At 38.7% G+C, this 549,882-nt stretch overlaps 14 protein-coding genes and 1 non-coding gene across 32 annotated transcripts; 7 read left to right on the top strand and 8 right to left on the bottom strand.

Annotated features, from left to right (window-relative positions):
• Positions 1 to 8,921: 8,921 nt before the first annotated feature.
• LOC129722183 (DNA-directed RNA polymerase I subunit RPA1) lies at positions 8,922 to 14,654 on the top strand. Its single transcript, XM_055675470.1, has 7 exons — positions 8,922 to 9,303; positions 9,366 to 9,698; positions 9,754 to 9,937; positions 9,996 to 13,153; positions 13,210 to 13,408; positions 13,464 to 13,995; positions 14,056 to 14,654. The coding sequence occupies exons 1-7, from the start codon at positions 9,135 to 9,137 to the stop codon at positions 14,539 to 14,541; spliced, it is 5,061 nt and encodes a 1,686-aa protein (XP_055531445.1). The 5' UTR covers positions 8,922 to 9,134; the 3' UTR covers positions 14,542 to 14,654.
• A 16,708-nt stretch (positions 14,655 to 31,362) lies between these two features.
• LOC129722182 (chromodomain-helicase-DNA-binding protein Mi-2 homolog) lies at positions 31,363 to 39,561 on the top strand. Its single transcript, XM_055675469.1, has 5 exons — positions 31,363 to 31,571; positions 32,842 to 33,888; positions 33,948 to 35,707; positions 35,772 to 38,832; positions 38,905 to 39,561. The coding sequence occupies exons 1-5, from the start codon at positions 31,535 to 31,537 to the stop codon at positions 39,063 to 39,065; spliced, it is 6,066 nt and encodes a 2,021-aa protein (XP_055531444.1). The 5' UTR covers positions 31,363 to 31,534; the 3' UTR covers positions 39,066 to 39,561.
• A 7,999-nt stretch (positions 39,562 to 47,560) lies between these two features.
• On the top strand, positions 47,561 to 95,946 carry LOC129722181 (6-phosphofructo-2-kinase/fructose-2,6-bisphosphatase). 4 transcript variants are annotated; one of them, XM_055675464.1, is made up of 8 exons: positions 47,561 to 47,864; positions 82,633 to 82,919; positions 83,148 to 83,282; positions 84,739 to 84,996; positions 85,057 to 85,275; positions 85,332 to 85,566; positions 85,628 to 85,755; positions 94,389 to 94,847. In XM_055675464.1, exons 1-8 carry the CDS (start codon positions 47,594 to 47,596, stop codon positions 94,476 to 94,478), a joined length of 1,623 nt encoding a protein of 540 aa, XP_055531439.1. In that variant the 5' UTR covers positions 47,561 to 47,593; the 3' UTR covers positions 94,479 to 94,847. The 4 variants fall into 4 exon arrangements, with proteins under 4 accessions (XP_055531439.1, XP_055531441.1, XP_055531440.1 ...); XM_055675466.1 differs by lacking the exon at positions 94,389 to 94,847 and adding an exon at positions 95,791 to 95,946 and having other exon boundaries at positions 47,562 to 47,864; XM_055675465.1 differs by lacking the exon at positions 94,389 to 94,847 and adding an exon at positions 94,908 to 95,665 and having other exon boundaries at positions 47,562 to 47,864.
• Positions 95,947 to 115,216: 19,270 nt separating this feature from the next.
• On the top strand, positions 115,217 to 137,683 carry LOC129722180 (diphthine methyltransferase). Of its 6 annotated transcripts, XM_055675457.1 has the most exons (4): positions 132,578 to 132,673; positions 133,411 to 133,507; positions 136,579 to 137,143; positions 137,199 to 137,683. In XM_055675457.1, the coding sequence occupies exons 1-4, from the start codon at positions 132,603 to 132,605 to the stop codon at positions 137,669 to 137,671; spliced, it is 1,206 nt and encodes a 401-aa protein (XP_055531432.1). In that variant the 5' UTR covers positions 132,578 to 132,602; the 3' UTR covers positions 137,672 to 137,683. The 6 variants fall into 6 exon arrangements, with proteins under 6 accessions (XP_055531438.1, XP_055531432.1, XP_055531437.1 ...); XM_055675463.1 differs by lacking the exons at positions 132,578 to 132,673; positions 133,411 to 133,507 and adding an exon at positions 115,217 to 115,240; XM_055675462.1 differs by lacking the exons at positions 132,578 to 132,673; positions 133,411 to 133,507 and adding an exon at positions 135,510 to 136,021.
• Positions 115,391 to 140,788, bottom strand: LOC129722178 (uncharacterized). Of its 5 annotated transcripts, XM_055675452.1 has the most exons (7): positions 140,089 to 140,788; positions 135,894 to 136,009; positions 131,505 to 131,846; positions 120,672 to 121,674; positions 118,667 to 120,589; positions 117,290 to 118,597; positions 115,391 to 117,228 (listed from the first exon to the last, which is right to left on the bottom strand). In XM_055675452.1, the coding sequence occupies exons 1-7, from the start codon at positions 140,153 to 140,155 to the stop codon at positions 116,231 to 116,233; spliced, it is 5,757 nt and encodes a 1,918-aa protein (XP_055531427.1). In that variant the 5' UTR covers positions 140,156 to 140,788; the 3' UTR covers positions 115,391 to 116,230. The 5 variants fall into 5 exon arrangements, with proteins under 5 accessions (XP_055531427.1, XP_055531429.1, XP_055531430.1 ...); XM_055675454.1 differs by lacking the exons at positions 135,894 to 136,009; positions 140,089 to 140,788 and adding an exon at positions 134,648 to 134,868; XM_055675455.1 differs by lacking the exons at positions 135,894 to 136,009; positions 140,089 to 140,788 and adding an exon at positions 133,789 to 134,421.
• Positions 140,789 to 154,585: 13,797 nt separating this feature from the next.
• LOC129722175 (G protein-coupled receptor kinase 1) lies at positions 154,586 to 395,572 on the top strand. 2 transcript variants are annotated; one of them, XM_055675448.1, is made up of 13 exons: positions 154,586 to 156,441; positions 268,358 to 268,434; positions 276,207 to 276,280; positions 342,958 to 343,059; positions 343,547 to 343,735; positions 359,334 to 359,513; positions 367,862 to 368,017; positions 378,788 to 379,114; positions 379,194 to 379,294; positions 379,373 to 379,591; positions 379,658 to 379,864; positions 379,948 to 380,110; positions 390,217 to 395,572. In XM_055675448.1, the coding sequence occupies exons 1-13, from the start codon at positions 156,329 to 156,331 to the stop codon at positions 390,445 to 390,447; spliced, it is 2,139 nt and encodes a 712-aa protein (XP_055531423.1). In that variant the 5' UTR covers positions 154,586 to 156,328; the 3' UTR covers positions 390,448 to 395,572. The 2 variants fall into 2 exon arrangements, with proteins under 2 accessions (XP_055531423.1, XP_055531422.1); XM_055675447.1 differs by having other exon boundaries at positions 359,334 to 359,525.
• Positions 395,573 to 395,764: 192 nt separating this feature from the next.
• Positions 395,765 to 414,261, bottom strand: LOC129722177 (NPC intracellular cholesterol transporter 2 homolog a-like). Its single transcript, XM_055675451.1, has 4 exons — positions 413,856 to 414,261; positions 413,194 to 413,313; positions 396,237 to 396,412; positions 395,765 to 396,183 (listed from the first exon to the last, which is right to left on the bottom strand). Exons 1-4 carry the CDS (start codon positions 413,941 to 413,943, stop codon positions 396,103 to 396,105), a joined length of 465 nt encoding a protein of 154 aa, XP_055531426.1. The 5' UTR covers positions 413,944 to 414,261; the 3' UTR covers positions 395,765 to 396,102.
• An 884-nt stretch (positions 414,262 to 415,145) lies between these two features.
• On the bottom strand, positions 415,146 to 417,516 carry LOC129722176 (CCR4-NOT transcription complex subunit 9). Of its 2 annotated transcripts, none has more exons than XM_055675450.1 (4): positions 417,270 to 417,516; positions 416,536 to 417,206; positions 416,382 to 416,473; positions 415,146 to 416,321 (listed from the first exon to the last, which is right to left on the bottom strand). In XM_055675450.1, exons 2-4 carry the CDS (start codon positions 417,163 to 417,165, stop codon positions 416,162 to 416,164), a joined length of 882 nt encoding a protein of 293 aa, XP_055531425.1. In that variant the 5' UTR covers positions 417,166 to 417,206; positions 417,270 to 417,516; the 3' UTR covers positions 415,146 to 416,161. The 2 variants fall into 2 exon arrangements, with proteins under 2 accessions (XP_055531425.1, XP_055531424.1); XM_055675449.1 differs by having other exon boundaries at positions 417,275 to 417,516.
• A 1,518-nt stretch (positions 417,517 to 419,034) lies between these two features.
• On the top strand, positions 419,035 to 420,273 carry LOC129722174 (transcription initiation factor TFIID subunit 8-like). The gene is made up of 3 exons (XM_055675446.1): positions 419,035 to 419,278; positions 419,335 to 419,621; positions 419,676 to 420,273. The coding sequence occupies exons 1-3, from the start codon at positions 419,143 to 419,145 to the stop codon at positions 420,237 to 420,239; spliced, it is 987 nt and encodes a 328-aa protein (XP_055531421.1). The 5' UTR covers positions 419,035 to 419,142; the 3' UTR covers positions 420,240 to 420,273.
• A 52-nt stretch (positions 420,274 to 420,325) lies between these two features.
• On the bottom strand, positions 420,326 to 491,950 carry LOC129722173 (uncharacterized). Of its 3 annotated transcripts, XM_055675442.1 has the most exons (5): positions 491,707 to 491,950; positions 490,853 to 491,263; positions 450,962 to 451,431; positions 449,788 to 450,098; positions 420,326 to 421,188 (listed from the first exon to the last, which is right to left on the bottom strand). In XM_055675442.1, exons 3-5 carry the CDS (start codon positions 451,186 to 451,188, stop codon positions 420,575 to 420,577), a joined length of 1,152 nt encoding a protein of 383 aa, XP_055531417.1. In that variant the 5' UTR covers positions 451,189 to 451,431; positions 490,853 to 491,263; positions 491,707 to 491,950; the 3' UTR covers positions 420,326 to 420,574. The 3 variants fall into 3 exon arrangements, with proteins under 3 accessions (XP_055531417.1, XP_055531418.1, XP_055531419.1); XM_055675443.1 differs by lacking the exon at positions 491,707 to 491,950 and having other exon boundaries at positions 490,853 to 491,692; XM_055675444.1 differs by lacking the exons at positions 490,853 to 491,263; positions 491,707 to 491,950 and adding an exon at positions 454,232 to 454,250.
• Positions 462,088 to 464,972, bottom strand: LOC129720539 (uncharacterized). The gene is made up of 2 exons (XM_055672018.1): positions 464,777 to 464,972; positions 462,088 to 464,594 (listed from the first exon to the last, which is right to left on the bottom strand). The coding sequence occupies exons 1-2, from the start codon at positions 464,970 to 464,972 to the stop codon at positions 462,088 to 462,090; spliced, it is 2,703 nt and encodes a 900-aa protein (XP_055527993.1).
• Positions 491,951 to 509,077: 17,127 nt separating the features above from the next.
• Positions 509,078 to 536,649, bottom strand: LOC129722172 (activated Cdc42 kinase Ack). Its single transcript, XM_055675441.1, has 6 exons — positions 536,026 to 536,649; positions 515,591 to 516,713; positions 515,356 to 515,529; positions 515,138 to 515,295; positions 513,132 to 515,079; positions 509,078 to 510,347 (listed from the first exon to the last, which is right to left on the bottom strand). Exons 2-6 carry the CDS (start codon positions 516,703 to 516,705, stop codon positions 510,254 to 510,256), a joined length of 3,489 nt encoding a protein of 1,162 aa, XP_055531416.1. The 5' UTR covers positions 516,706 to 516,713; positions 536,026 to 536,649; the 3' UTR covers positions 509,078 to 510,253.
• A 5,375-nt stretch (positions 536,650 to 542,024) lies between these two features.
• On the top strand, positions 542,025 to 545,851 carry LOC129722169 (inner centromere protein). 2 transcript variants are annotated; one of them, XR_008727562.1, is made up of 5 exons: positions 542,025 to 542,407; positions 542,468 to 544,578; positions 545,046 to 545,338; positions 545,414 to 545,714; positions 545,805 to 545,851. XR_008727562.1 is itself a non-coding variant. In XM_055675439.1 (4 exons), the coding sequence occupies exons 1-4, from the start codon at positions 542,327 to 542,329 to the stop codon at positions 545,605 to 545,607; spliced, it is 2,679 nt and encodes an 892-aa protein (XP_055531414.1). In that variant the 5' UTR covers positions 542,025 to 542,326; the 3' UTR covers positions 545,608 to 545,851. The 2 variants fall into 2 exon arrangements, 1 of the variants encoding a protein (XP_055531414.1); XM_055675439.1 differs by having other exon boundaries at positions 545,414 to 545,851.
• On the bottom strand, positions 544,865 to 544,936 carry Trnap-ugg (transfer RNA proline (anticodon UGG)). The gene has a single exon. It is a non-coding gene; the product is annotated as a tRNA-Pro (tRNA).
• Positions 545,852 to 546,190: 339 nt separating the features above from the next.
• LOC129722170 (platelet glycoprotein V-like) lies at positions 546,191 to 547,442 on the bottom strand. Its single transcript, XM_055675440.1, has 2 exons — positions 547,300 to 547,442; positions 546,191 to 547,240 (listed from the first exon to the last, which is right to left on the bottom strand). The coding sequence occupies exons 1-2, from the start codon at positions 547,320 to 547,322 to the stop codon at positions 546,322 to 546,324; spliced, it is 942 nt and encodes a 313-aa protein (XP_055531415.1). The 5' UTR covers positions 547,323 to 547,442; the 3' UTR covers positions 546,191 to 546,321.
• Positions 547,443 to 549,882: the final 2,440 nt, after the last annotated feature.

The following is a 549,882-nucleotide window of genomic DNA, read 5'->3' as shown; positions in this document are numbered from 1 at the left end:
TTTCGTAAACATATTTTCAGGGGGGTTTGTTAGTAGCTTAATTATTTATGATAAATATTAGAAAATAATGAGTTTATGTGGCCAATCACAAATGGTGACTTCTCAGCACTGTTAGAAATTTATAATTTTAGTTGTTAGGATTTATTTCCTATGGCAATTAGGACTTATCATTCGTAGGGATTTAAACCTACTTGTTCCGTAAACATAATTTTTCAATGTTACCGTTCTGTTATTCTAATTTTGAGGCATTTTTGTTTTTGCCTTCTAATATTTGTCACTCAAAGATTTTTGGGATTTTTTGTGTGATGGAAATATTTTTTAAAAACGCCTTTACCCGATAACACACGATGAGCACGACAGAGAGACATCGAGCGACGAGAGAATCTGCGAGAGTGCTCAAAGTGCCTGAAAAACCCGTAGATTTTGTCTCTATAATAATCCACCCTGGCTCCAGTTAGGTTAGTGTAGGTTCCCAACAAATGGATTATCGTATCGAAGACTCATTCCAGCAAGTAAATCAAGGTTTACGGTGTTTTTAAATGCCACCACCCGATCGATGGCACGCCAAAAATGTTCATATTTGCTTATACGTGATGGATTGTAACACGTGACCAACGAAGCAAAGAACAGTAGATCGCGTCACGTGGCCTATTGAAATTCTATTTCTATGGGTAGATCTGCTGGTATTTACCTGTATGTAATAATAATCGACTCAGGGCAGAAGATGCTATTCATTGACCAGCTTCTATACGTGCCTTATTCAATGTTTTCGAATCGAGCGTCAAGTGTTTTATTTTTAATCACCTTTGTTTTCGATTCTGTTCGTATGAGCAACGGCACGAATTCAAAGAATGGCGGTCTTCATTAATATTCATAAATGCAGCAAAAAAAAAACAATGTCGTTAAGTTTACAAGTCGCTTGGTTAGATCGAGCTGATTTACAATAACGCAAACTGCGTTTTGAGTTACTGAATATTACACCGTCATCATGAGAATCCATCCAACAGTCTCTGTAAACTTTATTAAAACCTCTAACTTTTGCCATGCCAGGCTAGCAACCGTATTATTATTTAGAGGACAAATCATCCAATGACCGCAACGAAGCCACTTAACAAAAATATTAAAAACTGAAGCGGGTATCGGTGCTGTTATTATTTCTCGTTTCAACCTGTTTTTATTGGCTCGAACCGGGCGGGCACCCTGTCGGCCCTAGTGCTAACTGACAACAGCGAGAATGCCCACTTGAGCCAACTCTCTGCTAAATTTGCGAGCGGAGTCAGTTTCGTGCCACTTTTGTGGCGACAGACAAGTTTATATATCTGCAGTGGAAAATCATATGTTGATGATGGAACCTGTTGCCCAGAGAATTACCCACCAGTTGTGCGGGTTTGAGTGTATTCGGTTTTGCACACATAGAGGGTAATGGGGTAAAAATGTGTACTACGTGGACTTAAACTTCGTCTAATTACGGTGCTGTTCTTTCTTTTGATAACATTGGTAAACGCAGGTTTTATCCTAAAGCTCGAACTGGAAAATATACAATTTATAGCTGTTTAACCCTTTCTGTGAATTTGGGTCCTCCTAGCAAAGATAACTTTTTCAGAAAATTAAATGAGTTTTCTCGAAGCGTAGAAGCGATTAACCCGGCGTACACTGACTGTGCGGCATTTCGACGCACTCCTGCATGCACAAGGAGCTCAAAAATTCATAGGAATTGTTAAAAAGCTATAATTTTTCTAAAGCAACTATTTGAAAAAAAACTGTAGGACAACTTTTTCTCGCTTTTGTCGACCAGTGTAATTTACTAGCTAAAATTACCAAAAACTGATGTTGCATAGAAAAACTTGATTTTGCAAAATGTAACTTTTTGGGGCTCTTTTTTTAAGATTTGTTTACCTCTGCGTAAGAAATATAATTCGTATGGACATCAGATATGACTGGGGGAGAGAAGTTACTGCTGAATTCCGTTCACACTGTCGAAAGTCTGCGTCTTCCGAAGCAGTTATTGGAGGCGAGAACAATCTTCAAGCAGAGTCTTTCCATAGTGTCCTACTCCGTAGCCCGTCCTGGTTTGCTCAACATCGGAATCAACAACATCTGGGTAAACTGGGGTGGACCGTCTGCGGGCCGAAGAAGCCAATGGAGTGCTAGGATTCCACCAATAAGGTATATTTGAAGGAACGGCAGATGAGCGTGGTTGCAAGTGTTAGATAGCAACATTTTTCGCGTGCTGAGATCGTGACGTCACAACAGCGAATTATACACAGTTTGGCGCAGGAACATGTATGAATTTTGTTTGAAATATGGATCGTGAATCGTATGGAATGCAATATATTTTCGTACTATGATAATATCAGAATCAACATGTATCTCAGATAATGCCATAAATTACGAAATCTTATGAAATTGACTGACGAAAACGATAACGTATTCTCTTGTAAATTACTTTAAATGCTTATGCCTGAATATTTCGTTTTTTTTTTTTGCTAGGGAATTAGGATTACGTTGTCCTTTGATGTGAACTTTTGTAACAGAACCGTGAAACATTGAAAACTCGAAAAAAGAACAATTTGTCGAATATCCGCACTGAATGCTGAACGTAAACGATTGTTGTGATGTCACAACTTTTTACTCGCCATCTCTGATCGCATATTGAAATCGTATCTGCCACTCCTTTGTAATATACCTTATTGGGATTCCACGATATCCTCACGAACGAAGTCATCCACGATCTTCTGAAAACGCAGTATGCTCTGGAAGAATCTGTGGTAGCGGCGAAAAGGATATTGAAAAAAGATGTGCTGGCTGTAAGTATGCTGGAAAGAACCACGAAGAGAATTGGTGACCGGTTGTAAACCGGCCTTCTCTTGAAAGCGAATGATGTCATATTCCCGAATAGCTTCCCGATGGCGGTGAAGCGCATGAATCAGCTTGTACGGAAGTTGGAGAAAAATCCTGCGCTGCACGTGAAGGTTTACCGCCAAATAGTTGAATACAAACAGAAAGGGTACGCACTGCTGGCTGAGCTCGCTAAAGTCGATTCAGGCAAAGTTTGGTATATAACGTTGAATATCGTATTATATTCTCACAACCTGACAAAGTTCGCTTGGTGAAAGACGACGCCGCTATTGTGAATGGCGTGTCGCTGAATTCCTAACTGTTAACGAGACGGAATCTACTCGTTCCGTTCGTGACCGTTCTCGCTGGTTTCCGGGAACGCAGGATTGCATTTAGTGGCGACACATGTGAGATGTATCACCAGCTGAGGATCACAGCCGCCGATAGGCAAGCACAGCATTCCTTGTTCAGGATGAACAAAGACGATCCTCCGGGTAGACACAGTGACACAGACAGTGAAGGACGTATCGATATTTGGGTCGACGGGCTCTCCGTGCTCGACCCAATTCGTGAAAAACAAGAATGCAACGGAATACGCCCCAGAATATCCGGAAGCTGCAGCAGCAATAATCAAACGTCATTATGTCGACGACTATTTGGATAGCGTCGACACCGAAGAAGAAGCAATTTGTCGAGCCAAGGAGGTCACTCTCGTCCAGTCAAAGGCAGGGGTTGAGATCCGCAATAGGGTGTCAAATTCCTCGGAAGTTCGCCGAAGTTTAGGAGAAACAGAAGCTGCTCAAGATGTCCACCTCGTTCTGGTGAAGCCGACCGGAAACGAAAGAGCGCTGCGAATAGTATGGAGCCCTAGTCAGGACACGTTTTCGTTCTCTGCGGAGCATCGCAGATTCCTTCTGGGCAGATGTCGACTTAGCAGAATTGTACATATTCACGTATGATGGGCGGGCTGTCCTGCATGGTACGGTCCGTTGTACCCTGATGATGGCACGTTCCAAAGTAGCACCGCTTAAGCAGCAATCGAATCCGCGTCTGGAATCAATGACAGCTGTAACGGGAGCAAGCCTATTTCACTCAATCATCACCATGATAATTTGATCGCTTCGTTTATTGGACCGACTCGCAAACTGTGCGCAGTTGAATCTGATCCGATCAACATATGTTCAAGCAATTCGTTGCTCTCCGAATTAGCAAGATATTGTAACTGACGAGACCTGTTGACTGGCGATGGATCCCGTCCAAATTGCATGCTGCGGATTTTCTGTGCAAATAGGGTCAAGGTCCTCCTCTCGAAAGGTGTCGTACACAAATTACGTAAGGCTAAAAACCCGGATTTAAGACCTTCTCCTCCCTCCCCCTATGTAACGATAAGTAACGCTCAATATGCCTCCCCCCTCCCTACCATTACGTAACGCTGAACCCACCAAAAATTTCGATTTTGAAGAAAAATCACGTTACGTAATTTGTGTACGAATACGAAGCCAAAGCTGTGGTCCTTGGTTCACCGACCCTAATTTTCTTTACAACTCTGAAGACCGGTGGCCCGCGCAAGCTGTGCTAGCTGCAAAACATCAGAAGAAACCCGAACCTTCGTTCTGCATCATGACGTGATGTGCAAGGTGTGAGGTGCAAGTTGTAATCGACGGAATGAGGTTTTCTCGGTGGACGAGACTGCTGAGAAGGGATGGTGATACGATTTCTGGCAAACTGTAGAAGCAAGAAAAAGGGCAAACCGCTGCTGACGTCCCGGGCAGAGTATCTGTATCTGTTGACAAAGTCCGGAGTGATTCGCGATTAGGGCTCAACTAACAAAATGTAAACAAATGGTTTTATTACACTATTGAGTTTGAAAAGACTTACGAAATTCATGACAAGAATCCTTTCTTTTGTATGAATCGATAAAATTATTTAAATCAAGCTTTTAGTGAAGGGCGATAAAGCAGTTTACCCAAAACAAAAGATACTTTGGAACTAGGCCCTTTACATTGTTTTGAAGCAACGGGCTTATTTGCGAAATATTTCGTAAACAGGCGACAGTAAAGGGCGGATCAACTTTTGTTTTCAAATTAAAGGCACATTTGAAGAGGCGCAACTGGAGAAAAAATAAAAACAAGGCGAAAGAAAGATGGGCGTATCTCGTTGTCAGAATGCTTTAAGGCGAAATAGAGGTGGGCGAATCTCGTTGTCAGAATGCTTTAAGGCTCATTAGAAAAAGGTTAGAAGAAAAGTGCAGATTTAAGCCATAAATGCACAAATTTAATGTAGTATTGTTAGGAAACTATAAGCCAGGTATATTTTACGCCGATTTTTGGTGTTGATGTTAATGTTAGTCACTTCCTTTGAAATGACGATTTGAAAATGTACTTGCAAATTTTCAAACTGATATTCCCCAATGTTTATCTTTTGCCAGTTGCGCCCTGATCGCAAATCACTCCGGAAGTATCGGCCGCTGCAGGGAAACGAATTGGCCTTAGCTGAAACTGTTTCCCAGATGAAACAACTTCGCTGCTAGAGAATTAAGAACGATCTCTCGATCAACCGGTGGTACGGATCGGGAAATCTTGCGTACTCTACAAGCTTAATCCTGTACTGGACCAAAATGGCTTCGTCAGAGAAGGAAGCAGAATGGAGTCTGCGCATGACCTTCCATTTGACAAAAAGCACCCGATCATTTTGTGCAGAAACCATGATATCACTAAGAAGCTGATCCTTTCTTAAAGGGTGTCCACGATGAAATTGCCACACCATGAAATTGCTCTAACTTTTTAACCGTTGGGTAGAATTTAATGAAAATTTGGGTGGATTTAGTTCATAGTGCATTATTTACATCCTGCAAGTTTTAAAGCCCTGTGATCAAAACTCGCAGAAATGGAGTCGAAAGAACAGCTCGTGCGTGATAAAATCTTGCCCATTCATCCCGAGAACAACGATCTCTCGCATCGTTCCATCGCTAAAATGTTGGGAATAGCGAATTCCACGGTGTCGCGAGTGATTAAGCGGTTCAAGGAACGATTGACCACCGATCGGAAGCCCAGAAGTGAAGGAAAAAGTATTCCGTAGATCACCAAAAATCACAACCGCGTAGTTAGGGCCTTCAACCGAAACCCGAACGCCTCCGTTCGGGATGTGGCTAGGAAGCTGCACCTAAGCCAAAGTTTTGTCCAGAAGGCCAAAACTAAGGCTGGGCTTCGAACGTTTCAGGTACAAAAAGCCCCTAATCGCGACGAGAAGAAGAACAAGTCCACCAGAACCCGTGCCAGAAAGTTGTACCTCAACATGCTGACGAAAGTTGAATGCTGCATCATGAACGACGAAACATATGTGAAGGCCGACTTCAAATAGATCCCCGGCAACCTGTTTTTCACGGCCAAGGATAAGTTCAGCGTTCCGGAGCATGTCCGCACTCAGAAGATGTAAAATTTGCGAAGAAATTCCTGGTTTGGCAAGCCATCTGCACGTGCGGGAAGCGGAGTGCACCTTTCGTGACCCAGGACACGATGAACGGACAGATGTACATGGAAGAGTGCCTTCAATAGCGGCTGCTTCCTCTCCTGAAGGCCCATAACGTCCCAACAATCTTCTGGCCGGATTTGGCCTCATGCCACTACTCCAAGGACGTGCTGAAGTGGTATGCGGACAATAAGGTCAATTTCGTGCCGAAAATGTTCAACCCTCCCAACACTCCGGAGCTCCGCCCCATCGAAAAGTACTGGGCGATAATGAAGCAGCTTCTTAAACAACCTAAGGTAGTGAATTCAGTCGAGGAACTGAAGAAAGTATGGGATTACATGCAAAAACGGTTGATTCACAGGTTGTGCACAATCTTATGGCCGGGGTTAAGGCCAAGGTGCGGGCATTTGCGTATGGACTGTAAATAAAATACGAATAAAATGGTAAAATGAAGTTTAATAGTTTTTTTTCAATCCCTGAAACTTTGATTGCAATCGGATGAAAACTCGAATTTTGCGAATCAATTTTGTGTGTGGCAATTTCATCGTGGACACCCTTTATCATGAAAAGTTTAGACACGCAAATACTAAAACGGTTTTCAATGACCTTAGGCAGAGATTTCGCATTCCGAGTTTGCGCGCTGCGATTCGCCAAGTTTCTCGAAGCTCCATGAAGTGTAAAGTTATAAAATGTCATCGCCGGTAGTACTGTATTGTACTGTAGAAGTGGACTACCTCGGTCCTATCGAGGTTGGTAGGAGATGCGAGAAAAGGTAGATAGTCTTGTTCACCTGTATGAGCATCAGAGCGGTCCATTTGGAAATCTCGCATTCTCTATCGTTGCAACCGTCCTTAATGGCAATCAAATGGTTCATCTGTACGTGTAGGTGTCCAGAGGAGTTCGTTTTGGATAACATGACAAATTACAAAGGAGAAAGTAAGGAGATTCTGAAGCGAATGAGCAACGACTGTGCTGAAGCGTGGATAAGCCCCACACAGAACTTCAATCCTCTTGGAGTGCGTACCGCACATGGGCGGCATCTGGGAACGTATGGTAAGGTCGGCCAAGAAGGCGCTTAACGTTTTCAGCAATGGGGGTGAAACTCACCGACGAAAATCTGCGAACAACTATAGATGAAGCAGAGGATATGATTAACATGCGTCCGTTGGTTTAAGGAATATCTGCCCACCATCAACAAACGAACGAACTGGTGTTTGTAACTGATGGGAACAACCGGGAGCAGTGGACTAGAGAAATCATCGAAGGAGTGTTCGCAGATCAGGACGGACGAATTCGGCAGGTGAAGGTGCGGACACCAGGAGGTGTCTATCGTCGAGCTGCAGCCAACGTAGCTGTGTTGGAAGTCGTGGTAGGTAAATTCGGAACTTCCGGAGGACCAGTACCGGAGTTACGGGCTGGAGATTTGTCGACACCGTTGGGCTAACCTCGAGAGACGATCGGTCTAATGAGTTGGGTAGCTGGAATGGGTAGACGATTTGGGTAGCCTATCAAAAGCGACAGTAAATGGTAGAAAACCAATCAGAAGATAATAAAAGATAAAATCGAACATGAATCATAAAACCAATTTATTACTGTAATTTAATTCAGAAACTTGAAACGAAATACGGAAAAACAGATATTATTAGATTTGTTTACGCAGGCAAGCTGGTTCAAACGGATGATTCGGCAAAATCAATAAAATTATTGGAAGATTCAATATTTAAATAAAGTTGGAGCAAACTACAGTTAAAAAGGCGTGAGCAAGAAAATAATTCAAGCAATGCTGGGAAGTTTATATGGAAACTATACCATTTAGGCAAAGAAAAGCAAAATGAAGGAAGAGTAGATGTGAGCGCGAGGATAAAAAAACTATTTTGTGGGCAAATGAAAACTAAAGCAAAATATATTGAAAACTAATAACAAATTCAATATTTCTAGTTTGAGCTGATCATAATAATAAACTGCTTCAAATTATTTTCGGAATCCGCAACAATGGTAAAAAATATATACGATATAGTTCTGGTCTAGCTCGAAACCCAAAATTGTACAGCTATAGTGCAAAACTGTAGCTTTAGTTTGGATAGCCACTTTAAAAAATCAACATAACAGAAAAGTAGCAGTTTCCACTTTGCCAAAAAAAATTAAAAAAAAATCTAAGAAATAATGTAAAGTATTTTGAACACACATCAAAAAAATAATTAAGATGGGACTTGTTATTATAAAGAGAAACCTTTCGCATTTCGCACAGGCGTTTAAAACATGCTGCAAATCAATACAAGCGTATTACCTATCCTCTTTTATATTACCTAATACGCCTTTTTCAATGTACGCTTTTCTTCCAGTGTAATACTGTAACGGTTCGAACAAAAATATCAACAAGTCCGCAACAACACCGCATGAATGACACTCACACAAAGATGAAACAGGCTTGCCCACAATCAAAACCGTTACAGCAGTTCGGTTGTGTATATCGTAGGTACACGATTGTTTACGTTCCTCTATACCGAATCGCCATCAAAACAAATCCTCACACAGCGAAACAACTGCATGATTCGGGCGGCTTCGCCGGTGCGGCGCGATCCGATTTTTGACAGTTCTATCAGTTCGGCTTTTGATTGAAACATGTGCTGTTAGTTACTCGTTCTCGTGTTATAAATTTTCAAAATTTCCTAGAATTTTAACTGTTTTTCTTCCCAACCTATAGTGTAGTTTGAAAAACTTATTGTTTCACCTAGAAGATTAACTATTTTCACGTGCCATTTCTAGAAACTGCCAGATTTTTCAGTCAAATCATCCAACAGTAATCCACGTGTGCTTCATGCTTCAAAATGACCATCGATCAAAATTTCGAGGTCAATTTAGACCCTACGAACCTGCAGTTTTCCGTGTTTAGCGCTGATGATATCAAACGGATCAGCGTAACAAAAATAGTAACACCACAATCGTTCGACATATTGGGACATCCGGTTCCGGGTGGGTTGTACGATCCGGCAATGGGTAAGTCGATCTACATTCGTACAGAATGACCACGGAAAAAGTGATTGACTGACATATTGCAGGTCCATCCGGAGGAGGCGAAGTGTGTGCCACCTGTGTCAAGGATATCAGCCAGTGCGAGGGCCACTTCGGTCACATTGAAATTTGCCTTCCGGTGTTCAATCCGTTCTTCGTTAAAACTGTCTACAATCTACTGCGCATTTGTTGCACCAACTGCTTTCGATTACAGCTGCATGATACGATGAAAAATTTGCTGGAGCTGCAACTGCAGCTTGTTGATGCTGGCTATATTGTCGAAGCCGAAGAGATGGAAGTGTACAAGCAGAAGGCCGCCCTGAATCCGGCCGATCCTCTAGCGGAGGGTATCGGCTACTATTCACAGTTGCTGTTGAAAAGTTTGTATTATGAACATTTAATTGATTCCAATCAATAATCCAACGGTTTTTTTAGGTCCTTATAACAAATTGGCGAACACGAAGAACTCAGAAGCGATACGAACTGCAATCGTAAATGCTACCCTGAAAGATGCCATCCGAGTGAACTGCATTCACTGTAAGACGCCAGTGAAGAAAGTTCGCGTATCAAATAAGCGACTGGTGTTTAGTATGAATAAAACAGATATGAAAGCTTTTTAGTGAGTAAAGTTTATAACTTTAATTAACTAAAATTATTGGTAATAAATTTTTTTTCAGTGAAAAACAAGGTCATCAAGATGTAAGCGATGTTAAACTCAAAGCCACCAATCGGGTAATTTTTGCGGAAGAATGTCGGAAGTATTTCTATCAACTGTACCAGAATGATGGTGCACTGTTGCGGTTGCTGTTTCCTATTCTGGCCAACGGTGCTCGTACTATGAAAAATCCGGTTGATTTATTCTTCATGGATGTGATTCCGGTGCAGCCACCGGTTGTTCGCCCGGTGCGACGCGTAGATCGTACAGAGATTTTAGAACATCCACAGACTTCGATACTGCGGAATATTTTGATGGCGAACACTACCTTGCGGGCGGTTTTGGTTTTAACTAAGGGGGAAAATGGGGCAGAAGAGAAGACCGCGTTAAGCAATGTCGCAGTGGAGATGAAGAAAGTTTACGACGCAGCAAAAGGTGACAGTGCTTACGAGAAGATGTACAACGCGTGGGTTGAGCTGCAAGCGTTCGTGGATCAATCTTTGGATATTAATTTGGCTCAGGAAAAGAGCAAAACCCGCGGTTGTGGGTTAAAGCAAATTATGGAGAAAAAAGAAGGACTGGTGCGGATGCACATGATGGGAAAACGAGTGAACTATGCAGCCAGAACGGTTATCACACCGGATCCGAATATTGGAGTTGACGAGATTGGCATTCCGGTTACGTTTGCAAAGAAACTAACTTATCCGGTACCAGTGACACCCTGGAACGTAGCGGAGCTTCGAAAGATGGTGCTAAATGGACCAGATGGTTATCCAGGGGCCAATATGATTGAAGATTCAAACGGACAGGTGAGCAAAATATCCGCTACCAGTGTGACTCAGAGAGAGTCAATAGCCAAAACTCTGTTGACACCGCACAGCTCCAATCAGCAGGGTGTGAAAATCGTTCATCGGCATTTGCTGAATGGGGATGCTCTGCTGATGAACAGACAACCTACGCTGCATCGACCCAGTATAATGGCACACAAAGCGAAGATCTTGAGTGGGGAGAAGATCTTCCGATTGCACTACTCCAATTGTAAATCGTACAATGCCGATTTTGATGGTGACGAAATGAACGCTCACTTCCCGCAGGACGAACTTGCTAGAAGCGAGGCTTACAACATTGTTGCCGTTCCTCATCAATATCTCGTTCCGAAGGATGGTACTCCGCTGGGTGGTCTAATTCAGGATCACATCGTTTCCGCTGTAAAATTGTTCATCAGAGGTAAATTCTTCAACCGAACTGACTATCAGCAGCTGGTGTTTCAAGCTTTATCTAATCACCGTGGAAACATAGATTTACTTCCGCCAACGATTGTCAAACCTGCAACGCTGTGGTCTGGAAAGCAAATCATTTCTACGATCATTAAGAATCTAATTCCTAAAAAGGTGCCTCACATCAACATGATTGGAACTGCCAAACTGGGTAACAGACATTGGCAGACAGAACAGCCAAGAATGTGGGTTGCGGGTGGATCGCCTTTCACCGGCAATGAAATGTCCGAGACGGAAGTATTCATTCGCGATGGAGAGTTGCTAGTAGGCATTCTTGATAAGAATCATTTCGGAGCTACGCCCTACGGGTTAATTCACTGCATGTACGAACTGTACGGAGGAAATTGTTCCTCGTTACTGTTGTCATCTCTGTCGCGACTCTTTACGTACTATCTTCAGTGGGAAGGCTTCACTCTAGGTGTCAGAGATATTCTGGTGCAAAAACGGGCAGACAAAAAAAGATCCAAGCTCATCAAGGCATGTCGAATGATTGGTCATGCCACGGCGGCTTCCGCTTTGGACCTTCCAGCGGATGTCTCAGAGCAGGAGTTGAACGACAAGATGACAGAGGCGTACGCTCGTAACCCAAAGTTTCGAGCAATTCTTGATCGAAAGTACAAAACCGCTCTGGATGCATACACCAATCAGATCAACGAAGCTTGCATCCCGACAGGCTTGATTTCCCAGTTTCCTGAAAATAATCTCCAACTGATGGTTCAGTCTGGTGCGAAGGGTTCTACAGTTAATACTATGCAGATATCATGTCTGCTGGGACAAATTGAACTGGAAGGAAAGCGTCCTCCGTTGATGATTTCTGGTAAATCATTACCAAGTTTTGCCAGCTTTGAGACATCGCCGAAATCGGGTGGTTTCATCGATGGTCGTTTTATGACCGGAATTCAACCGCAAGATTTTTTCTTCCATTGCATGGCTGGACGGGAAGGTCTAATCGACACAGCTGTGAAAACTAGCCGTTCCGGGTATCTCCAGCGGTGCTTGGTAAAACATTTGGAAGGTCTCAACGTCAACTACGATATGACCGTCCGGGATAGCGACAACAGCGTGGTTCAGTTCATGTACGGGGAAGACGGAATGGAAATTTCTAAAGCACAATTCATCGAAAATTCAAAGCAGCTTCGATTTTTGGATCTAAATCGGGACGTAATTGTGCGACCAGAGGTCGTCAAAAAACTTACCAGCGACGACCAATTGAACGAACAAATTAGAGCACATGTCAAGAAGATTAAATCTTGGTGTAAGAAAAACGGCCCTAAAACGCAGAAGCGACGCGTGTCACCCTTTGCTAAATTTTCTTCTGATGTGAGCGAAGAAATCCGAGCCGAAATTTCGAACCCCGACCAGCTGAAGCGAAAAACCGGCCGAACTCGACTGGCCGAGAAAATTATCAAAAAATGGGTGAAAGCAAACCCAGAGGAAAAATTTCGTTACACTCGTAAATATAAATCCTGTCCCGATCCAACGGTCAGTCTCTTCCGACCGGACAGTTGCTTTGGAGCGCTGACCGAGCATCTGGAAGATCTGGTTAACACGTACGCCAAGTCAAACGAACCCATCCACGATATGAGCGAGTTGATGAAGATCAAGAACAGCCAGGCGCTGGTGAACCCTGGCGAACCGGTCGGTGTGCTGGCGGCTCAATCGATCGGGGAACCATCCACCCAGATGACGCTAAACACGTTCCATTTCGCCGGACGTGGTGAAATGAACGTTACCCTCGGTATTCCTCGGCTTCGCGAAATTCTCATGCTGGCTTCGCAGCACATCAAAACTCCATCGATGGAGATACCTTTTAGGCCGCACCGTAGCGCCAAAAAGCGCGAAGCTGTTGCCGAGAGAATGCGTAAAATGCTAAACCGAGTGACGGTGGCGGATGTCCTGGAAGGTAGGTTAACGATAAACTGATTATTTTTTTTTTGTTATTATGAGTGTTCTCAACAGACATCCAAGTGAAAACTCGACTGGTTTTGCGACCCACACGAGGCATGCAGCATGTGGTGAGATTCAACTTCCTGCCGGAGGATGCATACTCGCATGAATATCGAGTAAACCCGAAAGAAATCTTACACTACATGTCCAAACACTTTTTCAAACATATGTTTCAACTGATCTTCCGGACGGCCAAAGCCAAAAATGTTTTGTGAGTATTTGCCGCATTATACAATACGCTGGATAATTACTAGCCTCGCTTCTAGGATCGAAATCGCGCAAGAATCTACCGCCAAACAGAACGTCGAGAACGATGACTTGGCCGATACCCGCGAGCCGGACATGTCCCGACTAGAGGACGATGGCAGCGTAAGCTCAGACGATGATGCAGGTAAAAATGAAGAAGACGATGACGCTACTGAAACGCGGATGAAGAACAAAAAAAGCGATGAAGTCGGCTACGATACCGAGGAAGACGATGAAGGCGACGATGAAGATGACGAGCTGCAGAATTCAACCGAAGATAAGCCGGAGGGTGCTGATGATGCACAAAAGAAGCTTGGTGACAACGAAGAGGATATGATCAGTGAAGAAGCTTTAGATGTGTCCGATACCAAGCTTGAAGAGGAGACGGAGCAGTTGATGGTGAAACAACAGAACGAACTGATAAGTGACTATGTTTATGACAAGAAACATCACCGCTGGTGTGTCGTAACTTTCCATATGCCAATGAAGTATAAAGATATCGATTTCACCAAAATTTTGCGGGAAATTGCTGAAAAGTGTGTTGTTTGGGAGGTAATTTGATAGTGGTTTCATTAATATAGTGTCTTCTCTAATAATAACTTAATTCAACAGATCCCCAACATCAGACGAGCCATCACATACGTTCAGAACGATCAGTTGTACCTCAAAACGGACGGAATTAACATTTCTGCTATGACAAAGTATAGCAAAATATTGGATCTAAATCGTCTCTACTCGAACGACATCTACGCCATCTCGCAGAGATACGGAATCGAGGCCGCCGCAAGAGTCATCGTCAAGGAAGTCCAGAATGTGTTCAAAGTGTACGGCATTACGATCAATCCGAGACATCTGCTGTTGGTGGCGGATTATATGACAGCAGACGGAACATTCAAGTCAATGAGTCGCAAGGGAATGGAGAACAATGTGTCCCCGCTGCAGCAGATTTCGTTTGAATCGTCCATCCAGTTTTTGCGTGCAGCTGCACTGAAAGGAAACGATGACCATCTGGATTCGCCCTCGTCCCGCTTGATGTTGGGACAGTTGTGTAAGAGTGGAACCGGTTCGTTTGGAGTGTATACCGAGATGAAAATGTAAGAGCTATTGTACATATTTGAATGGAAGAATTTGTTTTGCAAAACTGTATATCGTTACGATTTTTTTTTATTTTGCCAAGTTACCGATGACAGAGTTATGAGAAAAATTATATGAAAAGTTATAAATGCCATTGCTGGCAAAATGCTTGAGTTATTCTTATTTCTAATATCTATTGAGTTGGTCGAAGGCGGGTGTGTTTTATCATATGTAGCGGTATTTGTGATATATATTTCTTGAAAAATGGCAAGAAATTGTGTCTTAGTTTGACGGTTCCCGTCTGTAATCTAATCAAAAAATTTAAATATTGAAAAAATCGGGTTATTTGAGAAAACGACGTAAAAACCACGATATTTGAAAATTCTCGTGAAAAATTTTTTAGTTTATCTTGAAAAATCGTAAAAAACGTACAAAAACATCTTACTGCAGTCTGGTGTTATTGTATGCAGTAGTTTTTTAATCCGCGTGTCGTAGTGATCCTCACAGGGCTCAACACGCTTCTCACATCTTCAATGTAAGTGCCAATATGCACAGCCTAGCTGCAAGGAATCGGACAGGTCGCAGGTTGTGGATAGTGAAACGGCCGTCTTAGCCCCAAAACCCGGTACACCTCTTTTCCAGGAGGAGCGGCCCAAACAGCGTCTGTACTCCAGAGGAGCGGCTGAAGTAAGCAATGCGGTGACTATCGTTAGCTACACCCAAGGCGGCAGCCCCGTCACGAGACTAACCATCGCCACACTAGTAAGGTGACATGCCAAAAAACACGTTACTAAGAATATTCAAGAACAAGAAACAGATCGGAACAATCGGCAACGACCTAGGCGGCGAATAAAGAACACCGATTGGAAGATCAGAATATGGAATTGTAGATCGCTGAACATCTCGGGTGGCTACAGGATCCTACAGGATCAGATAGAACCCCTTCACTTCGGCATCGTAGCGATCAACGACAGGATGTGTGTATCGACAATTAAAGGCCGGTTCTACAATTACTCCATCATCATTGTGCACTGCCCGCAGGATGCCTCCAACGCACATCTGAAGGACGTTTACGACAGCTACTTACAGCGGGACATCAAGATCGTCAACGGGGATATGAACGCTCAAATCGGAAGGGAAGACCTGTATAAACCGGTGATCGGACACGAAAGTCTGGCCACCGAGATGAACAACAACGGCCAAAGATGCGTAAACTTTGCAGCTTTCCGAGGATTGGTTGACCATGTGCTCATCGAAGGACGGGTTTTCTTGGACATCACCAACATATGCACCTACCGAGGTGCCTCAGACCACTACTTAGTGGCGATTTGTATGCGATAAAAACTGCCAACTGTCTATCAGTCACGACAGGGCCGATCCCCGTGGTTTAAACAGCTACGGAACCCGCAAGATGCCGAAGTTTACGCGCAATAGCTTGGAGAGGCACTACCCACGGTAGAAATGTTCGGCGCAGCTTCTTCAGAGGATGGCTGAATCATGATCCGCACGTCCAAGGACAGAGGCACCTAGTGGCATAAAAGACTGTTATGATGGGGTATGCGAGGCAGCGGTGACATAGAAAAGCCGGACCTGGATATTAACCTGAGGGTAAGGACGAGAGATAACCTGGTCTAGTAAAGACCACGATCCTGAGACATAAAGATCGCCAGCAGGAGGATCGTGACCATGAAGAGCTAGAAGAGCCATTCACTGCTAATGATACGCGAAAGTTCTACGAAAATATTAACCACAGACAGACGTCCAAGCAAGAACAACATTGATCAAAATTTCCGTGTAAATTTTTAAAGTAAGTTGCGTTATAAATCACTTGTACACTAGCGCTGCCTGGTGACCTTATCGCTACAATACATTTTTTTCGCTGGTGTACGAGGCTGGCGGTACTGGTAGCGCTATCTGGTTACGGATTGCTACTACAAAAAACTTTACACAAGTTTGGAACTCGAACGATAGCGATGTGGTCGACAGGTGGGCGCAGCACTTCGAAGAAAACATCTGAATGGCGATGCAACAGAAGCGAAACTGGAACGGACCTGGGAGTGCCAGTAATAGATGACCGGGTATCAGCCCCCAACCTCCACGAAATTCAGCGGGAGATTGAGAGACTGAAGAACAACAAAGCCACCGGCAAAGACGGCCTGCCGAGTGAGCTCTACAAACATGGTAAAGAAACACTTGCTAGAGTACTGCAGTGGGTCAGTGGGGATGGAGGAAGTCGGACTACAGGCTGGAGTGCCGCAACTATTATGGCATTACGCTCATCAAATACTCTTCCAAGTTCTATTCCAATGTCTAACACCTTTAACCAGGAGGTTCGTGGGACGGTACCAGGCAGGTTTCATGGGAGCCAGCGCAACCAAATATTTTCTATCCAACCGATTTTGCAAAAAATGTCGTGAGTATCACGTGTCCACCACGCATCACATTTTTATCGACTATCGACTATGATACAGTTGATCGAGAACAACTATGGCAGATCATGCACGAGAACAAGGATACTTGAGCGGGGGCCTAGCGTAGTTGGTAACGGCCCCGCCAACCACGCTCGACGCCTGGGTTCGAATCCCACCGCCGACATAGGTGTCGATGGTTGTGAGGTGGCGTGATCCACTCACAACCAACCCGACTGGTCTAGATTCAATTCTAGCCGACACCGGGAGATTTTCTGAGGCGAAAAATCTCTGGGATCACGCCTTCCATCGCATGAGGAAGTGAAGCCGTTGGCGCCGGTCCGTTAATCAACGGGTCGTGAGTTAGGGTCCTGGGTGGAGTCGCCTCCCCGGGCGTCGGTGATTGGCACAACAACAGTGGCGGAACTAGACCGACGGTAAATAAGCGAGAATAAAAAAAAAATAAAAACAAGGATACTTTCTCGGATAAACTGACGCGGCTGATCAAGGCTACTATGAATCGTGTGATGTGTTACGTGCGTGTTTTGGGGATACTCATGCCGAGTAATGAGACAAGGTGATCGACTTTCCTGTTTAGTGATACGATTTTCACGAAGTGACTTCGACATCATAGCACGAAACTCTTCGACGGTGGAGGAAACTTACACTAGACTAAAAGTGGAAGCTAAGCATATTGGATTACTGATCAATGCATCAAAATCAAAGAATATGAAGAGTAAAGGCTCAAATGAGAACAACGATGGCCTCCCACCCCGAACCATCTTAGACGGCGATGAGCTTGAGGTGGTAGACGAGTTCGTGTATTTAGGATCGCTAGTGACCGCTGACAACGCCAGCAAGAAGATCCGGAGACGCATCCAAGTGGCAAATCCGAGGGAATGTGAATGAGTTATAACATCGAGTACAACATAGAAACGTCACATCTGATGTTTTTGCTCTTTTCTGTTTTCTTGCTTGTGTTTGCAAGAGTTTTTTACTTAGATTACATCACTTTTTCGGATAATAACCAGATCCACTGTGTCTACGTAAGAAGCGCAAGGGCTAAGCCCCAACCGAAACAGTAAAATAATGACAATAATCCGACCGACATTGACGTTTTTGTATCAGGTTTGACGTTTTCGTATCTTCGATGTTATACTCTGTCAAATGTACAGCGAGGGATAGTAAAGGCATTCCCTCGGGCAAATCGTGCCTACTTTGCACTTCGTAAGACGCTGTACGCTATACAAGACACTAGTTAAACCGGTGGTCCTCTATGGACTAGAGACGCCCTTGGAAATGGAAGATGCTGCGAACCATCTACGGTTGAGCACAGACTGAAGGCGGAGAATGGCGTAGACGGCACCAGAAACCGAGAAGCACAACGTGCACGACGGCTTGATCAGATTTAAAGTGGCCTACGAGTGAACAGACGCCTGGGAGCATGGCGCCATGCCTATGAAGACGACTTCTTGATACAGTACTAGCCACCCCGGCTCTAGCCTGCTACGTGAGGTGAAGTTTTTTTAAACAGAAAAAAGTGTAAAAAAAATAAATAACCTAATTGAAGAAACATAAAAAATCATATTTGACAAGTTGTCCTAAAAACAGCGTTTTATTGAAAATTGTCGAAAAAACGAGTAAAAAAATACATAAGACGAGTCAGCTGCAATCACTGTTGAGTCGATCAAAATGTCGTCCATACACACTTGAAAAAAACATCCGAGTTCACTCGGCAACTTTGGATTCAACCGATATTTCAACAAAAAAATGCCGGTTGCCGGAAGTCATCAGATCATTTTGCCGAGACTTCGTCCAAAAAACTATGCTTGACGAATCTCGTCTTCATTTTTTGCCGAATTTATCGTTAAACACTGTTGATGCCGAGGTCAGCAAAAACATTACTGGTATCTCGGCACAAATTTTACTCGTTGCCGTGTTTCGGCCATACAGCTGTCATTCTCATGAACGAGTTGCCGTCATTTTTCTTAGTGCAAATTTATGCGTGTTACGGGTGAGCAAACAGGAAGCAGATACAAGTTTGGCTGAAATTTATGCAAATTACAAGTGTTTACAATCCGGTAGCCAAAAAAATGTAGTACAGAGAAGGTGGGAAGTGGCTGGAACTCAAAAAGTGTAGTTTCAAATCGAGTGAATACAATATTGTATTTGTTTTAAGGATAGGCATTAGACGTAGTTTCAGACTACAGTCAGGTTTTTTTTACGCGGGGGATACGTACCTCGGAAAAAACCGCGTTAATTCGAAAATCCGCGCTAATTCAAAAATCCGCATAAAAAACCGCGTTAATTCAAAAATCCGCGTAAAAAAACACGTTTTTTAAAAACTCCGCGTAAAGTAGTCCAGCAAGAAGGGCTTTAGAAAAAACCCGAGACACTCTAGAACCAGTATTTAATACAGTATTTAATTGTACTCTTTGACGGTCATTCCGGATCTTTCGGTGGGCGGAGAGTATTTTTTGGACTATGTCTTTTACTAGATAAACACTTAAACGTTTCTGGTTCCAAACCCACGTTAATTCGTGCGTTCGTGAAATTTTTTTTTGTTTTAGCGCGGTATCGAGTAAAAAAAAACCGCGTTAATTCAAAAATCCGCGTAAAAAAACGCGTTAATTCAAAAATCCGCGTTAAAAAACCGCGTTAATAGAAAAATCCGCGTAAAAAAAAACTCGTAAAAACCGCGTAAAAAACCTGTATATGTTTTGCTCAATACCCTACTGGTGAGCAAGATAAATATAAATATTCAAGATTTAGTATGAATAAATTTCTTTACCTACTTAAACTCATCGAGCTTATAATTTATAATTTGAAAGAAAACTACCGAGTTCACAGCGAAGCTATTCTCTGCGATTTGATTCCACTGAAAAAACGGCTCTTTACTGTCCCGAACATTCAGTTTATGTTACATCCGAATTACATTCAGGATAATTGAAAAGACTAACGAACTATTTCTAGGAGCTTTATTAAATATGAACTTGTTAGATTTGAAGGTAATTCAGGAATGAAATAGATTTTTCACATCTGCCCACTTGTCACCGCAGACGCGGTTACTTTGATGCTAACATTGGTTTGCTAGTGGTGACATCTCTCTCCTCTTATATCCAGAACACCAGGTACGGCTCAAACCTTGAAGGCATTCTAATTAAGCGTTGTGGGCGGTTTTCGACTTCAGAACTGCATTCCGATGTTGAGAGAACAGGTGTTACTGGTTGTTCTGGGCTTTCTGCTTCTACTTGTTGTTCATGACAATCACCTGGTTCATTTTCATGTCCAGCTGGTAACTCCGAGATGTCTTGTAGTATTGGGGTTTCGACTGGTGCCTCAACTGGATCTTTTTGAACGTCCGGAAGAACAGGTGGTGGTGCTGTCTCATGTATGGTTGATGTTGGTACAGGATGGAGTCCAAACATGTCAACTAGAATGCTCAGTTCACTAGTTGAATCGGGCGGATTGCCATCTGCTTCACGGTGCTTGAGCTGGTTTGCATGCGATCGAATAAGCTTACGCCTTTTATGCTGAACTTCCAGCAACACGTTGTAGTTGACGTTACCAATAGCTTCGATAACTTCTCCTGCTGACCAGATCCACTTATTGGCAGTGTATACCTTGGCATAGACTTTGTCTCCAGTTTGAAACGAACGGAAAACTGTGCCATGTTTTCTGTTGAATTGCTCATTCTGTTTCTGGTTCACGGTGGCTGGCTGACGTTGTGAGGGGTTTAAGTAGGCTGAGGATTGTCCGCATCTTCCGACCCAGCATCAGTTCTGCTGGCGATTTTCCTTGTAGTGTACGGCCTGGTGTTGAACGGTACGTCTGAAGGAATACTTGTAGCGTCTTGGCAATCTTCTCCCCCCCATTAATTTTCATCAGCGAACGTTTCAGCGTATCGATGAATCTTTCTGCTTGGCCGTTCGATTGTGGGTGAAACGGCGCTGTTCGTAAAATCCCATGGTTTGGTTGGTTGCGACCATGATTGTAGTGGAACCTTTGTTGGTGTCTTCGAGTGGGTGGCACAGTTGCTGCATTTCTTGACAAAATTCTCGATGGCGTGGTCGATTTTTGGCCAGAAAACATAACTGCGAGCGATAGCTTTCATCCTCTCGATTCCGGGATGACCTCGATGGAGTTGCTTCAGAATTCGTTGGCGAAAGTTAGACGGAATTACTAACCGATCCGACATCATTTAACAGCCTTTTACAACAGCAACAGATTCACGGTAAGGTCAGTGCGTCTTGAACTGTCCTACAGATCAGACGTTTTTTCGGTTGCTTGTGGACTGGTCTTTGACTGCCTATAGCTTCAAAGTTTGTGTTTTGTCAGTGTGTCTTTTAAAGACTACCTGAAAGTTATTTCCCATCAGTCTTTCTCAAGACTACCTACTTTTGAATTTAACATTTGTTTTAACTTTTTTCGTATCACCTGAAATGGCTGGACGGAAAAAGAAACCTCGCATCGCTGCGGGGAGGAAAAGAGAGGCATCTCTTTCTGACACATCGAGTGTCTGTAGTGACAATCCTTTTGATATTTTGCCTGAGCAAGAAGCTGGTGAAATGGAAGTTACCAATAATGAAACTATACAAAATAGAAAATCTTTAAAAAAGGAGAAAGTTCCACCTATTGTGGTAACTATTTCTTCTGAATTTATTCAAAAAGGAACTTTCAACATTTGTTTCTGACGTTAAAGTTACCTATCAAATTGGCCGTAGAGGTGAATGTCGCTTTTTAGCCGACTCAGTAAAGGGTCGTGATCGTCTTGTTCAGTATTTAACTGACAAGATGTACAAATTTTTTACATATGACACCAAGAACGCCAAGCCGTTCAAGGTTGTCTTGAAAGGTCTCACCAACGATCAAACCGTTGATGAGATCAAACTTACTTTAACAGAATTACTTGGCATAGCCCCTACCCAAGTAATTCTAATGAAACAAAAATCACGAGGCGAAAACAGTCAGAGAACTGGAATTTCCCTTGTTAATTATTTAATTCATTTTAACCGCAATGAGGTTAACAACTTAAAATTTTTTGAAAAAGCACATGCTTTGTATAATGTGCGTGTAAAGTGGGAAATTTATAGGAAGTATGGCGGAGGTGAAAAGCATATCACCCAATGCCGTACTTGTCAACGTTATGGCCATGGTTCCAAATTCTGTAACATGGACCAAAAATGTCTTAATTGTGGAGACTCTTCTCACAAAAAGGACACATGTCCTGTGAAAGAGAGTAAAAATTTTCGCTGTGCGAATTGTAACGGCAACCATATGTCAAATTTTTATCAATGCCCAGTCCGTTTAGCAATTGTTAAGGCAAGGCAAGGTAAACAAAATTCAATTTCTCAATTAAAACCAACTTCAAAACAAAATTCTCCAAGCGTACCAGTGACGCATAGTTTACCTACTCCTTTGCATACCCGTTTAACTTATGCACAGGTTACAGGTAGTTCGAACATTATACCGCCTAGTGTTGGTAGTTCGAAAATGACCGTTAATATGGGTAAGCAAAACACGCTAGAAAACAATTGTACACCTATCACTCCAGCTAATATTGCTACCGAAAATATTTTTTCTAATGTCAACTGCCTGGGGCCTATTACGGCAGGTAAACTTTCTTTTTTGCAACAGGCAATGTTCGATCTTATGAACGCCATGTTGCAGGCAAAATCAATGTTTGAAGCCATTCGAATAGGCACAAATTTTACTATTAAAATTGTTTCTAATTTGAAATTTAGCAATGATTTTAAATAAAACAATTAAAATATTAAATTGGAATGCTCGCTCATTAAAGGCCAATGAGAATGAGCTTTTTAATTTTTTAACAGTAAATGATGTGCATATTGCAATTATTACTGAAACATTTTTGAAACCTAACATAAAATTAAAATATGATCCCAATTACGTGGTTCATAGATATGATAGGATTCAGGGTTCCGGCGGTGGAGTTGCAATTGTTATTAATCGCCGAATCAAACATCGTGCTCTTCCCCATCTTGAGACGAAAGTTATTGAAACTTTGGGAATTGAAGTTCAAACTGAACTTGGGATTTTATTTATTTCCGCAGCATATTTACCATTTCAATGCACACGCGAGCTCAAAAATTATTTTAAAGGTGATTTACAAAAACTCACCAGAAATCGTTCGAAATTTTTCATAATCGGCGATTTTAACGCTAAACATCGTTCATGGAATAATTCTCAAAGTAATTCCAATGGCAAAATTTTATTCAATGATTGTTCTTCAGGATACTATTCTATTTTGTCTCCGAATAGTCCTACATGCTTTTCTTCTGTAAGAAACCCTTCAACAATTGATTTGGTGCTAACAGATCAGTCATGTATGTAGTGATTTGATCACACATGCTGACTTTGATTCTGACCATCTTCCAATAACTTTTTCTTTATCACATGAATCAGTTTTAAACCCTATGAGCTCTGTTTTTAATTATAACAAGGCTAATTGGGAAAGATACAAAACTCATATTGAGAGAAATTTCAATAATGAGCTTGATTTGCAAAACGAAGTGAATATTGATTCCGCTTTGGAAGCATTAAAATGTGCAATTGTTGATGCCAGGAATTATTCTGTTCCAAAGGCTCAAGTGAAATTTGATTCACCAATAATTGACGAAAATCTTCAACTTCTAATTCGTTTGAAAAATGTCCGCAGACGTCAATATCAACGTTCTCGTGACCCTGTTTTTAAAACTATTCATAAAGATTTACAGAAAGAGATTAAACATAGATTTACTCTTCTGAGAAATCAAAATTTTGAGACTAAAGTTGAAAAATTGAAACCATATTCAAAACCATTTTGGAAGCTGTCGAAGATTCTTAAGAAACCTTCAAAGCCTATTCCAGTTTTAAAAGATGGTGAACGTTTTCTTGTATCCAATGAACAAAAGGCTCAAAGACTTGCTCAGCAGTTTGAGAGTGTTCATAACTCAAATTTGAATTTTGTGAGTCCAATTGAAAATGAAGTCACACGTCAATTTGATTTAATTTCTTCCCAGAATTTTTTACCTGCAGAAATAATTGAAACTAACTTGAATGAGATTAAATCAATTATTAAAAATTTCAAAAATATGAAAGCACCTGGTGACGATAGAATCTCTAATATACTAATCAAACATCTCCCTGAGGGCACAATGGAGTTTTTAGTGAAAATTTTCAATTGCTGCTTCAAAATTGCATATTTTCCCAAATTATGGAAAAATGCAAAAATTACTCCCATTTTAAAACCGGATAAGAACCCAGCTGAAGTTTCAAGTTATCGACCAATCAGTTTGCTTTCTTCAATAAGTAAACTGTTTGAGAGAGTTATTCTTAACAGAATGATGTCACACATCAACGAAAATTCAATTTTTGCAAATGAACAGTTTGGATTTCGCCATGGGCATTCCAAAACTCATCAATTGCTCAGAGTTACTAATATGATACGAGCTAACAAATCTGAAGGTTATTCCACTGGAGCTGCTCTTTTAGACATAGAAAAAGCATTCGACAGTGTTTGGCATAAAGGTTTGATTGCGAAATTGCAAACTTTTAATTTTCCAATTTTCCTAATCAAAATTTTAAAAAATTATCTTACTGATCGAACTCTGCAGGTTGTCTATCAGAATTCAAAATCTGATAGATTTCCTGTCAGAGCAGGTGTACCTCAAGGTTCAGTCTTGGGTACAGTCCTGTACAACATATTCACTTCAGATCTTCCTGATTTGCCTCCAGGATGCACAAAGTCATTGTTCTGCGATGACACAAGCATTTCCGTAAAAGGAAAAAGTCTTCGTGTCATATGCAGACGATTGCAGAAAAGTTTAGATATTTTTTCTTCCTACTTGCAAAAGTGGAAAATCTCTCCCAATGCTTCTAAAACTCAAATGATAATTTTTCCGCATAAGCCTAGGGCTTCTTTCCTCAAGCCAAACAATAATCACGTTGTCAAGATGAATGGGGTTATTTTAAGTTGGTCCGACAAGGTTAAGTACTTGGGACTAATTTATGATAAAAAACTTATTTTCAAAGAGCACATTGAGAGTATACAAGCCAAGTGCATCAAATCTACGAGATGTTTATATCCTCTCATTAACAGAAATTCTAAACTTTGTTTAAAGAACAAACTTTTGATTTACAAACAAATTTTTAGACCAGCAATGCTTTATGCTGTACCGATCTGGTCAAGTTGCTGTTCAACAAGGAAGAAAACGCTCCAAAGGATTCAGAATAAAATTCTTAAAATTATTTTGAAGCGTCCTCCTTGGTTTGGTACACTCGAATTACATAGACTTACTGGTGTTGAACCATTAGAAGCTATGTCAAATAAAATTATTAACAATTTTCGACAAAAATCGTTGCAATCCTCAATTGATACGATAAGCTCTCTTTATAGCCAATAAGTTAGCAATTAAGTTAGTTGTAAGTTTACTTCCCCTTTCCTGACAAGTAGGTTTAAATCCCTACGAATGATAAGTCCTAATTGCGAAAGCAAACAAATCCTAACAATTAAAATTACAAATTTCTAACAGTGTTGAGAAGTCACCATTTGTGATTGGGCACACATACTCATTATTTACTAATATTTATCATAAATACTTAAGCTACTAACAAATCCCCCCTTAAAAAAAAAAAAAAAAAAGATTCACGGTAAGGATAGAATTGTCGTACTGAATCGTCTTCGATGCTACTTGCGGAGGAAGGCCAACCTTTCTGGTTGTACTGAATCACTAGCTGTAGGATCGGGCACTTCAGTGTAGCTTTCCGAATCATGTTGAATGTGACTGGTAACGAACTGACAGCTTCATTCAGTGAAACTTCGACGTCTTCCTCTAACTGGATAGTAGCGATGATGAAATCTTCATCCGATTTCGTATGACTGTCGATCAAGCGTGATAGTACATCCGCATAACCAAACTGGGTGGTGGAGATGTATTCGATTTCGAAGTCGTAGCACAGGAGAGTTAGCGCCCACCGTTGCAAGCGGTTTGCTGTATGCGGCGAAATACCCTTTTTCGAACCAAAGATTCGCATCAAGGGTTGGTTGTCGGTTTGCGGCGTGAATTTCCGGCCGAGGATCATGCGGTAGAACTTTGTGACTCCAAACACCAGCGCCAAACCTTCCTTTTCCACTTGGCTATATCCAACTTCGGCTTGGGTCAACGAACGAGATGCATGTGCGATTGCTTTCATGGAACCTTCAGGAAACCGATGTAATGCGACTGCACCAATACCAGTCTTTGATGCGTCTGCCGCGATGATAATTTCCAGATTTGGGTCATAGTGCGTGAGCAGCAAGTCTGATTGTAGCATTTTGTCAAACGACTGTTGACCTGTTGAGGACCAATGGAAACGGACGTCCTTCTTTAAGAGTGCATCTAATGAATGTCGAAGCTGATGCATTTGCCGAACAAACTTTGCGTAAAAGTTTACAGCGCCCAGAAAAGAACGAAGGCTGGTGACATCGGTTGGCGTAGGCATCTTGGAAATTGCTTCAACTTTTGCTGGATCTGGGCGCAAGTTATTGGCGTCGACGATATGCCCCAGATATTTGATTTGCCGTTGAAGAATGCTGCATTTCTCTTCCCGAAGATGGAACCCGTACTCTTCTAGCCTCTTGAAAAGTGCCGTAAGACGTCGATGATGCTCCAACTCAGTTCTGCTGTATACAATAATGTCATCCAGGAATGATTCAACGCCGTCAAGGTCAGCTATCATGCCGTTCATCAGCTGTTGGAAAGTTCCAGGGGCAGACTTTACACCTGGTGCCAATCTGTTGAAACGGTAAAGTCCTCGATGGGTGTTGATTGTTAACAGCTGCTTCGACTCGTCATCTACTTCAACTTGAAGGTACGCATCAGACAAATCTATGATGCTGAAAAACTAGCAACCGTTGAGCTTGGTGAAGATATCATCCGGAACCGGTAACGGGCTCCAGAGCAGCGTTCAGTCCAGTGGAGTAGTCGGCGCAAATGCGTACTTTTCCGTTTGGCTTTTTACAGTAACGATTGGAGCGGCCCACTGAGAAAAATTCACCGGTGTAATAATTCCTAGTCGCTCCAGACGATCGATCTCGGCATCGACTTTCACTACAGGTGTGAAAGGAACTGGACGCTTCGGCTTGAACACGGGGCGTGCGTCTTGTTTAAGAAACAGCTTGACTCTCGTTTTCTTGCAAAGTCCGTGCGACTCCTTGAATACGTTCGGAAACGCCGCCTTGTACTGTTCGATCGGAGGTTGAATGGAGATGGAACGTACATGATTGCAGATCGCCGAAAGAGGATGTGACCACAGCTCGGAAAGTCCATAGCGGTTTAATCCAGTCGAGACCGAACAAATTGAGATTTGGATGTGTGGTTACATAGCAGGTGCCATTTTTGATGATTTTTCCCAGAGTGATAAGGCAGCTTAGTTCTCCAATGAGATGCAAGGGTTTGCCAGACGCCGATTTTGCCTGATTGGTGGTTGGTTGCAGCTTCGGTGATCCGAGGTTCTCCCATGTCTGTCTTGAAATGACTGTTATGTCGGATGCTGTGTCGAACTGCAGCCGAATCTTTACTCCGCCGATTATGACATTCAGAAACTTCCTGCGGTCACTGCTCACCTGATTTACTGCAAAAACGCCGTTCACTATGGACTTTTTTTTATTTTTGTTTCCTCCGACGTTGGGCTTCACAGAGTTGCAGTTGCAGTAACCTTCCTTGTGCCCTATTTTGTTGCAGGATTTACATGTGTGATTCGCAAAAGGACATTCACGAACGTAGTGCATGCCACCGCACTGCCAGCATGCTGTCTTAGGAACGCTTGACTGCTTGTTATCCTTTGACTGTGGAACAGTTGGATTCGAGACTTGCTTTTTCTGTTTGATTGCACAGACTGATGCATTTATCGATGATTTCTGTTCTACCAAGGCGGTGTCATGTTTAAATTCTGAACACGTTGACATTCATTGATGAGTGTTTCCAATTTGCATTCACCTTCTCCTTCGGATTCTAGCTTGGCCAGTAGTCTGGTTCGAACGTCAGCTTCTTTAGGTGAACGCAGCCCACAGATGAAGATGAGAGACTTGAATTGATCGGCTGTGATACGGTTCAACTCGAAATCCTCACATCGCTTGTTCACTGCCGCTGCATACGTTACGTAGTCCTCCTCAGTGCGTTTTGAAAGTTGGAAGCACTAGTACCGTTTGCTGAACAAGGTAGTCCTCATTCCAAACAGCTGCTTCAATTTCTTCACGGTATCCTCGAATGAAAAATCCCGGGGATGCGTCGGCATAACAAAATTTACGTACTTATCGTGCACGGTCACACTGAGGCTTCGTAGTAGGAGACGGACCTTAGCTGCATCGTCCAGCTTTGCACCATCCTTGATGAAAAGGTCTTCATATTTCTGGAACCATCGGTCGAACACATTGCCATTCTCGGGGTCGTAACAAAACTCACGGATATTGGACGCCATTGATTCGATAATGAATTCGAGGCTGCTCGATGGCCGGGCCGGTGCTTCCTGATTGTTGAAACGTTCCATCATGGCCATGAGACGAGCATTTTGTTCCGTCATCTGCTTGTTCTGCTTGAGAATGCCTTGATTTTCAGCACCGCTTGAAGTTTCGTCTTCGCCAGATGATGACATTATTTCGATCTTGCAGGTTCCAATAAGGTGGGGTTGGGTTCTTATATTTCGTCGCCAAATTGTTACATCCGAATTACATTCAGGATAATTGAAAAGACTAACGAACTATTTCTAGGAGCTTTATTAAATATGAACTTGTTAGATTGGAAGGTAATTCAGGAATGAAATAGATTTTTCACATCTGCCCACTTGTCACCGCAAACGCGGTTACTTTGATGCTTCCATTGGTTTGCTAGTGGTAACAGTTTATATAACCGAAAGGTTGTTAGACTGGTTTGCCGCTTTTCGGCTGGATTTGCCGAGAGCTCAGTCAACTGTGTACCGCGATTTTGGCATAAAATGACATCTGTCAAATATTGGTTTTCCGAGATTTTCGGCAAAAGAGATTCAGGCTGTCCAAATCTCGGCACAAACTATGCCGAGATTCGGCGAAATTTTTTAAGTGTGTAAATTAAGTGTGTGGGAAAAATACCTGAAAAAATGCTGTTAAGATGGTTAAGATTCCCCGCGGGTGATGCCATATGGCTTCACCTGACATATAAACTTTGATGACAGTTTAACAACTATACTTGAAATTCCTAACGATGAAAATATTTCAAGCTAATTCTCCAACATGCAATATAGTTTGTGCCAATTATGCATGCGGTTGCTGAGTAATAAAAGTTTAATTTTTCGATGTAAAAATTGATTTCTCTCCGCGGGGACAGGAATAATGTAAAATTGATGTATTTACAACACCCCTTTGGCATCACGCCATGTTTCAAGGGCTAACATCTCAACATATGTGTAAACGAGATAGCATATCACCGCTTCTTTTCATACATCTTTATCTTACTGCTGACAGCGGGCACAAATTAATTTGAGCCCAGGACATGAGTTCATTGTCGAGGAGGAAAGGCTCGATTTACAATAATAAACATAGTTAAATTATGGCATAACTATGTACAATCACAGCAACTTTTGAGGTTTTTTTGATGTTTTTTTTTGTGACCCCGTCGGGGCCACCATGCGAAATCGCGTTAAGGTCCATCCACATACCCCGTGGACAGATTTTTTAACGATTTTGAACCCCCCCCCCCTCCCCCGTGGACAACTGCCCATATAAATTCTAAAAATTTTGTATGGACCGTGGACATCACACAACCCCCCCCCCCCCCCAAAGCTAACGCACGAGAAAGCAACACCAATATCAGCAGGATCCGTGACACCTGTCAGTTCGTGAAATGGTCTATTGAAAATGTTGATGTTGCTTTTACCAGAGTCTATGTTTGTATAGAGTCACGCGAAAAGAAAATTTATCGTTTCGGCAACACAGTTTTTGTGCCGTTTGTTGCCAAGAACTATACAGTTCTGTTTTTCACCATGCATTAGCGAATATCATTTTTTGAAATTCTTCACAAGGTACACGGTTTTGAAAGATTACACCGGTAATGTTTTGTTCAATTTGAGTGAACCAGTGTGAAGGTTTAATGTTGGATTGAAATGTGTAAGTAAAACTTCGGAAAAACACATATTCTTTATTACGCTCAATTACAACACTTTTCATCCACTCCTAACATTATCACCTTCTTTGTTTACATTGCTCGATTGGTACCCTCGTTTGACACTGATTTGGTTCCTTTGGTTTCATCATTGCGGGACTCTTATTATAAACATAGACTCTGGCTTTTACGTCTCGTAAAATGGTCTATCAACTTATTAGTTTTTACGTTACCTTGGTTAGATGTACTTTGGTACTATTTGGCAGTCCGCAACAGGGCTGCCAAGTATACAATTTTTCTGTATTTTACAGATTTTTCGACCATGATACAGAAATGATACAGAATACAGAGTTCATACAGAATTTTGATTTTAAATAAAGATTTGTACAGAATTACAGCAGTCGATTCTTTTAATTTTCGGTTTGAAATTGCGATGTTTCATGAAGTGTTCGAACTAAAGAACTGGTAGGTCGGCCTCACAGACCTTTCATCCGGACAGATCCGAGTATCAGTTTTCAGTTTCTCAAACACGAAATCTTTTATTATCGGAAAAAAACTAAAGTCATATTTTATTGTTGTGTAAAGCATTATCACTGCAATACTAGAGCAACTGATTTAGCAACGTTTGTTTTTCACGCTTCTGGATTCGGAATGCATCCAAGTTGCGATCTCTCGTTCATACCTGAGGCTGTCAAAAGCTGACAAACTGAAATCAGCTGACCGCAACTGTTTCGTGGATTGTTTGTGTGAGAGAAAAAGAGAGCACTATTTTTGCTTTGTTTTCTCGGTTTTCACAAGCCGAAGAATGGAAATTCGTATGGGTGCGAGCAGGCTTCAAAATCTGTTTCTTCGCCCAACGTGGAATATTTGCGGCTGATTGTATTTGCGTTGACGACAACCACACTCTTCTTTTGCGACAATCAACACTCTTCTTTTGCCCTTTTATCACTTCTGTTAGATTCTGCTAGGTATTCAACTAAGCGAGAAAAATACAGATTTTTTTACGGGTGCATACAGATTTTTCAAAATAAAATTTGGCAGCTCTGGTCCGCAAAGCAAAACGCTGGCGGCATCACTGAATCAGGCTTGCCAGATGTTAAGATTTATTTGTTTTATCAAAGTTCAAAGGATAACCGTATGATTCTACGAATTTTACTCAAATAATATATGCCATTTTTATTTTTTTTCTTTGAATAATGCAAAATATGAATGTAGGTGAGTAAAATATCTACGAGGATAGAAAATTAACTGATTCAATTTTAAATTTTAGATGTCCTATCGCAGCTGGCAGCACTGCACAAGACAGACAGAAGCGGGCGCCATGTTACAATTTCATAGTTCTGGAAAAGCGGCCCTTCTAGCCGTGTAATCCGTGCTGTTCGTGAAAAGTGGCAAATTTTCCCGAAAAAATCGTCTCGTTCGCAGCCAAAACTAGGACCGAAATAAAGCGGAAGCTTTGCGGAATCCAGTACACCCTGATTCTGCCCGCTAACGATGGCGTCCGAGGAGGAAATTGACGAATCCATTGCCGGTGAGTTTTCTTTTTTGCACACTGCGGGTTGATTGGGGAGGTCGCCATCATCATTGTCGCTCCGTTTTGTCCTAGCAGTGAGTAGTTAGCAGGGGAATGGAAGGGGACGGGGAAACTATGCGGAGCGCTAGCGCTACTACCGGATCGTTGTGTGACTGTTGTTGCTGCTTTTCTTGCCATTCACCTTTTGCGTCGATTGTTGTTGATCAACGTGAGTTTTCGTTAGGTAGCGGGTGGGTGCAGCGATGTTCGACAGGACAACGGTAAGAGTGAATGCAGTGAAAAATGGTTTGTTTTTGTTTAATTGCGCGATGCAATTTTTTGCCGTCGCTATTGTACTTTGCTTTCGTCGTTTGTGTTTCAAAGTGGCTCAAGCTAAATCTCTGTTTTTGTTAATCAAGCGCATTATTGTGAACAAAAATATTTAGGTTAAAAATTTTTGATCAGGGTACATACATAAAATCAATTAGTGAATCAAATGCCAGTCAGGAAGTGAGTCATCTAACATTTTAAGTACCTATGTGATATAAGTTGCGAAATATGTATTCAGTTTTAACTGAAGTTGCAAGCATAATAAATTTAGCGCTTTCAAGTGTTCAATACTTTTTAACGGTAATAGGTACCAAACATCTTGTTTGCGCTACTGTTTGGTAAATTGAGCTCAAATGATATAACTTGCTTTCTATAAGTAAAGCTTAAAAACGACTTGAACTGCATTCAATTCTTTTTAGCTTAATATGGACTTCAATAATCACATCATTTTATGAGTTTTACACCATTATGTTGCTAACAGCAAAATATCACCTGATGGAAAATAATAAAAAAAGATTTTCTATTCCAAACAGTATTCATTGTGCTTAAGTCGAATCAATTCGCTGGTATTTTTTTTTCTCTTACAGAAATGCGAACAGAATCAAAACAAACCCCTATTGTTTTCACAAACATTTTCCTTCCGAACACCCTGAAGTCAATTCTAATAACAAATTAATCAATTGGTTGAGAAAGTCAGGAACTTTCCAATAAGTTGTAAATTTGGGACATTAAATTGCCTTGGATAATAGAAGAAATTATTTGGTTTCTAGTTGGGACAAAAATATATTAACGCGGAAAGTCGACCTTGAATCTTTTTATCAAATTTCAATACAACGTGTCATTAGATGCGACAGAAATTAAAACCTGCACCCATTAAATTGAACAAAGTCATAAGTCAAACTTTTGATTCTAGTAAATCAACATTATTTAAACTAGTTTCTTTCCTTTTTTCTAACAGAGGAAGAGACGGCCCTGGATGAAACGGGCGCCGATACGCCACTAGAAGCCGGAGCGGAAGACAACTCGGAGGACGAAGCACTGCGCAGCTTGGCCGCAGCCCAGGACGAAGATGACGACTACGAACCGGAGGATAACCGTAGCAAGAAGAGCAAGAAGGGCAAGAAACGCAAGGCTCGCGGCGAGGAGAAGAGCAAGGCCCGCAAGAAGAAGAAGCGAAAGAAGAATGACAGCGGGGATGAGAGTGATTTCCGGCAGAGCGACGATGGGCTCGCTGCTGGAGGGGCTGATTCGGATGAGAAGCCGAAGCGGAGCAGCCGTGATAAGCGGAAGGTCAAGGAGGAGAAGAAGGAGGAAAAGAAGAGTGCGGGCGATTACAACATGCCGTCGATCGAAGAGGTTTGCGCCACGTTTGATCTAACGGATGTGAAGATTGAGTACACCGATGAAGATTACGAGAATTTGGTGACATACAAGAATTTCCATTTCCACGTGCGACCAATTCTGGCGAAGGAGAATCCGAAGGTGCCGATGTCAAAGCTAATGATGTTGGTTGCTGCCAAGTGGCGTGAATTCAGCGAGGAAAATCCACATCTGCAAGCAGAGGAAGCTGATGACAAGCAAGAGGATGAACCACCGCCATCCCCAGAATACGTCCCGAAGTCCAGTCGATCCCGGACGAAGACTGAGAAGCGCGATGAAGACATGGTTTATGATGATGACGATGACGACGAAGAGGAAGAGTACGAACGTGAGCGCAGCAAGAAAAAAGGTCGCAAGAGCACAGGCTCTAGTGCAAAGAAGGGCAAAAAGCCCAAGGTTCCAACACTTAAGATTAAGTTCGGGAAGAGAAGAAATGCCAGCTCGGAAGAAGATCCAGACGCGAGCGGAGGTTCAGAACGCGATTCTGATGCTGAGTTTGAGAAAATGTTGCAGCAGTCCGAAGAAAAAGCTGACAAAGAGAAGGAAGAAGCAGAGGCTAAGGCTGCCGAGCAAGGCGCCGATGGAGGCGATCCACCGATTCGGAAAAAGGCCAAAACCAAAATTGGTACGTTGATCATTATCCGACAATTTATAATAAAATAATTTCTGTTTATTTCACTCTAGGAAACAAATCAAAGAAAAAGGGCCGTTCGAAGAAGAGTCGTTTCCCGGATGGTGAAGACGGAGAGCAAGAGCATCAGGACTTTTGTGAGGTCTGTCAGCAGGGTGGTGAAATCATACTGTGCGACACGTGTCCAAAAGCATACCATTTGGTGTGTTTAGATCCTGAATTGGAGGACACTCCGGAAGGAAAATGGTCATGTCCGACTTGTGAGGCAGAGGGTCCGGTCGACGATGATGACGATGAACATCAGGAGTTCTGTCGGATTTGTAAAGACGGAGGAGAGTTACTTTGCTGCGACAGTTGTCCGTCAGCTTATCATACATTCTGTTTGTCTCCTCCGCTGGACGAAATACCGGATGGGTCCTGGCGTTGTCCACGGTGTGGTTGCCCTCCACTACCCTACAAGGTACAGAAAATTTTAACTTGGCGTTGGACGGACAAACCGCTGGACCCGAACGAACCCTCCACATCGAAGGCACAGGCAACCCGCAGAAGGGAATATTTTGTTAAATTTCATGACATGTCCTATTGGCATTGTGATTGGATCACCGAGCTGCAGTTGGATGTTTTCCATCCGCTGATGTTCCGCTACTATTACCGCAAATATGATATGGAGGAACCTCCCAAATTGGAGGAAGCTTTGGACGAAGCGGACAGTCGCTATAAACGAATCTTAAAAATGCGTGAGGGAGAAATCGATGATTCGGAGTTGGAGGAGAAGTACTACAAGTATGGTGTAAAACCGGAATGGTTGATGGTTCATCGTGTGATTAATCACCGTACGATGAGAGATGGTCGGACTTTGTACTTAGTCAAGTGGCGCGAGTTACCGTACGATTTGACAACCTGGGAGGAAGAGGATGATGAAATTGTTGGACTGAAAAACGCCATTGAATATTACCTGGATCTAAGAGCTAATTGTACGAATGAAATCAATAACAGCTCTAGTAGTAAAAAGAGCAAGAAAAAGGGTCGTAAGTCGAGAGCTAAAGAGCTGGAGGATGAAGAGCGTTTAGGTTTGCGACGTTACACACCACCTCCAGATAAGCCCACTACTGATCTTAAACGTAAGTACGAGGTTCAGCCACCTTATCTAGACGAAACTGGAATGCGGCTGCATAACTACCAGCTGGAGGGTATTAACTGGTTACGCTACTCCTGGGCTCATGGTACCGACACCATTCTGGCCGATGAAATGGGTCTTGGTAAAACGATTCAAACAGCCGCCTTCTTGTATTCACTTTATAAAGAAGGTCATTGCAAGGGACCGTTCTTGGTTGCCGTTCCACTGTCCACCATCATCAATTGGGAGCGCGAGTTTGAAACCTGGGCACCGGATTTCTACTGCATTACCTACGTGGGTGATAAGGATAATCGAGCGATTATTCGAGAGCATGAACTATCGTTTGAGGAGGGTGCCGTCCGAGGCGGTCGAGCCTCTAGAATCCGAGCCAATACGATCAAATTCAATGTGCTGCTGACAAGTTATGAAATGATCTCGCTAGACGCCGCTTGTTTGGGATCGATCGATTGGGCCGTTTTGGTCGTCGATGAAGCTCATCGTCTCAAATCGAATCAGAGTAAATTCTTCAAGGTACTGGGCAACTACAGTATCGCCTATAAGTTGCTGCTTACCGGTACACCGCTGCAGAACAATTTGGAGGAGCTGTTCCATTTGCTCAATTTCCTGAACAGCGAAAAGTTCAACGATTTGGCTACATTCCAGAATGAGTTTGCCGATATCAATAAGGAGGATCAGGTAGAGTACTAGTTAGTTATTCTCGTAAAGTAAAGCTTCATTTTTCTGTCTTTCCCTTTGCCAGGTCAAAAAACTGCACGAAATGCTTGGTCCGCACATGCTGCGTCGCTTGAAGGCGGATGTGTTGAAAAACATGCCCACCAAGTCGGAGTTTATTGTGCGAGTCGAGTTGTCACAACTGCAGAAGAAGTACTACAAATATATTCTGACGCGTAACTATGAAGCTCTGAATCCGAAGGGTGGTGGTGGCGCCTGTTCGCTGATCAATATCATGATGGATTTAAAGAAATGTTGCAACCATCCGTATCTGTTTCAGGCGGCCGTTGAGGAAGCGCCTCTCGGTCCGGGTGGAAACTATGAAATCACTTCATTAACGAAGGCCGCTGGCAAGTTGGTTTTGTTGGAGAAGATGTTGAAACAGCTGAAAGAACAAGGTCATCGAGTGCTGATTTTCTCACAGATGACCAAAATGTTAGACATTTTGGAGGATTTTTTAGAAGGACTAGGTTACAAGTACGAACGTATTGATGGCGGTATTACGGGAACGATTCGTCAGGAAGCTATCGATCGATTTAATGCTCCAGGAGCGCAGCAGTTCTGCTTCCTGCTTTCGACCCGTGCTGGTGGATTGGGTATTAATTTGGCTACCGCTGATACGGTCATTATTTACGATTCGGATTGGAATCCTCACAACGATATTCAAGCGTTCTCACGTGCCCATCGTATCGGCCAGGCTAACAAAGTTATGATCTACCGTTTCGTCACAAGAAACTCGGTGGAGGAGCGTGTCACCCAGGTAGCCAAGCGAAAGATGATGCTGACACATTTGGTTGTGCGGCCTGGTATGGGCGGAAAGGGTACGAATTTCACCAAGCAAGAGTTGGATGATATCTTGCGATTTGGTACTGAGGAACTGTTCAAGGAAGACGCCAAAGACGAAGAGGCGATTCACTATGACGAAAAGGCGGTAGCGGAGCTACTGGACCGTAGTAACAAGGGTGTGGAAGAAAAAGAGAACTGGGCCAACGAATATTTGTCGTCCTTCAAGGTGGCATCTTATTCTACGAAGGAAGACGTGGAGGAGGACGTCGATACCGAAATCATTAAACAGGATGCGGAAAATTCGGATCCAGCATACTGGGTTAAACTGCTGCGACATCATTACGAGCAGCACCAGGAAGATCTGTCTAGGACGCTTGGTAAAGGAAAGCGTGTCCGTAAGCAAGTTAACTACACCGACGGAGGGGTTGTTCAGGCAGATCCAATCAAGGAAGACTCAACCTGGCAGGAGAACGTGTCCGATTACAATTCGGATTACTCTGGCAATTCTGATGATCAAGGTGATGAGGATGACGAGGACGGTGATCTGAACAGACGCAGCAAACGTAGAATCGAACGAAAGGAAGCGGAGCGGGATAACCGGCCACTCCCGCCACTTTTGGCTCGAGTGGGTGGAAACATTGAGGTGTTGGGTTTCAATGCTCGTCAGCGAAAGAGTTTCCTCAACGCAATTATGCGCTATGGAATGCCACCCCAAGACGCGTTCAATTCGCAATGGCTGGTTCGGGATCTACGTGGAAAGTCGGAACGAAACTTCAAGGCTTACGTTTCATTGTTCATGAGGCATCTCTGTGAACCTGGAGCCGATAACGCAGAAACTTTCGCTGACGGAGTCCCTCGTGAGGGTCTCAGTCGGCAGCACGTGTTGACCAGAATCGGTGTTATGTCGCTGATTCGTAAGAAGGTACAGGAGTTCGAACACATCAACGGTTACTACAGTATGCCGGAACTGATTAAACGGCCCTGCGAACCGGTAAAACATCCAATGGGTGAGGGAAGCAGCGAAACGCCGAAGTCGGCTACTACGAGCACGAGTGCGACGCCAGCCACCAGCGCTGCTCCCAGTCCTGCACCAACCGGTGTGGACAAAGATGTGGATGACACGAGCACTTCTGCGGAAGACAAAGACAAAAAGGAAGTGACAGATGAGAAAAAGGACTCGTCGGAAGAGAAAAAGGAACCGGAATCGGAAGCAGCCACAGCCTCCGCTGAAGCTGACAAGCAAAGTGAGGAAAAGAAGAATGCTAAAGAAGAGAAGACTGAAGATAAGCCTGCAGAAACTGGTTCGGATGTTAAATCAGAAGAACCCAAGAAGGAAGGAGAATCCGCCAGCGAAGACAACAAATCGGAAGTAATTGAAATTAAACCAGAATCAGAGTCCAAATCAAAAAAGGAAACCGCTGACAAGGAAGTCAAACCAAAAGCGGAAGAGGTTAAGAATGAAACACCTACCGCTGTGGCCACGACCGAACCCAAGAAAGAGGAATCCACCGCAGACGACTCGAACGCTAAGAGCAATGAGGATTTGGATAAAGATAAACCGATTGCCATCGATGATGATGATGACGATGATGTGGTTATTGTAAAAGATGACGACGAAGAAGTGAAGAAACCGCCGACTAAAACGGAGCAACTGGAAGTGCACAAGCGAGCTTTCATGTTTAACATTGCCGATGGTGGTTTCACCGAGTTGCATACTCTTTGGATCAACGAAGAGAAAGCTGCTGTTCCCGGTCGGGAGTACGAGATTTGGCATCGTCGGCACGACTACTGGCTGCTGGCTGGAATTGTCACCCATGGGTACGGGCGCTGGCAGGACATCCAGAATGACATTCGCTTCGCAATCATTAACGAACCATTCAAGATGGATGTTGGTAAGGGTAACTTTTTGGAAATCAAAAACAAATTCCTCGCTCGACGCTTCAAACTGCTGGAACAGTCGCTGGTCATAGAGGAACAACTGCGTCGAGCAGCCGTGCTCAATCTTGCCCAAGACCCCAGCCATCCGGCAATGGCTTTGAATGCCCGTTTCGCTGAAGTCGAGTGTCTGGCCGAATCGCACCAGCATCTGAGCAAGGAATCTCTTGCCGGAAATAAACCGGCCAACGCCGTCCTGCACAAGGTGTTAAATCAGCTGGAGGAACTATTGTCGGACATGAAGAGCGATGTTTCGCGTCTTCCGGCAACTCTGGCCCGTATTCCACCTGTTGCCCAGCGCCTGCAGATGTCTGAGAGGTCCATACTTTCGCGGCTAGCTGCGACTGGAAATTCAGTTCAACCGAACCGTAAGTATCACGTTGAAAATTATACTTAGCCGAAGAGGAAATAATGCAATATTTTTTCTTTTTCACAAACAGCCCCGCTGGCTCAATTTCCGGCTGGTTTCCAGGGAACAAACCTACCGGGCTTCGCAGCAGCAGCTGCTGCAGCTGCAAACTTTGCCAACTTCCGACCCACATTTTCAGTACCCGGACAGCCGACACCGAGCTATCCTAGTGGATCCGGAACGTCAAAGTAAATAAGAGCAAAGGTAATTTTACCGCCCCCAACACATGTAGAGAAAACTCAAACAAACACATGCGTAATCGTTTAGAAACGCCACCATTTTCTACCATTATTCCCAATTACTAGATTACGAACTACAATCTCGTCGCACCTGTGTTTCTGGTTTAAGAATCGGTTTTCTGTATTCAATCTACTGTTTTATGTATTTCGTTTGATAGTTCTTTTTTAAAGGAAGCGATTTCCTAACGGTAAACGACGAACAAGCTACGTTCCCCCGCGCTGTCTCCTCCAAAACATGAAATCAAATTCCTTACTTTGTAGATTTGTTTTATTTATACACATCAACCGGCATTTTAGTATTGGCAAAACACAATTGGACTCTATTCTACGTTTTACAATAAGATAATGAATTGTGAGTGATATAACGCAAGCATACGTCTAGACTTAAAAGTGAACACACTTCAAACAGTTTCAAATAGTTCGAAAATAAACATGTAAGGCAAAGTGTAGCTATCTGTCGGTAGGCTGTGTGTCGATGGGTGTACAGAAGTAGACCGAAAGAACTTTGCCCTTGTTATTAGATGACCAGTACGATAAGCACGATAGAAAAAGATTTGCATAAGTTTGTCTTCCAGTACTCTTAAGAAGGAAATTTTCTAGATTCCCGAACAAAATATTCGACTGCAAGACCTAGCGTCATTTTTATTTGATAATTTTTTTTACCATCTCTAATTCTGAATAACATAACACAACAGAACATGTTAGTCTTCTCTCTACAATACGTTAAATCGACAATCGGAAACTTTCCACAGTCTTGCAGCCTCGGATTATTCACGACTACCTCCAACCAGTCCAATCTGTTGGTATACGAAAGCTAAATTTTTCCATTCAATTTATTGCCTGGTTTTGTTTCGTTTTTATTGTACTCCTAAAGAGGAACAGAGAAGCGCGTGTGGTTGGTAATTTTCCATTTCTTCTTTTGTTCTTTTTAAGTGACAAATTTCGCTACTTGAATGGATCCGTGGAGACCTCTTAAAACGTGTTTATGGTTCCACGTGTGACGTGATTTGGTAGTGATTTTTTGAAAGATTCTTTTAGTTATTTGAATTTGCTTTAATTGAGCTTGCTCTTTTAGATTTTGGCAATTCTTTTATTACATAAAATAAAATAAAGTATAATTAGAATCCGCGGTGGTCCTCGTGGCTCTGTGGTTAGCGATGTCGGTCGGCTAGCTCTCCCACACGGTTGTGATATCGGGTTCGATTCCCGATCGAATCGAGGATCTTTTCGAGCTGGAAATTTTCTCGACTCAGCACTGGGGCACGGTGTGTCGTTGTACTTATCCTACACATGCAAAATGTGCCAAAAACAATATCGATAACGAATTCTCTCAACTAATCTAGTTGATCGAGACCGCTATTAGCCCCAATGCTAAGCGTGCGATATTGAATATTATAGAATCCGCGCGATCCTTTTCAAATGAAAAAAGCTAAAGTATTTAAATTCAATCAGAAACTGTGGTGACCTATGTATTTGGGTTACACAGGGTTTCGATTCGATCGATTCGACCTTATCGCACAAAACCTAGATCATTAAGTATAAAATATACTTTGCTGTCTATTACTGAGTCTTTCTAATCGAGAAAAGTCTATACAAAAGTAATGACTCCATGATTCACCCATTTTATCAGACTACCCACATTTCACGGAGCAAATTTTGTCATATTCGTAATATGGTGAATAGAATAAGCTCGACTCGACCATGGATTTCAAATGAAACGAATTGCTCGTCGAAGCTTCTGGAATACGGCCCATAGCAAAGATACAATTGAAAAATCAACTGCTGAGTGTCTAAAACCTGGAAAAGCAAAGCAAAGCCTTGGTGCTACATTCCGATTCGGAACTCGACCTTCTGTTTATTATACACAGACTTCGCAGCCAACTGTTTAGTGTACAGGACAATTGCGGGGCTAGCGCTACGATCCTACTGACACTAACAGTCTTTCCCGAGCCGAGACTCGAACCTACGACGACTGGCTCATTAGACCAGCATCGTACCTCGAGACCAACTGGAGACCTGGAACCTAGAAAATCAGGGAATTCAATTTTCGATCAGGGAATATCAAGGAAAACTGAAAAACAATCAAGTAAAAACTATTAACCGAGATACAATTCTTTAATCAACGCTAATGGCTGGACCTCTATTGTTGGATTAATATTTGATCTAATACTTTTTTCACTGAAATTTTATAACTGCGTTCATATACCTTGGACTTTCTTGTGCTGAATTTTTGAAAAATGTCAGGGAAATTAATGTTACTGTTTCAGCAAAAATCAGGGAATTTAGTTCTACAATCTTTTTCACCACGCTGAACTAAATTGAATGTCGAATTGGACACAATTTAATAACAAACCAAAACAATTAGTAAACTAGTGGTGAAGGGAATTGTTGGGTTAAACAACCGAGAAGAGAAAGAGAATTATTCATAGTTTATTCCGCTCAAATATTTATCGTTTTTGAAGCAGAGCTGGACAGATTTCAAGAACTAAAAATTATCACACCGGTATTGTTTTCGGAATGGGCGCTCAAAACTACTTAAGGTGCGTTTCAAGAAATCGTTGATAATATGATTGCTGGACTAGAAGACACTAGTGATTATTTACACATAGCGAGTAACACAATCAAGCCAGTTGGGATCTACCTTGAAAATCCAGAAGAGTAGCTTATTCATGAACGAAATCAAATATCTGGGGTTCACCGTCAATCAACAAGGCATCCGACTAGACCCGCAGATGACGCGATTATTTTTTCGGACGAGAGGCTGTTCGTTTTGAAGCAAACAGTCAATCGCCAAAATTATCGAGTTTGGAGTGTGAGCCTCCAGCAAGCTCCTGCGGACAAGCCGAACGTTTCCCGGTTCCAAAATAAGACGCCAGTGATGGTTTGGGGAGCCATTTGCAAGAGAGGTAAACTGCCTCTTATTTTTATCGATAAAGGGGTCAAAATCAACGCAGCGTACTACCTGGATACGGTTTTGAATAAAAATGTTCTGCCTCAAGCTGAACTATTGTTTGAAGACGATTACTACTGCTTCCAGCAAGATGGCGCCCCATCCCACATCGCAAAGGTTGTTCAGGCGTTGCGTGAGGAAAACTTGACCGATTTCACTTCGAAGAATAAATGGCCTCCGTCGTCTCCGGATCTGAATCCACTGGATTATTTCGTGTGGGGATACATGATGTCGAAGCTGAACGACTATAAAATAACAAATTTGGAGCAATTTCAGCGAGTTATCACGAAAATCTGGGACGAGATGCCGATGGAGCACGTGCGCGCCGCTTGCGACGACTTTCCGAGACGTCTGAAGCTGGTTCGATCAGAGAAAGGTGGTGTAATTCCGAGATATCGTCTGTGAAGTATCATGAGTTACTGAATAAAGCTATGAAGGCCAGATTCAGATTTTCTTCTTATTTTTTGAAATATTGAAATTTTCCTGTGTGACCGGACTTTTTTGTCACTATGTAGTTGAAAGCGCTTTTTGTAAATCCGGATTTTTAATTTTGATTGTCTAATAATCCTAATCACAACATATTGTTGTATTTCACAGGAAGAAAGAGAGACGTCTATAATTCTATCATAAAAATTATAGTTAAAAAAATAACACATCGAAACAAAGACTATGATGTCGACAACATATTTTAGAAAAAATGGCATATTTTTATAGACCTAATAGAACCTTAGGTTAGGTATGCGTCAACTGATAGGAGAGTACATTGAGCCTGAATAAATGGTTCTTTTTTGCGACTACCTAAATGTTCAAAAATTTGTGGTTGTTTCACAACCGAAAATTGATCCATCTGTACGCCCAATAAAGGCCAGCTCGTGGATTGACGGTTGAATGTAAATCTACGTTAATCATCAGCTCGTAAAAGTGCTAACTAAATAGAGAGTAGGTTTTACATCCAGGTGACTGCAATTAACTTCGCAAACACAGTTTCGGTGGTAGCAGTAGCACTTTTAAATCATGGTTATCTAAAAAGACTAAAAACGACTCAACTGAACGTGAGATCACATTTTATGGACCGTTGGCTACTGGAAGAAGGTCATTTGGTCCAAAGAAACTACGGTAATGTTATTTGGATAGGATTGCACGAAAATTGCTAAGCACCAAACTTTAAACATGTTCTGTACAAAACGCTAGATTCTGCGTACCATGCAATCTCACTAACTACTGAGTAGCTCATCTTCAAGTTTTTTATGCCAGTTAGTGAGTGTCAAAATAACATTGTATGCGGAAGCCTAGGGGTTCATGCTTTAGGTGAAGACCCGGGGTAAATAAATGAAACTCTTATATGACGATAACTCTAATAAATGCGGCTTAGAACTTGTACATTTAAATTTTATCCGAAAAATAATAATTCAGTAAAATGAATCTTAAAAAAGCTTCTCCAGGTGTTTCTGAACGGTGACGCGAGAAGTTTCTATAAATTGGTAAGCGGAATCAAGAATCGGACGCCACAGTTGTTGGAAAGGACTGAAATCAGGGCGAAATTAATAACTTCTAAGGGTTGCCTCCTAGATGAACGATGTCTTCTTGAATGTTGATTCTGAAATTATTGGCCATCTTTCGGCAATGGCTATGTAGTTCAAAACATCACCGCTAGGGCGGCGCCGTTGCTAACTTCTTAAGAAAGCAGAAAGGAAGGATAATGTCTAAAGTAGTTTGTAGAGAATAGTATTTTGAGAAACTCTTCTTTGGATATGAACTCTGCAATTTATCCTAAAACATGATATACGGCTACCTGCAGCATGTCGAAGAAGATAACCTCAAAAAATCTCGATTTTCACGAGCCAGAAATATCAAACAAAGTTTAGGTATGCGTAATGGCTATTAAGATTTGAGTAGTTCGAACTAAGTTAATTGTATGACAACATCAAGTCATTTTGATGCATTTTCACATAGTTTAAATCTTGCAGATATGATTTCTGTTGAGTTCCTGCTGGGTGCATTAAGCTGAAAATTTGACTTTTTTCCGACAATATGCAGTTCCATATGCAGACCACTGTGAGACGGTGCCAATCACTGCCATGTGCATCGACAAGGAAGAGAACTTGATAACCAATGAAACACTGGTGGCCATGTGATGGAAACAACATTTCGAGGTGTTGCTGAACGGTGAGGAGGATAGAGCCGGCGACAGAAACAGGAGAGAAATTGATGAGAACGGACAAGCTGTTGATACGCTTAGTTTGGGCGAGCATAAGGAAGTTTGTAAAAAGTTAAAAAAGCACAAAGCAGCTGGAAAGGACGGCCTCCCAGCCAAACTTTTCAAAACCAATCCATCGACTCATCATGGAAGTTTGAGCCGAATACAAACTATCAGGGGCGATTTCCAGCGAACCTCATGTTCACCTTGCGTCAAATCTTTGGCAAATTCAGAGAAGTAAACTTGCAGATTTATCATTTGTTTATAGACTTCAAGGCGGCATACGATTCAGTTAAGAGCAACGAGTTATGGCAGATTATACTTGAACACGGTTTCCTAACAATACTAATTAAGCTGACTCGTACCACCCTCGACGGTTTTTTATCATATGTCAGGATAGCGGGTGTAAGTTCGGACCCATTCGTTAGGTTAGACGGTCTGAAGCAGGGTGACGGGCTCTCGAATCTTTTATTCAACTTTGTACGGAGAGCTGGCGTGCAAAGAAGCGGGACTAGTATCTCGAAGTCTCATATTCAAGGAGTGGGATCTGCGGATGATATTGATATAGTCGGTGTTAACCGCAGAGCAGTGGAAGAGGCATTTGGCCTTTCAAGCAGCGAGATTTGGACTTACCATCAACTCTACCAAAACAAAGTACCTACATAGTGGCTGAAGGAGAGCGTGGAAGCTGGTCGAGTCTTGGTATTAAGATTGTGATAGATGGGGTATCTACGAAGTAGTCGACGAATTTGTGTACTCTAAACAGGGCCTTTTACGATTTACGTAGCCAGCACGAATTTCACGCTCTACAGGACGCTGATTCCCCCGGTGGCACTCTACGGCCATGAGTGTTGGTCGATGAAGGAGGCCGACCGGTGAGCACTTGAAGTTTTCGAGCCTGTGAAAACTGGAGAATGGAGTAGATCGATCGAGTGATGTGGAGACGTATTCTGGATTCGGCAGTGGGTTATTACAGACCTGTCGCCATAAACATAGGTAAGATGGCTTCAGAAAAAACCGCTAAAAATTTTATTTTCTTGTAAATCCTGTTGATCTTTCTCATCATTTTGTTTGCATTAACGAAGGTTTATCGGCGAGTTGATTTGACCAAAAATATGTTCAACTAGCTGACGGTTAGAGATTGATTGCTAACGGAAACTTTGCCTCAGATATACGCCCTTATAGTAAGCGTGTATCGAAATAACCAAATTTTTTAGTATATTTTGTCATGTGTGTTAAAAATGGTAACTTTCACACTCTGATATTTCTGTCAAGTTGCCATTGAAGTAATTCCATATGAATTGGTGAAATTTCCTTACATTTTTAATTCTTTAAAATGTCTCTAATGTATTTGTGAATATACATCCCATATACACAAAAAATGAAAGATTATCTGAACTATCAACAATTTCCAGTATCACTCGTTTTTTTAACAAGAATCTCGATTAAACCGTCGAATGGTGGTTGCCTTCGAATCTAGCTATACATGGTTGACCTGGAAATACAGAATCGACCATCCGTTATCTTTCGTAGAAAAAAGCGAAAAAAAGTAAGAAGAGCTGCTCTGCCGCTCATAGCAAGTCCGTCCCATTTGCGTTTTGGTGCTGATGAGAAAACAGCAATTGAAAATCGTAACACTTTTGGTGAAGTTTTGCACTCAAATGCTTTTTCAATCAAGACCATCAACAGAATTTAGTACTGCAATGACAATCTAACACTTTTGCATCATAAAATTCACATACACACCGAAATTTGATTAAAATTTGTTGAAAATCATAAGCTGGGACTCACATGCGATTACTTTTAGGGTACGTAGCCAGAATGATAGCAAGTCAGTCCCATAGCCAGCTACGACCAGTGATGAAAATCAAACTACTACAAATCGATGGCGGTGCTAAAGCTTGCGTTTGGAATGAATCCATCGCTGGTCAGTTCATAAATGACCTACTCTCGTGCTTCATTAAACAAGTTTTTTGTGAGAAGCATAACACAATGTAGCAACTGCACCACTCAAAGTAAAATTAGATTTTGTTTTTACATTTGATACTACTGATAAATTCGAAATCAGTTTGGGTGTAGGAACTTGTTCTTAATTTTCCTGATAGCGGTCACACGTTCGTGACGGCGGACAGCTTCCACGTAGCAGTGGAAGCAAATATGAGGAACACCTATAGCTTGGGAAAATGTTTGCTGTTAAAGCTAAGTAGCGTACCGAAGTATTTGATATGACTGACAAATTCTTCAAAACGAAATTCACGACAATAATTGAACAATTCTTGCCCACGTCTTTTCATAAAATACGGAAAAAATACGAAAAGTAGCATTTACTAAAGAATGCTTTGACTAACAATACAGTGACACACCTAAAGCGTTCACTGTCAACAAACAACAGCTGAACGAAGCTACTGGTGGAAACTTTGTTATGAAGAAAACATTGTACTAGCTAGAGCCACACGATGTAGAACGCGTAAGATTCAATCAAACCTCCTATCGAATATCACTTGGTACATCCAATTATAAACCTGAAGACCATAAGTTGTGGTGAATATCACATTTTTCATAATTATTATTGGCTGTGGGGTTAAATTGCGAATATTTTTGCAATGGGACCGACTTGCGATCACTTTTGCTATGGGACAAACCGACTTGCTATTTTTTTCATAGTTCCTCAGAACGAAGTATTCAAAAATGTTTGTTTTATCGAAAGTAGATTTAAAAAGGAATTGATTCCATAAATAAACGCAAATTGACAAAAATGCGATTGGGACGAACTTGCAGCTGGTAATCCTCTCACCGTTCGGACGTTGACGTCGTTATCTTCTGTTCATGTGCGCGTTGGAATTAGAAATCAGCGAACCGTAAACATAAACAGATACGGCAGAACATCCGATTTGAGCAAAACCGCGGGCGGGGGGCAGGCGGTTTTTCGCTCTCCGGTGAGGAGAGTTACCAGAGTAACACGCCTACATGTAATTAAACTTTTATCAAGAAATGATAAAATTCTCAGCATAAAATTAACCTTGAGTTTATTTGAGTGAAAACCATTCGTTTTATTTCCTTGTCCAAAATCTGATTTACCAAAATGATGCAATTTGGGTTGACGTTCGATCTAGTAACATTCGCCAGCCGCATGATTCCCCCCAACGACGACGACGACGCCGATGACGCCGTCCGTTTGCTCTCTTTGATCGGGTATCATTCTCTCCCTCTCTCCTACCTGTAGATTGTGTCGCTTGTGGAACAAACACAACTACTACGGGGCGGCCTTCTCGAGGCCAGCTGTGCCAAACTGCGAGCAAGAGGTGGCTCAGTTCGCGATTGTTAGCCGTGCGAGATGGATGTAGTTATGAGTAATAACGTCGTGTCGTCGCCATCGCCTCTTACGCCGGGCAAACTGTTAGCAATGGCTGGCGGTAGTGCCATTTCGGCGCCGCCTCCTCCGTCCCGTTCGCTGCGTGTGCGCACATCAAGCCAGAGTGGAAAATTTAGTGAAAACAATGTGCTAAGCGAGATTCAGCTCTGCCCTAGTGTGATGTCGGAGGATACCAGGAAGATGCTTCCGCCGACCACCGAAACCATCCAAACGAAACCCTTTCCCATCCGAGGTGAGTACCCGTTCCTCCCCGGCGAACTAACCTACAAGAATCGCTGAATAGTGCAAAGTTGCATCGTACGATATTCTCCCATCCGTCGCAACTCATGCACCTTCCGTTTGGCTGGTGCTGGTGCTTTTGCACTGGCCACGGAGACAGCCTAGTTCAGTCTAGATTGGAATTAAAGGAAATTAAAAACTATCACGCGAACTTGCGACCTGCTCTCATCGGTTTGCGCTGGTATAAGTGACTAGACTAAGGGGTGCTCATCTACCGGCTTCATCCATGAGTGGGTAGCTGAATAGTGCAGCAGCAGTGTGGTCCGTAATTAAGGGATTCCACGTCAATTCACCCGGGTGGCTGGAGGCACCCGCTCAAATTTCAGTGAAACTTTGTGAGCTTGGTTTCGAACTGAATCAAGGATTTCGCGTATCTTCGTACTTAACATTTTTCAGGCAAAGGTTGTAGGATTAACAAAATTTTATTTAATGAATGAAACGTGAAATATTGTAATTTTTACTAGAAAAAAATATACAGTAAAAATTCGAGTACATATTCAAATGTATGTTCCTCAAACTTTCAAGTCTATCATCAACTTGAGAGAATATTTCCAACTCTACAAACGAATTTGCGTGAAATCCCTCAATTGTATGTTGTGATAGTTTGATGCCTTCTTCTGATTGATACGTGGCGGCAATCACGTTCGCCCCCCCCCCCCCCCTTCACTCTCGCTCTCCACCCCCGGACAACGCCGGCTGGCGCACTCACTGGTAAGAAGCTGAATAGTGGTAGGGTGGGTTTGGGATGCATCTATCTGCCGGTACGTGCAAGTGAAAATGATGTACAATCGAATAGAGTGCAAGTACGAGTATCTGGGAGGTTGTGGATATCTCGTGCCGTGCCGTACAATCAAACTTACCAAGGACGGGAATGAAAAGTGAGAGACGGGTTTGGCAGTGAACTTGTTCGATAATGCAAAAATAGAACAAATCCTACAAAGTGCACAGATTGTGTGGTGGTGCGATCCCGCAGGAATGCGCCGAGTTCGATGCGAAATACGTCGTATAATTTTGCATTTATTTACTGGTTTGTTTTTTTTTTCTCTTCTATATGGCGAAATGTTACTGATCGTATGCATCGATAAAAAGGCAAGAATGCCTCGTGCTCCAGTATTCTCAGTTTGTATGCGCAGGTAGTAGATATGGAAATCATATTAGTTTTGTATACATCAAGGGAATATCATTATTGCACATTTTTTATTCAGCAAAATCAATCATCTTAAAGTGGCATCTGAGCAATTATTTTTGATTATTGTTTTTTTTTGTGTTTCACATTCTGATTTTTTTTTTCAAAATTTTGTGTTAAATAATATTCAAGTCCTGATTGGGGTGATCTTTTGGCGTATTTAGTATTAGCACACTAACTGCTGTACTAAGGCAATTGCGAAGTTCGACTAAAACAGAAAGCTGTGAATGAATCATTCCACATCAAAGCGGTTTTTTATGACATGCTAGTGCTGCCGTCCGTCATGTGTTTTTATGTGCAAAATTGTTTTGCTGGTGAACTTTCAATTACCAGGAATTACAGTTGACATATTTTTAGAAACTAACCGAGTGCAACTCTTTGATTCACTGCGAACTTCCGCAGATAGAAATATGAAGCTGATGTTGGTGAAATTGATAACCGCAAATCTCATTTTGCAGAATCAAAACAATAAACAGCTGAAACATATCGTGCTCACTTGCTAATTGATTAACACTTTCTTCAGCGAGTATTTCCATAATATTTGTTAATTAATATCATTTCTAATTCGGTTGGTCTGTTTTTAAACTGCTAAATTATTTTATTCGTTCAATATCCCGATTTGTAGGTATAGCTTTTCATAACAAGAAAATAATTTTAAGCCTTCAATGTTCGTTGAAGCAATTATTGCCAAATGATTTTTTCGCTATCGAAATATTGCGGCTGAATTTTTTTTAAGTTTCTTCTAAGCTCCATTCCACATAGGGAGTTAAAAAATGACAAAAAAAAAACTGATGAGGTCGTCTCCTCCGCCCTATCGTGTGAAATCACAATCATAATCACTGCACGACAATACAGCTTGAAAGCATCCGTTACAAGGCGAAAATACTCCAACATTATGTAACCAAGATAGCCTATCAAATCCCAGCTGACATCATTGGCAGGTTAACGATCGTTTCTATGGCCTCTGATAGTAGTCCATCTATAAATCCGTTAACCCCAGAACATTTACGTTCGCGCGGGAACATGCAAAAGCGTAAGCTTCGACGTCTTATCAGTTGGCAGCTTATCTCCCCAGTTGCGCACATCCCGTGGTGCTGCTGATGATGGACCTTCAGTTTAGTTGGTGCATACTGCCATTGTTGACAGTCTCAACTTAAGTCTAGACTATAAAACATTTCTATTTATATTAAACGTTACAAATCCCAACTTCTCAACTGTTTTATACACAAAATATTTGCTGATCTAGGAGGCCATTCTGGAATCGCCCGCTTACTCGGCTATCATTTCACTGGATGACGCATGTTTTGAACTCAAAACACTCACTCAAACTGCTGAGCAAGGTGCTCTCGATAATCGGATTATGGTAAATAAATCAGCGTCGCGTCGCGTCATCTCATGTTTGTCACAGCCCGATAGAAGGTAGAACTTTGATTTGGTGTTGCGCACGCTACCACACGCTAAGGTCCGAAAGTCGATTGTTTTTTCCTAACAAACAAAGCATGATATTTCGACTGGTAGGGCGAAGTCCGGAAGAGGTTCAGTCGCACTTCGAGCGCGCTATCGCGCATATGCAAGTATTCATATTTAGACTGATTGGTTTGTTTTTCGATGGGTTCACCTTTGGTGGTTCTAAGAAATAGCAGAATGTGCAGTGTGATTGCGTATTGTTTTTGGTGTATTACACAAAATTTATTAATTTTGATGTTTTTACACAAAGGTTTAAGTATTAGCAGAGTAACCTTCTGAATAACACTTTCAACTTTCTGAAATCCATGATTCAGATTTTAGCCCGAGGGCCTCACAAGCACACGCAATGCCGAAAATGAACAGCTGTACAGTTTATCGCAGAAAAAAACGAGATCCCCTAGCAATTTGAACCCGCCTGATACTCGTAACCGTTCGCGAATAGGCATGTGCCCTGTGGCACGTGAACCGTACTTGTCTCTTTCTCATGCCAGTAGCTTCTCGTTCTTCGTAAAGCTATCCAAAATTAACCCCTACCGTCACTAGGGGTAGGGGTGTATGCCAAGCAACATGTTGTTCTTTGAGCTAATTCTTGAAGTCCTCAATATAAAAGGATTATTAAATATGAAGTATTTTTTTTAAATTACAATAAAAAGTCTCATACGGCCAAAATTATAGGGGCTGCTTAATATAGACCACTTCCTTTAGTGGACCAGCTGAACTTCTTACACCAAATGACACATTATAAATATACATATTTTGATTTATGCTTTGTCAACTTCAATAATGTTCTTCTTTAGAAATGTCGCAACAGACGTTTACTATAATATACTTCATTAAAGCTGCAAAAAATGTCTTTTAAAAACAGCTACCTGGTTTGCCATGGTTCGTTAACGTTTTCATAGGAAATGGCTTTACCAAAAACTGTACTGACATCACACTTTCCAAGCGAAAATAATCAGATTTTCGATGAACGGGTAGGATAATAGTGTCTTTGAAAGATAAGCAATAAATTTTACTATAAAAACACTTAAAATATTGAAAAAAATAGTGGCCCAATTAAGGGTGGAAATAATACTGTTTTCCTTATTCCGGCATGCTTCATTACGAACAAGAGCTATTATCGAAATAACGCCGCGAGTTATAGTTACCATAAACTTGTTATGATCGTGTTATTGTATAAAATTGCTGCTAAAATGGGAAAAACGTCGGAAATTGGTAAAAAATATACTGAAGCAGATGTTACTGAGTGTCTTCAAGCAATAAAAAGTGGTGTTTCGACTAGAGAAGCTTACAGGCGCTCCAATGTTCTACGATCCACCGTAATGTTTCGTGCAAGCAGCAAGTGGTCAGGAAAACCACGAAAAGGTAAACAAACTGCATTGACTGCCGCGGAAGAGGATTCAATTGTTGGCTGGATAACTCGTAATGGATTCCCTATTGCGAGAGAACGGGTGCAGTCTACAGTTGATCCAGATCCAGAACTCTCAGTGCGTAAGCCAGAGTTAGTTTCATCAGCGGCAGCTACGGTTAAAGAGATGTATTATTTTTTTAGACCTGGCCCAAATTAGGAAATTGTGGTCCAAATAAGGAAACGGTGGCCCATTAAAGGAAATTGAAACGATGGTTTATTTCTTTTGTTATAAGAAAATAGAGGTATTATCTAGTTGTTTTTCATGCAGAAAAGATGATAAACATGTTACTTCATTTTTATACAATGTATAATATACATGATGAAATACTTAATTTAGTTTAGATATGTACACTTTTTCTTGCAAATTTGCAGTTACGCTACTAAGTGGTCCATTAAAGGCAGTTATACCCTAGAAGCTTTGTTATTCCAGAACCGTGTTATTTGAAAACGCAATACGAACGGGGAGTTATGGATCTGCAGGATGGCTACTACCGGGAGAATCAGGGAATATCAGGGATTTAATTTTTCGATCAGGGAAATCAGGGAATATCAGGGTATTTGAAAAGTCATCAGGGAAAATTTCAGAGACTTGGGATTTTTTTACGGAGTTAGTTCTGGATTGAATTTATTTCAGTGCATTCGATGTGGACACTCACTTTGCTTTTTCCGACGCGAAAACGACAGTACCAGTCAATGCCAAATGAGTCCAAAATATGCAAAAAATAATCGATCATTTTTTAATTGACTGAAACTATGCACTAGTACTTGGTTCAGCAAACTAAGTATTTGTTACTGGTAGAAGAATTTTCCAGAAAAGTAATTTTCAAGAAGAACGTATCCATTTTAGCATAGGCTATATTTAAACCTATTTCTGCGGAGTGATAGGGTTTTTCCTCGATAAATGACCTTCAATCTCTTCTTACTCAGCAACCACATGCACAATTTGCACAAACTTAAAGATCGATCTGTTCTCTAATCGTTTTATATAGTTCCAAAAATTTCAAGTATATTTTTTGAACTTTAATCAAAGTTCAGATTTCAGTTGAATTCCCGCGGGGAATGCACGGGAACTTTTTGTAGTAGTGAAACTTTCTGAGAATGAATTGCGGGAAACTGAAACTGATACTTTGTACCTAGTGACCAAAATATCAAGAAAAATTGACCAAAATATCACGGAAAACTGAAGTTTTTCGAAAAGTATCCAAATAGGTACTAACAAGTCATTCAGTACTGCGCGCATTTCATGCTAATTACTACTTTTTTTCGTAAAAACCAGTGGTTAGAAGAACAATTGCTTCCGAAATATTGACACACCTTCTAACATCACCTCAGCAAGCTTCACTATCGCCATTGTCAAGAAAGTAATCAAAAATGGTGATTACTCTCTTGCAACCAATTGACAGAAGACTCAAAGACTTGCTCAGAAGTTTGAATGTGTTCATAACTCGGAATATAGTGAGTTCAATAAAACACGAAGTCACATGTCAATGTTATCAAACTTTTACCCCAGATTTTTTACCAGCAAAATTAATTGGAACTAGCCTAAATGAGATTGAATCTATCATTAAAATTTTCAAAAATATAAGAGAAGCTGGTGGATTTTAAACATTTTAATTAAAGTTCTTCTTGAGATATTCTCATAAATTGTTTCAATATGAATATTTAGCCGATTTTGGCAAAATGCCAAAAATACTTCAATTTTAAAGCCGGATAAGGATCCAGCTGAGGTTTCAAGTTGTCGACCAATCATTGTAGGATGATACGAGCTAATCAACCTGAAGGTTATTCAAGTAGAGCTGCTCTTCTATAAATAAATAAAAAACTTGTTCAGGGTTCAGAATAAAAGTTCTTATTGCGAAATTGTTAATTTCTATTTTTTTTAATTTTTACAGACAAGATTTAAAAATAATTATTCAACTGATCCAACCAGAATTCCAAATCTGATTAATTTTCTTGTCAAAACAGGTGTGTCTTTGAATAGTTATTTGCCCCTCGAAAAGTTATTTCCCCTAGACGTTTCGGAAATTTACCAGGAGCACCCAAATGAATAGGAATGGTTAAAAAGCTATAATTTCTAGGGTGCTTACTTTAGCTTTGGGACAACGTTTTTTCATCTTTATCGACCAGTGCAATTTTTATTTTATATTTTATAAAACTGGACGTGTTTCTCAACAAAAATATATTTTTGTTCAAGATTCCAGTTAGCAAAAGCGAAGCTAAACTATTTTCACTACTGGTGCGAATTTTAGCAAGAACCAGTTTAAATCTAATTCCTTTTAGTTTTGTGATTTAGGTGAAAAAACCTATGATAGTCGTAACTTAAATCAGTTTCAAATAAATTTGAATAGTCAGGGAAAAAAATTTGGAACATCAGGGAGAATCAGGGAATTTATTTTTGGAAATTAAGTCGCCACCCTGATCTGTTTCGAGCAGTACAAAAACTTCCAGTGATTAAAATTAAATCTTAAATAGTAGGAGGGTGCTATTCAAGACACGACCGCATGCCGTTGACTACCGTATTTTTATATTCCATTAAAACAAATAGTAGAGGGAATTGCAACGCTACTTTTACAAAACTTCGAGGCACCAAAAGGTACCAGTTGTCGATTATTCTCATTTACTGGTTAGTCCGTCCGTTTACTGGTTAGAATTCCAGACATTTTAGTATTTTGCAGTAGCCATGTACTACTAACAGCCACCAGCATTACGGGTGAAACCGGCACGAGATGACTGGTACTATTTTGTCTTTCCCTTTTTCAGCTGCTAACACTTAGCGTCCGTATGTAACCGGTACGGTTTAGTAATGAAACTGATGGGGTGAAATGTTCGAACGGTACCTTTTATAGCAAAGCTTCGTCAGTTAGTTAGAAAGGAGTGGCTAAGTAGATAATGAAATGACAAGGAACGTAAATAAGCATTGGAAACAGAAAGTGACAACAACAATAACAACAAAGTCAGATCGATTGTATCCGTTAGTGTCGACTGTGCTTGGGAAGAGAGGTAGTGATTGGCTGCGCGGTATGATTTAGACAATCGATATTAATTAAAAAAATTTCAATAGTGTATCTCAAACAATAGTTTGTTTTTGTTATATGAATTAAACCGTAAAAGAATTTCTGATCGATTGATGCCAAAACCTCGAAAACCTGATTATAAATGACTGAAAAATAAGCGCTCAAAACCTGACCTCTTTTCCTTGGTTTTCCCTGATTGAATTACTAGATTTTCGAATTCAGGTGCCTAACTTCGATATAGACGTTAGTCAACGTCAAAAGTATCGATGGTGATGGTGGATGAAGATGTCTTCATGTAAATTCGTAGATTTTTTCAAATCTATGTATTTTTTAGGGGTTTTAGTGTAATATACTACAAAAAAATTTCATGTTTTGGGGTGATTTAAATTAAACTATAATTCATTTTATGATTTCCCAGTATAGTCAAGGTGGAACAGTTTAAATCAGCCAGTTGCTTGTCAGTTTTTCGTTCAGATTTAAAAACAGAAAGTAAAAAAAAAAACTTTAAGTACTGCCCCATCTCTATTCATATCAATGTATTGAAATATTTAATATTTCATCTGTACTGTTAATATTTCATGTGTACCGAGAATGAGAATTATCTTCAACATAAGATGTTCCAAATCGATCTTCTCTTGCTACAAAAATAAATACCTTTTGAACAAGTTAAGAAAAATCTATGATCTGTAATGTTCACACGTACCATTTCGCACAAAAAAGCAGATAAGAATTTTATTATTGACGTAGAACTAGGTCTTTAAGGAAATTCCGCACAGAGGTGTAAACGAAAATCTCAATACTGAAAAGAGAACGAAGTTTGTCCCTTTACAAATGCTTATCACTCAGTTAGTTTCCATCGGATATACCTCGTTCTTGTAGCAGTCGATTGGAATATTAGCTATACATTCGCCTAAATGCAGATAATTGTATCTTGATAATTGTACTGTTATAAATTGTCAAGAGAATGTACTTTTTGGGCTACATAAAAGCCTGCATCTGCTCAAATAAATCAATTTACTAGCGGATGGTACGATGGGGGTCACATTTCAGTAGCAGCGGTAGCAGCTAACTTTCCGTTCCTGTCAGTGTCGGGACGAGTAGCTGACTCAACTAGGCGCAAACATCTTTTTACTAGTGGACCTAGTGAACGGTGTGACTCAGCAGCGGTTTCCGATCAACGTATCCGATTATTAATAACAAATTGGCCTTCTCAGAACATTCAAGAGTTGTGGTTATTTTCTTTTAGGAAGACAGGTGAAAAAATCATGTCTAATTCTAATCATCATCGATTCCTGTCCAAAGTTTTTCTTCGTGTTTTTCGTGATTACGTTTCTACCACGTGGGTAACGTAAAAGAAAACGCACAGCCAGTCCTAAGGCTGCTAACGCCACAGCCAATACCCGTAAATTAGGCGGGTTGGTACAGGAGTACCTGTCGATCTGGCGGCTGCAATGTACCTTGCCGCGGAAGTGTTAGAATTGGCAGAGAATGCTGCTAGAGATAACTGAAAGAGAACAAGTGGCAATTCGCAACGACAAGAAACTGTTCTTCCAACTATTCAAGCTGTTCGGCCTTCGAAGAAAACAAGAAAAAAGGCATTTTTCGATTGATTTCTAGCTTTCTACAAAATTAACCCAACCGTCCTTCTAGGGACGATCACTTGCCTTTAATTGAAGCAGCTAAGAGTTTTTTACATCTCAGTACTACCCTCAATCTACAATTGCATTTGTTGCTTCAAAAAGATCTGAATCAGAACGCCTATAGTAAGAAATAGATATTCAAAACGGAAGGATTTTTTTTCTTATAATATTTTTATCAATGATGTTTAGGTATTTCGAAAGTACCTACTGTCAATTACTCACGTACAGAGCTGAATTCAGGTGCTGAGGGCCCGGGGCAGATGATTTCGCTGGACCCTCTTTTTCTAAACTAGAGGTAAAAAGTAGGAGGGTGGTATTCAAGACACGACCGCATGACGTTGGACTACGGTATTCTTATATTCCATTAAAACAAATAATAGAGAGAATTGCAACTCTAGTATTTGCTGCAATTTTATCTAACAGTGCATTTCTGAATGCTGAAACGTTAAAACGTTATAAATAATAATATATACTAAAAGAATGGATATCTTTTATTTAATCGCTGTCATTTCATACATATTCGAATCAAACCTTTGTTCGTAGCTGCACTACCAAGACAATCATTTAATTGAGCGAATTGGTAAAATTTTCCTATCTAAGCAAAAAGCAAACTTAACGAAACTATCTGAAATTGGAGCCCAGAACGATTCAAACGAAAATTTTGAATTTAAAAATTGTTTGACATTAACCCTTAAATGATAGATTAACCCTTAAATGATCATCTAAATACATAAAATCTTTGTAACTGCTCTTAAACTAACAAATATGCATAAAAAAATTGATAGATTTACTTTTTAATGTGCAAATATTATCATGTTGTTTTTAAACAACACTGTGACTTTATCGCAGAATAAAGTCGAAACAATTACTTTTGTTAACAGTATCTTTAAAATTGACCTTTTGTTAGTATAATTACTGATAATTCAAACATTTTCACTAACCACTAACCTTATTTTAAAATTTATTTTCAAAGACAGTCAGCACCAGTCGGGAATCTTATTCAATTATTTCTAAAAAATACTAAAATACGTATACTTTAAAACGTTTTTAGTAGTGTTGTTTGAAAACAACATTGCGCATTTAAGGGTTAAGTCGATAAAACTCATGCTAGGTTAGCTCCAGCCCAGCATATAGCTTCATGTATTAAAAAAAATACGTTTATTTCAATAACCTTATATAGCTAGAGCTCAATTACACGTTTTTCGGTAGTTGTTATCAAGGTTTTGGCGAGTGACAGGAAAATATCTTAACTTCTTCAATTGTGATTCAGAGCATTTCTAATTGTTTTGTAATTTTTCACGATAGCGACAAGTTTGTTTCTTTCTCTGTGTGCGAGAAACAAAATCAAAACCGCGCACCGAGAAACAAAAACGAAAATTTAATGAATGCTCATTGAGAAAACTTGCAACTCTCTTTACCAATAATTTATGATACTCAAAAGAACCTGTTTTGATCTAAATGAAATTTCTAGTAAATAAGTGTTGATCATTCATAGGCAGTAATTTTTCCTCGATGAATTAAGACTGGGTGAAGAAGTTAAAATCGCTGCTGTTAAATCAAATTCACAACTGTGTTCGTTAAGACGTTTTAATATTTTCTCTAACTGTTAAACTGTTAAACTGTTATCCACACACATTCTATAACTATCTATACACACGTAAAAACTATTTATACACACGCTGTAGCTTTTTATACACACATGCTAAAGCTATCTATACACACGCTATTCCTATCCATATATCCGATACAACTATCTATACATACGCATAAGCTATCCAACCATGTGCTATTACTATCCATACAAACGCTATAACTAATCATTACACACGCTATCCACACACACGCTATAACTATCCGTACACACGCTGGATATACACGCAATAGCCATAATATGCTACACATGCTATGTCTTAAGCAGGTATTAGACGAAGCAAACATTTGCTATTTTTGGTACGAATTTTATTTACACAAAATAAAATCCGTACCAAAAATAGCAAATATTTTCTTCGTCTAATACCTGCCTTACACACGCTATAGCTAGCAACAGCTCTAGCTATCAATACACATGGGTTGGTTAGCTATCATCACTATTATCGCAAATGTCATAGCTATGCAGATGCACATACGCTATATGTGCACACTGCACACACACTAAATGGAGGTAGCTTTCCTAGTGGCGGTGCTGGCTCGTGCAGTTTCTGGCTGTTTTTACCCAAGGATATCTGAATTGGATTACCGCTGGTGGGGTCCAACTCAGATCGAAGGGGAACCGAACTGAATGAAGAAATGCAGCTGCCCACTACCTCCGCCGCTGCTGCCTGATACCACCGCTCTGGTTCTGCTGCAGCTCAGTTCCGCCACTGGAATCAGTCACCTCTGCTGATTAATCAGGACCGTTCTAGTGGCCTTCCACTTGTTAACTTATGACTGCTATGAGACGACGCAGGCTATTATATAGCCCAAAGCAAAAATCCATCCGCGAGCAAAGGAGAAGCGAGCTTGTGATTGGTTGAATGTGCACGACTTTTAACACAACTTTTAACTAGTTTAGTATCGAAAACATATTTAAATTATTATATGACAATCTTGCGCAATATTTCCCCTATCAATCAAGCCATTGGTGTTTAGAATCTGTTTAGTGGTAATGATAAAAGAAGCATTTTAAAACGGTGTTGAAACACCTGTTGCAACTACCGAAAGCGAGCTCGCTATTGGTTGAAAGCTGCGAGACTGTTTACAAAGTCAGATCGGTTGTATCCGTTAGTGTCGACTGTGCTTGTGAAGAGAGGTGGTGATTGGTTGCTCGGTATGATTTAGACAATCGATGTGATTTATCAATTTTTCAATAGTGTATCTCGAACAATAGGTTATTTTTGTTACATAAATTCAACCGTAAAAGAATTTCTGATCGGTTGATGCCAAAACCTCGAAATTCTGAAAAGAAATGACTGATATATAAGCGCTCAAAACCTGACCACTTTTCCCTGGTTTCCCCTGGTTGAATTACTAGATTTTCAAATTCAGGTGCCTAACTTCGATATAGACGTTAGTCCAACGTCAAAAAAATTAAATTTCTTGAATGACAAAAACAGGTCTCCACTCTTTGGTCGGGGCATTTGCCCCCTTTGCCCCTCTTTAATCCGGGCCTGCTCACGTAGTTTAGTTACCAATGAATAAAATGAAAATGGATAAGCTGTTTCAAATTTCAATTTCATCAAATTTTCCTTTGTATGAGTTGGTAATAATCCTAAATCGTGAAATCGTGAAACACAAATAGAACAAATATTTATAGAGTTGCGAATCTGTACAACGAAACACCACAAAACGGTAGCTTGCACAGGACTTTTTGTTGGTTCCCATCGAAAGAAACACTTTCATATAGGGGAAGCACACGTTTGCGAAACGTTCACGCTCGCGGCGATCACAGAGTACAGCTAATATAAAAACACGCTAAGCTAATTTTTACTGGCTTTTCTTTTTCATGGCAAGCCAAAGAAAAAATCACATTTATAAAAAAAATGTCAACCAGCACCTTTTTTGTATAGGGTAATGACTCACCCATTCGCATGCATTTTATCATTCTCCTCGAATATCTACCTGTTGATATTAGGGTTTTGTTGCGCTGCTGTCAATTAGCGCCGCTAGATGCACGCTTCAGTCACTCGACCTGTTCGTGGCCCGTCTCGGCACCGCACCGATCGAACCGGGCTGGGTTGGCTGTGCCTATTCTATCCACCGATTAACTGCGGCCTTTGGCTGCCAGTTTGGAAGTGTAGATGTAGTTCAAATTTAACCAAAAAGCGATTTATAGTGGCCTGTTGTACCAGGTGTCATGTCCCTAGGGCATGTTAGTATACGTATTTTTTGTTGCTTAGCTTATCAGAACCGGTGACAGCCGGCTCTGTCTGGCTTCCTCTGGCAGGAATGGTTTACTGTTTCGTTCAATAGCGGAAAGAGTTTCGCCGATATTATGGTGGTGATGCTATCATTTTTCCAGCAATTGTGACTCGTATCAGTCCAGCAATTCTCAGCTTCGTATCCCATTGTTCGTTAGTTTATTTATCGATAAAACTTGCGCTAAACGATAGAGGTGCGAATTGCTGCTTTCATTGGTAGACTGCTTGAAATTCCCTCGATGAAAGATTTACACTGCTATCGCTACAGTACAATAAAATAAATCTGTTTGTCTGTGACTTTTTATCGATGACTTTTGCGAATCGTTTTAGTGTGCCACTTGTGAACCGGTTGATGTTGGCACGCGTGCTGGTCACGTGATTGCTGCAATGAGCTACGTATTTGTTTACCTATCTGTTGTTTTGCAACAACTGTCAAGTAGTGTCTTGTATTACAGTTATTATTCGAAAGGTGTCTCTAAGATAGAAATTTTGTTAAAATTATTGGGACCTTTCTAGCTGCCTTCGGTTCAAATTCATCCATCCGTTTGAGCCGTTTTAAATGTCTAGGTCATGGACCAGTCGGTACTGAGCGTTTCGCTGCTATCACGCAATGAATTTAAATTGGGCCTGTCGTCAGGTTTCCGACCAATGACCGGTTTCATTCATAACCCGAAACACGCTCGCGAGCGCCGGGTGGTGTAGCTTTCTTTCCGCGTGGAACTCTCTGACACGTTCGTTTGAATAATTCTTTGACGCTGGGTTGGAATTGGCAGTATCGAAATTTGCGTCCGGTTGCTCAGCGTGTTTTTCTTTTCGGGACATCCGTTCAAGTCCAGTGAAACTGATTACTGGAAAAGGTCAATATCAGCTCGAAGTTCAACTGTGCGATTTTGCTTGCATTTGTTGTTTTTTCAGAGTTATTTCATTTCAAAAGTTGTGAAATTACTAGCAGTTGATTTTGAGTGGCGATTAGGGTGTCCCAGAAAAAATCTTTGTTTAAAAAGTCAAGGTGCTCAGCCCTAAATTGAAAGATAATGTTATTTATAGCATTTTTGTAGAACATTTCGACTTTCTGAAAAATTGTGTTCAGATTGCCGTAAACGTGACTTTTTAAAACTACAAACCTACTCTTTTGCACTTTTTTCAATTCTGTTTTATTCTTAAATTTTTACATATATTTTTTTATTTTTGTGGGATTGTTTTTGAATATTTTGCATGGTTCAATTCAGCATTGCATTCAGTTATTTGACTCCCAGAGCCCAATAAACATCACAGAAGAATTATTTTTTCCTAAAATTTTTAGATAAAACCCTTCAAAACACAAATAAATTTTTTTGATCAACATTTGAAATTTTCATTGCAAAGCGGGATTCATGACAAAAATTTACATGAAAAAAGATTCTTGATATCTTATCGGGGGGAATTGACATTTTTATATGTATGGGGATGGGCATTTTTATATGTATGGGGAGCAGATGACCTCTTACATCACTGGAAACAATTTACTATCAGAGTTTCAAGCAGGTTTTCGAAAAGGTCACAGCATTAAAACAGCGATCATCCGGGTGTACAATGATCTAGCTGTTGCGTTTGATAAAACGGCTAGCTTTATACTATTGTTGCTGGATTTCTCCAAAGCGTTCGATCCAATCAATCATCACAGGCTTTGTGTAAAACTGCAATCACAGTTTAATGTCACTTCTGGTGCAGTGAATCTGCTCAACTCATATCTAACAGATAGAAAGCAAACCGTTTTCTGTGGAGATCGACGATCAAATAGTTCTGTGATCACTTCAGGAGTGCCGCAAGGGTCTGTTCTTGGCCCACTGTTATTTTACTGCTACATTAACGATCTGCCTAATGTTTTAAAGTACTGCACCATACAGTTGTATGCTGATGATGTACAGTTGTACATAAGCCGTTTGGGTCTTGGTACCAGCGAAATTGTTGAATTGTTTAGCGAGGATCTTGCAAGGATTACGCAATGGTCTCGACGAAATGGACTGATTGTCAATAAAAGTAAAAGTAAAGCCCTATTAATTAAAACCAGAACACGGAATGTTGCTCACCATAATTCACTGCCTGACGTTATAATGGACGGAGAAGTGATTCACTGGATCTTTCGCAACGATCTAAAACGGGATGGACTTATACGACAACAATGTGGGAAAATTTATGCCGGATTACGAACGCTATATAGCTGTGCCACCTCTGCCCCAGTTCGTACCCGACTGAAGCTGTTTAAAAGTTTAATTCTTCCTCATTTTCTATTTGAAGATGTGGTTCACATCGATCCAGGTGCTGGTGAACTGCGAAAACTAAGTGTTGCCCTGAACTGTTGCGTGAGATTTGTTTATGGCCTGGATCGCTACTCACGTGTAAGTCTATTGCACTCACATCTTATTGGATGCCCACTTCAAAAATTATATGCGTATCGTTCCTGTGTTTTTATAAAAAAGCTCATGACAACTTGTATGCCGTCATCACTTTACAGGAAATTAATTCCTTCGCGCGGTCGACGTCTTCAAAACTTGGTTGTCCCATCGAATAGTTCTTCAATCTAAAGAAATTCCTTGTTCGTTAGAGGAGTCGTTGGCTGGAATATGTTGCCCGCCAGAGTAAAAAGTACTGCATCGGAGATAATGTTCAAGAGAGAATGTTCAAGTTTCTGGAACCACGCTTAGAGAGATTAGGTTAGGTTAAACAATAAATCAACACATAAAAATGATTGAGAAACGAACGTTAAACCAGAAGTAGTTAAATTAGAAAGGTCAACCTTTACACTACTGGACAAATAAATAACAATAGTAATAATAATATTATATCCAACAATTATGTTCTTTTTTCTTTCAATTTTTGGGCCTCCATGAAAATTTGATATTTCATGTAAAATTTCTGAGGAATTAAAAAAACCAATGATAGGGTCTCTTAGTCAGTCGGATCAACTGTTTGGTTTCGCCGACGATATCGACATTGTGGCTCGGACCTTTGTGAAGATGGCGGATACGTACATCGGGTTAAAGGCTGAAGCCAAAAAGATTGGACTGGTCATCAATGCATCGAAGACAAAGTACATGAAAGAAAGGGGTTCACGTGAAGACAGTAACAGTATCAGTAACCTCCCACCTCGAGTTCAAATTGGTGGTGATGAAATCGAGGTGGTCGATGAGTTCGTGTACCTGGGGTCACTGGTAACTGCCGACAACGATACCAGCAGAGAAATTCAATGGCGCATTATGGCAGGAAATCGTGCATACTTTGGTCTCCGGAGGACGCTTCGATCGAGTAGAATTCGCCGCCGCACCAAGTTAACCATCTACAAGACGCTGATCAGACCGGTAGTCCTCTACGGGCATGAGACATGGACTATGCTTGTGGAGGACCAACGCGCCCTTGCGGTGTTCGAGCGGAAGGTGTTGAGTACCATTTTCGGTGGACTGTAGATAGAAACGGAGTGTGGAGAAGGCGAATGAACCACGAACTGCAGGAGCTGCTTGGGGAGCCATCTATCGTCCACACCGCTAAGATAGGCAGGCTGCGGTGGGCTGGGCACGTTGTAAGGATGTCAGACGACAGCCCGGTAAAGATGGTTCTCGAAACCAATCCGTCAGGGACGAGACGGAGAGGTGCACAGCGGGCAAGGTGGATCGATCAGGTGGAAGACGACCTGCGGACCCTACGCAGACTGCAGAGCTGGCGAACTGCAGCCATGGACCGAGTGGAATGGAGACGACTCTTACGTACAGCAAAGGCCACACCACAGCTTGGGACTGTTTGGTAAGTAAGTAAGAGTCTTTTAGGTCTCAAACTCTCTCATTTTACTTATTTCCGGTTTATTCTCTGTTCAGACGGATGATTAGAGATTTAATTTAACGTGTAACGTGTCAGCCCCTGTCATGTGCAACGATAGGGAGGGGAACCTGATTACCAATAGAACGGAAGTGGCCAGGCGTCGGCCTTGCCGGAAGGAGCAGGATGGTGATTGAGGATGATGGCAAAGCTGCGGACCCACCATCCATGGACGAGCTGAAGAAAGCAGTGAAAGAGCTGAAAAACTGCAAGGCAGCTGGTGAGGACGGCATTCCAGCCGAACTTTTTAAAGTCGGAAGCGAACAGCTGTATCGTGCTTTACACCGGATCATGCTGAGGTCCGATAAACAATTACCCTTGGACTGGTTGAGGGTTTCCCAAGTAACAATTGAAACAAAATAAAAAATAAATTGTGATCATTTGTTGCACTAACGAAATTCTGAGGTTTTAAGAAACATCTTCTGTTACTACGATGAAATTGTAAAGATATAAGCAACAACTAAAGTTGCATCGCTGCTTCAAAAAACTTCACCCTAACAACGTTATTCGCGATGTTGGGTTTGTTGTTAAAACGTGTAAACGGCATTTGAAAACCTAACCTTCACTGGATAGATCTAGTGGGCGGAACATATAAGTTGCCAGCGTGATGCCTGCGAAATACACAAAACAATACTTCTAAAAGTTGCTGTCATGTCCGCATGCTACATAACAGCACTTTTGTTCGATCGTTCACTTTATATTTGTTTTTGAGATGAGGTTATATACTGCGTTGTAACTTTTTGCTTAGCGGCATACTGATGTCCATGTCGTCACGTCGCAAGACGGTCAATTCACTTACAGAAATGTTGCTGTGATGATAAACATAAATTTTTTACAGAGCATGTTATTTTATTGTCTTTACAACGCAAGAGTGGGTGGGTCTCTAAATCGAAATAAAATCAATCGCTATACAGACAACCTTTTGTTCACCCCAATGCCATGTAATTGCTATTCCGTCCAAGTTGCTGCTACGATACATCTTCATTACTGAAACTTGAACATGCAACATTTACCATGTTGTTATCAAATTCCATACATAAGTTCATATACATCGCTGTTTCACTCTGCGATAGATTCTCGATAAATTTCGAGAATTCAACTTGCAGACTCACCATCTGTTCATAAACTCTAGAGCAGCGTACGATACAGTTAAAAGATATGAGTTATGGCGAATTATGCTCGAACGTGGTTTCCCAACAAAAGGTTTGAAGCAGGGAGACGGGCTGTCAAACTTATTGTTCAACATCGCATTGGCTGGTGCTATTTGAAGGGCTGGCGTGCACCATCATTACGAAGTCCCACATGCTTCTAGGTTTTGCGGACGATATCGACATCATTGGTGTCAACCGTAGAGCAGTGGAAGAGGCCTAAACTTGCACTCTACAAAACACTAATCCTTTCCGTGGCTCTTTACGGCCATGAAGAATGAACGTTGAAGAGGCCGATCGGCTAGCTGTTGGTGTTTTCGAGCGTAAGATTTTGCGTTCAATTCTTGGCGACACTAGAACTATAACTAGAAAATGGTGTTTGGCGCAGATGCATGAACCATGATGTATACCAACTTTTTGACCATCATCAGGAGAAGTTGTTTGATGATACCGGTAAATATTTGAAGTAACTTTCCGTTAAATAGTGAAGCACTCTCGCATTGAAAAATTGTTTCCTATCATGGTTCATTTTCGGACTGTTCCCATCGTAATGAAAACTTAATAAAACTTTGAACTCCTTTATTACGTCAAGGTAAACAAACGTCAAAAAGCACGAATATCAGCTGTCACTCCAAACAATTTCCTGCCAGGGGTAACATAACCGGAAAAGAAACATTCCGTTGAACGAAGTTGTATACTAAAAAAATTCTTTTTAAACTCACTAGCTATGTTCGAATTGAAAACCTGTTCAAAGCTCGTATCAAAACGATTTTTTTCCTGTGGGTGTTGTCTAGCGCGCGCTGGTTGGAAAAAATGTTCTCCGACATTATAATATTAATAAGAACTGCGCAATATCCTCCGTGCCACTGCAAATGAGTGACAAATAATAAGAAATAAAAAAAAACGGAAACTTCTCACCACCCAGCGTACTTGAAAAAGCTGACCCACAACCGCATACACCGTCTTTATTCCGAAGAAAAGCTCTTACTGAACGAACGACCTTGAAAATATGCAGTGCGCATCTGCTATACGTTTGAGTTCGCTATTGCACACAATAGCCTAGAGTGTAAATTGCAGTTCGCTGCAACAGCTCTGGATGACATTTTTCTCCGGGAATTATTTCCCTTTGTTCCCATGATATTGTGACTGAGTGGCACGTTTCGTTTTCCGTTTGCAACTTTATTCACCGGAACGGGTCTGCGTTGGTTATGCAACGGGTTCCATACTCTGTTAGTAAACAAACTAAAACGATTCCAAGCTTCGTGGGATCAATTGGATTAGCCTACTGCCATCACGTTCGAGCATCAGCTTCTACTTTTGCATGTATTTTAAAACGAGTTACAAAAGGGGTGGGCGCATACAGAGAGAATATACCTACGCTCTCACTCGGGCAGATTTGAACTGAATGAAGGAACAAGTTCATGGCTAAAAATAGGAAGTTTAGTAAACAAAATTGGCTTCCTTCTTACAGCATAGTGTTACTAGAGTGTGTCGCCAGCGGAATATCAAGGCAATGGCACAATAATAAATTGGATGATTGCATGTGTACTATTTTGTCTCGAAAAAAGTTGAAACGCGTGATACTGTCATCACTTACTGATTGCTTGATTGCTCCGCATTAAGCACACACCAGAGCACTACCAGGAAATTGCTTTTGAATTGTTCGAATCAAATGTCGAACATTAAGTACATGCCATGCCTAATTGGTAACGGAAACTAAATAAATGATGATTTTTTGACCGTTGACCTTACACGCACATTTTGTGACTTGTATAAATATACAATAAGTTTTGCAAAAATATTGCTGATGCGAACCGTGTATCAACTCTTATCAACAAAACTTCATCATGTCAGTCAATATTTAGCTCATCGAAAGTGCTATTCATAGCATTGGCAGCGAAAGTAGTCAACGTAAACGCTGTTCAGTTGTAGCTGACAAATATAGACATTTTCTTCTGAAGACATGTATTTATTTGTAGTAAATTATCAAAATATATGAATGTACGAGCAAGCAGATATAGGCTGTACATACAGTGCACTTGCGCCTCCATCGGGTGATATTGTAAACAAGATAAGGCTTCATCGTTTCCGTGGCTGATTGACTGCGTTAAGCAAAGAACAAGGTTGTACTGTTAGTGAAAGACATCGATGGATTTTCTCAGATCATTAAAACTATTGTTGTACTCTTACAATCGAATTTGGTACAAATTGTTCTTAAATAATCATGCGCCTCCTTCTGTTCACATACCATGCAGTTGCTTTGTACTTATTTGAAACTGAAAATTTTAATTCGATCTGAGTTACAATGTCACATTGACTAATTTTTAATCGATAAATCTCGCCACTGTAAAATCACCCTCTTCTCATCAGAAGTATAATCTGGACAGTGCAACAGCAGACTTTACTTGTGCAGTGAAAAGTCCGAAGCTGCCGTACTGCACTTGCAGCGCTGAATGCAGCCGTGCTGAATGCTTACCAAGTTCAAGAGCATGTTCTACTTTGTTTGCTTTGCCGTTTTTAGCTTATGGCTGTGTGCAAAACCTGGAAAATGTCCCTTTTTGAAGTAGAATACTTCTCTCAGGAAGTTCGGCTACATAGGGATGTAAAATGAAAATCTAAAACCGAAAAAAGTGAAAAATATGTCCAATTTCAAATGCTAAAAAATCGGTTAGTATTCAACGGATTTCCTTCGTTCTTGCAGCAATAGATTGGAAAATCTTCTAAGATTCTTCCCAAATGCAGATAATTGTAATTTTATTATTCAAACTATTGTACTATTGAAAATAGTCAAGCCTTGTCAAAACGAAAAATTCGGCCTCTGATTGGTCGTTATATGATTGCTTCCACGGTCGATAGAATCATAGACCTTGCCATTTGAAATGTGCAATTTGGCCTATATAAAAGCCTGTTTCACTCGAAGCCGCTCATTATAACTCTAGACTGCAACAGGAGCAGTCCTCCCTTAGCAGCAGCAGTGGATACAGCAGCAGTAGCAGTGCAGCGGATAACGGCCACAGCTGTGGTATGGCAACGGATAGCGTCTCAGCATCGATAGCAGGACCAGGTGATTCAGGGCAGCGGATACCTATGGCAACGGAAGCGTCCGCTACTGTTGCAACGGGGATAGCGCAGCGGTTGATGTTGGTATATAAGCAGGGCCAGCTGATGCAGTGTGGCATTTTAGTGAAATGCTGTCTTTGAGCGATAGCAGGCACACTAGCAAATGCATCCAATGAAAAGAACGTTCTGGAAAGCTTTTCAGTGTTTATTTTTCCCCAAGGAATACTTTATTCGCACTGCCAGTGATAACGCAAAGATGTGATCGGCATCTTATCAAACATTGAATTAAACATCAAATTGTCCTTTTCAGGATGAAATAAAAACCTAATTGAAGAGTAATATTTTCTCTTGAATCAATTTAAACTTCTAAGAAATTTGGAACAGATATATATTTGGCTTCATCTCCGTGTCTCAGAACGTACTGAATTATTTTTTACTTCAGTCATGAGCACAACATCCGAAAAGCTTTCATTATCAGCATAAAAATTAATTTTTCGCATAATCAAAATTCAAAAATTATCTAGTCCAAATCATGACAAGCCATGACTAAATTATTGAGAACGGTCAATCCTTGTTGAAGCGCGAAATTTGACTTATCTGACTAGTCGTTAATATGATTGCTTCCCAAGCACGGTCGACAGAATCATAGACCTTGCCATTATAAATTTGCTATTTGTCTGTATAAGAGTAAGGATGGAAATTATCGACTGAAATGGCTATCGATAGTTATCGATGATTTCCTACAACTATCGAAAGGTTTTTCATCTCTATATAAGAGCCTGTTTTAGTCGAAGCCGCTCCTAATAGTTCTAGACAGCGACATCGATAGCAGCGGATGCAGTGAGGCACTTTGGTGAAATGCAGTCTAGGTGCGATAGCGGGCACTAGTAAATGTATTCAATGAAAAATTGACTCAATTTGACAACACATTGTTCTAGTTTTGAGTGTTAAATCAGCTTTTCACTGTTTATTTTATCACAAGGATACTTTATTCGCACTGTCAGTGATAACGCCAAGATGTGATCGGTATCTTATCCGATATTGAATTGAACAACAAATTAAAAAATGACTGACACGCAAGCAGCCGGGTTTTCTTTCTTGTAAAAGTATTCTACTTCATCCTTGCGGTCGTGGCTTTGCACAAAACCCTCCTGTGATTTTTTCCTTCTATTTCTCTCCACCTCTAAAGCTTGCACCGACTGTCGGCTTTTCTCATATGCGCGTTCGGAGTGGAAAACCGCTCATGTGGTAAAAGTAGGTCTGTAAATAGGAAATATATAGAACGTGACATTTCAGTTCAGTTGAACTTCCACGGTGTAGAGTGCCCTTGCACTTCAAACTGCACGGCGCTTTCGCCTGCTAGAATTCCATAAACAAAACGTAATAAGAAGCAAAGTCTGCCTCGCATCGCTTCTAAGCAAGGTCACAAGGTTTTATCATATGACCTCGATTCTGTTAATCTAACTGATTTTGTATCAGTCATCGTTCGCATGTCGGTACTGTGATCGGTGGTCGTGGCTTTTATGTGCGAAAATCTGTCGACGGCGACTGTTTACCTGTATGTGTAGGGTATTTTTTATAATTTTCAGTACAAGAATTTATTTTGTGTCAAACAGTTTCCCGCTTTCAGCTGGTAACCGACCAGTGAGAAATAATTTTTAACACACAATTCAACAAAACAAGCGAAATTCCGGGGTAAACAACTGAATAATGTTTAAAAAATGTGATCGAATATCGCCGATTTCAAAAACGTATTTTTGGGCTTGCCAATAGCAAGGGGCGACCGACTGAATCCATCAGCTACCCTACGTAGGTATATATTTTCTCGTTATCATTAGGGCCTTTAACCCCCCCGCTGCCCTATGTCAATTCTCGATTGAGTTAATTTTTGAAAGATAATTCAGATAATGATAACAGAAAAAAGCTTCCATTCATAGAAGGGACAAGACAAATGGTAATAAACCTGTGAATAGCACAAATCGAACTCAATCACCACCTAATTGGTCCTCGTTATTTGAGTTTGTCTTGTGTCTTTATGTGTTGTGCACTTGAACGGTGGTGCTCATGTTCTCGTCTGTTTTGGATCACAATAATAATTGGTTGTGGTGAAAGGCAAGCTGTTATCGGTCAGTGATAAACGACATCGCGGAATCATGAACGGATAGAGTGTTTACTGGAACAGTAGTAGCGCAATAGTGTGAACATTTGGCATATACAATTTTATTGAGTCTTTGTTTGAAAGCAATTTTTCGATTAGTTGTGTTGTAGTGCTCTTTCGGACTATTTTCGGACAAACTAATTTGATTCGGCTAGAGAAGCTTTGTTTCGCAGCACTTAATTATTGACGCCGGAATTTGTTTGGTTTCTTGATAAGCACCGACATGTGTGTTACATTGTCTCCTCAATAGGCCAACACGGTTTTGTGTAGATGGGGAGAACAATTTCGAAAACTAATGTAATTTGAAGTCCATAATATATTAACAACCAGAAAAGTTATTGTTTCTATCTAACGGGACGTTATGACGCCAATAGTTGAATAATTTGATCGTCACTACCCGCAAAAGTTTAATGGTGCGAAACTACATCAATATTGTCCGAAAAGCAAATGTTGTGCGAATCGAGAGGATACATTGGTCGACAAAATGAGAAAAATGTGCATTCCGAAAGCTCAAACCGAAAAAAGAAGAAGATTATAGCTATTCAACCATTCCTATGAAATTTAGTGCCTATAATCTTTCCTTTTTTCCCGGTTCGAACTTTTGGAGTGCACCATGTTGACCAGTGTAATCATTCGCTGATCATAGATTCATTTTCTTCGAGCATCAACTGGATTCGTTTCAGAAATCCCAATCATACAAATTTGAATGCCTATGTCGATGCTCTAGCGGCGAAATTTCACGGGTTTCAATCGGTTCTGCCAAATGATTTAGTTGATGCTGTTGAAATCACAACATTCTTCATCATGGAGGCTTATAAAAAATAACTTGTCCTTTACGAACAACTACATCAACATGAGGTGGAATACGGAGCTTGCAAAATTTCGAAAAAAATTGCAGAAGGGCTTGAATCAAACAATCTGGAAAGCAAAAGGCTCTAAAATCCTCTGAACAACGGATTTGGGAAAACCTTTGCACAAGCATTTCTAGTGTGAATTAAACTAACAGACTTAATAAAGTTTTAGCAAAATCTCAATATTTTCGAATTAATCTAAACAGAAATAAAAATGGGGTACAAACAATGAGAAGGTTCTAGTAAACCTCTTTCGAATACATTTTCCAGGATGTTTGCAACTGGAACAATCTGATGGTCCCGATCATTTCTCTGTTTCTTCAGACACATCAGTAATAGCACGACGACTGGTAGCAATCCATTCGATTAAATAGGCGTTGGAGAGCTTTTCGCCATATAAGACTCTTGAAGCTGAGGGAAAATATCCATGCTTACATTAGAGAGGCTTCATTTATTTGAAAAAAATTAAAGCAGATTTTTATTTGCAGTTCCGCTACACGATACATCCTGAAATCCTAGAGAGAAATAGAAGTCAAATTTAATCCAAAGGGGGGACGTGCTTCATATGATAAAGCTGAAAGTTTCGGTTAACCAGTCTGAGCTTGTTTCTCCTCAAATGTTCAGAAAGAAATATCGATTATAACATCTACAATGAAATCCATTTGTCGAGACGATCTCTTCATGAAATGTAACATGCTTATCAAAGAGGAAAATTCACAAAAACTTAATAGAACATGACATAGAAAAAACGTTCTCACAGAAGCAATCATGCCTAGGAGTTTTCTTAGATATTGAAAGAGCTTTTGACAGTGTTCAATTCAAAGCCATAATTGAGCGGCAATCTTTCATGAAATACTCTCAGATATCGTTACGTGAATACATGAGATGCTCGTTATTTGAACTCATCGTTAAGACGACCGTATATAAGAAAGCAATACATTGAAGAATGTCCTCAGCGAGGCGTTCTGTCACCTCTGCTCTGGATCTTGTAGCGGACGGTCTGTTACAAAAACTAAATAACTAGACATTCCCTTCTTATGGTTGCGCTGATGATTATCTTACGTCGATCACTGGACTGTGCATAAGCACAATTTTTAACCTGATACAACAGGCTCTTAGGAAACTAAAAAGTGGTGTCGTCAAATTGGGCTCTCCATAATTCCCATCAAAACATCATTTGTATTATTCACTAGAAACAGGAGCTCGTCCACTTCGTTTCTTCGATTCTGAGATCTATGGGACAGATCAGGTTAAACACCTTGGAGTGAAATTAAACTCCAAACTTAGCTATATACATTTACTGGATCTATACTACAATAGTAAAACCAATATCAGCCTACGGATGCCTCGTTTAGTGACAAAAGGGTGAGATGAGCATCATTCAGATAAAGCTAAATCATCTTTAGCGGATGTGTCTAAGGGCATTGTCTGGGGCATTCTCTACAACACCCACTGCTACTTTAGAGGTTCTTTAAGGTATGAAGCCACTGCAAATTTTCTTGAAGCAGGGAGCCTACTCATGTGCATACCGGTTACAAGCAAATGATCTTTGATACCATGATATTAACAATAACATTTCTCACTCACGTTTGTGGTCCCAAATGATCATTTGGGATACTTTTATACTTGCTTCAAGTAATGTGACTCTTTCTGTGAGTTTCCCTTATGGTGATTTCAATACTTCTCTCCCTGAGCGTAATGATTGGATATCAGGACGTATAGAGAGAGAAATATTTAATCATATTGCAATTTATACGGATGGATCTCTGCTTGATGGAATAGCTGGAGCCGTAGTTTACTCGTGCAAAGTTAGTGTCGTTAGTGTGAGACCAGTTGTTTCCGCAGTGCAAGTATGTTCTCCTGCACTCTAGAGATTTTCTGAGGAGAAAAGACAAGCATGCTGGTCCCGAATGGGCAGACGAGCTTGCCCGAAATGGAGTATCAAATGATGAGTCTCGAATAAAGCAGGAGATCTGCTCTTGGGCTTCATCTGAGCATAACAGGTTGTGGCCAAATCATGATTCCTGTCGCTAAACAAAATTGTATTGCAAAACTTGTCACTAAAAGTTAGCAACTATCTTTCAAACCTTTCAAAACAAAACTGCAGTGCAGAGTGCTAACTGGCCATTGTATTTTGAACTAACGTTTGCGGTAAAAAATGGACTTTTTTTCAGATGATGATGAAAAAAAACGAAGACAGATACTTGATTTGGTTAAATTTCCGATGGAAGGTAATCGTATTAGCTTCTTCGTTAAAAAATATTACGTCCTTGCGTGCGGTCTTCCGGCAGTTAACCGGAACATTCACCATGGCGGACGAAAACATGCGTGTTAGCATGTTTTTTAACTTTTTTTTCGTTTTTGCCTTTCTCCTAGAAAGGTATAGTAATCACTGGAAAAACCAAAGGTATAAAAGTCCAAAGGTATAATATAAATCTCGTATATCAATCGACTTAGTTCGACGAGCTGAGCATTTTCTGTATGTGTGTGTATGTGTGTGTGTGTATGTATGTAACGGTCTCCCAATCTCACTCGATTTTCTCAGAGATGGCTGGACCGATCTTACTCATATTTCTCAGAGATGGCAAAACCAATTTTCATAAAATCAGTATCATATGGAAGGTCTAGTTGCGCCATAAGAATCTATTGATTTTTGCCTTTCTCCTAGAAAGGTATAGCAATCACTGCAAAAACCAAAGGTATAAAAGTGCTCCAAAGGGTCGAATGTCGTATATCAATCGACTTTGTTCGACGAGCTGAGGATTTTCTGTATGGGAGTGTGTGTGTATATGTGTGTGTATGTATGTATGTAACGCTCTCCCAATCTCACTCGATTTTCTCAGAGATGACTGGACCGATTTTTAAAAAATTATTTTCAAATGAAAGGTCTAGTTGCCCCATGAAACCCTATTAAATTATATTGTAATCGAATTTTTAGTTTATATGTTATGTATCTAAATGTTGAAATAACGAAAGTTCATTATCTCAGGAACTACCCAACCGATTTCAACAAAGTTGGTTCTAAATTAACGGGCCACCTAAAAACCCCTTAACCTTCGAATTTTATAAAGATTGGACATGTGGTTTAAAAGTTTATAAAGAAATGTGTTCTGGAGACTATTTGATCTTACTCATATTTCTCAGAGATGGCAAAACCAATTTTCATAAAATCAGTATCATATGGAAGGTCTAGTTGCGCCATAAGACGCTATTGATTTTTGCCTTTCTCCTAGGAAGGTATAGCAATCACTGCAAAAACCAAAGGTATAAAAGTGCTCCAAAGGGTCGAATGTCGTATATCAATCGACTTTGTTCGACGAGCTGAGGATTTACTGTATGGGAGTGTGTGTGTATATGTGTGTGTATGTATGTATGTAACGCTCTTCCAATCTCACTCGATTTTCTCAGAGATGGCTAGACCGATTTTCATGAAACTAATAATTGAATTGAATATTATTGAATTTTATTATTATCTTATCTGTTATGTATCAAAATGTAAAATTTATGAAACTTTATTATCTAAGAAACCACACAACCGATTTGACAAAATTGGTTTTAAATGAACGGGCTACCTAAAAAACCCTTAACTTTTAAATTTTAAAAAGATTGGACTTGTAGTTCAAAAGCTATGGACAGAAGCGTGTTCTGGAGACTATTGAATCTCACTCATGTTTCTCAGAGATGGCTGAACCCATTTTTACTTTGCCTGTTGTGTTAAAAAAGAAATCCAGCTATGAAAAGAAAAAAATATTTCGAAGACCACTCAAACTCACTCAATTTTTTCAGAGAATGTTGAACTGATTTCCACTAAATTAGTGTCAAATGAAAGGTCTAGCTTTCTCATAACACCCTATTAAATTTTACTGTAATCGGTCTTAAACTTCGTCTGTAATGAATCAAAATGTGAAAATCACGAAACTTCATTATTCAAGAAACTACACAACCTATTTGAACAATACTGATTTCAGATGAACGGGCTAGTTAAGGGTTAACTGACGAATTATTATGATTGTACACGTGGTTCAAAAGTTGTGAGAAGCAAGTCATATTCGATATAGAAAAAATCTTACTATAAACAAACGAATCAAAAATTATATTATAACGAATGATATATCGAGTCTACATATAATTGAGTTCAACCTATACATGAGTACAGTGACGTTTCGATTATACCACGATCAAAAAAAAAATTGCGTCATGTATTTGAAACATATTTATTTCATGTTATTCGCATGTATTAATGAATGTTTATATATATATATGTTTGAAGATTATGTTTTAAATGTTTGGTATGGTTTCACTGCTACCAATGATTTGTTATTTTTGAGTGATAAATAAATCCAGCAAATATTGTCAAGGGATATTTTTTTTTCCGAAATGAAGTGTGTCGTGTAAATCTATTTTAACAAATAATAAGTACGAATGAGAAAGGCTTAGTCTGACCGCTAGGTGGATTAAATTAGGTTTTTTATTAATTCCTCCTCAATTTTCGCGACAAAATTGTTGGAATAGATCTTGCGCTTCAAGTTTCCCCAGAAATTCTCGATGGGACGCAGTTGGGGGTCGTTAGGTGGATTCGCCGACTTCGGTACCACATCGATATTCAGCCGCTTCATCTCCTCCAACGATCGCTTCGAGTAATGGGCTGACGCCAAATCTGGCCAGAACACCGTGTCTTCGCCCTTATGGTATTTCTTGATGAACGACGCAACTTCTGGCAGGCACTTCGTACTATAAATTTCCCCGTTCACGGCTAGCCCGGAGCGAAAGAAGAGCGGCTTTGACATCCCCTTCTCGCTGATTGTCAGCCACAGCAGTACCTTCTTGGGGAACTTGGTGTGTGAAATAAATTTCACTTCGGAGCTCACTTCCTTCGTGGGAGAAGTAAAATACGAAGTTCCCTGCCATTCGTTGCCATCCAGAGTGAGATAGGTCTCTTCGCTATCACCACTGCCACGTCGCGATTCGCCGGGAAAATCGACTTGATCATCTTATTCAACCGCTGTCGCTGGGTCGTTGCCTGCAGCTCCAAGATCAGTGGACGGGACTTCCGCTTCCTGACATGTATGTCCATGTTCTCCAGATACTTTTTCACTGTTTTACCGCATGCACCAACCTCCCGGCCAAGTGCAAGCAGCGATTTAGCCACTTTTTCCTCGGTCTTCCTCTTCAACATCCTTTGAAGCTTCTTGTCGCTCAGGGTCGTTGGCCGTCCGGAATCGAGCTTTCTTTCGATGCTCTGATCGTTGTCCAATAGTGTCAAGATGTTGTAGATGCCGGAACGGGCATACCCAGTGCCCAAAAAGTGCCGCACGATGTCCGTTTTCGACGCGGCGGGGTACCGTTCTTTGAACGCGCACACTTCTGAACAGAGTAGCTTCACTTTTTTCGCCATCATAGTTAGAGTTTGACTGATAGAGCAATCAATTTTTTTTTTGCTAACTCATGGGTTACTATGATTGATGATGCATGAGTAGTTTCGTCAATTTTTGTCCATTTTTTACCGAAAACGTTACCATGTAGCAACCATGCAACGCTTAAATACTTTTGGGTCATCCTTTCATTTTTATTCTTTTATCTAATAAATAGTTGTCCCAGACTTGCTCAACTGCGTTATGGGGTTTTTGGTCGTCATCTCATAAATGAGTCTGATTACAGATCTCTTGATTTGAAAAACATTCTCCAGTTCGTTCTCAGTTGCGGGAAATATTTATAGCTTTCTTTAAGGATCTTTGCTGGACGAGGAAGATGAACATTATGGTCGGTAAGAAGTTTTTTACTCAATTACCTAAGACAAGCATATTCCTTTTTTTTTCAATTATTTTATCTTATTTTTTCTCACATCTATATAATTCGTTCTTCTAATCCTCCCTTTATAGTTTTCCTTCCCCACTCATTTTTTTTTATTTCTTTCATTCATTTTCAACAGGTAAGTGATGAAAAGGTTCCTTCGGTAAGGCACAAATCCTCCACATGTGAGGGGAATGTGCTGTTGTAAGTCATGGCTTTTTAGGCGACCTGATACGTTGGCCAGATAAAGCATAATTTTATTGCGTCAAAAAACACAAACGTTCCCAAACAAACACTCGAACCGATTTGTGCCCAAAATACGCAACTGCCTGCCCAAATCTGCCTCAGTTTCGTCCAATCCAAGATTTTTTTTTTTCAAAAATTCGATTTCCTTGGTGAGCAAATATAACTGGAGAGCAACTATCCGCAAACAGAATCAAGATGCAAGAAATTAATGAACATTTGAGAGTTTTTTCATCATGTCGGAACAAGAGTGGTGTACGGGCTCCGATAAATCTTGAAAAATCGACGTGGAGGCCGTACATCACCCTTGTTCCGACATATTGAAAAAACTCTCAAATGTTAATTATTTATTGCATTGATAACACTCCTAAACACAAGTTTTTCCCAAGAGATCAAACTGGAAAAAATAAAGATTATAGCTTTTCAACCATTCCTGTGAATTTTGGTGCCTCCAGTGAAGATAACTTTTACAGAGACTTGAATAAGTTTTCCCATAAGCCAACGCAAAAGTGAAGAACCCAGCGAGCAATTACTCTGCCGCATTTTGACGCACTCCTGTATACACTAGGGGCACCAAAATAGCCTTCTTGTAGGGCAAATATTTTGAGCTTTAGGGCAACATTTTTTTGTTTTCGTCGACCAGTGCAATGAATGTATCTTCATGAGAACTAAATCAATTTTTCTTCAAGTACAGGTACGTCAGTAGTCGAAATTTTAGTTTTCACCCAAAATTTGGCAGTACACATTATGTTTTTTATTTCATTTTACTTTTTTGATTTATTTGGTCCCCGTGGCTCTGTGGTTAGCGATGTCGGTCGGCTAGCTCTCCCACACGGTTGTGATATCGGGTTCGATTCCCGATCGAGTCGAGGATCTTCTCGAGCTGGAAATTTTCTCGACTCAGCACTGGGGCACGGTGTATCGTTGTACTTATCCTACACATGCAAAATGTGCCAAAAACAATATCGATAACGAATTCTCTCAACTAATCTAGTTGATCGAGACCGCTATTAGCCCCAAGGCTAAGCGTGCGATATTTTTTTGAAGTAGAATACTTCTCTCAGGAAGTTCGGCTACATAGGGATGTGAAATGAAAATCTAAAACCGAAAAAAGTGAAAAATATGTCCAATTTCAAATGCTAATAAATCTGTTAGTATTCGATGGATTTCCTTCGTTCTTGCAGCAATAGATTGGAAAATCTTCTAAGATTCTTCCCAAAATAAGATAATTGTAATTTTATTATTCACACTATTGTACCATTGAAAATAGTCAAGCCTTGCCAAAACGAAAAATTCGACCTCTGATTGGTCGTTATATGCTTGCTTCCCAAGCACGGTCGACAGAATCATATACCTTGCAATTGAAAACATGCTATTTAGCCTATATAAGAGCCTGTTTCAGCCGGAGCCGCTCATAATAGTTCTAGACAGCGACAACAGCAGTCGTCCTTCCTTAGCAGCAGCACTAGCCCTGTGGTTGGTCACCACGTCTCAGGAGCAGCGCGGTTTTTCTCAGCGTGTGTCGCCAGACAGCCATTATTCCCCCCGTGTTGGGGCAGCATGATAATTGCCATCAGGAAATCCAATTTCGGAAATCAAAATGCCTTTTTTAAGGCAAATAAACAAGTCATTGAAAGTTAATAATTTTTGTCAACGCAAGCAAGCATTCTGTGTTGCATCCTAGCAATTCAAATTTGTCGCACCCGTCTAATTTACTGAATGTGAAATAGCTTCCACAGTGCATGTTGTCCGTGTATCTTATTGTGGCGCCAGCACTAAATTTAAGTTCGGAAGTCGGACTTCCGACTTCCGAACTTTCTTCCGACTTTACAAACACATAGAATAAATGCGTGTTCACGGTGTTCACACTACATGAACTGCGGGAATGATTTCAATGTATTTGTTTTTGTAAGCCGTAGTGACAGCGCAGTGGCGGCTGAGATGGTTGCAGTGTTGCGAGAACAACAAAAATAAACATCGGAAGTGAGCCTGACTGCCAGATCATCAGCGACGATTTGATCATTTTTATTTAAATGCACAATATTTCCACCAATGTTAGGGCAGCTCAAAGGTTGTAATTAGCAACCGATTTTGAGCCGCAACATGCTTTTTTCAAGGCAAATAAAAGAATAATTGAAGGTTGATAATTTTCTGGCATCAACACAAGAAGACATTCTGTGCGGGATGCAATCAAATTCTGTTGTAGTTGTCTAATTTTCACTTTATTTAGTGAACCCCCCACTGTAGGGGCAGCGCAAAGGCGCGATCAGCATAACCGACATTGAATAATTAACTGCCCTGTTAGTACGCATTCACAAAAGCAGTTAATTCGACTATGCAGAGCTAATATGAAGTCGATTCAATCAATCAGTATAAACAGAATTTCGTCGTCTCCCAGCTGCCAAGTTGCAACATGATGCAACACGCAACAGCGAGCAAACGAAATCGCTTGATGTTACAAACCGCAATAAGATACGGGTTAAAACCGTTGCGTGTGTGACTGACACGCAAGCAGCCGGGTTATCTTTCTTGTAAAAGTATTCTACTTCAACCTCGCGGTCGTGGCTTTGCATACAACCTTCTTGTGATTTTTTTATTATAATGTGAGTCAAGCTACTTTTAATTTTTCTTTCAAGCAGTAAATGTTCGGATGAAGAATAGGTTATTAGAAGAATAGGTTGAAGAATAGGTTATTAGAAACTTCGAAAACTATAGTTCAGCAAGTGGGATTCGAACCTACAACAAAGCTAAAACAAAGCTTAACTTGTAACGTTCTGCGGTGGTGTGACGGAAACGCATCCCACCTGCTGATCTATATTTTTCGAAGTTTTTAATTCATTCATTCCACCTCCATCCCTACATTTACTGCTTAACAGAAAATTTTAAATGTGTTACCAAAATACGATCAATGAAGTTTTACTATTTCTGGTTGTACGCGAAAAAATTTTTTTGTCGCAATATCTTAGAAAAAATACTAAGGAAAAATTACTTAAATTTTACAACTTCAATAGCTTATCATATATATATATATATATATATATATATATATATATATATATATATATATATATATATATATATATATATATATATATATATATATATATATATATATATATATATATATATATATATATATATATATATATATATATATATATATATATATATATATATATATATATATATATATATATATAATATATATATATATATATATATATATATATATATATATATATATATATATATATATATATATATATATATATATAAATATATAAGGTAATATGTCCCTAATAGTTATCTTCCTCAAATTTAGTGGACAAGTTTTCCTAAGGCCCTATTGAAAATAGTTGTGATCATCAGTACTATTCCCATGCAAAGGTTTTATTAATGCTGTTTTCTAAAACTTGATTAGAATATGGAAAGATTTTTTAATGTCTAAACGTGAAATAATGGCTAACTAATGTCTGGGAATACCAATATAAATTATAGTGTCATGAAATTAGCTCTCAATTTAAACATTACCAGTTAATATTTAGATGCATAAATCAAAGCCGTCATCATGCCTGCGCGGCCACCCTATCGAATTGAGCTTCAGTGCTGCTTTCTTCTGGTCGGTTTCGTCCACCATCGATTGCACCAACACTCGTGCACTCGCAACCACTAGACAACGCATAATAAGCACGTGTCCGCGTGAAGGCACATCGCTTCGGTGGTAGTCTCGCCGCCTTTCGTCATTGTCTGACTGCTCACCGTCATTCGCAATGCCAAACCATCAGCCAGCCGTCTCTCGCTCGAAACTGGTTTGATGATACAGAGCTGCGCTCATACGTTCGCTAGGGCGCTACGGAGAACGGTTCTCCCCCTTGCGTTCAATGACGGTTAAATGCCCATCCAAGTCAGCGAGCAACGATGGCGTCCCGGGGCTCTTCTGAAATTACGAAACGGTACAGAAAATTCTTTTTTAGGAAGGTTTATCTGCGTACAAGTTTCCAACACAGATTGAACGATTTCGAACCAGTAAATAATGCATTCCCAAAATAGTCACGTTCTCTGGGAAAGATCCCACACTGCCTTTCTGATACAAACTTGATAGAAATTTGGTAAAATAGATGCACAGCGTACTCTCTCTTTTGCTTTCAATGCGAAGAGTTGATAGTGTTGTGTGTGCGATTACTTTCGTGGCAATAATATACCTCAATTTTACTGCTAATAAAAGTTGAAAAAGTTTGCGTAGGTGTTTTACTGGTTAAATCGTCAAATCTTGCAGTTATACAATTATTAAGAAGCTGCTGTAGTCTAACTAATATTTCATAGACCAATAATCTGTAATTGTGATTGACACAGTTTTCACCGACAGAAAAGGTATCGAAAGCTAAACTACTGCCAGTAGGGCACCTCTCCCCGGTCAATCGAACACCTATGCTAACTAGAACTGATAAGGGAGCGGAAAAATACCATTTTTGTTGCCATAAATAGTCATAACAGTGTGCAGTGGTTACGTATTGAAAATTTGCGGCTGCTGCAAGCCACAGATCAATCCTGTGAGAGAATCTAGCGGAAGAAGGCCTACTATTAGTTGAAGTGACAACGACTCTTATTGGTGATAGGCGTGTGAACGTTTGGAAAGTTTTATCTAGAACCATCCAAAAAGTGATCCTTAAAGTTTTGAACTGATTAGATCAAAGTGCGTAAAAAGCATATATTCGCAACATAATGGCGGCGAAAGACGATAACACGAATGATACCATGAAATCACTCGGGTGGAAATTCCTCAACAAGGAGACCTTTGGTAACGGTATGCGAGACCTTTTGTGCTCTATTTCTTCAATCTGTGCGATAAGCAAACCTGCCTGACGATTTATTATATTGTTTGATATATCAAAGCACAAGTAAAAAAAGAGTATAATGATAACATCAGAGAAAACGTCGTCGAGCAGCAAATCGATATTCTCAATTTCTCCCTCTGAATTGTTCGTTAACCTCTCTTTCTCTCTGCCAGGTGAACGGGCAAACTATGTAAACAGTCCACATGTCATCGCGATGGTGGGCCTGCCCGCGCGTGGTAAAACGTACATCTCGAAGAAGCTGTCCCGCTATCTGAACTGGATCGGCATCAACACGAAGGTATTTAACTTGGGCGAGTACCGGAGGCACGCCACCGACGCCTACCGCAGCCATGAGTTCTTCCGACCGGACAACGAAGCTGCCATGGCTATCCGGCAGCACTGTGCCGAAATGGCACTGGTGGACGTCTGCCAGTGGCTGGAGAATGGTGGTGAAGTAGCGGTAAGGTTTTATTTATTTTATTACTAAACCATTAAAACATTAAGTGATTGTATCGAACGGGTTAATTAAATTTTTATATGACGAGATGTCAATTTACAGATTATCCATTAAAAAAAAAATTTTTTTTTTCGTTAATTTTTTTGTATTCGAAATGTACATCATTTTAAAAATTCAAAAATACTCATAAACGTAATAAAATAATTTAAATTGCATCTTCATTTCAACCAGGTATTCGACGCCACTAATTCTACCCGCGAACGACGCCGAATGATCAAGGAAATCATCGTGCACAAGATGGGCTACAAGCTCTTCTTCGTGGAGTCGGTTTGTGACGATCCTCAAATTATTGAGCAGAATATTATGGTAAGTGGAAAGGATTTATTGCGTCACCAACTGAATTGGACAATCATTTATATTGCAATTATTATTTCATTCTTCTCCTTTTCTTTTACTTTGCTTTAATGTTCCCTTCCAACGATTTACCTTTTTTGCGCAATTTTTCGCTGAAATATATCAATTATCAAATCAATTCAAAATGTCCAACCTAGAATAAACTTCGAGGCCTTGAGTACTTACCACCGCTTGTAGCGAACGACGTCGAGGTGACTATGAAACTCCTCCTCTCCTTTTTCAAAAAAATGATCATTTCGTGTCATTCCGCTTTATTTGTATTGCTGTATGTTAAGTGTACGTTTCTGTTTGTTTTTCTCCACAAACCCACCCGTTGTTATTACACCCACACTCAAATGTTTAAACTCACACCGTTGGTGGTGGAATCTTGGACAGGGTCGCGTTGGCAGGTAAAATGTCCTGGTAGGTGCGTGTAAATAACTCGGTCACGTCCATTCCATTTCCTTCTCTTGAAGTATCGCCTTTTCTTCTCCCAACTGTTTCGTGGATGTGCCTAATAAATCCTAACAATTTGCGTACATTCGGCGGATGTCTCCCGTAGCGATCACGAACTCCGCGCAAAAACGCTTCACTCCACAAGAGATGCTCTTCGGGAATTTCCAGGTTACCCGACGCAATCAGCAACACTGTACTGAGGGTAGCATTGAACATTCGGTTGACATCCCTCTGAATGGAAACCTCCTTTTGGTATTCGCTTTGATCGCGTATAATTGCGTTAATGGCATACTCCACACGGTAGCTCCAACCGGTTCGATCTAGGATTGAGATGTGTTCTCCGGCTACGGTATCATTCGCAAGCGTACGAATGGTGGTATTTTTGGTGCTTGTCGAAGCACCCACAGCAGTACCCACTAGAAGGGAAAGTTCGTGCTGGTTTTTAATCAGCTTTGGTCGATAATTCGATCGAAACATTGTTCGGGGTCTGCTGGTAACTGGAGTATCCATCCTGTTTCTTTATTAATTCTTGTGTTTTCCAAACCTGTGACGACTGTAAAAACTAACAATTTTTAACCTGTGACATGCCAAACGATACTTAAAATCACCTTCACTGCACAAATGTGTGTTGCTTTGATCACAATTTTTCAAATTGATCCCCTTGCTCAAGCTTCCACTCCAATACTTCCAATAAACTTTTTACAATTACACAAAACAAATTTTTTGGACAAAATTGATGAGAGTTTTGAAATTATGACAAATAAAATACAGGAAGGACACTTGTTTTCCAATAGCCTTGCACTACGTACAACATAGCGCGTCCACTGCTGTACACTTTGGGATTGTAAGGACAAGTGCATAACCTCACCATGTTTCGGTCGTTATTTTTGTTATTTTTTTTTCGATGATCCTTTGTAGGGTTATTTTCAAATGTTAATTTAAACTTTTTTCATCGATTCTAACATCAATCCAGGAAGTGAAGGTGAGCAGCCCTGACTATCGTAACATGAACATGGACGAAGCGCTGTCCGACTTTCGGCTGCGGATTGAACACTACCAGGAACGCTACGAACCGCTGGACGAGGAGATTGAGAAGATGCTGTCGTACATGAAGATCTACAACACCGGTGAGAAGGTGGTCGTCCACAAGCACGAGGGACACATCCAGTCCCGCATCGTGTACTATCTGATGAACATTCACATCACCCCGAGGACAATCTATCTGACGCGGGTAAGTTTTCTTACATAGATCAGAATAAAAGTTCTAACTATTGATGGGTTCTCTGCGCAGCACGGTGAAAGTGAGCACAACCTGAAGGGATTGATCGGTGGCGATTCGAACCTTAGCGACCGAGGACGCCGTTATTCTCAATCATTGGCCAAGTTTATTTCGGAACAGCACATCGAAGGACTACGGGTCTGGACCTCGTGGTTGAAACGTACCATTCAGACCGTGGCTGACGTCAATGCTCCGCAGGAGCGTTGGAAGGCACTCAATGAAATCGACGCTGTAAGTTGATGAACTTACATCTATTTATCAAACATTATTAATTTTTCTAACCCTAGGGAATTTGCGAGGAAATGACTTACGAGGACATTCAATCGAAATTTCCGGAGGAATTCAAGGCACGTGATCAGAACAAATTCGCTTATCGCTACCCGCGAGGTGAAAGCTACGAGGATTTGGTAGTTCGGCTGGAACCGGTCATGATGGAGCTGGAACGGCAGGGCAACGTGCTGGTCGTGTCGCACCAGGCCGTACTGCGCTGTGTATTGGCGTATTTCCTAGACAAAACGGCAGGTGAGTTGCGGCTGGCCGAAATATGCTTCAATAGGGGATATTTACCATTTTACTTTTGCAGATGAGCTTCCCTATCTGAAAGTGCCTCTGCATACGATTATCAAGCTGACCCCGGTCGCCTACGGGTGCAAGGTGGAGCATATCAAGCTTCCCATTGACGCGGTAGACACACATCGTGCCAAGCCAGAGGTAAGTTGGACACTGTTTCCTTGCTCGTTGATAGTTGATTGAGGTTAAGGACTAATTTAACAAGTTATTTTCAGTTGACTAACAGTCAGAATCATGAACTATTTTTTTAATGCATGTGTGCATAATCTCTGGTACTGCATTTCATCTTGGATTTTTTACTAACATTTCGATTTCAAGTTCAACATTGCATGTTATGGTTTTAAAGTTTCATTTTTTAATTATTTTTGTCACACTGTAACGATTTGATGTAATAGTAGTTGGTTACCAACCGAACTGATTATAGGTCTATTATACGATACAGTTTGGTCTTTCAACTTTCACGCTTAGAGATTATTTTTCAATTTTCTTCAGTCTCTATGGACGAAAAATAAGAAAAAAAAATTCGAAAATATTGTGATCCCTTATCCTTTTTTTTTTTTTGTTGGACCTGTATACTATTTGACTGGATTGGTTTTATTATTCAAATCCCTAAATAAAATCTAGAATCGTATTTTCAAATGTCGCAGTCATGTTCGTGAAGTAATATATTACAACAATGGAAGAATATTGAATCAATGTTTCAAGCTTATTTTAAGCTTAACTTCACGGACTGAGATACTGTCAAAACGTTCCATGATCAATCCCCCTGTTACTAAAGAGTGTAAGAGATATAATAATCGTTATTTCCATCCATGCTTCCTCGCGCCTCTCATAAACGTTCTAACGATGAAGTGTTACAGCTGAATCGAAAATCGTCCACATTTTCATGGTTTATGCATCGATTCGTTTGTAATTGGCATCAATATCACGACATAACATTGAACAAAGCAACCAGCGGACGATAGAAGTGTCAGGCAGCGAATTTTCGCGAAATTTTGATTTGAATCTCGCAGCAACAGCAACAGTATATCACTAACACCAATGAAATAGTTACGCCAATCAAAAATGTATGCCAAATTAACCTCGAAAAAATTCAAAATATCTAACATTTCTAACATGAAAACACGCTAAAAAGAAAAAAAAAACTAGATTCTAAAAGCGCATCTGAAGGTTAGAAAAAACGAAAATGGAGGCAAATTTTTGGTTCAAGTTTTAATTTTCGAAATAGTTGAAATTAGAAGAGAGAAATTACTTGCATACTTTACTTTTCCGGCGGCAGACCCATTATCGAGCCTCTAAAACCTTTAACAGGGCATCCTCTGGGACAGCACACATCCAACGAGGGCTGGGTCTACCCTAAAGTTCACGGCCTTTAACGGGATTCCTGCCAAATATAGTTTCCACTGATCGTTCCTCCGGCATTCTGGCTATATATCCAGCCCATTGTAGCCTGCCGTGTTTTTTCCGCTGATTTCTTTGCCTGGTACACTTCATGGCTCATGCGTCTGCGCCAAACACCATTTTCCACTAAGACTCATCGATCAGCCTTTTTCAGTGTCCATGCTTCAAGGACATACGGGGCCCCAAGAGAATCAGTGTTTTATAGAGTGCTCACGCAAGCCGTAGAAGGTCCTATTTGCGACCGCTATCCACCTCTTCATCTCACGGCTAATCTTATTGTCGCACGTCACCAATGTACCCAGGTTAATGAATTCGTCGAATACTTTTAATGATTCCCCATCTATTACCACCGCAGCACTAACATCCAACGCTCTCTACCAGCCACCCTACCAGTACTTCGTTTTGGCAGTTTACGACAAGTCCAACTATCGGAGCTTCTCTCTTGAGAGGTTCACAGGCCTCTTCAACCGCTCTACGGTCAATACCAATGATGTAGATATCGCAAAACCTAGGAGTATGTGAGATTTCGTCATGATGGCGTCATTTCTCTGCACTTCAGCCCTCCGTTAAGCATATTTCAATCCGATGTTGAAAAATAAGTTTGACATCCCGTCACCCTGCTTCAAACCAGCTCACGTCACGATAGCGTCCGATGTGGAACCATCAAGAGTGACACGAAGCAGTCTCATAATTGATGGAAAATCATGTTCGAGCATTATCTGCCATAACTCATTTCTTTTAAGTGAGTCGCAAACTGCCTTGAAGTTCATGAACAGATGGGGGGTCTGGAAGTCGAATTCTCGAAACTTATCGAGGATTTGTCGCAAGTAAACATTTGGGCCGTAGTGGAGTGTCCCTCTCGAAAAACACATTAGTATTCGTCAACAAAGATTTCCTACAAAGGCTCAGGCTGTGCTACAGGAACAGGGAGATATTTTTATCAGGGTGGCGAAAAATTTTTCAAGATGAAACTCCTTGGTTTTCCCTGATATTCCCTGAAATATAATATTAATTTCCTTGATATTTTTTAGCATTTCGCACAAAAAAGTGCAACTATGGAATCCCAGTGAAAAAACTGTTCCATCGGATCTGGAACCTAACCCTAGAGGTCCCAAAATAACCATTTATGCTGAAAAATCAGTTTTTGCGCTAAAGAGTCGGTTAAAAAAGAACCGCGTCTCGGTTAAAAATGTTTTCCCTAATTTCCCTGAGCAAATAATAAATAAATTCCCTGATTTTCCAGGTTTTCGACACCCTGTTTTAAACGCGGCATTGAGAAGAGTTAGGCCTCGAAAGTTGCTATAGTCCAGGCAAAGGCCTTTTTTTGTAGATCGGGTATAGGAGATAGATTCAACCAATCCGAGGGTAATTTTTCATCAGCCCACACTTTCAACATGATCCGATGGATGCCACGATACAGTGTTCGCTCCAGACTTTGAAAAGCTCGGCGGAATGCCGTCCTTCCCAGCTGCCTTGCAGTTCTGTAGCTCCTTAACTGCTTCCAAGGTTGGTGGATCCACAGCCCGTTCATCTTTCTCAATATAAATCTTGCTTCTTTTGACGCCTCTGTCTTCCTCGCCATTCAACAGCACGTTAAAATGTTGTTTCCAACGCCTGGCCACCTCTGATTTATCGGTAATCAGATTCCCTTCCCTGTCGTTGCACGTGATAGGAGCAGACACGAGCAGTGAAATAAATCCGGGGCGACTTGGCACAGTACCCCATTTGTGCACGATTCTTCTACGGCGTTCTGGTAAAAGTCCTCGCATTTTAAAACTAGACCGAAAAAAAACACTGTGTTTGCACGTAGATAACTGGAATAATGTAAACAAACGTACGCAGCCAATTCAAAGCACAGAGATCGACACACGATTGAAAGGCACCATTTTTCCAGGGTGACCATACTTTCTGGTGCGGTTTATAAATCACACCTTCCGTTCTCGTTCATTTTACGCATCCTAAAATTAATATCTCATAAATAAAAAAAGCAACTATAAACTACACAAAAATACCAAACTCAAAAAAAAAAAACTATATCAAACTTCGAAAGACTTGTGAAAGAATAGAAAAGAATGAATATCCGAACTCAACACAAAATGGTTTAAAACGCTTCAATTTGACAGAAAAGGTCAAAATAAAATATGATTGAAATTTAGTTAAAAAATGCTGAAAACTGTTTCATTTTCTGGCCTTTTCTGGCCTTTAGAAGGCGATTTCGGCCATTCTGAGCGCAATTTGGGATCATTTGCTTTTTTGGCCTTTTCTGGCCTTTAAAAGGCGATTTTGGCCATTCTGAGCTCAATTTTGGATCATTTTGTTTTGGCCTTTAGGAGGTGATTTCGGCCATTCTGAGCGCAATTTGGGATCATTTTCTTTTTTGGTTTTTAGAAGGCGATTTCGGCCATTCTGAGCTCAATTTGAGATCATTTTCTTTTCTGGCCTTTAGGAGGCGATTTCGGCCATTCTGAGCTCAATTTGGGATCATTGTCTTTTTTGGCCTTTTCTGGCCTTTAGAAGGCGATTTCGGCCATTCTGAGCTCAATTTGGGATCATTTTCTTTTTTAGCCTTCTCTGGCCTTTAGAAGGCGATTTCGACCATTCTGAGCTCAATTTGGGATCATTTTCTTTTTTGGTTTTTAGAAGGCGATTTCCGCCATTCTGAGCTCAATTTGGGATCATTTTCTTTTTTGGTTTTTAGAAGGCGATTTCGGCCATTCTGAGCTCAATTTGAGATCATTTTCTTTTCTGGCCTTTAGGAGGCGATTTCGGCCATTCTGAGCTCAATTTGGGATCATTTTCTTTTTTGGTTTTTAGAAGGCGATTACGGCCATTCTGAGCTCAACTTGAGATCATTTTCTTTTCTGGCCTTTAGGAGGCGATTTCGGCCATTCTGAGCTCAATTTGGGATCATTTTCTTCTTTGGCCTTTTCTGGCCTTTAGAAGGCGATTTCGGCCATTCTGAGCTTAATTTGGGATCATTTTCTTTTTTGGCCTTTCCTGGCCTTAAAAAACGATTTTGGCCATTCTGAGCTCAATTTGGGATCATTTTCTTTTTTGGCTTTTTGTTGCCTTTAGAAGGCGATTTCGGTCATTCTGAGCTCAATTTTGGGATCATTTTCTTTTTTGGCCTTTTCTGACCTTTTGAAGGCGATTTCGGCCATTCTGAGCTCAATTTGGGATCATTTTCTTTTTTGGCCTTCTCTGGACCTCCCAGCTGGTCTCGAGGTACGATGTTTGCCTAACAAGCCAGTTGTCGTAGGTTCGAGTCTCGGTTCGGGAGAGACTGTTAGTGTTAGTAGGATCGTAGCGCTGGCTCCGCAATTGTCCTGTACACTTAACAGTTGGCTGCGAAGTCTGTGTATAATAAACAGAAGGTCGAGTTCCGAATCGGAATGTAGCACCAAGGCTTTGCTTTGCTTTGGCTTTTAGAAGGCGATTTCGGCCATTCTGAGCTCAATTTGGGATCATTTTCTTTTTTGGCCTTTCGTTGCCTTTAGAAGGTGATTTCGGTCATTCTGAGCTCAATTTTGGGATCATTTTCTTTTTTGGCCTTTTCTGGCCTTTAGAAGGCGATTTCGGCCATTCTGAGCTCAATTTTGGGATCATTTTCTTTTTTGGCCTTTTCTAGCCTTCAGAAGGCGATTTCGGCCATTCTGAGCTCAATTTGGGATCATTTTCTTTTTTGGCCTTTTCTGGCCTTTAGAAGGCGATTTCGGCTATTGTGAGCTCAATTTGGGATCGTTTTCGTTTTTGGCCTATAGAAGGCGATTTCGGCTATTCTGAGCTCAATTTGGGATCATTTTCTTTTTTGGCCTATAGAAGGCGATTTCGGCTATTCTGAGCTCAATTTGGGATCATTTTCTTTTGGCCTTTTCTGGCCTTTAGAAGGCGATTTCGGCCATTCTGAGCTCAATTTGGGATCGTTTCTTTTTTGGCCTATAAAAGGCGATTTCGGCTATTCTGAGCTCAATTTGGGATCATTTTCTTTTTTGGCCTATAGAAGGCGATTTCGGCCATTCTGAGCTCAATTTGGGATCTTTTTTTTGCCTTTTCTGGCTTTTAGAAGGCGATTTTGGCCATTCTGAGCTCAATTTGGGATCATTTTCTTTTTTGGCCTTGAAAAGGTGATTTTGGCCATTCTGAGCTGAATTTGGGATCATGTTCTTTTTTGGCCTTTAAAAGGCGATTTTGGCCGTTCTGAGTTCAATTTGAGATCATGTTCTTTTTTGGCCTTTAGAAGGCGATTTTGGCCATTCTGAGCTTAATTTAGGATCATTTTCTTTTTTGGCCTTTTCTGGCCTTTAGAAGGCAATTTCGGCCATTCTGAGCTCCATTTAGGATCATTTTCTTTTCTGGCTTTTAGAAGGCGATTTTGGCCATTCTGAGCTCAATTTGGGATCATTTTCTTTTTTGGCCTTTAAAAGGTGATTTTGGCCATTCTGAGCTCAATTTGGGATCATTTTCTTTTTGGCCTTTTCTGGCCTTTAGAAGGCGATTTTGCCCTTTCTGAGCTCAATTTGGGGTTATTTTCTTTTTTGGCCTTTTCTGGCCTTTAGAAGGCGATTTCGGCCCTATTACCGTCAGGTTTATTCTATTATCAACCGTGGGGTTAATAAAGTCGGAGAAAACTTATCTTTTTCAGGAAGATTACTCATGATGCAAGAAATAAACGCTCTAGGACTGTAATAGGACAAACTTGACGATAATAGAGCTGATATCCTACATAAGAAACAGAAGTAAATAAATATTCATTTGAGAATATGTGAAAAAATCATTTGAAAAAAAAGGGATGAAGCAAACTTGGTATTCCAAATTACAGTATGCAAAAAAAAAAAAAAAAAATTAAATTTAAATTTAAAAAAAAAAAAAAAATTAAATTTAAAAAAAAAAAACACCAGAAAATTGAAATACGGGAAATGAATGTTCAGTTCATTATTATAAAAACATAGCCAATTCTGTGCCATGTTTCTGACTTAGCTTTGATGAGAAGCTCTACGGACGAGAAGAACCCGTAGTAAAAGTATTTAAATTCTCGTATTCAACTAACAACTACCAGCGTCATTAAAAAATAGTAAAAAAAATCACAGGAGGGTTGTGTGCAAAGCCACGACCGCAAGGTTGAAGTAGAATACTTTTACACAGCTCTACTTAAAGCTGTACATTAACCTACGGCCGGGAGAATCGGTTCGCGCCGCTTTTCGCGTTTAGCCTGGCAGAGGCCTAATGCGCACGGCCAACACAATAGAAAGGTGTTTTCACATTGAAAATTAGACTCGGCTTTACTGGAGTAAGTGTTGGCAAATGCATCTACCGCTAATACCGCCGCTATCGTACGAAAGCGCGTCGTTTCATGTGGGGAATAATATCAACAACGAAAAATGACGCGCGTCTAAGCACACCCGAACTGTTTCGCCGTGCTGCTTCCATATACTTCCTTATAACATCCGCCTCATGGAAGTACCGGCTGCATCTACCGCTGAGGCTGTTACCATACTGCTACTGGTACCCAAAACTATTAACTCTTCAAATTAAGTGTTTTATTTGTCCTCAAAAGAACAATCGTTCATTCTTCTGAACAAAATGATCCAACTTTTCCATTAGAGGAAGTGCCGGCTGATGTACGGCAAAAATCTCGCCCGATCGCTCGCGTTGGCGTTCGTTCTCAGGCAGAGGCCTGAGACGTGGTGACCAACCACAGGGCAAGTGATTTGTTTAATTTGAAGGCAGCCACAGGCGCAACCCGGACGGTCCATCCAGCTCACCTTCCGACTAATGAATGTAGCTAGTTTTCCCAGAAACACTCTTTTATAGTCGAAGGGTGTTACGAAATAGGCCACGCCTTTCAGTTCAGTTGTTTCATGCCTTAATGTTCTTCAGACAAATTATTCCTCAATTCGCATTTGACTTTTGTATCCAGCGAATAAACACCGATGGTGCTCTTGTTCTCACACACGCAACGGTTTTAACTCGTATCTTATTGCGGTTTGTAACATCAAGCGATTTCGTTTGCTCGCTGTTGCATCACGTTGCAACTTGGCAGCTGGGAGACGACAAAATTCTGTTGATGCTAATTGATTGAATCGACTTCATATTAGCTCTGCATAGTCGAACTAACTGTCTTTGTGAATGCGGTCTCACAGGGCAGTTTTTTTTTTTTCAATGTCGGTTATGCTGATCACAGCCTTTGCGCTGCCCCTACAGTGGGGGGTTTACTAAATAAAGTAAAAATTAGACAACCACAACAGAATTTGATTGCATCCCGCACAGAATGTCCGCTTGTGTTGATGCCAGAAAATTATTAACCTTCAATTATTCGTTTATTTGCCTTGAAAAAGGCATTTTGCGGTTCAAAATCGGTTGCTGATCGCAACCTTTGAGCTGCCCTAACAGTGGGGGAATTAAGATATACGGACAACATGCACTGTGGAAGCTATTTCACATTCAGTGAATTAGCCGGGCGCGACAGATTTAAATTGCTAGGATCCAACACAGAATGCTTGCTTGCGTTGTCAAAAATTATTAACTTTCAATGACTTGTTTATTTGCCTTGAAAAAGGCATTTTGATTTCCAAAATTGGATTTCCTGATGGCAATCTTCATGCTGCCCCAACACGGGGGGAATAATGGCAGTCTGACGACACACGCTGAGAAAAACCGCGCTGCTCCTGAGATGTGGTGACCAACCACAGGGCTAGTGCTGCTGCTAAGGAAGGACGACTGCTGTGGTCGCTGTCTAGAACTATTATGAGCGGCTTCGGCTGACACAGGCTCTTATATAGGCCAAATAGCATGGTTTCAATTGCGAGGTATATAATCCTGTCGACCGTTCTTGGGAAGCAAGCATATAACGACCAATCAGAGGTCGAATTGTTCGTTTTGACAAGGCTTGACTATTTTCAATAGTACAATAGTGTGGATAATAAAATTACAATTATCTTATTTTGGGAAGAATCTTGGAAGATTTTCCAATCTATTGCTGCAAGAACGAAGGATATCCATCGAATACTAACCGACTTATTAGCATTTGAAATTGGACATATTTTTCACTTTTTTCGGTTTTAGATTTTCATTTCACATCCCTATGTAGCCGAACTTCCTGAGAGAAGTATTCTACTTCAAAACCAGCATGACTTTAATTAACTGCACGCACTAATTCAGTGGATCGCCAAATTGACTAAACAGCCGCTAATCCTATCGTTCGTTGTTGTTGGACTTGCATTAATCACTAATCTTCCAGACCCGAGCCTGACTTCGAATACAAAAACCAAAACTAACAAAACGAGGTATCAAGACGACCCCAGCTAGCACCAGCAGCGTTCGCCCCCAAAAACCCATCCGACCGACCTTTGACTGTGTGTTCCCTTCATTTGCAGATATCAGACGAATCATTCGGTAGCGACGAACTTAGCTTGAACGGTGACGATTCTCCCCTATCATCACGAAATGGCACTTGCTCTCGCTAGAGGGGATACAAAAGTGCAGCAAACAGCATCGAAACATTGTAAACGGATCACAACCTACGAATACCGTGAATGTGACAAATTATTCCATTTTCAATCACATTGTCTCATCGACTCTCTCTCTCTCAATCTTATATCTCATCATGTAATCAGATCTTAAATGTGTTTTAATGTTTTATGTGATTTCTTAATTATTGCTGGCGATCAGTTATGTCGATCATGAAAATTGTATTAATTTTAAGGTTAATAACTGCAATCATATTTTATACATATACTCTTATTATCTTATACTGTTCATAATTTTTGCGTTCGGATAGCGCCAAATAAACGTTTTTTTTGCTCACCTAAAACACGTGTACATAAAACCAAACATAACCCAACCCTGCGTACGTTTAACCATAGAAACCATCCGTCATTGCTATGTTTTTGCAGATTCCCGGCTCCCTGGATCCAAAGCTCGTTGTCAAACGGGTGAGCGAGCTGCGGCTGGAGTAGGAAGGCGGCATCGGTCAGCCCCAAACGAGAACTTGCATTTTGTAGTAGTTGGCCATCATGACCACGGGACGCAAATTCCACCCGCGTGTGTGTTTTCTTTCACTCCATCAACACAACCGTCTCGGTTCATCGTACATAATATTACTCTAGCTTACAACCATTGTATGTCTGTGCTAGCGCGATTGCGTATAAAAGTTTGTGTCCGTTTTATTTTTTTGTTCGCGTTCTCAGTACTTTTACTTTTTTTGTAGTGTTTAAGGATTTTTAGCACTACGGTTTACTTCACTATAATACTGGCATTTACAATATTTTTTTGAACAAGATGGTTCAATCTGAGTCTTGCCATTTTCCACCGAAAATATGACATGTTAATGGGTAGACTGAAAAAGTTTGATTTTCAAAATCAACGAGGGATTTATTGTGAATTAAAATAGCGACAAAAAGTTTTATTGATTTTTTTTGCGAATTATTTGCAATCGACACCCGAAAAGACATATGTAATTAATCAAGCTGTCATGTAACCTAATGAAAACAAACTCTACGACAAATATTAAGAAACCATAATTAGCGTGTAAGGTAGTTCATTTTTTATGTAAAATAATCCAAACACTGAATGATAATTATATATTGATTTAACATTAGTCAACAGTGGAAATAAACATCTTTCAACAAGAGATAAAATCTCAAAACGCGAATGCTTCTTGCTATCGGTGTTGAGGGTTGCTTTTTTTGCGGAAAGAAAATTCTTCTTGTTCGTGGTTAACCAATTGAAGGCCCATAATCAATTGCCTTTTTATCGATTTATCAAATTCCATTTCAGAAAGCCCACCTGGAACCGTTGATAGAGGATTTGATAGAGGAAAACTGGGATTGAAATAAGGGCAAACAAACTATCGTACTACACTTAGTGCTATAATGTGTGTGAGGGTAACATAATAGTAAATAAAGGTAAAGGCTGAGTAAAGTATAATGAAAATATGATGAGTAAATTACTAAGTAATTTTCTTTTCACAACCCCTGAATAAAAGCATTCTGCAAGAACAAAATGTGTTTAAGTGTGTGGTACTATACTGAACGGTAAGTGTTATACAATATTCAGTAAACAAAAAGACATCCATTCCCTTTCGTACCTCATTTATCTATCAGTTCTTTTTATTCAAGTAGTACTATCATAATTAAATTAACTTTCAATTCACCTAAAGTATATAAGAAAATAAGTTGGTATCTGTAAGCAAAGATGACTAGAACAAGATACCTGACTCTTGCCAAATTTACGGACATGATTGTCGCTGCGCGTGAGCAAAAGTCGAACTAATTTATACATTGTTAATATGATGTATACTTGACGTCAAAATCAACTGACGACAAGGCCAAGACATGACTGCTGAAAGGTGAAACAATTTTTTCAGTATCCATGTGGACGAATGTACGGTGCTGCCATCCGAAAAATGATAATAGAGACAAATCGCACGAAATGACCGATGGTCGAATATCGACCATTTTTGATTTGAATGAAACATTGCACACGTATTTGGCTTAGCAAACTAACATTTTTCACAGGTGGAGAGATTTTTTACACCCATGAGTTACATTCTAAAAGGGCGTATGCTTTTTGGCACAGGTTTTTTTCGAAGCATTGTAGCCCAGAAACCTTTTATTGTATAAAAAAACTGTCTAAGAATGAGTTGTAGGAAATTAAAAATGCACCATAAAAAAATATACACTGTACAAAGTAATTTTTTTTTGACCAAGAAAAATTAAGAATAAACATTAAATTTCAATTTAAAAAAAAAAAGAGTTGAATTTTTTTTTAAAGAAACTTGACGTTAATACGCAACTTTTTAAAAAAAAGTCCAGGATGGAGAAATGAAAAATATTTTTTTAATGGCACATTAATTTTTTTATAAAAATTCTAATTTAAACATTTTTCAAAATATTTGTATTCTGATGATTTTAAAAGATGCAGAAAGTCATTTTGAATCAAAAAGCTTTTGGTAGTAAACATTTTAAAGGCATCGGTTTTCGAGTTATTTCTAATTTAAGCTCGAAAAATTATTAATATTTCGGAAAATACACGTTTTTCTTAATTTTTCCATGGTTCTCCAGCAAAAACCATACGTTCATTGGAATGCTTGATCAAAAATATACAATTCATTCTTTGACAACAAAACGATTGGATAAATAACTCAAGCGCTAAACCTTAGCCTACCTACACGTTCTCCCTTGCCGAATGTTTTATAAAAAAATATGTTTGTCGTGCAACACTACCTACTTGTTTACTAATAATAACTGTTTGTAAAGTACGCAACCAATAACTACTGGGTTACCTATAATATCTGTTTTCGTATATAAATACGATTGAACTACTCCAGATGTGTTAGTAACAGTTTGCATTTTGTGAAGATGAATAAAGTTTTTTTTAATAGGGGGGAATGTTTGTAATGATTTATTTATGTACTAATATCTATTCAGAATTAATATTGTGTGTTCTGCCACAAATGGTGACATTTCAACACTATTATATATATATTTGTACGTTTTTTTTATATTATTGAATGTTATTAGCTTTCGCAGTTAAGTTAATGTAATTGTAGAAATATTATCAAACCTACTTGTCAAGAAAAAAAAGGAATAAAACAAAACTTAAAATAAACTTAAAACTATCTTACTGACTATAAAGTGAGCTAATCGTTGCAATTAAGGATTGCAACGATTTTTGTCGGAATTTGTTGATAATTTGGCTTGACATATTTTCTAATGTTTCTACATTAGTGAGCCTATGTAGCTCGTTCGTGCTAAACCAGGGAGGACGCTTAAAAATCATTTTCAAAAGTTTATTCTGAATCCTTTGAAGTGTCTTCTTCCTGGTTGTACAACAACTTGTCCAGATGGGAACTGCATATAACATTGCTGGCCTAAAAATTTGTTTGTAAATTAAAAGTTTATTCTTGAGACAAAGTCTAGAATTCCTGTTGATAAGAGGATATAAACATTTGATATACTTATTGCACTTTGACTGGATATTTTCAATGTGCTCCTTGAAAGTAAGATTCTTATCATAAATTAGCCCTAAGTATTTAACTTGATCATACCAATTTAAGACCACACCGTTCATCTTAATAACGTGGTTATGGGTGGGTTAGAGAAATGAAACTCTTGGCCTATGAGGAAAAATAATTAACTGTGTTTTAAAAGCATTAGGAGAAATCTTCCATTTCTGCAAGTATGAAGAAAATATATCTAAACTTTTTTGTAGCCGACTGCATATAACACGAAAGCTTTTTCCTTTTGCGGAAATGCTTGTATCGTCACAAAACAGAGATTTCTCACAACCTGGTGGTAAATCAGGAAGATCAGAAGTAAAAATGTTATATAAGATTGGGCCCAAGATACTCCCCTGAGGCACACCAGCTCTAACAGGGAATCTATTAGATTTACCATTTAGATAGTTAACCTGAAGAGTGCGGTCAGTTAAATAACTTTGTATCATTTTTGTGAGGCAAAGCGGAAAACTGAAATTTGGCATTTTAGCTATTAAACCTTTATGCCAAACACTGTCGAATGCCTTTTCTATATCTAGAAGTGCAGCTCCAGTCGAATAGCCTTCAGATTTATTAGTTCGAATCATATTTGTTACTCTAAGTAACTGATAAGTAGTGGAATGCCCATGGCGAAAACCAAACTGCTCATTTGCAAAAATTGAGTTCTCATTAATATGTGTTATCATTCTATTGAGAATTATTCTTTCAAAAAGTTTGCTTTCAACAAGTAAACTAATTGGTCGATAACTTGATGCCTCAGCTGGATTCTTCTCGGGTTTTAAAATTGGAGTTTCTTTGGCATTTTTCCATTTCGTAGGAAAATGTGCTAGTGCAAAGTATCTGTTAAAAATTTTTATCAAGAAATTTAAAGAGTTTTCGGGAAGTCTTTTAATAAGGATATAGAAAATCCCATCATCTTCTGGTGCTTTCATGTTTTTGAATTTTTTGAGAATAGTTCGCACCTCATTCAAGTTTGTTTCCAATACCTCTTCAGAAAGAAATTCTTGGGTGGTGATCTGATCATACTTTTGGTTTACTTCATTTTCAATAGAACTTACGAACTTACGTTCAAATTGGAGTTATGAACACTCTCAAACTGTTGAGCAAGTTTTTAAGATTTTTGTTCATTCGTTAGAAAAATGCAATCACCATCTTTAAGGACTGGAATTGGCTTCGAAGGTTTCTTAAGAACCTCCGAAAGCTTCCAGAAAGGTTTTGAATAAGGTTTTAGTTGTTCAACTTCTCTCATGAAATTCTCATTTCGCAAGAGAGTGAATCTATGTTTAATTTCCTTTTGTAATTCTTGAAAAATAATTTTCAAAGCAGGATCACGAGATCTTTGGTATTGACGACTCCGTATGTTCTTCAAACGTATAAGAAGTTGAAGTTCACTGTCAATAATTGGTGCATTAAATTTCACTCGAGCCTTAGGAACTGATAAATTCCGGGCATTGAGTATTAAGCTGCTAAAATTATCTAATGCTCTGTCAATGTCAGCACTGTTTTGTAAAATGATATCATCATTCAAATTTTCTTCGATCGTAGAACGATATCTATCCCAATTAGTCTTGTGATAATTTAACACAGATCTAGTGAGATTTAAAATAGTTTCATGGGAAATAGAAAATGTTATGGGAAGATGATCAGAATCAAAGTCAGCATGAGTTAATAAATCACTGCATGAATGACTTTGATTTGTTAGTACCAAATCAATTGTAGATGGATTCCTAATAGAAGAATAACATGTAGGACCATTTGGAAATAAAACTGAATAAAATCCAGCCGAGCAATCATTAAACAATATTTTTCCATTGGAATTGCTTTGAGCATTATTCCAAGATCGGTGATTCGCATTAAAATCACCGATGATTAAAAAATTAGATTTATTTCTTGTGAGTTTTTGCAAATCTCCCTTGAAATAATTTTTTCGCTCACCAGTGCATTGAAAAGGCAAATACACTGCGGCTATAAATAAAATGCCAATACTTGTTTCAATTTCATTTCCCAAACTCTCGATAACTTTGGTTTCAAGATGGGGTAAAACACGATGTTTTATCCGACGGTGGATAACTATTGCAACTCCACCACCGGCAACATCAATTCTATCAAACCTATGAACCATGTAATTTGGGTTCTTTTTTAGTTTAATATTTGGCTTTAAAAGCGTTTCAGTCACAACTGCAATATGCACATCGTGGACTGTTAAAAAATTGAAAAATTCATCTTCTTTCGCTTTTAAAGAGCGAGCATTCCAATTTAGAAAATTTACAGCATTATTTAAAATCATTGCTGAATTTCAATTTCATAACAATAGTAGTTGTAAATTTTATACCTTCTTGAACAGCCTCGTACATTGAGTTACAGTTCAACAAAACGGACATTAGCTGCAGCATGGATTGTTGTAGGTATTCAATATTTTCTGGAGTTGGACTACCTAAATCAATACTGGCTGACTTTTCAGCACCAAACACGAATGGCTTGTTACTGTTTGAATTTGAAATATTACCTGTAAGGACACTGGCATATGAACAGCCTGGTGTTGCCTGAACAGGATTTTTTGTCTGAAATTTGTTATCTGAATTTAAATTATTACCTACAGACACACCTGCTAATGAAAGTGCTGGTGATGCCTGAACAGTATTGAAAGTCTTTCGTATACCCACATTGACAACAGGTTGCTTAGAATTTCTACGTTGTCTGGAAGCAATAATTTTTGACCTTACAGGACAATTAAAGTTATTAGATTTGTGATTTCCCCCACAATTTACACATTTGAAGTGGTCTCTTTCACGGGGCAGGCTTTATGCTCAGTATGAGAAGTTTGAATTTCTTGATCCCCAACGGAAGAAAGAATATCATACCTGTTAGTCGAAGTTTCAGTGTCACTTGGAGGAGATGCCTCACGTTTCCTTGAAGCCGCATCAAAGCGAGCTTTTTTTTTTCCAGGCATAACTGGAAAACTTCACTACACTCTCACTTCACTATAGAATTTAAGTAGAAATATCTCAAACCAAATTTACTCACTAAACACTCGTTAACGTTAAAAACAAATTCATTCCTTTGCGTTCTTCTTCTTCTCATTCTAGCATGTATCAGTCTTCAGACTGTTACATTTGACGTATGGCACAGCGTCGACCCGCTATATCGCCAACAATTATTTGTTAAAGTCCAATTGACTTTCGAAGTTTTAATCTTGATTTTAGAGTAGCTTTTCAATATCGTTTAGGAATTGTACTACATTTTTCATCGTTTCAACGTTCTTTGCTTCATATAATGTTTCTATGCTGTTTAGATTGTCTAGTCCGTACTTTTTTCTTGCATCCGCATATTTTTTACAGTTCAGTATGATGTGTTTAGCATCTTCAATTTGATTGCACGTTTCGCATAAGCAATCAGCTTCTAAATTCATTTTATAGAGTCCGTATTTCGAATAATCATGCCCTGAAAAGATTCTATTCAATACCCGAATTTCTCTGTTGTTAGCCGTAGTTTTTTATACCAGGGATCTCTTTTGAGGCAATTTTGTAATGCGAAAAATTTTCTTCCTTTGCCCTGTTCGGCTGTATAATCAACGTACCACTCTTGCGTCTTCTCTTCTGCTAAGTTCTTAAATAATAATATCGCGTCATTGAGTAGAGTTTTGTTGTCTACTGTTGTTTCATGGTTCACCGCTGCTTTAGCTAATGTGTCTGCTATCTCATTTCCTTTTATGTCCGCATGACCGGGTATCCACTGTAGTACTGTTTTCGTGTCTCTTGCCATTTGAAGGATGCTGTCAATTATTTCATCGATAACATCGTAGTGTTTTGAATTTTCTATCAACGTCAGTCCCGATTTGGAATCCGACATGATTACGGCGTTTGTTATGGAGTTGTTTTTAATGAACTGTAACGCTAAATAAATCGCTTGCAGCTAAGCTGACATTATACATACATTATTTCTTAGTTTAAGTGATAATTTCGTGTTGCTTTTTTCGTGATATAGACCTATGCCGCAGAAATCGTGATTTTTGGATGCATCCGTGTATACTATTTGTTTTTCAGCGTACTTTCCGTGTATTAGTCCTAGCGTTAGTTGTTTAAGAATTTTTTTTGAGGTGCATTTTTTGTTCCACACTCCATGATTGAGTTCCAGTTCGACTGTTACTGTGCAGCAGTTCCTTTCCATTATTTTTTCCTTGGACATATTGCGGAAAATATCACTGTGTTCTTGCGAAATTGTTTCTAAATACGAATATCGTTTTGTTTCATCTGATAGGTTCATCGATTTCATTATCTGCTTCCAAACTGGTGTGTTGCGGTGACAGTTTTTAACCAGATATTGACCTGCTAGGTAAATTCTTCGAAACTGCATAGGTTGTTGCGCTGCGATTGCATGTAATGTATTTATTGGAGTGCTTCTTGTACAACCTGTTATCTTACGTAGACATTGATTATTCAATGTATGTAGGAAATTCATATTATTTTTGGTAGTCGAACTGTATGTTGTAACGCCATATTCTAGAAAGTTTCATATTATTCCAATATATATCAAATTCATAGTTTCAGGATGTCCACCGTGTCGTATTCCACTTATCACCTTCAACATATTGAGTCTTTCTATAGTTTTCTGTTTTAGATCGCGTACGTGGCTACCAAGCCTAAAATGCTTGTCGATTAGGACTCCAAGATACCTATGATGATCGACAGTTTCTATTTCCTCATTTCTCACTACAATTTGAAGTTCTTTATCGTTTGCTTGAAACAGTATGGATTTGGTTTTTTTTATTCGGGTTGATTTCTAGGCTAAGTTTTCTGGTCTCCGCATCAAATTGATCAATAAAATTTTGTGCTCGTTGTTTCACTTCCTCGATATTTTTACCTTCTATCAGGACTCCGAAGTCATCGGCAAATTGGACTAATGTTACTCCTTCTACTTGTATCGCGTGTAGAGATCTTGTGTACATGTTAAAGAGTGTGGGAGATAAAACATCTCCCTGTGGCAGGCCATTGCTGATCGTCCTCTCTATGCATTGTTTTCCTACAGAAAACTGTATTTTTCGTTTCCTGAGGAACGCAGAGAAATAGTTTAGGTATTCCCGTGGTGTTTTCTGTTCTATAAGTATTTCCTCCAACTTGTCGATCTGTATGGAATTAAAAGCATTGGTCAAGTCTACAAATATAGCTGCTGCCACTTTTTTCTTTCTTTTTATTCTGAAGATCTCGTTAGAAACAAAATTTGTGAATTTGTGATACTCTACCAATATTGCTGCGTTTAGTGTTTTGCTGAGACAATTAATCATTGAGAGCGGTCTTACTCCGTCTATCGATTCTGGGCATTTATCAGGCTTTGGTATAGCTATAACTTTTACGGTCTTCATACTATCTGGTATCGTTCCTGTCTTCCATATATTGTTTAGTTCTTTGATTATTAAGTTTTGTACCTTTTCAGGCATTATTTTCATCATTTCATATGATATTCCATCTGACCCAGCTGCTGTTGGTTTATTTTTTCTAGCGAGAAAGACGTTCCATTTTTCTCGTGTCAAAATGTTGTCGTGTGTCGACTGCCCCGTCGTTTTGTAGCCATCTATTTCCTCTAGAGGAAAGTATTTATCCAAAAATCTTGAAGACGGCGTGGTTGGGTCTATTGAGTTAGCAAACTCTTTGAATTTATTTTGTGTCGCGATCCTTTTTTCTCTTAGAAACTTCCCTTCAGCCTTTTTTAGCTCCAATAGCTCGGTAATTCCGCTGGTTCTTTATGTTATCTCCTGTACTATGGTTAACTTGTGGCATTTCTAGTCGTTTATTTATACCTTCGAGTACTCTGGTTGTCTCCGTGTTGTAAATTTGTTCATTGATGTTTTGTTGTCGGTTTTTCTCGATTTATTGTGCCCATCGATCGAAGTCAGTAGCTCTGTATCTGTTGAACAAAGCTACAACGTGTTCCTCTCTCTTAGGTTCAGTCTTTTTTTTTCTTGTCGTTGTAGATTGTTATTGTGTCGGTAATATTCGTCTCCTCCATTGTGCGTTTCGTTTTTTGCGTGCGATATTGGTTCGCATCTTTGGTTTTGTAATTTCCTGCTACCATTTTGGAGTATGTGTCTGTAATGGCCGGGAATTCCGATAAATTGTTTAGTAGTTCGTATCGATTTTGAGTCAAGGTAGGATTCATTTCTCTAGCTTCGAGGTATGTCAAGTTAGTTTTGGCCATTATGGTTTTAATATTTCTCTGTCGCGCCCATTCCTGGCAGTTGTCAACGTCTGTTGTACAATGCTTTTCTTCCGTTTTACAATACAGACACGTTTTTTCGCTAGTACAGTTACCTCGTTCCATGCCCTCGTGTTTTTTGGAGCATGTTTGGCAACGTTGTTCTGATCTGCAAGAATTTGTTTTATGGCCATATCGTAGACAATTATGGCACAGTACCGGTTTGTTCATGAATGGTTTCACCTTATTTATACAGCAGTACAATTTCACTTCACTTGGTAGTTTATTTGAACGGAACGTAATACTGATTCTGTTGATAGGAGTTTTGATGTTGTCTACAAAACGGGTCAATCTGTAGATACTGATGATTGGTACCTAGCAGGTTATATTTTCTTTTATCTCCTGTATTGTCATATCGTTCGGTACTCCAGTAATGACGCCCGTGATAGAAATAAAACTGCGGGGAATGTAGATTTTATAATTGTTCTCCTTTAGTGTTTTATCGTCTTGTAATTGATTTGCAATGGTAAAGTTCTTCACGAATACAAGTAATTTTTGCCGTCCTAGGGGTCGCATGTTTATCACGTTGTCTCTATATTTCTTAGTTTTGGATAAAACTTTTCCCAACGATAGTTTATTGATGAATTTCTCTCGGTTCTCATGATCATTTAGCTCTGCTATTAATCGATATGGTGCAACATCTGTATGCCGATATTCATATTTTTCATAGTGTCTTTCTATCTCACCGCCCCCGGCAGTTCCGGGATCAGGAGGATCCAGATTCATTTTGAGGTTAGGTCTTACGACCCCTTTATTTCGTTTTTTTTTTCACTTATTATATGTTTTTTTTTTCTTTAATTCTTTCGTAACAGTAAAAATATATGGTTATTTTGAATAAACAGTGCGAATATAAACACTTTTCAATATTTTTCAATAGTCCACCAGTTAAGAACATCCGTACTATTCCGCCCGATGATTACAAAACCACGTGAACCATTTCTTAACGTTTCAACAGGTAGTCTTTCAAGAAGATTGCCTGTTGAAAGCGAAAAACAAAATTTCAATATCTCTCGGTAGTCTAAGACTTAGCCTCGAGCTGTTGGTAAAATGCGACCGTACTGTAGGACAGTTCAAGTCGATCTGATTTAAAAATTGGTTTGTGATCGAAAAAATGAAGATGAATAAAGTGAAAATGGAATACACCAAGCCCAAATGCTGTAAACCCTTTCCTGATCATCGGTGCTTATCAAGCTTATGCAAATTAAAAAAAAAACGTTATTGCAAAACGTTTTTTTCTTTATCAATTCGTGATTCGTGTAGTTAATGGAATAATAGTCAAGCCACCATTCATCCCTTTGTTGTTTACTATTTAGAATCTGGAACACTTAAGAATATCAGCTTCATCATTATATCGGAAGTACTCCATCATGATACTGTTGCGGTTCAGGTGTTCATTGCCAAATTAATGAGTTTTTTTAAAACAACAATACAGTTTGAAGTCTTTGCAAGTTCAAAACAAAATATAACGTCGATGCAGAGTGGCATTTTTTTGCGACTTCTCATGGTAAAGGCCCATGTGATGCAATTGGTTGCATATCAAAACGAATGGCAGGAAATGCAAGTTTAGCTAAAGAACATGAACATCTTATTACAAGCGCAAAAGAATTGTATGATTGGTCTAATCAGCAAAATAATAAAAATTCATCAAAAATGTCATTTAGTTGGGTATCATAGGAATATGAACAAGGAGTAACAGAATGGAGCAACATTTTCAAAAAATCTATAATAATAGCTGCCACACATAAGTATTACTCTTTTGTTCCGATTTCAGAAAATAAGATACAAACGAAGCTGTTTTCAAAAGATGACGAATCATTTACTTATGATGTATATAAAATATAAGGTGAAACTAGTTCTGTAAAGTATCTATGTCATAAAAAAATATGTTCCTAAGATAATAAAACTCAAAAATAAATATTTGATTCTTAAATATATTTATATTACTTGGAACATCTAACTCTTTTCTTGAGAACCGTTCGCCCAATCGTTTTGTTGTCAAAGAATGAATTGTATATTTTTGATCAAGCATTCCAATGAACGTATGGTTTTTGCTGGAGAACCATGGACAAATCAAGAAAAACGTGTATTTTTCTAAATAATTATAATTATAATTATAAATAACTCGAAAACCAATGCCTTTAGAATGTTTACTACCAAGAGTTTTTTGATTCAAAATGACTTTCTGACTTTTAAAATCATCAGAATACAAATATTTTGAAAAACGTTTGAATTAGAATTTTCATAAAAAAATTAATCTACCATAAAAAAATTATTTTTCATTTCTCCATCCTGGACTTTTTTTTAAAAGATGCGTATTAACGTCAAGTTTCTTTAAAAAAAAAAATAAAACAAAAATTCAACTCTTTTTTTTTTAAATTGAAATTAATGTTCATTTTTAATTTATTTTTGGTCGAAACAATTTTTTTTGTACAGTGTATATTTTTGTTATGGTGCATTTTTTATTCCCTACAACTCATTCTCAGACAATTTTTCTATACAACCAACGGTTTCTGGGCTACAATGCTTCGAATAAAACCTGTGCCAAAAGGCATACGCCCTTTTAGAATGTAACTCATGGGTGTAAAAATCTCTCCACCTGTGAAAAATGCTCAGTTTGCTAAGCCAAATACGTGTGCGAAGTTTCATTCAAATCAAAAATGGTCGATTGAATTTTCGCGTATTTCCAGGCGATTTGAAATGATTTTGCTCAATAATGTGTACGAATGTTTAGTTCTCAAACATAAAACTTTCCGGAAGAATCAATAATTATCGGCGCATCATTTTAAATTAAGCGTACCATCAGAACTTCCTGATAACCGCTATGGGTACGCTCTACAGCCAAGTTTTCCGCTCTTGCCGAGGTTAATAAAGCAAAAGTCGGGTGCCCCGGTGAACCTGACCATATGCACAATGGTTCTGAAACCTGGCTTGCGACATATCAAACTTTATGTTTTGGTAGAATGGGACCTGAAAATAAATATAACCCCTCAATATAAACCCCCACTCTGACAGTCAATTTCACACGTTTCTTTCGTACTTTGAAGTGCAAAAAATATGGCAATAGCAATAAGTGCAAAAATGAAAATATCATTAATCTGCATGTTATCTTAAGCGTCGAGCTGACCAAACTGCTACACCTTTTTCATATACAATCTTGAACAGCTCAACGATCGATGACGGACTATGCACGTTAAATCGGTTTTGCTCATAGTGATAATTTTATGGGAATTTAAGACATCAGATGGCAGCACTAACCGTCGGAAATCGGTCGTGTTCAAAATGTATGAAAAATATGAAAGTTAGGTATCTTGTTCTAGTTATCTCTGCTGTAAGTCATGATTTAACTGGAGAACGATTAAACGGACTTCAATGACTTGTTTTGTATTAGTTTTATTTTAATTGACCATTTTTGAACTGGCTGCTACTTTGCACGGATGTTCCGATGGGCTAAAAATGTCTTTCTGTGCTATTAGCAGTGCCGGATTCACGATTGTGGAGGCCCGAGGCTTAGTTATGTGTGAAGGCCTCAGTTGATGTGTATATTTAGAATCTATATTTATCTTTGAAAATTCAATAAAAATTTGTTACAAATTTTTAGAACGACTTTTTATGAGGTCTCCGCTCTGGAAATTTATTAATTACAAAATCAGCACTCAATTTTTTAATTTTATTTGCAACTTCACAATGTTAATCCATTTCATCTTTAGGTATTATTCACCTAAACCAGTGAAAACATTAAGGTTTGCGTAAATTTACGTTATTTTTATATGTTCTTTTGGTAATATTTTCATTGTATGTACGTGTAATAGTGCTCAAATTCACAGAAACAGTGTGCCATGGGTGGATGAAGTTTCTGAAGACTCAAGCCTGTATTACCAATGGTCAAATATTTGACATTTTGACATAATGGTCAAATTTATTTGACATCATGATTGTTGTTTGCCCGTGTTTGCCACAGAGTTCATATGCTAGTAATGAACCCCTTAGTAGATGTATTGCATAATTTAGATGTAAACGGCTCGAATTCGGCTCGAATATTATGGACCCGGGTCCATAATACGCATATTATAATATTTGGTCATGAAATGTTGTTTTCTATCATTTGTACCAAGGTTCATTAGTCTTTATCCCAAATTAAAATTCTGAGAACCCCAATTTCAAATAATTTCACACATTTTTAACGGTTTTTTGAAAGGATTTCGATGGTTTAGCTTAAAACATAGCCAAAAGAGCTAAAGCCGAAAATGGTTTTGGAGGTCAAAATTATTGAATTCATAGACAACGGTTTTGTTTGTTTAAATTTAAACCAGCATTGGGGCGCGCTGAGCCACTATGCTGATTTAACGAGCCTGTCGTCGTATACTGGGATCCCGGCTCGGTTCAGACTGTTAGTGTCAGTAGATATGTTGCGGTAACCCCGCAATTGTTGTGTACACTAACAGTTGGCCGTGAAGCTGGTGTATACTAAACAGAAGATCGAGTTCCAATAGCGGAATGTAGCACCCTAGGTTTTAGCTTAGTTGGAGGGCCCTTCCTTGCTTTTCCAGTCCAAGTTTCAAGGCGATACTTTACGGTTGAACGTGGGAGCTCATGTAGCATAGGCATATAGTCTTTTATCGGAACGTGATTCTGGATCGCTAAAATACACTGTTGCACATCTAATTTCGTGTAATTACACTCACACTTATTGGTTTTCCCCATTTTGCTCACGAATTATCACTTCAACGCACACGTGAACGACAGATTTTGTTTATAAATGAACAGAAATGAATGGTTGTCAAATACGCAACATAGTAACCTGAATTATGCCTTTGATGGACCCTAAGTGAATAAGTGTTATTTAATTTTTTTCTTCGTTTTCAAGGTTTTCAAAGTAAAATTTAGTATTAGTGCTTAATATTAACATGTTTAAGATCATATTTGTAACACACAATTCGCTTGGGAAACAATAGAATATAATTTGTCTCTGCTTACAAACCAAATATACCAGAGGGGTCCACTATACGAACAGAGTCCATTATACGCATACGGTCCTTATCTTTGGCCAAATTTTTATCAGTCAAAAAGTGACAAACATTTGACGCTTTGTCAAAGAGTGTTTAGATAAGAGATCTTCAGTCTGGAGAGAGGTGTTTGTGAGGGGACATTTTGACATTGAATGGCCTGATTCTATTAAGATTCAAATCCATGTCAATGCGGTCTCTGTAACCATGCGGCTCCTTAACTGATCGGTATAGTGTTTTCGGCAAGGCTGTATATAATAATTTAGTCTTCCACTGTAAAAAAAAATACACTGCAAAAAATTTCAAAAAGCATGTTTTTGATAAACTCATTTTCTTTGTTTTCTCATTATTTTTCTTCAAGTTTCGTCATTTACACAGTGCAACAATTTTTTTAACCTTGGCTTCTATGTATGATTTTTTGATGAAGTTTGATGCGAAAATAAATTTTCCGGAGTTTGAACATATTTCAACTTAAGGGGCAACAATGGCGCCATTTAGAATTTTTGAGAAACTGGAAATTTTTGAGGTTTTTTCGACGCCATTTTGTTTTAAGACCAAATATAAAAATTCTAAGAGTACATATTAGCATCTCTTTACCCATCTTTTGAAAAAAAAAAAACAGATCTTGAATCGGACAAAAACTGAGCTCAAAACGGTGATTCTACGAAACGGGTTTGGCAAAGTTTTCGTATATTTCACAAAGCAAAATAATATAGATTATTTCTGAGTATTAATGGTAATTCGCTAATATCTTAAAGTGGTAGTCAAATTATATCTTATTTTGAGTCAAAAAGTCTCAGAAATCGAATGGTAGGTGTCGTCGATTTTGCCCCAATTCCCCTACAGTACAAAAATAGGTCTATCTACTGACATTTTACGCAGATCAGACACCTACCATTCGATTTCTGAGACTTGTTTACTCAAAATAAGATACAATTTGACTACCGCTTTGAGATATTAGCGAATTACCATTAATGCTCAGAAACAATCGATATTATTTTGCTTTGTGAAATATACTAAAACTATGCCAAACCCGGTTTCGTAGAATCACCGTTTTGAGCTCAGTTTTTGTCTGATTTGAGATCTGTTTTTTCAAAAGATGGGTAAAAAGATGCTAATATGTGGACAAACTCTTAGAATTTTGATATTTGGCCTCAAAACAAAATGGCGTCGAAAAAACCTAAAAAATTACCGGTTTCTCAAAAATTCAAAATGGCGCCATTGTTGCCCCTTAAGTTGAAATATGTTCAAACTCGGGGAAATTTAGTTTTGCATAAAAATACACAAAAAAATTATATATAGAAGCCAAGGCAGAAAAAAGTCGATTTTGTTACACTGTGTTATCATTGGTAAGCTTACAGTGTGTAGTTTTCGTAGGGTAATTCTCGCTTCTAAATGAAAAAAAATCACAGGAAGGTGTGTGCAAAGCCACGACCGCAAGGTTGAAGTAGAATACTTTTACACAGCTCTACTTACGGCTGTACATTAACCTACGGCCGGGCGAAACGGTTCACGCCGCTTTTCGCGTTTAGCCTGGCAGAGGCTTAATGCGCACGGCCAACACAATAGAAAGGTGTTTTCAGATTGAAAATTAGACACGGCTTTACTGGAGTAAGTGTTGGCAAATGCATCTACCACTAATACCACCGCTATCGTACGAAAGCGCGTCGTTTCATGTGGGGAATAATATCAACAACGAAAAATGACGCGCGTCTAAGCACACCCGAACTGTTTCGCCGTGCCGCTGCCATTTACTTCCTTATAACATCCGCCTCATGTAATTACCGGCTGCACCTACCGCTGAGGCTGTTACCATACTGCTACTGGTACCCAAAACTATTAACCCTTCAACTTAAGTGTTTTATTTGTCCTCAAAAGAACAATTGTTCAATTCCATATCGGATATAATGCAATCGCATCTCTGTGATATTACCGACAGTAATATTCTTCTGAACAAACTGATCCAACTTTTCCATTAGAGGAAGTGCCGGCTGATGTACGGCAAAAATCTCGCCCGATCGCTCGCGTTGGCGTTCGCTCTCAGGCAGTGGCCTGAGACGTGGTGACCCTGACCAACCACCGGGCAAGTGATTTGTTTAATTTGAAGGCAGCCACAGGTGCAACCCGGACGGTCCATCCAGCTCACCTTCCGACTAATGAATGTAGCTAGTTTTCCCAGAAACACTCTTTTATAGCCGAAGGGCGCTACGAAATAGGCCACGCCTTTCAGTTCAGTTGTTCCATTCTCTAATGTTCTTAAGACAAATTATTCGACAATTCGCACTTGATTTTTGTATCCAGCGAATAAACACCGATGGTGCTCTCACACACGCAACGGTTTTAACCCGTATCTTATTGCGATTTGTAACATCAAGCGATTTCGTTTGCTCGCTGTTGCGTGTTGCATCATGTTGCAACTTGGCAGCTGAGAGACGACGAAATTCTGTTCATACTGATTGATTGAATCGACTTCATATTAGCTCTGCATAGTCGAACTAACTGCTTTTGTGAATGCGTTCTAACAGGGCAGTTTATTATTTAAAGTCGGTTATGCTGATCGTAGCCTTTGCGCTGCCCCTACCGTGGGGGGGTTTACTAAATGAAGTAAAAATTAGACAACTACAACAGAATTTCATTGCATCCCGCACAGAATGTCTGCTTGTGCTGATGCCAGAAAATTATTAACCTTCAATTATTTGTTTATTTGCTTTGAAAAAGGCATTTTGCGGTTCAAAATCGGTTGCTGATCGCAGCCTTTGAGCTGCCCTAACAGTGGGGAAATTAAGATACACGGACAACATGCACTGTGGAAGCTATTTCACATTCAGTGAATTAGACGGGCGCGACAGATTTAGATTGCTAGGATCCAACACAGAATGCTTGCTTGCGTGTTCAAAAAATTATTAACTTTCAATGACTTGTTTATTTGCCTTGAAAAAGGCATTTTGATGTTCAAAATTGGATTTCCTGATGTCAATCTTCATGCTGCCCAAACACGGGGGGAATAATGGCAGTCTGGCGACACACGTTGAGAAAAACCGCGCTGCTCCTGAGACGTGATGACCAACTACAGGGCTAGTGCTGCTGCTAAGGAAGGACGACTGCTGTTGTCGCTGTCTAGAACTATTATGAGCGGCTTCGGCTGAAACAGGCTTTTATATAAGCCAAATAGCATGTTTTCAATTGCAAGGTATATGATTCTGTCGACCGTGCTAGGGAAGCAATCATACAACGACCAATCAGAGGTCGAATTTTTCGTTTTGACAAGGCTTGACTATTTTCAATAGTACAATAGTGCGAATAATAAAATTCCAATTATCTTCTTTTGGAAAAAATCTTAGAAGATTTTCCAATCTATTGCTACAAGAACGAAGGAAATCCATCGAATACTAACTGTTGTATCAGCATTTGAAATTGGACAAATTTTTCACTTTTTTCGGTTTTAGATTTTCATTTCACATCCCTACGTAGCCGAACTTCCTGAGAGAAGTATTCTACTTAAAAAGCTTCTAAATGAAAGAAGCTCCATAGATGGAAGAAACTAATGACAAAACTAAATTCAAATTCAGCTCACAGTTTAGTTATAAGTGCCTCAAAGAGTTCAAACAAAGTTTATGAAAAATGATTTCAAACTAGCCTTAAAAATCTAACAGCTATTCTGCTAACGAGAGAAAACAAAAAAAAAGAAGAAATAGGGTAGGGAACATATTTTAAGCAGCTTTAGGAACTGCCTGTGTATTCAGACGAAATACTTGAAATGTGTTGGGTGAAATTCAAACAGAAGTATACTGCCGCTATTCGCATAATAGTCCTATGTTAAAGTTGCGAGTCCTATGTAAATTTTGCGAAAATGGGTCCATTTTGGCATGTTTTTCAAGAATAGCCATTGAAAAAGTAAGGTTTAATTTCCATAACCTCGATTTTAATGGCTACTCTTGTAGAGCATGCCAAAATGGAACCATTTCCGCAAAAAAAAAAAAAAAAACAAAAAACATAGGACTTCTACATAGGACTGATATGCGAAAAGCGGCAGTATACCAATCTGTTTGCTATCTTTTTCTCTGTCAAGACTTGTTTTCAGCTTGTAAAACTAAGTTACCAAACTTTAACAATAATCAATTGAAGTTACCAATCGAGGGACACTATTCCAATCACCCCGAACCTATTTTAAGCAGTTTCCATCTGTTTTGCAGGCGTTTTTTTTTTCATCACCCGAAGTGGCTCCTGAATGGCTGCAATATAGGTCGTTTTGTTTCAATTGCAATTGTTCACAGATTTCTTTGTGATTAACGGTATTACTTATATTCGTAAGGCAGCTAGACAATCAAAGTTTTCGTTTCCATCATTGCAGCGGTTCTCAACCTGGGGTACGCGTACCCCTGGGGGTACTCGAAAGCCTTCAGGGGGTACGCGAAAGAAAAATCAGTAATGGCGGACAAAGCAATTTTTCTCTATAATACTTCATTTGTTGGTCAATCTAGCCCTTAAAACATGACCGTAGCAATCAAACAAGCTACGGTTCAATTTGGAACCTTCACTAGACTACCACAACATGATCTATTATTACTCTCTCACACTCGACATGAACTTTTCAAACCAGGGGGTACAATCGATATGAAAAATATCGCCAAGGGGTACGCGGACAAAAAAAGGTTGAGAACCGCTGCATCATTGGAATTGTCGATATTGATCAAAATGCAGGAGTTTGAGGCCTGTTTTCTGCGACTGATTAAAATAGGCGCTACTGCTTAAGCCGTTCCTTAGCTTATATTTTATTTTACCTGAAATTCTCAAAAGGTTCTCAATATGTCTAAAGACAGCTGAAAACTAATTTAAAAACCAGAATATCTGTAGGATTTTTGTTAGAAGCCAACGTACATTTTTTGACAGATTTCCATTTTTTGGAAAATCTATCGTGTCCACATGGACATTCTTATTACTTCCTCCACACTTCCTTCCGTGGATATGTGCGTATCCCCTACCCCAGCGGTTCTCAACCTTTTTTTGTCCGCGTACCCCTTGGCGATATTTTTCATATCGATTGTACCCCCTGGTTTGGAAAGTTCATGCCGAGTGGGAGAGAGTAATAGTAGATCATGTTGTGGTAGTCTAGTGAAGGTTCCAAATTGAACCGTAGCTTGTTTGATTGCTACGGTCATGTTTTAGGGGCTAGATTGACCAAAAAATGCAGTATTATAGAGAAAAATTGCTTTGTCCGCCATTACTGATTTTTCTTTCGCGTACCCCCTGAAGGCTTTCGAGTACCCCCGGGGGTACGCGTACCCCAGGTTGAGAACCGCTGCCTACTCCCTTATAAGTTGTCTCATGAATTGAGCACGACCCCTTATTGATTTCCAGGCTTGAAGTGAAATTATTTTATTACAGTTTAACGGGGCATTATAATGCCCTAGAAAGTATGAACTATTTATTCATTTTCTTCAAGTAAGCAATTTTCTCAGGTCAGCCAATTTTCATTCCAATCCGAGACATATGTTTTTTCGAGTGCAAGACAAACTTAAAAAAAACATCGTGGTCGGGCAGGCAAAGAAATGTCAAAAGGTATCAACTCAGGGGGATGCTGAGCAGTTTATGTTTCATGAACCAACATCTCTAGCACCACATTAAACAGTAATATGAACCAGCTGAATCAAACTTATTTGCTCCCTCCTTAAATCTTAATATTTTTGCCATCAGAACGATCGTAACCAAAATGAAAGCAGACGTCTAGCGAGGTTTGTTTGTGGTACTTGTAAATAACGCATCGATATGACCTACTGTCAAGCGCAGAGGATTGAGATAGGGTTATCATCCCCTTGAATCAACGGATTTTAACTGTCTCGTGGACGATCCTAAAAAGGGATAATCGACTCGCATTTCTCGCCGGTTGTGGAATAAAACTTGAATACTTCGAGTGTTGTTTATTGTTGTGTGAAAGTTGGGTCTTTTACCAGTAAACAAGCGACGAAAACTGTGAAAGGTAATTGTCATTATAACCTGTTTTTTTTATTTTCTTTTTACACCGAATGACTGATTATTGAGATTCGTCAGTTGGCTATTTGTTCTTCAATCGTATTTCCGTTCTTTCTTTTCTTCGTTCACATAGTCGCTCATTAAAAACATCCGCAGGTCGTAATTTTATGAACATCGTCTTCTTTATTACACCTTCGATTGTATCACTCTAGATATCTTTTGCTTCCAAATTAGTTTCTCATTTATGTTCAGAAAGTACATTGTGTTACGATTATAATTTAAAATGATTTTTCTGCTGTAAGTTTTGTATTTCCATTAGCGATCCACTAACTTGTATGACTCCTAGCTTCCTATTGGTTTATCGATTACCCGAAAATTAGGCATTTCCCTCGGTCAATTAACTACGGTGTTCGAGAGAACTATAATACAAAATAAGTCTAAAACAGTAATAATGGGTTTTCTCCTATTTCTCACGATTCGTCTGTCTCTTCTCATTTCTACTAGTTTTTACGCGTCATACAGCTAATTTAAATAGAGTGGTAAAGAGGGAAAGAAAAATTCAAATGAGAATACAACCAAAAACATTCAGTAGCTGAATCAGAACAACGAAATTTAAATAACAGAAAAAACAATGCAGCCAATTTGTGTACGTTTCAGTCAGAATTTTCATTGCCCCACTTCGTAAAAAAAATAAACCAGCTTCTCTCCTATTACACTACCAACAACAATGATTATGAGATGGGGGAAAATTTGGGGTCTTGCCTTATCGATTTTTGTTTTCTACAAAACGTTCCGATAAATATCAGTATACTTTTAGCCTTTTGCTTCTCATAATCCTAAACGGTTTCAAACTGTGGTTGGATTTTGGCGATAATTTTGTGTTTTCTTTTTCTTGCTTTAGTCCCTTCGGTTCACACACAAACATAACCTACTATTAATACTATTGTGCTAACACTAGAAGCTAGTTCTAATTCATCTGATGCAGAGAGGAACTTACCTATCTTTCCCTGTACCACCTCCCTCGTGGTTTGCGTAGCTTGCGTGGGGAGAACTTGAGCGGGCTTGGCGTTGTCGGGCGGCTCTTGGGCGTTCGATGGCGAGGAGACGTCCCCTCGGTGCCGTTATTCACCGTCACTGGCGTTGTTTCGTCACAGTCCAGCGAAGAAGATGCGGAGTTCTGCTCGTCGGAACAACTTGGCGAGAAGGTACCCCCAGAGGAACCAGAGGTACCGTTCAGTTTGTGTTTCTTTTTCTTCTTTCGCTTCAGTGGAATACCGGACGAACTGACCAGAGCACTCGTGAAAATGGATCGTTTGTACGTTTTGACGGGCGTTCTCGACGAGGATCGAGTTCGCATCGACGAACAGTTGAGCTTCTCGAGACAGACGATCGGTTGCAAGGTGGATGATTTACCGGAATTATTGCTAAGGCCACCACCGGCGGAGTTCCGCTTCCTGGGACCAAAGTTGAGATGGCGAGTGTTGTTGATTCGAGACCGCGAAACAGGCCGATCCGTGTTGGTGGTGTCGTCAGTGGGTTGCGGTGTAGCAGGTGTTCCGGATCGGGTGATGGCTAGCGGATCTTCGGCGCACATATTGATCAGCGTCGATGAAGTTGTATCACAGTCATCGCTCACAAAAATGCTTCGCGAGCTTATCGAGTCGCATTCCTTGTCATCGTCTTCGTGCTGATGGCTGTTGACGGTGACAGTAGCCACCGGAGGACACGCCGGAGGTGCAGCCGCAGTGGCACTGTGGGTGGTAGATTTGCTACGACAATGGTTCGTTGTTACCGATCCAACAGGCGGTGGTGGTAGTGGCGGTGGCGGTTGCGATGGTTGCTCTTCACTCGGAACCGTCACGTTGTAGTCGATGCGAGTCATCGTGGTAGTTGTTTTGGTGACGTACTTACTGCTAGGTAATGGCGGCCGGGAGCTGGTTCGGTTGGGAATGATGACTTCCTCGATTTGAGTTCGGACGGGAGATCGAGGCGGTTCTACGTACGAAAGAAAAACGAATTAATATCGAATGCGAAGGAAAACAATTTAAAAACTTACCAGCTACCACTTTTTTCGGTTCCTCCACTACTTCTTCGTCATCACTGATTGTCTGATCTGGTTTAGCATTTGGCTCCTCATAGTCCATCATTGTCATCGTGTCCTCGAATTCATCCTCATCGTCCTCGTCATCATCATCGTCTTCTTCTTCTAGCTTAACTTTTCCAGCACCTGAAGACCCACTTTGTTGCGACTCCTCCGTAGAAGATTTTCGCGATCCCTCACCTTCAACAACAGTTTCCACTTTTGTCTTTAGCGTCTCCTCACTACCGTCTTCCTTCTTAACCGATGACAATTGCTGCTGCTGCTGTTGCTGCTTTCTTGTCACTATTCGCTTTTTGGAATTGGGCCATCCGGTACGATTGATACGTTTTTTGAAGAAACCCAAACTACCTCCTCCGTCGAATGACTTGACTGAAACAGCTGCCAGGGGTCGCGGCCTCCGATCATATTGTACGATCTTGCGAACAATACTCTCGTGTCGACTGACCAGCTTCAGACTGAGCGGCGGATCTTTATCACAGCTTTGCACGATGTCAAGCAAATCACGCTTGATCGGTTTCACGCTCGGAGCAACTCCGATCGGAACGAACTGCGCATCAGAGGATGGATGCTCCATTCCAAGCAGAAGTGGATCTTCCTCATTCGATTGCTCGCTCAAAAAATTATCCAATTCTTGGCACATAACCTTGTAATTAACGTAGGTATCCTCTAGCACCGGAGGGTCAAATTTGATTTTGTTGGTGGGTTCCGAAGATACTTCCTTCTCTGTGAAGGGATCACTTCCACATGAAGACCGGATCTCATCACCGAGGGCAGAGTCAGCTTCTTGTTGCTTTTGCTGCTGAATGGCAATTTTTTTCGGGCTGTACACCGGACTAGGCGGCGGCAGACTGCCTGGGGAAACGATCGGAAAGCTTACACTCGAACCGCTGAACGTTCTTCTTCGATTGTGTTGCTGCTGCTGATGCAGTAAACTCAGTATGGCAAGCGTCGAAGCGTGTTCCCGGGGACTTTTGCGAGGCCGGTCGGCGTCAATTAGATGTTTCCGTTTCTTCAACGGGAGCGACAGGGTTTGCTTGTCGTCCTCTTCGAAGTTTGCTTCAGCCGCATTACTGGCTGCTGAGTTGGTTGTGCCCTTTTTGCTGCCAGTACTGGCTAGGTTACTTGTGCTACCGCTTAAGCTGCTCCCTGAGGAGGCGGGAACAGTCGATTCCGGCGTCTTCGACTTCATCCGATAGTTTAGGATACAGCAGTTTTGTCGCAATGGGGGTAGAGGTCCCATTTCGTATGGCAGTTTCCGGTAGGCTAAAAATACGACAAACAAAAGAAGCTTAGTGAATGAACAAATAAAGAAATTCACAATTTATGACTCACCAGTATTTCCAAAATATTCGTACATTTTCTCGCTAGACTCGTCCTGCCGCTGGAACGTTTCATACCACGGCTCCAGCGACGGTACGCGCTCGAACGCGAACCGATACGGTTCAATCAGTTTACAGTTTCGATTAAAATTGCTCCACTTGAACACCCCCATCCCATCCTCCTTCCCCTTGACGTAGTTGATGATGGTTTTGCCGCAGTTGGACAGCAGCTCCTGATGCTGGTATGGTGACGTCGGTGAAGATCGGGTACCGAGCAATAGCTGTTCCTTTTGCTTCTCAGCAGTGCTGCTCGTAACCGTAGACGACGGGCCCGGTGTCAGTCCACGTCTGCCACGCTTTTTGCCCTTCACGGCACGAGGTGTACTCACACCAGCATCATTATCACCATCATTCTGTTCTACTTCGGAGTTTGGCTGGATGGGGGCTTCCGGAAATCGCAACCTAGATCCCGGATCAGGAAATTTGTAATACTCAGCGTTGTCATGTAACAGTGCCGCTGTTCCTCGATTTTGACGACGTTGTTGCTTCACACCAGACGTTGTAGGTGTGGTAACAAGTTCCTGATCGGCAACCCTGGTTTGCTTTTTGTTGGGAGATCCCCCTCGCGATCTACAGGTAGGTGCTACCGAAACCGCCCGCTTTCTTCCAGGGCCAGGGGTTGCAGCCAATTTTCGCATGCTTGAATTTCGGTGCTCGAAATCGCTGCTAGCGATCTCTTGTGAGAAATCTCCCGGAGCGGTTTCCGAAGTTGTTTGTCTATCTTCGTCAGTTTCCTCTTCGGAACTTTCGTCTTTTTTAGGAAACATAAAGTTTTCGGCCTCGTCATTCAATAAACTTAGCTCCGACTGCCGGACTCTGCGGATTTTCACGATGAGACCGTTTTTGTTTGACTTGGTAGGACTACCTCCGGTGTTGGTTGCGTCTTTGACAGGCGAAATCGTTTTTCTATTAGGTTTCGATTTCGGCTGTTCAATCACTTTGTATAGCAAAGGAGATTTTACGGGTGGTCGAGCCTGTGGCGATGGAGCTCTCCACCGAATTCCACGGATTTTGACGTCCAATTGCCGCTTGGGAGAACCTCCTGTTTTCTTCTTTGTGCCGTTCTCATTGGCGGTAGCATCTTTGGCGGTGCTTTCCAGCAAAATACTTTCCATAATTTCCTCCTGGGAAACGATTTCGTCCTCCCGTGGTTCGGAGTAGTTAACCCGCTTGGCAGACTCCCTTCGTACTCGGGCCTTTCGCATCGGTCCGAGCGTTTCGTCCAACAGGCTGGTGAAATCTTCATTTAAATTGGCTCTTTTTGGATTCTGGCGCAGCCCCAGACTGATTCGCTTGGTGTTCTTTGGATCTAGTCCTTCGCACTCCAAAAGTTCAACCGGGTGGCTGACCGGTTTAATGGTGGACCCTTTCAGTCCCATCTTGTCCGCTACGCTACGCTTCAGGTGACGCTCTTTCTCCTTCTCACTAGTGGAGCTGTTGTCGTTGAGCACTTTCATCGCATTCGCTTCCGCCTCAACTGCAGGAGCTCTAGCCTTTTTATGCTGTTGCGGCTGCTGTGTTTCTACTACTGTCGCTTTTGAAGCTGCCGCTACTGCTGTCAATTCCTTCGTCGCACTATTTAGTATGGCCTGCTGGACAAGCTTCGCTGCCTTCGCTTTCTGATGGTTGTGATGATTCAGTGTATTATGAGGATGATGATGAATCGCCGAACGCCGTCCAAACATTTGCGGTTCAGCCGCGGTTGTGGATGATGTTGATGCTGCTGCTGCTGCTACTACTTTACCAGCTGCAGTTGCCGGTTCCGGTTTAGTAGATACCGGAGATGATTGTGCCGATCTGCGACCAGCGTATGTACGTTTTACCGGAGGAGATCTGGTAGCGATCGGTTCCGGTGCTGCAGGTGTTGAATGTTTGTCTACGAACGGAAGAGAGAAATTGGGTCAGTTTTGAATCTAGAGCTTGTTATTGTGAAGTAAATATAGCCTACACCCACTTACCTTTAGATTTCCTCGAATATGTCCGCAAAACTTTCGGCACTGCTGCGTCGTCTGCTATTTGATTACTCTTTTCCTGCTCACTATCTTCCACTGCTTTGCCTGTTTCACTCTTCGCTGCCTCCCAGTCCTCTTTCACTATATTGTCCTCGCAAGTTCCACTGTCAACGCTCTCTTCACTGTCCTTTTCCACCACCGACTCTTCTTCAGCAAGTTTCTTGTTCACACTCAAAAACGTTTCCAATCCAACACCACCTTCACTGATTAGTTTATCCAACGCCACAAAATTGGCATCATTGTTCACAAATGCACTGTGCTCTTCCGCAATTAAATGGTTCGCCAGAACATCGTACTCGATTCGGCAGATCTCACAATAACCGCACTGTTGTTGCAAATTGGTCTGCTGCTTGGTGGTCGCATTGGTCGTAGCTGTTGTTTTTACACTATTTTCAACCCGTGTCGTAGTTGCCTCTTTCCTCAACGATCTGTCCTTCTCACTATCGAACGGTGAACCGCTGGCCTTGGCGTTCAAATTAAGGCAGGGCCACTTTTTGAACAACTGAAACGCCGGTCTATGATGCCGCTGAAAGGATTCGATCTTCACAAAGTCGCCCCGCAAATGCTGCAAATGGGTAGCTTTCTTCGCTGCGGCCGACGACGACTTGGGCAGCGAATACAGCTCCGGATCGGCTTTGCAGGTTTCGATTACCTTCTTCAGGAACTTAACGGCGTACTCGGTAGACCAGATCGGTTTCCCCCAGGATTTGGCCAACTGCACCGGACTTTGGCTATTACGATCTATGCGGAATGTGTTGTTGATGATCGCGGGAGTTGCCGGAGCTGGAGCCGGTACGGGACTGCAGGGACTATCCGGGCGGGACCGGGCCGAGGTCGAAGACAGACGATTGTTCGATGCACTCGAGTGGTGATTACTGCTGGGTTGATTCTGCTGGCGGACTCGCTGAAGCATAGCATCCGCACGGCTGCGGGGTCTTACCGGTATATCCTGCGGGGGGCGAAACAAAGAATGGTGGAATTGGAGTAAATGTGGCAGTATTTGTTTATTGAAGTTGTACTTGAGGTTCAATTTGAGATTAGCAACCGCCAAATGTTATGTTGTCAAATTCAAAATTGAAGATAAAAAAGAGCATTTGATTCCATCTTTTATACATATAAAAAAAAAGTTCTGTCTGTCTGATCATCACAGACATGTAAATTAATGAGTCGATCAACGTGAAAACTGCCCATTATTCAAAACAAATAAACAAATAAAACCCAAGTTTTTGCATAACTCTAATCTAATGTGAAGATTTCAGGATACAAGAAATGTTTCTATGATGGTCTGACACTTCTCACTACTCTGGTAGAAGAGAGGGGTCCCATTTTTCTCTGTGTGGACTCATCACTGCGACCAAAGACATTTCATCTATTGTGATATTGCCCAGGTGTTTTTCTGTACTCCGTACTTTATATTATAATAATTATTATAATTATTGGCAGTATCACTCTTGATGTAGATGAGAGGAAGTAGTCTCATCAAAACCTCGTTCCTCCTGCCAACATCGCGTCATAATCACAATTCCCGGAACGCTCATTTTAAGATGGCTTGACAAAGTTTTTTTTTTAATTCTTTTAGCACCAATATTTAGTGGTTAATTTGTGGTTTCGAAATCCAACTTGTAGTAATTTGTGGTTGAGTAATTTCTAAGAAATTTTCAGAAAACTGAGTCAAGCCATCTGTGAAAATGATTTCGCTTCAAATGAATCAGACAACGATGATATATACATCAATCGAAAGCTCTTAATTTGTGGTTCACGAAAATGTAGTTTTTGTAGGCATACTTCATAATAAAATAATTAAAAAACTATTATTTAAATTTTTGAACTTTGTTTACCTCTTGTTGTCAACACCGACCGTACGCGCTGGTAGACCATCAAGATGATTTTTTTTTCTCAAAAAGCTTTCGTGTAGCGATGAGTATATTGAAACTAGAGATACTCAGAGGGAGAGATATGCGATGAGCCAAACGAACCGTCAAAATTGGAGCCAAACGAACAAGAAAGGTAACACCACATTGAGAGGTAATGCAATCAGGTACAAAAAAGAACGTGTTTATTTCTATACGATTTTTTGTTCTATTGCCAATGAATGAATTAAGAATGCTGTAAGTGATTTTTACCCGGAGTTCAACAAACCTTGTGTATAGGTAACAAAATAAGTGAAGGTGTATAAAATTAAACATAAACATAAAATATATACTCCTTAACAGTTTTTGCGAAGCACTTCAGTATTCTTAAGGACTTTCACCGTCACCACCGATTATACAAGTCGAATTTTAGTCAACATTGCGCTTTGAGAAGAGATCTGGCACCTCTGACATATGAAACCCAGTTGCCGAATTGGCGATTTTTTTCACCGCGAATCTCTTCCTGTGAGTATTTCTAGGTGAAACAGCCTCCGTGTGTTTTACGTAAATTTCCTCAAAATAAGTGAAGTTTTACGTAGACATGCGAGCGTAATTTTCTCGATCTTCAGTCGAATCATTTCCGGAAACGTAGTTTTGCCGTTTACCGATTGTTTGAAAAAAAAAACCTTAATTAATACACCTAGGGATGTGATCTGGTCTTTCTCATACAAAATCTATTATATGTTAAAATCTATTAGCACATACGTTTTAACTCTTGGAATAAATTACAGCCTGATAATAATAAAGAACAATTTTTTGTTTCGATAAATATAATAATATTTTGGTAACCAACTACGCAACTGTATTCGACTGTTGGGTATTTTAGAAACCGGAATGATGCCTGAAGGTTGGGAATGGGCCGTAGAACTGTAGGGAACGGTTGAAACGCATGGTAAATGCCCAAAGATGTGAGTCCTGACTAGAAATAAAATTCGATATTTTCTCGTCCCAGGAATATGCTACTACAACTACCCCTTGAATAATAAAACAAAAAAGCTTTCAACGGCAGCGAAAACTGTTTGTCGTATACAGTACGGTCGCTTTTTGTGCGGTTTTTCTACGCGGGTTGCTTTCCTCCATTACTCAAAAACGGTACAAGATATCGACCTCATTTCAATCACGTTTTCCGTTTTAGGCCACGAGTGATCATATATCAGTTTTTAAAATAAATCACAACTTTTGGTGTAAATACCCAAAATTTATAATATTGAATTTTGGTCTCTAGATTGGCCACTATCATATTCAAACGAGGTTTCAACGTTTTAGGACGGTTTTCTTTGTTATATTTACAACCCAAAAGTCGTTTTTTACGCGGGCCTATACAAATTTGGAACGCATCCCCTGCGTAAAAAACGACCTTAGTGTATATGAACGACTGTCGATATGTTCTAGATAACCCACTAGCACTAACATCGGCAGGTACTATGCTCATCCAACGCCGCATACGGTCGGTGTTGACAACAAGAGGTAAACAAAGTTCAAAAATTTAAATAATAGTTTTTTAATTATTTTATTATGAAGTATGCCTACAAAAACTACATTTTCGTGAACCACAAATTAAGAGCTTTCGATTGATGTATATATCATCGTTGTCTGATTCATTTGTAGCGAAATCATTTCCACAGATGGCTTGACTTAGTTTTCTGAAAATTTCTCAGAAATTACTCAACCACAAATTACCACAAATTGGATTTCGAAACCACAAATTAACCACTAAATATTGGTGCTAAAAGAATTAAAAAAAAAATACTTTGTCAAGCCATCTTGAAATGAGCCCAGAGAAAGGAGTCTTATCAAGACCTCGTTCCTCCAAGTCAATATCGTGCCATAATTACAATTCCGTGAAGAGATTTTTATTTGACCAGTTTTATTATAAAAAGGACTTATTTTTGTTAGTCAACAAAAGAAAAGTCAACAAGGGTAGTGTATAATTAAGCTCGAAGGAAGGGTATCTAATTGAGAACCTGAGAAAAAAGTCATTTGACAAAATGGCCAAATTCTACTAAGATTCGAACTCACGACCACCCGCTTGTCGAAGCGGACTGTGTAACCTTGCTCCTACGACCTTCCCGAGCGAGAGGGTCCCATACAAATTAAACACATATTTAAGGTGAATCGGGACGTGGTCGCGATCAACTCGAACTTTGCAATCTATTTTTTTCTTGATTTATGAAGACTACGTACATGAAACTTTGATCAATTGTTTTCACAACTGTTGCATGCCTGAAGTAGCAATTTGAGTGCTGTTTATTTAGTGGAAGCCGATTTTTTTACGCTCAAACTACAAAAGTAAAAAGAACTCTAACCTCAAAATTGTATAGGAAAACTATATCCCGTTTCACCTTAAATCAAGTTTTTCGGAAAACAGTTGAAAATGATCGGGATGATGCACAGCAGCCAAAAATCGTCCCCAGATGTTATTCCCGAATCCAAGGTGGTTGCGAACTAACTCCAGGTGCTATTTTGAAATCCAAAATGGCGACTTCCGGTTTCTGGAAAACAACCTAATACCATCCAATATAGGTATCTCATGAACCAGAATAACGTCGAAACCAGAAAGCGATTTCGCATACAATTTTTAATTCTAGGATGGCGACTTCCAGTTTCTGGAAAACAGCCAAAATGGCCACAAACCACCCAATGTGGGTTTTCCGGACCCAGAATGATGCTGAGAAGCCTAAAATTTACTATACATGCCATTTTGAAATCTCCCAGAACCTGCCTCGAGCCGGATATTCAGGATTGCGAGCTTGCCACAGATTATCAAATCTTCCGATGTAACCGCAATGAAGATTTGTTTCTGGATTCTATATATTGAGCAGTACGGCAAATTGTTGAGATGTCCGGAAACAACGATATCATCCTAACACTGGGTGTTTACAATTTACCCGATTTACAATGGAGCTTTGACGATAATATCAACGGATATCTGCCTTCGAATACATCAACCGAGCAAGAGGTAACTATCGTAGAAGAAATGCTTGCAAATGGCTCGAGTCAGGTCAATTCATACGCGAATACAAACGGTAGGCTGCTTGACTTGGCGATCTCATCGAACCAGCGGTTGCATTACTCAACATCGATGTTCATCTATTGCGTCGTGTTGAACTCCTGTCGTATTGGACCCCAAGAACTGCGATCTTGAACGAACTTCTCAGCACGGTAGATCGGTTAATGAAGGGCTATCATCACTAATAGATTCTACAAAAAACTCAATGAAATCTTTCGTGGTCACGTCCCCCTCCGCCGATATTCCTCCAGTGGCACTGTGTGGAAGCCTTGGTAGAACGATGAATTTTGTACTCTACACAATGAGTTCAACAAGGCCCGCAAGAAATACTTCAACTTTAAATTCGAGAACAGTCGTAGCACTCTTTGTTCACTCAAGTCTGTACAACTCGCTGCTCGCGAACAGCTATTAAAATTATGTTGAGAGAACGCAGTCTAATTTCAAGCAAATCCCTTCAATGTTCTGGAAATGTTGCCACTGTACTGAGTATTTCTGGTTGCAGACAACGTATTTGAGTGTAATGAAGCGATAATCAGCAACACTGAGCAACACTAACATAACTTCTGATTCATCAAGTTTCATGGAATTCTGAGAGATTCCTGCCAACATCTGGTCGAGTTAGTGTGAAATCCGTATACAAGGTCATCAGAAATGTGATTGGTATGATCGAAAAGATTGCTAGGAAAACCATATTACCCGATCATACCCGGCCATGATTTTCGTACACTTCTAGTGTATACAACGACTGATTAAATGATGCTAATTTTGGCTGCCACAAAGTGCCACTCATTGAGATACATGAATTGGAAAATGAGTAAAATTTAGGCACAAAACCAATTTTCTGAACAAACAATTCGATATACGATATTAAAGTCTGGAGAAAAGTTTTGTATCTTGATGATATCAACAACTTTGTAGAATATTTCAACTCGAATAAATGCGATCAAACTCAAGAAACTCAATAAATTTATTTTAAGGGGGTGTTGACAGAAATTTATCTATAGCTCAATGGTTTTACAATATAGACACTTAGTGTCTTCGAGAAAAATTCATAAATTTTATGGTTCTACAACTTTGCTGAAGACCTAAATTTGATATCTTGCAACTAGATGTTGTTGCTTTTATTTTGACTGAATACTCCCTTAAAAACATTTTCAATGAATATCTTAAAATATTTAAAATCGCATATTAGAAAACTTCTTTGAAGTCACCTATATGTTAAAACGTCGAAAAATACTTTTGTCCGTCTTTTTTCAGTTTGGTCCCACTGTGTGGCGCCGGTACATTGGTAATGTTGGCAGAAAACAAGATTTTCTGCATTCAAATTGACATACTCAACTTTGAACAGTTCCAGTATTTTTTGGGACATCCTAGCTCTTCAGTGCCTTCTGCAAAGTTGTTAGGCATCTAAAATACTATACTTTTAAATAATGTAATGCATTATTAGATCATTATTGGGTTCTCTAGAAAGGTAGATGCAAAAAAGTAGGTTTTCCCTTATAAATTTTTTATACAAATTTGAAATGCAATGCGCCAAGCGGAGACAAAACCAATCGACTTCCGGTGAGTTTAGGGTTGTTTGGCTCCCAAAAGAAAACAAAAAAACTTGGTTCTGAAAAATCGATCACTTTTCCCCACCCTACTGTATGTACATTCATAATTTTTGGAGAGGAGTAAAGCTTTGAAAAACTGCATCTATTACTTCGTAATAATGTCGTGAATCACCGAGAAATGTCGCTTCTATGCTGCATCAGTACGACCTTCGAAACGCTGGTTCACTATACAAATACACTGTTCCGAGAGAATGAACTACACAATCAGGTTGATTTCATCTACATTGACTTTGCCAAATCATTCGACACGGTACTTCACGTGCGTGCTTACCACAAACTAAGAGCGTTAGGTCTCCCTAATTGGCTGGTTGAATGGATCCGTTCTTACTAAACCAATTGATACGCTTTCGTAAAGTTACATTCAACTTGCTCGGAATTTTTTTTGAACACCTCGGGCGTTCCACAAGGCAGTTTCCGGGGCCGCTGCTCTTCGCATTGTTCGTATGTCATGTTTCGAGCTGTTGTATGCAGACAACCTGAAGATTGGCTTTCAACGTGATATAGACAATCGTGCGAAAAAAAGGGAATGAGAACCAATGTCAAAAAAGTAAAATAATCTCTATCTCCAGTCGCTGTACCACCGTAAATCACCAATATACCCTGGAACCATTTTCGTTGGAATGTGTCTCTACTCCCACCGACCTAGGGGTTCCGCTAGACTCCAAGCTGCGGTTCAATGACCACGTAGCATCAATTTCATCGAAGGCATATGCTGTTTTTGGATTCTTATGACGATACGCGTGGTATTTTACGGATATCTACGCTCTGAAGACACTGTACTGCACTCTTGTTCGTAGCGGATACAGAGGCTGTTCATTAGGTTTGCACTACGCAATTTACCATGGCAAAATCCCCTTCATCTCCCGGAATATCCAGCTCGCCAAGGAGCAAGGCAACAGAGAATCCAGATGTTTATTTTCAACATATTTGACAGAAACATCGACTGCCCTTTATTACTTCGAGGAAGTTGCCTTCTGACAACTAAGAAGATCTCCTCTTTTTGCTGTTTCTATACACAAAACTGCGTACGGTCACTTAAATTTTGCTTGAGGGCCTTCAACGACATTGGTGTTCACTATGATTTTACTATCTCTAAGAATGTTTTTAAAAATAGAATTAGGAATAGATAGTGTAGTCTGTACGATATATTTGAAGACAAAATAATCCAAACATATGAAAATGCAGCTCGAGCTGCCTGTCTGACCCATAAAGACTTGAATGTGTCCATGGTTGTTCGACTCATCCGTAAAGGAGGGGCCCATACAAATGAAACACAAATTTTCGCACATCTCGAGAATTAATCAAAAGGTGAAACCAAATTTGTCATGTAAAGGTTTTTGAAGGAAAAAATATATTTCCATAGTGAGTCGACATCCCTGGATCTTATACAAATCTTGCACAAATTTCTGCATTACTCAAGAATTGATCGAGCAAATGGAATCAAATATGATATATGGAGGTTTTTGAGGGTAAGATATGTTTCTATGATGGTTGGACACTCCACCATACACTGAAGGAAGGAGGAGGGAGGTTTCCCATATAAATACTCCCATACAAATTGACTCAATTGAATTCAAGATGAAAAATTTCAATTTCTGGAAAACAGCCGAACATGACCGAATACCCCCCAATATGGGTGCCATTACCATTTTGCCATTCGAAATGCCATTTAAAAATCCATTTTATACTTCAAGATGGCGACTCACGGTTCTTGAAAAACAGTAGAAAACATGGGCGCAACTACGGGGGGGCTAGGGGGGGCTAACGCCCCCCCCCCCCCCCCCCCTGGAACGTGTTTAGCCCCCCCTAGAATTTCCCAGAGAATGATTGTATTCAATATATATACATTCCATACTACTTATCAGAGCATCAAAATCCACACAAATTGAGATGTCGTCATTCATTGGCTAAGAACTAGTTCTGCACCCAGGATCGATTCTCAACCCTTGCTCTCTTACTCACCTTACCAGTCAGACGAGAGCTGTAGTAACTCGTGCTGTATCAAGTAGTCGCCAGTTTACTCGGGTTTGGGCTGTGTTTCACCAGTTCCCCAGACGTCTCATCACTCGCAAGTCTCTTTCGATCTGGTCGAGCCATCATGCACGCTGCGCCCCTTAATTTCTTGTGCCGGTAGGGTTGCTGAAGAGAAGTGATTTCACATGGTTGTCGTCCGGCATTCTTACGATGTGACCGGCCCACCGCAACCTAATGTCTTTCGCCAGGTGTGCAATGGGGTTCTCTCCAAGCAGCGCTTGTAGCTCATGGTTCATGCGCTGTAGCCATTATCCGTCGTCCGCTTGTGCTCCACCGTAGATAGTCACCTTCTGTTCGCCGATAGGCACCTTCTGTTCGAAAATATCAAAAGGACTTCCGTAGAGGACTACCGGTTATCAGGGTTTTGTAGTTTTTTGTATCGAAGTGGTCATGTCCGATCATCACCGTGATTGGTGCGTACGTTTGTAATGTCTGAGAAGAACGGGCCGTCGTTGAGAACGTGGTCAATTTGTTTTGCTGTACGTTGGTCGAGGTAAGAAGGGATTTTGGACTGCTAATCCGCGGGAAGCTGCGAAGTTGGTGCAAAGCAGGCTGTGCGGGCCGATAACCGGCTTATATAAGTCTATCCTTCCGTTCATGTCCCCAACGACGATCTTGATATCTCTACGCGAGCAGCTATTGTAGAGTTTCTCCAGCTGTGCTTCTTTCCCTGTATCAGGTCTTCCTTCGTGAGGGCAGTGCACATTGGGAATAGTGTAGTTGTGGAACCGGTCTTTAATTCTCAACAAACACAACCTGTCGCTGATTGCCTGCCGCTTTGGTGGTACTGTGCCTTGCGGCCACAAATCCACCGTACCTTCTCTCCTTTCAGGCAAAGCTCCTGGAGCGCAACGATGTCGAAGTGGCGGGGTTCTAGTTGATCCAGCAGAATCCGGTCGACATCCGGGTCATTAAGCGATCTACTGTTACATGTCCTGAGCTTCTAATCGTCGTCCTTATTTCGTCGGCTGGGTCATTGCCGATTGTTCCGGTTCGTTTTGAATTCTTGATTCTCCGTAGTATGTTTATTTCAGTATGCTGCCTTACTAGGGCTGCGATGCCTAGTCTTGCGACGGAGCTGCCGCCATGGATGTAGCCGGCGAAACACCGCATTTCATAGTTCAACCGTCCGGTCCGGATCAGTCGCTGTTTGAGCCGCCCCTAGCCTGTGGGGTAGACGCGCAGACAACCTGCTCTCTAAGGAAAACAACTACCCCACCGGTTCACCGGTTTTTCCTTGGTTGCTCGTATTCCAGTCGGTACCACGTGGAGGTAGGAATAGGGCATTATGCCTTGAATCACAGTGGGGTCTATTTTATTCTAACTAGTACGGGTGAACTGTTAAAAAGCACTGCCCAGCCGTTTACCAAATCTAGCTCTCCTCAATATCGAATCATTGTTGCTGAAAGAGCTTGGCGTTGACGATGTGTTCAAGATATTCAGTACATCTTCGGAGATTCTATCCCGAAGTGATTTTTTCTGCTTTTACGATACTATTTTAAGCGTCATTAAAAAAGCATATTCAAACTCTTTTTTCTCTTTTTTAAAATGACATACATGAAAACTAGCCCCCCCTAGAAATTTTCCTTAGTTGCGCTCATGGTAGAAAATAACCAAATACCATCCAATATGAAGAATATTTTCACCAAATTGACTTCAAAAGCCATTTTGAAATCCAAAATGACGACTTCCGGTTAGTGGAAAACAGCGTAAGGTGACCAAACACCACCCAATATGGGTATTTCCGTAATCGTGATGATACACAAAAGCCAAGAATTGACTCTGGATACTATTTTCCATTCAAAAATTACCATTTTCGGTTGCTAGAAAACAGCCAAAAATGACTGAATATTACCCAAAATGGGAATCACATTGATGCTCATAGACTAGATATTGACTCCACATGCCATTTTGAAATTCAAGATGACGACTTCCGGTCTCTGGAAAACAGCTGAAAATGACCGAATACTACCCAATATGAATATTTCTAGTACCCAAGTGATGTACAGAAGCAAAAAGGCGACGATGTTCTGATAAAACCAGTCTTTTCAAATGATTTGTCTTGTCACGCATTTGCAAACTATAAATAAATCGCAAGGAATCAATCAATTTGGAATCTTTAGAATTATTCAAGTAAAGAAAAAAAAACATGTGTGACAAAGTTGATGAGTGAATACTTTTTTTCCGAAATCTACAAAACTACTTTACTCACCCTGTACTCACTACCAGTGTTGCTCCTCGCAGCATTGCCGGCTGCTGCTACTGTTGTACCACTTGCCGAAGCCGAAGCTGCTGCTGCTGCTGCTGTTGGAACACTGCTTACACATGGTGACGACGGGGAAGCTTCGTTTACATACTGCAGATGATGATACTGATGCGAGTGGGGTGTTCTGGGTGTTAGCGGTGTCGTAGGTGTCACCGGTGATTGCTGATAGCTGGAGGGTGTTCCTTCCGCAAAGTCTACGGTTTGCTTTTGCTGTGTCCGTTGCTGATTCTGGTATTCCTTATCGGTGATGAAATGTGTAATTTCTTTATTCAGGAAGAATTCAATTTTCTGCAAACATCCATCGAAAGAGGAGAAAAAGAAAGGAAAACCAATTAGTATCCGTCGTTCGTCGTGGAATGGATGCTGTTATAAGAAAGTTTAATCTTTGTGTGTACGACAGGAAGGAAGGGCGAATGAGAACGATGAGCCCGTGATGGGCAACCAGTTGCGTGATTCAGCCAGGTTTGCTACTTTCGCTGTGCAATGTTTCGCAGGACGGGGGTGAGTTAAGGGGGTCGCAGCGCAGCCAGACAACGTTTCGCAAGCAACGACTGGCGATATTTCGGCCATTTTAAGATGGAGAGCCGAACAGAAGATGACTGTATCGCGGGCAGCAAGCATAAGAATTTCTACGTCCAGGTTCGACTACGCGAGCAGTAAGGATGGTGCGGTTTTTAAACAAATTGTTTCAAAATACCTACATACACACACTTAAGCGAAGCACTCAACTTGTGTATCATAAACACAGAGAAAATAGAGTGTGTGGGCGGCTGAGTTTCGCCAGGTACTCACTAATACATGAGTGGAAAGATTGCGCGCGCATAGCTGAGAGAAACAAAAAAAGGAAAGGCATCACAAATACCACGGCTAACATTCAGAGCTGTCAGTTGCTAAAGTGTACACCGTTTGTTAAAACTGAGGAAATAGAATCGATTAATACAAGGAGCGAATGTACAGCAATAAATGCTAGTGGGATAGTGCAGGGACTCGGGAGGAACTAAATCGAGCAGCTTTTTTGTTCCTTTCTGCGTTATTCCCAACCCTATGTGGAACATAAAATGGCATGCGGGTAAAAACCCGTGGCTGAATTATCGATCCAACGGTGTTCATAAAGGGTATGTTTCGTGTGCGTAATGAGATTCTAGGGATCGAATTATCTCAAATCAACTGAAACCCACGCAGGGCAAGCGCAGGGGGTTGAAGTTTCGCCAGATGACGACTGCATTCACTACGCAATGCCAGTTTGTGGAGATTTTGCTCTAAAACTTCACTCAGTATGTGCATTCATTCCATTCCTGCTTGCGGTATTTCCAATACGAATCATTTGCTAAAACCAACACTTATGTACGATGAACAAAACTGGATCACTTGAACCGACTAATTGGGATGCATGTTAAGTAAAACTGAAACCGACAAAAACGATTCCACCCGAGAGGGAATCGGAGCAGAAAAAGAAACTCTAAAACCTGAACAAACTCGACAACTGCACTTGGGCACCCCTCGTATTGGACCTCCGTCTACTGCACCTCTAAAGCGGTGCCCAACCACAACGAAATGCACCGCTGCCTTCTGTGACCACCGAAGATGATAGCGATGTTTTCGTAATGTTTATGTTTCCCGTACATTTATTCGTTTCTATCTATTCCCATCCGTTATTTCGGCATGTCAGCCTGTGTGTGCGTGAGTCCCTCACTATCATCACATTAATTCGCTCACTCAGAAGTTTAACATGCGCACTGCTTGGCACTCTGTACTATCACTGACTGCAGTAGTGTTTGTAATGTCTCTTCCATTGCACATTGGTGCATTTGTGTGTTGTCGTGTGATGATGGTGTTTTTGTACCGCTTCTAGGAGACACACAAGGCGACGGACGGAGTGTACGCTGTGCCACAGCAGAGTGCGCTACATTTGTCGAAGCAGAGACAGAAAGGAAAAAACACGATACGAGGTACGTACAGCTAAGCAGCACTAGCAGCAGCACCAGCGAGACTGGCTTTTTCCGATAAATGGACGTATTTTCAGCCATATTTGATTTACGCAATGGTGGCTCGTTCGCTGGCAATTGCAGACGATTTTTCAATAATTTAGCACTTAACTGGGCTAGAAAAATTCATTATTTGCACTCACACACTCGTATAAAAAGGAATAGTCGTTTTTGACAAAGTATGATAACAGATGGCACTGACTAACCCTGCTGCAAGTTTGGCTTTGTGCGAAGAAAATACTAACCGAGCGACACGAAACACTATTGAAACACTGAGAAAATATAGTTTTTAGTAGATTTTAAGTAGAATTCTAGCGAATTTTCAACGTTTTGCACGGACTAACCACTCCCGACTGCCTGTCTGTACGCGTTTCTCGATGCAAAGTAAAGTGGAAACTCGCTCTCGACATACAACAGTACTCTGGTTGGTTGAACAATACGACGTCGACGATGACGATGAGAGTGGTAAAACGGCCGCACGGAGAAACAGGCCAACAGCGGTAGCAGTGGTGGTGGTGGTGATGGAAGTGGAGGAGCAGCCAAGGGTGTACGACGAGAATCATCAACTTTGCTGGGCTGGCAGTGCTGTTTGCTGTTGAAGGAAGAAGGCAAGGCAAGGCTGGCTGATGGCTAACATACAGAGGCTGACTATAGAGCTACTTTGCCTCATCGACCATTTACCCATGCACGCTTACTGTTGCGGGGTTGGAATTGAAACGGACTGACAGACCACAGCAAGTAATTTCTAGCTTGCGAGAGCGTACGCTGCTTTTTTTCCTCCTGCTGGAATGAAACATTTACTTCTGCTTCGCTCACTGCGAGACGTATAAACGAGACCAACTCGTAGCTCGCAGTTTAACCCTGACTTCAACCCTGCTGTTTATTTGCAAATGATGACTATTTCGTACGACTGATCAAGAATTTCAATCACTTCCCAAAAACTATGTGTGCATTGTAAACATCATCAAAAGAAAACAGTTCACAATCGGCAACCAGTGACGGCGAGTTTCAAGTAGGGGTCTTCCTACTGCCACACACACGTACACTACCCTCACTCTTTTTTTCTTCTATAAACACACTACCTATAGGAAACTGAGTTCATACCTTTTCTCATGATAAAACTAATAGTATTCCATCTTAACGATCGTACGACAAAATTTTCGCAGAAATGGCGACCGCAATGGCTACCTTTTTCCACCGTGAAGATTCCTCCCGTCTGATTCACGCCCTACCGTACCGAATTAAGCAAACGCGAGCGAAATTTTCTTTCATGTTTTCACTTCAACACACGGCTCGATACACGACAAACGGACGATTGGAGCAAAACTCAAAGCGGGCCAGCAACGACGACTGGCAGCGACAGCGGAGACCGTGAGTTCCCTCTGCCGGGGGTGTGAGTTCTTTCCGCGCAGTGAAACGCACACATCGCTAAACAAGCGGACTATTCTAGTGTAGGAAGCGAAAAGTAGAGAAAAGTTTCATCGCGCAACACACCGAGCCAGTCTAGTAAGAATCGGAGTGTGTCAACAAAGGCGGGCTGTACTGTTTTCCAACAGGGACGACAAACGTAACGGAATGCGTGGTGCCAAGTGAAGAACTGTTCAACATTACTATTAAATTGATTTATGATACATCTATAGTTTTGCGTGGTAACACAATAACGAAAATCTAATGTTACTACTACTTTTCTTGATAAGAGAAAATTTTCGTTACACGGTTTTCTCAGTAGTTGCTTAGTGACGCACTTTCAATTGTTCACAGGATATTTACAGCCAATTGAGTATTTCGACATAACCAAAGAAATAAATTGTTCGTGCCTTACCACTCTACTAGTCAATACACTCTCGTTGAAACCTCACCATAGGCACTCAGCAAAATCAATATCTCTCACCCACACACACATACAAACATTTATAATTTCGCGTTTCCATTTTCACTGTTTCACGTTCTACGTATTTCTGGAGGTACTCAGCAGCCGTGTTCTGGTTCTTCCCTATACAGACAGTAATCCAACTTGGTTTTAGTTACTTTTTTGTTATTCCTGTCGCTCAGTCTGTTACTCCCATCCCAGCCAATCGATTGGGGAGGCGTTCAAGAGCGCACAGCTTAGGTCACCGTCAGAGAATCGCGAAGCATAGTCACCATTAGTGTGGAAATACATAACGTAGACAACCATTTTAACGGCGAAGAGTTGAAAAAAAAAGGCTGCACTGAAAGAAAACAAAAAAAAACTGGAATTCGACGAAGACTGAACTGCTGCTGCAAACTAAACGACGAAGTGAAAATAAATGTTTCGCACGAACGGATAGAAGGTTAAGGATTGTCAGCAGCTCCAACCTCGCATACTTACACCGCCAAGCTCCTTTATGGTTAGTTCGATTTTGTTGGCAAGCTTGAAATTTTGGATGTCCAAGTAGAAGCGGTGATATATCAAGGGTCGTGGGCCTTTCACGAGTTTTACTTTGTCTGCAAAAGAGAGTAAGAATAAAAATGTTATTTTAATTGTTCATTTGTTACGGTAGATTATCGCACGGTTAGTACAAGTAGTATATTCGATCCAAGTCGGCCGCGTTGGTTTCGGATTTTTTTACGCGATACGGTCATCGCACTTACAAACACACACGTGGGTGCGCATTTAGATAATAATGAGAGAATCGAACCAATTCATGTTTACTACGCCTTAGCATAGACTAAACAACGAAAACAATCGCATTCATTGGGGTCTGTGTGATATCTCCTCATGACGGTGATAACAGACTGGTTGTGAGTGTGAGTGACTGCGACCTACATGCTTCAATATGGAAACGAGTGCGATGGCTTGATTATTATTTTTAATGTGCTTTGCACAAGGTTTCCATAACAAATGGAATGTACACAACGAAACGATGTGTGTTACGATACCAACGCTCATACGTGGAACCACTTTGCGTTATTGTGTAATTCCAAATTGTTTTTGTATCAGAATCAACAGTATAGGCTATTTGTTTACACTAGAAACTAGTTCAAATGATTAATTCCAAAATGTTTTCTTCTAGGTAAAAATGTCTTCCACAATATCCACCCTTCACACCTACGATACGGAATATTCCGCTGATTCCGTAGAATGGTGTCCGCACACACCGACTCAGCATCTGTTTGTCTGCGGGACTTACCAACTGGACAAAGAAGACCAAGTAAGAACGGCCCGAAAAGGGCGAGTTTTACTCTTTAGTTACCGCAAAGCCACCAACTCCCTCGCACTCGAGCAGACTATTGAAACGGCGGCCGTTCTAGATCAGAAATGGCACCCCGCCAGTCCGGTGCTGGCCATCGTCAACGCCAGTGGGCAGATAATGACGTACAATTTATCACCGGATGGTGACAAGCTGATACCAACGCACACGCTGACGATTCAGAAGGAAGGTGGAGAGGAACAATTGGCCCTTTCAATAGATTGGACCACTCGAGGAGACATAGCGGCAGTTAGCGATTCCAAAGGTGGTCTATCCATTGTGGACTTTGATGAACGAGGACTACATCAACGGCTGCGAGTGAAAGCTCATTCGTTTGAAGCGTGGACGTGTGCCTTTGACCGAACGGATGAACACATAATTTACACAGGTTTGTATAAACGAGTGCTTAATGTCTTCAGGTTAAAGATATGCATTTTTTTAAGGGGGAGATGATACCTTACTGAACATCTACGATATCCGCTGTTTCGATGTTCCAGTTATGAAAAATAAATGTCATGACGCCGGTGTGACTTCATTGCTTTCTATGCGGCATAAGGAAAATCTGCTGGCTACGGGAAGTTACGACGATCATTTGCGAATCTTCGACCGACGATCCATGAAGTCACCCATCAGTCGAACCAATCTAGGTGGCGGTGTTTGGAGGCTGAAACCGAACCCGCACAGACCCGATTCTATACTGTGCGCTTGTATGTACCACAATTTCAGCGTCGTAAACCTCAACGAGGATCATAGTATTACTGTGGAGTCGGAATATTTCGAACATGACAGCATTTGCTATGGTTGCGACTGGAGTTATGCTTCGGATAATTCGGAAAGAGACTACTATTTTGCATCCTGCTCGTTCTATGACCATAAGTTGTGCCTGGCTAAAATGAATTGCGACAATAAAGAGTAGTTTTTTCCCAGACTTCGACTTCGAAGTTTCCTTCAATGACTGGCTATAAGATATCAGCATCCACTACGATACAAATATTAATAGAGTATCAATACGCAGATCAAAAGTTGAGCAGAACTGGATTCAGATGCATTTTGACGTGATCCCAAAAAGGTATTACTGGCTCTGATTCTACTGACTCAAATGTTGTTTGAAAATAACTTCACCGTCGTCTTAAAATCGATAGTTCCACATAGTTTCTAGCCACTAAAAATGAAGCAAATGTTAGAACGTACCTTTTTGCTTTGTAAACAACTTTGGAATTAAAATCTGATAATGCTGAAAATGCTAATTAAAAAAATGGTGTCTGCATTTGGTTTTTTTATGATAAATTTCTTACTGTCAACTAAGAAAGAGTCATAAAGGAGATTCATAACTGCCAAGTTACAAAGTTCGCTTTTGGGTGGTCGTGGGGTCAAGTCTTATTAGAATCCAGGCTATTGAGTTCTACAAAACCTCAACAAATACCTCTTGACAAAAGAGTCTCTCTTGCAATAGAACTGACCAGAATAATATTCAGTTGAAATTTATCCAGGGAATTGTAGGCTGGAAGTAATAAGTGTAAAAAGGAAGGGCGAAACAGCATACACACAAGCACGAATTATAATAATCATGTCACATATTCTCAACAGTGATATTGCTAATAATAGAAGTGCGGATTACAAAATACACGGGTGATATCACAAAAGATCAATGTTTCTGGTCGCAGTGATGAGTTCATACAGGAATAACAATGAAAAGATTTCTACTGATCACTGAAACTGAATGTTTTTTTGGATAATGTTAAAAATCGACCCTGATTAAACTGAACAAGTTTACATTGCTAGTTTTTAAAAATCCCACAAAAATAGAACACAGTTTGAAAAATAGATTTTTTTAATTGTGAGCGCTCGGCAGTTTTTTCCTATATGTCATTAATTTTTTCATATGGTATTTGAAATATGTTATCTTGAACATATCTGCCTGATCTAGTTATTATTATTACTTCACTTCGAAATTATACGCTTCTAAATAATTCATCGAGAAAAAACTTTTCTTGCATTTTAGTCGATTCATCTCGCAGTTAAAAAAATCACAAGGTTGTATGCAAAGCCACGACCGCAAGGTTGGAGTAGAATACTTTTACAAGAAAGATAACCCGGCTGCTTGCGTGTCAGTAATTTTCTAGTAAATAAACGTTGACTGTTCATTGGCAGTATTGTCATTTCTTTTTGTTTGATGTTTTGAATGAAGTTCATTGAATATTTTTAAATTTTGTGGAAATGAGAAGTTGAAGTGCTGCCGAATTGTAATATGCACATTTAATACGACATCATTAAACGGGAACGGAACAAAGGCTACGGTTATGCAGAACGCGAATGCCGGCGCGATGCGATTCGCCTTACCGTGGTGAAATGTACAGCTCTTTTTAAGGTGAAGTAGAGCTATACATTTCAACAGATTTCGTCTTGCCGAATCGCATCGCGCCGTTATTTGCGTTCTGCATGACCGTAGCCAAACACTAAGCGACGCAGACACGTAATAATAGTCAGAGTATGCATGTAGATAATTAAAAAGATAATTAACTTTGGATTATAGCGCAAAACGAGAAAATATTAACTCTTCAAATAAACATTTGTGTTCTTCAAATTTCAGTTGTTCAGTTCAGTTGTTCGATGAAATGTTTGTTTATTATCTGATGAAGCTCTTATATAGGCCAAATGATGCATTCCCAATTTACTAGGTCCATAACTCTGCCGACCGTGCTTAGGAAAGCAATCGTATAACGACCAATCAGAGGTCGAATTTTGTGTTTTGACAAGGCTTAAGAATTTTCAATTGTACAATGGTTCGAATAATAAAATTGAAATTTCATGCATTTGGTAGAAATCTTAGAAGATTTTCTAATTGATTGCTGCAAAAACGAAAGAAATCCATCGAAAACTAACCGATTTATTAGCACTTGAAATTGGACATATTTCTCACATTTTTTCAGTTTTAGATTTTCATTTCACATCTCTATGTAGCCGAACTTCCTGAGAGAAGTATTCTACTTCAAAATTATGTCTCAGATATGTGCACGGAAGCATAAGATAGCATAAGATTTAATAGGAATCACAGAAAAGTTACCATTCTCAAAAACACATGTTGAAAACATCAGTCTTATGTAAACTCTAACAGTAAACTGGTATATTTATTGAAAAAAAAAAAAATATTGTTCCAAACTTTTCAAACAAGCTTCACCTTCATCAAATCAAATTGTTAAGTTGTAATCCCTACGAAGTAGGTTATACGAAGTCTTATTCTTTATATAAAACCTTTGAGTTGCAAAATTCAATTGGCACTCTTAGGTAAGTTATAGTTCAATTAAAACGTATTATGTATAAGTAATTACTTACTGGAAGCCGTTTTATGCTGCTGGTTGGCTGCGACCCTCGAGTATTTGCTCTTGGAGGGCGATACCATACCTATCGCCCGCTGCCACACTGTTTTGCACCAAGTTAGGCGTTTACATTCACGATGAAAACTGACACTTTATAAGGCGTAGAAACTGCACAACTTGCATGTTTACAAAACACCCAACCTTTTGTTTATTACCTTTTTCTTAAAAGCGAAAACGAGAGACAGAGGTCATTCATATTCAAAACACTGCGATCGCACGCACACAGATGCACACCCGACGGATTCGCGCGGATTGGTGTGAACGGAGCAGCCCACAAAACTGTATTTGTGGCATGGAAGGTGCAACATCAGGAAAACGGTAAAGAAGCCAAGCAGGGAATGACCTGGTAGAAATTTTGTCAAAGTTTTACACACAAGCAGTTCACGATTCTACTAACTTTTATCTTCCCGAGCTGTAGTTTCACTGTGGCTCCAAGTAAAAGCTATTTCCGGGCAGAAAATTCACGATTTTACACCACTTTTCACGGAAAATTTGACCACCCGCGAACACGCGCCATTTTTCTTCCTGTGTTCACTTTACTTCGCGACACGAACGAACGAAAAACCGTGCGAACGATAAACAACGAAGAGCACTTACCGTTCTTTTTTTTTGTTTGACGTTTTGGTATAACTTTTTGTTGCCGTGGCGGCAGCAGCTTGTGCGAAATAAACACAAAAGCAATTTGTCTAAAAAAAACTATGTTAATAGAAAGTTTTTACGTATATTTTAAATTAAAAAAAATCTTCTAGTCTTCTCTGAATACAACAACGCGGCAGACGTTAAGTTTTTATGGCGAATTGATTTATTTTTGAAAATTCATCTAATTTCGCGAAAATGGGTTTATTTTCATCGTTTTAACCGTTTTGACTACACACACTTTATGCAATCTTAATTGCAAAATAAACGAAGCTGCTATAAAACTGAACGAAATAATTCGAGTGGTAAGTGATGCCAGTAATTTGGACTGAAACAATTTTTTATACAGTTCAATACACGCTACACAGAGAAAAATAAGATGTAGGAAAAGTAGGTGAAGATGCTGAGGTTTAATCTAAATAAATTGCTTTCTAAATCGCAGTAGTCATACAAATTAAAACACAAGAAGATTTGTTATCATAATTATCTCAGTGCTGGTCAACTTTCGCCATGTTTTAAGTGTTTAAGATTTTAGCAACTGCGACCAAAAAAAATCGGTGATGGCGGACAAAGCAATTATTCTCTATAATACTACCACATACATAAGACATACGTAACACTGGCGTTTTTTTCTGGTACACGTTGCCCCATAGTACTCCGTACCTCGCCCTGTCAAACTGCTCGATAAATAATGAACAAAATAAATTTTCTTTTTCTCGGCCCAAAGAAAATCCCATAAGGAACTGTCAAATAGTTATTTACAAAATCAATGAAGCATTTTTCGAGTAGGAACGAGACAAATGCAGGGCTGCGCAGGTACACTACCTTCAAAAACAACTCAAACAGAGTTATTTTTTACAGAGGTTGGTACTTTCGAGTAGTTCATTTTGTACCAACTTTTTTGGAAGATTTCTTCCTGAGTGTTACGTATGTCTTATGTATGTGATACTACAATATTGCTCTCGAAACATGACTGCAGCAATCAAACAAACCATCACACTCAATCAGATAATAAATGTTTGGTAATTATTATTACAATTTTGATCGGTAAGTTTGAGAAAACACAGGGTAGTTTGTAAAATTGATATAACTTTACATATTTTCTGTATTCAGCAAATGATTTTACTGAATACTGCTATATTTTCTACTGAAATGTTCGGCAAATTAAACTTTTACCAAATATTGGTAAAAGACTACTGGACCAACTACAGAGCTGTCAATTTTTTTCTATTCATTGTTCTCGTTCTGGTTGTCAAGTCACATTCTCGGTTCCCTTTTAACATTGAAGTTCCTACGAAAAAAACAACTTCAGCTAAAAGATGATCGCATAGTAGAAATCTTTCGTAGGTATATAATAACAAAATTTGTAAATACTTTAGGCATCAAACCATCACATAATTTGCCTCTACTTCCGAGCATCTGTTGCATGCTACGTAAATAATTTACACCGCCTTGTTACACATCCGAAAGATCTTCGGCTTGAAACTATGAGCACAACTGGCATGAAGGTTAATTGATTTTTACCCTGACAATAAATTCAATGCGGCGAGCGTCGATTTTTGATTTTTTTTTTCAATAGGTAAAATCTTTAATAATATTTGAATAAAAATATTGTTTTATCGAAACAATGTTACATCATATTTCTGGTTTACCTAAATGATTAAAAGTGAACAAATAAAAAATATCACAGATCTTTCGGTATTGTCGTACACGACTTACAAATTTGATCGGTGGTTTTGGCAACTAATTGCATTTGCCGGTATCACAAATTAGGTCGGTAATAATGACAGAAAGCAACAAAAATTTGATTACTGATCGATCGGTAGTGGTTTATATTACCGAACGTTTTACCGAGAGCTCGGCTGTTGAAAAGTCGGTGAAAAAAAGACGAATTCGGTGATTTAATATAAATGTGATAGTTTAATCTGGAACCTGTACTAGACCTCTACAACATAATTCCCTCGTGAACAGTTGGATGTAGGCAATTGATCACGGTCTATTTAAAATGAACATCATTTATATTAAGGAGGTCTAATATTTCTAGAATTTGGTACACTTATATTGTGAATGACCACTTATAAAGACGAAACTTCTATTTAATAATGAACTTTGACTTTAACAAACGAATGTTAATTGATTATACCTCACAAAAAATGTATTAGTGTTCAAGTTCTTTGTGAATTCATATCTATTCAATATTCATTGATGAAATAAAATATATGAGCAATTCTCGCTGAAACCGTCTCACTGGTGACATGAGGTCTTTCAAAAATAAATATTTTTATGTCTAAATGATTGGCTTTCAGGTCTCGAAGTACAATGCTGGCCTAACAAGCCAGTCATCGTAGGTTCGAGTCTCGGCTCGGGAGAGATTGTTAGTGTCAGTAGGATAGTAGCGCTAGCCCCGCAATTGTCCTGTACACTAAACAGTCGGCTGCGAAGTCTGTGTATAAATAAACAGAAGGTCAAGTTCCGAATCGGCATGTAGCACCAAGGCTTTGCTTTTTTCTTCACACGAGCTCTAATGCCTTCGAAATTAAGACATGTCTTCACATTTGGCATCCCTGTCATAACACGCGAACCAGGGTTATATTTCCACAGGCCAGCAGCCTGTAGGTATCATAATGACCAGGTTTTACTATATAATCACTCTATAATTTCTACTGCATAATTTGGTATAGTATAAGGTGGAACTTGATAGCATAAATAAAAGCAGACATGTTTTCCACACATTATAATTACAGACAAACAGATGTACCACTCGATAACGATTTCATCGACCATAAAAATAACGATTATTTTGAAATTTTGCTTAGTGTACAGTAATGCCGCTAGTGTCGCTAAAAGCAAGCGTGCACATTCATTATCAAAGACAAATAACGTGAGTGATGCGATTCCTCGTGATTCTTCGAAAAGGCACGTCTGTTTGTCTGTGCTGGTCTAACAAGCCAGTCTTTGTATGTTCGAACCCCAGCTTGGAAGTGACTGTTATTGTTAATTGGATCATAGCCCGAATCAGTAGGATCATAAGTTTCAGTTACGCAGGATATTCCCACCGCAGCAGTGGTGGCGCTGATGTGCCTTTTCCCGTTGAACTCAGTTGACAGCTGTCGTGCACCGTGCTGTTAGGAACAGCAGATAAGGGATATGGTTGCTATTGAGGCTAAAAGTTTATCTTTTGCGGAACATGTTCAGTAGGTGTCACACAAGATAATCGGAACCACAGTTGTTAGAATTTTGTATGGAATGGTATGTTTGTCTGTGCTAAGAATTCGAAAGCCAAAGTTGTGATTACGATACCACTATTGATTGCGATAGGTGGTGGAGCGAACTATAATTGCAACGCCTGATGTCGTTATGGTAACCAAACCAAACTGTGGAATTAATTTGTAATTTTATGTCGTGAGCCACAATGAATTGAATTCAACCAGAAGTGTCGTTTTTACGTTCTCGAAGGTCTTTGATTGATAGCTCTTAGTAAAAAATAACATCATTTACCATATCCAGATTTTTACGAGCCATAATGGCGGACGCTATAATGCAAAGTTCGTAATTAATTACATACCTCTTTGACAACTCTGCTTACGTCAGTTTGAAGTCTTCATAGAGCTTTCTTCGCCAGATCTCACCAATACAGGCTTAGTCGTGTATCCTTATAAAATCGATTTGTTTACAACCAAAAAATTAGCTGATAATCAATTTCGAAAAATATTTCACTTATGAATCCTACACACTTAGATAATATCACCGAGTATGGTAAAATGAATTACCGAGATTTCAACAGCGGAGATCTCGGTAATAATCTCGGTAATACATCAAAATACCGAGATTCTGTAAAATCAACAATTGTCAACTTGTCAAACTTTAACGAGATTCTCGGTAATATTTCACCGGGACTCGGAAATTTCAACTGTCGAATTATTATGAAAATTTCGGTAAAATTTACTGAAGTACGCAATTTGTAATTTCTCAGATAAATCCAGGAAATGCTGAAAACGATTAATTATCCGTATAATTTTATTAATTATTTTGTCAAATGATTCAACTTATTATTTGGTAGAAACAGGCGAGTTGTGTTGCTTCCTGGAAATAAAACAACATCCATCACTGCAACTACCATCCTGCGAAGCTAGTTGTTAATCTACAAAATTGAGTAAAGAAAGAATTAATTGTTTTCTTTTAATGTTATTTTTGCAATAAACACAAACAAGATCTGAGAAATAATATTGTATACTTACTCAACATTTAAGGTTAATCTGAATATTACAGATTTCTCCGGAATGATAATTAACCGCGAAACCTGTTCCTTTTACATCTGAACCGAAACACGAACAAAACAGATAGTGAAGCTTTCGTTATTTTGACAGCTCTATTTTTCGGAATCTCGGTAAGAGCTTTTTTGGTTCAACGAGATCTCGGTTAAATGATGTCAAGCTTCTGAGATTCGGTATTTTAGTTTACTGAACTCGGGAATTTGCTGTTTTACGGATTTTTTCGGCAAACAAATTTACGGTATTCCGGTTAATACATTCGATTTCCGATTTCTCAGTAATTTTGTTACGGAACAACGGTAAACCAAAATGTTTTCAAGTTGTTCGGTATTTTACTTTACCGAGAAAACATTATGCAGTTGAGTGTGTAGTTCATTAGTGTTAGCTGTTTTAACAAACTTTGTTTTAGTGGAAAAATCACAGGAGGGTTGTGTGTAAAGCCACGACCGCAAGGTTGAAGTAGAATACTTTTACAAGAAAGATAACCCCAAGCAGCCGTGCGTGTCAGTCATTTTTTCTAGTAAATAGACGTTGACTAATCAGATCAATCGAATTTTACGCTTCAATAAGGATTGACCATTTTCAATAATATTCTAAATTGCTTGTCATGGTTGGGGCTTGACAATTTTAAAATTTTGAGATGAAATTTTTTCGTATGTCGTGCTCATGACTTACGACCAGGGGCGGACGAAGAGTAATTTGAGCTGCAGGCGTAAATTGATTCGGCGCTTCCTGCTTGTCATTGTTAGCTTTATGTTATGAGCATTTTTAAAGAAGTAGGCACTGCCAGGCAGTCCTTGAGAAGTTGATAAACTGCCGAACATTTAAATTATTATCATCATTCGAGCTTTATATTTTCAAATTTTTCGCTCACTCATTTGGCGTCCTTCGATGATTGACGAGCAGGCGCCTGCTTCGCCTTCGCGATAATCCGCCCCTGCTGACGACTGCTGTTGTCGCTGTCTAGAACTATTATGCGCGGCTTCTACTGAAACAGGCTCTTATATAGGTTAAATAGCATGTTTTAATTTGCAAGGTACATGATTCTGTCGACTGTGCTTGGGAAGCAATCATATAACGACCAATCAGAGGTCGAATTTTTCTTTTTGACAAGGCTTGACTATTTACAATAGTACAATAGTGTGAATATTAAATGACAATTATCTTCTTTTGGGAAGAATCTTAGAAGATTTTCCAATCTAATGCTGCAAGAACGAAGGAAATCCATCGAATACTAACCGATTTATTAGCATTTGAAATTGGACATATTTCTCACTTTTTTCGGTTTTAGATTTTCATTTCACATCCCTATGTAGCCGAGCTTCCTGAGAGAAGTATTCTACTTCAAAACAGACGAAATAGAACTAAAAATCGGCTTACAACCTGAATAAAAGTTCGGGGCAGGAGGAATTTTTTGTTACCACCAGCTTGTTGATTATTTGCAACCAAAAATAAAACTTGTATTAGTGAAATCGAGCACTAAAACTAGAGCAGATAGGAAGGTCTATGTAGTTTATCGAAAAAGAAATGTATCTGGCAACAAAATTCTCGGATTTGGTCCATAGAGTAAACTTTAATAAATCCAGCTTTTTACGCGCCATAACGGTGGCCACGTTAATGCAAAGTTCGTAATAAATTATTCATTATCTTGACAACTATGCTCACGTCAGTCTTTATGTATTTCAATCATAAGAAAAAAAAAATTGGCAACATTTCAGAAATCCCAAAATGGACGTAAGCAGAGAGGTTCGCTTATTACGAACACGCATGTTAGCGACCGCCATTATGGCACGTAAAAAGCTGGATAGAAATTACACTCATAGCCATAACGATCTCTTGGGCTCATACCAGTACTCATTTTAAATAAATATTAAATACAGTTATTTGAAAAATGTAAAAAGTGATCAATTTCGCTTTATTCTAGTATTGAAAAAATCAATTTTAAAATAAGTAAGTCTTACATGCAATCAAAACATACATTAACCAGGGATGTTACGGATGTGATTTTTCAGACATCTGCAGATGCGGATGCGGAGGATATGTGATTACGGATGCACTTTTTACATCCAAAGATTCTGAGGAATGAGTTTCGCGGCAACGTTGTCCGGAAAATCGTCTCGCCTTATGTCTACTAAGTTTTTTAAACACAAAGGGGGATCAAAAGATCCAAAGCACGGTCCGACAGAGGCATTGCATGAACGTTATTTCCTGGCCGGACCAATCCCCCCAGTCAACAGAAGCCTTTTTGAATGCTAAGTATGACAAGCGACTGATGCGCGAGTTTGGATCCGACCCAAGAGAACGTTATACCTTATATGAAGAAATAATATGTTTAAAATCGCATTAAAGATCTCGATTGGTCTGGACACATTTTAAGTGACTTTCGAAGTTGCAGTAAGATCGAGAGTCGAAGTCTGTCGCTCCCAAAGGTAGCGATGCACCGTTGTATATGGTACATCATAAAAGTTTGCCGCTCCACGTAGCTTTTCTGCCCCACGTGCTTTGGAAACAGTATTTTCCAGAGACACACTGTTTAGCTTACGTTTAGAGCTTAATAGAAGTTGAAAGGGTGTTTTAATTGGTGTAAATCACATTTGAATCGGAGTGAACCATATTTGTAAAAAACTATCTTGTCTCGGTCCCTATTATGGAACTTTTAGAAAATAACTTATTTTTTCATAAAAATTGTTATTAATCATCAACATTTTGATTAATCGTAAAGAACTGATCTTTGTGTATGAGCTATTTTTTTGGACGAGAATTCGCGATTATATCACATAAAAACCTTGTGAGTGAGAAGCGTGTCACTTACACTGAATGAGAAAAACGACAAATATTTTGAGATTCTCTATGGCACTAATATACGGTTATAAAAAACACATCAATTTAGGGATGAAAACGATGTTTCTCTATTCAAAGCTAGCAAATATGGCATATTTTACTGCAAAAATGTTATATGCTTTCTAGTTAAGTTAAATAACATGAAACACAAAAGTGATCCGTAATTGTAGGAGATCCATGATTGTGGGAGGAGTGTACTTTTCAAAAAACAAATTCATTCGATCTTGCTAATTCTACATACTCAAAAATATCACTTCTGAAAACGGAAGAACATTTTTCGGAAAATTGAAATTTGAGAACTCAATATGCATAGTTAAAAGTATAGAGCATGTTTTTGGTTTTCCAAAACAACTAATACTTGATAGCGTTGTTCTCCAAAATACACCAGCAAATACAACATTCATGCACTTTTGAGTGTTCAAAAATTAGAATAAATTCGAAAAAAATCCTACAATACCATATAAGAGGAGTGATGTTTTATGAAGAAGGTTTCATTGTTTAATCTTTACAATTGTAGGATATCGAGGGTAGTTATTAATAAATAATCTAAAGAAGCAAACTACGCGAAACCGTACCAGCGTTGACAGTTAAACGAACGCCTAAATGTCACAACAAATGACATTCACGATACGGGTCGCTTGTGATGGTTGGAGCTATTTTCTGCGAGACGCCATTAAATAGTACAGTTGCACTTTTAAGTTGAATAGATCTAAATGAATCAAATAGTTTAAATACAGTGAAATTTACATAAGTAAATTCTGTTTTAAATCTGTAAGACATTTTTAGAAAGTAAAATACTATTTTACTATAAAAAGTGAATTAAAAATTTTGAGGTCGACAGACCTAACCTCCATCATGAACGAACCGCCACCTATTCCCAGAAAAACGGGAAAAGAAAGACAATTCATGAAATATGAATATCGCCATACCGATATAGCACCTTTTCGACTAATAGCAGATATAAGAAACCAAGAAAATACCGAAAGACAAATCAATAAATTATCGCTGGGAAAACTCTTATCTAAAAACATTGAATACAGAGAAAACGTGACTAACATGCGGCCATTAGGACGTAACAAGCTATTGATTTTTGTTAAAAACCACACTGTCGCGAATCAACTACAAGATGATGATACGATGAAGATCAATAACTACAAGATGTATATCCCTCGAAGCTTTATCTCAATCACCGGAGTCATCACGGGTGTTCCACAGGACATAACAACACAAGAAATCCAAGAAAACATAACCTCCGACGTACCGATCATGAACATCTACAGGCTAAGTCGATATGTTGACAACACCAGAACCCTTAGTAACCGAGTCAGCATCACGTTCCGATCAAACAAGCTTCCAAGCAGCGTTGCCAGATTTAGCTGGATTATCCAGATTTTTGAACATGTATCCAGGTAGACAGCTTTGATGTCCAAAAATCCAGATTTTTCATGGATGATCCAGATTTTATCCAGATTTTATTTTCTCTGTTCCGCAAAAAGGGCATTACTTCGATTTTGGCGCGAAATTTTGCAATTTTGTCACCTCAAATTTTGCGTACCCCAAGACTTTTATCCGAAAAATTAACCTTTCACCCCACGAAATGACTGCCAGATTTTTCCAGATTTTTATTTTGCCTTTTCCAGATTTTTCAAAAAATTACCTGGCAACGCTGCTTCCAAGTGAAGTCAAACTATATTGCTGCATAAACAAGGTCTCACCATTCATAAATAAACCACTTCTGTGTCACAACTGCTTGCGATATGGACACAAAACCAACTCCTGTAGATCCAAACAACGATGTGGAATATGCACTAAACAACACGAAGGTATGGAACGAGGCGACTGTATTTATAAAAAGACTTGTCTATACTGCAAAACGGAAGGAAAACACAGCACAACGGACGTGAATGATTGTCCCGAATGGGCACGTCAACGGAACATTAAAACCATTATGGCAAACCTATTTAACCTATTTGGAAGCAAAGGAAACGAACCCTATTTTAACCCAAAATCGATATGAGATACTCGATAACGTTACAGAATTCCCGGCATTGACTGATACTTACTCACAAATGACAGCAGGTAACTTTAAGACTAAAGATTCGAATCAATACAGGACGAAAAAGACGAAACGTGCTATGGTGGAGAGTAATGTAGCGGATACCATAACTATCTACAACGATAAAAAGAAAAAAACGGAACATGGAAAGGAGCAACAGGGTGTAGCACTTTTCAACAAATACCGAACAACGGAGTTCGATCGCTGGGCACAACAGATCGAAAAACAGAGACAGGAAGATATCCATCTACAACTCAACTTCAACACGCCAGTAAAATTTGGAAGCTTACAGAAAAGACTAGAGAACGCACAGAACATAGAAACAAAGGAAACAAGTCAATCAACGACTTGCTTTGAAAACACGATGGATATATAATGAGTCCAGAACTTAAAATTTTCCAATGCAATATACAAAGCATGGAGAAGAATGAAGATGAGCTTTCCAGACAAATGATTCTCGACCAATATGACATAGCACTACTATCTGAAACATGGAGCAAAGAAAGGCAAGTTAAAAAATACAATATATCGAAATATTTTACATTCCTAGACTCCAGAGACGACGGATACGGAGGAGTAGCAATAATTATGAAAAAAGAGTACAAATCCAAAGAATTCAAACTACCAAAATTTGATCTTATACAATGTGTAGCAAGAGAAATAATCAACCCTAACTTACTGGTTGTATCAATATACATTTCACCAAGCATAAATAACACAGAACTAAAAACCAACCTAAAGCTCATATTCGACAGAATTCAACAACATAGGAAAGTGATAATGGGAGGTGACTTCAATGCCCACCACTTTGTATGGGATAAACGAAAAACGGACAGGACAGGGGCAATTATAATGGAGTTAGTCAACGACTCTAATTTATTAATTTTAAATGAGGGACAAGTTACATTCGTTCCAAATGAAATACACAAGCAAGTAACATCGATAGATCTAGTCATGACCACAGCTGATATATATCAAGACGCTAAGATGCAGGTGCTAAACTAAGGTATAGGCAGCCGACATTTAGCTATAGTTACGAAAATTTCTATCAACAAAAAAATGAAACCAAAATACTTCACAAATAAAAAGAAGATAGAAGAAAATATTCCAAAAATCGGCATTAACACGATACAAAGTATTGGTGACATACAAGACGAAGTTAAAAAAATTACAAAAAAGCAAGACAGAAAAACAGGTTTGAACCGAAGTTTTGGTGGAATGAGACAGTAGAAGAAGCATGGAACAAAAAAAAATGAAGCGAGAGCACGATTCAACCAAAGCAGCGGATTGACGGAATTACTGGACTTTGAAGAAGCAGAAGCACAGTTAATAAGGCAGAAGAAAGTCGCAACACAAAACAAATTCAAGGATTTTGCCAGATCAATAGACCCAGAAACACCATCTAAGGTAATCTGGAATGATATACGACGATTAACGGGCCGTAATAAAAGCAAAAAGGAAAACATACTGGTACATGAGGATAAAACTTTGGCGCTAAACTTTATGGACAAATACTTCCCTATAGAAGAAATAGACGAAATCATAACTTCAGGATACACAACTCGAAGGGACATTATGACAAAAGAAAAATGGGTCGCTTTCCTGGATACAAAAAAGAAAGCATCTGCTGCTGGATCAGACGGCATATCTTACGAGATATTGAAACTATTTCCGGAAAAACTGTACAGTATTGTCATCCGAGAACTGAATTTCATCTGGAAAACTGGATCTTTCCCAGAGAGTATGAAAACGATTAAGGTGATAGCAATTCCAAAACCTGGGAAATGCCCAGAATCAGTAGAGGGAATCAGACCACTTTCTATGATCAATTGTTTGAGTAAAACGTTGAATGCAGCAATACTCACCGAATACCAAGACTTCTTAGACAAAGCAATGTTGATGCCGGTTTTGTCTTTTGGATTTCGCAAGAAACGGTCGACTACAGATTGCCTAAACTATGTCTCAAATAAAATTTGTCAAGCGAAAAGAGAAAAAAAAAGTCGTAGCAGCGATCTTTGTAGATTTAACAAACGCCTTCAATGCAGTACAAGTTAAAAAATTAGAAGAAATACTTTATAAGCAGCACACACCCCAAGAATACATTTGTTATATTTCGGCTTTTCTCAGAAGAAGGAAAATACAATTTGCGGTAGGACAAGAAATAATAGAGAGAACAGTCAGCAACGGTTTGCCACAGGGAGACGTATTGTCTCCAACGTTCTTCAACATGTATACGAAGTGTTTACACGAAATAAAAGTAGACGGTGTCACACTGGTGCAGTATGCCGATGACTTCGGTGTGATTATAGAAGGCAAAAACCTAGAACAAGTAGAACAACGAGCGCAAGCGTTCATGGACAAATTTGAAAACAAAACCAGAGAGCTAAATCTAGACATCAACCCCAGCAAAACAAAATCTATTATCTTTCAAGCAAATGATAAGCAGTTACAAGTCAACATCAGAGGAGAACAAATAGAAACAGTTAATCATCATAGATACCTGGGTATACTAATTGATAAGAACTTTAGATTTGGCAGTCATGTACGAGAACTAAAACAAAAAGCATCACAAAGACTTGATATGATCAAAGTTATAAGCGGAACAAGATACGGAGGACATCCCGAAATATTAAACACAATACACAATGGCTTGATACGAAACTTTTTAGAATACGGGGCAACTATATATATATATAGTTCAACGAGCAAAAGCAATTTGAATTTCCTAAACGTTATTAATAATCAATGTTTGCGCAGGATTACGGGCTGCACCAAAAGCACACCAATCAACACACTGCAAGCAATCGCTGCACAACAACCAATGCAATTTCGACGAATCTACGTGGTAGAAAAATATCTGGTGAGAATCAACTATCGGAACTCCGTAGTTTGGAACCAATTAGAGAAGCATATGGATAGACCGATCGATGACCCGGGGCGATACTCCTTCGTAGAACAAATTACTCGAGAACATCAACACGTATTTCGCAGCATGTCTAGAGAAATCACAGCGAAAACAAACTGCAACGAAGTGGAAATAGAATTGGATTTACAAAACGAAGTATGGAACAAAAAACAATCGTCGAAAAAAATACTGAAACAACTCACGCTAGGACTGATCCACGGAAAATACGCTGGTAGACAAATAATTTATACAGATGCATCCAAACAGCTTGATCTATGCGAAGTGGGAGTATACCCAGACCGATGTCATGGCAACTGTTTCCTGAAGCCGCCGCCGATGATGATGACGCTAGTGTTTAAAATATGATCATAAGCTCTGTTCATTGTGCCGCATGTGTTACAGTACAGATTTTTTCGTGCTTCTAACTATATTGAATGTGGGGCTATCCAGAACGTGTTAAAACAGGTTTGAACATGACCATTTATGTCCTGCACAAAATCCATAGAACGTTCAAAACAAAACAGTCGTTCTTCGCTTTTTGCATTCGTACACACCACCTGCAGCAACAATTGATCTCGCATGGACGGAGCTTATTCGGCTGTTTCGCAAGCACTGACAGCTTTTTGACGTATAATCGAGCCAGAGAGCCAGAGAAAAACCAGAAAACCGGCTTCAAGCACAATGTATGGGAATGACGTTCGTGACAGGGATGTGAGTATACCATGCTAGAAGTAACACAAAACTATCGTTAAAGCTAAAAAACACGGTTTGTATAATGACAGCAGAATTAGAAGCAATTCACATAGCACTACAGTTTATTAAAAGCAATTCAATATCAGGAGCGGTAATTATGTCAGATTCAAAATCAGGATTAACATTGATTGAAAATGCTTAACAATTGAGAGTCCGAGATGAAATAGTTGACAGTATATTACAAACTGCATGGGAAATGAAAACAACTTTACAGTGGATACCCGGTCATGTGGACATCAACGGAAATGATGTAGCAGATACGTTGGCGAAAGCAGCGCTAAATAAGGAGCACATTATAGACAATAAAATAATGCTTCATGACGCAATATCGTTTTTCAAAGATTTGACCGATGATCAAACTCAAAAATGGTATGTTAATTACACAGCAGAATTGGGAAAAGGCAGAACATTTTTTACTCTGCAAAACTCTCTCAGAAAAGATCCATGGCACAAAAACATGCAACTTAACAATGAAGAAACTCGCACACTCAATAGAATTTTCTCAGGTCATGATTTTTCTAAATATGGATTATACAGAATGTACTAAATATGGATTATACAGAATGTACAAAATATGCAACCTTGAGACATAAATATGAATTAGACAAAATAAGCAACTTCCAGGAAGTTTTCGAAACAAAAAACGCTGATGCATTGAAAAATATGATAAAATTCCTCAAAGAAATAGATAAAAATATATAAAAGTTGAATCAACCCGTAAAATGTCGCACTGAATTGAAATAATTGTTGGCGATATAGCGAGTTCCTGCTGTGCCAGATATGACGTGTGGAAGGTGGAACGTCAAATATGTACAGCCAAAGGGCTGTCACGCAACAAAGAGAGAAGAAGCAGAAAAGATGGTTGGAGCTGCACGGATGGGCGGGGGAGCACTTGGTGGCACTCACTCTCACACGGTCCGTGATGGATGCGTGTGTTTGTTGATTTGAAACCACATTCACCCGTGGTTATTCGTGGTCTCCACTTGTGTACCGTAGTCAGTCATAGTCAGTGAGTGAGCAGAGTTTGTCGCGTTTGGATGGTAAACGACGGTTTTCCGGGCCTTTAGCATTTTTCGGTCAAAAGCGAAGTGGGAAGTGTGCTGCGCAAGGGGCCAGCTCTTCTGGTGTACACGCTGATTCTGTGGCTCCTTTGGCGAGCAAAAAATTCTGCTAGTCGCATCAGTTAGTCAGAATTAGGACAGTTTGCGAACAGTTCATTGGTCGATTGGTTGCCTAGTGGACCCGGTTTTGGTCGAAAGAGTGGCAGTTTTTTGTTTTTCACAGGAGTAGTTTCTTTTTCTTCATTATTAACCTGCTGCTGAGAAGAAGGGGAATTTTTTCGGTGTACGCAATAAGATACAAAATCACTCGCAAAAGTACTGGTTGGTCCTGGTAGGGTGAAACGGCTGTTCGGTGGATGAGTGCGAGAGACGAATACGACGTGCGCCTCTGTGTGTGGGACGACCTGAGAAGGCCAGAGAGAAAGAGAATAAATGGTTTCTCATTGACTGTGGTGTAGCACACTAGTCATCGGTTTTGGGGTTGAGCTTTTTATCAGTGTTTGGTTGTGGTTCAGTGAGCAACAAGATCAGTTCTATCGAGAACTATAGGATGGATCGTGTTTGGTGTTATTTTTATTGTCAGTTGGTCGTGATGAGACTTTATTGAAAAGAAGTGTCACGCAAAGAGTCTTCGCTGAAATAGAAGACATTTTGCAGCCCTGGCTCTAAAACTTGTCTGAAGACGAAATCGAGCAAAAGAAAAAAAAACACGATTTGTCACAGTCGCGTATCGCGTACTCAGTTAGCACTCGTGAGTGACTCTAGTAATATCGCGTGCGCAAAAATCATTAGCCGAGATTCGTTCTATGTGAGGGGCGATTTTCACTCACGAGAAAAAAAAAACTGATGATAGTGAGCGAGTGTTTGGTATCTAAGAGAGTGCAATGTGTTGATTTTTTGCTATATTCGTTTGCTTACTGGCGCACGGGATGTGTATAGTGTGTGCCATTTGCTATTCAATAACAAGCAGATAAATTCCTTCATTCATTCATTTGTTTATGCTTGCTAAAAGCGAGAAAGAATATTGTTGCTCATCATATTCGGCTTTCGGGCTGAAGCAGTTATTGGAGCTGGATCAGCTGAGAAAGAGAAAGAGAGAGTGAGAGTGCGAAGGAAGTGGAGATTCCGCGTGCACCCAGGGGTGTCAATAAACAAGTGCCAAAGAATTAGCGTGCAAATGCGAGCCGAAAGTTTTTTTGCGATATTTCGAAATTGATTGTGCCTGCTCGTGGGGTGTGTTTACATAAAGTGAGCGCCGTAAAGAGCGCTATCTACGGCACCGGAAAATAAAGCAGTGTTTTATATAAGTGAGGCCCCAATTGTTGCCCGACATAGAACAGAAGTTATGCACAATATTGTTTATTTAACTTGAGCAGCGGCTTGAAACACATACATGAATACGGAGAAATCGCAGCATATCAAGTTGAAATTGGCTTTCTTTCTAAGGAAACCGTAAAGCCTACCTGTTGTTATTGCTTTATCGTATTAAGCATTGCAGTGTTTTCCGAATGCGACAATTTCAATATAGTTTGTGCCGAGCTGAATCACAACCAATCAACAAGTTCTAGCCTATGAGCTGCCTTCTATAACACTCCAAGTCGAGCAAGAGAGAAGGACAACCGCACTCGTTGTCCGGCTACAGTTAGTGAAGCGAAAAAAAATTTACAACCAAGATGGCGGATCTCGAGGCAGTGCTGGCCGATGTCAGCTACTTGATGGCGATGGAGAAATCTAAATGCATGCCGGCGGCTAGGGCCAGCAAAAAGATTGTCCTGCCAGACCCTAGGTGAGTACCGCTTCGGCTATCGTGATGCTCAATCAGTTTATCCGAAAAATAAATTGGCGGCATATACTGACCACTATACTATCGAGGAACAATTATTTGATTTTGCAGTTTTGTTTACGCACTGATCGCCGTACGGCGCGGTGCTCGTAGCACATATATATGTATGACATTCGTCAGATATTAACGGGGAAACTGTCTTCGATGCCGGTGTAGAGCACTCTGCTTCTCGCGTGTATGCTAATGATGTTGATAATGACAGATTTCGGTTGACTTGTTGAACCGATTAGATTCGAATCGGAGGAAGCCAGGTTTGATGACAAAACATTATCATTATAATGCTGGTTAGTTTTTGCCCGCGGTTGTGCAATTATGTTTTAGTTCCACTTGGTAAAGAGTTCAGAAGCGAAATTATCTATCAACACAGTCTTCATTGAAAAAACTAAGTCCAGAATCCGGTTCGACAGAAAACTTTCCTGTTTGATCTGAATACGGTTCAGCTCTATGGTCCGATCCAGAATGCTGTTTTGGTGAATGAACCAATGACAAAGTTTTAAACGGGCGTTGGAATAAGTAGAGGAGCATTTGTCATATATTCGACACGGTACACGCAAAACTTTCCCTTATTACTTTAGAAGCAATAGCGCAAAATTGCCTTTTGGGTAACAAACATATTACTTTGAAGGCAATAAAATTCTTCCCCAGTCAAGTAACAACACATACTGTCATATATTTAGCACGTGTTACGGGAGTACGACTATCTAATAATGGTCGTTTCAACCACATGCAAGATTTTTTCTGTCGAAAATTGCTCCCTTTCCATCTCAAGCAAAAAAAAATCACACACCGCCACATATGTTGCACATGTTACAAGTTTCTTTAATCTCCAATTCATCCGGTGTGCGTGTATTAGTTCGCATACGGAGTAGAGAAAAAATATGACAAGAGCTGCCAAGCAGCATTTACCCCGTCATAGAGTATGCAAACGTTGATGATTTCAAAGACTTGAAATGCGTCTTGAAATGACATCACGATCTGTAAACTGCGTTAGAGAAAAACAAAAACATTCGCTTTCCTGCAAGATATCTAAAACACATACTCATTGGTTCATGGAAACTCATTTGCACCTGTTTGAAAATACAATACTCGTGCCTAACCAGACAATATTCGCAACTTCGGCAACTCTGGTCAGACAGTATTACATATTTCCATTTCAAGTAAACACTGGGGGACGAAACGAAAGTGTTTCAAATTAGACATTTGAGGTTGACGGTTGAGATTCTGATTATGTGTGGATGAAGGGGACAAATATGAACCTGATCGTTGCATCAATACAAATGCAGCGAGTAAAGTCTGCTAACACATGCATTGCGGTGCTTGGCTGTATGTTCTCCTCCAGAAACACATACAAGCGTGTGGCCGTCATAATTTTTATTACTCTTTGTTTGTTACTCTTTGTGTATAATGCGCAGTCATAAGACACAATAAGTAATAAAAAATTGCCCTAAAGTAATAAAATGTTCCCCGTTTGCGTTGGGTGTAGAAAGCGGAACTTTATAATGCCAACTGCTAAGACTCGCATTGAAAAGTAGTTTATTACAAATGGCCGTACACAATTGTACAGAATGTTATATACTGTCGACCGTTGTGAAATTTGTTCTGCCTTGAGGGCATCTTAAGTGAGCTTTTTGGTACGGATGACAGCGAACATAATTTGGCCGCACACAACCGTGCGTTTCAGCAGGTAGACGCCAAATACAAAAAGTGCCTGACTATCATTTCCACTTGGAATCACTTTGACTGTTTTTGATGTCTGCGTTAGGAAAATGCTTAAAAACTGGATATTACAATACCTTGAAAAAAAATTGTACATTTTAACTATTGCACGACACATTGATTATTACATTCTGTTAACGAACATCTCTACGTAGTTCTACGTCAGTTCCCGTTGCTGGTTTTCGATGCTACTATTCGCTGCTGCTTAGTTAGGACCGTCCTAGTGGCCATCCACTAGTAGACTGATTTTTTTTCTCTGTGTGAACCCATCACTGCGACCAGAGACATTTGATATATTGTGATATTGGTGTTCTCTGTGCTCCGTACTTCGTATTATTGGCAGTATCACTATTGAAGTGAATGATACGCTTTTTCACCCTCCCAGCTGGTCTCGAGGTGCGATGCTGACCTAACAAGACAGTTGTCGTAGGTTCGAGTCTCGGCTCGGGAGAGACTGTTAGTGTTAGTAGGATCGTAGCGCTAGCCCCGCAATTGTCCTGTACACTTAACAGTTGGCTGCGAAGTCTGTGTATAATAAACAGAAGGTCGAGTTACGAAACGGAATGTAGCACCAAGGCTTTGCTTTGATACGCTTTTTCGTTTATAGCCGTGCTTGTGTGTGAGAGTTTACCCTTTCGTTTCAAGCTTACTGCTATACTATACCGAGCCTCTTCCTGTCCTACCATTATCGCCAAATTACAATTCCCTAGAGTGAGGCTACACCTAACGTTCCTCTCTGGCCAGGGTAATTCTAAGAGAGACTTAATATGTCAAGAGGAAGGAGTCTTATCGAAACCTCGATACCCGTGCCAATATCGCCAATTATAATGCCCAGGAGAGATTAAATATTCCTGAGATCAGTTTTATTATAAAAAGGACTTATTTTGTCAAGAGGAAGGAGTCTTATCGAAACCTCGTTCCTCCAGCCAAGACCGCGCTATAATTATATGTCTTTGAAGAGAACTATTATACGTTACTCAGACCAGTTATATATTAAGAGGGACTTATTTTTGTAAGGATGAAAGTCAGCAGGGGTACTATAGAATTCAGCTTGACATACCCTTCCATGTAGTGGAGAACCTGAGAATAAACCCATGTTAAAGTTCTTCGACAACCAAATGGCCTGATTCTACTAAGATTCGAACCCACGACCAGGCACTCATCAAGGCGGACTCTGTAACCTTGCGGCTACGAAGCTCCATAGTAGTAGACTGATTAGTTTGAGTAGAAACAGAATCATACATTATAGCCTTAGGAGCGCATTTTCGGTTATACTGCAGACCTGTTAGGAAAAGCAAGCATTAAAAGACCAATGATATCAATCGTAATTTGCGTTTTAACAAGGCTTGTCCATTTTTAATAGAACAGTGTCTGTATAATTGTACTCAGTTACGCACCATTTTATTATTCTGCTGTTAGGTGTGGTGTATTGCTGACGGAAAAGAAAATTCGTGATGTCGAATTAATAAGCGTCTGTTGTTGAGACGTTCCGAAATAATGAACGAAGTGTCATGATTAACGAGAAATATTACCTTTCTAAATTAGGTCAAAAGGACAAGTTTTTTAATTTTATATCGAACATGATTCTGATCACATTTCAGTCCTATCCCCGGCAATGGAAATCAGGCACTTGCTGATAACACAGTGAAAAGTGGTTTTCACACTGTAAATTTGATGGCCAACAGATTTTGATTGCCAACATTCCCGTTTGTGTGTTGACAAAATATGACAGAGCGTTGCACTGAAGGAATTGCTGGTCAATGCACCCACCGCTACCGCGCAAAGGAAGCTTTTTACTAAGGAAAGAAGTAGTGTCGCTGCACTTACCGCTGTCGCTGTTACCACTTCTGCTGCTGGTACCCACTGCTCAGAATCAGTAAACTGAAAAATGATCAGGGAAAATTTTTTAACCGATTCGTGACTCTTTTTAAAACGGCTTTTTAGCGCAAAAACTGATTTTTTCAGCATGAGAGACTAATTCGGGACCGTTACCGTTCGATTTTATGTCTGATCGGATACTTTTTCCACTGGGAATTCAGAGTTTTAGAATAGTGCATTTACGATGCACTATTTTTGTACCGAATGCTGAAAAATAAAGGGAAAATAATGTTATATTTCAGGGAATATAAGGAAAAATCAGGCACTTTGATTTTAAATACTTTTATTTTCGCCACCCTGGTTTAGTTATCAAACAAAACACGTTTTCACAGAGCAAAGTTTAACAATAACAACAACTGAACAATTTTGTCTTTGACAGATGATTGTTGGACGTCATTACATACCAGTGTTGCCAACTTTAAGATTTGTAAAAAGCACTCTTCAAAAACACTTCAATCGTGAAAAGTTTTTCCTGGATAAATAATCGGAAATAATTATAACACTCATTAGTAATAAATATTTTTTTTATAAGTTTAAAAACTTAGAAATGATGTCCAATTGATTGCATTAACATAGATGAAAGTTGGATTTCAGAATTACGGACTTTGAATTAGTATCACAAGAATCAGATATTATAATATGCAATATGTAGCAAAATATAAAAACATTTGTTTAACAAAATATAAACACATTTATTTCTGTTTTCCATAACTTGCCTGTTATCATTTGAAACCGTTACGAGGCCATATGAGACTGTTCAACGGGAAGATTGGAAATCAAATTCAAGTAATGTTATATTGAAGGTACGTTGATACGGGTATGATATATAAACTGACTTCTCAGAATGGAAGTTGGTAAATAAATTTTCATATCAAAGGCATGAACATTTTTATAGCCCTGGTGATAGTGCGTTCAATTATTCTTTGAATCATTTCCCTACCATAAGTTTGTTTCGGATTGCTAAATATGTCTTACCTGTTTGGAATTATCATTAAGAATTTTCGGCGAAAAATGTCCATCCTGATGTTTGGCTCATTTTTCTGCTCAAGATTTTGACGTGAATAAACAATATTAAGTCCCAATGAAAATTTGTCGAGTCGATGAACAGTAATTTTTCCAGGTAAACAACGAAATATGACTTCCTAAAAACAAAAAAATAGTCTATTTCTGTCTGTTATTTTTATTGTGATCTGTTTTACTGTCGAAATTACTCGGTCCATTATCCGGATTCGGATGGTTCGGTTCCGAAACAGAATCGGAGAGTCGCCGAACAATGAAAATAATTCTGTGTCTTCAAGTTTTAAGACTCCGGTTATATTTTCATTGAATAGCACTAATTCAAAGCAAAGAATGGTGAGGTTTTTCTCCACTTTTTATCCGTTCGTCATATCGTATCTGCCAGTCACAATAACAAAATAATCGTACATAATAGCAGCAGTGAAGTATCTGAATCAGATTTTTTTTCGGTAACCTTCGGCCTATGATACAATAACCTTTTCGGAAAACGCAGTTTTCCTGCGCCTTCCTTTTCCCTTCCAGTGTGTAATCCCGTAGCAAACGAACACACAATTCACAGCCCATCGCCCGGTCGTGCGCTTTCCTGTTGACATCGTGCGGAAGCTCTTGGTTTGGGCTGGAAAACCATCCCAGCCAAGCGTCTGTCCATTCATTGGCGATGACCGGCACAACAAGCACCAGACCGAACGTGCTTGCCAAACGGGCAGAGCGATTTACCGTAAGAGCTAGGCCATCACTTCGGAGGATTGCCCTATGCTAGTGACATTCATCCCCTTCCGGACAGGGGGTTCGTTCATCGGTTATTACGGGAGAAGAAATCGATGGGGCTTATAATGACACACAAGAGTGAATATTCTCGCATCGTCATCACCGACCTTGTCCCCCCTCAAACCCAGGCTGCTTTTCAGTTCCAATGCCTATCTCTAAAAATATTGTCTACCGCTTAACCAAGCGGCAGCTGGTTGTTTCGCCTCGGCTGGTTTGCGATTGCTTATTGTGCGCGCATTACTGGAACCGTGGTGGTGAGTGGAGCACAGCAAACAGGTTGTCCCCCCATCCCCCCCCCCCTCCCCCACATGAATGGTGATTCCGAGTGTATCTGTGCGGGTTTCTGATGACTAGCGTTATATATAGAATAACACTTTTTTATTTATTTATGTAACAATTTAATTTCGCGAATTCCGCAAGAATGATGCAAACCCGTGAATAGAAAAAACAGCGAAGGGAATTTGGTTTTTGATTTCTCCATCGGCGGGAATGAATTTTTAAATTTGATCATGAAATTCATCGGAGCGTAAATTGAATCATGGTTCGCGATAAACGTCGTTAAGTGTACAGCATACATTTATTGTGCGTACAATCGCTCCATGGGAATAATAGTACGATATAAGTTAATTATGAGTTACGAAATATTTGATGCATCATCATGATCTCATTATGCTGAGTTTCGAAGCTAGTCAGAAAATGTTCCGGACTGCAGCTTATAAGAACAGTTATGAACCTCGAAAACTTTCAAAATTTCTGAAAGTATAAGTTTTCTACCCTTTAGCCCCTATCACTTGCTGGTTTTCGTTATGGTAGAGATGTAATGTTTTTGTTAAAAACACACGAATGAGATTTGTATCTGATGAAGTAATATATATCGAAATCTGTTTTCTACAGATATAAAATTTTATCTCATGCTCTTAACCGACCATTTTCTAGACCCATTGTACGAGGATGGTCTTAGAAGCCTTCTGCCTAACTCGAAGATGGCGTTAGTTGTTTAAAATAACGAGTACTGTCTATTGTTCCGCCTATGATCTTTACCTGATTCATAATTACAACGTTTTCACTGCGAAACTACTTTTCTATCTTTCGCGTGCACAACTTACAATGCCAACTGTCAACATTTGCACTACGAAGAAGCTTCTATACCGTTTGTCGTACACAACTGTACTAGCAGTTCAAATACAGTTGAGACCGAAAAAATCGAAGTAAGCGTGGGCACGAGTAGACATCTTTCTGTTTTTTCGCGTTCGCGTTTTTTAGAAAAAATAATTCTGGAAGACAAAGCGACTAAATATCGTGAACAGTGAAGTGATTTTATATCGGAGAGATCCAGATTTATTGTGAAAATGAGCCAGGAGGATTGAGCTAGGGGATGACTGCTCTGACGATGTGGAGGGAATAAGATTGTGGAAAGGAGAAGTTTCGAATTAATGTTCGAGATAAGACCCTAGAGGGCAAATTTGGTTTTAAGTGAAAGCTAAGTATTCTTACTTTAATTGTTTTATTTTCCTTGCATATACCGTCATCCGGGGTGAGATTGTGCCAAAAAAAGATGCTTTTTTGATCTCAAGCTTCTAACGCACACATTTAAGCAAAGAATTCGATCCAAAATACACCAAAGCATTCTAGAATGTTTTGTTATCAACTACAACAAATACGGTTGAGTTACAATAAACTATAATTTTGCTAAAAATACATGAACTTTGGCTCAATCTCACCCCTTCTATGTGGTGAGATTGTGCCAAAAACAAAAAGTTGAATTTAATACCTGTTAAATGAACATTAGTGTGTCTACGAATAATCCACATGACTAACATGATAAAACAGTAAGTATAGGGACGACCATAAACAACGTGGACTATTAAGGGGCTTTAAGGGGTTGATCAGAAACTATGTATCATGAATTATATGAAAATGTATGGCTGGATCAAATTGATGCATATAGTAATTAGTTATGAGAACGTGGCTTATAGACAGTCTCTATTGACATAGTGGCGTCTCCAGGTAGCCTAAAAAGGGGAAACGTTAGGACATGAAGTTTGAGAAGACTTTTCGTTTCAATTATTATGTGTCATTGACAACTGTATATTCCATTGGAGATCTCAAAACCTCTGGAAACGTACCCACAACCCTCCTTCTTTTCTTTAAAAGTCATCAGTTCATATAGAATTGTTGTGGTCTCCGTGGTTCTGTGGTTAGCGATGTCGGTCGGCGAGCTCTCTCACACGGTTGTGATATCGGGTTCGATTCCCGATCAGGTCGAGGATCTTTTCTAGCTAGAAATTTTCTCGACTCAGCACTGGGGCACGGTGTATCGTTGTACTTATCCTACAACATACAAAATGTGCCAAAAACACAATATCGATAACGAATATTCTCTCAACTAATCTAGTTGATCGAGACCGTATTAGCCCCCAGGCTAGCGTGCGATATTGTATTATATAGAATTGGTGTACAAAATTTTGTTACATTCCATAAGTAATATCAATAATTGAAAATTTCTATCTTACAATTGAGAACAGTAAGCTTCTCAAGCTTTTAGTCATTATTTCAAAGAATACCATAGCTAGACAACATACCTTATGCTGTGGGGACAAAAAACATACCCTATGTATTGTATGTATGCAGCTCTTTACCAGTCCACATAAGCACTGAGGAAGACTGTACGTCACAGTCGAAATATATATTTGCGGACTGAATTTAAATATTTATTTCCAAAAAAATTAGTAGAGTATAACGGAAACCGATAACTATTTCTTTGATTGATACCCTATGTAAACAATGCAAGTGTTTTGGTGTATACTGATATAATTTTGTCGTGAATGTGAATTCCGCACACTATGCCGTTCAATATAGCTTGGCACAATCTTACCCCAAAAGGGCTCGAAAAGTGTACAGTTTGGAAAAACATTATTTTCTGAGCCGGCACAGGTTCAATGCATAATATTTCCTCAACACATTGGAGACGACATCCTAACGTACCAACTGAGCAGTAAGTTGATGTGATTTCTTGATCGGGTTGGTTTTCCTGGGACATTTTTGGATAACGTTATTTGCGCATGTTTTTCATCCTGTACTTTGAAATATTCTTTAAGCGAAACAGTTCACTGATATTATCTATATTTCATTTTAAGTTGTGAATAAATATGTCCTGTTTCATAAAGTATTGAATTTGAGGTATTAGGTTTTGTAAATCTCAAGTAATTTAACATACAAACATTTCCCGTTTTGGCTCAATCTCACCCCCGTGGCTTAATCTCAGCCCGGCAGACGGTACAGGTGGTTTTTGCGTCGACGAGTGAGGGAGCTGTGTGTGAAATGCCCAGCTGCTCAGTGGTCGGGGACTGGAGGGGACTTGTGGTAGAGTTTTTTTGCAATATTTTTGATGATCCGAGATTTCTTGCACTCTAACCATCCTTTTCGATTTTTAGTTGCACTTTGAATGTTGCTGTGACAGATTTTTCTTTTTCAATAAAAAGAAACATTGCCTTAATTATTATTTACTAATCCATATTCCTTTAAGAGAGCGAGTAATGGCGCTGTAACCATAAGCTAAAAATGCTAGGACTAGAGTTAGTACTCAAGTTCCAACCGTAACAGTTGAAGCGAGTAAAGGCGCTATATCGTTGGTTTTGAAACCCGAACAAAAGGAGGAAATACCCATGTTCCATCCCAGGAGATTGGTCAATGAAGGAGTTTACTTTCTTGGATGCTTGTCACTCCCAACCAGGCTTGTAAACGGTCACCATTTTCATTTGATCTCGCTTCCTTAGCGTACGTCGCAGTCGGCTTTCGCTCGTAGATCGCATTTTTCCATAATTTGGGAAAATATGCAATTTTGAAGCAGCAATTGAAAATTTTCACTAAAAATTCCATTGTGCTCTCAGGGAGATGTTTGATTAGTATATTAAAGATTCCATCGTCACCAGGTGCTTTCATATTTTTGAAATTTTTAATAATTGATTTAATCTCATTCAAGTTAGTTTCAATTATTTCTGCAGGTAAAAAATTCTGGGAAGAAATTAAATCAAATTGACGTGTGACTTCATTTTCAATTGGACTCAAAAAATTCAAATTTGAGTTATGAACACTCTCAAACTGCTGAGCCAGTCTTTGAGCCTTTTGTTCATTGGATACAAGAAAACGTTCACCATCTTTAATCTCTTTCTGTAAATCTTTATGAATAGTTTTAAAAACAGGGTCACGAGAACGTTGATATTGACGTCTGCGGACATTTTTCAAACGAATTAGAAGTTGAAGATTTTCGTCAATTATTGGTGAATCAAATTTCACTTGAGCCTTTGGAACAGAATAATTCCTGGCATCAACAATTGCACATTTTAATGCTTCCAAAGCGGAATCAATATTCACTTCGTTTTGCAAATCAAGCTCATTATTGAAATTTCTCTCAATATGAGTTTTGTATCTTTCCCAATTAGCCTTGTTATAATTAAAAACAGAGCTCATAGGGTTTAAAACTGATTCATGTGATAAAGAAAAAGTTATTGGAAGATGGTCAGAATCAAAGTCAGCATGTGTGATCAAATCACTACATACATGACTTTGATCTGTTAGCACCAAATCAATTGTTGAAGGGTTTCTTACAGAAGAAAAGCATGTAGGACTATTCGGAGACAAAATAGAATAGTATCCTGAAAAACAATCATTGAATAAAATTTTGCCATTGGAATTACTTTGAGAATTATTCCATGAACGATGTTTAGCGTTAAAATCGCCGATTATAAAAAATTTCGAACGAATTTCTGGTGAGTTTTTGTAAATCACCTTTAAAATAATTTTTGGGCTCGCGTGTGCATTGAAATGGTAAATATGCTGTAGCAATAAATAAAATCCCAAGTTCAGTTTGAACTTCAATTCTTAAAGTATCAATAACTTTCGTCTCAAGATGGGGAAGAGCACGATGTTTGATTCGGCGATGAATAACAATTGCAACTCCACCGCCGGAACCCTGAAGAAAAAGTCATATCATATCTATGAACCACGTAATTGGGATCATATTTTAATTTTATGTTAGGTTTGAAAAATGTTTCAGTAATAATTGCAATATGCACATTATTTACTGTTAAAAAATTAAAAAGCTCATTCTCATTGGCCTTCAATGAGCGAGCATTCCAATTTAATATTTTAATTGTTTTATTTAAAATCATTGTTAAATTTTAAATTAGAAACAATTTTAATAGTTAAATTTGTGCCTATTTGAATGGCTTCAAACACATTTGAATGGCCTGCAACATGGCGTTCATAAGATCGAACATTGCCTGTTGCAAAATAGAAAGTTTACCTGCCGTAATAGGCCCCAGGCAGTTGACATTAGAAAAAATAATTTCGGCAGCAATATTAGCTGGAGTAATAGGTGTACAATTGTTTTCTAGCGTATTTTGCTTACCCATATTAACGGTCATTTTCGAACTACCAACACTAGGCGGTATAATGTTCGAACTACCTGTAACCTGTGCATAAGTTAAACGGGTATGCAAAGGAGTAGGTAAACTATGCGTCACTGGTACGCTTGGAGAATTTTGTTTTGAAGTTGGTTTTAATTGAGAAATTGAATTTTGTTTACCTTGCCTTGCCTTAACAATTGCTAAACGGACTGGGCATTGATGAAAATTTGACATATGGTTGCCGTTACAATTCGCACAGCGAAAATTTTTGCTCTCTTTCACAGGACATGTGTCCTTTTTGTGAGAAGAGTCTCCACAATTTAGACATTTTTGGTCCATGTTACGGAATTTGGAACCATGGCCATAACGTTGGCAAGTACGGCATTGGGTGATATGCTTTTCACCTCCGTCATACTTCCTATAAATTTCCCACTTTACACGCAAATTATACAAAGCATGTGCTTTTTCAAAAAATTTTAAGTTGTTAACCTCATTGCGGTTAAAATGAATTAAATAATTAACAAGGGAAATTCCAGTTCGCTGACTGTTATCGCCTCGTGATTTTTGTTTCATTAGAATTACTTGGGTAGGGGCTATGCTAAGTAATTCTGTTAAAGTAAGTTTGATCTCATCAACGGTTTGATCGTTGGTGAGACCTTTCAATACGACCTTGAACGGCTTGGCGCTCTTCGTGTCATATGTAAAAAATTTATACATCTTTTCAGTTAAATACTGAATAAGACGATTACGACCCTTTATAGAGTCGGCTAATAAGCGGCATTCACCTCTACGACCAATTTGATAGGTAACTTTAACGTCAGAAACAAACGTTGAAAGTTCCTTTTTGAAAATATTGAATTCAGAAGAAATAGTTACCACAATAGGTGGAACTTTTTCCCTTTTTAAAGAATTGACATTTTGTATAGTTTCATTACTCATAACTTCCATTTCACCAGCTTCTTGCTCAGGCAAAATTTCAAAAGGATTGTCACTACAGACACTCGAAGTGTCAGAAAGAGATGCCTCTTTTTCCTCCCCGCAGCGATGCGAGGTTTCTTTTTCCGTCCAGCCATTTCAGGTGATACGAAAAAAGTTAAAACAAATGTTAAATTCAAAAATAGGTAGTCTTGAGAAAGACTGAAAACTGGAAAGAACTTTCAGGTAGTATTTAAAAGACACACTGACACAACACAAACTTTGAAGCTATAGGCAGTCAAAGACCAGTCCACAAGCAACCGAAAAAACGTCTGATCTGTAGGACAGTTCAAGACGCACTCCTTCACGATAAATAATTTTTCATCAGAAAAAGGGGTTGGGTTCGAGTCCTACCTGCTGGGCTATATTTTTTGAAAATTTCTAATTAATTATTTCTCCAGTTAATACATTTTTCAATTGTTAACACCACATTTACTGTTTGAAATAAAAAAATATTCAGATCGATAACAAGTTTCAGGACTGAACGTAGCTGGATACGCTCCCTCAGACCCTCACAACTTCAACAACTTGCGGTGTCCTTGCAGATCATGGCCGACCGGATTTTCTACGAATTTTTGAGAGAGGATATTATTTGGTGGTTTTATGAACGAACTCTCGCTTAACCGCTGACTAAAAACCTTCATCAAGATTTTCCGAAATTGCTTCTTCGCGCATCGAAAATAAAGCACATCTGAAAGACAATCAACACCATGCGTATTCGTGAGTGCATACATAGAGTAAGAAATGTTACTAATTCTTTCATATAATATACGAAAGGAACAGGACAGACAAACACTCGACAACTTGAATTCTTAAACATTGTACACGGTGTAGAGAACACACATAAATATAAAGTCAGCAGAGCCCATTCGATGCCAAATATATGCCGAGTTCAATTTAAAATTTCCCTACAAATGTTCCGGTCTGCTAGCTTGTAAAGAGCATTTACAACCAACAAAAAACTGTGCGGTAATCAGTATAATGTAATACACACAAAATAAGCCGAAATAAACTTGATTTTGATAATGCTTTTTTTGTTCTACTATTGTACTCGCGAAGTTTTAACGAATTTTGGCTTCATTCAACAATTAGTCGTTAAAGAATCACGAATCTGGGGCACCACAAGGAAGTAATCTAGCCTATCACTTTTCCGATTGTTGCCAAGATTTGCCTGTTATGTTTTGCCTTCAAGATCTGTAATTTTTTACTTATTTTTAACAAACAAGAAAGTCAAATGCATAAGATACACCCTAATGGAGAATATCAAACGAAGCAAATATTTTAATCGGAATTCCCTTTTTCCATATGCCATTACGATAGAATCTTTTAACCAGAACAATCCAATTTTCACAGTAATCTCTTTTGTTCCAAAACAATTCTTGAATGCTCTCAATTACAACAACTAAATTATTGGTTTTTTCTTTCTCCGTATTCGCAAAAACCAAATACTCCCGTAATACTCCCTGTCTAGCTTCATTTCCGAAATTAATCTGCCGCTTCCCACTACTAACGCTGGGTAAGCAAGAACTAATCGGGAGAAGTGATACCATTTCACTAGCTTTGCCATTCATTATGGTGTAGCTTAATAGATTGCAATCTTTATTACTAGACTCTGCTGGCTTGTAATAGACTTCAACTAGCAGCACGCGCACTAGAGAAGGGCATCAAAATTATAGGTCAACACTGGCAGAGCGCGGTCGCACGTTTGGTGTACGATAGTTGCGTAGATTCTGCGTAAAATTAATCCCTCCACCCTTCGCTACCATCGACCGCCAGCGCAAGACCCTCGAACTTAAAGTATTCTAGTTGCTCTAGCACCGAGCTTTTCTACTGGCCGGGCGTCTCCCATGCAGGCTGGCTAATCTACGGTAGAACGAACGACACTATCTTACTATATGTACAGTGTATATGACGATACCATAGTAGGAAGGCATGTAATTAAACGCTCGAGCGCTGCCGAACAAGATAGCTACCCTACAAAAGCACACGTACATGGACACACATACACACACGCACTCACTCGTTTGCGCACATACGCGGACATAAATTTTGTCTCTCGTTTTGGCGAAAACAGCTGGCAAGGTGTGGAAATCGTTAGCTCCATATCATGTTTCGCGTCGTGGCTGCAGAGATGCTGAGAATACTGGTCGATAGCTTTCTACTGCTGTGAACAGTTAAGGCATGTAAGTTCTAGATAAAAATCGGAATGTGTTGAATTCATAGGTTGGTTGTCATTGCCATTTTAGCGAGATTTTTGTTTGTACCTTAATATAACAACAGTGCGGGTTTCATGATCTAGGTACTTTAGATAAAATAGTTTTATAGTCTCGTTTTGGGTCAAATTGACATGTTTTATGTCACAGCTTTTTCAATTATCGTTCGAATGACTTTTACTGATTCAGTCTTGTCATGATGGAATGGTGAATGGAGGTAATAATAAAATGTAAAAGTTAGAAAAATAAAGACCACTTGGTCCGTATACCCCTTTAAGAGAACGATCCCTTTCTTAAAAAATTCACTTGACTTGCAAACTTTAGACTGGAGCACAATATTCCGAGCTCACGTTCTCGTAACACTAAATTCATCGTTATTGGACGCCTGAATGTTGGCAGTGGATGCTATGGGTGCTATGCCCGACAGCGATTTTCTGTTTTAAAAACACTATCAACGTTTCCATGGCACCTCGTTCGTCAGCGCTGACTGCCAGCAGCCGTTCCCATACGTGTGTCATGTCGTACAGTTTTGCTGCCCACCACCGAAAATAGATCGCATTTCGCGTGAACCAGATTGCACTTGACTTCTGCAGTTGCCCTTCGCACATCACCTTGTCCGGCCACCCACCAACCAACGGCGCTCACGGTCTCGGACGGTCGCCCGTTTGATGGCTCATCATCGCAGTTCAGAGACGGTTCAAACTATAGTACGTACAAAGTGTACGCCACTTTCCAGCGTATAGGAAATGAAACGAGCATTTTCATATGTCGGGGTTTTATGTCCTATCATTTGCAATGAGCATTAACCGAGTACTGCTCGGGGATCATGAAGCGGGTTTTAATTTCCTTTTTCGAACAGTCAGTTGGTAAATGACGGTCCGTACTTTCGGTTGGGCAGTCGTAATATTATTACGACTGTTCAGCCAAAATTTTGCCCTGCTGTATGAAAATTCGTACCCTTGGGTTCTCTGTAAAGCCACTCGTTGACAGTTTATGGTGCTACCTTCCGAGGTCTACTTGCAACTCTGCGTCACCACACACGAACGATGTATGGCAATGTACTAATTGTGTAAAAATAATTTATCTTTAAAAAAAAGTTAATCCGGAAGATATTGTTCTAGCTTTAATTATTGATGCTTAACCTTCCGTTAGGCATTTGTTCGGCTAGTCATTTTTATTCATTTATTATTATTATTATTATTATTATTAGTTGTTAGTAGCTTAAATATTTATAATAAATATAAGTAAATGATGAGTATGTATGTCCAATCATAAATGGTGACTTCTCAACACTGTTAGAAAAATTGTAATTTTAATTGTTAAGTTTTGTTTGCTTTCGCAATTAGGACTTATCATTCGTAGGGATTTAAACCTACTTGTCAAAAAAGGGAAGTGAACTTAACTCATGTATTATCATTATTTCTACTAATCATATTGAGCACAATCATAATACCGCGTGTGAAATATCTGCTTAACTGACCAAAAAACTAGCAAGGTTACATGAATTCAAAGCTTAAGGGCTTAAGAAAATAACCAACTGCGAATGTGCTTGTCAAAAAATATAAAATCCTGAATATAATGGCTAAACGTCCCACTAATATCAGTAGGAATATAGTTTTCATGGACTCGTGTCACAGCCAATTACAAAACAGAATTGTTCATAAATTGAACATGCATGAAAGAAATCTGCTAATTCATGAAATGGATTCTTCTTAGTTCACTTTAGATTTCTTATGAAGCAAAATCCTCAAGAACTCACTTAAAAGCTCTAAATCGGGCATCTGCACTCGAAAACTCATTTAATTCAATCACCTACCTTAGAAAACAAAATCCGCGCATTGTTCTATGCGGCTGCAACGGGACTCGTTCAGGAGCCAACCAAAGTTTTTTCATCACTAGCGGACCACTTTTTATTATAATCACTTAACAAAATCACTCACTCCACTAAGAATACTTTAATCTTTATAATGTTCACCTCGAATTTCTTAAAACAAGCTTGAATTAGCAGAAATATGTGAGATGAATTTCTACAATTCCTAAATTTCAACTGTATGTATTATCATCTGTTTTCACTGCGTTGAAGAAAAAAAAAGTTGCCAAATCAGTTTCTGTTAATACGAAAAAATCATACTGAAAATGTTGAATTATTCCGAAATAATTGACATAATTCGAAAGCACTGCAGTGGTTACCTAGGTTACGAATTTTGGACGTAAACAACTACAGCGGATATCTAGGTAACCTACTACGACGGGCTGCGGCTACGTTCATTCGTGATAATGTGATTCATTCATGATTAACAGTGTGATGAATATGGGGGCGTCGTGAGATGAATAATTGAGCAGTTATTTAAGTTTTGAGATGGATATTGAAGCGTTGTTTAAAATGGTTTGTTTTACAAAATTCAGGATAAATCTAGCTAGTTTTACTAAATATACAATGCTGAACGATTCCATAAGAGCACGTAAGCATGTTTAGTTTATTTGTTCAATGATTTCGTGAAAATTTGGTGTTTAATCCGTGCATTCTTCGTGAATATCGGCTTAATGAGATGAATAATGGAGCAGTTCCCCTATGGAAACGGTTAGGATGTGGCTTTAATGTGAACCAAAATGCTTTGATATTTGGCCAACTTCTCTTCTAGTAAAGGAGAAGCTAACGAAAACTACTCCCTCTTAAACTGAGAGAGCAAATAAATGTTTATCCCTAACACGTGATGATAAAGAGTGAAAAGAAACTGCGTTGGCAAATGTCCACGGTCATTAAATTTTTTTAGAATTTATATATTTCAAAAGGTCCTATATGATTTGGTCGATTTTTTGATCGATCACTTTCATTCAATCACCACAATTTATTAAACACCTTTTTTGACACGTTATTTGCACAAGTTGCTAGTGGAGGGATCACTCAAACCTTGTGAACGAAAACGACGCTTGGGAGAGTTACTAGGGCTGAACCATTACCAAAATGGAAAAACGCTTCGGAAAAACGATGCAAGCAGTTAGGATCTTTTGACATGTTCCTCTAGATTTATAATTATCTATATAGTGATGCGAATATGTACTTATAATTGCATATATATTGTTTCTTTTTTTCAATTTTTGACGTAGTACTACGTCTATTGCACCATATCGGGTCACATTCTGCAGAAACTGAAACCAAGATATAACGTCGGAATGAAATATTTCAAACGGTAATGTTTGTGTAACCATATGATGGCTCTAAATCTCAAACAGGAAAAAAGAAAGATTACAGCATATTAACCAATCTTGTGAATGTCGGTGCCCCTAGCAAAAATATTTTTTTTGAAAACTTAAATGAGTTTTCCCGCAAGGCAACGTAGAAATGACGAACTACGAGACACCAACTACCTGATATGCTATCCTCTACACCGTGTCCAATATATTCTCATACAAATTGAAACTATATTTATTTTACAACAGCTGTCCCCTTTTTTTTTAATTATTGTTCGATTTGAAAGGTGCTATATTATAAATAAATTACAACAAGTGTTTTGGAATAACTCCACCTTTAACTCTTTTGACGAGTTTTAAACGTTTCTCAAATCCGTCGCAGGCGGCACGAACGACTTCCATGGGCATTTCGTCCCATATACGAAGGTTTATGGTTTTGAGTCGGGCCAATGTAGGTATCCTGTGCTCGTTTATCCTCGACACCATGTATGACCATACGAAGTAATCCAAGGGATTCATATTTGGTGAACTGGGAGGCCATTCATTTCTGGCCAAAAAGTCGGTCAAATTTTCCTGACACCAGTTTTGAACCAGATTCGCTGTGTGAGAGGGTGCTCCGTCCTGTTGAAACACATAATGATCTTCTCCGTACATTTTATCTACGCTTGGCTTTACAACTTTCTCCAAACTTTCCGTTTTGTAATAAATAGCGTTAATTTTAACGCCTTTCTCAATGAAAACAAGCGGTAGCTTCCCTCGAATGCAAATACCTCCCCAAACCATTACTGAAGCGGCACTTTGGAACCGAGGCACGTTTCTGTCACTGTCCGGGATATTCTGCGAAGAGTAGGCCCACGAGCTGCCATTTTGGACATTGTGAGACTGTTGCAGAACAAATAATTTTTCATCCGAAAAGATGAATTCTTTTCCGGCGTGCCGCGATAGTAGGAGAGTAGTTCTTTCGTACCTTTTTGTCTTCGAAGCTGCTGATACTCCGTGAACTTTACGTTTCTTGAAAGCTTGGCATCTCAGGTCTTGTTTCAGCACGTTGTGTGTGGTTGATTTGGACACATTAAGATCAGCGGCCATTTTACGTACAGAGCGGTGCGATTTTCGTCGAATTCGTTCTCTTACGATCTTAACCACTCGCTTAGTCCTAGCTGAACGTGGCCGACTGGATCTCTTCCGGTCATCCAGTGAGGAAGTGTCACGGTACCTTCCAATGGTCCGATAGACATAATCACGCTTTACTCCCAGGTTTTTCAAGCTTTTGAAAATATGGCCTGGGCGCTCACCTTCCAAAAACCTTTTTATCACTTCGGCACGAAATTGTTTCATCGTCGATAAACAATGGATACTTAATGAAAGGGAACAAACCAAACTGCATCTTGAATAGTCTGTGTGAACATGGTACAAAGTTACACCAATACATATTTGTGCATATGTGCTACCAATTTATCACAACAATGATATAAAAAAATGTATGAGAATATATTGGACACGGTGTATATCAGTGGTAAAAAATGACAGAATCTCCTTCTTGGTCCACCACACAATCTAATATGTACTGGTAGTAGGGGTGTGTGAAACTGGCTTTTCTGGTGTCGAAACGAAACGAAACGAAATTAACCCTTAATTTCGGTTTCGCCAAATTAGTCGAAACGAAATCAAGGTGGATTTCGAGTTCTCGAGACGAAACGAAATTGGTCTCTAAATTTCGCGAAATTTCGAAAAATAAAATAAATATTTCTGAAACATAGCATCACAATCATTTGAAACATTGTAGCGTACGCTAACGAAGTACCCTTCAGCAGCTGATCGCAAGGTGCTTACCTGGTCAACGAAGAGTAACGTAGGTATTCAGATATCGATAAACCGACAATGACGAGAAAATCAAAAATGTTAAAAATTTAAATCTTGATGCATTCATTTATACAGATTATATTGCAGGTAATAGTAGTGTGATAGATACAAATGATATAAAGGTCAAACTCGAAATGTCTTTGTAAATCATAATTTAATAAACTTCTGAACTGATTCTTTTGGTTTGAATGCAACTATGTTTAAAATAGTAATCCTTCTTTCATAGCACTTTCATCATTCAAAATCCAAGTTTTGTCCTAGAGCTCGAACTGGAAAACATGAGAGATGGTAGGTAGGTTTTCAACCATTCCTGTGAGCTCTGGTGTCCCTAGCAAAGATAACTTTTCCCCAGAGTTTTTCACTATGCAAACGTAAAAGCGACGAACCTGATAAGCAATTCCTCGGCGGCCTTCTGATGTATTTCTGCATTCTTCAAAAGCAGCAAAATTCACAGGAATGGTTAAAAAGCTGTAAATCCTTTGGAGGACAACCATTTTGAGCTTTAGGGCAACTTTTTTTTCGCTTTTGTCGACCAGTGTTATTGAATTTTTTTTTAATACCGTTTAGTCAGACTAGACTAAGTGACATCTTCATCAATTCGAGGAAAACAAAATTTAAGTAAACTATTCTGTAAACTTTGAAGTTTTCAATATGTTTGCACATTTTTATTATAACTTAAAATTACTTTTTAACTGAGCAGTGCAACTTTGCATAAACATTTCTATAGGCTGAGAAGCTATTTAAAATGCTATTTTGGTAGGATTATTGTGATTATAAATATTTTCAGAGCCAAAAGTTTTTTGATCAGTATGAGTGTCTCTGGAAAAGTTTTAGTTAGTAATTTTATCTTTCCGATAAAAAAAACTCAAAAAATTCATTTTTTAATGTAAAAGAAACATTAAAATTAATATAAAAAGCTTATTTTGAAAAATCTTATTTTTTTGTATAAAAATTACAAAAAAAATTACCGAAGCGATGAAGAAATAAAAAAAAAAGTTATATTTTTTCAAGAAAAAAAATTACAACATGTTTATTTTTGGAAGGACAATAATTTTATCTACAACTTTGCCAAAGGCACTATGTCAATCAAACCAACTGTTTCGATTATAAAAATATTTTAATTATCCACAGAGTGCCCAATTGGAGATTAAATTATTTTTTCAGCTAAATCGGTTTGTTTGACTGGCATAACTAGTGTCTCCGGTAAGGTTGTAGAAAATAATTTTGTACTAAAAAATATGCCCTGTGAGTTTCTGCGACATCAAAAATAATAAAATGCATTTGGGACCATTCCTAAACTACGTGGTCATATTTTGATCCCTTTTATACCCTCCTACTCTCCGTGGTCTTTTGTGGTCTTTTGTATTGTGATCTTATTCTCATGCTGGAAAATAATCATCACTTTCGGATGAAAGTTTTATTTAACTAGAGTTGAAATGTGCAACTGCAAATCTTCTGAAGTGTTTGTCGCATGTATAAGGATCGGTCGGACGTAGCGATAAGTGAGAACTTAAACAAAAGAGGAAGATATCGTCATAATCAAACAGCTGCTTTTTCACTGAATCGGCCGAATATGGTGAGTCGCGAGTGCATTTTGTTTGTTCAATGTGTTTATATGCCTGTTTCGACGTATTTCTAGGATCTAAATGTGCACTGCTTACGGGTAGATATTGATTTGATGGACCTCTTCGATTTTGCCCAAAGTAGCAAACGGAATTGGGTTGAAAGGAGCGAGCTTTTCAAAAATAATCATGTACTAATTGCGGGAATCACTAGGATAGAAGGTGACAATATCCATATTTATTGCAGCTGCCTGTGAGGCTCAAACCCTCGAGCACCGCCAAGAGAAATAAGATTTGTGACGTCTCACTTTAAAATTCGTTGAGAAAATCGGTGATAAATTTGTACTGAAAAGGAAACACGATTACTACGGACAGGTCCAGCTTGCAATGTTTCTACTAGATTTAGAATCAACAGATTTTGTGATATACAGTTCTTTGGAAGACAACTATTTTTAATACCATGTTAATACCAACTATTAACCATGTTCTTATGTTGTTTAATTTAATAAGAAATTCGAAAACGTTAAAATAAATTTTAAAACTCATATTGTTTTATTTATTTAACAGAAACAAATCTATCATCTGACAAAATGGGTGCTGATAAATTAACTACTCCTGCTATAATAACCATTATATCATCTAGTAAATGTAAAATTGCTAAATCAACCTTTTCAGTCAAAATTTTAAAATTTTTCATCCGTTGGATTCCTCGTTCTACGTGAACACGTGCGCCAGTAATTGACACATTGTCACGAGCTTCTCTAATATTGAACTGTTCATTTATTAAAGTCGGAGGACGCACTAGTTCTAAATTACGTTGTTCGAGCTCCTTTTTGATAGCAAAGCCTTTATCAACCATCACAGCATCATGCTTGTCGAACAAAGATATCATGTCACTAGCGTTGAAAAGGAATTTGTCCGATGCTCTCCAAAACCAGGGGTAACCGATACAAGATATTTAGCAGTTTCGCGAACCAGTGACTCTCTGAAATTTTTATTGAAAGTTTATCGCATTCACAAACTATTTCCCAACTTACTTATAATAAAAAAATCTGTTGTTCGAAAATGATTACTGCACACTTGTTCATGCCTCAAAGGTACATATTTTAACTTTAACAGATTAACCTGAAATAAAATAAACACATAACTTCCTATTGCAAAAATAGTGATTTAAAATACCCATTTACGCCACCGTTATTGTCCTTTAACCAGTCCGGCAGTTTATAAAAAGACGTACCAAGATCCCGTTTTTTGCTGCATGACGGTACCACACAGCGCAGGTACGATTCAGTTTGTTTTTCTATTCTAACAGTATACATCTGGATTATCTAATAAAGCAATAAATACCATCGATCATATTAGTACATACAAGTATCATTCACGGACTTTCGATAGAAACTAAAACTGGGTGTGGTTCTTAGTATTTTTCGGAGAAAACCCTCCGTGAAAATGAACACTTTTCGGCTTCACAAAAACATGTACTTACCTTATTCGGAATAACAAGCGTCGGCGACACCAACTTTTTAACATACCACCAAAAAATTAGCTATAGAGACCTACAAATCACTTTCAGATGAAAAAAAAAACCCTGAGAACTCAACAAAAACTGCAGAAAAATACAGTTTGATAATCGCTTTTTCTGCCGATCGATTGTTTACGTTTTTCTGCTTTTCCATTAAACTATTCCAGATGGCAGTACTGTACATGGGAAGCTCCCTATTTTGCCACCCGCGAATTTTCATTTTTTTTGCCGCGAATAACCACTGTCTCTATATATCAGATATCTGTTGAGATATATTCAATTTAATTTATAGTCGCAATGAGCACAAACCAAAATAATGTAATAATGTGCATCGGAAATTTGGTCCGAAATTTCGCGAAATTTCGTAATCGTCGAAATTGGAAGTTTAATTTCGCGAAATTTTAGGCGGAATTTAGCGAAATTCAACGAAATTTTTCGGCAATTTCGCAAAACCGAAATTTCGCGAAATTTCGGGAAATTTCGAGTTTTGCGAAATTATACGAAATCATTCGAAATCTCGCACAGCCTTAACTGGTAGGACACCCTGATGAGCCTTACATCAAACGGGGCCTACCACAATAGATCAAACAACTGGTCGCAGTAAACAATGTACCCAACAGGGAAAAAAAAGTTTTTTTTCCTTGAGCCTGGACTATTTTTATGTCTAGAAGGTAAAGCTTTTTTGTAAAGATCGTAACAACCTTTTTTATGTTATTAAAACCGATGTCTTAGAAGAAAACATGCTGGTACAGGTAACAGTACCGCACCGAACCATGTATTAGTAGAACGCTGGTCACTTGTCGTCTATCAGTGTAGCAGAACTAGTTTTCCATTTTTGTACAGTCGAATGAAAACTACATCGACGCACAATGGGGCGACTCTATACAGTGAAAAAATGTCTGTAGTTAAGGAACATACATGGTTTTTACATAATTTCGGGACATTGAACCGAAATTTATCACGGGACGGGACATTTTATGGGATATCAAACCCGCTCAGGTTGGTATGGAAGTGATGTATAGACCGGCCTCACAGCCTTCAAACCAACACGAACGACAACGGCCAACGATGCATACACTCCGTAGCTTCCCAAGGCCTGGTTATTTGAAGCCACGCAAAGACATCCACAAAGTCACCTGAAGACCACTTGACCACCGAACAACAAATCAAACTGACCACGTTCTCATTGATGGCCGGTTTTTCTTGAACACCACCAACATACACTTTCTTCAGGGTTCGGACATAGACTCAGACCACCACCTAGTAACAGTACATGCGCGCTCAAAATTATCCACGGTATTTCATCCAGCAGCTGCACAACCCGCAGGCTGCCGAGAATTACGTGCGTTACTTGGCCAGGCACTACCTTCCACAGAGCAACTATGTGCTTTGACTCTCGACGATGGATGGGACATCGGAGAGGTTTTAACCGTGGCACTAAGTGAGGTAACGTTCAGTCAACAAAATTACTGGATTGACGGGGAATTCCAGCAAGCGATGGAGAGAAAAAAAACGAGCTTGCAAAAACATCCTAAGCATCGCAGCTAAATCTCGAAATGAGTTGACCACGATTTTGAGAAGAAAGAAACACAAGCAGGAGGACAGAGATCGTGAAAGTTCGGAGCAACGAGAAGGTAAACCAATACTGTAAAGGCTACACACGGGAAGAGGTTTACCTTTGAGTGCCTACAAATGATAACAGTATCCCAGTTCCCGATACTCTGGAGATCAAACGAGATTTGGGTCACTAAAGAACAATCGAGCAGCAGGTAAAGACAGGTAAAGCAGAACTCTATAAACACGGCAAAGAGGCACTAGTAACGGCACTATGTTGTGTAATTTCCAAGATTTGGAAGGAAGAGAGAGTACCAGAAGAATGGAATGGAATGAAGTTGCATGACCCATCTATAAAAAGGGCTGTCGGCTACAATGCATCAACTACCGTGACATAACTTTGATCAACGCCAACTACAAATCCCAAATTCGGCTCCTCCGGTTTTTTTTCCTCCAGGATCCGTTGGGCAGTTCCAAGCGGGCTTCCCACAACCACGCGCTACTACGGATCAAATCTTTACTCTTCGGTAGATCCATCAGAGATGCCGGGAGAGGTGATGTGCCCACACATCACGTCTTCGTAAACTTTAAGGCAGCGGATGATACAGTCGATCGAGACCAGCTATGGGAAATAATAATACTGGAACGACTATCGGAGACACTCTCGAATCCCTTCGAAGCGCCCAGAGAGTTCAGGCATGGAAATGGACTATCCTGCGCGTTGTTCAACATTACCCTTGAGGGTGTAATCCGACGAGCGGGTATCGAAACCAGAGGCACGATATTCAGCAGAGATAGTCAACTAGTAGGCTTTGCAGACGACCTCGACGGTATTACGAGAAACTATGCAACCTACGCCAGATTAAAAGTGGTGGCTAGGAGAAAATCAAGTATATGAAAGGGAGAGGCTCGAGAAAAACCAACATTAACCCCCCACGGACGGTGATCATGGCTGGTGAGGAACTCCGTGGATGGTGGTGGAGTACAAGCCAAAGACGGAGAGTGGCTCAGGCGTATGAATTATGAATTACCTTGAGAGATTCCTATTGTGCACCTGATGAAGGTCGATGCGATGGGCTGGTCATATCGCGAGGATGCCGGACGAGAGTGTCGGTTCTCTTCAAGAAACCCAAAGCGGCTCAGCTTCCTAGGTGGCTTGACCAGGTTTTGCGGATCAGTGAGTGTCGAGGCTCAGGACCGAGGAGAGTTCAGGAAAAATTTTGATACGAAACGCTAGGCTGCTGATGCAAGTAAGGAAGTAATCGTTCATCTTGGTGGATTCAAGATTTATTGACCTCTTGACTTTTGTGGAAATAGTATAAATTCTCTTTTTGATGCATTGGTGCTCATTCAAAAACTACGACAGGCACAATATCGAAAAGTGAGAGTGAAATTCATTCTGGTGTTGTAGAAAATAAGTTAAAGGAAGAATTCATGAGAAACTTGAAAGTGTATATGCGTAAGCTACTGGACAAATGGCCTGATCCTGTCATGATTCGAGCCTACGATAACGCGGTTTTTAAGTCGACTTTCTAACCTTGTAACTGTTCATTGTTTAGACCAACGCACATAGGAGTAAATACGTTTAAAACCTGATCATAAGTGGAAAATTCAAAGTAAATCAACTTTGTATTGTAGTGTTTCATTTTGAAGTGTGGTGTATGCTTGATCACTTGACAGCTCATCAACATCCAAAAGTTATGTTTACGGTCTTAACGAGAGGTTTGAACCGACCGCAATTCAACAGTTTTTTGTGCATGATAATGACGCTTTGATACCGTGAGCTAAAATATAACGTTCCGAAGATAAACAAGTAATTTTTAAATTAAACAACGATGGAGATTGTTAAAGAATGTTAATCGAACAGAAATGTGTACTTAGCATGTATGCTAGTCCCTCCAAATACCCAGGTGTTTGTCAAAATCAATATAATGAAACCCAAAATATTTGTTTTTATAAGTTAACTCAAAATGGGATAAGTTATGTTTCCGGCAAAATCCGGTTGAACGGCTTATATTACGTGAAAGTGCTAAAGTTTTTGGTTATAATGGTGAAGAAAAACCTTCCGGATGCTTCCGGTTTCGTGTTTTATCGCTATGTGAAAATAATCAAGAAATTCTTATTTTTTCGCTTCTTGGATAGTTGTAGCCTTAGTTACCCAAATGAAACTTTGTCAAACGACTGAAATGTGTACTGAGAAGTCATTTCATGATAAATTCAAGTATTTGGATGAATTTCGACCCGACTATGACTGAATTTAAGTTTCATTATGAGAAATGTCATCCATCACTTTAAGGTGGGTTACTCCATGCAAAAAATTATACAAATCCAATCATTTGTTTTTATTATAACAATATAATACGTTTTCAGTGCAAAAATTTTTTTTAAATAATTATGATCAGGTTTGATGTTCTAAGTGTTCCACTGTGCAACGTCACCATGTCATACGACTGTAAACCTTGTAATATTTATACGTTCAGAAGAAAATAACACCCTTTGAAAGAATTTGAAACCAGCTATATAAATCGTTGTTAAACGGTACGAAGCGCTTAATATCATTTGTTTAACACCATGTGGTGTTTAAGGCTCTGTCTCTGTGGTTTGCGGTCTTGATCGGTTCGAGTCTTTGCGGCCAGAAAAAATTCTCGTTCAGTACTGGGGAGCGTTGTGCAGCTGCGCGGTCGTTGCAGACAATAGTATCGAATTCTCGAAACTAATCACTTAACAGCTAATTCAGAATACAATATTCCTGTATCGTTCATCAAAGTGCATATTGACAAATAAACTATAAAACGTGAAAGAATTATAGAATATATATATGAATTCTATTCACCATTTCTAAATTTATTTCAATGGGAGTTTTCAGTTTTTTTTTTCTTTCACCATGTTAGCTATTATTTTTGATAAAAAATGCATTTAGCGTAAATCTTGTGAAGCAGTGCTGCTTGAAAGTGTATTTTTAATTATAAAAGAATATGATATTCATTGAAAAAACAAAAAACAAGAGAGCAACCTGAAAACTAAAGCAAAGCTTCGTGTTAGTAATATTATTATTAGGAACAGGATTTTTTTTTTCAAAACGCGACCTGTGCGCGACAATATTTAGTTTCTTTGCCCGCATCGAGACAGAGCGTGCCTGAGGGCCATATAAATAGCACTCATAGGTAATTAAAGCGATTATACTGGATATGAATAGTTTTTTTTCCTCCAAGCTGGGAGCACAGTGTATTTCCTGCAGGCGGAATCCTGCTGTTTCCTCAACTTGTCATTTTCGAGTTAACTAAACTAACGAACTTTTTTCGTGCCTCTATGTGTCATTACGTGCTGCATACCCATTCCAAATACAGTGCCGTCGTTACCGGAGGCTACTGGCTTGCACTAGCAGAGCAAGCAGCAGTCTAGCAGCCAGCGAGCGGTGAGTGGTGGGTCGGTAGGTTGGTACGTGCTCGTGAGGGAAACTTTTCCGGCCAACCAGAGCGCAAGTGTACACAAATGTGGGCCAGAAATTCAATTATTTATGCAAATAGATGTAATTTGCTGAAAATAAAAGCGAGACACAGCGCAGCGGAGCGAGATATTTAATAATAATAGAGACATGAAACTTGCACCTAACAACGACGACGACGGGTTGGACGGTTGGTCACCAACGAACGCTGCAACGGGAGAACAAAGTGAAACCACAGAATGCTACTGAGGGGGGGTATGGAGAAGTTTTTAGTACTGCGAGTGTTGTGCGAGTTGATTGGACCCAATTTTTGTCACCTGACGTAGCTTGCTCGGTTTAGGCGTGACACTTAGGGTTATTGCCAGTGTTGGTGTTTTAATTTCCCAAGTACGAAAAATATGCAAGCTGCATAATGTAATTAGTTTCCAGAAGCAAAATTACTCGGAACGACCTTAAAGTTAGGATTGTAAGCTTTGGCCCCATAGCAAATACAAAGGAAGTAACGGGTGACCATTAAAATTTTGGATTTTTACTGCTTCTTGAAGAGGAATGTACTTGAAGAAAACCGATTCGTTTCTCATAAAGATACATTCATTATAACTAAAAAAAATCAATAAACATTTGAGGAAGGTCCGTAATCGGCCTTCCGATGAAGCTTTTTATTGATACCGAAACAAAAGCGGTCTTCAGCCTTCACGTCGACTTTTTGAATGCATCTTTCGGTTCCACCGATCAAAAAAAGACAAAGAAATCTTCGATTGGGCGAAACTTGAGGTGGATTCGTTGAGTTGCATATGTTGGATATAAGTGGGGTTGAATAGTTGTTCAGAAACGCTTGTGTTTTTTACGTAATGTGATAATGCTTTATTTGGCCAAAACAAATACCTTCCATCGACATAGTGTTTGTGAAGCAATGGAATCGAATTTTTTCTCAAACATTCGTACTAGTACACATGATCGCTAAACCACTGGATCTAAACCATGTTTTAGGTAAGAAGGACGAAGTCCTTGCACTACCTTCCTGGCGAATTGTTGTTAAGGTTTGCAGAAAAATTTTATCGTGAACTTTTTGCCTAATTTCTCTGAACGTGTTTGTAGTTGAATAAGAGAGCCTCAAAAAAACAATCCAAAATTTTAGTTGTCAACCGTTATCAACACATTTAATAGCAACTTGCTGTCGCATACAGTTTAAGGAAACGAAAATTGATACACTTCACCAGAACGATTGATAGGTTTCTGGGAAGAGAGGCTCGCGTCAATATCGTGATTCACCAAAGAATATGATAGGGAACTACAGTAGCTGCGATATTATGAATCACAACAGAGAGAATCGCAATTGCAACCGCAATGATACTGATATTTCTGCGTGCATAAAATATTAATATCTCTAATGTTCGATTCATGAGTCCGTGTGAGTTTAGTCGACATATCGTAAAAATATTTTCGTCTATTTCAGCAGTGACAACATTTCGATGAAAAGATATTGTTTTATTTCACTAAAATCTTACTTTGAAAATTCGCAGTTTTTTCTACGATAAATTTTATAAAAACTAATAGTCTGATTGAATAAAACCAAACATAAGGTCGCCAAAAATAAGTTGAAGTCAAAATGAACAGATTGAAGAAAGTTTGAAACCTGTCTAATAAAATACGCTTATGAATCTTAGGTAGTCCTTGTAATAGGTTGATATTCACGATAATATTATTCGCTAGGAATCTAATTCAATGGCGAAGGAAACCAGTTTTCTACTGAATTATACATTCTACAGCACAATATATTTTGGTGGGATTATCTGAGCAACCAAACCTCGTCTTTAATTAAAACAATTTTTGCCTGTTGATTTTTCAATGAAATTAATGAATATAAATCAAAAATCAAGTTGGGCGTCAGGTTTGTTCAACTCGTTTCGTTTGCATTGTGATTTCAGAATTCAGCTAATGTGCGAATTTGTGTCCGACCTTTGCATGCAAATCACTTGCATTAACATTGAATAAATTGGAGAGCGCGATTTTGTGTCCTCCGCTACATCGATCGACGCACTGAATCGCTAATCAAATTTAGGAACATGAATTTGTTATTATGTTGTGGAATGACAACCGGTCACGCCATCACCGTAGCATCAGCTGGTGTGCTAATAAGTACACATTCGAATACTGATCTAAATTGGATTATGAATTAATTTATGTGCTAAATTGTAACCAATTTCGTTGCATCTGTGATCAAGGCTCGGATGGCTACATGTATTGATTACAGCAATAATATTGCTTGATTATTATTAATCCACAAGCATTATTAAAGTGATTTTATTGCAGTACTCTACAACAGAGAGGAATATTAAGACAAAAACACCAGAAACCAAAATCACCTATCTAGAGTTGATTCCCAACAATTTCGCCAATTCGATTTTTTTCTCTCGCCTGTCTTAGTTCACTTCTTGGGCTACTACTGAATTGACAAATGAGTACAAGCTTTATTAATGATCAGCCATATTTCACGCTGGATAGCGCTCTTCCGTTTTCATTTATCCCATCGAAGCTGGGTCAAGTCTTTTTTTCCGCTACACATCTTGACTGTTGTACTCGCATCGTTGATATCCATATATATATGGACCGTGCGATATTTTCGGAACAAAGGCTCTCCGGTTCATGGTACGATACACAATTTGCCGACGCATTGACGTACCGTCGTCGGGAAGGGATAGCGCGAAAAAGAGAGATAGAAAAAAAAAACGTGACTACCAACTGATGCTGTCGGTAAGCAAACGTTCGGTTTCAGCCAGATGCCTAGCACTGACAGCTACGATGACGCGGTGCTGCTATACGATGCATTGATCGTTTCGTTACGTTGCGTCCGGGGGCCGTTCAAGCGGAGACCGATCGACGCCGCCGGTCTCAAGGTAATCGGGTGTCTGAGCACCGATATGGTGGGCTGCTACGGCGACAGGCAATCGCGGGGGCCGTTGCTGCTTTTGTGTGGGGCAGTAAGCTGACACTCTCCGGTCGGTTTGTCGGATGTACGAGTTTATCATTTTGAATGCACTATTAGCGTATTTTGACTGATCTCGAGTACACTTGTTTTGACGGGTTTCTCAAAACATACTATCATTTGCAACACACAGCTAAGAGGCTTGAGCGGAATAGCGATAGGTTTTGACCGCGCATTCTAGTTGAATGGTTTTCTAACTGGCGTGATTAGTGATGTAGATAGATTTTTGCACGGAACAATTGTTTTTTTTTTCTAGGATTTTTCGTTCTGCATCGTTGGAGCGGAATAATTTTAGGCTATATTTACAACTATTGTTTCTAAAAATAAACAACTAATTGATTATTTATTTTGAGCACTTTGAATGCATAATAGTTTATTGTTGGAATTTTTTCGACATGCTGGGATCGCAATTTACCTGAAAATGAAGAAGGTTAAAGGAAGCATCTACCTTACGCGGCAAAATATCAAACTAAATTCGAAAAATGTTTTCACACTTTCTTCAAGCATTTTGTCAGCGATTCGGCTACTTACTGTTACTGCGCTGTCGTTCATAAACACCATTATTTTATACCAACACATTACATAACATTTATGGCTACTGTGATTTTTATTAGCATTAAAAGGTAGCCATTAAAGTGTATACAGGGCAACTTACGTGCCTAATTTTGTGCTTCTGGCTTACTTTGGTACACTTTAATGAGCTGGATCTCCTGAGAGCAAACCTATGGCTGCTTGGTATGTGTTGATTCTATAAACGGTTTTATTACTCTGTTTCACATTTTTATGACGATTTCTACTGTATCTTATACTTATCTACTAAACACTAGTTCAGAATAAGTTTGCATTTTTTGACGTAAAAATACGTCATACGGCAATATATACAAGGGAACAAATTGAAAAACCTAAAACATCACGAAAATTGTCCACTTTCAAATGGTTAGTCAGTTTCCAACGGATTTCCCTCATTGATAAAGCAATCGATTGAAAAATTAGCTGTGTGTCCACAATGCGGAAAATTGTGATTTGTGATGCTGACTATTGTACTATTGCAAAATGTAGGGCCTTGTCCTTGGGCCAATCAAAGCTGAAACAGGGCCTTTCTCTAGCACAGCCGACGCCAACAATTGGACTATACAACAGATTTATTGTTGTTTTTGTTTTAGTCGCCTCAGCCTACAAACACACGCCTACTGGAAAATTAACTCTCAGTAGTCACGTAAGTTAGCATGCAGAAATTTAGTCTTTATGATATAACCTATTGCTGCAGCAAGAAGACGATTGACTCTTACTGAAAAGTAGTTACCTAGTACAACAACTTCATTTAATTTCGAGTTTATTACGCTAAATACTTTTGAATCATGAAATCGTTCTTTCACTAAATAAGATTTCAACATAAAGCCATGTCTATATAAAATCTGAAATAATAAAATCATCTGTATCTCGGTAACGGATAGACGTACGAATACAATCAATACATCAAAACAAAGGTAGTTCACTGTACTTTAAGGAAAAAGTATCCATACAAATCATTTCTTTTCGTTTCTAAGGAAAATTCGCACTTTCATCTTTGTTCCTCCCATCGAACGCTGCACACCTCCGGAGTCAACTTCCTCGGCACATTTGTTACATATTTTCATCATCTGAGTCGCGTCCCGATCCGTTTGTCCACTTCTCTTAAGCTTCCGCTTCATTATTGCCCAAAAACTCTCGATGGGCCGGAACTGCGGGTAGTTGGGTGGATTTATGTTTTTATCGATGAAACCTACGTTATCATCGCGGTACCACTGGATGGCCAAAACTTCACAAGACCTTCATGGGCTTCAATGAAAGGTAGTACGCAATTTTTGAGGCATTCTTTCTTATACAGCTTAGAGTCCATCGTCTTATTCGTCACTAACACTCTGATCTTTACCCTGCAGCTGCATATCCCTTGCCAAATCGTCAGTTTTTTGACAAATTTATTCATAAAAGCAAACTTAAATTTCGCAGGAATATCTCCTCGTGATGTCGCCATGTAGAATTTTATGACCAGGAAGCTGTCCGAAATCCTATTTGCCGTAGGTTCCATCGTCGATGGTACTTCGTTGATAAGAACGATATCCTGTTTGCAAACGAATTCTTCGAACGGTACTGCGAGCAGCGTATTTTAATGCGATATCATTATCTGATAGTCCAGGGTTTGCTCTGACGGTTCTCAACACCTTCTGATTCAGCTTGCGATCATATGTTCCACAACGACGCTTACCCTGAGGCACTCGATCCACGCTCTTTCGCTCCCTGAAATGTTTGAGCACACAGGTTTGGTTTGAAGATTTTTAACGCCTTTGCTAACGTAGGTGTCCAAATTTTTTCTCTCCTCTCGGCTTTCATCTGGAATAAGTTTTGACTCACTGTACGAAACACCGTAAAATTTACACCACAGAAAGTGGGCACCTAGGTAAGCAAACTGTCATGAAAATTAGTTGAGGAAGAGTTGAAGAAACATAAAAAGTTCGAGGTTCGTTTAATCATTTGTTTGAATCATGAGGATGAATCGTTCCGAGGATGTAGGAGATGAAGAATATAAATCATGGAGAATAAAGTTTTGTGTCAGTACGAATACTCCTATGGGAGTTATGTTTGAAAAAGTTCTTATATGACATTTAAGAAAAAAGTTCTCTTCAAACGTCTATTGTACAAAAAAATTTTTTATTGAGCATCCTCACGAAATAAAATTAAATATTGAGAAAAGGCCAGGTTTTCAATCAAAATTATTGAACTTTGGGATAAAGTTTCTATTTTTATGATAAAAAGTTCAACTTTTTTTCTATTGTCCATATAAAAAGCATGGCGGTGTGATCTGGCCTTTCCATTCAAAAACTATTATTTGTTGAAAAAAAATCACACAACAACATCAATTTTCAAAACAAAACATCACAGCCTGACAATCTCTATGCCTGTTCTTAATCAAAAACCATTTTTTCGAAAATACACAACTCCACTTATATATTAAATGTCCAATGAAAAAAATAGAAATTTCGCAATGAATCTTGAATAATCGATTCGTTTCTGAGGTTTATTCGACTGTGGAATGGTCAAATACCTATAGGTATTTTCAGAAATGGGTCCTGAGATTAGGATCAGAGCTACGACGCAATCTCGGAATCCAAGACGGTGACCATCGGTTTCCAGAATGCTCTTTAAATGACATATAAAATGTGTAACGTTTGCATAAAAAAAATGGATTTTTCCCAATAAAGATAATTGAGTTTAATAAACTTACCATAGAAGGTTATTATATAAGCTTACTTGTAAAAATAAATCTACGCTTTTGCGAGCGGCCTTGAGGCAGTTAACCCTCTAGTGCCCAAGTTAATTTCTAGACGGGCTTAAATAAAATCACTATGAGTCATTATGAACACTTTTTAAGTATTTATTGGAGCTTTTCAGAACTTCGACTGAAGCCCGCCAAATGGCGGCATTGGGTACTAGAGGGTTAACTGAAAAATTCGTATTCGAACTGAAAAATTCGTATCCGAAACTTTTATTTTGTGATTAAATCCGAACCCGAAAATTTTATTTTTGTGAAAACCAAACAGAAATTATGGAATTCGAACCCGACCCGTACCCGGGACCTTTTTTTTGGGGTCAATTTTTTATACCAATTTGACCTGGCCCTAAAGCTGTGAATCTCGAATGATATTGAAACGTTAGTTATTTTTACACTTGCTGATATTAGACATCATCATTTTATAATTCTGCTTATTTGGAATAGTCGGGTTTCGGGTTTTCAATTCCAAGCCCGACTTATTTGAACCCGAACCCGACACGAACAAGAAATTTTTTTCCACCAAACCCGAACCCGACATGTACCCGACACTTTCCAAAACTTTCAAACCGGAACCCGATGGGTTTGAAAATTCAACCAAGCGACCAGTGGTGCCATTCTCTGCAATAAACTACCAAGAACCCGAAATAAACATTACGTTTCCAGATAAATCTGTACAGTTAGCAAAGGTTTTCACAAACATTCTTAATATGTACGGTACAGAATAGTGTTGGTATCCTCTGCCGTTATTGCTACCCCCTGCGGCTACGAACTTAGGACCATCCTTACCACCATCCACTAGTACAAGTACTAGGTACCTTATTCCGTCGATCGTGTTGGGGAGAGCAAGCATTAGGTGTCCAATCAGAGGTCGAAATCTACAATTCAACATGGTTTAACAATTTTCAATAGAACAACAGTTCGCATGATAAAATTGCCGTCAGAAGGAGAATTTCGTCATTGCTACTTTAAAAGTAACGAGTAAAAATTCTGCAAGTAGTTGTAACGGTCATTATTAAATAGTTGTGATCTCGTGAACTGTACAAAATAAATGACAGCATATGTAGAGTTGTTACTGATAAAAATTTTGGTTTTGAGGTAACCATGTTGTCATAAGGGGGAGAATTTTTCGTTATTACTTTTCAAGTAGTAGGCAAAATTTTTACGAGAAGATATCATTTCCGATTCTAAGATAGCAACTCCGGGTGCCTGGAAAACAGTCTCGAATGGTCACGTTTACAATGAATTTCGTTAGCAACGGGGCACCTAGACCTCTTAAAAAATTAAATATATTCCAGAATTTAATGCACTGAAGGCGAAACTCAGGAACATTACCATTGAAACCCATAGAACATTTTTTCCACAAGTAATGTCTCCCATACGACCCATGTTTTTTTTTTTTCAAAGAAGGCTTAATGTTTTTATACTAGCCAGAAGATTAGCTATTTCAGGCATAAGCAACATCGGTCGTAGTTGGGGTTCGTTGCGATTATGTGGAAACATTCAAGTGGCCGTTATTGCTCCGATTATCATGAAACATCTTGTGCAGCTCACTTCATTGCTCAATACAACCTCTTCAGCTCGAAATCACTTTGCACGTGATTTGACCTACGCTCAGTATTACAGATGAACTCAAACTGACAAAACAGGGCTGCAAAGCGTCTTAATTGGATTCGAATGAATTTGAAACAAAAAAAAAATATAAATTTCAAATGAGTTCACTTCTGCACACTCCTTCAAACGAAGCAGACGGCAAATTGTCTAGTCGCGGTAAATAAGCTGAGAGCATTATCGTGTGACGGTTTGCACTGTTCCATTCCCAACCCCAACATTCTCTCCAGCTGCTGCTGTCAAAGTCACATAGGAGAGCACAAACGGGCCGCCACACTGGCAGTGCACCCAGCCTTACGGCGGCTGCCACTTGTTAGAAAACATATACAACATCGCCAGCTATAGAGATAAGTGACTTTTCACCTACGCACACTAGTAAACGTGTAAACCCGTGTAAAGTTGCTTTTGTTTCCTCCAAACTGTAAATCATCGCATCTTGTTGCTTCGACTTTTATCACTTTTCACCATTTTTGGTCGATTATGTTCAGCAGCTTTTTCCGATTTCTGATCACGAATGAGAAAATTTCTTCGGAAACAAGTTTGAAACATATAATGAGTGTTCAATTGAATTTTTGTCCAGCTGCTAAAAACATAGCATTGCGAACAAAACAGTTATTTATAAATATTTTCCCCAACTAGTGGCACTAACATATTCGTACGTAAAAAGGTCTATAGTGACAGTGAAAAAGAATAATCATCGTGTAATACAGTTTTTCCACCAGCTTCATCATTGCTGCCGCCATCGTCATCATCATCATCATCATCATTATCATCATCATCAGTCGCTGCTGCTCTATTGCCACCACTCAAAGTCGCTCGACTACGCGTGTCGACATCGTCGATATCCAGCACGAATCGAGCCAATGTAACAGAAACCTAACCTCCGGAGATTCGCTAAAGTGAATGGTGGCTTCGCAAAATGGAAAACCGTCCCACGTGGGATGAAACATTACCACAGTGCCAGGGTTGCAGCAGATAATCCTGGGAGCTGAGCTGGATGAGAAATGCTTGTGATTTTCGAATCTGTTAGCGGCGCTCGACGGCTCGTCGCTACAGCTATTTATCGTACTCTTGAGTCGCGTTGTCGAAGATTTAATGGATCGTTCTGCTAGGTAGGTCCTATCGAGTACCCGGCCGTTATTGGAGCTAGCGGGCTTTTCCGGTGAACTACAGTGTGCCCATTTCCGGTGGTGTCTTGTGGTGGAATTTGAGTGTCATTTTTTATGATAATTTAGCATCGTACCGCATAATGGGACATAAATTCACATTACACAGGAAGCGTATGATAGATCATCTCTATCTGGTTGGAGAATCCACAAAAAACGGAACTTAACACTGAAAGAAACTTTATTCATAAAATGATCTGCTTAGTAATGCTGAGCTGATTACTTTCTTTGACAGCTTACTAGAAGCTGGCACGGAGCGAACTTTTCACTTCTCGTTCTAGCATCCGCAATATGTCCCGGTGCTGGTCGGCCTTCATTAGAAATCCCATTACCACCCACAGAAAGAATATCATCATTTGGCTTTATACAGCATACAATAAAAGCAAATATGCCAGCAGAATGTTGCACAGTTTCGCAGTCACTTTTGACATTTCGCCGGGTGTCCAGCCGATCGTGTCCATCGTCCCTCGCTCGGTCAGTGGAAGTGCAGTGCCGCATCGGATGACACGTTCTCTGAAGTGGTGGCAACCGAGAGCTCGCATCAGTTCTATACCTTGCTAGCACTTCTGGGAACGATACTCCACGCATTGCTGCACAGACAAACTCTGGCCCGAGTTGCCGAGGGTTGTTTGCGCCTGTATCCCTTCATTTGCCACATAGTTTGTGTACATTGGGGCGGCACACATTCCAACGCAAGCACCGTCGGAATGCAAAAACATCAGCTATTTTTTTCGATTCTGCTGCAGCAGCATCGCGCACTGAGCATGTGAATTAGACTCGCGTTCGCGCTAGAGTTCGCTTCGAGCTCCCGTGATTCACATGGAGACCCCCGGTGTTTCGTTCGAGAGCGGAGATCGAAAGTGTGTCATCATGAACATCGTTAGCACCATCCATCTTCTGTCGAACGGACGAACGAACGAATGATTCGGGGTGGCGCATGTCAGTCAAAGCCGCCATTGCCAAGATAAAGATTAATTTGAGCTTTTTATTATTTTGCTTTTTCTACTGCCGGGGTTTGAATGATTGAGTTGGTACTGCGCCACAGGAGCTAAACCGGACCGGAAATCGTTTTAGATTAGTTTGTTCGATGTGTGAAACATAAAATATACGATCTGCGGGACCTTGTTTATGAATCATTGTGAACTGGGCACGTGTCTTATGTTTGGAAAGAATCATTTGTGGTTCTCATTCAAAAAAATTACTGCGGCGGATAAAGCCGACGAGTTATGCACTATTAATATATTACACCTTAGAGAAATTTGGGACTATTTGTCGAAGGTCAGCTAATGTATTATTTTAATAGGAACAATTTGCTGATTCCAGACTAGTAACCCTCTTTTGGGCTTGCATTGAATCTGAAGTTAGCCAAATAGAATGTTTACGTTTTATTGCTAAAACGAGTTCCTTGGTATCGTAGGGTTAACGCACAACTTGTTTGATAGCTATGAATGTGTTAGAGCTCAAAAAACTCATTTCAACGGTTTTGAAATAAAATTCCATTCCTATTAATAAACTTGACGTACCGCAAGGAAGTGTTCTAGGGTCCATAACAACTTGACAAAAATATGCAACATTGTGCGGTTTTAAAAAAAATATCGTTCAACACATATAGATCCATCCAGATTATTCCTTGTAAAAAATACACAAATACTTAAATTACAGCCCTTACAAAATATAGTAATGCAACTAATATTAACATATAATATATTATTAGCAATAGCCACAGTGTTTTTCAATCTTAAGTTTGAAAATAAAGAGTCTTACGAATACTAAAAAACCGCTACTACGTTTAAAGCATTCACTCTGAAAAATTAAACATACTTAACCTTCGAAGTTACTAGTCAGTGGAACCTTCGTAAGCCCTTGCCAGTGAACTTCGACGACCATTTTTGATCTGACTGAAACTTTGCACAAATATTCCTATGGGTGTCATTTTGTGATAAAATAATTTTTTTAAAATCACTACTAATTTTTGACAAAGTTTAATGTACAAAATACGATTGAAGGTTACAAGTATTTTAAGAGCCAGAACAACTTGACATCTTCGGCGAACTTTTGTTTTTCTTTCACAGCTGTGTGAAGTTTACAACTGATTTGCCAAGTTTAGCGATTTGCTCTCAGCAATAGCACTATTATATTTACCATAGCATGATGATTAGGTGGATTGACTTCACACATAATATTCAAATTCGTGCAGAATCTAGTTCTGTCATGGTCGCCATGTGTTCGTCTTCTTTGTCGCATTGCGATGGACTGGTGATAACGCAACTGACCGTAGATCACAGGATTTGGGTGTTCGGTGCTCCAACCGATGAAAACCGGTGGAGTCAGTCGAGAAGTCGACTAACTCTGAACTTTATTTAAGCATGCCTCAATAAACAGACGATTTAAAATTTGAAGTGAACTAATTCAAGCAAAGCAAAGCCTTGATGCTACATTCCGATTCGAAACTCGACCTTCTGTTTATTATACACAAACTCCGCAGGTAACAGGACAATTGCGGGGCTAGCGCTAAGATCCTACTGACACTAACGAACTAATTCAAATCAAACCAACAAATTAGTAAAAACTTTAAAATAAATCAGAAACCAACAAAATCAATAAGCACATAAAACACAAACGAAAAAAAAAAAAACGAAACAGATAGCTCTACCATTTTTTGCGAAAAACAGCCTAAATGATCGGAAAAATGTACAGAAGCCAAAAATCGACTCCAAGGCGACATTTTTAAATCCAAGAAGGAAACTTCAGGTCTTTGGAAAACGGACGAAAATTGCCAAATACCCAATATCGGTATTTCCGGAACTAGAATGATTCCCAAAGGCCAGAAATTGACTCCACATGGATTTTTTAGATCCAAAATGGCGACTTCTGGTTTCTGGAAAGCAGCCAAAAGTGACCAAATACCAGCCAATATGGGTATTTCCGGAATCGTAATGATTCACAGAAGGCAAAAGTCGACCTAAGGCGTCATTTTAATTTCTAAGATGGCGGCTTCCGGTGTCTAGAAAATAGCCGAAAATGATCCAATATCATGCAATATATGTATATCTTGAACCATAATGACGCTCAGAGGCCAGGAATTGATCTCACATGCCATTAGTTAATTAGTAAAAATTAGTAAAAACTTTAAAATAAATCAGAACACAAACGAAAAAAAAAACCACAATATGCTAGTATAATAATAAAACCAATAAATAGACGAAAAACAAAATAAAAAGAAACGCACAATATCGTCATAGGAACCACAACAAAAATATATAACAAAATAAATTAAACGGTAATAAAAAAACATTTTTTTAGCCGCAAATTAACAATCAATACTTTTCAATATTTTCTTTCAACTAATAAAGAAAATATATTAAATAGTCCTCATCATTATTTATATAGCACTAATTATGTATATCAATAATAGCACCAAGAATTTAAATTTCTCCAAATATAAAACCAATTTCATAGCCTTAGCCAACCCTACAATAATCAGATAAATAACACTGATCGACAAAAGTGAAAAAGAATGCTTTCCCAAAGCTCAAACTAGCTGCTCTAGAAGAATATAGCTTTTTTACCTTTCCTGTGAACTTTGGTGCCCCTAGCCATTACCAAAACGGCGTCAACTTACGTGAAAGTTTGCATAGTAATTGCTCGCCAGGTTCGTCGCTTCAACCTTATGTTTACGAGAAAACTCATTTAATTCTCTGAAAAAATGTTGGAGGCGGGGGGCATTTTTGTTTAGTTTGAGTTTGAGTTTGACCAGTGTAATTATCATTCATCCACCCACATAATTCAATAGCATATTCATTATCTTTACCGTAAAAATCTTATCCTTGCAACACGATCAACCATAACACTGGTCGACAAAAAGAAAAAAAGTACATTCCAAAAGCTTAAACCGGAAAAAATTAGGAATTATAGCTATTCAACCATTCCTATGAATTGTGGTGCCCCAAGTCATTACCAAACGCGTCGACTGACGTGAGAGTGTCGTATAGAAACTGCTCGCCGGGTTCGTAGCTTTAACGTTATGTTTACGAGGAAACTCATTGGTGGGACACGAAAATTCGCAGGTTGAATAGCTATAATCTTTAATTTTTTTTTCGGTTTGAGCTTTGGGAGTGAATTGACCAGTTTAATTAATCGAAACAAAAACCGAATCCATTTTGTCACAAAAAATTAACTGTGACAAATATTTTCAATACATAGCAATTTAGCGTAGTATAATTTCAAATTCCTAGACAGTCTTTACCATCCACAAACGACAGGAAAACCTAAACTAATATTAACTCAAAACAAAATGTATATTAAAGAAAAAACACATATAAAGGTGCCGCCACATGTACACTAATTCCCTTAGTTTCTAAGTCTTAGTTGATTGTAAAAAGCATTTTTTCATCACTGAATAGTAGGCTATGAACTGTTCGGGCATGCCGGAGTAGTTCAGGGTCTCTATGTTATAGCTTCTGACAGTAAAATCCCGCGTTATGATGAAAAAATGCTTTTTACAATCAACTATGACTTAGAAACTAAGGGAATTAGCGTCCGTGTGGCGGCACCTTAACAGTAGAGAAAAAAATATATGTGTTATTTTACATCAGCTATATTATATTATAAGCTATTCAGTGATTATTCATATAGTACATAAAACAAAAAAAAAAAAACGAACTAAAAATTGTTTGAATAACTTGTGTAAGAAGCAATTGGAGAGAGACATTCGAATAGTTTCATTATTCTTTTCAAAAGGGGGAAGGTAAGGTGATTATTAATATCAGCCTCACTGTACGACTTCAATCGCGTATCTTCTCCTAAACATATAAAAATGCAGTCCTGTCTATCTGTCTGAGCCATATAGACTTGGAAACTACTGAACTGAAAATTTGTATGTAAAGTAGAGAGTTGAATGGGGCCGGGAAAGGTTTCTATGATAGTTTGAGGCCTCTCCCTTCTCTGGAAGGGAGAGGTCCCATGCTAATGAAACACAATTTTTTACATAACTTTAGAACTATTCAAGTAAATAGAACAAAATTTGGCATGTGGAGGCTTTCAGGAGCAAGAAATATTTCTGTAATCACATACAAACGAAACATAAAATAACTGTATAACTGGAGAACTTATCAGCAAATGGAATCAAACCTGGCATGTGAAAGTCCCATGAACAAGAAATATTTGCCCTGGAAGGGAGAGTTGAGGTTTTTGGAAACAAAAAATATTTCTATGGTGGCTCGAAACACCGCTCTTCTCTGGAAAGAAGGGTTCCTCTACAAATAAAACATTTTTTTTTTGCATTGTATTCTGCCCATAATCGCATATTTGTAACATTTGCAAAATTGGTTGTTCGAGCAAATCGCACTTTTATATTTTGACCTTAAATGCATTGTTCCTAATATATTCTTGCAAATAGACACTTTAACTAAACTTAGTATCATGAAGAAAGCACTTCTTTACACTATGTATACATTGAATATTACTTTTGAAGTCAAATTGGTTGAAATTTTTGCAATGATACATTTATGCTGTCACTTTTAAACCACTTTTGAAATATATCACAGGGAAAATGAAGTTTTTCATGTATTCAACAAGCATGAGCTGAACATCAGAAACGGATCACCGGTGGTTGGTTACCGGACCAGAATAACTTCCGAGTTCCAAAGGATGCAGATGTGGATTTGGATGGAAACTTTTTTGACAAAAAAGTTGAAAAAGTTAAGTAGTGTGACAATCATGCGGTTATTTACGCTATGTGACAAAACAACTTGGTATTTTTTACGACTTTTTTCAAACAAACATAAGCATATTTTTCCAGATGTAAAAAGTACATACTATTCTAAGCATTTCTCAATAAAAAGCACGAAATCCATAAAATGTCGAATGTTACAATTATGCGATTACAGGCAGTATTGCTCCCTCACAAATGAAACAGATAGATCTACTAGTTTTTGCGAAAAACAGCCTCGATGATCGGAATCATGTACAGAAGCCAAAAATCGACTCCAAGGCGACATTTTTAAATCCAAGAAGGAAACTTCAGGTCTTTGGAAAACGGACGAAAATTGCCGAATACCCAATATCGGTATTTCCGGAACTAGAATGATTCCCAAAGGCCAGAAATTGACTCCACATGGATTTTTTAGATCCAAAATGGCGACTTCTGGTTTCTGGAAAGCAGCCAAAAGTGACCAAATACCAGCCAATATGGGTATTTCCGGAATCGTAATGATTCACAGAAGGCAAAAGTCGACCTAAGGCGTCATTTTAATTTCTAAGATGACGGCTTCCGGTGACTGGAAAATAGCCAAAAATGACCATTCCATGCAAAATACCATGCAATATATGTATTAGGGTGGGGAAAAATAATCGATTTTTGGGAACAAGTTTTTTTGGTTCCTTTTGGGGTCCCATACAACCCCAAACTTACTTGAAGTCGATTGGTTTTGTCTCCACTTGGCGCATTGCATTTCAAATTTGTATGAAAATTTATATGGGAAATCCTACTTTTTTGCATTCACCCTTCTAGAGAGCTCAATAATGCTCGAATAATGCACTACATTATGTTAAAGTATAGTATTTTAGATGCCTAACAACTTTGCAAAAGACACTGAAGAGCTAGAATGTCTCTAAGAAGAGCCATAGCTTTTCAAAGTTGAGTATGTCGATTTAAATGCAAAAAATCTTGTTTTCTGCCAACATTACCAATGTACCGGCGCCAGTAGGATTCCCATCAGAAATAACCTGTCGTAACGAGTTTATACACTCAGCTGGACCAAGCAATCAAATTCAAGTCAATATTCTAGGCATAAATAGAATCTACAACGTGTTTCAGCGGTAACTTCTGATGGAAATCTGACTGACGCCGGTACACTGGCAGTGTTGGCAGAAAAAATGATTTGCAACATAAATTTCGACATACTCAACTTTGAATAGCTCTAGTATTTTTTTGGTACACCCTAGCTCTTTAGTGTTTTCGGCCAAGTTGTTAGGCATTAAAAAACCTACCATATGAAGTCATGAAACCTATGTTTTGAGCCATTTTGAGCCCTTTAGAATGGAAAACGCAAAAAAGTTGGTTTTTCCATACAAATCTCCATATGAAATTAAAATGCAATGCGCCAAGCGGAGACAAAACTAATCGACTTCCAATAAATTCAGGATTGTTTGGGGCCCCAAATAGAACAAAAAAAACTTGGTTCTGGCTTTCTGCTATCAAATTTCGTTTTTTCCATATAACGATTCCCCACCCTAATATGTATATCTTGAACCATAATGACGCTCAGAGGCCAGGAATTGATCTCACATGCCTTTTTAAAATCCAAGATGGCGACTCCCGGTTTCTGGCAAACAGCCGAAAATAACCAAAAACTACCTGATACATTTTTTTTCCATTTCACCAGAGTTGAACTTGAACGAAAACACATCGTACCGATTCCTAAAACCTTTTTTTTTCTTTCCTGTATGGGCTTCCTCACTGCGACCAGAATCGTAGATTTATTGTGAGATATGCCCGGGTGTCTGCTGTATCCCGCACTTCTGTTAATAGCAATACCTCTATTGAGAAGTGGCATGCTTATTATTATTGTTCATCAGTGCTTGTGTGTAATGTGCTACTCTTCCTTACACGCTTACTGTTCTACTATACCGATACTCGTTCCTCTTGCCAAATATCACCAATTATAATTCCCTGGAGAAGTTTCGTCGTGCGTCCTTCTGGCCAGTTTTATTGATAAGAGGGACTTATTTTTTAAGAGGAAGTCACGCAAAGGTATTTGTAGATTTCAGCGTAAAGGAAGGGTAACTACTGGGGAGCCTGAGAATAAACCTTTTCGACATCGGATGGCCTGATTCTACTAAGATCCGAACCCACGACCATCCGCTTGACAAAGCGGACTCTGTAACCTTGCAGCTACGCAGCTCCCCGCTTCCTAAAACCTTACTCATAATGTCCTTTTTAAGTTTTATTCATTTTGTTCTGATAAAAAGAAAGTTTTTCTGATAGAAAAAAAAAGTTTTATTCCAAAAAGAAAAACAAAACAGTGACAAAATAAAGCGACAAAATAAAGTGCCCTCTCTGAAAATCGATATAACTTCGTAAGTTTCCCTCGTAAGACCCCTTGATTTTGTTAATTTTTGTATTTTGAAGTTTCATAAACAACTCGCTTGGCTCTGGAGCTCTGTACTCTGTACTCGCATCTGCATTCGGTAAAGTTGTATAGTAAACGCAGTAATTTCCCGTACGATTTCGTTGTGCATCCGGAAACTGGTTGTTCGCGATTTTAATAACGATCAATCGCACCGGGAAGTGGCCAAGTGATACAAAATCAACAAGGCAGCGTTCGGAAAAATCTTGAAGAAGATGAAAACATTCGGATCGGTGGATCACCAAGGAAGAGGACGAAATCGTCGAACGCCGAAGCGCTTAGGCTAATGACATACTGAGGCGTCAAATGAAGCGAAGCAAAAAGCGTCGCAAAGGCGTTTGAGCTACTTCTTCGAACGTCTATATGAAACGCTCAAACCGGTCATACTGGAGCGGCAAAGACGCGTCGGTAGAGGCGGCGAAACAGAACGAGTAGTGTTTTGACGCGCGTATACCTACGCGGAAATACCATATTCAGACCAAATCTTTCATCGCCAGGTGCTTTATATTTGCTTTGTTTTGGTTTGGTAATTGAAAAAAGCAAATAAAATACATTTTCATTTAGAAAATGTCAAAATGTTCAGAAATAGTACACCCTAGGGATTATCGAAAAAATGCCCACGGACCATTATTTCATCTTTACGGACAGTCTCAGTTCCATTGAGGCTCTCCGATCGATGAAAGATGTTAAGCACTCTCCGTATTTCCTGGGGAAAATACGGGAACATCTGAGTGCTTTATCCGAAAAATCTACTCAGATTACCTTAGCGTGGGTCCCTTCTTACTGCTCGATACCGGGTAATGAGAAAGCGGACTCTTTGGCTAAGGTGGGCGCAACAAACGGTGATATTTATGAAAGACCAATTGCCTTTAATGAATTTTTCGCACTTGTACGTCAGAATACGATCATCAGTTGGCAAAATGCTTGGACCAGAGGGGAATTGGGAAGGTGGTTACATTCCATAATCCCCAAAGTATCGACGAACCCGTGGTTCAAGGGGTTGGATGTAGGTCGGGATTTCATTTGCGTGATGTCCCGGCTTATGTCCAATCACTATAGATTTGACGCGCTCCTCCGTCGTGTTGGGCTCGGGGAAAGTGGTATCTGTGCCTGTGGTGAAGGTTATCACGACATAGAGCATGTGGTTTGGTCATGCCCTGTACACCGTGACGCCAGGTCTAAATTAATAGCTTCCCTGCAGGCCGAGGGTAGACGGCCGGCTGTTCCTGTTCGTGATGTCTTGGCGAGCCGTGACCTATCCTACATGTCCCTTATATACGTTTTCCTGAAATCCATCCACGCCCCAGTCTAGTCCCGTTCCCCTCCGTCTACACCCAACAAAACGACAAGAACACGTTTGAACCTTAAGCACAAAACCAGCAACCAGACCCCGCACAATAGAACCAGGACCCAAGGACTACGAGCCTCTGTCCCAACTCACGACATCGTGGCTCAGCAGAACGAATCCATACATGCCATTCGACGATTATCAGACGACCATTGAACAACAAAACACTGATTGGAAATCCCATGCTAGTTTTAAGTTAGACTTAATTTCAGCTCGTAGTCGGCAGCGAGGATAAAAAATTTGCTTTAGTTTTTAAGTCATCAGATATAATTGGCGCCGTTAAACATTAAATTGTATTTGTGCCGTGTCAAATAAATGTTATGTGAAGAAAAAAAAAAAAAAAAATGTTCAGAAAATGTTTGTGCAGTAATACCATGTTCAGACTAAACCTGATATCGCCAGGTGCTTTATATTTGCTTTATTTTGGTCTTAAATCTTAAAAAAGAGAAAAAGTAGGATAGAAAATACTATCGGGAAAAATTTTCAGGTCGTCGGAAAAATAACACTGGTATTTTTGATTGATATTGTCGAGTATTGATTCGAATGGCCAGGAATCTAGCATGCTGAACTTCTTTGGTCGCGAAAATGCAAGCCGCTGAGTAACTAGCTGTGCTCACATGGGTTTTTCAAATCCTAATAGATATTATAAACTAGTTGAACGTTGCTCGGGGTCAACGGGATTGAAAATTAGAATAATTTCTTATATTTTTTACTACGTCTGTAGCGCAACACACTTCAGTAATATTATTTTATTTCATAAAAAAATCTCTATGTTTACTAAAAACGTAATTTACCGTGCTTGAAGAACCAAAAAAAAAACCTCCATTGGACGAATTCATATTTCCTTAAAACAAAACCGCTACTGGAATCTAGGAATATGACAACACAACGCATTTGCGACGCTCGCTCCAGTATGTCATAGGAAGCTTCACCCAACGCTTCTGTTTATTCCGCTTCTCAAACGCTCAACGCTTCGCTTCATTTGACGCCTCAGTATGTCATTAGCCTTACAGGAAGTGTTGAAGGCTAAACGAGGCCATACTTACTACTAAAATGTTCTTGTTTGCCTTAACCCTTTCCCGCTCATGGTGACTCTAAAGCACCAAGAATTATAATCATCATATCTTGACATGAAATAGTTTGTTGTGCTTACGATTGTTCCATAAACTTTTCTTTTCTGCCTTAGAGCATCACTGGGCATTTTCTTCAAAATACTACAGTTGACAGTAATTTTAGTTAGTCTACAATGTGTTCAGTTTGAATTTTCTCGAGAAACTATAAAGTTTAATGATAAACCTTGTGAGCGGGAGAGGGTTAAGTTAGATTTATTCGAAGCTAGACTGGTCTGGGCACTTCATTTTTTCCCTGTTTATTTATGAATTTCAAACTGCTTTTTTCAACTGTTGTTTTTTGCCACCAGAGCAATATTAACTAAACTTGAAACGAACATTATAAATAAAATTTTAAAAATGATTACGATGCGTTGTCATTTAATTTTAACCACAAAAATTAACAAAATAAAAAAATTAGGTTGGCACTCTTTTTTGCCCCTCACTGTATGGGTATTACCTTAGTCGTGATGATACACAGAAGCCAAAAATCTAACTAGGACACCATTTTTTATGGCGACTTCCAAGAGTGACATAATATTCCAGGAATCGTAATGATTCACAGAAGCCGAAAAATCAACCTAAGGCGTCATTTTGCATTCTAAGATGGCGGCTTTCGGTTTCTGGAGAAAAACCAAAGACGACTGAATAGCACCCGATATGATTATTTCCAGAATCAGTTTGATGCTCAGAGGCCAGAAACAATTGACTCCACATGCCATTTAAAAACTCAAGAAAACAACTTACTGTTTCTGGAAAACAGTTGAAAATGATTGGATTTCACCCAATATGATAATTACCAGAATCGAAGTGATGTACAGCCAACAGGCGAGGATGTTCAATTCCGATAAAACCAACTATATCAAACGATTTGTCTTCTGAGATTGATCGTATCCAATATCTGATTCGTCATGCACTTGCAAACTATAAACAAACGCCAAAGTCAATCTTTGAATATATGTGGAATCATTTGAAAATGTTTAAAATTATTTAAATAGAAAAAGCCGGGATGAGGTTTGCCGGGTCAGCTAATTAACAAAAAATGCCAAATATTACATTATGCAATACACAGCTCTTCGCAATATAGTCAGACCCTTTTGCACTCTCGCATTCAGCCTAACCTACGATGTGGGGTCCAAGCTTCAGCGCAACTGCAAAGGAGGCATCGAAGTACCCATAGCGAACGGCAAGGCGTTTGACTATGTAAAAAGCAGAACATGCAGATTTCCGCGTTCGTCACTTCAATTGTTCCAATTATCTGTCGTATACTGCCAATAAAAGCATAAGAGTCTCGTGTATCTAATTTTGTTCAAATTTTCGTATGCCTTGATGAAATTTGAAAGTTTCTTCTGAGAAATACTGAAAAAATACCAAACCTTGCCTGTTCCGTGTGAAAATAAAGGTATACGAGTCCAATCCTTAGTATATGTTCGGTTGTGTTTTAAAAACAACATTTCACATTTGTTATCAATTGAAATAAAAGTGTTCACATAAAAACATCATTAACTCAAATAAATTAAAACACAGTTCATGTTTGCAAGGTACAAATAAAAATGAGCTAGAGATATCAAAAGTGATTAGAGCTAATGTGTGTTTTGGAAATAAATCGAAAGTTAAAGTAAAGTTTTTTTCTGGCAACTGTTTCCAGAAATCCTTCTTAGCATCTGGGATGAGTGGAATCAAAGTGTTCAGGATTGTGGCCTTACGGTCTGCATCGATTCCTCGTGGACTCTTTAAAAAAATCATTGCAGACTCTTGGTAGAACGAACTTTCGTCTATCAGCTTAAGTTACTTTTTGGTGAAAATCATGCACCGATTCATGTTGCAATCCGTTGAAACTAAATCGCTATATTGCAATTCGTATGATTCAAAAATGTTGGACTGAAATAAATTGTCCACATGACAGATTTAATAAGGAATGATAATAAATGCCTCGGCCGTCTTAGAATGCGTGGAGACTGATATGCGTTTATTTTTTGTATATAGATAACAATAAAGACAAGACAGAGACAGAATCAAAATTCTTTCATAATCATGTAAAAGTTGTAATAGCAAAAGGCGAAATTTTAAAAAGTTAAAACCCAAAGAGGTCGGTGCTTCAATCATCGTTTTTATTTTGACACCAAGCCAAAACGCATGTCGGCTAAAATAACCTCACTCGACCGATGAAATGTTAATCCGCTGACAGGTTAATCTGTAGAGTAGAGTTTCTCTCCCCATTCATACTCAAAATGTCTTTGTCCCATCGTTCATCACAGACAGCAGCAGTGGGCCGACAGATTTGACCGAAATGTTACTAGTTTACGGCGGGCAGCTATGACATGTTTTGGCTAATGACTTTCCACTAATTACTATGTCACCTTACTGCTGCTGGACGATTTATATACACATAAACAGTTCAGGCTGGCGGGATGAAATGGTTTCTACTCGATGCAGATATTGCTTAGCGGTGTGTGACAGTATGACGTTAGGAAAACGTGTCACACTAATCACTCTTGCTGCGTCCCGAGACGCAGAAACTACCGAGAAAGTTAGAGGTTCTGTGAACTACCGAGAAAGTTAGAGGTTCTGTGAACTACCTATAATGTCATTGGAAGGTTCGCTGATGACTAACACCATTGTTAAGGGAATGATGCTCTGTCACTGTCCCAGGAAGTTCGTGTGTGATTGATGCTGACGAATGTCAGCAGAGCTATTGATGTCTGTCCTTTCAATACTTTCACTCTCGTACATTTTATAATAATATTTCCTTCCCTAATGATTTTAGCTGAAATTTATTAACTGCGGATGAACCGATGAAATCGCTTCCAAATTATGATTCTTGTTTTTTAGTACTGGTAGTATGATCCCCTAACCATAAAAAAATATCATACTTGCTACAATAGGTTAATTATAAATAAAATTGCTAAAACACACATTAATTATAAATAAAATTGTTGAAACACACATTAATTATAAATAAAATTGTTAAAACACACATTAATTATAAATAAAATTGTTAAAACACACATTGATTATAAATAAAATTTTTTAACACACACCTAATATTTACAGTTAAGCTAAGGTAACACTACACAGTAGAAACAAAACACGACTGCTACCCTGAATCTCGCCGGCTACCAACATCAGTTACGGCAAAAAAATAATTATATCAAGAAAGGAAACAAGAAACGACGAATGTAGCGGAAGAGGTGACTGGCAAAAAAAAACTACCATAGCTCGGCCACTTCAATTTCAACCGCGCACCGAGCCGCACAAGAGAAGGACACCTTTGACCAATCCGCAGCGATTCGGAGTCAGCAGAGTGATCGCCGGAGAAGACAGCAGTCTGTACCAACGGTGTAATCGGCTGCGGATTAATTTATACAATAAAATCCACGAAAGGAACGGAGGGATCGGACCAGGACCTCCGGACGACCCTTCGCGGAAGGCACGTGTTGGCTACAAGGAGGAATCTTCCCGTTCCCTGAGCTGGCGAGACGGTAGCAGTTGGGGGCCCCCTTTAAACATTACACTCCAAAAACAGTGAGTAAAATTGTAAGAAAATGTATATAGTAGGATTAGGACAGGTGTAGGGTAAATTTAGGGACTTAGATGATAGGAATAAAATTAAAGGTAAATGTAAATTGTTTTTCGTATTAATAATTTGATAAGAAACCCCAAAGAGTTACTGGTTAGGAGATCATATGCCGGGGTAGGCGCTCCTACTAGTATCAAGGTATAAATTCAAAACCTGTCGAAAATTGAAAATGTAAAAGATCATTAAATCAAACCGCCAAATGTGTGCTGAAGTAAAAATATAAATGTACATTTTTTCCGTTCGGATTCCGAGACGCGAACACCGCCTGTAACCGCACCAACCAAGAAATAGAAAAAAAACCAACAAGGAAGACCTTTTCGACATCTACCATTCCGTTCGGTTGGGAAACGGAAAAATCGTTGTGGTGCCGCATATTGCTTTATCATCCCAACTAATGATGTGTACGATATGTGCCGACTCGGATCAGGAAAAAAATGACACAAGTGCCGCTATTGGATCAATCCGCAGCAGAGTGCGGGGCAATTTCTGCTAGTAACGCTGCGCCGTTTTCATCGCGTGCCTGTGCTCCTGTTGATCAGAGGAACCCGAAGCAAACGTCCTTTTTCCCCCCTTCGAAATGGATGGAAAACCTTTCAACGGAAAATTGCGCGTCGGAAATCGACTCCGCTGAAGAATAACGATTGCCTTCAGCATACATCTTCGCAGCAGCTGGGAGCTTTTTTTGGGGGTTGTGTGTTCGTGAAAATTGCTACTTTAATAAAGGGGTCGCATCAATATGTATTTTCACAGCCGTTAGTCTTTATAGTGTTGTAAGCAATTCCAATTCTACCTTCATGAAAAGATTGTATTAAAAAAGCATCGCTTGAAAACTATAAATTCGATTAGAGCGCGCTCGAAATCTTCGAGAAAATCCCACAGTGAGCGTGAATATACCAAACTAAACCAAGTTAACAAATTTAAACCATAGTAGGTAGAAAACTTTTCATATGTGTCTAAACAATAACAATATAGAATTTTTAGTACCAATTAACAGCGCAAAAGTTTACGCGCTCTCGAGCTCACCGAAATCCAAAGTTCACTTCGCCCCAGAGAAAGGTAATCAAACAATTTGTAACTAAAGTTTTGTTATTTATCAGTTTCAGTTAGTTCTTTTTTCGTTCACTTTTTATTCTTTCTGGCCTGTTGTTCGGATTCTGACGAAAAACATCCGCGAGTAGCAAAAAAACTGGGAATCGTTGTACGTTGAACTTAGAGTGCCACTGCTTCTATTAATCCCCCCGGCCCCTACAATCATGTTATATTTAACACAACTTGACAGTAGCCCACCACCACTGAAAATACACTTGAACTTTTCTTGCACAGTTTCAGCTTTTTCTCTAAAATAGTGCCAAACAAGGTGGTAATTCTCTATTTCATCTGTGTACCCGTGTACCCGTGACAGTTAGAAAAGCAACATTAATTTTCATGAGGACACAAAATACCTACGTTGAAATTTATGGAATATGATTGACTTTGATGTGGCAAGAATATATTGTTATTTGGTCAGTAAATGATAAATACAAAAAAGCACTTTAAACTGCAAAAAAACATTTCATCGTTTCGTACCGAGAGATTTAATACCTTTCTGAGTATTTCAACTTTTAGGGATCATTAAAATTGCTGCGATCAAGCCCCATTAAAAATTCATACCGACTATTCGTAGCATATAAAATAAACACATTTACTATTCATGTGCTGGATAGTGTAATGCATGCAGTGAGCAGTTGAATCAGCCGCCCCACGCATGCACACACACACCCGTAGATAAACGCCCACCAGCACCGTTTCGGGAACAGAAACTCCGGTAAATCATCGATAATTTGCAATTTGTATTGCCTAATTGGTTAACCACCGTCCACTAGGTTGGCAGAAGTACAACAGCCGCAGCCGACAGACATTCGCCGGCTCAATTTCGGTGCCGGAAAATCGCTCCACTGAGGTCGGATTCGAGCTGACAGCTGCGGCCATATCGCTTCGAAGCGCCGATGGAAAAGTTGTTTATTTTTAGCACATTTACATCCCGCCACCCCCTCACCCCTCCGCATCAACCTTTCGAGTATGGGTGAACAAGTGTTTTTTGTGGCTACCGGCAACTATTCCTGGCAGCAGCAACGGCTGATGTTTGGTCTTCTTTGTTGGGATGCACTCCGGCTGCGGAAGTTTGCTCCACTAATGGCACTCTCTTGCCACTCTTAATTGGTTTACGATGGTCAATTTCGCTGCCTGAAAGCAGTCAACTCGTTGGTGATCGAACGCAAGTTGGAGAAGTGAAATTGAGAATAAAAAAAGTATTTTAATTCTTTGCTGGTGTTTCCAATAACCAAACAAAACTATAGAATTTGTGAGATTTTTTTAGATTGATTTGATTTGTCTATTATGTAAGCGACACATTAAATGCGTTGTTAAAAATAAGGCCAAGTCTGCTGGTTAAAAAAGTAACTAGGAGAAAATAATCTGTTAGTTTAGAATATAGTAACAGACAATGTTCATCTGTTGAATTATGATATTAGGAAAGTAATAATTGAATTTATTTAAAAATTATTAATTTCTGTTTTCAGAGTTCACACATTTGTATCTCTGAATTTCTATGTTTTTTAAGTTCGTAAATGTTCTCTGGGTTTTTAATTAGGTATCTTAATTTCTAAGTTCCTATATCGTAAATTAGTTTAGCTTAGACTGAGTGCACACACCAATGGTTGCTACTCCGTTATTAATCAGAACCATAAAACTTGCTCAATGAATCAACTGGCTGGAATGGTGATAGACCGTCGGTTCTCATTGTGCAAGTTTTAGTGACTCAATAAGGTAACGGGAGTATTGTTGACCACTCTAGAAAGTGATTGGATCATGAAGGTTTATATTGGCCAACCTCTATATTTAAAACCGTGTGTGGAAATATTTCGGACTATCCATATTTTAGATCACCGTCAATCTTTTTGGAGTAGAAAAAGTGGATTTGAGGAGAACTCCAAGCATATTCGTCCCAGGTTTGTTTAAAACATGGGACAACTAACCTCGGAACGGCAGTTTTAGTTTTAGTAAAAATGTGATAAATTTAGAAATAATTAACTGACCAACAGACCTACAGACAGTAAGAATACTGTTGGGGCCACGCAGAAATGTGTGTGGGTGTGTGTGGTTTATTTCAATAGAACACAAAATTGTTTATTTTCCTGAATTGAGACCGATGTAAACCAACAGTCAATAAGGCTAATGACATACTAAGGCGTCAAATGAAGCGAAGCGTTGAGCGTTTGAGAAGCGGAATAAACAGAAGCGTTGGTTGAAGCTTCCTATGACATACTGGAGCGAGCGTCGCAAATGCGTTGTATTGTCATATTCCTAGATTTCAGCAGCGGTTTAGTTTGAAGGAAATATGAATTCGTCCAATGGAGATTTTTTGCTTCTTCGAGCACGGTAAATTACGTTTTTAGTAAACATAGAGATTTTTTTAAGAAATAAAATAATATTACTGAAGTGAGTTGCGCTACACTGCCGTGAGATGACAAAGTGACGTAAGCGCCACTTTCTCGAATATGAGTTGTTCATGCCAATTTGTTCATTATTCGAAGACCTATCTGTTGTTATCTTCTTTTTCGTTGTTACTTATTCATACGTTGCAAAAAAAAAAAACAAACAAAGTGACGTTGGCATACATTTTCATACAAAAGTGACGAAGAATTTTTTCGTTTTTGGGCCGTACTGAAAAACTGATCACTTGGATCTACGTCACAATGTCATCTCACGGCAGTACAGACGTAGTAAAAAATATAAGAAATCATTCTAAATTTTAAACCCGTTGACCCCGAGCAACGTTCAACTAGTTTATAATATCTATTAGGATTTAAAAAACCCATGTGAGCACAGCTAGTTACTCAGCGCCTTGCATTTTCGCGACCAAAGAAGTTCAGCATGCTAGATTCCTGGCTATTCGAATCAATACTCAACAATATCAATCAAAAATACCAGTGTTATTTTCCGACGACCTAAAAGTTTTTCCCCATATTTCCTACCCGAAAAATGTACTTTTTTTCTTTTTTAAGGTTACCAAACCAAAACAAAGCAAATATAAAGCACCAGGCGATGAAAGATTTAGTCTGAATATGGTATTACCGCGTACGTATACGCGCGTCAAAACACTACTCGTTCTGTTTTGCCGCTCCAGTATGACCAGTTTGAGCGTTTCATATAGACGTTCGAAGAAGTAGCTCAGACGCCTTTGCGACGCTTTTTGCTTCGCTTCATTTGACGCCTCAGTATGTCAGTAGCCTAAGAATGCTATTTGGGCTTTGCACAAGTGTGTGTATGGTATATCTCAGTAAAATTCAATATGTTATACTAACCGGTGTTCATCTTATTCAAACCACTATGCCAAAGCACAGTGGTTCAAAAGTTGATTTTGACGCGTTTGATTGATAACTCCTCGTTTGTTGGATATAAAATTATGACTGCTTCAGCAAAGTGGATGGGTATGACTCCTTGCATATTTTAGTGATATGAAGTTTGTTATTAGCAAAGCAAAGCCTTGGTGCTACATTCCGATTCGGAACTTGACCTTCTGTTTATTCATACACAGACTTCGCAGCCGACTGTTAGTGTACAGGACAATTGCGGGGCTAGCGCTACGATCCTACTGACACTAACAGTCTCTCCCGAGCCGGGACTCGAACATACGACGACTGGCTCGTTAGGCCAGCATCGTACCTCGAGACCATCTGGGAGATTAAAGTTTGTTATTATTCTTCATAAAAGAAAGATGCAAAATCTATTTCTGCCGTTGGACTAACGTTTATCTGGAAGTTTGGCACATCAATTTGAAAATATAGTAATTCAATCATGGAAAAAGTGGAAAAGGGTTTAAATGCATATATATATATATATATATATATATATATATATATATATATATATATATATATATATATATATATATATATATATATATATATATATATATATATATATATATATATATATATATATATATATATATATATATATCAGTCACTTCTTATCAGATTATCGACAATCGTTCAAAAATTCTTTTACGGTTAAATTTAAGTAACAAAGACCAACTTATTGATTGAAATATACAATTTGTAATAATTGGTTAATGAAATGATTTATCTGAATCGTACCGAGCAGCCAATCACCTTTCTTCTTCAGCACAGCCGATACTAAAATACAGAACCGATTTGACTATGTAAACGACTTGTTGTTGTTTCACTCGCTCTAGTACACACACCAGCTTGAGCGCTACGTATATTATTTGTTCTACACTTTTTTTCTGTTTTGTGTTGTGCTTCTGCTGCTCGCAAAAAAAACTAACACACTTGCTGCTTTCACCACAGCTGAGCAAAACAAGAATGGTAATCACTCTAATGAGAGTAATCAGAACTACGTCGCGGTGTTAATTACTAAGATTCGATAGTATTTGAAGAGCAAACTCGCGTGACGGGCGCTGGATTTATTTTTTTTTGGTTTCGAGATGCAAAGCAAACAACGCTGTTTGATACATGCTTAAGGGACACACAGTTAAAATACTGCAGTGAACTGTGTTGTGTACCTTTTGAGCGTAATGTCCTTTCGTGTGAGAAAGCTCTCACTAGTTTAATATCCCTCTGGAGAAATATTTCAGATTCAACCGCGGTATTTATGCATGTTCCTCAGATACACACAATTCGCTGCTCTCTTTAAGTACCCACCAGTGTGAAAGCAGTTGTTTTCGCAGTGAAAGATAATCTCCTACACGTTAGTGAGGAGAAAAGACAAGCACACTTGCAGAATTTTAGTTTTTATTGTATAACCGATCGCTGCAGCGTGAGGACGTTTGACTCATCAAATCGCAGCGCTCCACAGCAGACGTTTAAAAAACCATGAGTTACGGATTTTTTTTTGTCATATTTCTGATCTTTGTATCTTTCTTAGTGCTAGCTAGATGCAGATTAAGTAGGCCGCTTATGAATGTATAACAATATAACAAAGTCAATTTGAGCATGATACACGAATTTGTAAACAAAAACAATATCGCACGCTTAGCCTTGGGGCTAATAGCGGTCTCGATCAACTAGATTAGTTGAGAGATTTCGTTATCGATATTGTTTTTTTGGCACATTTTGCATGTGTAGGATAATACACCGATACACCGTGCCCCAGTGCTGAGTTGAGAAAATTTCCAGCTCGAAAAGATCCTCGGCTCGATCTCAGAATCGAACCCGATAACACAACCGTGTGGGAGAGCTAGCCGACCGACATCGCTAACCACAGAGCCACGGGGACCACGAATATACGAATTTGTGCCTTGAACAAAATTTCTTGTATTGATTTATTTGCAAATTTATTGAAGACACCAAACCTGTACCTCGATGAAACAAAACAATATATTTTGCATCTCTATTTTAGGGAGATTATTCACAAATTTTTAACACCAAAAGATGCAGTGGGCATCATCTTTACTGAAGACGTCATAACTTTATAACTAACGAACGTGAAGTTATCAATTGGGCGCATCAAAATCGAATTTCGATCCACTGTACATAGGAAGGCTGTTGGGGCTCCGCACAAATGTGTATGGTAGGGTGGCATTAAGATGTATGGAAGAAATGTCATCATCGAGTTTAAAGAACCGGCCGTGCACATCTCTAACAAAAAATTATGCTTAATGCCAAAACATTACAATGATTTACATGTGGTTTGGTAAATCATTTCAATGTTTATTAGGCATCTTGAACTAGATTTTTTATTAGGGACACTTTGTGGCACCCCCTAGCATGTCCGGTTGAGCCGAAATTTTTGCACAGATCATTTATTTACGTAAATAAATAAAATGTATGTGGTCGGTTTTAGAAATTTGACATGATTTTTTCCGCTGCCACCTAGTGTATGCTTTATTTGAAAGAATTACTAAAGTTATATTATCATATTCGATTTGCTCTCGACTGTAACTAAGCTATATTGTGTTTAGGATTTTCATTTTTGGAACCGAGTTAACCGTTATGTGCTCGATCCCTTAAGCAGCCCAACGGGGTATCCAGATACCCACAAATTGAAATTCGTGTAACTTTTGCAATTTTTATCCGATTTCAATAGTCTTGGCACCAGAAGATTCAGTAACTTGTGTACTTCGACATAATGTCAGCGGTATCCTGTAAGAATTTTCTCATTCTCGAAAATTCTGTGTTCCGAAGAAATGCTCCGAAACTGAGGAATTTTGTGAATATTTGAGCAGAACCTTAAAATTATTGGTTCGAAGTTCATAAAATTACTTCAACAGGCCTTTTTAATAGTTTTTATTTTATTGTGATATGCCCTCAAAATGGTCTTTCCGGAACAGATTCCAGCGGGCAACATTTACACTTGCTGGTAATATTTGATACAAATATGACCTTTGATTGAACACATATAATCCAATCATTGTCACTCGCATACTAGTTTTCCATTAAAATTCTGCTGATTGTTTTTCACTTCTGATTGTTCCAAAAAGCGTGAAAGGAGACTGAATGATTTAAACACGATAATATCTTACTTTACTTTGAAGGCGACAGACCGATTATCGATCCAGTGCTGAATCCAGAATACGTCGCCATGTCCCTCGGTCTTGGGCTGCTGTCCTAGAATCGCCCCTAACACCTATTTCGCGTGCATCCTCGTCGACAGCACACATACAACGAGTGCAGGGTCTACCCCGTAGTCGACGACCTCTATCGGGATTTCTGCTAAATATGGCCTTCGCTTGACGCTCATCCAGCATTCTCGCTACATGCCCAGCCCACTGAAGCCTGCCGTGTTTTATCCGCTTGACTATATCCGCCGATTTGTATGCCTGGTACACTTCATGGTTCATGCGTCTGCGCCAAACACCATTTTCTAGTTTGCCGCCAAGGATTGAACGCAAAATCCTACGCTCAAAAACACCAATAGCTCCCCGATCAGGCTCTTTCAGCGTCCATGATTCATGGCCGTAGAGAGCCACCGGAAGAATCAGTGTTTTATAGAGTGCAAGTTTAGTACGGATTTGCAGACTGCTATCGGATTTGCGGATTTGCGGCTGCTATCCGCCACTTTATCTCACGGCTAACCTTGTTGTCACATGTCGCTAATGTTCCCAGGTAAATAAATTCGTCGACTACTTCAAATGTTTCCCCATCTAGCACCACCGCAGCACCAACCTCCGACGGACTACCACGCACTCTGCCAGCCACCATGTATTTCGTTTTGGCAGAGTTTATGACAAGCCCTTATCTCGCAGCCTCCCTCCTGAGAGGCCGAAGGCCTCTTTCACTTCTCTGCGATTAATACCAATAATGTCGATATCATCCTCAAAACCTAGAAGCTGTGCGACTTCGTAATGATGGTGCCGCTTCTCTGCACACCAGCCCTCCGTATAGCACCCTCCAATGCGATGTGAACAATAAGTTCAACAGCACGTCACCCTGCTTCAAATCATCTAACGTCACGAAGGAGTCCGATATCTCACCGGCTATCCTGACGCTTGATGTAGAACCTTCAAGGGTGGCACGTATCAGCCTAATCAGCTTTGTTGGGAAGCCATGTTCGAGCATAATCTGCCATTACTCATTTCTCTTAACTGAATCGTACGCTGCCCTGAAGTCTATGAACAGATGGTGCGTCTGCAAGTTGAATTCTCGAAATTTATCGAGGATTTGTCACAAGGTAAATATTTGGTCCGTCGTGGAGCGTCCCTTTCGAAAACCGCATTGGTACTTGCCAACAAAGGTCTCCTGCAACGGCCTCAGTCTGTGGAACAGGATGCGGGAGAGAATTTTGTACACGGTATTGAGAAGAGTTATGCCTCGATAATTGCTACAGTCCAGGCGATGATCTTTTTTGTAGATCGGGCATATGAGACCCTCCAGCCAGTCCGAGGGCAATTCTTCATCACACCACACTCTCAGCATGAACCGATGGATGGTACGATACAGCTGTTCGCACACGATAATATCTATTGTACTCAAGATCGCTTGAATTCGATAGTATCACAAGTATCTTCGAAAATTCTAGCCCGTGATATAAAATTATGAATCCTAGAGAACATGAGATTGTGTTGAACTATCTGCTTACTGAAGTGAACAAGTATCGTCAAAGCTTACGAAAATTGCAGCTTGTTATATTAACATGTGCTACTGGAATCACCCCGGGGAAAGCACGATTTGGAGTAGACAAATTTTGCCTACCTGCAAACAACATTTGAATGAATCGTTGCGATCATCTAAGAATGCCGCCATATATTGCTTCGCTTCAATTTGTCTCTTGCTTGCGTAGAAATATGTAATTTCCTCTCGATGATTTACTGGGATCGGATACTTATGAACAGCATTTCCGATCCGATTTTCAATTGATTGTTATGCGATGCGACTTTTTCCATCCTTGTCATCGCGTCTCCTAGTGGCCATAGATACAATTAAGGTGAAACCTCATTGAATCCAAAAATGGCCGACTTCGAGTCACCACTTCGAATTTTCAAAAGCACAAGACTCGGAAATACTCATTGCGTTTCCTATGAAAATTCTATTCTATGTTTGCTTCACCTCAGTAAACATAAAATAGCATTTTCAAGGGAACGCATTAACTATTTCCATATCTTGTGCTTTCGAGAATTCATAGTGGGGGCTCGAAGTCGGCCATTTTTGGATTCAATGAGGTTTCACCTTAAATAATATACGGTTTAAGTCCATCCAATATGGATATTTACAGAACCGAGATGATATCTAGAGGCCTGAAAACGATCGCCGACGCTATTTTGGATTTTACAAATGGCGATTTCTAGTATATGGGAGAGAACGATATAGAATCGGGATGATGCCCAAAGACCGGAAGCCAACTCAGACGCCATTTTGGAAGTCAATATGGTGACTTCCGGTTTCCGGAAAACTGACTGTTCCCGGAAAATTGACCAAATAGACCAAAGTCACCACCTTGAAATTCAAAATGGCGTGTGAAATTGATTTCCGATCTCTAGGCATTATCCTGAGTCCGGAAATACGCACGTTGGATTTTATTCGGTCGTTTTTAGTTCTTCTTCAGATTTTGGAAGTCACCATTTTGAAATTTTAAATTACCTCTGGCGTAGTTTTCAGGTCTCCGGACCGCATTCTGGATTCGAAGGTACTCATTTGAGGTGGTACATATATGGTTAATTTTGGCTGTTTTCCGGAAACCGGAGGTCACCATTTTAACTTTCGAAATGGCGTCTGGAGTTGATTTTCTGTCTCTGGGCATCATCCCGATTCCGGAAATACCCATTTTGGATGGTATTCGGCCAATTTTGGTTTACTTTCAGATACCGGAAGTAGCCACTTTAGAATTCAAAATGGCGTTAGGGGTCTTTTTCCGGTCTCTAGATATCATTTCAGTTCTAAAAATACCCTTGGATGGTATTCGACCTTGTATTATTTGATTGCCTCTATGGTCTATGGTGGAATTTGTTCCGGAAGGACCATTTTGAAGGCATATAAAACTACCTGTGTAAGTAATTTTACAAACTTTGAACCAATAGTTATAAGACTCTGTTTAAAAATTCATAAAATTCCTGTAAACTGGATTTTCGGGAATGAGAAAATGTCTTCGGGGCACTGTTGACACTGATTGCAAAGCAGACAAGTTACTTAAAATTTTTGGGTACCTGGGTACTCGGGCATATAAGCATGTTTTTTTGTCGAACAGATAACAGTTAAATAAACAAACAGAAAGAATGTTGTTGGGGCCACGCACAAGTGTTCGTGTGTTTTGTCTAGTGAATATAAAAAAATTATCAAATTCTACGATTTGAAATCGGTTTGAACCAACAGTGTTGGGGTCAGGCACACTTGTGCTTACCATAAAATTTCAATATCAATAAAGTATCGTCATAACTGGTACAATTGCGCTTATACGATGTAGTCATAACTGGCTCACTAACCATAGTATTTTTCGCAGAAATTTAAATTTAGCAAATTGCCATTTTCTTAAATTTTTTTTTTTTGTACTTTTATTAATTATCAATTAGATACAAATTTATCTTAAATTTCAATTTTTAATAATTACACTGATAAACCAAACGCCCTAGAGCACAAACTTGAAAAACAGGAAAGATTATAGTTCACAGGAACGATTGTGTATTTTGGTGCCATTTCAACAGATAACTTTGTCAGAGACTTGAACGAGTTTTCTCGTAAAGATAACATTGAAGCAACGAATCCGGTGAGCAATTGCTATGCGACAATCTGACGCACTTCTGCATGCACTGGGGGCTCCGCAATTCTCAGCAATGGTTAAATAGCTATAGATTTTCTAGGGCAATTATTTTGTGCTTTTGGGCTGCATATTTTTGCTCTTTTGTCGACTAGCGTTATCTTCTATTATTTCATATAAGGGTTCTTATTTTTTAACGTTTGAGTTGTTGTTTTTGATTTTCCATTTTTTTCAGCTCAAGTTTTAGTTCTAAATTTTTGCCTTTTTAATTTTCTTCTAATTTTCTGATATTCCAATTTGAAATGATCTAGTCCTATTATAATTTTTAATTTCCTGTTTCTGTTATTTTCTGTTTTATTTTGTTTTTTTTTTCTGATCTTTCTAATCAATTTTCCGGCTTTCGGTTTCGTTGTTGTTTTATTTACATATTGTTTATCTTTCTGAATTATCATATTCCGATGTTTGGATTTATTGAACTTTAAATCGAAAGAATCAATAATGTGAGATCGATAACGCTGCTAGAGTGCAAAGATGAATGCTATATCAACATGTTGGATCCAATGACAAAAGATCTCTACTGGGGTTTAGGTGAAATCGATTTCAAGATCCCCTGCGTGTAGCAATAAAATTTATATTATTATTCACAACCGCGTTCGCGACGATAATAGCAAACTATAACCTTCCTTCCTTAAGCAACGCTAGAGTTCCGCGAGCTTGTGCATATGTGAGTGTTTTTGTGTGCCCACGCGCCGTGTAGTTCATTGTAATTTGAACTTTCTAGCTAGCAAAGGGGCTTACCTTCAATCACAGAAGTCCCACTTGTATCTAGGAAGGCTCTCGAGTCTACCGTGTGCATATGTTGTTGCATACCGACTATACACACACGCTTGTGAATAATTACAAAATTTACATCCACTTTGCACCTCGGGGGCAGGTTGTACCTTCCTTGGCTCCTTTCAGGTGCATACCGAACGAGGAGAGAACGAGGAAAATTCAGTCATTGACCTGACCTAGATTTCAGCAACCTGTCATGCAGTTTGGTTCTTCCGCACTCTCTACCCTTTTCGCCACTCGCTGCCGAACCACCGCCCCAGGCGCAGAATGCAATGACCCAGTTTAGTTTGCTTTGTCGCCGGTAGCGATCAAACATTAACTAACAGATGATGTTGGAAAATGACGACGCTGAACAATGTTTAATGTATTGAATTTTTCCCATACATGAAATCCATAGAAAGTTATGTGTCTACATATTTATATACGAGGGAAGAACTTTTTTTGCAAAAAGTGACCTTTCGTAACAAGGGCTTATGATAAAAATCAGAATTAGGCCATATAATCTTAAAGATGGTTCCAAACTCAAATCTTAACACATTTGCTATACACCATAACGCAGTTTCTCACTCACAAGCAAGCGAAGGAAACACAATTTATTGCCTGGCGTAACCAATTTGTCTGCCATGAGAATAGTGTATGATTTACAGCACTCTTGGTTGCGACGCTTCGATTGCGGTTTTGTGAGAAATTAATGCTGCTGCACGCGATAAATTTCAGCACGCCAATCTCTATTTCACGCCTCTATGTGATAATGGTTAAATTTAATCATCGGGCTGTTGAAGAGTTGCCATTAATTTGCCGAGCGAATCGTTTCGAGAACACTAAATTGAAAAATGTTTTACCTAATATACTAAAACCATGTCCTGACAAAATTGCGTTAAATTTTCTGATGACACAATCCAGCAGATTAGCTATTTTCGATGAAACTCACGTAATGGGAAAACCACAACCGCATTCTGTTCGAAACCATAAACTTAACCACTCTTAATCAATCACGTCTTGATTCTATCACCGTCAGAGGCTGACAGTTCAGTCATTGATCAGAACGTGAAACAAAAAAAAAGAAAATAACAGCACATGCCTGCCGGAATCAGGCTTGTTGAACCTGAAACTACAGCACCGGTGAAGTGCGTGAAATAACACCACATTGGCCCTCCTTCCGTAAGTAGGCATATCCCAGCTAACAACCGAAATGCCTTGTCAAAATAGTACCCATCGGCTTTTGTCCTCTGTCGGATTCTCGTCCAACGTATGGCCATACATCAAATGGGCGGCTGTCCAGATGTGACCTGATCATGGCTGGTCAACCACACGTGGAGCTGCGGCCGGTCATTTGCGAAAGAGCGGCCATCGTCGTCGACGTCGTCGCCCAAATCAAACATTCAGTCATCAAGTGCAATATCCTCATCATCGCTTTGGTACGTTTTTATTGCCGCTGCGGTCGTGCTGGCCTCGGAACAAGACGTCACGTTTCATTTTTGCCTGCCAGAGATGATAGCTGTGGGGCTTCTTGAGGCGAATGGGGCTTTTTATGTCGAATATTAGTTGACAAGCAAACATTTGTATCATTTTTTGCAGGAAAATAATTTACGTTCTGCTAATCGATGAAATTGACAGCTTAGAAAAGATGAGTGCCTTCCACTTGAAGCTTTACATGTCGGAAAGTTTGTTGTTGCTAATTACGTGAAATTATTTACATCATTCCACCCAAATGATTTGGACTCTTTTTATGCTGCTGCTTTATCTGTTTCATGTGTTCTATCTGCTTGTTCGTACGGTCTATTTTATCTGGAATGTCTGTCATGTAAGTTTTGCCAAGCCTAATTTTATCAGAATAGTTGTATGATGATCATACATATGCGCATAAACGGAGCAGTTCCCGTACATTGAAACATTGCTACTTCCATGTCGTATTGCAAACAAGCTTACAGCTCCCCTCCCTGAATTACCAGACTAAGCAGCTGGTTTTCGACGAGATTGTGGCAATTTGGACTCTCGAGAAGAATAAACACTTCTCCGACATTGCCAGCTGCCATTTCGTCGAAACGAGCTGTCAACAACCGTACACAAACGAAAGACCATCTGGAACTGAGGCTCGACATGATGTATGGATGCTTGTGGCATCGGAAGACATAGTCGTTCAGCGCCGCCCGCGTACCAAAGAAACTAGTTTGCATAAACAAATTTTGTGACTTCGATCGATGGTTCGGCAGTGCTACGACAGTATTCCCGTTTCGACATATCGGTAGGTCCTGTCTGCTACTGGCAACAATGAAGCACATACACAATGAAATTTTATTTCCCTTTGTAACCAAAGCACACACCAAGCATTGAAGGTTTACCGGTTGGAAAATGCCGTAATTTATGCTGATTGGAAAGAAATTGATTGATTTTCCTCCTAGTCCCAGCTGGGCGATGCTGCGTGAGCCGACTTCGTTTTGCTCGACCGATAGATTCTGATAATTCAATTTATCCTGGACGGCTGGGCTCTCTGCTCGGAACATACATTGCAATGATTTCTTCGGAGAGCGACATTTGGCAGCTGGCCCCACACCGACGCGCAGAACACTAACATGGTTATTGGTCAAATTTTACCGAAACGATCTCTGCTTGTCATTGCATCTCCAGCGTAGAGTATCTACTTCCGAGCCACATAAAAAATGAGTTTAAAAGACATTCTATATTCAGAATCCAACTGAGCGCACATCGAAAAATTCTGTAACCGTACTGATACGGGGATTTCAGGAAGAAGATTGATTACTCCAAGTTCATTTTCACAATTCCAGCGGATTTCTTGTTCGTTAGCACCAGCTAGACTGTGAAAACAGTTCCTCCTTGACAATTGGGACGAAAACTACACATACATATATATAAACACACTTACATCATGAACGTGTTTTGCGACTTCCATCCTGGTTAGCGAACCTATACATTAGAGAAATGACAAGACACTCACCGTTAAGGCAACTGTCAACATCAAAACGGATAACGGTAATGCAAAATTATACAGATCGCCCGTTTTGATGTTGACAGCTGCCTTAACGGTGAGTGTCTCGGCGTCTCTCTGGTGTATAGGCTGACTAATCCTGGTAGAGGGAAAAATTGTCAAAAGAAAAAGACAAAAAAATCAAATTCATCGTACGACGATACCAGACCAAGCGGGCCAGAAAGCTTCACGCACCGAAGTGTCCATTGATTCAATTTCCTCTAGTAAACACTCGGGGCTTATCGCACGGGGTTTCCACCGGATGTGCTCTCACGCGATGATTTGAAATTGATTTCAGCACGATATCGGGAAAATTCTGTCTGCAGTCGAGTTAGGTTTATCGCTGGTGTTACGGTAGATGTTATTCCGAATCAAATTGCTCGGAACAAAATTCTCACTTGACTAGTTTCATGTGAACGTGTAGAAAATTTCGCTGTGATTATGCGAGAATATTTGATGTGGTTTGATGTAGCACTTGCTCTCACTTTTCTTAGGTACAGTTCTGAATGGAAAATACACTGCGGAGGTCTACGAGGCCGCAGTTTCAGCAGTAAAGTGGGTGTTCTTTGTTCGCAACATTGTCGGCGGAGAAAAGTTAATGGCGCAAGGTGTTTGGGACTTTAAACTGAAAATAAAATTACTTTCGAGCTTTGCACGATGACGCGTTCGTTCGCAAGCACCAACCATGAAAGCGTAACGGCAGATGCTACCGCTCTCATGACATTTCCGTGTCAGATAATTCATACCAGTGAGATGCTGGGGAAGGCATGTTTTGCTTCTGATGTATATAGAAGTGCGAAGAAAAAAGCCCCGCAATGTGCGGTCATGTTGAAGGATGTTACCATGCTGTACCAAATTTTCTCGAGTGATGTTTTTACGCTTGTAATTCGGGAATTCATTCTACTCATATGCCTTTCAAGATAAAACAGAATGAAAAAAGCCCGGCAAATGCTGGGGTTTATACTAGGTTAGCGTTGCTACCAAATCGTGACCTATTTCTATCAATGTACCAAGCGCTTCCATTAAACATTCAATAATGGAAGCGCATGATTATTTATCTATTAACGGTTAATAGGAACTGAAATATTGTTTTGACTTCTGACTAGTTTTTCTATTAAAACAAAAAAAAAATAGAGTACGGAATGTTCGTAGAATTGGAACTTTTATTCACAGTTTCTTTTCTTTTTATTTACAGGTAAGATTTGTGAACAAAAGCTGTAAAAGGGTAACAGTTCGTGTCAACTGTGAGTAAAACAATATTGCAACTGAATAAATTAACAACAAATCACAACAATTTTTTTTAGTCGACATTAGAGAGTTACGAAGTCACGATAACCAATTTGAGCAACGAGTATTGGTATATTAAACAATTTGATTGACAGTTTTCAACTAACAACAACAATTTTGAAATTAATTAAATCAAATACCTGACTGAAAGCTCGATTGTGAGCAGTTAGGCACATTATAAGAGACTAATTAACTTAAATTAAATTGAAATGAAAAGTATACAGACAAAATTATTTAACTCAACAAGAATGACAGTCTCGGTGGCTTATAAAGGATTCAGTAATTTTACTATGCTTCCTTTAGTTTCGTGAAAATTGTGGATGCAGCTTTCACGTTATTAATCATAATAATCATGTTATAATTGATTTTCAGTGACAACGTACGTTTTGAAAGAACTTCTAAACTGATGCACTGATCACTACATACTCTCAAAGGACTTATCATAAGTAAAATAGCTCTAAAAACTTATCCTGAAAACGTTCAGAATACAAATACTGTACTGATAACAAAATCAAAAGTATAATTGCCTTGGAATTTGTTTTTTTTTTTTAATTAAAGGTTATTACAATGTTGAACAAATTTGTTTTCATAAAGTCTCATTTTCAAATCTAAGGGCGCAACCTTTATATTCCAGTGTAATTCATAGCCAAACCTTCATGAACACTCGAAAAACATTTCAGTTAAGAATTATCATTTTTCTAATTTAGGAAGCGAAAAAATAAAAAATAAATAAATAAACACGTAGGAAGTTTTAAAAAATGTGCACATAATTTCGGCCCAAAATATCCAAAATCTCGGTAGTGATGGCTCGGTAGTATTTTGTGCCAAAATTTCAGTAAGGTTGAGCCAAAATTTCGGAAAAAAGTATGGCAGCTAACATTTTTTTTAACCGAGCTCTCAGTGGTGCTGTTCTCGGCAATAAAATGATTGAATAAATTATTTGTTTATTCTTTTATAAGTTTATATTTTTATTCAATAATACTTTTTTTTATTGTTTTATTTCATTTTTTCATTGTTTCATACTTTCATTCTTTAATTCTTCAATTCTTTTTCATCTTATTCTTTTGTTCTTGTGCTCTTGTATATTCTTTTATTCGTTTATTCGTTTATTCGTTTATTCTTGTATTCCTTTATTCTGTTATTCTGTTATTATTATTTTTCTTTTCTTTTATTCTTTTATTCTTTCATTCTCTTATTCTTTTATTCCTTTATTTTTTTATTTTTTTATTCTTGTATTCTCTTATTCTTTTATTCTTTTATTCTTTTATTCTTTTATTCTTTTATTCTTTTATTCTTTTAATCTTTCATTCTTTTATTCTTTTATTCTTTTATTCTTTTATTCTTTAATTCTTTTATTCTTTTATTCCTTTATTCTTTTATTCTTTTATTCTTTTATTCTTTTATTCTTTTATTCTTTTATTCTTTCATTCTTCTATTCTTTTATTCTTTTGTTCATTTATTCTTTTATTTTTTTATTCTTTTATTTTTTTATTCTTTTATTCTTTTGTTCTTTTATTCTTTTATTCTTTTATGATTTAATTCTTTTATTCTTTTATTCTTTAATTCTTCTATTCTTTTATTCTTTTACCCTCTTATTCTTTTATTCTTTATTCTTTTATTCTTTTTTTTTATTATTTCATTCTTATTTTTTTATTCTTTTATTCTTTTATTCTTTTATTCTTTCATTTTTTATTCTTTTATACGTGAATTCTTTTATTTTTTTATTCTCTTATTCTTTTATTCTTTTATTCTTTTATTCTTTGATTCTTTTATTCTTTTATTGTTTTATTCTCTTATTGTTTAATTCTTTTATTCTTTTATTCTTTTATTCTTTTATTCCTTTATTCTTTTATTCTATTATTCTTTTATTCTTTTATTCTTTTACTCTTATATTCTTTTATTTTTTATTATTTCATTATTTTATTCTTTCATTCTTTTATTCTTTCATTCTTTTATTCCTTTATTCTTTTATTCTTATATTCTTTTATTCTTTTATTTTTTCATTCCTTTATTCTTTTATTCTTTTATTCTTTTATTCTTTTATTCTTTTATTCTTTTATTCTTTTATTCTTTTATTCTTTTATTCTTTTATTCTTTTATTCTTTTATTCTTTTATTCTTTTATTCTTTTATTCTTTTATTCTTTTATTCTCTTATTCTTTTATTCTTTTATTCTTTTTTTCTTTTATTCTTTTATTCTTTTATTCTTTTATTCTTTTATTCTTTTATTATTTTATTCTTGTATTCTTTTATTCTTTTATTCCTTTATTCTTTTAAACTTTTATTCTTTCATTCTTTTATTCTTTTATTCTTTTATTCCTTTATTCTTTTATTATTTTATTCTTTTATTCTTTTATTCTTTTATTCTTTCATTCTTTTATTCTTTTATTCTTTTATTCTTTTATTCTTTTATTCTTTTATTCTTTTATTCTTTTATTTTTTTTATTCTTTTATTCTTTTATTCTTTTATTTTTTTATTCTTTTATTCTTTTATTCTTTTATTCTTTTATTCTTTTATTCCTTTATTCTTTTATTCTTTTATTCTTTTATTCTTCTATTCTTTTATTCTTTTATTCTTTTTTTCTTTTACCCTTATGTTCTTTTGTTTTTTTATTTTTTCATTATTTTATTCTTTCATTCTTTTATTCCTTTAATCTTTTATTCTTTTATTCTCTTATTCTTTTGATTTTTTATTCTATTATTTTTTTATTCTTTTATTCTTTTATTCTTGTATTCTTGTATTCTTTTATTCTTTTATTCTTTTATTTTTTTATTCTTTTATTCTTTTATTCTTTTATTCTTTTATTCTTTTATTCTTTTATTCTTTTATTATTTTATTCTTTCATTCTTTTATTCTTTTATTCTTTTATTCTTTTATTCTTTTATTCTTTTATTCTTTTATTCTTTTAATCTTTTATTTTTTTTATTCTTTTATTCTTTTAATCTTTTATTCTTTTATTCTTTTATTCTTTTATTCTTTTATTCTTTTATTCTGTTATTCTTTTATTCTTTTATTCTTTTATTCTTTTATTCTTTTATTCTTTTATTCTTTTATTCTTTTATTCTTTTATTCTTTTATTCTTTTATTCTTTTCTTCTTTTATTCTTTTATTCATTTATTCTTTTATTCTTTTATTCTTTTACTCTTTTATTCTTTTATTCTTTTATTCTTTTATTCTTTTATTCTCTTATTCTTTTATTCTTTTATTCTTTTATCCTTTTATTCTTTTATTCTTTTATTCTTAAATTCTTTTATTTCTTTATTCTTTTATTCTTTTATTCTTTTACTCTTATATTCTTTTATTTTTTATTATTTCATTATTTTATTCTTTCACTCTTTTATTCTTTCATTATATTATTCCTTTATTCTTTTATTCTTTTATTCTTTTATTCTTTTATTTTTTCATTCTTTTAATCCTTTATTCTTTTATTCTTTTATTCTTTTTTTCTTCTATTATTTTATTCTTTTATTCTTTTATTCTTTTATTCTTGTATTCTTTTATTATTTAATTCTTTTATTCTTTTATTCTTTAATTCTTTTAATCTTTTATTCTTTTATTCTTTTATTCTTTCATTCTTTTATTCTTTTATTCTTTTATTCTTTTATTCCTTTATTCTTTTATTCTTTTATTCTTTTATTCTTTTATTCTTTTATTCTTTTATTCTTTTATTCTTTTATTCTTTTATTCTTTTATTCTTTTATTCTTTTATTCTTTTATTCTTTTATTCTTTTATTCTTTTATTCTTTTATTCTTTTGTTCATTTATTCTTTTATTCTTTTATTCTTTTATTCTTTTATTCTTTTATTCTTTTATTCTTTTATTCTTTTTTGCTTTTATTCTTTTATTCATTTATTCTTTTATTCTTCTATTCTTTTATTCTTCTATTCTTTTATTCTTTTACTCTTTTATTCTTTTATTCTTTTATTCTTTATTCTTTTATTCTTTTATTTTTTTTATTATTTCATTTTTTTATTTTTTTTTTCTTGTATTCTTTTATTCTTTTATTCTTTAATTCTTTTGTTCTTTTATTCTTTTATTCTTTTATTCTTTTATTCTTTTATTCTTTTATTCTTTTATTCTTTTATTCTTTTATTCTTCTATTCTTTTATTCTTTTATTCTTTTATTCTTTTATTCTTTTATTCTCTTATTCTCTTATTCTTTTATTCTTTTATTCTTTTTTTCTTTTATTCTTTTATAGTTTTATTCTTTTATTCTTTTATTCTTTTATTCTTTTATTTTTTTATTCTTTTATTCATTTATTCTTTTATTCTTTTATTCTTTTATTCTTTTATTCTTTTATTCTTCTATTCTTTTATTCTTTTACTCTTTTATTCTTTTATTCTTTTATTCTTTATTCTTTTATTCTTTTATTTTTTTATTATTTCATTCTTTTATTCTTTTTTTCTTGTATTCCTTTATTCTTTTATTCTTTAATTCTTGTATTCTTTTATTCTTTTATTCTTTTATTCTTTTATTCTTTTATTCTTTTATTCATTTATTCTTTTATTCTTCTATTCTTTTATTCTTTTATTCTTTAATTCTTTTATTCTTTTATTCTCTTATTCTTTTATTCTTTTATTCTCTTTTTCTTTTATTCTTTTATTCTTTTATTCTTTTATGCTTTTATTCTTTTATTCTTTTATTTTTCTATTCTTTTATTCTTTTACCCTTTTATTCTTTATTCTTTTATTCTTTTTTTTATTATTTCATTTTTTTTATTCTTTTATTCTTTTATTCTTTTATTCTTTTATTCTTTTTTTCTTTCATTTTTTATTCTTTTATACGTGAATTTTTTTATTTATTTATTCTCTTTTTCTTTTATTTTTTTATTCTTTTATTCTTTGATTCTTTTATTCCTTAATTTTTTTATTCTCTTATTGTTTTATTGTTTTTTTCTTTTATTCTTTTATTCCTTTATTCCTTTATTCTTTTATTCTTTCATTCTATTATTCTTTTATTCTTTTATTCTTCTATTTTTTTATTCTTCTATTCATTTATACTTTTATTCTTTTATTCCTTTATTCTTTTATTCTTTTATTTTTCTATTCATTTATACTTTAATTCTTTTATTCCTTTATTCTTTTATTGTTTTATTGTTTTATTGTTTTATTCTTTTATTCTTTTATTCTTTTATTCTTGTATTCTTGTATTCTTGTATTCTTTTATTCTTTTATTCTTTTATTCTTTTATTCTTTTATTCTTTTATTCTTTTATTCTTTTATTCTTTTATTCTTTTATTCTTCCATTCTTTTATTCTTTTATTCTTTTATTCTTTTATTCTTTTACCCTAATATTCTTTTAATTTTTTTATTTTTTCATTATTTTATTCTTTCATTCTTTTATTCTTTCATTCTTTTATTCCTTTATTCTTTTATTCTTTTATTCTTTTATTCTTTTGATTTTTTATTCTATAATTTTTTATTCTTTTATTCTTCTATTCTTGTATTCTTGTATTCTTGTATTCTTTTATTCTTGTATTCTTTTATTCTTTTATTCTTTTATTCTTTCATTCTTTTATTCTGTTATTCTTTTATTCTTTTATTCTTTTATTCTTTTATTCTTTTATTCTTTTATTCTCTCATTCTTTTATTCTTTTATTCTTTTATTCTTTTATTCTTTTATTCTTGTATTCTTGTATTCTTGTATTCTTGTATTCTTTTATTCTTTTATTCTTTTATTCTTTCATTCTCGTATTCTTTGATTCTTTTATTCTTTTGTTCTTTTATTCTATTATTCTTTTATTCTTTTATTCTTTAATTCTTTTATTCTTTTATTCTTTTATTCTTTTATTCTTTTATTCTTTTATTCTTTTATTCTTTTATTCGTTTATTCTTTTATTCTTTTATTCTTTTATTCTTTTATTCTTTTATTCTTTTATTCTTTTATTCTTTTATTCTTTTATTCTTTTATTCTTTTATTCTTTTATTCTTTTATTCTTTTATTCTTTTATTCTTTTATTCTTTTATTCTTTTATTCTTTTATTCTTTTATTCTTTTATTATTTTATTCTTTTATTCTTTTATTCTTCTATTGTTTTATTTCTTTTTTCTTTTATTCTTTCATTCTTTTATTCTTTTATTCTTTTATTCTGTTATTCTTTTATTCTTTTATTCTTTTATTCTTTTATTCTTTTATTTTTTCATTCTTTTATTCTTTTATTCTTTTATTCTCTTATTCTTTTATTCTTTTATTCTTTTATTCTTTTATTCTTTTATTCTTTTATTCTTTTATTCTTTTATTCTTTTATTCTTTTATTCTTTTATTCTTTTATTCTTTTATTCTTGTATTCTTTCAATCTTTCATTCTTTTATTCTTTTATTCTTTTATTCTTTATTTTTTTATTCTTTTATTCTTTAATTCTTTTATTCTTTTATTATTTTATTCTTTTATTCTTTTATTCTTTTATTGTTTTATTCATTTATTCTTTTATTCTTTTATTCTTTTATTGTTTTATTCGTTTATTCTTGTATTCTTTTATTCTTTTTCTCTTTTATTTTTTCATTCTTTGTTAATTTTTTTGCATTTATTCTCTTTTTCTTTTATTCCTTTATACTTTTATTCTCTTCTATTTTTGTGTCCTTTTTGTCTCTTATTTTTTTCCTTATATTTTCTCATTCTTTCATATTTTTATTCATTGGATCCTTAATTTTTTTTTGTCCCATTATTCTTCAATTCCTTACTTACTTTTACCATAATGGTGACAGGTTGTTAACGACCCACTGCCGAATTCAAAATATCTGTAGTTTTTTGTTAACCATACGCGTCTGTTTTTCCATATTGAGCGGAGCATAATAGCGTCCGATCCGAAGCTTACGTTTGGTCTATATAAAGCGGTGTTTTGCTGGATCTATTCCAGACGGTGGCCCCGTCGTGAAACGTGAGGCATCGTGGTCCTAGGTGGCATTATAACTAAAGTACCTTCTATGCACCAGAATCTTTAATTCTTTATTCTCGATTTTTTTTTCTATTATTTAATTTTTATAATTTTTCTATTCATTATTCTTCTATGCTTTCAATACTTTACCTTATTATTCCTTAATTTGATTATGCATTTTATTTTTGGGTAACTGTACTATTAAATTTCCTTTGTTTTTATCCTTATATACTATATATTTTTTTTTATTCTTATTTTCTTTAGTTTTTCTTTTTTCTTTTATGTCTCCATTTTCTCTTCTTTTACTTTATAATTATTTCATTTTTCTGTTCACCTTATCTTTTGTTGCATAATTCTTCCTACTTTTTACTTTTTAGTCTTTTTATTCTTTTGTTCTTTTATTCTCTACGGGTTTAGTATTTCTTATCTTGATTTGTTTATTCGCTTCATCTGATACAACTACTAAAAATTTAAAACTTAAAGGAATTTCTTCTATGCTTTTATTCTCTTCTCTTCTTCTGTGCTTTTATCATTTTTTGTTGCTTGTTTTTTTTTTGGTTTTTTTCGTAAGTTTTCAAAAAATATCGAATGCATTTGCATCTTTTACACAGTTTGTTCACTCAGCCATGCCTACAAGCTTTCAAGCAAGTCTTCGTGTTGGAGCTTTTGAAGCTCTGCATGAATCTCGTTTTTGACCACTCGACGTTTCTACTTTTTTTTTTTATTCTCGCTTATTTTCCGTCGGTCTAGTTCCGCCACTATTGTGGCCAATCACCGACGCCCAGGGAGGCGACTCCACACCTAGGACCCTAACTCACGACCCGTTTATTAACGGACCGGCGGCAACGGCTTTACTTCCTCATGCGATGGAAGGCGTGATCCCAGAGATTTTTCGCCTCAGAAAATCTCCCGGTGTCGGCTAGGATTGAATCTAGACCAGCTGAGTTGGTTGTGAGTGGATCACGCCACCTCACAACCATCGACACCTATGTCATCGGTGGAATTCGAACCCAGGCGTCGAGCGTGGTTGGCGGAGACGTTACCAACCACACTAGGCCCCCGCTCGACGTTTCTACTATCACACGTGATTCCGGAGTCTTGTTTACACCACTAGAATTAGTTTTTCTCAACGAGCTGAAGAATTTCGTGGATTCGATTATTTTATTCTAGTTCTTGATTATTTTTTATTTCTAGTCTAGTTTGATTGTTTAGAGCAATGAAAAACTTTTTTCATTTTTTCATGTATTTTTTCTCTTTTTTTTTTTTATTAGGATTCAGAAGCGAGTATAACTTGACCCAACTGCTCGAGAGATTCCTAACTTAACTCCTTTTCTTTGTTTGTTTGTTGTGTTTTTCTCCACGGATTTTCCAAAAACCGGTTTTACGCAGTTTGTTTTATGTATTTTTTTAAATGGTGTATTCAGATTGTCGGTTAAATTTCCAAAATCATATTCCCGAATGTATGATTTTACCTGATCCTTTTTTTGCTATCATGATTCGCAGATGGAATCAATTCTGCTCTTCAGCCTTTCTCAAAAGTGTTTAGCAGATGTCGTAAAAATACGATACAAGTAAACTTCCTTTGGGTTTTCGGAATTTACGGGACCATTTAAGCAGATCTCTGAATGTACACGCTTCCTTGACTCGGATGTTAGAATTTATGCGTTTTTTCTGTGGATTTGGGATTTGTGAAAATGCATCTCTTATGTTGCTACCATTGAAAACAGTTTTTCGAAAATTCAAGACCTGTACTTTAATGATTGAAGTAGTTTCAGTGTAGTGAGTGCATATGTAGAGTGATTAATACTGAAAGTGGTTCGCTACGGAACGAAAAACTTGTTTTAGTTAAGTTTTTAGAGTTACTACTTTATGAAAAGCCTGAAGTAAACTAAGAGGTATCCATTCCATGGATTGGTAGACTGATTTAGTTAGAAAATATAAGTTTTTTAGTTTTTATTTGTGTGTCAACATTAATGAGATAAATATATCCGGTGGCGAACCAGCCAGCGGCTGAAAACCACCCTAATTAAGCAAAAAAAATATATCATGTCCAGAGATCAGAATCCAAAATGGTCAAAAATTATCTTATATGAGTATTATAATAGAAAATAGTATAATGTAAATAATTTCATAAAAACGACTGGGTTATGTAACGATGCAATGAAGGCTTTCAAGCGTTAATTTTTGCGCTGTATCGAATGTTTGTTTTTTTTTTTCAATCGCAGTCTTAGAACTATCAGCCGTGTAAAAGAGGAATTCTATTTACCATAAGGAACTACCAATTCCTTCGTAATTGAGGGTCTCTGTCCAATCTAGAAAATACTTTGTGATGATTCATCTATTTTCGTGATACTGTGTGACTTGTGATAGTTCCCAATATGAAACACAGATAGCAGTCCATTATTTGTGTGTGTCAAATCAACGATTAGCGGGAGAAAATAAATGACTCTCAACCAACGCTGATATTGTTTGTACGCGTTCGGATTTACGTTGCTAAATTCAATTGCCACACAGAACTTGTATGCTTCTGTCCTATCATTTAATAAACCGTGTCATTACGATCCGCAGACTTAGCGGCGCTTTGTAGTGGGCGTGGATCGTGCGCATATGTGTGTTTATTGGCACAGTCGTCGGGTGCACGGTGCTAAACGTCACAATTCACCAAGAAATTGTGTATGTTGTAAGTGTGTACGCTTTCGCCAACCGACCATAATTGTATTTTATCACTTCTTCAGCTATCGCTGCCAGAGGGCACACCGCGCAGTTTCTGTTCGATCCAACAGGCCAACTTATAACGATAAAGAAGCCCTGCCTTGGCCGCGCTCTAGACTAGCAACAAAGTATAGCTGGTGCCTCCGACCGAATGTGACGACAACGCTGCGCACCGACAGACTGGCCGCCACCGCCGGGCCAAGAAGGCAAAAAGTGATAAATTTCAAGCTTGTTAGTAAATAAAACCATCTCTTACAACTGCTTTGCGCAAATTTGTGGTGCATTCAAAGCCGTAGATTGTACTTTGCTGCGGTGACTATCCTCCATAAAACACCACTCTCACTCACTTAGTATATATACGGGTTTCACTATAATAAATGTGGGCGACTAGTATTTGATACTACTGTCATGCTCCCGAAGTACTTTGAGACTTTTTCAAGCGTAAGGTACTGGGGGGTGAAATAATGGAACGCCATATGCATTAGGCATCAAGTCTGGTTTGCGAAATACTTTTCAATAAGATTAGGGAAAAAGTTTTTTTTATTCTTTCAATGTTTTACTTATTTTTCATGGTGATGACACAAAAAAGTGAAAGAATAAGCTCTGTTGGCACACTGTCATCCCGCACCAACGAGAAAGTATAATAGACATCCGAGCGGAAAGCTCCAGGCTTCTCTTGCAGCCAACTGAAGAAAAGCGTAAGTGCGTGGAAGCAAACATTAATAATCGCAACAAATGGCTCCCTATCTTGCTGCTGCTATCGGTTCTCAGCTTCGCTGTTCTGGGCGGAAGCAGAAAATTCAACTGACCAGCGCGCGCGGGGTGATAGGTTGCTAATGCTCCATCGCTTCTTCGGTCTGTTTATTGACTCACAGTCGCCCGACCGACCGACGGACCGACCAAACTCAGACTGAGAGACCAGACCATCATCAAGTGACTGTGCCAGGCACTAGGGCTGGAAAAGCTTCGCCTTTCGCAACAATGTCATCAGTAATGAGATCTTCCCCCGACAAGTGGTATTGTTATTCCTTCGAGCGTAAATGCAATTCTATTGTTTGCCGTGGTTTTACATTCAATGTTGTTCCGCTATTCCGCTGCTGTGGGTAATCATCGGCGTTTGGTGGTGCGGTAAAGTGGTGTTGAGTTTCAAGACATATTTTTTCAAGAGCGGAAAGTGGCGGCATTATATTCGCTAGTGTTTGCTAGGGAACTTTCAATGCATTTAGGTTTAGAAATAAGGACGAGAACCTTAGTTTTTATATTACAGCAATTTTTCCAGAAAAAGTCTGAATTTGAAGTTAGTATTCATTACACTAACATATATGTTTCTTATCAATTTAGACAGAATCGATTGGTTCTTGTTTGGATTAAGTGATAAAGATAGAGCTCAAAAAATGTTTATGCGACAGGCGAAAACAGATTACTGAAAGGGTCTGCGTAAACCTTTTTTTATCAAGAATTTATAAATGTGAGTTTGACAGTTTAATTAGGCGTCAATCCTGCTTCTAAAAGGCTAGACTCGAACTTGCTAGGAATATTGTGAATGTTTGTTTTAGATCTGAAAAACAGTCTCTTTCTGTCCCCGAAAAATAAACGTGATAAAATGTTATCCATCCTACCGTAATGATTGATGATTCGACTGAAATGTTTTGAACTTAATTTTAGGGATGCCGTTTGTAAACTTCAACGAAAAAAAAAATATTTTACAAACATTAAACGGCATCCATTGGTGAAAACACCAAAAATACAAAATGCTTTAAATACAAATGCTTAAAATACAAAGGGTCGAAGGGCCCAAAAGATTTGAATCCAAAACTTCAAGGGTGCAGAAATCTAAAAAAAAATCGAAGTACAAATGTTTCAGACTTCATGACCCTAGAAACCAAAGTTGAACAATGTTGAAGTTGAATAGTTGAATAGTTGAATAGTTGACATTCTAGGAGTCCATTAATTTGTAATTACGAGAAGGTAAAAATGCTTTAAATCTAAGCGCCAAGAGCCCAACAGTCTGGAAGTCCAAAAGCCAAGAGGACAGGGAGTCGAAAAGTTTAAAACTCCCACTGTCATCCAAGAGGCCAATTTGTTGTTTTTGTACAACTTTAATTTTGCAATTTTCGCATTCAATCGTTCCTTCCTACGGATTGAAGGCAGTGATGAGTTTAGTTGAGTTAGCACCAACGGCATCCGCACTCGGAAGATCCGCAAAAGAAAAACCACTATCCGCTATGGTAACAAAGCAATTTAGTAAAATTTTCCGTCTCCTACCCAACTTCCAATCCGCGGATGCCAGCGAACCGACGATAACTACGGACGAAAAACTTTCCAGTACATTTATCGCCGAAAAGGAATGTGATTCGACCTGACAACACGGTAAAAATGAGCGCCGCGCTGTTTCCGTCGTCGGATGTCTGTGGAGGATTGAGGAAAGGAAAAGATGATTCGGGTGTCAGCGTGGTTTTTCTCCGAACAGGTGAGCACGCTGGAATATATCAAATGGGTAACGAACTTCCTCTATGCTTACGAATTTTACCTGTGGAGCAGGCAAATGTAAAGTGAAAATTCGCCCCAACACCAGCAGGTTAGCTTGGAAAGCCATTATAATGTAGCGGATGGTAAATTGGCGACGGGGGACCGGACAGAATGGAAAATGATGAGCCAAAAATGCGGCTGTTGTAAATTTCTGCGCGCTCAGAAATGATTTCAATGTTTTTTTTTTTGTGTTTCGACCAAGGCAGATCCGTTGGGACCGCAGAGCAAATGGCTACTGAAGTTGGGCTTTCGAGGCTTTCACGGTTCATGTCCATGTGTTGAGATAGTCTTAGTATCAAAATATCTTAGAAATCAAAGAGGTAAACGATCCGAAAATTGTGGCACGTGTTAGAAAGTCGAAGTATCTAACACAATTTTTGCCTTCGAAAAATATCAGGAACGCTACAACCGACACCTACTGGTTCCCAGAGCACAGGATCAACTTTCCATATATATTTGGCAAAGTTTTCCCTGAATAATACTTGAAGAATGGCTCCACCTTGACAGAAGATCCTCCTAACTCCTCTGACCCGATGTGTGCTCGAACATACACACACACACGTGTTCACAGGAAAGTTTTCAACCTCACGGGGCTAACAAGAGGGGAATAAATTTCAGCACTTCTTCCTCATTTGAGTTTAGGTTCAGGCATGCTTTCGACGGCCTTCCCCCCTGCCACCACACGGGTTTTTTTTCCGTTCCGTTCATCGGACCGCACCGCATTATTTGACATTTTCATACGCCATTCCAGGTATGCAATCGGGCGGCACATCCGCAAACACTATGTAATGGGTGGAGAAGCTGGACACAGGTGGAGGTATGCCAAATAATCAGTTATTTTTTCCTGGATTCACCAAATTCATTCTACCATTAAACGGGAGGAAGAATGCCGCATGTCCGGCGATTAATTTGGGAGTGTGAAAATCGGAGGTCAAACAGAAAACCAATAAAGCATTTTTAGTTATCTGATCTATTTGCTATCACTGCGTTGCTTTTCCTGCAAAATGGTTTACTTCAACGAATCGGAAGCACGACGGAAATTTTACAGTGTTTCATGGCGCAGCCGATGGAAATTTTTTTAAATTAAAGTAAAATTGAATCAATTTTAGTTATTTCATAGCTAAAAAAATATTTCGGAGTAAGTTGATGGAAAGAACAGGTTCATTGATTGTGCTGACTAAAAAATATGAACACTCTGCAATGCTACGGGATGTGATACCCCAAGCAATTTCCTTTCCGACGGAAAGGGTAACGAGCTGCCGCGCGCTGCCATACACTTTTCACGCTACAATCGATTCCAGTGAAGTCTACTTGTCAAACCAGTAGACGCGCTGGACGTGATGTTGGCTGGTTGGGGGCCCGCAGCCTTTCGGTTTCTTCACAGTACCCGTTATTGATGTGCACCCGAGATCAGCTTCCGTGATTGACGTCATCGGGGAACGCTGTGTCGCTGCTTTTCTGAGTACTCCCCGTATTGCAGGCAGATTTCCGATGAAAAACTTGGAAAATTCCTAAATTGTTTCGCGGTGTCATTCAAGTTTTTCGAGAGAGAAAAATCTGATGCAGTGTCCGCCGATCGATGGTTTACTGGAAACTGAACACTCGTTCCAGAAAAACCATCAAGTACAAACAAAATAAAGATATTTGAAATTGTTCGAAAAAAAAAACTCAAACTATGTTGAGTGATGCAATGGAATTTCTTTGCCACGTGAGATATACTAGCTTCCGGACAGGACACATTTGCAGCGTTTTATCATCCCGCCGTTGGCAGGATTCGGGTGAAAAGTTCAACAAGTCCCATTTTCGTTTGGTCCTCCCGTCCACAACCTGGTGTTAAACCATTGTTATTGCCTGACGATGGTATACTACGAAGACGCCCTGGCGAAAACTTGGTGCGTGTTTCAACTTACGGTATCGAATTTCATCGTCTGTTTCCTTCTTTCATAACACGATTTGCGAGCTCAAATAAACTATCTGTTTGCTGGCGAACTTTCACGACAGGATGATAACCGGATCAGGCAGTTTTTTTCCGGTTGCCGCTGGTGCTACTGTTGTTTGTTTGCTAGGGTGTCTGGATCGGTTCCAGTATACACAGATAATGATGGATATATTTAAATTTATTGAATATTTTTCTAGTAGTTTTGCTCTTCTATTCTAATGTGTCATTTTCTTTTTTTTTTATTTTACAGGTAAGCGTTCGTTGCATAACGGTCGTCAAATAGTAAGTTACTATATCATCGCAAGCAAGGGATGTTTATACACAGTGCAAACATACACGTATGATTATACATGTGTGTTTATAAACATACACGAACTTTAACCATAAGTTCATTACTTTTCTTGGGATTTTTTCTTCAGTGAATTACGTCAATCATTATTTTTTTCTCGTTTATCTAAGATTTGAAAACACATGTCTTCTATTAACTAATTAGTTCAGTTTGATGAAGTTAAATTATTTAATTATGTAAAATATTCAAATTGAGAACAAAATTGAAAGTGCATGACGATTGTAGAAATCAACTTCGTCATTTTTCTACTAAAGTCCACAATATTTCTGATTGTTTTTCGACGTAGAAAACGTCTCACTTTATTAGAGTGCCATTCCGAAATGGTAAAAATGGAGTGAAACGCCAGAATGAAAAAATTTCAAATCCTTACAACTTAGTTACCATTGAACGGATTTTATTCAATGATATCTCGTTCGAAAGAGAACAAAAATTTTGAAAACATTTTGAAACGTTGAAAAAAAAAAACGTAAAAAAAAGTTAAAATTCATAGTCAATTCAATTATAGTTCAACCAATCGTGTGTCCGTAATGGTTTAATCCCAGCACAGCTGACACTAAAGTACACAAACGATTTGACTTTGTAGACGATTTGTTGTTGTTGCTCTGTTCGAGTGCACAACGACACACTCACTGGGAGTTCAACTCATATATGCTAGCATGCAACAATAGTCTTTATTCGTTCATCCGATCACTGTAGCAAAAGGATGATTTACTAAAAAAAACGGATCAACCAGACGACGTTTTTTTTTTTTTGAAATTTCGATTTTTTTCTAGTTGTTCAGTTTTCGATCGCAGACTGCAAAAGCAACGAAAATATTAAATTTCTCCACCATTTTCTCATGTTTATCTCTCTGCTGTATTTATGTTGTCTTTCTATTGTGACACACCAATGACATATTCAACTTATTTATCAAACGATTTTCCGAGTTGTGTGCTTTCAATAATCTAGCTGTTAAATTTGTATTACACATACTGAACGATTGAATAACAATAACAAACAAATTTCAAACTTTTGAATCACTTGAAATAAATGTAGAACTACATATTTCATAATTTGCATGGTAAGAAAATTCAGCATTCCTTCAACAACGGGGTTGTGGCCTTGAGAAAGGCCAATTGTAATTTGTACTTGACAGGAGGAGCTAAACAATTCACTTTGTACTAGTGTATTCCATAACAGCTTCAGCTTTGGACCCTGCGTACTCGACAAGCTCTCCTGGCAACATCAATAGAACGGGAGGCTAAACTTGGCTTCTCTGCCGCATGTCCGTGGCCCGCTTGTGTCCTTAATCTTAATGACGAGTTTGTTGACGGTTGAACAGTAGACGGTCAACTCTTTTTTTTGCTTTCTTTTATAATACCGTGTGCGTGACCACGCCCACTTTTTGCGTTAATCCTCTGCGTAGGTTTTTAAGACTATCGCACGTATTTATTTTATCACATCATCATTCATTCGTTCACTGACTTTCGCACGATTCTGGTGTTTATTTCAAAACTGGCTCAAGTTCACAATTATTTTTGGTGTTTTTCGTGATAACGTTCCAACCCCGTGGGTAGTAAACGTAGGCTGCTTACATCACGACCCATAAATTAAAGATTATTAGTACGGAAGTACCGATCGATTTGGTGGCTGCAATGTACCTTGCTACAGAAGTGTTGAAAATTGGCAGAGAGAGCTGCTAGCGATAATAGAGCTAGAATCATACTGCGAGTGGCAATTCGCAGTGACAAGAAACTAAACGAGCTTCTATCCGGCGTCACTAATTGCTTAGGGAAATTTTCTTCCGAATATTCAATGATTTTTTTACACTCTTTTAATCAACAACAAACACGTTCAGAGAAAAATGACAGCATGTAATTGTCAGAGATAAATAAAAGTATGTAAATGTAAGCTCACTCTCATCGTTATGCCAGTATTCTTGACGTAGGACTACGTTTTACCGCACTATATCAGGATACATTTTGCGGAAACTGACGTCGGAATGAAAGATTTCAAACGGTAATAGCTGCAAACCACATGGCTAATTGATTTCTTTTCGAAGGGACTTCAACTCCCAACGGTCATTCGTCCCTGATAAACCACATGACGGATTACAATAATCAACCAACTGCTTGCTGCGATATCCTCTATATCAGTGGCAAAAAAATTGACAGAATCCCCTCGTTCCAATAGGTCAACTAATGTTTGCTTCCATGAGCCTGTACTCTTTTGATGTCTCGAAGGTAAAGTCTTTTCGGGAAATTTGTGATACCTTTATAAGACAATTCAAAGTTCTGCTGTTAGAATGTTATTAAAACGACGACGCTGCTGCTTGCTCAACCTAGATACTTTAGAACGTCGCCGCAAGATGCAACAGGTGTTGTTTGTGGCAAATTGTGGTGAAGTAGATTCTCCCAAATTTCTCCGTTGTTGAATTTCCGTGCCCCACATAGAGCCTTACGACTTTCATCATTATTGACAAACCGTTATCATCGCACGAACTTCGGTCGCAATGAACCCATTGCCTCATGCATTAGTATGTTTTATCGAGTGGAGGAATATTTTGAATTTGGTGAGCCTTCGTTTAAATTGAAGAAGAAGCTAGCATGTATAAGTTTTCAATATCATATATTAGTTTTATACTAGTTCATTGAGACTATCAGTCAGATGAATTTTATACACAAATAAACAAATGAACAAAAGAACGATGAGAGAGAGCTTACATTTACATACTCTTATTTCTCTCTGAAATTAACATTCTGTCATTTCTTTTTGAACGTGTTTGTTGTTGATTAAGAGAGTTAATTTCCCTAAGCAATTAGTGACGCCGGATAGAAGCTCCTTCAGTTTCTCGTCACTGCGAATTGCCACTTGCAGGATGATTCTAGCTCGATTATCTCTAGCAGCGCTCCCTGCCAATTTTCAGCACTTCTGTAGCAAGGTACATTGCAGCCACCAAATAGATAGGTACTTCCGTACTAATAACTCATAGTTTACAAGTACTGACCGTGATGTTAGCAGCCTTAAAACTGGCTGTGCATCTTCTTCTACTTTTACTACCCACGTGGTAGGAACGTAATCACGAGAAACACGAAGAATAAGTCAGCGGACTATTGAATGATGATGTGATGAAATAAACCCGTGCGATTGTCTTAAATACGTACGGAGAAAACTAACGCGACAAGTAGGCGTGGTCACGCACACGGTATTATGGAAGGAAGCAAAAAAAAGTCAATATACTCGTCATTAAAATGGAATTAAGGACACGAGCGGGCCACGGACATGCGGCAGAGGAGCCAAGTTTAGCGTCTTGAAGGAAACATGCTGGCACGGGCAACAGTACCGCACTGACGGCGAGATATATAACTAGAGCGCTGGTTACTCGTCGCCTATCTTTATGCGGATAACACGTACCACGTAAAAAAACCGCATTATTTCGAAAATCCGCGTAAGAAAAACCGCGTAACTGAAAAATCTGCGTAAAATTAACCACCAAGAAAACATTTAGAAAAAAAAAACCGAGACGCTCTATACGACCAAGGTTTAAAATAGTCCTTTCTTACGTCGTCACCTTCGGAAAGCAGAGGATTTTTTTTGACAAAGTCTTTGACTCAATAGATACTTAGACGTTTTTGGTTCCCAACTCGGCCATGCAAATCATACTACAGAGAACAGACGTACATATTTTCAAACGATGTATAAAAACTTGCAACCGTCTTTTAACACTAAGTGGTAATGCTCACTCTATGTGGCGCTCGCGTCACTGACAAACCACGCACTGATATCGATAAAATATCGATACGGCAATGTTTATGCAGTGCAACTGGGGGCAAATTTTTTATATGAACAATGAACAAAAATGTCTCTGTAATCATACAGTAGATCCTACGCTTCAGGTTTACTCACGATTTTTCGATGGGACGCAGCTGGGGGAGGCTGGGCGGGTTTGCCGACTTGGGTACCACATCCGCTCCATTTCTTTCAACGATCGCTTTGAGTAGTAGGATGACTCCAAATCAAGCCAGTACATCGCGCCTGCGCCCTTATGATACTTCTCGATGAACGATCCAACTTCCATCAGGCAGGTCGTATTATAACCTTCCTCGTTCACGGCCATAACGAAAGAAGAGCGACTTTGACATCTCCTTCTCGCTGATTGTCATTTACAGCAGCATCTTATTGGGGAACTTGGTGTGTGAAACAAACTTCTCTTCGGAGCTTACTTCCTTTGTGGGGGAAGTAAAATACGAAGTGCCCTGCCAGTCGTTGCCATCTAGGATGAGATGGGTCTCGTCGTCCATCATTACTGCCACGTTGCGATTCGACGAGAAAATCGAGCCGCGGCACACTGTTTCCAAAGCTGGAAAAACGTGAGTGAAATAGTTTTGACCCAAAAAACTTGATTTTAGAGGTGTAGTGCCTCGAGCAATGTTGATTCAATAATCATTCTCCATTTTATAGAAGTTGCAATTTCGTGATGAAGTGAGAAGCGAATTTTACTTTTTTCATATTTTGATATAAAAACTTCGGCAAACACACTATACGTCTATCTGCCTATTTAAATGGACTTTTGTGAAGTTTTGTACAAATTGCCACTAAAAATCAATTTTTTAAATATAACATTTACTAGTAATCTTCTACAACTTTTCAATGTTCTACAATGTTGTTTGATATTACGAAACAAACAAATTTATTGAAGAAAGTATATTTTTATCTCTCATATTTCTTTAAGTCTTGACGATTTTAATTGAAACAGTGCATTAATTTACTAACATATATCTCTAACATCTGCAAGTATTTGCAGACTAAACCATTTCTACGATTAAATATAAGTAAAACATCATTTAATCCCGAAACAGGAATTTTTCTCTCGCTGTCTCCTGTGTATATATCTGTTAGCAAACTAGTGCATTATTTTTATGAAAATCTTCAATAACTAAATAAATGTAAGAGATAAAAAATTAACTGTCTTCGGTGAAGTCTTTTGATATTTTTTTTTTATGTTTCAGCTATTAAAGAGACTAAATTTTGATATTTTTGACTGTTCGGGCATTCTGAAGGAATCTTCACAATAGTTCATTTAAATTGGCAGATATAGTGTCTACGATAAAGCTGTTTATTATAAAATGTGCTTAAACTTTACTCAGCAAAGTGGACTTTTATATGCAAAAATGAGAAAAAAAAATCGTTTCTCACTTTTAGGTAGATTAATCGCAAAACTTAAACTTTTATAAAATGAAGAATAATTAACAAACAACTTTGCTGAAGACGCTTCGGCTCTAAAATCTTTTTTTTTAAGTAAAAAGTAATTAATGTAAACAAGTGCACTATTAAGGTAGAAATCGTTAAAAATCAAAGAAATATATGAGGTGAAAATAAACTTTCTTCGAAGAAATTATTTGGTTTGTTATGGCACAAAATATTGTAGAACATTGAAAAATTGTAGAAAATCACTTTAAAACGTTTAATTGAAAACAATTGATCTTAGGGATGATCTACAGAAAACTTCAAAACAGTCCATTTAAATAGGTAGTTAGAAGTATGACGTCTTCAACAAAGTTGTTTCTTTCAAGATTTGCTATAACTTTGCCGAAAAAGGTGGATTTTTTTATTTCAAAATAATAAAAGTAAAATTCGTTTCTCGCTGTTAAGTAGATTAATTACAAAATTGCAACTTCTATAACATAGAGAATGATTGATCGAACAACTTTAGTGAAGATACTGTTGCCCTAAAACCATTTTTACCTTTGTTATACTAAACAAAGGTTATAAAATCGGTCCAGAAACGCAAAATGGATCCAAGATCCGGAGGGCCGGATCGTATATACCATTCGACTCAGCTCGACGAACTGAGCAATGTCTGTTCGTGTGTTAGTGTGTGTGTATGTGTGTGTGTTTATGAATGTTGTCAGAAAACTAACGCACCTTTCTTACAGAACGCAATATCCGATTTTGATGATCTTATACGCAAACGAAAGCTACTGTTCTCCCCCAGAATGCTACCGAGTGGATTTTCGATTAGTGGCTCAGATTTTGAGTTATTGATCAAAGAGTATTTTTTATATGAGACATTTAACTTTTAAGGCAAAATGAATGGCACGGAAGGCCATGTGTTGTATATCAATCGACTCAGATCGACAAACTGTACAATTTCTGTATGTATGTGAATGTGTGCATGTATGTATAGATGTGTAAATATGTTGTTTATATGTGTAGTATATCAAAATCGAACATAAAAAAAAACAAAAAAACACCCTTTTTACAGTACGCATATTCCGATTTTGATGTTCGCATGCTCAAATGAAAGCCCCGGAGCTTTTTGAAAATCATACTGAGTGCGATTTTTTATTGGTTGCTTGAACTGTAGAGTTTTGACCAAAGTATGTTTTAGACATGGGATGTTTTACTTTCTGGATAATTTATCTCTCTCTCCATGCTTTTCCTTCTTCTCTATCCCTCTTTTTTCGTATCGCTATTTATTCCTTAAAGAAAAGCAACAATCATCGAAAACTTTGCATAATTTTTACACTTTTCGTAGTGCATCTTAACTGGTGTAAATAAATTAATTTTAGAGCAAATTGCAATGCTTACTTAGCTTCTTTTCTTGCTTGCGAAGCTTCCGTCTACATTTTCTTTAAAATATATAATCAATTGTGCGTTGAACCCAGATTTGCGAAAAATAAGAAGCTTTTACAGCTTTTGGGGAGCATTGAAGCAAAACCTGATCCCACAGTGTGCAAATGTAACACAATTAGCGATATTGCAGATGCAGAAAACATAAAAAAACGCTGTTTTGTTTGCAATGCTACGTTTTGAACAGCTGGAAAATTTTTCAGTTGAACTTTTATTTGATGTTTGATATTAGGTTCTAAATATACTTTTAACTCGTGACCAAGAATTTAAAAAACTGTGAACATCGAGATGCGATTTTGTAGTTTGGATGGAACTGAAGCAACTTTAAATGGCTATACACGTTAACTAGTGTGCGCAGGTGGAAAGTCACTTATTCCTATGATATGATACACTACGCTCATATAAGATATAAATATTGGTTTCTAATTTAAGACAAAGTGTAAATATGTTATTCCATTTCTCGTTATCGCAGGATGTTTCATAAAGTCTTTATTTCGGATTTTATCGTACAGCCTAGGCCTTCGAAAAGAATAATGTTCTCGTCTACACTCCGAAAATCCAAATCTCTCAAATGTTGCGAAAACCTTCATTTTCAGATTATGCATTTGGGATAGAATTGAATTGACAACTTTCGTCAATAGTTATATTTTTTTCTTTGTAATGCTGATCTGAGGTTAGTAGAAGTTTGCTTCAATTCGTTAAAAAGACTTGATGCTGATTCATAATTCTAGGTCCTGCGATTTCTGAAAATAATGCGAATGTGGTATTCAAACCTGGATTATGAAGAATTAAAAAATTAGAACTTCCTCGAACTAACAAACTTATTTGCTGTTCTAGTATGGAATCAGCATCTTTGTTATCTATTACTATTTACTATTTACTGTTTCTGTTTATTTGAAAAAAATATGTTGCTTCTATCCAGCATTTAAAAATTGGTTTTCGATTGAAAAAATAAGACTCATACACTCCAGTGATAACATCCATAATATTTGCGAAAACCACGTCAAGCTATAGTTCAAAGATCGTCTTTGGTTCACCTTCTAAAAATTATCTTTTGAATTCATTTTTTTAAATTTTTTTCAATTCATTTATTGAAATTGGATTTACGTTGCTATACGATTTGTGATTTACTGGCCTACTGCCTATAATCGCATACCAGTCCCACGTGAATTCTTGTCGTTCTTATAGAGAAGTTATGGTAAATGTCTATCTCATTATATCATGTCGGAAATATGGGAATAAACCACGCTCAACAGTTGAAATAACTTAAGCACGAAAAATACCATTACGTGCTGATTTCTCAACTTGATGAAAATGAAGATGGGACTCATATGCGATTATAGGCAGCCAAATAACTATACAATTATAGTTAGTATAACAAAGGTTTCTGCACCACTAGGCGGATTAATTTAGGTTTTTTATGCATAGTATCAAATGGCGAATGGCGAGTGTTTTTGTAAATTTTAATCTGCATGTATCTGGGTGCTATCCATCATCCCTAATTATTTGAAAAAAATCACAGGAGGGTTGTGTGCTAAGCCACGACCGCAACGTTGAAGTAGAATACTTTTACAAGAAAGATAACTTGGCTGCTTGCGTGTCAGTCATTTCGAAATCGGATTTGTTTCGTGTATACCGCTTGTTAAGCACAGTATCAACAAATCGTAATAAACATCACACTGCTGTGCATTTGCAGCAGCATCAAACTTCAGTTGCATGATATAACTGGAAAAATAGGTGTGGCTAAATTGTTTCCAGTTATACCATTCTACAACGTTCGAAAAACTTTATTTCCTATGGAGTAATACTCATGTACGAAAAATACATCTCATTCATTTCAGTTTATTTTCAGTTCCTACAGATTTTCTCAGTTTCGCAACACAGATATGTAATATAGTTAATCGATTTATTGAAGCAATATTATGAACGATTACAATGTTTTTAATGGGATTTCCGTTAACATTACGCTTTCGCGGAGCAACTCGGAAACTCGAGTGGTTGCTGTGAAATCTCGCGGTACACTGTGTACTCTCTCTGCTGTTGTGTAGGAACTATTCCTCGTCCGTCTGGTTCTCTCTTACATCTCGGTCATCCTGAGACGGATCTGGACTCCAGATCCGGTAACTCTTCATATGGCTCGCAGCAGTCGACGTTCGATGCGGACCCTCACCGCTCACCTTTTCAACTCCGTAACGATCGTTTGCTTTGACGTCCAGTATTTTGTAAGGTCCCAGATGCTCCGAAGCGTACTTCTTCCCAGATCCGAACTGAGTACGCTTGATGACCACGATATCTCCTGCTTTGTAGACCGTCGCCGCTTTTGCTCGAAGATTGTACGCCTTTCTCTGCCCATCTTGTGCCTTCGCAATAGCATCTCTTGCCCTCTCCCGGACTTCACGCCGTTGGTCTTCGAATTGTGTCACCTTGATCTCCTCTATCATTTCACTCAGCCGAATATCGCCTTCATGTCGCATTCGAACACCAAAAAGAGCTTCAAACGGCGTAACACTCGTACTCTGGTGCACACTAGCGTTGATCCAGCGTTGGATGTTGCCGACATGTTTGTACCACTTGGTTTTATCGTTCACGCTCAGCTTCGACAGCATAGCCAGGATAACTTGGTTTACCCGCTCTACTTGGCCATTTCCTCTGGGAACTCCGGTGGTTATCTCGATGTGCTCAACTCGCTCTTCGGCGCAATAGTTCTTAAAATCGTTAGACGTAAAGGCCGATCCTTTGTCGCTGACGATACGTTTGGGGTTTCCGAATAATTCACTTTGCTGACGCAGTCGTTGAATCACCTCGGCCGCATTTGTAGTCTTCGTAGGATAGATCCACACGTACTTCGAGAAACCATCCACTACCACAAACAAATATTTGTACTGCTTCTCTGTTGCGTCCATTGGTCCCACGTGGTCGACATGATAGGTATCAAAAGGAATATCGCCTTTTGGGATTGGCGAAAGAAATCCTTCAGTTTTTCCTCTTTTCCGTTCTGCAAGGATGCACTTGACGCAACATTCGATATGCCGTTTGATCTTGGCACCGAGCTGCGGGATGTAGTAATCACGCCTAATCATGTCCTCTAACTTCTTCACACCGAAATGTCCACTCTCATGTGCTCGTCGGATAATTTCACTTTGTAGGTCTGCTGGCACGACTACCACTTCGCGTCCGTCTACAACCTTCATCAGCATATCACTAATCAGTACATAATCCTCGAACGGTCTTGTTTTAAGCAGCTCGCAGATCACACGAACTCGTTCATCGCGATCTTGGGCAGTTTTAATCAGCTCTAGAAGCGGATCACCAGTTGTCACCATGACCGGCGCTCTACTCAGAGCGTCGACGTGCTGCATACGGCTGCCTGGACGATGTTCTACGGTATACTCGTACTCTTCTAGAGACAATGCCCATCTGGCCACTCTCGGACTGAGATGCTTCCCTTTTAGCGTATGCTGGAAAGCTGCACAGTCAGTTACAATTTTAAACGTTATTCCGAGCAAGTATACTCGAAAGCGTTCAATGGCATTCACCACCGCAAGCACTTCAAGATGATAAGCACTGTAATTCTTCTCGGCGCTCTTCGTCTTCTGACTCATATAGTACACGGGGTGAAATTTTCCATCGGAATCGCGCTGAAGTAACACTGCACCATAGCCTTCTTTGCTCGCATCGGTGTGCACTTCGGTTTCGGCAGAAGCATCGTATATTTTCAGCACTGGATCCGACACAAGGCACTTTTTCAACTGCTCAAAACTTTCAGCCTGCTTTTCACCGAACACGAATTCGACATCTTTCTTCAGTAGATCAGTTAACGGTCTCGCAATTAGAGCGTAACCCGGCACAAATTTTCGAAAGTAACTGGTCAGCCCCAAAAACCGTTGTAATTCTTTCTCGTTACTTGGGACACGGAAGTTCTTCACAGCACGAATTTTCTCGGGAGACAGTCGGTAATTTCCTTTGCTTACCAAGTATCCTAGGTACTCAACTTCACTTTTTAGAAACTGCGACTTTTCCCAATTAAACTGCAGTCCGTTTTCGCTGGCCACTTTTAAAACTTGTCGTAGTATGGCGATGTTTTCCTCCGGTGTGTCGGACGCTATAATGGCGTCATCCACGTAAATAATCATCACTCCACTTTTAATCAACTCGCGGAAAACATCCGCCACAAACCGGCTGAAACTCGCTGGGCTATTACATAAACCAAACGGTGTTTTCAGGAACTCGTATTGTCCCATGTGCGTCACAAAACCAGTATACTTTTGGCTGGAAGCCTCCACTGGAACGTGGAAGAACGAGTTCTTCAAGTCTAGGGTAGTGAATACTTTAGCGTTTTTCAATCTGTCAATCTGGTCCTCGATGTTTCGCATAGGAAAACAATCTTTAACTACTTTTCGGTTTAGCTGCCGGTAATCGACACACACACGCAGCGCACCGTTTTTCTTCAGTGCCAGTGTTACTGGGCTCGCGTATTCACTAACACTTTCGCGTACAATTCCCGATTTTAGCCACTCGTCAATGGTTTCTTCCAGCACTTTTCTCTCCTTTGGTGCAAATCGTCGTGGAGCCGAGCGAATCGGCTCGTCATCGGTTAAGATGATTTTCGTTTCAACACGACTGATCACTTCTCTTTTCGGTTTGTAATTGGCGATGATCTCCTTAATAACGACAGCATACTTCGGGTCGACATCGATCATGCCCGGCTCGCACACATTTAAAATCTGCATTATTTCACTCTCTTCCACGGCGTCGTTTTTATTCACTTTCTTTTTGATGTTAACTCCTCGCTCGGTTACTTCTACATCCATGTATTTGAGCGCGGCCATGCCGAGAATCGCGTCGTAGCGCATACTATCCGGCGGGACGACGTAGAACGTCATCCTTGGAAACATTTCGGCTCCCACACACACATCCAGCTCAACCGTACCACGCGCTGGTGTTTTTGCCGCACCGAACCCAGTGAAGCACATGGTCGTACGATGCAGTAAAGGCTTACCCATTTTCACGTACACACTCTCACAAAGTACATTATATCGACTTCCGGTGTCGAAAAGTGTGCGCAGAAGACAATAGCCAACTCGAATCTCAAACACCGGCATGCCCTCCGAGAGCGCATTAACTTCGGCTTTCTTTTTCTCACGCTCACAGTTTTTTGCTAAATGTCCGTACTCACTACAACCGAAGCACTTTGGCCCGCGCGATTTTGCCTCACAGTCATTCGCATAATGACCCCGGTTACCGCAATTATAACATCGCAAATTCTCGCTGTTTGCTTGGGTGGAATCTTTCACACTGGATTTTGATTCCTTGTTCTCACGTTCACGATCACTTGTGTTTGTGTTCTTCGTCGCACGATGGGACGGTTCACGCATTTGGCTTTTTATTTTTTCGTACTGCCGTACGCGGTCTTTTAAATCATCAATGGTTTTCGCACCATACAGACAAACTTTGTTTATCGGTACGTCATTCACACCGTTCGCGACATATTCACATATGGCATCTTCTTCGATATGGCCTCGTTTGGCAATATTTTGCATATGATAGATGTACTGAAACAACGATTCGTCGTGCTTCTTTTTTCTACCGCGCAGCAGCTCGTGGATTTCCGCACTCGATGCTTTAGTGCCGAACTCTTTTTCTAAGGCCTCTTTTAGCGACGCCCAAGAATTCAATCCACTCGAACTGTTTATAAACAACTTCGCTGTACCCTTCAGCAAGCGTCGGCCGTACACAAACTTGTGTGCGTCACTCCAACCAAAATTCTCACTCGTGTTTTGAAACTCTTCTAGCCAATCGTGAATATCTTTGTCTGTGCGCTCTCCAGAGAATTTGTCCAACGAGTCACCAATATCGTTGAAGGTGAACATCGGCCCACGAACATTCTCTCGCGAATTCTCACTTCCATCGTTCGAACGTTCTTCGTCGCTTGTTCTCGGGGTAGAGGTTACGATATTCTCTCGAGCAGAATGGAGAACCGTTTCCTCTGCACAACCACTAACACTCAATAGTCGATTTATTAGTTTTTCTTTTTTGCCGCTGGTAGACAAGTTCTTTGCGGCACAAAAATCACGCAGCTGGGGATTCGTAAGCTTCGTAAGCACTTCACGCACAAACATGTTGACACGTTTATCTCAAGCTGTAGTTGTGTCAAAACTCTTCCCGGTTCACCAACACAGGAAAACACTTTCAAATGGCGTAGCCTCGGCGGCGATACGCGACACTGTGGAGACTCTTCCCCAATTTCACTCAGTTTGTTCTCTTTGGTGTGGAGACTTCTCTCTGCTGCCAACACCTCACACAGACACTGCTGCTAACGCCACACTTTATCTTCGGGAATTGCCGCCATTTGCAAAGGAAATTGCAAATTTAGCATTCACTACGGAGTTTTCGTTCAAACCGACTCGAAACATGAGGGAAATCCCGGTTGAGCCCCCATGTAATAAAGTTAATCGATTTATTGAAGCAATATTATGAACGATTACAATGTTTTTAATGGGATTTCCGTTAACATTACGCTTTCGCGGAGCAACTCGGAAACTCGAGTGGTTGCTGTGAAATCTCGCGGTACACTGTGTACTCTCTCTGCTGTTGTGTAGGAACTATTCCTCGTCCGTCTGGTTCTCTCTTACAGATATACAAAAACGATTTCTTGTGGACATTATTTCGAGCCGGACCAATAGAGCTCTTATAAGGCAAATCATTAAGCTATAATATGTATTGTGTCGTTTTGTGCGGCTTGGAAGATGAAAATGTTCCCGTCCCCGTGTCGCATGGAAGTAAATTGTTGCGTGTTTGATATTGCCGATGGTAGACATGAGTATAAAGGTCGAAATTCTGCTGTGATGTCTAACCATAACCGTCTTCTTCAAGGCGCTACATCCTTGTTAATGAAGTGTTGTGAATTTTCTAAAACAGACTCAGCATCGTGAGCAGAACGTACCGAACTTTTCTGTTTGAAATCGGATTTGTTTCGTATATACCGCTTGTTATGCACAGTATCAACAAATCGTAATAAACATCACATTGTTGTGCATTTGCAGCAGCATCAAACCTCAGTTGCAGTTTATTAATAACCATTCACTATGCTCTTCCAAAAACATTTAGTAGCCTTGAAAAAGGCCGATTGCTGCAATTGCAATTTTCATTCAATTATTGCATAAATGCTTCTTGGTCAGATATACCCGCTGCAACTGCTACGCTACTCGTAGCCATGCCACAGTTGTGGCCGTTATACGCTGCCATTGGTATCCGCTGTCCCTGCATCAGCTGGTCCAGCTGCTATCGATGCTGAGATCCGCTGCAACTAGTGCGCTATCCGTTGCTACTCCACAGCTGTACTGTGGTCGCTATCCGCTAACGCTGATATCCACTGCTCTGCTACTGCTGCTGCTAAGGGATGACTGCTGTTGTCGCTGTCTAGAACTATTATGAGCGGCTTCGGCTAAAACAGGCTCTTATATAGGCCAAATATCATATTTTCAATTGCAAGGTATATGATTCTGTCGACCGTGCTTGGGAAGCAATCATATAACGACCAACCAGAGGTCGAATTTTTCGTTTAGACAAGGCTTGACTATTTTCAATAGTACAATAGTTTGAATAATAAAATTACAATTCTCTTCATTTGGGAATCTTGGAAGATTTTCCAATCTATTGCTGCCAGAACGAAGGAAATCCATCGAATACTAACCGATTTATTAGCATTTGAAATTGGACATATTTTTCACTTTTTTCGGTTTTATATTTTCATTTCACATCCCTATGTAGCCGAACTTCCTGAGAGAAGTATTCTACTTCAAAAATGCACTCGTAGTCTCTTACCCGAGAATAATAAAACACTTCCAAGAAATGTTGCACTAGTAAAAAGACAATTTCCACGTGTTGTAATGTGCTGGAGCACGAAATCTATGTCTGTGATAGGGAACCTTCCCGTTCACGAGGCATGACTGGAGAAACGCGTCTAATAATGCGGTAAAATTTTTAATGTCTTTTTGTGCAAATTATTGTACTCAGACAAAAACCTGTTTTGAATTGGATGAATTTTTAGTGAATAAACGTTAACCGTTTGTTATTCAAAGTTGGTCATGCTGATCGCAGCCTTTACGTTGCCCCTACAGTGGGGGTTTACTAAATAAAGTGAAAATTAGACAACTACAACAGAAATTGATTGCATCCCGCACAGAATGTCTGCTTGTGTTGATGCCAGAAAATTATTTACCTTCAATTATTTTTTTATTTGCCTTCAAAAAAGCATTTTGCTGTTCAAAATCGGTTGCTAATTACAACCTTTGAGCTGCCCTAACATTGGGGGAATTAAGATACACGGACAACATGCACTGTGGAAGCTATTTCACATTCAGTAAATTAGACGGGTGCGACAAATTTAAATTGCTAGGATGCAACACAGAATGCTTGCTTGCGTTGATAAAAATTATTAACTTTCAATGACTTGTTTATTTGCCTTCAAAAAGGCATTTCGATTTCCGAAACTGGATTTCCTGATGACAATCATCATGCTGCCCCAACACGGGGGAATAATGGCTGTCTGGCGACACACGCTGAGAAAAACCGCGCTGCTCCTGAGACGTGGTGACCAACCACAGGGCTAGTGCTGCTGCTAAGGAAGGACGACTGCTGTTGTCGCTGTCTGATGCTACGCTATGCATAGCCATGCCACAGTTGTGGCCGCTATACGCTGGCCTAACTGCTGAACAACTGCAACACTATCCGTAGCCATGCCACAGTTGTGGCCGCCATTGGTATCCACTGTACCTGCATCTGCTGGCCCTGCTGCTATCGATGGTGAGATCCGCTGGAACTGCTACGCCTATCCACAGCCATGCCACAGTTGTGGCCGCTTTCCGCTATCGATGGTATCCACTGCTCGCTTCCGCTGCTGCTAAGGGAGGACTGCTGTCGTCGCTGTTCAGAACTATTATGAGCGGCTCCGGCTGAAACAGGCTCTTATATAGGCCAAATAGCATGTTTTCAATTGCAAGGTATATGATTCTGTCGACCGTGCTTGGGAAGCAAGCATATAACGACCAATCAGGGGTCGAAATTTTCGTTTTGACAAGGCTTGACTATTTTCAATAGTACAATAGTGTGAATAATAAAATTACAATTATCTTATTTTGGGAAGAATCTTAGAAGATTTTCCAATCTATTGCTGCAAGAACGAAGGAAATCCATCGAATACTAACCGATTTATTAGCATTTGAAATTGGACATATTTTTCACTTTTTTCGGTTTTAGATTTTCATTTCACATCCCTATGTAGCCGAACTTCCTGAGAGAAGTATTCTACTTCAAAAATGCACTCTTACAAAAAGTTATTCGTAAACGATAATTAGTTCTTCGGAACCCGTAGAACACATATAAACTAATAACAATGCACCAAAACTCGACCTTGAAATTCGTTGCAAATGTTTCATAAACTAGTTAGTAATTGAAACAGATTTCACAATAAAATGCGACAATAGGTGTGTCTCCCGTCCAGTAGAGCCGGTTGCAAATTAAATAATCCTAATTGGAATCCAGATTATTTGAATGTTTCTATTTGGAATTATCACTTACACTGACCACAAACCACTTGGCACTAGTGTAATCGCCTCGCAAAAGTCCCCATAAAATTCCAAAAACATCTCCGTTAATCATAAACGATGGTACTAAAACATCACCCCCCGCGGGGAAAATCCTGTACCCGACATTCCCAGAGAAAACCGCATTCTTCCAGTCGGACTGTTTTGTGTTTTGTTGTGCTGTATGATTTGTAGGGGAAATGGCAGGAGTGTAATCCTCCCTCGTAAACACTGAATAAAAGATCGGTTGGTGCGATTGTGCTCTCAAAGAGTCTATAAAAATACGCTGTGAATGTTTTGTTTGGAATGGTGTCCGTAAGTGGAACAATCGAACGCGATTAGTCCCTTCCGGTTGGGGAAAAATATGCTTTTCTTCTTTGCTCGGCCACAATAGTTACAGGAACAGGAACCTTTTTGTCGCACTGCTGATGGCATGTCAAAACACGCAATTTTCATTCGCTTCCCACGCATAAACCATTTTACAACTTGCCTGCTAGTAGTGAGACTCGTGATCGAGCGCACGCAGGAGATAGCCGTTCCCATCACATCATCATCAAAAAATAAAAAGTGGGAACAAAAACCAGATACAATCTGGATCCACACTAGCCTAACCGGCACCAGGAAAGAAGCACAAAAACGACTGAAATGGAAATCCTGCTGTTCACTTGTGCGAAGCGGAAAGGAAAAAGCTTCCTCCGTGTAACCACATTCATTGTTTGCGACATTACGATGGGCGTCTGTCATCGCCGTTGCCTTCTTGTTATCGCTCACATTTCCTCCCCGGCAGAGGCAACGAACGGAACTGTTGAAAATCAATTTTTCATACCGTCGTCGCTAAGAGAGACGAAAAAAGAACTTCTCGGAAGATATGATTCCACTATTATTTTTTTCGTTTCTGTACACAGTTCGACCAGAATTTTCAATTGAAAGCTCGCTGGAAACTTCCCCAGTGCATTTGTGGACCTTTAGAATAAACGGTTTTTCTGATGTTTTTGTCAATGTAGAAATGCAACCGTTTTTTGTGATATCCACGCTAACGGTTAGAGAGTTTTGCTCTGTTCCGAGAAGGACCGGTTGGCATCATTTTGCAGCATCAATCTGATTAACGATTAACACGATTCCACCTGCAGGAGGAAAGCATTGAACAGCGATGTTTACGTGTTTTTGTCCGTCGAGTATTATTGCGCTGAATTTGCTTCGTTTGATTTCGATGGAGTGTTACGAAGTTGACAAGCGTAAGAACGAAATTTCCACCAGCTGGCCATTCATTTAGTCGACGAAAACATTCGTGAGGGAATTGGGTTGCCAAAAAATACCTGGGTGTTTTTGCTTGCTAACAGAGCAATCTCACGCCTTTAAATCCATGCGTATTTTTTCAATTCGTTGTTTCCAGTTTTGATTGAACATTACACAGTTGTCTGGAATTATTGAAGATGTCATTTCATGAATTTGAAGTTTTGGAAAAGTAATCGTGAACTCAAACAAAAAAGTAACATCTTATCATCTCTATCAAAACAACTTTTCAAAACATGAAAAGTTGCTTCGCGAAGCAACGTGAAATGGCTCCGAAAAATTCCAAGCATTAGCAATCGATTTGGGTCACAAGTCGCATAATTCACAACGATGAGTTGACAAAATAGATTACCGCATCGGACAGCTGGCGAATCGCGCCGGTGGTGGATCCAAGTCCGATGATATAGCACGTTGTCTGTCCGGCAGTTAACACCGTGCCACAATCGAATTCTTTCCATCAATAAACAATTTTTGTAGCAGAATATTTGTTTATCTTTTAAGAGAGTTCAAGTAAAATACATTCGAAATTGTTTAATGTTGGTACCTCAAAATTTGCAACAATGTGTTTGTGAATTTTGTTTCTCAAAGTTTCGAAGTACGTAAACCGGTGTACGCGCGCATCTGTGTTGTCCTAATGGGAAAATTTTGCAACCACAGTAAGGCTGATTACATAACTGATGATGATCAATGGGATTAGCTGGTGCTGGAGAGGACGCGTGGTAGCGGTAGAAACGGGAAGTAAGAATTCATTGCCATGATTTTCCGAATCGTAGGTTCATCCTAGCATTGTTTCAGGCTCTTGTCTTGTTCGGATTCGGTGATTAATACGCGATGAGAATGCCAAATTGATTTTCCAAGTTTTTGTTTTCTCTCATACTCTACACCGTGGTAACAATATTCTTGAACTTTAACAAAGTTTGGGAGTGGTTTGGAGAGCGGTTGACAGTTTTTAAAATAAAAATGCGGTAATTTTGCACAATAATCATGTGGTTTTGAACAATCTAACTTTTGAAGCGACTCATCAACCGAGATTAGAGTAAGTTTTTATTTATATTAGTGAGCAAAGCGCAAAAGTTGTTGCTGGAGCCAATTATAGCCTCAGAAATATTCATTCTACTGACATGCTATCCCATTACCGCTGTGAAGTCAACGGCCGTTGCAACCCGTTTTCTGTGCGGCGACGGCCGGAATGGCATTGAACTCGCTAGTGACTGCATGTAGTACGAGTATGCATGCCGGGAACGCACGTTACCATCCATACAGCACCCAGAAATTATCCATACAGTTTATGCTTATTTTATGCGAGATGTGTTTCGGAGAGAAGTTAGCTAAAAACTTTATGTTTCAAACAAGCGCTGAACCATTGACTTGCATAATAAAGCCAAACAAAAAAAAACTTTTTAGAACAGTGTAAAAACAGGCATGACTGTTGGTTTGAATATATTCGAGTATCTGCGATGGTTTGGCTCTAGCCGAGCTGACAATATTCAAGTGACTGTATGAAATGTTACATATTTATAAAATAGCTTGTCGTGCTACGCTTACGTATTTTCACAGTGCGTTGCTAAGTACTCTGATAGACCGATTCGCACTGTTTAATTCGGATCGTAATTGAAATCCTTTCAATTAGTTTTGTATGGAAAATTGGGGCCACTGTAAATCTCGCATGAACCATTTTATGATGAATCTAAATAAATGATAGTTAAATTTGTAAAAATATTTTGATCGATACAGCTAAGTCTGGGAGTTGTACTCTGGTATCAAAACTTGATTCTTTGTTATTTCAATCACAACCTCGCCGTGATCTCTAGTTCAATATAACTAGAATTGATTGCAAGGCGGGGGCCTAGCGTGGTTGGTAACATCTGCGCCAACCACGCTCGACGCCTGGGTTCGAATCCCACCGCCGACATAGGTATCGATGATTGTGAGGTGGCGTGATCCACTCACAACCAACCAAACTGGTCTAGATTCAATCCTAGCCGATACCAGGAGATTTTCTGCGGCGACAAATCTCCGGGATCACGCCTTCCATCGCATGAGGAGGAAGTAAAGCCGTTGCCGCCGGTCCGTTAAGGGGTTATATACCTTTTTAGTTTTCAAAAAACCGAAAAAAAATTATTGCATTATCTTCAAATACAACATCTTGAGGACATTTTCACAAATTTTTATAAAGATCTGAGCAATAGGAAGAAAGTTAGAGCGATTTGCAGCGCGCCTCGCCACGGCCGCATAAGCTAAACTTGAAGCTTTACACGCGATTATCTCGGAATAGTGTTTTCCGAAAAATGACTTTGCCGTGATCCTGATTGTAGGAAAACTACTGAACCGATTTCCTTCATTTTTTTTTTAAATTTTCGTTATTAAATTCGCCAGTCCTTGAACGAACGCTTTTTTGCAACATACAGTCACATTTTGCCGCAAAAAAAAATTCAATGCAATTTTTAGCGCTCAAAACCTGCATTTTTTGGGAAAAACGTTCATGTGTGCACTGAAAACAAAATACTCATAAAAGCGAGCGTTCAAGGACACGGCACACTTCTAAACTAATGAAATAATATGAGTTTTTTTTATTTCGGTTGTTCCGCTGAGTCTCTATCAGGATCACCGCAAGCCTCTGCAAAAAAATAGCGTTTCGGGAAAACGGCCATTACTCCAGTAATAATTGGTATATCTTAAAATCAAATGTATTTTTTTGTTGTTGATAAACTGTACTTTCAGAAAAATATCACTTTGATGCAATGAAAATGGTACTATGCACCTAAAAATAAATTGAAACTTCCCTCATTTTTCTCGACCAAAAAGGTATATAACCCCTTAATCAACGGGTCGTGAGTTAGGGTTCTGGTGGAGTCACCTCCCGGGGTCGGTGATTGGCACAACGACAGTGGCGGAATTAGACCGACGGAAAACAAGCGAGAATAAAAAAAACTAGAATTGAATTCTTAATGGGCCTCGAACCAAAATGAGTTGGTTGAAATTGTATCAATTAAAAAGGTTTTTTCCATGTTGGGTTTTTTTCCTCACTGCAACCAGTTTTTTGATATTTTGTGACATTAAAGAGGTCTTTTAATTTTTTTGCACACATCTCGATTAAATGGTCAGCAATAATCTAGAAAAACTTAACCCAAGGTCATTTCTAAAAAAAATCATACATCTAAACAGTGAATTTATGTCTTTTTGTCACGTCTAATCTGATGGCCCCCGATACAGACTAGATCACAGTCCCTTTATACACTGGATACTGTAAAATTCTTGGAAAACATTTAGCAGCATTCTTCGAAACAAGAAAATTCTTCATTTCGGTTTTTTATTACGTTAAGGATTGATCTGAACGGTCTTGGAATACTACGAAAAAATCACAAGGGTTGTTTGCAAAGCCACGACCAGAAGGTTGTCTTAGAACTACGTAAGGTTGTTTGTTACATTATTTGTATTGAATCTGTTAAAATTTTTGTGCAGAAGAGGAGTTAAAACGGTATCGAATTTCAATTTGCACATATAAATACGGCATCACTAAACAGAAATTAAACAAACAGTATACAGCGCAAACAAGTTTCAACAGCCAGAGTGCATGCAGATTAAAATAACACTTTGCATTTAGTTCTAACGCAACACGAGAAAATAATAAATCTATAATAATTTATTTTTTGTCTTTATAAGGACAATTGTTGTTCAATTTAATGTCGGATGTAATGTTGATCGTATCTGTGTGCTACCCCAACAGTGGGGATCAAAGCATTTTTCTGCTAACACAGTGGAGAACTGTTTTCACAATGAAAATTTGATGGCCCACATATCTTGAATACCAGCATCCCAAAACGTTTGTGTGTTGTCAAAATAAAGCAATTTTTGTAGGCTGGTGTACCTGCTACTGATGCTGCCCACTACCGCACAAAGGCAGCTTTTACTAGAGAAAGTGCCGCTGCAGCATCTGGCCTTGCCACTATCGCTGCTGCTATCCGCTGCCACTGCAGCTGCTGAGTAAGGACTGGCTTAGTCGCTGTCTACAACTATTATTACTTATTTAGGCAGAAAAGGGCTCTTATGTAGCTTAAACAGTACATTCCCGATTCACTAGGTCTATAGTTCCATCGACCGTGCTTGGGAAAGTAAGCATTAAACCCCAATCAGAGGTAGAATTTTGCATTTTAACAACGCTTGATAATTTTCTAATGATCGAAAAACAATTTTCAGAGTTTGGGCGGATTGTAGGAAGATTTTCCAATCGATTGCTGCAAGAACGAAAAAAATCCATCGAAAACTCAGCGACTTTTCAGCATCTGAAATTGAATATGTTTTTCACTTTTTCCGTTTTTAGATTTTAATTCTGGATCCCTATGTAGCCGAACTTCCTGAGAGACGTAGCTCTACGTCAAAATCAGAAAGACCAAATTTCGCAGAAAACTCTCTACCGATTTACTTGGACACCTCTAACTTCAAATAGTAAACCGTATATTGTAGAATCAAATATAGTATTTTAATCCGCAGAATATTTGCCAAAAGTTTTTTATGTATATAATAATCTGCCCATAGTCAAATCATAATTAGTTTTCGAATTAAACGAATTAGTTTTCTAAATTTCTGATTGATCCATGCTTCGTTACATAGAAATACCAATATAAATCCAAATGCAGTAGACGTACAAAAGAGTCATCCCACGGAATAAAAATATCATTGTTAGTACACAAAAAAATATTAACCTGAAAAAGCTCAATTTTCATAAAAACTACAAAACATTGACATACAACATCAATTGTCTGATAAGACAAAAAAAGTTTAAATTTTTACATAAAAAAAAAATTAAATAAAACTAAAACTAGAACGGTTTGTTTGATTGGTATGATGTAGTTATGAACTTTTAGATGAAAATATGCACTGTAAGACAAAAAAAAAGGTTTTGAAAATCTAGTTTTTTTTTCTCTACGAAAAACACACAATGATAGCTTAAATGTTTTGTCCTTAAAGCAAATTTTTCTACAGTGTATATTTTTTTGGAAAGACAAAATATTTATATACAACTTTGCTGAAGACACTTTACCGATCAAACTAATCGTTTTGGATCTAAAAATATTTACCTTTAATAGGCGCTCAGCTTCGATTCATATGAAAGCAAAGAGTGTTTTGTGCTAACGAGAATTCCAACTTCAGGAGTTTTCCTGAGATGAGTGGCTAATAATGATAAACATATTTTTAGAGCCAAAATAATTTGTTTGATCGGTATAGTGTCTTCAGCAAAATTGTAAACAATAATTTTGTCCTTCAATTGCATTGAGTTTCTCTTTTGTCGATATTAAACGACGAAAGTCTTATGGAAACGAAATCATTCAAACGAAAACTTCAACTGCTACTTCTCCACTGCCAGTCGCTAACGATTGTTTCGAGAAAATTTCTGTAGCCGGATGCTTAAACAGCGAAACCAAATAGCTCAAATCATCACATGACCGGTACAAGTACGCCTCGATCAATCACACATACTATCTTGTGGAGCTCTTCCGTCAGATGCGTTTCGGTGGAGATACTGCCACCTACTGAATCGTCTCATCGATTCTCGCTAGTAGTAAAGGTAGGTCGCTATACAAAGTGTGAGGTAAGCAATCTCTCAGTTATAAAAAAAGGTAGTGTGTGTGTGTCGAGGCGAGCTTGGAACGGGACACAATGGTAGAGGTTGATCGATATTATTCTTAGGGAAGGTTACCTTTCCAGTAGTTCAATTGGCCAAAACAGTATGCCGGTGACATCGGAAATTGCGGGTTCGAGTCCCACCTGAATGAGGAAATTTTTTTCTAGGTCTAAGTCACACCTCCTGTCCTTGTTCATTTTTCGCATCCTCGGAAAATTAGATAGGGGAACTGCTCCAATATTCATCTCAGTCCATATATTCATCTCATTAAACAAGAAAAAACAATTGAAAACAGGGAAAAATGCATATTTTCCTTTTAAACCAATCTGCTAATCCATGGAATGGATTTTTTAGCTCCCTTTAGATTCCTCATAAAGTATAATCCTCAAAAACTCACTTAAAAGCACTAAATTTGATATTATAGTCGGGCATCTGTACTCGAAAACACATTTAATTCAATCACCTACCTCAGAAACAAAATCCGCGCATTGTTCTATACGGCTACAATTGGACTCGTTTAGCAGCCAACCAAAGTTTTTTTCATCACTAGCGGACCACGTTTCATTTTAATCACTAAACAAAATCACTCGCTACACTAAGAATACTTCAATCTTTGAAATGTTCACTTCAAATTTCCTAAAACAAGCTTGAATTAGCAGTAATATATGACATGAATTTCTACAATTCCTAACTTTCAACTGTATGTATTTTCATCTGTTTTCACTGCGTTGTTGAAAATCAAAAGTTGCCAAATCAGTTTCTGTTAATACGAAAAACTCATACTGAAAATGTTGAATTATTCCGACATAATTGACAAAAATCTACAACACTGTAGTGGTTACCAAGGTTACCAATTTTGCACGTAAACAACTGCAGTGAATATCTAGGTAACCTACTACGACGGGCTGCGGCTACGTTTATTCATGATAATGTTTTTCATTCATGATTGAAGGTGTGACGAATATGGGGGCATCGTGAGATGAATAATTGAGCAGTTATTTAAGTTTTGAGATGGATATTGAAGCGTTGTTTAAAATGGTTTATTTTACAAAATTCAGGATAAATCAATCTAATTTTACTAAATATACAATGCTAAACGATTCCATAAGAGCACGTATCTATATTTAGTTTATTTTTTCAATAATTTCGTGAAAATTTGGTGTTTAATCCATGCATTCTTCGTGAATATCGGCTTAATGAGATGAATAATGGAGCAGTTCCCCTACATTGTAAACTTTATTTCTTGCTTCCAAAAACCTCCACCCGCCAAATTTGGTTACATTGGCTTGCTTAGTTCTCGAGCTATGCAGAAATTTGTATGCACCTCCCTCCCCCTTCCTAAGTAATTTGGGGTATTAAACCTCCGTTTACGCATTTCTTGCCTTCAAAAACCTTCACTTGTCAAATTTGGTTCCATTTGCTTGATTAGTTCTTGGATTATGGAAAAATCAGAACAGATTTACTGCCTACAACTCTGCCGAAGGTATTATACCAATCAAAAAAACTGTTCTGGTTTTGGGTTTACTCTTCTCTAAACTTGAAACGCAATTCAATCACGCTAACTCTACCATTTCTGCTGAAATCGTGTTTGAAACAAACAAACCCAAGCAGTATCGACAGTCCAAGGAAAGCAACTACTTCCCGCGTTCCTCAAGGCTCTGTACTTGGACCTCTACTATTCTGCTGTCATGTAAATGTTTTACCAACTGTTATAAAGTACTGCTCGATACAACTCTATGGCGACGACGTTCAACTGTATATTAGCCACTCTGGAATACCCATACAAGACCTATCAGGATAATCAACGCCGATCTTGAAAGAATTGCGCAATCAACCAGGCTTATAAACACTTTCATTTTATTTAGCTTTCTTAACGCGAAACGGGACGGAATCCAAGCATGGGATGACTTCCTCATGCATACTACCGCATTTCGGGAATGCTTCATAGAATTTCGTTAATTTTTCGGCTAACCTGCAATTATTTATTGTGAAACTGCTAAACCAGCACCGGAGCACCTAATTCAATCAGTTTGCACATTTGGTTTACCGTGCCACCTTTAAAACTCTCTTGATGTTGTTTATATTTTCGCACCGGTAGCTGCTAGAATATATTCCACAAATACCGGTAAGTAAGAATCGCGTAACCGCCCAAACTAACTATACTTCACACTAATCCCGGTTTTCACTTTTTTCTAGTTTCAAGTCAACTGCGTGTACCAAGTAGTTCGCCGGTGTTGTCAGCACTATCAGCAGTAGGGTATTTGTTTCATTATTCATCTTATTAAGCCGATATCCACGAAGAATGCACAGATTAAACACCAGATTTACACGAAATCATTGAACAAATAAACAAAATATGCTTACATGCTCTTATGGAATCGCCCAGCATTGAAAATTTAGTTAACTTATGTAGATTTATCCTGAACTTTTTAAAACAAACCATTTTTCACAACGCTTCCATATTCATCTCAAAACTTAAATCACTGCTCAATTATTCATCTCACGACACCCTCATATTCATCGCACTGTTAATTATAAATGAATAACATTATCATGAATTAACGTAGCCGAAAACCGTCGTAGTAGGTTACCCAGGCATCAGCTGTAGTTGTTTACGTGTAAAATTGGTAACCTAGGTAACTACTGCAGCACTGTCAATTTATGTCAATTATGTCGGAATAATTCAACATTTTTAGTATGATCTTTTCGTATTAACAGAAACTGATTTGGCAACTTTTGATTATCTTCAACGCAGTGAAAACAGATGAAAATACATACAGTTGAAATTGAGGATTTGTAAAAATTCATCACATATATTTCTTCCAATTAAGGCTTGTTTTTGGAAATTTGAGGTGAAAATCTAAAGATAAAAGTATTCTTAGTGTAGTTTAGTGATTTTGTTTAGTGATTTAAACAAAAAGTGATCCGCTTATTAGCAGAATCATTTCAAATCGCCTGGAAATACGCGAAAATTTAATAGACCATTTTTGATTTGAATGAAACTTTGCACACGTATTTGGCTTAGCAAACTGAGCATTTTCCACAGGTGCAGAGATATTTTACACCCATGAGCTACATTCTAAAAGGGCGTATGCCTTTTGGCATAGGTTTTATTCGAAGCATTGTAGCCCAGAAACCGTTGGTTGTATAGAAAAACTGTCTGAGAATGAGTTGTAGGGAATTAAAAATGCACCATAAAAAAATATACACTGTACAAAAAAAATTTTTTTGACCAAAAAAATTAAAAATAAACATTAAATTTCAATTTGAAAAAAAAGTTGAATTTTTTTCTTATTTTTTTTTAAAGAAACTTGACGTTAATACGCAACTTTTAAAAAAAGGCCAGGATGGAGAAATGAAAAATAATTTTTTTATGGTAGATTAATTTTTTTATGAAAATTCTAATTTAAACATTTTTCAAAATATTTGTATCCTGATGATTTTAAAAGATGCAGAGAGTCATTTTAAATCAAAAAGCTCTTGGTAGTTAGCATTTTAAAGGCATTGGTTTTCGAGTTATTTCTAATTTAAGCTCGAAAAATTATAATTATTTGGGAAAATACACGTTTTTCTTAATTTGTCCATGGTTCTCCAGCAAAAACCATACGTTCATTGAAATGCTTGATCAAAAATATACAATTCATTCTTTGACAACAAAACGAGTGGGCGAACGGTATATATATATATATATATATATATATATATATATATATATATATATATATATATATATATATATATATATATATATATATATATAGATATATATATATATATATATATATATATATATATATATATATATATATATATATATATATATATATATATATATATATATATATATATATAAGAATCAAATATTTATTTTCGAGTTTTATTATCTTAAGAACATATTTTTTCATGACATAGATACTTTACAGAACTAGTTTCACCTTATATTCCATACCCGATCAGTCAAAAATACCAGAATTATAAAAAATCTTGATATTTTGTTACGAACTTTTTGTATCAACTTGTGTTCAAAACTTGGTATCGTTAATAGTTAAAATATCAAAATTCCTATCAAAATTACTTACTGAATATTACAAATTAAAGCAAGTTTTGTAAGGTTTTAGGCAGAAAAAAATCAGAATTAGTTAGAATGTACGATATTTTGTTAATTAAATAACAAATTTTGTTATAAAAATGCTTTAAAAACACACTTTTGAACATTCAAGTGCAAGATGAACTGAATTTGATATAATTATGTACTTTTTATCATTCCGGCATAGCAAGAATATTACAGGCTTTGTTATTTCTATCAGGTTGAGATATATTTTTGTTACCCGTTCGTTATAATCGTTTGATCGGGTATACATCATAAGTAAATGATTCGTCATCTTTTGGAAACAGCTTCGTTTGTAACTTATTTTCTGAAATCGAAACAAAAGAGTAATACTTTTGTGTGGCAGCTATTATTATAGATTTTGTTCATGTTCTTTAGCTAAACTTGCATTTCCTGCCATTCGTTTTAATATGCCACCAATTGCATCGCATGGGCCTTTAACATGAGAAGTCGCAAAAAAATGCCACTCTGCATCGACGTTATATTTTGTTTTGAACTTGCAAAGTTTTTTCTATTTTTATATTGTGAGGCAGCTCCATCAGACATTAATATCGCTTTTATTAACTCTATTGTTGTTTTCAAAAAACACATTAATTTGGCAATGAACACCTGAACCGCAACAGTATCATGATGGAGTACTTCCGATATTATGATGAAGCTGGTATTCTTAAGTGTTCCAGATTCTGAATAGTAAACAACGAAGGGATGAATGGTGGCTTGACTATCATTCAAATAACTAAACGAATCACAAATTGATAAAGACGTATTAAAATGAGCTTGAGTGTTCAATGTTTTTAATTTTGCAATAACGTTTTCGTTTAATTTGCGTAAGCTTGATGAGCACCGATGACCAGGAAAGGGTTTACAGCATTTGGGCTTGGTGTATTCCATTTTCACTTTATTCATCTTCACAAAATGCAATCACGACAAACATATTTTTTTATAAAACATTCGGCAAGGGGGAACGTGTAGGTAGGCTAAGTTTTTGCGCTTGAGTTATTTATCCAATCGTTTTGTTGTCAAAGAATGAATTGTATATTTTTGATCAAACATTCCAATTAACGTAAGGTTTTTGCTGGAGAACCATGGACAAATTAAGAAAAACGTGTATTTTCCGAAAAATAATTAATTTATCGAGCTTAAATTACAAATAACTCGTAAACCAATGCGTTCAGAATGTTTACTACCAAGAGCTTTTTGATTCAAAATGAATCTCTGCATCTTTTAAAATCATCAGGATACAAATATTTTGAGAAATGTTTGAATTAGAATTTTCATAAAAAAAATCATCTAACATAAAAAAACTATTTTTCATTTCTCCATCCTGGACTTTTTTTTAAAAGTTGCGTATTAACGTCAAGTTTCTTTAAAAAAAAATAAGGAAAAAATTCAACTCTTTTTTTAAATTGAAATTTTGTTTATTTTTAATTTTTTTTGGTCAAAAAATTTTTTTTTGTACAGTGTATATTTTTTTATGGTGCATTTTTAATTCCCTACAACTCATTCTCAGACAGTTTTTCTATACAACCAACGGTTTCTGGGCTACAATGCTTCGAATAAAACCTATGCCAAAAGGCATACGCCCTTCTAGAATGTAACTCATGGGTGTAAAAAATCGCTCCATCTGTGGAAAATGCTCAGTTTGCTGAGCCAAATACGTGTGCAAAGTTTCATTCAAATCAAAAATGGTCGATATTCGACCATCGGTGATTTGGCGCGATCTTGCTCTTATGATAAAAAAATCGGTTGGCTGCTGAACTAGTTCCGTTGTAGCCAGGCTTCTTACTTTCTCTTGATTTTTGCTCAAATTCCCTTCTTTACCTGCCAAACCCCTTGGAGAACTAGACTTTCTCTCACACAGAGTGAGTAATTATCCACATTTAGGCGTAGAGTATTTCAGTCGCAGAGTTCCTTTTCACTCTTAATCATCGCGTGTTAGGGGTAAACATTTGTTTGCTCTCTCAGTTTAAGAGGGAGTAGATTTCGTTAGCTTTTCCTTTACTAGAAGAACAGTTGGTCAAATATCAAAACATTTAGGTTGACATTGAAGCCACATCCCAACCGTTTTCGAATTCAATATTATAGGAAGATTCACAGAAAGTTCGATTTTATACTGTTTTTGCCGCACCCCAGAGTGATGTGAACGGTAACGTAATGCTCAGTTGATCGCCGAGCAATTTATTTCACTTTTCTTGCGTGCGCGGATGAGCAACTTTAGAACAATGCGCGAATTTTGTACTCTGGGGTAGGTGACTGAATTAAATGAGTTTTCGAGTGCAGATGCCCGACTATAATATCAATTTTAGAGCTTTTAAGCGAGATTTTGAGGATTCTACTTTATGAGAAATCTAAAGTGAACTAAGAAGAATCCATTGCATGGATAAGTAGATTGGTTTAGTTAGAAAATATGCGCTTTTTTCCTGTTTTTAATTGTGTTTTCATGTGGTATAAGATAAATATATGGGCTTAGATTAATAATGGAACAGTTCCCCTATATGAAAATGTTCAAATTAACGATTTTGTTGAATTTTATGGCACCAAAAAAAATTAAAATTTGGCAACCATGTACTGTTGACAATGATAAAATAATGCTTGGATTCCGTCCCGTACTACTTTGTAAATAAACCCTTTTTTCAAAAAATGTGATTAAATAAACATCAATAGCACAAAATGACATCTTATTTCACGGATACTAGACAGACAGGAGACCTACTTTGAATAAAATCATCATTGACTCAACTGATGTCAATATATTCCTATATACATTCGAAATTTATATTCCTATATACATGCGAAATTTTGGGATTCTTCAATTCAAATTAAAACATGCGTTAAAGCATGAACAAAATATTCTCATAAAATGTGAGTTTATTTTAACACATCAAGTAATGAGCAATAATAGTACTGAACAACTTCACCTGAAAGAGTTGCTTGTCGAATGTTTCAAGGCTATGCTAATTCCAGACGGAAGATACCCTCGATATGCTGCCAAACACTGAACCGATGTCGAACATTAATAATTGACGCTTCCATGCGATTATTTATCGTCAACGATCGTAAAGTGCTAACGATTGCATGATAAGATACCGCCTATCGAATATTCTAAATTATCGGCAATGCTGCGCTGGTAGACAGACGCTGCTCATAGTAGAAAGCTGGCAGAAAATTTTCTATTGATAGCCCAGCCACTCCCCATCGCTGCCGTTCGCCCTTTCGGTCTGTGGAAGTGAATTTTATGAATAAATAATGGTGCAAAGTGTTTTCGCCTCCTGAATTAGCAAACAAGGCGGCGAACAACTGAACTGTAGTCAAAATTAATCGAAGCCTCAACGCACCAACCGAGACCCATAAGCTGGTGGCACACCGAGGCGGTGAAGCTAATTAAAGTTCTGCCGTAAGCTTCTTGCCGAAGCTGCTCGGTGTTTATCGTCCTCTAAGACATGACATTCTACTTATAGGTCTTATTTTAACAGCGACAACGAGAGCAATGACTCCCCAGAAATCATTTGTCTGTGAAATTAGATGTGAAACAGTTACGCTCGACAGATTGATAATTTGGTTGTATTTTTTTTCTTTTCTCGTACTTTCAGTGTTCGAAGTGTGATGCATAAATATTTGGAAAAGGAGAACGAGGTGAACTTCGACAAAATCTTCAATCAAGTGTTAGGTAAGTATAACAAACTGTCCAAAAATATCTCGATAACTAAACTAGAATGTACACACGCAGCAGTTTGCAACTTTTACCAAAACTCCCCACGATTTCCTGTGCGTCGAATGTCACGAAAAACTGCCAACCATAGGAAATTTCCGAAAAGTTTCCGAACAGTACGACAGTTTCGGCGAAACAGAGTCGTCCAATCCAGGCCAACCAAAAAGTGCTTCCCTTCTGTATAATTGATGGTCCGGAAAATGATACCCATTATCGCTTTGTTTCGTGCAGTCCTGCCGGAAGGGAAAAGAATCGCTCATATTCGCTCCCGCCGCAGTCCCGCCGTGGTGGCAACGGTGGTAGCGCCGTAGCGGTAGCAGCAAACGTGAAGGAAGGCGCATAAATTGGCATTCTTGAGCGCCAGCCAACGACGAGTCGGCAGCGGCATGTGCTAGTGGCACGAAGGGAGCTTTTTCTGTTTTTCACACCCTTCGTCACGTTGTTATCGTTTCGCTGGCTGTGCTTTGTGGGGGCAAAATGTAACAAAACAAAAAAAAAATCCGCTCAGCGGAAATTGTTCTCCAGCCATCATCGTTTGGCCCAATTTGGAGGCAGTCGAGATATTGGGTCGGAATTGAATTGGAACGGTCGCCATGAAAGGCTTCGAATTTTATTTAGGCTATTGGCTCACTATTGATAGTGATCACTACGGCGGAAGCTGGGATCGATAAATAATGCTTGGGTTCTCGAAACAGAAATTATACTTCCGTTAGAAAGTGGTTTGGGAATCGAGTTTCTAAATTATAAACATAATACCGCACTTCTCGATTGAATTTTGTTTTATTGTTTATTTATTGTTTTATTAAAATGCAAAAGACTGCGATCGTCTCATTCCCAATCACGCTGATAATATTTTCCAGCGATAGCGCCGACCAATTCCGACTATAACCAGAGACAATAATGATAAATCCTTTCAGTGGTAAGCGTTAAGTAAGCGGTCTTCCTCGCCAACGTTCGTTTTATCCACCTACCTTTCGCTAGTGGTCTTATCGGCATTTTCCGACCGGCGCGCTCTGTATCGGCTCGGGAAATAATCTATTTAGGCTCTAATTACTCTACCCAGTCTCATAATTTAACCGGATCTCACTGGGGAGCTGGGCGGTGTGGTTGAGTATTCGAATCCAAATGTTGTGCCGAACTAGTAAGATTTCTCCCTAGCGGCGCAATGTTTGTTTGCAGAATGATAATTTGAGCTCTAATGGAATTTTGGTAATTTACTAGGAGTATTGCGTTGTTCGTTGACCGGCCTGTTCGTGTTTTAACAAGCTTATTGAATTAAATATTACCATTAGGCTTGAATTTTATTGGATTTAAAGCGAAAGCTCATACATTCATTTATCTGCCCATAAAAAATCTAATTTTATTCTCCAAAAATATTAATGAAATACTGCACAGATGTTATTTAAACAAGAATGAAAATCATGTGAAGGAAAATAAAAAAGTCTATCGATATTTGAAAAAAAAAAAAAGATATCGATAAAGGAAATAATGCAAGAAATAAAAGATGTCGGGCATAATGGATAACGGAAATATTGGAAAAGGGTAAGTAAAAAAAACTGGGAATTTGAATAAATGAAAAAACTAATTATAGACTGATACAAAAGAAAATCAATATATATTGATCCCACCGAAAGAAGAACATACAGAAAAAATAGGTACAGAAAGGAAAGTCTAAAACAAAAGTAAAGAGAACATTTGAAAATAAAAGGGGAGCAAAAAGTCACCGAAAAGAAAAACTAAATAGTATAAAATAACACTGCTTATAATCGATCCTTCATTTGCAATAAAGCTGGTGCCAAATGTGCTTTTATCTAATGAGTAATAAAATCGACGAAAATGTAAACAATGTACTACAGGGAAAGAAGAAAAAAAACTTATTCTGAAAAATTTAATCACAAAGCTTCAGTGAGTAAATAAATATCACATAGGAAAATGGCAACAAAAAAACTAACAACAACGGGAAATTGAAATAGAGCTAAATTTATAAAAACGAGAAAATATTAATAGAGGTAGGTAGCTTTCCTTTTTAATGTGATTTAAACTTGGAAAGAAAACAAAAAAAAAGGTTACTGTCCTGAAAAAGATATGAAGGGTTTCGCGCCAACTCGACCAGATGTAGGTCTTACTACGTTATGCAACTTTGTATTCATTTTTTTGGAAAGTTATCTGTACTAACATGTGATTAGATTTAAATAATGACCAGACATGGAGAAAAGTTGTTGTTGGCTTTTGAGGATTTTTTTTTTTTTTTATTCTCGCTTATTTTCCGTCGGTCTAGTTCCGCCACTGTTGTGGCCAATCACCGACGCCCAGGGAGGCGACTCCACACCCAGGACCCTAACTCACGACCCGTTTATTAACGGACCGGCGCCAACGGCTTTACTTCCTCATGCGATGGAAGGCGTGATCCCAGAGATTTTTCGCCTCAGAAAATCTCCCGGTGTCGGCTAGGATTGAATCTAGACCAGTTGGGTTGGTTGTGAGTGGATCACGCCACCTCACAACCATCGACACCTATGTCGGCGGTGGGATTCGAACCCAGGCGTCGAGCGTGGTTGGCGGAGACGTTACCAACCACACTAGGCCCCCGCTCAGCTTTTGAGGAATTGTCTGATCTCTCATTTTAAAATATTGCGAAAATTGCGTTTGAGATGTTACGTTGAAATAATTATTTGAGTGTTTTTTTGTTTTTGAAGAAACACCATTTATTACCACTTATTTTAAAAAAATCTTAGATAAAGCTGACACAAATTTTAAAAAGTTTTTATTGTATATTTTATGTCCACGGTTATCAAAGTTAGCTAAGGGGAGGGCAAAAAATAAATAACACTGAGAAGAAAAAAAAAGGAATAACTTCCATACAAAATTGTGTGCAGGTTACGACGTTTGTAACTTGTATGCAAAAGTGTGTTGAAAAATACCACATTATTATCATTAATAATCCTTTGGCTTGTCTTTTGATAACACTTTCACTGTAACTGGACTTGTTTGTTGCTAAATTAAGCATAAACGCTGTCGAAAAGTCAATAATATTAACAAAACGGTTTGAACATTTTTTTCTTCCCCTTCAAATTTTCAACATTTTTGAAGGGGGCGGGGGAGGGGTGACATAAAATGAAAATGATATTTGCACCGGCCTAAACGATTTTAAAAATTACTTTGATTTTCAATTGATTTTTTAGTGTAGTGTCTTAACTTGATTTTTTGCAATATTTTTCAATGAAAGCTCAAACAATTTCTTAGAAGTCAACCCTTGACAACATTGCTATAATTCTTATCATTACTTTCCGTACTTTCAGGAGGACACGAAAAAGTTGTTGTTGGAAAAACTTTTTTTTATAATTGATGATTTCGATTTGTTTGGATAAGTTTTGAGCAACGATGTTGTTTTTATAAAAAACTTAAAAAAATATCTTAAAAACCTATTTTTTCAAAATCACTTTTATTTTTAAAACGAATATTTTCCAGTGTAGCATCACAAATTTAATTTTGTTAATATTTTTTTTATAAAATAATTTATAAAATATAAATTCTTCTCTAAACGTTATTTCTTGAATACGTTTCTCTATCTCTATTCATTGTTCAGGTATCGATTAAAAAAATAGTAAAATATTTACAACCTCCTATCTAAGACACGGCCGCGTTACTGACGTAGAACTACGCACACTATCGCACACTATGCACTAGAATGCTTGCTTGTGTTGTTGCCAAAGCAAGGCCTAGCTCCACCGTGAAAAGTCCTCAACAGACTAATCGAAACGTTTGCTGTTTTCGCGCTGCTGCTTACATATATGACCAATCGGACAAATGATTTGTTTAAGCCGAAAGCAAATTCGGAAAGCCAGCAGCTCCTGGCGCAACTAGCTACGTGCGTTCGTCCCATCATCCAACAAAAGGATGTAATTAGTTTGGCCGAAAGCACTCTATTATAGCCGTGCTAAGAAATAGGCCTCCGCTTTTTGCCAAGCTTCATCACAATCTCTCATCTTCTTCAGACGAAAGATTCCACAATCCGCATTTAATTTTTGAAACCAGCAGAAAAATACCGATGGTGCTCTCACACACGCAACGACATAACCCGTATCGTGTTGCGGCTTGGAACTTCAAGTGATTTCTTTTGCTCGCTGTTGCGTGTTGCAGCCAGCTAATACTGGCGCAACCCGCTGCTGCTACTGTCGTAATCCGCTACGCTTCGGCTAACTAGGTATACTATTCTGGCGACCTTTTTAGGAAAAGCCAACAAGCGACCAATCACAGGACGTAATCTTTGTTTCAACAAGGCTTGACAATTTTCACTAGTACAATAGTTCACAGAGTCGAACAACATTTTTCTGCATTCGGGCGGGTTCGTGTATTGTTTTCCAATCGATTGCTGCAAGAATGGAGCATTCAGAAAGGGACAAATTTCGTCCCCTTTTCGTTAATAGATTTTCAATTTACACACCTATGTGGCAGGCTAAAGAAAAACGTAGTTCTACGTCATAACTTCAGCTCTTTTCAAATTTCAGTACAGTACTACACACCCACAAAGTTTCATCGAGTTCTAAAAGAAAAGAAATGAAAATTAGCTTTGCAAAGCGAGCGAGCAGCAAAACCTTTCTCCTCCTTTCTGCTTGAGAACGAGACATATGCTATGCTTCTTAAGTCGTTGCCACACACGCTTCGGAGATACTCTCTCTTCTTCATGTACCCGCCTGAGTAGCTGCTGTTGCTGCACTCGCACGCAAAAACATTTTCGTCTTGCTACTCAGCGACTGTGAAAGAGTACGCGAGTTCCTGCTTGCGAGTAGGATTACTCGACTAAAATTGCTCAACTAGGAGGAGTGCTTGACAAAAACGTGCTCGAAAACAAAAATGCTTTCTCCATCTTCCCGGTTTTGCTTCGTGCACTGACAGCCGAGCGTGAGGGAAAAATCTGTTAAGTATCGCATACTGTAATGTGTAGGGTATCGGACTGCTTTGGTAAGTTTTTTACAGTAGTCTAATGCAAAACCAGTCGAATCAAATCATTATCGAAGCAGTCCGTCACACTATTTGAACTATTTTTTTGTTGTCTCTCCGCAACCATCACAATTCATCTTGAAACGATTATCTTCGGCTGGTTGGGCTCACGAGTAGAGGAATACACGCGAGTTAAAAAGAAGGCGCACGTGTGTGCATATGATCTCGGGAGCGATGCGAGCAACGAAGACAGCGAGAAAAAAATGAGAAATAGCTTGAGTGGAGAATTCCCCAGTGTGTGATATCGGTAACAATGAGAACCTCACATGAGGTGTTGCATGCTGTTTATGAGCGAGACTAACAACACTGGTGAAAATGCCAATGTAAATAAGAGAGTGACAGAATTACCAAATAAATATAATAAAATAAGAGTGGAAAATAAGAAAAGAATATAAATGGGGTTAAGGACAAAATATATTCACGATGAAAAATGATTGGGGGAAATTTAGAACGGAATAAGTGTAAAGCGAAACAATAAAAGAAAATAGGAATCGTAAAATTGAATTGAAAAAAGCAGGAAATTGTCACGATAATTTTAAATGAGGACAATTCTAAAGATACTTATGCGCTTATGCTAACTTGAAAAATAGGAATTGAAATGCAAAACAATCAATCGAAATTGCGCATAAAATGATATTTGAAATTAATGAACAAGAAGTAAAAATAATTGAGTGAAACTTGAGGCAAAGTGGAAAACAAGAATTAAACAAAACTGAAAAGTGAACTTGAATTGTTTTTCTTTTTTCTTAGCTTAAATGAATTTTCTTGTAAGCACACAAAAAACGACCAGTTTCAGTTTGAGTTCTAGGGCAAAATCTGTATTGACAAGTCTAATAAAAAAGGGGGAAAACCAAAAACCGAACAAATATTCATAGAAATATGGCGAAAAATGTATGAGTAATGAGAAAGCGACGAAAAGGTTTAATGGAAGAGATAAAAGAAGAACAGAAAAATTTGTTCTGCGAAATTAGTCACAAAACTTTAGTGAGAAAGAACTAAGATAGAAAATATTGGAACACAAACCGGCAGAAAACCATGCGAAGAAATAAGATCATGAATTCAAATCGAGCACGCGTAAACCTCGAAAAATTAAATCACATAAAAAATGGCAAAAAGCCACATTTTTTGACAACAAGAAAGTATTGAGCGGGGGCCTAGTGTGTTTGGTAACGTCTCCGCCAACCACGCTCGACGCCTGGGTTCGAATCCCACCGCCGACATAGGTGTCGATAGTTGTGAGGTGGCGTGATCCACTCACAACCAACCCAACTGGTCTAGATTCAATCCTAGCCGACACCGGGATATTTTCTGAGGCTAAAAACTCTGGGATCACGCCTTCCATCACATGAGGAAGTAAAGCCGTTGGCGCCGGTCCGTTAATGAACGGGTCGTGAATTAGGGTCCTGGGTGTGGAGTCGCCTCCCTGGGCGTCGGTGATTGGCCACAACAGTGGCGAAACTAGACCGACGGAAAATAAGCGAGAATAAAAATAAAAAAAAAACAAGAAAGTAACAAAAAAAAACAACATAAAAGGGAATAAATCATAAATCAACAAATGACAGAGAAACATGGAATGTGAAACCGATGTTAAAAAGGATTATTGAAAAAAAATGAGAAAATGAAATACCCAAGAAAATCAGAGAGTGGTGCAATAAAATAAAAAATAAAAAAAAAAACAAAAAAGAGTGAAAAATTGTAAAAGCATATTCGGCAAGTTGCCTTGAATTTGTGAAAAGTGAAATAAAAAAGTAGAAAGCAACCCTAAAATTTATTTAAAAAAATCAGAAAAAAGGTAAATAATAATAAGGTGTTGTCTTTAAGACCAATATGAGCAAAATGAAGCTTGTAAGGAAAATGCAAAAGATTAATCGAAATAGCGTATAAAAACTATAATGCTGAAATTAATACGCAAGAAAGAAACAGAATTCTGGGAAACTTGATGTGAAGTGAAGAAAAGAAGAACTAAAATTAGTAAAACTATATTGAAAAATGGACTTGAATTGTTTTTTTATATATGTTAAACGTGAAAAATTCGATTGATTAACGAGAAAGGAAAAGATAAATATCGAAATTAAAAAAAACTTATTTGGCAAAAAAAATGTTAGAAAGATAAAACTAGTAATCACATGAGAAAGAAAAAATATGAAAATAGAAAACTAAATAAATAAGAAAGCAAAATAGTGGTTTAGAGAATCACAAATGGAAGCAATTTCGAAAGGCCAAATGAGGGTTAGAAATGGTTCAAAACGACAAACGGCCTGAAATAACCTTAAGCAATAAAGTAATTTTGTCATTTTGCCACTTAATTCAGCATTTTAATTTATACCGCCTACTCGTTGCTTATTTTGGTTTGGTTTATTGAAGCTAACCATAAAAGCGTACTAAAATAAGTTGACGAAGTGAATCCAAATCAGTGCCAATCACCGGGTTTATTTCCTGTGGGTGATGTTATCTGAAAGCAACCCTTCATAACACTCAATCCCCGTCACACAATTTCAACGCGGGGATGTAATCAAGAGGATTCTCTTTTCGATGCTAGGTTTCTATGCCGAGCAACAACAACAAAGAAAAAGCGTGAATTATGTATATTTCATTGATTTTTTCAGCCTATCTTAGATCCATACCCAACAAAATGTAAACATTTAATCATTTACCTCGCATCCATCCCTGGATGTATTTTGCTCATCATTCACACCACTTTCCGTTTTCTTTCTCACCGCTCACTACAGGATACCTTCTGTTCAGAGATTTCTGCGACAACTTTTCAGACGAACCGGTGCCACATCTAAAATTCTATGAAGAGGTAAGTAACTAATGCTGCTGCGGAAAATTGTCTCCCGGGGTAGAAGGGTGAAAATGTTTTTTTTCTGCTTTTTCTTGAAACCCTACCCCATAGGATAAACGATAAGACCAGTACGTGCTTGGGATAATAATATGAGCAACGGAGTCACGATTCGCCTGCTCATCCTGCTTTAATGCATTGCAGAAGCAAGACAAAAAAACAGCTGAAACATTATCATGGAAACTACGTTAGTGACAAATAAACACGTCGATTCGCCACCTCTCTGTGGAAATCGCTACCGGTATTGATGAAGACACCCCAGGCGAACTTTTTCTGTACTCGATGAGCAAAGTGTAGCAGATAAAAAAAGAGTCTTAACGTGAGATGAACTTTTCTGCGAGTAAATCCTTCAGCTACTTGCTAATTCAATCTACTTAAAGTTCTATCTTTTTCCATACTTTAGGTGACATCTGAAGAAACTACGTTTCAAGAAACTGTTTTACTCTGCACCGTGTCTTGATGTTATCATGCAAATTTAAACTTCCTATCACATCCTCAACTAAGCGTGTGTGTTTTGTCTGCCTCGCGGCTGTACGCTACTAAACGGGAAACACCTTTCGAATTGGCGTCGATTTGCAATTTCTTGCTGTGCTGATTGAAATCGACAACCGAACGGCAATCGCTGACAGCACGGACTAGTGAAGTGGTACACTTTCTTGCCGCACGTACACGTACGCATCGGTAAATTCGATTCTGGCGAAGGAAGCTACTTTGCGGTTCCATAACGGTTCCGTGTGATTCGCGAGTAGTGGCTAGACAATGACTCGCTAACGGAATCAAATTTGGAACGATTTGTTCCGGCAATGGTGCCTCCTGCCAGTTTTGCCGGTTGGTGTGGGTGGATGAAGACCAATGAACCGAAACCGGAGACTATAGTTTAGTGTATTGAATGGATCTAACGGAGTTCCATGTTGAAAGGGGTGCTCAATAGTGTTTACCAAGAAAGGGACTGACAAATGATTTTTCAACGGAAATAAATGACGTCTTTGATTTACAGTATAGCGTGTGGGAATTCATTTCAGTTTGTTTAAAGATCTTTGTGCTTGTAAATGGTATTATCGTTGGTTTTATGTCTCAACATATAGTAGATTATATTTACGGTTTAAAAGATGAATATATTTAAAAGATATAAAATCAATATAATCAAGAGATATGATATAAGAAAAACAACACAAAAAGCATAAAACTAGAACATGGCCATAGAAAATTGACCATCAAAATAGAAAACGAATACGGTTAGAATGAATAAAGAATAACAGAATGAATACAAAATTCAAAATTGAAAGAAGTGGAAAAAGATCGCGATAGATTGTTACAACGGCACTAACTACAAACATGAAGATTTAAACATATAAATCTGGAAAACTCAGAAATAAAGAAATAGAAAAAAAGAAAAGTGATTTTTAGCATCAGCATCAGCATTAATCTAAACAGTTTTTCAGAATTCGAATATAGTTAAGACTTATTTAATCAAATGGATAGAGTACAACTCGTGCTTTACATGAATATTCAATCTTATTTGATAAGAATAACAATAAACTCAACCAATCCATTCGGGTTTAACAAATTTATGTAAACCAGCGTACAATTTTTATGCAAATTAAGTTCCTCGAACATCGTTTGATTAAACTAGATAATTCAATTAAGATCTAAACAAAGCCATCATGCGCTCGACCTTCGACCAAAGCCAAAAAAAAAAAACTTACGATGAGATTGAATCCTGTCTATCCCGGGAGGAAGCTCCCAGTACTTTCTAGTTTTTAGTGCATGGAAAGCCATAGGCCAAACAAACAAAACATCTTTGCCGGACAATTTGTAATAGTGATTTAGTCTGAGCCGTGTACAGACACTTCCCACCGACCGGAAAGCCGGAAAGCTTCCCGCCAGGGGTGGGCTGGGCTGTCTCGTGTGTCGTCAATCTAATTTACATTTAAATTGGGAATTTCTCGTCTCATAAATGCGGTTCTTTCGGGTGGCCTCCAGAGAGAGCGGCGACATCTGCTAGCTAGGTAAGAAGTAGTTTTTCCCAACTTGGCACATAGCTTGGCTGGGGCAGCAACTTCGGGGGACAATGCCCGCCCACTGTTTGTTAGCAGAAGTGGCGCGTAGTTTGCTAGAGACTTGCCATAAAGATGCCCGGGATGAAGACAACAGGCAAGGATTTAATCTGCATATTCATATTCGATAGTAATTTTGGGCGATTATGTTGTGCACCAGGCTGTGTGTCGCTTGTAAGCCACTGGATTTTCGTTACAAGCTACAGATCTAGGAGATTTAGATAGTCAACTATTATGTTTGTGATCATATGATGATAAGATTACTCTAACCGGTTTTTTGTCATATCAGGGTAGTCTACTAAAAATAATAAATATTTCAACCTTAATATGCATACAACAGTTACGGCATTGAATCTGCTAGATGTTATACTTTGCGAGTTTTCAAGCATATTTACGGAATCAAGTAAACTAACACGAGCTTTTCTTAATCTTTATCATATTAAGAATCTCATTTTAAGTCCGCGATAATATGTTCTAGGCAGCGTACATAGTATGTGACCCCAACAGCACCCACCACTTGCGATTCTTCCCAATAGTTCCCAGGTAGAGGATAATTCTCTGTACAGCTGCCGTCCTTGTGTGGATATCTATTAGCATTAACGGCAACCGAGTGATACTGGGAAAGCATGCAGATTCTTACCAGCAGCTGGAGCAGTCCGCTTTCGCATCGGGGAGAGTGAATATTTTCAAATCGTCTGACATGGCAAGGAAGGAGTTGCAACTTGAGACAAGTGTAACTTGTTTGCATTAGCAAAAAGCCAGGAGCGGGTAATTTTCTCTCAAAATTGAATCCATTACATGTATTCCGTTTGCCTGTTTTGCCTAGAATTAGTTAAGGCAAGTCATTTGATTTTTTGCAGGCGATGGTAACACAATGTAAAATTGAAAAAATACTAAAATTTTATTGAGAGTGTTGTTGTTAACCAAAAGTTGTAAAGTATGTTGAATTTGCATTGCGTAGAACTATAATGATCACACCGCTACGTGTCTATATTCCCAATCTTCGCCAACAACCCAAACCATTTTGCTGATGAAAATCGAATTGCAATTATTAGTAATAATGGAACGTCCCTGAACCCGGAATACCAAAATATACTCATTTCAACTCTTTCATTATCACACAAATTTACCCTCGCAGTGATTTTTGAAATCTTTCGCCTCAACCGAAATTCTACCTTTCCGTCATTACCATCAGTGTGAAGTCTGAAATCGGTTGTCCCCTTTTACCGGGCCCGTACCCCGTTATGTTGATTCGATGAAGATTTAACTCCCTCCCCCGGACGAACAAAGATAGACACCAGAAATCGGGGTTAGCCACATCGCAAAACTTTACGCCCCCTGCCGCTGCTGAGCGGCCGGCCGGCCGCTAGGCAATTTCAATAAAAATAATGATTATTAAACTGTTTTCACAAGAAGCCTGAACCCTTTTTTACCACCACCACCACCACCGGAGGCGCTCGGTAGCTGGTGATAAAGCTTCACTAGGGACCGGTCGCATCGATCCGTACCAAAATAAAGTAAACAATGAGAGAACCGAAATTGGCAAGTAAATGAGAGATGGAAAACTTTTCGGTCCGTTTTCGACGCAGGGAAAAAGGGTGCCACGATTCGACGGAAAGCGGCTTTCTCCGAACGAACAAAGCGAACTCAAATTCCTGTGGGAAAAATACAATAGACGAAATCAAAAATGTATCCTGCGTTGAATGGAAATCGATAAGCTTGGTTATTGGTGGCTAATATGAAGATATTTAAGAAACAAACGTGATCATGGTTTGATAGTTTTCGTGTTATTTTTCTTACTTCAGAGCAGTTCCACAAAAAAATGTCTCAGTTGTAGTATTTATTTTTAATTGTAATTTTTGATTTGGCTGAAACTTTGCATAGACGTTTCTATAGGCAAAAGATGCCATTTTGTGCTACTGGTTCAATTTTTCGGAATACGACTTTTTTTGAGAAGCTATTGAAAAAAGTTATTTTGGGAAGGTATTGATGATTACAAATATGTTAAGGGCCAAAACGGTTTGTTTGTGTGAGGTCTTCGACAAAGTTGTAGATAGTAATTTGGTCTTTCCGAAAAAATATACACTCTTGAAGAAGTAATTTTATTTTGAAAAAAAAAAATAATAGAAAAATTGAAAATTTATTATCGAAAAAAGCTCATTCTTTGAAAACCAGGAAATCAAATCTTATGATTTTTTTTTTAAATTTTTTTTCGGGAGCATATTTTTTTTTTTTTTTTGGAAAGACAAAATTGCTATCTACAACTCGGGGGCATATCCCGGTCAGCTAGCGGAATGTTACGATTGTGTTTATACCAAAACCCGGCAAAAAGACAAAACACTGCCCGAAGCTTTCAGACCTTTAAGCCTGACGTTAACTCTTCTCAACTTGGAGAAAATTACGGATAACTAGATTCGCAGCGAGTTTCAGAAAGACTTACCTGCTTTAACCTGGCATAAGCATCAATATGCTCATCAACAAGGTAAATTTACTGATATCGCTTTGCATTGCCTAGTGATGAGCAGTAACTTAAATATAAAGAGACAGCGGTCTGCGCTTTTCTTGACATTGAGGGAGCAAAAGTAGTAGATAGTGTTGTGGAAGTCTAGTTCAGGTGTTAAATTAAACTATGGTTTGTTCAATTGCTATTGTCATGTTTAAGAACAAGTTTGAAAAACTAATGAAGTATAATGAAAAAATTGCTTTTTCCGCCCTTACCGATTTTTCGTGCACCCCAGATTAAGAACAGCTGGCCTAAGGTAAATGAAACGACAGCTCAGGCGAAACTAACCAAAGTTCAACGATTGGCCTGTCTTTCAGTCACCAGTGCCCTGTGCGGAACGCCGACTGCAGCCATGGAAGTCATGCTCTGCTTACTGCCCTCTACATCTTCATGCGAAGACGGAGACTGAGCTTGGCGCACTAAGGCTGCGAAGAAATACAACGATGCTCTAAGGTGACCTAACGGGTCAGCTAAGTATCCTGAAGGAGTTCAAGCTAACTCCTTCCGTAACAACAGTCTCGGGCTGGATAAAAGCGAAGCCAAACATGGATGTTCCATATAGGGTGATTGACACAGATCAATGTGGAGCAATGGAGGGCCGAGTCTTCCATAGGGCACTATTCGTTTCTACATGGATGGCTCAAAAATCGGACCCCGGATTGGATTAGGGTTCTATGCTGCCGTGAGATGACATTGTGACGTAGATCCAAGTGATCAGTTTTTCAGTACGGCCCAAAAACGATAGAGTTCTTCGTCACTTTTGTATGGAAATGTATGCCAACGTCACTTTGTTTTTTTGATTCTATACAACGTATGGATAAGTAACAACGAAAAGGAAGATACCAAAAGATAGGTCTTCGAATAATGAACAAATTGGCATGAAAAACTTTAATTCGAGAAAGTGGCACTTACGTCACTTTGTCATCTCACGGCAGTATGGACCATCTGGAAATAATATCTAATTGGCAGCATTTGCAGAGTTGCAGACAGGCTAAACAGTTTATTTACCCCAACCTTGCCGTTACCAAAGGGCTATTTAGTTTGACTCGTATAATTTCAAGAAAATCGGCCCAACCGACAATTGCTGCTTTTGTAACGCTTAGTGCACTTGCTTTGCTTTTGCGGGGCTCTTTATCCATCGAGGTTCAACTTCTTCGGAAGTTACTTTTCAACTTCATACCAGGTATGGAAAACAGTCAAATCAACCATGTAGTTCCGAATTGAAGCACATGTATACAACCAACTAGATCAACTCCTTCAATGAGCTCAAGTTTCCTGTAATTTGTGTAAAGTAATCGTCACGAGCCACAAAAGACAAACATTCATGTCGCATCAGAATTAAAGATTTCTATTCTGCAATACGAAGAGTTCACTCCCCTCCCCTTGCCCACGCTGATGGAGTAAAACGATACTAGTATCTTAGAAACATATCCGATACGCGAAAAATTCTAGACACAAATTTCCAAGATGAACTATTCAACTGTGGAAAAAAGAAGGTTGTTGTAATTCCCCTCTTCCTTCGCCTACGCCTCTGAGATATAGAAAAATCACAGGAATATGCCTCGTATTTGAAAACCCACGTATACAGATGAACACGGTGATCATGTTTAGTGTTTAAGAGTTAACAAATTCACATTACAATTTACAACAAATTCGCTGTCGTTATCCCCCTTTCCATCCCCCTTCTCATACTTGTAAGGTAAATATAATTTTAAGTTATTGAAACACACACGTTTTTTTTCCCTGTAGGAGCCTACGACCACTGCTACCATTAGTTAGATATATTGTGGTATACTCCGCGTTAATTTTTATGCACTGTCAGTTCGTTCCATCACTATGGGTATCAGTGATAGTCGCACCCAGACTTTGCATTTCACCCCAAGAAGGTATGACTTCTTTGATGAAGTTCCTTACCTTCATTAGTTCAGCAGACCATATCTCGTTAGGCGTGAGGATACCTTTTCCAAGAATACACAGTCTTTGCTGAATTAATGCGCTGCATTGGCACAGTAAGTGTTCCGAGGTTTCTACTTAGAATTACAGAAACGACATAAGTCATCTGTCAGTTCACCTAATTTTTTAAGGTGATACTTACTCGGACAGTGCCCAGTAAGTAGGCCAGTTAACGTACTCAGATCAGCTTTATTTATACTGAGTAGGTTCCGAAACACACACGTTAATATAAGACCTTTTTTACCAATATAAATGATAATTAGTAAAGCGGTTTGTGGTAAAGGTTGACAACATTCATCCACCCGTCCCCTTCCCTTACTACTCTGAGATATGGCAAAGTCTCAAATGACCGAGTAATGTCGCAAAACCACGTCTCTTACTCGAAAAAACAACTGTATAAAAATTAATATGATAAGCTTTTCAATAATTTACAAATAATGAAATTTAATACACCTTCTCCTTGCTACGCCACTGAGATAAATGTCATGTCATGGAAACCCATTAAGATACATTCGAGAGTAAAACGACATAGTAACAATATAAATTTGCACGGTTGTCGGGAAGTAAGATTTCTCGCTCATGAGATTTGTCATTATTGAAAAATACCTAACGGGTTAATTTAGGCAATACACTTTGTAGATTGAAATTACTGTAAAATAATCGTTTTTTGAAGAAAAAAGTGAAATTCGAAGTATTGCTCCAGAGAACCTCTGAGCACCGTAGCACCATTTTTCTAAGAAATAAAAAAAACAATTATTTATTTGCACTATATAATTATTTGAAGTATTTACTCAAACATCCTTCATTTCCTTCATTATTTATGATGGAATATATGAAAAAAAAAACAATTCTTACAATCTTTCTTACAGTATGCAGGCCAATATGATATTTCATCGAAATTGATGTATTTAACTATCAAGTACACGTTGTAATTTTTTGTCTCCTGTGTGCCCAGTGGTGATCTGAAAAACCATAAAACAAAACCTGGGGAACAAGTGAAAAATAATAAATCCATAGTTTCTTTCACAAATTTGTTGATAACATTTCAAACATTGAATCACTCTGCCATTTGATTTGTCAAGTTGAAAGTGTATTTTAAATTTGTAAATATCATAAATTTGCAAATTTGTTTTGAAATTTTGTAGAAAAAAATTTGAAACAAACTATTTTCTATCAAGGTGCTCTGGAGTCAGAGTAAAACTAAACAATATATTTGTGACACAAATTTTCATGGTAAGCGGCTCATTAATTTTTGAGTTTTTAGGTAGCAGACAGACAGACCTTCGCATTTACACATAAAGATTGTCCTGGTTTTATTTCTCTTGTCTTGTTCCACATTTTTGTATAATCTTATTTATTTTATTCACTATTCTGACTGTCTTTCCACTCCGAGTTCTCAATTTTTTTTTATTATTCTGTGTATGGCTTCATCTTTTGATGTTTAATTTACATACATTATTTCAATAATAATAATTGCTTCTCTGTGGTTTGTTTCATCCACGTCGATATGACTTCTCGATACGATCGTCTGATTTCAATTTCGTACGTATGTGCCCTTATATGCTTCTTTTTTCGTTGTTCAATTTTTTTAACTTTGCTTTGCTTATAACCTAATTTTGAATTTTATTTATTTGATTTATTTGTAAAATCTCCAGTACCATGAAACGGGGTGAAATTGATCAATTTTTATAGTATTTTCCAATTAACTAGCTTCATGTGCATTTTTTCCGAAATAGTATATATTTAAAACAAGTACTGGTATGCGCTCTATAAAACTTTATGACTATTGGTAAAATGTCTATTGTTTATGATGTTTTATGGAAATATCAATCACAACTAGTTTGGAAACGAAAATAACGATATTTCAGGTTGAAATTTATTCATTCTGGTTCATGAGCTGCAGTTTGCTAAATTTTCTTTCATTTGATCATCGTTAGATCGATTCCAATTCGGTTTATTGAAAAAGCTTAAAAACTAGCTCTGAAATTAAAATCTTTGTCCTGTGAATTCATCAATATTACTTTGATGGTATAGAATCTCCCAACTGGTCTCGAGGTACGATGCTGGCCTAACAAGCCAGTCGTCGTATGTTCGAGTCCCGGCTTGGGAGAGACTGTTAGTGTCAGTAGGATCGTAGCGCTAGCCCCGCAATTGTCCTGTACACTTAACAGCCAGCTGCGAAGTCTGTGTATAGTTAAATAGAAGGTCGAATTCCGATACGGAATGTAGCACCAAGGCTTTGCTTTTTTTTTTATAGAATAATCATTGTTGAAAATTATCTTTTTTGAACTTTTATCAAACTTCACTCACTTCTCCAAATTTAACGTAATTATTCCCCAATTAAGATTACTTTAAGTAAATTCAATACTGTTTTTGTTATTTAGAAACTTGTTTAATCAAATTTGATTGCCTGAGTTAAAAGAATTTTTCGAAAATATGTTAACCCTTTAAAAGGCCGTCGAAACTGCGCTAGGAACTGACACAAGTTCAGTAAAACGTAAATAAAATGTGAGAATCATCTCCAAATAGACATTGCACATTTCTAGCAGTTTTAGAAAACTTGGAGTGTTGTAAGATACCCTTAGAAGTCAATATATAAGAAGCAAAATATATAAACAATACTCTTGGTGCAGCGAAAAAAAAATTACGTTGGTGGCAATATAGTTGCCACTGCCTTATAAAGAGTTAAATTGCACCGGGCATGCAAGGGTTAACTTTGACAGGTATGTGAATCTTTCAAAAGTTGCTTTTTAGGACACGTAAACATTGCATAGTGTTGTAAGATCAGTATCTTTTGATTAGTATTTTTTATCACGAATTTTCAGGTGATCAATTTCACCCTACTGATCAATTTCACCCCATTCCTGGGCAATTATTGTATTTCCATTATCTGAATGTTTTGAAAATGAATTCTCCCGTTTTCTTTACTGATAGATTGTATATAATATTGAAAAACAGAATGAAAGTTTTTGTTGGTCAATTTGAAATATTATTTCTTTTTTAACATCAAATATTTTTCAACTCTTTGTTCAACACTGTAAACTAAAAAACAAACAGCTCATCATAGGGTGTGATGCAAATGCCCACCACACTGTTTGGGGCAGCAGTAACATCAATGTTCAGGCATGCTTGGTATTCTTCTCAATTTGTGACAGGAGCAGAGCGAATATTCACTGTTTACTTCTTGTCTAGTATTAGAGCTGCGTGTGGCGAGTCTTTGCTCCACACTTTACTTTCAGTTTTGTGCTGTGTCTCTGTTGCTTACAGAGAAACTAACACATTTACTGCTTACACCACAGCTAAGCGAAAGATGAGTGGTGAATTACTTTAGAGAGAATACAGTAAAGGCCCGAATACACACACGGCGTAATGACGCCTTCTCCATACAGACTAGAAAGCGTGATTGCGCCTTCCATTGGGACGCCTTTTTACCAGAACCTTCTAGTTGTGTCTTCTAGTGCCTTCGGCTGCGTACTTGACTGCCTTCCGTGTAGACTCTTCCGCACGGTCTTGTGTCGCCTTCTTTTGGCGAAGGCGCTGGCAATGCCGTGTTGTATCATTTTCCGCCTGCTGGTAATTTTTAGACAATTACATTTTTACACGATTTTTCACGTGATGTGACGGGTGGATTTTGACGTGGGACTACGTCTTTGTTTTCTATACTGGGATGCATTCTGTAAAATAGGAAACGAAACTGGCAAATGTTACGTCAGATTTCAAGCGATAATAACAGCATAACCACATGATGGATAATAATAACCAATATAGAGCACTCCTAGCACAGGTGATGTGAATGGACACCAACCATTCCGTGATATTTTCAGTTTCAATATAAAAAAATGGACAGAGTTTCCCCGTCCCAACAGGTCAATTTAAATTTGTTTCCATGAACTTAGACTAATTTGAAGTCTCGAAGGTAAAGATCTTTTAAAAAGTTTTGAAACAAGCCTTTTACTTGAACTTGAATTTCTAAACCTGCTGTCAGAGCATAATAAAAACTGATGTCTTGAAAGAAAACATGCTGGTAAAAGCGACAATACCGTACAGTATAATACACTGGGGTCTTTTTTTACGCGGGTTATTTTTATGCGGTTTTTTTATACGCGTCTTTTTTACGCGATTTTTTACAATAACGCGGATTATTTTTACGCGTTTTTTTTTAAATAACGCGGATTATTTTTACGCGATTTGAAAGATTATTTTTACGCGGTATTAAATAGGTTTAGTATAACTGCCCATAATTCAAAAATTGGCTAATATGCCATTTTTACCAAAATCGAGAAAACAGTTTCTCGTGATGGTACACACCCTAAACAAGGTCCCTACGGAAGCCGATTGTCAAAAAATGCATTTGGGAAGGCAGCAAACGTGAAACAATTTTGGCTAATATCCAAAATAATTGAGAAGTTGGCTAATATCCAATATCCAACATGAACCTGTGGCAGGTTCACGAACCAGTGTATTCTTACTGTACTGTGTTTCTTCTAACTTTCGCAAGTGTGTTGTAGCTTGGTGGTTACTGGCGACAGGTGAGCGATTATAAGGCCCTCGCATCAAATTTGACTTTTTCACGAAAAATATTTGATGCTACAAAAATTTATTTGTTGTGCTGCGAAACCCAATGATCAAAACGTGTGACTGTTTCCTTCTGTCATAAATCTTTACATTTAAAAAAATGACATTCAGCTTTTTGATTAGGAGTAATATTAATAAAGAGAAGATTCAGAGTTCGTTTTGGATTTGATGAGAAAAAATAGGAAAGTGGATTGTGAGATTACCATGAATAATAATATTTTCGTAATATTATTATATTGCTGCACGTAACAATTGTCTCGTCGTCCTTTTCATCCTAACTTGTGCTTCCGTGTTGTTTTATTAAATTTAAAACTATTTTCATCACCAACGGGTACGATATAATTCACATCGTATGGATATTAGAAAAATTGCACACATTGCGATATCATTTCGCATCACATGGTTGAATTTGCAACAGCAGCATGCTGCAACAGTATTGCTAGTAAAATTCAATGGTGAGGCGTCCGTCAGACATTCAATCAGTTTGGGGTGAATAGCTGTTTCTACAAGCATCGTAGCGCCTTACGGTCTTCAGAAGAGTTTTTCCCAGGAAAATTTCCTACAAATATCATGTATCGATATATTTTTAGGACCCAACTGGGAGTTTCTAGAGAATAAGTTTTGAAAAAGTGAATTTTCCCATATAAAATCGTATGGAAACTTTAAAAATCGGGCGCAAATCGGGCGTTTCACCAATCGATCTGAAAATTTACACAGTTGTTATGGGACCCATAAGGAACACGAAAAGTTCATGGGAGCTAACATTTATTTTTTGTCCCACCCTAATGTCCATTATGGTTTGACGCCCCTCCCTTTTCTGGAAGTACATGTTTCTTCACAAATTTCTGCACATCTCGCGAACTAATCAACTGTAGGGAACCATGTTGGCAGGTGAATGTTTCTAGTGGTAACAAATATGTTCCATAATCGACCTCAGGCAACATTTTGGATTGTAAGATGGCATTCCGGTTTCTGGAAAACAGCCGAAAATGGCCGACTTCCACCCAATATAATTATATCCGGATCTAGTATAATACACAATTTAAATTCTAAGATGGCGACTTCCGGTTTCTGAAAACAGCAGAAAATGACCAAATACCACCCAATATGAGTTTTTCTTTAACCAGTATGCCGTTCATAATCCAGAAATTGTCTTCAAATGCCATTATGAAATTCAAAATGGCGACTTCCGGTGTCGGAAAAACAGCGGCAAATGACCAAATACCACCCAATATGGGTATTTCCGGAACCGCAATTATGCACTGGAGCCACAAATCGACTTCAGACAACATTTTGAATTGTAAGATGGCAACTTCCGGTTTCTGGAAAACAGCCTGAAATGGACGATTCCCATTAAATATTAGTATTTCTGGAACCAGAAAGATGCACAGAAGCAAACAATTGATCACAGACACAATCTTGAATTTTATGATGATGACTTCCGGTGTCTGGCAAACAGCCGGAAATGACCAAATACCATTCAATATGAATGTTTTCGGAACCAGAATTACGCCCAGATGACAGAAATTGATTTCACAGGCAATTTTAAAGTCCAAAATGACGACTTTCGGCTTCTGAAAAACAGTCCAAAGTGACCCACCCAATATGAGTTTTTCTTTAACCAGTAGCCTAAATACCATTTTGAAATTCAAGATGGCGACTACCGGTTTGTTAAAAACAGCCTAAAATAAACAAATACTATCCAGTATGAGTATGTCTGGAACCAGAATGATGCAAGGAGCTAACAATTGACCTCAGGCACCATTTTGAATTGCTAAATGGCAACTTATAGGCAACAGTCGGAAATGACCGAATAATACTCAATATGGATATTTCCGTAAACGTGATGATGCATAGAAACCAAATATTGACCCTGGACACTATTTTGAATTTGAAGACGACCACTTTTAGTTTCTGGAAAACAACCAAAAATACCTCCCAATATGGGTATTTCCGGTGTCAGATTGATGCCAGAAAGACTGCTGATAATGACAGAATACCACCCAATATGAATATATTCAGAATTAAGGCGATGTACAGAAGCCAAAAGACGAGGTTGTTGTCATTTCGATAAAACCAATCATTTCAAACGATTTGTTATTTGACTTTGATCGTATCCTATGGCCGATTCGTCGTGCATTTTCAGACTTTAAACACATCGCAAGGAATCAATGAATTTGGAACGTTCAAATAGTACGATACCACATTTTAATTATGTTGAGGCCACATATATCAATCAAAGCAGGTATAGTTTTAAACAGTCTTTGAATTTCTCTTCTTTCCATAACTTTTGAGCCACATATCAAATTGTTATGAAGTTTGTTATTTGCAAGTTTGAGAGATGACTCGTTCGTATGAGACTAGTTATGTTCAAAAAAGCCGTGTAATACTTGAGATAATAGACTTTCGTTGTTTTATTAACAATTTAATACATAACGGTTGCTTAAGTTCGATTATAATCAAATGAAATGGGAACGTGTAGGGCAGCCAAACTTTGAAACCACGTGTTAAATCATAATTCATCAGTTAACCCTTAACTAGCCCGCTCATCTGATAATAATAATCAAATCGGTTGTGTAGTTTTCGAGATAATGAAGTTTCGTGATTTTCACAAGTCGGCACATTACAAATGAAGTTACAGTTCGATTACAGTAAAATTCAATAGGGTCCTCTGAGACAGCTGGACCATTCATTTGACACTGATTTTGTGGAAATCGGGTCGGCCATCTCTGAGAAAAGTGAGTGAGTCCAAGTAGTCTTCGGAATATGTTACGTTTCATAGCTGGATTTCACATTTTTGAACATAACAAGCAAAGTAATAGTCCGATTGCAAAACAAATCAATAGGGTCTTATGAGGCAACTAGACCTTCCATTTGACACTGATTTTATGAAAATCGGTACAGCCATCTCTGAGAAACATGAGTGAGATTAAACAGTCTTCAGAACACGTTTCTTTTCATAACTTTGAACCACAAGTTCAATCTTTATGAAATTCAAAACTTAAGGGTTTTCTTGGTAGCCCGTTCTTTTGAGACCAAATTTGTTCAAATCGGTTGTGTAGTTTCTGAGATATTGATGTTTCATGATTTTCACATTTTTAAACATAACCTCTAAGCTATAAATCAGATTACAATAAAATTCAATAGGGTTTTATGGGGCAACAAGACCTTTCATTTGCAATTAATTTCATGAAAATCGGTCCAGCCATCTCTGAGAAAAGTGAGTGAGCATGAAAATCTGCACATACACACACACACACACACACACACACACACACACACACACACACACATACACACACACACACACACACACACACACACACACACAAACATACAGAAAATGCTCAGCTCGTCGAGCTGAGTCGAGTGATATATGCCATTCGGCCCTTTGGAGCACTTTTATGCTTTCGGTTTTGCAAGTGATTGCTATACCTTTCTAGGAGAAAGGCAAAAAGTTATCCTGAGGTTGTTTTAACTCACTCATTTTTCTCAGAGATGGCTGAACCGATTTTCACAAAATTAGTGTCAAATGAAAAGTCTGGTTGCCCCATAGGTTGCTATTGAATTTCATTGTAATCGGTCTGTAACTTTGTCCGTTGTTCATAAAAATGTGAAATCACATAATGAAAGTATACATATTGACTTTCTCCTAACGATCACTGGCTAATTAAAAGGTAGAAAAATGATCCATATGGCCGAATGTCATATACTACTCGACTCGTGTGTGGGTGTGTACGTGTGTATGTGCACCTTTTTTTTCGCACTCACTTTTCTCAGAGATGGTCTGACCGATTCTTTCTATCTTGTTGCCAACTGAAGGGTCTATTTGCCGCTTAGGTTGCTATTGAATTTCATTGTAATCAAACTTTAAGTTTTGGCGCTGAGTCGGAATGTGAAAATCATTCTTATATCTCGGAAGCATACATAGTTGAATTCAAATTAATGGGCTTCTAAACCCTCAAACAATGAATTTCATAATTTTTAAACATGTGGTTTGAATGTTATAGAAAGAAACGTAACCCGCAGACTATTTAAAACTACAGCGATTAAAATATGTGGCCTCAACATCATTTGAATTTGATATTGACCTATTTCAATGTTTGCGGCTTTGCTCGGGATTGAAGTTTAAATTAAAAGTCATTACTATCATTTCACTTTTTGCCTTTCTCCTAGAAAAGTATAGCAATTACTGCAAAAACTAAAGGTTATACCTTATATCTAGTGCTCAAAAGGGCCGAATGTCATATATCACTTGACTCAGTTCGATGAGCTGAGAATTTTCTGTATGTGTGTGTGTGTATGTGTGTGTGTAACGCTCTCCCAATCTCACTCGATTTTCTCAGAGATGGCTGAACTGATTTCAATGAAATTAATTGCAAATGAAAGGTCTAGTTGCCCCATAAGACCCAATTGAATTTTATTGTAATCTGATTTCTAGCTTAGAGGTTATGTATCAAAATGTAAAAATCACGAAACATCAATATCTCAGAAACTACACAACCGATTTGAACAAAATGGGTTTCAAATGAACGGGCTACCTAAAAAACCCTCAACTTTTAAATTTTATGAAGATTGAACATGCGGTTCAGAAGTTTGGGAAAGAAACGTGTTCTGGAGACTATTTAATCTCACTCATGGTTCTCAGAGATGGCTGAACCGATTTTAATAAAATCAGTGTCACATGGAAGGTCTTGTTGCCCCATAAGACCCTATTGATTTTTTTGCAAACGGATTATTACTTTGCTTGTTATGTTTAAAAATGTGAAATCCAGCTATGAAAAGAACCATATTCCGAAGACTACTTGGACTCACTCACTTTTCTCAGAGATCGTTGAACCGATTTCCACAGAATTAGTATCAAATGAAAGGTCTAGCTGCCTCATAACACCCTATTGAATTTTGCTGTAATCGGACTGTAACTTCGTCTGTAATGTTTCGAAATGTGAAAATCACGAAACTTCATTATCTTAGAAACTATCCAACCGATTTGAACAATGTTGATATCAGATGAACGGGCTAGTTAAGGGTTAACTGATGAGTTTTGATTGAACACGTGGTTTGCCCTATACGTTCCATTTTCAGTGGATTGTAATCAAACTTAAGCAACCGTTATGTATTAAATTGTTAAAACAACGAAAGTCTATTATCTCAAGTATTACACGAATTATTTGAACATAACTAGTGTCATACTAACGAGTCATCTCTCAAACTTACAAATAACAAACTTCTTAACAATTTGATATGCTGTTCAGAAGTTTTGGAAAGAAAAAAGATTCAAAGACTATTCAACACTATACCTGGAGCAGGATCAGTATACGAACTTCCCTTTCTCCTAGAAAGGTATAGCAATCAATGAAAAAACCAAAGGTATAAAAGTGCTCCAAAGGGTCGAATCTCGTATATCAATCGACTTAGTTCGACGAGCTGAGCATTTTATGTATGTGTGTGTGTGTGTGTGTGCGTACGTGTGTGTGTGTATGTAACGGTCTGCCAATTTTACTCGATTTTCTCAGAGATGACTGGACCGATTTCCATGGAATTAGTTGCAAATGAAAGGTCTAGTTGCTCCATAAGATCCTATTGAATTTTATTGTAATCGAATTTTTGGTTTCGAGGTTATGTATCAAAATGTGAAAATCACAAAACTTCATTATCTCAGAAACTTCACAACCGATTTGAACAAAATTGGTATCAAAACAACGGGCTTGCTTGAACCATTTGTAAAATAATTTTATAATGATAGGACATGTAGTTCAAAAGTTATGCAACGATTCGTGTTTCGAAGACTGTTTAAACTCCCTCACTTTTCTCAGAGATGGCTGGACCGATTTCAACAAAATTAGTGTCATATAGAAGGTCTTTAGGACTTTAAATTTGTCCGTTATGCATAATAATGTGAAATCAGGTCATGAAAAGAATCATGTTTCTAAGACCACTTGAACTCACCCAGTTTTTTAAGAGATAGATGGACCGATTCTCACGGAATAGTTAGCAGTAGAAAGGTCTAGTTATCTGATAAGACTCTATTGAATTTTATTATAATCGGACTGTAACTTTGTCTGTTATGTATCAAAATGTAACAATTATGAAACTCTATTATCTCAGAAACTACGCAACCGATTTGAAGAATATAGGTATCAAATGAACGGACTATCTTCAAAACACCTAACTAACGATCTGGCCAATATTATTAGTCCAGTCCGGTATTATACTTCGTATGAAGCGCACAGCCGTACTTGGATTTGATCTCCAGATTTCAGAGGGTTCCAGTTGACCTCTCTTGAAGAACTTATATCTATCTATTTATATAAAAGAGAAGTTTTGTATTTATGTATGTATGTTCCAGTATAACTCTCGAAGGCCTGAACCGATTTAAACCAAACTTGGCATACGTGTTCTTTGTATAAAGGAAGTGATCACAGAAATATTGGATAGGGGGAGGGGTCACCCTTAAAGAAGGAGGGGGTCAAAAGTAATAAATTTTCATACATAATGGAAACCTTTCATTGAAATTTTAGGATTTTCGGGTTCTTGGTCATATTTGGAGGCCGGAAGTTGATGTCCAGAGACCGAAGCATGATGTTCGATGCCATTTTCAATCCAAGATGGCGACTTCCGGTTTCTGGGAAGCCATTTAAAACTGTGGAAAACACTCACAAACCCCCCAAATTTGGAATTTTTGGAGCAAGAATGATTCTTAAGAACCAGTTATCGGTATTTGACGATACTTAGAAACTTGGGTTGCCGACTTCCGGTTTCTGGAAATCTGCGAAAAGTAATAATTGAATAATATGCTTGGCAATATGGGTATTTTCAGAATCGTAATGACGTCGTCATACGAAAATCGATCAAATATTTCCAAATATTGGACTTTTTTGAAACGTAGTGACATCTGTTTGCAGCCGAAAATCGGCTTTCGTGCAAATGTTTCTAGAGAAGTGTTTTAAAACATCCAACCTGCTTTGATCCGTTTTGGAACGATTTCTTGACATATTTCTTGCATAATTTGATAACGGAGAGTCCAATTTAGCGTTTTGGATAAAAAATATTTTTGGAAAAGTTTCTGAAGCTCAACTATTACCGAATAAAAAATTTAGTTAAGAGCATCGATCAAATAAGATAAGAGCTCCTACAATCCAGCTATTTATTTAAAAACAAGTTTTGTATGTATGTATGTATGTTCCAGCATAACTCTCGAATGACTGTACCGATTTTAACCAAACTTGGCATACGTGTTCTTTGTACAAGGAAAGTGATCGTAGCAATATTGTTAAGAAGGAGGTGCAACCCCCAAAGGAGCAGAGGGTCTTAATTGATCAAAAAATCAATTTTCATGCATTGTGGGAACTTTCTGAATGAATACGATAGTTTTTATGCCTTTGGTCATATCTGGAGACCGGAAATTGATTTCCAGAGACCGCAACATGATATCGAAAAGAGAAAGGGACAGCTATCAAAGAGGGAGGGGGTCCTTATTTATAAGAAAATCAGGTCTTTTAGTGCCATATGGGAACTTTTTGAAAAGGTACGATAACTTTCAGGGCCTCGGTCGGTCATGGCCAGAAGTTGATGTCTAGGGACCGGAATATGATTTCCGATGTTTTTGGTGACTTTTGGTTGCTGGGAAGCTGTATACAAGTGTAGAAAACGTTTACAAACCTCCAAACAATGGTATTTCTGGAACCAGGATGACCTTTAGAAAGCAGAACTGAAAGTCCCACGACATTTTTAAATTCAATATGGCAACTTCCGGTTTCAGAATTTTATTAAAAACGAATATATGCTCTGCAGTATGTATATTTTCGATATCAAGATGACGTCCAGAATCCAAATATTCATCTCCGGCGCAAATTTTTAAATCGTGCATGGCGGATTACATTTTCTGGAAAGGTTACTAGGTTACTAGGTTGTTTAGAAAGCAATTCCACGATTTCTGCTTTCTGTCAAGCTGTGCTAACCTAAGTAAAATGGTTAACTAATGTCAATACACTAAAGTAGCTTTTTACGCGGGGGATACATGCCGCGTAAAAAAACCGCGTAAATTCCGGAATCCGTGTAAAAACAACCGCGTAAATTCCGGAATCCGCGTAGAAAAACCAGCGTTAATTCTGCATTCCGAGTGAAGGGAAACCAAAATCCGCGCAAAAAAAAATACCGCGTAAATTCCGGAATCCGCGTAAAAAACCGCGTAAATTTCGGAATCCGCGTAAAAAGCCGCGTAAAAAAACCCGCGTAAAAAGCGACCTTAATGTATTTCTGGAGAGAGAACTATGTTCAGAAAATGACAACGGGCGTCCAACGCTATTTTCAAATTCCTGAAGAAAAATATTCAAATACTCCCTGATATTATGTTCATAGGTCAGAGCTGATTCCCAAAAACCGAAAATTGGTGTCCGAACGTTTGGTATAGCGAAGATTGTTTTTCTGCATTGGAAGTTATTCAAAACTTGAGAAAAATCTGAAGATAGTCCCCGTATCTCCAAATTGTTAATTAATTCATGAAGACTGATGTTCAACTATAAGGATGATATTGATATTGTTTACACAAAAAAAGTAAAACGAAAAGACATAGCAAGCAATAATTTTAACTATCAGAGATGAGCCTAGGCTATTGATTATGTAATTTCAGTGTAATTTGAGTTTATTGTAAGTTAATCGATACCGTCGAAGATGCTGATGAGGTAATCCATTTTCCAACGGAATTTTTGAACTAACTCGACCCAACTGGAATGCCTTCGCATCGATTGTGAATCAACGAAAAAGGTGGTATATAAGCAAGTTTATCACTAAACTAGAAATATTATTTGAAATGATGGGCTGGAAAAAATATATGGAAATTTTAAAAAAAGCAGAAATTTTTACACGAGCAAGGCCGGGTACATTCAGTTAGTTTTTTAATAAAAATTGCCGGACATCGGTATAACAGCTGTTCTAAGTCTTCTTTTTCTTCTCTATTATAGCAAGCTATTCAGAAAATGTAAGTGGTCGTGTGGGATTCAAAAATTGGCGTCGGACGTCATCTCGTTATCGAAAATATACATATTGCAGAGCATATATTTGTTTTTCACAAAATTCTGAAACTGGAAGTCACCATCTTGAATTTGAAAAATGTCGTTGAACTTTTTTTTCTGGTTTCTAAGAGTTATCCTGGATCCGAAAATACCAATGTTAGGAGGTTTGTGAACGTTTTCCACAGTTTTATACAGCTTCCCAGAAACCGAAAGTCGCCATCTTTGTTAAAGCAAAAACATCGAACATCGTATTCCGGTCCCCAGATATCAACTTCTGATCATGACCGACCGAGGGCATGAAGTTCGCATAATGCACTAAAAAACCTGACTTTTTCATCAATTATACCTTTAGTTTTTGCGGTGATTGCTATACCTTTCTAGGAAAAAGACAAAATGATACAAATTTTGCACAAACCGTTCTGATGAATTTTGCCGGTCTACAACACTCATCACCTAATAGATATGTTTATGTAGGTATGCTAAACGAAAAAAAAAAACAACGCTTCTCGAGTTTTTCTAATACACTACTTGAACGATTAATCATACAAGTAACCTACCACTACTGTGATGTTTCGTTGTTATTTGGCAATATTTAACATCCCCCATTCCCTTTCGATTCGCTCCGAATATAAGTCTTATAAATGAAGCTTCGACTTAGTGAAAATTCGTTTCGAAGGCGACTTTCAGCTCATGCCATTAACCAATTAATATGGTTCAAACCAACACACCAGCTGGACACGTGAAGCTGTTTCCTGCAACAGAAACTGTAAAACGCTTCAGTTTGAGCACGTTACCATATGCCGATCAAGCAGCGCGGCAGGCGGTTGGTATGGCATTTGCCAGCTAGAGGCGGAAAGATAAAAAATGCATAACCAACAAGCTGCGATACGAACGTGACATTACTATAGCAACTGTACCATACCAGCTCAGCGGAGTTACTCGACGCCAAAATTTTTATTTCCAGCTTGAGACAAAATCCATTACGTAAGTGACAAATGAAAATCGGTGTCGGACTGATTTGCAATATGCGATTCCTAGTTAGCACACCAGCGACGCCGAGCGAAATTGTGCCAATCTGACAATGAATTAAATTCTATATGGAGAGCTTCCAGTTTTTTAGCAAAAGGCTCAGTTTCAATTAGTTTCTTTGAGGTAATTGATATTCAAAAATTGCAGCTTGACAAGCACCGTAGGTACCTACTTGGCATACGGTGAGTCGGACTGGAGAAACATTTTTTCCTCAAACGTCACCACTGGGTAGCGCAAAATTTGACGTGACAAAATCGATAATAACGATTCGTAGGGAATTCAAGCTAGCTATGACTGGTAGCTATAGGAAAATCATCGAAAACTTACGAGAAGCACTGTTGCGTCATATGCCGTAAAAAGTATAATTCATTCAAGAAGCATTGATAACAATTCAATGTTTTAATACTGAGTACAAAAATTAAGTTTACTCACATATTTTCAACGTCTGACCAAATGATAACGAACCTTTCTACAAAAACTAGCTTACGCCATGACTGGTTTTATTGTGCAAATTTTTGCAGAAACTCTGTCCTTCTTTGCTATCTGTCTGTCTCTCGACTGTCTCTGTGGCACCTGAAACTGATCAGGAAATTTCAGCTTGGTATGCCATGCGAATTCATAACGGTCCGTGAGATAATAGCTATAATCTCAATCCTATGAAGTACTTCTGCCAACCATGAACCACAATTGTGAAACATTGGTCAATCCCTTTCCCCATTACGGGCAAAAATAATACGCGATACTTTTGAAAAACTCATCTTGCCCGACAGCTTCGGATCAAGCCAGTATTCATTTCAATTGAATGGTCCGATTTTCCACCCAGCTACAATTTGTTTTTTTTTGTGTGTGCAAATGAATAGAGCCACCGCATCTGCACCGAACTAAGCTGAACTCGGGTTTGGACTGTACGTGTATGCATTTGGATGGATAGTAGTGAAACATAAACCTTGCAGCGAAAAAAAACTGTGATATGGAAAAGTAGAATCTGCAATTAGCGATACGGATCTTTCATTTTGGTGCGGTTTTTTACGTTGGTAATAACTGGTTCGACAATTATCGTTTATAATTGAAAAAAACGGCTACTGTGTTAAAAATACGTGGCGGATGGAATTTTTCTACAGATTTCTCTGTTTCAACTCAACGGCAAGGTTCCAGCATATATGAAGGGTGATATACTCAATAAAAAAGTCGTCATGAACAGTCAACATATGTTGTACCGACAAAAAACTTTCAAATACGTTTTTCTCGATTTGATGCCTATGGCATATTAGCCAATTTTTGAATTATGGGCAGATAAGTAAATCCAATAGAATAAAAATCAATCGTATGGTTCACGACAATATGATATTCTGTTTTATTAATCCAAATAATGCATATTTTTAATATATTTGCTGTTATTATCAAAAAATAGGCAGTTTCCGTTGATTCGGGAAGAAGGAACAAAAATACATCAATAATTGTGCAACGATACGAGTCAGGGTCGTTGCGATTTACTTCCGTTTAAGGAACGAAAGCTCAAACATGTGGCAAAATTATTATAAAAAAGGTATTGTCATGTTCTTCAATGAATTTTCATTTAGAAGCGCTTTAAACTCATTTTTTGTGTTTCATTACCATTTTTATATCATTTTGAAGTTTATATTTACTTACGTGCCATTATTTTTAATCTGATCTTGTTATTGAATGGAGTTTTTTTACGCGATTTTTAAAAATTACGCGGTTTTTTTATACGCGGATTTTTTCAACGCGGTACAACCAACCGCGTAAAAAAAGACCCAAGTGTATGCATATTATGTGGAGCAGAGCGCCGCTGGTCTCTCGTCGTCTATCATTGCAGTGGTACACGACTTCTATTTCCGTGAAATCAAGGAAAAAGTGCAATGCTGCTGCATTGATAGTAATTAAAAGTTTATCCCATGAATATGGTTACCTTAGAAAAAAAAAGTAGGAGGGTGGTATTCAAGACACGACCGCATGACTTTGGACTACGGTATTCTTATATTCCATTAAACAAATAATAGAGAGAATTGCAACTCTAGTATTTGCTGCAATTTTATCTAACAGTGCATTTCTGGATGCTGAGACGTTAAAACGTTATAAATAATAATATATACTAAAAGAATGGATATCTTTTATTTAATCGCTGTCATTTCATACATATTCGAATCAACCCTTTGTTTGCTGCACTACCAAGACAATCATTTAATTGAGCGAATTGGTAAAATTTTCCTATCTAAGCAAAAAGCAAACTTTACGAAACTATCTGAAATTGGAGCCCAGAACGATTCAACCGAAAATTTTAAATTTGGAAATTGTTTGACATTTAATCGATAAAACTCATGCTAGGTTAGTTCCAGCCCAGCATATAACTTCATGTATTTGAAAAAAAAAAACGTTTGGTTCAATAACTCAATATACCTAGCAAGAGCTCAATCACACGTTTTTCGGTAGTTGTTATCAAGGTTTGGGCGAGTGACAGGAAAATATCTTAACTTCTTCAGTTGTGATTTAGAGCTTTTCTAATTGTTTTGTTATTTTTCACGATAGCGACAAGTTTGTTTCTTTCTCTGTGTGCGAGAAACAAAATCAAAACCGCGCACCGAGAAACAAAAACGGAAATTTAATGAATGCTCATTGAGAAAACTTGCAACTCTTTTTACCAATAACTTATGATACTCAAAAGAACCCGTTTTGATCTAAATCAAATTTCTAGTAAATAAGTGTTGATCATTCATAGGTAGTAATTTTTCCTCGATGAATAAAGACTGGCTGAAGAAGTTAAAATCGCTGCTGTAAAATCAAATTCACAACTGTGTTCGTTAAGACGTTTTAATATTTTCAATGACAATAATAATCTTCGATAAACACCCGCTATAGTTATTCACACACATGCTATAACTATCTAAACACGCGTTAAAACTATTCATACACACGCTGTAGCTATAGCTATCCATACACACGCTATTCCTTTCCATACATCCGATACAACTATCTATACACACGCATAAGCTATCCAACCATGTGCTAGTACTATCCATACATACGCTATAACTAATCATTACACACGCAGCAGCTATCCACACACAAGCTATAACTATCCGTACACATGCTGAAGATATACACGCAATAGCCATAATATGCTACACATGCTAGTGTCTTACACACGCTATAGCTAGCCATACACACGCAACAGCGCCATCCCTATCATCGCAAATGTCATAGCAATACAGCTGCACATACGCTATATGTGCACACTGCACACACACCCAACGTTTTCACCCAACGATATCTGAATTGGATTACCGCTGGTGGGGTCCAACTCAGATCGAAGGAGCACCGAACTGAATGAAGAAATGCAGCTTCCCACTACCTCCGCCGCTGCTGCCTGATACCGCCGCTCTGGTTCTGCTGCAGCTCAGTTTGGCCGCTGGAATCAGCCACCGCTGCTGATTAAACAAGACCGGCCTGGTGGCCTTTCACTTGTTAACTGATGACTGCTATGAGACGACACAGGCTATTATATAGCCCAAAGCAAAAATCCATCCGCGAGCAAACAAGAAGCGAGCTTGTGATTGGTTGAATGTGCACGACTTTTAACACAACTTTTAACTAGTTTAGTATCGAAAACATATTTAAATTATTATATGACAATCTTGCGCAATATTTCCCCTATCAATCAAGCCATTGGTGTTTAGAATCTGTTTACATACTGTTTACTGTTTACAAAGTCAGATCGGTTGTATCCGTTAGTGTCGACTGTGCTTGTGAAGAGAGGTGGTGATTGGTTGCTCGGTATGATTTAGACAATCGATGTGATTTATCAATTTTTCAATAGTGTATCTCGAACAATAGGTTATTTTTGTTGCATAAATTCAACCATAAAAGAATTTCTGATCGGTTGATGCCAAAACCTCGAAATTCTGAAAAGAAATGACTGATATATAAGCGCTCAAAACCTGACCACTTTTCCCTGGTTTTCCCCGGTTGAATTACTAGATTTTCAAATTCAGGTGCCTAACTTCGATATAGACGTTAGTCCAACGTCAAAATAAACTACTCAACAAGAATTGAGCATTTTTGCAATGGTCATAAGATTTTTTTTGCCTTTTATCTTCGATATTCACTAAATAATCGTGATCAAAAGAGTAGGTTTCTGGAAATACCGATTTATAGAAGCTCAAGAGCCAGCGAATGCTTCTGAATATTTTGTCGATTCACTAGGATCTATTCAGAATATTTGTTCACACTTTAACATTGTTAGATGATATATTTTTGTTTTCAACTTAACAAATAATATTCTTACGTATATTAGCTGTCTTCATAATACAGTGAATGTAATTGTTGGCAAATGCAAAAAAAAAATTGTCAAACAAAACACAGAAATTAATCATTTCGTACTTTAACTTCCTTGGAATTGTTGATTGTTGTGATTTTTCGCTGGAACTTGTTGATTATTTTGTTCAACCCATCTTCTAATGTTTCCCTATGAGTGAACCTATGTAACGGCTTCGAAATTATTTCCATAATCAGATTTATGTAGTAAATTTTATTTGATCAGAGTTAAATAAGACAAAATTATGTATTATGATAACGTAGGTATTGTTGGGTTCGGTTTATGAGGAAATAGAGTTATTTCTGATTCAGACGCATTGCGAGAAATTCTTGGTGCTTTTACAATAACAACGACACGCTTGTGCCTTGTTAAACAAATGGTGTTAGCACAAAAAAACACTACACAATATCGTTAAGTGTAATCAAAATTCTTTCGAGTGTTGCTCAATATATTTCTGAAAAGAAAATTTATGGGAAGGCTGCGTATAAAAAAATACTTAAACCACAGAACAAACGAATTGTTGCTGTCTGCAGCTTCTGTAACCTTTGTTACTAAAAATCCTTCTAATTACAGTGCTTAGTCCCACGTCACCATTTCATACAACCCTAGGGCTGTATACCTTGTAGTATTTTTTTCAGTTTTGAGATGCAAAGCAAACAACTTAGTATACTTTCCTACCTAGATTTTCATCTCATTTGATATTTACTTAAAGGACACACAGTAAAAGCACTGCAATAAGCTCTGTTGTGTAGTTATTAAGCGTATTGCCCTTCCATGTGAGAAAGATTATCACTCTCTCTCTCTCTGGAGAAATATTTCCACAGCGGTGTTTTTCGCGAGCTCCTCGGATACACACGATTCGCTGTTCTCTTCAAGCAAATGCGTCGCTTAGCTCAGCATTGTTAGGCCGATGCTATGCGTAGCGTAAGCACGGTATTGTTACGCCGATGCTATGCTGGTTTAACTCTTTTTCGGGGAAACTGGTGATCGAAAAATTCAGAGATCCAAGAAAAATAGGATAGCTATCATTCCACACTCATAAAAAAGAATTCTGTTTCAGTGATATCCCTTCCAATGAACAGCTTGAAATTGTTTCTTCATTTTTTCTCACCATTATAATAGAATCTTTCGAGTAAAGTTGCCCGTTGAAACGGAAAACTTCTAGTAAGGACGTATCTTGGTGGAACAACAAACTTGAAAAGCTTAGAAGCATCTAGAAGGTTTTTAACAAAGCCAAAATACCGGAAATTGGACAGGGTATAAAAGCTGTCTAACCAAATACAATCGAGAGGTTCGTAAATCAAAGTGAAGGGATTGGAAGCTTACATGTAAGCAAGTTGAAAACATGCCTGTTGTAGCTAGACTCCATAAAAGCCTCTCTAAAGATCACACTAATGGACTTGGCAGACTAAAAAATGAAAACGGTTAGTTCAATAGATTCTCAGGAAACACTTAGCATCATGATGGATACACACCTCGCAGGCTCGACTTAATTGACCTCTAGCAACGCATAGAACTTCTACATAGCGCAATCCATGACAAGGTTAAAGCTCAAAAACTAGCCAGAATAATATTTACGAAGAGTCGAGGGGGTGGATTCTTAAGAGCATTTTCAATCGCCAGGACCAGATGGGATTTATCTAGTGCTTTTACAAAAAAAAAAACAGGATATTATAGTCCCCTTTCTGGTGGAGATGTTAGGGTTAGCATGATGCTAAGCGACATTCCTGGTAAACGGCGAGAAGCATAATATTTATGTCTTAGGCTGGAAAACGTGACAGGCCGGATCGCAAAGCATGCAGACCAATCAGTCTAACTTCATTGATCTACACATCAAATTATCATATTTGCACAGTAAACCATTGAACAAATTCTAGTTTGCCTATTAACCTATAAAATCAATTACACTGTAAATCAATTCACACTGCACTTCACACGTTGGTTCCAGAACTAAAGAAGTTTTTTGATGCTAAAGAAATCTCTCTGGCAGCTTTTTTCGACATTGAGGGAGCATTTGACAATGCTTCCCACGAATCTATAAAGAAAGATATGCCAAAACGCGGTTTCGACATGTGCATCCCAAACTGGACACGTTAGCAAACCAATTAATCACAGCCAAATTAGTCAGATCAACATTAACGACAAAACCAACAAGGGGTTATCCGCAAGAAGGGGTTTTACCTTCTTTACCGTGGTCTCTTGTAGTCGATGATCTTCTAAACAACTTAACAAACCTGGGATATAAAGTCATCAAATTCGCTGCTGACATTACTATTTTAGTTAGGGGTAAATGCGGCTCTACTGTTTCTAATAGAATGCAAACCGCCCTAAATTACACACTCAAATGGTGTAACCTGGAAGAACTAAACGGCAATCCTTCTAAAACAGCCATAATCCCATTTACAACAGAGGAAAAGTATATTATTGCAACTCTGAAGTTGGTAGACGCACAGTTAATGCTATCCAAGCGAACTAAGTACTTAACTGTTATGCTTGAACATAAGCTCAACTGGAATGACCATCTAGAGTATGCAAACTCAAAAGCAAACAACGCTTTTTGGGTTTGCAGCAATACATTTGACAAAAAGTGGGGACTGAAGCCGAGGATGATTCACTGGATATACTTGGCAATAGTGAGACCCAGAGTAACATATTCTTTGCTAGTGTATTGGCCCAAAACAACACAAATTTTAGCTCAGAAAGAGCTATATAAACTTCAACGTCTGGCAAGCTTATCAATAACTGGAGCGATCTGAAGCCTTAGAAGCTCTTTTATATCTCCTACCCTATATATAATTTGGGTTTTTTATATTCCACCACCTTGTTTTTCTCGTTTTCACTGTTGGAATTTTTGACGGATCTCGCGCTAACTTTTGCATACCTTTTCCACAATCCGCTGTTTTTTACTTTGAAAAATTAAAACTTAAGAACAAGAAGCTCTTCAAATCGATCAAACTGTCACGGTCGCCATGCACTAAATCTAAATCAAACTAAATCTGCTTTGAGATAATTGATTGATGCGTGACTGAAATTTTTTTAGAGATGAGTCAATATTTTAGTAAAAACCGAAACCACAACCATTTCAATTAAAAGGGGAAAATAAATCTTGCTCTCTGCGACAACTATTATCTCTGTTTTGGTTCGTTTCGCTACAAAATCGATAAGTCGTGGATGAATAATGTCACAGCAAACGAACTGCTTCATATTTCAATTGCCGGCTCAATTGTTTTCTTTGATCGTGCAAGACGGGAATGCTGCCCTCAATCAGTCGGAGAGGAAGCGATAGCAAAACTCGTTGTGCTTTTCAATCGCGGCGAATATCTCATCATTCAGGGCAGGTTCTTATCTTTACCGGCTCACTATATACAAACTGTCGCGCTGACCCGAGCGAAGAAGAATGAACGGACTTAAAAGATTAGACCCGAGTCTGTGTAGCAGCGTGGCGAAGGAAATGATTCGAACCTTTTCGAGCTACAGAGAACGAACAACCGACATCGGGCGGGTGTCCATTTGAAGTGTTTTTTTGCCGCTGTATTCTATGTCGAGACGTGCTCAAAGTCATTGAGTTGCCACATGGAAAGATAGAAAAAAAAGAAAACTGATTTTCATAGGTTCTTCCTTTCGCCAGACATCGAACTGCGAGCGCAACATAGAACGGATAGTGATGTTGTTATTCCGGTGAATTTTCCTAACAATACGTAATCCTCCAGAAGCAAAAATCAGTTTAAAAGCTATAGTCGTGTTTATTTTTTATTCAAACAAACTAATCCAATCGGAAGAGGAAACTCTATACGGAATCCCCCAAATAAAACTCCATTAGGTGGGAACGAACTGCTGTTCGGACTATCATAGAGAAAGTAAATAAGGGATAAAACTAGACAACTAAATTTTGTAGCTCGCCCACACCAGAACCTACAGTCCAACCGTGGTCCAGATCGCCAACGGTTACTCGACTGGCGATGGGGTCATTTGAGCGGAATGAAGTTTTGCTAGCTTCTCATCCGCAGTCCTTCAGCAAACACAGCAAAACACGAGTCGAAAAAAAAAAACAAACAAACAAACATAACACCACCTTTCGAATCCACCTACTCCAGGGGCTATTTTCCGAAGCGTATTTTACCTAGAGTTACAAGTAAAACCTATCCCCTGTCAGTTCCGGTGCACAAAACGGGACAGAAAACACCTGGCGAATTGTTCTACTATTACTACATTGCTTCGGGCCACATGCAAGGACAGCGCAATTCATTCAATAGAAAAAAAATATAAGAGGACAAAATAAATTCGAAACACACTCACAGACGAGTAACGATTGTCCGAGTCAGCAGGTGAAATTCACATTGAGCGAAGTTTATTCGATTAAAGTCGGTGTGTGTTTGTTTCTTTTATTTGTTCTTCGATTATGTGTCAAGTGTTTGGAGCTTTTTGTTTTTGCTTCGAATCAATAGCTTTTTCGATTGTGTCTAATGCTTCTTCGCAAAACATGTCACTGTCGCCAAGTGGTGTACAGCTACAGCTAATTGGGACATATTTGAAACAATTAACCTACTCTGTCCATAATTCAAAAATTGGCTAATATGCCATAGGCATCAAATCGAGAAAAACGCAGTTGAAAGTTTTTTGTCGGTACAACATTTTGACTGTTCATGACGACTTTTTTATTGAGTATATCACCCTTCATATATGCTGGAACCTTGCCGTTCAGTTGAAACAGAGAAATCTGCAGGAAAAATTCCATACGCCACGAATTTTTAACACAGTAGCCGTTTTTTCAATTATAAACGAAAGGTCAGTTGACAAAACGGTTTGCAATTTGGCTAATATCCATACGATGTGAATTATATCGTACTCGTTGGTGATGAAAATGGTTTTAAATTTAATAAAACAACACGGAAGCACAAGTGAGGATGAAAAGGACGACGAGACAATTGTTACGTGCAGCAATATAATAATATTACGAAAATATTATTATTCATGGTAATCTCACAATCCACTTTCCTATTTTTTCTCATCAAATCCAAAATGAAATCTGAATCTTCTCTTTATTAATGTTACTCCTAATCAAAGAGCTAAATATCATTTTTTTAAATATAAAGATTTATGACAGAAGGAAACAGTCACACGTTTTGATCATTGGGTTTCGCAGTACAACAAATCAATTCTTGTAGCATCAAATATTCTTCGTGAAAAGTCAAATTTGATGCAAGGGCCTTACGATCGCTCACCTGTCGCCAGTGACCACCAAGCTACAACACACTTTAGAAAGTTAGAAGAAACACAGTTCAGTAATAATACACTGGTTCGTGAACATGCCACAGGTTCATATTGGATGTTGGATATTAGCCAACTTCTCAATTATTTTGGATATTAGCCAAAATTGTTTCACGTTTGCTGCCTTCCCAAATGCATTTTTCGACAATCGGCATCCGTAGGGACCTTGTTTAGGGTGTGTACCATCACAAAAAACTGTTTTCTCAATTTTGGTAAAAATGGCATATTAGCCAATTTTTGAATTATGGGCAGTACTACCTTTATTTTGCCTGTGACACTATTTTTCAGTCTGTAAAATTTGGTCTGATTTTTGATCTTGAAGCCTGATTCCTGATTTATCATTTCTAATTTAATTTGTTTTCTGAATTATTTCAATTTTAATCTCGCAAATGCAATTGTATGACGCCGTTTTCACCGCATTATTCCACCCATAATTACCCGAACTGGAAGGCTTAAAATCAGAACCACGTTGCTTCAATTTGCAATGCCCTCTGATACCAGGCTGGAAACCAGAAGTTTATCTACATTCGACAATAATAGCTTTCAGCGTTTGCTAAAAATAGATTTCTTTGTGCTGCTGGAGCTGTCGGATGGACGGTGCGATAAACGTGGTGGTGCCATGCTAGTACTCTATCTTGGTACTTTCTAACAAAATTTCAACGTCAAAATTCACCACCCGACAAGCCTGATGAATTCCCTACAATCCATCCATCAACAAACTGTCCACCCTACTCGTAGATCTCCGCAGTTCGCAGTTTGTTCTATGTAGATATATACCGAAAATTGTGCGAATGTGCACGAGAGCTGTCTGTCTGTATGTTGATACATAAGTTTGCGGGTTTAACGATGGAAGCTTCCACTCTTCAAGCAGCTTAAACACACATATTTCGGGAAGCGCCACGAATCAGGAGATTTGTCCTTTCCGTTCGGCGTGGTCCAAGCTTCATTCATCGTCATTCCCATAAGAGTATGTTATAGCGGCATCGTTTCCATTAGAACGTGGTCCACCCAGATCATCGTAGCGTTGCCTCGGCCGGGCTAGGCCACCAGTATGTGATTAATGGGAAAACTTTGTCCGGACCAATTTATGCAATTCCCCAACCTACTTTTCTGCGGAGTTGAGCGATAAACTTGCTGGTGACCGAACATTCGAGGTTCAGAGTCCCTAAGTTGAACAAGCAACGAAAGTACGAACAGCAAATACAACGCACTTATGCACACGATCCGTTGGCAACTTTATAATGGTCAATTTAATCCTGCCGGAGACGTTCGGTGCCAAAGAAAGTATCCCTGTGACGTGTGGAACTCTCGCCGCAGGGGGTTTGATTCAAAGTTACATCATTAGTGCTCGAGTCTCAGCATGCTCCTGACTGACTGGCTCTGCCTGACTGACCGACTCTGACCGACTGTGGGCGCGGACTTCGATGTTTGTGTTCGAATGATTTTTTGCAAGTGCAAAGATATATCAAATCCAATTGAAACAATGGCTCGTTGTCGTACTTTACGCGCTCTGAAACGAGAAGATATTTCACTGCTTGGGGGATGGGGGTTGAATGCTGTTGACATAGTTTTTGAACTGCTTGGGGGTGATTCCGGGAGTAATTTAGCGGAATAAAATGTCACTAAAAGTTGTAACCGAGCTGAGGCATCCAATAAAATATCTGCTAGGGGGGGTGGGGGCAAGACGGACAGGGTGGGTAAGATGGACATGTGACTTATTCTTAAGCTTAGCGACTTTCTTTCTGCAAAATTGTCTCGGCCAATCTATCATCAAGTTAGTTTATGGTTTTCGAACCACTGTCACCATGGTTACATTCGTCAAATGTGCAATAAATAAACAAACTTTATAACAAAGCTACAAGTTCGAGTGCGGATGTAGTTTTTTTGTGTCAGAAAATAAGATTTTTTTCCAGTAAGTGTCGCGTTTTATTGGATGTTGATCCATTTTTCGGTTATTTGAAACTTGGCTGATCTTCTCGCGAAGAGATACAGGTGAAGTATATTGTTATTGAAAAACTATGAAAGTTTGAAAATTGTGTGTACTGGTGGGGTAAGATGGTCCACCACCAGGGTGGGTAAAACGGTCAGTGTTTATAATATTGGCTCTTCAAATTAAGGTATGCCTCGATCCTACAAAAGGACAACTACCCGTCAGACGTGGACCGAAAGTCAGCTGGCTGCTGCTAGACACGAAGTGGCCTGCGGAATTTCGGTTCTTGCTACCGCGGTAAAATACGGTATTCCAAGGACCACTTTGAAGAGGCGAATTGCATTTCCTACAATGACAATGAGTATGGGGCCTAAGGAAGCCGTTTTCACTGCAGAACAGGAAAATGAATTGGTACAGCATCTCTTGGACTTAGAGAGTCGCTTCTATGGCCTTACTCAAAAGGATGTCCGAAAGCTTGGCTTTGAGCTAGCCGAAAGAAACTTCCTTCCACATCCCTTCAACAAAGTCAAAAAAATGGCAGGGCGCGATTGGTTACTCGGCTTTCTGAAACGAAATCCAAAATTAAGCTTTCGAAAGCCTGAAGCCACGTCTTACGCGCGTGCACGAGGTTCCAACAAACAGGCAGTATATGCTTTTTATAATTTACTCGAGCAATTTCTTAAAGAAGGAAGATTTGCTCCTACCCAAATATATAATGCAGACGAGACCGGAATCAGCACAGTAAGTTCAATAGTTCAGTTCACACCTTTTTAGCTATTTTAAATGAAAATATTCTTCAAAGGTCCCTCCAAAAAAACAAAAAATTGCTGCTTTAAAAGGAAAGAAGCAAGTGGGATCGATTTCCTCTGCGGAACGTGGAGAAACTACTTCGGTGATGATGTGCATGTCTGCAACCGGTAAATATGTTCCTCCATTCATGATCTTTCCTCGAGCTCGGATGAATGAAGCATTGAAGAGAGGTGCTCCAGCTGGGACTAAGTTTCGGTGTAATGCATCGGGATATATGACGACGGAAGTATTTCTCGATTGGTTCGACCACTTCCTGGAGTACGCTAAGCCATCAAAGGAAACACCAGTATTACTTATTATCGACGGACATAGTAGTCACACGAAGAATCTGGCTTTTGCTGAAAAAGCAAGGAACAGTTTTGTAACAGTTCTTGTATTGCCCCCCCACTGCAGTAATAAGATGCAACCTCTAGACGTTGCATTTATGGGACCATTTAAGAAGAACTTTTCCTACGCAGCAGACGCTTTCTTGCGCCAACATCCTGGGGTTGTAATTGGGCTGTACGATGTTGCAGATTTGATGGCGCAAGCTTTTGTTAAGGCTGCCAGCATTAGTGTTGCCATTTCTGGTTTCAAAGCAACCGGAATATGGCCTTGCAATCGTCACGTATTTTCGGATGAATCTTTTGCGCCGTCCGAAGTTACAGATCAACCTGAAGTACAACCTGTTGAGAATCATGATGAACCTGCAAGCTGCACGGTAGAGAAAAGTGTAGTGTGTTGCCGCTTCCGAAAACTTCCAGACCCCGAGGCTCGAAAAGGAAGCGCAAAACCGAAAAAGCGGTTGAGATCACATCTGACTCATACCGCCAAGAATTAGCGATAGCTGAAGCTGCAAAAGAGATAAAACTCATCGAGAAGATGAAAAGGCCAATTAAACGTGTCAAGCGAGAAATTGTTCCGGAGGATTCACTTTGCGATCAATGCGGAAATTGTTTTTCTGATTCTGTAGATGGCTCAGGATGGGGCAGATGCATCAAATGTGACATTCGGTTTCACGCGACATGCCATTACGCTGAAATTGTCTGCAATGCATGCGCCTAATTGATTGAATGGGCGTGCTACTAAGCTTTGATGAACGAAATTGTTTTTTTTTTTTGTTCTGAGCTACTGGCTGTCACCGATAATTGTTTGTGATTTATTCCGCTGTATAATAAATAAAATAATAAATAAAATCATTCAGTTCGATAAGATTGAAACTGCCTCTGAAAAACTGATACAGGACCTTGTGAAACCCTGTTCCCGGAGTGTGCCCAGTAAGGCCAAAAACCTTAAAATATCCTCCATGTGTGTTTTCGTTTCACGTTTCGCTAATTCATAACGTTATAAAAGCTCAACTCGTCGTTTATTTTTAATTTTCTTAACATGGCCGTCTTACCCACCCTACCTGTCCATCTTACCCACACCACCTGTCCGTTTCACCCGCACACTCAAAAAAAGCGAATTCTGCAATCTTTTTTTTATTGTTTCAAAAAACGTAGAAAACGATTTTCAATCGTGAAACCAAATACTACGCATCAAAGTGCTTGTGTCAAACTAAAGTGTAAAGAATTAAGATCCCAAAAAATATGATGTTCTACACATACAAATTTACTGTTTCCTTAACATGTCCGTCTTGCCCCCACCCCCCCTACTAAGTTACGTTCGCAATTCGTTGCAGATGAGTTCAATTAAACCTGGACGGGGGACCCGCCAACAGCCATAAATACGATAGCCATACGGACGTTTGCCATACAGACGACTGCCATAAAGATGATTGCCATACAGTACGTTGGCCATAATAGACGAAAGCCATAATGTATGTTAGCCATAATGGACGATAGCCATAATTTTGCTTAATGTTTCGGCTTATTGCGAAGGGCTACGAAAGTAGACTACAGCGATACTTTTTAGGTTGGAATATCTCTTTATCCTTTTTTACCCTTTATATAAAATTCAGTTCAACTATCATCTTGCATTCGACTCTGCTGTAATGTGATATACGCATGAAACTGAGAGGTGGGAGCAGTTTCCATATAGTAAGAAAAGGTGAAATGCGCAGTGAAAAATCTGTTATCAATTATTGAAGTGGTATCGAGTTATTTGAAGCCAACGATTAAATGGAAATTATATGTTACACGCTTTTATTTGTTCAACAGATATAGAAGTTTAAATCTATTTTTTAGTAATTGAAGAATCAAATGAGAGGGTCTTTTCAACGCAACTTAGCGATACATGATGAAAATTCAGACTTTATGAACTCTGTCAGCTAAAGACGCTCTCAGTTCGAAAATTTTCTACGTGTTTCAGAAAGTCAATTTTCTCTTCTTCAATTTTTTCGGGTTAATATCAGTTCCGGCATTTCATGCATTTTTAAGACATTCATGAACTGTGCGTTTTTGACCATGAGGCTCTACTTCCTGAATTCCGATTGAACTGAAATTTTGCTTAGGGACATTTTTCGAGAAAACAAAATTTTGAAAAGACGGTGTTCATTGGCACCCTAGTATTTGTTTTGAAAATAGTTCAACAGGATATCCATGCGGCGAAGACGCATCGTCGAGGGCAAGGAACCAAGGCGGCCCCAAGCCGCCGAGGTTTCCGCAGTCCGAGCCGGCCGCCGACCCGCCGTCGGAAGCGGCGGCCTCTCGCATACAAACAACTGATCTACTAGTTTCCTAGGCTTACTCACCACTAGGGGCTATCCCCTAGTTTACGTCCGAACGATCGATAGCGAGTAGGGACAGCATTCACCTCGGACAATCGAGTCGGCCGAAGGCCGCGAGTGTTTCACAGATAATTTTTCAATTTGAATACTAGCTATTGTTAATTATGTACTTCAATGTTATCGCAGGGCGGTGACAACATTTGAATAACTTATCAAAATATAGGATGAAGAACCGCAATAATAGTTAAAATTAATGCTAACTGTGCATTGTGTGTTTGTTTCAACAGTTGTTGTGTGCTGCAAGCAATTAAGGAAGTTTACTTTCGCACTACACAGCCAAAAAACTAGCGTAAATTTATACTTGTTTACATGCACATAAGTAAAGTTAATTTGAATGCATAGTTATATTTGCAGCTTTAAGTTTATATCAACTCAATTAACAAATTTATATGGTTTAAAACGATTCTGTATTGTGCATTATTAATGGTGTGAAATTGTGTATATTTATTTCTTTATGTGCTAGAAACTGTTATATGTTTTCGTTTGTCTTAGTAGTAAATTTCATTCGTTGGTACTGTGTAATAAATATTGTCTATATATTTTTTTAAAATAAGAGGCTGGTCAAATGAAAGTCCCAAAAAAGAGTTCAATTGAGCGTTAATGTTCTGATAATCTGCTGCTTTTGCTGGCAAGTGACCCTATAACTGTTGATGTTATTTACTGAAATTGTTTTGGTTGTATTATCTAGAATGTCCTACTATAGGTTTCAAAAGTAATAAACACGGTAATGCAAATGATTTATTTAATTTGATGTGAACCGCCTTCTTAGGAATTTAGCAAGCTGTTTCTAACTATTTTTTTTCGTATAAAAAAATCACAACTTGAAGGCTATGCAAGGCGAATCGGGATGCAGAGTTAGTAAAAAATAAATCAAATCATCGATGCATATTGTACGAATTATAACTTTATAAAAGTTAAAAAAAATCCTCTGTCTGTTTTTTATCTGAGAAACAATCTAAACAAATTCATTTAGCAGCAAAACTTGATTGATGAATTTGTCAAAAATGGACCTGTGTACTAGACATACAAAAAAATCAAGCTCTGGCTGTTGTTCATGCTACCAATATCTCAAATGCTTACAATATCATTGAAGCTGCAGCATCTGGCACATTGATGCAATTTATTTTCAAAAAACTTATTTATTTGTGCATCGTGGAAGGTCAGCGAAATCAAAATAGGTACAGGTCGGACTCTATTATCCAGAGTTTTGAAAAAAAATTTACTTCGGATAAACAAAGTCTCCGGATTTTTCAATTATATTTTTTCATTTTTTTTCATCGAGAATCGTCATTATGTTGATAAAACGAATATTGTATTAATAATAATTATAAATAATATATAATATAATATATAATATAAAATATAATAATAATAATAATAAATATAATTATCTAGCGACTGTATGTCGATGTTTATCAAATATAAAAAAAATGAAATGAGATGAGACAATTATTTCACCTTTCTTTATGCCTTGAGTTTACTACGCAGCATATGCCACAAAATATTGTATGAACTTTGGCATTTCTAGACAAAATCGACAAAAAGGCAAACGTCACAAATACAAACAAAATTGGAAGAGAAACATGACTCCGGATAATCAAACCAATTTCTCTGTATAATCGATGAATAAAAATATAAAAAAAGGATTCATCTCGTTCTTCATATCAAAAATCGATGTCCAATAGCGGAAATCATATCAGCAGTTGATAGATGAGCGAATTAAATGAAAAATTTCGAAAATTACTATTAAGCAAGTTTTGTACATGGATTTGCTTCAGCCCGAAAACAATAAATTATGAATAAATACTGATTAAACACATTATATATTTAGGAAACTATCATTAAATGCTAGAATAAGATGAGTTTAGAACATATTATGGCGATATATAAGATTCGAATAATTTAGAATAGAATATTAGGACAAATAAAATAATGAATCATTTTTGTACGAAGGAAAATATTTTCAACTGCTAAATGAAATTTCCAATAAAAAAATACTTTGTGTTGGTGAAATTAATTATCCCAGAATGTTATGTACTATATCTCCTGTTATCACTTTCAATTGTTTAACATTACATAATCGTAGTTACTGTGTTGGCAATTTTATTTCCACTTTTTACATCGTTAAAATCGTAAAAATACTGCGTTGGAAATATCGAAGAGATATACAACGTGCTTGAAATAAATAATCATCTTTTATCCATGTTATGCAGAACAACATTCAATCAATCATGTCTCAACACATATAAACATTTAATGGCAAACGATTTTTGAGCAGGAAAAATATATAAAAATTTTCAATAGTAAAAGAATTATGGCATACATACATTATGGCTATCGTACGTTATGGCTATCGTATATTATGGCTAACATCAATATGCGAAAATAATATTATGGCTAACGTCGCTTATGGCTATCGTACGTATGGCAACCGTCCATATGGCTAACGTATTTAGGGCTGTTGGGGTGTCACCACGTGGACGTGCTCTAGATGGCACAAAGTCAAGCTTGTTTTACGTACAATGCGCTTCCAGAATGTTTGAATAATGGAGGCGCGTGGTTACCGTCCTTGCCTTACCACTTTAAAAATCCTTTGAATGAGTTTATCGCCACTAAATACTCTCTAAAAGAACCTAATATTGACAGCTTTTTCTAGGTTGAAATCGTTATAATTTATAATTGCAGCACGCATCTTCCAGAAGTGCAATTCGGCATAGAAAATCACAAACTCTTTTATTCCGGAGAGTGATTAGCATACATCAGAAAAGGGGTAATAATTAGAGTCAATCAGCAGTGAAATTGCCTTGACCCAGTTCGTCAACCTCACACTCGCTTGCCTCAACAACAAACTAAAGCGAAGATACAAATCACGCTATTTCCTGCCGCCCGGAAAATAAACGCTGGATCCAAAACCATCAACAAGACACCTTTTTCTGCAGCCCGGCTGTTTGTTTGCTCCAGAAAACCCTTCATCCGCTCCGTTGCCCCCCGAGGGGGTGGTGCGGTGGGCGGCAAAGTATCACTTACTCGCGAAAATACTTCCCACAATCTATTCGTCGTAAATTTACCGCTCGAGAAGTGGTGCGGCCCAGCAATCGGAACAGATTTATTCGAAAAATTGGCCGCTTCCATAAATCATTCCCTCGTATTTAATCTCAGCACGTACTCCAGGGACCGGCAGAGAACGACCGAGTCGCGACGGTTTTTCTGCTCACATAAATACAAAACACATACACTCGTACCCTAAATGTACGCCCTTACCAGTGAGAGGTGGGTTGGATTCACTTACCATTTCGTGGTACTGGGAGTGGACGTGGCATGGAGTGATCATAATTTTAGCTTTCGCCTTTGGTTATTGTATTTGTGTCCGCTGTGGTTCCGAGGTATTTTCACCACAATTACTCAACCACCCAGCAGCTGTTATGCACTGTGTAAGGGCGGGAAACCACTAACGAAACAATGTTGTTGTATAACAAACGACAGAACCCAACGCGTTTTTCCTTCAGCGCTGTCTTCTGATATGCTGATGAGAGTGGTCTTTTCGCACTTAAGTTTCACGCGGAGTTTTTTTTGTAGAAAGCTCCACCGAAACGGATTCGAAATTGCTTCTGATTGTGTAAACATAAGCAAAAAAGAGGAACTAGAATCTGAACATAATTAACACGCTAAACATTTCTGTAAAATTAATTTTTACGAGTGTTCTCAAATTTGAACTACCCGAATAAAACGGAACATCTTGTCATCCTGTTACTTTCGAAAATATCCGTGCGACCGTAACATTCTCTGCGTCATTATCTTCGCGTAACGTGCAAAACGAACATTAAAATGTCAAGTATAATCAGCAACGGGGCGAATAAGTCTTACCTCTACTGCCGTGAGATGACAAAGTGACGTAAGAGCCATTTTTCCAAATATGGGTTTTTCATGCCAATTTGTTCATTATTCGAATGTTTTGGTATCTTCCTTTTTGTTGTTACTTATTCGTACGTTGCATAAAATCAAAAAAACAAAGTGACGTAGGCACCCATTCCAATGCAAAAGTGACCAGAGATTCATTCGTTTTTGGGCCGTACTGAAAAACTGATCACTTGAATCTACGTCACATTGTCATCTCACGGCAGTCTAGCATTCTCTGCTAAGCACGCATTTTACGTAACGATTATCTACGGGGGCCTCTTTCGAGTGTTTGTATGTCGATTTCATAAGATTGCTACCTTTGAAGGCTTGACGTTGTGCTTTAGAAAGCAGCGGGATGAGGCAACATTAAAGTGAAATTACTGCAATTGAGCAAGTCGTTCCTGGTTTAATGGTTTCAATCTAAATTTTAGTGAGAAAGTTGCTGAAATAAAAAAAAAATGCAAAACCAGTCAAAGACAAAAGAATGATAAAATATGCAGTATGAATAACAAAACACAAAAAAAAAATGAAATAACTAAAGTTAAAATACAGGTCGGAATCGATTATATATAGACTCGATTATACTGGTAAACACAGGTTTTACCCTAAACTGGAACAAATGAAACCTAAAAAACTTAAAAAAAAAGAAAGATTATGATTTTTTAACCATTCCTGTGAATTCTGGTGCCTCTGGCAAAGAAAACTTTTGCAGACACTCAAATGAATTTTCCCGTAAGCCAACGTAAAAGCAACGAACCAGCCGGGCAATTACGTAAGTCTGCATTCACTAGAGTCACAGGAATGGTAAAAAAATTATAATCTTTCAAGGGTAACTTGGTTGAGCTTCGAAGCAACTGTTTCTCGCTTTCGTCGACCAGTGTAATCAAATTCCTATGATTAGGTCCGGATTTGAGGGGGAGCAAAGGGGGCAAATACCCCGGGCCTCCCGATTCAAGGGGCCCCCTAGTCCTGGGGCGACCTTTTTTTGCTCGTCACCTCCCAGAACGGTACCTCTAAATGTTTTAAGAAAAGAGGGCCTCGCAAACAAATTTGCCCCGGGCCCTCCACCGTCCAAATCCGGCCCTGCCTATGATACAATAAGACTCCATTAGTAATTTCAAATCTTAAAACTTTTGGCGAATAACTTTCTTGATGAATCCGTTTTTCAAACATTTCAAAACTAAGTTGGAAAATTTTACCTATTTATGTGAGTTATTTGTGATTCTTAAGCAACAAACATAGATTTAGAGAAATGAACTATCTATGTTTTTTTCTTCATGTTAATCTAATTCTTCATGTTAATATAATTCATTTTTGACAGGAGAAAGATTGAATGAATAATGTAGACGTTATTTCCGTCTTTTGAATTATTCAACTCATGAAAATAAATCCCCGTGAAAATCAACATTATTCTTTATTCTTTATTCTTTATTTGTTAAAAATTCATCTGACAAAAATAGTCTTAATGAACATGGACTTGTCAATGTAACTAAAAACTATGACGAAAAGATCAAAAAGTTCTCCCGAATGCAGCAAGCTAACGGGTCGTTGAATCCGAAATCAGTACGGTGGAAGCTAGGTTGTAGCAATTCAGTAGAGCGGAAAAGACGCTGTGAGGCCCGGAAATTCAATTTAGAAAGGATTTTAGGTGAGACGATTTGTTGAATTTCTTGAACTGTTGAACTTCTCTGCGCCGTTGCAATGTGTCAATCGCAAGCAGACGAGTCGCAAATTCCATACTATTTGTTGGGGGCACCAAACCAAACTAGCATTTTCGAGGAGTGACCGAACAATAGCAGAATACAAGCCTCAAAGCAATGGGGATCCATAAAGTCGCGAGCAATTTTCGAAACTTATCCAAAAGTCCTTGAACCCGTCGACAGTTGTCGATGGAGCGTATTATCAGATACAGCTTAATATCATCTGCGTATACTAGTTTACAGCCAACATCCAGCAGTAAAGAAATGTCATTGAAGAACAGCTTAAACAGCAAAGTCCTAAGTTGCTACCTTGTGGAACGCCGAGTGGCAATGAAAATCGTTTCTCGAAGTGGTCAAAATTTCACGAAAATTATCAATGAAAAAACAGCGCCGGTAAGAATTCATAAAATTGTCGATTTCGAAATTGTTATTTTTTAGTGCCAAATGTTTTAAAAACGGATCAAACGTCGACTTTTTTAGAACTTAGATCATAAAATTTTTGAGATATGGATGATTCCCTGCTCAAAAAATTCTTTGTCCCAGAAGGTCGATTTTTCCGAATTTTTTTTTTTCGACATTTGGCGTCAAAAAATTTTCTTTGATATCGACACTTTTATGAACATCTGTGCTGTTAGGGACAAAATAAAATGGGTGACAAGGATAGTTCTAGGCCACTCCCTATTCTGGAAGGGAGGAGTCCCTTACGAATGAAACTCACAATTCAGCACAACTCGAGAACCAATCAAGCGAATAGAACCAAATTTGGCATGTGGATGTTTTTGTTGGTTCAACATCCCTTCCTCTTTCGTAAGGGAGGAGTCCTATACGAATGAAACACAAATTTTTGCAAATTTCGATAATTAATCTAGCAAATGAAACCAAATTTGGCATGAAAAGGTTTTTTAGGGCAACAAATATTATCATAGTGGTTCGACACCTCTTCTGAAAGGGAGAGGTCCCAAACAAATGAAACACAAATTTTGGCACAGCTCGAGAATTCATTAAGGAAATGAAACCGAATTTTGCATATTAAGGATTCTGGGAGCAAAAAAAAGTCATGATGGTTCTACACCCCTCCTTTTCTGGGAAAGAATGCTCCCATATAAATAAAACACAAATTTCTTCACAACTCAAGAACTAATCAAGTAAATAGAACTAAATTTGGCATGTGGTGGTTTTTGGAAGCAAGAAATATTTTTATTTTCCCTTCCTTTCTGAAAAGTAGGGCTCGTATACAAATCAAACATAAATTTTAGTATAACTCGGGAATCAATCAAGCAAATAAAATAAAATTTGGCATGTGGAGATTTTTCGGGGTAAGAAATATTTCTATGATGGTTTAGCACTCCTCCATACTCTGGAAGGGGGGGAGGGGGGTCAATAGTGCTTCTAACCCATAAAGGGGCTTGGAGGGTTTGTTTACTATTAAACTACTAGAGAATTTGTTTAAATGATTCTTGAATGTTATCAAAGACATGCAATAACATTTTCCAAGCTTATTCATTTTGTTTCTATTTCCATTTCAAGAATCGAGGTGATGTACAGAATCCAAAAGGCGAGGATGTTCTCATGCTTCAAATCATTTCAAACGATTTGTATTTTGAGTTTGATCGTATCCAATATCCGATTGGTCATGCATTTGCGGACGATAAACAAATCGCAAGAAATGAAATAATTTGGAATGTTTGAAATTATTTAAATTAAGAAAAAATCGACGGGATAAAGTTTGCCGGGTCAGCTAGTAAACAAGCTAAAATCAGTGATGGCATAAACTCATGCAAATTTGAACTGAGTAACACTTTTCCAGATTTGAATTCGACTTGAATCTGCTTCCTCTCGATAGTTTGAGTTTTGTTTTTAGATCGAATTTGTGCTTTCAAAGGACAATGCAACAAACTGTTGCAGCATACGTGGCGCGCATTTAATAGCAATTCGATTTTTATACAATTTTTGTTATGCAGGATTCAAACTCAAATCTAACTCAAGTGTACTGCACTGTTAGTAGGGTTTACGTGCAGATGAGAATAAATGTGCAAGCAAGTTTCAAAACTCACTTGGATACGAGTGCAAAGTCACACTGCCTACTCTGGCTAAAATATAGATATAAGTATTAACAGAAACTAAACCTAAACACAGCAGAACAGGGAAATATGTAAGCATTTTAAAATAGAGAGATAAGAAAGTACGAAAATTTGAAAGAAAGAGATGAAAAAGGTAACATGGAAAATATTAAAGGAAAAGTGAAAAATATAAAATATTAATGGAAAACGAACATGCAGCAGAAGAAAAGATCGAACAAAAAAAAACAAACAAAAGAGATAAGAAGAATACAGGATAAAAAACTTAAGCACGAAAGGAAAGACATAAGGAACAAAAAAAGATGTCAAAGAACAACATAAACCAAAAGAAGGAAGTAAATACTACAAGCAGAGCCGAATTTATGGGGGGGCCCGGGCCTCCACATTTTTGGGGCCCCCACAAATCAAGAAAAAGATTTTTCCTTTTTAAAAAATGAGATTCAATCAAAAGTTTGATCTACAGTAAGAAAATTTGAACCGAACATTTCAATCTGACACTTTCCTTCAGTTTTCTTTTTCGCGAGCGCCAATATCACAACTACATCCATAAGAGTTCACCTTGGATTCTCTTGGAATGACACACATTAACACACCATTTGAATCGAACCAACGCACATGGGAAGTAAAGCAGAGAAAGAAAATAACCCACGAGTTTTTTAATGCATTGCTTTTGCTAACTTGTCCGAATCAGGGATACCAAATGTGCTTTGCAAAATGCAGATTTTCTGAGTTCGTGTGCAGATTTTATTGACCTGCAGATGTGCGTAGTTTTTTCCTAGTTTCTATTACTGTCAGAGTCGTCTTATATTTGCGCAGTCTTTCTCAAATTGTGTGCAAATTTTTGCCTGTGGATCGCAATTTTTTCAAATTGCGGTAGTTTTTTTTAGGTATCAAGAAAAAAAATCGAAGATGAAACTTATTAAAAATACCGCACAGTGCGTACCACTGTGAATAATGAAAGACAGTCAAACTTAGCATTATTAAGTTTCGAGTACAAGTATACTGAAGGAGTTGAATGTTGATTATTTAATCAATAAGTTTTCTGCAAAAAAACTCGTAAAGCATAGTTTACAGTTCCAAGCGAAGTGAAACATTTGACAAGTGAAAAAGCGTAAATTTTCGCTTGCGAAATCTGTCGTGAAAACCCGTTTGTGGAACACGCACACGCAAAACTTTTCCTTATTACTTTAGATGCAATAGCGCAAAATTTCTTTTTGGGTAACAAACCTATTACTTTAAAGGCAATAAAATTCTTCCCCAGTCAAGTAACAACACATACTGACATAAATTTAGCACGTGTTACGGGAGTACGACTATCTAATAATGGTTGTTTCAACCACATGCAAGATTTTTTCTGTCGAAAACTGCTTTCCATCTCAAGCAAAAAAAAATCACACACCGTCGCATATGTTGCACATGTTACAAGTTTCTTCAATCTCCAATTCATCCGGTGTGCGTGTATTAGTTCGCATACGGAGTAGAGAAAAAATATGACAAGAGCTGCCAAGTAGCATTTTCCCCGTCATAGAGTATGCAAACGTTGATGATTTCAAAGACTTGAAATGCGTCTTTAAATGACATCACGATCTGTAAACTGCGTTAAAGAAAAACAAAAACATTTGCTTTCCTGCAAGATATCTAAAACACATACTCATTGGTTAATGGAAACTCATTTGCACCTGTTTGAAAATACAATACTCGAGCCTATCCAGACAATATCCGCAACTTCGGCAACTCTGGTCAGACAGTATTACATATTTCCATTTCATGTAAACACTGGGGGACGAAACGAAAGTGTTTCTAATTAGACATTTGAGGTTGACGGGTGAGATTCCCATTATGTGTGGATGAAGGGAAGCAAAAATGAATCTGATCGTTGCATCAATACAAATGCAGCGAGTGAAGTCTTGCTAACACATGCATTGCGGTGGGTGCTTGGCTGTATGTTCTCCTCCAGAAACACATACAAGCGTGTGGCCGTCATAATTTTTATTACTTTTTGTTTGTTACTATTTGTGTATAATGCGCAGTCATAAGACACAATAAGTAATAAAAAATTGCCCTAAAGTCATGTTCCCCGTTTGCGTTGGGTGCAGGTATTTCTTTTTTTTTTTATTCTCGCTTATTTTCCGTCGGTCTAGTTCCGCCACTGTTGTGGCCAATCACCGACGCCCAGGGAGGCGACTCCACACCCAGGACCCTAACTCACGACCCGTTTATTAACGGACCGGCGCCAACGGCTTTACTTCCTCATGCGATGGAAGGCGTGATCCCAGAGATTTTTCGCCTCAGAAAATCTCCCGGTGTCGGCTAGGATTGAATCTAGACCAGTTGGGTTGGTTGTAAGTGGATCACGCCACCTCACAACCATCGACACCTATGTCGGCGGTGGGATTCGAACCCAGGCGTCGAGCGTGGTTGGCAGAGACGTTACCAACCACACTAGGCCCCCGCTCTACACGCAGGTATTTCACCAGTCTGCAGTTTACAGTTTAAGTGAAGCGAAACTCACGAGTTTACACTCCGAGCGAAGTGAAAATTGGGTGCAACTGACAGAATAGAAACGCACGCAAGTTTACGCTTGCTGCTGCTTTTTTCACTAGCGTTTGCATCCGGGAAAAAAAATAAACCCAAGTGAAAAAGATGAGATCCACAACCTTTGATTTCGCTGGATCGAATTTGTTTACAGTTCCAAGCGAAGTGGAATTTTTGCAGGTTGCATTTTTCACGAGCGTGAAAAAATGAACGTTTTGCATGAGATTTTCACCTCGCTTGGAACTCTAAATAGGGCTTAAGAGAAAATTCTAACAAATTTTTGGTAATTTTTCAATAGCAAATAAATGTTCTTACCTCGTACGATAAAAAAATGTTTTTTTTTTTTTTTTTTGGGGCCCCGCACTATAACAGGGCCCCGGGCCCCCACAATCGTAAATCCGGCCCTGACTACAAGGTTTACAGCTCTAGGGTTGTATTAAATGGTGACGTGGGACTATACACTGTAATAACAGATAGAATTAATTCGTTTGTTCAGCGATTTACGCATTTCAATTCTCAGCCTCCCCTTCATTTTTTTTTTTTCAGAAATATATTTAATAACACTCGAAAGAACTTCATTTACACTTGGTGATATTGTGCCTGTAATGTTTTATATGTGCAAACAACATTTAACAATTACAACAAAGTCAAAGTTTTGAAAGATTCACTTCTGTTTTTTGCTTTTGTTTCATTTGCTAACAATTACATTCTCTGTTTTACGTAGACGGCTAATATAAGTTTATAATATTATTTGTAAAGTTAAAAATAAAAAAATATCATCTAACAATGTTGAAATAAAAAAAAATATTCTGAATAGATCTTAGTAAATGAAAAAAAAAACCACAAACACTCGTCGGCTCTTACTCTCTTATAAATTAGTATTTTTAGGAACTGACTTGTTTGATATTACGTCGATCTCGATTATTTAGTGAATATCAAAGATAAAGTAAAATAAAAATAACTTATAACTTATAACCGTTGCAAAAATGTTCAATTCTTGTTGAAAAATTTATGGTTTTTATGGTACCATATTCATGAGATAAACTTTCAGTTCCCATTAGTAGCAGCATTGCACGCGAATAGAAATCGTGCCCACTGCAATGATAGGTGACGAGAAACTAGCGGCACTCTGCTCCACACATACTCTACGGTACTGTTACTTTTACCAGCATGTTTTCTTTCAAGACATCAGTTTTTATTACGTAGAACGTTTAGAGCGCAGCAGGTTTGGAAATTGTTCAAGAAAAACCTTTACCTTCGAGACAGTCTAGGCTCATGGAAGCAAACATAAATTGACCTATTGAGACGGGGCACAGTGGTCGGAAAGGACTGAAATCAGGGCGAAATTAATAACTTCTCAGGGTTGCCTCCTAGATGAACGATGTCTTCTCGAAAGTTGATCGTGAAACCATTGGTCAACTTTTGGTAATGGCTATGTAGTTCAAAATTTCACCGCTAGGGCGGCGCTGTCACTAACTTCTCAAGGAAGCAAAATAGAAGGATAATGTCTAAAGGGAGTTTGTAGAGAATAGTATTTTGAGAAACTCTTCCTTGGATATAAAGTTAGTACCTGATGTATTTTTTGAGAAATTTAGCAAATAATCTCAAAAAACTTGATGTACGGCTACTTATAGCATGTTGAAGAAGAAAACCCCGGAAAATCTCGAACTTCACGATCCAGGTATATTAAACAAAGTTAAGGTATGCGTAACGGCTATCAACATTTAGGTAGTTTGAGTTTTAATTTTATGAGTGGCGTTCTAAGCTCACATTGCTTGCTAAAAAATGTCCGCTTGCGTGTCGCACGCTCGTTTTTGTTTTTTAATGTTGTGAACGTTTCGGCGAAAATTGCCCAGAAAACTTTTTTGTTCCTGTCTCTATGAACACGAGGGAACATTATAGTCTTTGAATGAGTGCGGGTATCGGCGGGGATACCATTTAAAACTCTACACAAAGTTGGAGTGCCAAGTATTTTTTTATACTTGTTTTGTGGAGAGCTTATTCCCTTGAAACAACCCTAAAAAAGGATAACTGAAGTTGTAAGAATGCTATAGTAAGGCCATATAATCAATTTGACACTATTGTAACATTCATTACTACTTCTGCATTCTGTAATAAGTCACCTGAGTAAACAACGTAAAAATAGAAAATTCGTGAGTGCACAAGAAGCCAACTTTCTCAACTAAATTAAATGTATGACAACATTAATAATCCCAATATTCTGATGATTTTCCACTAGCTTAAACTTTGAAGAAATGATTCCCGAATAGGGCTTGCTCGATGCATTAAGTTAAAAAATTGACTTTTTTCCGACTTTATGCAGTTCCAGACCACTGTGTGGGGAGACTCTGTCAATTTTTTTTTTTTTTTTGATATTGATATAGAGAATATCACAGGGAATGTTTGGTGTCTGTTGATGTCGTCTGTGCTAGGAATGCTCACATGAGATTGGTTCATTTTTCGCGTAAATTTGTCCTTGACACTTTTTATCGATTTTTACCGCTTTGAAATAAAAAAAAACTAATGATAACTAGCGTATTACAAAATTGTTCAACATTTTATCTATCCAATTACATATTGTTCATTGTTATCAGTGTTGCTGATTATCACTTCATTACACTCAAATACGTTGTCTGCAACCAGAAGTACTTAGTTCAGTGGCAACTAGCGAACCTATACATTAGAGAAATGACAAGACACTCACCGTTAAGGCAACTGTCAACATCAAAACAGGCGAGCTGTATAATTTTGCATTGCCGTTAACCGTTTTGATGTTGACAGTTGCCTTAACGGTGAGTGTCTCGGCGTCTCTCTGGTGTATAGGCTGACTAGTGGCAACGAAGCATGCACTCATAGATGAAACGAACGCGTTGATTGTCCCGTGCCATGGTGAGTGACTCACATATGAGAAGTTTTTTTTCTCTTCGCACCATCTTCGCTTCGGACCCGATCAGATCAATAGGAAAGACAAAGGTTTTATTTCCGTGGTAATCCCACCACTCAGAATATTCAGATGATTCGCATCATTCACTTCATTTGCATCGTTCGCACCGTTCGTACGATTTGCATCAGTCATATTCTTCGGCTCTTTTTTTTTGGTGAAGCGAAGCGATACGCTTTATTCAGCTAACAGTGCTGCGTAGTTATAGTTTTTAAAAATAAAAAGAATCTAGCAATGATGAACTGCCGCGCGTTAAAAACAAAGATGAAGGATGTTGTGGAGGAAAAGGCTGCTGCCACAGGGGGAATTAAATATAGGTGCCTTATCGATGCTTTCGGTTTGGTAAATTCATTTTTAATTTCAGAAACCTATAATCAGTTGACTTCAAGAAACATAAAAATAAAAACATACATTGAAAGAATGTCGTTTTTTCCTTTTCAAACATCTCGAACAATACGTGCGAACATCTCAACTAATTCCTTAAACTATATTCCGCAAAATTTATTCTGTCAAGAATACATCCCTTCTCAAATGTATCGAACACCCTATTCGATAAACAGAGAATTCGCTTGCCCACCCTTGGCGGCGACGTTTGTTTGGGTCTTGTACGAACCTATTCATACCAAAACCAACGGTGTTTTTTTACTTTGTAAACGTCATTGGTCTTTCCCGACGCTTCGTTCGCTTCGTTAGATTCGTTCGCTTCAGCTGTAAGTCGAATTGATGGTGAGTAACTTTTTTTCGGGTGGCCGAATGTGGTAACTCATGTCGTTTTCGTTTTCGCGGTGTACTACACTCAAATGACACTTTTGACTCCGAAAATGTTTTATTTGATTTTTCGTGTTATCCTTTTTCTGTCTCTCCCTACACTTTTTCTGTCACTGATGACACCCGAAAAAATCAGAGTGTGCTGTAGGAAGTTACCAACACATTCACACGTATGTGTCAAAACTGGTTTGTTTTGGTTTTCGTTCCACGTGGTAAAGTGTCAGGTAAATTTTTTCTCAGCACATTTGCGAGATGGACATATGAAATGGAAACGAGACAAAATGACGAATGCGATTATGACCAAAACAAAACGAATTGACAGCTATCCCATTATTACGCATACCAATGCAATGACACTGAAAATGTTTTATTTGAAGCTGCAAAGTATAGCACGGAAAAAGTGTAGTACACCGTGAAAACGAAAACGACATCAGTGAGATACAATAGCAGGAGAAGAAGTAAAGGATAGAATACACCCAAACAGTTCATTAAGCACTGTTATTCGCACTTGATGATGCGATAGGCAGCAGCTCTAGTACCAAGTCACTAGATCATCTGTTCTAAAACCAAATTGAAGATGCACGAGAGAATAATAAAAATGAAATCAATCAAAAATGCGTGAAGAGATGTGTAGAAAATTCACAAAACATCCAAAGGAAATATGGAAAAGTGATGCATATGGATAAAGAAAAGAGTAAAGGAATAAAATTAATGACAATAGATAATGGGAAAAGATAAACTTCGGAAGTAGAAAGATCAAAACATGATGTCACAGAACAAAATAGTTTATTGAAAATAAAATAAAGACTAAATTGTTTCGGTGTAGGTTTTGTGTCGGCTTGGATATTGTACAGGGTGTCACCGTGAAAGTGATACACTCCATTTATGCCATAAAATTAAAAGTATTTGAGTATTTCTTTATGAGGCCTTAACATAATTTAAATGTGGTATCGTACTATTTGAACGTTCCAAATTCGTTGATTCCTTGCAATGAGTTGCAAAATTATACAGCTCGCCCGTTTTGATGTTGACAGTTGCCTTAACGGTGAGTGTCTCGGCGTCTCTCTGGTGTATAGGCTGACTAGTCTGCAAATGCACGACGAATCGGCCATAGGATATGATGGCCAAAGTCAAATAACAAATCGTTTGAAATGATTGGTTTTACCGAAATGACGGAAGTTGTCATCTTAAAATTCAAAAAGGTATCTGTGGTCGATTTTAGCTCCTGTGTATCATTCTAGATCCGGATATTATTATATTTGGTGGAAATCGGCTATTTTTGGCTGTTTTCCAGAAACCGGAAGTTGCCTTGTTACTATGTGCAGAAATTTGTGAAGAAACATGTGCTTCCTGAAAAGGGAGGGGCGTCTAACCATTATGCACAAATTTTTTACCTCTTAAAATATTCACCTGCCAAATTTGGTTCCATTTGGTTGGTTAGCTCTCGAGATTAGCAGAAATTTGTGTTTCATTTATATGGAACCCCTCCCTTCCAGGAAAGGGACGGGTGTCGCACTATTATGGACATATTTGTTATCCCTAAAAACATTCACATGCAGTTTGGTTCCAGTTACTCGGTTGATTCTCGAGATCCCTCCCTTCCAGAAAAGGGAGGGGCGTCCAACTATAATGGACATATTTGTTACCCCTCAAAACATCCACATGCCAAATTCGGTTGCATTTGCTTGGTTTGATCTTGAGTTGTGATGGAATTTACGTTTCATTTGTATGGGCCCCTCCCTTCCAGAATAGGGAGGGGTCTCGAACCATCATAGGAACCTTTATTGGCACCAAAAACCCCTACATACAAATTTTCATGTCGATCGGTTCGGTAGTTTTCGAGCCTATATGGATCAGACAGACAGACAGACCGGATTGCATTTTTATATGTATAGATTACAATATCAATATTTTAGAACCTAAAGAGTGAATATACATTTATTGGATTGAAGCGTTCATGTAAATCTATTTTCACAAATAAAAGTTTGAATGAGAAAGGCTGGGTCTGACCGCTAGGTGGATTAATTTAGGTTTTTATTATCATGATAGAATAGTAAAGCTATAGTTGAATAAGTTCAATTAAAGTTTTTTGCCTTTGCATTTGAGTACGGCCCGCAAACGCTTCTCAAAATTATCACAAGCCGCACGCACAACTTCGATCGACATTTCATCCCAGATTTTTACCAAACGGTTATTGTAAGTATCCAAAGTCATGTGTTTTACTTCACTTAGCTTTTCTAGCATATACCGCCAAATGCTGCGTCACGGTGATACCCTGTAGTAGTGTCAGCGGACTTCAAACTTTGGCAAGAATGTTAATGTGTCTGGATGATCTGTAGGGTGCATGAAGTTTGATAGCTTTTTGGTTGCAAGTAGTGCATTTTTTATTGCCAAGTCGGGTTGTGCGATGCGTTTACGAGTTTTTTATAATATTTTTTTCACATGTGGAGGAAGATGACTAAAGTAGTTTATAATTTGCTTATAAAGTCATGTTTTTTACGCGGTTTGCTTCCTTCAATAACTCAAAACGGTATCATATCTAGATAAACATTTCAAAAGCTTCTATCTGCTTTCATCGTTTTTCCGGAGCGTCTTTTCTTTTTGGTAATGGTTCAGCTTTAGTAACTCTCCCAAGCGTGGTTTTCGTTCAGGAGGCTGGAGTGATCCCTCCGTTATCAACTTGTGCAAAGAACGTGCATAAAAGGTGTTTAATGAGTTGTGGGGATTGAATGAAAGTGATCGGTCAAAAAATCGATCGAAGAAGATAGGACCTTTCGCAATGTTTCTCTAGATATATCAATTTTTTTTTAAAAATCACAATTTTTGGTGTAAAAACTAAAAATTTATAATATTGCATTTTGCTCTCCAGACCAAAACACTATCTCATTCAGTTGAAGTTCAAACGTTTTGGGACAGTTTTAAATGTCATTTTTTCAACTGAAGAGACTGCTCTTTTTACGTGCTTCCATCCAAATTTGGGACGCACCTCCCACGTAAAAAAACCTGACTGTATTTTATTTCTGAAAATTACGAATTTTGTATTGTTTCCTGGTTTATTTTCTTATGTTCCAAATTACAGTGTTATAAAACACTACACTAGTAGGGAGTGATCATATCAAGGCAAGCACCACAATGTTGTGTCTCATAAGCATCGAGTAATTTTTTTGTTTCAAGCGCAAACCATGGTCGTATTCAGTAGATGACTTGTGTTCTTTTGCGATGATAGCTCGATTCATGTTTTCAGCTATACAAAATAACATGACAACTATTCATGACGTGTCGAAGATTTGTCTCGTATTAGCTCATTCATTTTGTTTCAACATAACTTTTCATATATTTTGGCATGTTCTGTAATTAAAACTTGAGGTTTTCAACTATAGAAAAACGTCAAACGGGACCTTCTTTGTATCTCCTACGATTTCATATTGAATTTTTAGAAAGTTTTTTAACTTTTTGGTTGCGATATGGGGTTTTTATTCCCGGATTGCGCGAAGTGTCTCGAAATTCATTACAATTTCTCTTCCACATGAGATTATGAGACGGTGAATATGGATAATTTTCAATAGATTGCCGAATTAACACTGATTAATGAATATTTTGAATGTTCAGTTTCGGAATGAAAAGGACGAAGATCAGGGAATTGATTTTTACCAAATATGGTTCGCATGATTATTCTCTATTGTTTCCTGGTTTGTTTTTCTATTTAATCTTATTCTATTACTTAACAAAAATTTACATACATTTCCAAGCTGTATAAACATTAGAACTACAATTTTTAAAATGAAGATTGTGTTGATATTGATTGCTTTAAACAAAGGCTCAGAGGCTGAAATATAACATGTGAGTGAAACTGGATCGATTTCATCCAACTTAATTCCAACCAATCGCTTTCGGCGGTTTACCTGGAATTTCCAATGATGCTTGAAAATTCGTGGTGCTTCTAAATTTATCTCAGTTTTGTTGATTATGAGCTTCCGGAAATGGAAAAATATCTATTATTATAACCTATTCGGAAGCTTCCAGAATGCAAAATGTATTTGCTTTACGCGTCGCTTCCCAGCAACCGGAGTTGGAGATGGGGATGATAGAGAAACAGCTTTTAATTTGTTATTGCGCGGCAATTCGCTACGAAGCCAACATTTCAACAGTACAACAGAAGCTGAAGCATCCGTTCTAGATCCGTTTCAATTATCTGCGCTTAAAATTTAATCTCCTTGTGCATCATAACTGAACTGCTGCACTGCAACAGCTTCGGGCATGACAGACAGAGCGCAAAGAGAGTGTACAGGCTGATATGGTACAGGCATGCGAAAGATGCTCCAACAGACATAAATAAACTTTGCATTGCGGTGGCAGCCGGATTTTCCACCCCAACATCCTGTGCGCTGTGACGCTGGAGCTTCAATATTTAAGACTTGCTAGAGTTTCCTTCTGGGTGCAACCGAAACATCGCGTAACAGTTTGCTATGCAAACAATAGCAGACCGAACTGTAACTGTAATTAAAGCACCGCAACAGTTAACCCAAGTTTTCTCACCCAAACCCTGTGTGGCCTGTAGTTATGCTGAGCCCGAAAAAATATCTTCCCTAATATTCCACCAGCAGTTTCAGTATAAAATGAAATTGCAATCACATCTAATGTGGAGCATACTGAACTGCGAAGCCGTTCTGGGATAGCTGAACCGTAAAAGGTGAACCACGGCAACAAATGCAAATCGTAATCCCGTTGAGAGCCTTGGAGAGCTACTCCATATGCATGTTCCCGTATGGTATAGAGACAATGAAACAATTCAACCTCTCGCTCGCATCCGTGCATCCGTGTCCTTGTGTCTAACTTTGTCCCGATGTGTAGCTCAAGTCCAGCCGGCAGCATCTGGGCCGATAGCAGCCAGCTCATGTGTGTGTGTTTGTATGTGTTTCTATTGTGTGCATGTGCGAACTACAAACAACGTAAATGTTCCGTCAAATTGGATTTGCATCTAAACGATCAACCTGGGAATACAGCGTTTACTGAGTTTCCACCGGATCCATCCGACCATATCGTCTAGTCAGTGCGGTATGTTCGCAACTAAGCCACTCATCGACGCAGCACTTAACGCGGCAAAGTCCTACAAGTGTAACACCCGGGCGGAGTACGTGAATTGAATTGTCATACGTACAGTGGGGTTCCGATTTCATCAACCCCTTTGTGAATTTTGGAAAAATGATGTTTGCAATTAAAATGTCCCTTCCCGGTTTTTTACTTTAGAATATCATATTTGAAATCAGAGGATCTCTATTGAAAGTTAGGAAGAATATAATCAAGCCAATACTGTAACTACAATAAAGGATACACCGTTCAATAGCATTTTCGGTACAGCAAGTTTAGATAAGAGTGATTAAGAGAGGACTTGCAACTCGCCTGGTACATCACTCGACGGTTGTGGAGGCACTAGAATTAATGTAATTGTTTTACATAAGAGCCAATCTCCCGCTATTTGGTTGCGCATTGTGAAAATAGTCAAAGTGAGATCGGTTGTAATTCGTTGTCTTTATACGAGCGAAATCATTGGCTTTGGCTGCGGTAATCTATGGCAAAAGTTTGGAATATTTTAACTTTCAACAGCGTTGTTGATTTGACTTGAAGTAATTCGAAAATAATATTGAAGGATGCTGGAACACAGTTGTAAGTAGAGTACCACTTCACCGTCGAAACAAAACAGTGTAGGTGGAATTGAGCTCTGCTCGTTGAAAATATTATGTCAAATTTTAAATTCTAGTTAGAGGCAAATACTCTATTTTGAGGCTTTAATTGAAAATATGTGTGTCCCTAACCCATTTCCCGCAGGTGATGCCATAAGGCATCACCTGACGAATAAACTTTGATAACAGTTTAACAACCATACTTGAAATTTCTAACGATGAAAATATTCTACGCAGAGATCAGATTGATCTTCAACATGGAAAAAAGAACGGTTTAGTTTCCACAAAGCTGGGAATTAATCGAATCATGCCTCCGTTCCCGTTTTCTTCGGGAGCAGAACAGCTTAGATATCTCGCAGAACACATCTCTGGGCAATAGTGACGCCAGGTAGAAGTTTGTTGTATTTTTTCTTTCATTCCGGATTGCTAACAAGGCTTCATCCATTCTCTTGATTTTTGCTCACATTTCCTACTCTACTTATCAAACGCCTAAGAGAATTAGACTTTCTCTCACACAGAGTGAGTAACTAACCACATTTAGTCTAGGGTATTTCAGTCGCAAAGTTCATTTTCACTCTTAACCATCGCGCGCGAGGGGTGGACAATTGTTTTTTCTCTCAGTTTAAGAGAGAGCAGTTTTCGTTAGCTTCTCGGTAACTAAATAAAAGACAAGTAGGCCAAAGAATGTGAATCGATCGAGAAAATCAAGTTTTCATAAGAACTCGTACTCTAGTGAATTCAAACTCGTTTTTCTCTAAATCTGTGCATGCTAGAATGAATCTTTCAGCATCTTTGGATTCAGAAGACGTTACTCTAGAAATATAGAGCTTGAAAATTGAAGAGCTAAGTTGAAACCTACTGTGGGAGACTGAGAAAATCAGGTTTCCATGAAAATACGTACTTTAGTGAATTTAAACTCGTTTTTCTCAAATTATTTGCATGCTAAAATAAATATTTCATCGCGAATGGATTCAGGAGACCTTACTTCAAAAATGTAGAGCTTAAAATTTGAAGAACGGTTTTGTTGTTTGAATTTTTATAAAAATACGTAGTTTTGTGATTTTGTACTTAAATATTTCGGAAACTCCAAAATTCACTCTTACATACCATATTTCATCTACCTGACATGATTTGATACATGGAGCAGTTTTTTTTTCTTCATCTATAATTTATTTGACACGGCACAAATACAATTCAATGTTTAACGGCGCCAATTATATCTGGTAGCTTACTTTCTAAAGTATCTTAATAACTAAAAGCAAATTTTTTATCCTCGCTGCCGACTACGAGCTGAAACTAAATCTAACTTAAAGCTAGAATGTTTTGCATTAAAGCACTGGTTTGTTGTTTGATGGTTTTCCATTGCTATAGGTAAGCAGCATATTGAATATGTTCCGCTGCTGGGCCAAAATATTACGGACTGGCATATTGGGTTGTCTCCCTCGGGCCTTGAGAGTATCGTGCGGGTCTGCTGGCTGTTTTCGGATCCGGGGTCTTAACGTGTTCTTGTCGTTTGGTTGGATGTAGGCGAAAGGGGATAGGACTAAACTGGGGCGTGGATGGATTTCAGGAAAACGTATATAAGGGACATGTAGGATAGGCTCGCCAAGACATCACGAACGGGAACAGCCGGCTGTCTACCCTCGGCCCAAAGGGAAACTATTAATTTAGACCTGGCGTCACGGTGTACAGGGCATGACCAAACAACGTGCTCTATGTCGTGATAACCTTCACCACAGGCACAGATACCACTTTCGCCGAGCCCAACACGACGGAGATGCGCGTCAAATCTATAGTGATTGGACATAAGCCGGGACATCACGCAAATGAAATCCCGACCTACATCCAACCCCTTGAACCACGAGTTCGTCGATACCTTGGGGATTATAGAATGTAACCACCTTCCCAATTCCCCTCTGGTCAGAGCATTTTGTCAACTGATGATCGTATTCTGACGTACAAGTGCGAAAAATTCATTAAAGGAAATTGGTCTTTCATAAATATCACCGTTTGTTGTGCCCACCTTAGCCAAAGAGTCCGCTTTCTCATTGCCCGGCATCGAGCAGTGAGAAGGGACCCACGCTAAGGTAATCTGAGTAGATTTTTCGGATAAAGCACTCAGATGTTCCCGTATTTTCCCCAGGAAATACGGAGAGTGCTTAACATCTTTCATCGATCGGAGAGCCTCAATGGAACTGAGACTGTCCGTAAAGATGAAATAATGGTCCGTGGGCAATTTTTTGATAATCCCTAGGGTGTACTTAATTGCAGCTAATTCTGCGACGTAAACAGAAGCAGGATTATCGAGCTTATGGGAGACGGTTAAATTGTTATTGAAAATACCGAAGCCAGTGGACCCATCAAGAAGTGATCCGTCAGTGTAGTACATATTGTCGCAGTTGATGTTTCGATATTTATTGGAAAAATTTTTAGGGATCTGCTGCACGCGTAAATGATCCGGGATTCCACGAGTTTCTTCTATCATGGATGTATCGAAAAACACAGTAAAATCAGAAGTATTTGATAAGTTGACACGATTTGGAACATTCGAAGAAGGGTTAATATTTTGGGACATGTGATTGAAATACAATTTCATAAAACAGGTTTGAGAATTAAGTTCGATTAACCTTTCAAAATTTTCAATCACAGGACGGTTCAAGACCTCACATTTGATAAGAATACGAGAAGACATGCTCCAAAAGCGGTTTTTCAAGGTAGAACTCCAGCTAAGACCTCCAAACTCATCGTATGGGTCGACTGCATGCAACCTAAGGCGATACGCAAACAACGATATTGTATTCGTTCCAGTTTGATCAAATGTGTGTTTGCTGCGGAGCGGAAGCATAAACACCCGTACTCAATTACAGACAATATCGTTGTTTGATAAAGCCTTATGAGGTCTCCTGGGTGGGCTCCCCACCATTGTCCGGTTATTGTACGAAGAAAATTCACTCTTTGTTGACATTTTTTCATCAGATACCTCACGTGACAACCCCAGGTGCCTTTAGAGTCGAACCAGACACCAAGATATTTGTGTACCAAAACCTGAGAAATCGTTTTACCCATTAATTGTGTTTGAAGCTGAGCAGGTTCATGCTTCCTAGAAAAAACTACTATCTCAGTCTTCTCCGGAGAGAATTCGATACCTAGCTGTAAAGCCCAAGCAGACAAATTGTCCAAGGTATCTTGCAATGGTCCTTGCAAATCGGCAGCTTTGGCTCCTGTAACAGAGATTACACTGTCGTCTGCAAGTTGTCTTATCGTGCATGAATTTGCCAGACATTCGTCGATGTCATTTACATAAAAGTTGTAAAGAAGGGGGCTTAAACATGAGCCCTGGGGAACACCCATGTAGCTAATGAGAAAAGTTGCCAAATCGCCGTGCGTAAAATGCATGTGCTTTTCGGACAACAAATTGTGCAAAAAATTGTTCAAAATTGGAGAAAATCCTTGTCGATGAAGTTTACCCGAAAGAATGTCAATAGAAACGGAATCAAAAGCCCCCTTAATGTCCAAGAACGCAGACGCTATTTGTTCTTTGCGAGTATACGCCAGCTGAATATCTGTTGAAAGCAACGCAAGACAATCATTCGTCCCTTTGGCACGGCGGAAGCCAAATTGAGTATCTGATAGTAGACCATTTGATTCGACCCTATGGTCTAAACGACGGAGTATCATTTTTTCCATCAATTTCCGGATACAGGATAGCATTGCAATCTGCCTATAAGAGTTGTGATCAGAAGCTGGTTTCCCTGGTTTTTGGATGGCGATCACCTTCACTTGCCTCCAATCCTGCGGTACAATGTTTTGCTCCAGGAACTTATTGAACAAGTTCAACAAGCGCCCCTTGGCATTGCCGGGTAGATTCTTCAACAAGTTGAATTTGATTCTATCTAACCCAGGCGCGTTATTGTTACAGGATAGGAGGGCAACTGAAAATTCTGCCATCGAGAAAGGTGATTCTATCGCGTCGTGGCCCGGAGACGCATCGCGAACAATGTTCTGCTCAGGAACCGAGTCCGGACATACTTTCCTGGCAAAATCAAATATCCACCTACTTGAAGACTGCTCGCTTTCGTTGACCGTTACGCGATTCCGCATTCTTCGGGCTGTGTTCCAAAGAGTGCTCATCGATGTCTCCCTCGACGTCTCGTTCACGAACCGACGCCAATATCCGCGTTTCTTTGCTTTAGCCAAGCTTTTAAGCTTGGTATCAAGCTCCGAATACCGTATATAGTCGCCAGGTATACCTCCCTTCTGGAAGGCCAAAAACGCGTCGGATCTTTGCGTGTAGATATCGGAGCACTCTTGGTCCCACCACGGAGTGGGAGGCCGTTCTTTGATCGTCACGCCGGGATATTTCTTCGTTTGGGCTTGCAACGCGGCGTCGAGAATCAAGCCCGCGAGGAGGTTGTATTCTTCAAGTGGTGGATGAAGTTGAATCGACTCGACCGCTTCTGAAATCATTTCCTCGTATAACTTCCAGTCGACATTCCGTGTGAGGTCATACAGAATGTCAATTGGTCGCATGCGGGTTGACCTGTTAGTAATTGAAATAAGAATAGGCAAATGGTCGCTACCGTGAGGATCGAGGATTACCTCCCATGTGCAATCCAACCGTAGCGACGTCGAACATAAGGATAGATCCAAAGCGCTTGGGCGCGCTGGAGGTTTCGGGATACGTGTCATTTCACCGTTGTTTAGAATAGTCATGTCGAAGTCATCGCAAAGGTTATAGAATAAAGAGGAGCGGTTATCATTGTAAGGGGAACTCCAAGCCACACCATGAGAGTTGAAGTCTCCCAAAATCAAACGTGGCGAGGGAAGATGTTCTATTAAATCAAAGAGCACCGTTGCCCAACCTGTGCTCTGGGAGGAATATATATTGAGGTAATACAAAGCTCTTTACCTTGTATTGTCATTTGACATGCGACAACTTCGATGCCTGAAATCGATGAGAGGTTAATACGATAGAAAGAATAGCACTTTTTAATCCCTAAAAGTACTCCTCCATATGGGGTGTTTCGATCCAGGCGAATAATATTAAAATCATGGAAGTTAAGATCAGTATTTGAAGTGAGCCAAGTTTCACAAAGAAAAATGCATCGCATTTGTTTTTATTTATTAAAACTTTAAATGAATCCATTTTTGGTAAAATACTTTTACAATTCCACTGTAAGACAGAGATAGAGTCCTTCATATACGCAGATGAATTAGGCATCGAAGGATACAATCGCTGCAAGGAGGGGCCATTGGGCAGTCAACTGCTTCAAAAATGATCTAACTGTTGGAAGAAATGCTGTAAGAAAAATTTTAATTGGATCGGGTACATTGAAAGTTTCAAAAATCCAGTCCACAATGTCAGAAAATTTCAGTAATCCAGAGTTTGTTTCATCAGCTGGATGTGCAAAAGGAACAACTGGGGTTTTAGATGTTCCTGGCAGTGCTGAGAACTCCTTCTGGGACTTTAAATTTGCAAGCCCAGGAGGAGTTTGCTTCGGTTTTTCCGCAGCACTGTTTGGTTTGTTCGTACTTTTCATTACACTTTGGGGAATCTTATGACCTTTACGGGGAAGTTTAGGAGAAGAAACTTTGGCATAAGATGTTCCCGCTGATGAATCGTCAGAATCGGTTTCATCAGAGGACAACAGATCAAAGGGGTTCGATGTTATGGTAGAAGTGGTCACGGTCTTCTTCAGCATCTCAGCGTAAGTTTGCTTTGAACGCTCCTTAAGTGACCGCTTGATTTTATCTCTGCGCTGCATGTACACCGGGCATGTGGAGAGCTCATGCTGATTTTCCCCACAGTGAATACATTTTTCAGCATTAACACTGCAAGAATCTTCCGCATGAGTCTCCCCACACTTGCTACATAGTGCCTAATTGCAGCAGTAGGCGGCTGTGTGGCCTAACTGCTTGCAATTGGTGCAATTCATAACACGGGGTACATACAATCGCACAGGCAGACGAACCCGGTCGATCGAGACGTGGCTAGGGAGTGCAGATCCGGCAAACGTAATGCGAAACGAGTCTGACGGAGTGTAGACTTTTGTGCCGCCGACGAGAGATACAGACCGCAATTGCTTGCAGTCGAGCACGTTCACATCGGGACATGTGCTATTCTTGAAGCACCCTTTAGCACTTTGCAATATACACTCGACGGACAGACTCGAATCGGTTATGACACCGTCGATCTCCACGTCTCGTGCGGGTATGTAAACGCGATACTCGCGTATGAAGAGCTCAGAGCAAGCGGTAGCATTGGCCTGTGCCAGATCACTGACCATGACACGGAGCTTGTTAGGCCGGACCTTGGAAATTTCGGTCACGGCCTTGTACCCCTTCATCAGGTCTTTATAAATTTGCAGTATGTTTAACCGCTTTGAATTCACTCCTGCCTTTGGACGAAAATAAACAGTATAGCTGCCCTGTTGAGATCTGTCCGGGTAAAGCCTGGGGCGAGGGGGGACTGGAGAATGAACAGTGGAGGGGGTAACAGAAGGGACAGGGTCAGGGGGGTTCGGGGATGGTGGCACGGGAGGCGAGGGATCTATATCCATCGCGCTAAATCTAGCGCACTAGCGCACTAGCGCCGACAAGAACACGTACCTCTTCACTTCTTCCTTCCAGCAGTGGTTGTCCGATCGTTCGAAGCTGCACCCAAAGCAGACAGCAGCACCAGTACAGCAGCACCAATACAGCCACCAGCAGTGAGCCGGGTGTGAGATCACTCTGCACAGCGACACGACTCGACTGTCAACTGATGGCCTTGAACTCGAAATATCTATTCACTGTGCACAGATCAAAACTGCAGCTGATATTTTTGCACCAATACAGCCAAAGTTGCGAGCCGGGTACAGAACGTAGCGACACAACTCACAATCTAGTTGGGTTTGAGCGCGAACAATATACTCCTTTGTTTGGCTATTCGTACACACGGACCGGATTGTAATAGAACGACCATTTTGCACGTCCGTTTCTGTCGAGTGTTCGACGCGGAATGACATGCATGGAGCAGTTGATACGAATGAAATTTCCCAGTGCTAGCTCAATTTGTTTGAAAAATTAGAAAAAAAAAAACAGATATATTTGCATCTCACGAAAACGGGGAGGGGTCCAGAGGGGTGGCACCTTTACCAAAACTTAGAGCAACTATTCCCCTTGCATAAAATTCCAAGTTTTCCCAAATCGGCCGTTCCAGTGCTGAGAACGAGCATTTTCAAAAAACAAGTTCCGTCCCGGGTCTTCACGGGTTAAGCCATTATTGAAAAATTATCAAAAATTTCCGATGAAATCAAGTATCTAACTTTTTATCTTTGTTGATTGGAAATAAAGTTGTTCTACAATTTTAGAGCTCCGTTAATTTTAGACCACTTTGTTGAAAACAAGCTTTTCCTTATTTTTAATAATAATCGATTTAGATTGAATAAAACACATGTTTTGCTCTAACTTTTTTATTTCAATTTTCACATTAAAACTGTCTTTAAAGGACTGTTAGGGCTTTTTAGGAAAAACAATTTACAATACTGACATTTTTTCCTGTATGGACTTCCTCACTGCGACCAGAATCGTAGATCTATTGTGAGATATGCCCGAGTGTCTGCTGTATCCCGCACTTCTGTTAATAGCAATACCGCTATTGAGGAGTGGCATGCTTATTATTATTGTTCATCAGTGCTTGTGTGTAATGTGATACTCTTCCTTACACGCTTACTGTTCTATTATACCGATACTCGCTTCTCTTGCCAAATATCACCAATTATAATTCCCTGGAGAAGTTTCGTCGTGCGTCCTTCTGGCCAGTTTTATTGATAAGAGGGACTTATTTTTTAAGAGGAAGTCACGCAAAGGTATTGAAGATTTCAGCGTAAAGGAAGGGTAATTGGTGGGGAGCCTGAGAATAAACCCATGCTTCAGACCTTTTTGACATCGGATTGATCGGATTGATCGGATGGCCTGGTTCTACTAAGATTCGAACCCACGACCATCCGCTTGACAAAGCGGACTCTGTAACCTTGCCGCTACGCAGCTCCCTTAACACTTTGTGAATATCTCAATTCTATTCAAAGTTGTGGAAGTTTTTTATCAAAAATAAATCATTTTTTTCAAAATTTTCAACCATTTGTAACTTTTGATCCGTTTAAGCAATTTCGAATCGTTTCGCATAAAATTGAAGGTATTTAATGGGCCTTTCATGAAAAAGTATCAAATTGTACTTTGAAGAATAATAACTATGGAATTTTTTTATAGACATTATACTTTCATGACCACCATGCGTCTCCATTGAAAAATGCTACTGCAATGCTAAACTATCAAACAATAGGGTCTTTTGGGTCCTGAATCTTCCAAAACGGTGAAATACCGTTTACATCATAATACTGCATTGCAATAGTTGCAATAGTTTTTTTTAATGGAGACGCTTGGTTGTTATGGTGGACATTGAAGACTAAAAAAATTCTATCCGCAAAATAATAAAATATACCTGCGTGAAACTATAATTTTTAATGTAAAATTTCCTGAGGAATCCTGGGTCTCAAACCCTCCACAACAGCAAAAACGGTTTGTGTTATACCTTTCACATAGTATTTGTTATTTAAAATACAGTTCGATATTTTTCCTTCGAAGGCCCATTAATTAACTTCAATTTGATGCCAAGACATTTTAAATTGGTGTAACGGCTTAAAGTTACAAATAATTAAACATAGAAAAATTCGAAAAATTTTTTTTTATCTCAAAGCCTTGAAGATTTTAATAGAAGGGATTACTAAATATTTGCTTATCTCAATTTTCAGCCGATATTTATAAGGTTGAATAGTTTACAGAATTCGATTTATTCAGCTAATGGAACTTTACTGCACCCAACGTAGACTGCAAACCAACAAAAATGTTTTCTCAGTATGTTTTCGCAGTTACACAAATCACATAACTTTCTCTATATAAACTTCTAGCAGCCCACCGGCTAGAATTCCAAGCTCATTTAACTTTCTCTACTTTAGTTTCGTAGAAGGGAAAATTCCACCGTGGGCCAATTGAAATTTCAAACGGAACAAGGATGGGCCCTGCTGACTTTTATCCTTTTTTTTGCTTTCTTTGATTTACCTACTCGACATTTCCACCGGCCGAATAGGTAGGCAACCAGGATCGACACGGGCGAGTAGCAAAGAAAGCCTAGAGCGATAGATAGGAAAAATACAAGCACCACTCGCTTTTCATCGCGTTTTACCTCAGCTGACGCGTTATGTTGCACATATCGTAGTTGTTACTAGGTTCTTTCACGTCACAGCCGTCAGCCTAAAGGTTGGTGTGAAAAGTCTCACGAAGCTGCACAAGCAGCAGAAACACCGCGCACTAGCTTCGGTATGTTCGCATCCCCCTTTGGGTGTCTAGGATTGGCTTTCGGCTCAGTTTGTGGCAATTAACGCAATGGAATATCCTAGTTCTTCGCCGGCTTATCTGGAGGGAGTAATTAAATGCGGGGCTACCGAGCCCTCAAGCAGATGGGAACAAGAACTGCTATTCTGGTAATTGGAGCTTGCGTTGTCATGCTGCAATGGATTATTAACTTGGGTTGCAATAAAATGGGGTTCTGAGTTGGGTCAAAACCAACCAACTTTTTTTTATTCATAACCCCTAAACTGTATTTAGTAAATTCAATGAAAATATAGGTACAAGTTTGTCGTGTGATATTTTTAATAATTCGAAAGAAGGTGATCAAGATAAAAATTTTGTTAAGGTGGAAGAATAATTCCCACGATGATGAGAAATTTTCCACGATTATAAAAGAAATAAACTCCATGGTGCACGATAGTAAAAAATTCTCAAATACCGCTCAAAAAATTCGTTTCTACAGCATGCGAAGATAAGAACACGATTCTCAGATTTTAAAATCGTTAGGCTCATCAATTTCTATAACTTCTCTGGTTCATACAATGTATGAGAATGCTTGCACAAGCTCCACTGTACTTCCGCACATTTACGGTAGAATCCGGAAACCCTAGCTCGAACAAAATCTTTCCATCATATTCCAACCGATTTTCCATCAGCGCCGTTCATCTTAATTTCATGTCTTGCGCGTTGTCCTTTACCAGCACCGTCCAAGCTAATGGGATGCAGTTAGCACGCAGCGATGAATTATGACCACTTTGGCCTCGATCAATTTTCACGGCGAGATAACTTTGTCGACTCCTTTTACGCTGCTGCTAGCTCTTTTATGGGCAGAACAATGAGAGGCCTTCTAGCAATGAATAAACGCTTTTTCACCCAAAAGAATTACTATTTCTCGTATACTGCGAGCAACAATGGCGTTTTTACTCTTCATTCTCAATTTAGTTTTCATCTATAAACACAATATGATTTCTATTGTTATTTTGTTCAGCAGTTCTAGTTTTAAACGGCTCGAGGGCATTGAGATAATGAAAAAGATTATTCAATAATGCTGTCTCGTGAGAACGGATCGGACAATTAAACAATCCATGCAAGCAGGGCTGGTATCGCGTAACCATTCGACTAAGTTACATAGCTGGAAACGATAAACGTACTACGAAGCAATATTAATTTCGTTATGTCAACCGCTTATGCGGCCTATTGCTACAACGTACACTCTTGGGACCAAGAACGAAAAAAAGCAACGAAATATCATAGTACATCAGCGAATCAGTCACGCCATATTTACATAAGTGCACCATTATCCTCTTTTAATGTCCCGGTACTCTTTCCGCCTGTCGTTAAATCCTAGGCGGGGGGTGGAGGGGTGGAAAGGCGGACATTGTTTCGTGCAGCCAGCACAAAGACACACATACCCATTCACGTGTTAGGAAATCCCGCTGAGCCGTTTCTTTTTTCCTTCTGTTTCGTTACAGATCAAAGCCTACGAAAAGACAGAGTGCCACGACGAAAGGCGAAAACAGGCTAGAGACATTTACGACAATTTCATAATGAAGGAAATGCTGTCGCACACACACGTGAGTATTGTGGGTTTTACGAAATTTTATTATTCCCTGTTTGCATCCGTTGTTTTGCTTGCACCTTGATTAGGGTTTGAATCGAAATATGTATTGAAACGCAAACTAGAGTCGTTCTATTTAATTTCCTAAACTTGGTACCAAACGTACCTGCCAAAGCCAATTCAACTAGCATCCGCTGGGAATTCACCCAAATCAGTTCCGATGCTTACGATCTGTCTGGCCTAATTGGATTTTTAACCTATATTGGGATCACTTACGCGTCCATCCACTAGAAGCAAAAAGGCATACCATTTTATCTAGAATGATCTAGATGTGAGGCAGACTATCAGAGTAAAAATACTACCGACTATTACGTAGTAGCACCCCCTAACTGCGTTCCCGCCCAAAAGCGGAGACGGCAATCTTTTATCGGCCATTTATTCGAACTTTTTCCTCTAACAATTGCGTCGTTTTCCCCTTTTCTTTTTTTTTTGTTCATTCCCAGGAATACTCGAAAGAAGCGGTAGCGCACGTACAGAAATATCTGATGAAAAACGAAGTACCGGTGAATCTGTTCGAGCCGTACATCGATGAAATCTTCCACCACCTGCGGGGCGAACCCTTTCGGAAGTTTCTCGAGAGTGACAAGTACACACGCTTCTGTCAGTGGAAGAATCTAGAGCTCAACATACAGGTAAGCACACACTTCACCCGGTGGAGCCACACGGTATCCCGTAGACTTTCAATCGCAGACGCTTGGTTGTTCGTGAAAGCGATGATAGCATTATACGCTTTTCATCCATTTCCAGCTCATGCCAGCTTATGGGTGCGAGCGTGAAAAGATTCGCTGACGGTGGCGAAAAAAAACATATTCTTTTCGTAGGTCAAAAACCGGACAATCTCTGATGGTAATCAACATCCAATGTTAGTCATTTGGAAATGCGCGAAACTGCTGCCATCGTCAGGAAACTGCTGAGCATAGCGATGAATTGTGATAGTCCCGTTGAAAGTAAAGCTTTGCGAAAGAAAATACTTTTATCCGCTGGTGCCGAGGGGTCCTGGAAGGGAGCCGGCGAAACAAAAGCACTTCAGAAATTGCTCTATATTCTCATACTGGCTACGGAACCTGCAGACGCGAGCAAAAGCGACAGCCGGTTTCTCTTTTTCTACACTTTGTCGTTTTACGTTCTGCGATGGCAGTCGGCGCAGCGCGTTCACCGACTGTCACTTACCAGCAATTTATACATTTGCAAATCACCCAAACACGAGGGCCTGCCAACAGAGGATTCTCCACTGTTTGCACTACGTGTTTATTATTTGCTTTCAATCGATTTACCGCGTTTTTGCAGTTGCTCTGCGGCGGTATGTTTGTCTTCGTGTAAAATTCGAACGAACTGTTAGTCTTTCTTCATGGGAGGTTTTCATTGCAGTTTGCCGTGCATAAATACCCAAAACAAATGAATGTTCTATCATGTTGTTTTAGACTCAACTCTGCTCAACAATTCTCCTGTGAACGTGTTTTTACCAAAGCATTTTAATTAATCTGTGAAGTTTACAGCAAAAAAAAATCGAGTCACCTCTGTCATATAATTTTCATCAAAGGTTTGATACTATTTCAGCTCAGCTTCCGTTTTTTTTTGTTTATTTAAGTTTTGTTAAATATCATTTTTCTCACTCTTTGCAGAGTACTTTTTCACTTTGGTATCTTTTTTTGTCATTTTCCATTTTTCAATACTTTACTCTAGCAATTCTTAATATTTCAGTTGCTGATATATAACAACTGACCCTTCTCTGCTTTGAAGATATTTGAAGACCTTTTACATTCTTTTTTCACTGTTTCGCTTGTCTTTTCAACTTCTAGCGCTTTTAGCTGTTTTATTTTTCGTTTGCTGCCTTCTAAATTTTTATTTTGCTATTCACAAGTGCAAGTAGCTCAGTTTTAACATAACAACAACTCGAGTGACAGAAGTAACTACATCAACAGAGATTCTGGTACTACGCTATAGGAATCGTGGTTAATTTTGGCTTGGATACGAGTCTATAAAAGCGCATAGTACAGATGATTTCCGGTCTACTTTTGAGCAAGATCGCGCGAAATGACCTATGGTCGAATATCGACCATTTTTGATTTGAATGAAACTAACGGCTTAGCAAACTGAGCATTTCTCACAGATGGAGAGATTTTTTACACCCATGAGTTACAGTCTAAAAGGGCGTAGGCGTTTGGCATAGGTTTTATTCGAAGCATTGTAGCCCAGAAACCGTTGGTTGTATAGAAAAACTGTCTGAGAATGAGTTGTAGGGAATCAAAAATGCACCATAAAAAAAATATACACTGTACAAAAAAAATTGTTTTGACTAAAAAAAATTAAAAATAAACATTAAATTTCAATTTAAAAAAAAAAGAGTTGATTTTTTTTTATTTTTTTTAAAAGAAACTTGACGTTAATACGCAACTTTTAAAAAAATGTCCAGGATGGAGAAATGAAAAATAATTGTTTTATGGTAGATTAATTTTTTTATAAAAATTCTAATATAAACATTTTCAAAATATTTGTATTCTGACGATTTTAAAAGATGCAGAGAGTCATTTTAAATCAAAAAGCTCTTGGTAGTAAACTTTCTAAATGCATCGGTTTTCGAGTAATTTTTTATTTGAGCTCGAAAAATTATTAATATTCGGAAAATACACGTTTTTCTTCATTTGTCCATGGTTCTCCAGCAAAAACCATACGTTCATTGGAATGCTTGATCAAAAATATACAATTCATTCTTTGACAACAAAACGATTGGATAAATAACTCAAGCGCTAAAACTTTGCCTACCTACACGTTCCCCCTGCCGAATGTTTTATTAAAAAAAATGTTTGTCGTGCAACACTACCTACTTGTTCACTAATAATAACTGTTTGTCAAGTACGCAACCAATAACTACTGGGTTACCTATAATATCTGTTTTCGTATATAAATACGATTGCACTACTCCAGGTGTGTGAGTAACAGTTTGCTTTTTGTGAAGATGAATAAAGTGAAAATGGAATACACCAAGCCCAAATGCTGTAAACCCTTTCCTGATCATCGGTGCTCATCAAGCTTACGCAAATTAAACGAAAACGTTATTGCAAAATTAAAAATATTGAACAGTCAAGCTCATTTTAATAAGTCTTTATCAATTTATGATTCGTGTAGTTACTGGAATGATAGTCAAGTCACCATGCATCCCTTCGTTGTTTACTATTCAGAATCTGGAACACTTAAGAATACCAGCTTCATCATAATATCGGAAGTAATCCATCATGAAACTGTTTTTTTGAAAACAACAATAGAGTTAAAAATAGCGATATTATTGTCTGATGGAGCTGCCTCACAATATAAAAATAGAAAAAACTTTGCAAGTCTTTGCAAGTTCGAAACAAAATATAACGTCGATGCAGAGTGGCTTTTTTTGCGACATCTCATGTTAAAGGCCCATGCGATGCAATTGGTGGCATATTAAAACGAATGGCAGGAAATGCAAGTTTAGCTAAAGAACATGAACATCCCATTACAAGCGCAAAAGAATTGTATGATTGGTCTAATCAGCAAAGAAATTAAAATTCATCAAAAATGTCATTTATTGGGTATCATATGAAGAATATGAACAAGGAGTAACAGAATGGAGCAATATTTTCAAAAAATCTATAATAATAGCTGCCACACAAAAGTATTACTCTTTTGTTCCGATTTCCGAAAATAAGATACAAACGAAGCTGTTTTCAAAAGATGACGAATCATTTACTTATGATGTATATAAAATACAAGGTGAAACTAGTTCTGTAAAGTATCTATGTCATAAAAAAATATGTTCCTAAGATAATAAAACTCGAAAATAAATATTTGATTCTTATATACATTTATATCACTTAGAACATTTAACTCTTTTCTTAAGAACCGTTCGCCCAATCGTTTTGTTGTCAGAGAATGAATTGTATATTTTTGATCAAGCATTCCAATGAACGTATGGTTTTTGCTGGAGAACCATGGACAAATTAAGAAAAACGTGTATTTTCCGAAATAATCATAATTTTTCGAGCTTAAATTAGAAATAACTCGAAAACCAATGCCTTTAGAATGTTTACTACCAGGAGCTTTTTGATTCAGAATGACTCTCTGTTTTTTTAAAATCATCAGAATACTAATATTTTGAAAATGTTTAAATTACAATTTTCATAATAAAATTAATCTACCATAAAAAAAATATTTTTCATTTCTCCATCCTGGACTTTTTTTTAAAAGTTGCGTACTAACGTCAAGTTTCTTTAAAAAAAAATAAAAAAAAATAAATAAAATAAATAAATTGCTACAATGCTCGAATAAAACCTATGCCAAAAGGCATACGCCCTTTTAGAATGTAACTCATGGGTGTAAAAAATCTCTCCATCTGTGAAAAATGCTCAGCTTGCTAAGCCAAATACGTGTGCAAAGTTTCATTCAAATCAAAAATGGTCGATTAAATTTTCGCGTATTTTCAGGCGATTTGAAATGATTTTGCTCAACCCATACTCGACCCGTACCCGATTTTTTCCGATCGAATCCGAACCCGAAAATTTTATTTCTATGAAACCCGAACCCGGAATTTTGATACCTAAGCCCAAGATTTCAGAGATTTTATAGTCGGGTTTTAGGTTTCCAAACCCAAACTCGATCTGAACCCGACATTTTCAAACCCGAACACGACGGATACGACCATTTGTAGTAGACATGTGCGTGGCAAATAGACGTCATTTTTAGAGTCCGCGTTTTTTTTAAACTAATTTAAACCGGATAAAACATAATATAACCTGCATTGTTGTTCAATTCTATTCCTGCCTGATTTAACCTGCATAGTTTGTCCCGACTGATGATTTAACCTGTGCTCAAGGCCTTCCTGGGCGTCTGTTTTTACTGCCCGCTGCAGCATAAAGTTCAGTACTTTGAAAAGACGAGCCTCAAGGATAAGTTGCTTCAACATAGAGAAGAATAAGAAAGAAGGTAGGTGATTCCTCTCCCTTGTGATAGTGCGCTAGTTTGAGCGCAATTAATGTAGATCCCCTGTCGACCTTGTCCCACCTGCTCCTGTCCCCGCATTAGTCCACCCTTGAGCTAGGCTTTACACAGACCGATCAGCGAGTCCAATAGTTGTTGACATTTGGCCTATAGCAGGATCGAAATTAAAATGTTTGAATATTTCACAAATTTCGAAAGAACTGACGTCACGCTACAATGTCGTTACTGAAATTTCCAAGGTTCGCAAGATACGTGGAGATCGACGGTGTCATAACCAATTTGAGTCTGTCTGTTGAGTGTATTTCAAAAACCAGTGTCGGTTGTTTCTAAAATTCTTCTTTCCCGACGTTAAAATACTAGACTGCAAGCAATTGTTTGTCGATGGTACAAAAGTGTACACTCCGTCAGACCCGTTTCGAGTTACTTTTCCGAATCTGCACTACCTAGCCACATCTTGATCCATCAAGTTCGTCTGCCTGTACGGCTGTATGTACCCCGCGTCATGAACTACTGCTTTAAGTGCAAGTAGTTAGGTCACACAGCCGCTTACTGCTGCAACGTTGTGATCTACTGTCCTCTGATGAAACCGATACTGTCGATTCACTAGCGGAAACACCCTATGCCAATCTTGGTGAGTCGAAAAAGAGGAGAAATGTTTCCTCTCCTAAGCTTTCCAGAAAAGGTCCTAGGATTTCTTAAAGTGAAATCTAAACATATAAAAATACAGCCCCTTCTGTCTGTCTGTCTGATCCACATAGACTTGGAAACTGCTGAACCGATCGACGCGAAAATTTGTATGTAGGGGTTTTTTGGGTCGGGAAAGGTTCCTATCGTCAAAATCGTATCAGAGAATTATCACGATAAAATCCTATTGGATTCTGATCACGCATAATACGCGAGGCTTTGTATCGTCTCTTGAGGAGACAACGTGTGTGACAAATAAACAGGTGAAAGAATACTCCGTGAACTTCATAGCCTGTTCACTGTACGCGAGTTTATCGTCGATTGTTCATACGCTTTTTCGATTCTATTATCGGCTTCAACCGGTAATTCATTATCTCCTCCCGATCCGATCGAGCCGTGAAACGAAAATTTTTGGTTTCAATTATTTTGTGAGTGAGAGTGTCCCGATAATCGTAAAATTGTATCGCAAACCAAAAACTCAGAGAGGGAAAGAACTGCAACCCGTAGAACAACCAAAAGGCAGTAAAAAAACAGGAATATCAGATTTACAGATTTGTCTGTGAAATGCAGAATTTCAGGGTCCGTGGACGATTTTGTTTTTTCAAACTTTCATCGTTCGTTTTACTTAGCTTGCGAAATAAAACCGACGAACGGTATATTCAGTTGACAATGACAATAGCAAGCAACATTTTATTAAACGATGAAAAATCTTTTTTACTCTCAACACTTGCGACTCTGAAAGAATGGGAGATAATTGTTAAAGCGATCGCAATCCTTCCTCTCTTCCGATAATTATCGTCTCGCAATTGTTCTCTTTTGTTTTGACACTTCGATTCTATCAGCGAGGAGTGAATCATCGTTTTATAGAGCTGTTGGAAATTCAATCTCTGAGAGAGAATAAATTATCTCAGCGAATCTCCGAATTGGTTCACTCGGACTAGCATATCGTACGATCATTGTTACAATCGACTGAGAGACGAAATTGACTCACACGCTGAAAAAGATCAAATGTATATCGCCGATTTTATCGCCGATCATTGGAGACACCTCCCTCTTTTGAAAGAGAGGGGTTCCAAACAAATGAAACTCAAATCTCGGCATAACTCGAGAACTAATCAAGTAAATGCTACCAATGCATGTGGAAGTTTGTGCATTTTGTTCACTTCTGTAGTAGTTTGACCCCTCTCCTTCCGCTGGAAAGGAGGACTGCCATACTAATGAGAGTTAATCAAGCAAAAAGAATCAAATTTTGGCAGGGAAGTTTACGGAAGCAGAAAATATTCCAATGATAGTACACCCCTCTCTTTTCTGTAAGGGAGGGCTCCCATACAAGTAAAACACAATTTTTTGCCTAACCCAAGAACTAATCAAGCAAATGGCACTAAATATGGCATGTAGAAATAATTAAAAACAAGAAATATTTCAATTGTGATATAAAATCCCTCCTTCCTCTGGAAGGGAGAGGTCCCATACAAATGAAACACAAGTTCCTGCATAACTCGAGAGCTAATCAAGCACACGGAACCAAATTTGGAATGTGGAGGGCTAAGGGGACAAGACATGTTTTCATAGTGGTTGGATATCCCTCCTTTCTCTGTAAAGGAGGGCTCCCATACAAATGAAACACAAATTTCTAAATTACTTTAGAACCAATCAAGCAAATGGAACCAAATTAAGAATGCGAGGATTTATGAGTATAAGAAATGTTTCTATGGTGATTTTACACCCCTTTCTACTCTGGAAAGGGGAAGGGGGGGTGTTCCACAAGAATGAAACACTTATTTCAACCATTTTTGCCTTTCTTTTAGAAAGGTCTAGCAATCACTGGAAAAACCAAAGGTATACAAGTGGTCCCAATGGCCGAATGTCATATACCACTCGACCCCTTTTGACGAACTGAGCATTTTCTGTATGTATGTATGTATGTGTGTATGTGTGTGTGTGTGTGTATGTATGTGCAACTTTTTTTCTCACTCACTTTTCTCAGAGATGGCTGGACCGATTTTCATAAAATTAATTGCAAATGAAAGGTCTAGTTGCGCCATAGGTTGCTATTGAATTTCATTGTAATCGGATTTTTAGTTTAGAGGTTATGTATCAAAATGTAAAAATCACGAAACATCAATATCTCAGAAACCACGCAACCGATTTTAATAATATTGGTTTCAAATGATTGAGCTGTCTCCAGAACCCTTAACTTTTGAATTTCGTAGTGATTGAACATATGGTTCAAAAGTTATGTAAAGAAAAGTTATCCTGAGGTTGTTTAAACTCACTCATTTTTCTCAGAGATGGCTGAACCGATTTTCACAAAATTAGTGTCAAATGAAAGGTCTAGTTGCCCCATAGGTTGCTATTGAATTTCATTGCAATTGGATTGTAACTGTGTCCGTTGTTCATGAAAATGTGAAATCACATAATGAAAGTAAACATATTGACTTCCTCCTAACGATCACTGGCTAATTAAAAGGTAAAAAAGTGATCCAAATGGCCGAATGTCATATACTACTCGACTCAGTTAGACGAATCGAGCATTTTCTGCATATAAGCATGTGTAGGTGTATATGTTTGTGTGTGGGTGTGTACGTGTGTATGTGCACCTTTTTTCGCACTCACTATTCTCAGAGATGGTCTGACCGAACAGATTTCAATGAAATTAATTGCAAATGAAAGGTCTAGTTGCCCTATAAGACCCTATTGAATTTCATTGTAATCTGATTTCTAGTTTAGAGGTTATGTATCAAAGTGTAAAAATCACGAAACATCAATATCTCAGAAACCACACATCTGATTTGATTTAAATTAGTTTCAAATGAACGGACTACCTTAAAAACCCTTAACTTTTGAATTTTATGAAGATTGAACATGTGGTTCAGAAGTTATGGAAAGAAACGTGTTCTGGAGACTATTTAATCTCACTCATGTTTCTCAGAGATGGCTGGCCCGATTTTTATAAAATTAGTGTCATATGAAAGGTCTTGTTGCCCCATAAGACCCTAATGATTTTTTTTACAAACGGATTATTACTTTGCCTGTTATGTTTAAAAATGTGAAATCCAGCTATGAAAAGAAACATATTCCAAGACAACTTACTTGGACTCACTCATATTTCTCAGAGATGGCTGACCCGATTTCCACAGAATTAGTATCAAATGAAAGGTCTACCTACCTCATAACACCCTATTGAATTTTGCAGTAATCGGACTGTAACTTCGTCTGTAATGTATCGAAATGTGAAAATCACGAAACTTCATTATCTTAGAAACTACACAACCGATTTGAACAATATTGATATCAGATGAACGGGCTGGTTTCAAAGTTTGGCTGCCCCATACGTTACCTTTTCATTTGATTGTAATCAAACTTAAGCAAGCGTTATGTTTTAATTTGTAAAACAACGAAAGTCTATTATCTCAAGTATTACACGACTTATTTGTACATAACTAGTGTCATACGAATGAGTCATCTCTCAAACTTACAAATAACAAACTTCATAACAATTTGATATGCTGTTTAAAAGTTTTAGAGAGAAAAGAAATTCAAAGACTATTCAACACTTTACCTGCTTCGATCAATATATATGGCCTCAACATGATTTAAATGTGGTATCGTACTATCTGAACGCTCCCGGCATAGCTCGTGATTAAATTGTTCGAAATTAAGGGTCATTGCTTTTATTTCGCTATTTCTTAAGTACTAACATTACGTCAAATTTCATATTTTATACTTTAATTACAATCAATATTTTAGAACCCAAAGAGTGGATAAACATTTATTGGATTTAAGCATTCATGTAAATCTATTTTTACAAATAATAAGTCTGACCGCTAGGTGGATTAATTTAGGTTTTTATTGCATGGTAATACATGTTTGAAATTATGGCACATTCCAGAAATACATAATTGTCGTTACAAACTAAGAGGCGCAGCAACGCGGGCTGGGTATCATCTATTTTATAGATATAGAAAAAGAAGAAGAAGAAGATTTATCGCAAGAATTTCGCAAATCAACGTTATGCGATGAAACATTTACATTGGTCATGGTAATGATCTATCGTAGTAGTTTGTGCGAGGTAACCAGTGCAGTTATTAGGTCTAGTTGCCCCATAAGACCCTATTGATTTGTTTTGCAATCAGACTATTACTTTGCCTATTATGTTTAAAAATGTGAAATCCAGCTATGAAAAGGAACATATTCCGAAGACTACTTGAACTCACTCACTTTTCTCAGAGATGGCTGACCCGATTTCCACAAAATTAGTGTCAAATGAAAGGTCTAGCTGCCTCATGACACCCTATTGAATTTTGCTGTAATCGAACTGTAACTTCGTCTATAATGTACCGGAATGTGAAAATCACGAAACTTCATTATCTCAGAAACTACACAACGGATTTGATCAATATTATTATCAGATAAGCGGGCTAGTTTAATGTTAACTGATGAATCATGATTGAACACGTGGTTTCAAAGTTAGGCTGCCCTATTTTCATTTGATTATAATCGAACTTAAGCAACCGTTATGTATTAAATTGTTAATAAAACAACGAAAGTCTATTATCTCAAAGATTACATGACTTATTTGAGCATAACTAGTGTCATACGAACGAGTCTTCTCTCGAACTTACAGATAACAAGCTTCATTACAATTTGATGTGGCTCAAAAGTTATGGAAAGAAAAGAAATTAAAATATTTGAAACTACACCTGCTTTGATCGATATATGTGGCCTCAACATATTTTAAATGTGGTATAGTACTATTTGAACGTTCCAAATTCATTGATTCCTTGCGATGCGTTTAAAATCTGAAAATGCACGACGAATCGGTCATGTGATATGATCAAAGTCGAATAACAAATCGTTTGAAATGATTGGTTATATCGAAATGACAACATCCTCGACTTTTGGCTTCTGTACATCGCCTCAATTCTATATATATACTAGAATCACATGTTCCTGGGAAACAGCCGAAAATGATCAAATAACACCCAATACCGGAAGTCGCCATCTTAGAATTCAAAATGGTATCTGTGGTCGATTTTAGCTCCTGTGTATCATGCTAAATCCGGATGTTATATTGGGTGGAAATCAGCCATTTTTGGCTGATTTCCAGAAACCGGAAGTTGCCATCTTATAATCTAAAATGTTGCCTAAGGTCGATTTTGGAACATATTTGTTACCTCTTAAAACATCCACATGCTAAATTTGGTTCCATTTACTCGGTTAGTTCTCGAGATGTGCAGAAATTTGTGTTTCATTTGTATGGAACCCCTCCCTTCCAGAAAAGGGACTGGCGTCCAACTATTACGGACATATTTGTAACCCCTTAAAACATCCACATGCCAATTTCGGTTTTATTTGCTTGGTTTGTTCTTGAGTTGTGCAGAAATTTATGTTTCATTTGTATGGGACCCCTCCCTTCCAGAAGAGGGAGGGGTCTCAAACTATCATAGGAATCTTTATTGGCACCAAAAATCCCTAAACAAATTTTCACGTCGATCGACTCGGTAATTTTCGAGCCTATTTGGATCAGACAGACAGGCAGACAGACCGGACTGCATTTTTATATCTATAGATTACAACATCAATATTTTAGAACCTATTAGGGTAGGTGAGCCAGTTATGGCAAGTGCTCCAGTTATAGCTATATCGCATAAGCGCAATGGTACCAGTTATGGCAACACCCCATTTAAACTCCATAGGCCATAACTGGTTCATGCCATAACTGGTACATTTTTTAGGTATTGCCATAACTGGTACTCCTCCCCTATATGTATAGATTACAACATCAATATTCAAGAACCTAAAAAGTGAATATATATTCTATTTTTACAAATAAAAGTTTGAATGAGAAAGGCTGGGTCTGACCGCTAGGTGGATTAATTTTGGTTTTTCTCCGAAAAACAGCTTAAAATGATAGTGATGATGCACAGAAGCAAAAAAATTCTAAGATGGCGACTTCTGGTTGCTGGCAAACTGCCCAGAATGGCGGAATATCGCTCAATTTGAGGATTTCCGGAACCAGAATGCATTTCAGAGGTCGAAAATTGACTCCATATGTCAAATTAAATCATTCCAATTTCTCAAATACAGCTCAAAATGACTAAATACCATTTAATATGGGTATTTCTGTAATCGGTATGATACACAGTAGCCAAAAATTTACCCCATATTTCATTTTGAATCATTTAAGGGCCACAATATTTAGAGAGTTTTTTTATTAGTGTTAGATAAAAATTATTGATGATACAAAATAGTTTATCGTAATATTAAGGTCCATAATTCAAAGAATTATTGGAGAGGACAAATCAGTGGATTGTAAAAATAATAGCGAAGAACCAAAGCAGCACTTGCAACATGTTTTCAAATGAGATTACTCAATATTTGTTGTTTTAAAACTTTTTTAACGGTGCAAGAAACTTTTTCGGTTACTCTGAAGAAATATAAAAGAATTGAGCAACATTTTGCTATTTACGTGTATCATTCTCGTAACTGAAAACTAGAAATTGCTCAATAGTTTTCTGCAATCTATTTCCAACTGCATATTTCATGATGCTTTTAAATAACGATAATGTCACATGATGTTGCATATCGTTGTTTCACAAACGTTTTCTTTTAAGGAAAGCAAACTAGTGATGAAAATGTATAGCAACATCTTGTTGAACCATATATTTGCTAAAATTGCCACACAGTAAACAGCCATCTCTAAAATAAACGAATGATAAATGATTATTGTTGGAAATATGGTTTTGTTATTCCATATTCCGCATGATTAACACTGCAAATCCACTAAGCAAGGTTTTCTGAACTATTGTTTCCCAAAACATTGTTCATAATTTGGCGAGTTTGAATCATAAAATTTCTTTTACAACACTTTATAAAAGGCGCGTGAATAATTACGAAGTAAAAACATTTTTTGCACGGTAAAGTTTGAATCGCAGGTAGAATAACATACCTATCAGGAGCGTAAGTAGAGAAAAAGTTCAATATATTTGAGGTTTTTTATAATGTATGTAGTTATATTAAACTTCGCGACACCATCACCGAAGAAAAATGACAGTAAAGGTAAACAAACTTAACTTTATTTCTCCTCTCTTTTTTTTCTATACTGCAGCGGCTATCGATGCAGATGATGGTTCACATAGCACTGTTAGTTGCATATAGGCTCCACCTCCTGCGCTTTTTCGGTTATTTACAAGTTGAATAAAAGTAACGAATGCGATTTATTACAATCTTTGAATGCTGCATTGAGAGTTGCATTTGCTTCATTGCAACAATGCGTGCTGCTTGGGAAGTAACCAACTATCCAACGAAGGATCAAAACAATCAAAACAAACAATCTTACAAAAACGGCCAACCTTTGGAAGCATGTGGATTCGATTAAGAATTCGTATGCCTCCAATGTTTAAAATTATTGAATAAAGAGAATAAAATGAGCAAGATGAATTTTGCCGGGTCAGCTAATAATAAATATAATCACTGCAAAAAGTGCCGCGAAAAAAAAAACCGAAGTTAAATCCTCCTGGGCTTGGAAATTTAAAGTCCCAGAAGTTCCCTGATTCTTACCGCAAAAGATCATACGAAAAAGAAGTTTGCAGCAGATCCACGAACATCTCCTCAGTTGATTCTTATGCACATCCAGTTAATTAAAACTCGATATCCCGGGTTTTATGCTGACATATGCAAAACAAACTTTTGGATTATCTCCTGCGCCGCGTGTCTATAAATGAAAAAAAAAATATTTTTTTGTTATTTGTTGCAAAGAAGTATTTTTCACGGTGTATATTTTTTGAAAGACAAATGTATTATTTGCCGAAGACATGTTTAAAAAAAAATTCACAAATTAATCGTGATTCAAAAAAAAAAAAATTACCAAAAGCACAATGACATCTTTCGCCCCTAGGAACATCTGTGCAAAGTTTCAGTCAAATGGCAAATGGTTGGCCGTTTTTTTTTTTTTGTGGAATTGCACATCTTCGTTTCATTATGACTGTTGGTTTGTGATTTGATTTTTATTTTCTTGTTAATTGACACTTGACTTTTGCCGCAGGGTTTTTTACATTATTTCGTTTTAGGAATGTTAAAAGTATCTCGAATATGAACTTCAAAACTATGATGTCGTACAATTCGTAAAATCATCGAACAAATTTTCATATTTCTGCTTATTTCTTTTTTCATAACTTTCCAATTATGACTTTTGATTTACCAAGTTTTGACTTTTTGTTTTAACTTTTTATAACTAACGTTTTGTTACAGTTTAAATATTTAAAAAAAAACATTCATTTTTTCTTATTAACCTTTCAAGTTAGACACACTTAGATACTTCCGCAATTAAACATGTTAATCAAATATGAACAATTTCTTTTTGATTTTCTTGTTTTTCCTTTAATGCTCTTTCAACTTTCGGACTTCGACGTCACCTGTGACAGTTAAATTTGTGACTTAGAAACGTCAGCCAAATGTAAACTAACCAGAATCACTAATAACAATCATTAAATTTCATTTTCATATATTTCGGTTGTGAAGCTAAAAAAAATCAATAAACATATGGTTGCAAATATAATATCTAAGCTTTCCAACAAAAACCCGCACGTTTCCCAAGTCGAGAAATAATGGCAAGCAGGACCAGCACCGAAAAGTGTTGATTAACTGGCGGCTCACGGAACGGGTTTTGGCACCATTCGTTAATAAAGTATAATTAGTGAAACCTGTAACCACTTTGCGCTGCTTCGCGTGTTCCACAGCTATCACGTGCTACATTAGGGCTCTTTGTTAGCAGCCGACTTAATTGCCGTCAAACAATTTCGAGAAATAGTCATAAATCTAACTCGGTAACTCAAGCGAAAAGAACAAAATTCATTTTGGGAATAAATCAAAACAGCAGTAATTTTTCATCTCAATTTTGTCCGACAATTGGATCGATATCTCAATCGCTTAATTTGTTTTTGCAGTTTGTTTTTACCGTAAATTATCCGACTGAAAAATATTTAAACTTATCCTACCCTAAAATTGAAGCGCAAACATAGTGCCATCAATTCTTCGTTCAGTAATGAAATCACGGTTCGTCGGACCTAAATCAACCGAAAGAATGGAAAGAATCAAATTTCACCGAACTAACGTCGCACGTACCTAGTGTAGCGAACTTCAAGCTACTTTGAATTGGAAAGTTATTCAAATGCAGTGAATTTCCATACAGATCCGTCTGCCGTCGTCGGAACTCCGAGCAGAAAACTTTTTGGAGGACCCACCACCACAGTAAGCCGTCATTCGACGCTGTCGATAAAATGTCTCGGTATACTGTAGGCCTCTGGCGCAAAAATCGGCCTGAGACAAGCAAAGTACTCCAGTTACGTAGCTGCGAAATAATACCGCTCTTTGAATGTATATATCAAAAGTTACCTCTCGGTGTTTACTTTCTTCTATTGTGTTGAAGTTTGTAACGGAAAAGGGTGCTTCGAAACATTTGCAAACTTTGCAGACTTATAGGAGCTGTTTGCGTCAAAGTTGCAAACTAAAACATCATCAGTTAATTGGCGTGATGTTGCAGAATTTGTACGGAATCATACCTAGCAGAATATTTTATATAACTTGTAACTTAAAGTTACAATGTATACAATGATTCTTCAATACAATGTATACAATGATTCTGCATTGTGCGTTTCTGTTCTTTGGAAAAATCAAAATTGAAATTTTAAGTTTCCTGATGTGTGAGGACACAAAATTTGGAATAAAATGGGTAAAAAGCTTGAAGCATGCAATGGTAAAGTGAGAACAAGAAGAAGCAAGTAAATAGAAAAATAAATTGAGAAATTTAAAAATCAAAGAAAAAGGAATGAAAACAAAAAATCCGATCCGATGTAAATGGGAATTTGAGGATAAGAATAAAAGATAAAATATTAAAATAATTAACCAAATGTCAAAAGTATAACGTCAAAACTCCAAATCAAAGTCAAATGAAAAAAGATCACTAAAATCGTATGCTGTACAAATTGAAAATAGCTTTCAAATATTCAGTGAAATAAAAAACTTCTCTGGAGAGAAATTCAACTAATTAATTTAAATTTAATACCGCGTAGAAGCATCATCGTAGCGTTATCGTGCTAATCAACCTCGGGTGACTATTTTTGCATATCTTCCCAGCTTCGCCCGGTTTGAAATGACCGCTTCAGCATGCTAAAATCATGCGCAAATTTGTCCCCAAACCCGTCGATAATCAATCAACGAAAACGAGCCACGGAGGAAACCGGTCCAGTCCGGAAAGGAGCCCCAAAACTAATCAAATGTAGCAGAAAACTTTTACGCTCGCTCGACTTTTGCCTTGCCGCCTGCCGCCTCGCTTCAGAGCGTAAAACAGGCTACCTAATGAAATTATTTCGTTCCTCGTTATTTTCACTCACCCGAGAAAAGGGTCTCGGTCGGCGGAGTACGGGACGGGTTCCGGCTGCCGTATCAAGTTTGCTCCCAAAACAACCAAGCGTCTCCATCGGTCATGTGCCTTGTAGAACATGGGTCCTATCAATTTGCGTTCCTAACAATTTTGAATCTCTTTCATTTTTTTTTTCTTCATTTTCAACTTCTTACTTGCAGCTAACGATGAACGACTTCAGTGTGCACCGGATCATCGGTCGAGGTGGCTTTGGCGAGGTATACGGATGCCGAAAAGCCGACACCGGCAAGATGTACGCCATGAAATGCTTGGACAAGAAGCGCATCAAGATGAAGCAGGGCGAGACGCTGGCGCTGAACGAACGGACGATGCTGTCGCTAGTCAGTACGGGGGTGAGTATCGGTCACTGATTGAAAATCCGGTCAAAACGGAGCTAACGCATGTGCATGTATTTTTGCATGCTACTAATAAAAAAACTAAAACAAATCGAACAGTTCCGAATTCGAATAACCCAAAATTTCATTCTTCAAGCAATAGCAACAGTTTTCGTCCCCAATTGGTTGAGCCTAAATTAAGCGCACGCCTTTTGACCTAGATCAGTGTCGATAGTCTCCTCAAACCGAAAAGTATGACCTTAATTATGACGAGTTCTTTTCTCGTTGTTTGAAAGAAGTAAAAGTAGAGAAGATAATTCAGAACGCAAAGAGTAACGAGCTGTGAGAAGCACCCGTACGGATCAGGATGCAACTTGCGTCCTTAGAATCTGTCGTCGTTCTGGCATGCTTGCAAAAAACTACTAAAAAATGGCGGGTTCTGTGGAACGGGCGATCACAGGAGCGACGATTTATTCGTCGCAGTAAGACCTTGCGCGTAACGAAGCAATTGAAAAGTGCACTTTTGGCTACGGGGGGGGGGGGGAGGAGAAGGAGAACGATTGTCGGTGTTATTTTTTCCCCCTTTTCTGCAACTCTCATTTTGCTTCCGTCCATTAAACTTCTGGAAAGTTTTCGTCGTTTGTTGATGTTGCTGTAAGTGGGGTGAGCACACGCACTAGCAGCGAAAACCCCTTCACAGTTGTAACGAGCTGTGAAAATGTAACAATTGGAACTGACTGCATGCTGAATAGATGCAATGGCTATGAGCACGAGGCAATGGGGTCTGTTGGAAAAGTTAGAAAGTTTTTTTAAGTTTCGAATAAAGCTGATTTTTATATAACAATCGGACTCAATCTAGTATGTAAATTTGCATGTTTTCAGAAACAGTGGCGTAAGCGTCGAATACTCTAGCAATAACGCTGATGCTGTTTTACTCGCATAGTTCCAATCTGCTATTAGTAACATGGAGAGGATAATTATTCCATGCTTGATTTTTTTATTGTGCTATCACTAAATCAATACTTTTTGATAAACTAATAACTATTTTGTTAGACTATAATTTACATCCTGTAAAGACTTGATGGTTAAAGGATTGATTCAAACACACTGTAACACAAAGCATACCCAACGATACCTAATAGCGGTTTTATTTTTGAGGTTTTGTGATGATGGGATTTACTTATTTCCGTTATTCTAAAATTTTATAGAATTCTGAATTAAAATCCCGAATTCTTGTTTTTTTTTTGTCTCAAGCATTTCAATCATTTAGAATTCGAAGATTTTTGAAATTCTAATTGTCGTTTTACGTATAGTAATTCACAAACAGTCTATTTTTACGCATATCTTTAGAAAAAAAGCTATTTGAAAATTGCGGAAATGTTTGAAAATCAATATCATGTCCGCTTATCACATCGATGATTTTCTACGTAATTTTTCCTATTATTGATCTTCTGTTCAAATTCGACCTACTGAACACACACTATCCCAGCTGTTCAGCTGGCCTAACAAACCAGTTGTCGTAAGTTCGAGTCTCGGTTCGCGAGAGACTGTTAATGTCAGTAGAATCGTAGCGCAATTGTCCTGTACTCTAAACAGTTGGCCGCAAAGTCTGTGTATAATAAACGAGTTCTGAATCGGAATCTAGCACTAAGGCTTTGCTTATAAATACTAATTTTCATGTTCACTACTTCAAAAGTTCTACTGAGTATCGTCAAGCTCTTCTTACAATGCACGTTGGGCCAGGAATGAAATCTAGCATGAATTATTAGCGCTCTCAGGGTACATCCACTCGGTTTCCGGTCCTCTACAAAGTTTCTTGGTATGCTTGTAATATGGTGGATGATGTAGGAGTTCCCATTGAAGCGTTTTAATGACTTTGGGCAGTATGAGACCAAGTGTTGTCATGCAGTAGAGTTACTTTTTTTGTGGCTCTCCTCGTATTGTAGCTAGTTTTTTACTTTTGAATCATTCAGAAAGCATGCAACCGCTTGAAAATAGCTTGGCGGGTAACACTCAAAACCGCAACAAGTTGTGCCTGCTTTTGACATAAATCCTCATCGAGCAATTCCTCCAATTCAGCATCTTCAATGATGTTCTACTTTCCTTCACGTGGCAGTCATCAACATCGAAGTTACCGTCTTAAGAGCGACAGAACCAATCACGGTACGTAGTTTCACTTAAAACAGTGTTTCCGTGAACTGTCTTCAACTCTCGATGCGCTTTAGCTTCCGTTTCCTTTGAATTGAATGAGAAAAGTAACGCTTCTCGCAAGTGATGATTATTTGACAGAACATCAACCATTTTCACACAACTTAAGCAGGATGGCCACTCTACCGGGACAAAAAACAAGAACCGCGAGAAAAACGAAAATTTTAAATCACCGGGAAAACAAGACGGGAAAGGTGGGAAATTAGGCTTTACACCAGGAAAATCATCCTCTTGCTTGTCTTCCGCTTTTTTGTTCAACAATTTCTGAGGAAATATCAATATGAAAACCTGTAATCTTTTGCATGATGACCTAATGGGCTTAATTCTGGCAGCAAACTAATTTCTAGACTTAGAAATTCGAACAACAAATTTCATTTTTTTTTTAATTAAAAATTTATTTTTGCTCTTTTTGTTTGTTTTTTTTTTTTCTTTCAAACTATAACGATGTAAAATTGATGGTTTTCACAAACTCTTAGGATCACACAGAAATGATTTTAAAACTTTTTGGCAGAGCATTTTTTTTTAATTTAGAGTTTCTAGGACGATTAACGCATCTCTAATGTGGATTTCAGAATTTTTGTGTTTTATCACGCGGATTTTCAGGAAAAGTCGAATTTTACTTTGATTACTTTATATTTCTCAAGTTTATTTAAATTTTTTGAAAGTGTCGATTGAATTTATTTTATGGACCTTTTTCCGAAAAAAGAGTTTTTCCAAAAAAAAAAGTTTTAAGATAACAACTTATCGCGACGTTTCATGAATCACTGAGACATTTGGCATCACCAAACAAAATAGACGATTTTATGTGCGTTTTTTCATTAGTCAGAAAAGTGGAACTTTGATCACTTTGAGGCTCTTCTTTCCGAAATCCGTTTGGGATCAAGTTTTGCATGTGGACTTATTTCGAGAATATTTAAGCTCCGACGCGAAGCGAAGTTTGATGGTTGAATTTTCCCCATTTTTGTTTGCATTTATTGATTTTTCAAATATAAAAAAAATCAAAACTATTATGAAAACCATGTTTTTTCGAGCGCTTTTTTTCAGATGTTTTTTCGTATTTTTTGAAAAAAAACACCTGTAAAGTAAGAAAAATATCATCGAAAATAAACGGGAAAAAAAGCGGGAAATCCAAAATTGATTTTGAGTGACCCCCCTGCTTAAAGTATTTGACGCCACAATAAAATCACCTTTCATTTTTTGATCGATATTTTTCGGTGCGCCGGTAATTTTCCAACCTTTGGGCGGTGTTCACCTGGCGTCTCTGATGAGAAGACATGTGAAGACATTTTATCGCGGAGCGTAAGGACATTTGAAAAAAAAACCTGGCATCCATGGTGGCGCCATCTACCAACATATAACGAGCTTTTAGGGGTCGTTCCTAAACCACGTAGTCATATTTATTCAGTTTTCAAAGAAAAATTCAGGAATTCAATAGGTTTCGAACGGATATAACCAAAATCACATTTTATTTAAAATTTTCATTAATACTATTTACTCACAAAAAATGATCAGATGAATTATTTTTTTTTAGATTCAACATTTTATTGGTTTTAAAAAACATGTTTTTTCTTAATTTTTATTTTTGTTATAATAGCTAATCATGGTACATTTTATACTCATCTGAAGAAATATTCAGTAATATTCTATTTGGAATAATATTCTATTTGGAAAAAGGGTCAACACAGTCTATTACCTTGTGGAACTGGATAAAACGGCATGAATTTCGGGAGTACACATACTATAATCCTTCAATTTAATGATGTTTGATTGCTATATTTCTTTATATGGGTCATTCCATACGAAGTGACCATGAAAAAGCACAAACTTGGACACGACCATCACAGATTTTGCTCAAAGTTGGGAGAATTATTCATCTACTGTCACTTTGGAAAAATCCCAATTTTGGTGTCGATTGGAATACCTCCCGCTCTCCAGGACCCCCCTCTTTATTGCAAAGTTGCGCAATTTTGTCAAAAATCTCTTTTTTCTTTTCCTTACAATTCATAAACGTAAAATGTCCGAAAAATATTGATAGATGATTTTTGAAGAAAATAAACCAAGGAATCCAGAAAAAATATAAGTTTTGACTGAAAGTGTTGCCAGATAAATTATTTTTGTATTTGAAAACTAAATTTACATTTTTCGGCAAATGCAGCCATTTTTATTTTAAATTTGATAATTTCATCGTGTTCCTTGGAAAATTTCACATCAGAAACAACTATCATCCCGAGGTAATATGAGCCAATCTCGAGATATAACATTTTTACGGAGAAAGTTGTAAACTCCGTAATTATTTTTTTTTACAATTTATAGACGTGAGACACCCGGAAAATAGTGATAGGTGAATTTTAAAGAAAATAAACCGAGGAATCCAGAAAAAATATTACTTTTGGCCGGAAGTGTTGCCAGATAGATTATTGTTGTATTTTAAAACTAAATTTGCATTTTTCGGCAAATGCAGCTAATTTTATTTGAAATTTGATGATATCATCGTGTTTCTTGGAAAATTCTACGTAAGAAATACTTATCACCCCGTGGTAATATGAACCAAACTAGAGATATAGCATTTTTACGAAAATAGTTCTGAATTTCGTAATTAATTTTTCGTAAAAATAATATATCTCAAGATTGGCAATTTGGTCTATACCTATCACTATATTTATAGCCAAAAGAAAAATTTCATTAACATTTTCATTGTAAATTTGTTTGTCCTGTACCCTCAAATATTAAACAAAAACCGAATTTGGTTTCGGTTAGTAGTTAATCAGCAAGCTTTCCCAGCAGCCACCATCCACTTTGTCTATTCCACAATCGGAGACTGTCTTCTGCCGCACAAGAATTGAACCAAAAAAATCACACACAATTCGATTCGGTTGCCTTTCGTTTCTCCCGCCCTCTGCATCACGATCCCTCAACAACATTGCAATTGAAATCTGACGCTCACTTTTTCTTTTATCAATTGAAATGTTGGTGGGGGAACATAGTCTCAAGATTCTTTTCATTCATAAAAGCAGTACTAATCTGACTTCTGAAGCAGGAGCACCAGCAGCAGTTCTTAAATTTCTTCCGAGAGATGATGCATATGAAGCACACACAACTGTACAACTTTTCCAAATTCCGTCATTCTCGTTTCTGCGTTTACGAAGTTGGTCGTTTTTTTTCCTCTCTGAGGCAATCAAACGACGAAGTCTCAGAAGTAATATCAAAAGCAATGGAACATAGTCTAAGTTGTCAAGAAATCCTCTGCAGCGCTTCATAACGCATTCTGCCCCAATTTAAATTTGAATCGTTTTATGATAAAACTTGAAAGTGAGTGAAATATATTAAAATATGCACAACATTATAAATACCAAAAGTATAAGAGTTAGAGAAACAGTTTTTTGCATTATTTGCAGGTCACTTAATTATGAAAACTTTTATAAAATTCATGAAAAAATACATGTTTGTTAGTGCCACAGACAATTCTACAGTTTTCAAATATTTTAGTCATTATGGCACACTTTTTATTATGAAAACTGTAGGATGGGTTCTATAAGATAAAAACGAAGAAATTCATCATTCAAAGCCACATGTGTGACTATTTTAGGGATTTAACAGCCTGGGTCATCTTACCCCGCTGGTGCGTTCTGTACGGTTTTCCCCTACTCCGAAAAAGGTTCGAAGTAGCGGCCGAAATACGTATCTGCGCTTACTGATGTGCAATGTCTTCTTAATAACGGAATAAGAATTGGTGGTGAAAAAAATTAGCTTAGAAATTTCTCGATTAATTTGGTCGGTTGGCAACTTTGTGTTCATATATCTTTCTTAAAACCAAATTCAAAAACTTTCAACTGAAGGAATATTTAAAAATAAATAACTAGTTGATTTTGTCGCTGTTTATCAGTTTTCGTGTTTCTATGTTTCTACATTCTTTCATTAATTGACTCTCTGCAATTCTGAATTTCTTGATTCCCAATATCCCGGCAATTCTAACAAAGTTTGACTTCTTCTGTCTCCGTCAGTTTGGACTATTAGGATTCCTCAATGTCAAAATGTGGGTTTTTTCAATTCAGGTTTTCAAATTCTTAATTTCTTAAAGGTAAAAGCATTCTGATGTAAATTTTCAGATTTGTCGTTTTCATTCAATCTCTGATTCCGCAAGCGTATTCATAGATCTCTAAAGGGCTAAAACACTGATCATGGGCAGTTCAAATGCGTTTATTTCTCAAACAGTTCCTTAAATTGAAACACTTTCTGAAGATACAACAGAAATTTAGAATTGTGACCGATGTTTGTTGCTTGAGGCTTCAGTTGGGTTGTCTACTTGCTCGGTTACACTTTTATCCTTCACGGAGATGGATTCGCCGAGCAGTACAACGGTGCTTTTTCGATTTTTTCACATAAACAAGCATGAGACTCTCCTAGCAATGCTAAAGATTGGGCAGTACAAGTCATATAGATATTGCATGTATAATCCCGTGAGAAAGTTCGCAAAATGCTATGGAGAAAAATGTTATGAACTAACTTTTTTCTGTTTATTCATTTGTATCTTGAACCTATATTCCATTGAAAGTGCATCACTTTACTCAAAATATTGAATTGAATTGAGTACAACAACAACAAAAAATTTTATCATTTTGCTAAATTCACGGTTTCAACAAATTCATGGTAATTTTTTTACCGTGATATAATCGAAAAAGTACTGTATTAAGTTTTCTCGTAAATTGTTATCCGATATGTTGGGATTAGTCTTGATTTTCTGTATGACATTCGATCAAAATTCACGAAATAATTATTAATTATATTGAACACGAAATAATTATTAATTACTACTATGTGGTATCCTGTTGTTTTCTTGTTTTAAACCCGAAAAGTATGAACAATGAAAAAATGCAAAAATGGAAAACCTAAATGCTGAGTGAAAAAATCCACAAAACTTGGACCCCTTATAATAGCGAAACTTTTTTGAACAAGATTTTGTTCAATATGAATATTTTCACATTAGAATTAACAATGAGAACAATCGTTCTAAGTGATCAATTAGAAACTGGAGTAAACAAGCAACGGACAAAAACAAAACTAAATGAAAAATAACTCTTAGCTCCTGGTCTTCGGATGTTGAACTGAACGCTTTTTCTCTGGAAAGCTTCACTGTTCACTCACGCCTACGCTACACCTAATCATCACCAAGGCAACAAGAAAACGAGCAAAAAACAGTTCGACAAGCCGAAAAAATACATCTTCGAATCAAATTTTCACTTGCGGCCCAGCTTGTTTTGAAAGAATTTCATACATTTCACACGAGACGCCCTTAACTGAAAAAGTCGACACGTATTTAACGAATTATTTACACGCAAAAATCGTTAATTGATGAAACGATTGAAAAGCACGTTGCAGCCGTTTAGTACTGTGCTGCCAGTTCTAGAACTTTATATTCGTTTCAAAGTTGATGAACTAGCAAAACTAGAAAATTTTGAAACCTATAATATAGATTGCATTGAATACATTTTGAAAAAGTACTTACGATTTCTTTCCCATAATAGTTAGTGTCTTCTTTTTTCAACATAATATGCCAGTTATACGCCAAACCATGCAATACTTTCATAAAAAAATGTTTTCAACCATTTTGGTAACTAACATATCAACAAGAGGAACAAGAGAACGAAACAACTCTTCGAAGACAGACGCCTCCAACCGTTTTGCTACTTAGTTGCCACCTTTACCAATTAAAAGTACTTCCTAGTAGTTACGTTTTGCTAGTAAGTACTCTTGTCAGATTGAAAACTTGTCCGATTTTGCTGAGTGGATCCTTATCAGTCAGCAGTGAAAAGTGAAAAGGTAATTGAACGTGTACTCTTGACCTTTATCGGAACGAATCGACTATGTGCCGTGTAGCGCGAAGAGTTTTAGATTGACAATATTTGGTAGAGGAAATTCATTCGTAAAGCTCGTTTAATTGTTTCCTAAGTAGAAGTTCCAACAGAAAAAATAATTGAAATTTATGAAAATGCCTCGTAAACAAGTGCTGTTGAATTGCTTCCAGGAAGCTATGAACTGAGAATGCAAATTTCGAATCGAACAAACACACATTCTGAACTGAAAATCTCGACTGCTCGGAAACACCTTTCCGCCGCCACTAACCGGTAACCGTCTTTCATTCTCACCAGGTGGACTGCCCGTTTATCGTTTGCATGACGTACGCCTTCCATACTCCGGATAAGCTGTGCTTCATCCTGGACCTGATGAACGGTGGCGATCTGCACTATCATCTCTCCCAGCATGGTGTTTTCAACGAGTCCGACATGAAGTTCTACGCTGCGGAGGTAAGTCGTAATGTTACATTGTTATGGCGTATCCAGCCATGTAAAGGGTGTCACTGGGTGTGTGTGTGTGTGTTTGTATGTGTGTAGATGACGATACGTCTCAGCAGTAGCAGCAGCAACTACCGTGCTTTGTTTTATGCATTTAAAAAGATACACTTTATCTTGATGAACGACACAAGACTCCGATCATGAGGACGAGAGAACAGGTACGGAAGGCTGGGAAAGGTTGGTAGCTTTCAGTAGAAACAATGTCGGTTAACGATAATCTTGTTACCGGTGCCATCTGAGCGGGATTAGGTTGGTAGAGATAATACGCTTTTATCTGCACAATCAGTCGCAGTGAAATGAAACGGCAACTGTCGAACAAAGCACCGTTCGACTCCACTTTCGAACGGGAATTGATGGAGACGGATTGTGCTCCTGGGAATGCTTGTGCTTTTCGATCTATTGGAAAATGATATTGGGAAAAAAGAAAAGCTCATTTATTGCTTCAGCTGCACCAGCAGTACACGGCTATCGGGATCGTAGATTCAGCGGCAGACATAATAAAAACCGATGCGCATTTAATGGCACAGACAGCTGCCTCGTAAAGGTTCCGTCGCTACTGGGTAATGGAGAATTGGCGAGTGTTTTACTGTACTTGGGATGAAGAAAAAATAACAACTTTGTTGTCCTTTTACTACAACGACATTCAGGGATATTGGCAAAAAAGTTTCCAATGATGAATGCTTCGGACGTTTTTAAAATTAAATTCCTGCAACTTGAGCTTTAAATACAGCAACAACGAACGTTGTTATAGAGTCTGTTAAACGGCAGGCCGGAGCATCCAAACGTAAAGAAACCGGGCGTATTCACGGTGGAACTCTTCAGCTGAGTGGGCGCTCTGGATCTGAAAATGCTTTCAGAGACTATTAATATTCTATAAAATAAGGTGAATCGAACCGGTTTCAAACGATAGCATGCAGATAGTGTGAACTTGCCAGGAACCAGCAAACAGGCAGGAGGCAGACGGCAGACAGAATTACCTACTTCTTTCACCCGAATCGGGAAGCCGGAAATTGGAATGGCAAAAGGGCAGAAAAAAGCAGGCTCTTTCCTCTGGGAGAAGCAGCTAGTATTGTGCCGTTAAGAAAGAAAACGCAGTGCCACTGAATGAACAAGTATGACAGACGATGTTGGCGACGAAGCCATTGATATATCATGAAGATATTACTTTCTACTCGCTACTAGATAAGCTATGGGGGGAAACTATCTATGATATTCTTTTTCTGGTGAAGAGCTTTTACTATTGATGAATGTGCATATATGCATCTACATATGAAATACAGAAAGAGCAAATAGCAAACGTTCCAAACGAACAAAAAAACTTATTTAACCACTTTTTTGTCAAAATCAGTTGTTGTACATAAGTAATGAATCTTTAGATTGAAATGCTATGAAGACGAATGCAGAGATTAGGACTAAATACAAAAACACGGATGTTCAACAGAGTGCTTCTCATACATTTTCTCGTCTAGAGAAAAATACCCAGGAAAAGTTTTGATTGATTTATCGCCCATTTATTAGGGCGAATAGTGAAGTTTCTTCGCTGGTGCTGGAAACTCTAGCCGACGTCAATATTTAAAAAAAATCTTATCGTAAGTCCGCTGGAGGAATACTTGATGTTTATCTCATTCTTCGTAAAAAAGCAAGCAATGATGCTACGCAACAAAGTTACAACTCACACTTTTCCAATTTGACGCAGATGTAACTTGCCAGATGTAGTGCAGAATGCGAATGAATTCAAGTGAAGAACCGCGACAATTTTCTTTACTCTTTGCAGAAAAATTACGATTGTTGAAGTTTGTAATGAAAAGCAGTTAGTGTTAATATTATTACTAAAAGTACGAGGCTTTCGACCTAGTAATTTTCTGCATTGCTGCATTGCAAATTCTATCCAAGTACGGTCCAAGCTTTATGAGTTTATAGTTATTTGCTTTCATCGCTCGATAAAATTAATTGAAAAGAACTAACAGTGAAAGTGAAAGTTCCTCTAAATTCATTATTCTGTTCTATTTATCTTTAATTTAAAAGCTATTAAATTCACGGAGATAGTATTAGTATTCTCCCTCATACCCAATACTACAAAACTGCTATCTGTGACAAGGCTCACAGTTTAAAATTAAACATATTTTATCAGCAAACTGGCGATAACATGACTTCTTTAACAATCCGGTTTTCTGGCTGAAATGACAACTACCATAGCATACCAAAACCGAGGGACATCCTTGGAACCGCCGATAATGTGATTAAATTTCAGCCAAATAGCCTCGAGGCTAACACTTCTTTACGAATGATACCGAGGCAATTCAGTCCAGTTCACCCAGTCGAACATCAGAATGCTCTGTCTAATCCGTTTAAACTTATAGCTTCTCGCTACATTTTCCGAATGATGAAGGTGATAAAGTTCCGTTTACGCTTCCACTTTCCGTCCGTCCAAGTTTGGTTCGACAAACCAATCAAACGCTACGTTCAATTACCCAACTTCTACAGGTTATCTTGGGCGAACGCTGAAGCAGGAAAGTCCCGCGAGGGATCGACATATATCGCAGCTGATTCGGTCGGGACGAGTCGAATTCATACAGTAAAAAATCCTTATTTCCGGTTGATACCTTTGTGCAGCGGCACCTTTGGTAGGTGGAAAACTACTATCTAACATGTTTGACAGTGAAACACAGGAGTCAAAAATTGCTTTAGAATCATTTATCATGATGCTTGCCAGCAGCAAAAAAAATCGACACCTCGAAAAACAGTTCCAGCATCGCACAGATCGGAAGCGTGTAAAACATGTTGAAGTGAGGCAATAAGTTTCTTTTCCTCCCGAACATATTGAACGGTTTCGTCCGATAAGAGTAATCGGATTTCGCTGCCGTTGACAGTAGGGACAAAAACCGTGTGATAGTGTCGCTTATGCTGCATGGAAAATATTGAAATATGGTCGGACTGAGCGCTCGAAAGGGGTGATTAATACCATCAATGTGACAGAACCATTGTTGGTGATATGAAAACAGTTTTAAGCACCGGGCAAGAGAAATGAGTTGACTTTTTTTTTTTATTCTCGCTTATTTTCCGTCGGTCTATTTCCGCCACTGTTGTTGTGCCAATCACCGACGCCCGGAGAGGCGACTCCACCCAGGACCGTAACTCACGACCCGTTGATTAACGGACCGGCGCCAACGGCTTTACTTCTTCATGCGATGGAAGGCGTGATCCCAGAGATTTTTCGCCTCAGAAAATCTCCCGGTGTCGGCTAGGATTGAATCTAGACCAGCTGAGTTGGTTGTGAGTGGATCACGCCACCTCACAACCATCGACGCCTATGTCGGCGGTGGGATTCGAACCCAGGCGTCGAGCGTGGTTGGCGGAGACGTTACCAACCATGCTAGGCCCCCGCCCAAATGAGTTGACTTAATTGTTTTTATTATAAAGAATTATTTCAGCAACTTTCCAGATGGCAAAATATCAAATGTGTGGAATTTCGATGTCCATAATAGAGAACGCACGAGATAAACTTCAATTCAAAGAATTGATTACTGAGTCAAGTTGGATATAGGGGAAAAAATATTTTCTAGGGTGCATCCTAAAATTTAAACATTTTTGACACTGTTTCCGTAGGACCATAAAAATGACCGTAAATATTTCTGCCTAAAAACTTAGTACCGTAAAGCGGGGGGACTTTGATCGGCGAGATGACTTTGACCACTCTACCGCTTTGTTGAATTTATGATAAAAAGCGCCCGTAGAGCTTAGGATTTGTCGAACCCTCCACTGATTATATTTGGATTTGCCTACATTGCTACTATTGAATAAGTCATATTCTACGTGGACTAGGTTTTGGTAATTTGAGCCCCCTTCCCTCTCCGCGAACAATTGTTCATATCTTGAAACAAACGAGTAAATTGAGGTTTTGTGGACCACGATTTGGTTTGGATTTTAGTGTGGGTTAAATTAGCAGCATGGATTTGAATTGGATTTGAAATTAATTTATATTGGATTGGATTTTTGACCAGAATATTTGTGATGGTTTTTGGGTTAAATTTGGAACGGATTTTTTTCCCATTCGGATTTAAATTGGAAAGAATGGGATTTAAATTGAAATAGTCTTGGATAGTTTGGATTTCAATTGGTTGAAATCAGGATTGGATTCGGTTTAACTTAGGATCAAACAGGATTCAAATTAGATTAGATTTTAGTTTATTCCAAATTGGATATGGATTAATCTGGATTGAGATTGGAGTGAACTTTTATTGGATTGGGATTTGGGTTATTTTGGACTTGTATAAGATTTGGTCCGGATTGTAATTTGATTTGATTTGAATTGAATAGAATAAAAAATTATTGATTAGATTTTATACCTATGTCTTCGATTCAAGTTTTAAATTGAATTTGTAATCAGTTTTTGGAGTTCGAGAATCAGTTATTAAGATTGTATTTTAATATTGAACGATTTCTTTGGAATATACAGGATTCTACTTTGAGTTAGACTAAAGATTTATTCTTGTTCTTTTCATAGATTAAATTCAAGTATTATATTTTCAAACCATTTTTTTTACTTTGATTTTTTCATCGAATTTCAGTCAAGTCTTATTCCCAACAACAACATATCAGCCAATTAGTTCCTTTTTTGTCATCCAATCTCAAAAGATCTATGAAAGATCTTTGAAGGGGTTCCTCAGGTAACATCAACGTCTTATCCCTCTCAAGATCAAACTACTCTGCATAACATAACCACCCACTATCGCAATAGGTCCACAGGAAATGTATTTGAAAGTTAGTTAAAAAAATTGTTTGTTAGAACATTAAGAATAAAAATATAGAATGTACCCAAGATCGCCCCAATCAGTGTGGGCGATAAGCTTAAAAAAAGCATCTGAACAAGGAACGAACAAGGTATATGTATCTGACAGACACAATAGCCACAGACAATTAGCTAAACTATATTTATTTGTTAACCAGTTTAATATGTAAAAAGCTTCTAATCGGTAATAAAGCCCCACAGTTTCCCCTAAAGATGTCACTGACCACTAACGAAACGTCGGACAGTATGAAATAAGTCGTTCTACTTTTTTATTTTTGACTGTAATAATTTGTGGTTTCATTTTCATTTTATGTTAACCCCCCCTCCCCCACACATTCAAAAATGTTAAAAATTGGAAGGGAAAAAAAGTTTAGGCCGTTTTGTTAATATTATTGACTTTTTCAACAGCGTATATGCTTAATTAGCAACAAACAAGTCCAGTGATAGTGAAAGTGTCATCGAAAGGCAAGTCAAATAATTAATAATGATAATGTGATATTTTTCAACACGCTTTTGCATGCAAGTTACAAACGTCGTAACTTGCATACAATTTTTATGAAAGCTATCCTTTTTTTTTCTTCTCAGTGTTATTTATTTTTTGCCCTCCCCTTAGCTAACTTTGATAACCGTGGATATAAAAACTATTCAAAATTTGTATCAGCCTTATTAAATGTTTAAATGTTGATTACTGTAGTTGGATAGTATTTGAATATTCGATTTTTAAATGGAGCATGGGATAACATTTTTAATCAGATTTTCATATTGAATTTCTGGGTAAGGATTTCGTATTGGTTTATGGATTCAAGTTGAACTTTAATAAGTTTTGGGACTACCGGGGCTTTGCCTTGAATATTATTGGAGATTTGAAGGGGTTAATTTTTCATTTTTCAAAAAATCGAAAACAATATTTTCTCTTTATATTTAGATACAACTTCTTGAGAATGTTTTCTCAAACTTTTATAGAGATTTGAGTAATAGGGAGAACGTAACAGAGATAACAAGCGCACCAGGACACACGGACACAAGAATAGAGAGAGAGAAAGAGAGAGGGATGAAGAGGGAGAGAGAGAGGGAGTGGAAGAGAGAGAGAGAGAGAGAGAGAGAGAGAGAGAGAGAGAGAGAGAGAGAGAGAGAGAGAGAGAGAGAGAGAGAGAGAGAGAGAGAGAGAGAGGAGAGAGATGATGATGATGATCCCCATAAAAGTCAGAAAACACATATCTTACAAAAAAGCATATGTCTCGTAGTTATTTCTAATGTAATTGCAGTCAAATGTAAAAAAATTGATCAGTGTAATTGATTTGTCAATTTTTTTTAATTTTCAAAAATTTTTAAGTTTTTAGAATTTTTTAAGATATGGGTCATTCCATGTCAAGTGTCCGAGGAAATGCATCGACCATCTCTGATTGCGACCAAAATTTGTGAGTCGGTGTACTTTGGCCCGGAACTCATAAAAACAAAGTGTTGTACCGATTGGTGGACCTCTCGGCCAATGGGACTTCCTCTACTTTTTACGAATTTGGCAAAACATGTTTTTTAATTTGCGGATATCTCGGGACTCTGAAGAGCTACAGGTGATATTGACATATCATTTTGAAGGGTTTTAGATGTAGATTCGAACTACGTATGAAAAAGAATAAAATTACTGCACACGTGATGAGACTTGCAAGCTAATTTACACATTGTTTATAATTTTTATAATTTTGAAATCTTAGCATAATATAACATGATCATTTGCCTGTTGGAAAACGGTTTTGAATAACGAAAGGATGTTTTTACAATGTGATAAACTAATAAAATGAAAAAAAATGATTCATATGAAAAGTGTTAAATACGTCTATACTCACGAAATTGAGAAATTTTCATTAGCCGTGGTATTTTTTTTCAACTCAGCTGTAACCTTATTTAAACGATAGAAATAATTTAAATGTGCAAATGTCGTTTGTAAGTCAGTCTTTATTTTAGCTATTTTATTACTTTTGCATGATAATACACGAAGACTGAATAAAATAACTTATTATCAAGCTTTTACAACATAAAATAGAATTCTTGAATGCCAAAAGTGACCCATGATTGCGTCTTTTGCTATGTATAGCAATATTTTTATTCTGAACCGGTTTACACACATCAGGTGCAGTGAAACTAATTGTTGATCGAAAGTACACATCAGAACACAAAAATAGACAGTAAAACATGCGTAATTGATAAATTTTCCGATTTTATGTTTATTTTTTAACATTCAGACAACACGTTGATTGATCCATACTTGTAGAAGCACTGTGTATAATCGAGTCTGAAATTATATAAAATCGAATCACATATAATCGAGTTTAAGTATAAAGGAGTCTATATATAATAGAGTCCGACCTGTACTCTCATTTCCTCATTTCTCTTTAAGAGCTTTGTTGTTGAGCGAGAGAACCTAAAAACCCAATTTTTTTGTTGGCACCCGTTAATATGGGTTCGATGATTTCAGTTGACCTGCTGAGCTCCATTACTGCTACCAGTGATTTTTTTTTTTTGGCAATGTTCAAGCGTTTCTTGCTGTTCGCAATTTGGTTTTTTTTTTGACGTAGAACTACAGCTCTCAGAAAGATCCGCTACATAGAGGTGTAAAATAAAAATCTAAAAACGGAAAAGAGGACGAAATTTGTTTTTTTTTTTTCAAATGCTTATGTGTGGCCTAGTTTTGAACAGATTTCTTCTATTCTTCAATTAGAAATCACAGGAAATTGTAATTTGATCATTTGAAATATTGTACAATTGATAATTGTCAAACCTTGAGAAACGCAGATTTTGAACACTGATTAGTCGCTTAATGCTTGCTTTCCTTAGCACGGTCGACAAAACTATATAGCTAGTGCACTAGGAATGCACCCTTTAGGCTGTATAAAAGCCAGCTTCTGTTCAAACAGATCAGTTTACTAGCGGATGGCCACTAGGATGGTCCTAACTGAGCAGCAGCGGATAGCCGCGTCGGCACTACCTTCTTTAGTAAAATTCTGCCTTCATACAGCAGGTGCATTGGCCAGCACTTACTCCAGTCCAAAGCTCTGTCGTATTTTCGCAACACACGAACGGGGATGTTGGGAAACAAAATCCGTCGCTCATCAAATTTTCAGTGTGAAAACAGTTTTTCATTGCTTTATCAGAAGAGTGCCCAATGTGTTGGGGATAGCACAGAGATGCGATGAGCATCATATCCGACATTAAAATAAATAACAAATAGTTTCTCATAATGTCGGAACGCCCAATAGTAGCGCAATGAAATGATACGTAACTGAGTGCGGCATCTTTTGTCGCAACGCATTAGGCGACATCTATAAATTACGTAACGCAAAAACCCAATTTATGGACCCCCATATGTAACGAAACGTAACGCCACCACCAATCCCCCCATAAAAATTACATAACGCTGTAGAAGAGTTTGCTCAATAAAAATGCTCATTCTTGGGAAGTCTCTCCAGATATATTTTGTTACGTTACGCCCCCTTCCCCTATATAACAGAACCCCCTCTCCCCCCTATGAACGTTACGTAATTTATGGATGCCTCCTTATCAAGATTTGAAAATTACAAGCCTTATTTATGCAAAGAACTATATGAGAACGGTCAAGCCCGTTGAAACGCAGATTGACCGCTTAATGATTGCTTTCCCTAACAGAGTCGACAGAATTATACATCAAGTGAACCGGTAATGAACTATTATGACTTAATACGAGCCTACTTCTGTTTAAACCAATCATTTCACTAATGAATGGCGACTAGAACGGTTCTAACTAAGTAGCGACAGCGGCAGTGGCAGCGAGTACCAGCAGTATTAGTTTCTGTTCAAATATATCAAAGGAGTTGACATCTTGATGCTGACCTTCGTTAGCAGAGATTGATAGTCCAAATCTAGGAACTCTTCTTGGAGTTTCACAAGGTCACATTGTCAAGGTCTTGACGAAACTTATCAAAACTTTTGGTCTCCAGAACACCGTGAATCTCGTTGGCCCATTCTCATTTCATCCAGAAAAGGATGTTGTAACGGCAATTTATATGAAGCGCCGCTTTGGACCTCGATTGTAAACAACGCAAATCTATCTGGGTAAAAATTTAAAACACGTCATAACTTCACTAGTAGTTGATATTTTTCATGATCAAAGGCTTTTTCAATGTAAAAAAACTGTACTTTCAGAAAATTATAGCTTTAATGTAATAAAAAATGGCTAAACACCTGAAAAAAAACCCTTCCTCGTCTTTCTCGATCAAAAAGGTATTATAACCTCTTAAATGAAGTTTCTGAATTGGATTGTTAGATTTGTTATGTAAATCGGATTAGAATTGCAAATTTAGTATTTGCAAAGGACTTAATTCTGTATTGGGTTCAACCTATATTTAAATATAAATACATTTCAAATTTCAAATCCTTTCTTGGAAAGGCAAAAATAAAAAAAGAATCAAAAGATCGAATCCCCCCTTCCCCTTCTGCTACCAGGCCACAGCTCATAGTTGTAAACTTTTCCGGTGTAATATCGTTCCATTTAGATAGCAAGCGCACTTTGGCAGCACACTAACTAAAATTGGCCCGAGGGTGGAAAGCTCGCTCCCGGTAGAAAAGGCGAAGAGAATGAATAGAGCGATAGAAAGTAAAAAAAAAAATCCGGGTCAGTGCATCGTTTACTGAACTTTTAGTGTTTCCAGCTCGTTTCGGAAATTGGATTCGCGGATGGTAGGAAACGAGCAGCAAAAAAAAGTACCAAAGCCAGGAACCTTTCCAAGAAGGATATTACGCGCGTTATGCCAAAACGGTTCCTATTGCCTTCCGACTTTTTTTTGTTGGCTGCTCTTGTTCTACCAAAAATCAATGTTGACTTGATTTATTTCATTCGCTGTTAGGGAAATAATTCACTCTTATTGTTTTCTCTTTCGCATGACAAAAACGTGACATTTAATTGTCTCTTCATTATGCTGCTCGGAATAGTATTGGTGTAATAATAAATGAGATTTTGCTGGGCTGCAATGTAAAGACTGTTTACTCACATACTCACAATGTAAAGACTGTTTACTCACATACACATACAGGAATGACAACAAAACAGTCGGGATTAGAATAGAACTGTGGTGTGTTATGTGACTGCTGCCAATTATCTCTCGTTGTCAAGCTGTATTAGAGTTATGGCACTAGACCATAGTTGTTAGTTTGCGGGTATATAAGATTTTCCCTCTGTCAGTTGACTTTGTTGATCCACGTCAGACTGGGAAAATAACAATATCCTATGAATAATTTTGTAGCCTGCTTGTCAATCACTTTACCGGTAAAGCATGGCAATGCAGTTAAATTTTTCGGGTCGGATTGGTGAGCTTTGACTCTTAAATTGGAAATAATTGCTACAGAAGAACGTATTCAGAGCAATTCATGAATTGATTCTGCTTTACGGTTCCACTTAATTTTCTCGGACCTCGTAAATCACCACCCGACCAGTTGCGGCAATTTATTATACGAGGCGATGGAAAGATCTCGGCTAAATTAATGTACGAATATATATCAATTACAGACTGTTATGCCAGTAAATCTGCTGGATAAATTTCAATATAGATTGAATCACGTGAGCCCATCAAAAAGAGATTACATTCTCGACAATGTTTCCGCAGCCGGAGTATATCCTCGAACAAACGATGAAATGGAATCCGTAGTTCTGTGTGTGGTGGCATGTGCCACCATCTTCGTCCACACCCACGTCCTGTCGGCACATACATACATACATACATACACACACAGTCACTCATTCGCGCTCAGTGGAAATAGCTGTCCATCGGCTTGCCTGGACTGGACAGGCGAAAAATCGAATGAAACCTTATCTGCATCATTTCCGTTTTAATTTTCCCCGCTAGTTCCATCTATCGTTTTCGTATACTATAATCGTTTTCCCTTAATAACAAAAAAAAATCTAGGTCATTCTCGGGCTGGAGCATATGCACAAGCGCTTCATCGTCTATCGGGACCTGAAGCCGGCCAACATTCTGCTGGACGAGAACGGCCACGTGCGGATCTCGGATTTGGGGCTGGCCTGTGACTTTAGCAAGAAGAAACCTCACGCCTCGGTCGGAACGCACGGCTATATGGCGCCGGAAGTGCTATCGAAAGGAACACCGTACGACTCCAGTGCCGACTGGTTTAGCTTCGGTTGCATGCTGTACAAGCTGCTGAAGGGCCACTCGCCATTTCGGCAGCATAAAACCAAGGACAAGCACGAGATCGACCGGATGACACTGACGATGGTAAGTTGATGCGGTTGCGGAAGCAATAAAACTGCAAACTGTGTTCATCGTCCACTGCTTTTTCGGCCCTATTTTACAGAACGTTGAACTGCCCGAATCGTTTAGCAAAGAACTGAGGGATCTGCTGGAGGGACTGCTCCAGCGGGACATTGATAAACGATTAGGCTGTAAAGGAGGAGGGTAAGCTTGACACAATCAATCGAGCAGTTGGAAAGTGTTTAATTGAGCTGTCGAAAAATCCATTTCCTTCTTCGACAGGGCGGACGAAGTGAAAGCACATCCGTTTTTCACCGGTATCGACTGGAACCAGGTCTATTATCAGAAGTACACCCCACCGCTAATACCTCCACGAGGGGAGGTAAATGCCGCGGACGCCTTCGATATCGGTTCGTTCGACGAGGAGGATACCAAAGGTATTAAACTGACTGAGCAGGACCAGGAGCTTTACAAATACTTCCCACTTACCATCTCGGAAAGGTGCGCACCACCGTGAAGTGGAAACGCGAAACACTACCCATACTAAAACGTTCTATTCGTCAACAGATGGCAGCAGGAAGTGTCGGAAACTGTCTTCGAAACCGTCAACAACGAGGCGGATCGACTGGAACAGAAGCGCAAGGCCAAACACAAGCAGCGTTTCGATGCGGACGAAAAGGACTCGGACTGCATACTACACGGGTATATCAAGAAGTACAGCGGCTCGTTTGCATCCGTTTGGCAGACGCGGTACGCCAAGCTTTATCCGAATAGGTTAGTCAGTTGGGTGGTGAACACCACAGGAAGTGAAATTTGGCTAATCTTCGTTTTGCTTCGTTGTTTGTTTATTTTTCCAGGTTAGAACTGCACACGGACAGTGGTAGTACAAAGCCAGAGCTAGTGTTTATGGATCAGGTTGAGGAAGTGTCGGCAGACTTTGTGCAGTTCAAGAATGAACAGTGCATACAGATTCGATTCCGAGATGGCATTCGCGATGGCAAGCTGATTCTGACGATGTCGGTAAGTTAGCAAAACCACTAGTGGAAAATAATTAAATGTTTTCGGTGTCCATTCCGAAAAATTATTATGACACAATTCAAAACTGAGAAATGAACTAGGAACTATGAATTGATCAGTGTTAAGAAGCGAGAATTTAGAAACTGTGAAGTTAGAAACGGAAAATAAGAATCGAAAAATAAGAACTTCGAAATTATAATTGAAAAAGAATAATCGAAAAATAAGAAACGAGCATTGAGAAACGGGCAGCACACAAAGTGAAAAAAATTGTTCTCATTCCTCTATGTTTTGGGATATACAATTAGGAACCGAGAAATGAGAATTTAGCAAGAAAAGCAAACAATTTGAGATTGTAAAATGCAAAATAAGAATTGAGTATTAAAATTAAAAAATGAGTATTGAATTGATTAGAAATGAGAACTGAAAAATGTGAAATTTATTGAGACAAGAATTTTCGAATTGTTCGATGAAAGAAAAAATTGCAAAGATCAGCAACCAGAAATAAGAATTAATATTTGAAAAATGAGAGATAAGAGATGAGAATAGGGTAAAAATGAGAATATTTGAAAATTAATAACAAACATGTTATAAAATTAAGAACTTTACTTGGAAAGAACACAATTTAATAAAAAAAATGGAATTAAAAATTAAAATTTAAATTGAATTGCAAAACGAAATTCGAGAAATGTGAATTAGAAATTATGCAATGAAAACTGAGATATGATAATTGAGATATCAAAAATTGAAATCGATTAAAAATCCAATGTTGTGATTTCTATACCAACAAAAAACTAGGAGTTGAGGATTTAGAATTAGGTTTTGAAAAAAATACAATAATCGGAAAATAAGAAGAAAATACTGGCCTTAGACTTGATAGATGATTGAAATAGAAAATTGAAAATTTAATGGTATCATATTGAGACTGAGACCTGGGAAGTTACAAAAATTGTGAAGCCGAAATGGGGAATCATAATTATCGAAAAATTCTTCTTCGAAAAAAAGATGTCCGGTCGGGAACGTGGGATTACAATATATACAATTCAAAATGAGTATTGAGCTTGAAGCTTGATTGATCACCACCGGTTACCACTTCGTTACTGACCAGGATCGACCGGAATTGCACATGGAATTTATCAATTATTGCTTGGGATTTTTAGCTATTCGATGTGCATCTCCAATGATCCCTGCATGCTGATCAGTAACGACGCCTGCCGATCCAGAACGTAGATCAAAGGAAGGAAGGAAAGGAAAGTTAGTTCGATACTTGTTGCTACTAGAGAGCCGGATATACTCCTCCTGCACACTCCACAAGCACGTATGAAGGAGATTTGTGTTAGTGTGTGTCGCATTCCTTTTCGAAATTTCACCGTATGTAGTATCGCGATTCTAATTCTATCGACTGCGAGAGAGCGACGACGCGCGCGTTTGTCTACCCAAAGAACCCAATCCCAGAGACGTACAAATGTTATTTCATTACGAGAACGGAGTGGAGGGTATTGGGTTCTATCTCTATCAGTTCTATCGATGCAAGAGCTAAGTTATTATTTTAGAAGCATATAAATGTTCTCTATCGCTAGGTGATTCTAGAGAGTGGTGATGGTGGTGATGAGGAGCCTGAGAATTAACCCATGCTTAAGTCCTTTGATAATTAAAAATGACCTGCTTCTATAACAAGATTCGAACTCACGACCATCTGCTTATCAAGGCGGACTCTGTAACCTTGTGGCTACCAGCTCCCCTACAATTCAAAATGAGTATTGGGAAGTAAAAGTAGGAAAAGGAAAAAAAAATCTAAAAAAATCTCATCTTGGGATTTTACAAAAATGTTGTAAGAATCGAAAAAAAAGAAAAAAGAAAGTAGAAATTGATAACACAATCGCGATATTTTGGGAAATTTGGGACTACGTCCATCTGGAAGTTAGATTCCTGAATTTGAAAATCAAGTAATTCAACCATGGAAAAAGTGGTTAGGATTTGAGCGCTTATATTTCAGTCCTATTTTATCAGATTATCGAGGTTTTGGCATCAATCGATCAGAATTTATTTTGCGGTTGAATTTTTGTAACCAAAACAAACAATTGATGGAACCACTATTCAAACAATTAGTAATTAAGATGGATTGTTAAAATCATACCGAGCAACCAAACACTACCTTACTTCCTCAGCACAGCCGACACTATAGTATACAACCATGGGCGCCGATTAAGTAGAATTATTGGGGGGGCAAAAGAGCTTCGAGAAAATATGATTATTCTGATTCTAGAAATATAGTGCTTAAAATTTTTGCGTGCACTACGTCTTGACGTGTGATTGGAATGGCAGTTTTGATAGTAACTATCGTAGACCAAAACTTTGCAAAATGGCGTGAGGGTTGTGAAGTTTGAAATTAGAAAATTAAACTATCAAGAAAACCGAAAAAAGAGTCGCCAACCTTTGAGAATTATCGAGGGGGCCAAAATGATACGTTGCCCCTCGGGAAAAATACTGAAGGGGCATAAAGTGCCATGTGTCGGACTATTATATCACATAAGGCTGCAAAGTTTACGCACCGTTGACCGTTGTCTTTCGATATGGCATGAAGGCTGTTCGGCCCAACCACTGCACACTGGGAAAAAATGAACCCAAATTCCCACTAATTAGAAACCGCTGGGCTGGCAACCAAAAATATAGCATTTCTTATGTAAAATTAGTCAATAAATCGATTGGTGATAATTTCATTCTGTGCAGGTCACGGGAAAGGGTATATATTTCCAAAAATACATAAAAATAGGGTGAAAAGGGGCGAAATATACCATTTTACGTGCACTTAATGAAACCATCACCAATCGATTCGTTGACCAATTTTACATGATAAATGCTATATTTCAGGATGCCAGCCCAGCGGCTTCTAATTTGTGGGAATTTGAGTTCATTTTTTCCCAGTTTGCACTGGTTTATGCATTGCGTCCGTGCTTCCTGAGTGTTAATGTCGCCGAAGACAATTTTCACGTCCCTACTAGTGCAGTCGTTATACACTCGTTCCAGCTGCGCGTAGAACGCTTCCTACTCGTCGTCGGATCTCGCCTCGTGTGGGCAGTGCACGTTGATGATGCTGTAATTGAATATTCGGTCTTTAAAGTAGGACGGTATTGAAACCACAAACGGCCGATTTCGAGCCATCACTTCGAATTTTCAGAAGCACATAACTTGGAAATACATAATGCGTTCCCTGTGAAACCGCTATTTTATGTTTGTTTCACCGCAGCAATCGTGAAAAAGCATTTTTACAGGTGACGCATTAAGCCCAGACCCATGTCACGGCGACTGTGGCCTGAAGCCGCCGCCGATGATGATGGCGCTACTGTTAATGATATGATCTTAAGCTCCGTTCATTGTGCCGCATAGGCTGTTGCACATTTTTTTCGCGTGAAAAGTTCTAATGAATACATATCAATATGAATATTGAATTTATGATCCAGAAAGTGTTGAAACATGTCTGGACATATCTATTTATGTCCTGCACAACATCTAGAGATCGAACGAAACAAAAAAAAACATTTTTCGCTTTTTAGATTTCTACACACCACTTGCAGCAACAGCTGATCTTGCATGAACGAAGCTTATTCGGCTGTTTCGAAAGCACTGACAGCCTTTTGACGTGAAATCGAGCCAGAGAGCCAGAGAAAATTGGCTTCAAGCAAAATGTATGGGAATGACGTTCGTGACATGGATGTGATTAAGCCTAGTTTAGAGTTCCAAGCGAAGTGAAAATCTCATACAAAATGCTGCGAAGATTTCACTTTGCTTAGAACTGTAAACAAATTTGATCCAGTGAAATCAAAGGTGTGGATTGCATCTTTTTCACTTGAGCTTACTTTTTTCACGCATGTACATACTCGTGAAAAGAGAAGCCTCTAGCGAAAACTTGACATTTCAGTACATTTGTATTCCGTTAGTTCCTGCAAATTTTCACTACGCTCGAAGTGTAAACTAGTTAATTTCGCTTCGCATGAACTGTAGACTGCAGGTTGGTGAAATACCTGTTTGTTACACAACCAAGTTTTCACGACAGATTTCGCTTGCGAAAAAGTACGCTTTTCCACTTGTCAAATTTTTCACTTCGCTTGGAACTGTAAACTATGCTTTAACTGTTACTAAGTCTTGTGCCTTTTAAAATTCGAAATGGTGGCTCGAAATCGGCTATTTGTGGCTTCAATACCGTTTGGTTTTAATCCTTAATTTACACATCCCAGCATTATTCGGGTACCACTCAATCACGCGTTGACGCATCCTTCCCGGTACTACAAAACCGGTTCTCAGCTCGTTGGTAGTGCCACAGTTCTGTCCTGCCGTGCTACAACTTCTAAGCTGCGTGGATTTGACTCGTCGTAGATAATCCTATCGCAGCCCGGAAAGCATAACGACTTACAGTTCCATGTTCCGAGTTTACAATTTAAAGTCCTTCTGGCAGAGTTAATGACAAGTCCCAATCTCGCTGCTTCCTAGGTACGAAGGCCTCCTCCACGGCCTTACGGTTGATACCGATGATATTGATGTCGTCCGCAAAACCAAGAAGCATGTGAGATTTCGTGAAACGGTACGATTTCTTTCCATTTTGCTCTTCGTGCTGCACCTTCAAGAGCGATGTTGAACAGCAAGTTGGAGAGCGCATCTCCCTGCTTCAGTCCATCCAACGTTACGAACGCGGCTGATGTCTCGCCAGCTAGCCGCACGCACGATTTCGATCCCTTCAGCGTCATACGACTCAGCTTAATTAGTTTCGTAGGGAAACCGTGTTCCAGCATGATCTGCCACAGCTCGTTTCTTTTCACTGAGTCGTATGCCGCCCTGAAATCCACAAACAATAGTGAGTTGGTAAGTTGTACTCCCGGAACTTATCGAGGATCTGTCGCAGGGTGAAGATTTGATCCGTCGTGGAACGCCCCTGTCGAAAACCAGCTTGGCATTCGCCAACAAAAAATTCCGTTAACGGTCTCAATCTGAAAAACAGGAAACGAGAGAGCACTTTATATGCGGAGTTGAGCAACGTTATGCCTCGATAGTTGCCACAATCCTATCGATGGCCCTTCTTATAGATAGGGCATATGAGGCCTTCCAACCAGTCGTTCGGCATTTGTTCATCCGCCCAGGTCCTTAGTATTCTCTGGTGGATCGCATAGTACAGCCGCTCGCTTCCCGCTTTCAGAAGTTCGGCCGGGATACCGTCCTTCCTAGCGGCTTTGCCGTTTATCAGCTCACTAATCGTCTTTTTCATCTCCTCCTGTGTTGGTGGCTCCACAGCTTGTTCGTCACTCATAATGGTCATCCTGTTCCTGCTCTGCTCATCCGGCTCCTCACCATTCAATAGCGCCTGATAATTCTCCTTCCACCTGGCTGCAACCGTCGGTTTATCAGTAAGCAGGTTGCCGTCCTTGTCATTACACATGGCCGGCACAGGGAAACTCCTGCTTCTGACTCTGTTGATAGTTCTCTAGAATCTCCGCACGTCATTTTGAGATAGCTGTCCTCTGCGCTGGCGAGCACCTGCTCCTCGTACTCGCGCTTCTTCCGACGGTGGGTTCTATTTTCGGCAGCTCTTGTCCCCCTGTACCTCTCTCTGTTCTGACGCGTAGTGAGCATGTGGCTCTTGGCACGGTTCTTCTCATCTGTCGCTCTCTGGCACGTCGTTTCGATGGCGCCGTGGATACTGCTCCACATCCCATTTATGTCTTCCACTCCTTCCTACTGTTGTTCTGCGATCCGTTGATCCAGCTCTCTGGCGTATTCTGCTGCCACGCCATCGCCTTCAATTGCTGAATGTTGAAACGCGTCGTCCTCTCTGTGCGAGATTTCAGCACGTTCGACAACCGTGCGCGGATGTTACAAACGACGAGATAATGCTCAAAGTCAATGTTTGGTCCCCGAAAAGACCTAACGTCAGTAACATCCGAAAAGTGCCGACCGTCAATCAGCACGTACACGATCTGGGAGCAGGCTTCTCCATTTGGATGCCTTCAGGTGTGTTCCGAAATTTCAAACGTGGAAAATAGGAGCTACATATGGCCATTCCTCTGGCCGCGGCTAAATTTATCAGCCTCAGGCCGTTTTCATTGGTTGACGAGTGAAGGCTATGCCTTCCAATGACCGGACGGAAGAATTCCTCCCTCCCAACCTGTGCGTTTGCGTCTCCGATGATGACTTTTACTTCGTGTTTTGGGCACTCGTCATAGATTCGTTCAAGCTTCTCATAGAGCTCATTTTTGACTTCATCGGATTTGTCGTTTGTCGGTGCGTAGGTGTTGATTAAACTGTAGTTGAAGAATTTGCCCTTAATTTTCAACACGCATATACGGTCATCTACGTGCCTCCACCTGATGACTCTTGTTTTCTGATTTCTCAGCACTACGAAACCGACGCCCCGTTCCGCTGCTTTGCCGCCACTGTAGTAGATGTGGTACTTGAAAGAAGTGTGTGCAATAGGGTCTACTGCACGGAATTTCCCTTCTCCGGAATTCGGCCACCGAACCTTCTGAATCGCTGCGATTTCGACTCCCTGTCGCTGTAGTTCTCGAACAAGCATGCCAGCCCGCGCTGGTTTATTGAGAGATCGGACGTTCCAAGTAGCCAATTTCCAATCGTTTACCTTAATCTTTTTCCAAGTTCATAGCCAAGGTCTTTGCCGATTGATCCGTTCCGTATTTCTAAATTCGTTGTTCGTGGTTGTAGACAGGTTTCGGTATGCTAGCTTACCAGGATCGCGATGCCTACATCCTGCTGATGGGGCTGCCATCTTAAGTGTAGCTGGCGGGATACAGCATTCCATAATTCAGCTGTCCGCTCCGGGTCAGTCGCTGTTATACGCCTCCCCTATTATGGGGATACAGCCGCGTACGACTTCCTTCCCAGTCAGCATACGACCATAGTTTCCACCGGGGGTTGGTTACCCGATCTTCGTTGAGGTTACTCGTATTCTGGTCGGCACCACGTGGAGGTTGGGATAGGAGTTGCTGGACAGAGGTGAATGGCCACAATAGGGTCTCAAGTCACACGTGTCCAGCCATTTGCCAACCTCTAGAAAATTATCTGAACTAAAAAAGTCTAGAAAATTATCTGAACCAAAAAAATAAAAATTTAAAAAAAATCAATTTGAGATCCAACACTGGAAAAATTTATTATAAAAACGAAAAGTGACTTTAAAAAAATCGGTTATCTCAGATTTTTAACATTTTTTCAGATAGGCAATTTAGTTGCCTAAAATTCTTTTGAACAAATCAACGTGGGTACTCTTAAAAAAAAGTTTTTCTAGAAAAAAATTTCCGTGTCCATCACAGTTTCATGTTAAGAATGTTCCATAGACATGAAATACATTTGTTAAGAATGCCCACTTCAAATTTTCCAGAAAAGTTTTAGGCAGCTAAATTGTCTAACTAAAAAATTATTTTCAAGAAACTGACCGATGAACGTAATCACTTTTTGTTTCAAAAATATAAAATTTTTTCAGTGTAGGATCTCAAAGTTTTTAATTTCTTTTTTTCAATGTTTTTAAAGCTTTTTCAAATATAACGATTTATTGAAAGAAATCAGCCCTTTTCAAATGTTAGTCCAGATAAATTTTAGTAAAAGGATACAAAGTTGCATAGGGTAGTAACGCCTACACACTCACAATGTTTCAATGAATTCTGAGGGGGTGCTGGCAACAACATAAATAGCGGTATATACAAAACTAATAATATTTCAAACAAAAGTTCGGTGTGTCCTGCCAAAAAATCTGGAAACGCTTCAGAGAATCCATTACACTTCATTCGAAATGTTGGAACGTCTGAAGAAGAATGATCAATTCGACTTTACAGCAACATCTCGAATTCATGTTGTGAATTCAGCACATACAGAATTTTGTTGTTCCCCATTCGCACAACTGCAATATGCAACACGCAACATAATGCTGCACTCTTGCATTCATCCGACAGCTTTTTCATTTGTTTATTGTTCTTTTCAGGGCAAACATAACATATATCTCTTGGTCTCAATTTGCAGGGAACGTTCGGTTCTACATATGGAGAAAATTTTCAAAATATGTTATTTTCATATTTGAGTAAACTCAATTCAAAAACATGATAAAAATTATCTCAAGTGCTTCACTTTTTTAACCCTATTCCCGATTCCATCTCAAATGAGATGACAAAAATTACCGCCGTGAAGTGAAATTGAGAATAGGACAAGTGAAATGAGAAGGTTTTCCGGCTGGAAAATTTCTTAGTCCCAGAAAGTCGAATTTTCCGTTTTTTTAATATATTTTTTTAAGAGATTTTTTATCAAAAATTTTTTTTTCCGGCATCCAAAATTTCATGAACTGGCATGCATTTTTTCATCGATAAAAAATTTTAACTTTGACCGCTTTGAGACAAGGATCAAATTCTAATTCATTTCGTTAATGAAAAATAAATCCAATATTTACCATAAGATCACAAATCAATCAATTTTCCTGGCTTATCCTTTCTTTGTGGAATCATTTCACCACTCAAAATGGTCGTAAAATAATTTCACGCGAAACGTCGCTTATTCCATTTTCACTTCAGTGATATGACACTCATAGTAACTCAGATTTCACGGCAGATGTCACTTTGCAACGTTTTCCTCACTTACGTGAGTCCCGTATAAGCTGTAAGACTATATTCACTTCACTCTGATTTCACCGTAAAGTGACTCCCGTAATAAGCACCAATATATAGAGTCGAATGTGCCCTTCAAATCGAGACCATTTTTTATGTTTACATAATACAGTCAAACCTCCATGAGTCGATATTTTCCTATACTCGATGATATTGTCAGTCCCTTCGATTTCGCATGCAAACTCAATCCCAGTAGTAGATATTTCTATTACTCGATGCCTCCTCCGCTCGATGGTCCCGCATGGTAACTTTGCTAGTTGTTTGGTTTCTACGAGCCGATGTTATTTTCAAATTGAAGATGAAGAAAACTAAGAAATGAAGGAATAATGTGCTGACTGGCTCCAAATATGATAGGCTAGACTGGATTTTTAACAAATTTAGTTAGCGAAACTAGAAGAAACAACAAACTTTACAGCAATAATACCGGAAGCTTGAAAGTTAGCAAAAATCTTGCTTCCTAATATCAAACTGAATTTATGATTCAGACAAGAAATCTTTTGAAAGCAGAAGCGAACCAGCTGAAAACCTCTCTAATAAAGATATTTTATTAGATGACCTCAACTCATTTTAATATCGGCAAATTTTGACACATGACATCAAGATATATAAAAATGCTCTCATTTCTTAGAATTTTTTTTTAACTCTTGCTACCAAAGGAAAAGTTACTTTTACAGGGTAATTTTTTTTCTCCAGAACTGCAGCTTTACTATCTATTATATTGCCGAATACAGTATTTCAATAAAACATACCATTATTAATAACATTATATTTGACATATTATTGCCATTTTTGAGTTATATTCTTAGAATTGTGATTTTAAATGATCAACCAATATCATAAAATAAAATCTTTATCAATATCAAACAAATTCGCATTTATATCAGAAACAATCGGTCCGGATAGATTCACGAAGCAACATGTATTGACTCTAGGCACCTGTTGCTAAATAAAAAAAAATATCTTGAGTTTAAAATAACAAAAAATAGTGTGCACAACTCTATGCAATCTATTGTATGAATAATTGACGTTTTTAGAAATTTATTCTATGAGTCAATATTTCCTTGAGTCGATGGTCCCTTCGATATCGACTCCTGGTGGTTTCATTGTAATATGCATGAATAGGCGTTTCATTACACTTTTCACAGCATGCCAAACTACTAAAGTAATACGTAGTCCTGCGCCAAGAAATAGACTATCATCTGCTTACTTTACGCCTTCATCCGATGAAAAACTAAACAGAATGAAGAAAAATATAAGCAGAATTATCACTCAATTATTGCTATAATCGCAAACGACGCAATTATTGCTATAAACAACTTTAGTCAAATGAAAATAAAATTCGAAAGATAGAATTGAGATAAAAACGAAATAAGACTCACATGGAAATGTAACAAAACTAAGACAAATAAAACCTAATAAATTTCATCACAACCAATTCATCAAACTTTCTCCCATCCACAGGACGAAATCGGCCTCAAAGAGTGGGCGCTATCGTTGCGCGGTGCGCACAAGGAAAGCCAGGAGCTGCTCGGTTCGATGGCCAAGAAAGCGGGCAAAATTTACGGCACCGAACGGGAAGCGTCCAAGGCGAACGTGCTGATCTCTTCCAGTGGGGCCAACGCGAACTCGGGCTCCGCGGCGACCACCGGATCGACGCTCGCCCAGAAGAACGCCAACGGATCGTCCAACTAGCGGTTACTGTTGCGATCTCGGTCCTGTTTCATAGAACCGAATCGTCTCAAGGAACCGCTGCTGAAGATGAAGTGTAAGGACACCTAAACGTTGGCGTTGCAGTTCATGACTTTAGTTAGCGGTTTTTATTCGGTTTTCGTTGCCACAGCCTAGGAAAGTAGGCCGATTCAATTTATTTTTTTGGGTCAAGTTTTGAGATCCTCATTCTCACCAATGAGTACGGGTTCAGTGCTGAAGCGAAAAACAAGTTAGAGATAGCGTGGAAGAAAACCTTAGTCGGGTAAAAGATGACAATGACGCTTGGCAAAAGCACAACCGAAAGTGATGAGACATGAAAAGATAGCAAAATAATCAAATACAACAAAAATCGCGCATCTTGACAGTGATATGAACAAAACATAAGGATACTATATCTGTAAGGCAAATAATACTATACGAGTTAGCATTTGATGGAAATCATTACTAAAAATTATAGTTTGCTTCGAAGGAGATACAATAAGAACAAGTCAAGCATTTCTTTGTACGATCGAATCAAAGTCAGTATTGCAGTATTTGCAAACCATCGGCACTCTGTTCCAGGCGCTGAAAAACAAATTAAATAGAAACCAAGAAAAAAAGGTAAGTCATAGGGTTAGCGAATAAATGTGTCAATTTAGTATTGTACTTCTTTACAAAGTGAAGAAGCAAAAGCAAAGCAAGAAATTATTAGATCAATAATTTAGCGATATTTATACAAAAGCAGAAACAAACCCGATATACAACAACAACAAAAACCCGAAAAAGAATAATCTAAATCACTAGATTAATACCAATAATGATAGGCGTACATATAAAAAAGAGCATGAAAAACGCAGTGAACCCGTTTATAAATATTACTGATAAATGCAGCAAACCATGGGCGTAACTATCCTAAAATATTGTTAAACTACTAGCAAACACCGTCACACGCACGCAGCGCATGTGAGACAAAAAATCGTTGTTTGTAAAACGGTAGTCTTCGTCTTCGTCGTCGTCGTCGTCGTCGTTTTCATCGTTGTCATAATCCTTAGTTGTACGTTTCGTTTTCTTGATTTTCAGTTGAAATAAAAACAACCAATATCCCACCTAAATATTCTCTCATGGGCAAAGTTCTGTATCCATTTTCGCCCGTTCTGTTCCAACTTTCTATAGCTGCAACAAAAAGAAAAATTATATGGGTATTTCACACGCTGACAATTAATAATACACATAGAAAAAAAAACTTTTGTATAGAATTAGATCAGTAAGCGAACATCTTTAAACTAAATACTACAACAGCCTTTTTACGTGTCTGTCTGTCTGTATGTACGTATATGTGTGTGAAATATGTATATTTAAAATGTATTCCTGTTGAACAGTAAAACGCGTACTCGTTTGCTATTTGAGATGATAAACGTCATTTTTCAAGCCAAAAAGTTTTACTATTCTATTATACTCTAATCGAGAGAATTAATGAGTGTCATCTAGTTTTTTCCCAAACGTTCTACCGTTTCGTGTTCGGCTTTGTTTTTGAAAAGGTTAAGTATTAGTATACTACTAGGACAACAAATTGCACCTGACGCCACGCGGAGGCAGCCCAAAAAAAAGTTAAGAATGTGTTGAAAGGTCTCTTCTCCGCAAATTTATTGGGTTCGAATCACTTTCTCCGATTTAGCAGTTACTTTAAACGCGAATGAAAACTCTTCTTCCCTTTTACACTCGGTTAGTCATGTAACAAAAAAGTAGAACTTTTAGAGAGAGAGAAAGTTATAAGAATAGAGAGCAACCAAACATTGCAAATGTAGCCTGTTTCAAGACCGATAAGCGCACGAACAATCCTTCTATTGATACTGATTTTTGTATTCTAAGACATGTTAGAAAAAAAGATATAGTCTAATTTAAAAGATGGTTTTGAAACGATCGGGTCCTACATTTCCAAAAAATAACAAAAACAACAATCCATAAAAATCTATTTAAAAAACCTACTGTTCCTGTACTCCTGCCGTTTAAAAAAAAATCTAACCAACAATCGTAGTAAGATCCAATTCGATTACACGAAAAATGATACTCTTATTTAAAGCAAAACGATGTTTGAAAAAAAAGACGGAAATCTTTTAATTATAATTGCCTCATAGAAGAGCGAAAATGTAACATTTAAAAAGCAGCACAAAAGAAAGAAGAAACAAACAACTTAAGTAAAAAAAGTCGTATAAATTCAGCAGCTCACTGTTATGCAACACCAAAACTTTAGAGTAGATTTAATTTATCAGTTCTCTTCCACATCTCGTTCATCGCATACCGCTTATATTGAGTATAGACACTAACATCTCTACTAACTGAACTTTATAACCTGTTACGCATATTCACACACAACAGCACACATATTTTACCAACACTACAAACAGTTGTACATTGGTATTCGAAACTTAACTCGGTATTAATAGTACCACCCTAATGTTACGAGTATTATCTTCGGCGATTAGTTGTTTGCTTATTTATTTTACCACTCGCGTAGTTCTCGTTCAATCACTCGAGCAAGCTCCTCATAGGCTTAAAACCCAAAGTTTTGTTAAAAAATATACCGCACACAGGCTACATACGGCTAACCTGGCCAGGCGAATCCGATTAGTAACGATAGAATATGACATGGATCGAACAGAAACAAAAGCCTGAGGCCTCTGCAAAAAAAATGACGCCTAAGGGTAGGCTACTTCATCACATAGGAAGTGTGAGATTGACAGATTGACCATTGCTTCAAAAGGCCGAAACATTCGCATTCTGTTCCAAAATCTTGCTGATGCACAAGGCTTTTGCTGTCTACTTACTCAGCTCCAAAAATATCCTAAAAAAACGCGCAGTTTTCGATGAATGTTTCCAAAAACTACCGAAGGATTTAGAAAAGTTTCCTACACAAATGCTGACGCCATGTCATGCCGTTCTATCGGTACTAATCCGTTCGAGGCAATCGTATCACTTACCACCCTTGTAGTGCATATTGGGCAATCACAATATATCCACAGTTTGTCACAAATCTGTAGCAATTCGGTTTTCGTATTTTCACTGTAATCACGCAGCTCTGCAAGATAATTTCACTCGTTTCAAACCAGCCAACTTTGTCATTAGTCGCAGCATTTGTTGCTTCAACCAGTAAACTGTAACGCTAGCATTAGCATTCATGTCAAAACAAAAAAAAAAACAGGCAAACAATAAATCAGTGTCATAACTCAAACCAGCCCACTAGATCTAACTGTGAAGTTTCAAGCGCGTGTCCGACCGGCCGCACACTAGCAAGCGACTCTAAACTAAACTAACTGTGTAACTGTTATTGTATTGTACAATTAGTATAGGTAAAATGTGATTTTTTGAATTATCCGTAAACTGTATCACCCTGTACATAAAGTCGCACGCAGCAACAACAGCAAAAAAGCAACAAATCCTGTATAGCTGAATGTTACGCATATAGTAAATAAACGTTTTAATAGAACAGCAGAGTACAAGAGTTTACACTGTTGGTAACAAGAGACTAACACTGTTAAAGCGAAAGAGTAAACCAATCGACTTTTTGCGAGAAAAAAAAACAATATGAAACAATCCTGTGTTGCCATTAACGTAAACATGTTAATAGTAAAACCTACACTTGTAAGCAAATATTTAGGAAAAGGTATCACAATTAACGCAGCACCTATTAGAACCAAAACATTTGCAATTACTTATAAATGTTTATGGATGCAAACCGTAACCCAAACAAAACGTTCATGTTTTCTAATGAAGATATAATACTGAAGCAAGCGGGTGTTGTTTTAATATGAAAGAGGACAGGAAGAATTTTTTTTACCACACTACCGCGGAAGCAACCATAAAAGCCAATAATCGGAAAACAATAAGTAAAAGTTAGAAAAGTAAATGAATGCTAGAAGACCCATACTCATTTAACATAAACACAGAAAATTAAAAAAAAAAACGAATCATTTAACAGAGAAGCAGATACAGAGTAGGCGGTGTGAATTTTGTCAAATGCATTACGTTTACCACAAATTACATTATGCTTTATCAAGGATACACGCATTAAACACTAGTGTTAACATTTTTTATACTACACATCCCACCCACATGTGTCTCAATGTTTGCATTTAAGCAAGGTACTGCAAGCGACAAGGTGAAGAAAAATACACACATGCACACGCATTGGAAGAAGTGATAACAGCTCCGGTGGAGGGATTTCACGCAAATTTGACTATGGAGTTGGCAACACCCTCTCAGATTGCAGTGAAACTTTGTGAGCAACTTTACACGTTTGAGTTCTTAAAGTTGAACGTCTTTTTGGAAAAGATTGATTTTTCTATATCATTTTATTAAAACACTACTTTTGTTAGGAAATTATTGAAATGTTCACAAGTCTGTGTAGGTACAAATCTATAAACGATTTAGAAGTGAATAATACGCAAATCCTTAAAAAAACTCCTCGAAAGCTTTATGAATTAGAAAAGCAACAAGTTGAAAGAAACTAAGTTTCTGTTACTAAACGACTGACGAAAAAATGTCGGAAACGAGAAGGGATTAATTTACTAATTACAGACGATATCAGAGACATATTATTTTGGAAATTTTCGAAAATATTTTGAAAATGAGTCCACACAGAAAAAAACACGTCTGAATTTATTTCATGAATTTCAAGAATGCAAGGTTATTTAAACTACCGATGTCATCAAATTCATAATGTTTCACTGAATATAGGCAGGGTGCCACCAACGATTGAATTAATTAACGATTGAATGAATAAGTGTGAAATCCTCCAATAGGGACAAAAAGTGATCAAATAATTTTACGATGTGTGCGCTAGGAGGAATGAAATGGAAAAAAGCAACACTAATAAAACATGAACATTTTGAGTTGCTAACATTAGCAGCAAGATTAAGTCCTGCTACTACAGAAAACAAAAAACACATGACGGCAGAATGCATCTTCAAACCACAAATAAACCAACATCAAGCAAAAAAAAACATTAATCGATAATGTTACTTGAAAACTAGAGATTGATAGTACCGCGCAGTTGTACATACCGAACTGGACGAAGAAAACTTGCGAGAACATTTTTAGAATAAAAAAAAACAATAAGTATGAAAAAGACTGGCAAGCGTTTCATTTACATGTCTGTGAACGCATGTTCGACAGTGAATCAGTCACTGCCAGAGAAACCTGCCGTAAGCGGTTCTTCTTACATTGACACAGTTTCGCCACACTAATCCAATTACCGAGTCGCTTGCCCCTGGGGACCGGAAGTGTCAAATAAAAAAAAACTACTACGCGGCTAGCCGCGGGGTTATTTTCAGTCGCAAGTCACGCGGCAACAAAGCGGATTTTTATTCGAAAAATTGCCTCAATACTACACCACCTTCTCATCTACGGCTAGCACCGGCGGTTGACCGCTCACGACGAACAATAGACCGCGTGCACACATAAAAAAATAGAAAGAAAACTGCTTAAGTTGAGGCACTTATGCAAGCCCTCCGTACAGTCATAGCGGAACTGGCAAATGGATGTTCATTGAAATGATTCTTAATCTAATTAAATTCACTATCGCGTCTCTCCGGCTGTTTGTCGGCGTTTTTGCTGCTCCATTATTTTCGTCGTCGTCGTCGTCGTTGCCGTTATCTGAACTCACTGAATCTTGGCAGGAATTTTAACGCAGACCACCTCTCGATCGCCGGATTTCAGCTCCCATTTTACTTCGACGGCGACCTGCAAAATGGACCATGAAATGGGTGCTGGAATAGCACTTGACGGTTTGTTACCTTCGGGTACTGCTTCAACACCGGCAGCGTGGTGGTGTATTTGAGTTCGGTGTCCTTCGCCAGAGGACATTCTAGGCCGCTGTCCACACAGCCGTTGTCATTGGGTAGCTTGAACGGGACCTCCATACCGAGGATGATACCGTGGACCACGGCTTTTAGCTCCGACAGGTCATCCTCTGTGGAAAAGGAAAAGTTTTAACAGATTCTTTTCGAGTGAAATTGTTTTTTTTAGTAGGTACATGCGTCGCCATCATTGGTAAAAGCAATGGAGGCGCTTAGTATTTTATTATTTATTATTTATTTTCATTGCTCTGATCAAAGTAAGCAGTAACCCGATTGTATGTCATTTTGATATTGACCTTTTTCAACCGTTTTAGCTATGAATTAAAGGAATAAAAAGGTTTCTTTTGTCATCGTCATTAAGAGTGTATAACAAGTATAGAAAAAAAATATGATATTTTAAACAATGATGAGTTCAGTTGTGCTTTGTATACGCCTATAAAATAGGTTTAAAAGAAGAAACTTTGAGCACTAGTCGTAATTCTAGTTCCAAGTAATAATGTGTCAATTGTTTATTCCGGAAAAAGTTACTCTTTCATCCCGTTGCATATACTAGCTATCATAAGGCAAAACAACCTGGTTAATTTTTTTGAATAAACAAATAAGAAAATATGGGACTGTTAGGAATCTTTAGCATGTCATGGGACCAACCTAATACGCAATTTTAGTAGTTGTCACTAGCAGCAAAAAAAAAACAAAACTATACTTTAGTTTAAACTGCTTCAGATCAAATCAATTCTGTAACACTTCCGCCAGGGTTTTCACTAGTTCATGAAGTTCATTATTCGATACTTGGGCTTATATTAGGTGAACCGTTAAGCAGCTGTACCAAGTTAAGAAACGCTAAGAATTACTTAACCCTCTAGTGTCCAGTGCCGGCTTTAGACGGTCTTCAGTTACACCTATAAAAAGCTTATATCAATACCTAAAAAATGTTTATAAAAATTCATAGTGATTTTTTCGAAGTCCGCCTGAAAATTAACTTGGGCACTAGAGGGTTAATTTGCTTAAGTATTTATTGTGTTCGGCTACACTTCAGCTTCGGGCAATCCTCCATCCGGATAATACATTTCATTGCTTTTGATTTTACTTCTGAGACTTCAGGAGCTTCTCACTTCGCATGCTAATTTCTGCTAGGGACATATCAGCCTTCGGCATTAGGGCGTTTTGCCCGGGTTGATTGAAAAGCATGGGATTTTGTTTTTTTTTTAAATTGCAGCGTTTTTGTATAACAGTCTTCACACACAAACTGATTGCAGTGTATTTCTAACCTAATGGTCTCCCAAAATGATAAAATATTTACTTTACGAACTAATTTCATTTTTGTCATATGACTTACATTTTAAATTTAGTAAAGCGGGCAATGTATGCAGTTTGCGAGGACGCGAAAAAGGAACGGGAATAGAAGGTGTGACTTTTTAGGCTTAGAAAATTTTTTCTCTCGTCCAGATTTTTTTGTTTATAATAATTCTTCCCGTTTTATCAACTGTATACGGATGCTTGATTTAAAAAAAAATCAAAGAAATTTATTCGCTTATTTTCCGTCGGTCTAGTTCCGCCACTGTTGTGGCCAATCACCGACGCCCAGGGAGGCGACTCCACACCCAGGACCCTAACTCACGACCCGTTTATTAACGGACCGGCACCAACGGCTTTACTTCCTCATGCGATGGAAGGCGTGATCCCAGAGATTTTTCGCCTCAGAAAATCTCCCGGTGTCGGCTAAGATTGAATCTAGACCAGTTGGGTTGGTTGTGAGTGGATCACGCCACCTCACAACCATCAACACCTATGTCGGCGGTGGGACTCGAACCCAGGCGTCGAGCGTGGTTGGCGGAGACGTTACCAACCACACTAGGTCCCCGCCCTGATCAAAGAAATTTAGTTGTGTGCCATTTTCTTGAAACAACATATTTACTGTTATGAATTCTCAAAACAGTTTTCTTTTTAAGAAAATGAAAATTTCACGCATTAGAGGAGCTATTAGACTAGATGAATAGCAAAAAACGCGCCTATGCAAAATCATGTGTACAGCGTGACATTTACACTCACAGTGAGCGCCTTATCATTCTTCTAATCTACAGTTTCTCCACATGACATGGGTCATTCCATCTTAGGTGATCAATCCGCCCACGAACTGATTTGAAGAGCCGGTTATTTAAAGTGAATTTTTGAAGAGTCCTTACAGCAGGTAAAATCTGATCGCTGCACGGGTAAAAATATTTGAATGCTGTTTTCCGACAGAATCATGACCTATGACTCATGATATCATGATGTCAACTCCGAATATCATGAGCTACTCAGAGCGTTTTTATAAATACGACTCATGACTGCTAAAAACGTAACACATATCTGTCAAACTGTGCGCCGGTATATTCAGTGATTGCAAGTTTAGAAATCGTGATTAATACCGAAGGTGGACTAGCGTATTTCATGTGCAAAACAAGGTTTTCGCGAGTGAACGTGTTGATAAAACATCCGGTCCGGTTGCATAAATTTACTCAGCACAGTATTATCAAGTGCGGTTGAAACTGAAACAACTGTGGCAGAGAACATACGATTGCTGCTAGAATTGATGGATAAGAAGCTGTGCGGCGAGTGTCATCTGCCTATTAATGATTTGAAACCAGTGCCCCGCGGTTTCTGCGATGCCTTTTGTCACATCGGCTAGCAATGTTGTGAAATTAACGGTCGTGCCCACAAGAATTTGTTCGCACAAGGGAAGGCAATGCTCATTTGTCCCGCCTGTAAAGATAAATTAGGCGGTAGAAGAATTCGTGCCTATTTTGCCGAAAAACTAAATAATGTGCCGGCTGTGCCTACGAAAACATAATAATGTGCCGGCTGTGCCAACGAATGTGTACGTAATTCTGCAAGCCGCGGCAGTAACTCGATCGTTTTGAATGATCTTTCGGTTGCATCTATCGCCCCCGCACCCCAATCAGTTAGGTGGTGGTTGTATTCGCTTCGCACGAACTGTAAACTGCAGATTGGTGAAATACCTGTGTGTTCTCCAACCAGGTTTTCTGGCAAATTTCGCTAGCGGAAATTTGGAACTGTAAACTATCTTGACACATCACTGAAGTTGAGCATAATAAAGACTTGTTTTTTTACGTAGAACTACATTTCGCAGGAAGATCGGCTACATTGGGGTGAAAATGAAAATATAAAAACGGAAAAGGGGACAAAACAATGCTTATTAGCCGCTTAGTTTCCAACGCATTCCCGTCGTTTTTGTAGCAATCAATTGAAAATTATCCACGCATGAGCCCCCAAATACAGACAATTGTAATTTGATTATTTGAACTATTGTAGGTAGCGAACGGCTTCGGCAAAGGTTAAGATTGGTGCAGAAAACCTGCCGAAGCCTTTCGGTACCCTACTATTGAAAATTGTTATTGAAAAGTGTTAAAATAACAAGAAATAAAACAAAATTTATTAAAAAGTCTTGAAAAGCAATCAGTTTACTAGTGAAGGATGGGTGCTAACTATGTAGCAGCGGGCAGCAGCGATAGCGAGTACCAGTAGCGGTAGTAGTAGCAGCGTCAGCGGTAAGTGTAACGGTATTACCTCTTCTAGTAAAAAGCTGCTTATGTGCGGTAGCGACAATTCCTCCAGTGAAAAACTGTCGTATTTTGGCAACACACAAACGGGGGTGTTGGCAATCAAAATCTGTCTGTCGTTAAATTTTTATTCCGAAAACAGTTTCTAATGTCAGGAATAGCATAGAGATGGGATCAGCATCATATCCTAAATTTAATTAAAAACTAACTGTCCTTTTGAGGATGAACTAAATAGTCAATTGAAGAGTTAAAATTTTGTCGTTCATACATTACACCTTAATCAAAATGTTGGTGTGCCTTGATATAGACGATTGTAAATTCGATATGATCTTCATGTCTCAGTACGAGTTCGAAATTTAAATGTGCACCAAGGAACAAATAACTGAGTGACCAACTTTTTTATAAGTAGACCCTGTTGATGTTTTCCACAATAATGCGAAGGAGCCCAGTTTAGAGCAACCATCAACGTCAAACATTAGTTCTACTATTCAGGATGTCCATGATGTTCAACATATTGCTTTCTGAGAGAATTTGAGGCGACATTTTGACGACAACTTATAAACATTTAAGCATCTGATAGGAACAGCTTTTACTACATTTACACAGTTTACCTAACTATAATCGATCCGCTGCATCACGCCACGCCATTCCGATGCGTCTTGAAACAATTATTTTTGGCTGATCGTGCTCGCGAGTAGGGGAGTGCACGCGAATAAGACCGTAAATAGGAGTGTGTGTCCATGGTTTCGGGAGCGAAGAAAACTTGCAAGCGTCAACACTCGGTGGTGTGAAATGAAGGAAGTGTGAAAGAACGAGAGACAGTTCGAATGGTGGAGGTACCCCATTGTGTGTGTGTGTGATTTCGGTAGCGGTGAGAACACTACTTGGAGTATCGCATGCTTGTTTAGAGCGAGTTTAGCAACACTGGAGCATACAACCATAAACCATTTGTATTTAAATAAACTTTAAAACAAGTTGTTTTCCTTGTTTTGTGTTGCAAAATAATTTTTTTTGTGTATACTTTTATCGGTAAGATAAAACTGTTATCTGCAACTTTTCCGAAGAAGTCACACAGATTAAACAAACCGTTCTGTCTCTAAAAATAGTTTTTAACCATCCATAAGGCAATCCACGGGTGACGTTTCACTGCTTGTACGTTTGTAATTGTTTTTTCAAGTTGCAAAACCAAAACACAACCAAACACAAAATCTTTTAATGCTGGAAAAAGAAATCTAAAGTGATATTTTATTATTGGGTAAAGGATTGTCACTAACCATACTGGAGCAACCGATCGTTTGTTTTTCGTGCTTTTCGATCCGGGTTGCATCCAAGTTGCGACCGTTCGAACATATCTAAGGCTGTCAAAAGTTGAAAACTAACTGAAATCAGCTGACCTCACCTGTCTCGTCAATTGCCTTAGCAACATCCATAAATTACGTAACGCTAAAAACCCAATTTTTGGACCCCCACCCTCCCATATGTAACGAAAAGTAACGCCAAAACCTACCCCCCATAAAATTACGTAACGCTGTAGAAGAATACGCCAAATAAAAATGCTCATATTTGGAAAGTCTCCCCATGGATTTTTTGTTACGTAACGCTGATCCTACCTCCCCCTTCCCTAAATAACAAATCGTAATGCCAAAAATATATCCCCCCTCCCTCCTATAGGTATTACGTAATTTATGGATGCCGCCAAATTATTCGTGACCAAAAACAAAAAATAATAATAGCACAAAATGACATCTTCAGCCCATAAGAACATCTCTGCAAAGTGCAAATGCAATGCTATGCAAATGACATTTAAAAAAAATAGATGAGAAACATTTTGTGTTCTCTAATGTCATCGATAAAGATTTACAGTACTTTTTTTCATAAAATCCGTTAGGAAAAACGATCAAAAATGGTTGAAATGTTATTATAAGTTGATTAGGGTATCGAACGTCTTTGGCAGGTTTTTGCATAATACTGCTGCAGAAAAGCTGCCAAAGAAAACTTATTAATTTATGTTTTACTTTGTTTTGCCGTTCAAATCATAAATAATACTGACTGTCGAACTGGTTACTACAAACCCGTAACGGTTTGGCGTCTAAGACCGTGAACAAAATCTGATCTTTTACGATTTTTAGTTTTAAGTTGAAAAATTATAATTTCAATGATTCATAATCATGAATCAAATTCCAACTTATCAGAGTGATGAATCCTATTCAAAGTTTATGAACTTTATCCTAAGTTTAATGAATTTTTATTGTAGTTTCATGAAATAAATTACTGACTTCATAAACCAAAACACGAATTCAAATATAATATCTAATTTCATTCGTGGAACGCTAGATCGCATGAATTATATTTTCAGTTTCGTGATCGATAAATCATGACATTAAGATTTAATGAACCAAAGTGAAGTTTCATAAATTAAATGTACACCCAGTGCGCACAAATGACATGTTGGTGACCTTTAAGAGAAGATTAATATTCGTATTAGAAATATGTTCTGTAAATGGTCAGGAATGCTGAAAAAGCGTCGAAATGGCGGGGCTTACAGCCTTATCCAATTTTTTGCATTTACATGTTTTCAACTGTGTGATATTTATAGGAGAAAGCAGAAACGTTTCTAATTTTGTTTTAAGTTGTCATCGCGAGTCGTATTTTTATCAACACATTCATGAATATTTTTCGTGACAAAGTTCTAAAATAAAATATACTGTTCGTGCCCAACTCCCGAACATTGCCATTCAATTTTTCTTATTTCGCCGATAAAATTTAGAAATGATTGAACGTGTACATATTAGCAATAACATAGAACAAGTTGAATTTGCGATGAATGCCAAAAGCTATTTTCAGATGCAATCCCATTTTCATGGAGAAAGTATGTCGCCTACCCCTTAAAATTTTCGCGCGCCTTCCCAAAAATTAGGTTTTAGATAGTATTCGTAAAATTATAAATGTTTTAGAAACACTAAGAATTAAATTTATTGTTTTTTCAAGCGTCTGTCTGTTAATGGATAACTCTTGTTGTAATTTTGTTACAAAATATATGAAAATTATCAAGGAAAACTTCTAAATCATATTATGGTTTAATTTTATAATATATGTGCTACTTTCGTCAAGCATTGCCTCCATTTTAAAGAGCCAACAAACTTTAGGTGCTCGTCACCAATTTTTGGTGACTTTCGTAAAAAAGATGGATTCCTCTTAATAACGGTTATGGATCATTTCTTTATTCTTCAATAAACATCAATTAATACGGGGACTCTTTTGAGACTAATCGAACGTTAGTTTCATGAGACCTTATTAATTTCAACTAATCTTTTCGAAGCTACTTGATTAAAAAGGATAATTACTAAAATTCCGCGAAATTTCTGAAAAGACCACATATTCATAACAACATTTGACATATTCTTTACAAAAGTCACGGTGACTAATAAGTAACATTTGTTGATTGAAGCCCGATGTTCATTTTTTCTGATATTTATTTAAACTAGAAGAGATGATTACTGCGAAAATGTTAATAACATATAAGTTTTTTTCAAAAGGTCACAAATTCTATTGAACAAAACTTTTGACAAATATCCTCTCACAGAAGTCACAGTGATTAACAAGGGAAACTATTTTTATGAAGGTCACCATGAAGTTATCAGAAAAATTTAAATGTACCTTTTAATGACTTAGTGACTATTCTAAGACAACATAACATTTGTACTTCAAATTATCACCGTGACTACTTAATGGAAAAAATAATTTCGTTTCACAAGTGGAATAATCTCGCCTGTGACCCTTCAGAGAAGAATAAATAAATTTTAGTTCAATTATCACAGAGACAAAATAAAAGAAAAAATTGTTTTATAATCATAGCGCTAGTGTCTTTTGTAAGAGAACTAACAAAAGTTTTTCTATAAAAAGTAATGGTACGCGAGTACAAAAACTATTTCCATATTATTTTTAAAACATTCGGGGGACAATTGTGAGGAAAAAGTCTTATTTTATTTGTGACTCTCGTGCGGATTGGGCAATTTCGTGAATCGGATCGCACAAATGATGATTTCATGAAACTAGCCCAATCAATCATGAGTTCAATTCATGGTTTCCTAAATCAAACACCCGATTTCATAAGTCAAATGCTATATGTCCCGACTCGCAACTCATGATTTCATAAATCAAATTCAAGGTTCCAGTAGCCAAAGCAAGAATTCATAAATCGAACACCCGATTCCCGGAGTCAAATGCTATATGTCCTGACTCGCAACTCATGATTTCATAAATCAAAATCATGGTTCCAGTAGCCAAAGCAAGAATTCATAATTCGAACACCCGATTCCTGGAGTCAAATGCTAAATTGCATGACTCGTGACTCATGATTTCACGAGTTCAGCTCATAATTTCATGGGTTATAATAAACCAAAGCAAAAATTAATAAATCAAACACTCGATTCCCGGAGCCAAATGCTATATTTTATGACTCGCATTTCATGATTTCATCAATCACAATCATGGTTCCATGAGTCAAAGGGAGATTTCATAAATTGAACGCCCGATTTCATGAGTCAAATGAGTCAAATTTCATGACCCGTAAATCATGGTTTCAATCCAAATTGCTCATGATGTCAGCAAAACAGTAACGCACGGGGTGCGTTACGAACAATTGGCTCATGATTCCATGAGTCTTTACTCATGGTGTATATTCATACCATGAAAATACATCCAAATCATGAAATCATGAGTCATTTTGCCCGTTTTCGAGATTTTATTTCTACCCGTGTGATTTTGTTGATCAGACACCGAGCCTCTTACCGAGCGCAAAGTCGCGCGCGAAACTGCAATTGAACTTCCAGCAACCAGCTACAAACATAACTCCAGTTCCCAGGCTTCTGAAATTGACTGTATTTCCGTGACAGTAAATTTCAAACTAGATCGGCTCTCATTGTGTTGCACAGCTGTAAACGTTCAGTAAACAGTCTGAAAGCGACTAACGACAGCACACACGTGCAATGCCAAACGGGCTGTTATTTTTCATCTTATGTCTGATGGTTCTTTCAAGCTATCGCTAATGATAGCCTTCACAGAGCGAAATCAACAACAACAATATCGCACGCTTAGCCTTGGGGCTAAGGATAAGTACAACGATACACCGTGCAGTGCTGAGTCGAGAAAATTTACAGCTCGAAAAGAGCCTCGACTCGATCGGGAATCGAACTCGATATCACAACAGTGTGGGAGAGCTAGCCGACCGACATATGATATGAGCCTCATGAATAGCTTATTCATGAGAATGTTAGAGTAGAAAGGGAGAACAGTCGTCAGTATAGTTGTCACACCGAGTGTCACACCGCAGTCGTTTTCCGAAGTCTGCTCCAGTCACTGACGAGGCGAGCAAAATGTTGTATTACAGAACGCGAGTGAAACTTGGCTGATGACAGCTGAGTCACTGAATGCGTTCTTTTTTACCAATAAATACTCAAATGGACATATTTCTAACCTAAAAGAGAGTGAAAGAAACCTGGTATATGTTTGCCTCACATCCGTCGTGAACTATAGAATACTAGTTAACTGAGAACTGCTATGGCTGAGCCTGAGAAGTCTCAAATTTTAAAGCTTTGTTAAATTACTCCAAAACTGCCATAAACAAATCATAGATACTGCGAGGAAAATGACAAAGTCACAAAGTACTGGCTCTTCACAAGCGGATTGCCTGCGAGCTGATCAAAAAAACCAGTTCATCGGAAGAACCAGTTCTTTTGAGAGCGAGCAAAAGATTTCGCTCTTTTACACCAGCTCGCCAGCCCGCCAGCACCAGATCAAATCAGATTCAGAAGAGAAGATCAGTGAACAAATTCTTTCGCTTTATTCGTTCCACTTTTGCTATCCATTCGCGTGCGTTCTCGGTGTTAGCCAGCCCCTGTGTCTGTGGGTGATCTATTTTAATTTTTGCTTGCTTTCGCGGCTGATGGATGGTTATGCATAGCAAAGCAGGCAGCCGGTGGCAGCTGGTTGCTATGAATTTATTTGCAGTTTTTCGCGCGACTTTACGCTCGGTAAAGCGGGTGTAAAGCCTTTATGTGGCTCTCGCTTGCGATGTCCGATACTGACCGAAACAAAAAAAGGGGTAACGAGAAGAGCGAGCGAGCGGTTAAAAGAGCTAGTTCACCTTAGTGAGCGGAACCGCTCTAATTCGCTTACTGTAGTGAACCATTTTTCCACCTCTTATCTCAAGTGTGAAAAAAAAGTACGAATGTTCCAACGACCTTCTCCCGTTTGACTCAAAGTTCGGGGAATTTTTCATATAAGGTCACTATGCAAAAATCCAATCTTCGGTACCAATTAGACCACTCCTCGCTCCCCTTTTTATAGATATGCCATTTTCGTCAAAAGCCCTTATTTTCGCTTAATCATGGCTTTGAATACGAATATACAAATTCGATAATTTCATTGTGTTCCTGAGAAAATATCACGCGGAAAACACTCATCAGTCCAAATTTCATGAGCAAAACTCGTGTTACAACATATATAATAAATGAAGTCAAATTTTCTCTGCTTTTTAAGCAAGCTGCTTTTCCAAGTTTTTTTTATAGATCCAGATATTCCATAACAATAGATATTCTAGAAATCGCATTTTGTTTTAAAATACTCTAGGAATCAAAAAAGTATCAAACTTTACTAACATCAAGTGCTTGAACACATGCGAAGACAGACATACACCTACTTCACAATATTTCTAAAAACCTAACAAATCAAAAAAAAATTAGTTAAACATTGAATATCTTGATCACTAAATTTTCTTGTAAAACTTAAAATAATTTTCTCGGTATATGAATCTTTTATATATACGTACATGTAACGTTTCATGAACGAACAAACAAATGACAGGTACATTGAAAACAAAAATAGGAAAACTTTTTTCAAGTTTTGGAAAATTTTCAACTAACTTTTCTATCAGAATTTGTGAAACGGGTCCTTTATGGCTCACGATGTCTAATTTTCACAAATAAATAATGAATTTATTTTCACTCTAGAATTTAATTACCTATTATATTAATTTTATTGGATTTGAGTAATTTTTCATGTTGGTAATGGCGCTTGAAGTTTTGGTAATTTTCTTTCAAATATCTTCAGAACCATTACATCGAAATTGGTGAAATTTGCATAGCTGTTGTATCTTAATCTGCAGTTTATAAAAATATTTTTCCTGAAGATTTTTTTCAATAGTAACTCTTTAAAACAATGCGCTGAAAAATTATGTTCTGGGGTATTAAAAACTATGAAAATACTACATACAACCGTCAATCACAAATTGAGAAAGTTACGTAAGAATGTCACTTTCAATAAGAGAATGCGCGCTTTTGTCGTCTATTGGAATGAATATGTGAAAATTTCTGGTGTTTTTTGTTGTTCTTGTATTACTAGAGCGACTCTCTAGCAACTTCATTTCGGTGTCGCATTCACTCGTTGAGCAAAAGCCAAAATCAAGATTTTTAAAAAAAATCTCACGACCACTCATTCATACAATTCTCTGGAATTTGTAATCTACTTATTTGTAGCTCGTTTCAAACTTGCTCATGCATTTCGTTTCCACGTTACCCCGTGTGTCATCACCAGTGCTGATAAAAGTCATTTTCCCCAGCAAAATTCTTCGAAAACTACAGCCAATTATTTTCAATTTTCACTTCCAATGATCGCAGCACTCTTTCAGATACACTAGATTTTCGTCCTAGTAACGTGCTGTTATACTCAGATGGAATAGATCGCGCGCATCGTTCACGGTTACGGAATAAAATTTGACGACAAATCCAACCAAATGATCTTCACTTCAAAGCGAAAAACAAAAACAAACAGTCCACTCAACCAAAATGAACCTCACCGAAACACTTTTTCACTGACACTAACCGATGCCTTGACAATCTCCGTTAACTGATAAACTGATTGTGTTGTCTTGCTTCCATCGCATGAAATATAATGAGGTGTTTTGACAGTTCACTTCCATGCAAAAAGTGGGAAGGAAGAACTCTGAAAGGATTGTAAAAAAAATAATGTTTATGGATGCTTTTTTTCACTTTCACTCAGGAGTGTCAACAAATATCAACCCTGCATCACATGCGCCTTCGCCATGCGAGGTTGCAAAAAAAATGCCTCTCAACATTTATTTTAATAGCATTTTTGAAGTAAACAAAATTTTCGAAATAACTTTGCAAATGAAAATAATAGTTTCGTTCACCTGTTCATTGCAACCAAGGTTTTGCTTCAGATATTGTGAGGATAATTTCTAGCAAACTAAGTTTAAAAACCTTGTGAAGAGTCTGCCAACAATTAGAACTGGGATTGTCAATGAGAGTACTGCGCGTTCGCTTCTCGTTTGATAATTTATTACAGCACGAACTTTGACAGCCCATATCTATTGAACAAAAAAGAACAACCACTCGAAACTTTCAGAAAAGTTTCGGAATGATGTCAAAAACAATTTTTTTTTTCAAATTTTCCAATGCAGCAGAACATTCTTTTTCAGCTTACTTATTCTACTTTTACGGCGACAGTGATTATTAATGCAAGCCGAATCCAGAATTTTTTGCCATATCACTCGATCTTGAGCTGCAATCCTACATTCCCTCTAACACCTATTTCGCGGGCATCGTCGACAGCACACATTCAACGAGTGCGGGGTCTACCCCGAAGTCGACGGCCTCTATCGGGACTCCTGCTAAATAAAGTTTTTGCTGATCGCTCTTCCGGCATTCTAGCTATATGCCCAGCCCACTGTAGCCTGTCTTGTTTCATCCGCTTAACTGCTTAATTCTGCGCTCAAAAACAACAAGAGCTTGCCGATCAGCCTACGCAATCCGTAGAAGGCCCTGTTTGCGACCGCTATCCGCCTCTTTATCTCACGGCTAACCTCATTGTCGCGCGTCCCAGGTAAATAGATTCGTCAATCACAGTAAGGTTTTTTTTTACACGAGGGATGCGTTCCAAATTTCTATGGAATCGCGTAAAAAAAGACTTTTTTGAGTTTCGAATATAACGAAGAAAACCGTTTTAAAATCGTTTGAATATGATGGTGGTCAATCTAGAGACCAAAATTCAATGTGTTAAGTTTTCAGTATTTACACTAAAAATTGTGAATTTTTCTGAAAACTGGTATATGGTACCTAGTGGCCTGAAACGGAAAACGTGTTTAAGATGAGGTCGATATCTTGTACCGTTTTTGAGTAATTAGGAAAAGCAACTCGCGTAAAAAACCTGTAAAAAAAGACCTTACTGTACTTCAAATGATTCCCCATTTATCACTACCGCAGCACCAACATCCGACGGGCTACCACACTGTCTACCAGCCACCATGTACTTCGTTCGGCAGAGCTCATGGCAAACCCAATTCTGGCAGCTTCCCTCTTGAGAGGTTCACTAGTACCATAGATAATTACGAGTAACGATATCGTCCGCAAAACCTAGGAGCATGTGAGACGTCGTAACGATAAAGCCACCTCTCTGCACGCCAGCCCTCTATATAGCATCTTCCAATGCGATGTTGAACAATAATTTGGACAGCCGGCCACCCTGCTTCAAACCATCTAACGTCACGAAAGCGTCCGATATCTCATCGGCTATCTTGAAACTTGATGTGGAACCATCAAGGGTGGCACGAATGAGTCTGATAAGTTTTGTTGGAAAACCATAAACCATTTCTCTTAACTGAGTCGTACGCTGCCCTGAAGGCTATGAACAGATGGTGAGTCGGCAAGTTGAATTTTCGAAATTTATCGCTGATTTGTAGCAAGATAAATATTTGGTTCGTAGTGGAGCGTCCCTCTCGGAAAGAACATTGGCAATCGCCAATTTTCCAGCTCACTGTTTCAAACAGTTACTATTAAAAAAAAAATAGAAAATCACTACAACTTAATATGCACTCGCTGTGACAATTTCATTGAATTCGATCAATAGTTCTAAAGATATGTCTTATTTCAAAAACCTAAATTAATCCACCTAGCGGTCAGACTCAGCCTTTCTCATTCAAACTTATTATTTGTAAGAATAGATTTACATGAATGCTTAAATCCAATAAAGGTATATTCACTCTTTGGGTTCCAAAATATTGATGTTGTAGTTAAAGTACAAAACATGAAATTTGACGTAATGTTGGTGCTAAAGAAATAGCGAAATAAAAGAAATGACTCCTAATTTCGAACAATTTAATCACGAGCGATACCGGAAACGCTCAGATAGTACGATACCACATTTAAATCATGTTGAGGCCATATATATTGATCAAAGCAGGTATAGTGTTGAATAGTCTTTGATTTTCTTTTCTTTCCAAAACTTTTGAACAGTTAATCAAATTGTTATGAAGTTTGTTATTTGAAGTTTTGAGAGATGAGTCGTTTGCATGATACTAGTTATGTTCAAATAAGTCGTGTAATACAGCAAATTACAGTAAAATTTAATAGGGTGTTATGAGGCAGCTAGACCTTTCATTTGATATAAATTCTGTGGAAATCGGGTCAACCATCTCTGAGAAAAGTGAGTGAGGCCAAGTAGTTTTCGGAATATGTTTCTTTTCATAGCTGGATTTCAGATTTTTAAACATAACAGACAAAGTAATAATCCGTTTGCAAAAAAAAATATTAGGGTTTTATGGGGCAACAACACCTTCCATATGACACTGATTTTATTAAAATCGGTCCATCCATCTCTGAGAAACATGAGTGAGATTAAATAGTCTACAGAACACGTTTTTTTCCATAACTTCTGAACCGCATGTTCAATCTTTATAAAATTCAAAAGTTCAGGGTTTTTTAGGTAGCCCGTATATTAGAAACCAATTTTGTTTAAATCGGTTGTGTAGTTTCTGAGATATTGATCTTTCGTGATTTTTACATTTTGATACATATCCTCTAAACTAGAAATCAGATTACAATAAAATTCAATAGGGTCTTATAGAGCAACTAGACCTTTCATCTGCAATTAATTTCATTAAAATCGGTCAGCCACCTCTGAGAAAATCGAGTGAGATTGGGAGAGCGTTACACACACACATGCAGAAAATGCTCAGCTCGTCGAACTGAGTCGAGTGGTATATGACATTCGACCCTTTTGAGCACTTTTATACCTTTAGTTTTTGCAGTGATTGCTATACCTTTCTAGGAGAAAGGCAAAAAGTGAAATGATAGAAATGACTTTTAATTTCAACTTCAATCCCGAGCAAGGCCGCAAACATTGAAATAGTACAATATCAAATTTAAATGATGTTGAGGCCACATATTTTGATCGTAGCTATAGTTTTAAACAGTCTACGGGTTACGTTTCTTTCTATAACTTCCAAACCACATGTTTAAACATTATGAAATTCACTGTTTAAGGGTTTAAAAGCCCATTTATTTGAATTCAACTATATTCATGGCTTCTGAGATATAAGAGCGTTTTTCACATTCTGATGCAGCGCCAAAACTAAAAGTTTGATTACAATGAAATTCAATAGCAACCTAAGCGACAAATAGACCCTTCATTTGACACCAAGATAGAAAGAAACGGTCGGACCATCTCTGAGAAAAGTGAGTGCGAAAAAAAGGTGCACATACACACGTACACACCCACACACAAACATATACACCTATACATGCATATATGCAGAAAATGCTTGATTCGTCGAACGAAGTCGAGTAGTATATGACATTCGGCCATTTGGATCATTTTTCTACCTTTTAATTAGCCAGTGATCGTTAGGAGAAAGTCAATATGTTTACTTTCATTATGTGATTTCACATTTCTATGAACAACGGACACAGTTACAATTCAATTGCAATGATGTTCAATAGCAACCTATGGGGCAACTAGACCTTTCATTTGACACTAATTTTGTGAAAATCGGTTCAGCCATCTCTGAGAAAATTGAGTGAGTTTAAACAACCTCAGGATAACTTTTCTTTACATAACTTTTGAACCATATGTTCAATCATAACGAAATTCAAACGTTAAGAGTTCTGGAGACAGCCCAATCATTTGAAACCAGTTCTATTGAAATCGGCTGTGTGGTTTCTGAGATATTGATGTTTCGTGATTTTTACATTTTGATACATAACCTCTAAACTAAAAATCCGATTACAATGAAATTCAATAGCAACCTATGGCGCAACTAGACCTTTCATTTGCAATTAATTTTATGAAAATCAGTCCAGCCATCTCTGAGAAAAGTGAGTGAGAAAAAAAAGTTGCACATACACACACACACATACACACATACATACATACATACATACAGAAATTGCTCAGTTCGTCGAAAGGGGTCGAGTGGTATATGACATTCGGCCATTGGGACCACTTTTATACCTTTGGTTTTTCCAGTGATTGCTATACCTTTCTAGGAGAAAGGCAAAAACTTTACCAAAATTTCAAATGTCAATATCGACATAAAACTTACTCAAATTCAATCGAATTTTGAAAATCAAGTTTTTGGGTTTTCGATATTTGTTTGAAAAATTCGCGATTTTTAGTAATCCTTTTCACGAATTCCGACCCAATAATGCTTTGGTAGTAAAATTTTTAGGATGGAATTTTTTTCAGCTCAGCTGCTCAGTAGGCATTTTTGAGGAAAAATCGTTTATGGTTTCATAACGATTTTTCCTAAAACATGCCTACTGTTCGGCTTATTATTGGGAGTCGAAAGATGATTACAATAATAAATAATTCACCCTGTTCACACAGCGCATCAATATATTTCTAATGTTCTAATGTTCCATATCGATTGCAAAAAAGTCAACTCATACTGACGTCTGGTCGCTTGTAATCGAGAAAGCCCCGTACAACAAGCTTGTATAAAATGTGATTCAGCCTTTGCATTTCCAAAGGAAATGTTAACTAAACATTGCAAACGCGCCTACCTAATTGAACATCCAATTTCGCGCTCAATTCATTTCGGTTCGCTCTTCATCGAACGAAACAAATTCACATTTTAAGGCCCGAATTATAGCTTTTAGTAGAGCGTATAATTAGTTGGTTATTTTGGTGATAAAATCTTCTCTTTTAATTACGAGCTGACCGTGAAAAAGAACAACGTAGTTATTCTATTACGATCTCCGCGGTCGATAGCGATAGGTATGCCCTTGCAAGCGGTTGAAACTTTCTAAGAAAGGGTTACAATTTAATTGTTTTAACAGTATAATTACTGTAAATTGAAACTGGAAAACAACGAGTCCAAATCCAGTGAGCCGCAAGTGCACTCAGCGTAAATTAATTTTGAAAAAAGACTCGTGAAATAGTATCAACAGGGTGATGTTTTCAAGAATACACTCGAAGTACGTATATTAGCACAGCTGCTCAATAATGGTCTCTCATGTGAAATTTAAAAAAAAACTTACCCGAGGTAAATGTGATGGAGATGGTGGCATTCGAATTTCGCTTCAGCACACAAGCTGGCTCATTCAGTTTGCAATCCGACACCTCTACCAAACTGTAGTTCCCGATCGTGTTTGCGTCAGCTGGAAGACAAATAATGCGAAAATAATTTCAGAACTTATCGCCCAAACAAGTGGCTTAACGATGCTTTACCGAAATGAATTTTTAGATCTTGAGAGTAAAAATGAACATGGTTGCGTCTTGCGTCGTTATATTTCTGCCTGTTTACTATTTTTGTGGTTTCTAATATCAACTGCAGCAATTATAGTTCAGTTGTTATAATTCAGAGAACAAAGAACAAAACAAAGACTAACAAAAAGGTCATATCTTTTGGGGTAAAAGCCTTGTGATGGATTTTTTAGTTTTAAGAGTATTAAAGTCCTAATATAATGCAATGTTTTTGGTTTTGAATTTTCGAAAATTCCTCTAAATTTTTTCATTCTACTACTAGTAACCTGAGTTTTTTTTAAGTATTTATTATACCCAAATAAATTCAAACTGTTCTCAATACTCGAGTTCAGAAATCTTCGCTTATCATTTTTATTTGAATTTGTTCGAGATTTGCCACGCAGATAAATTATTAAACTTTTTTATAACATTTTATAGCAAATTCATCAACACTCACCGCAATTTTCAAACTGCACACTTTGTACGAAGTTGATGGCCAAAGCCAAAACCACAAACAATGTCGAGACTGATAAAGATTTGCACATTTTTGTTGTTGTTATTTTTCGTTGAGCTTTCAATAATGTCGCTTATCAGCTGCTGCCGTTCTTATCGTCTTACAGAAATATTTTACCACGATCACTACTGTAATGATCCTCGATTTTAGTTTCCGGTGGCTTGTTGTGACTGTCTTATCAAACAGACTGCGCGCTCTTTATTTTCCGTTTCACCAAAGAATCCCGACCGTCCGAATTGGTTGCCGCCGAATAACTAACTGACTGACTGACTGATTGGCTGGCGGGTGGGCGGTCACAAACAATGATGAGCTATGATGATGATGATGAGTCACAAACACCCGTACACTAAAGTCACTTTCTACGTGGTTTTCTTCCACAATAGTAAATTTCAATCAATTCAAGAAATCGAATTCTCGAATGTTACCCGACGTTTTTCCTGATTTTTATCTTGATTTTCAAGGGAAAAAAATTGTTTTTCACTGAACACTTCCCCGCAGAAAAAGTGACTCCAGTGTAGTTAGAATCATGTTTGGAACCATCATTCCTTACGTAGGAGTGGCGACTGTCGAATGATTGAGCTGATCTTCATGGTACTTTGTGTTGTGATGTACGAACGTTAATCAGGCGACAAAGAAAACTCATAGCTAGCACAATACGACAATTGAATAACTATCTGCTACTGCGTTGGATGGCTAACAGGGCACAACGCTTCCGATTTGTACGGATTCGCAAGCTGCATTAGTCTAAAAGTGGTCGAAGTAAAGTTGGAATAACTGTAGGTAGATAAACTATGATACAAGTTATTTAGATAGAAAAGTTAGTTGCCTAAAACTTTTGTGAACCTTTTTACAATGAGCACGAAAATAGAAATGAACATATGTATAAAAAGTAATATAAAGTGGCAACATTTTACAATTTTACTTTTCGTAGCTTTGCTGATTAAAAAAAATGTCTGGTAATCACGAGTGTATTAAAAATAATTTGCCGTTATTCGGTGCTAATTGACGAAGGCTATTAATTCAAAACACAGCCACTGCTTAGTCAGACTAAATTTCCGAAATTTGAACAAACCGCTGAAAAATTTTTGTTGTTTATCCAGACAGCTAATGTTAAAATATACATAACCGAATGCCGACACGACTACGAATAATACCAAAATTGGACCCAGAGCATTTTTTTGAAAATTAAGTAAAAAGAAATTCTCAATACTTTTCCTAAATCATTGCAATAAATTATTTTCTCCTGTATATATTAATCGAACATATCACTTAAATCACTCTAAAAGTGTTAATGTCGTATGGAATCAATATCGCATTTCAATCTGCTGCATTTTAACGAGACTTACGTGTTCGAAACGAGCGAACGAACAATAAAGGTGCATTTTGAGCAGACTGTTTTTCGCCGTAACAGGATCAACGAGTAAAAAGTAAATCACTTGCAAAAATTAATACATTCCACAGGAGCTGTGGTAATGGTCGCGAAGACTAATCGAAGTCCGTGTGAGATATATGAAAAATGATCCTCTATTTCGTACTTAAACAATAACTTGCTTCACATCGACAGTCTCAATCTCGCTTGTATTATTCCTACTCTACTAGCAGCTGTTTGACGCTTGCACAAATATGAATATTAATTGATAGTTGGTGGTGTGCAAGTATTTTTTTATTTTTTTCATTTAGTTTTTATGATAATCCAGAACACGTTCAATTTCGCCTAAAGAATTATGTGACTATCGAGGTTCGTAATCTAGAACATATGTTTTTCTTGGAAAATTTTCGTACTAACGCATACCCTAGTTCTTATTTACAATCTACATATACTTTAAACAGCACAAAGCACGTATGAGCTGCTTTCCGATTATCAAAACTGTTTCTGCCAGTGAGTAGAAAACTTCTGATAAATCGCTTAGTTAAAGAGAAAATTCGTTTAAAATTTCACCTCCGGGGAAAAACGTTTAGCAGGCAAATTTTTCTCAGTATACAAACAAAAGTAATAATCTGTATCATTATTTGACTGGTGGTCACGTGGTTCAATCAGGTTCAGGAACACAATGCATCTGCCTCCTCATGTGGTTCTCTCTGGGCACGGATAATCCTGATAGTAGAGCAACGGGAGGGGGGACTTCTTTCTTCCATTTTGTGGTTCATACTCTTGTAAAGGCCATGCTAGCATGCCTGCCCATTTATACACACAGACACTCAGGCACATTCAAACGTTGAAACTCTCATACATCTCACTCCCAACCGCATTAGGAAGTCAATGGTGAAATGCCTGAAACCGGAACAGTTTCCAAATTCTTCAGGAGTAATGACAACCACGGTTTGGTCGATTTATCCTCCTGCAGGCAGGCAGCAAACGTTCCATCCCGCAACTGATCCGGCAGGCACTGGCGGAGCGCTTCACGTGCTCTGAAAATATCATACGCAAGTTAGTAACAATTATCAAATGAGCAAGATTCAGTTTCTTACCGTGGATTGTCCGACAATCTGAGGTAGCAACGAACGACATGTTTCAACAGTCTTGCGGAGGGTTCTTTTGAAAGAGAGATTACCATTTTGCCCTAAAAAATTTAAAAATATTCAAAAAGAGAGTATTTTATAACTGATGGTGAAGAATAATTACCAGTATTATTGCCACATGAGAGAACCTGTCGTACGTGTGGCAAATGTACGACAACCCGCTATCATCGAGTAAAATTTTCTGCAAAATAAATGTAGCAACAGTCTTGCTCAATTCCGATCCGGACTCCATGATCCGCAGGCAAAGTGGAATGATCTCCGTCGTCAGTAGGAAGGTGATGACCTCCTGCTCATCGGTTTTTACCAGCGCACCGATTACACCCAGTGAGGTGAGTCGCAAATACTCAAATGGACGTGTCTTCGAGGTCGTATGAAGAAATGGATACAGAAACAAGGGAATATGAGCTGCCAGGAAGACGGATCTGGTTTCCGGATGCGAAGCAACGCACTGTAGCAATGCAAGTGCATTGCACACCCGGTTAGACTGGTGTGCCGTTAGAGTTGCCGGATTTATCGACGGATAAATGTTTATAATCTCCTGCAGCAAAGCAGCCGTTGTACCGAAGCTGTGCCACAACATCGGAGCCAGGTCCGGCACCGATTCACGTTTCTTGCTCAGTTCCAGCAAGGCCGTTTCACGCGTCTCCGGATTTGATAATTCATTGATCCACTGGAATACTTTCTCACTGTTGGCCGCCGCCTGCAAGCTTGCAGGGCTGGGCTGGGTCGACATCGTTGCGGTAGCCAGTTTGGAACCGTAAATCTCGTAATCACCTGGAAAATAAATCGAAACCGTGCTCTACTTTACAGCACACACACAAAGTAAAAAGAAGAAACCTCACCTTCAGCAGCAAAAACCGCTAAGACACCAGTTGTTATCACGAACTTCAGATCCCACTAGTGAACAACGTAGCTTTTACACAAAAAGACACCGTTTTACTCAAGAAAAACTAGGTTTTACTGTTTAATTATTCCAAAAATGGCACAATTTTCACTTCGGCACTTCTTTTTCTTCTAGTGGCTTCTGTCGAATTTGTTCTTTTTGACTGCCGAGCCGTTGCGCACACATTCAACTGCGAGACAAGAACGAGGCTGAACTTTGCCAATATCACACCAACACTTGCAAAGCTTTGCGTTTTTATTTTGCTTGGTTGTTCGTAAATGGTGTGTTGCCATCTTTACGAAAGAAAATTACTAGAGAGAATTACACTGAAGAAAAAATTGTTCGTTTCGTTTACAAGTTTCAACCAAAATAAAAAGTTTTTGCTGTGCCACTTATTTATTTTTTTCTGCTGGTGGCAAATTGAAAAAAAACAACTACTGAAAACCGTTAAAACTGCCATTTATTACTGTTTAAATTGCATTGAATATGAGCTTAAGAAAAATCACAGGAGAATACGTTGACTCGAACAAAATTTCAAATAAACACCGCCTAATAAGACCAAACATGGAAAGCACAGCAAAATGTTATTGCAACATGAACCACATTCTCCCCATTGATAAACTGACGAAAGATATTTTTTTAAACTTGCAATTTTATCATCCCCTTCCCCCCTGGGTGTCACCCCCACTAGATTGCAGTGAAATCATTTTTTTTATAAAAAAATGTGAGAGCCTGTTTGTTTTCAATTGCGCTAAATCTTCCAATTTTTGATAAATTGGTTGAGATTATATCCTTAGGAGCAAATTTATATAATTTTCGAAAGTTTCACCGCTACCTCTACCTAATTGATAATTAATCTCACGGATGTCCCCTGTTTGAAGGCGACACGTATGAAAATGTTCTTCATGGGTGTCACCCCCTAGAGTGTGACACCCGGGGCGGTTCGCCCCCTCCGCCCTCCCCCACGCTACGCCAGTGACTAGGGGGTATGGTTAAAAAGCTATAACAACTATAGTAACTCATTTAAGTATTAGAGCAACTTAAATTCGCTTTTATCGAGCTGTGTAATCATAACGAGGAACACATGCGTCTACAACTTCAATGAAACAAAACAATTTTTGTGTTTTGATCAATCACTTTTGAATTTCAAAAGGCAGCAACAGTCAAACCATTGTGAATACTTTTATTACAACTAAAAAGTTTAGACATCATGACGTAAACATAACATATTTTGCAGAGACGAAAACATAATATGGAAGGTTGTTCATATTTTGTGACAAATTAACACGGTTGTTCAATGGATATAAATCAAAAGTTTATATGAGAAAGTTTGCTGTGCGCTTCCACATAGTTTTTAGAAGTTCTAATTATTGTAAAGGTTATTTTAAAACGTGTTTGATCAATCAATCAATCAACAACTCGTAAAACAATTAAGGAACCATTCAAATATTACATAACGCGGAATTCGGCAATTTTCAATACCCACCCACCCCCATGTAACGCAATTTTACATGTTTGCCACATGCAATATAACGCTCCGCTGAATACCCCCCCACCCCCTAGAGCGTTATGTATTATTTTAATGATCCCTAACTTTGCTCCTTGAATCGTTGGTTACCTGTATTTTTTCTAGTGTATCAAAAAACGAAACGGTAATTTGGCCGATGAGGCCAAATGAATGTCAAAACAGGTCAAAACAAGGCAGACAATCAAAATACATATACGAAAGAGAAAAAGTAAAACAGCAATTTCTGTTTGCTACGCGGTTTCAGTTATAAATCCGACTTATTTGGAATAATAGTGCTAAATATTGTTTTTCCACTCACGATGGCTGAGATAAATGCCACACAGCAAGCACGGAGAAAATACTTGTCCATGGCAGTGTCCTCGGAGCTAGTGGAACGGGGTTTCGAAAGTGCCGACAGGGAATGCGTAGAAAGCCTCACGGAAATGATGCAAAGTTGTGCGTAGATTTAAGTTACGATTAAAAGATCAGAAAAAATAACTCCTTAATTTCAGTTATCGTGGAACTGGGCCAATCGGCCCGTAATTATTGTGAGCTGGCCGGACGGACGCAGCCCGTGGTAGGGGACGTCGTAATCGCTCTGATAAACATGGGAATCTCGGTTAAAGGAATGGAAGCCTACGCCAAACGCGATGGGCGACACGTTCTACCCCAACCACAGCAAGCACAAGCACAAAAGCAGCTCAGTATCCTTCAAGCTGGCCAGAAGAACTCCCATCCCTCGCATATACCCTATTACTTTCCAGCTTTACCGGATCCTCATGCGTACATCCGTACACCGGTAATTTTTGAAGTCTATTTTTAGGTCGATTTTTACGTATTATGTTTCTCATAGACCTACAAACAACCCGTCACCGAGTACGAAGCTATTCGTGAAAAAGCCGCCTCACAAAAGCGAGATATCGAGAAAGCACTGACCAGGTTTCTGGCAAAAACGAGCGAGGTTCACAGCCTGTTCGACAACGAGGATAGCCCGATGTTCCCGCTGATAGCTTGTAAGCCATCATTTCCTCCCTACCTGCAGGCACTGAATCCAACGGATCAAATATTCGATTTCGAAGAACTCGAATACTACTACCAGGTCGCTAATCGAAAGGAGGATCCGGCAGAAACCAAGGACGGTGACGATGATGATGATGACGCGGAAGATGGCACCGAAACCAAGAAGGAGGACAAAGAAAACGACGAAAAGGACGGTGAGTCGAACAACGCCGGTGGAAAAGGTGCGAGTGAAGCCAAAATGGGCCCTCCAACGGTAACGGTATCAACGGCTAGCGGTAACATTACGACGGCTCAGATCAATCTCACCAACAATAGTCCGACCATCGACAATCCGTACCTGCGAGCGGCAACCATCCCGAGGAAGGTGAAGAGTGAAAATGGTTCGGGGATGTTTTAGGTGGTAACGAATAAAGCTTACAAGTTTGGCTGCATTTCAACGCTTTTATTGGGAAATAAGAAAACAGAGAAATAAGATGCGTCAAGGTGAGTGTCATATTTTTTATTAAATTTACCATGAACGGAGGGTTAATTAACTTTATTAGATATTTGTTTGCATTTTCGATATTTACAAAGCACTTCCGCAGCAATATTAGTACACTTTAACTTAAATACATTCCTTAATTCCTTACTGTTCGTGCCGGTGTTTGTCTCATGTTTATTTTATCACTAAATAAATTGAGCATGGTTCACGTAGAAAGATATAAAGAACGGAAAAAGTACTCCGAATCTGCCTCACTTGGCAATATACCGGTCCAGATTGTCCCAATTGCACGAGTAATCGATTTTGAGCAGACCCTTCTTGCTAAGACTGAAATGTTGCGGAGTGTAACATACGTTAGCATTGGTGGCTGCAATGGATACCGCCGTGGATGGATCTACGGAAACTGGTGACGGAGGTCCTATAGCCAAAACGGGCCCCGGCATGCCAATCTGGCTGGGTCGCCTGGCCATGCTGACTACGCTGATGCTCCGGGAGCGTCTGCGCATCGGACTTTGCCGGCTGGTGGCGTACAGTGGCACATGTTCCACCTCCTGGCGGGCACACTCGAAGCAATCGTTCAGTGTGTAATAGTTGCCGCCTCCGGCCATGCTGGGTGGAACGCTGGAGGACTCCAACAGCGGGATGTGGTGTGCGGGAATCGGGGGTGGAAGTGGCATATAGCAGCAGCTCGGTTCATAGTAATCGTATGATGGCGGTCCGGGGAACTCAAGCTGGGGAATCGGTTTAGGCAGCACGATCGGTCGTCGGTTGGTGGCGGTCTTACCGAAGCCGGGTGTGTGTAGACGCAGAGCGGACATCGAACTGTCACATGAGCTGGGATGTTCGGTTGAAGAGGTTTCCAGATCTGGCAAAAAGAAAGAATGAGGGTAAAATTATTTTAATGACATTCCTCCAGTGTCATCTTAAATAAAACAGTCATTTGTCGTCAGGTTTTTTTCTATGCAGACTCATTCAATATAAAAACACTTCAACAATTTTGACGTTAAATAACATATCCGCAAAACATGTATTGCCTTCCGCGCAAGTGAAAGTTAAGTCAATCAAAAAGCTTAAAGCTGCGAAAACATGATCGCGAACAATAATTGCCATTTTACAACAGCTCAGCGTTGCACCATCGTCTGAGGAAGATTAATTGGAAAACCCCGCCTTTTTGGAAGTTGTCGCTTGCAGCAGCCGAAAAAAACAATTAGTGTTGTTACTTAATTCTATGTTACGGTACTGCAGTCGGGCATAGAAATAATTGGTTTGCTGAAATTGCTAACATTTTTTTTGCAATATATTAAGAAGCAGATTACGAAAAAAAAACTGCTTGGTAGAAACAGTGACAGTTTCTTGAGATTGGTCCAACCGAAGGTTGTCGCAATGTCCGTGCATTACTTGCTGCGACTCAGCATGCGATCAATCATGCATGCAGCGTAAACCTCACGGTTGGCAAATGTGTCGGTGAAATAAGCCTACTAGACTCTCTCCAGTTTGAGAAATGGTCAATTTCCTCAACAATTATATGTATTTTATCTATAAAATGATTGAATCTAATTACCTGAAAAATTCGAAACTATCTCTGGGTAAACGAAAAAAAAAATAACACTAAAAACATTCCAATTTTAGTAAATATTTCTGTACTTTTTTATTGCTGCAATCTTGAAATAAATCATCTCACACATTTTGATGCTCTAAAACCGATATTTATAGAATCGAAAAACGCTTTATCCATGATGTTTCTTCTCCAATCATGTCCCCTCCGATAAGCCCTTATTGTTCAAAAAAGTTCTTGAAATACGCTCCTAAATCTGACTAATTTTTAATAGGTAATTTTATAAAGTTTCTTCTGATCAAAACTATTGCAGAAGTTTCCTTTACGTTGAAATCTACAAAACCTCGATAAATACCTCTTGACAAAAGAAGTCCCTCTTACAATAGAAAAAAATACAGGCCAGAGGGACATTCTGTCTGGCTGAACACTGACCCAGACTTGGAAATTACTAAACCTATTGATGTGAATGTAAAAGATTTCAGGGCCGGGGAAAGTGGTTTTGATAGTTTACCCCTCTCCCCTCTGGAAGAGAAAGATTCCATACAGATGAAATACAAATTTCTGCATAACTCGAAAATTAATCAAGCAATAGAGAAAAGGTTTTTGAGTACAATAAATGTTTCTATGATGGTTAGACATACCTCTCTCTGTTGGAAGGAGAGGAGCTCCCATACAAAAGAAACACGAATTTCTGCATTAGTTGAGAATTATTAGAGCAGATGAAACCAAAATTGGAATTCGAGGATTTTGGAGTACGAGAAATGTTTTATGATGGTTTAACCGCTTTCCTCCCCTTTCCCCTAATTCAATATTTTACATTTTCCGGTAAACAGCATAAAAATTTTGCCATACATTCCATTAGCACTCTAAGAAGCATATTTGTAGACAAAGAGTGAAAGCGATGATTCATGCTATTCAGGGCCGAGTTTGCAAATGGTTACACAATTTTGCTAAACATGGGGCAAAAGTGTACACAACTTTTTGAAGAGTCTAAAATTTAAGATCTATTTACCAATATTTTACATTGAGGAAAATTTTCCGGGATCGCGGGATTCAAAAAAAAATTGATTTTTTTCGGGCCAAAGAGTCATTAATTTAGTCTAGAATTTGAAAAATATATTTCTGTCAACCTGATCCATATAGATTTGGAAATTACTCAGCCGATCGGCGTTGAAATATATTTGTAGAGGCGTTTAAGTTCAGAAAAAGAAGGACTCTCATGCAAAAAAAAAAAAAAATATTGGTGATGCTGCTAAGTCTCAGAAGGTCGATTTTCGGCCAAAAAAGTTTTTTTTTTCGAAATAACACCAGATCTCGACGTTTTATGCATTTCTAAGACATTTGTCTCGAAAAAAAAGTTTTGATTTTCCCAATTATCTGAACCCTCCTATTGGTAGTTCGGAAGGTCGAAAAATCACAACTTTGAGGCACTCCTAAATCATGTCCGATTGCACAATGGTCCAGAAACCAAATTTAGGGGGAAATTTGGGTCTAGAGCTCTATAGCAATAATTCAGAGAAAAACTTTCTTTTACAAAGTTGTTACATATGATAAAGCGCTTATTGAAAAATTATCAAAAATTAGGGTGACCAACATTTTCGATGCAATCAAGTATCTAACTTATTTATTTTTGTAGATAGAAGAAAATTTTGTTTTACAATGATGTACATTAATTTTAGGTAACTTTGTAAAAAAAGTTTTTCTGTATCTTTGAAAACAACCGATTTATATTGAAAAAAACACATTTTGCGCTTTAACTTTTTTATTTCAAGTTTCATCTCAAAACTGTCTTTGAACGACATTTAGAGCTTTTTAAGAGAAACAATTGTGGCATCCAGCGGTCTCCGCAGAAGAAGGCGGATACGGATGCGGCGAATTTTGGAGTTGGGAAACCGGCGAATCCGGCGGTGTCCACACCAGAAATCACACCACAGTCAAGGCCGTCGAAAGGTGCATGGACACGCGACCAAGAGTGGCAGCGTTGTCCGAACAACTCGACGCTATAATCGAGCTCTCGGCGAATAGGCGGAATATCGCTGGCGGCCTGAAGCAGTTCTTTTAGTTTCTTTTAAAAAGTTGTTACATATGATAAAGCGCTTATTGAAAAATTATCAAAAATTAGGGTGACCAACATTTTCGATGCAATCAAGTATCTAACTTATTTATCTTTGTAGATAGAAGAAAATTTTGTTCTACAATGATGTACATCAATTTTAAGTAACTTTGTAGAAAAAGTTTTTCTGTATCTTTGAAAACAACCGATTCATATTGAAAAAAACACATTTTGCGCTTTAACTTTTTTATTTCAAGTTTCATCTCAAAACTGTCTTTGAACGACATTTAGAGCTTTTTAAGAGAAACAATTGTGGCATCCAGCGGTCTCCGCAGAAGAAGGCGGATACGGATACGGCGAATTTTGGAGTTGGGAAACCGGCGAATCCGGCGGTGTCCACACCAGAAATCACACCATAGTCAAGGCCGTCGAAAGGTGCATGGACACGCGACCAAGAGTGGCAGCGTTGTCCGAACAACTCGACGCTATAATCAAGCTCTCGGCGAATAGGCGGAATATCGCTGGCGGCCTGAAGCAGAGCCTCCTCCTGCTTCGGGCCACTATTGATGAAGCCAGGAAGGAGCACGAAGAACTTCTAGCTCGGGTGAAGGCGGCCGAGAAAGAGCTAAGGACCAGAAGGGCGACTGCATCTAAAGAGGTGCAGACAGACGCCCCCTCGTTCGCGGCGGTCTGCTCTACAGGGCAGGTTGCTAAGCGAACAAGGCGGTCCCCGGGGGAAGCGGCCCCCGGGAACCCCAGGAAACGGTTGGTTGCGCTACTCCCACGGGAGAACACACCAACCGGTTCAAGGTCCGCCGCGGAAACGGCACAAGTGAAGGCTACGGGCAACCCTTGGACTACTGTAAAGACTAGGAGGCGTCGGGAAGGTGTGACGCGCCACGACGGCGGAGTGGCCAGAGGACCGAAAAAGGTCAAAAAGGCGCGGAGTAGGGGCGATGCCCTCATACTCAAGACGGACGGGTCGAAATACTCAGAAGTCTTAAAGAAGATGAGGGGGGAAACCCAGCTCAAGGATCTGGGGGCGGATGTGCGGAGTATCCGCCGATCTCGCACTGGTGAGATGATACACCCAACGCAAACGGGGAACATTTTATTACTTTGGGGCAATTTTTTATTACTTATTGTGTCTTATGACTGCGCATTATACACAAATAGTAATAACCGAAAAGTAACAAAAATTATGACGGCCACACGCTTGTATGTGTTTCTGCAGAAGAACATACAGCCAAGCACCGCAATGCATGTGTTAGCAAAACTTCACTCGCTGCATTTGTATTGATGCAACGATCAGATTAATTTTTGTCCTCTTCATCCACACATAATGAGAATCTCACCCGTCAACCTCAAATGTCTAATTAGAAACACTTTCGTTTCGTCCCGCAGTGTTTATTTGAAATGAAAATATGTTATACTGTCTGAACAGAGTTGCCGAAGTTGCGAATATTGTTCTGGATGGGCACGAATTTTGTATTTCCAAACAGGTGCAAATGAGTTGCCATGAACCAATGATTATGTGTTTTGGATAGCTTGCAAGAAAGCGAATGTTTTTGTTTTTCTCTAACGCAGTTTACAGATCGTGATGTCAATTGAAGACGCATTCCAAGTTTTTGAAATCATCAACGTTTGCATACCCTATGACGGGGAAAATGCTGCTTGGCAGCTCTTGTCATATTCTTTCTCTACTCCGTATGCATACAACGCGCGAACTAATACACGCTCACCGGATGAATTAGAGATTGAAGGAACTTGTAACATGTGCAACATATGCGACGGTGTGTGATTTTTTTTTCTTGAGATGGAAAGGGAGCAGTTTTTGACAGAAAAAATCGTGCATGTGGTTGAAACGACCATTATTAGATAGTCGTACTCCCGTAACACGTGCTAAATATATGACAGTATGTGTTGTTACTTGACTGGGGAAGAATTTTATTGCCTTTTAAGTAATAGGTTTGTTACCTTAAAGGCAATTTTGCGCTATTGCTTCTAAAGTAATAAGGAAAAGTTTTGCGTGTACTTAAGCTCCGGAAGGACGCCAAGAACAAGGGGGCTTCCTATAAAACGGTAGCTGAAAAGGTCCTAGGGAAGGAGGTGCAAGTGCGGGCACTCACTTCAGAGGTGACTCTCCAGCTTAAAAACCTGGACGAAATCACCGAGGGGTGCGACATTGCACAAGCCCTCAAAGCGAAGTGCGGGGTGGAGGTGGCTAAGGAGTCAATCCGCCTCCGCAAAGGTCCGGCGGGGACCCAGATAGCTACCTTCCGACTACCGTCAGCGGATGCTAACCTGGCCCTGAAAGAAGGCAAGTTGAAGGTCGGCTGGTCTGTATGTCCTTTGGGCATACTACAGTAACCAGACATTTGCTTCCGGTGCTTTGAGGGTGGACATAAGTCCTGGACCTGCAAGGGGCCCGATAGGAACCAGTTGTGCAGGCGATGTGGAGGTGCAGGCCATAAAGCGAAGGACTGTGGGGAGTCTCCCAAGTGTATGGTATGTTCCGGGAAACGGGACACCAAACACTTTATGGGAGGCCCCAGGTGCCCAGCCGGTAAGCCGGCTGCGAAACCACGGGCGTAAGGGTGACGCAACTGAACCTGAACCATTGCTTCGCGGCTCAGCAGCTGCTACACCAAGCAGCCACTGAGTCGTCGGACATCGCCATCATATCGGACCCCTACCGCATCCCTCCCGGAAACGGTAACTGGGTTGCGGATAAGTCCAGTATGGCGGCCATATGTACGACGGGCATGTTCCCGGTTCAGGAGGTTGTCTCAACCTCAGAAGAAGGGTACGTAGCTGCTAAGGTGAACGGAGTGTTCTACTGCAGTTGCTATGCTCCGCCACGTTGGTCTACCGAAAGGTTCACACTGATGGTCGATCTCCTATCCATGGAGCTAACGGGCCTAACACCGTTGGTGGTGGCAGGCGACTTCAACGCTTGGGCTGTTGAGTGGGGAAGTCGCTTCACGAACCAGAGGGGCCAGATCTTGTTGGAGGCTTTGGCAAAGCTCAACCTAGATCTGGCCAACGTTGGGAACAATAGTACATTAAGCAGAAATGGCGCGGAATCGATCATCGACGTGACGTTCTCCAGTCCAGGACTGATCAAGAACTGGAGGGTAGACGATGGCTACACTAATAGCGACCACCAGGCGGTCTGTTATAGTGTAGACAACAACGAGAGGCGGCAAGCGACGAGTAGGGCCAACACTCCGTTCGCCCGCGGGTGGAAGACATCGCATTTTGATGCCGAGGTATTTGAAGAGGCAATTAGACGAGAGCGCGAGGGGGGCAGTCGGCTTCGCCCGACGCCTGTCCAACTAGTTGCTATGCTATCTCGGGCGTGCGACGCCACTCGCCAACCTAGGAATGGGAAGCCACCAGTCTACTGGTGGACTGACGAGATAGCGGACCTTCGCAGTGCGTGCCTCCGTGCGAGACGGGGGATGCAGCGTGCGCGAACAGACGAACAGAGGACAGAGCGCCGCGCAGCATTCAGTTCTGCCAGATCGATGCTGAAGAGTGCGATTAAGGCCAGCAAGAGGGCCTGTTTCGAAAGGCTATGCGCGAGTGCCAATACGAACCCGTGGGGTGACGCCTACAGGATCGTAATGGCCAAGACCAAAGGCGCGCTGGCGCCTGCAGAGCGATCACCAGCGAAGCTGGAGCGAATCATCGAGGGACTCTTTCCGCGCCACGAGCCAAGTCCTTGGCCTCCGGCGGTCGAGTCCCACGTCCGACGTTCCAGTATCTCAGACACAGACCAGGGATGGTCGGCCAACCTGCCGAGCATCCAATCCGTGGGCGACGACAGCCGTGTCGAGGTTCAGGAGAAGGCAAGGGTTACGAATGAGGAACTCATCGTGATCGCCAACTCTCTAAAGGTGAGCAAGGCACCGGGACCGGATGGCATCCCTAACCTGGCAATCAGGCTGGCGATAATAACGGCCCCCGGGCTGTTTCGAGTAGTCATGCAGAGGTGCCTGGATGACTGCCTCTTTCCGGATAGGTGGAAGCGGCAGAAATTGGTCCTACTGCCTAAGGCTGGGAAACCACCAGGTGACCCATCGGCATATAGGCCTATCTGCCTGCTAGACACGACGGGCAAGGTACTTGAGAGGATTATCCTCAACAGACTGGTGAGGTACACAGAGGGTGTAAACGGTCTGGCAAGCAACCAGTCTGGATGCCATCGCCTCCGTCACCAAGACGGCGGAGATAGCACTCTAGCGCAAGAGAAGGGGAATACGCTATTGCGCAATCGTCACGCTTGACGTGAAGAATGCGTTCAATAGCGCCAGTTGGGACTCCATAGCGCTCGCGCTCAGGAGCATCCACGTACCGGTGTCGCTGTACAAGATTCTGGAAAACTACTTCCAGAATCGAGTACTGGTTCACAACACAGGGGAGGGTCAGAAGTGCGTCCCAATCACCGCCGGGGTTCCGCAAGGTTCAATCCTTTGTCCGGTGTTGTGGAACGTCATGTACGACGGGGTGTTGAAACTAAAGTTTCCTGTAGGGGTTGTGATCGTCGGCTTTGCAGACGACATAACGCTAGAGGTTTACGGCGAGTCGATCGAAGAGGTTGAGTTGACGGCTGCGCATTGCATAAGGAAGGTCGAGAACTGGATGCGCTCCAGGAAACTGGAGCTCGCGCACCATAAGACGGAGGTCACGGTTGTGAACAACCGTGAATCAGAGCAACAGGCGGTGGTCAGAGTCGGAGACTGCACCATCACCTCAAAGCGATCGTTGAAGCTCTTGGGGGTTATGGTCGACGAAAAGCTCACGTTCGGGAGCCACGTCGACTATGCCTGTAAGAGGGCCTCATCGGCTATTGCAGCACTATCTCGTATGATGTCCAATAGCTCAGCGGTCTATCGCAGCGAGCGAAGACTTCTTGCCAGCGTGGTTTCGTCCATACTTAGGTATGGTGGGCCAGTATGGTCCAGAGCGCTAGGTACTAACAGTTACCGCGGTAAACTGGAAAGTACCTACAGGCTCATGTGCCTGAGAGTTGTGAGTGCGTATCGTACGGTGTCATACGATGCAATCTATGTCTTGTCCGGCATGATGCCTATCAGCATCGCCATCAAGGAGGACAGAGAGTGTTTCGACCACCGTGACACAAGGAGCATACGAGGCACCAGAAGGTCATTCTCGATGCTCCGTTGGCAGAGGGAATGGTCTAATTCCACAAAGGGCAGATGGACGCACCGACTTATACCGGAGATATCCGGCTGGGTCGGAAGGCGACATGGCGAGTTGAACTTCCACCTGACACAGATCCTGTCGGGCCATGGTTGCTTCAGGCAATATCTGCACAGGTTCGGGCACGCGGGGTCCCCCATGTGTCCCGAGTGCGTGGAAGAGGAGGAGACTGCACAGCATGTCTTCTTCGTATGCCCCCGTTTCGTAAGAGCGAGGAGCAACTGTGCGGCCGCCTCCCAGATTGTCCTGGAGCTACAACGTGTGTGGCGGGTCAATCACCAACACGCCAGTGGTAGCTAACTACCAGTCTCCAGGTAGTTAGGTAGAAGGTTATAAGAGTAAAGAGGGTGCATCATGCCCAAAAGCCACTTCCCGACGTAATACTTAACCGTCGTTCCGGGAAGACCAGGGCTGGAGACTGGAGGGGTTTTAGTGGGTCGGGACAGGGATCAGTAGGTGTCTGGGGGAGTGTAACTACCCCAGCATCTCTCCCCTAGTCTCATCCCCACACCCTGAGTTCTCTTCTCAGGTGTCTGTTTGCAGATTTCCCCGCCACCTTTGAAAAAAAAAGAGAAACAATTTGCAATGCTGACATCACAAATATCTCAATTTTACTCAAAGTTATTAATATTTTTTATCAACAAATACGCGTTTTTTATTTGTATGTCATTCTTTTCGGGGCAAACATAAAAAATATCTCTTGGTCTCATTTTGAAGGGCATACTTGACTCTATAAATGGAGGAATTTTCGAAAATATGTTATTTTTTTAAATTTGAGTAAATTCAATTTAAAAACAAGAAGAAAATTTAATACATTATGCATATAATACATTATGCAAATAAAAGCACCCAGATTTATTTTTTGGTATTTTTTCTTATAACGAGAAGTAATTACCTTTAATTTGACCCAAAAAGATTGAAAATCGATCAACTGGTTCAAAAGTTATGAATTTTTTGAAATATAATACATCGAATAAAGCCGTTTTTATGGTCACCCTATTTCGGAGCTAGTACCCTTAGCAACCCAACGAAACAGTACGGGTTTGATTATTTTCAACATCCCATCCCTGCGATTTTGAGCACAATTGAAGCACTTTGCGTGACCAACTTCGAAATAGGGTGACCATAAAAAACGACTGTGTCCGATGTTTTTTATTTTAAAAAAATTCATGACTTTTGAACCAGTTGATCGATCTTCGATCTTTTTGGGTCAAATTAAAGGTAATTACGTCTAGTTATAAGAAAAAATACCAAAAAAATAAATCTGGGTGTTTTTATATGCATAATGTATGAAATTATTGAAATTTTCGGCTTGTTTTTAAATTGAATTGACTCAAATTTCAAAATTAACATATTTCTAAAAGTTCCTCCATTTATAGAGTCAAGTATGCCCTACAAAATGAGACCAAGAGATATTTTTTATGTTTGCCCCAAAAAGAATGACATACAAATGAAAAACGCATATTTTTTATGAAAAGTATTAATAACTTTGAGTTGAATTGAGATATTTACGATGTCAGTATTGCAAATTGTTTCTCTTAAAAAGCTCTAAAAGTTGTTCAAAGACAGTTTTGAGATGAAACTTGAAATAAAAAAGTTAGAGCGTAAAATATGTTTTTTCAATATAAATCGGTTGTTTTCAAAAATAGAGAATAACTTTTTTTTACAAAGTTACTTAAAATTAATGGAGCTATAAAATTGAAGAGCAAATTTTCCTTCTATCTACAAAGATAGAAAAGTTAGATACTTGATTGCATCGAAAATGTTGGTCACTCTAATTTTTGATAATTTTCAATGAGCGCTTTATCATATGTAACAACTTTGTAGAAGAAAGTTTTTCTCTAAAATGTTGCTATAGAGCTCTAGACCATTGTGCAGTGGCGTAGCGTGACCGATGACACCCGGGGCGGAAATTTAGGGTGTCACCCCTTACCCCCGGGTGTCACCCCCGCCAAGTTGCAGTGAAATCATCTTGTTATCAAAAATTGGGAGAATTGGCACGTTCGTTTTCAACTGCACTGAATCTACACACGTTTCAACTATCAATTGAGACGTTGATGTTTAAAACTCGTGTTTTGAGCATTTGAAAAACTTCTTCCAACAGGTCTAAAAGAGCGGTGCTGATCTAACAAGCCAGTCATCATATGAGGGTATTTTGGCCAGCTTTTGGAAGTGTTCGCACAGTTCATTAAAAACAAACACAATTTTTCAACATAAATACCTACTCTATTATACCATTGTTAAAAGCTAAGTGTCTATTTTAATATACACCGTTCAACAATGCAATATATTGAAAAATATCCTAGAAATATCAAAATTTCTACGAAGTACTAAAAACATATTTTGGTTCACCAAATTTTTACTTTGGCCCACCTTTATATCTACAGACGTGTATGGAAACAGTTCGGACTAATTATATTTAAGATCATCATCGGTATTTTTAGAGCAAAAATAGTGGGTTTGGGGAGAACATTTTTCTGCTGTGAATTTTTGTAAATTTTAGGCATCTAAAAATGAAATGATTTGGCTTATAGCGGTTTGACAGGTATTCTCATTCAATTTAATATCGTAAAATGTGATAAATTAGTCTTATGAAAGACGGTCGAAGCGCTAGCCCCGCAGTCCTTTTTTGTAGATTACAATAACAATTCATTGCCAAATATCAAACATTTTATATTGCGGCTAACATTCGAAAAGACTAAAAATCATTAATAAAGTTTTTCTTTGATTTCTTTCCCGTTTTTATTCATCGTGAAAGATTTTTGAACGAAAGTAATTTAGTAACTTTGCTTTTACGACTGTACGCTTTATGAAGCCAGTTCTTTCAACGTAGTAAATCACTTAAATTAACTTAAATTTTCCAAAAAAAAATGGGTACACGATTCTAGTAAAACCTTGCAGTTATTGCTGAGTTGATCTGATTCGACAATCTACGCTTAAGCTGCAAGTTTGCTCAATTATCCATATGGCAATATTGTGCGGTTTACTGAGGCCTGCATTTTGATTTAGCAAGTCGTTTTTGCATCATATTAAACTTGAAATTCGGTAGTACTCCCCATGCATATTGAAAATTATGTCAAGCTTTCCATACTGCAGGTCTAAAATATTTTCTATTTGACGTGGAAACACGCTGAAGTGCGATAAAGCTTTTATGAGATGATTTTCACCTGCTACATTATATTAGCTCAAGCTGCAAGTAAAATGTTTATTGATGACTATTGCAAAACCACATCAATAAATAGATGGTAACGGAGACTGGTGAACGTTATTGGACAGAAAATACGGTAGCCGTTGAATGCGCGTCTATTGGATGTGAATAAATCAACAAGTAATTTAAATATTTATGTTAATTATTAGGCCCAATAAACCTGCTTCCTTAGTCCAGATACAAGTTACAGCATAGACTACTAGCGTAATATTATCAAGTGGTACCGCTTGAAGCCTCTTACTAAGGCCAATTATTATTAGCAGTGAGTATTACCTATTTGCGATAAAAGGGGCTCATATCTAATACTAGTTATCTTGCTAGATCAGCGTTGTGAGACACCAATAAAAAGCACATCTATATGATATATATGATAGGCGTATGTCGGTCGACCAATAATGATGCACTAGTGAAAATGATGGCAGTGCAGCATAACAGAAATCACGGTCACGGTACCGACAGCAGAAGAGCCAACTTCTCTACTGATTTCAAACTAATGCAATCAATTTAAAAACGATCATTCTGAATCCAACCAGTGATGTGATTTGGCCATTCTCATACGGTCTTTGTTATTTGATGGAATGGAATCGCACATACACTTTAGTTTTTGGAATATTTCAGAGGCATATACCTAGGTAATCAAACTTCTATTTTGATTATTTTGGTTGCGAAGATACTGTCACTTCCTGAGTAATTACTGGCATCCTTGCGTTTCTGTAACTGTGTTGCGAAGATTTTACAGAACTCAATGCATGATTAAAACGAGATTCCTACGCATTTTTACCCTAATGAGTCAGTCACACTCTTGTCGAAACTTATCATCGAAAAATGAAAACAGCTACGTACTACTCTACAATCTGTGACGAAACAGCTGACGGAGAATATATTTTTTTTTTTTGGTTTCTATGCAACTGTTTCAAGAGATTTTTGAACCGTTTCCAAATTGATTGTTTGAAGCAAATTCTCTACAATTTGTTTTAAATCTCAGACGATCGATGGCTGAAATCGACTCTCTTCTACAGTTTCCCAAAGAGTTCCGAGGCACCTCAGGGAAGCAACTTGGGACTTAGGACTCTGATTCTGATATTCTAATAATCAGTAAAAGAGTCATGATATACAACGATTGATCAAAATACTCCCCCCTCAAGGGGTTTATAAAATTCGCCCTCTTTTTAGAAAACAGGCGAAAAAAGCAATATAGCAGGTATAATCCTTCGCTTCAACAGCGAATTAGTTAAGAGCAAACCATTTTCTTTCCAAGGTTTTCGCATAGTGCGTGAACAATTCGACTGCACCAATTTGGTCATTGTAGTTCGTATGTACCTACTACATAACATTTGATGATCCGTAAAACGAAAAATCTGAAAACGTTTTTCTTTTATAAACCGACAAAGTTACCTATATACGCATTCGGCCTACTCTACTCACATCTTGATCCAAATATAAAGTGCGGTCGTCTTTCCAACATTTCGCCTCTTTAGGTGGCTCTGTTTGATGCCTTCTTCTCTGGTAGGCCGTAGCAACCGGTAATTGCCGTAACGAACGCTTTCTGTGTTGGTTTAATGTTTAATCGGATTCGCTTTATTTACTCCGAAGATTGGCACCTGTCGGAGCTCTTTAATGGCAATGACCCGGCCGCGGAGGGTGTTTTATGATTGAACTTACAGCCGCACTAATTACTGGCCGTTTTGCTGCCTTGCACAAAACAATGGCTCAGTACCGGCACGGAGTGCCGTCATTCACAAAACTGCACTGAATTTTTGAACCACGTTGAATGGGGCTACCTGCTCAAGAGGCTCCACGGTGGAGTACACTTGAACTACAATCCACTAATTGCCGAGCCCACGCTGCACCAACTCACACCCTCTCAGGCCGCGCACGTGAGAAGATGCATCAGAAAGCGACCCAAAAGAGCATCGCTGCTCTGGATGTCTATCACTCAATTATTGGCCAATTCTATTGTTCTGCTGCGACGCGTAATCACGACCACGAGACCCTGATGATGTCTTCACGGGAATAACCATCCACTACTGGCAAGTGGGGGCCGTACTGAGCGGATACCGATTCCACGTGCGCACGGATTGACCGCTTTTTTCCCCGAACCTAACACTCGCGAGATCAGCAACCGACTGTGGGTATGCAACCAGGCACAAGCAGCGGAGGGTAATCTTTAAGCCGTTTTGGCTTGCCTGCTGACTAACTGACTGACTGGCTAGCTCTGGTGGCGCAAAGCAAAAAAAAAATGTGTCTCTGCACGGCCATGGCGTTTCGTTAGCATGGAATAACCTTTTTTTTTGTTTGCTACTACTGCTGATGCTGCTGCTCAATCTGTGATCTCGCTCTCCTTCGGCTGCACTTGTTTAGGAGGCAGCGTGTCATGCTACTTTTTTTTCGCGCTCCTACGGATTGCGACGGTCGGTGGTGATCATTTCTTATGCGCCTTGTGCGGAGAATCTGAATGGCGCTTTCTTACACCGGCCACAACAGCGGCCGGTGCTGTCGTGGGGTGGCCCCACAACGACGACGACGACGTTAGATCGAGTGTGAGAGGTTTTCAACTGGAAAACTTGTTGCAACCAACCAACGGCAGATTTTACTTCGCTGCTAGACTCGCTGGCGAGACTGGGGTAACCGGGGAAAATTGCTTGTAAATTTGCATGTAGACTGAAAGTTGATTTATTCGCTCAGATCGCTTTCTAGATATGAATATTTAATGACAATTTTACATTTAGTAATTTGGAAAAGCTTGAGGATTCGAGAAGATTTTATCTTTCCTAATCAAAATAAAACTGATTAAATCTTAATTAGGCCTGCTTCTCGAGCAGACCTCATTTGTGTCCTACTAATAACGTTACAAATACAAATGATACAGAAAAGATAACAATAATTTAGATCACCAATGAATAAGTCTATCAATCAATCCATGGGATCTACTTTTAGTCTACTTTTGGTTTCTCATGAAATAGAAACCTCAAAAACTAACTTTAAATCTTTAAATTTTATGGAAAAATCAGGCAATAACACTCAACAATTCAATAACTTCAATCTCCTGCCACAGAAAATAAATTTGACTTACTATTCTACAGTACGAGTTTCTGCCAGATTCGTCCGACAACCGATCAAAGTTTTCGTTCAATCGCGAACCACGTTTCACATTATTTGTTCAACACTAGGGTAACGGGGGTATTTTAGTCCACCTGCATATTTTGGCCCACCCATCACATTTAACACATTTTGTTTGATAATTTCAATGAATATTAGAAAACTATGCATGCATCGTTGAAATAACACACCTAAGCAGTGGTTAAAATTATCAAATGAGTTTTACAACATTGAAACTATGCTTTTTCGTCGTGTAGGTGATACATATTACCATGACAATCGGTTTCACTATCCGATATGCGTTGTAAACAAAAGTGTTCATCGTTACTTGACGTCTCAAAATGAATATAATACCCAACAAGAACGAAACAGAAGATATTCGGATTGGTTCATCTATCAATTCAAAAATAGCAACCGTGAAAATGAAACTCAAAGGCAAAAAAATCAATTTCGATTTGAGGTACTGATATTTTTTGAAGTGCAGTTACATTTTTTTTATTTCGAAAATAATCTGAAATGGATAGCAATACCAACTGGAAGCTCTTCTCGTGATAACGATATTATCAAAACTAGAAAGCTTTGTGCAGGTATGGTTATCGTCCACATGTTTTCAACGTTGTAAATAGTGCTTCAACATTAAAAACCTTCTTTTAGGGAAGCGTACGCTACAGGAAGTTGCTTTACCGCTGATTGCACGTGGGCGAGATCAAATTGATGTTGGGAGCGAATGCAAACATTCCTAAGTCGTGTTGGACATCGGGAATATCATCCGGCATATCCGTACTAGTCATTCTTTTGAAGTTTATGAGCATGGTTTATTCAAAGATGATGAAATTACACAGAAGAAACCAAGAATCATCACCAATAGACAGGTCGCTTTAGCTGATCAATTGTTCATGAATTCAAATAATATGTTTGTGATTATGATTGAACTTATTTATAAGAAATATCATTTCTTAGAATAAACGTATTAAACATTATAATTTAAATAAATTTAATGAATTATATACTATGATGGCTGCTGTAATTACGTATGAACTGGTCTAGGTCAGTCGGTTGCTTGTCGAATCCCAGAAATTTAATATTGAATATTGCATCTGAGCTCAACGTAATACAAATATTCAGTACAAGTTACTGACACTGATAATCGTTCTCATTTCCGTGATGATGATGATGAATTTCAACTTTGACAACATATAAACGAATGTGAACTTTGACTGAGGAATGAATACCAACAAACGTGTTCATCGAAAATCAACATTACGATCTGTCTAGCGACCGTTGTCTAGCTACAGTTTATGTTTGTGCATAGAAAAGATATTTGACGCTAAGGTTGGCTTGATATCAGTCTGTTTGAGTTTCTAGGCGGTGATTTTTCTCAGCACTGCACCTAAGAATCATACTGCACTGTAATTTTCGGCAAAAAAACTGACTCTATGAAGTATTATTTTGGAATTAGTTCATACGTATTCAAAGTCATGGCTGAGTCAACCAAAAGTCAAGAGGAAATGGTAATATACAAGTCAACGTCCGGAATGTATTGTAACAAATATGCATGCTTTTGAAACAATTCGTTGTTGTAGTTACATCAATAAAAACCATAGAGACAGTTTTTATGCTCTAACAAGTTAGAAAAAGTTAAAATAGTAGTTCAAGGGATGACCGAAATCTGTTTGTTTCTCTCTAAAGCAAACATATTTTGGCCTTGCCAAGTTTTGACAGCTCTTTGTTTACCATTCGGCCGTTGCGCGCTGAACAAAGAAGCAGCTTGTGACAATTTACAGATAATTACTTCTTAATTTATCACAATCAACGATCTGAAATTGGCTGAGAATGCTTGTCGAACCGCTATAAGCCCATTTTTTTTATTTTTAGATGCCGAAATTTAAAAAAACTTACAGGCGAAGGATGTCCTCCTCAAATCCACTATTTCTGCTCTAAAAACACCGAAGATAATCTCAAATATAATTATTCCGAAATATTTCTATATAGGTGGGCCAAAATAAAAATTTGGTGGACCAAAATATGTTTTCGGTACTAAGTAGAATTTTTGATATTTCTAGGATATTTTTCAATATATTGCATTGTTGAACGATCTATGTTAAATAGACACTTAGCTCTTTACAATGGTACTATAGAGTAAGTATTTATGTTGAAAAATTGTGTTTGTTTTCAATAAATTGTGCAACCACTTCCTAAGGCTGGTCAAAATTCCCCCGTTACCCTAACGTTCGCGGTAAAAAAGGACTTTTTTCGGATGGTGGTAAAAAACAGAAGACAGATAATTGAGTTTGATGAATTTCCCATAGAAGGTAATTATGTTAGTTTATTTGCAGAAGAATTCTACCCCCTTGCGTGCGGCCTTCCGGTAATTAACCAGAACATTCTCCATGGCGGACGAAAGCATGCGTGTAGGCATGTTTTTTGAGTTCTTTCTTAGCTTGATTTACCAATTTCTCCTCAGTTTTCGCGACAAAATGTTGAAGTAGATCTTAGGCTTTAGGTTTACCCAGAAATCCTTGATCGAACGCAACTTGGGGACGTTTGGCGGGTTTGCCAACTTGGGTACCACATCGATATTTAGCTGCTCCATCTCCTCCAACGATCGCTTCGAGTAATGGGCGAACGGTGAAAATCCGGTCCGGTCAAAACACGGCGCAACTTCCGGCAGGCACTTAGTACTTCTTTCACGGCCAGTCCGGAGAGGGAGGAGAGCGGCTTTGACATCCCCTTCTCGCTGATTGTCAGCCACAGCAGCACCTTCTTAGAGAACTTGGTGTGTGAAATGAACTTCACCTCGGTGCTCACTTCCTTCATAAAAAAAAAACAATATCGCACGCTTAGCCTTGGGGCTAATAGCAGTCTCGATCAACTAGATTAGTTGAGAGAATTCGTTATCGATATTGCTTTGGCACATTTTGTATGTGTAGGATAAGTACAACGATACACCGTACCCCAGAGCTGAGTCGAGAAAATTTCCTCGACTCGATCGGGAATCGAACCCGATATCACAACCATGTGGGAGAGCTAGCCGACCGACATCGCTAACCACAGAGCCACGTGGACCACACTTCACTTCCTTGATGGGGGAGGTGAAATACGCAGTGCCCTGCCGGTCGTTACCATCCAGAGGAGACAGGTCTTGTCGTCCATCACCACCGCAATAGTCAAAAGATGTTGTCTACGAACTGCCGCACGATGTCCGTTTTCGACGCGACTTCTGAACGAAGTATCTGCACTGTTTTCACCATCACGGTTAGAGTTTAACTGATAGAGCTGTCAATTTTTTCTGCTGACTCATGGGTTACTATGATTGATGCTGCATGGGTAGTTTCGTCAGTGCGTGTGAAGGTAAACCCATTAAAAATCAGCATTTTGAAGTAGAATACTTCTCTCAGGAAGTTCGGCTGCATAGGGATGTAAAATGAAAATCTAAAACCGAACAAAATGAAAAATATGTCCAATTTCAAATGCTAATAAATCGGTTAGTATTCGATGGATTTCCTTCGTTCTTGCAGCAATAGATTGGAAAATCTTTTAAGATTCTTCCCAAATGAAGATAATTGTAATTTTATTATTTAAACTATTGTACTATTAAAAATAATCAAGCCTTGTCAAAACGAAAAATTCGACCTCTGATTGGTCGTTATATGATTGCTTCCCAAGCACGGTCGACGAAATCATATACCTTGCAAATTAGAATATGCTATTTGGCCTATATAAGAGCCTGTTTCAGCCGAAGCCGCTCATAATAGTTCTAGACAGCGACAACAGCAGTCATCCCTTAGCAGCAGCAGTAGCAGTGCAGTGGATAGCAGCGATAGCGGATAGCGGCCACAGCTGTGGCATAGCAATGGATAGCGCACTAGTTGCAGCGGATCTCAGCATAGATAGCAGCTGGGCTAGCTGATACAGGGGCAGCGGATACCAATGACAGCGTGTAGCGGGTATATATGATCATGAAGCATTTATGCAATAATTGAATGAAAATTGCAATTGCAGCAATCGGCCTTTTTCAAGACTACTTAATGTTTTTGGAAGAGCATAATGAATGGTTATAAACAAACTGCAACTGAGGTTTGATGCTGCTGCAAATGCACAGCAGTGTGATGTTTATTACGATTTGTTGATACTGTGCTTAACAAGCGGTAAATACGAAACAAATCCGATTTCAAAATGACTGACACGCAAGCAGCCGGGTTAACTTTCTTGTAAAAGTATTCTACTTCAACCTTACTTTATAACATTGCTTCTTACGAGATGGGACAATATGTTTGGATGTTTTCCAGCAGTTTATCAGAACAAAGTTGTTGAGCTCATCCATTGTTACGAAACTATGCATTGTTAGCTACCATTTACGCGTAATAACACAATTGCTACGCGCGGCAGTGCAGTTGTAATCTAGGTAACCTGTTGTGACGTTATGCAACTACGTGCTTTCAAGAAAAGCATTAACAATAGAACAGTAATTCAGGTGATAATATGAGAATTGAAGCGTTGTGCAAAATAGTTTATTTTAAAAAATATCGGAAAAAATTCATCCAGTTTACTATACTTGCTGGTCGATTGTATATTTTTCCAATGATTCGTGGAAATTGGGTGTTGAAGCCGTGCATTCTCTGCGTACGTCGGCTTAAATAAATGAATAATGGAACAAATATACCAAAGAAAATCACAAAAAAGTTATTACTTGATATCGCTATACAGATGTCAACAAATAATCAGGATATCATTCGTAATAACAATAATTCGTAATAATTCAGACGTTCTTTAGTAAATATTTTTATATCATTTTTAAATTGAAATATTATTTATTTATTTCATAGACCATCAAAAAGTTATCAGTTGAATTTTGTCAGCAGGCAGCATGAACATTTTATAATGACATGATATGCATTCTATAGATCCGAGACGATCATATTAAATTTCATCCAAAACAACGTTGTTGATTTTGCAACAATCGTAAAAAAATTGTTTATCTGTTTTTACGTAATCGAGCTATAAATTAGAAGCTCACATAAGGGAATCACACATAAAAATTTCTTAGCATTGTAAAAAAATTTTGCTGCTGCTGAATAACGCAAGTAAAATAAGGGGGATGGAGGAAAAATGAAAAATACGTCTGTTATTCGTCAGAATTCCTACCATTAAACTGATAGAGCACTAAAAACAGCTTTTCTGGTCTTAAGATTCAATCAAAGTAACTGTATTCTAATATGAAGAAAGTGAGACGGGGAGCTACAGGATCGCCCATTTACAACCTATAAGTAATATTGACGGTATTAAAACGACAGACAAGATGTAGGAATTTAATTGTAATCAACCAAGCTGAAACATATGGGGAACAAACCGCTTCGATGCGTTAATCATTCTATTGTGACGTCACATACTTTAAGTTGTGTGGAAATGTCTAATTTTATGACAAATAATCGTCACTTGCAAAGGCACCACTTTTCTCATTTTATTCAAAGAGGAGGCTGAATTGCATCGAGAGTTAAAAAAAGGTTAACGGAAATGCTGCTGGACCTATGTTGCGTGATTGGTTCCGTCGTTTCAAAGACGGTAATTTTGATGTCGACGACTGTCCGCCTGACGGAAGACCAAAAACTTTCGAAGGCACTAAATTGGAGGAATTGCTTGATGAGAATCCATGCCAGACGCAGGAACAGCTTGCTTCGGTATTAGGAGTTCCAAAAACAACGAACTTGGGTTTCTTACAATTTGATGCCAAGGAAAGTTTAACGTCGTTTTTGCGCTTGTGAACAACTACTCCAGCAGCGAAAAAAGGGCTTTCTACATCGCATCGAGACGGGTGATGAATAATGCATTCACTACAGTCACCCAAAGAGAAGAAAGTCATGAGAACTTCGCTGTCATCCTTCTACGTCATCGGCTCGGCCGAATATACACGCAGTGAAGGTTATGCTGTATATTTGGTGGGACCAGGTCGGTGTTATGTATTATGAGCTTTTGAAATCGAACGAAACTCTCACTGAAGAACGGAACGGTCGAATTCAATTCTAGATAAACATTTCAAAAGATCCTATCTGCTTCATCGTTTTTTCCGGAGTGTCTTTTCATTTTGGTAATGGTTCAGCTTTAGTAAATAACGTGTCATAAAAGGTGTTTTATATGTTGTGGTGATTGAATGAAAGTGATCGATGAAAAAATCGATCAAAGCAGATAGGACCTTTTGAAATTTTTCTCTCTCTAGAATTGACGCGATTAAGCCGAGCAGTGCGCAAAAAACGGCCACAAAACGAGCAGACACAAAAAAATGATTCTACTGCATGATAACGGTCGGCCTCACACTACCAAAGTCGTTGGAACTTACACAGAAACGCTCAATTGGAAAGTCATACGTCAACCACTATATTTCCCAGATATTGCGCTATCAGATTATTACTTGTTCCCATCGATGGTACATGGTCTGGCAGATCAGCAGTTCTGCTGATATGAAGACATTGAAAAATCACCGGATTTGTGGATAGTCTCAAAAGACGAACCAGAATTGTTAAGTTTTCATAAATTCAATTGAAAATATCTAATGTTTGAGTTAAAATTTCAACCTGTTTTCTACCAAAATAAGAGGATTTTCAATAAGAGCGCTGCAAAAGTAGACCGATAGGGACAGCAAATGACGCCATGTTTTTTCCTGTTCCTCCTGACATTTTTCTTCAGTAAGGTTTGCCATTCGGTTGGCGAATGGTTGGACACGTGTCACTTGAGATCCTATTGTGGTCATTCACCTCTGTCCAGCAACTCCTATCCCAACCTCCACGTGGTGCCGACCGGGATACGAGTAACCTTAGCGGAGATCGGGTAACCAACCCCGGTGGAAACTTTGGTCGTATGCTGACTGGGAAGGGGGAACGTACGCGGCTGTTTCCCTATGTTAGGGGCGGCGTACAACAGCGTCTGATCCGGAGCGGGCGGCTGAATCATGAAACGCGGTGTCTCGCCAGCTATATCAAAGACGGCAGCCCCGTCGCGAGACTAGGTATCGCAGCCCTAGTAAGGCAGCATACTGAATATTAAATACTACGAACAATCCAGATATAAATATGGAACGGAATAATCGGCATGGACCTAGGCGAACGAAAAAGGACAACGATTATTGGAAACTCGGTACTTGGAATGTAAGGACTCTACTCGAACCGGCACGCGCAAGTATCCTGGCTAGAGAGCTGCGGAAGGTGAATGTGGAGGTTGCAGCTATCCAAGAGGTGCGGTGGCCGAAATCGGGAGAACGCGAATTCCGAGCAGTAGATCCTATTGCGGACACTTCATTTAAGTACCACATCTACTATAGTGGCGGCGTGAAAGCAAAAAGAGGAGTCGGTTTCGTGCTAATTGGAAAACAGATGAAGCGTGTCATTAGATGGAGGCCGATCAGTGACCGTATATGCGTGTTGAGAATTAAGGGCAAATTCTTCAATTACAGCCTAATAAATGTGTACGCACCGACCAACGAGAAACCCGATGACGAAAAGGAGGAGTTCTATGAGCTCCTGGAAATGACATACAATGAGTGCCCAGGACACGATATAAAGATTGTCATCGGAGATGCAAATGCACAGGTCGGGCAGGAACTTCTTCCGCCCCGTAACTGGTAGGGAAAGCTTCCACTCTACTACGAACGACAATGGCCTGAGGCTTGTTAATTTCGCTGCAGCTAGGGGGATGGCTATCTGTAGCACTTATTTTGCACGCCGGAACATACGTGAGCACACCTGGATGCACCCGAATGGAGAGCTTTGCTCTCAAATTGACCACGTTCTGATTGATGGACGGCACTTTTCTGACGTTACAGACGTGAGGTCGTTCAGAGGACCGAACGTTGACTCGGATCACTATCTCGTAGTAGCCAAAATCTGCGGCAGGCTGTCCAACGTGCTGAAATCCAAGGCAACGAGGAGGATGCAGTTGAACATCCAGCGGCTATCAACTGAAGGAGTAGCTGCAGAGTACTCGCAGAAAGTTGATGAACGGATTGAGGAAAGAGGTGAAGGGAACCTGAATGAACAGTGGAGGCACATCCACAGTTCGATCAGCACTACAGCGCGAGAAGTGTTGGGTACAACTGCGGCAGCTGCGCCCAATGAGTGGTTTGACGCTGAGTGCCAGCGAGTGACGGAAGAGAAGAACCGCGCCAGGGGTCACATGTTGGCCACGGCTGTGACTCGTCAGAGCATGGGTAGATATCGAGATGCAAGAGCCGCTGAAAAGAGACTCCACCGCCGGAAGAAACGACAGCATTGGGAGCGTATTCTTGCGGAGGCGGAAGGTTGCTTCTCCAGGCACGATGCGAGGAGCTTCTACAAGAAGGTCAACGGAATCAGGAATCGAAACGTGTCAGCCCCTGTCATGTGCAACGATAGGGAGGGGAACCTGATAACCGATAAAACAGAGGTGGCCAGGCGTTGGGAGGAACACTTCAGTGTGCTGTTGAACGGTGAGGGAAACAGTGGAGTCGAAAGGAGCAGGATGACTATTGAGAATGATGGTCAAGCTATGGATCCACCATCCATGGACGAGGTGAAGAAAGCAGTGAAAGAGCTGAGAAACTGCAAGGCAGCTGGGAAGGACGGCATTCCCGCCGAACTCTTCAAAGTCGGGAGCGAACAGCTGTATCGTGCCATCCATCGGATCATGCTGAGAGTGTGGTCTGATGAAGAATTGCCCTCGGACTGGTTAGAGGGTCTCATATGCCCGATCTACAAAAAAGGCCATCGCCTGGACTGTAGCATTATCGGGGCATAACACTTCTCAATACCGTGTACAAAATTCTCTCCTGCATCCTGTTCCACAGACTGAGGCCGTTGCAGGAGACCTTTGTTGGCGAGTACCAATGCGGTTTTCGAGGGGGACGCTCCACGACGGACCAAACGTTTACCTTGCGACAAATCCTCGATAAATTTCGAGAATACAACTTGCAGACGCACCATCTGTTCATAGACTTCAGGGCAGCGTACGATTCAGTCAAGAGAAATGAGTTATGGCAGATTATGATGGAACATGGCTTCCCAACAAAGCTGATTAGGCTGATACGTGCCACCCTTGAAGGTTCTACATCAAGCGTCAGGATAGCCGGTGAGATATCGGACTCGTTCGTCACGTTAGATGGTTTGAAGCAGGGTGACGGGCTGTCGAACTTATTGTTCAACATCGCATTGGAAGGTGCTATACGGAGGGCTGGTGTGCAGAGAAGCGGCACCATCATTACGAAGTCCCACATGCTTCTCGGTTTTGCGGACGATATCGACATCATTGGTATCAACCGTAGAGCTGTGGAAAAGGCCTTCGGACCTCTCAGGAGAGAAGCTGCGAGATTAGGGCTTGTCATAAACTCTGCCAAAACGAAATACATGGTGACTGGCAGAGTGCGTGGTAGTCCGTCGGAGGTTGGTGCTGCGGTGGTGCTAGATGGGGAAACATTTGAAGTAGTCGACGAATTTGTTCTCCTGGGCACATTAGTGACATGCGACAACGAGGTTAGCCGTGAGATAAAGAGGCGGATAGCAGCCGCAAACAGGGCCTTTTACGGATTACGTAACCAACTAAGGTCCCGCAGTCTGCAAATCCGAACTAAACTTGCACTCTATAAAACACTGATTCTTCCGGTGGCCCTCTATGGCCATGAATCATGGACGCTGAAAGAGGCTGATCGGCGAGCTCTTGGTGTTTTTGAGCGTAGGATTTTGCGTTCAATCCTTGGCGGCAAACTAGAAAACGGTGTTTGGCGCAGACGCATGAACCATGAAGTGTACCAGGCATACAAATCGGCGGATATAGTCAAGCGGATAAAACACGGCAGGCTTCAGTGGGCTGGGCATGTAGCGAGAATGCCGGATGAGCGTCAAGCGAAGACTATTTTTAGCAGGAATCCCGATAGAGGTCGACGACTTCGAGGTAGACCCCGCACTCGTTGGATGTGTGCTGTCGACGAGGATGCACGCGAAATAGGTGTTAGGGGCGATTGGAGGATAGCAGCCCAAGACCGAGGGACATGGCGACGTATTCTGGATTCGGCATTGGATCGATAATCGGTCTGTCGCCTTTAAAGTAAAGTAAGTAAGTAAGGTTTGCCATTCCATAATGGAAAGATTCACGATCCAACGAGTCGAGATTATTAAAATTTACTGCCGAGATTCGGAGTCAGTGGCCTCAACCTAAAGAGCGCTACGTCCAATTCATGGTCGTTGTTGATCTGTCAGGACGATTATGACGACCATGATTGAGAAACCCTTATCATGGTGAAGTAAAGACCATCGTCAAATGATTATTTTTGCTTGCTTTTATTCGATTGAAATTTGTACGAAGAGATCGTGAATTCGCATTCCCGTTTCTTATTCGAACATCCTTTGTTTCGAACATTAAACTTTCGTATTAAAATCAGATACAGCCCAGAACAAATATAAGAGTAAATTTAATAATAAAATTGATCCACTGAACTTTATTCACGGTTCACAGTCGTATTCGACTTTCATCTTTAAATAAACAATCAGGAGCTTGTTAAGTTTTTAATTGGATTTATTTTTATCAAATTTCAAAGACTAGAAACTACAGAAGAACTCTATGTCTCTATGACTGAAGAAATATTATAAAAAATAATATGTTGAAAAAATGGAACCTTGAACCTTTTTTCTGAGAAACAAAGTACAACTTCGAACTAAAAGTAACATCAGACCCAGGCCCGTAGCTACCGGGGGGGCTAGGGGGCTTAGCCCCCCACGCGTTTGCATTGCCCCACCACGCAATTTTCTAATGTATGTGATTGATACTAGGGGAAAAAATCCAATAGAAAAATCTGAAATATAAGCAATAAGCATTTGTTGTTGAATAGTCTTCAGTTTTTTCTATGTTAACGATATCAGTAAATTTTTTGGTCAAGCTCATATAAAGAATAAATTATTCAATTTTCTGGTGAGCCAACCTGATTCGCGTCAAAGTTGGAACTGACGATCCCCATACTTCCGTTTCGGATGTTATTGGTTTTTAAGTGTCATTTTTAAGAAAGAACCAATCACAGTTTTATATGTTTGATTACATCAGAACAATGCAATACAAGTTTGGCTGTAAAATTGGACCAGTTTTCCCAGAAGTTGCTATTTCCCACTTCTTGATTTCTTAAATTGAACAAATCGTGGGAAAAAATGACACACAAGACTAGTTTTTTCAAATCTTAATTGCTTCTTGTGATTCATGTTCATGTTCAGTTCAATATATTTTGGCCGGACTTTTTCACACCTCGGAAACATAACCAGTCCGTTACCTGGCCCGGACAACTCTGTTCCGTTTCGGTTCGAAATAGGACTATAAAAATTGTAGTCTGACCGGACTACGGACTGGGCATTCCACGCTCTATCCGGTCTGATGGTAAACACTGATCAAACAATGCCTATCGTAAAATTTAGAATTTAGACTGACGGTTGAATCGCTCCATTTTCAGAGAATTTTGCATGGGGACTTTTTTCGAGATAACTAAACTTTTGAACCCTACCGTTAAACGATATTCGAAGGTAATTTTTTTCAAACATCTCATTGGCACCCTGCTATATATCTTCCATTACTCGTCAATGGAGGTGAGTATTTTTACGGATGGGTTTGAATACAAAATAAATGAACGAAGCTCTTACTCAGTTAGAGTAAAAATGGCTAAACTTGCGTAAGAAGTTGGTCCCCTGAAACTCAATTACACTATGTGAACCTGCTTATTTAGGTTAGCAAACTCAATAAAATTTGCAGATTTTTTTCCTTCAATAAAAAGGTTTTTAGCAACAAGCTGGCTCGTCACTGTAAGACAAAATTTCTGAAGTATATATCCCTGCTTTCTTTTAACTATACGCATATTAGCAGTTTGTTTTTTTTTTTTTTGGAATATGAACCCGAAAAACCGGATTTTCGGGAACTAGAAAACTCTTCCGGGACACCACTAACGCTTCTCAAAAAATGAGCTTCTGACTCTTTTGGTGCTAAGACTATCGAAATAGGAGGAAAACTGCAAAAGTTATAAGAATTTTAGTTTGTGAGTACCCGGGTACTCCGTTGGACGCGTAAAGGTACTTTATTTTGCCAAGCACATCACGGTTTCTGCTTACTCTGAAAAAAAAAAATAACATTTTATTAAATAAAAATTCTCTGCCCCACCACGCAAAACGGAGTAGCTACGGCTCTGATCAGACCGATGAATATGCAGTTCACCCCTATGTACCCTACAAGTGTTTACTATGATATTAGCAGCAAAAAAAAGAGATCATCTTCAGTGCGGTGATCGAGTTTCCCACTCCCGAGCAGCATTGCATGCTTGGCACGTTCCAGCTTGGGGAAAGACTCTTTTTCCTGCTTCACATGGCGGGGCGCCACTCCGTAATGGAGATCCACAGGGGAGAGCTAAAGCTCATCAGGTTACCCATTGACGAGCATTTTCTGAGCTATTTCACTTTATTTCAACAGCACCACACACGACCGAGTCAGTCAAGTGTTTCAAAGTGATTGAAGAATGTAAGTACACACCGAGATTCATCCTCTTCCCTGTGTGTGACCGAGCCGGCATAGTTTAGTTGCGAGACTGACCGGTACATGTACGTGTCTTTTTTTTCTCCTATTTACGAACATCTTCACATGATCGCAAAAAAACTGGTATCAAACAGCTAACCGCCTTACGTTGTTAGGTGCGATCCCGCTTAGTGACCTATAAACAAGTCGCTTGCTCTGATGCCCGAGTGGAAACTGAAAACTGCACCTCTTCAGATAGGAAGTGGTAAACCTCTTAAGCGTGCTTTTTAATTTAGTGACCTCTCAATAAAATACTTTCCATCCGAATCCGACCGGCAGAACTGTTGAAAATTTTGATCAACACCACAGCATCAATGTCAATTATATTCACCACCGCTGGCAGAGTGAACAGCACCATCATTCTATCTCGATGAAGGTTACCACTTTGACCGGCTGGGGCTGCGTTCAGTTCGATTTGTAGCATAATTAAACTACTGCCGTGTTAACCAGTGCAATTGCGTTAATTACCCCGCTGCACGGCACTTCAACGAAAGCTGCTGCTGAGAAAGCACTGAAGTGCGATTTTTTGTTTACTAGAGAAGATGCGTGCGCAAGATGAATGGGGATTTGTCTGTAACTTTTGATTTCCAGGTTAACAACGACAAAAGACTGCGGTTCTTTGGTGGCATGAGATGGAAAGCATAGGCGATAAATGTATGTCAACATGGTGTATGTAATAACGTTAAGTACTTGGCAGTTCTCACATGATAGTTTCGTTTACATTTTTAGTGTGTTGCACACAATACGTATATCAAATATAAATTACACCAATTGCCGTGAATTTTTCTGCACGACAGTTGGTCAGCCATTATGTGTGAATTGTGGCTGTTTGGACTGTCTAGAAGGCTAGAAAACATCCTCAGTCGATTCGGTGCCCCGACTTGACTGTGTTATCACTAGAGCATTGGCAGCCATCCATATAGTTTGGCTTCCAAATTTAGTTTCAGTTCAATGGCAGCTCAACTCATTTTCTTCAGTAATTGACTCTGGATCCGGAGTATTGACCGGTTCCATCTACTTGGAAATCACTGTAACAGCATTTTCACTGTTCCGTAGGCAGTGCAATGCAGCTTCTATGAGCAACAGTCAATAAATATTTCCTTGATATAATCTATTGCATTGACAAAAGAAGTTGCATTATATTCGAGTAAAAAAAACGCCTATTTCAAGTTTTCTTATCTTTGACCCATTTTTTTGGTACTTAATTACTAGTAAATATCTTTATATTTCTACACACCGGATGTTACCGTAATGCTACTGTGCTAAATGATATAACACTGTCTAGCTGTTCCCGTCTGCAACGGTATGTGGGGACAGCTTATCGAGATCGGTATCACAAAAAACTCGTTTGATAACTGCCGGGGGGTAATCTAATTCCAGTTTCATTCCAGCTAAGCGCCTGTCCGTGAGCGGCAACTGGCTCACACGATCAAAAAAAAATGTTTCTGAATACAGCTGCTTGTAAATAGTTTTCCGGTTGACAGCAGCCGCGGCTCGCTATCCGGTAGCACCGGTCGGAACGATTTTTTTTATGAACAAACAAAAAAAAACGGCACAAAAAACGCCTTTGGGGGATTGGAAAGTTTATTCAGGGTTTATTTTCCATAGCGCCCAGCGCCCATTTGAGTGGAGGTAAAACCACGTTATGCAAATTATGCTTGGAAAGCATAGCGTTCAGCTCGAACGGTTCAAGCGGTACAGGTGTGATACTTTCATAGTTTCATGATTGAAATTTTTCGTTCATTTGACCGATCAAACTTACCTGTATAGGAGCTGTACACACGATCATCTCCACCGATGCTGTCCTCTTCCATAACCGTGTCGTACCGCTCGGTATAGAATCCGTCCTCATCCAGTTCATCGGCCTCTAGATCGTCGTCGATTCCGTCGTCGTCTTCGTCCTCATCTTCTACCAAGTCATCATCGATAACATCGCCCTTTCCTGGAATAAGCATTTCGGCATTGCACTCTCGGCAGCTCTCCAGTTCTCCCGGAACATAATAGAATTTAGACTGGATTGGTATACCGGCTGGCGATGGGGCAACCTCCAACTCGAGAGCGGGATCCACTTGTCTGCAGAAGGGGGCGAAATGAAATAGAGATGGAAAACACGACAACCAAACAATTAACACGTGCTCATTACCGTATGCAGAATAAGTAAAAAATGATTGCATAAGTGAAACCACCTTTCGTCGCTTTAATGCTGCTAACAACACGGAAAAGAATGTAACCCACGATAGCAAACGATGGAAACCACTTTGCTCTACTCATCCAGCAACAAGCCTAATTTGATACGGCTGCTCGACTGGATGCAAGAGGGAAAAATATTCATCGCTCACTTGCGCATATCATTTGAGATGCAAAACGCCAAGAGCCGGCGGCCTTAAGGCCTCAAGCCCCGTATGAGAGTATCCTCACGTTCCAATTCACGTTATGTAGATCACCTAAACTGGAATGTGTCAGTATAACGGTGATCGTACTGTTCAGTTATTGGTTTGCGGTTTTAAATGTTTAGGGGGAAATATTTATTATAGGAAGTCCTAGTGGAATGTTCTAATTTTATTCCCTCATAGCCGTGCCCAGGTATTTTTCACTTTCAGAATACTATATTTTCAGTACTCGAATATGATTTCAAAGTGTCTGACTTTTTTTTTTTTTTTGAAATTTTTAATCAATTTTTTCAAACATTTTTGAACCCTTATGCCAATTTGAAGCCATTTTTTAATTTCCAATCGTTACATTATTCTCATTTATATTAGATATTTTTCGTCTGATCTGATAAATTTAAAAAAAATCTGCTTGTTTATGTTTTATTAAACAAAGTTTTTTTTCAATTCGAACTCTTAGCGCTCTAATGATTTTTTAATTTCTTATCAAAATTGTTTTCTTCCGTCTCTGTGGAGCTGATTCTTTTAAAAAGGTTCTAAAATACTTACTTTCTTATGTAGACGTAATTCTCCATGTCCCAAGGATCGACATAACGCCGACTAAAGATGGCATCGCTTGGCCCGAGTGGGTCGATCAGGCTTGGGCGTCTCGAATGCGGCAGTGGCCGCATGCAGTCGGATTCGTCTGCCGAATCGAATTCCTTTGCCGAATAGTAGATCGATTCGGCTGCCCTGCGTGAGGACGCATACCGGTCGTACTCACTGTAGGCTGGCATTTCGTTTTTTTTTTTTCTCCGGTGTTTGTTGTTATTTCCTAGTTTGACAAGTTTATTATTCACTGCGAGGTCGCAGTAGGCTGATGTGGGTCAATGTGTATTTCGTTGTTTCGTTGAAACCCAAAAACTTGTTTGCTTGCTACTGCAGCTGACAAATTCAAACTAGTGTTTTCACATACTTTTGCTGGTTGTCCTCAAATATATTGAATCGCCAAATCTGGATACCGCAGTTTTTCTACGAACCTGAAAAGAAAAACAAAACATCAGTTAAAATAAACAAGCAAAAGGTAATTCATGAAGTTGAATGCTAACGACAGCATATTTATTTCGAAAACATAGCGTCATCGGGCATTACATAACAACAATCGATCGTTCGATCTAATAAAAGCCTCGCCTGCTCATCAGGTAAAGGCCCGAATACACACACGGTGTGACAAAGCCTTCCTGACGAAAATTGTCAGTACCTTCTTGAAACCTTCTAATGTGCCTTTTAGCATCTATCACCTCCCACTCGTCTACACGGAAGGCGCAATCACGCCGTCTCGAACCTCGCCGTGTGCCAACCTGCTTGTCGTCATGCCACCCAATTCATGTTTGTTTATGTTTGTTGAAAGAAAAAATAAGGCAACACACTTCTAGAATCACCAGCAGGCGGAAAATGATACAAAACGGCGCCGCCAGCGTTTTCGCCAAAAGAAGGCAACTCGAGACAGTGTGGAAGGCACAATGCGCCTACACGGAAGGCAGTCAAGCACGCAGCCGAAGGCAGCGAACGACTACCTTCTTCACTAGAAGGCACAGCTAGAAGGTTCTGGATAAAAGGCATCCCAACGGAAGGCGCGATTCCGTCTTCTAATTTGTATGGAGAATGCGTCATTCCGCCGTGTGTGTATTCGATCTAATGAAAGCCTCGCCTGCTCATCAGGTAAGTAAAACAAATTGATACTTGTGTGGAACAGTAAAGTCCATCCGAACAGCCGCAGTGGGCGCAAACGATTCTTCGATAAGTGTATATTATTAGGCTTCATAACCATCGATTATTTTTTTTGCTACGTTCGCCGGGAAATTGAAAACTTATTGCTCGCATTCCATTGCGAGGGAAACAATGGTAGAAGTTACCCAGACCCGTAATCTAAATGTAAATTAGCACGTTGCGTTGCGTTACAGTTCACGTGCGAAGAAGAACTAGAACTAATAGTTTTAAAATGTTTTTTTTTCTCTCTCTTCTTGTTTGACCCGCGAGATGTTTTCGGTTTACTGTCTTCCATACCAAAATGTGTTTTTTTTTTTGGTACATAGTCTATTCTTGAAACTATCATTGAACATTTACAACAAGCCGATGATTCTGTTTCATACGCATTCGACATAAATCTATCTTCAGTAAGTTCATATAAATTCTTCAATCGTTGACGGCGATGACGACCGCAAACGACAACGGAACCGATGGCCAAGCAGCAACTATGCGGTTAAGGTCACGTATCGACAGCCGCGGCAGTCATGCGTAATAAACCACGAAGAGTCGACGCTAGGCTGGCAAACCGCGAAATAACTGCACTTCGTGATATCGGAATTGGCACAACCTAGCATGATTCAGCTGCGTGTATCATACCGCGAAACTTTTTGATCATATCGTTTCCATCATGAATTATGTCTTTTTTTATAAATTTTTGTGCAGTTACACTGCCCCTGTTTACAAAGTTGACGTAAGATCCAAAATGACCAAAATGGTTTTTTTGCTGATTCTTGCCATAAGCAGGATTTTACTGTAAAAAAACTTTGTTAAGGATCCCAAAACATAAATTTATCCCGAAATTTTAAAATTTTTCATTTTTGTGAGAAAACGAAAAAGATATGTCCTCTAACTTTTAGTTTAAGTTTTCCAGAGAAAATGCAAACTTAGATTTTACATTTCCAAGACTTGGTCTTGAACGGAAAAAATAGGAACAAATGTGAAAAAATACTTCAAACCACAGGCAACATGCGGGTGGAAAACCTACTACAATGGAAAGGTTGATCTGTTTTTCTTCTATGCCATCACCATCCTCCACCTTCTTGCATCATTTGTGTTCGTCCGGAGCATGAAGAGTAACTTATGTATAATACACTTTCTCTATTACCACCATCATCACATCATCATCTGTGGAGCCGATTTTCGATAGTTTTTACGACTGGCGTTGCTGCGCCGGGGTGCTTGCCGGTATTTTCACCTGTTGTTTTGAGCTCTAACTACGATCAGTTAGTTATCCGTACGTTTTTTGTGGGGAACTGCTTCAATTGTAAACACAAACAGGGGCAAACAGATGCAGAGATTTTTCTCGACTGTGGGTTGTTGTTTATCTCTTCAGTGATTTATTTACGCCACACGAAGTAGAAAAGCAAACGTACGTAGGGTAGGAAAGTTAAACAATGCCGCTCCCGTGTGGATTTTCAGCCGAGTGTCCAAAATGTTCAATGAAAAGGAAAATGAGATGCTTTTAAGTACGAGAAACCATGCAATGGTTAGCGAACGTTTGCGGCGGGAAATTATGTAAAACGAATGAATAGTTTAATGAGTTACTTGATTGGTTTACATTTAATAGCCATGCTTTTGCATTTATTTGCTGCAATTATCTTTTAATTAATAACATATCATTTGAGTAAACTTTCCTATTAAGATGTATGCTTTTAGAGCTGTAATAAATTATAGATGTAAGTAAATGAAAACAGATACCGACTGTTTGACATAAGCTTTCAAAAATAGTTTGCAAGCAGTGAAATGTGACTTATTGGCTATTGTCGTCAATAGATTGGAAGTCGCTTATACTTGATAACTGCTCATGGGTGAAAAGCGGTATTTTTCCCGGTTGAGCTCGAAAATTGGTTTCATAATCGGTCGACCGCGGTACCCGTAATTAGTAAACGACCTGCCCACAAATCATCGTTCAAGTTCAGTCGAAAACTTTGACATTGACCAACTAGTTATTGCATGTGAATAATAATCAACACAGACATCGGCCCGCCATCGTCTTTTATGCTAATGGCGACGATTCGCTTGATTACTCACCATCTTCCATCTTTTGTCGTCGCTTAACAGGTTACGCTAAACGAAAAAGGGCACACAACGAGCAAGGCACTTGACTTTGAAAGAAGAAAACACCTCTGCGAAGAAACTTAACGTAACCTCAGCGGAATGCTAATCGTTTCAATTAAATGCAAACACCGTACAGCTTAATTCACGCTAAACCGCGCACAGTAACCGGCTATGGGCTGGCAAAACTACCTCCCTACTAAATTGTTGGCAACTTAATGCGTTACTTGACGCCTATCGTGTCTTGCTTTAGATGTGGGACAGCCTGAGGTGCATCCAAAATATTGCACAATCAGTGCCGCTCTGCAATATCTGCAGCAGTCCTACTCGTCCAAGTACGGGCACCGCACCAAAATGTACAGTGATTTTTATTCGTCAATACAGCAATCCGTTTTAGGTACGCCTATGGCCAAACAATGTGTTTACCAATATTTGCCTAACGATGATGCCTCAGCCCACGAACACGCTGCGAATGAGCAGCAGATTGATGCCGCACAATGGTGAAGCTGCTTGTTTGTTGTTTGTCATTTATTATTTCTTCTATAAACGCTCAACGGCCTCATATAATTATTGTTATTGCTTGATTCTAATTTTGAATTTGGTTGCCGTCGTCGGTTTGCAGTTTTGGTTGGCATAACTAGAAATGTTTTCAATAGTCTATAAAATAAATAACGCATCGTGTTCTAATACTCGTATAGTTTTACGAAAAATGATGACTGGTTTTAAAATTGATTGGTTCACTGGTTTACAATGCATCTTTTAGCTTGACTACATATGGGTCTAGACTGGGACACGGTTTTATTGGAAAAACTGATGGTGTTATTTTCTCGCTCCAATGCACTTTTCGTGTCCTCTATGGATTCTATAACATTTGTGCAAATTTTCGAATCGGTCGGTAGAACTATATTTTTACACCTGATTTTTTAAGTTTCCATACGATTTTATAGACGCTAACAATTAACCGCCTTTTCGAATAACGTGCAGTATTCAGCCAAACTTTGACTGCGTTCTGTTGTTTACATCGAAATGAAACAGATGGTGTCATTTTTTTAACCTTCTGCGCGGAAGTTTGGACATGCGTGGCCCCCCACCCCCGTGCGTGGTCTTTTGACAAATCCTCCCGCCCCCTCTACATGACCACGTGGTTTAGGAACAGCCCCTAAGCGGTATCCTTCAGCATCAGTAACGGAATGTGGCGAAAAAATCCCATCGATTAACGTTAGGGTACCAAGAAATGGATGGGCCTACAGACTCGTTGAAAGCGGAAGCAGCAAAAAAAAACATCAAACAGGCTGAATCTGTGTAATCGAGGGCTAACAAGCTTTATAAAAAACTAGTCGAACATACCCGGCGTTGCTCGGGATTAAACACTTTGGAATGCAGAACCATTTCTTATCTTTTCAATATTCTATACAATCAAATGACCGTGGGTTAGTTGACTATGGGTTGAGATATTTATTTTCTTGTGATCTGACGGTTTAATTAACAACTTTCAAGGCTGTTTGATAAGATAAATGCTTATTTTATTTCAATGCTTTTTGGTAAACGATGTTTGCAGTCTTTTTACCCGGAGTATAAACAAAAAGATTTTTGGGGTTTCCAACTCGTGAACATGCCACATAGAGCTGTCCATGAGCAAAACACGGTTCTTCCAAATCTATTCCAACAACTTTCAGGGTTTCATTCTGTGCCGAACACGCATCAGTACTGGACGTGTTTGGTGATCGGTCCGATAGAGTATAAAACAAAAGACGTGTGAACAAGTGTTGGCATTGTTTGCCTGGTCGAGTGAAATAAATCCGGGTTCAAGGTCGTTCCTTTGTGCAACTGTTTCGCATCGTGACTGCCAGCTGGTGCGTAAGCCGATTTGGCTGCTGGCTGGATTGTGCTACAGCAGTGGACGAGACACAAACGAGGAAAAAGAAGAAGCCATCAGTGTCAGCGAGTCGTATCGCTGTGTGGAGTGATCTCACACCTGGCTCGCTGCTGGTGGCTGTTTGGTGCTGCTGTATTGGTGCTGCTGGCTGTAACGGCTGCTACTTCGAACGATCGGACAACCAACCTTACTGGAAGGGAGAAATAAAAAGGTACGTGTTCTTGTCAGCGCTAGTGCGCTAAACATAGCGCGATGGATGTAGATCCCTCGCCTCCCGCGCCCCTATCCCCGAACCCCTCTGACCCTGACCCTTCTGTTACCCCCTCCCCTGTTCATTCTTCAGTCCCCCCTCGCCCCAGGCTTTACCCAGACGGAGCCCAGGGCAGCTATACTGTTTATTTTCGGCCAAAGGCAGGACCGAAATCGAAAAAGTTGAACCTCTTGCAGATTTCTAAAGACCTGACGAAGGAGTACAAGGGCGTGACCGAAATTTCCAAGGTCCGGCCTAACAAGCTCCGTGTCGTGGTCGGTAACCTGAAAGAGGCCAACGATATAGCTTGCTCTGAGCTCTTCACACGCGAGTATCGCGTTTACATACCCGCACGAGACGTGGAGATCGACGGTGTCATAACCGATTCGAGTCTGTCCGTCGAGTGTATACTGCAAAGTGCCAAAGGGTGCTTTAAGAACAAAACGTGTCCCGAAGTAAAGGTGCTCGACTGCAAGCAATTGCGGTCAGCATCGATCATCGGTGGCAAAACAGTATACACTCCGTCAGACTCGTTTCGAGATACGTTCGCCGGGTCTGCACTACCAAGCCACGTCTCGATCCACCGGGTTCGTCTCCCTGTGAGGCTCTACGTGCCCCGCGTCATGAACTGCCTGAATTGCAAGCAGTTAGGCCATACAGCCGCCTACTGCTGCAATAAGGCACGTTGTGGCAAGTGTGGGGAGTCTCATGCGGAAGATTCTTGCAGTGTTAACGCTGAAAAGTGTATTCACTGCGGAGAAAATCTGCATGAGCTCTCGACATGTGCGGTGTACATGCAGCGCAGGGATAAAATAAAACGGTCTCTCAAAGAGCGTTCAAAGCGTTCCTACGCTGACATGCTGAAGAAGACCGTTACCACTTCTCCCGTTACTTCGAACCCCTTCGATCTGTTGCCCTCTGAGGAAACCGATTCTGACGATTCACCAGCGGGAGCATCTTACGCCAATCCTGGGGAGTCTAGAAAGAGGAAAAATATTTCCTCTCCTAAACTTCCCAGAAAAGGTCCTAAGATTTCTCAAAGTGAAATGATAGTTACAAACAAACCAAACAGTGCTGCGGAAAAACCGAAGCAAGCTCCTCCTGGGCTGGCAAATTTAAAGTCCCAGAAGGAGTTCCCAGCACTGCCAGGAACATCTAAAACCCCAGTTGCTCCTTTTACACTCCCAGTTGATGAAACAAACTCTGGATTAGTGAAATTTTCTGACATTGTGGACTGGATTTTTGAAACTTTCAATGTACCCGATCCAATTAAAATTTTTCTTACAGCATTCCTCCCAACAGTTAGATCATTTTTGAAGCAGTTGACTGCCCAATGGCCTCTCCTTGCAGCGATTGTATCCTTCGATGCCTAATTCAACTGCGTATATGAAGGATTCTATCTCTGTCTTACAGTGGAATTGTAGAAGTATTTTACCAAAAATTGATTCGTTTAAAGTTTTGATAAATAAAAACAAATGCGATGCATTTTCCCTTTGTGAAACTTGGCTTACTTCAAATATTGATCTCAACTTCCATGATTTTAATATTATTCGCCTTGATCGAGACACCCCATATGGAGGAGTACTTTTAGGGATTAAAAAGTGCTATTCTTTCTATCGTATTAACCTCCCCTCGATTCCAGGCATCGAAGTTGTCGCATGTCAAATGACAATACAAGGTAAAGAGCTTTGTATTGCCTCAATATATATTCCCCCCAGAGCACAGGTTGGGCAACGGCTGCTCTTTGATTTAATAGAACTTCTTCCCTCGCCACGTTTGATTTTGGGAGACTTCAACTCTCATGGCGTGGCTTGGGGTTCCCCATACAATGATAACCGCTCCTCTTTAATCTATAACCTTTGCGATGACTTCGACATGACTATTTTAAACAACGGTGAAATGACACGTATCCCGAAACCTCCAGCGCGCCCAAGCGCTTTGGATCTATCCTTATGTTCGACGTCGCTACGGTTGGATTGCACATGGAAGGTAATCCTCGATCCTCACGGTAGCGACCATCTGCCTATTCTTATTTCAATTACTAACGGGTCAACTCGCATGCGACCAATTGACATTCCGTATGACCTCACACGAAATGTTGATTGGAAGTTATACGAGGAAATGATTTCAAAAGCGGTCGAGTCGATTCAACATCATTCACCACTTGAAGAATACAACCTCCTCGCGGGCTTGATTCTCGACGCCGCGTTGCAAGCCCAAACGAAGAAATATCCCGGCGTAACGATCAAAGAACGGCCTCCCACTCCGTGGTGGGACCAAGAGTGCTCCGATGTCTACACGCAAAGATCCGACGCGTTTAAGGCCTACCAGACGGGAGGTATACCTGGCGACTATTTACGGTATTCGGAGCTTGATACCAAGCTTAAAAGCTTGGCTAAAGCAAAGAAACGTGGATATTGGCGTCGGTTCGTGAACGAGACGTCGAGGGAGACATCGATGAGCACTCTTTGGAACACAGCCCGAAGAATGCGGAATCGCGTAACGGTCAACGAAAGCGAGGAGTCTTCAAGTAGGTGGATATTTGATTTTGCCAGGAAAGTATGTCCGGACTCTGTTCCTGAGCAAAATATTGTTCGCGATGCGTCTCCGGGCCACGACGCGATAGAATCACCTTTTACGATGGCAGAACTTTCAGTTGCCCTCCTGTCCTGTAACAATAACGCGCCTGGATTAGATAGAATCAAATTCAACTTGTTGAAGAATCTACCCGGCAATGCCAAGAGGCGCTTGTTGAACTTGTTCAATAAGTTCCTGGAGCAAAACATTGTACCGCAGGATTGGAGGCAAGTGAAGGTGATCGCCATCCAAAAACCAGGGAAACCAGCTTCTAATCACAACTCTTATAGGCCGATTGCAATGCTATCCTGTATCCGGAAATTGATGGAAAAAATGATACTCCGTCGTTTAGACCACTGGGTCGAATCAAATGGTCTACTATCAGAAACTCAATTTGGCTTCCGCCGTGCCAAAGGGACGAATGATTGTCTTGCGTTGCTTTCAACAGATATTCAGCTGGCGTATGCTCGTAAAGAACAAATGGCGTCTGCGTTCTCGGACATTAAGGGGGCTTTTGATTCCGTTTCTATTGACATTCTTTCGGGTAAACTTCACCGACAAGGATTTTCTCCAATTTTGAACAATTTTTTGCACAATTTGTTGTCCGAAAAGCACATGCATTTTACGCATGGCGATTTGGCAACTTTTCGCATTAGCTACATGGGTCTTCCCCAAGGCTCATGTTTAAGCCCCCTTCTTTACAACTTTTATGTAAATGACATCGACGAATGTCTGGCAAATTCATGCACGATAAGACAACTTGCAGACGACAGTGTAATCTCTGTTACAGGAGCCAAAGCTGCCGATTTGCAAGGACCATTGCAAGATACCTTGGACAATTTGTCTGCTTGGGCTTTACAGCTAGGTATCGAATTCTCTCCGGAGAAGACTGAGATAGTAGTTTTTTCTAGGAAGCATGAACCTGCTCAGCTTCAAACACAATTAATGGGTAAAACGATTTCTCAGGTTTTGGTACACAAATATCTTGGTGTCTGGTTCGACTCTAAAGGCACCTGGGGTTGTCACGTGAGGTATCTGATGAAAAAATGTCAACAAAGAGTGAATTTTCTTCATACAATAACCGGACAATGGTGGGGAGCCCATCCAGGAGACCTTATAAGGCTTTACCAAACAACGATATTGTCTGTTATTGAATACGGGTGTTTCTGCTTCCGCTCCGCAGCAAACACACATTTGATCAAACTGGAGCGAATACAATATCGTTGTTTGCGTATCGCCTTAGGTTGCATGCAGTCGACCCATACGATGAGTTTGGAGGTTTTAGCTGGAGTACTACCATTGAAAACCCGCTTCTGGAGCCTGTCTTCTCGTATTCTAATCAAATGTGAGGTCTTGAACCGTCCCGTGATTGAAAATTTTGAAAGGTTAATCGAACTTAATTCTCAAACCCGTTTTATGACATTGTATTTCAATCACATGTCCCAAAATATTAACCCTTCTTCGAATATTCCAAATCGTGTCGACTTATCAAATACTTCTGATTCTACTGTGTTTTTCGATACATCCATGATAGAAGAAACTCGTGGAATCCCGGATCATTTACGCGTGCAGCAGATCCCTAAAATTTTTTCCAATAAATATCGAAACATCAACTGCGACAATATGTACTACACTGACGGATCACTTCTTGATGGGTCCACTGGCTTCGGTATCTTCAATAACAATTTAACCGTCTCCCATAAGCTCGATAATCCTGCTTCTGTTTACGTCGCAGAATTAGCTGCAATTCAGTACACCCTAGGGATTATCGAAAAAATGCCCACGGACCATTATTTCATCTTTACGGACAGTCTCAGTTCCATTGAGGCTCTCCGATCGATGAAAGATGTTAAGCACTCTCCGTATTTCCTGGGGAAAATACGGGAACATCTGAGTGCTTTATCCGAAAAATCTACTCAGATTACCTTAGCGTGGGTCCCTTCTCACTGCTCGATACCGGGTAATGAGAAAGCGGACTCTTTGGCTAAGGTGGGCGCAACAAACGGTGATATTTATGAAAGACCAATTGCCTTTAATGAATTTTTCGCACTTGTACGTCAGAATACGATCATCAGTTGGCAAAATGCTTGGACCAGAGGGGAATTGGGAAGGTGGTTACATTCCATAATCCCCAAAGTATCGACGAACCCGTGGTTCAAGGGGTTGGATGTAGGTCGGGATTTCATTTGCGTGATGTCCCGGCTTATGTCCAATCACTATAGATTTGACGCGCTCCTCCGTCGTGTTGGGCTCGGGGAAAGTGGTATCTGTGCCTGTGGTGAAGGTTATCACGACATAGAGCATGTGGTTTGGTCATGCCCTGTACACCGTGACGCCAGGTCTAAATTAATAGCTTCCCTGCAGGCCGAGGGTAGACAGCCGGCTGTTCCTGTTCGTGATGTCTTGGCGAGCCGTGACCTATCCTACATGTCCCTCATATACGTTTTCCTGAAATCCATCCACGCCCCAGTCTAGTCCCGTTCCCCTCCGTCTACACCCAACAAAACGACAAGAACACGTTTGAACCTTAAGCACAAAACCAGCAACCAGACCCCGCACAATAGAACCAGGACCCAAGGACTACGAGCCTCTGACCCAACTCACGACATCGTGGCTCAGCAGAACGAATCCATACATGCCATTCGACGATTATCAGACGACCATTGAACAACAAAACACTGATTGGAAATCCCATGCTAGTTTTAAGTTAGACTTAATTTCAGCTCGTAGTCGGCAGCGAGGATAAAAAATTTGCTTTAGTTTTTAAGTCATCAGATATAATTGGCGCCGTTAAACATTAAATTGTATTTGTGCCGTGTCAAATAAATGTTATGTGAAGAAAAAAAAAAAAAAAAAACTTTCAGGGTTTGTCCCTGTGACTTATTAATAGACATAGAAAAGGCCAAAGATATAGGAAACTGTAGTCTTCTAAATGAAAAGGGCATATCAGAGGGTAATAGTGGAATTCTGGGTATGTAAACATCCTCTCCTTTTCCATGTCCGGTAGAAATAGTTGCTTCCACGATATGGCTGTACAGATTCTTTATTATCATCCGGGTTCCGTTGCACATTTTTGGTGGTTGAAGATTTCTTAGAAGTATAATCGGAGCGCCGATTTTGAGCTCTAAATTATATGGTGGAATTCCGGATGGCTGTAGTGAATTCAGAAATTCGATAGGATAGTGGATCCGTTGGATCATCTACAGTGTCTATAGCTTTGTAACTCTTTATCTCACCAGGAAGTAAACCCAACATTCGTTTGTTGATCCTGAAAACAGAATCATTTTTCGATGCCAGAATGACTCTCTCACATAGCCACTGCGTGTTTGTGAAGTTGAGTTGAATATCGGGGAAGACCTTCGTTTGCAGTGCTAACTGGGAATCTACCATGCAACAAAAATTGGTTGGAAAGGATATTCGTCCATCACTGGTATCTGCGGATATTTTTCCATCGCCGAGAGCGAGAAGTTGCTTAGAAAACAGTTCCGCACATTCGTCTCCCAATACATGCACTCTCATATTTTTAGTAAGCGCAAGTTTCCGCACATTTCTCCACAGGTGAGAGGCCTTGAGGCAAGCGTTGAGTTCGTCAGCAGGTGTGGACTTGGGGATGACTGGTAATGTTTGCCGGAAGTCTCCAGCCAACAGCACTACAGTTCCACCCATCACTTGATCATTTGACTTGAGATCTCGAAGAGTCAAATCCAGGGCTTCCAGTGCATGTTTGTGAGCCATAGTACACTCGTCCCACACAATCAGCTTACACTCCTGTAGCAGTTGCGCCAAACCGGATCCTTTAGCAATATTGCATGTTGGTACCGTATCGCAATGTGCCAGTTGCAAAGGCAGCTTGAAGGCGGAATGGGCTGTACGACCTCCGTGTAATAGGGTCGCTGCAATTCCAGATGAAGCAACAGCCAAGGCAATGCTCGACTGCGAGCGAAGCTTTGCTAGAAGAAGGTTTATCACGTATGTTTTGCCTGTTCCACCAGGCGCATCCAAGAACAAAATAACGCCGTCTTGGTTTTCAACCCTCCGAAGAACCTCCTTGTATGCTGCCTTTTGGTTAGCTTCAAGCAGAGGTTCTTTTTCAGCAACGAACGCGTGCAACTGGACACGATCATACGATAGTTCTTGCAAAATTTCAGTACGCAACGAATTCGAATGATCTCTGATAGGAGAAGGAAGACTGTATTGGTTAATGTGTTTCCCGGCCATCGTCATACAAAGATCCTCCAACAAAATCAAGGTTTGATTTTGTACATCTGGTGTGATCTGAACATTCAGTTCAGGATTTTGCCTTCGGAGATTGTGAAGAATATCTGCGCTCATTTCATCTTTAAACTTGTCCCACAGATGAAGGGGATTAGCCAACGAACACGTGGTAAGAAGAATGCAGTAAAGATGCCTCAACCGAGCTGCGGACCGAGTAGCGCATGCTTCCCTAAGCGCCTCCTCCCAGTGCCGGTCATCTTCAAGAAGCCCTCGTTTCAAGCAAGTTTCACGATAAGTTTCGCACTCCTGCCCATCGACAGTCTTCAAATCTGCAAAGGACGTAGGTCCTCTCACAATGTGCAATAACATTCGCAGATAGAAACACTCTGCATTTGCTGGATGCACCGTATACACACGACCCAGAGCATCAGATGCTTTGATGTCGAGATGACCGTCAACAGCCTTTCCTCGCTTCCGTCTTTGAAATGTTTTCGAAGCCACGTTCCAGGTATAATACGTCGGAACATCGCAATACAGAAGAGTTCTCGCAAATGGATCCTGCCGGCATAGATCAAAAAATGCCGTCAAGGTTGTTGCAGGTGGAGTCTGCAGTTTTCCTTGAAGGTTGTGTTCGGTGAAATAGACTCGCTGTCCATTCTCAAGATGAACACTCAGATGAACAACGGCTGGACTTCGTTCATGAAGCGAAAATCCCAGGATTCTCCAGACAGCCTCGTTGCTGCTGATATACCTACCCATCAGAAACTCTTGTACTTCGTCTGAACTGTTCGAAAACTCAAAAACAGCTTGGTCGCTACCTTTGTTCACGTATTTGCACATATACTTGATGGCTTTAACCGAATGGCACGATTCAACATTTATATGAGCATGAAAAATCTTTGATAGTAGCGGGGAATATGGAACCACCCATCTGTTATCAATTTCCACCTCATGGAAACCTTGACTGGTCTTCATCTGCATTTTGGTACAGAATCCTCCCTCTTCCGGTTTTCTCCGGCGGTATTGTGGGTAACCATCATTCCCGGACATTGTTTCCGATAAGTATTGCTTGGGATAACCCTTTGAACACTTCCCATTAACCATACACGGAGAATTGGGGTTCAACGTCCCGCAAGGCCCGTGGACCATTTGAGAGGTCACAACACCGTAAAGTTCTGGATCGATCTCTTTGTTCGGGATTTCAGCAGAGATAACTTTGTCCACGTCGCTACCATGAATGTGATTCTTCAACCACACCAGCATGTGCGAATGAGGCAGCCCTCTTTTCTGCCATTCGATTGAGTACATCCATGCGTTTAATTCGCCGAAAACGTGGCTTTTTGTAATTAATTGCAAAAGAATTGATAGTTTCTGTTTGAAAACTCGTGCTATCAAATCATGGCGATCAGATGGCGATTGACCTATGTAGAATTGGAAAAATAATCACATCAAATAAGGTATCAACGATTAAAAAGAGGTAAAGTCTAACTGGCATTTACATGCCAGAATTGCTATGGATGAGCTCGACTCTAAGTAAACAATTCACAGCACATCCATCAGGGACTGCATTGAAAATCTATAGTTCAGTTTATAGATAACTAACCTGGAAACAGAAGATCTTTGATGTCTTGCCATAGCGGATTGCACGTAAATGTAATAAAGAGATCTGGTCGTCCATATCGTCGTACGTAAGTGAGAGCGTCTTGCGTATACTCGTGCATGTGCCTCGGCCCACCCTGGAAACTCGAAGGTAGTATAACCATTTGTCCTAGATCACCTGGCCGAGCATCATTGATCATAGCTCTTTGAGGTGAGCGTAATCATCCACTCGAAGTTTCTTTTGATTTAGCCGAATATACAACAATCTCTCACTTTCTATTTTGGCATACATATCTACGACGAACTGGTGAAAGAGCTGACGGAATTTCAATATCACGTTCTCGTCCTCATCCCTCACCATTATTCTGTACGCGTAGAAGTCCATCGCCGATACTTTCTTTGCTTTTGGCCCACCACTAACTGGGTCAATCCTGGGGATGCCAAAATTGTACCCATCTTCTCCTTGCCAAGTAATCAAGGGATACTGAAGAGCATCATACGATCTATGAGTCTCAATTACACGTTTCAATTGAGATGATTTCTTTTGCAACACGATATCTCGCTGATTGAATTCATTTCCAACCATCACAACTGCTACCTCGTCTATAGTTGGAGCATTGAACCTTCTAACATGTTCTCCAGCAGGAGTTTTGTCAGGTCGGATGATTACCTTAGTAAAAAATTAAAACCTTTTCTGGTAATCTCCAAAAGTAGCACTAACAAAAATAGCATACCTGATAAGAATCTGAGGGCATTCTCTCTAATGCAGTTTTAAATATATTTACATATATATTGTGCTCATGTAATAGTTCTTGAAGGGGTAAAACAACACTTTGTTTAATGTCGGATATATTTGAGCATCTTATATTCGCCTCATTCCTAGAATCGCCAACAAAATATATCTGAAGGTATTGTGGATTCGTATCCTCCGCTGGTAAAAGGGAACCAGCCAAATGGTATACCTGACCCTGAACTTTGAAAGTTGGCATGAAACCATGTTCTCGAACCTGTCGTGTAGCTCCAAATGAAGTCATCTGAAAGCAGGAGTTGTATTTTCGGATGTTTGACAAAAAGTGTCGTGATTCTGGATGTAGACCATTTATTAGAGATCGAAGTGGCTCGGGAGGAGACTCTTGGGATGAGAGCCTGACTTGGCCCTTAGAGCAGCAAAGACCTTCCGGTTCCCCTGAAAATTTTAGTGCATGGCAATAAGTGCATTTGATGTTCATGCTTCCTATTTGAACATTTGGTAGCTTGTGGTATTCCACATCCGCTTGATAGTTTAACGCTGCATTGTGCAAGAACGCGCGATTACTTTCTTTCACCGTGTTAGCAGCTTTTCGGGTCCTGTCGTTAGAACGAATATTGTCCCGTGATTGATCGGTTTGGTTAGACCGCCACTTCGAAACACGGTTTCGAGTATCTTCGCGGTGTTTTTTATCTTCTGCAGTTACTATTCTCCGATTAGTCACGTTTTGCAATCCTTTGGAAGGGCCAGCCACAGGTTCCTATAATAAAAATGTGAAACAATCATTTCCTTTTTATTCTTTGGTGAATAGGTATTACTTCTATGTTTTGTTTGTCGTTGATATCCATTACAGCCGACTCAATAGAATTTGTAGCTGCTGCCACAGCATTGATTGCTACGAATAAATTGGAAAAAATTACGTTAGTAACATTATAAACTTTCTCTAAATTTTAAATTGATTTACCTCCACTTGTAGATTGATCCATTGTGTATATCACTGGAACCTCTTTTTAATCGAAAGAACTGCTGCACGTATATTTCAAGTACAAATTACAAATTTCGATGCTATATATTTGCTATGTATTGTCTCCTATCAATTCAACTCTTATGTGAAATCTTCAATCTTCATTCAGTTTTCCGATAATCTATCTCACAAATAAATTTACTGCACTTGTAAATACAATGTCTTAAACTTTTGATCAGGGATGCCACATATACGGATTTATCTGTGAAATCAAATGTAAAGTGATTTGTCTACAGTAACCTGTGAATACAGATTACAGATATTTGCCAAAAATAAAAAATCTGTGTGAATTTATACGTTATTTACACAAATTTTTCACGAAACCTGGCAATCTTACACAGATTTCTCTCATATACAGATAAAAAAATAGTTTCAAATTCGAAATGCACATCAAAATATGGCATCCCTGCTTTACACAACCTTTATGTTTAGGGATGGGAATCACAATCGGTTAATGTATTGGGGATGGGAATCGACACAATAAATATCGATATTTGGCATCACAATGCACTGAAAATAAATCGCACGCTCATCCCAAATGCTCTTGATATATGAATGCCAATCAACGAACCCATTCATTCTGTCATGTCGACCCATGCCGATTTTTATTGGAATATACGGTATTTTGACGTGCTTCGGCATTCGACACCTTTAAGCATTTGAATCTGAGTGAAAGAAGCTTGATTTTAGTATGCATAACATAGCAAACTGAAGTTTAAATACTTGATTTTGTGCTGTGAACTGAAACGCGTACGTAATGAAATGTTTCATCTATTAGCACCACCTCCCTGACACAGTAATATTTTTATCTATAGTTAAACAGTACCAGTATTATGACGAACTCCTCGATACTGAGCCACAAACAACAATGGCCGCACAGGAAAGACAGCTTCACTCCTGTTCAGTATTACCTAATCTGCAGATATCGCTGCTAATAGCAGTGTGAATGTCATTTTATTCTCACATACATAAGTGTTTAGACTACGAACGTCTCAGGGAGGTGATTGGCACATATGTAGATGGAATCCACTTCGCGTTTCGTGTCGATTTTTCACAATGTATATCGCAGAGATCCAATATCACGTAATGATCGAATCGCAAGTAAAATATTGATGCTCCGGTATTATTGGTATTGTAATGTCGGGAAAAATAGATCATTCTATAAACTGACAGTTGTCATGCAACCTGCCGATGATATTGATATTGCTTTTACGTGCATTAGGTCAGCGATTCCGTGCCTCCTGTCAAAATTTTATGTATGAATTGTGTTTTGAAACGTCTCGTCAAATAGTTTATTGAAAAGAAAATACCTGGTCTATTATAAACGTCATCTTTTCATGACCCAAAAATACCATATGAAAAACAACATAAAAACGGAGCCAAAAATATGTCACATACAAACCAAGTGCAATAGCGTAGGCTTGTCTAAGGCCTGGCTATTACAAAAGTCTACACCGTTGGACAACGTAATTGTTTTCTTCTAACAAAAATGCGTGAAAAATACACTTTGTGACAATTTTTCTATAAGATTTAATAAAAGATATTGAACAAAAACCTAATCTACGATGACGTTTTTCGGTTTGTCAGACGGGAGCGTTCGATTTGTTGTTCCTTTGACGATCATTAATGCTGATGATGCACTCAAAAAATGAATCTAATCATCCAGTTGGCGTACATTTATTGTTTCTTTTTATTTTTCAAATATCCAAAATATCTAATGAATAAGTATCGATACTTCATGGCCCAATATTTTGTATATCGGATGAAAAGTATCAACATTTCGATTTTCTGGTATCGATAAAGTATCGCACATTCATGAATCCAAACATTTTCAAGTACATACACGTACGCAAGGGTACCAGATGATGTGAAAATATGCTGTGCTGCATGTATGATGTGCTGTAAACTGCAGATTTTTTGAGTTCGACTTTGATTGATTTGCAGATATTTGCAGTTTTTTCATAGTTATTGCAGATGTTTGTTCAAGTCTCCTAATGTTTGCTGAGACTTGCTCAAAATGTGTGAAGATTTTTGTCGACTTTTGGCAGAGCAAGCAATTTGTTTTTTAAAAAAATCTGGCATCTTTGCACGCACATAGGCAACAGAAATGAACAATATCAATATCAATTGCGTTACGGAATTCCATTTTTATATAGTAGACTACTGACAAAGACATCGGAGACATTAGACTATGAAACTCTGCCAGGACCGCAATTTTATATCATACCGAAGGGAATGGATGTCCCTAAATCAGTGAAAGCCATTCACACCGGAAAAATGGTAGGAAGGTTATAGTGTGACAAACTGTTTGCGACTGTGGGAAAATGTCACGTCCGTTCATTATCGACTAACACAATGAATGGCAAAATTTACGTGATAGAGTGTTTATAAAAATGGTTTTTACCCTTTATTTAAATCATAACAACCATACAATCGCTTGGCCCGATCTTGCTTCCTACCAAGGATGCGCTAGAGGTGTATAAAACCTACAATGCCCCATGTGTACCAAAGGAAATGAATCATCCAAACTGCCTTGAAGTTCGCCTATCGCCTATCGATTTGACAAGGACAAAGCTGAGAAAACATATGAAACCAGCGGACAAATCGCCGAAAGTTGTGAAAATGAGAAACCACAGCCTAAAAATATAGGGGGGGCTCCACAAAAGGAGGAAGAGGGTAGGATTTGGGAGAATTATTCATCTTCGGTTACTTTGTAAAATCTCGATTTTTGTTTCGGTTGGAATACCCCCAGCTCTGTAACAAAATCACGAATTTTTTGCTCAAAACCCCTGTTTCTTTTTTCCTACAACTTAGAGACGTAAGACGTAAAATCAACCGAAAATCCAGAAAAATATTATTTTTGACCGGAAGTGTTGCCAGATAGACTATTTTTGTATTATAGAACAACATTAGCATGTCTCGACAAATAAAATTAAAAAAAAACACCTATAACCCTGAGGTAATACGAGTCAATCTCGAGATATAACTTTTTTCTTTTGTTTGTAATTTTTCCACTCCCAATCTACCATTAGATCTATAGTCAGATTTGGTAGCTTAACGGAAATATTGGAAACGTGTTGTTTCAGGGTGGCGAAATCCTGGAAAATCAGGAAATGTCAAGGAATTCAATTTTCGATAAGGAAATCAGGGAATATCAGGGAAAACCGAAAAACAATCATGGGAAAACTTTTTACCGGGACGCGATTCTTTTTTAAACGGCTTTTCATCGCTGAACTGGATTTTTCTTTCAGCCTTAAGATTCAATAAGGAACCTCTACTGTTTAATTTCGTATCCGGCGGTTCTAGGAGGAAGAGGGAGGTCACTCCCCTAACAACGAAATATTTCTTGAGTAGGCTGGTCCAAAAAAAATGATGTTGAAAAAGTCAAGACGCTCAACCCTAAATTGAAAGATAATGTCATTTATAGTATTTTTGTATAGATGAAGAAAAAAAAAATAGTATTTTTGTAGAACATTGAAATAAACTAAACCATGCAAAATTTTCAAAAGTAAGCCTACAAAAAAAAACTACACTAAAGTGTAAAAAACCGCGTGAATTTCGGAATCCGCGTAAAAAAAACCGCGTAAATTCCGGAATCTGCGTAAAAAAACCGCGTCAATTCCGGAATCCGCGTAGAAAAAAACGGCGTAAATTCCGGAATCCGCGTAAAAAAAACAGCGTTAATTCTTCATTCTGAGTGAAGGGAAACTGAAATCCACACACAAAAAAAAAATACCGCGTAAATTCCGGAATCCGCGTAAAAAAACGCGTAAATTCCGGAATCCGCGTAAAAAACCGCGTAAATGCCGGATCCGCGTAAAAAAAGCCTCGTAAAAAAACTCGCGTAAAAAGCGACCTTAGTGTATACGGAAAAATATGGCAATCGAACAGCATTGCAATAAAATACAGAAAGTGGTTTTTTAGCTTAGAAAAGTCATTTTCTCATAAATCACGTTTCGGCAACCTGAAAACATTTTTTTAGAAAGTCGAAATGTTCTACAAAAATACTATAAATAACATTATCTTTCAAGTAGGGGTTGAGCACCTTGACTTTTACAACACTGATTTTTTGGGACACCCTACTCTTGAGGCAAAAGTAACAAAAAACTACAACATAGTGGTTAACTTTAAAGCCTTTTTTCTTTGAATGAGTTTGCCGCGAAATTAATAGTACTGCGTGATTTTTTTACACTTGAAATTAAATTAACAAAAAAACTTATGCCCCTCTTCGTGAAGCGGCTGGAGCCGCCAATATTTGTTTATAAAGCGGCATTGAAAACTGGAGCGCTCGAAAACATCATACTATGTGGGATGAGAAGAGCAGAAAAAGAGACGACTAACGATTTGTCATGTCGTGAGCGAAAGGATGCTTGAAAACGTTTCTGCTGTGGCTACGGAGTGCAGTGACGGAAAAATTATTAAAAGCCGTTTCGATAAAGTTGCTTCGAGTACTGAAAATCCGACCCACGTATACTGCAATTCCTTCTATCGATTCAGTTCTGAAAACGGCTTTTAGTTCAGCATCGGGCTCCACGATCAAACTAATATCATCACGAAAAACTAAATTCACCAAAATATAATTTTTTTTGTGGTATGTTGCCTTTTTTAATTTTGTGAGATTAATTAAAAGAAAATATCTGGCAACATTGCGGGAAAAAGAAAAAAAAATTACCCCTTATAATCAGAGATATCCTTAAAATCATTTTTTTGGTTGTTCTTTGCGCTGGATAGTTAACAAACATTTTCAAATAAATATGACTGTTTGATGAAAATTGAGAAATTCAGAACTAATTTCGTAAAAATAAAATTTTATATCTCGAGATTGACTCATATTACCACAGGGTGACAGGTGTTTCTTACTTGAAATTTTCCGAAGAACACAACGAAATGACCAAATTAAAAAAATGGCTACATTTATCATAAAAACACAATGTTAGTTAGAAAATGAAAAAAGAGGTTTAATAAAAAATACGTTTCTGTAACAAAGAGGAGGGTCCCACAGAGCAGGGGGTACTCCAATCGGTTTGTGGTAAAAAAATGAACAAAAATTGCCAATTTTTCATGAATTTACCTTTAATCGCACAGACAAAACTACTCATGCATCATAAATCATAGTAACCCATGAGTTAGCAAAAAAAAAAAATTGACAGCTCTATCAGTCAAACTCTAACTGTGATGGCGAAAAAAGTGAAGCTACTCCATTCAGAAGTGTACGCGTTCAAAGTACGGTACCCTTCCGCGTCAAAAACGGACATCGTGCGGCACTTTGTGGACGCCGGGTATGTCCGTTCCGGCATCTACAAAATCTTGACACTATTGGACAACGATCAAAGCATCGAAAGAAAGCCCGGTTCTGGACGGCCAACGACCCTGAGCGACAAGATGCTTCAAAGTATGCTGAGGGAAAAGTGGCTAAATTGCTGCGTACACTTGGCCGGGTGCATGCGGTAAAATAGTGATAAAGTATTTGGAGAACCAGGACATACATGTCAGGAAGCGGCAGTCCCGTCCACTGGCCTCAGTCAAGTCGATTTTCCCGGTGAATCGCGACGTGGCAGTGGTAATGGACGATAAGACCTATCTCACCCTGGATGGCAACGACTGACAGGGAACTTCGTATTTCACTTCTCCCACGAAGAAAGTGAGCTCCGAGGTTAAATTTATTTCACACACCAAGTTCCCCAAGAAAGTGCTGCTGTGGCTGACAATCAGCGAGAAGGGGATATCAAAGCCGCTCTTCTTTCGCTCCGGGATGGCCGTGAACGGGGAAATTTATAGTACGAAGTGCCTGCCAGAAGTTGCGTCGTTCATCAAGAAATACCATAAGGACGAAGACACGGTGTTCTGGCCAGATTCGGCGTCGGCCCACTACTCGAAGCGATCGTTGGAGGAGATGGAGCGGTTGAATATCGATGTGGTACCGAAGTCGGCGAATCCGCCCAACGTCCCCCAGCTGCGTCCCATCGAAAATTCCTGGGCAAACTTGAAGCGCAAGATCTATTCCAACAATTTTGTCGCGAAAACTGAGGGGGAATTAATAAAAAAAAACGAAGAAACAGCTTAAAAACATGCCTAACACGCATGTTTTCGTCCGCCATGGCGAATGTTCCGGTTAACTGCCGGAAGGCCGCTCGCAAGTACGTAGATTTTTTTTTGCAAATAAGATAATATAATTACCATTAAAGGGAAATTTATCCAACTCCCAGATGATTAACTTCCTTCACATTGAGTCAAATCTTTAAAGATCGTGTCTAAGTGGTGTGGACACTTCGTATGGAATGACTCATACATATTCTACAAAATGACTAAAAGGTTTTTACTCGTGAATCTTCAAGGATTTAAACCGCAATTGGAGTTATCATTAAGTCTGAGTCAATAATTAAAAGTCTGATTTAAGTTTGTCGTAAAAAAGACTTGAAGACTTTCCAGAGTTTTTGATGACTTAAATCCTGGAAATACAGGTTTAACATTTGCATTAAAAAAAATGAATAAAATCCGCTGATTTTTCATGGGTTTACCTACACACCCACTGACGAAACTACCCATGCAGCATCAGCCATAGTAACCCATTAATCATCAGAAAAAATTAGCAGCCCTGTCAGTCGAATTTTAACCGTGATGACGAAAACAGTGAATCTACTCCTTTCAAGAGGATCGCGTTTAAAGAACGGTACCCCGCCGCGTCGAAAACGCTTGTTCCGGCATCTAGAACAGCCGCTTTCAACCTTTTTTTGTCCGCGTACCCCTTGGCGACATTTTCCAAATCAATTGTGGCTTAGAATGCTCTCACAGAGCGGGAGAGAGTAGTGGTAGATCATGCTTTAGTAGCCTAGTTCAAGTTTCAAATTGAACTATGGTTTGTTTGATTGCTACAGTCATGTTTTAAGAGCAAGTTTGAACATTAAATGAAGTATTATAGAGAGCTTTATCCGCCATTACTGATTTTTCTTTCGCGTGTCCTCTGAATGATTTCGCGTACCCCTAGGGGTACGCGTAGCCCAGGTTGAGAACCGCTGATCTAGAACATCTTGGCACTATTGGACAACAATCAGAGTGTCGAGAAAAAGCCCGGTTCGGACGGCCAACGACCCTGAGTAACAAAAAGCTCCAAAGGATGCTTAAAAGGTAGACCAAGGGAACAATGGCTCAGCCCTGCATGCGCTTGGCCGGGAGGTCGGTGTAACTGGTAAACAGTGAAAAAGTACCTGGCGAACATGGACATACAGTCATGGAGAAAGAGTGCGCAGTGATTTTAATTGTTGTATGATGTTATGTTACGTCATTAAGATCTGCAGACACTCTTTTTGAAAGAAGAACGGAGAAATAACTGGAGAAATTTCTTTGTCGGTGATTCCGAAAATTTTTTGCGTGAGTTAGTGTTTTTAAAGTGGCGACAAAAATAAATACGCTATTGAAATATATATACAAAACAATCCAAATTATCTTTCTTTCTCTACATATTGTTAGCAAAATGATTATTTACGTCACAAAACTCACTTTCAAAATTTTCTGGCCTGTTTTTTGTTTTGTAAAGCCATATTCAATCTTCGTGGAATGTTTACGCCCAGATTTTCACGAGTAGAAGCTGAACTAGCGACTGTCCGACGTTCCATAAGTCTGTTTTATTCTAGACTTTCAACCTAGACTTTCCCATCTTGCATCCCCATCTTCCATCCAATTTCTAAAGGATTTAAATTAGGAGTCTGCGTTGGTCAAACTAATAATTTTATATTTTTGTTTTAAAAATTATCTTCGTGTTTTCAATGCTGTATGTTTAGGATCGTTATACTGCATAAAGATCCAGCAAAGTGGCATGTTTTCTTCGGCATATGGAAGCAAAATCGACCACCTAGGTACACACACTCTACTTCAAAAGCGACACATTTTGGCAAGAACTGAATTTTCTAAAAAGTTTTTAGACTAGGGTGCAACTGAATGGCACATCGTGTCTTGGTCGGATGAGTCGAAATTTAACCTTTTTGTTTCAAACGGTCAGCAGTTGGTGAGAAGACCGGTGAATACTGCCTTCAACGCACAATTAACCACGAAAGTAGTAAAATTTGGAAGTGACCACAAAACGGTGTAATACTGTTTTCTGATGCTTGTATGGAACCCATTGATTTTATAACATAGACTATGAATACTAACGACTGGGTAGATATTTTACGTAGCGCAATGCTTCCGTATGCCAAAGAAAACATGCTTCTTCGTTGAAGAATAACGATCCTAAACATACAGCATTGAAAACTCGAAGATGATTTTTAAATGAAAATATTAAATTATTAGTTTGACCAGCGCAGACTTTTAATTTAGATCCTTTAGAAATTCTATGGAAGATTGGGAAAGTCTAGGTTGAAAAGCATCGTCCAAAGAATAAAACAAACTTATGGAACGTCGGACAGGCAGCGTGAAATGCTAGTTCAGCTTCTACTCGTGAAAACCTGGTGGTAAACATACCCGGAAGATTGAATATGGCTTTACAAAACAAAGGACAAGCCACAAAATTTTGAAAGTGAGTTTTGTAACGTTAAAGGTCACTCTGGTAATAATATGTAGAGAAATAAAGCTAATTTGGCTTGTTTTGTATATATATTTCAATAGTGTATTTATTTTTGTCGCCACTTTAAAAACACTAACTCACGCAAAAATTTTTCGGAATGATTGACAAGGAAATTTCTCCGTGCCTCTTTTAAAAAGAGTGTCTGTGGATCATAGTGACGTAACATAACATTATACAACAATTAAAATTAGTGCGCAAATACGAAAAATTATCCAACACTGCAAGTGTATTTATCATTTTCTCCATGACTGTATATGTTAGGAGTCATTTTTATTGATTTTAAAATGTTACTGTTCCGTGTCAAACCCTTAGTTCTGAAAGTTATGTTTGCTTTTTTCAAAATCATCGCTTGATTAAAAACCTGAAACATTGAAAAAATATGATAAGGTAATTATTGAACGGCCCCTGAATAAAGTGGTCAAGTAAATTTTCTCGGTGAATCGCGACTTTGCGGTGGTAATGGACAACGAGTCCATCCATCTCACCCTGGATGGCAACGACTGGCAGGGCAATTCGTATTTAACGTCCCCCACGAAGGAAATGAGCTCCGAAGTGAAGTTCATTTCACACACCAAGTTCCTCAAGAAGGTGCTGCTGTGGCTGACAATTAGCGAGAAGGGGATGTCAAAGCTGCTCTGTACAAAGTGCCTTCCGGAAATTGCGTAGTTCATCAACAAATACAATAAGGACAAAGATGCGATGTTCGGTCCACTACTCGAAGCGACCGTTGCGTTTACCAGTGTTATTATGCCCCATACCGAAATCAACAATGTACCAAATGTTTCTAGCATTTTTTAATTAAATCAAAACAAACACTATGCACAGATTTTATCTTAAATTTTGATTATTGCTGTTTTGCTCAACTTGATTTAGCTCCCATTTCGGCTTAAGTTTCACTTCGTTTGACCTTACCAATTATAACCAGTGAACCAGCTCCGTTCGCATGACAATCAGTCATACTCCAACTAATCTCATTGGTCCGAATAACTGAAGCCAATTGAAAAGTCCGATATCGTCGAAGCAGATAGCCTGAAGCGTGACTTCCAATTCCAAACAAGGTTTATGCTTTTTTTTTTACTTTGTGCTGGGGCTCCGTCATAATGGCTCATGTTCAATCGAAGATCTTCTCGGCGCTCAATAAAGCACTAGAGGTTCGTCACGTAACAAAGCTAATAATTGTTTTGTAAATTTAGAGTAAAACAAAAACATCATCACCAAGTACCAATTACTGAATGATGGTGACCACATAAGACGTAACATTACCACAGCCACGCTGCTTCGGTTGCTGGAGCCCGCGTTGCAGTCAGTATCGGTAACGCAATAGCAGAAAAAATCCGCATCAACTTTGCAACATTGCACCTTTACAGCCACACTGTGCGTTAGTAACAACAAACTTGGTCGAACGTTCATAAACTTGAAATTTTCTCCGGCCATTTCTCCGTAAATACTAGCTCTGAGTGCCAACGCTTTGCAACACTAAACCGGCATGCGTTACGTGGTGGCGTGATTAGGATTTGCGCGACATCGGCAAAATATCTCAACCTTCGCTCTTCGATTCGTCGGAGAACGGTCGGGTGGGAGACTGTAACCATTGATGGCTTTTTCGCATTTTTTACAAGCCTCGGACGTCAATCGAAGTGATTGGTAATGATTTTTTTTTCTCTGCGCCCAGTTTAGTTTCCGTTTTGCGATTTCAATATTGAGACTGCTTGTAACCTGGACCAAGCGACTTAGACGCATGAAAATGCTATGGGTTACCATTATTTACAATTTTATTACTGGTAGGTGGACTGATCGTTTTGACTTTGATTAACGGCAGCTCGCGAGCGGCTTTAATTTTATCAAGCATCTGGTATGACACTATGATGCACCAGGCAAGAAATATCTTAGCTTAAAGCCTATCTGATCTGATGCTGAGGTAAACTATTAATTAACTTGTTTAAGCGCGATTCCATGCGATTGTCACTTACGAATGGAAAAGGAGAAAGTATTTCTTTGGCACGGTGTTTTAAGTCTTGGGTTTATTGATTTGCAGCATTACAATCAAATGGAGATTTTTATTACAAATACCCGGAACGAGTTTATTATGCGCTTTTATGACGGGTTATATAATTCATTATCTGGATAAATTGCCAGAACTACTTTATTATAGCTAGGAGGGAGCAGTTAGGATAAAAGTCATACTAATGCACGCTATTATTAACTCCTTAGAATTTAATTTTTAATTTTTAAAGCATGTGCAAACCGTTGATTGGATACCAGTTTCAACAAATTAAAGCAAAAAAGTTATTATGAAATTGATTGTAACCTAACTGTAAACTGCTGATGGGAAAGAGTCCATTTTTTCTCACTTAGTAGACAAACAAATAATCTTAAGCAGTTTCCATTGTAGCGTTAGTAGGATTTTCGTAAATTTCACTCGAAAGTATCAAACCTCTCATGAAGTGCAAATTTTCAGTTCAATTAGCGCAGACGGGAAAAGTTGTTCAGTGCCTCAACTTGTTTTCAAGCGGATCAAAACTTACTAGTTTACATGGCGCAGTAAACTTTGAAGCTTCTGCTGTACAGATAAATTTACTGCGATGCCAACCGAGCAGAGATGGTGAAATTGATGGTACCCGTTTTTGTTTGTGATGCTATATCTTTTCTATCTTTGGCTTACATTCAAACGCGGCTTGATGTGCAAATTTCGTAACAACCGACCAGAAAATAAGCGAGTATGGAATTTGCCAACTTCAGTGAAAAGAAGATGCCGTGGTAACTTTCCCACAGCAGCAGAGCGGCCTATCGCGAGATGCAGCAATGGCTGACGGCGTCGTTGGCTTTCCGGTACGGTGGCTTATTTATCGGTCACAAATAGGCACCGTGCAGGGTAATGGTTCCGGTTTCGGGTAATAACTGTTAAAATGTTTAACTGTGCCCGTATCATGTTTTAAATTAGATATTTTATATTACATCACACATCATGTAGCCCATTTACTACACCATAACCGTAAGCTATAGGAAGCAGAAAACCCACCAAGCTAACCGGTATATTCAGCACAATTTTTGCTGCAATTAACATTCAAAAATTGTCACGAAATATCTAACTGTAAATGGTAAACAATCGAACCGCACGTCGTATTCTCGTATGGAAAACACATAGAGAGGAAGTAAACTGACGGCACACGCGACGGATATAACCGAGTGAACCGATTTTACTGATCATACTGCCTAAGGAACTACAATAATGCCGTAGAACAATTACAGGATTTACTAAATGTTAATCAGACAATTTTTATAATCGTGGACCATTCTACAGCTTAATTATTCATTTATCACTTCAAAGTAAGCTGTAAAGAAGCCATTTTTTCCAATATGTGTGTGTGGAGCGAAGAAAAACTAGCTGAAGTTGCCTCGCAGCTTGAGCGTTCGGTCCATGAGGAACTAATTTGTTATTATAAAATTTCCCAGTTAAAGGCGGGGGCGGGTTCCCTGCAGCCCCCATAATGCGATAATAGTGCGGTCTTCAAGCTAAAACGCAGAGATGAAAGCTATTAGGCATGATTGAGAAATTATCACTTCTTTCTTCCCCGGCCCGGCCGCGAAACAGGAGATGCCTAATGAAAATGAAAATAACGCCAGGAAGTGTAATGAATTATATGCAGCTTTTGGCCTTCTCGGAAGATGAACTTCCGACTTTTGGTGATTTTCAATAATAGTCGATCAAATTTTAGGCTCTCTGGCCGCGTGTATGATTAGGAAACCTATGCCAGCCAATTATTTTAATTTTGAAACGCGTCGGAGAGTTTTCCATTCATGGTCGTACAGTAGCATGATGAGCATCATGAATGCGATTATTGAAAATGGATCCATAATTAAAGTGAATTATGCTTCGATTGTAGCTTAGATAGAGCTTCAGATACTGTTCAAACACTTCTGTCACTGCGATTTAATTTGATGGTGGAAACATTTTTTGTAGATTTTAATAACTACCGTAAAATCGGCTCACTCAAATAGCTTTTTAAAGTGTTATATAAGTATGTGACTCTTCAATGGTTTTTCTACGGGTTTTGTATTTTCAAAATCAGTACTGAGTATACTAGAATGCATATACAAAATCCATCAGCATTGGTTTTACTGTGCTATTGATGTTTTCTGTAACCAGTGACGAGTTTTTCTATTGCGGGTAACTTTAAAAATGTAATAAACGTTCAAATTGTTATGTATTTTGGAATGCATTGAAATAAAATTTTGTCAAAGGTACGTAGAAAATTTTTCGATTATTTCGAATTTGATTAGATTCTAATAATTTTGGATATCACTTAGGAAAGTGCAAATTTAAGGCAAAAAAAATAGTATGGCTCCAATACTCTACATTCGAAAGCTTAAGGTGTTCCCCTCAATATGCTACCAAAAATGAAATGTTCTATCGGCGGGTCTAGAACAAATTTTTTTTTTTCAAATATATTTTGTAATTGAGAAGCTAGTAAGATGAAAACTATGAAGAGTTATCAACGGTCTCTGACCATTCACAATGGTCGGAAAATTAAGATTTACGGCCAAAATTATTTTTTGTTGTCAAATTGTTTGTTTTCTACTGCAGATGATTTTGTCATATAAGAAAATATTGTAGTGATAAGGGGCTGTCCATAAACCATGTAAATTCAGGCATATCTCAGTTTTTTTCGGAACAATGAAAAACTCAGCAGTGTATACTAGGTTGGGGAATCGTTGTATGGAAAAAACGAAACTTGATAGCAGAAAGCCAGAACCAAGTTTTTTTTGTTCTATTTGGAGCCCTAAACAATCCTAAATTTATCGGAAGTCGATTGGTTTATTCTCCGCTTGGCGCATTGCATTTCATTAAGCCGGTACATTGGTAATGTTGGCAGAAAACAAGATTTTCTGCATTAAAATCGACATGCCCAACTTTGAACAGCTATAGTTCTTCTTAGAGACATCGTAGCTCTTCAGTGCCGTCTGCAAAGTTGTTAGGCATCTAAAATACTATACTTTAACATAATGTAGTGCATTATTAGATCATTATTGAGCTCCCTAGAAAGGTAAATGCAAAAAAGTAGGTTTTCCCATATAAATTTTCATACAAATTTGAAATGCAATGCGCCAAGCGTAGACAAAACCAATGACTTTCTGTAAGTTTAGGGTTGTTTGGGGCCCCAGAAGGAACCAAAATAACTTGGTTCTGGAAAATCGATCACTTTTCCCCACCCTAGTGTATACAAACGAATAATTATACTAATTTTTCATATTCTCAATGTGTTCTGGACCAAATTGGTGTGATATACAAAAAATTTTTTTGATAAATCACCCAAAATTTCAAAACATACAAAAAAATGAAAAAAATTTTAATCATCTTTTTCAACAAAAACGCAATTTTTTCGCAAACTTTTAACATTGATTCTTGAAGGCACAAACAGGACTCTCAGGCTTACTATCAGTAGCCTTGCTTAAACGTGCTTACATTTGATGTTTTAGAAGGTCAAAATTCGGAAAATTCTGAATATTTTCTACGTGGCCTGCGGCAGACTCTGCTGGGTTGAAATCAAATACTTTTCCGGTTCGAGGAAGCAAATATAATAAGCACAGCTTTAGTAGGATTTCATATATTCCAAAATGTTCAGAAAAGCTGTTTTCCTTCATTTTTGAGAGAGATAACTTTGGAGGCGCTTCTCAACATGAACTGTTATATATATCAAGATTTCATTGATAAATTATGAAAATATAAATCAAAAACTACATTTTGGTAATTTTCGCCACTTCTCTATAAGGAGACCGTCTTTTGAGCATTCTAAAGCTTTAAGTGTTTGTTATTTCATCTAATGAAACATTTCTGCATTCTGCATAATCTTAGATTTTTTGAAAAAAGTATAGTGGGGGAAAAACGGCCATTCGAAAATTTCGAGTCCAAAGTCTGCTAAAAACAAAAAAACTGCTGTAACTTTTTTTAACAGTAGGGGAACTGTTCCATTATTCATCTCAGCCCTTATATTCATCTTATACAACATGAAAACACAATTGAAAACAAGTAAAAACGCATATTTTCTAGTTAAACCAATCTATTAATCCATGGAATGGATTTTTCTTAGTTCACTTTAGATTTTTCATAAAGAGAATCCTCAAAAACTCACTTGAAAGCACTAAATTTGATATTATATTCGAGCATCTGCACTCGAAAACTCACTTATTCCAATCACCTACCTCAGAAAACAAAAACCGCGCATTGCTCTATACGGCTTCAACGGGACTCGTTCAGCAGCCAACCAAAGTTTGTTTTCATCTTTAGCAGACCACTTTTTATTTTAATCATTAAACAAAATCACTCACTACGCTGAGAGTACTTTAATCTTCAAAATTTTCACCTCGAATTTCCACAAACAAGCTTAACTTAGCAGAAATATATAAGATTAATTTTTACAAATCCTAAATTTCAACTGCATTTATTTTCATATTTTTTCACTGCGTTGTTAATACGAAAAAAATAATACGGAATATGTTAAATTATTGACATAAATCGACAGCACTGCAGTGGTTACAAAGATTTCCAATTTTGCACGTAAACAACTACAGCGGATACGTGATTTAAGTTTTGAGATGAACATGGACGCTTTGTGAAAAATGGTGTGTTTTTTTTTTTTTATTTCCAATACTGGGCGATTCCATAAGAGCATGTAAGCGTATTTTGTTAATTTGTTCAATGATTTCGTGAAAATTTGGTGTTTACCCGATTAGAAGATCATAACTAAAAAATTTCAAAAATCTATCTACACGAGATACAAATAACATATTTTGATACGAATTTGTATTTTTCCATATGCTTCCCGATCAGAAGAGCATAACTCAAAAATTACAAAATTCTATCAACGGGAGATACAAATAACATATTTTGATACGATTTTGTATTTTTCCATTTGCTTTTGATAACAAAATTGAATCTGAATGAGTTATAATAACAAATCCTGAAATGATGTTGTTCTGAAACAAATCTAACAGTTTTTTCGTCTCTATCAAAACCTCTCGTTTATACGATGGTTGTTATTATACTGTTCTATGTGCTATCTAATTTTGTTAGAAAGCTCATACGTTAGTAACAAAGTTTGATATGGGTTTGATATTAGTAGAATATTTTTTGTTATGATTTCTGTTATTTTAACACCTAACGGGATCAAAATTAAAACAAAATCTGAAAGGTTTTTAACATAACAAATTAACCGCCTCTGTTACATTTTTGTTTCGTCTTTCTGATCGGGTTTTGACATCATTAATTAATCTGAACAAGATACCATAACAAACCCTGAAATGAAGTTGTTCTGAACCAAATCTACAAATATTTCGTTTTATCAAACCATGTTATAAGTAACAGCCGTTGTTATCAACCTGTTCTATATGCTATCATATTTTGTTAGAAAGCTGATACGGTACTAACAAAGTTTGATATGGGTTTGATACTAGTAGAATATTTTTTGTTATAATTTCTGTTATTTTAACACCAAACGGGATCAAATTGAAAACACAGCCTGATAGGTTTTCGCATAGGTTTCGCATAACAACCCGATCAGAAGAGCATAACTAAAAAATTACCAAATTCTATCAACAAATAACACATTTTGATACGATTTTGTGTTTTCCTATTTACTTTGGTTAACGAAATTGAATCTGAATGAGTTATTATAACCAATCATGACATGGAGTAGTTCTGACACAAATCTAACAATTTTTTCATCTCTATCAAATCCTGTTGTTTATAACAATGGTTGTTATTATACTGTTCTTTGTGCTATCTACTTTTGTTAGAAAGTTGATACGTTAGTAACAAAGTTTGATATGAGTTTGATATTAGTAGAATATTTTTTGTTATGATTTCTGTTATTTTAACACCTAACGGGATCAAAATTAAAACACAACCTGAAAGGTTTTTCACATAACAAACTAACAGCCTCTGTTACATTTTTGTTTTGTATTTCTGATCGGGAAACTAACAGCATCTGTTCCATTTTTGTTTTGTCCTTCTGATCGGGTGTCTATGCATTGTTCGTGAATATCGGCTTAATGATCAGTGCGTCTTGAACTGTCCTACAGATCAGACGTTTTTTGGGTTGCTTGTGGACTGGTCTTTGACTGCCTATAGCTTCAAAGTTTGTGTTTTGTCAGTGTGTCTTTTAAAGATTACCTGAAAGTTATTTCCCATCAGTCTTTCTCAAGACTACCTACTTTTGAATTTAACATTTGTTTTAACTTTTTTCGTATCACCTGAAATGGCTGGACGGAAAAAGAAACCTCGCATCGCTGCGGGGAGGAAAAGAGAGGCATCTCTTTCTGACACATCGAGTGTCTGTAGTGACAATCCTTTTGATATTTTGCCTGAGCAAGAAGCTGGTGAAATGGAAGTTATTAATAATGAAACTATACAAAATATAAAATCTTTAAAAAAGGAGAAAGTTCCACCTATTGTGGTAACTATTTCTTCTGAATTTAATATATTCAAAAAGGAACTTGCAACGTTTGTTTCTGACGTTAAAGTTACCTATCAAATTGGCCGTAGAGGTGAATGCCGCTTATTAGCCGACTCAGTAAAGGGTCGTGATCGTCTTGTTCAGTATTTAACTGACAAGATGTACAAATTTTTTACATATGACACCAAGAACGCCAAGCCGTTCAAGGTTGTCTTGAAAGGTCTCACCAACGATCAAACCGTTGATGAGATCAAACTTACTTTAACAGAATTACTTGGCATAGCCCCTACCCAAGTAATTCTAATGAAACAAAAATCACGAGGCGAAAACAGTCAGAGAACTGGAATTTCCCTTGTTAATTATTTAATTCATTTTAACCGCAATGAGGTTAACAACTTAAAATTTTTTGAAAAAGCACATGCTTTGTATAATGTGCGTGTAAAGTGGGAAATTTATAAGAAGTATGGCGGAGGTGAAAAGCATATCACCCAATGCCGTACTTGCCAACGTTATGGCCATGGTTCCAAATTCTGTAACATGGACCAAAAATGTCTTAATTGTGGAGACTCTTCTCACAAAAAGGACACATGTCCTGTGAAAGAGAGTAAAAATTTTCGCTGTGCGAATTGTAACGGCAACCATATGTCAAATTTTTATCAATGCCCAGTCCGTTTAGCAATTGTTAAGGCAAGGCAAGGTAAACAAAATTCAATTTCTCAATTAAAACCAACTTCAAAACAAAATTCTCCAAGCGTACCACTGACGCATAGTTTACCTACTCCTTTGCATACCCGTTTAATTTATGCACAGGTTACAGGTAGTTCGAACATTATACCGCCTAGTGTTGGTAGTTCGAAAATGACCGTTAATATGGGTAAGCAAAACACGCTAGAAAATAATTGTACACCTGTTACTCCAGCTAATATTGCTGCCGAAAATATTTTTTCTAATGTCAACTGCCTGGGGCCTATTACGGCAGGTAAACTTTCTTTTTTGCAACAGGCAATGTTCGATCTTATGAACGCCATGTTGCAGGCAAAATCAATGTTTGAAGCCATTCAAATAGGCACAAATTTTACTATTAAAATTGTTTCTAATTTAAAATTCAGCAATGATTTTAAATAAAACAATTAAAATATTAAATTGGAATGCTCGCTCATTGAAGGCCAATGAGAATGAGCTTTTTAATTTTTTAACAGTAAATAATGTGCATATTGCAATTATTACTGAAACATTTTTGAAACCTAACATGAAATTAAAATATGATCCCAATTACGTGGTTCATAGATATGATAGGATTCAGGGTTCCGGCGGTGGAGTTGCAATTGTTATTCATCGCCGAATCAAACATCGTGCTCTTCCCCATCTTGAGACGAAAGTTATTGAAACTTTGGGAATTGAAGTTCAAACTGAACTTGGGATTTTATTCATTGCCGCAGCATATTTACCATTTCAATGCACACGCGAGCTCAAAAATTATTTTAAAGGTGATTTACAAAAACTCACCAGAAATCGTTCGAAATTTTTCATAATCGGCGATTTTAACGCTAAACATCGTTCATGGAATAATTCTCAAAGTAATTCCAATGGTAAAATTTTATTCAATGATTGTTCTTCAGGATACTATTCTATTTTGTCTCCGAATAGTCCTACATGCTTTTCTTCTGTAAGAAACCCTTCAACAATTGATTTGGTGCTAACAGATCAAAGTCATGTATTGATGTCATGATTTGATCACACATGCTGACTTTGATTCTGACCATCTTCCAATAACTTTTTCTTTATCACATGAATCAGTTTTAAACCCTATGAGCTCTGTTTTTAATTATAACAAGGCTAATTGGGAAAGATACAAAACTCATATTGAGAGAAATTTCAATAATGAGCTTGATTTGCAAAACGAAGTGAATATTGATTCCGCTTTGGAAGCATTAAAATGTGCAATTGTTGATGCCAGGAATTATTCTGTTCCAAAGGCTCAAGTGAAATTTGATTCATCAATAATTGACGAAAATCTTCAACTTCTAATTCGTTTGAAAAATGTCCGCAGACGTCAATATCAACGTTCTCGTGACCCTGTTTTTAAAACTATTTATAAAGATTTACAGAAAGAGATTAAGCATAGATTTACTCTTCTGAGAAATCAAAATTTTGAGACTAAAGTTGAAAAATTGAAACCATATTCAAAACCATTTTGGAAGCTGTCGAAGATTCTTAAGAAACCTTCAAAGCCTTATTCAGTTTTAAAAGATGGTGAACGTTTTCTTGTATCCAATGAACAAAAGGCTCAAAGACTTGCTCAGCAGTTTGAGAGTGTTCATAACTCAAATTTGAATTTTGTGAGTCCAATTGAAAATGAAGTCACACGTCAATTTGATTTAATTTCTTCCCAGAATTTTTTACCTGCAGAAATAATTGAAACTAACTTGAATGAGATTAAATCAATTATTAAAAATTTCAAAAATATGAAAGCACCTGGTGACGATGGAATCTTTAATATACTAATCAAACATCTCCCTGAGAGCACAATGGAATTTTTAGTGAAAATTTTCAATTGCTGCTTCAAAATTGCATATTTTCCCAAATTATGGAAAAATGCAAAAATTACTCCCATTTTAAAACCGGATAAGAACCCAGCTGAAGTTTCAAGTTATCGACCAATCAGTTTGCTTTCTTCAATGAGTAAACTGTTTGAGAGAGTTATTCTTAACCGAATGATGTCACACATCAACGAAAATTCAATTTTTGCAAATGAACAGTTTGGATTTCGCCATGGGCCTTCCACAACTCATAAATTGCTCAGAGTTACTAATATGATACGAGCTAACAAATCTGAAGGTTATTCCACTGGAGCTGCTCTTTTAGACATAGAAAAAGCATTCAACAGTGTTTGGCATAAAGGTTTGATTGCAAAATTGCCAACTTTTAATTTCCAATTTTCATAATCAAAATTTGAAAAATTGTCTTACTGATCGAACTCTGCAGGTTGTCTATCAGAATTCAAAATCTGATAGATTTCCTGTCAGAGCAGGTGTGCCTCAAGGTTCAGTCTTGGGTCCAGTCCTGTACAACATATTCACTTCAGATCTTCCTGATTTGCCTCCAGGATGCACAAAGTCATTGTTCTGCGATGACACAAGCATTTCCGTAAAAGGAAAAAGTCTTCGTGTCATATGCAGTCGATTGCAGAAAAGTTTAGATATTTTTTCTTCCAACTTGCAAAAGTGGAAAATCTCTCCCAATGCTTCTAAAACTCAAAAGATAATTTTTCCGCATAAGCCTAGGGCTTCTTTCCTCAAGCCAAACAATAATCACGTTGTCAAGATGAATGGGGTTATTTTAAGTTGGTCCGACAAGGTTAAGTACTTGGGACTAATTTATGATAAAAAACTTATTTTCAAAGAGCACATTGAGAGTATACAAGCCAAGTGCATCAAATATACGAGATGTTTATATCCTCTCATTAACAGGAATTCTAAACTTTGTTTAAAGAACAAACTTTTGATTTACAAACAAATTTTTAGACCAGCAATGCTTTATGCTGTACCGATCTGGTCAAGTTGCTGTTCAACAAGGAAGAAAACGCTCCAAAGGAGTCAGAATAAAATTCTGAAAATGATTTTGAAGCGTCCTCCTTGGTTTGGTACACTCGAATTACATAGACTTACTGGTGTTGAACCATTAGAAGCTATGTCAAATAAAATTATTAACAATTTTCGACAAAAATCGTTGCAATCCTCAATTGCTACGATAAGCTCTCTTTATAGCCAATAAGTTAGCAATTAAGTTAGTTGTAAGTTTACTTCCCCTTTTCTGACAAGTAGGTTTAAATCCCTACGAATGATAAGTCCTAATTGCGAAAGCAAACAAATCCTAACAATTAAAATTACAAATTTCTAACAGTGTTGAGAAGTCACCATTTGTGATTGGACACACATACTCATTATTTACTAATATTTATCATAAATACTTAAGCTACTAACAAATCCCCCCTTTAAAAAAAAAAAAAAAAAATCGGCTTAATGAGAAAAATAATGGAATAAATACCCTATAACTTTTTTAATCGTTTTTCTGAAAATGGATATTCTATAAATAGAATACAATTACAATCAGTTATCAAGTTATCAAGAGTTGCTGTCGACAATAAGAAATTTGCATGTTTGCATCTCTTGTCAACAAAACTACTTAGGTCCTAAATCTAAACAATTCGTTCTTTTTGGCAATCAATTGAACTTGCTGTCCGAGGAGTAATTCCGTTTTGTACCACTGGAAAGATTTAAAATGTTGGCTATGCTAGGTTGTGCAAATAATCTCCCAACTGGTCTCAAAGTACGGTCTTAGTCTTAGTTAGAGTCGTCGTATGTTCGAATTCGGCTGGGAGAGCCCATAAAATTAATCACATCTCAAATTTTCGTAATTTATACATGTAATACATAACTTTCACATGATTTCTTTAAAAAATAAGAATGTGTGAATTGCCAAAAAATCGACGCACTCTACTCAAAGATATAGCAACATTATGATTTTAACAGTTTCTGGACACTAAACTATAGGGTACCTTTTTACCCCACTAACTCCTTTTCCAAAATATTCATATGTTCAAGTTATCTCGTAGATAAACAAACCGTGGAAATTCACGTTCGATTGGATAACATCAATACAAAATTTTGGAGGGTTTTCTACCCCACTTAACCCTTCACAAAAATCTGATATTATGCAAACTAAACGAACAAACGCCAAGGGTTTCAGTACAATTGAAGAAACCATAGAAAATTCACAGGGATGGTTAATATTTCTTTTTTTCCAGTTTAAGCTCCGGGATAATTTTATTTTTCGCTTTTCGTGTTACTTAAGCTCCAAGCGGTTGGAGTGGTTGATCCATACTACATGATCAGGGTGGGCCCTTTGCCGAAGGGCCCAGGGTATTTACTCCCTTTACCTCTTTTGAATCCCCTCCCCTCATTCTTTTAAATCCGATTAGCTTGAAAAAGAATGCTTGGTTAGAAAATGACAGCTATCACATTTTTTCGTAAATCTCGGTTCAACCTGACTGAAATTCCGGCAATGTTGTTGCATCATGTTTTTTTTTTGCTGAAAATGACAGCTCTCAGCCCTGCCACGGCCGAATCGGGAATACTTGAAATATTATTCAAGGGGAATAGTTGCTCTAAGTTTTGGTAAAGGTGCCACCCCTCTGGATTCCTCCTCGTTTCGTGAGATTTTCCGAACAGATTGAGCAAACGCTGGGAATTTTCATACGTATCAATTGCTCCATGTATCAAGTCATATGGTATGTAAGAGTGAATTTTGGAGTTTCCAAATTATTTCAGAACATAATCACAAAACTACATATTTTCATGAAAATTCTAATAACATAATCGTTCTTTAAGTTTTTAGCTCTACATTGTTGAAACAAACATAAACAATATAAACAATATCGCACGCGCTAGCCTGGAGGACTTATAGTGGTCTCGATCAACTAGATTAGTAGAGAGAATTCGTTATTGATATTGTTTTCGGCACATTTTGCATGTTGTAGGATAAGTACAACGATACACCGTGCCCCAGTACTGAGCCGAGAAAATTTTTAGCTCGAAAACATCCTCGACCTGATCAGAAATCGAACCCGACATCACCAACCGTGTGTGGGAGAGCCTACCGACATCGCTAACCACAGAACGGACCCCGAGGACCACATTACGGGGACTACATTTTTGAAATAAGTTCTCCTGAATCCATACGCGATTGTTTATTTATTTTAGCATGCGAACATTTTGAGAAAAACGTTTTTGAATTCATCAAAGTACCTACGCATTTTAATGGAAACCTGATTTTCTCAGTTTTCCACGGTAGGTTCCAACCTAATTGTTCGATTTTCAAACTCTACATTTTTAGAGTAACGTCTTCTGAATGCAAAGATAGTGAAAGATTCAGTGTCAATTAGCACTGAAGATTTTTAAAATTATAGCTAAAGTGAATGACATACCGCATTTACACATGTCGAAAGTGATAGAATTAAGTGTGAAGTGAGTGATCAAAATGAATACATTAGATTCTTACAAAACAACCACTTAAGCACTGAAAAAAACTTTAAGAAAAAAATTAATTTGAAGTGAAGAAGATATAAAATGCATTGCATAATATATAATCTATCAACAGTCAAAAATTATTATATTCAACAGTCCATCTAAGTATTGAAGAAAATTACGATTACGCAGAAATACGTATCTGCGTAATGCGAATAAGTGAAAGTGATAGAATAAAAAACTGAAGAAGATCGAAAGTGTAGTGCATGTAAATACATTCCATCAACAGCTAAGATAATATATTGAATTAAATTCAGGGAAAATTCTTTGATTTAAATATTTTTAATGATAGAAAACACACTGAAAAGTTTGTAACGTTTGTAATAGTAAACACACTGGAAATTATAGGCCATTCTGATAATATTTTTGCTAATTCAAAGTACTCTCCACAAATTCTGAGGTACTTGTTTTCAGAATTTTTCACTCGGCTGCAAACTGTGCTATTTTGAAAACAAAAAAATTGAAGATTAAAAAAGTTTAAAATTCATTTTTTCTCATCAAACATTTTTAAATTTTCTTGACCGGTACAAAAACTGAAAAAAATGATAGTAAAATAATTTAAGTAAGCTTTCTATACCTATGATTTAGGAGAAACAAAAAATAGATACAAATTTGATAAATTGAGAAAAAAGTACTCGAGAACAAAGAAAATTTTCAAATGTTTACTTTTCATGTGCCCAGCCCATTTCATAGATTTGTGCCTCTTCTAAATCAAAGCAACCAAAGGCAAAGCGAAGCAAAGGTGCTACATTCCGATTCGGAGCTCGTTTTTTTTACACACAGACTTCGCAGCCGACTGTTTAGTGTACAGGAGAATTGCAGGGCTAGCGCTACGATCTTACTGACTGGCTTAATAGGCCAGCATCGTACCTCGAGACCATCTGAGGATTGAACTGGGTATATAAAGTAGTGACGTATATTCTACAGAACCAATCGACATAAATGTGTAATTTATAACAGATAGCATACGAACAATCTAATATACATTTTCGTTTCAGTAATGTCACACTGTGTACCGAATAGTTCGCCGATTTTTCCGAAATAATTGAAACATTTTTATAGAAATAAAATACCAAGGTACCGCTTTGCCAAACAGCTCACAACAGTTTTGTCAGATAAAAATGTCTTGACCTAGATGAATTTATTCATCCAAGCCGAGTGTTTCCTCACGACAAGTGAGTCGCCAATCTAGAATTACAAAACACTTACCGGCAAAAAATTTTACACTGCGATTGTATTGTTTATTTATTCCACCAGCGTTCGCCGTTTGTCGTCTTCAGCACCGTATTATCGAAATGACGCTCTGCTTGCCAAACGCTGGCCCAAACATTCGCGCTGTCCGTTCTTTGGTATAGAAGAAAAACAAAACAACAGCTACGCCGCGCCTCTCTCCGCCGCCCGGTGTAGGCCAATTTTCCACTTGGCAAAACAATCACGAAATCACCCTTGGGTCAAAATTTTCTCACGCCACACTATTTTTGTTTTTTTTTGTTTGATGATGCACCAACAAAACACTCTTTCAACACTTCACCAATCTTGAAAGCAAATCCATTGATCGGTTAGTTAAAACTGTTTTGGGGGAAAACTTCACTGGCTTTCGATTTTAAGCAACAACAAAACCTGCACCAAAGAAAAGAGACAAACAATAAGCATACGCTTCGGGGGCCTTTCTTGCGTATCGCGCGTTGAAAATCACATGAAAAATAATTCCGAAAGCTGTGATTTTACACCGCCCGGACGCGCACAAGCGCAATTGGTGGAGAAATAAAATTTTCTACACAATTCACACCGCGATTTGACCATTCCGATTACACGCCTGTTTCAGTTTCACATTTATTAAGCCGCACTCGGTTTAACTTAACTTCAATGGAAATCTCTGAATTAAAAAAAACTGCTACTGTTGCGGTGAATTTCTGTTAGCTTTCCACACAAATAAAATAACACGCACAAAATGAAACGCACGAAAAATAAATCAATCAGTTGGCGTTCACTACCAACTAGAGATCAGGAAAAAGCCAACAGAAAATCCGCTTTCCTTTCAGCTGAAAAGGTACGCCGCCCACCTGCAAGAGAGATAGCCGTTGGTGGAGGAAAACTCTTCGTCGTCCACTGACTTGTAGTAAGCAATCATGCAGGGCCTCCTAGCCTAGCCAAGCTGCTGGGTCGAACCAGACTGATAACCACGCGCTGCTTCAGCAACAAACACAACACTGGATGGTATGTCTCCACCGTGCGAGCGACGAATGTAAACTGTTGCGGGAGCACGCGCGGCTCCAACCGACAATCCCAAAGCGAACCAGCACCAGTTGCTTTGAACGGCGGAGATCGACAGAGTGAGAGAGAGAGGTCCGCCTGGCTTGGCCATGAAACGAAGCGATAGTGCAGAGCACTGAGGCTGAAGGCTTCGTTACAACAACTGCGTGTGGATATGTTGAGTCGAGCGCCCGCCACACCGGTGGATGTAGGAAAATACGCTAAGCGAACGTTTACTCTGCGGTTGTCATACCGGGGAAGCGAACCAAATGTTTAAAACTCAATGCGAGAGAGAGTTTTACTAAGTTGGTTTTTAACTATTGAGGTAAATAATAATACAAGATAAGCCATTGTTTTCGTGTTCCCGGTCAATTTAGGTTGCTTCCGAAGATTTCTACATAGTAATTGGGAATTATCATAAAAGTTATTGTTTGGCATTCAATACGCTTAAAATGAGAACGACGAAATTTTTTGAAAGCCTAATTGTGTGTCAGATTTGGCATAACTTTCAGTCACAGTTGAGCTTAGTTTTATTTTGATTTTGTCTCAATTCTCGAAATTTTCACCTAGTTTCAAAATTATAATTCTTAGTCGTAACTCAGTTTGCTTTTAATTTATTCGTGTCTTAATTTTAGTTCAATATCAACTGAATCTCAAATCATGACAGGCACGAATTTATTTTTGTTTCAACTCGAATTTACCTGAATTACGTTCACATTCACTATTTTAGCGTTAGTATCCGTTGAACTCAAAGCAAAACTCAGTTCATGTTTGGTTGATTTTCAGCACAATTTTACCTTAATTCCAACTCAATCTCGGTTAATGTTTAGTGCAGTCTTAACCTGGTTGTAAATTAATTTTAGCTTCATGTTTGCTAAATATAGCTTAGCTCCATTTATCCAATTCTAGCTCAATTTTACACTTATTCCTATATGTTTTAGTATAAAATTCATTTTTATTTTCAATCTGATTTAAACACAGGATTTAATTTTAGTTCACCTGTTTGATTTTACCTGTATCGAAGGTTTATCCAAATACAGGTCGGACTCGATTATATGTAGGCTCCGATTTTTTTTCACTATATATAATCGAATTTTATATATAATCGAATCAGAGAAAAAAAATGTTTTATGTTTAATTTTCATAAATGATTTGTTGTTTTCGAATGAATAAGAAGAATTTTATTTTCGATTCATCCCCCTAAAAGTCAGAAAACACATTTCTTACAAAAAAATACATATCTTGTAGTTATTCCTGATGTAATTGCAGTCAAACGTAAAGAAAAATTATTTAAAAAAAATTTAAAAGTATATGTAGAGTTGTCAACTTATTTGTATTAAATTTCTCAAATTTAAAAAAAAAATATTTTTTTTTCATTTTTTTTATTTTTGAAATCATTTTTGTTCAGGTATTTTTGTTTAGGTATTTTTAGTTTATTTTACATTTCATTTATTTTGAACAATTTTCAAAATTTATTTTTTTTTAATTTTTTCCTATTTTTGCCCCTTTTTATCAAGCGTTACGTATTTTGTAGATATTCTCTTACTATACTAGTGTGACTTACTAGCTCTAGATAAGTCATATTTGAAATTCAAGAAAAAAAGTTTTTTACTTCTATAAATAATCGAGTCAATATATAATGGAGTCTCTATATAATCGAGTCCGACCTGTATAGTTAAATTTCGTCTGCATTTTCGTTCATATTCAGTTTTATGTTTTTTTTAGTTCAAAGCCTACTGCAATTGTATTATATTTTCATATCAGTTTAGGTACAAAGCTCTAGTTTTGCTCAATTAGTTGAATTATTTTATTATTATCTCTGAATTTCGACTCAGGTGGAATTCATTTCAAATAAATTTCCGATAAATTTGTTTTTGTTCAGCCAATTTTTTCTAATTCTAGGTTCATTCCAGCGGTATACATATGTAGTTCTGTATGAAACCACACCAGTGGCGTAGCCAAAATTTTTTACTGAGAGAGGAGAATATTTAAGAAAGAGAGAGGCTGGTTGAGAGACCTAAATCAATGACTATTATTAAGCAGAAAGCGCTCTTATTACTCAGAGTGTTGAAGTGGAGAGTGTTTTCCTGCTATCATTAGTGATACCGCATACTATGCAACGCACATACTTTTTAATTAAAGCGTCGCGTAGTTCAGTCAATGTTAGATTCAAGAACAACATTCGAATTATTTTATATCGTATAGTTTAAGTGGTAGGGTGCTAATGAAAATCCCTTTTCGAATTTCGTTTAGCGCTAGAGTTCAATAGTTTCGTCATCTCGAAAAAAAGCCCCCATGCAAAATTTCAGCTCAACCGCGTCACAAAATTCCAGTCCCACAGATAGACATTCGATGCAACCTTCCGTTGAATGGTTTGAAATATTATATTTGCCCGACATTCTTTCATCGGAATAAAGTTCTGATACCAGACACCTTGTTTTGCATGGGAAACAAAGACGGCCGCAAGGCAGCGAGATAAGTAGGCAACAATCAAAAAAGAGTAGCGATTAGGTTTTCCTTTCTTGGTAACCGTAAGTAACAGAAAAAGATGAATGTATTAAATTTAAGATTTTTCTTTAATTGTTATTTGTAATTTGGCTGAAATTTTGCTACTAAGGGTGTCATTTTGTACTATTGGTATTTTATTGCGATGGACCTTTTCAAAAAGGTAAATAAAAAATTAAAAACAAAAGTTTGGTCTCCTGAAATTATTATATATATAGAAAAAATATTTGTTTTTCAGAAAAATTGTAAAAAAAAATCAAACTCAATTATTTAAAAAAGCTTTTTTTTTCAAAAATCCAATTTTTCATAAAAACTACAAAAGATAATAGCTAAACAAAGAAATGAAAATAAAATGTTTGAATTTTCAAAAAAAAAATCTTTTATCTGAGCCAAAATGGTTTGTTAAATTTAAGTGATGTTTTCGGTAAAGTTGTAGATAGTATTTACACAATCTTAGCGGAACATCAATGCTTTTTCAAACTTGGAGAAAATGGAACTAAAAATGTTAAAATTTACTGAAAAAATGTTTTCTCAAAATTGTTTCATAGTGTAGGTATATTTTTTAAGGGACAAAAGCATTGTCAACCAGATCATAGTCGAGTTATACGTGTGATTTCATAATCTCCGCAAATTAGTCAAAATACGAACTCCAAGTGGCCAATATAGGAATGCTATGGCCAAAATAGGAACCAAGACAATTTTTTTGATTTGGAAAATATTCAAACAAAACAGCATGGTTTCAATATTTAAACTGATTCGTAGTGCCGGATATAGACGGAATCAACTGATTTCTCCTTTGGAATGATTCCGTTACATAATTTTCGAAGGTACAATATCCGGTATCTTTCTTACATAACATGCCATGGCCAAAACTGGTGCATTTATCCTACATGTTCTCTTTTTTTTTTAAGGGAACATCCATCAATGACGTAGCATTCTAGGGGGGAGGGTGGGTTTGCAGTTTTGTGACGAAATGTGACAAGGGGGAAGGTGGGGGGTCAGGCCAGGCTACGTAGCAAATATAAACTAAGAAAAAAAAATTTGATTTTTCCTAATTATTCTTTTTTATTAATGTTTTTTTTCTGTTTAGGGTTATTTTTATTGGTTTCTTGTCCTTTCTTAATCATCTATGATACAATGTCTTTTTTATAGTGAAATTTGCAAAAAAAAATATCAGGGGGGGGGGTGTTATAAAGCTACGTCATTATCTAGAGGGGGGTCTGACTTTGTGACGAAATGCTACGATGGCGGAGGAGGGGGTCAAAAAAACCTAAGAAAAGCTACGTCATTTATGCATGCTTCCTAAGGATCAAAAAAGGACACTTTGGCCGCGTTGATGCACGACTTCCCGAAGTTCGATTTTAGGGTTTTTAGGGAACTTTTTGAATCATTTTCAATGAAAGCTTTGCATTGAAATAATCAATAAACACAAAGTTCGTGACAGTTGCGAAGCAAATATTTTCAGAAATGGAAGAAAAGTTACTGCCAGTATTTATATTTTTTAGTTCATGAAATTTTTCAAAAATTAATCTACCCAACCGTCTCGTTTTCGTCCCGAGAAAATATGCTTTCCTTAAATTTACCTTCAGGAAAAAAATGTTAGTTTGAGCTCAATTTCGCATAGTACCAGTTCAATTGAATCTCAGGCTAATTTTTAAAGTTTTCCATCTTTTTCTAAAAACTGGTTTCGTTCAATTTATCCATGTTTGGCTTATTTTTTGCACGAATTTATCTTGATTTCAACTTGATTCGCACATGGATTCAGTTTACACTGGAACTTAAAAAAGATTACGCCATAGTTGTGCATCATTCTAAATTAATGCCTTTGGAAGAATGACTAACTAATTTCAATACCTTAGTATGGGGCGTTGCTTATGCGATTGTTCACCTGCCATTGAACAAGATTTCTTGTCGGTGATTATATCGAAAAGGTGGAACCCCCTGCGGGTATAATATTGCGAAAATAAAAACTAGAACGTGATTCCATATGCAATTAGGTTGATACTGATATTGATTATTACATATTACACACGATTTTATATGTTGAACGCTGAATGGAATATTCAAATACGTCGTTCGAAAACACACTTCAATTTAATGTGCAAAAAATGGGTCCGATAAAATGAGTAAACATTCGTTCAACTTTGACGAACCTAGCAGGCATAACAAACATCAGCATGCATCATGATCCACGAAGTGCCATAAATTGCATAGCCAAACCCTGCTGTCTGCTAATGATGCAATCCTTATGGGGCCCTAGCACACGACACCTACCTGGCCATACCCAGACTGATTAGCATACATACATTTCTCTTCGCTATCGCTTTCGATTACAATGAAATACCTTTTTATCGGTGCCACTCGCGGGCTTTGGTCGACATACGATGGATGGATGGATGGATGCACTGGACGGTAACGAAGCACCGCAAGCTGCTGAAATTAGGCGGTGCCACTACGTGTGGCGTCCGAACTTTTCTCCCAAATTTAATCTCTACCAGTAAGCAGCAAACGCAGTTACATAACTGTTTGCGCTCGAATGCCATCCGGCAACTTTTACGGTATCCCTTTCACCGCGTCTTATCACTGCGCACGCACGTAGGAATTGAATTGATGCGATTGTTACACGGACGGCCAGGATGACGTTCGGTGCCGATATAATAGAAGACGCTATTGTTATGCGATTCGGAGCGAGACTGACGCACTGATAAATGATGCGACTCGAGCCAAACCGGGCGCATCCGGCCACTGTGTAGCTGCGGGGTTTGTCGCTTACTGGTGGATCAGGTCTTTCGTTCCGCCCTGATACTCGATTGATGCCGCCAGATAAAAACAACACTCCTCTTTATTTCCGGGTTACCGAATAAACCTTCACTTTTGTTTGTGTCGTTTCTGGTGTATGAAGCTTTTAGAGTGGCAACAAAATTTGAACCGTTGAATGGTATGTAATTTGAAATTATAATTAGAGCTCGATGGAGCTCCATTTTCAGGCGCACCGTCCTTGAGATTCCTGGTGGGCAACGATATATAATTTACTGTCAAAAAATATTACCCAATAAAGCACTATCCGGAGGGTAAATAGATTGTCATATAGAATGTTTCAAAACAGGAAATTTGTAGATTGATCTGTTTGAGGAATGGTCCCTTTTGTGGTCACAACCTTCAGGCGTAATAAGACCGCATTTTTGTTTCAATTGCATGAGCGATATTATCTAAGTTGAACGGAACAGATGAAACTTGTTTTTGTATAAATGTGAAGTTACTATTTGGTAATCATAATCGTCTCAATTTCGTTTTTTTCTATTCACCAGATTCATCTAAGGGCATCTGCCTGCAATTTGTGCTACCACGCCGCCAAACGTCGGCAGCCCCTCAAAATGTGAAACTACGCGGATAAGAGAGATAATAAGGTAAACACCGTGAACGAACTGCTTCGTTACCACACGCGTGCACATTGAAAGGTCGAGCGAATTGCCGTGCGTACCCGCGTCCCCCCTACCATACAATGAGCTCTCGCTACAGGTGCGATCGAGCGTTCGCACGGAACGCATTTTCGCCTGCCACATCTTCGTCGACCTTTAGGCACTGTTAGGCAGGTATGTACCGGATTTTGGATAATTGCATTTCACGAATTTGTTTTTCACCTGAACCCCCCCGAGCTGCAGTTTGCTTTGATTTCTCTGCCTCTCCGCCTTGTTGCTGTAGGTTCCGTCCATGATAATTGTACTATGACTGCGCACAGTAAGTACCCTCTTCCTCTGGCTTGTTAAGCCTATGGTTTGAGGTTATCGGAAGTCCAGTGCAGCAAGTACACACGCAGCTTAACACGCCCATGATTGTTAGATTTTTGAGCGTTATTTCTAACCGCGCGCAATCAGTTCCTTAATAGATTTCTTGTTAGCCGAATGCTCACAATTATACCTCTACTAGAACCATACTAAAAACATAACCTAGAAACTTGTATTTTTGAAAAATCCGACAAGGAAAAAGGAAAAAGGACTGAAAATTAGATAATATTCACTTAATTTCGAAATAAAATTGTTTTTTCTCTCGTGGGAGAATGAACCACTGAGACCATTATTTGATCTACTGTGGTATGCCCCAACTTACTTTGGGTGCGTACGAGCAGGTTCATCAATATTTGGCGAGTTGATGTTCTTGCTACATTGCACATTTATTCCAGTTGGGCAACGCACTTCGTTTGAAGTTTATAACCTGCCCGGGACTTTCTCTCCAAATATCGGCAGGGTTCTACGTGTCCCTTACCGAAGATACACAATCTGCGTTGTATTAATACTCGGCATTCGTAGAGTTGGTGTTCCGATATTTTGCTTTCGATATCACAAAGGCGACATTTATTATTATCAAGTTTGCCTAGCTTCTTCAGACGATACCTGCTCAAACAGTGCCCTGTGATTAGACCTGTGAATGACCTCTGGTCTTTCTTATTGAGCCTCACAAGAACGAAGCTCTTCTCGCGATTTGGCTCTATGAATTTTTTTGATTGTCGTAATCCGCTTGTGCTAACCCAGTTTGCTTTGATGGTTGCTTTCTCCCATTCACCGAATTCTGCTTTTAAAGCGCTCGGTAAGACTCCACGCAAAGGTCCTAGGCCATCAAAGATAGTGGATGACCCTTGTTTGGCTAATGAGTCAGCCTTCTCATTTCCTTCGATTCCACAGTGACCAGTAACCCAGTATAAATTAACCTGGCTTTTCTTAGATAGCTGTCACGGCGATAGGATGCATTCCCACATTAGTTTATAGTGATAAAATAGAGTAGCAATGGGCGATATTGTATCGGTATCGGAAATATCGATACTTTTGAGGCGATATTTCGATTTTTTGGATCGATACACGAGCGTCCGATATTCGACCGTATCGATACTGAAAACCGCGATATTTGTATCGATATTCTTTTATGCATACAGACCAGCTAGCTGACATCGCGCCATGTTACAAGGGCTAACATCTCAATGTGTACACGAGATCACCGCCACTTTTCATACGCTATGTTATGCTGTCTGTCAGTGTCAGTGGAGCCCACACATCGTTGAACCGCTGCGATGTTAGCTGCGATTAAGCAAAGCAAATCGGATTGAGATGCCAGCTAGTTGATACGAGCTGGAACCACTGAAAAGCTGCCACTGTCAGTATAAATATCGCACAAGTCTATTTGCACTAGAAAACTTAGATGGAGAAATAGATAGAGAGAATGTTGTGAGCCAAACGAACTGTCAAAATCTGAGTCAAGTGCAGTATAGGGCCAAATTCGAATTTTTTTTTACTTAAGCCACACATTTAAAGCCAAAAAGGAGTGCTCAATAATAACGTGTTCTCAAATACTTTCAAAAATAGGCAATAGCCGTTAATTAGTTAGAAAAATTCAGCGGTAGATTTCACTATCTTATTTTCGCTGACATATCTAACTTTTTTATGTCATCAACTTCCTCATCAATTAATATGGAAGTGTGTCAATAATTTATACAAATAAGACGGGAGCTTCACAGCCCATTGGGCCAGTGAATACAAATCGTGAAGATATAAGTTGTTTAATTCATTTGTTTGTCAAAGCTCAGAATTTCTGCATTACCTGTATGTATTTGTTTGTGAAGTCATTTGATTCATGCTGCTCTAGAGAATGCGGATAGATACCAGAAAAACAACAAAAAGTCGGCACATCAAATTTTCATTGCTGGAAACCACCAAAATTTTGCTGATTTTTGGTGTGCTGTGCTTCCAGCAATCTGTTCAGCAAAATGAAATTTGCTAATTATTCAGTAATGCTCAATTGCATAAAAGTGACAGGTCGTTTGCTGCATGTTCAGTAAAACAAAATACAACTTGCTGGTTGTCAGCTATGACGATTTGCTGTTCACTCAGCAAAGCATAAATCAATTTGCTGGTTAACCAGTTAGTTCAAGGGAACCATGTTTCCGTCAGGCACCAAATTCCATCCACACATCGGATCATAGGCAAATTACTGTTGAACTAGAGATGTATGATTATCATTTCAACTTTTAAGTTCATCTAGCCCAACAAGGACTTAGCTATGGTCCCATATTCGCTACCAGGAGCTTAGCGATGATCCCGTACCAGCTGCACAGCGATTTGGCGCGTTTTACTAATGACAGCTTGACGTAAATTTTTTGCCATATCAATTCTTTTGCTGGATTCCAGCAAACATTCATTTACTGTTTTCTGTTCAGCAAATAGTTTTGCTGTATTTTTGCGAATCACTGAATCGATTACTGGTTTTCAGTAAATGTATCATTGTTTCAGTTGAAAACCGAAATAATGACTCGCGACTTTCGATTTTTTAACCTTATACACAATGCGCATAATGTCGCATCCAGTGCGCTGTATAGCGCATCTGACGCGCAATACAGCGCACTAGATGCGACACTATGCGCATTGTGCATAAGGTAAAAAAATCGAAAGTCGCGAGTCGATATTTCGATTTTCAACTGGAACAATCATATCAAAAATTCGATAAATAATCTCAGCTATTGTATCGATACTTCTGGTATCGATACTTCTTGACCGATAATTTGGGTATCTCGATACTTTTGGTTCCTCGGGTATCGATACTAAAGTATCGATACTCTCCGTCGTATCGCCCAATGCTAAAATAGAGAATTCAGGGCTTTAAATGCTGGCTGATTATTGCAAAAAAGGCAGATGTTTGCGTGTCGGTAATTTCTTTCCAGACACATGTTCGTGCATTTTATTATCGTGTATTATTCCGCCTGGAATACCGTTGGCCAGTGTTCCATGGGGAAAAACGTATTTATTCCTGGACTTGTGAATCCCGCTCCCGCGGAATCGTCAATTTTCACAGAAGCTTCTCTATGTAGAAGCAAAATGAGCCATCACGAATTCTGGGCCCACCTTCTTCTCAACTTTCCCGTTCTGACTATTGTGTTCTGTAGGGAATTCTTAAGTTCGGTTCCTTTCCCACCCAATGCTCGTTGCTTTTTATTAGGTTATTTATTTGGAAATCTTTCAGTATTCTTTGGTGTCCTGTTAGATCTCCTTCTTTAAATTGGCCTGCCGATTCAGTCTTAGAGCGCTTTTTCCGCATCTAGTTGAAGCACCTGATGAAGTAGAAGAAGGTGAAGTATTGCATCTAAAACTATTGATGGAGCTCCACAAATCGATGCGCAGGCCAATCTTTGGATTTTACCAAGCTTTGCTTGAGTGGATGTTTCAGTCGTTATGGGCCACCAAACTAATGAAACGTAGGTTATTTTTAATCTGATTATTGTCATATACATCCAGTGTGTCCACTTGCGTACCCGACCCCTCCGGGCCAAAAAAAAATGAAATTTGTTTTTACCTGCCATTCTGCAAGATCTGAACCGATTTTGATCGAACCTTTTTCAAAAGATCACAAATTTATCATAGTTTTTGGAACAGTAGGGGACATTTCGAAATTTTCCGTTGGTTCGGATTTATCGAGGGGAACCGTGGGGTAAGTATCCTTCCAGAGACACAGGCTAGATTAAAAATGGTAGCGAAACCTTGCTAGCGCAGATCAAACTTTAAGTTTTTGCAAAACAACACTATTGGCGATCGATTCAATACCATTTTTTAATCTAGCCTTTGTCTCCGGAAGGGTACTTACCCCACGGTTCCCCTCGATAAATTCGGAACAACGGAAAATTTCGAAATGTCCCCTACTGTTCCAAAAACTACGATAAATTTGTGATCTTTTGAAAAAGATTTGATCAAGTGTTAACAAAGATCAGCTTACCAATATTACTGGAAATCCCAGGTATTTTGTTCTTAATTGCCCATGGCTCTCATATGAGAGCCACGTCTAAATTTTCTTTGATAATTCTTTGGCAAAGGATTCCAATAGCTCCTCTTGCATGGTGAAGAGGTCACCTGAATAAATTTATTATATGTTATTATATTATTATTTTCGGGATTTTATCCGATTCCCCAGATCGAATTGACATTGATTCCTCTTTACCCTCACTGTTACGTGACTTCTCGGGAGGGGTTTGGGCTCACCTTATGAAAAACAATTGAAAATCACAAAACGAATCACACCAGACAAAAAAAGCAATGGAAATAGCAAAATTTAAAAGTTCACAATTGTAAGAAAAATGTCAAAATTTTCATTATAAAAACTTCCGCGAATATCGAAAACCATTTTTTTTTATTTCCAAAGAGTAAAATGTGTTAAAAATGTCACAAATGTAAAAAAAAGAAAATGTTACGATTGTAGGAAATGTCGAGGAGGTCAAATAACGCAAAAAGATCAAAGATGCCGAGCATGTAAGAAATATTGAAAACTGTTTACAATGTCAAACATAACAGAAAAGTTGAACTGCCGAATCAAACTTCGAAAATGTCCAAAATATCAAAAATATAGAAACTGTCATAAAAGTCAAAATTGAAATGTGAAACATGGTGAAATATAAAAAATCAAAAAAATAACAGGAGGGTTGTGTGCAAAGCCACGACCGCAAGGTTGAAGTAGAATACTTTCACAAGAAAGATAACCCGGCTGCTTGCGTGTCAGTCATTTTTTCTAGTAAATAAACGTTGACTAATCAGATCAATCGAATTTTGCGCTTCAACAAGGATTGACCATTTTCAATAATATAGTAAGTTGATTGTCATGGTTGGGGCTTGACAATTTTCAAATTTTGAGATGAAACTTTTTCGGATATCGTGCTCATGACTGAAGGAAAAGATGATTCAGTACGTTTTGAGACACGGAGATGAAGTAAAATTTATAACTTTTACAAATTTAAAAATGTGAATTAACTCACAAGAAAAGATTAACTCTACAATCAAGTTTTTATTTCATCCTGAAAAGGACAATTGGGTTGTTTAGCTATTCGCGGATTTCCGATTTTTATATATCATCTGTAGGGACAGTGGTAAATCGTGATTTCGCGGAAGCCGCGAATTCCACGAAATCCAGCATCGGCCGCGAAATTACTCAAAATCCGCGAAATGCCGCGAAAACCTGCAACACGAACAAATCTAAAGATTAATGGGCACCTCAATGTCAACGGGAGGCCTCTTCCTATGCAACCAATAAGATGGAATAGTATTAATACTCTCTTACAACGAGATTTTGTCAGCCTGGGTTGAATTGTTCTCGGACGGTTCGGTTACTAGATCCTCTTCGAGCAAAGATTTTGGCGATTGCATGAAAGAATTCCAGAGTGTGCAAAATCGAAGTTTAAGGATGTACTTACTTAGTTCAAGTAGCAAACATTTTTGCATATTTAAAACTACGCAACAGTGAGATTGATATTATAATTTGGGCAAGTATTCGAAATGCGGCCGGTTTCTTGAGGTTTTCCGGTTGGCAAATAAATAAATAAATAAATATCTATAGTATCCCGGAAACTCGGTAGATACGGAATGCAGGGTGAGTCAGAATAACGTGCCTGCCGATACCAAAATATGATTGAAGACAATTTGACAGGGTTCGCCACAGAATGCAGAATCCCGAAAGGCAGAAGCACGAAAGGCAGAACTTTATGACCGTACACACAAGGCAGAATATTTCAAAAGGCAGAATTTCGAAGGGCACGAAAGGCAGAATCACTGGTAGCAAAACCTAACTTACGATAGCCAAGTGCGTGATGACAAATTGGTGCGAATCCTGGTCACGGTATCAATGCTGCTATTCTACCTATATTATTTAATATTATTTGGTAACCAGACATAATAACTGGCCACAAGCAATGACCAGTTTTGATGGGAGGTGCAAATCAAGCCTAATTATTAGATCAGAAACGCGCAAACTGGTTTGGCTCAGGTCCTAAAGAGTCTCACGGCATCGCGGAGAGTAATTTTTCGACGGTATGTATAACTTACGCTAGTCTCAACGGCTAGTTGATTATAATTAACATAAAACAATTCATGCAGCGAAGACGCATAATCGAGGGCAAGGAACCGAAGCGGCACAAAGCCGCCGTGGTTGCCGCGGTCTGAGCCGGCCGCCGACCCGCCGTCGAAAGCGGCGGCCTCTCGCATACAAACAACTGATCTACTGGTTTTCTAGGATTATTCAAACAGGTTTCCTTTGCCTTAGTTAAGTCCGAACGAGCGGTAGCAAGTAAGGACAGCATACACTTGGACAATAGAGTCGGCCAAAGGCCGCGAGTGTGTATTGTTAAAAAGAAAAAAGACCATATTTTGATTCTGCCATTCGTGCTTTTTCGATTCTGCCATTCGTTATTCTGCTTTTCGTTATTCTGCCTTTTGTGATTCTGCCTTTTGTGATTCTGCCTTTTGTGATTCTGCCTTTTGATTTTCTGCCTTTCGTAGGAGACCCATTTGACACAGTCCGTTCAGCAAAGAAATCATGAATCGCACAATCAAATTACCGTATATTAAATTGAATAAAACAGGTTTTTTATTGTTTTTACCCGAAAAACCACTTCATTTGGCGTTTTCTAAAGAAAAGGTTGCCGCGAAATTACCACGAATTCTGAATATTTTCCATTTTACCACCCGCGAAGTTTCAACTTTTTTGCCGCGAATTACCACTGTCTTTAATCATCTGAAAGAGTGTAATTTTCTGAGCAAAACGTTATTTTTTAAAACTTTATATCATCATCCTTTGAGTTTTGAATGAAGAATAAATATTTGGTCTAAATCGCTACAATTCGACTAAAATCGACAGTTGGTATATGGGCGAACTGTCATTGTAGCGATTTCGAGCAGTTTTAAATTGTGATGTAAAAAGCGAAGGACAACGATAGGAAAAATTTTTAAATCACGTTTTATTTAAAAAATTCAGATCTTTCAGATAATATACAAAACCGATATAGCTAAACAATCCAATTTGTTGTTCATTTTAGTATCGGAGAAGATGCCGATCACATCTTTGCGTTATCACTGACAGGGCGAATAAAGTATTACTTGTGATAAAGTAAACAATGAAATGCTGATACAACACTCAAAACCTGAGACTCAAAACTAGACGGCTCACGTGTTGTCAAAATGAGTCAACTTTTCATTGAATGCATTTACTAGTGCCCACTATCGCAGAGACTGCATTTCACTAAAGTGCCTCACTGCATCAGCCGCTATCGATGCTGAGATCCGCTGCAACTAGTCGCTATCCATTGCACGCCACAGCTGTGGCCGCTTTCCGCCATCGCTGGTATCCACTGCACTGCTAGTTGTGCTGCTAAGGGAGGAAGACTGCTGTTGTCGCTGTCTAGAACTATTATGAGCGGCTTCGGCTGAAACAGGCTCTTATATAGGCCAAAAAGCATGTTTTGAGTTGCAAGGTATATGATTCTGTCGACCGTGCTTGGGAAGCAATCATATAACGACCAATCAGAGGTCGAATTTTTCGTTTTGACAAGGCTTGACTATTTTCAATAGTACAAAAGTGTGAATAATAAAATTAGAATTATCTTCTTTTAGGAAAAATCTCAGAAGATTTTCCAATCTATTGCTGCAAGAACGAAGGAAATCCCTTGAATACTAACCGATTTATTAGATGTGCTTTTGAAGATTCGAAGCGGTGGCTCGAAATCGGCCATTTTTGGATTCAACACCGTTTCACCTTAACCATCTTAATCAGGCGCTGTCGCTGCGTCATTGCCTGCAGTTCTGAGACTAATGGACGGGACTGCTGTTTCCTGACATGTATGTCCATGTTCGCCAGGTACTTTTTCCACTGTTTGGCCGGTTGCACCGACCTCCCGGCAAAGCGCATGCAACGATGTAGCCACTTTTCCCTCGGTCTTCTTCTTCAGCATCCTTTGGAGCTTCTTTTCACTCAGGGTCGTCGGCCGCCCGGAATCGGGCTTTCTTTTACTGCTCTGATTGTTATCGAATAGTGCCAAGATGTTGTAGATGCCGGAACGGGCGTATCCGGTGTCCACGTACTTTCCATTTTCGACGCGACTGGGTACCGTATTTTGAACGCGCACACTTCAGAACGGAGTAGCTTCACTGTTTTCGCCATCACGCACGGTTAGAGTTCGACAGATAGAGTTGTAAGTTTTTTCTGCTGACCTATGAGTTATTATGATTGATACTGCATGAGTAGTTTTGTCAGTGCATGCAAAGGTAAGCCCATGGAAAATCGGTTATTTTTGTCCATTTTTTTAACCCATACGTAAGTACCGGTCATCTCGTGCCTGGTTTCACCCGTATATCTGACGGCTGTTGAGGAGTACTTAGTAACAGCAAAAGTGCCAAAACTGGCTGGAAATTTTGCCCAAAATAACCAGAGAACAAGAATCATCGGCAACTGGCACCTTTTGGTGCCCAAAAATCATCTAATTTAATTGGGCAGTTGAATTTTTTTTTCTTACAAAACGTTGCTGATAGCGGTAAAAGGCACGCAAATAGGCTTATAATCGAATCCTCGATTTTTTTCTCAGTGTTGATTTTTCGACCGCGGCTGGTGTAGTTTTCAAAAATGTTTTACTTTCCTTGCCATTTCCTATTCAGCTACGCTCCGCCCTCTTTTCAAGTAACCGACAAAACCTTGATATAAAAGATACCATTCGAACATTTTACCATCATTTTCACTACAAGACTGTACCGGTGACATGCGGACGCCAGATTTTTGTATTACAGTTTTATAGCGATAGCAGTTTGCAAAGTAGTTTCGTTCAGTGCATAAACGAATATATTGAGAACTTGTGCGAACATTTGAAAGATTTGAAAGTAATCCTAGTTCTATCAAAGTCATAGTAATCAGACATAACATAAAATATGCAACAACACATATCAATTGGATTGTTCTGGCTAAATAAAGTTGGGTGCATTGGAACTCTCAAGAAGTTGGGTTAAAAAGTGAAGTGAGAGTGGAATATATTTCACCCTGAAGTAACTCTCGTAATAAGTATCACTGTGAAAAAAAATGGAAAGATGATATTTTTTTAATAAATTTTATTTTTTCATTTTTTTTCTTCAAGATCGGTTAACTATTGTATGGTTGTTCAGCTAGAAGTGTGTAAATTTTACGGTGTATATTTTTTTGGAGAGACACAAAAAATTTTAGCAGTGTTTACTTTTTCAAAGCCAAGTTATTATCTACCACATTGCTGAACACATCACACCGATCAAACAAACCGTTGTGGCTAGATAAATATTTGTAATCATCAATAGCATAATTACATGAGCTTATTTCGAAAATTGGTCGTGATTTAAAAAATACGAACAGTAAAATATGACATCTTTAGTTTATAGCAACATCTGTGCAAAGTTTCAGCCAGATAAAAAATGACACATGCCAAAAATATTTAAAATTACAAAAAATGTCAAAAATAAAAATGTATTAATAATGTCCAAAATATCACAAACCTATCGAGAAAATTTTAGAATACAAAAAAAAAATTAAAACGAATACAAAGTAAAATACAATATTTAAAAAAAATGAGATAAACAATACAATCACAATTTATATTCAAATTAGACTGATTAACAAAAAAAAGCTTGGTGCTACATTCCGTATCTCAATTCGACCTTATGTTTTACTCTACACAGACTTCGCAGCCGACTGTTAACTGTACAGGACAATTGCGGGGCTAGCGCTACGATCATACTGACACTAACAGTCTCTCCCGAGTCGGGACTCGAACATACGACGACTGATTAACAATAAGGTACAAATAAACCAAATAATTGAAGGAAATATAAATGAAAATATTACGGTTTTGAAATATAAAAAGAAAGCGAGATAAAAATGAAAAAAGTTGGGTAGCAAATATCAGAAAGAGATGGAAAAAGTACAACATGTAAATCAAATCGGAACAATATGACCGGAACATGTAGAATGAGACTATTAAGAGCAAAAGTGAAGGCTTGGTGCTACATTCTGCCATCGAAACTCAACCTACTTTTTATTATACACATACTTCGTAGTTAATTGTTTACAGAACGGCTAGCGGTTCGATCCTACTGACACTAAGAATCTCTCCAGACCTGGGACTCGAGCATAAGACAACTGACTGGGAGACTAATCACAATTGTGGGACAAAGTTTTGCGAAATGAAATGAAAATGAATGAAAGGATACAACTTCAATCGAATATGACAATTAATTAAGAAAAATAAACAGAAATAAAACCACAAATCATGCAACCTTTTAATCTGTCACAAAAAAAATAATTCGACAAAATTATCGAAATAGTGAATATTTATAAAATAAAAACGAAAAGTATTTTTTTTGATTAATATAATAAAAACAGAGCAATGAAACAAAATGACAAACATATGAGAAAAAAATAACATGGCTAACATAAGACAAGATATAAAATATGAAAGAAGCAATCCAGCTAATTGCACTGGCTAGATTTCTACTCACCTATCCCCAGTTTCATTCGCAAATGGAAAGAGAAAAGAACATTTACAACTGATGTACTGATACAGTTTATACTTGGCTGAACACGCTGCTGCATTATATGACTGTTCCAAGAAGTATGTAAATGTGCGAAGTTCCTGTCATGCTTACTAATGACCCATTGTTCTAGGTGTTGATAGTCTAAACCTAATAAATCTAGCCCACATGCCGCAAATTATACTCCGTGTTTGTGCTGCTGTATTATTCAAATTGAATATAAATGTGGGGAGAAACAGTATAATCGTTTTTCTCAAATTAACATAGGGAAGCAAAACAAATTAAAAAGAACAACCAAGAGGACTTTCGGACATGAGACAGAAACCGAACCTGCAGATTCTTGAGTTTAAAATGTATATATCTTAAAGCACTCTCGTAACATGTAAATAGACTATTTCAGTTAGAATCCTTGCCCATTTGTTCCAATGCTCTCTAGTTAGTAGTGGGAACTTCTTCTCCCGAAACTAATTGATCGCCCCTTTTAGGCGATCGATAAAACTAACCGCACATTCCTTCTGCGAAGGTATAGCGATACTGAAGGGTCTTGGTTTAGTATAACAACAGCGGATAGATTAATAATTGATGGCGTCCGAATGCTTGATTCGTACCCATCCATAACTGGATTTCTGTTACTGGCGGCTTTCATCATCAAATCTATCTAACTATAGGCATTCGTAATGTAGGTACCTACACAAGCGAAAGAGCAAAACGGTTATAAAATTATGTTCGGCTTCGGTACCTGTAGTTAGTATACTACAGCAGCAGACCAATTTTTAATCGGTAAAACATCTTGTTCTCGAACGAAGACGGTTCGGCTCCCCCCTATAATGACTATTGTTTTCCCGCCGATCGGATCAGCTTTCGGTCGGTGAAAAAAAAGCTCTCGAATTTTCAATTTTACTTCACACCCGCTTCGTCGTATCGCATCGCATGTCTGCCACCCTGAGAATTATTTTATGGTAGAGCTTCGTACCTGATACCGTTCAAGATGTGGCGTTTATTCAGTGATTTTGTACATCAAAACCGTTTATACGTATAATAATACTTTACCGAGGGTGGGAGAGAGAGAGCATTTAATTGCTTGATTGATTCCGATTTCCGTTAGAGATTCTTGCGTGCACTTTGGGCTAGAGAAATCGATTTAGCTAATTTCGATAATTGAATTCGACTGTCAATTGGCATCGATTGAGTAATTGAGATTCGTAACAGCTTATTCGAGGATTGCTTTCTTTGAGAGAAGTAGGTTCGGTATATCATGATCTCCAGCTTAATTCGTACCATTATTCAACTAAAATAAATATCTACATTGCCGTGCGGTAAAAGGTGAATCGAAAAGGCTAAAAACAGAGGCATTCCTCACTGTCCAGCAATGACTTCCTATGTGTATAATTCGATCAAATTAGAGATCGCAAAAAATGTGATCGTTGCTCAACCGGAGTAATAACAAATCGGCAATGTGCGCTTGCTTACCGAACGACGACGGAGAGCACCGCTCGTGACAAGTAAAGACGCCTTAAGTCTCCAGCAGTATGGAAGCCGCAAGCTGAACACTCCAACCCGTTTTCAACAGTGCTTCTTCGCACTTGGTTCGATTTGCCACGCCGAGGCTGCAATCAAGGAGAAAAGCAGAGAGAGGAAAACAATATAATAACAATAATAAAAATCCCTATCAAATATTGTACAGAAAATAATAATATTGTCCGCTCCAATCGACGTCGTCGACTGCCCGTGACCACCGCGGCTTCTGCTCACGGCACATCAGGAAGTGAATGACCACTTCATTAATATTCCTGTGGTTCTTCGCCACTCGCTATTCATATAGCGGCGAATGCCCGCAGCAACCTGATGATAGTGCTCACAACTTATTACCTCTGCAGGCTGGGGACAATCGCCGTTTCAGAGAAAATTATGCGCCCATTTTCCACCTGCAAAAATTAATTAATCATTGGAACCCAATAGAGAACCTCAAAGAGAAGCCAACCGATAAGCCATCTTCATTAGTTTGAAAGCAAGTTTTTCAAAACTCACTCGACACGAGCGGGAAAATAGAGACTTCACAGCCGCCCATTCACGTTTAGTTTGTACGTTCAGTCGAAAACGAAAACACGACGAACTTAGAAAGCAAACACCATCGATTGGTTTCATAAGCCTCTCCAAAACACTGAGTGTCCATTCCATCATCATCATCATCATCATCATCATCATCATCGTCGTCATTCCGAGTCGTCGTTAGTGAAAGCCTTACCTAAAAGCTTACCAGTCATTTTGAAACAAAACTTTAACCACACCAGCCTAAAGTGTTCATCGAGAAATTGGGCTGAAATTTGAAATTTCCATTTTACATAAACCTTGCCGCAACCGGCAGGCAAGAAGTTGAATTTTCTCGACATCGATCAAGTGCGGCTTACACGCACGCACGCATGCACGCACACCCGAACAAATGCGGTGAAACGGCAGCTGTAAGCGATAGCTCCCTTGCGTAGCCGCGCACGGTTCAACGTTCAGCGCTCGAGACGGCAGAAGGTGTGGTCACTCGATGGGTAAATAGATAAATTGACCGCCGCCGTGAGGATGGAACCGACCATCAGCAGTTTATTTCGATTTTGTTTTTCTTTTAATGCGATCAAAGAGCGGCGAAAAGTTCGAAAAGGTAGTACTACTCAGCAGTTTTGATGGATGTTTTATTTTATTATAGATGTTTTTTCAATCGGTATAACAGACAGATGCACAAATTGCTTTTTGCATAACCATGTTTTGTTTGGTACTTGAAGTTTTGAGCTTTGCGGTGGTATAAATATTTCCAGATGATTGATTTCATGGTCTATTTTATCATCTACTAATAATGCACTGACCAACAGGTTTTATCAAATCAGTTGTAGGGGACAATTATTTTTCCAAGCAAAGCAAACAACTTCAGTCATTTTTTGTTCGCGCTTTACACGCATTCTTCCTAGCATTCGGTTGGCGAGTTCTAGAATAATCCAAATTTCTAATGCATTCGGAATGTGTTCAATTTCCAAATGTGCCTGCTAGTGTGTTTCATTCGAAGACAAAATTGTGATAGATGCGTTGGCAGTTGAATTCCATTCCACTTTTACCCATAATCCATCACGACAAATCAAGCGCATTAAGAAGATCGAATAAGTTCCTTCCACTCAAGTTGAGCGTTCGTTTCCTTACTTGTGACTGACCGCCCTCCTTTTTTATAGCCTAACACATCAAGACAAGTTTAATTTCAAGTGAACGATTTTGTGACTGCTAGACCTTGGGTATAATATTAGAATGTTTGTGAATTTCTTGCTCGTGTGTTAATAAACGAATTATGACTTTACTATTTTGTTAACTTCTTCACCATCTAACGATACAACTGTAGTCATCAAAATGCAAAGTTGTTGGGTGAATACTTGACAACACGTCTTTGCATTTTCGAATAAAATAACGACAGTAACTTTTATTGAAGTTGTAATCTAACTCTCTTTCAACAATAATTTACATGTCACTATCATCAAAAGCTTTTTGCTATTTGCAAAAACTTATCAAGAGTTCATCATCACGAAATTCATTCTTTATGATATATTCGAAATGTTCAAATGTACAGTAAAGTTTCGTTTTTTTACCGCAAGCTAATGCATGGTACTCATCTTGTAATACCTTACATCATACATTTCTACAAGAGAACAAGCTATTTTATCTTTAGCCTGTATCCACTGTCTTCTGTTGCTACTTCATTATGCACAAAACCTTTTTCGCAATTGCTGCCTCCCAATAATCTATTAGAGGGGCTCTCGACAATTTGGCGGGTTGAAATCTCCGAAAGTAAAATTCAAAAGGACCAGCTCTTTCATGCTGCATAATTAGGAAGCCTTTGAAGGCACACTTCAAAGAAATTGTTTGATTCGCAACTAAAAGGCATAGTGATAACAACGTGACCAGACATTGTCGAAAATAAAAATGAATTTCACTTTCCATTAAATATTTTCCACAATTTGGATTTTATTTATAAAGCAAAGATCTCTCTTTAAAACTCTGAATTGTGTGATTCAAAAGCTACGTAAAAAAATATCCGATGACTGTTCAAAACCATCATTTTGATTTAAGCTTTAAAAATTATATTTCATAACAACGAAGGGGTTATTTTGGTAATGAATCGAAAATCAAATGAAAGATTTCTCTTTTTATAAACTCTTAAAACAGTTTGAATATTGCACTGAGGAATGTGAAATAATACTAACTTTGTTATTAAAATTTCAAGAGATATATTTCGGCTCTCGACATATGCTATTTCGAGATGACTCTAGTTGAAATCGAAACCGTTAAGTCTATCTTTTCTTGATACCTTAGAAACCTTTAAATAATGCAAATTTGAACAAAAAACCCAAAACACCACTCACCGAGAAAGCCGCTCAATTTTGAAGTATCGCACGGCCAGCGTGTGATCCCAGTTGACCGCCGTCAGGGCATCCCGTGCGTCCTGCTCGTCCGCTTCTTCGCCCAGTTCGGCCAGCAGTGCCGTTACCTGCTGATCCTGTTGCGCCAGTCGATCCAGCCGCCGCTGAATTTGCTGGGCGGAAAGCGGTGCCGATGGAGCTGGTCTCGTGGGCCGCAGTAGGTCCTCGTTATAAACCTCGTCGTAGATGGCTGCAGGCGGTGGTAATTGACTAACGTTATTGTACAACTGCTGTGATGCAGGATTGACAGGAACTCGCTCGTAGAAGGAAGAGGGTGTTGCGGCGACCGTGTCGTAGATGTCACTACCAATAGTGGAGTAAATATCGTTGCCGTTATACACACTGTTGTAGATGTTGGCAATCCCGGTTTCCTGTGGCAGCTGCTGCTGTTGTTGTTGTTGCTGTTGTTGCAACTGCTGAGCCGCTATGTTTAATGCGGCCATATTGGGGGTGGAACCGTATAGTCGAGTGTCATTCTGTATCCGTGACAGTGGACGGTTGGATACTGCCACATAGTTGTGCGTTTTTTGAGGAGACGTGCTACCACCGGTAAGGTTGCCGTAAACTGTGAGTTCATTGCCACTCGTTGACGCGGCCGAGTTACGTTCCATCCACATCTGTGTCACGACACTGCTAGTATCGGGCGGTGCGTTTTGTTTCTTTGGCGACAGCATACTTTGCACCGTTGCACTGCTCTCATAGTTTTTGCGTTGGAAGCTTTCAACCGCCGAATTGTTCGCATACATTTGATGCAAGTTTGCGTTCAAGCTTTTGTTCGAGCTCATATTTTCTAACTCGTGGTAGTTATCGAAAGCGCCAGTGCTTTCGTATTTAGACAGCGAATTCATCAGGTTGGAGATTTGATTCATACCGTCCTTGCTGCTTGCTTTGGCGACATATGTATGTGAATTATTCAAGCTATTGCTGTCGTTCTTGTAGATATCTTTCTCCAGCTCTGCTAGGAATGTTTTGTCCAACTTTTTCGGGGTCATATTCAACAAACTCTGACTGTTTCCATCAAGCGACAAGTTACTTAAATTAACATCAAGCGAATCGTTCAATCCCTGCTCTACGCTGCCGTAAGAGCTTCCGGGATGATTTTGTTTTCCCATACTGACCATCATCGAGTTCGAAAGATCTTCAAAGTTGCTAACTTTCCCATAGTGTGAACTTATCTTTGAAACAGCTCCCCTATTGATATTACTGTAAACAGGCGCAACTGCAGGTACCATTCCGCTGTTGTTATCTGCCGATTCCTCCAGAGTTTGTTGCCTCTTGATAGATGCCATCAATTCACGAGCACTAACTACACTCGAAGCTTCACTCTCATAATCCGAAGTTATATTTGTAACTTCCGCATTTCCACCGAACGCTGTTCGCGTGTCGAAAGGATCAGTCTCAATTCCACCAGCCTCGGTGATGTTCATAGTATTCGTGTATTTGGGAGGCATCTGATACGGAGGCGGTTGAAGTCGTGTTGGCTGTTCTTCTACAAACGACGGCTGGTCATCTTCCTGCACCGTTGGCACATCAATCGGTTCATCTAGAATACTGGTAAACTGCTGCATTCCACTTCCACTAGCAACCATTCCCAGCTGATGCGTTTGTGGCGTACTTCCGATCGATGTACCAGGCGCTTCCCCAGGAGAGGAGAGATCGATAAGAATTCCCTCTGCTGTTCCACCTCCCGGCGCATTTGCCGGAGGATTGTGTGGCTGTGGGGGCCGCAATGGACGACCATCTTTCAACAGCTGCTGCTGCTTATGATGATTCTCGTTGACCAGCTTATTGTAGGCGAACTGCTTACTAGCATTGCTTTTACGTTCCTTTACATACTGCTCCGATACACATTTGCCGCGGCGGTCAGCATTAGTAGCTTCCTTGGTTTTGCCTTTAAAAAACAGGGATTTATTTATTTTGTTTAAGGAAAAAAACGAAAGAGGCCTTACTTCGTAATTTCACCTCGCCGTTCATTTCTAAGCTGCCTGGATTACCCCATGACTTCCCAAACGGCGTTCCGTGTGCTGCATGTCGAAAAGAGTCATGCAAAGGTCGACTTATGGTACCGGTACCACTTCGGTGTCTAGAACTATCGATCGCTGCATTCCTGCAATCACATCAAATCGTTCACATCATACAAAATCGTTTACAACAAATGAAAACCAACCTTGGGAATGTTCCGATATCATAAGTACGCTGATTTTGACCTTTAATGAACTGAAGCTCCGGTCGATCATCAATAATTGCAATCGCATCTCCCTGTTCTAGTGTCAGTCGATTATCCGCACTATAATTCATTACCGCTCGATAGATCGGCGGAGGATTTCCTGTCAGAAATTCCCTGAAAAAAAAAAACTTTTGTAGAAATTTTAATGAAACAGACAACTATTAAATCAACTTACTTAATAGCCGCAAAGGTGGGTCTCTCGCCCGGTGTTTTGTCCCAGCACTGCAACATCAGCTGATACACATCCGGTGGGCATGCATCCGGATGGTGCAACCGTTCGCCTTCTCTGTCGATCTTCCGCAGAATCTGCGAGCCATTCAGTCCCACCCATGGATCCTCTCCGAAGGTAAACATTTCCCACAGGGTGACCGCAAACATCCAGGTGTCCGACGCGTGACTAAACTGTCGGTAGCGGAGTGATTCTGGAGCACACCACGGGAAAGGTACCTTCTTGTGTTCGGTCATCACATAGCAATCTTCCTGCTGTGGCAGGGCGCGCATTAAACCAAAATCCCCAATCTTTATCTTATTACCCGCCGCCAATAGCACATTCCGACAAGCCAGATCTCTGTGCAAAAATCGTTTACTCTCCAGATACGCCATCCCGGTCGCCACCTGAACTGCCCAGTTCCAAATCAGTGGCAGTGAAGTACTCCTGCACTGCTTCCGCAGTGTATCCAACAGGGAACCATTCGCAGCCAGTTCAGTAACCATCATCATGGGCTGTGATAACACGACCCCATGCAATCGAACCAAATTCGAGTGAGTCAGTGCATGCATTGCTTGAACCTCTTTGAAGAAATCCTCGATAACCCCGGGTTGAGACAATGTATCCGCCTTCAGTACCTTCACTGCAACGGGAACAATTTGCCCTCCGGGGGCGTGCCATTCACCACGGCGCACAACACCAAAGGAGCCATCACCAAGCTTGACGGACATCGTGACATCCTTCTCATGAATCAAACAGGTCAACGCCAGTGCCGAAGGTTCTTCGTTTTCTCTCGAGGCAGACGCGGCACTCTTCTTTTGTGGTTGCTGTTTCCCACCACCAATCAACTTGCAGAGGATATTCCGTCGCCACTGTTGAGCCTTTTTCTTCTTCACGGCTTCCATCAACCGACGGATGCCCGGTTTGCCGAGTCCAATCTTCTCCAGATCGTCCACGTGGACGTAGTCGAAATGTGCCAATCGGGTGATCTGTAGCTCGTCTCGTATTCGAGATAGGAATTGCTCCAGCTGAACGTCCTGCAGTAGTTCTTCTAGCCATGCTGTCTCCGGGTCTGACATCATTGTATTATCTGAGGGGTGGAGAGAAAAAATATATGAAACAAATGAATTTCACAGCGGATACTAGTACAGGCGATGCTGTTATCAGTTAGGACAGTGGATATAATTAGAAAGCGGAGCTGAAAAGGTCAAGGTTCTTCGTACGATTCATTCGTACACAGCAAATGAAAATGCAGAAATTGTAAATTTGATTGATAGTGACTTGTCCATATATTTATAACCTGTTTGTAGAATAAACAATAGAATGGACACTGACTAATTGTTGGGAGGGACATTCATTCATTGCAAAATATCGACATTAATACGCGAATTGATACATTTAGTAAAAATATTCAAACTTTTGAAATAGAGAAGGTTTCAGTTGAATCCTGCTGTAAAATTATTGCACATATACCTACACAAAAAGTAATTCACGGACGATTGAATTATTATTTACTTTCACTTTTTCTTCAAATGAAAAGATTCTCTTTGGCTAGCAAAATGTTTCCAAAAAGATAAAACTCATCTCATTGTCACTTATTTTAGTATCAATTAATTTCAAACCAATTTTTTTCTTTTTGAATTTCATTCTCTTAGGTATATTTTGGTATAGTTTACTGATTAATTGGTAAATTTTTTATCGCTTCCTCTTCCCTCCTTTTTTCAAGCTTAGGGCTGGTGACTATTTATTTCATAACTATGGAGTATGGTTTCTAATTTCACAGATCCATAACATCATGGAGAATCCATTGATGGTTCATCCATTAGGTTTTGTACAGTCTCCTCGGTGATCTTGCTGGCAGCTTTGGTCCATAAAGGGCGGGGGACGATCAAAAAGTGCTAAATTTCAACGTAGCATTATTCCAATAATCGATTATTTGAAAAAATATGGAAACCCCTATTTTTGTTGGCACAGCTGTATAGAATGATGTGCCTACTTTGTTTACGGCGCACGCTCTTCAGTTGTCAAAACGCGCACCTGTTTCGCAAAATCAGTTACCAAAAAAAGCTCAATTTGCCTCAAACGACAGTTTCTAAAGTAATTAGAGTGTTTGGGGAGAGGTTGATCACAACTCAGAAGCCTGTGGAGGAAACCGCATCCCGACGGTCGAACAGACAACCAAAGCGATCCGGGATGCGGCAGATAAACTCGGAGTGTCCCACACCACAGTGCAACGTGCCAAGTAAAGAGCTGGGCCGTCAACGTACAAGAAGGTAAAGACTCCAAACCGCGACGGAAAGCGAAACGAATCGGCCAAAAAGAAGACGTGGAAGTTGTACACGACGATGCACGGTGTGTCCGATCATACTTTAATGTAACTCGGATTTTCTTTTACCAAAAGTTAGTTTGGGTCCATACCTTTCAAAATCAACCGGTTTTAAAAAAATCCATCGGGGGAAAATTGAATAAAATTGATTTAAATTTTTTATGTATTGGTTTTTTTAATTATACTAATTTTTAATGTTAAATACACTGATAACGTTCAAAATAAATAACTTCATCATAATCTTGAGCTTAAAATAGCTTTCTTAGTAGATTTTTAGTTTACATGTTGAAGAAAAAATGAGATATATACACAGGTATTGAAAAAAACATTACGAAAAAAACCCGAACACATTTATATACTAGTGGTTGATATGCATTTGTTATTCACTCACTGCAAAGTAACCTTGGTTGCTATGGTGCATGTGAAAAAATCAGTGATTGCTATGATTTACAACACATGTGAAACAGTGATATTAACAAACCATTTCGACAATGTTAAAACAAACGACGGCTCGTCTAGTTGTTTTCGGTAGTTTGTACAACATGAAGAAAACACATGAACAAAATCGGCCTGAAATATGTTTTTTGTGTTTCAAAAAAGTGAAACAACTTAAATTGATACATAATACGCTGACAAAAACCATAAACAGTGCTTCATTCTCGAATGCGACAAAGATAGAGGGATGTATCCCAAAGTTCTTTGCCGAAGCTGCTTTATAACAAAGATATGAAATCAGACAGATTAAAAACAATTTACAACTTTTGACGTATTTTATCATGTATACACTCCCCCCACAAAAATGGATCTCCCACAATTACGGATCACTTTTGTGTTTTATGTTATTTGATTCAGTTAAAAAAAAACTGTTTGAAGGCATGTAGCATTTTTGCAGTAAAACATACCATATTTGCTAGCTTTGAACACAGAAAACATCGTGTCTATCCCAAGATAGATACGTTTTTATAAGCGTATAATATTGTAATCTACAATCTATCAAAGTATTTATCGTTTTTTCTCAATCAGCGTAAGTAGCGCGCTCCTCATTCATAAGGTTTCTATGTGATATACTAGCTAATTCTCGGGCAAGAAAAAAACTAATACACAAAAATCAAGGTGAGTTCTTAACTATTTACCAAAATGTTGATGGTTTATAGCGAGTTTTCTATAAAAATAAGTTATTTTCTAAATGTTTCATGATAAAGACCAAGACAAGGTAGGTTCTCACAGTTATGAATCACTTCGATTCAAATATGATTTTAACCAGTTAAAACACACTATCAACTTCTATTGGGCTCTAAACGGAAGCTAAACAGTGTTGAGTCTTTGAAAAATACTGTTCTCAAAGCACGTGGGACGGGAAAGTTACGTGAAGCGGCAAAAAGTTATGATGTACCATATGTAACGGTTCATCGGTACCATCGGGAGCGACATACCTGGACTCTCGTTCTTACCGCAACCTCGAAAGTCACATAAAATGTGACCAGGCCATGTGAGATCTTTAAAACGATATGAAACATGGCAATTCTTTATATTACATAATTTGAATAAGGTTCATTAAACAAATTCATTGCCGAAAACTGTTTAATATGATGCAAATTGTTTTATAATTTGGACCGCTCTGTAAAGTGATCCATAATTTTGTATTTGATGAGTTGTAATAAAACAAGTATATTTGCTAAGAAATATTTATAAAACATGGAAACAAATACTCAATCAAGTGAAAGATTACATATTTATGTAACTGAAAACATTTATAGATTACTTTTATACAATAAAATTGGCCAGAAATGATTTTTTTGAATTCATACATCTTTTTAAGTGCTCCATAATTGTGGGGGGACTGTAATAATTATAAATTATTGCAAGCGATTCGGTTGAAAGTAAAAATTTTTCATTAAAGAAACGCAGATAGTTGAAATGGCACTCAATTTTCTACATGTTGATGTTACACGATTTGTATAGATCACCAATCAAATCGAAAAATTTGGGTTGAAAAAACACTAAAAATTCAAATCATTTTTTTTTTTTCAAATTTCCCCCGATGGATTTTTTTAAAACCGGTTGATTTTGAAAGGTATGAACCCAAACTAACTTTTGGTGAAAGAAAATCCGAGGTACATTAAAGTACGATAATCCGTCACTTCGGACACACCGTGCGATGTTGACCAAATTCGACTGTATCGTTATGGATGACGAGACATACGTCAAAACCGACTTTAACCAGCTTCCGGGATAAGAATACTACACGGTGACGGGAAGGGACAAGCTGGCAGAGATATTTAAAGCCATTCCTGCAACATCACACGGGCTCCGTGCTGTTTCGGCCGGATTTGGCCAAACACCACTCCGGCAAAAAAGCCCTGGGGTGGTATGCGGCCAACATCGTCCAATTCGTGCCTAAGGATAAGAACCCGCCCAACACCCCAGCGCTTCGCCCGATCGAATAATACTGGGCCATCGTAAAACGGAACTTACGGAAGACAAAGAGGTCGTCGGGAGAGAGCAGCAATTCAAGGCGAACTGGCAGGTGAAAAGGAAGGCCCGAGCATTCGTTTTATCGCCGCAGAAGAACTAACCAAATTTTTGACGTAGAATACGTCTTACGGCAACAATTACAGGGACCCAATTTCAATACAGGGATCCAATTTCAAAACCGAAAACATCGAGAGCGTCACAAAAATTGTCCAATTTCAAACGTTTTAAACCCAGTCAGTTTCCAACCGATTTCTGTCATTTTTGCAGCAATCGATTGGAAAATCATTTGAGCACCCGTCCAAATGCAGAAAATTGTAATCCGATTGTTCAAACTATTGTAATATTGAAAATTGTTGAACAATGTCGAAACGCAAATGTCGATTTTTGGTTGGTCGCTTGCTGCCTTTCCCTAAATAAGACGACAGAATGGAGTACCTAGTTAGCCGGGAATGCACTCTTTGGGCTATATAAGAGACTGTTTCTCCTCAAGCAAAACAGTTTACTAGCAGCAGGCAACAACAGCGAACATCAACCCCGATGGCAGTAGGCGATGGGATCAGAAGCGGGCAACAGCGGCGGTGGTAGTGGTTAGCTGCAGTTCTTACCTCTTTCAGTTCGGCTCCCCTTCGATCCGAGTTGGACCCCACCAGCGGTAATCCGATTCAGATATCGTTGGGCAAATACAACCCGAAACTTAAAGAGACTCGCCTAATATATAAGGTTTGTGGCTAGCGTGTGTGGCTTGCTTTAAAGCGTGTGTGGATGTTTATGACGTGTATGCATGCCTGTAGCGCGTGCGGCACCGCCACCACCACCGCCATCGCCACCACCGCCACCGCCGCCACCATCACCACCATCACCACCACCACCACCTTTATAAGAGACTGTTTCTCCTCAAGCAAAACAGTTTACTAGCAGCAGGCAACAACAGCGAACATCAACACCGATGGCAGTAGGCGAAGTCAGATCAGAAGCAGGCAACAGCGGCGGTGGTAGTGGTTAGCTGCAGTCCTACCTCTTTCAGTTCGGCTCCCCTTCGATTAGAGATGGTCGGGTATGGGAAATTTATTACCCGTACCCGACCCGTACCCGATTCATCGAGAATTTTCAAACCCGTACCCGACCCGAACCCGAAGTCGGGTTTTTTTAAAATACCCGTACCCGACCCGAACCCGAATTTTTTTTTTCAACTACCCGTACCCGACCCGTACTCGAAAGAAAAATACCCCGAAATTGCCGGTACCCGACCCGTCCTAGATTTTTTAATATTATTTTTTTTTTTAATACCTGGTTACCTCGCACATTTTATGCACTGATTGTTGACTGAGTTAGGCTAGAACCGAGTGTTCATGTGAACTAATGTTAATGAACCCAGAGTTCCGGGCGATATATTGGTTATCATAGAATCCAGTGTAGCATCTGTCACTGAGAACGTCCGCTCGTCTGATGTTGAAAAATTAGACCATTTTTATCACGCAGCAAAAAATTTATTCGTAACTGTCTGCGAAGAATTTGGGTTCCATTTTTCGTATAATAATAATAAAATTGATCAGGGATTTCAACTATTTATTTTGTATACATACGTATGATTCACTGCTGAAAATTTCTATTTTGTTTTCGAGAGATTATTAAAAATTCAATAGGATTTTTTTGAAATATTCATAATAACTTTATAATGAACCAGATCGAAACAAGAAGAATAGGGTAAATTAACCTGTAGTGGACCCCTTTATTTTATCTACCTATGTTTGTGATGCAGACTGGCTGGACAAAATGTTTCGATTTTTCACATGAGTTAATCTGGCGGGTGATCCGCTTATTGCCTACTAACTTATTTTCATAAAACGGTTTTTGTTATTGCTAATGGGTGTGCGCGCTTGCTAAAATCAACAACAGCGGCATCACTGACGGTTTTGTCTTCGATAATGAATGTGCACGCTTGCTTATAGCGACACTAGCGGCATTATTGCCCACTAAGCAAAATTTCAAAATAACCGTTATTTTTCTGGATGAAATCGTTATCGAGTGGCACGTCTGTTTGTCTGTGGTTCGAAATTGTTACCAAACGATATTTTTTTGATACCCGGATAATTACGTAGGAGGCATTCCTTAAAGAGTTTATTTGCAACCGGTGCAAGTGCAGAGTTGTCGCTACATAAAACAGAAGTTGGTTAAGCAATTCCTCAAATTTCAAAAGGAAGCCGGCTTGGACCGCAAATCCAGAAAGCGCAAGTTTAATAATCGAAATACGCTGGCAGGTTTATTACTGAAAGCTTATGATATTTATTATTTTACGTGGAAATAAAACCAAAATGTTATGTGTACCCTACACTGAATACAAATATTTTTTCAAGCAAGGCGATACTTTCAAGTTATTAAAATACCTGCTACTAAAAGATGCTTTTTTCCTGGTTTAATTGACAGCTCATTCTGGTTCATTTGACACTCCTACAGCTTCTTATCCGTTTCTTCCTCCCAGACCAAGACTATGCTAAAACACCTAGGCTTGAAAAGTTAATAATTAAATTCTCATAATGCACGAAAATCGAATTACCCGTACCCGACCCGTACCCGACCAGTTGAGAATTTTTCAAGCCCGTACCCGACCCGAACCCGAAGCCTTGGTTTTTAAATTACCCGTACCCGACCCGAGCCCGAAAAATATTTTTTGGCGTTACCCGCAACCCGACCCGAACCCGTCGGGTACGGGTATCGGGTAAAAATACCCGTACCCGACCATCTCTACCTTCGATCTGAGTTGGACCCCACCAGCGGTAATCCGATTCAGATATCGTTGGGCAAATACAACCCGAAACTGAAAGAGACTCGCACCGCCAGGTGGATTGAGAAGCCACCATCATCCAGCGTATGTATATACAGGGTGTATGCACATAACGTGTGTGAATTTTGAAGCGTGTGTCCCTAATATATAAGGTGTGTGGCTAGCGTGTGTGGCTTGCTTTAAAACGTGTGTGTATGTTTATGGCGTGTATGCATGCCTGTAGCGCGTGTGTGCATGTCTATAGAGCGTGTGGCTAGAGTGCGTGGCTTGCTATATAGACTGTGAATCATTCAAAACTAAATAAAAAATTTTCCATGTTGAAAAAATATTCACTTGTCAATAAATGGCATTGACAAACACAATTAACCTCAAAGTTTATCTGAAGAATTAACCCCAATTCAGTGTATTCCCAAACCTATTCCAAGAAATACATTGGCATAAGACAGGCTGTCGTATTCTACGTTACCTCTGCGGTCGTGTCTTATAAACAACCTCTTCAACTTTTGGTTAGCCAGCAATCTAAATTTTTGGTTAGCAAAATATAAATTTTTTAATTAAGAATAATCATATTCTAAACATTATCTTGTCCTAGCACTTTTGATGCCAAATGACTTGAAAACGCATGAAACGTCGAGAATTGGTGTCATCTGAAATTTTTTTTTTGAAAAAATTTGCTCTCTGGGACTTACTCGTTTTTTCAATTGTGGAAGGCGGAGTTCAAAATGTTTAGAATTTATTTTTAGAAATTGATCACTAGTCTCTCGAAATAGCTTGTATAATGATATACACTATAACTAGCATCTAATACATAATGTTTCATTAGGGTGTTTCATTCATTCGACATAGGGTGGTTCATAATATTGTGTAAAAGTGAGTATAAAATGAAAAAAAACACTTTTCACTGGATACCAATAGAAAAATTCCTGAAAATATAATATTTGTTATATCATTGTCGTTAGGGTGGCAATGTTGAATGGGAAAAATTATAAGTAAAATGGCAAAATATCACAAAACAAATTATCTCAACCAAAATTAAGATTGTGTCTCGTGTTTTCGCGCATCTGTGATTAACCACCAACAGTCTTGCATCAACTGAGATTTTTTTTTTTGCTTGTTGAAAATTGTCCCAAATGGGCATAAGAAGGGTTTAAAAATACTGATAGGTTGGAAAATAGGTTTTCGCGCATCTTTGAGTAATCATTAACATTCTTGCATAAATTAAAAACAAAATTTCTGCTTCGATATAAAGTAACTCGATATAACGTAACGAAAATGAAAATAAAGTTGCCTTATTTAGAGGTATGACTGTATTTAACCATCTTTTTTGTCCTGTAAATTGTTGGAATTTAGCCATCTTTTTTATCCTGAAATACTCTTCTCTTTGGTATCATTTGTGGCTATTACAGTGTATTATTACACCAATCCTCGAAGCTGTTTGAAGTCTTACACGACGTATGTTTCATCGTCCATTACGACGCATGAAAACTTTCTCCATAAATCGCAACACAATTTTCGAGCACGTGTTTTTGCTGTCAAATTCTGTTAACTTCGCGGTTGTGGACTTTTTTGACTTTGTAGAACTTCAAACCGGAACACTTCTTCGATTTCTAAACGAATCCTAGTAACATTCCTAGTTTTCGAGTTCTGCAGAGGAGAGGCTCGGATTTCTCTCCGAAATCTTCTCAACCTTTCTTGTCCATAGAACTATCCGCGCGACCAATATTTTTGTCACTTCTTGGTTTTCTATCGACACTCAAACGTTCGGAGAATCTTTTCAGCACATCGTGAACTGTGGTTTAGCTTAATTAAGCTTTTTCGCGAGTTCACGTATTGAGGGGCGAGGATTTTTCACGCAAATCTTTTTTATTCATCGGCATTTTAAACACTCTTTACGAAACGTCAAAACATATCAAATTAGGAGAAAACTTACATTCCAGCAATTTTTGAGTGGGAAGCGTCGCTAGCTTCAATATTGCTAAAGTTACAATGATTGGAAGGTTCCACTATTTTTTGCATAAACTTTGCAAACAAATTCTCCAGTTTATGGAAAAAAAAGAAATTTCTCAATCCTCTTCGTACTTCATCGAGATTTCTTCTAGTGAATCGATTGCTTTTTTACTGATAGAACAAATCTGAAAACGTATCATAGATAATCGTTTTAGATATCATCATAGATAGTGAAAATGTCCGAGCCATCCACGCTACGCTACCGTTCCAATTGATTGCTATTTTTTCGGTTTTCCACATTACCTGCCGGTGGGCAGCAGGCAACCGTTTTCAGTCGATGCGCACCTCACCGACCGATAGCCGGTCTATGGTTGCGTAATCTTTCGAACCCTGCTCAAAACTACACCGTTCGGCTTTATCGTTGCACATCGGTTTCTCGTCAGGTTGCACCGTTCGAGTTTTTTTTTTTTCATCTGCAGCGGAATTTTGCTTCATAAAGTTCCATAAACGATACCGGCTACGTAATGACGCATCTTTCGTATATTTTTGAAAATACAATTTTAAAATTAGCTGATGTGTAATATTTCCTGGCTTGAACTAATTTGGAAGACATTTTTGATCACGTATTCGATGGTGCATAGGGTTTGAATTTTCAGCATAGAATCTCATGCGGTGCTCCAACATCTTTCCTAGCTGTTTATCGCTTTTTGGCTGAGATGAGAATATAAATTGAAAGGCCAGTCAGTGACATTGTTGTAATGTACAAAACAACACATAACGAGGTAAATTGCCGCTAGCGGCAGTAGAAGAGACAGAACGCCACCCGAACGAAATCAACGTTGCGAAACCCGTGTTCTCGTAGTTGAAGGCAGAAGAAAAGAGAATTGTTCAATTAGCTATAGAGTTATGATTGCGTAAGGACGATAAAAAGTAGTGTTGGGTGTTCAGTAAATGCGTCAAACAATTGATTTTTTTTCTATTGCTCAATGACAAACTTGTGTTTTTGATATAAGAGAATGACATGTTATTTTTTACCATAGCGTGTTTGATGCACTAAGAAAGTTGTTCAAGGAAACACGTTCCCTTCCGCCTAATTTGCACCAGCTTCATTTTTTTGCGCGTCAGCTGCCGATTGTTGTTTTTTTCCTTTCTACCTGCTCATGATATGGCACGATTATATTATACTGAAAGAAACAATTACTGCTTTTAACTCATCCAATTTGCTGGTTAATAAACTAATTGCTGCGTGAAATTCAGTCATTCAAAAGCAAATTTCTAACAGGTTAACGATTCGAGTTTTTAGCCTTTTCGAGCCCGAAAGGAACCAGATCGCGCATTACTGCAGCCGTTATTTGTTTTGGCACATAACTAACTACCGATGGACACTAGTAATTCAATTACAGACAAACCTGTTTTTGTGCGAAATTTATTTTGTGCGACTTTTTTTATGCGATTTTTTTTGTGCGACTATTTTTATACGATTTTTTTGTGCGGCATATGAAAAAGGGCCACTCTCGCGTCCAAAAATTATTATTTGAGCCAGTTTTACGTAGGAAAAGTCACGAATTGCTTGCCTACGAAGGAAAGCGGTTGAAAGGATTAGCATGTTCAAAAAAGTTTCGTTTATCAATCCGATGTTTTAAAATTGTTCTCATAAGAATTCTAAATCAGAATCAACAACTTTCGAGTTATTTTTAACCGAATTTTTTTATGCGGTCCCTATCAACCGCATAAAAAAAGTTTTTTTTAATAATGCTGTGGAAATATTGTATTGTAGCTGCACTCAAATGATTTTTTTATTCTATTTTTTGTGCGGTCCCTATTCCTCGCACAAGAACAGGTTTGACTGTATTTATAACGATTGGTAAAATACATATCTACAGCCATTATTAATTCCTTGCTAACTGATTTCTTAGTTAGCTTCAGACGTGAAGGATAGATGAATTTTGTATGAGATTTTTCTTTTTTATTAATATTGACGCCTATAAAAAAGAGGCATCAAATTGAAAAAAACTTTCCTTAAATTTGTTGGTGCGCTTGAAATTTTGGAACGATTCGCTCTATTGAATTTTTGCAGTAACAATTCACTTTTCATTGACGAATACGGTCTACATTTATGTTAAGTTTTATCATGTTAGTTACTATGTAAGTGATCTTAATAATATTGTAAACGAGTTGATTAGCCCAAACATTTATAGAATCAACATCTGAAAAGAAAGCCCAAAGCGCTGAACGACAGAACAGAAGGCGCCCACATTAGAATGTCTATATTTAGCGGTGTGACCTGGGACAGACTAAAAACCTGAAATGTTTAAACGGCATTCCTGTGCGTCCATCGTGCGTTAGACTATTGTTTACCAGGAACTCATGTCTTAATTCTGCATGCTTTAAATAAAAAAGTATCCCGCCGCAAGCGGTATGCGTTTGATTTTTATTCATTCTGATCAAAGTGAAGCAAAACAAAATGGTTTGTTTTACGAGGCGGAAATTCCCCACCAATCATTTCACTGGGCTGGATAGAAGTGTTCATAGCGAGAAGTCACATTTGGAGTGCGATGTTTCTTGAAAGATATAAATGTCTCTAGCGGGAATTGAGCAATCGAGTTTATAGTCATTGCAACACGCCGTCGTCACCATTGTTGGAACTATAATTTTATGCAAAATGAAGCGTCGCGTTCCAACCATCTGGCGACATGTGTAACAGCAGCATAGAAAGTAATGCAATCATCATGCTAAAGATAGTCGGCCTTAACTAGTGAGTACTTTTGGATTCATCAGGGTGTTACTTGCTTTATATAATTTTGCTTGAAGTTGTATTATTTCCGCTAAAACTTTTATACATTCACAAAACAGTTTTTTCTGCTTCAGAAAAAGAGTCACCCTGTACGCATTGTGTTAGTATAAATTACAGATACTGCTCTACCGGTCTTGAGTGCAGTACACGTGACATTTTATCCGACAGACCGGTGTTACTCCACGATAGCTTCAAAGCGAGTAAAGATATCATACTCTCATCGATCTTGCCTGCTGTTCTGCGTTGGTTGTCGGTCAGACGGATGGACAGTAGACTGGGACACGGTTATATGGAAAAAAAGCGATGGTGTTATTTTTTCGCTCCCATGCACTTTTCGTGTTCCTTATGGATCCTATAACAACTGTGTAACTTTTCAGATCGATCGGTGAAACGCCCGATTTGCGCCCGATTTTTAAAGTTTCCATACCAAAAAAAAATCCCTTTTTCAAACTTATTCTCTAGAAATTCCCAGTTGAGTCCTAAAAACATATCGATACATGATATTTGTAGGGAATTTTCCTGAGAAAAACTCTTCTGAAGACTGTAAGGCGCTACGATGCTTGTAGAAACATCCATTCACCCCAAACTGATTGAATGTCTGACGGACGGCTCACCATTGAATTTTACTAGCAATACTGCTGCAGCATGCTGCTGTTGCAAATTCAACCATGTGATGAGAAATGATATCGCCTAAATTTATCTTGGAGGCTTCCCCGAAGATACTATGAGCAAAAATCACACTTTGAAAATAAATTCCACGCGAAATTATTTCTCATACTTAAGTAAGTCTGCAATAGCAGCATGCTGTAGCAGTGTTGCTGGAAAATTTCAATTGTTGGCCGTCCGTCAGACATTCAATCAGTTTGGGGTGAATAGATGTTTCTACAAGCATTGTAGTGCCTTACGGTCTTCAGAAGAGTTTTTCCCAGGAAAATTTCCTACAAATATCATGTATCGATATATTTTTAGGACCCAACTGGGAATTTCTAGAGAATAAGTTTCGAGAAAGTGAATTTTCCCATATAAAATCGTATGGAAACTTTAAAAATCGGGCGCAAATCGGGCGTTTCACCGATCGATCTGAAAAGTTACACAGTTGTTATGGGACCCACAAGGAACACGAAAAGTGCATGGGAGCTAACATTTATTTTTGTCCCACCCTAATGGACAGGCGTCGAGTGGCACCTTTTGCGTTTGCCAGTAGTTTCATCATCGCTCAATTCATTCACTCGCTGGCGACACCATTTAATGAGGGTGAATTATGTCATTTTTTGCTAAGTAGGAATTCGCTGTCAGGAGTTTACCTACAGAGAATGGAGTCCATGCAATTTAATTGCGGATTCCATAAGAGGGGACGGACCTGCCTTCGATGAGTTTATCATGTTACGAGTAATCAAACGGACGTTCCACACAAGCAATGTTTGCTACTGCTCTCAGTAGACCTTCGGATTTTTTTTTGTCCTGCATTTGAAATTCGAAATGGAAACGATCGCTCTCTGTCAAGGCAAATTAATTCGTTTGGACTTGCCCTGGTGTTGAGTGTTCACCGGAAGCTCACTATCGCTTTACGACTGCACTGTGTAAATTTCAAATCGCCCAAAGCCGGCTGCTGCATGGCGGTTGATCTTCAGAGGATTCACGAAGCCATAGTTGGGATGGCAAGATTATTGTGGTGGTCGTTCGACGATGCGTACAAATTAACCACATTTAATTGTGTTTTTCCTTTATCAAGTGATATCTTGAGCCGTTTTTTTCTGTCAGAAGTGAACGGGCTGGCAAGTGCACATAATTTCACGATGACCGAAACCGAAATAATTGCTCTACATTTCCTTTGATAAAGTTGAAAAAATTGTTTCTCATATGTACATTGAATCAACAAAAGTTGGAACTCTAGTAAGAATAAAACAGAAAAATATAGTGTTAAAAAAATCTTCAAGAATAGAGTTTAGATATAAATAGAGATTACTTATTAGTTAATTTTAACCATCTAACATAAAATCCTAATGAATATGAATCGTCAACGTCATTATGTAAAACAAACGGATCTTGCTATGTACTCTACTTGAGAAACAACTGGAACGTTCACCAAATTCGAATAAATCTTCAGCAGAAGTAAATGCACGTATCATCGTAAACTGAAAAAATTCTAGGCTCACTGAATTCTACAATACGATTTAAATCAATGTGCTTTAAAAAATTTGAATTTTTCTTACATTTCACGGATTTTACGGTATTTCAAACTAGGGAGAAGAATATTAGTCGATGCTAGACCAGGCGATGCTAGAGAGGCCAGCCATTTCCAATTTCGAATTCCCGTTTTTCTTCCGGTTAATAATAAAGGTTTTTCCCGGTTTTAAAATTAAAAAATGATGAATGATGTTTATTAATATTGATTTTGTTGATCTCTTGCAGGATTTCATTCAATTTTATTTTTACTTTGAAACATTTTTGTCCCTCCGGTCTCAATAAGAAACTTGATTTTTTTGATCTCGTTTTCTGAAATCCAGAAACTAGTTCAATAACGTTGTTGTTTTGGAGAAGAACCTCATATTTTGTATCATTTTTTCCGAAGTTTGGTCTATTTTGAAGTTTTGTAGCCTCAAGATTTTATAAAGAATCTGAGATGCCTCGGTAATATTAGGAGGACCAATTTGTTACCATTTATCAAAGTTTTTATCGCAAATATTTTTCGCTGACTCTTAGATTTTCATGTTTTTATTTAAAAAAATGCCTTTCGGATTTTGGAGGAGTATTCAAGCAAATATTTAAAAGTCATCCTCTGCATTCTCAAGCTTTCAGGATATTATTTCATAAATTTTGAAACATACGTAATATCATTTCCGTTGCTTCTGGCCTTTGAAAAAGCCAATTCTCTGGACGTCCAAAACAGCCCATTGATTAAAAGACCGGCGTCAACCGGCTTTGTTTTTTCATGCGATGAAAGGCGTGATCTCAGAGATTTTTCACCTTAGACAAATTAAAGAAAACCAGCACATCCAGCAAAGCAGTCCAGTTGCAGTCCGGCCTATTTATTGATACAGTCCTCGGTGCGTGTTAATGATCAACAACTTGCGACATTTCTCATCTATCTCCCTCTGCAAGGATGCAGATTTTAATTTTGGCTGAAGACAGTACCACCGGTTAATTTCGGGAGAATGTCCTGCGGTAATGGTAGTGACTGGTGTTGATCGTTGCGCCCAGTTGAGTATTCACCACATAAAGGGATAGTGTTGTTTGTCATCCGTACAACTGCTATCGGTGCAGCCCATTTTGAGTACTACAAAGGTAAAATGATGTTTAACCGATCCTACCGGTAAAGCTCCTCGTCAACTGTACCTTGCATTGCGTATGCTACAGGTCTCTTAGGTCGAAGAACAAGTTTGCTTGCACCCTTCAATGACAGCATTTTTTTGTTTTTGTGCAAAACCCGAGCTTATTGCTGAATAGCTCAGGGTACTCGCGTTTCAAAGCATTTACGATAAGCGCTTTCAATCTTATGACAAAATTGGTCCAAGGGCAGCGACCACAGGCTGTACCTAGCTGCCACAGCTGTGCCTATCTGCAGATGAACAGGGACGTCATTTGACCCACACTTATCGTCGCTTGCACTGTATACTTGTGTAACGGTTTGAATAGACAGATTGCCATTCTGACGTTTCACCGATTTAAAAGATCGTCGGGCGCTTGAGTATTATCCTGCCTTATGACCCAACTTATGACAATCTGCACGTTAGTGGTTCCGAAATCCGCAGAACTTTGAATAGTGCATAGCACCACACTTCCAGCATGGAGTAGCAGGACTGGTTTTTGTTCACCTTTGTTCATTCGGCTTTTTAAATTGCTACTGATAACTAAGACTGCTTTTCACTGCTTGCACTTTTGGTCCGCTAGCACTGGCTTCTATAATTGCAGTATCGTTTTTCCAGTGAATCAAAAGCTGACACTCTACCATCAAAGGTCCAAGTGTGACGTCGGCACAGTCTTCAATTTTTGTTAGCAATCTTGTTCACACTTCTGTGTCACACTCGGACTTTATTCCACACACAAATATAAGGCATTTGAATTATTCTCCTGAAAGCTTTCAAGCTTGATTTCAACACACATCTTGTTAACTCGGCATGATGACACAAAATCTTCAGCTGGAACTATAGTTAGAGCCAGTGCCTTAGATTATCGGTATTTATTCAAGAGTTGATGAAATGAATTATTCTCAGTGTCAGCACATTTATTTTCTGGTGCAACTCAGTAACCAATATTCACTGCGACAAAGCATGAGTTTCGTTTACCATATTCAATGACAAAACAGTGAAATGAATATCAAAGGCCTTGTAAATGATATTCAGAGACGTTTTGGTAATTATCAATTCAAGTAGTGAAAGTTTGTTCAGACACTGTACACCGCCCGGTACAGTATAAATTGTCGAATGAGGTTGTTGTGATTTTCACTGTTCTGAAATGATTTTTGTTATTGACGTTCAAAATAACGACACGAGTGTTAAAATTTGTTCGGTCGGTGTTCATCGGTTATTTGATATCATGAATATCAATGTTCGCATGGGTAGTATGAGTATCAACATAAAGAAGGCTAAAAATCACTGGTTTTGAATATCATGACAGTGAATATTCTCAGGAGAGAGCCCAATAGCGTTTTTACACGGTCGACTCTTTTGTCCCAAATAAAAATTTTAAGTTCCCTACTGTATTACTGAATGAAAAATCCTTCGGCGTGTTCGGCAGAATATAACTCACGTATTGGTAATGCTCATTTGTTCCCAATCGCCGAAGAAGTAACCTAACTTTCGCGCCATCATCAATGCGTTCAGCATCTTTAGCGGAAAGGTCCTCATGCCTAGCAAACCAGACGGCAAACGTGCTACGAGTATCAGGATCGTATTGGAACTCTTCTATGTTCCCTGTCAATTAGTCCAGAATTGCCTCCGGATTAGGAGGGACGTTCACTTGAATGGACCCCATTGCATTGAGAAATATTGCCTTCTGTTGTTGGAGACTGCTGTAACAACTGATTAGTAACAACCTTGTTGCTACTGAAGCTACTGTAAAATCTGCAGGAAAGCAGGATCCCCTTCCATTTGACTGATTTCGTTTCCGAAAATTTCGGCAGCTCAATATCGACGAATGATTGATTCAATACGAATGTATTTCGAAATATCGTTCATAATCAAATGCACCACAATTGGTTGAGTGCACGGGCAACCCTGGCGGCGAAAAACAAAATGCTGAGGATTTGAATTTCATCATTTGCAATGGAATTCATGAAAATCAGTAGATTGTATGTACAATCACGAAGAAGTAACCGAATATACAACAGAGTTTCTAAACTCTTTAGATTTTCTAGAATCGACTGATAAGAGTTTAAAAATTTAATTCAACCGAAATTTTGTAATGGGACAAGAATGGTTGTAAACATCTAAATCTAATCTAAAAACTAATGATGTATTATAAGCGACAATTCTTTTAAGGCAAATTCAAAGGCGAAAATGTTGGGAAAAATTTTCATGTTTTTAATGATTAAAATTAATTAAATGAAGTGAAAAAAAGGGTGCGACAGCTAGTAACTAGTATAATCATTTATTAGTATATTTTTATACCTTATACAAATCAACTCCCTGAGTATGAATCGTCGCTAAATTGCCCGAGGTATAAATTTTTTTGCTATAAAGCTATAAAGTACATTCGACAAAACATCTGTGGCCTGAGTGCGAATTTTTAAATTGATAAGTGTGCTTTAATTTCACCAGGGATAATCTACTACAGCAGGCATTAGACGAAGCAAATATTTGCTATTTTTGTTACGGATTTTATTTTGTGCATATAAAATTCGCACCAAAAATAACCAATATTTTGCTTCGTCTAATGCCTGCTTAAGCCAGAAGCGAACGTACTGGTAGGTGCACATAATTTCACGATGACCAAAAAATCCATAATAATTATCGCTCGGCCCTTTTGGTGCTTTTCTTAAAAAAATCGTTTGAGTTTGAACATTTGGCCATGCGTTGAATTAACTTTTGGTAAGCCAATATTTGTTGTTTTTCTAATTTGTTGGCCTGGGCATTGCACCCCCATTTAACTCAAATAAGGTTTAAGGGTGATTGCTTCAACATACTTTGATGAAACTTATTTCGTTGTTTCATTGCAAACAAAAACCCTGCACACAACATTCACACGCGCTAGGTCTTCTTCATGACTAAACAATTAATCACGAAAGCTTCTTACAAAATCTGGTTTGAAATGCCAAATGGGTTGAATGTAAAATCAGTGCATTACCAAAAAAAGTTGGCTTTAGATCTCCTTTTCTGACATACCTCTTTCATTGCACATTCTTTGATCACAATAGCCTGTGAGAACCGTGAATTAACAGATTCACTGTTGCGTATACCATGTGACCCTATCATTGTAACATTCCAAAAATGATATTTTATGATAAATCAAACGATCATAACGTACTATCTACTGTCCATTTTAGCAACACACTGGCCCACTTCAGAATCAGATCACATTACACGCATTAACACCAACGTAAATCGTAATTCCCTGCATGCTTCAACTGCCAGTGAATCGAGCCGTGTTAAGGCCAGTGCCGATGAACAGTGTGTTGTATGGACAAGTGTTTCTATGTTTGTTATTGTTAGACATGTGCAGTCTCTGATGGGGTTGACTGCAGTACCGGTTTTAAACAGCGATCGAACACATTACAAGACTCCACTAGCGGACGTAAGCAACAGGTATTAAATAGAAAAAAAATATCAAGGATGCAAAATGTTAAAAAAACTGCGCAAAGTTTTTGCCAATGTTGTCGCATTCCGTCGAAGGCCATAATTTGGGTTAGTATTCATTTGTTGTAGGGTAAAATACTAAAAGTCAAGTCATCAACAAACTGACGAACGTAAGCGCCATTTACCCAAACTTGATCGGAAAATCGCATTTAAGTTTGATTCGTGCAAATACGATTATTATAATTAGAAGTAAACAGCACCTCATTTTATTGCGTTTGTATTACAAAACAACACTAGAGTGGGAGTGCTCCACTGATAAGCCAGGCGCGGAATTTCTCTACGCAATATTTCCGACAACAAACGCCAGTTAGGTATACTAAGACGATGATGATTCATTTGAGGTCGCAATATTTGCATAGAAACATCACAGTAGTAGCTGGTGATGGCCGTAAAAACGGCGTCTTTGACGTCACCGTCAATGATTTACAGTCCATTCATGGGAATTCCTATGCGGTTTGCGTCGGACTATTTGCTTGGAATCCATTGGTCATTAAACCGATTGATTCTTATCGCAGAATTTATAAGAAATTCGTTCTCATTCTATCATTTATTGGCGTACAACTTCTTCTATTCAATATTTGTTATACATACACAGAAACCAATCAAATCGAAAAGGCCATGACATGACGGTAATGCTTGCTCTTAGAAGAAAACCCGAGCCACGTTTGGTTCAGACATAGCCGGGCGCAGAATTGAAAAAGGGTTTATTTACCCGAATGAAGTTTCAGATGGTTTCATTGCGAGACAAAATCGTGTGATTAAAAAAGGACTCAGCCTCCAGGGTTCAACCGTTTTGAATTTTTTGACAAATTGTTTAAATTTCTTAGCATCTTCATAAATTGTAAAAATTTCTGATTCCTAACACAAACCCTCCGTACTCAAGGCTATTGGTCCAGGATGTTGTCTCTGAGTACACAACTGGAACCGTAGAAACCGTACTTAACTATAAATACTCAAACAGCAACCTCCGAGACATACGATATCAGGTATCGTATGATGGGAGGTAGAACTTTCCTATTATGTCATCTGTAGGAAGCAAACATTGCAAATATTGAACCGAAACAGAGCAGGACATGGCGCATTAAAACCGACAGGTGCAAACCGACTGCATGTATGTTACTTGGATGCTTCGAAACCAGCCTCGCCAGCTATGTTAAGTCCAAAAGGAAGAACAGAAAACACAAAATGAATCGACGAAGGGCCTGTCCCAGATGAACCGAATTATGCGCTGATGAATATTTTCCGAAAAAATAAGACAGATGTGATGGAGATTGGTTGCTTTACCTCGGTGTGTACGAGAGATGCTGATGATATTTTTGATGTCGATAGTTGAACGTTTTTCGCGAGTTCGCTTTGATTTCAATCCTTCTGCTTTGCACCTTGACTTTTCGTGCAAATTTATTGCTGTCGATGATTTTTGCAACAGATGTAGTATAAAACTGGACAAGCAGCTTTCAACTTTTACTTTTCCTCCATCGTTGATACCATTTTCCACGAACAATTAATTATAACTGCACTGCTCGAACCAGACGCTTATTTACATTACGATACATCAATCGTACATTTACACTCACTACGAGAACAAACTTTTCAAGGGCTTTTCCACTTCCTCCCCAACCAAAACGAAGTTAAATTGACCTGGAACTGTTGTATTTCTTCGGCAGCAACCCACAATTCAACCCCCATGCATCGACACTGTTGCAACAAAATGATTTCTGCACCCGCGATGAATTCCGCTGGAAGACGTGGTTTTATAATATCCGGTGATCTCGGTTCTTATTTTTGCGTTTAATGTCGAACAGAACACCTTTTTTTATTCACTCTGTCACTGTTCACTGACAAACGAACGCGGAGAACGCAAAAACACGTCCGCTTCGGAGTCGGGCGAGACGAAAACACAACGAGCAACGATGAAAACGTAGCTCGACCGAATGTATGGCTATTGACATACTGAGGCGTCAAATGAAGCGAAGCAAGAAGCGTCGCAAAAGCGTCCGAGCTACTCCTTCGAACGTCTCAAACCGGTCATACTCGAGCGGCAACGACGCGTCGGTAGAGGCGGCGAAACAGAACGAGTAGTGTTTTGACGCGCGTATACTTACGCGGTAATACCTTGTTCAGACTAATCCTTTCATTGCAAGGTGCTTTATATTTGCATTGTTTTGGTTTGGTAATTGAAAAAAGGCAAATAGAAAACATTTTCGTTTACAAAATGTTAAAATGTTTAAAAATGTTAGTGCAGTAATACCATGTTCAGACTAAACCTGATATCGTCAAGTGCTTTATATTCGCCTTATTTTGGTCTTAAATAAAGAAAATATCGGGAAAATTTTTCAGGTCGTCAGGAAAATAACACTGGTATTCTTGATTGATATTGCATGCCTAACATACTGAACTTCTTTAGTTGCGAAACGCCAGCCGTTGAGTAACTAGCTGTGCTCACAGGGGTTATTCAAAGCCTAACAGATATCATAAACTAGTTGAACCATACTCGGGGACAGCGGGTTTAAAATTTAAAATAATTTCTTATATTTTTTACTACGTGTGTAGCGCAACTGACTTCAGAAATATTAATTTACTTCATAAAAAAATCTTTATGTTTACTAAAAACGTGATTTACCGTGCTTGAAGAAGCAAACAAATCTTCATTGGACGAATTCATATTTCCTTTGAACGAAATCGCTGCTGGAATCTAGGAATATGACAACACAACGCATTTGCGACGCTCGCTCCAGTATGTCATAGCAAGCTTCACCCAACGCTTCTGTTTATTCCGCTTCTAATACGCTCAACGCTTCGCTTCATTTGACGCCTCAGTATGTCATTAGCCTAATACGCTCAACGCTTCGCTTCATTTGACGCCTCAGTATGTCATTAGCCTATGAATGAGGTGACCGCAACGACGACGACGAGATGAACGATCGTCCGTTAGTTCGCGGCTAGCGGGCAGACCGGGCAGACAGTGGAATAGCTGAGAAGGGGGGAAAGAGATGCAGTATTGAATGAATCAGAAAACTTATCGTTACATTGACAGCTGTTTGTCAGAAACTTGGTCCACTGAAAAAATGATGAGCAAATTACAATTTCGTTAAACTGAAGCCCCACCGTCGAGGACCCTAAGGAACGGGCCATCGAAAGTTTCAGCGATTTTGTGACTTCTTTTTGAATCTTTCTTTTTTATTACTCTAAACTGAGTAAGTTATCATCACTCATTCTTGTTGAAAGTGGAGGTACACTCCAATTTTTTTTCACGTTATAATTACCGGAAAAGTTATGTGAATATTTTCCACTGTCATTTTCATGTAGATTTTACGTGATTGTCATTTGAGTTCATTATGAACTGGTGAGATGATTCATCCTGTGAATCTTATTCAGTAAACATATGCATTTCATGTGAGTTTCACGTAGAATTTAAAAAAAAAAAAGTCGCACGGGCATTCAAAATCGCCAATTCGTAAATGAATTAAACGACATACAAAATGGCAAAATGATATTGCGACATTCGCTGGCGATAATCACTGTTGGCGGCAAATAAAACTTAAAATATATGTAATAGTGTTGATATGTCACCCCCTTTGTGGCAGAACACACAATAAAAATTCTGAATAAATATTAGTAAATAATCAATTCATCACAAAACATCCCCCCCTATCAAAAAAAGTAGGAGGTTGTATCCAAGACACGACCGCATAACTGACGTAGAACTACGCACATTATTAACAAGTGCATTGTTGTAAGTGTTTCATTAATGATTCATAAAGGCTACTAATGATTGCTTTGTGCTTCCTCAACAGTGAGAGAATAAAAACACTGAAAACACGAGCTGTAAAAGCTGTTTCACATTCAGTAAATTAGACGGTCGCTACAGATTTAAATTGCTAGTATCCAGCACAGATGGCTCGCTTGAGTTATTAAAAAATTATTATCCTTCAAATACTTATTTATTTGCCTTGAAAAAGGCATTTCGCTGCTCAAAATTGGATTTGCTGATGGCAACCTTTATGCTGCCTCAGTAGTGGGGCAATAACGGCAGTCTGGCGACACACGCTGAGAAGTGAGAAGAACCGCGTTGCACCTGAGACATGGTGACCAACCACAGGGCAAGTGATTTGTTTGATTTAAGGGCAGCCACAGGCGCAACCCGCTACTATCCACTGCAATCCGCTGTTACTTCTGAGTGCGGATATCTGCTGATATTGCTGTCAACGTTGTGGACGGTCTAGCCAGCTCACCTTCCGACTAATAAATGTAGCTGGTTTTACCAGAAACACGCTTTTACAGTCGAAGGTTGCTACGAAATAGGCCACGCCTTTCTGTTCAGTTTTATCATTCTCTAATGTTCTTTAGATGAATTATTAAACAATTCGCATTTGATTTTTGTATCCAGCGAATAAACACCGATGGTGCTTTCACACACGCAAAGATTTTAACCCGTACCGTGTTGCGGTTTGTAACATCAAGTTATTTCGTTTGCTCGCTGTTGCGTGTTGCATCATGTTGCAACTGAGCAGCTGGGAGACGACGAAATATTGTTAATGCTGATTGATTGAATTGACTTCAACTTATTCCCGTAAAGTCGAATTAATCACCTTTGTTAAGGCGTTCTAACAGAACAGGGCAGTTTGTTGTTCAAAATCGGTTATGCTGATCGCAGCCTTTGTGCTGCCCCAAAGGTGGTAGGGATTAGGTAAATAAATAAATAATAGATCGCAGTTACAAATCTTCTGATCTACCAATACTCGAAATGTGTCATATCCAGAACACACCAAACACAGTTAACTTCAGAACAGATGTAGATAACCTCAACACCACTCACGCAGGCATTCTTCACACATACCAAAACACCACATCTCGCAGATCACAGATCACAGAAGGCCGAAGCCCTTAACTGGCTTATCGAGACGTTTGGTGCTACCTCGCTGCTGCTTAGGTATGTGATGTGATTTGTTTACTGGCGCAACCCACTGCTGCTACTTCTGCAATTCGCTACGATGCGGCTAACTAGTTATACTATTCAGTCGACCTTTTTTGGGAAAGGCAGCAAGCGACCAATCAGAGGACGTAATTTTCGTATTAACAAGGCTTGACAATATTAAATAGTACAATAGTTCGCAGAATCAATCAACACTTTTCTACATTTGGGTGGATGCGTGTATAATTTTCCAATCAATTGCTGCAAGAATCAAGGAAATCGGTTGAAAACAAACTGATTTATAAGCGTTTAAAAAGGGACATTTTTCGTCCCCTTTTCGTTAATAGTTTTCCTGTTTACATCCCTATGTGGCAGGCTAAAGTAAAACGTAGTTCTACGTCAAAAATGAAAATGATAAGAGTTATTTAAATCACTTCCGTGTCTTATGCCTTAATGGCTTATCTGGTTGCGGCACGTGGGGACTGCGGTGAGTTCGTCCCCAATAATACCACCAATAAGCGCTATTATATATTTATGTATTTATATATTTCCAAATCCTCTACGATGCTGACGTTTGGCTGAAATTATTGTAGAATATTGTTATATGTTGTTTGTAATATAATTTGATAAGAAATTGTTGTTTCGATGACATTGACATGACATTGCCCTTGTCGTTTCCAAATAGTGCGAAAACGTTCTCGTTTTTCAAAAAACAATTCTAATATTTGTTATGAATCGTGTTAACATCGTAATGATCACTCATAAAATTTTAAACAAAAACTTGCATTTTATATGATTAAAAATTTATGCATCAATTTCACACCAAAATATGATTACCATTACCTTAAATCCATAAGTTTTATTTTGTGTCTATCAGTAGAAGTTTATCGTCATCCTAATCGTCATTGCGAACTGGGCCTAGAAATTTACGCAGCTCCCAGCTAGACTATTTAAATTTCATGAAAAATATTTAGTTAATGCAGTATAACCGTATATGGTTTATTTCGAAGTTTATCGTTTATCGACCGACGTTAACAATTTTTTTATCTTTGGAAGTATGACCAAACATGTCAAATGTTAATGAAAAATGTCTGTAACTGCTCGAAAACTCGGAAATACAAGCTTGAAATCTGGTAAAAATCTATCCTTGATTCTAAAAAATTTCGCTCACGCAGGCAAAAGTCTGCACTAGGAATACTAGACATATAGACACAGACAAACAGACATACCACTGTATACAAAATTCTAAGAAAATTGTGGTTCCGACTAACTTGTGCGACACGTGACACTTACTGGACATATTCCGCAAATGATACACTTTCAGCTTTTCTATTGTTTTAAGCAGCACGGTCTCCCAGCTGGTACGATGCTGGCCTAACAAGCCAGTTGTCGTAGGTTCGAGTCTCGGCTCGGGAGAGACTGCTAGTGTTAGTAGGATCGTAGCGCTGGCCCCGCAATTGTCCTGTACACTTAACAGTTGGCTGCGAAGTCTGTGTATAATAAACAGAAGGTCGAGTTCCGAATCGGAATGTAGCACCAAGGCTTTGCTTTGCTTAGGCAGCACGGTGCTCGAATACTGTCAACTAAGTTCAAAAGAAAAGGCTTATTAGCGCCACCACTGCTGCGGCGGAAATATTCCCCATAATTAAAACTCATTTCAATTGACCGTTATTTTGATCCCCGCAAATAAATCTCGTGGTACGTCTGTTTGTCTGTGATATAGATTCGTTTGCAAAACGCAGGTTTTTCGAGTCCGTGTGCAGATTATTGTTGAATTGCAGATATTTGCAGATTTCCAATAGTTTATTGTTACCTTGTCGGCATTGGCACGAAAGAATAATAATGTCGATATTGAAAAATTGGTGATCACTTAATTTTTGAATTTGTAAAAGTTCTCTGTTCGAAAAATATTACAAAAAAGTGGCAATTTACATGTTTGCCCCCACCCCTGAGCGCGTTATGTATTATTTGAATGATCCCTTTGTCCAGTTCATTTATAACAACAAGTTTTTATCGTTCGTTTTAGTCTCCTGTTACTTTGTTGGTTAGCTCATTAAATCTAACGATCTGTTCCGTCTCAGGTTCAAACTGGTTTGTCAGGGTCAGCATCTCACCTCGAGACCAGATGAAAGGTTTTACGGAAATTATTTGTGATTTATTTACTGGAGTTAGAATCAATAGTCATTCTTCCCAGGATGTTTTATTCCCTAAGCACATTCTGTGAAATCCAATCACTAATAAAAACAGTTACCCTATTATCGATACTCTGTGTTGCATCTTTTTTTCAGCGGGGTATCAAATTCAAAACGACCGCCTTTAGTACAGTTTCAGTTCAGTGGACTGCAAGTTTTCATCACAGATTGTTCTTTTATTCGTTTTATTTCGTTTTCTGCTGCTTGTTCAAAGTTTGGTTCGTCAGCCGCCGTTGATGTTCGTTTTGATTGAAAAATACATCTATTTCTTGTTCGTTGCTGTTATAAGTGAAATATTTTACTACAGAAATCTGCATTAATTCGTTTATATATGTTATTGGAGTGTAAAAAGTTGTGTGCCGTGACTGGTAGTGAAGAAATCGTAGATTCTGCAATCCTACGGAAAGTGCTTATGCGTTAACGATTTTTCTTCCCTCGTTTTGGTGTTTCCATACCCTGAAAGGGATTAAAAGAACACGCAATGGACGATCTTATGTCCAAATTCGAGGAGTTGATTCTCCATGCAATTTCGGCGGAGTCGCGTTTAGAAGAGAAATTTAAGGTAAGCCGAAAGGAATTTTACGTGCTAAGCTGAGGTAACGCGAATATTTGTTCATTTTAGAAAAGCACTCAAAATTTAGATGATCATGTCGCTCAGTGTATTGCCACTGGAACACCGGTGCAAAACAAAAAACGACCCAAGCGACTGGACTCGGTTGACCATGATGGCCCTAACGATCGGGAGCACGAAACGTCAACCACCTCGAATAGTTCAACTATTTCACAAACCAATCATCGGAAGAATAGTACCCACGATGTTTCGAGGCAACAAAATCTGTCAAAGACACAGGATGAGCTGGAAAGTAGCCATACGAGACCAGCTCGTACCGCTCGAATTAAAGCAGCGCAGCATTTGAAGGAACCAGGACTGAACCATAAAATGCGGCAACCTAGTATTACCGTCAAACAGGAACGCATTTCAATGGAGATTCGGAAAGATCAAGTCGAACAGATGGAATTGGACGCGGAAAATGACGCGAATGTCCTTAACGGAGTGGCTCCTTTAGAGAAGGAAAAAGAAGTAGAGAAGCGTAGATCTAATGATGAAGGTTTTGGAAGCAATAACGAGAAGGATAAAGAAGCTGAGGAAGCTCCATCGGAAAGAGAAATGTCTATTATGGTTATCCCGCAGCCAATTCCAAAGGTAGAAGTTCTGTCTGATGAGGAAGCTGCTGAAAAAATGCCTCCTCCTACAATGCCCCCACCAAAGACTAGAACTCGTGCGAAGAAAGGTGATAAGACGAAGACCAAAAATTCACACGTCTTTCCTCTTCCCATTAAGAAAGAAAAAGATGCGGATGATTTGTCATCTTCATCGGCTGTTTCTTCGGCCGAATCAAGCTTATCAAGCACCTCCGTTAAAAGTTCGGAACGAATCCGCAAAAAGAAAGCTTCAGCTCAGCTGGTGGATATGAGCAAAGTTCATATTAAAACCGAAAAATTATCCAGTGATTGTTCCAAGAAAACAAGCAAATCTAAAACAGCAGTAGAAAAGCCATCAACCAACACAAGTCCTGCTGCGTCAGAGAAATCAGTCTACGAGGATGCACTGGATGGAGATTCAATCATGCGACCGTTGGTTGTAGCTTTGGATAAAGTCAATGTGGGTTCGGAACCAGAGAAAAATCAAACTTTTGCCATGGAGAAAAATGGAACGTTCTCATTGCCAGCTTCAAATGGAACTTTTGTAGTGCCATCTCCTATTGGTGGTGCAGCTAATGGCACTTTTCAAGTTAAATCTCCGGAAAATGGGGCAAATGCCACTTTCGATATTCGTCAGTTGCCTGTGGCTGGAAACAGTACATTCGTGATGGACACCAAGACAACAGAAAAACAGCAGCAGCCTCCAGTCAATTCTAGCATCATGACCGAGGACAATTCTCTACAGGAAGAATACAGCCCGGAGCTGCACATCAAACCCGAGCCCAAATCAAAACCATCAGTTCCGAAAAAGCCGTCTACTGTTGCCAAGCCCAATCAGAAGAAAAACCATGCACTCTTTAGTATGCAAAGCCCAATCAAGACGCGAATTGAGGCGTTTGAAAAGGCGGCCATCTGCTCTCCGATGCACACTCGCACGGGCAAGGTGACAACACCTTCCCAGAGCATTAGATTGCCACCGAAAACTTCTACTACTCCATTGGCTTCTCAACGTTTTCCATCATCTGCGAAAGCCAGTTCCATCCAAACAACGCCGACTGCTCAAAACTCACTTTCCCAAATGGGAAAAGGTATATCGTCGTCTGCCTCGAAACTGGCCCATTTGCAGAAGAAACCAACCTTAGCGTCAGCCACGCTCACCAAATCTCACAGTCTATCACGGGAGCCAAGCATCGACCGAATTGGCACTCTATCGGGGGCCACTTCCAGCTCATCACTGGCCCTACTCGACGAGAAGAAAAAGAACCGTGAAGAAAAGCAACGTCTGGCACAGCAGCAGCGCGAGCAGCTTGAGAAGGAAAAGCGCGAACATGCCGAACGGGTGATGCGTGAAAAGGACGAAAAATTGCGCAAACTCGTCCAGGAGAAGGAAGACAAGTTGCGCGCGAAACAGGTACAGAAAGCCAAAAAGATGGAGGAATTCGAGAAGCGACGGCACCTCGAGGAACTGAACCAACGGCAGCTTGCGGAGCAGAAGCGCGAAGAACTGGCCCGTCTTGAGCAGCTGCAGAGGTAAGTGGGTTTATTAATTTGATCAAAATTAATCAAACTAAAGTTGCGTATATTTTGTAGTTCACAAAATATTCTAACTTATAATCAATACTTTTTGTTCAAAGTTCGAATTGTCTAGGAAAAATTAAAGTTTTTTCTCATTCTGATTTATTTATGAAAGTTACATGAAACGGTTCTTCATTCTTTGTTCATGTTCATGTAACTTTTATCTGTTACTAAAACTGAAATTTCTAGACAGATGTGTTACATTTTGCTTAGTTTCATAAAGCAAAAACAAAATATATACGGGCTCAACCGGGATTTGAACCCGGGACCTCTCGCACCCAAAGCGAGAATCATACCCCTAGACCATTGAGCCGCTCGATAAGGTTATAACAGTTTTTTTGCTTCTCCAGTGTAAAAAATGCTCTACTATTGTTTTGTTTGTCCATGCAGTTTTTAGTTAATCCTCTTTTCTCCCCACACAGAGCCGCAAGAGAACAGGAAATACTTAAACTAAATCAAGCGAAGGAAAACTACGAAATCAAACTGCACAAGCAAATGTACCAGCAAAAGATTCAGCAACAGCAAAAACTTCAACAGCAACACCAGCTTGAGCTGCTAAAGCAGAAAAGCATTCCAGGAGCGTTGCTCGCGGACCCAGCATCTAAACCAGGCTACTTTAACTTTGATATGATCGCAACAGACGATTCCACCGACGACGAAACTGTCGGCGCCAACAAGAAGACAAAGCGTCCGCCACTACCACCGTGGACTAGCAGTGAGTAATCTTGCATGTTGCGAGTTATTAGCTTACGAAAAACTCTCACACTCTTTTTACCTTTCTCACAAACAGAGGAGAACCGACTTCAACCGATGAGGATACAGTCTCAGATTCAGCTGAAAGTGATCGATCAATTCTTTTCCGTGGCTCCAATGACACCCGACCTGCGGGAAATTTTCCCCACCATCGACGCGCGCAAGTTGAAGCGGAACTCAAGTGCGGTCTGGCGAACTCCACCACGGTACTCGCAAATGCCTAAATACTGAAGGATCAACTGATGTTTTAAATGCAAATTGGATCTAGATATACTATAGTTGTATTAACCGAAATCTCTCGAATCACGGCAAGTAGATTTACACACAGTTTCCATGAGGTGGGTATTCGATTGTGTTTGTGTATCTGTGCGCACGCCTTCCGTGCTACTTTTTATAATCCATATATAACGAAACAATCTTGCGCGCAGAATAATCGTGCATTAACTCTAATAACAATTTGTACACGTTTACTGAATGCGGTTCCACTCCCAGTCGATTGATGTTTTCGATGTTGAGAAGTGCGCACATTGGGCGTTAATCCACTCGTAATAATGGCACCAGTAGTAAGTGTTCGAGATATTTTAGAGACTGTTAGCGTATGCTCCCGCAATGTTTTCTTTTGTTTATATATTTCTGCGTTCGAAAAAAGAGGGACATAACTAAAATATCAATTAATACTGGTTCGTACACATTAAGTATTAAACAATATTATTAAATAAATATTTTGATAATTTTTAACATATTAGGTTGCGCGTTGTTTGAAAGAATAACCAGAGGTGCGGTAAATTTACCACATTAACATAGAAAACTACAATTTTTACACGTAAAATTATTTATTCCTGCTTCAAAAAACTTTAGAACCAAAATGAACACGTAAGATATTGTTTTAAGAACCGAAACGTACACTCTACACACGGACTAGTCTTCTGTTATAGCCCGATCAGCTCAGATTAGCTGCATTTCTTTCAGATATTCCTGATAGCTAGTGGCGGTTTCATTGCCGTAGCAGCAATTTTCACGCCACTCTTCATCTTCGTCGCACTCAACCTGCTGGTCGCTAAACCCGTAACCACGGAAGTGAAAACAGGCTCGCAGAAACTCAGCCAGCCACTTGCAGTTCCATAGGTTCCGTTCGGCTTTGATGGCACACAGTTTCTCCATCTGGTTGCTGTTGTAGTTGGCAATATACTTCAGCTTGTTGGAGGACAAATCGAAGGTGGTCAGCTCCGGCATGTGCCAATAGCCTACATCAATCGCCGTTAAATGGTTTTCGTTCAGATGCAATGTTCGCAGCGAAGGCAGTCTCATAGGAAAGTTGATGTAAATTTCGAATATATTGTTCCCTGATAGATCAAGCTCTTCCAATTTGTTCAGCCCGTCAAACTGATCCATCACCAAAAACTCAAGTCCGGCCGAAACCAGCCCAATGTGTTCCAAATTTCTCAGCTGGTTCAGATTGGCCGGCATTTCTTTCATTGTAACGTTTCGAACTTCCAACCAAATCAATCGATACTTCTTCTCTTCCGGATCCACAAATATCTTTTTTGTCTGGCTGTCGTAAATTATCAGCACTGTTACGGACGGTTGCAAATGCACCCACGGTACAAATCCTCCTGATATCTCTAACATTTTGGCGTCGGTCATTAGCTCGAAAAGCTGTGGCGAGGCAGTGAAGATGTTGCTATCTTCCAACAGGATGTACTGTTGTTTGGCAAAGTTCGCATACTCAATCGTGGTTCGATCGTCGATCTCCAGCTGGCGGATGCAGCAATCGAAGTGGTAGCGGTTTTGCCGGCATGGCAGTTCCCAACAGGTAACATTTCTTCCCGCTACTCGGGCAACAGCGATGAGGACAAGAAACAACCTAATAGATTAAAAAAGTTAGTTATTTTGACTCCTGGGTGGATGACGAGAGCTACTTACGAAACACATCCATCGCGGATCATCTTTAACCGTGATATAACTTGATCATCTGGCTGAACTTGAACGGTTCGTTAGCCTTGAGAACGCAGTAAATAGTAAGTAGGCCAGTGGATAATACCGCCATAACGAGCGTAATTGAGATTAGCTGGCACGTAGGTACTTTTACGTGGAATATACATTTCACCGTTGTTGAATGCGGTCACCGATCTCCTTTTGTGTGTCACTTTATTTATGATTGGTATTCCGCGAAGTGCATCCTATCTGCTTATCAAGATGGTCTATGTGAAGCAGGGATTCATTGGCACGAAAGATTTTGTTTTCAGAATTTTCGTTATAGAAAGCTCAAAATTATGGGTTGAACTCTGACAGTGTTGAAGAGTTGTAAAAATTTTGCTGAAGAATTTGAAAGCTCGACGATTTTAGAAAGATTTTACAATTTTCTTATAGCAAAACCAGGTTAGGGGCCATCCACATACCACGTGGACAGTTTGGGGGGGGGGGGTTGTGCAATGTCCACGGTCCCTACAAAAAAAAAAAGAATTTGTATGGACAGTTGTTCACGGTGGGGGAGGGGGGGGTCAAAATCGTTAAAAATCTGTCCACGTGGTATGTGGATGGCCCCTTACATCATTTCAGACAAACTTTGGTCATATAAATTTATTTGCTAGGTCCTGTTGATACAAAATTTGACAAATTTCATAGCAGCAAATGGAAAATTTTCGGTTCTTTTGTTTATAGGAGTTAACTTTAACTAAAAAACTTTATTCGCCCAACTGATGCACACCGGGAAAAAATGGACCCAAATTTCCACTAATTAAAAGCCGCTGGGCTGGCAGCTTGAAATATAGCATTTCTTATGTAAAATTGGTCAACAAATCGATCACGGGAAAGGGCATATATTTCCAAAAATACACAAAAATAGGGTGAAAAGGGGCAAACCATCTTCAATCGATTTGTTGACAAATTTTACATAAGAAATGCTATATTTCAAGTTGTTAGCCCAGCGGCGATTATTTAGGTGCTTATTACGGGAGTCACTTCACGGTGAAATCAGAGTGAAGTGAATAAAGTCCTATTACGGGACTCACGTAAGTGAGAAAAACGTCGCAAAGTGATATCTTTCGTGGAATCTGGGTTATTATGAGTGTCATATCAGTGAAGTGAGAACGGAAAAAGCGACGTTTCGCGTGGAATTATTTCACGACCATTTTGAACGGTGAAATGATTCCACGAAGATGCCATAAGTCTTAAAGTTGATTAATTTGTGATCTAATGGTAAATGTTGGATTTATTCTTCAGTAAAGAAACGAATCCGAATTTGATCCGTGCCTTAAAGCGTTAAAATTTTCATTTTTTTGCTCGATGAAAAAAATGCAAACTAGTTCAAGAAATTTTCGATAGCGAAAAAACATTTTTTTATGCCGAATGTCTTAGAAATGCAGAACACGTCAAGATCTGGTGTTATCTAAAAAACGACTTTCTGGGACTTAGAGATTTTTGAGCTGGGAAACAATCTCATTTCACTTGTCCTATTCTCAATTTCACTTCACTGTCAATCTCACCTCCAGAGGTGATTTTTGTCACCTCACTTGAGGTGGAATCGGGAATAGGTCTAAAAAAGTGAAGTGAGCGTGAGAGTGAAATATATTTCACCGTGAAGTGACTCCCGTAATAAGCACCTTAGTAAAAATGTGGATTCCGGGTTTTTCACTAAATAATCGGCGCTAGACCGGCAACCCGAAATATAGCATTTTTTATGTAAAATTGGTCAACAAATCGATTGAAGATGGTTTCATTTTGAGCAGGGCACGGGAAATGGTCTAGTTTGCCCCTTTTCACCCTTTTCTTGTGTATTTTTGGAAACATAGACCCTTTTCCGTGCCCTGCACAGAATGAAAATATCACCAATCGATTTGTAGGCCAATTTTTCATAAGAAATGCTATATTTCAGGTTGCCAGCCCTGCGGCTTCTAATTAGTGGGAATTTAGGTCCATTTTTTCCCAGTGTGCGATGGCTTAACTTTTAAAACAACACACTCAACTTTTAACTTTAAAAATAAACGCGTCGAACAGAAATTTAATGCGTTTTACCTTTCTCCTCTCGAATCATCACCATTTCAAAAACCGTTTATTTCGTTCACTGAGGTGAATGTAGGTGAGGAGATAGCGTGAAATGAGGCTGCAAGTATGTCATTAGTGTGTTTATGAAGCTAATAGCAAACCAAATAGAATGCGAGATCTCTTTCACACAAAATACGACCGTATAGTGCGATACAATTTCGAACTTTTCCTTCTTCGCGCACCTTTATGTTTCTCATTGGGTTTCGTTGTCATTAGAAATCTCACATGACTCAATCAATCTATTTAACAATGAGAGATTTTCTCACTCTGTTTTGTTAGTTACATCATTATTATGAAAGTCTTCAACGATTTTTTTTGTCACGAATCAAGGGATTATAATATTGCCTAGTTTATTATCAAAGGGTACACGGCGTGTAAAAAGAACAAATTTATTTTAAAAAAATGGGCAAAGCGTCGAACTGCCGAGAGAATAGTACGGTGCTACAAATGAAAATAAAAATG

This window comes from Wyeomyia smithii, chromosome 2 (genome assembly GCF_029784165.1).
Source record: "Wyeomyia smithii strain HCP4-BCI-WySm-NY-G18 chromosome 2, ASM2978416v1, whole genome shotgun sequence".
Classification (NCBI taxonomy): Eukaryota; Metazoa; Arthropoda; class Insecta; order Diptera; family Culicidae; genus Wyeomyia; species Wyeomyia smithii.
The sequence above is the reverse complement of the archived record's forward strand: the minus strand, read 5'-3'. Positions and strand labels throughout refer to the sequence as shown.

Coding starts and splice junctions, on each gene's coding strand:
- LOC129722183 (XM_055675470.1), top strand. CDS start 9,135: ATGACCATCGATCAAAATTTCGAGGTCAATTTAGACCCTACGAACCTG. Junction 9,938..9,995: donor ACAGATATGAAAGCTTTTTA/GTGAGTAAAGTT, acceptor ATTTTTTTTCAG/TGAAAAACAAGGTCATCAAG. Junction 13,409..13,463: donor GCCAAAGCCAAAAATGTTTT/GTGAGTATTTGC, acceptor CCTCGCTTCTAG/GATCGAAATCGCGCAAGAAT.
- LOC129722182 (XM_055675469.1), top strand. CDS start 31,535: ATGGCGTCCGAGGAGGAAATTGACGAATCCATTGCCG. Junction 35,708..35,771: donor ATATCAATAAGGAGGATCAG/GTAGAGTACTAG, acceptor TCCCTTTGCCAG/GTCAAAAAACTGCACGAAAT. Junction 38,833..38,904: donor AAATTCAGTTCAACCGAACC/GTAAGTATCACG, acceptor TTTCACAAACAG/CCCCGCTGGCTCAATTTCCG.
- LOC129722181 (XM_055675464.1), top strand. CDS start 47,594: ATGGATGTAGTTATGAGTAATAACGTCGTGTCGTCGCCATCGCCTCTT. Junction 83,283..84,738: donor TTATTGAGCAGAATATTATG/GTAAGTGGAAAG, acceptor ACATCAATCCAG/GAAGTGAAGGTGAGCAGCCC. Junction 84,997..85,056: donor GGACAATCTATCTGACGCGG/GTAAGTTTTCTT, acceptor TTCTCTGCGCAG/CACGGTGAAAGTGAGCACAA.
- LOC129722180 (XM_055675457.1), top strand. CDS start 132,603: ATGTGGAACATAAAATGGCATGCGGGTAAAAACCCGTGGCTGAATTAT. Junction 132,674..133,410: donor TCCAACGGTGTTCATAAAGG/GTATGTTTCGTG, acceptor TACCGCTTCTAG/GAGACACACAAGGCGACGGA. Junction 137,144..137,198: donor TGAACACATAATTTACACAG/GTTTGTATAAAC, acceptor CATTTTTTTAAG/GGGGAGATGATACCTTACTG.
- LOC129722178 (XM_055675452.1), bottom strand. CDS start 140,155: ATGGTATCGCCCTCCAAGAGCAAATACTCGAGGGTCGCAGCCAACCAG. Junction 131,847..135,893: donor CCATAAAGGAGCTTGGCGGT/GTAAGTATGCGA, acceptor GGATGTTTGCAG/AAAATTGAATTCTTCCTGAA. Junction 120,590..120,671: donor ATATTCGAGGAAATCTAAAG/GTAAGTGGGTGT, acceptor TTCCGTTCGTAG/ACAAACATTCAACACCTGCA.
- LOC129722175 (XM_055675447.1), top strand. CDS start 156,329: ATGGCGGATCTCGAGGCAGTGCTGGCCGATGTCAGCTACTTGATGGCG. Junction 368,018..378,787: donor TGAAGTTCTACGCTGCGGAG/GTAAGTCGTAAT, acceptor AAAAAAATCTAG/GTCATTCTCGGGCTGGAGCA. Junction 379,295..379,372: donor TTAGGCTGTAAAGGAGGAGG/GTAAGCTTGACA, acceptor CTTCTTCGACAG/GGCGGACGAAGTGAAAGCAC.
- LOC129722177 (XM_055675451.1), bottom strand. CDS start 413,943: ATGTGCAAATCTTTATCAGTCTCGACATTGTTTGTGGTTTTGGCTTTG. Junction 413,314..413,855: donor TGTGCAGTTTGAAAATTGCG/GTGAGTGTTGAT, acceptor TTTGTCTTCCAG/CTGACGCAAACACGATCGGG. Junction 396,184..396,236: donor TGTTGAAGCAGTACCCGAAG/GTAACAAACCGT, acceptor TCCATTTTGCAG/GTCGCCGTCGAAGTAAAATG.
- LOC129722176 (XM_055675450.1), bottom strand. CDS start 417,165: ATGTCGACCCAGCCCAGCCCTGCAAGCTTGCAGGCGGCGGCCAACAGT. Junction 416,474..416,535: donor CTCATGTGGCAATAATACTG/GTAATTATTCTT, acceptor TAAATTTTTTAG/GGCAAAATGGTAATCTCTCT. Junction 416,322..416,381: donor AGATTGTCGGACAATCCACG/GTAAGAAACTGA, acceptor TGATATTTTCAG/AGCACGTGAAGCGCTCCGCC.
- LOC129722174 (XM_055675446.1), top strand. CDS start 419,143: ATGGCTGAGATAAATGCCACACAGCAAGCACGGAGAAAATACTTGTCC. Junction 419,279..419,334: donor CACGGAAATGATGCAAAGTT/GTGCGTAGATTT, acceptor CCTTAATTTCAG/TTATCGTGGAACTGGGCCAA. Junction 419,622..419,675: donor ATGCGTACATCCGTACACCG/GTAATTTTTGAA, acceptor TGTTTCTCATAG/ACCTACAAACAACCCGTCAC.
- LOC129722173 (XM_055675442.1), bottom strand. CDS start 451,188: ATGCCAGCCTACAGTGAGTACGACCGGTATGCGTCCTCACGCAGGGCA. Junction 450,099..450,961: donor AATTACGTCTACATAAGAAA/GTAAGTATTTTA, acceptor CCCCTTCTGCAG/ACAAGTGGATCCCGCTCTCG. Junction 421,189..449,787: donor TGTGTACAGCTCCTATACAG/GTAAGTTTGATC, acceptor TCTTTTTGCCAG/ATCTGGAAACCTCTTCAACC.
- LOC129720539 (XM_055672018.1), bottom strand. CDS start 464,972: ATGATCAATGATGCTCGGCCAGGTGATCTAGGACAAATGGTTATACTA. Junction 464,595..464,776: donor CAAAGATCTTCTGTTTCCAG/GTTAGTTATCTA, acceptor AATTCTACATAG/GTCAATCGCCATCTGATCGC.
- LOC129722172 (XM_055675441.1), bottom strand. CDS start 516,705: ATGATGTCAGACCCGGAGACAGCATGGCTAGAAGAACTACTGCAGGAC. Junction 515,080..515,137: donor CGGCGAGGTGAAATTACGAA/GTAAGGCCTCTT, acceptor TGTTTTTTAAAG/GCAAAACCAAGGAAGCTACT. Junction 510,348..513,131: donor AAAATTGAGCGGCTTTCTCG/GTGAGTGGTGTT, acceptor CCTTGATTGCAG/CCTCGGCGTGGCAAATCGAA.
- LOC129722169 (XM_055675439.1), top strand. CDS start 542,327: ATGGACGATCTTATGTCCAAATTCGAGGAGTTGATTCTCCATGCAATT. Junction 542,408..542,467: donor GTTTAGAAGAGAAATTTAAG/GTAAGCCGAAAG, acceptor TGTTCATTTTAG/AAAAGCACTCAAAATTTAGA. Junction 545,339..545,413: donor ACTACCACCGTGGACTAGCA/GTGAGTAATCTT, acceptor TCTCACAAACAG/AGGAGAACCGACTTCAACCG.
- LOC129722170 (XM_055675440.1), bottom strand. CDS start 547,322: ATGATCCGCGATGGATGTGTTTC. Junction 547,241..547,299: donor ATCCGCGATGGATGTGTTTC/GTAAGTAGCTCT, acceptor TTAATCTATTAG/GTTGTTTCTTGTCCTCATCG.